This window comes from Saimiri boliviensis, chromosome 1, assembly GCF_048565385.1.
Source record: "Saimiri boliviensis isolate mSaiBol1 chromosome 1, mSaiBol1.pri, whole genome shotgun sequence".
Classification (NCBI taxonomy): Eukaryota; Metazoa; Chordata; class Mammalia; order Primates; family Cebidae; genus Saimiri; species Saimiri boliviensis.
In genome coordinates this window covers 104873720-105432848 of record NC_133449.1, presented here as the reverse complement: position 1 = coordinate 105432848, position 559129 = coordinate 104873720, and the positions used below count along the sequence as shown (strand labels likewise).

The 559129-nt window shown below is 48.0% G+C and overlaps 26 protein-coding genes and 2 pseudogenes across 66 annotated transcripts in view; 14 read left to right on the top strand and 14 right to left on the bottom strand.

Annotated features, from left to right (window-relative positions):
* The window catches only part of DYNC1LI2 (dynein cytoplasmic 1 light intermediate chain 2), a 33270-nt gene extending 4183 nt beyond the window's left edge, over window positions 1-29087 (bottom strand). The window contains exons 1-12 of the mRNA XM_003936268.4: window positions 28929-29087; window positions 28721-28794; window positions 26656-26772; window positions 18170-18400; window positions 11727-11896; window positions 9886-9979; window positions 8165-8300; window positions 5836-5947; window positions 4657-4716; window positions 3829-3870; window positions 3316-3433; window positions 1079-1195 (exon numbers count right to left, since the gene is read on the bottom strand). Coding sequence (XP_003936317.3) covers window positions 1079-1195; window positions 3316-3433; window positions 3829-3870; window positions 4657-4716; window positions 5836-5947; window positions 8165-8300; window positions 9886-9979; window positions 11727-11896; window positions 18170-18400; window positions 26656-26772; window positions 28721-28794; window positions 28929-29035 — 1378 coding nt within the window. The 5' untranslated portion in view covers window positions 29036-29087. The remainder of the gene's footprint in view (window positions 1-1078; window positions 1196-3315; window positions 3434-3828; window positions 3871-4656; window positions 4717-5835; window positions 5948-8164; window positions 8301-9885; window positions 9980-11726; window positions 11897-18169; window positions 18401-26655; window positions 26773-28720; window positions 28795-28928) is intronic.
* LOC141581697 (uncharacterized) lies at window positions 5941-7692 on the bottom strand (annotated as a pseudogene).
* A 3520-nt stretch (window positions 29088-32607) lies between the features above and the next one.
* TERB1 (telomere repeat binding bouquet formation protein 1) lies at window positions 32608-80637 on the bottom strand. The gene is made up of 18 exons (XM_003936270.4): window positions 78692-80637; window positions 74867-74929; window positions 68906-69016; window positions 68582-68710; window positions 66554-66682; window positions 64283-64343; window positions 64072-64187; window positions 63845-63967; window positions 55599-55751; window positions 53659-53790; window positions 51940-52065; window positions 50084-50244; window positions 46832-47175; window positions 45308-45372; window positions 44610-44705; window positions 37919-38068; window positions 37549-37614; window positions 32608-33140 (listed from the first exon to the last, which is right to left on the bottom strand). The coding sequence occupies exons 2-18, from the start codon at window positions 74895-74897 to the stop codon at window positions 32953-32955; spliced, it is 2181 nt and encodes a 726-aa protein (XP_003936319.3). The 5' UTR covers window positions 74898-74929; window positions 78692-80637; the 3' UTR covers window positions 32608-32952.
* On the bottom strand, window positions 71062-72448 carry LOC101046233 (small ribosomal subunit protein eS4, X isoform-like; annotated as a pseudogene).
* Window positions 80638-80765: 128 nt separating the features above from the next.
* On the bottom strand, window positions 80766-110717 carry NAE1 (NEDD8 activating enzyme E1 subunit 1). Of its 3 annotated transcripts, XM_003936271.3 has the most exons (20): window positions 110568-110717; window positions 106852-106955; window positions 106698-106758; window positions 104749-104779; window positions 103663-103734; window positions 103353-103432; window positions 101360-101469; window positions 98777-98886; window positions 97658-97720; window positions 97176-97239; window positions 96780-96871; window positions 93026-93085; window positions 92799-92932; window positions 90547-90622; window positions 90223-90262; window positions 88541-88627; window positions 88073-88165; window positions 84074-84188; window positions 83939-83988; window positions 80766-81003 (listed from the first exon to the last, which is right to left on the bottom strand). In XM_003936271.3, exons 1-20 carry the CDS (start codon window positions 110618-110620, stop codon window positions 80894-80896), a joined length of 1605 nt encoding a protein of 534 aa, XP_003936320.1. In that variant the 5' UTR covers window positions 110621-110717; the 3' UTR covers window positions 80766-80893. The 3 variants fall into 3 exon arrangements, with proteins under 3 accessions (XP_003936320.1, XP_074258076.1, XP_074258075.1); XM_074401974.1 differs by lacking the exons at window positions 104749-104779; window positions 106852-106955; window positions 110568-110717 and having other exon boundaries at window positions 80786-81003; window positions 106698-106716; XM_074401975.1 differs by lacking the exons at window positions 103353-103432; window positions 103663-103734; window positions 106698-106758; window positions 106852-106955; window positions 110568-110717 and having other exon boundaries at window positions 80785-81003; window positions 104749-106613.
* Window positions 110718-123452: 12735 nt separating this feature from the next.
* CA7 (carbonic anhydrase 7) lies at window positions 123453-132807 on the top strand. Of its 3 annotated transcripts, none has more exons than XM_074401972.1 (7): window positions 123453-123625; window positions 126172-126369; window positions 129338-129456; window positions 130261-130356; window positions 130462-130524; window positions 131383-131538; window positions 132451-132807. In XM_074401972.1, the coding sequence occupies exons 1-7, from the start codon at window positions 123586-123588 to the stop codon at window positions 132481-132483; spliced, it is 705 nt and encodes a 234-aa protein (XP_074258073.1). In that variant the 5' UTR covers window positions 123453-123585; the 3' UTR covers window positions 132484-132807. The 3 variants fall into 3 exon arrangements, with proteins under 3 accessions (XP_074258073.1, XP_003936322.1, XP_074258074.1); XM_003936273.4 differs by having other exon boundaries at window positions 123461-123625; window positions 132034-132807; XM_074401973.1 differs by lacking the exon at window positions 123453-123625 and adding an exon at window positions 123994-124332 and having other exon boundaries at window positions 132034-132807.
* Window positions 132808-154650: 21843 nt separating this feature from the next.
* Window positions 154651-165197, top strand: PDP2 (pyruvate dehydrogenase phosphatase catalytic subunit 2). 2 transcript variants are annotated; one of them, XM_074401970.1, is made up of 2 exons: window positions 154651-154750; window positions 158666-165197. In XM_074401970.1, the coding sequence occupies exon 2, from the start codon at window positions 158720-158722 to the stop codon at window positions 160307-160309; it is 1590 nt and encodes a 529-aa protein (XP_074258071.1). In that variant the 5' UTR covers window positions 154651-154750; window positions 158666-158719; the 3' UTR covers window positions 160310-165197. The 2 variants fall into 2 exon arrangements, with proteins under 2 accessions (XP_074258071.1, XP_010345041.3); XM_010346739.3 differs by having other exon boundaries at window positions 154651-154774.
* Window positions 165198-181553: 16356 nt separating this feature from the next.
* CDH16 (cadherin 16) lies at window positions 181554-192938 on the bottom strand. 4 transcript variants are annotated; one of them, XM_010346740.2, is made up of 19 exons: window positions 192335-192421; window positions 191853-191968; window positions 191554-191611; window positions 191177-191260; window positions 189632-189787; window positions 189423-189561; window positions 188617-188775; window positions 187619-187815; window positions 186894-187016; window positions 186533-186683; window positions 186059-186286; window positions 185900-185976; window positions 185638-185826; window positions 185303-185544; window positions 184583-184716; window positions 183659-183901; window positions 183385-183492; window positions 182656-182772; window positions 181554-181871 (listed from the first exon to the last, which is right to left on the bottom strand). In XM_010346740.2, the coding sequence occupies exons 3-19, from the start codon at window positions 191596-191598 to the stop codon at window positions 181774-181776; spliced, it is 2490 nt and encodes an 829-aa protein (XP_010345042.1). In that variant the 5' UTR covers window positions 191599-191611; window positions 191853-191968; window positions 192335-192421; the 3' UTR covers window positions 181554-181773. The 4 variants fall into 4 exon arrangements, with proteins under 4 accessions (XP_010345042.1, XP_074258065.1, XP_039317668.1 ...); XM_074401964.1 differs by lacking the exons at window positions 191853-191968; window positions 192335-192421 and adding an exon at window positions 192802-192938 and having other exon boundaries at window positions 189632-189702; XM_039461734.2 differs by lacking the exons at window positions 191853-191968; window positions 192335-192421 and adding an exon at window positions 192802-192820.
* Window positions 192939-195281: 2343 nt separating this feature from the next.
* RRAD (RRAD, Ras related glycolysis inhibitor and calcium channel regulator) lies at window positions 195282-198569 on the bottom strand. The gene is made up of 5 exons (XM_039461744.2): window positions 198395-198569; window positions 197784-198168; window positions 197074-197147; window positions 196746-196950; window positions 195282-195938 (listed from the first exon to the last, which is right to left on the bottom strand). Exons 2-5 carry the CDS (start codon window positions 198151-198153, stop codon window positions 195661-195663), a joined length of 927 nt encoding a protein of 308 aa, XP_039317678.1. The 5' UTR covers window positions 198154-198168; window positions 198395-198569; the 3' UTR covers window positions 195282-195660.
* A 6187-nt stretch (window positions 198570-204756) lies between these two features.
* Window positions 204757-207122, bottom strand: CIAO2B (cytosolic iron-sulfur assembly component 2B). Of its 2 annotated transcripts, none has more exons than XM_010346742.3 (5): window positions 206918-207122; window positions 206682-206761; window positions 206309-206434; window positions 205474-205541; window positions 204757-205004 (listed from the first exon to the last, which is right to left on the bottom strand). In XM_010346742.3, the coding sequence occupies exons 1-5, from the start codon at window positions 207057-207059 to the stop codon at window positions 204983-204985; spliced, it is 438 nt and encodes a 145-aa protein (XP_010345044.3). In that variant the 5' UTR covers window positions 207060-207122; the 3' UTR covers window positions 204757-204982. The 2 variants fall into 2 exon arrangements, with proteins under 2 accessions (XP_010345044.3, XP_003936325.1); XM_003936276.4 differs by having other exon boundaries at window positions 205474-205519; window positions 206918-207109.
* Window positions 207123-208303: 1181 nt separating this feature from the next.
* Window positions 208304-220609, top strand: CES2 (carboxylesterase 2). Its single transcript, XM_003936277.4, has 12 exons — window positions 208304-208394; window positions 213974-214178; window positions 215131-215272; window positions 216098-216231; window positions 216313-216571; window positions 216944-217042; window positions 217326-217466; window positions 217588-217668; window positions 217940-218084; window positions 218494-218631; window positions 219083-219155; window positions 219618-220609. The coding sequence occupies exons 1-12, from the start codon at window positions 208319-208321 to the stop codon at window positions 219802-219804; spliced, it is 1680 nt and encodes a 559-aa protein (XP_003936326.3). The 5' UTR covers window positions 208304-208318; the 3' UTR covers window positions 219805-220609.
* A 5135-nt stretch (window positions 220610-225744) lies between these two features.
* Window positions 225745-245559, top strand: CES3 (carboxylesterase 3). Of its 3 annotated transcripts, none has more exons than XM_074401967.1 (13): window positions 225745-231249; window positions 233033-233237; window positions 233343-233481; window positions 233655-233788; window positions 234275-234428; window positions 234540-234644; window positions 237143-237244; window positions 237637-237777; window positions 241922-242002; window positions 243045-243192; window positions 244216-244365; window positions 244528-244606; window positions 245146-245559. In XM_074401967.1, exons 1-13 carry the CDS (start codon window positions 231168-231170, stop codon window positions 245219-245221), a joined length of 1596 nt encoding a protein of 531 aa, XP_074258068.1. In that variant the 5' UTR covers window positions 225745-231167; the 3' UTR covers window positions 245222-245559. The 3 variants fall into 3 exon arrangements, with proteins under 3 accessions (XP_074258068.1, XP_074258067.1, XP_003936327.2); XM_003936278.4 differs by having other exon boundaries at window positions 225746-231249; window positions 244714-245195; XM_074401966.1 differs by lacking the exon at window positions 237143-237244 and having other exon boundaries at window positions 244714-245195.
* A 27407-nt stretch (window positions 245560-272966) lies between these two features.
* CES4A (carboxylesterase 4A) lies at window positions 272967-282270 on the top strand. Its single transcript, XM_003936279.4, has 12 exons — window positions 272967-273107; window positions 273190-273323; window positions 273574-273727; window positions 275328-275432; window positions 275514-275618; window positions 275773-275811; window positions 276330-276470; window positions 277018-277098; window positions 277470-277623; window positions 278710-278838; window positions 279064-279136; window positions 281526-282270. Exons 1-12 carry the CDS (start codon window positions 272991-272993, stop codon window positions 281692-281694), a joined length of 1401 nt encoding a protein of 466 aa, XP_003936328.2. The 5' UTR covers window positions 272967-272990; the 3' UTR covers window positions 281695-282270.
* A 19430-nt stretch (window positions 282271-301700) lies between these two features.
* CBFB (core-binding factor subunit beta) lies at window positions 301701-375906 on the top strand. 2 transcript variants are annotated; one of them, XM_039462378.2, is made up of 6 exons: window positions 301701-302055; window positions 302291-302377; window positions 310453-310569; window positions 341952-342068; window positions 356145-356271; window positions 372738-375906. In XM_039462378.2, exons 1-6 carry the CDS (start codon window positions 301978-301980, stop codon window positions 372758-372760), a joined length of 549 nt encoding a protein of 182 aa, XP_039318312.1. In that variant the 5' UTR covers window positions 301701-301977; the 3' UTR covers window positions 372761-375906. The 2 variants fall into 2 exon arrangements, with proteins under 2 accessions (XP_039318312.1, XP_039318311.1); XM_039462377.2 differs by having other exon boundaries at window positions 356145-356240; window positions 372738-375905.
* An 8638-nt stretch (window positions 375907-384544) lies between these two features.
* PHAF1 (phagophore assembly factor 1) lies at window positions 384545-420816 on the top strand. Of its 5 annotated transcripts, none has more exons than XM_039476524.2 (17): window positions 384545-384628; window positions 384749-384869; window positions 395804-395886; window positions 400476-400559; window positions 404860-404903; window positions 406586-406665; window positions 406954-407048; window positions 408024-408121; window positions 408211-408323; window positions 413772-413905; window positions 414318-414401; window positions 416060-416142; window positions 416587-416630; window positions 417127-417170; window positions 417310-417368; window positions 418607-418679; window positions 419370-420816. In XM_039476524.2, the coding sequence occupies exons 2-17, from the start codon at window positions 384806-384808 to the stop codon at window positions 419454-419456; spliced, it is 1269 nt and encodes a 422-aa protein (XP_039332458.1). In that variant the 5' UTR covers window positions 384545-384628; window positions 384749-384805; the 3' UTR covers window positions 419457-420816. The 5 variants fall into 5 exon arrangements, 4 of the variants coding, with proteins under 4 accessions (XP_039332458.1, XP_074258058.1, XP_039332462.1 ...); XM_039476528.2 differs by having other exon boundaries at window positions 384569-384633; XM_074401957.1 differs by having other exon boundaries at window positions 384564-384869.
* Window positions 420421-424932, bottom strand: B3GNT9 (UDP-GlcNAc:betaGal beta-1,3-N-acetylglucosaminyltransferase 9). Its single transcript, XM_074401955.1, has one exon. It carries the CDS (start codon window positions 422929-422931, stop codon window positions 421525-421527), a length of 1407 nt encoding a protein of 468 aa, XP_074258056.1. The 5' UTR covers window positions 422932-424932; the 3' UTR covers window positions 420421-421524.
* Window positions 424933-427884: 2952 nt separating this feature from the next.
* On the bottom strand, window positions 427885-434649 carry TRADD (TNFRSF1A associated via death domain). Its single transcript, XM_003936284.4, has 5 exons — window positions 434548-434649; window positions 430238-430396; window positions 429068-429345; window positions 428787-428985; window positions 427885-428654 (listed from the first exon to the last, which is right to left on the bottom strand). Exons 2-5 carry the CDS (start codon window positions 430386-430388, stop codon window positions 428344-428346), a joined length of 939 nt encoding a protein of 312 aa, XP_003936333.2. The 5' UTR covers window positions 430389-430396; window positions 434548-434649; the 3' UTR covers window positions 427885-428343.
* On the top strand, window positions 434294-438644 carry FBXL8 (F-box and leucine rich repeat protein 8). The gene is made up of 3 exons (XM_003936283.4): window positions 434294-434757; window positions 436425-436627; window positions 437238-438644. Exons 2-3 carry the CDS (start codon window positions 436476-436478, stop codon window positions 438208-438210), a joined length of 1125 nt encoding a protein of 374 aa, XP_003936332.2. The 5' UTR covers window positions 434294-434757; window positions 436425-436475; the 3' UTR covers window positions 438211-438644.
* Window positions 438645-438962: 318 nt separating this feature from the next.
* On the top strand, window positions 438963-444193 carry HSF4 (heat shock transcription factor 4). 4 transcript variants are annotated; one of them, XM_010346748.2, is made up of 13 exons: window positions 438963-439243; window positions 439848-439956; window positions 440045-440172; window positions 440272-440396; window positions 440622-440697; window positions 440885-440949; window positions 441450-441552; window positions 441788-441926; window positions 442150-442273; window positions 443100-443205; window positions 443305-443370; window positions 443534-443603; window positions 443886-444193. In XM_010346748.2, the coding sequence occupies exons 1-13, from the start codon at window positions 439121-439123 to the stop codon at window positions 444038-444040; spliced, it is 1389 nt and encodes a 462-aa protein (XP_010345050.1). In that variant the 5' UTR covers window positions 438963-439120; the 3' UTR covers window positions 444041-444193. The 4 variants fall into 4 exon arrangements, with proteins under 4 accessions (XP_010345050.1, XP_010345048.1, XP_074258054.1 ...); XM_010346746.2 differs by having other exon boundaries at window positions 438970-439243; window positions 441802-441926; window positions 442046-442273; window positions 443103-443205; XM_010346745.2 differs by having other exon boundaries at window positions 439011-439243; window positions 441802-441926; window positions 442046-442273.
* Window positions 444194-444710: 517 nt separating this feature from the next.
* NOL3 (nucleolar protein 3) lies at window positions 444711-450080 on the top strand. Of its 8 annotated transcripts, none has more exons than XM_074401961.1 (5): window positions 444722-444814; window positions 446257-446339; window positions 448521-448823; window positions 448969-449304; window positions 449407-450080. In XM_074401961.1, exons 3-5 carry the CDS (start codon window positions 448529-448531, stop codon window positions 449412-449414), a joined length of 639 nt encoding a protein of 212 aa, XP_074258062.1. In that variant the 5' UTR covers window positions 444722-444814; window positions 446257-446339; window positions 448521-448528; the 3' UTR covers window positions 449415-450080. The 8 variants fall into 8 exon arrangements, with proteins under 8 accessions (XP_010345058.1, XP_074258062.1, XP_010345059.1 ...); XM_010346757.3 differs by lacking the exon at window positions 446257-446339 and adding an exon at window positions 445366-445483; XM_010346756.3 differs by lacking the exon at window positions 446257-446339 and having other exon boundaries at window positions 444711-444814.
* A 671-nt stretch (window positions 450081-450751) lies between these two features.
* MATCAP1 (microtubule associated tyrosine carboxypeptidase 1) lies at window positions 450752-458304 on the bottom strand. Of its 4 annotated transcripts, none has more exons than XM_074401952.1 (8): window positions 458212-458301; window positions 455812-456003; window positions 454336-454961; window positions 454110-454253; window positions 453698-453830; window positions 452478-452783; window positions 452284-452381; window positions 450752-451250 (listed from the first exon to the last, which is right to left on the bottom strand). In XM_074401952.1, exons 3-8 carry the CDS (start codon window positions 454903-454905, stop codon window positions 451086-451088), a joined length of 1416 nt encoding a protein of 471 aa, XP_074258053.1. In that variant the 5' UTR covers window positions 454906-454961; window positions 455812-456003; window positions 458212-458301; the 3' UTR covers window positions 450752-451085. The 4 variants fall into 4 exon arrangements, with proteins under 4 accessions (XP_074258053.1, XP_039334209.1, XP_003936336.1 ...); XM_039478275.2 differs by having other exon boundaries at window positions 455911-456003; XM_003936287.4 differs by lacking the exon at window positions 455812-456003 and having other exon boundaries at window positions 458212-458304.
* On the bottom strand, window positions 456149-465736 carry EXOC3L1 (exocyst complex component 3 like 1). 3 transcript variants are annotated; one of them, XM_010346752.3, is made up of 13 exons: window positions 465178-465736; window positions 464588-464748; window positions 464287-464506; window positions 462144-462756; window positions 461949-462066; window positions 461687-461812; window positions 461487-461587; window positions 461167-461277; window positions 460304-460433; window positions 460075-460197; window positions 459840-459995; window positions 459625-459749; window positions 456149-459544 (listed from the first exon to the last, which is right to left on the bottom strand). In XM_010346752.3, exons 1-13 carry the CDS (start codon window positions 465221-465223, stop codon window positions 459355-459357), a joined length of 2220 nt encoding a protein of 739 aa, XP_010345054.1. In that variant the 5' UTR covers window positions 465224-465736; the 3' UTR covers window positions 456149-459354. The 3 variants fall into 3 exon arrangements, with proteins under 3 accessions (XP_010345054.1, XP_074258050.1, XP_074258051.1); XM_074401949.1 differs by having other exon boundaries at window positions 459625-459995; window positions 464588-464763; XM_074401950.1 differs by lacking the exons at window positions 456149-459544; window positions 459625-459749 and having other exon boundaries at window positions 459912-460197; window positions 464588-464763.
* A 2447-nt stretch (window positions 465737-468183) lies between these two features.
* On the top strand, window positions 468184-477294 carry E2F4 (E2F transcription factor 4). The gene is made up of 10 exons (XM_074401948.1): window positions 468184-468479; window positions 468907-469016; window positions 469157-469318; window positions 469620-469663; window positions 470870-470931; window positions 471166-471460; window positions 473189-473419; window positions 475973-476020; window positions 476241-476285; window positions 476381-477294. Exons 1-10 carry the CDS (start codon window positions 468345-468347, stop codon window positions 476494-476496), a joined length of 1248 nt encoding a protein of 415 aa, XP_074258049.1. The 5' UTR covers window positions 468184-468344; the 3' UTR covers window positions 476497-477294.
* Window positions 477295-477385: 91 nt separating this feature from the next.
* ELMO3 (engulfment and cell motility 3) lies at window positions 477386-482003 on the top strand. Of its 3 annotated transcripts, none has more exons than XR_012518257.1 (20): window positions 477386-477769; window positions 477918-477958; window positions 478049-478121; window positions 478304-478354; window positions 478529-478698; window positions 478786-478885; window positions 478992-479143; window positions 479225-479303; window positions 479398-479448; window positions 479532-479654; window positions 479751-479882; window positions 479985-480086; window positions 480184-480292; window positions 480405-480541; window positions 480635-480798; window positions 480900-481012; window positions 481123-481227; window positions 481331-481363; window positions 481501-481587; window positions 481669-481680. XR_012518257.1 is itself a non-coding variant. In XM_074401946.1 (20 exons), the coding sequence occupies exons 1-20, from the start codon at window positions 477692-477694 to the stop codon at window positions 481879-481881; spliced, it is 2100 nt and encodes a 699-aa protein (XP_074258047.1). In that variant the 5' UTR covers window positions 477685-477691; the 3' UTR covers window positions 481882-482003. The 3 variants fall into 3 exon arrangements, 2 of the variants coding, with proteins under 2 accessions (XP_074258047.1, XP_003936337.4); XM_074401946.1 differs by having other exon boundaries at window positions 477685-477769; window positions 479595-479654; window positions 481331-481413; window positions 481669-482003; XM_003936288.4 differs by having other exon boundaries at window positions 477685-477769; window positions 481331-481413; window positions 481669-482003.
* Window positions 482004-482084: 81 nt separating this feature from the next.
* On the bottom strand, window positions 482085-504642 carry LOC101052703 (Leucine-rich repeat-containing protein 29). 2 transcript variants are annotated; one of them, XM_010346765.3, is made up of 7 exons: window positions 504589-504642; window positions 500830-500931; window positions 487823-488815; window positions 486462-486665; window positions 486181-486324; window positions 485752-485969; window positions 482085-485652 (listed from the first exon to the last, which is right to left on the bottom strand). In XM_010346765.3, exons 1-7 carry the CDS (start codon window positions 504610-504612, stop codon window positions 485484-485486), a joined length of 1854 nt encoding a protein of 617 aa, XP_010345067.3. In that variant the 5' UTR covers window positions 504613-504642; the 3' UTR covers window positions 482085-485483. The 2 variants fall into 2 exon arrangements, with proteins under 2 accessions (XP_010345067.3, XP_074258048.1); XM_074401947.1 differs by lacking the exon at window positions 486462-486665.
* A 91-nt stretch (window positions 504643-504733) lies between these two features.
* Window positions 504734-506867, top strand: TMEM208 (transmembrane protein 208). The gene is made up of 6 exons (XM_003936291.4): window positions 504734-504836; window positions 505433-505528; window positions 505949-506008; window positions 506096-506232; window positions 506385-506469; window positions 506564-506867. The coding sequence occupies exons 1-6, from the start codon at window positions 504831-504833 to the stop codon at window positions 506699-506701; spliced, it is 522 nt and encodes a 173-aa protein (XP_003936340.1). The 5' UTR covers window positions 504734-504830; the 3' UTR covers window positions 506702-506867.
* A 116-nt stretch (window positions 506868-506983) lies between these two features.
* FHOD1 (formin homology 2 domain containing 1) lies at window positions 506984-525178 on the bottom strand. 4 transcript variants are annotated; one of them, XM_010346775.3, is made up of 24 exons: window positions 524891-525178; window positions 516963-517069; window positions 516517-516581; window positions 515930-515997; window positions 515753-515858; window positions 515585-515679; window positions 515202-515313; window positions 515027-515121; window positions 514791-514934; window positions 514518-514666; window positions 514203-514361; window positions 514061-514084; window positions 513670-513723; window positions 512061-512176; window positions 511367-511971; window positions 509642-509797; window positions 509233-509415; window positions 509026-509145; window positions 508786-508947; window positions 508187-508377; window positions 507904-508096; window positions 507656-507818; window positions 507384-507581; window positions 506984-507309 (listed from the first exon to the last, which is right to left on the bottom strand). In XM_010346775.3, the coding sequence occupies exons 1-24, from the start codon at window positions 525089-525091 to the stop codon at window positions 507227-507229; spliced, it is 3549 nt and encodes a 1182-aa protein (XP_010345077.2). In that variant the 5' UTR covers window positions 525092-525178; the 3' UTR covers window positions 506984-507226. The 4 variants fall into 4 exon arrangements, with proteins under 4 accessions (XP_010345077.2, XP_074258039.1, XP_010345078.2 ...); XM_074401938.1 differs by having other exon boundaries at window positions 514203-514316; XM_010346776.3 differs by lacking the exon at window positions 514061-514084.
* SLC9A5 (solute carrier family 9 member A5) lies at window positions 516236-551838 on the top strand. 4 transcript variants are annotated; one of them, XM_074401944.1, is made up of 16 exons: window positions 516236-516762; window positions 530192-530494; window positions 532629-532792; window positions 532983-533061; window positions 533330-533507; window positions 534043-534263; window positions 534485-534687; window positions 534919-535008; window positions 535106-535176; window positions 535891-536020; window positions 537139-537227; window positions 537388-537514; window positions 543425-543595; window positions 544128-544194; window positions 545178-545315; window positions 550375-551837. In XM_074401944.1, the coding sequence occupies exons 1-16, from the start codon at window positions 516666-516668 to the stop codon at window positions 550845-550847; spliced, it is 2601 nt and encodes an 866-aa protein (XP_074258045.1). In that variant the 5' UTR covers window positions 516236-516665; the 3' UTR covers window positions 550848-551837. The 4 variants fall into 4 exon arrangements, with proteins under 4 accessions (XP_074258045.1, XP_003936343.3, XP_039334325.1 ...); XM_003936294.4 differs by lacking the exon at window positions 516236-516762 and adding an exon at window positions 525246-526871; XM_039478391.2 differs by lacking the exons at window positions 516236-516762; window positions 543425-543595; window positions 544128-544194; window positions 545178-545315 and adding an exon at window positions 525246-526871 and having other exon boundaries at window positions 550375-551838.
* Window positions 551839-559129: the final 7291 nt, after the last annotated feature.

Below are 559129 nucleotides of genomic sequence, written 5' to 3'. Positions count from 1 at the left end.
AGTCCCAGCTACTTGGGAGGCTGAGGCAAGAGAATTGTTTGAACCCAGGCAGCAGAGGTTGGCAATAAGCCGAGACTGCGGCACTGCACTCCAGCTTGGGTGACAGAGTGAGACTCTGTCTCTGGGGGGGGGGGGAAAGTAGGCTGGGTGTGGTGCCTCCATGCCTGTAATCCCAGCACTTTGGGAGGCCAAGGCAGGCAGATCACGAGGTTGAGAGATCAAAACCATCCTGGCCAACATGGTGAAACCCCATCTCTACTAAAAATACAAAAGTTTAAGCTGGGCATGGTGGCGCATGTCTGTAGTCCCAGCTACTTGAGAGGCTGAGGCAAAAGGATTGCTTGAACCGGGGGGCAGAGGTGGCAGTGAACCAAGATTGCGTCACTGCACTCCAGCCTGGCAACAGAATGAGACTCCGTCCCCCCCAAAAAAGAAAAAAATTTAAAAAGTCAGGCATAGTGGCTCATGCCTATAATCCCAGCACTCTGGGAGGCCAAGGCAAGTGGATCACCTGAGGTAAAGATTTCGAGACAAGCCTTGCCAACATGATGAAACCCCTGTCTCTACTAAAAATACAAAAAATTAACTGGGCATGGTGGCGGGTGCCTGTAATCCCAGCTACTCAGGAGGGTGAGGCAGGAGAATTGCTTGAACTCAGGAGGCAGAGGTTGCAGTGAGCTGAGACTGTGACACTGCACTCCAGCCTGGGCCACAAGAACAAAACTCCGTCTTGGGAAAAAACGTCACTGGTTCACCCTCCATGGACTATGACTTCTATTGGAGAGGTTCTACACCAGGGCCACATATGTAATTTAGTCTATACCTCGAGACTCACCCAACAGCCAGTTCCCAAGAACCGAAATATATACAAATCCCACTCTCAATATGCCAAGGAAACCTGCATGGTAGTAAGGCAATACCACTGAAAGCACGGCACACTGCTCAGCAGGAAGCAAAGACCTGCTTCCTTGCTTGGCTATTCAGGACACTATGGGGTCTCCAGGGCAAATGTCTGCCTCTCCATCCTTGCAGTACTTCTCAACCACAAGAGTCACAGGTCTCCAGAGCCCTTCTGTACCTGACTTCTTGGCTGTGCTCTGCACCCCACCAGCACCAGGACTTCCAGGAGAGCCTGTCTTTTTACTCAAGAGACTGTTGAAGAAGCTGGCCAACACCCCTTCACTTGCTGCATTATCTAAGGAAAATTAAGAAGGAAAAAAGCATCATATAAACTGGAAGACTTAAAATTAAAACCCTAGTGCTCAGCTTGGAATTAGCCACTTGTGGCTATCAACTTCCTAGCATATTGATAACATTCATTTGCTATGATGCTTTTACACTGCTACTACTGAGGCTAATTAGCACAATTACTAAGTGGAACCATGTTTACATTTCCCATTTGTTTGGGGGCAGAATAGATAACCCGTGCTCCACACCACCTCCCTGTCCATGAGACAGTGTTTTTTCAAAGCTGCGTGAGCACTTAACACTCCAAACTTTCTATGAAAAGCCCACATCCTGAATAGAAGACACCCATCAAACATGCAACCATTAAATACAATTGTTTTTTAATGGTTTTATTGCAGGCAGTATCTCTGGATATCACTACGTCACTGGGATAAAAACTACTTAAATTGAAATGTAATTGAGCTTGACAAGAGAAGTGAAGGGGGAAAAAAATCCCCCAAATTCATAAATAGTAATAATATAAACATAATGAGAAACAAAGCTAAGGATTCAAAATACACATTTTAAAGTGATTTCCTGAGTCAGGCGTGGTGTGTCAGCGCCTGTAATCCCACTACCTGGGGAGACCAAGAGGGTAGGATTGCTTGAGGCTAGGAGCTTGACACCAGCCTGGGCATAGTTAAGTGAGACCCCTATCTCTACAAAAAAAAATTTTGTTGTTTTTTTGAGATGGAGTCTCACTCTGTTGCCAGGCTGGAGTATAGTGACGCAATCTGGGCTGACTGCAGCCTCTGCCTCATGGGTTCAAGCGATTCTCCTGCCTCAGCCTCCTGAGTAGCTGAGATTACAGGTGCCCACCATCATGCCTGGCCAATTCTTGCATTTTTAGTACAGACAGGGTTTCACCATGTTGGCCAGGCTGGTCTCAAACTCCTGACCTCAAGTGATCTGTCTGCCTCAGTTTCCCAAAGTGCTGAGATTGCAGGATTACAGGTGTGAGTCAGAGTCTTACTGCCACCCTGGCAGGAGTGTGGTGGCAATAATTACAGCTCACTGCAGCCTCAATGCCCTGGGCTCAAGCGATCCTGCCGCTTCATCCACTTGAGTGGCTGGTACTAGAGGCAAGCACCATCATGCCCAGCTAATTTAAAAATTTTTTTTATAGAGACGAGGTCTCACTATGTTGCCCAGTTTGGTCTAAAACTCTTGAGCTCAAGGGATCCTCTCACCTTGGCCTCCCAAAGTACTAGTATTATAAGCATAATCAGAACTCTGGAGGCAGAGGTTTAATTTTTTAAATTAAATTTTTAAAAATTTTAAATTTTTAAAAAATTCAATTAAAAATTTTTTTTAAAAAATCAGCTGGGTGGTCAGGCATGGTGGCTCACGCCTATAATCCCAGCACTTTGGGAGGCTTAGGTGGGCAAATCATGAGGTCAGGAGATTGAGACCATCCTGGCCAACATGGTGAAACCCTGTCTCTACTAAAATACAAAAAATGAGCTGGGCATGGTGGCGCATACCTGTAGTCCCAGCTACTCGGGAGGCTGAGGCAGGGGAATCGCTTGAACAGGGGCAGTGGAGGTTGCAGTGAGCTGAGATCACGCCACTGAACTATCTAGCTTGGCAACAGACCAAGACTCTATCTCAAAAAAAAAAAAAAAAAAAAAATTAGCTGGGCATGGTGGCACACACCTGTAGTCTCAGCTACTCAGGAATTCAGGTGCGAGTCTGAGCCTAGGAGTTTGAAACTGCAGTGCGCTATGATTGCATCGCTGCACCCTAGGATGGGTGACAAAGTTAGACCCTATCTCTAAAAAAATAAAATAAACCGACCTTTTGTTTTGCATTCCTCTCTGAAGGAATGTGCAGGGCTTAAGTGAGGTCTCACACAGAGCCAGGTACATGGGCTACCAATTCCAACAAAGAAACAGGCCCTGGTCTCTGCCTACCACAGGCCTTCTTCCTCTGGGAGAGGGGAAATGGAAAGTAGCCTTTATTGGGGAAGAGAACAGCCTAGCTCTCTCATGGGTCTCCACCTTACAGACCCAACTATCCAGCCCATGCAGGGCTCAGGTCTAAAACTAAACTACTCTCCACAGAGACATACTTTTGAGGAATACATACTTTTGATGTTTGGGTCTGGCTTCTTAACTGACGTGCCTGGGGAGGAGCTAGGCACACTGGCTGGCCCTCCCCGACCCTGGGTCCTTGGAGAGCCAGAGGGTCCTCTTGCAGGAGATTCCTAAGTCCAAAAGCAGCTAACGTCACACACAGGCATAACAACAACAAAAAATGCATATCCCACAAATGGAGACATGCTTCTGCAGGAAATTTTTCACAGTCTATGGTACAGGACTGGGAGTACGCTCCCAACTCAAGCCCTTTCTGGATCTGTTTCTCCTGAGAGAAAGACATCCAGATAACAAACCCAGCTCACTCTAATTCCCAGAGTTGTGTTCTTTCATCAAAAATTTCTTGAGTTTCTTTTACATTCCTGGTCATGGGTTTTTAGGGAAGCCAAATTCCTACTGAAAATACAAAACCCACACAAATATAAACTCTCACAAATAATAGTATAAAGTTTGATGACACCTACAACACTGGGCCTTGACCCTCTGTTTAGCGTAAGGTACTCACGGAGGCTCTTGTGGGCGTGGCTGGCTGCTTAGCAAGGAGCGACTGCAAAGAGAGGGACAAACTGGCCATTAAACAAGGCCTGCAAGAGTACACTGAAGGTCTGGAGAAAAACTTACTCCAAGTATTCCACTAGAGGGCACTATTAACAACCAAGTCCTGTTTTATACTATAAACGCAAAAAATTTTAATTGAGCTGTTTGGTATACGGTGAAAAAAAATAATCCAAGTAATCGGTTTTGAAGGTAAGGAAGCAAGCAAGGCACAGAAAGGAGGAACAGCTGGAAAAAGAACTGTCAAAACCTTCTGCTGACCTGCCTGTACCATTGGGCAGAAGATGGGCAGACCCAGGATATGTCTAACTGTAATCTGGGTGAGAAAAATGTGAAGTTGGGTTTGTATTCCAAACTGTCAGCTTGGGGAAGTTCCTCTCCTCACCTGCAAAATGGGCATCACCTGCCTTTATGCACAGGGCTGTGTGGGGCTACATGAAATAACAGAAGTGTGGGCAGGTTACTTGGTAAACTGTCAACATAGGAAGTATTGTGCCAGAAAACCTGCATTTCCAAAGAAAGAGCACTTAAAAGACTTAAAAGACACTAATCCTACTACTGCTGTAGGAGAGTCTACACGGCAGGCAGGTGATCTCCTAAGGCAGGTGGTCAATCCCCAACTAATCCTAGAAATAGGAAGGAATCAGGAGACCTGGTCTCAATCCCTCTACCACTGTAAGCTCTTTGTGACTCCCCACATGCAGACAACCCCAAACCCACCCTAGGAACTGGCATTTCATGCATGAGAAGGCCTCTGTTCTAATCTCACTGGTCTTACCTGTTGCTTCATTAGGAACACCTGCTCATCTTCTGCTGCCAACTCTTTGTCGTGGACCAGCTGTGAAGCAACATACACATTTGTGGCCACAGGCCAAGAATCCTCCCAACCACTGTCAAAGTTCATGCCAAAAGAAGAGTCTGAGGTTCGGGCTTCAACACAGGTCTGGGGGATCCCTGCTGAGACTGCAGAGTAATATTTTTCTAGCCTGGCACAGACCTCTCCCAAAACCAGCCACGGCATGTAGTCAACCGGCATTTTTTGTCTGTCGGACATCACATGAGGGGATCCGGTAACAGTGATACAGAGGCAACAGCAGCACTGGCAGGACTTAATGGGAAACACCACCAACTCCAGGTGGGCATTCCATCACTCCTGCCCACTGCCCTAAGCCATTTATATAAAACCAGATCTCATTGAAAGATCAACAAAAAGGCCCTGGGGCTTACTGCTGACCCCCATCCCCTACCCCTCTGCACCCCACTGTCAATTTATACAATGTGTAAGACCTGTTTCTTTATAGTTTTCTTTCTTTTTTTTTTTAAGACAAGGTCTCGCTCTATCACCCAGACTGAAGTGCAGTGGCGTAATCTCAGTTCACTGCAGCCTCAACCTTCTGAGTTCAAGTGATCTTCCCACCTCGGCCTCCCTATTAGCTCAGATTATAGACATGCACCACCATGCCTGGTTAATTCAAGATCTCACTATATTGCCCAGGCTGGTCTCAAACTCCTGGGATTAAGCTATCTTCCTGCCTCAGCCTTCCAAACTGCTGGGATTACAAGAATGAGCCACCACACCCTGCCTTTATAGATTTCTTTTCGCATTAAAAAACACCTAAACCCTTTTTCTTTTTTTTTTTTTTTTGATACAGAATCTCGCTGTCACCAGGTTGGAGTGCAGTGGCGCAACCTGGGCTCACTGCAATCTCCGCCTCCCAGGTTCAAGCAATTCTCATACCTCAGCCTCCCAAGTAGCTGGGATTATAGGTGCCCATCACCATGCCCAGCTAATTTTTGTATTTTTAGTAGAAATGAGGTTTTGCCATGTTGGCCAGGCTGTTCTCAGACTCCTGATGACCTCAGGTGATCCACCCACCTTGGCTTCCCAAAGTGCTGGGATTATAAGCATGAATCACCGTGCACGGCCCTAAACCCTTCAAGCAATTGATGTGACTACCTTTCTGATGGGAGGTTTCACAATAAAGTCTTCATATGCATCTTCTGGCTTCACGGTTGTAAAATTTTCATGTAAAATAGCTATTTTCTTTTCATTGTCCCAGCCTGCAGGTCTAAAGGCAAAGAGAGAAGGACCAAATTGTTTTTTCTGGGGCTGCCTCAGAGTATACTCAGGTCACATTCAGAACACCTGGGTAAGACCCTGCCCACAGGTCTTAGTTGTTAGGGGTTGCTTGTAGCTTTTGGCAGCTATGCCAAAATACACTGTGGGTATAATCCATCAGACCACCATCACAGGTCCTACTACATACTGAGTTCACGGGCCCAAGGCCTAAGCAGCCAGTGTGAGATCTGACTCCATAGGCCACCCTACTCAAAGCATTCAGCACCCTCCCACAACTCTGCCTAGAAGAACAAGGACACAGTGGAGCCCTGTTCCGACAGAGAAGAGGATGCAGAGAGCAGCACAGAAGGCAGAGCTCAGGATAGGACAGTTTTCTTGGGCTCTGTCATGGCTCCCCTCCTGTGGGTTGTTTGTCTCTCTGACAATTCTTCTTTCAACAGTTATCTTGTGGACTGGTTCATTAACGTTGCTGGCATGAGAAGATGTGTCCTAGAGCCAAGGGAACACCAGGGCCTGTGTTTATCCAAGGCCCCAAATGAGAGAAACACAGAGTCCTTGAGGTTCCTACACCAGTGCTGCCCAGCTCAACATCACAGGGTACGATGCCACCCAAGTTCCATTATGTGAAGCCACAGGTTCCCATCTGAATCACTTAAAAGTAGCAATGGTAAAATGTCTTGTATGACACACTTTTGAACTCGAGCAGCTCTGAAAGATGCCAACTGATTGTTCCTACAGGATTCTCGTTCTCCATCTGACTCCTGCTCCATAGCTCTATAACTAAGAGTTTGCTTAGCCAGGGTGCCCCACCCCAATATCCTTGCTGACTTTGCCAGTCACCAGAGAGGTAACCACCAACAGGACCAAATGTGCAAAGGGGCAGGGCATGATGGAGATACTACCGTGGGCCATGTAGCCTTTGAAGCTGCCAGATGTTTCTTCATTCCAGACCAGCCCCAAATCCAACCAGTCTCCTTGCTTCTAGAGATGACATGTGATTTGGATACCGAGTGATGCCAAAAACACACCACTCACTGGGCTTGCGCCTTTAGCACCTGCCTGACTGCTCTGAATGATTCACTAAAATCAGCCCAAGCCTATAGGCATGCCATCTATGACTAGCCTGAGCGACACCCTCCTTGAATGTGCAGGAGGCAACCCAGTCCCGAGAGCTCCTGGCTTTTGCATTTCCAGCCTCTCACAGACTGCACTCCCCCACTTCCCCTACTGCAATTCTTCCTAGTCCTCCTGGGATCTACCACTTGTCTCCTAGCACCACCCTCCTGCCTTTCCCACCACACTTCCTCCATAACCCCATCACTGCCCTTCCCTTTTTCAGCTGTGTGTCCCCTCTACAGTGCCATGTGCAAGAAATACGTATCTTTCATTTGTGTCCCTTGCAGAGAACATGAACACCTAGTGGGTGCTGAGTAAGGTTTCCTAAATGAATAATATAATTGTCTTTTAAATCAAGAGGATACTGAAGCCTGAACATCAATCTGCTAACACAAGTCCTGTCAGAGACCACAGCTTCACCATCTATTTATGCATCCAGCAACACTATAATTCTCTGATGAGAGAAAGACGCCAGCTTGGGAAAACAGGTATCCAAGTCTCTTATCGAGTACAATCAACCCCAGTGGCTCCCAAAATGTGAAATGCCAGAAACACAATAAGCACTTGTATAGCCAAAGCCTGTGCTGACAGAGATGCCAAGAGGATGTCTGCAATCATCCCAGCCAACACACAGATAAACCAGGTGCTTTAAAAGACGACATTCAGGCCGGGCGTGGTGGCTCACGCCTGTAATCCAAGCACTTTGGAGGCCAAGGGCGGATCACCTGAGGTCGGGAGTTCAAGACCAGCCTGACTAACATGGTAAAACCCCGTCTTAAAAAACAAACTAAAAACAGACGATATTCAGGATCCCCGAAGCACAATTCCCTATATTCCCTCCCCAGCCAGTATTTTACCAGAGTTGACAGTGAGTGCCAAAAGTGACTGGCTTAGGTTTTGGCAACTTGCTCTCAATGAAGAAAGGCAGCACCCTGACCACATCACCCACTTCCCTCAGGCAGAAAGCAGCGGAGAGAGAGCTGGCTGTAGAAGACACAGACAGAAGGCACCTTCCTTGAAAGGGTAAAATGTAAAAAGCAAATGTACTGTAAAAAGAAGAGTTTCAAACCATCATCTCAAAAAAACTCACATAAAAACGGCATCCTTTTCCACAACTAAGGCAGGTGTGGTGAAGTGGAAACCATATGTTTTATGAACAATATACTTATACAACAAGTCGAGGTTTTTCTCTTCTTTCACTGATGTGTAAATCAAGGCAGCTCCATCTAATCAAACTGCTTAAGGAAAATCAATTCACTGCAGGAGACAAATCAAACACAACCTCAAAGTTCTACTCATAGGTTGATCAGCTTTTGATCAATAAATGAGCAACAGAAGGCATTACAATTTTAAAAGCTAAAATGCTTATAGTATTACATAGACATATTGCATACTGGTAAAAAATAAATAAATAAAAAGGTAAAAAGGTCATAGTAGCAGATGAACCAAGTCAAAAGCCTAAAGCCATGCTGACGCTAGTGGGCTGTGCAGCTTATTTTTTAACATGTAAATTGTTGTCTTGATCCCACAGATTACTTCCTGAGAAATCAAGTATTGAGTCTGAGGTTAGCCCAGAAAAAACACCCTCAGAATATCAATGTACACAGATTCCTTCCCAGGCAGATGCTTACATGTGACCAAGTTTATCATTAAACACATCATTTGAGGAATGGGTACCAACAGACTAATGGGCTAGTCCAAAGGAAGTGGCAGGAACCCAACTCTCGCCTCCACCTCAGGGTGTAGAACCATAGCACCAACTGCTATTGGCCTTTTACAAGTAACAGGACTCAGAAGACTGCTGATACCACCTCTCTCTCATGGACACTACAAAACATAAACAAATGGAAAACATCAGTAGCATATAAAACAATACCCTGTTTGGGAATTGACCTTTTCTGCATAAAAGCAGTTTAAAAATGTTTCTAAAACAGTATGATAAAAGTAGTTTGATGATAAAATTAACACATTAAATTCTTAATATGAAAGTTTATCAAATGTACAGCATTAATAAAAGTAGGCGGATGTGGTAGCTCATGCCTGTAATCCCAGCACTTTGGGAGGCCGAGGCAGGCAGATCACTTGAGGTCAGGAGTTTGAGACTAGCCTGGCCAACATGGTAAAACCCCACCTCTACTAAAAATACAAAAATTAGCTGAGTGTGGTGGTTCACACCTGTAATCCCAGTGACTCAGGAGGCTGAGGCAGAAGAATTGCTTGAACCCAGGAGGCGGAGGTTTCAAGAGCCAAGATTGTACCATTGTACTCCAGCCTGGGCAACAAGAGTGAAATTCCATCTCAAAACAAACAAATTATCCAGATGTGGTGGCGCACACCTATAGTCCCCAGGTATTCAGGAGGCTGAGGCAAGAGGACTGCTTGAACCCAGCAGCACAAGGTTGCAGAGAGCTGGGATCACACCACTGCACTCTAGCCTGGGCGACAAAGCAAGCCAGACTGTCACAGGGAAAAAAAAAAAAGGCCAGGCACAGGGCATAGTGGCTAACACCTATAATCCCAGCACTTTGAGAGGCTGAGGCAGGTAGATCCCTTGAGGTCAGGACTTTTGAGACCAGCCTGGCCAATGTGGTGAAACACCATCTTTAGTTAATTAAATAAATAATCAAAGGTAGACACAAGTTAATAAGCCTAAAACTCCAATACAGTAAAACATAAACCTAGTAAAAAGATACATAGAATTTCTGTCTGGCAGAACAGTATTCTGAGTTGGGGAGGTGCTTTATCTCTTTGAAGATGCCCCATTTGAAAGAAAGCTTTTGACCCAGGTCCCACACAGCACCCAAAGGATACACTGAAGGCAGAACCTCCGCAGATGTGACTGGATAAAGTCCAAATGCTCATCCCTGTAATCGTGCTCCTTCTCCAGGACACTCACCGCATCACACTACAAGAAAGACAGACAGAGTCAGCTTTTTGCCTCATTGCCTGCTGATGATGGAACAGTGCATTCTTCAGAAAGAAAGTATTGTAGCTCCAAAGAAGAAAACCGTAGCTCAGGGTCCATGTATTAATTAGCGAAGAGTAAAACAGACCTGGAGATTTTTCCTGGTTCATCTTGGGCCTGTTTTTTTTTTTTTATCTTTCATGTGTAGAGTGAACATGTAATAGGCCTGATCACCTAACGGGTGTTTATCAAACAAAGTCCTATCAAGAGACAGGCCCACTGTACACAGTTGTGCACTCCACTCCACAGGACTCCATTCTCAAAAACCGGATGAGAATGGCACACTATAACTGGGTAACATGATGGCTCTGACTGGAAATAAAGTACTTTTAAAACCCAAAATGTGGCCTGACACGGTAGCTCACGGCTGTAATCCCAGCACTTTAGGATGCCAAGGCAGGTGGCTCACCTGAGGTCAGGAGTTCGAGACCAGACTGATCAACATGGAGAAATCTCGTCTCCATTAAAAATACAAAATTAGGCCGGGCGTGGTGGCTCAAGCTTGTAATCCCAGCACTTTGGGAGGCCGAGGCGGGTGGATCACGAGGTCGAGAGATCGAGACCATCCTGGTCAACATGGTGAAACCCCGTCTCTACTAAAAATACAAAAAATTAGCTGGGCATGGTGGCACATGCCTGTAATCCCAGCTACTCAGGAGGCTGAGGCAAGAGAATTGCCTGAACCCAGGAGGTGGAGGTTGCGGTGAGCCGAGATCGCGCCATTGCACTCCAGCCTGGGTAACGAGTGAAACTCTGTCTCAAATAAAAAAAAAAAAAAAAAAAAAAAAACAAAATTAGCTGGGTATGTGGTACATGCCTGTAATCCCAGCTACTCAGGAGGCTGAGGCAGGAGAATCACTTGAACCCGGAAGCTGAGGTTGCAGTGAGCCAAGATCACGCTGTTGTACTCCAGCCTGAGCAGTAAGAGCAAACCTCGGTCTCAAAAAAAAAAAAAACCTAAAAAATGTTATAAAACCTATCGTTTTTTCCTTATGTTAAGAGATACAACTTAATTTCTCTATGACTGAACTCCTTTTTTTTTGTTTTCGTTTGAGACATAGTCTCACCCTGCTGCCCAGGCTGGAGTGTGCAAGCTCACTGCAACTTCAGCCTCACGGGCTCAAGCAACTCTCCTGCCTCAGCCTCCCAAGCAGCTGGGATGACAGGCGCCTACCATGATGTCTGGCTAATTTTTGTGTTTTTAGTAGAGATGGGGTTTTACCACGTTGGCCATGCTGGTCTCGAACTCCTGACCTTAAATGATCGACCTGCCTCAGGCTCTCTAAGTACTGAGATTACATGTGTAAGCCACCATGTCTGGCATGACAGAACTTAAATTTCTGTTCCCACCTCATCATTCTATTTTTCCACCATCAGTTTGGACCAGATCAACTGATTTAAATAGCCTTAAAAAAAACTGCTGTTGAGTTCTGAGTTTGAAAGTTAACAGTGCTTCAGAGAGATTAACCCTAGGCCATGAGCAAACCAACTAGTCATGTTTCCTGCATTTAAATTTCCAATCTACTTGACAATCTTTCCTGTCTTGACATATTCAACATATCTTAATGAATCCCAAATAAGCCCAACTCTCCCTTGGGAAAAAAATGTCGTCAGCTTCTCAAACTAACTTTCAGATGGCGACTATTCACTAGCCAACCCAGCCAAGCCAATAACCCCCAGCACGCACCTTTGTGCACACGACCAACACTGGGATCCCTAGGTTATGAGTCAGCACATTGTCACCCAGAGGCAGGGCAACATTTTCTTCATCAGAGCCTGAGGTCAGAGGACCTCTTCTCTGTGGGGAACCTTGACAACCTTCTTCAGGTTCCACATAGTCTTGAAAATCTTTCATAACTGGGGGAAAAGGAAAAAGAAATTGCATGCACATAAATAAAAATACACATCAGCTTCAGAACACTGAAAAGAGCGGTAACAAACACAAAACACATGCAGTTTTATGTGACAAACTTCTCAGACACATCAAACTGCAAAATCAAGGATTTGGGAATGGTGACACAAAATGCCAATTCTGACACATTCAGTGTGAGCTTTGTAACATCGGGGCAGCAAAGACATTCCCCTGGATATGTTTAATTGCACCAAACCCCTGAACAGGTTTTTTGTTTTTTCTTTGTTGAAACAGAGTCTTGCACTATTGCCCAGACTGAAGTGCAGTGATATCACAATCTTGTGAGCTTAAATTATCTTCCCACCTCAGCCTTCCAAGTAGCTGGGACTAAAGGCATGTCCCACCATGCCCAGCTATTTTTTAAATTTTTGTAGAGGTGGGATCTTCCCATGTTGCCCAGGTTGGTCTCAAACTCTTGGGCTCCAGAGATCCTGCTACCTTGGCTTCCCAAAGTGCTGAGTTTATAAACTTGAGCCACCATGCCTGGCCCTTAAACAGGTTTTTTAAAGAAATTCTAAGGTTTTTTAGTTCTTACTATGAGGAAAGCTACTTTTCTTATATATCTTACATTTTCAAAATACCAGAAGAGTTGAATTTTGTTACTTCACCATTAGAAATAGCTATAACTTACAATACTCATCACAGTCTTCATTAGAAATGCTTAATTAGCTGGGTGCAGGGGCTCATGCCTGTAATCCCAGCACTTTGGGAGGCTGAGGCAGGTGGATCACCTGAGGTCAAGAGTTCAAGACTGGCCTGACCAACATGACAAAACCCCATCTGTACTAAAAACACAAAAATTAGCTGGGCATGGTGGTGCACCTGTAGTCCCAGCTACTTGGGGCTCCTCGTGCTGAGGAACAAGAATCACCTTAACCTGGGAGGCAGAGGTTGCAGTGAGCTGAGACTGTGCCACCGTACTCTAGGCTGGGCAACCGAGTGAGACCCTATCTCAAAAAAATAAACAGGCTGGGCGCGGTGGCTTACACCTGTAATCCCAGCACTTTGGGAGGCCGAGGCAGATGAATCACAAGGTCAAGTGATCAAAACCATCCTGGCCAACATGGTGAAACCCCGTCTCTACTAAAAATAGAAAAAAAAATTAGCTGGGCGTGGTGGCACACACCTGTAGTCCCAGCTACTCAGGAGGCTGAAGCAGGAGAATTGCTTGAACCTGGGAGGTGGAGGCTGCAGTGAGCCAAGATCCCGCCACTGCACTCCAGCCTGGCACCTGGCGACAGAGCAAGACTCTGTCTCAAAAAGAAATTAATTAATTAAAATAAAATAAAGCTTAATGAAACAATTTGAATTTCACAAGAACATGCTGTTTCCACACAGTTGAGGTTTGTCAGCACTAAGTAACCAGGCTGGTCTTGCCCAGCACCAGATCCATTTCCTTGTTATCCTCACTCTCGTGGACTCAGTCTCATCTTTAGGGGATCCTGAGTCACTTGTGCAAGGTTCATGGCCTATTCCTGCCTAACACAAGAAAGGGTCAGTGGTATACTTCTTGGCATACAACATTCACTAATCCAGCTAAGGAAGGCCATTAAGGTGACAGTGGTCCAAGCCTCAGTTAAGCCAAGTGACCACAAAGCCCACAGAATCTGCACCTTTATGTGGGCATTTCAAGGCTCTTTTGTTGGGCCAGAGAACAAAAGATGTGATGGTTAAAGCTACCTTGAGCCAGAGAAGAAAAAAGGCAGCTCTACCCTTCTAAGTCCAGTAAAACTGAAGGATCAAAGGCCTTTTACTCTCACCAACATGATCACTAAATAAATGCAGGTAATAGGACTAAAGAGGACCTAGAGAAGGTTCCTACCTACTCCTCTTCACCCACAGAACAGGTTTCAAACATTTTAAAACCACAAGTTGTTATTTACAAAGACGGGATTATTATGTGAGCTTCTGAAATTATCTGAGAGCTCTTTGTCTTTCACATAATAGTGAGCAAACTGAAAACTAACTGATTAAGCCCTAAAGTACAAATGTGATATTTCATCTCTACAATATCTCTTTAATTAAGCTCATTCACATAACTTCACTGTCAGGCTGGGCATGGTGGCTCATGCCTGTAATCGCAGCACTTTGGGAGGCCAAGGCAAGCAGATCACCTGAGGTCAGGAGTTCGAGACCAGCCTGGCCAACGTGGTGAAACTTTGTCTCTACTAAAAATACAAAAGTTAGCTGGGCGTGGGGCGGGCACCTGTAATCCCAGCTACTTGAGAGTCTGAGGCAGTAGAATCACTTGAACCCGGGAGGCAGAGGTTGCAATGAGCCAAAATCATACCACTGCACTCCTGGGTGACATAGTGAGACACCGCGCCCAGCCTGACAGTGAAGTTATATGAATGAGCTTAACAAAAACCAAAAAACAAACAACAACAAAAAAACCACTTCACTGTCAATATAAATAATCTTCTCAAAGTGACCTTTACTCCATTTTGGACAAAAACAGACAAGAACTCAACATGGTTGTTGAAGGGTCTTTAAATAAATCAAATATTCTCACATTTTCTCTTTAAAAGCACTTTAACAAATCTTCAAATCTATAATATAAACAATGGCTTAAGTGGGTAAGATCTAATGCCCCAAGATCTCATGAAGCCTTAACTAGGGCTTCCCTGACAGTGAGCAGCACAGAGCCTGGAAAGGCTCACAGGTGAGCTAAGCTATGATAGGAAGCGGGGGAAGGCAGCTCCAACAGCCAGGTCCACGAACCTCCACCCCATTATCCTGTGCATTGCAAACTTTTCTGCTGTATTTCACCTGTGCCATGAGGTGAATAGTTCAGAGTCCCGGGTTAGATTATTCACACTCTAAAGGAATTACTTAATTATGGCTGCTCAATAACAGCAGAAAATTCATGTTTTTAAATAACTTAGCATTTTATTTTATTTTATTTTATTTGAGACAGGGTCTTGGCTCTGTTGCCCAGGCTGCAGGGCAGTAGCACAATCATGGCTCACTGCAGTGTCCATCCCGTGGGCTCAATCAATTCATCTGCCTCCAAGTAGCTGGGACTAAAGACATGGGCCACCATGCCTGGCTAATTTTTTGTAGAGACGGTGTTTCTCCATGTTGCTCAGGCTGGTCTCAAACTCTTGGGCTCAACCAATCGGCCCACTTAAGCTTCCCAAAGTGCTGGCATGACAAGCATTGAGCCACTGTGCCCGGCCAACTTAGCATTTTAGAAAGCAATTTGGAAGGCAGAGCAAATTTACACACATAAAGGTAAATGAAAAGGGAGTATTAAAAACAGAAAGGACCATGTAATTTGGATAGTAAAACGTGCATTTTTTTCTTGGGTATAAACATACTGAGGTGTTAACAATTTTTCTCCAGATGGTGAGATGGTGAGTATTTCACAGCAAGGGACATTAGCCCACTTGGGCTTCCCTTTGGAATCAGATGGGAGTATGTACGAGGAGATCACAGAGTACCTTCACTGCTGCTGCTGCTTCTCTCTCAACTTTTCCCTCCTACCTCATTTATTGGTTCCATAGTCCTGAGAAGATCCTATAGTCCTACATAAGCCTAAGAAAAGCCCCAGATATGAAACAAGAAAGAGAAGACTAAAGTACAAAAAAAGCACCACCTTCTGGTGGCTACAGGGGATGCTTTCCCTCTCACTCAGATGATTCTTCCAGCCAAACAGCTGCCACAGACACAAAACCACGGGGAAACCTAACCTTAAAAGAGAGTGGCCAGTCATGGAGCAGCTTTCCAAAATCAACAGACTGGAGACCGGTGTTGGACTGGAAACTATCTTGGATAATAGCCCTTCACTCATTGCATATAATATCTAGAGTCCAATTAATCTGGAAAGCAAGAGTCCTCTGGGCAAGAAGATACCCAACTCTTTACTAAAATGTAACCTAAACCCAGTACTAACAAAGCCTCCTCTAACATGCAACACAAAGGTGTGGCTACCATTCCAAACATGTGAGAAGGGGTGGTGACAGCAGACAGGGCCTTGGAAAGCCAACCAGTCATGAGACAGACATGGTTCCAGCAACTGCTAGTTACCCTACAGTGTCCTCTCTCCTTTTCTTCCTTATAACCAAACTGAACTTTGATATTTAGAATACATGGCAACTCAGAGTAAAGATACATTTCCCAGCCTCCTTAAAAGGCAATAGGCCCTGAAGCCCTGCATTCCTCTTCCTCTATCCTGCTGACCGGAACACAGGTGTGAAGGCTATAGCTCTAGTTGTCAAGAGGAAGAGAACCACAACCTAGAAATGACAAAGCAGGAAGCACAAAGGAGCAGGGTCCACAAGCTGTCTTCTCAGGGCTACTTTTCAGTCCTGAACTACCTACACCTCTAGATTTCATTTACAGGAGAGAAATAAACCTCAGTCTTGTTTAAGCCATCATTACCTCAGGTTTTATGTCACATGCAGCTGAATCTAATCCTAAATAACAGCCATCAATGTCTAAATCACAAAACAAATTAGTGTCTCAGGGAAATTTAAGCTCCCCAGGAGCAGGCATTTTGTTTGCTGTGTCTCCAGCACCTAGAACAGTACCTGCTACCTGGTACAGTACAGGGTAGACACTTTCCCTATCTGGGAAAAAAACAGTATTCTTGGCTCAATTCTCTCTCTTTTCTGTCTTAACAAATCTCTACAAGGTGATCACCCGTAAGAAAACAGCTTCAGAGAACTGAAGTTGCCAGTGCATTAGCCCACTCATCTGGGTACAAAGCTGGCTGTGCAGTGGATGAAAACAGGTCTTCAGACACAGAACTATTCAGAGAAGTTGTCTTTAGGGGCTCTATTTCAGGGAAAAAGAGGCATTATCTAGAAAGGTCAGTGGCTGAAGATAGACAAGCTGAGCTGCATGACAATCACAGCAGTACATATGCGAGTGACCAGAGAAATATAAACATGCACAACAAACTGAAGAATACAATGTTAAACTTATTGTTTTAGCCAACGTGGCATAAAAGCAAGATGAAGTATGGGACAGGAAAACACACTGAGAGAAATCTGGTTTAAAAAGCACATCAAAATTTCAGAACCATTTTTCCAGTAAGTGTGAAGATCCCATGGGCCATGCCCCAGAAGCCCTGATTAATTCACTAGAGGGGGTGATGTCATCCTGTGGAAATAAGCCAGGTTGGGTGAAGCCTGCCCCGGCCAGGACGGCGGCTGCTGCTGCTGCTGCCATAGCTCCAGCCCCTGCCTCTCCTATTTCCCTGGCAAGTGGACAGAAGCTGATGTAACTGCACAGAAGCTAGGGAAAGGAAAATCAAGCTTCTGAACCACATTAAGGAAAAAAAAAAAAAACCCAAACTTCCTTTAATTGAAAAGTTCTTTATTCTCAAAACGACTTGGATGTCCTTAGTCTTAAAATGATTTTCATTTTAATTAAAAAAAAAAAAGGACCTTCCTATTTCTATCTAAAATCATATTTTGCTGGATTCCAAAATGAACTAAGGTAGGAGCTGAAAGCTTTGTCTTTTTTAGGACTTTCTCTAAGCCTGCTAACATGAGGGTCCATAGGACCTTAATGGAATTCCAGGGCAGCAAACTCAAGCTGCAGAGACCACAGCAAACCCTCACATCCTCTGATGTTAACTCAGCAGACAGAGAATAACAGAAAAGCACAAAGATCCACAGAACTTAACACATTTTAGGGAGTCAGGGAAGAATTCTTATTTGAAACGAAAACCAATGAACATAAATATCGATTTGTTTTCTTCAACTTGTGACACCTAAGTTAAAGACTGCTTTGAGGCCACGTGTGGTGGCTCACACCTGTAATCCCAACACCTGGGGAGGCTGACATGGGTGGATCACAAGGTCAAGAGATCGAGAACATCCTGGCCAACATGGTGAAACCCCATCTCTACTAAAAATATAAAAATTAGCTAGGGATGGTGGCGCAGGCCTGCAGTCCCACCTACTCGGGAGGCTGAGGCAGGAGAATCACTTGAATCTGGGAGGCGGAGGTTGCAAGTGAGCCGAGATTGCGTCACTACACTCCAGCCTGGTGATACAGCAGGACTCCATCCCAAAAAAGGGGGAAAAAAAAAGACTGCTTTGAATACTTTTGACTACTGAGTTTACAAGAACCACTCTGAAATAAATGGTGCAAACAAAACAAAACCACAAATCAAGGAAAGTCTCTCGATTGTGAAAAGGAAGGTGGTTAGAACCATCTTTAAAAACTAGTGAATTTCCCAATTCAGAAAATTCTATTTTACTCACACTTCCGTTCCAGCTCCCTCATTTTTTCTGGTGGAATTTTCATTTTATCAATGTGCTCACGTAAAACACTAGCCCATTTCTGCAGAGATTCCATCACAGTCCAAGGTCTAGACATGTCTGCAACAAAAATGATGAGGGTCTCTGGCAAGGATTCAGCAGAAACTGCAAATTTCAGCAGACCTTTGTGGTACAAGTCTCCATCCAGAATCCACACATTGCAGCGTGTGTGATCTGAGAAAAGAAGTAAAGCTAATTACCATCTGACAATGACCATCAGCACAGCCGTAGAAACAGACACATCAGGAAGACCTTGAAGGTGACAGCTATGAGTTCTATTTTATTTTATTTATTTATTTATTTATTTTTGAGACGGAGTTTCACTCTTGTTACCCAGGCTGGAGTGCAATGGTGCGATCTCGGCTCACCACAACCTCCACCTCCTGGTTTCAGGCAATTCTCCTGCCTCAGCCTCCTGAGTAGCTGGGATTACAGGCATGCGCCACCATGCCCAGCTAATTTTTTTTTTTTTGTATTTTTAGTAGAGACGGGGTTTCACCACGTTGACCAGGATGGTCTCGATCTCTTAACCTCGTGATCCACTGGCCTCGACCTCCCAAAGTACTGGGATTACAGGCTTGAGCCACCGCACCCGGCCATGAATTCTAAATAGAATACAAAATTTAGAAATCCAAACCAAAAAGTGCCCAAGTGCTCAGTAGACAGCAATCCTTGGTCCTGGTGCCTTTAAAATTATAGTAATACAGTGTCCCGGCATAGTGGCTCACTCCTGTAATCCTAACACTTTTTGAGGCTGAGGTGGGGATCATTTGAGGTCAGGAGTTTGAGACCAGCCTGGCCAATGTGGCAAAACTCCATTTCTACTAAAAATAAAACAAAAATTAGCCAGCTGTTGTGGCGCCTGCCTATAATCAATCCTGGCTACTTAGGAGGTTGAGGCAGGAGAATCGCTTGAACCCAGGAAGTAGAGGTTGTGATAAGCTGAGATTGTGCCAATGCGCTCCAGCCTGGGCGACAGAATGAGAGTCCGTCTCAAAAAAACAACAACAACAAAAAAAACAAAACAAAAAACCCTACAGTAATACAGAAGTGTTCACACCTAAAAAGGTTTCCAAAATGTCTATGAATACTAAGCATATCTTAGCTTTCAGTAAGAACCAAAAGATTCTAATGTTCACTGGTCAACTGTGCCACAATCTAAATAATCCATCATCCTAAGATAACAGAAATTAGTGAGGCAGTGAGCTGCACTGAAGAGGCTATGTTTAAACAAGCCCTTCTTGTGTTGGTCACACTAAACAATGCATTCACATTTTATGAAGGATACCCAAGAGAAAGAACCTTTGTGCCGGGAGTGGTGGCTCATGTCTGTAATCCAAGCACTTTGGAGGCCAAGGTGAGCGGATCACCTGAGGTTGGGAGTTCAAGACCAGCCTGACCAACATGGTGAAACCCCGTCTTAAAAAAAAAAAAGAGAGACAGAACTTTTGTATTTAAATGTGAAGATAAAACCATTACTTACATAAATTGAGATATGATTTGCCTAATTATAATAGGGAATTAATAATTTGTTATGATAATATGGTTATATTTTTTTTTAAATTATTACCTTTTTACTTTTTGGTCAGGTTATCTAAAAAATCCTTATCTTAGACATCCTTATGGCAGTATACATACATGAAATGATGTAACGTCTGAAATCTGCTTCAAAATAATCTAGTGGGGAGTAAAGGGAGCAAAGAGTAAAAGTACAGTTGAAAGAAAATTGACCAAGAGCTGGTCATTATTTATTTTTGAGACAGGGTCTGAAACATCCAGGCTGGAGTGCAGTGACACGATCTCAGTTCAACTGCAGCTTCAATCTCCATGGCTAGTGATCCGCCCACTTCAGCCTCCCGAGTAACTGGGACTGCAGATACAAGCCACCATGTCCAGCTAGTTTTTAAATTTTTTGTAGAGACAGGGTTTCCCGATGTTGTCCAAGCTGATCTCCAACTCCTAGGCTCAAGCAATTCTTCCACCTTGGCCTCCTGAAGTGCTGGGACTACAGGCCTGAGCCAGTGCGCCCAGCTACAACCGGTAATTGTTAAAGCCATATGATGGGTACACTGTGGCTCATGATACCAGTCTCTACTTTGTATATATTTTTTGTTTTGTATTTAAAATGTTAAAAAACATTCACACAAATGTGCAAGTGCTAAGCTTTAATGAGACACGGCTCCAAACTAATACCAGGATGCTCTAACTGCAGACGACAACTCTCCAAATTTGTTTATTTATTTTATAGAGTCTCGCTTTGTTGCCCAGGCTGGAGTGCAGTGGCATGATCTCAGCTCACCGAAACCGCTGTCACCCCTCCCTGCCGCCCAGGTTCAGGTGATTCTCCTGCCTCAGCCTCCCACATAGCTAGGACTATAGGCACATGCCACTGCGCCTGGCTAATTTTTCTATTTTTAGTAGAGACAGGGTTTCACCATGTTAGCCAGGGTAGGTCAAACTCCTGACCTCAAGTGATCTGCTTGCCTCGGCCTCCCAAAGTGCTGGGATCATAGGTGTAAGCCACAACACCCGGCCAAATTTATAATATATTTTTAGAAATTTTCAGTTATCTTTGAGAACTATATTTTACTTATTTTTATTTTTTGAGGTGGAGTCTCCCTCTGTCACCCAGATTGGAGTGCAGTGGTGCGAGCTAGACTCATTGTAACTGCCAACTCCCAGGTTCAACACATTCTCCTGCCTCAGCTTCTGAGTAGCTGGGATTACAGGTGTATGCTATTACGCCCAGCTAATTTTTATATTTTTAGTAGAGATGGGGTTTCACCATGTTGGCCAGGCTAGTCTCGAACCCCTGACCTCAGGTGATCCACCTGCCTCAGCCTCCCAAAGTGCTGGGATTACAGGTATGAGCCACTGCACCTAGCAGAACTATTTTTTATAAAAGTACCTTGAGAACTACTATCAAAAATATTTTAGTTAACTATTAATACTTTTTTCTTTTTGGACAGAGTCTCGCTTTGTTGCCTAGAGTGGAGTGCAGTGGTGTGACCTCAGCTCACTGCAGCCTAAACCTCCCAGGTTCAGGCGATCCTCATGCCGCAGCCTCTTGAGTGGCTGGGATTACAGGTGTGCGCCACCATGACTGGCTGATTTTTGTATTTTTAGTAGAAATGGGGTTTCACCATGTTGCCCAGGCTGGTTCCAAACTCCTGGGCTCAAGAGATCCACCTGCTTCAGCCTCCCAATGTGCTGGATGACAGGTGTGAGCCACCACACCTGGCCTATTAGCTTCTTTTTCAACCAATTCCAACACACACTTTAAAACCAGCCAGACACGGTAGCTCACGCCTGTCATCCCGACACTTTGGGAGGCCGAGGCGGGTGGATCCCTTGAGCTCAGGCGTTTGGAACCAGCCTGGGCAACATGGCGAAACCCCATCTCTATAAAAAATACAAAAATTAGCCAGGTACGGTGGCCTGCACCTGTAGTCCCAGCTACTCAGGAGGCTGAGGATGGAGGACTGCTTGAGCTAAGGAGGCAGAGGTTGCAGTGAGCCGAGATCATGCCACTGCTCTCCAGCCTGGATGACAGAGCCAGAACCTGTTGCAAAAAAAGAAAAAAATAAAACAAATAAAAAAACTCAATCTTCCTCTTTCAGAAAAACATACTTATAAAAAAAAGGAAATCTAAGCTGGGCACGGTGGCTCAAGCCTGTAATCCCAGCACTTTGGGAGGCCGAGGCGGGTGGATCACGAGGTCAAGAGATCGAGACCAACCTGGTCAACATGGTGAAACCCCGTCTCTACTAAAAATGCAAAAAATTAGCTGGGCATGGTGGCGCGTGCCTGTAATCCCAGCTACTCAGGAGGCTGAGGCAGGAGAATCGCCTGAACCCAGGAGGCGGAGGTTGCGGTGAGCCGAGATCGCGCCATTGCACTCCAGCCTGGGTAACAAGAGTGAAACTCCGTCTCAAAAAAAAGGACAGTTAATAGAAGATAGATTTCCTTTTTTTTTTTTTTTTTTGAGACGGAGTTTCACTCTTGTTACCCAGGCTGGAGTGCAATGGCGCGATCTCGGCTCACCGCAACCTCCGCCTCCTGGGTTCAGGCGATTCTCCTGCCTCAGCCTCCTGAGTAGCTGGGATTACAGGCACGCGCCACCATGCCCAGCTAATTTTTTGCATTTTTTTTCTTTTTTTTTTTTTTTTTTGAGCCGGAGTTTCGCTCTTGTTACCCAGGCTGGAGTGCAATGGCGCGATCTCGGCTCACCGCAACCTCCGCCTCCTGGGTTCAGGCGATTCTCCTGCCTCAGCCTCCCAAGTAGCTGGGACTACAGGCATGCGCCACCATGCCCAGCTAATTTTTGTATTTTTAGTAGAGACGGGGTTTCACCATGTTGACCGGGATGGTCTCGATCTCTTGACCTCGTGATCCACCCGTCTCGGCCTCCCAAAGTGCTGGGATTACAGGCGTGAGCCACCGCGCCCGGCTTTAATTTTTTGCATTTTTAGTAGAGACGGGGTTTCACCATGTTGACCAGGTTGGTCTCGATCTCTTGACCTCGTGATCCACCCGCTTCGGCCTCCCAAAGTGCTGGGATTACAGGCTTGAGCCACCGTACCCGGCCCTAAGTCTGTGGGTTTTAATGCCTACCCATCCTCAGGCATGGTTCCTTTTTTCAGCCTCTCTCCCTACCGCCCGCTACACATAACTCATCCACGTGCTTGGAGATCACACCACGTGTAGCATTAAACAAATGCCCCCAAACTTGAAGGCAGAGATCCTTTGACATGTCACGTCCCACCACAAACCAGGTACAAGCCAGAGACTATTTTCTCTACCTGGGTAACTGCCTGCAAAGTGTATATTTATAACTCACTCACACCACACAGTAAAAAAGACTAGGGCTGGAAAATGTATAATTAACAACAGATAAGGGCAATTCTTCCATCAAACAGGAACTGGCAAGTAGGCGGCCTAAAAAGAATCCAATAAATGCAGAGACCAAGAAGTTTTTAAGGTAACCTTAAAAAAATCTGTATAGGGCCGGGCGCGGTGGCTCAAGCCTGTAATCCCAGCACTTTGGGAGGCCGAGGCGGGTGGATCACGAGGTCGAGAGATCAAGACCATCCTGGTCAACATGGTGAAACCCCGTCTCTACTAAAAATACAAAAAATTAGCTGGGCGTGGTGGCGCGTGCCTATAATCCCAGCTACTCAGGAGGCTGAGGCAGGAGAATTGCCTGAGCCCAGGAGGCGGAGGTTGCGGTGAGCCGAGATCGCGCCATTGCACTCCAGCCTGGGTAACAAGAGCGAAACTCTGTCTCAAAAAAAAAAAAAAAAAAATCTGTATAGAAGTTAAAACATACTTAAAAGCAAATAAATGTGGTCAATACGATGCTTTGGCATGGAATATGCTACCTTGAAACAGAAGAGGCTATAGAGATTCACAAATTATCTACATCCTGTTTTATACTTCCAAAAGAAACAAAAGGGTACTAGAGCTATCACTGCATCTCAAGCACTGTTACACCTGACACACCCTGTTTTATCTTGTATAGGCACCATTTCCCCATTCTACAAATGAGGAAACTCAAGTGCAGAGTAGTTAAGTCACTTACCTAAAGCCACACAACTACTGTCTACAGGCATGGCATTCTGAACCAGTTATGTCTAGCTCCAAAGCCACAGTTCTTTCCACAGTAACCATGTTGTTCAAAAAAAAAATCGGGAAGCAAAAGACTCAAGACGTGAGATCCTCTGGCCAGGCTCAAGAGCCCTGTATGCATAGACTCCAGTGGGCCTAGATGGGTACCCAAATGCCTCTGTTGTCCTTACACAAAAGACTCTTACCCATGCCCTCTACTTTTTTTTTTTTGAGACAGAATCTCACTCTGTTGCCCAGGTTGGAGTGCAGCGGCATGATCTAGACTCACTGCAACCTCTGTCTCCCAGGTTCAAGCAATTCTCCTGCCTCAGTCTCCTGAGTAACTGGGATTACAGGCATACACCACCATGCCTAGCTAGCTTGCTTATTTAGTTAGTTAGTTAGTTAGTTAGTTATTTTGAGATGGCATTTTTCTTGTTTCCCAGGCTGAAGTGCAATGGTGTGATCTAGCCTCACTACAACCTACGCCTCCCGGGTTCAAGCCTCAGCCTCCAGAATAGCTGAGATTACAGGCATGTGCCACCACGCCCAGCTAATTTAGTATTTTTAGTAGAGACAGGGTTTCCCATGTTGGTTAGGCTGATCTTGAACTTCCAGCTATTTTATTGTATTTTTAGTAGAAACAGGGTTTCACCATGTTAGCCAGGCTGGTCTGGAATTCCTAACCTCAGGTGATCCACCCACCTTGGACTCCGAAAGTGCTGGGATTACAGGCGTGAGTCGCTGCACCTGGTCACCAATGCTCTCTACTGAACAGCTCTTGGAGATGGTAGAATTTGGTTCAACTTTGTCATTTTAGCAATAAAAAAATTGGGGACTAGAGATGGCAGGATCAGCCCTCATTATATAATTGACCTTACAACATAATCTTTTTTTTTTTGAGACGGAGTTTCGCTCTTGTTACCCAGGCCGGAGTGCAATGGCGCGATCTCGGCTCACCGCAACCTCCGCCTCCTGGGTTCAGGCAATTCTCCTGCCTCAGCCTCCTGAGTAGCTGGGATTACAGGCACACGCCCCCATGCCCAGCTGATTTTTTGTATTTTTAGTAGAGATGGGGTTTCACCATGTCGACCAGGATGGTCTCGAACTCTTGACCTCGTGATCCACCCACCTCGGCCTCCCAAAGTGCTGGGATTACAGGCTTGAGCCACCGCGCCCGGCCTACAACATAATCTTTACTGCTTAAATGAGTAAAGGCAATATAAAGAAATTTTTTGTTTGAGACGGAGTCTTGCTTTGTCACCCAGTGGAGTACAGTGGCACAATCTCAGCTAACTGCAACCTCTACCTCCTGAGTTCAAACTATTTTCACACCTGAGCCTCCCTAGTAGCAGGGACTACAGGCATGCACCACCACACCCAGCTAATATTTTGTATTTTTAGTAGAGATAGGGTTTCACCAAGTTGACCAGGCTGGTCTTGAACTCCTGACTTCAAGTGATCCACCCACCTTGGCCTCTCCAAGTGCTGGGATTACACATGAGCCACCACGCCCAGGCTAAAGAAAGTAATTTAATGAATACACTTCATCTTTAGGTTATACAGGTAACTTTGCAACAACAACAACAAAGGACCTAGGTACCAATAATTATTTGTGAGTCACTGAAAAGATCTAACACAGGCTGGGTGCAGTGGTTCACGCCTGTAATCCCAGCACTTTGAGAGGCTGAGGCGAACAGACTGCTTGAACTCAGGAGTTTGAGACCAGCCCGGGCAACATAGTGAAACCCCATCTGTACAAAAATTAGCCGGGTGTGGTGGCGTACACCTATAGCCCCAGCTACTTGGGAAGCTGAGGTGAAAGGATCACCTGAGGCCAAGAGGCAAAGGTTGCAATGAGCTGAGACTGAGCCACTGCACTCCAGCCTGGGTGACAGAGTAAAACCCTGTATCAAAAAAAAATCTAACATAAAACCACAAGATTATAAAAGAGGCATTACTGAACAGTTGAAACCCAAAACTATTACTCCAACTCAAAATTACACTTGTAAGAAAAAAATTTTAAATTATATATAATTCTTGTAAGAATGTTTCTCATGTCCTTTTAATCATCCTAAGCAGAAACTATTATTACTACTCACATTTTAGAGATGAGGAATTAAAGAACATTACTCACCTCTGAGCATCTATTCCTCTACCAGAAGAAACAGAAAATAAGCATTTCTTTCATTTTTTCTTTTTTAAAAAACAGAGATGGTCTCACTCTGTCACCCAGGCTGGAGTGTACTGGTATGATAACTCACTGCAGCCTCCAACTCCTGGCCTCAAGCGATCCTCCCACCTCAGTTTGAGTAGCTGTGATTATGGCAGGAGTCACCAAGTCTGGCAGAAACTACCACTTCTAAACCGTCACAAGAGACTCAGGAAACTCTCCTATGAACATATGTTAAATTGTTACACTCTAAACCACACCAACTTCGGATTCTCTACTAGAACCAGGAAGAGTAACAATGGTCCCCAGAACAGCCAAGCATTTCTCTCGTATAAAACTCCAAAGCTTTAAAAAAATCTTTCTTACTACCTTTACGGGTAAGTGAAAATTTACCTTCAGTATATCTTCTTAAGTGGAGGCTAGCCAGAACAGCAGCTAACAGTCCCATTCCCCAATTTTGCTAACATACTCTATAAAGGAAAGTGGGTTAAGCCCTGCAAAAGCTGTATAATTCATCTATTCTCTGCGATTAACTTTCTGAGAACCAAACAGAAAATAGAATGCATGGTCATGCTGCAGGAACTACACCCAAAAGGACTCTGACAGTCCTGCATACACCCCCTTACCATGGGATCGATGCTTCACTCACCATCTCGGTCCTCATCATGCACGCTGAGGTAGAGATATTCTAGGCCTCTTCCTTTTTTGCCATGCTCAGCTCCTTGTAGTTTAGTCATGAGGGTTGTTTTACCAGAACCATCTTCACCTACAAAGGATGTTTGCAAGACAAAGGTGTACTGTTTATTCCGGGAAGGATGGGGAGGCATGACACTCACATGACAAGGAACAACTAACAATTTCATGCAAAGCCTGCTGTTGAGGTCTCACCTGCTTTCATAAACAAAGCAGACTTTGCTGGAAGAGTGGTTGGGAGGGTGGGGAGGAGAGGGTGGTAAAGGCAGCAAATTCCAAGATCTAAAATGACATTCTACTGCAGTTATCCTTACTTCACAAGGGAAGTAATGAGGCAGGTCCACAGGCCCTATCTATAATTTATAAGATATGCATTTGGAGAAGTGAAAGTAAAAGGTAGGGTTAGTTTCTCACAAGATAAACTTTCACAAGAAAAACAACAAATCTTCAAAATATGATACAATTAACCTAAAAGTCCAGGTACTGTGAACTAAAAAAAGATCTGATCCTATTTCACAATGGTGAAGAATGGAAGTTATTTACTTTTGATTTTAGTACATCTCCTTCACAAGCATTCTGGAGGCAGAGAAACTGACAAAAATAATAACAGACCTAAGCAAAACTCTTTAGTATAATCTCAGTTAATTATTAAGCACTTCCTCATCTCCCTCCACCCAAACAACAACCCCCTCTCCCCAGATCCTTAAACATCAAGGAGAACCATCGCCAACGAACATTACTTGGCACTCTGGCATTTAATAATATGGAATTACAGAAAATGAGAATCGAAAGGCAGTCCACAGATCAAAGACCTCCTCTCCATCTCCAATGCCTCTACTTTATTCAGGCCCTCCGCATCCGGACCATAGTTCGTACCTGTCAGACTGACTTCAGTACCTGCTCATTTTGAGCTACTTGTCCCTCTGCAGGCAGTGTTCTTTCTAAAACTCAAATCTGGTGGTCCTGATCCCCCACTTCTTGAAGATCTCTAAGGGTCCGATATTACCTACCACAGTCATTTCCTGAGGAAGTTCACATATTCTCTTCAGTAACAGTAGAAAAACTACCAAGGCAGTGATTCCCATGAGAATTGGGGGATGGAGGTGAGATAAAAGGCCTCTGAAAATCAGAGAACTTCGGGAAATAGCATTAACTCTTCAGCCTTCCCACAATCTGCCCCCAACTTACCTTAGCAGGCACCAACCACAGGCGCTTCTAGCAGTTTCCAAACCCCACACCCTCTGGTCACTTGTGTCCCTGCATACTGACACTTTTCTGCAAAATACTCAACCCCCAAATCACCCTCCTTCAACAGCTCCAAGCAGTGTGATGCTTCCACAATAATCCACATGGTATAATGCAATCACCAATACATCTGTCTTCCACGACTGAGATTCTTGTGCAGTGTTTAAGAGACGTCTATAATGTGCCACTGTCCAGCCCACAGGTCCCAAGCAACAACTGGACTTGCTGTGTGAATGTACCCAAACTCCCTCATTTGAGGAGAGTGATGCCAGAGAGATCAGGGGACCTGACTCAGGTAACCTAGCAGTGAGAGCAGGAAAAGCCTCCAGTGCTGACTCTCTGTCCTTTGCAAACTCCCTAAAACCTCCGACTGTGCACTACTGATGAGGCTCAAAGGCAGCTTCTGTGGCCATTTCCCCACAGCTCCGAGCCCAGGTCACCTCGTTCTCCCACCTTCTCTGCCTAACCTCATCTACTCGCTACCCTCTCCACGACCTCAATTTGGTAACCGTCGAGGCTACGGGGCATCGAAGGCCAAGTAACTCAAACAATGTGCCGACAACCCCAGAGCACCACTGGGCTTTCCAAAGAGGGCAGCATCCCACCCTCAGGCGAGGGAGATTGGCCACCCTCCAGCTGCCGTGCTAGGTCCGACGGTGCCTTTCCCGCCAGGCTGCGGGCAGGCGGCTGGAAAGGGGAAGGCCGGGACCTGTGGGAGGGGCGCCCGCCTCGCCCACCCCAGCGCCCTAGGGCAACGCCCCGCGGCTGGCGCTCACCGAAGACCAGGATGTTCTTGCCGGACGGCAGCTTAGACCTGGCACGGGTGGACACTTCGCTCAGGATGGAGGACCTGCGGCGACAATGGCAAGAATGGTCAGCTCCGGGCTGGGATGGCCCGGCCCGCGACGGCCCCTCAAGTGTGTCCGACGGTCCAGCCCAAAGGCCGCGCCCTCCACTGCCCGGCCCGACCGCCCTCGACCTCACCATAGGCTCTGGCCTTCCTCCTCCTCACTGGTCAGGTCGCCGGCGGCCGCCACCGCGGACCCGTTGGGGCCCAGCAGCAGCTTCTTTTCTACCCCCACCGGCGCCATCTTGCCAACTGCAGCCACAAAGAGGGCCCTCCCCCGGGCACGCCGAGGACCTGCGAGGACCCCGACCGGGCCGTCCCCCGCTGGCCGTCCCCCGCCCCGCGCCTCCCGCCGACTTCGCTGCGGGGACTGCGCCGCCCAACGTGTCCTCTAGGCCTGCGATGGCCACGGACTACCACGGGTTGCGAGGCCGCCGAGGTGGCGGGCGGCGGTCAGGCAGCCGCCGGGGCAGCCATGCGCCGGGAGGCGGTGACAGGGGCGGGCACTGTCTGGACCGAGGGCGCGCTGGCGGCCTCTGCCGGCCGAGAGGCGCAGAGTAGACCCCCTTGCCCATTCCCCTGTGCCGTCTGGGGCCGGGATAACTGACCCGAAAGCCTAGGCTTTGGAATCAGACTGATGCACACACAAAAGCGGCATTTTTCTAGAACTCACTGTGTGCCAGAGTCACACATGATCTCACCGAATCTTATCTCTTTCACAGATGAGGAACCTAAAGCTCAGAAAGTTTAAGAAACCCACCCGAGGACCCAAGGCTAGAAGACGGCATTCGGTGTTTCTACTCTTACTCATTGTATCATGTATGAACTTGGCCTAACCGTAGTCAAGCCTTGCATTGAAAGATCAGCCTTAAGCAAGACCCCAAAATCCTCATAAATATCCTGCTTTTACCCCTTCTCTGAAGACTAAAGACTGTGAGATAGTGCTCTTGACCACAGTGCACAATACACTTGGCTGTGCCTTACTAACATGCTTTTTAAATGATGTTTTCAGGGAGCCAGCATTTCACACCAGAAGAGCTTTTGACTTCCTTGCATTGGGTGACGGGGGGCAGGTGCAGAGCGGGGAGGAAAACAGGGAAAGGGATGGAAAAGGGAAAGACTGGAGAGTAACTGAAGGAAAAAAATACATTCCATTATCAAGCTTTATTTTAGGTGTGGCTTCTACTTGAGGACTCTTACCATTCTCTATGGAAACAGGCTAACAAGACATTTCTAAATATCACAAGAAAGTGGAATATGGCAGCAAAGCACCAACTAAGTGGGTTTCAGATGAGTAGGATTGTGATCCTGATGCCAAAAATCTGGCAGCATGAATTACGGGATACAAGAAACGGGCATATCATCTGCCAAACTGGATGTAAAGTTTAAACAAGACGAGAGTGAAAACCTATTGAGTTCCTCCCTTGGATATCTGGGAAAATAAGGCAAAGTGCCAGAAGTCCTAAAAGGGCAAGCAGTGCTGAATTCTCACAGGACAGAAGATGGAGTTGAAAATTACAGGCCAATAAGCTTAATCAGCACTAAGTGAAATTTTGTGATTAGAGGTTAAAGGAAAAGAGAGTACCAGATTTACACAGTAGCTTTCTTTTTTGCAGGAGTACCGTGTAGGCGGATGCTGCAGATATAGCAAATGCAGATTTCAACAGGGCTTTTGACAATTCACATCTTAGATGAGAAAGTGAAATGGAGGCTGGATGATAGCATTGGGGCTTATTAAAGACTAGCCCAAGCCGGGCGCGGTGGCTCAAGCCTGTAATCCCAGCACTTTGGGAGGCTGAGGCGGGTGGATCACGAGGTCAAGAGATCGAGACCATCCTGATCAACATGGTGAAACCCCGTCTCTATTAAAAATACAAAAAAAAAAAAAAATTAGCTGGGCATGGTGGCGCATGCCTGTAATCCCAGCTACTCAGGAGGCTGAGGCAGGAGAATTGCCTGAACCCAGGAGGCAGAGGTTGCGGTGAGCCGAGATCGCGCCATTGCACTCCAGCCTGGGTAACAAGAGCAAAACTCCATCTCAAAAAACAAACAAAAAAAAACACTAGCCCAGCTGGGCATGGTGGCGCACGCCTGTAATCCCAGCACTCTGGGAGGCCAAGGCCGGTGGATTACAATGTCAAGAGATTGAGACCATCCTGGCCAACATAGTGAAGCCCTGTCTTTACTAAAAATACAAATATTAGCTGGGCGTGGTGGTGCACACCTGTAGTCCCAGCTACTCGAGAGGCTGAGGCAGGAGAATCGCTTGAACACACGAGGCAGAGGTTGTAGTGAGCTGAGACCACATCAGTGCACTCCAGCCTGGTGACAGAGCAAGACTCTCTTAAAAATAAATAAAATTAAAAAAATAAAGACTAGCCCAGATGTGGCTGATGAAGAGGAGGGACCAGCAGAAAAGGCTGCTAGGGGCCTGCCCTAACCTACTGCCCTGGCTAGCCAATTCAGGGTGCCATCAGTGACTTGGATAAGAATAGAGTAGCAGTCATGAAGTTGTGGATGACCTGAAGCAAGAAGGGTTGCCTTATCTACTGGATAACAAACTGACCAGAGACTAAATCTAACAAGATGAAATTTAGCAGGAACTACTAAAGTCCTGTGGAATGGTTTAGCAAAAATGCATAGGAAGGCCAGGTGCGGTGGCTCATGCCTGTAATCCCAGCACTTTGGGAGGCCAAGGCTGGTAGATCTCTTGAGGTCAGGAGTTCCAGACCAGCCCGGCCAACACAGTGAAACCCCGTCTCTACTAATAAAGTACCAAAAAAAAAAAAAAAAAGCAAAGAATGGTGGCATGCACCTGTAATCCCAGCTACTTGGGAGGCTGAAGCACAAGAATCACCTGAACCCAGGAGGCAGAGGCTGCAGTGGGCCAAGATCACACCACTGCACTCCAGCCTGGATGACAGAGCAAGACTCTGTCTAAAAAAGAAAAAAAATCCATAGGAATGGGATAGGAAATTGTTTGAAAGTAATAAAAGTTACATTCTACAAGTCATTACTATATTAACTATAATCTGAGAGTTGGTCATGTAGAATGCCAAGAAGCTTCTTAGGGTAGAACCCATAAAACCTCACTGATGCTAACAGCCCCATGCCAGTCAGGCTGATTTCTTAGGGTGACATTTCTGGACATGTTTTGCAAAGACAAGAAGTGTCAAGTGGTCAGTGACTAAACTCATAAGGGGACATGACATTGTTCTGCTGCAACACCAAGTAACTAGGGCTCATCAATATGAAGGATAAAGACATATAGAGAGAAGGGAAAGTGTAGCCACTTCTAAAAAACTAAAGCAAATAAACACACACCAAAAAGAAGTGAACCTGACTATACAATGTGGGAGTATTCAAATCAACATCACAATTAGCCTTTAGAAGAATATTGTTTACTACAGTAAACAATATGGAAACTTTTTAAAGAGACAGGGTCTCACTCTCTTGTCCAGGCTAGAATACAGTGAAACACTCATAACTGACTACAACCTCGAACTCTCAAGTAACTAGGACCACAGAGGCATGCCACCACATCCAACTAATTTTTAATTTTTTTGTAAAGATGGGGGTCTGTTGCCCAGGCTGGTCTTAAATTCCTTGCCTCAAGTAGTCCTCCCACGTTGGCCTCCCAAAGTGCTGGGATTACAAATGTGAGCCACCACCACAGCCAAGGAAATATTTTAATTAACAAAATGGCAAATATTGATTTAGTATGTGGGAACCTTAAATAGCTTGGGAAACTATAATTCCTGAATTCTGGGGAGGGACATTTGCACAGTGTAAAAATACCAAAATCCAAATGTCTCATAGTATTTATTGCAATATAATGCCAAATAACGTTTAAAGGCTCATCATTCTTTTCTCTATGTCCTTTAAGCTTAAGGAAAAATAAAAGCATAGTCCTAAACAAATCTTTGATCTTATGAAGGAATTTTAGCTTCCTAATCTGTATACTGAAAATATATCTGCTTTATAAATCACTGTAATAATGTGATGAGTTTCAGCATCACAAAAACTGTTTAATGAAAACTGTATCCTCATTTCCACATTCCTTCTCATAAGAGTTTAGAAACATACTTTAAATGTAATGTTGTATCTTTCAAGGCAATGTATTTTAAGAATCCAAACTAAAAACCGACAGTCTTCTTCCAATCAAGAAGCTGCACATTCGGGGCGTTTGGTCAGCTTGTGGTATTTGTGAGCAAGGTCCACAGCCTTCCGTCCTTGCTGAAAGGGGAAAGACCACAAAATTAAATTCCAGTGATTTCCCATTTTCTTAACTCCATTGAAAAGGTAATTTACTTCTTCTTCAGTAAAGTTTTTGCGAATTCTTCTTGTTTCTGTAATTAGAATTGTAGAATATGTTAATATTTGCTGAACAAAGGTCCTGAGATGCAAATTTGCTTATTTGGATATGTTTAACTTATACTTAAGGATATAAACTATAGAGAGAAATGCCGGGGCTACTCATCATGTGGAAACCCACTTCAATTTTAAAAACCTGAGTGCCTAATATTAAGCTAGTTGCTATCACTGTGACTTCTTCAGTAATTATAACTTAATCTACAGTAGTAATACAATATCTTTCAATCAAGAAACAAAAGTTTATAAACATTTGATTGTTAATTCAACATTCCTGTGAGGCCAGTTAACAAACAGCTTACTGGCCAGGTGCAGTGGCTCACACCTATAATCCCAGCACTTTGGGAGGCTGAGGCAGGTGGATTACTTGCAGTCAGAAGTTCGAGACCAGTCTGGCCAATGTGGCAAAACCCTCTCTCTACTAAAAATATAAAAAGTAGCCAGGCGTGGTGGCACATGACTGTAGTCCCAGCTTCTTGGGAGGCTGAAGCATAAGAATTGCTTGAACCTGGGAAGCAGAGGTTGCAATGAGCTGAGATCGCACCACTGCACTCCAGCGTGGGTGACAGAGCAACTCTGTCTAAAATTATTTATTATTATTATTAATAATATGGCCGGGCGTGGTGGCTCATGCCTGTAATCCCAGCACTTTGGGAGGCCCAGGCAGGTGGATCACAAGGTCAAGAGATTGAGACCATCCTGGTCAACTTGGTGAAACCCCGTCTCTACTAAAAATACAAAAAATTAGCTGGGCATAGTGGCACGTGCCTGTAATCCCAGCTACTCAGGAGGCTGAGGCAGAAGAATTGCCTGAACCCAGGAGGCGGAGGTTGCGGTGAGCCGAGACTGCACCATTGCACTCCAGCCTGGGTGACAAGAGCAGAACTCCGTCTCAAAAAAATTAAAAATAATAATAATAATAATACAGAGCAAGATTCCGTCTCAGAAAAGAAATAAAAATAAAAGCACTCTGGGAGGCCAAGGTGGGCGGATCACCTGAGGTCGAGAGTTCAAGACCAGCCTGACCAACCTGGTGAAACCCCATCTTTAAAAAATAATAATAATTTGCCGGGCGTGGTGGCTCACGCCTGTAATCCCAGCACTTTGGGAGGCCGAGGCGGGTGGATCACGAGGTCGAGAGATCGAGACCATTCTGGTCAACATGGTGAAACCCCGTCTCTACTAAAAATACAAAAAATTAGCTGGGCATGGTGGCGCGTGCCTGTAATCCCAGCTACTCAGGAGGCTGAGGCAGGAGAATTGCCTGAACCCAGGAGGCGGAAGTTGCGGTGAGCCGAGATCGCGCCATTGCACTCCAGCCTGGGTAACAAGAGCGAAACTCCGTCAAAATAATAATAATAATAATAATTTAAAAATAATAATAATAAAAATAAAAAAACAAACAGCTTACCTATCTCACAGATACAGTCTTCCCAAAAGGCTCCATAACTTGATAGAATGGAAAAGAATATCAACACTTGTTATTTTAAATATTAGGTTTGATAATGATTTTAAGAATACAGGTCTTTTGAAATTTCCTTTTAAAAATGTGGTCAACTAGATCAAAACTCAAAATATAGGCTGCAAAATGGGGAAGGAAGTTTTTAATTATCTGGTTTTTAAGGGATACTTTCTATAACAGAAAGAATATACAGTTGGTATCTGTAAACAAACATTTTCTGGTGATGATTACCAGGAAATAGTTTTCTTTAAGCTTTTTAATTTATTATTATCTCATGTTATCATTGTAGGTAGATGCTGGTGAGGAGAAGTTTTTTGTATTTCCACTTGAGGCTGTTATTTACTTTAGTAGTACTGGGTGCAGTTGTCCTGGGTCAACTTGGAAATCTTAGAAAATCTTGCCCTTGCAGGCCAAGACAGCCATTTGTTTAGCTTTCCTAAGAGCTACTGTTCAGACCTTTTAAAACAGAGGAGAAAATCTTCCCAGCAGAAGGTTGAGAAATCAGTGTAAATAATGTCTGATTACTTGATAGTATTATTTAGAATGTAAGCTCCATGAGGACAGCAATTTTTATCTATTTTATTCACCATTGTTTCCCCAGTGCTTAGAATATCTGACACACAGTGGTGGTCAATAAATACTTGTTGAGAGAAAAAAATTACTGGTAAAATTATCTCAAAATGTATCAATGAAATTACTCCTTCCTTTTCAGTCTACTGGAAAACTGTGGCTATCCAAGAAATAGGTTTCAACTTCCCTTGCTAAATGATTTGAACTCATAATAATCAGAACTAGATTGGTTACTATAACTTTCAGGATATTGATCCCTGAAGTTGATCATGTAAAGTCCTTTTTCTATTGTGACTGCCATACCCCTGACTTTTATACTTAACATCTGTGTCCAAATCCTCTAAGATTCCTACAGCAGGGTACTGGGCAGCCTGGAAGAAGGAAACAGCTCTCTACACCCCAAACTCCCTGCTCTGTGGCTTCTTTAGTGCTCCTCTTAATATTGACTAGGTATTAGGGAAGAACAGGGAAAAATGGGCTTAATTCTAGGGACTCTTATTTTTCAAGCCCTCTCAAAACACAATCCATCCTGAAATAGAGCCTTGAGGAAATCTGTAAATGCTTAGTACAGTGGTCCCTTCTCAAAATAATGGGCTCAAATTTGAGTATAAAGTATAATTAAATGAATGGTAGTAAATGTCCTAAAAGAAAGGTAAGTATCAAGAGGGGAAAAAATGGCAACATACCAAATATTCCTGGCCTGCGTGTGAAAGAAATGTAAGAATCACTACTTTCCCAAGATTCCTTTCTAAATTCTAAAAAATTAGGCCAGATTATTTGGTTTTAGCTAAAGCAAGTTTAACCTACAAAAAAAAAAGTATGTTTTTTTCTGAGCTCAATGTCACTTAACGGTATATAAGACCCCTGTATATAATCATTGTCTAACCATTATTATGCCCATTTTATGAAGCTCTGCAAACTATTTTACTATACAAATGGATTACAGAATATTTTTTGTTGTTACCTACTTGCTTTAAGACATTAAAAAAAAATCTATTACTAATTTGATGCCAAGTCCTTGTCAAGAACAAGATCTTCGAGTGCATGATGTTTCTATGAAAAATATCCATTTTCTAACAATTACTACAGAAAGTATTATTTCAGAAAGTCGGCTCATCTGCAGTGGGACTATACTTAATTATAATTTGCATGCGGAACTTTTAATCTAAAAAAAGACCCAAATACAAAAAGCAAAATTTGAAATTTCTTGAAAGTTTTGGCAGTGAAAATAGCCAAATAAATATATGTGGCAAAATGCTTCCTGAATGTATCAAGTCCAAATGAGTGGCTCTATAGATGTTACTAATTCCTAGATTACTTTGATAAGTAATATATCCAACCAATTTTAGTCAGCGGGTATTAACTCCATATGAATAAAAGAAAATGATAATGTTATTTAATTTTCTGATAAATTAGAAATGGTGATCAACATGAAATGTTAACCCTATGGTTAAATAAAAATTCCCATAAATTAACTAATTGTTTAAAGAAGCATTTTGATTTTTTAAGCAGAGTTTTAAGGTTTATACTATTTGTCTCTTCAATTTTTATTGTTTCAAGGGCTATAGTTATGAACAAAACCTCCTGGAAAGTCTCTCTGAAGCGCTTGTACATAATAATTTTGTTCTTAAAATAAAAATTTGAAGATAGAACAAGGGCTTCTGGAGAATGGCTTTTTGAATTAAAGTTCTGTTTCTTACCAACTATTAATAATTATGCCTTATAATAGGAGCAAATTAATATCTAACTTACAATATTGCTATAGGAATTAAAGAAAATAATGTCTATACAACACCTAACACCTAGCAGGTGTTTAATAAATGTTAGTTTCCTCCTGCTCCTTCCCCTGCTGGCAGGCAATGGGTGACCAAGCAACATGAAGAGGAATTCTCTTTTATTAGAAGGTATGACCCTCATCAGAGGCAAGGTTTACCATTTAAGATCCATTAATGATGGGACTAAGAACAACCACTCAGCTGTTCTTTTTTTCCTCAGAAATATATGAAATTTAAGTTCATTTAAAAATTAAATATATTCAGCCGGGCACAGTGGCTCATGCCTGTAATCCCAGCACTTTAGGAGGCCGAGGTGGGTAGATCGCTTGAGGCCAGGAGTTTAAGACCACCCTGGGCAACATGGTGAAACCCCGTCTCTACTAAAAATACAAAAATTAGCTGGGCATGGTGGTGCGTATCTGTAATCCCTGCTACTCAGGAGGCTGAGACAGAAGAATCACTTGAACCTGGGAGTGCAGGCTGCAGTGAGCCAATTGCTCTGCTGCACTTCAGCCTGGGTGACAGAGCCACACCCTGTCTCAAGAGAAAAAAAAATTAAATTAAATTAAATATATTCACTTATTCCTCCAGGGGTAGCAGATTCATTACTGAGTCGCCGTCTTCTATGTGGGGTCAGCAGAATTTCTGAAAAATATGGAAAACATTTAGCACACTTAGTGTATCGATCTGAGTAATAGCATATCAATTCCATTAATATATTTCCTTTATTTCCCCATCTAGTTGGAATCCTTAGGTAAATCAGGAAAAAATTTTAAACTAACAGAGTTCAAGACTACTCCCTGGGTACATCCTGAATTACCGGTTGCTTAGAGACAGATTTTCTTTTTAACATTATTTTATCCTCTAGGTTTTAATATATTTAATGTTTTAGATAATAGTTCAGAAGGTATAGCCATAATTATACTTTTAAAGCTGCTGAATTAATTACTTTTGTTACAGATAAGTGATTTCCTTAGTTCACTTTTATATCTGTCTTCAGCTTCCACAATGACTCTGTGACGATCACACTGGTATGGGCAAGAGTGCAAGAGCTTGCTAAAGTTTCGGCTATTCAGGGGTTTTTCTACTGCTATGCAACCTAAAAGAAAACAAATTAAAGTTATGTATAGATGTCACAAAATACCTAGTAACAAATCTATGAAAGCAAATATCTATATGATGGTAACTGAAGTAAAATCAGGAACGATGAATACTTCAAGAAGCTCAACATTGTGAGGGAGTAAAGACAACAAATACAACAGTGTAAAGTAAGTGTTGGGAAGGAGGTATGAACAGACAATTATGGTGCTTTAGGCCGGGCGCAGTGGCTCACACCTGTAATCCCAGCACTTTGGGAGGCTGAGGCGGGTAGATCACAAGGTCAGGAGTTCAAGACCAGGCTGGCCAATACGGTGAAACCCTGTCTCTACTAAAAAATACAAAAATTAGCTGGACATGGTGGCAGGTGCCTGTAGTCCCAGCTACTCGGAAGGCTGAGGCAGGCGAATTGCTTAAACTTGAGAGGCGGAGGTTGCAGTGAGCCAAGACTGCGCCACTGCACTCCAGCCTGTATGACACAGTGAGACTCCATCTCAAAAAATAAATAAATGAAAGAAAGAAAGAAAAAGAAAAAGCATCTAGACTGGGTGTGATGGCTCATGCCTGTAACTCCAGCACTTTGGGAGGCCTAGGTGGGTGGATCACTTGAGGTCAGGGGTTCAAGACCAGCCTGGGCAACATGGCAAAACGCCATCTCTACTCAAAATACAAAAATTAGCTGGGCATGCTGGTGGGTGCCTATAATCGCAGCTACTTTGGAGGCTGAGGTGGAAGAGTTGCTTGATCTTGGGAGGCAGAGGTTGCAGTGAGCCAAGATCGTGCCATTGCACATGGGCCTGGCCAACAGAGCAAGACTCAATCTTAAAAAAAAAAAAGAATAAGAAAAGAAAAAGAGCATCTAGGGCTGGGTGTGATGGCTCATGCCAGTAATTCCAGCACTACATTGCCCAGGATGGTCTTGGACTCTTGAGCCCAAGTGGGAGGATCACTTGGGCTGAAGAGTTCAAGACCATCCTGGGCAACACAGTGAGACCCTGTCCCTACCAAAAAAAAAAAAAAAGGCCGGGTGTGGTGGCACACATTTGTAGTCCTAGCTACTTAAGAAGCTGAGGCAGGAGGATCCCTTGAGACCAGGAGTTCAAGGCTGCAGTGAGCCATCATCACATCGCTGCACAGAATAAGATACTGTCTTTCTTCTCTTTTTTCTTTTTTTTTTTTTTTGAGATGGAATTTCACTCTTGTTGCCTGGGCTGGAATGCAATGGCGTAATCCTGGCTCACTGCAACCTCTATTTCCCAGGTTCAAGTGATTCACCTGCCTCAGCCTCCCAAATAGCTGAGATTACAGGCATGTGCCACCATGCCCGGCTATTTTTTAGTAGAGACAGGGTTTCTCCGTGGTCAGGCTGGTCTTGAACTCCCAACCTCAGGTGATCCACTAACCTCAGCCTCCCAAAGTGCTGGGATTATAAGAGTGAACCACTGAACCTGGCCAAGACCTCTGTCTCTTTAAAAGAAAAAAAAAAGTGCATCTAGCTTGTCTGGTTTTGAACAAGAGTCACTGTTAAGAGAAGATAACCAAAAGAAGTGATCGTTATCCTCAGTCATCTTTTTTGTTTTTGACGTTATGTAAAATTTCAAACACTGAACCCCCATGTATCCATCACCCAGCTCCAATATTAATTCATGGCCAATAATGTTTTATTTATATCTCTACCTACTCAGCTTTGTCCCCATATATTCATTCGACTATGACACCTGGAATTTACATTAAAGTATCATTTCATCTGCAAATACTTCACATCTATCCTTAACAGATAAGGACTTGTTTTTGTTTTTCCTGTGACAGGGTCTCACTCTGTCACCTAGGCTGGAGTGCAGTGGTACAATCACAATTCACTTTAATCCTGACATCTTGGGCTCAAGTGATCCTCCAGCCTCAGCCTCCTAAGTAGCTGCAACTACAGACGTGCTCCATCACACCTGGCTAATTTTTTATTTTTTGTAGACACAGGGTCTTCTTACATTCCCAATTCTCCTTACATTCTCCTTACACTCCTTACTCTCAAACTCCTGGGCTTAATCCTCTCACCTCAGCCACCCAAAGTGCTGGGATTACGAGTGTGAGTCACTGTACCCAGCCAGGACTTTTTTTCTGAGATAATGTCTCACTCTGACACCTGGGGTTGGAGTGCAGTGGCATGATCTCAGCTCACTACAACCTTAACCTCCTGGGCTCAAGCAATCCTCCCACCTCAGCCACCCAAGTAGCTGGGACTACAGGCACGTACCACCACACTCAGCTAATTTTTGTATTTTTTTAGAGATGGAGTTTCACTATGTAACAGCATAGGCTGTTCTCAAACTCCTGGGCTCAAGTGATCCATTTGCCTCAGCCTCCCTAAGTCCTGGGCTACAAGCATGAGCTACTATGCCTGGCCAGGATCTTTCTTGTAAACATAGAAAATTATCGTGACACCTAAAAAATCATGCTTAATATAATCTATCATCCAGTGTTCCATTTGCCCCATCAATTCAAAAATTTCTTTTGAAAGTTGATTAGTGGCACCGGGCGCGGTGGCTCAAGCCTGTAATCCCAGCACTTTGGGAGGCTGAGGCGGGTGGATCACGAGGTCGAGAGATCGAGACCATCCTGGTCAACATGGTGAAACCCTGTCTCTACTAAAAGTGCAAAAAATTAGCTGGGCATGGTGGCACGTGCCTGTAATCCCAGCTACTCAGGAGGCTGAGGCAGGAGAATTGCCTGAGCCCAGGAGGCGGAGGTTGCGGTGAGCCGAGATCGCGCCATTGCACTCTAGCCTGGGTAACAAGGGCGAAACTCCGTCTCAAAAAAAAAAAAAAAAAGAAAGAAAGAAAGAAAGTTGATTATTGTAATCATGTCCCAAATAAGGTCCACCATTCCTTTATTTTTTTCAAGAGACAGGGTCTCACTATGTTGCTCAGGCTGGACTTGAACTCCTGGGCTCAAGCAATCCTCTCATCTCAGCCTCCCATGTAGCTGGAACTACAGACACATGTACCACTGTGTCTGACTTATATTCGGTTAACATATGTCAAGGTGCTTTTAATCTATCACTTTTCTGATACATTAGTTGCTTTTAATTTATCAGTTGTCATTTACTTATTGAAATATCTCTTCCTTGTCATTTACTTATTGAAGATACTAGGTCATCTGTACTATAGTTTCTCAAAGGCTAAGTTTTGCTGATTGCATCCTAGCTGTGTCCTTTAAAATGTTTTTGTGTGTCCTATAAACTAGTAATTAAATTTAAATGGTCGGATTCAGGTTCAAGTGTTTTTACTAGAATTCCATGCAGGTAGTATTTTGTGTTTCTTACTGTATCACATTAAGAGGTATATATTCTGTCTCTCTTTTTTTTTTTGAGACGGAGTTTCACTCTTGTTACCCAGGCTGGAGTGCAATGGCGCGGTCTCGGCTCACCGCAACCTCCGCCTCCTGGGTTCAGGCGATTCTCCTGCCTCAGCCTCCTGAGTAGCTGGGATTACAGGCACGTGCCACCATGCCCAGCTAATTTTCTGTATTTTCAGTAGAGACGGGGTTTCACCATGTTGACGAGGATGGTCTCGATCTCTTGACCTCGTGATCCACCCGCCTCAGCCTCCCAAAGTGCTGGAATTACAGGCGTGAGCCACCGCGCCCAGCCTCTGACTCTTTTTTTTTAAAAAAAAAAAAAAAGGTAATTGGGCAGCCTCTTGAGCCAGAGTAGGCTCAGAGAAACTCCCTCTTTTTAAAAAAATATTAAGATAGATCAGCAGCAAACCACCGTGGTACATGTTTACTTATGTAACAAACTTGCACATCATGCACATGTACCTCTGAACTTAAAAGTTGGAAAAACATTTTTTTTAAAGATAGATTGGTAGGTTTAGGTTATGTCAGCCATGTCCATCCATTATAAAGTTCTCCATCAGCTTGTCACCTAACTGTTATCAGTGGCCCATTCCTAAAGGACTAGAAGTTGGCCACACAGATAGTTGGCTGAGATGAAGACATTTCAGTACGATGAAGATGTGCAAAAGCACAGAAGTGTGAAAAAGTACAGAGAATCATGAACACTCTAATATGGCTAGAATACAGAGAAGTGTGGGAGAAAAGGTGAGGCTGAGGAGAGTTGCAGGTAACCAGACCAAGGAGAATCTTGAAAGCCATGCTAAGGAATTTTAACTCTCTTCAAGGCAACAGGGAGGAACATAGAGATACTTCTTAAGCAGTAAGATGATATGATTTCATTTGTCTTGTAGAAAGGGCAGCTGAAGGCAAGAGGATCAGTTAAGAGGTTACTTTAGTATTCCAGAAAATAAATGGAGAGATTTTGAAACAAGGCATTTGCAGGGAGAATGGAGAGATTTCTGAGGTAAAATTAGAAGGATTTGATGAATAATGAGCTATTGGGGTAAGGGAAATGTTTAGAATAATCCTCAAGAAATTCGGTACTTGATGAAATGGCAGAGTTTGAAATAACCATAGGCTGGGCACAGTGGTTCACACCTGTAGTCCCAGCACTTTGGGAGGCCAAGGCAGGAGGATCATGAGGTCAAGAGATCGAGACCATCCTAGCCAACATGGCAAAACCCAGTCTCTACTAAAAATACAAAAATTAGCTTGGTGTGGTGGCACGCACAGGTAGTCCCAGCTACTTGGGAGGCTGAAGCAGAAGAATCACTTGAACCCAGGAAACAGAAGTTGCAGCAAGCCAAGATCATGCCACTGTACTCCAACCTGGCAACAGAGCAAGACTTCATCTCAAAAAAAAAAAAGAAAAAAAAAAGGAGAGGAAAAAGACATACAGGATTCCGATTATGGCTACACATCAGCTTTAGAGGAACAGAGATAACTTTTTCATCCAAGAGGGAAGAACAATGATGTTCTGAGCTGCATGTAGAGAACCTCAATTTTGTCCATAGAGCAGAGTACAACAGCACGATGAACAAAGAGGAACTACCAGGGTGTGAAGGAGGAGGAAAAGGGATAGAATAAGTATTGTGAACATTTACAAGAGCCCTGCAGAAAAATAAATAATGGGCATGAAACACTAGAAATATTTACATATTTATTATAAATATAAAAATAGGTATTTTAATACTTAACGCCTATGTTTACAGAATAATCCAGAATGCATACCTAGTAATAATGGCTCTGTATAAACAACAAATGTTTATTTTACTCAGTAAGGTTTAATTAATAGATGGTATCAGGACCAAAAGATAAAGTAATAAAAGGTATTGTGTTGATTCATATATATGAATATTGGAATATTGGAAGCTCAGCCTGATGCTGATAAAAGGTGGTTTTGTTTTGTTTTGTTTTGTTTGAGATGGAGTCTCACTCCATAGCCCAAGCTGGAGTGTAGTGGTATGAACTTGGCTCACTGCAACCTTCGCCTCTGGGGCTCAAGGGATTCTCCTGCCTCAGCCTCTCAAATAGCTGAGACTAGAGGCATGCACCACCACACCCTTTTAATTATTTTGTATATTTAATAGAGACCATGTTTCACTATGTTGCCTGGGTGGTCTCAAACTCCTGAGCTCAGGTGATCCACCTGCTTCGGCCTCCCAAAGTGCTCAAATTACAGGCAAGAGCCATCGCACCCGGCCTGTTTTTTTTTCTTTTGAGACGGAATCTCACTCTGTTGCCCAGGCTGGAGTGCAGTGTGCAGTGTTGCGATCTTGGCTCAATGCAACCTCTGCCTTCCAGGTTCAAGTGGTTCTCCTGCCTCAGCCTCCTGAGTAGCTAGGATTACAGGCGCCTGCCACCTCGCCCGGCTAATTTTTTTTGTAATTTTTTTAGTAGAGACAGGGTTTCACCATGTTGGCCAGGCTGGTCTCAAACTCCTGACCTCATGATCCTCCTGCCTCGACCCCCAAAGTGCTGGGATTACAGGCATGAGCCACTGTCCTCAGCTTTTTTTTTTTCCTCTCTTTTTTTCTTTCTGGCTTTTTTTTTTTTTTTTTTTTTTTTTTTAATGATAGAGACAAGGTCTTGCTATGTTAACCATGCTGGTTTTGAACTCCTGGCCTCAAGCAATCCTCTAGCCTTAGCCTTCCAAAGTGTTGAAATTTCAGCTGCCTCACCTGGCCAAGATAGAAGATATTAATTTGAATGTTTTGATATTCCAAAGTATTATTCCTCCAAAGGAAACAAAGTAAATCATACATGTAGAACTATTGTAAATTCTAGTTAATTACAATAAGTGTGGTGGCTCATGCCTGTAGTTCCAGCACTTTGGAGGTCAAGGCAGGAGGATCATGTGGTCAGGAGTTCAAGACCAGCCTGGCCAACATGGTGAAACCCTGTCTCTATGGAAAAAAAAAAAATAGCTGGGTGTGATCCCGGGTACCTGTAATACCAGCTACTTGGGAGGTTCAAGTTCAAGAATCACTTGAACCCAAGAGGTGGAGATTACAGTGAGCCAAGATTGTACCACTGCACTCCAGCCTGGATGACAGAGTGAGACTCCATATCAAAAAAAAAAAATTCTAGTTAATTAATATCATAAAAGGCTTTGACTGTGAAACAACTATAATTAAAAAAATACTTACCTGAGCACCTATATGTCAACATTTTGGAACAACTGTCAGTTGCTAAAAAACTGACTACTTCTTTATTTATTATATCTGAACATAATGTAAATGGATCTGGAAAAAATTGCAAAATAGAAGATTTTTTGATTAATGGAAAGAATCAGACATTTAAAAAATATATTAAATATCAAGCTTTTCATAAACCTTAGCCTAGTACTATGCATCCAGTCATGCTGGTAAATAAACAGAAAGAGTCTGGGTATTAATAGAAGGCATTTACAACAGAAAGAGTCAAAGGTGTGGCTTATGCTTATACTTTAGAAGGCCAATATACCAATGGACTTTTTTTTTTTTTTTGGAGATGGAGTCTCACTCTGTCACCCAGGCTGGAGTACAGTGGCATGATCTCGGCTCACTGCAACCTCTGCCTCCTGGGTTCAAGCAATTCTCCTGCCTGAGCCTCCCAAGCAGCTGAGTTTATAGGTACCCACTACCACGGCTAGCTAATTTTTGTATTTTTAGTATAGGTGGGGTTTCACCATGTTGGCCAGACTGGTCTTGAACTCCTGACCTCAGGTGATCTGCCCACCTCCGCTTCCCAAAGTGTTGGGATTACAGGTGTGAGTCACCCTGCTCGGCCAATGTACGTTTTTAGCTATATTGGTTACCTAAATATCTGTTTTCTTGAAAAACCAAAGAAACATTTTTAACCATACCTGTTACTGGTAACTGCTGCTTTATATTTTTGGCAATGTGAACTGGATGTTTAAAAACATGGTCACTAAAAGAAAATAGACACTAGATTACTAAAAGTAAACATACTGTTTGGTGTGTGGACCAATGTTTCTGTAAGGAGTGTTGTGATTTTGGGTGTTTGGTAGGCCAAAGGAACTTGGAATCAGGATCTACCAAAATCTACCAAATTCTGCCAAAGTAGGGCCTGCAACAATTACGGTCTTGTATCTAGATCTAGAGTTAAACAAGACTCCAGAGGGCAATAGTATTAATGCCAGAAGAAACATGGAAGAAAAAGATTACAAAAAGAAGAATGTAAGAGAGATGAGGGCAAAAAGGAGAGAGCAAAATCAGTGGGAGCAAAAATGAACATGGGTGCAGAATGGCAAAGTGCTAACAATAATAATTCAAAGAGCTGAATTTAAAAAATCTTTCCTAACCCTCAAAACATTTGTGTGTTTGAACCCTGTGGTCCTTGATGAATAAATACAAGTTTTGGTTATACTGTCACAATGATAACAGGCAGTACAGAAAAAGCCAAGAACTGTAGACCATATAACAGGCATAGCAGTAGCTTCATGATTATAGTGATCTGCCCATGCACATATATTTGTAGGCACCACTACATCAGAGAAAAAAAGCATTTCAAAGAGATGGAAATATTAATAACTTGGCTGAGGTAGAAATATGGCTAACCCTATAGGGTTATGGGTGGAAAGGTTGGGATGGAGGGCAAGAAGGCTGGCCCAGGAGCATATCTCACTGCTTCCCAACTCCTCATCCCTGAGAAATCAAGTTAAAATTAACATCAAGAATGGTCTTGAAACAGACAAAAGGGGTGGTCTTGGCATAATCCTTCCTGCTACATAGTTTATGCCCTTCAACCTGCCTGAAATGTAGTAGCATCCTCTTCAATTTTCCTAAGCACTGTAATCATCAGAAGAGCATAACCCAATAAAGGGTTTAAGAAAAGCTACAACCCCAGGTCTAGCCCCATAAGCTAACTGTAAGGGAAAAAAGAGTATGTGAGTATGTTCTAGAGACAAAGTGCAGGGAAAAAACAAACGGCCAAACCCAAACCAAGTTTTCCTCACATCCTATTCTCTTTATCACATTAAATTTAAAAACTAGTTTTTGCTATACTGCTGATAGATTATCAATGCATGCATTGTTACTTCAGGTCAACGGTTTCCATTTAGGTTTTATTTTCTGAGTATCCTTTCTAAAATTCAAATCTGTTATGTCAATCAATTTAAAATCTTTAGTCACTCCCTATAACCTGTGAGTTAAACCCCAAAATCCAAAGTATGACTTTGCAAGGCCCTGGATGAACTGACCCATACCTCCCCGTACAAACTCCTTTCCCAACACTTCCTACTTTAGGCTCTTCCCAAGACCATGTTTCATCACATCATTTCTATATGCCCAGTATTTCACAGTGTGGCACACAGTAGTACACAATAAATGCTTGCTGAATAAATGTTACAAATAATTATTAAATATACCTTGATTGAGAAGCAAAATTATTTTCAAAAGTAGTTTCTTCATGTAAGTTTTGATTGCAGCTTGACTTGGCTTTATATAAAGTCTTATTTCGCTCACTCTGCCTATAACAAGCATGAATTGGATTTGCACTCTTTAGCAGTGTCTTCATTTGATCATTTGTACATGCTTTAGACATGACTCCATGGGACTTAAAACTCTGAAGCTGTCTAGAATGGATTTTATCCTTGTCTTCTGCTTTGGTACCTAGACCAATATGATCTCCATGGAGATTTTTCCATGTGTTCTGAATATTTATGTTCATAGATGAAATATTATCCTGATAGTTTTCTCTTTGTATTTCTTCCTACAGTGTAAAAATGACAAGTAAATAATTTCAATATGGCTGGGTGTGGTGGCTCACGCCTGTAATCCCAGCACTTTGGGAGGCCAAAGTGGGTGGATCATGAGGTCAAGAGATCGAGACCATCCTGGCCAACATGGTGAAACCCCATCTCTACTAAAAATACAAACATTAGCTGGGTGTGGTGGTGTGCGCCTGTAGTCCCAGCTACTTGGGAGGCTGAGGCAGGAGAATTGCTTGAACCTGGGAGGTGGAAGTTGTGGTGAACCAAGATCATGCCACTGCACTCCATCCAGCCTGGCAACAGAGTGAGACTCTGTCTCAAATAATAATAATAATAATAATAATAATTTCAATATAACCATTCCCTTTATAATTATACTTCACTTAAATAATGAAGAATGAAGCAAAAGTTTATGGTTGCCAATAGAACATATATGATAAAAGGGCCGTTCACATTAGGAAGAAAAGGGGTTTATTCATTAAATGATATTGGGACAATTGGGTAGCCATCTGGTGAAAAAAATATGTTGATAACCTTTCCAAGTATTATCCAAAATCAAATAATAAAAGAAAACTAATATACTCAACCATATAAAAAAATTTTAAAGTTCTGCTAGAAACCAAAAATGTTATTGTGGGCAGGGATCTCAGGAATAAAGAACCAGAAGCAAAACCAAATGACTATCAAAACACCCAGAAGTAATATGTATAAAGCATATCTTAAGCAACAGGATACTTTTTTTTTGAGACAGGGTCTTGCTCGGTCTGTTGCCTAGGCTGGAATGGAGTGGCATGATCACAGCTCACTTCAGCCTCGACTTCCTGAGCTGAAGCAATCCTTCCATCTCAGCCTCCTGAGTAGCTGAGACCACAAGCACACACCACCACACCAGGCTAATTGTTTTGTATTTTTTTGTAGACACAGGGTATTGCCATGTTGTTCAAGCTGGAGGATAATTTTTTAAAACAATATTTATAAAAAGCGACTACAATGAAATCTGAAAAAGATCAATGATAGCATGAAAAAGCAGGCGCAGAAGATGAACAGATAGTCTATAGGAAAATAAATATAAATAGCTCTTAAACATAAGAAAAAATGTTTCATCCCACTTAGGAGAAATAAATATTAAAGCTACATTGAGATATCTTTCTTCATCTATCACACTGACAAAGATCAAAAGGCTGTGGGGAAACAGATACTCTTTTTTTTTTTTTTAATTTTTTTTTTCTTTTAGAGATGGAGTCTCACCATTTTGGTCAGGCTGGTCTTTAACTCCTGACCCTCAGGTGATCCCGCCCACCTCCACCTTCCAAAGTCTGGGATTACAGGCTTGAGCCACCGAACTGGCCTGGAAACAGATACTCTTAAAAGTTACTAGTGGAAGTGTAAGTTGATACAACTTCTGTGGAGAAACAATTTGACAGTATCTTTCATAATAAAAACCATGCCTATCTAGGTATTTGAGAGGTACTATTATTTTCTCCATTTGTCAATGATGAAGCTCAAGCACAAAGAGATTAAATAACTTGCCAAAACTTCCCCTAAAGTTCACAGTATCCATGAATTTGGGTATCTGTGGGAGGTCCTGGAATCCATCCCCCATAGATACCAAGGGATGACTGTACTTTAAATGGGTGAATGGTTATGGTATATGAATTGTATCTCAATAAAGCTGTTACAGAATTCACACACATACACACACACACACACGTACATGTGTAGCAGGTATTTAGAGTTGTTTGCAATGGTAAGAATTTAAATATAACCTACATGTCCAACAATAAAGGACTGGTTAAATCAATTATGGCACATCTGTAATAATGAATACTACTCAGACAATTAATAAAACCACTATATTATACTAAATTGGACACTATGTTTTTATTTATTTATTTTGAGATGGAGTCTTGCTCCATCTCCCAGGCTGGAGTGTAGTAGTGCTATGTCAGCTTACTGTAACCTCTGCTTCCTGGGTTCAAATGATTCTCCTGCCTCAGCCTCATGAGTAGCTGGGATTACAGGTGTGTACCACCACATCCAGCTAATTTTTGTATTTTTAGTAGAGACAGTATTTCACCATGTTGGTCAGGCTGGTCTCAAACTCCTGACCTCATGATCCACCCATCCTGGCCTCCCAAAGTGCTGGGATTACAAGCGTGAGCCACTGTGCTTGGCCTGTTTTAATTTTTTTAAATATATGCACATAAAAGACACAAAGCATGCATTCATAGAAAAATATATTTACATAGAGAGGGGAGAGGTTATTAGATTATTACTTCTTTTTTCTTTCCGGAAGCCCAATTGTTCACATGTTAGATCTCTTCGCTCAATATTCCATGTTTCCCGTCTTTTCAGTCATCATTTCTACTTTTTAAAAATCTTTTTTGTTCTATGTCAAAGCATGATTCTTCAAGTATTACTATGGAGTTTTCCATTTAAAACCATTAAAAACTTTAAAAAAATAACTTGGGAAGAAAACATTTTTTTACCCCCCAACTGCTACTGTTAAAAATATTGGCTGGGCATGGTGGCTCATGCCTGTAATCCCAGCACTTTGGGAGGCTGAGGCAGGTGGATCACTTGAAGTCAGGTGTTTGAGACCAGCCGGGCCAACATGAGGAAAACCCTGTTTCTACTAAAAATACAAAGAAATTAACAGGCTATGGTGGCACACATCTGTAATCCCAGCTACTTGAATGGCTGAGACATGAGAATTACTTGAACCCAGGAGGCAGAGGTTGCAGTGAACCGGGATTGCGCCACTGCACTCCAGCCTGGGCATCCAAGCAAGACTTTGTCTGAAAAAAAAATTTTTTTTTAATTCATGTCAGTGTAGTGTGGAGAAAAAAGAAATAAATTTTTAAAATTTGAAAAAAGTTCTATATTCTTTAAAACAAATAATCCAACCCTATTTCCTTCTCTTTCAAGCTGTTCTATTCTGTGTAGAATTTCCTTTGCTTTCTTCCAGTGCTCTTCGAAATTCTTCTCATTCACATTTATGTCCTTTAATTGCTGTGTTTCATTTTCATCAAAAGGATATTCTCCTAGACTGAGAGATAATTTCTCAGCTTTGTAATATGGGAAAAAACAATGAATGAAAGGTTATTTAAACACTTTATATATAAAGACAACCTCACACCCTACTCTCTGCTTTCTCTAAATTTTTCCATCCAGACTATCTTAACACCTTAACTGGTACTGAAAAATAAGTGGAAAGAGTACTTAGCAGATGCCCAGGACTCAAACCATCATAAATTATACTTTACTCTTCAGAGTTACAGAAGAAAGAACATGCAAATATGTTATGCCAGGCACATAAACACCCTCAGGTACATGAATACTGGTTTTAAAGTAGTTATATTTTTAGCCCGGGCACAGTGGCTCATGCTTGTAATCCTAGCACTTTGGGAGGCCGAGGCAGGAGGATCACTTGAGGTCAGCAGTTCAAAACCAACCTGGCCAATATGGTAAAACTCCATTTCTACTTAAAAACAAACAAACAAACAATAAAACAAAAATTAAGCAGACATCATGGCATGCCCTGTAGTCCCAGATACTTGGGAGGCTGAGGCACAAGAATCCCCTGAACCCAGGAAGCAGAGGCTGCAGTGAGCCATGATTGCACCACTGCACTCCAGTCTGGACAACAGAGCAAGACTTCATCTAAAAATAAAAGTAGTTTTTAAAAATAATAATGTTCATAAAGTTATTCCTTCCTATAATCTTTTAAAGCTTTTTTTTTTTTAAACATAGTGTGTCTGCAGTTTTTCTTCCACAAAGATCAAAATTCTTATGGCCATTGCCCTCTGAGCTCAAGCTACATTGACCATCAATTCCTTAAGTGCACCAGGCTCCTCCCATCACAGGACCTTTGTGCCTCATTGTTGCTTATGCCTGAGACACTCACTGATAACAAATTCCTTTCTTTCAACCTAGTTAACTCTAGACATCGAGGTCTCGATCTCCTGACCTCCTGATCTGCCTGCCTTGGCCTCCCAAAGTGCTGAGATTACAGGTCTGAGCCACTGCATCGACCCATAATCTCATTTTTTGAGTTACTATTTCTCAAATTAAGCTCTGTGAATACACAGATTTTTTTTTTTAATCACTGTATCCCTGATGCCTAGCACAATGCTCAGCACATAACAGAAACTCAAAACATTTTAAAATAAATAAATGTACTTGTGATTTAATAATAAATAAACCTTAGTCCTCAAATTTAATTCCTCAAATGAAATTTGTGCACACGGCATAAAATAGTGAATTATCTATACTGCTACTCTCTTCCACATAGGTTTGTATATGCTGAATATACCCTAGTTGTCATATCCAAATTACATACTCTTGATTTTTTTTTGAGACAAGGTCTCACCCTATAACCCAGGCTGGAGGGCAGTGTCACGAACAAAGCTCACTGCAGCCTCAACCTGAGCACCTCCTGTGCTCAGATGATCCTCCTACCTCAGCTTCCCAAGTAGCTGGCAGGCATGCACCACCATGGCCAGATAATTTTTATTATATTTTTTATAGAGACATAATTTCTCCATGTTGCCCAGGCTGGTAAACTCCTGGACTCAAATGATCTACCTGTCTTGGCCTCCCAAAGTGCTGGGGGTACAGGCATGAGCTACTGTGTAGGACCTACTCTGCTTTTCAAACATAAGAAGAATCTGAGCACTAAAAGGGCTTGGCTCATGAAAGCAGATATAAATTCCCCTTTATAAATTTTGGTTGGTATGTCCTTAAAGTGATAGTAAACTTACTAATTTTTTTGCAGTTGTAAAGCACAAATGTGGCAGCTTTGTTCAGTTCCTCATTCTGAGATTCAGTTAAGGCTTGAATCATGAGTGGAAGGCCATTGTGTTTAAACAGGTCATACTGATTTTCCTCTGGAAAACAAAAAATTTAAGGGAAAAATAATTTTATCAGAAACTATATGGGGTCATAATTTTTCCTTGTGATAATTATGAACATAGTTCAAAATGCTAAAAATAGGCTGGGTGTGGTGGCTCACTCCTGTAATCCCAGAACTTTGGGAGGCTGAGATGGGTGGATCACTTGAGGTCAGGAGTTCAAGACCAGCCTAGCCAACATGGTAAAACCCCATCTCTACAAAAAATATATAAAAAAAAAAGTTAGCTGGGCATGGCGGCAGGCACCTGTAATCCCAATTTCTCAGGAAACTGAGGCATGAGAACTGCTTGAACCTGGGAGGCAGAGGCTATAGTCAGCCAAGATCATGCCATTACACTCCAGTCTGGGCAACAGAGTGAGACTTCTAAAAAAAAATTTTTTTAAATAGAAAAACACATTGTTTCAAAAGGATTTTTAATATAGAAAGTAATTTACTTACAAATACAGGTTTCATAAGTGATTTCTGAAATGTAGCCAGAGTATCTTAATTCATAAAAGTAAACAGACTGCCCTCACTTGACTTGAAAAACAGTATATTCAATCCTAAATTACACAGAGGTTAAGGTGAAAAACAGATAAACTAACAGAGGAAGTAGAAAGTGAAGGAAGAAAGAGTAAAAGCAGCAACAAAAAGCAAAGGGAGGAGAGCAGAAAAATGAGAGGGGAAAGAGTGGGGTGGGGAGATTAGAAGAGAGATGGGTAGAGAGGAAGGTAGAGAGTTGGTAAGAAGGAGTAAAACAGAAGGAGAATGGGAGGAAAGTAGAGAGGAGGAGGAAAATAAAAGGGGGAGAAGGAAGAAGAGAAGAGAAGGAAAAGAGAGTAATAGGTAGAAAAAGAAGGAATCTTTGAAAGTTTTAACAAGGAGAACAGAATTAGATTTGTCCAGCAATGTGTAGAGTGGACTAAAAATGAAGACAGAAGGGAAGGAGCTTTCTCCCTATGCTGCAGTGAGAAAATCACTGCAACAATATTGGTGAGAGATGTTGTAGAGCCAAGAGCCTACTTTGGGAGGACAGCACTGGAACTGAACAGAAAGGGATAAACAGAAGTAGAATCACCGATCTTAGTGGCTGACTTAATACAATGAGTGAAGGAGAATTACAAGTTGAAATTACTAGTTTGGGGTGTGAATAACTAGTAGAAAAGCAATACTTTTTTTTCGTTTTTTTTTTTTTTTTTTTTTTTTTGAAACAGAGTCTCGCTCTGTTGCCCAGGCAGGAGTGCAGTGGCGCAATTCAGCTCACTGCAACCTCCGCTTTCTGGGTTCAAGTGATTCTCCTGCCTCAGCCTCCTGAGTAGCTGGGATTACAAGCCCCCACTACCACGCCTGGCTAATTTTTGTATTTTTAGTAGAGATGGGTTTTTACCACGTTGGTCAGGCTGGTCTTTAACTCCTGACCTCATGATCCACCCACCTTGGCCTCCCAAAGTGCTGGGATTACAGGTGTGAGCCACTGCACCTGGCAAAAGCAATACCTTTAAGACCTTCACATGACTGGAAGAAAAAAACAGAAGTATATTTCCACTCTACTATTTTAATAACCACACTCAATAAATCTAATACGTACCACAATCCTCTGTGCAATGACCAAGAGTGAGCATAATGCTAAATTTTTCTCCTGAATCCAGACTTTCATGAAGCAGTAATGCCAGAAGTTTTGAAACAATGTGGTACTTGCAGAGTACTATCCCAAAAGTAGCTATTAGTACAAAATAGGAAAAAGAGATAATCAGTAAAAATTAAAAACTTATAAATATATATATACTAATACATTTTTTCAGAGTTTATTCAGGCAGAATGTTTTATATCTATATAACATTAAATATACACATAACATCTAATAAATATGTGTATGTGTGAGTACAAATAAATTCACTGTAATAAGATGGTGGCTTATTACCATAACCCTCATTACTTTTTCTTCCCATACTAAAGACATATTATTAAAGCAATTTTTTTGAAGAATTTTTTTTGCTTAATTGTTCTGCAGAATGCTGTGAAGATGAAGTAACACTAACTTCCTAAAAGCTGAGTATGCTTACTCTCCCCTTACAAACTTCTTATCTAGATTTAATAGTAAAGACTTTCCTACATAATCAGTTCCTGCTGACATTTAATATATACTATTGGGCCAGGCACAGTGGCTCACACCTGTAATCCCAGCAGTTTGGGAGGCCAAGGTGAGCAGATCAATCAGGAGACTGGAACCATCCTGGCTAACACACCTCTACTAAAAATACAAAAAAAATTAGCCAGGCATGGTGGTGGGCACCCGTAGTCCCAGCTACTTGGGAGGCTGAGGCAGGAGAATCGCTTAAACCCAGGAGGAAGAGGTTGCAGTGAGCAAAGATCGCGCCACTGCACTCCAGCCTGAGCGACAGAGTGAGATGCTGTCTCAAAAATAAAAAATACAATATTAACTGACCACAGTTCTACTGACTTATTGATGCAATAAAGCATATGTGAAGCTATGCTGAGATGTGACAAAAGTCTAAAAGTCCACCATTTTAGGTTATACTTCTCCTAATGGGGCTTTTTAACAGAGTTCACCCAGAGTCTAACCATACTAATATCAACAAAAAAGTTGTGGATTCCTAAGGGACTACATCTTAATCAAGTTTGTACCTGTAAAGCTCAGCATATAGCAGGCCCTAAATAACCACTTTTTCAAAAAACATCTATTTTTTGCCCCCCAGTTGTTTGTTAATACAAATAGAGTTTCTTACTCTTCAATGTTTGCACATGTGAGAAGCAGCAGCCATGAGTTCAAGTCTGGTTTCGCCACTCACTAGCAATGCTGTTTTGGGTAAGTCCAACCTCATACTTAGCAGAAAGAGATGTATTCTTTATATAAATTGAGTTTGCTATTCCTTAGTCTCAAAAATATCCCTTGGTTTCTCATCTGAAACTTTTAAATTTTTTTTTTTTTTTTTGAGAGATAGAGTCTTGCTATGTTGACCAAGCTGGTCTCAAACTCCTGGCCTCAGGCAATCCTCCCATTTTGACCACCCAAAGTACTAGATTACAGGTGTGAGCCACCATGCCCAGTCTGAAAATTTTAACTTAATGCTTGCATTTTTTTTTTTTTATGGAGTTTTGCTCTTGTTGCCCAGGCTGGAGTGCAGTGGCATGATCTCAGCTCCCTTACTGCACCTCTGCCTCCAGGGTTCAAGTGATTCTCTTGCCTCGGCCTCCTGAGTAGCTGGGATTACAGGTGCCTGCCATCACATCTGACTAATTTTTTGTTTTCAGTAGAGACAAGGTTGGCCAGGCTGGTCTTGAACTCCTGACCGCAGGTGATCCGCCCACCTGGGCCTCCCAAAGTGCTGGGATTATAGGCATGAACCACTGTACCCGGCTGTGTTGGACAATTTCTAATACTCCCTTCCACTTTTAAGAAACTGTTAATCTAAACCATGTTACTGTTTAATCTACTATTTCAACACTCATCATGCTATATTCCAACAAAATTCAATTTCAAAACAACTAGTAAGCATTGTTACTCACGATTATCTGCAATGCATGCATCCATGGTCTTTGTCACAACCACTGCAAGTTTAGCACTGGAAAGAGTCTCATGTGAATCAGATTCCAGTTGCATGAGAACTTGAGCCAATACATCCAGTCCACCCACAGATATAAAGTATTTCTGAACATATGCTTAAAAAATAAAGTAGCAAAACTATTAATATTTAAAACAAGACAGGTGAATGGTTTTACTCAATGAATTTGCACTAAACATAACATTAACTTGACTTGTTCAAATACTTTCTAAAAATCCCGAAACTAAATAATTTAAAATCTAATCTTTACCTATGCATATACATAATCAAAATAATTATTTATGTAAGCACCTTACTTTAACATAGTAAAACTATATGTATAGTACAGTATTTCTGGTGTATTAGAAATCTTTTATGTTTCATTTAGTAAGAACTGCTCTATTTTATAAAAATGACATTATTAAACTGTGCTTTGCACCGAGTATGGTGGCTCATGCCTGTAATCCCAGCACTTTGGGAGACTGAGATGGGCAGATTGCTTGAGATCAGGAGTTCAAGACCAGCGTGGCCAACATGCTGAAACCTCGTCTCTACTACAAATACAAAAAATAAGCTGGGCATGGTGATGCACACCTATAAACCCAGCTACTCAGGTGGCTGAGGCAGGAGGATCACTTGAACCCAGGAGGGGAAGGCTGCAGTGAGCTGAGCTCATACCACTGTACTCCAGCCTGGCTGACAGAGTGAGACTCTGTCTCAAAAAAACAAAACAAAATGTGTCCCTCAACATTATTAAACAAGTCTTTCAATAGAGTTATAAAGAATATATTCAAGCCGGGCGCGGTGGCTCAAGCCTGTAATCCCAGCACTTTGGGAGGCCGAGGCGGGTGGATCACAAGGTCAAGAGATCGAGACCATCCTGGTCAACATGGTGAAACCCCGTCTCTACTAAAAATGCAAAAATCAGCTGGGCATGGTGGCGCACGCCTGTAGTCCCAGCTACTAGGGAGGCTGAGGCAGGAGAATTGCTTGAACCCAGGAGGCGGAGGTTGCGGTGAGCCGAGATCGCTCCATTGCACTCCAGCCTGGGTAACAAGAGCGAAACCCTGTCTCAAAAAAAAAAAAAGAATATATTCATTCATTTAGCTTGGTAATTAGCAAGCTGTCTGTTTTCTGCAATCCAACATAACTAATTCCTCAGATTGTACGGCTCTTCAAAGTGCTGTTCTAAAAGAGTATACATCTCATCCATTATATTTACACCTAATTCTTTTAGTTCTTGGAGCTTAAAATTATAAAACATCACTGAGACTCATAACAACTACTCCAAGCAAAGATTCGATGGCCGGTATCTATGTTTTTGTTCCCTGGTTGAAAATAATTCTGGGCCGGGCATGGTGGCTCACACCTTTAATCCCAACACTCAGGAAGCCAAGGCAGATGGATTACTTGAGCCCAGGAGTTCAAGACCAGCCTGGGCAATGTAGTGAAACCCTGTCTCTAAAAAAAAAAAAAAAAAAAAAAAAATATAGCTGGGCATGGTGGTGCATGCCTGTAGTCCCAGCTACTAGGGAGGCCGAGGTGGAAGGGTAGCTTGAGCCCAGGATGTCGAGGGTGCAATGAGCTATGAGTATGCCACTGCACTCCAGCCTGGGTGACAGAGCAAGACCCTATCTCAGAAAAGAAAGGAAAACAAAAAGAAAAGAAACAAAACGAATTCTGATGGGTAAGTATCCAATGGGTCTCTGGATACAAAGGTCTCTAACAGCCTCTGTCTCAGTAATGGGCTTATAATAAATGAATATATGGATATATAGGCTGCTGATTATAAATCTACCAACCTTCTTGTTTATTCTAGTTCCATAAAGCAAAGTGATTTAAAGACAAAAATTAATTTTTGTATTGTTCAATAAAACAGAGATCTTAGTCTAAAAAATCATATTCAGAATTTTTCACAGCTGGGAAAGGAATTGTAAAAAAACATTTTTATTATTTATTTATTTATTTTTGAGATGAGGTTTCACTCTGTCATCCAAATTGGAGTGTGGTGGTGCAATCTTGGCTTGCTGCATCCTCTGCCTCCTGGTCTCAAGCAATTCTTCCACCTCAGCCTTCTAAGTAGCTGGCACTACAGGCGAGCACCATCATGCCCAGCTAATTTTTGTATTTTTGGTAGAGACGGGGTTTTACCATGTTGTCTAGGCTGGTCTCGAGCTCCTGAAATCAAGCAATCCACCTGCCTCAGCCTCCCAAAGTGTTGGGATTCCAGGCGTGAGCCATTGCACCCAGCCCAGAAACATTATTTAAAGACAGGCAAACATTTTCAATATATGGTGGCTCCAAAACAGAATTCTTTACTAAAAAGTATTTTCATTTTTAAAAAATCTTCAAAAAAGAGGCTGGGTGTGGTAGTAGTTCATGTCTGTAATCCTAGCATTTTTGAGAGGCTGAGGCAGGATGACTGCTTGAATCCAGAAGTTCAATATCAGCCTGGGCAACAAGCAAGACCCCATCTCTACAAAAAAAAAAAAAAAAAAAAAAAAATTAGCCAAGCTCAGTGGTGTGTGCCTGTAGTCCCAGCAACTCAGGACGGTAAGGCAGGGGTATTGCTTAAGCCCAGAAGTTTAAAGCTGCAGTGAGTCATGATTGTGCCAGTGTACTCTAGCCAGCATGACAGAGTAAGACTCTACCTTAAAAAAAAAAAAAAAAAGAAAAAAAGCATTTGAGTGCTTAGATGAAAATGGTAGTGTTATTACTACAGATTCATAGTTACAGCCTAAGTGAAAAAATTCAGGCATATAAGCTGAAGAACATCCTAGACCACATTTATTGTACACTGAATTATTTCAGATTTTCGCTAATCTGTAGTTTACTGAGATTAATGAAGTCCTATAACTATCACTCATTAAAGCTGGCTTTTAGAGAAAAAGGGATTGTCAGGGTATCATGAAAATAGATTCCAATTTTTTTTTCCTTTTTTTTTCTTGTTTTTCTCTCACACTGAGCAAGATTCCATTTTTTTTGAATTCTAGAGCTATATCCTTTGCATGTGAAACATGAGTATTTGTTTCAAGCACTTGAACATATACATCAGCAATGTGTGAAAGTTCTAATTGTTCCACATCCTTGCCAGTATTTAGCATGACCACTTTTTATTTTTATTTATTTATTTATTTTGAGATCGAGTCTTGCTCTGTTACCCAGGCTGGAATGCAGTGGTGTGATCTTGGCTCACTACAACCTCCTCTTCCTGGGTTCAAGCAATTCTCCTGCCCTCAGCCTCCTGAGTAGCTGGGATTACAGGCACATGCCACCACACCTGGCTAATTTTTGTATTTTTAGTAGAGATGGGGTTTCACCATCAGGCTGGTCTTGAACTCCTGACCTCGTGATCTGCCTGCCTCGGCCTCCCAAAGTGCTGGGATTACAGCTATAAGCCACCGAGACTGGTCGACCATTTTTTATTTTTAACATGCTAGTGGGTGTGTAGTATTATCTCCCTAGGATTTCACTTTGGATTTCTCCGATAACTAACTATTTCTTGAGCATTTTTTTTCCGTGAGACAGAGTCTTGCTCTGGCCACCGTGCCCAACCAATCTTAAACATCTTTTCAAGTACTTTTAAATATTCATATCTTCTTTGGTGAAGTTATCTGTTCAAATCTTTTGCCCATTTTTTTAATCATCAGGTTGTTTTGGTCTTATTATTGATTTATAAGAGCTGTTGACAAGTTTCTGGGTACAAATCCTTAATCAGATGAATGTTTCTCAAGTATTTTCTTTCAGTCTGGCTTACTTTCATCATCATAGCATGCTCTTCTGAAGAACAAAATTATTTCAGTGAAGTCCAATTTATCAATTTTTCCTTTCCTTTTTTATTTATTTATTTTTTTGAGACAGAGGCTTGCTCTGTTGCCAGGCTGGAGTGCAGTGGCATGATCTCTGCTCACTGCAACCTCTGCCTCCCAGGTTCAAGTGATTCTCATGCCTCTCGAATAGCTGGGATTACAGGCATGCACCACCACGCTAGCTATTTTTTTTTCTTTATTTTGTTTTTTTGGAGAGATGGGGTTTCACCATGTTGGTCAGGGTGGTCTCGAAATTCTGACCTAATGATCCACCTGTCTTGGCCTCCCAAAGTGCTGGGATTACAGGCATGAGCCACCGCGCTCAGTCTTACCATTTTTTCTTTAGTAATTCATGCTTTTTGTGTCTTAGAAATCTTTATGTACCCTCAAGTTGTGAGAACTTTCTGCTTTTGTCCACATTATATATTTTTCAACCTTGTATTTAACTCTATGAGCCTTGATTTCAAAGTTTTTATATACTGTATAAGGATTCAGATTCATATTTTGCATATAGATATCCACTTTTTCTAGCACCATTTGTTGAAAATATCTTTTCCTCCACAGAGTTACAATGGCATCTTTGCAGACAATCAACAACCATATACATATGAATCCATTTCTGGGCTCTCATTTTTGTTTCCTTAATCTATAAGTCTACAAGGCTGGGTACGGTGGCTCATGCCTGTAATCCTGGCACTTTGGCAGGCTGAGGAGGGAGGATCACCTCAGATCAATTCAAGACCAGCCTGGCCAACATGGTGAAACTCTGTCTCTACTAAAAATACAAAAATTAGCCAGACATGGTGGTGGGCACTTGTAATCCCAGTTACTCAGGAGGCTGAGGCAGAAGAATCACTTGAACCCGGGAGGTTGAGATTGCAGTGAGTCAAGACTGTGCCATTGCACTCCAGCCTGGGCAACAAGAGCAAAACTCTGTCTCAAAAAAAAAAAAAAGAAAAGAAAAAAGAATCTGTATGTCTACACCTACAGCAATGCCATGCTTCCTTGACTTCTGTGTAAGTACTAAAATCAGGCAACATAGTCTACAGTTTTACCCTTTTTTCCCCAAAAGTTTTGATCCTAGGCCCTTTGCATTCTATGTAAGTTTTAGAATTAGCTTGTTAATTTCTACAGAAAAATCTGCTGAGGTTTTGCTTGGGAATGCCATGAATCTAGAATTGAATTTGAAAGTAACATTCTTACAATGCTGAGTCTTACAATCCAGAGTATTATATACCTCATTAATTTTCTTTTTATTTTCATTTTTGTTATGGGGTGTGTGTGTGTGTGTGTGTGTGTGTGTGACAGAGGGAGGAGAGAGACAGAGAGACAGAGACAAAGACAGAGACAGAGACAGGATCTCTCTCTCTGTTGCCCAGGCTGGAGTGCAATAACACAATCATAGCTCACTGCAGCCTTGACCTTTCAGGCTCAAGCAATCCTCCTACCACAGCCTCCCAAGTAGCTGGGACTACAGGTGTGAACCATCACACCTGGCTAGTTTTTAAATTTTTTGTAGAGACAGGGTCTTTCTATGTTGCCCAGGCTGGTCTTGAACTCCTAGACTCAAGTGATCCTCCTGTTTCGGCCTCCCAAAGTGCTGGGATTATAGGTATGAGTCACTACACCTAGCCTTTTGTCTTTTTTTCTAGTCTCAAGAGGAAAACATTACGTCTTTCACCATTAATTATGTTACCTGTAGTACTTTGTACAGGCCCTTTATCACATTAAGGAAGTTCCCTCTGTTCCTATTTTACCATGACTTTACAAATATATGTTGAATTACGTAAAATGCTTTTCCTGTATCTATTGAAATTATTACATTGTTCTTTTCTAGACTGTAAATATGATGAGTTTTCTAATGTTAAGCCAATCTTGCATTCCTGGGATACATGCCACCTGGTCATAATGTATTATCTTTTCTATATATTGCTAAATTAGATTTGTTAATACTTTGTTAAGGATTTTTACATCTCTATATCCATAGAGCTATTAGCCTACAGTTTCTCATAATGTTGTTTCTGGGTGCTGATATTGGGGTAATGCTGGCCTTGTATGTTGGGAAGTGCTTCTCTCACTTCTATTTCCTGGAATAATTTATGTGAAATTGTTTGTTTCCTGAAACGTTTGGCATAATTTGCCAGTGAAATCATTAAGGCCTGGAATTTTCTATGCTAAGGTTTTGCTTTAAGGTTTTTGTTGTTGTTTTTAAGAGGTAGGTTTTTGCTATGTTGCCCAGGCTACAGTGGCTACTCTCAAGTATGATAATCATACACTATACCCTTGAACTTCTGGGCTCAAGTGATCTTCCCACCTCAGTCTCCCGACAGCTGGGACTAGAGACTTGCGCCACCATGCTCAGCTTTTGTGATAAGGTTTTAAACTACAAATTTGACTTCTTTAACAGATATAGGAATATTCAGGTTACCTATTTCTTCTTGAGTGAGCTTTGTTTGGTAGTTTGTATCTTTCAAAGAATTTCTCCAACTCCTGTTTTTTTTTTTTGAGACCAAGCCTCACTCTGTTGCCCAGGCCGGAGTGCAGTGGTGTGATCTCGGCTCACTGTTACCTCCGCCTTCCAGGTTCGAGTGATTCTCCTGCCTCAGCCTCCCAAGTAGCTGGGACTACAGGCATGTACCACCACACCCATGTAATTTTTTTAGTATTTTTAGTAGAGACAGGGTTTCACCATTTTTGGCCAGGATGGTCTTGATCTCTTGACCTCATGATCTGCCTGCCTCAGCCTCCCAGTGTGCTGGGATTACAGGGTGAGCCACTGCACCCAGCCTCATCTAGGCTGTTATATGTCATGACATAAAGTTGTTCCTACTATTCTTTTATTATTCTTTTAATATCTGTTAAGATCTATAGTGATGTCACTTTTCATTCCTGGTATTGGTAATCTGAGCTTTCTCATATTACTTTGTGATCAGTCTGGCTAGAGGATCACTTTTATTGATCTTTTCAAAGAATTAACTCATGTTTCAATTATTTTTCTCTATTCTGTGCTTTTCCCTATTTCACAGATTTCTAATCTTCTCTTCATTATTTCATTTGTTATGCTTATTTAACTTGCTTGGTTTGCTAATTTCTTAGGTACAAGCTAATACAATAAAAAATTGTATTAGCTTGTACCTAAGAAATTAGCAAACCTGTCATGTTGGCCAGGTTGGTCTCGAACTCCTGACCTCAAGTGATCCTCCACCTCAGCCTCCCAAAGTGCTAGGATAACAGGCAAAAGCCACTACAACTAGCCAGATGCTAACAGAATTGAATTGAGACCTTTCTTCTTTTCTTACATAAGCTTAATACTATAAATTTCCTTCTAAACACTGTTTTGTAGCATCCCACAGATCTCTTTTATTTATTTTATTTTTTGAGACAGAGTCTCACTCTGTTACCCAGGCTGGAGTACAGTGGTGTGATCTTGGCTCAAAACAACCTCCACCCCCCAGGTTCAAGAGAGTCTCCTGCCTCAGCCTCCTGAGTAGCTGGGATTATAGGTGCCCAGCTAAGTTTTGTATTTTCAGTAGAGACAAGGTTTCAACATGTCGGTCAGGCTGGTCTCAAACTCCTGATCTCAAGCAATTCGCCCACCTAGACCTCCCACAGTGCTGGGATCACAGGTGCAAGTCGTTGAATCTGGGTGGGTGGGAGGGTGTGTGTGTGTGTGTGTTTTTTGACAAAGTGTTGTTCTGTTGCCCAGCATGGAGTACAATGGCAAGATATTGGCTCACTGCAAACTCTGCCTCCTGGGCTCAAGTGATTCTCCTGCCTCAGCCTCCCAAGCAGCTGGGATCATAGGTGTCTACCAACATGTCTGGCTAATTTTTGTATTTTTAGTAGAGATGGGGTTTCACCATGTAAGTCAGGCTGGTCTCAAACTCCTGACCTCAAGGGATCCATCCACTTCAGATTACCAAAATGCTAGGATTATAGGCATGAGCCACTGTGCCTAGCCTAATGCTGTATTTTCATTATCATTCAGTTAGAAACATTTTCTAATTTTCCTTATGATTCATGCATTTACTCATGAATTTTAGTACCAAGTTGTTTAATTACCAGATATCTGGGGCTTTTCCAGGTGTTTTGTTTTTATTCATTTCTAATTTAATTACCTTGTGATCAGAGAACACACTCTATGGGTTTTTGAACTTGCTATCTGGTTTCTCTGTTTTATGAAGGTATCTAGAGAGATTAAAAACCGATGCTGCTACCACTGTTTTCCCAATATCATCCCCAAAATATCTACTTTTAAGATTTTCTTATCTTTAAGAGTCTAAACACATTTAAAAAACCCAAATTACAAGAATTCAATTGATTCAATAATGAATTCAATAGTTTTTATTATACTTTGAAGTATGTTTATTCAACTATGACCTAGAAAATAATGAATACTTACTGTTATTTGCAAGAGTGAGTGCAATAAATGAGCAAATAGGGCGAATTATCTCAGGTTTCATGCAATTTTTTAGCCAATCATTAGCATGTGGAAAAAGTGAACAGCAAAACATTTGATTGTCATCTGAAAGAAGACAAAGTCAATCATGTTTTAATATGACAACTGGAAAATATCAGTTTTCATTTGTTTTTATCTTATTTTTATATTTAAACATTACAGATAATTACCATTTTGAGGATTGTTGACACAGACACACAGAGTACTACATACTGAAGACCATAACTGATAACTCTGGAAAACATTTTTATCTGACAAATCCAACTCATGTTTTGAAAGAATTGTCCTATTAGGTTAAAAAGAAAAGAAAAGAAATTAATACAAATGTGTTAATGTCCTAAGTAATGAATAATTAACAAAAAGAAATTTGTATCTGTTTACCTGAATAACTGTGACAGAACTGTAATACAACCTGTTTCTCTCACAAGTGTTTGGCCAGTCCCTTAAAAAAAACAGTCATACAAATATGAGTTTTATTTACAAATAGTCTTGTAGAAATAAAGAACAGTTAAGTTTTATTTTAATAAATAACTTTTAAACAACTTTAAAATATTACAACTTTAAAATGTAACAGAATTACAGTGGATAAAAATTTGTAATCAAGATTATTAAAAAAATATTATCACTAATGCTTATAAACTAATTGTATTCAAATTTTCCTCTAAAAATTACAAAACTCTTACTCTGCATCATGGTCTATATTACAGTATCAAGGTAAGTTCCAAAATAGAAAAATAAATAAATTCAACCTTTTCTAGTTTTTCCAAAATAAAAAAATCACAATCTAGACACATTTTTTTTTTTAATGTACACGCCTGGCAAGAAGGAACCTCCTTAGGCCTCTCTGCCAAGAGGCTTAGCCGAACTGCCTGAGCTGCTCAGACTACCATTATATCTGGGTCTGTGACCCTTTCGATGGAAATGAGAATAGCAGAGACCTAGAAGGGTGAGGAACCAGCCACTGGTAGGAGAAGAAAGTGAGGCTTGACTCCTCCCCCTCAAAGGGTACAATCTGATGCCTAGCTTCCCCGAGGCTGCCCAGCCCCTGCCCAACACCCTGGGGGTTTGGGCCTTGAGCTCTATGATCACCCAGACTTCCCCCTCTATTGATGCCCATGCCATTTCAAATCCCTCTAGCTGGAAGGGTGGCATGAGAGAGTCTGCTGGTACTGAATATGGTCTTTGTGCTGGGACCTAGGTGACATGGGGAATGGGTCACACAGCCTTGGCCTCCCCAAGTGCTGGGGTTACAGACGTGACCCACCTCACCTACCTAGAAGCATTTCTCTTTTTTGAGATGAGGGTCTTGCTCTGTCACTCAGGCTAAAATGCAGTGGCTCGATCACAGCTTACTGTAGCCTCCACCTCCAGGGTTCACTTGATCCTCCCACCTCAGCCTCCCAAGTAGCTGTTAGTACAGGTGTGCATCACCACACCCAGTTAATTTTTCTTTTTTTTATTTCTTTGTAGAGAGACAAAGTCTCACTATGTTACCTAGGCTGGTTTCAAACTCCTGGGCTTAAGGGATCCTGCCACCTCAGCCTTCCAAAATGCTGGGATTACAGGGATGAGCCACCACACCTGGCCTAGAAACATTTTAAATGCTTACAAAATTTCTAACAATTTGAAGAATTAAAATTTTAAAAAGTTAAAAAATAACTGAGCAGTAAGTATACAGGAACATTCTATATTATCTTTGCAACTTTTCTGTAAATCTAAAATTATTCCAAAATAAAAACCATTGGTGGCTGATACCATAAACACTAACTAAATGGTCAATTCAGCAGAAAATCAACAAATTCATTAAATGCCTCCCTTTTTCTCTTTAAGACTGTTACCTTTCAATGATAAGCATTATAATTTCTTAAAATTAGTATTGAATGATTAAATATATGCTATTAACCCCCTTTTCTTTCTTTTTTTTTGTTTTTGTTTTTTTGAGACAGAGTCTTGCTCTGTCACCAGGCTGGAGTGCAGTGGTGCGATCTTGGCTTTCTGTAACCTCTGCCTTCCGGGTTCAAGAGACTCCCTGCTTCAGCCTCCCGAGTAGCTGGGATTATAAGTGCACGCCACCACACCTGGCTAACTTTTTGTATTTTAGTAGAGACAGGGTTTAACCATGTTGGCCAGGATGGTCATGATCTCCTGAACTTACTGATCTACCCACCTTGGCCTCCCAAAGTGCTGGGATTACAGGCGTGAGCCACCGCCCCCTTTTCTTTAAACAAGTATTTCTCAGAGGAGAGATTTTAAAAAGGTACTTGGTGGGGCATGGTGGCTCATGCCTGTAATCCCAGCACTTTGGGAGGCCGAGGCGGGTGAGTCACTTGACACCAGGAGTTTGAGACCAGCCTGGCCAACATAGTGAAATCCCCATCTGTACTAAAAATCCAAAAATTAGCCAGGCACAGTAGCACGTGCCTATAATCCCAGCTACTCAGTAGGCTGAGGCAGGAGAATTGCTTGAACCAGGAGGCAGAGGTTGCAGTAAGCCGAGATCGTGCCACTGCACTCCAGCCTGGGTGCCAGAGCGAGACTCTGTCTCAAAAAAAAAAAATAAAGATACTGATATAAGGTCTAAAATAAAAAATTAATAATGACTGCTCCAATTGATTAAAGTGTTTTCAAACATTCATAAGATAATGTACTTACTGTTATTTGAAACCAGAACCAAAATAACATAAACAGACATTCTTTTCAAATTTATGTTTGAATCATTAGATAAGAACCAAGTTAAGTCTTCAAACAACTCTGAAGTACACAAAGTCTGCTGACAGTAAACTGAAATATAAAATATAATTTTAATTTCAATGCATTATCAAAAACATGCTTTCAAATGTGCTGAACAAAATACAAAATTGCCTAACTGGGATGGTTCTTAACCAGATCTCATTTAATTGATATTTATTAGTCATACAACAAAATTTCTGACAAACTGATACGTGCTTACTCAATTAGCAGACTAAAGAAGCAGTATATTGGAGGGGCAGGGCTAAAAAGAAAAAAAAAGAAAAACATAAATAAATAAAGGAGTATATTAATCAAAAGTACTTAATCTAGGCTCCAAAACACATATTGAAATCCCCTAGAGTTTACAATATAAAACTTATCTGAATAAAAACTTAAATAAAAGTTAGCAAAAAAAAAAAACAACCCTGTAAAGGATGAGTAACAAAACAGCAAGAAAAACAATTCAAAAGAATTCAGAAATCTGCTTTAGAAAACAGAGGGACAAACAGTATTCGTGCTATTGAGACTTTTCTAGAAATAAAAATCTTTTCAAAAATCATACTACCTGATAGTTTTTCTGTGTGTGTGATAATAAGGCAAGCAGAATTTTACAAAAATAATATAGACATAAAAATACAATCAATATTTCATCCAGTTCCTAGAATCAGCTATTAGACCTATCCCAAAGGCAAGGACTAAGTGAGGCACAGAAAGACAAACATCACATGTTCTCACTTGTATGTGGGATCTAAAAATCAAAACCATTGAACTCATGGAGATAAATGATTACCAGAGGCTTGGAAGGGTAGTGGGAGGTGGTGGGGATGGTACCAAAAAACAATAGAAAGAATAACTGACTTACTATTTGATAGCACAACAGAGTAACCATAGTCAATAATAATTTAGTTGTACTCTTTAAAATAACTAAAGAGTATAATTGAACTGTTTGTGTAACATAAAGAATAAATGTTTGAATGGATGGAAACCCCATTCTCCATGATGTGATTATGTATTGCATGTCTGTATCAAAACACCTCATGTACCCTATAAATATATACATCTATTATACAGCCATAAAAAAGGATTATTATCTTACTTGTCCCTGTATCCCCAATGCTTTGCACAAAGCTTGGTTTCTAAAAGGTGATCTTTTCTTTTTTTTTTTTTTTGAGACAGGGTCTTACTCTGTGATCTGTCACCCAGGTTGGAATGCAGTGGCATAAACTCAGCTCACTGCCACCTCCACTCTCCAGGCTCAAGCCATCTCCCACCTCGGCCCCCCAAGTAGCTGGGATCACAGGTGCACACCACCATGCCTGGCTACTGTTTTTTTATTTTTGGTAGAGATTAGGTATCACCATGTTGTCCAGGCTGGTCTCAAACTACTGAGGTCAAGTGATCCACCTGCCTCAGCCTCCCAAAGCGCTGGGATTATAAGGTGTGAGACATCATGCCTGGCTGATGAGGAAATATTTAATAAATGAAAATGTAAGAATATAAAGTTGGTCTGAAAAACCAATGGTTTATATTTAACCTCATTTTAAACATACTGCAGAAAAGTGTTCTTGCCAACATCCATTTCTATACCCAAAGCACATTTAACCACATATAACATGGTTGTGGGTTATCTTCATTCTTCAAACTGGAAAGAAGATGAAAGAGAATGGAAAGGAAAGAAAAAAGGGAAAGGGAAGGGAAGGAGAAGGAATAAGGGGAGGGGAGGTGAAGGGAATAGAGAAAAGAGGAAGGGAAGGGAAGAGAGGAGGAGGAAAAAGGAAAGAAGGAAGGAAGAAAAGAAGGGAGGGAGGGAGGGAAGGAAGGAGGGAGGCTGGATAAAATTTTTCAAACATGTAAAAAAAGGAAAGGTAATTAACTCTAAAATTAGTTTTGAGTATACTATTAAAATATAACACAATGCTTACGTATAATGAAATAAAGTTTATATTTTACCATTTTTTTCTGCAATAGCTCCTAATGTATATAAGGCTGCTTCTTTTACCATGCTATGTTCACTTGACTTTGCAAGATTTTTTACAAACATCAAACCACCAATTTCCCGAAAATAAACACTTGCATTACCTGTAGGATGTGCAGAAAAAAACAAAATAGAAATGATATTTATTTTGATTACCCTTTCAGGGATAAAATAAATCACATGAAGAAAGTAACATATTATGTAGAATAACTGAGTGGAAGATAAAGAATATGCTTTTTTGATATAACATAGTACTAAAGAACTAGAATCACAGATAAAAATTCACTATTATATCTTACTGTTTTGTTGACAAATTGAATGAATAGTGACCAAAGCTTCCTTTTGTGAAAAAGCATTGTCCATTTGGTGCTTTAGACACTCCAATAGTAAGTTCAGGTCAGTCTTCATTTCTAAAGAACAAAAATGTCATTATTTTAAACCAAAAGGTTTCTTTCAAAAACGAACCATTCAAATTTCACTTACTAAATACATATCTTTGGAATGGTCAACTTTTAAAGTAATAGGCATGTATTACTTTTATAAGCCAACAACCATGTATTTTTAAAAAGATGTTCTTTAAATAAAAGAATTTAAAATGAACTTCTTATAGTTCTTTGATTTTTCCCTTTGCATAAGTATAGGAATAGAAAGTCCAAATATTATTCTCTTTAAGTAAAGCTACACTGGTTTAAATATCTGTCATTTAGAAAAAAAAGTGGATAAAAATGAAAATACAACATATGAGAATTTGTGGAATGCTATGAAAGCAGTATTTAGGATGCAAGGTGTCAAATCAATGACGTCAGCTCCCACCTGAAACCAGTGAAACTGAAAACAAATACAGAGGACGTTCTTCCAGAAGATCAATAAAACTAATAAATTTCTAGTCAGATGAATTAGGATAAAAGGAGTAAAGACACAAATTACCAATATAAAAAATGAGAGAGATGGCATTACCACACTCTACAGATATTCAGAAGATATTAAGGGAGTACTATGCACAATTTCATACCTATAGATTCAACAATTTAGGTGAAATGACATCACCAAAATTCACCCAAGAAGAAAAAGACAACTTGAATAGTCCTATATCTATGAAAGAAGTTGAATTAAGAGTTAAAAACTTTTCCACAAAGAAAACTCTGGGTTCAGACGGTTTCATTTGTAAATTCTACCAAACATTTAAGGAATAATATAAATTCTACTCAAATTTTTCCAAAAGTTTAAGAGAAGGAATACTTCCCAACTTATTCTATGAGGCTGGTATTATCCTTATACCAAAATGGAAGCCATTAGAAAGAAAACTACAGACCAGTTACCCTCATGAACATACATGCAAAAAGTCTAAACAATTGTAGCAAATTGCATCCAACATATCAAAATTAAAATACATCATGGCTAAGTGGGTTTATTCCTGAAATGCAAGGTTATGATTTGAAAAAAAATCAATGTAACATAATAAGCTAAACAGGAAAACCTTTTAGTCATCTCAATAGATGTAAAAACAGCATCTGATAAAATCCAACATGCATTTCTGATTAAAGAAAAATATTCCACAAACTTGGTATAGAAAGAAACTTCCTCAACCTGGCAAATTGCATCTACAGTTGAAAATCCTACAGCAAATATCAAACATAACAGGGAAGACTGAATACCTACTCTCTAAAACTAAATATAAGATAGAGATGTTTGCTCTCATCACTCCTATATAACATTGTCCCAAAGAGTCTAGCCAGTGTCATCAGGTAAGAAAAAAGAAATAAAAGGCCCCCAAATTGGCAAGGAAGTATTTGAATTTGCATACAACATGATCTACACAATTTGATGGAATCTACAGAAAGCTACTAGAATAAATGAACCAAATTTTCCAGTTAACTCTTTAATACAATCGCTTGTACAGTCAAGTGTTGCTTAATGATGGAGACAGATTCTGAGAAACGCATTAGGTGATTCCATCATTGTATTAGTATCATAGAGTGTACTTACACAAACCTAGTTGGTAGAGCTTATTATGTATCTAGGCTGTATGGTATAGTTTTATCACTTTTAGGCTAAAACCTACACAGCATGTTACTGTATTGAGTAATATAGTCAATTGTAACATAATGGCAAATTTTTGTATATCTAAACACATCTAAACATAGAAAAGCTATAATATAGATTTTTTTTTTTTTTTTTTTTTTTTTTTTTTTTGGAGACGGAGTTTTGCTCTTGTTACCCAGGCTGGAGTGCAATGGCAGGATCTCGGCTCACCACAACCTCCACCTCCTGGGTTCAAGCAATTCTCCTGCCTCAGCCTCCCAAAGTAGCTGGGACCACAGGCAAGCGCCACCATGCCCAGCTAATTTTTATATTTTTAGTAGAGACGGGGTTTCACCTTGTTGACCAGGATGGTCTCGATCTCTTGACCTTGTGATCTACCCCCCTCGGCCTCCCAAAGTGCTGGGATTATAGCGTGAGCCACCACGCCCGGCCTATAATACAGATTTTTAAAAAGGTACATCTAGAAGTTTCTCTGGGTGTATCAGTGAGTGAGTGGTGAGTGAATGTGAAGGCTTAGGACATTACTGTATACTACTGTAGACTTTATAAAAACTAAATTTAGGCTACTCAATTTATTTTTAAAATATCTTCAATAATAAAATAAACTTAGCTTATTGTAACTTCACCTAATTTTTTTCTTTTTCTTTTTGCTACTAATCATGCCACATTATTTTTAATTATGTACAAAGATCTAACATGTCACCCAGGGACCATTTCACCCACTGCTCTGTTTGGCCACCAGTCTTTTGTTTCTCTTTTCAGCCATGGTGAGGCAGATATCCTTTCCTCGGGGAAGAGAAATCCACGGTTTATTGCCCTTGAAAATAACAAAAATGTTGGAAAGTTGAGTAGCAAAGCTGCTGCCATTGGCATCTTTCACATGAACCACATCAAAAGATCCAGGGTGCCTCTCTCTGTTGGTAATCATACCAATTCTTCCCAGGTTAGCACCTCCGGTCACCATACACAGGTTACCAGTGTCAAACTTGATGAAATCAGTAATCTTGCCAGTCTCCAAATCAATCTGAATTGTATCATTCACCTTGATGAGCGGATCAGGGTAGCAGATGGTACGAGCCTCATGAGTCACCAGATGAGGGATTCCTTTAGTGCTCACAAAGATTTTTCTCACTTTGCAAAACTTGTATTTGGCCTCTTCAGGTGTAATACTATGGACAGCAAAGCTGTCATAGATCAGACAGAAATTGGTGTCATAGATCAGACAGAAATTCTCTCCTGTCTTGTAAATGCTGATGACATCCATGAATCCAGCAGGGTAGGTTATATCAGTTCAGACCTTGCCATCGATCTTAATGAACTGCTGCATGCAAATCTTCTTTATTTCATCTCCTGTCCCAGCATACTTAAGTCTGTTCCTTAGAAAAATGATGAAGTGGAGACACACCTTCAACTTGTGAGGACCCGTGGATGGATGAAGAACAAACACATTGGTCAATTTATCCAGCATCCAATGCTTTGAAACTGCTACCTGCTTCAGATGCTTCTTGGGACCACAAGCCATGGCTGTGTTAGGCAAGCAAAGAGGATCTCTGACTTCCAGTATGCATAGAAATTGGTACCAGAGACTGTGCACGCCGGATATCCCAGCTAATTTTTTTTAAGAGATGGGGTCTCACTATGTTGCCCAGGCTGGTCTCAAACTCCTGGCCTCAAGCAATCCTCCCATCTTGGCCTCCCAAAGCACTGGGATTACAGGTGTGAGCCATCATGCCTGACTTATTTTTATTTTTTTTAAACGTTATTAAAACTAAGACACAAACACACACTGCATAGTGATTTTCAATTCTAGGCACAATGCAGGCAGGATACAAGAAACTTTTTTTTTTTTTAAAAAAACAGGGTCTCACTCTATCACCCAGGCAGGAGTGCACTGGTACAATTACAGAGCACTGCAGCCTCAACTTCCTGAGCTTAAGGGATCCTCCCACCTCAGCTTCCCAAGTAGCCGGGACTACATGCAAATGCCACCATGCCTGGCTAATTTTTCTATTTTTTTTATAAATGGGGTTTTGCCATGTTGCCCAGGCTGGTCTCAAACTCCTGAGCTCAAGCCATCCTCCTGCTTCAGCCTCCCAAAATTCTGGGATTACAAGTGTAAGCTAACATGCCTGGTCTGCAAGAAACTTCTTTACGTACTCCTCCGTTCTCTTCTGTACGCCTTTCTCATACTTTGATATCTCCTATCATAATCCTTCCCTTCCCAGCCAAAACATCTCCTGACATCACAACTATCATGTTTCACCTTGGCTTTTATCTTCTCTAGGCAAAGTAACCTAGTTCCTTCAGTAATTCCTGAAGAAAATAAACAAGCAAATACTGAAGTGAATACAAAAAACATAAGCAATCAAAGAAAATTTGCTAATTGGACTTAAAATTTTAAACCTTTATACTTCAAAAGACACTATCGAGAATGTCGAACAACAGCCCAGTCTAGAATAGAATATCTGAAAATACTGTTATCCAAATAAAATAGGGAGCTTGTGTTCGGAACAGATAAAGAATTCTTAGAATGCAATACTAAAATGACAATCTAAAGTGTGGAATAGATTTGAGTAGACATCTGTCTAAAGAACATAGAGTACCAATAAGCATATGAAAAGATGCTCAACATCACCAGTCATTAGGCAAATGTAAATCAAAAAACATAATTAGATACCATTTCACCCTGTTGCTAAACAATGGACTGACAGGAGCTGATGGATACTCTTCACCCTTTGGCTGGGATGACTCTCAGGGATATAACTAAACTGGCTCCCAGAGTTTCCCAATAGGATTAAGCTCCAGTTACCCATAATAACGTATTTGATAACATACTCTGCCTTCTTTTTCCTATCTCATTTCCCCACTTTACAGCCAGTGTTTCCTGGGATCACTTTCTGAAAAAAAAGTACTTGCACTCAAATCCTTACCTCACAGTCTACTTCTGGGAGCAACCCAAAGACTTAAAATGGAAGAGAGTGAGATGTGGGACTGAGGTTGGAGGTTTCATAAATGGTTTGAGAGGGGAATCACCAACAGTTTTCCCCTGTCTTTCCAGTTTTTAACTTCTCCCTCTTCAGAACCTCCATTCCCTCTTCAGAAATGATCCTGTCTTCTATAACACTTTCCTGACATTACAACTTCCCCCTAGCTATTGCCATATAGCTTATTACTTATTTATTTATCTATTTATGAATGAATAACAGGGTCTTGTTCTGTCACCATGACTTAAGTGGAGTGGTGTGATCACAGCTCACTGCAGCCTTGACCTTCCAGGCTCAAGTGATTCTCACACCTCAGCCTCCCAAGTAGCTGGCACTACAGGCATGTACCAATGTACCTGGTTAATTTTTAATTTTTTTTTTTTGTACAGACAAGGTCTCACTGTGTTGCCCAATTTTGTCTCAAACTCCTGGGCTCAAGTGATCCCCCACTTTGGATTCCCAATGTGCTAGGATGACAGGAGTGAGCCACCACGCCTGGCCGATCACATATCTTTAGTCAAGCTTTTAAAGAGTAAGCAATTCATTCATACTGTGTGTCTTCAGATCTTAATCTTAATTCCAGTCAGATCTAAACACACTGCAATCTGACTAAAATCTATTAAGTTTACTGTTAATATAACAAATAGCATCCTAAATGCAAAATGCAGTAGAAAATTGAGTCCTCATCTGTGGCATTTGACATTTTAAGCACTTAAGCAACCTCTTTCCCATGAAGCATTACATTAGGTTCTGATTTCTAAGATACCACATTCCTGACTCTCTTTCCACCTTTTTGAAATGTTTTTCTTAGACTTTTTTTAAGGGCTCTCTTCCTCAGCTAAAACTTTATGTGATGGTATATATTAATGAACACTATTTTCTACCCTTTTAACTTCCTCCATGCCCAGGATTCAGTTTCCATCTTTCTGGGAACAATTTTGAAATCTGTACTTCCAGGCATACTTTGATGATGGTCCTTTTAGGTTCCCACTATTCTTGTTCACACTGACACTAAATCAACTGTCATGTGATATTCAAATTATCAGTATGTCTTTTCTCATTAGAATGTCAGTTTCCTAAAGCCAGAAATTATGTGACAGGCACAGAGTCGTGCTCAATATTTATGTAAAAGCCTGAAAGATTTTTTCATTTCCTGGATCCCATCAGATAATCTACAGTATTATCTAGCAAAAACAAAGCTAATTGCAGATATATTATCCATCAATTTCTCACCTTGTGTTTTCTTTGTGTCTTCACTTTCCATGCTTGTCTGTATTCTTTTTCCTTATATTTCGTCTATAAGAAAAAGGTATTTTCTCGATTTAAATCGATGTTTGAGAATGCCAAAGATATAAATACAAAGGGGTGGGAAACGTTTTCCTGAAGCCAAAAGACCAGGGAACTACAACCTTTAAAATAATAATTAAATGTAATTAACTTAGTTGAATATTCATGCAACTTATTATACCTGTGATAAGTTGAATCTGCACCTTATTAGATGTGTGATATCAAGCAAGTTGATTAAATTCTTTGAGGTTCTGTATCTTCATTTGTAAAATAGCAATGATATTCCTATTTCACAGAGTTGTTAAAATTACATTTAAAATCACACATAAATGCAAATGGCATTTTTAAGCACTATATGCATGTAACAAATTTTATTAAGCAAATGAATGATTGGGTGACTGGATTCAACTGGACCTCTTATGGTCCCATTTCCTTCTTCTTTTTTTTTTTTTTTTTTTTTAAGACAGCAGGGTCTCACTCCGATGTGCAGGCTGGAGTGCAGTGGTTTGATCATCAATTCAGTACAGCCTTGACCTCCCAGTCTCAGGTGATCCTCCAGTCTCCAGAGTAGTTAAAACTAAGGGACATGCCACCACACTTGGCTAATTTTGTGTATTTTTTGTAAAGATGACGTTTTGCCATGTTGCCCAGGCTGGTCACAAACTCCTGGGCTCAAGCAATCCACATTCCTTAGCCTCCCAAAGTGCTGGGATTACTGGTGTGGGCCCCCAGGCCCAGCCCTCACTTTCTTCTTATTTTCCATATGGAAATCTTCATCTCATAGTTTCAGATTAGGGACCCCTCTACCAATAAGAAGTTTAAAAACACACACACACTCTTCAGATTGGCCTATCTCTTCACAAGCTAAATACTAAATTAACAACCCATGAGTATTTTCAACATGGTATAGTGAAATGGGATCTCACTATGCTGTCCAGGCTGGTCTCCCAACTCCTAAGCTCAAGCAATCCACCCATCTCAGCCTCTCAGAGTGCTGGAATTACACAGTTGAGCCACCACGCCCAGCCCAGAAGCATTTTTAAAATTACTGGCAACTCTATGGCCTCTTATATACCTTACTTTTTAAAATCCTAAACTGATTAGTTAGAAAAATGTCTCAGAGTCCAGTTAACTTCTCAGAGCAAAAAATCAGGATTCGCAGAACTCTAAAATTCTTATTCATTTCAACACTATGTTGTTAAAGAGAGATACCTAATTATTCATTTACAGAGCAAGGCCTTGTCTAAAAAAGAAGATTCCTAAGCACAAAGAAATGTTTAAAGAAATAACAAATTTAACAATCTTTTATAAAGTATTATACAAATGTACAGGTATATTATTTTTGCCTTTTTATAAAGAGGCAGGGTCTCAATCTGTCACCCAGGCTGTAGTGCAGTGGCATGATCCTGGCTCACTGTAGCCTCAAGCCCCTTGGCTAAAGTGATCCTCCTGCCTCAGCATTCCGAGTAACTGAGACTACAGGTGGATACCACCATTAATTTTTTTGTTTGTTTGTTTTATTAATTTTTTAATATTTTTGAAGAGACAAGGGTTTTGCTATGTTGCCCAGTCTGGTCTTGAATTCCTGGCTTCAAGTGATCCACCTATCTTGGCCTCCCAAAGAGCTGAGATGACAGGCATGAGTCACCATGCCTGGCCCATTTTTTAACCTAAATATTATATTAAAATAGAAATAGCTATTTTATGATAAATCCACAGGATAGGATATTACAAGAATATTCACATTTACAGAAATGTTCAATAGCAAAGAAAAATGCTTATGTTACAGAGTTAACTCAATTTAATCTACAGTATGATCCCAATTAGATAGAGGTAAACATAAAATAAGTCTGGCTAGAAAGATGACATAGTAACACTTGTCTTTAGCTGGTTTTATATTATTATAAAAATTTCATAATTTTTATAATAATAATAGCATCTAACATTCAGTAAATACCTATTGAGGTTAGGCTGTTCTTTACACCTTATGAATATTCTTTTTAGTTTTCACGATAACCTTATGAGGGAATTATAAGGATGAAGATACATGAGGCAAGGGCAAATAATTTGACAAAGTTCAAATTGCTAGTAAGTGCCAGAGTTAAAATGGGAACCAAGAAAATTTGAGGCAAGGGCCTACACTCTTATCCTCTCTTATACTGTCTCCCATATAAAATATGTATTACTTTTGAACAAATGGGTTAAGATTTAGAAAAGATTACCAGATTTAAAAAAATGAACTCTTTAGAAAATGGACAATTGTTATCATATATGGATGTTTTTGTTTCATGGATGACTTTAAGGACTATTTCCTTAATTTTAATTATCCAATATATTTTGCTTTTAATGTAATTTTTAAGAGAGGGATAATGTATAATTTTTAAACCTAAATGCTTGGAAATAAAAACTGACCACCCACACTACCTGTTTTCTTCCTTTGTTTTTATACTTTTTTCTTAATAAATGGTTACTTTGCATAATAAGGTAGTTTGTCAACTACCTGGGAGCATTAACACAAGTCATCTATGTACTTGCGAAGTGCTTCAAAACACCCATAGCAAAGGGCAAGTTATAGCTTTCAAGAGGCTGATAATCATAAAATTTAAAATTATAAAAAAAGTATATTCTCAAGAACAAAAGCACCTGCCATATAAAGCAGATTATGAAGTGCTTTCAGTAATTTAGTGAATATGGGTACTGTCACAAACAAGGAGATTTCAAAATTCTTTACTGTATTCTCACAGGAAAAAAGGATTTTTTTTCTGGATAACAGAAAGAACCTCTCCCATTTACACATTTCACTCAATGTATTCCCCAAAACAGTACTGTTAACTCAAATTCAAATTTCAGTAAAAGTAGCTGAACATTATTGTTTACCTGATTTAGGAAATGTATACCAAAAGCTTTTGGGGGAGAGGGCGAGGTAGCTCGCACCTGTAATCCCAGCACTTTAGGAGGCCAAGGTGGGTGAATGACTTCAGGCCAGGAGTTCAAGACCAGCCTGGCCAAGATGGTGAAACCCGGTCTCTACCAAAGAAAAGCATAAAGATTAGGTGGGCGTGGTCACGCACCTGTAATCCCAGCTACTCAGGAGGCTGAGGCAGGATAGTCGCTTGAGCCCAGGAGGTGGAGGTTGCAGTGAGCTGAGATCAGCCTAGGTGATGCTGGAAGACCTTGTCTCAAAACAAATAAATTAATTAATTAAAGAAAGCTTTTTTTTTTTTTTTTTTTTGAGACAGTCTTGCTCTGTCGCCCAGGTTGGGGTGGAATGGCACGATACCAGCTCACTGCAACCTCCACCTCCTGGGTTCAAGCGACTCTCCTGCCTCAGTCTCCCAAGTAGCTGGGATTACAGGGGCCCACCACCACACCCGGTCAGGAAAGCTTTTTGAAATTGAAATGTTATCCCAAGATATCAGAAGGATAAATGGCATCTTTCTGGGTAAGGCTGGCAGGACTGATAATCCCGCCACTAAATTGTTGTCAGTGGATACCCGGCTTGGAATTACATGCAGCGAAAATATCCTCTAAAGAAGAGAAGAGAAAAAGGGCAAACTTGTTTTCAATGGTTTAAGCAGATTGAGACATAACAGTCATTCAGGTCCCAGAAAACGCACTGAGGGTACCAGGAGTCAGCGGGCTCTACAATAGGAAACCCTCCCCCGCGCCTCCCGCCCAGTGCATAAATCCTCGGGGCCTCCTCCTGGGTTCCACGGGTGACAGAGCGGTAACCTTCCCAAGGCGGGAGCACTCTGCCCGCGGCCGACTCACCTACAGCGTTGGAAAGTTCCTTGTGCAGCGCTTAGGTGGCCCCTCCAGGCTCCCCTCGGTCAGCGCTGGCAAGTCCTGCGCGGGAGCAGGGCGCTGGTTAGCGGCGCGGGCCACTCGCGAGCCATCAGCCCCCTCAGCAGGCCCTCCCCGCTCAGGTGCTGTGGGGCGCGCGGCCCGGCCCTGACTCTGAGAAACTACCTCACCGGTGGGTCCCACCGTCTCCACACAGCAGAGTCACCTGGGGAGGCGCCCAGGGAGTCGGACGTGAAATCGGGGCGAATCCTGCCAGGCTCTACACACCTCTAAATGGTGCGTGATAAATGTCTCTTCCCGCCAAGGGCTGTGGGGACTACGGCCGGGACCTGGCATCTGCCCATAAGGGCCCTTCCCCCAACTCTACCCTTCTCACGAGGGATAACAAGGGCCTGACGAGGCAGTAGGGCCTCCTGGCCGGCCCAACCCGCCTTCCACAGGCACCAACTTACCGAGTGTTCAGGGGCAGTAAGGCAAGACCCGAACGCGCGGGAGGCACCCTGACCTCTACCCTCCCGCGACGGCGTTCGCCCTTTCCTCCTCGCGGCCCACCTGCCAAGACGCCCAACGGGCTTTCCCGCCCAGCCGTCCCGGCTCACATCCGGGGGCGGGACTTCCGGGAGGCACCCCCGCCATCCCTACGCAGTCTTAATTGCCTCCGCAGGTGCCCCAGGTTGCCAAGGGCAAGGGAGTGGCCGGCGTCCGGATGCAGGGTTTTTAGAAAAGTTACAATTTGAAAGAGAAGTCTAATCTCACCGTCCCTGGTTTTTAGGGTTTTTACTTCAGAGGAGCATTAGCCCCAAAGTTAGGGATCCGTGCGCGCGGTTGACCAGGCCTAGGTTTGGGACGGTGGCCGTCAGGCGCTCGGCGGCGAAGCCTCAACCTTCCCTCTGCCTGGCACCTGTATTTTGCGCTATGCCTTCTCCCTTTTGCTGGGCACCCCGCTAATGGTCACCGCAGCCCCACAGAGGCAGCCAGGCCTCCAACAAACCAGGGGGCCTCCGGAATTCAGTCCGGGCGCTCTTCTCTGCGCCTGGACCAAAGAATCAGAGTGGGGCCGAGGCTGAGGCCTATCCATTGCCTCCTCCGCCATAAAATGCAGCCCACGGGACTGCTAGGCGATGGAGGAGCAAGGAAGGCCCTCGATACAGTGAAGAACAGCTGAAGAAGGGCTGACACAGCAGGGCCCAGAACACCAAGTCCCTGTGAAGTACCCTAGCAAATCGAACAGGTTTTCACTTGGAGACGCTGGCCTCAGAGACAGCTGCAGGCAGGTTGCCTTAGGTACTGAGAGTCATGCACCACGGACCACGTGCCCCAGCCATAAATATTAACACATCAAGCCTGAAACGGGGCACTGCCCCACCTTCTGGATTCTGGATTTCCACTCTGTTTGCATCTACTACTTCCTTTTTTTTGTTTTTTTGTCCTCTCATACGCTGGTGAATGCTAATAGTCCCATGTGAGTTTTCTTTACAATGAAATTTAAAAGCATATATATAGGGGCTGGGTGCGGTGGCTCAGGCCTATAATCTCAGCACTTTGGGAGGCCGAAGCGGGTGGATCACGAGGTCAGGAATTCAAGGCCAGCCTGGCCAACACAGTGAAACCCTGTTTCTCTAAAAAAAAAAAAAAAAAAAAAAAAAAAAGTACAAATAATTTGAGTGGAATGACCCCATAAAATTTAAAGAAGTAGGTGTAAGCAGCGAAAACTCAAGTTAGTTAAGACAACACTACATGTACAAGGGGATGGTCTTGTGAAAACTACATATTCAGAAACAATTCCTTTTTAAATTCTATTTAACAAATGATGGTCATAAAATGTCCATAGCTAACATTTGCACATGGCTTAAATTCATTATTGAAGACGGTAAGAAAAAAAATTTTTTTAACTATCTCTAATAAAACACAAGAGATAATCTATGGCAAGTAACTTTGAAATAGCAAGCCAATATTGATGCTCAATGAGAAATGGATAGGATTCATTTTCTAGGAAAATGACTGTCTCCTTTCCCCTCCCCACAAAGAACAAGACTACATGATTACAAATGAGAAAAATGTTTATTAAGGAAACAATTTAGCAGCTCTCCTTTAGAATTTTACAGACCAAAACACAACCCAAAGGCAATTACAGCTTCAATCATTAACACACTGTCTAAGGGGCTTACTCTACAACTGGAAAGTTGCTGAAGTTTGTGACATGCCACTGTAAATGTAAGTATTATTAAAAATTACAAATTGTTTGGTGATTATTTTGATGACCTCTTGAGCAGCAGCTCCTGAAAGGAAAAAGACACGCAAATCTTTGAAAAGAGTGAATTTCAAGAATTATATAAAAATACTCAATTCGATAAAGAAATCTTTCCTTTTCAAAAGCAAAAACGTTTGAAAGTGACTCAAAACAGATGCAGTTAGCTTACTGAGTCATATCAACATAAAAACCTATAATTCTTTTGTTATTAAAGGAAATCTAAACAGTAGTGTGGTTGACCAAACTTTAAAAGATACACACAGGCATAAAAGATTCTCAAAGGACACCATTCTGCTGCATTTTAATTTTACCTTGTATCTCTTTAACTTTTATAATAAAAAAGGAGAAAGGTATATCTGTTCTAAATGCATTTGTAGTTTAGGAAGGATCTATATTAAATATTGCCAGACTGCTATATTTACTCAAAAGAAAAAAGAAAAAAATTTGTGCATCTTTTATAACCCGAAGATTCCTCTTTCCCACATATTCATGGACTAGATAGAATTTTTTTTTTTTTTTTTTTTTTTTTTTTAGACAGAGTCTCACTCTCTCACCCAGGCTAGAGTACAGTAGCATGATCTCGGCTCACTGCAGTCTCCTCCTGCCAGGTTCAAGTGATTCTCCTGCCTCAGCCTCCCGAGTAACTGGGATCACAGGTGCCCGCCACCACACCTGGATAGTTTTTTTTGTATTTTTAGTAGAGACAGTGTTTTACCATGTTGGCCAGGCTGGTTTCCAACTCCTGACCTCAAGTGATCCGCCCACCTCAGCATCCCAAAGTGGAGGTCTTACAGGCGTAAGCCACCGTGCTCAGCTGACTGGACAAAATTTATGACTACTGTGTACCAAATACTATTCTAGGCAGTAGGGATACAGTAAGGAAAAAAGCCAAAAAGATCCACTTTCCCTCATGTTACTTTTTAGCAGCAAGAGAGAGATAATTTACAAATAAATACAATGTGTAGTATGCCAACTGACCATCGGCGCTAAAGAGAAAAATCAAATGAGGGAGATATAAATGCAAGAGGAGGGGTTCAGTTTTAAATAGGGGAGTCAGGGATGGCATCACAGAGAAGACTGCATTAGAATAAAACCTGAAAAAAGTGAGGGGATATAATGGCACTATGCAAAATGATTACAGAATGCATAGCAGTAAAAACAACAACAACAAAAAAAACCCTTAAATTTATACTTTTTTTTTTTTTTTGAGGTGGAGTTTCACTCTTGTTACCCAGGCTGGAGTACAATGGCGCGATCTCGGCTCACCGAAACCTCCGCCTCCTGGGTTCAGGCAATTCTCCTGCCTCAGCTTCCTGAGCAGCTGGGATTACAGGCACGTGCCACCATGCCCAGCTGATTTTTTGTATTTTAGTAGAGACGGGGTTTCACCATGTTGACCAGGATGGTCTCGATCTCTTGACCTCGTGATCCACCCGCCTCGGCCTCCCAAAGTGCTGGGATTACAGACTTGAGCCACTGCGCCCAGCCCAATTTATACTTTTTTTCTGCTATAGGCAAGTCATCTAGTTCATCCATCTGGCTGTACCTCTTTTCAGATTCTGGACTAAATCTGAATAAATAATAATTTGCCCTTTTCTGTGAATTGGCAGTTAATTCTGCTCTTCTGGCACAAGAGACCTGGTTTTAGTTTAAAATAAATTATTACAAATCAGGCTTTAATTTGGATTTGCTTAGAAAGCAGTTTTCTTAAGTCTTATGATTCATTTACATTTTGAATACTTCAAATATTAATCAGACCTAAATCTGCCTTCAAAGCATTCAATATCTAGAAGGAAAATGCCATAAGCAAATAGTTCAGTCTATAGAAGATCAGATAGGAGAGTAGTATTTTTTTGAGGGGTATTATGCACTAAATGGTTTGTGTCCCCCTTAAATTCATATGTTGAAATCCTAACCCCCAGTATAATTGTGTGAGGATAGGGTCTTTGGTAGGTGATTAGGTCAAGAGGATAGAACCTTCATGAACAAGATTAGTGCCCTTAGAAGAGACCCCAGAAACTTCTCTTGACATTTTTTTTTTCCACCATGTGAGAACACAGAAGAGAGAGCCGTCTATGAACCAGGAAACAGACTCTCACCAGACCCTGACCATGCTGGCACCCTGATCCCAGACTTCTAGCCTCCAGAACTCTGTGACAGATTTTTGTTGTTTATAAGTCTATGATATTCAGTTAGAGCAGCCCAAGGTGACTAAGACAAGGGGGAAGTAGAGTGAGAGAGGGAAGTAAAGGGAGCTTTTATGAAAGACGTCATTTTTGAGTTGGGCCTTGAAGAATATGTAGCTTTTGGATATGCAGAAAAATATATTTTTAAGGCAAATAGCCCCAGAGGAGCAAAGATCTAGGAGCAGGAAATCAAAGAGCATGCCTGAGGGGAATGTACTTAATATGATAAAACCAATGATAGAGAGGCTGAGTAGAACCAGAACACAGAGTTTTTAATGTCAAGCCAAGGTCCCTGGTCTTGCTTTGAGGACCACTGAGGGCAGAGGGTTAGTAGAAGGACACAATCAGAGCTATGCTTTAGAAGGATGAATGACTGTTCAGAAGTTTAAGTTGGCTGGCAGTGGCAGAAACGGAAGGCAGGGAGACCAGTATAGGGGGAAGTGAGTAAGCATCCTAACCTGGGCAACACAGTGGGACCTTCTCTCTACAAAAAACTGAAAAATTAGCCAGGCACTTTGCTACATGCCTGTAGTCCTGGCTATTCAGGAGGCTGAGCCCAGGAGGTTGAAGTTGCAGCAAGCTATGATCACATCACTACACTCCAACCTGGCAAAAGAGTGAGACTGTGTCTCAAAAAAAAAAAAGAAAAAGAAAAAGAAATATAACATCCTGTTTCACTGCCCTCCCTAATTAAAATAGCTACAATGACAAAACTTCATTTTAAAATAGTAACTGTACTATTAATAACAGGTGAGTCTTCTCATATACGGAACTCACCCCCCAAGAATGCAGCAATGGTATGTGGCTCAGCAGCTCCATATCGGCAACTAGAGGAGAGCACAGAGACATGAATTTTGATTAGCCTTATGACAGGTGAGGTATCATCTCTTAGACACCCTAAAAAATACTCACAATTCATGGACATAATCATCTTTCACCATTACAGATAAGCCATATTCCTGAAGGAAGCCAGTGAGACAAGACTTTAACTTTCCTATATCTTCTTCAACTTGATAGTTAGATACCCCTAAAAATAAAAATTTTCATTACAATAAATGTGATTCAAAATTAATGGCCACACCTCCTTTAATCTGTTTTCAGATGTTCTATTCAAAACATGTATAAAACTGAAGAACAAAAATAACAAAGTATGAGACCAATATTTGCAAGTATCACAAACCTATAATCAGAGACCAACTAAAACCCAGCAAAAATTTGAATATAATTAAATCAGTGAATTGCTTCATACCCACTGTCTAGAAGAGCATCTGGCACATAGTGCTTAATAATTATTTGACAGAAGAACTAAATGAAAGAGAAAGTAATGTCCTACTTACACCCTTTATAAAAGTTATTCTCCAATTCTAAAAGACTGAATAATAAATGACACTGAGGACATACAACTATTGATAACAGGTAAATTCTTTTTTTTTTTTTTTTTTTTTTAAATGAGACAAGAGTTTTGCTCTGTCACTGAGGCTGGAGTGCAGTATTTCGATCTCAGGTCACTGCAACCTCCACCTCCCGGATTCAAATGATTCTAATGCCTCAGCCGCCCAAGTAGCTGGGACTACAGGAGTGAGCCACCATACCTAGCTAATTTGTTCTATTTTTAGTTTCAGTGTTGGCCAGGCTGGTCTCAAACCTGGCTTCAAGTGATCTGCCTGCCTTGGCCTCCCAAAGTGCTGGGATTATAGGCGTGAGTCACCATGCTCAGCCACTAATAGGTAAAATTTATTGAGCATTAATAGATGCTGGACACTGTGTTCTAAGGACCTTATACACATTAATTGATTGAATCCTCACAACAGTACTATGAAGTAGGTATAATCATCCCCATCCATAGATGGAAGAGAAAACTAAGGCACAAGCAGATTGAGTTACTTAGCCATAAACAGCAAACTAGGCTATGAACCCAGGCAGTTCTTTTTTATTTATTTATTTATTTTTTTGAGACAGAGTCTCATGCTGTGGCCCAGGCTGGAGTGCAGTGGCATGATCTTGGTTCACTGAAACCTCTGCCTCCCAGGTTCACCAGGTTCAAGCAATTCTCAGGCCTCAGCCTCCCAAGTAGCTGGGACCACAGGCGTGCACCACCATGCCCAGCTAATTTTTGTATTTTTGGTAGAGATCGGGTTTCACCATGTTGGCCAGGCTGATCTCGAACTCCTGACCTCAAATAATTCACCTGCATTAGCCTCACAAAGTGCTAGGATTACAGGCGTGAGCCACTGTGCCCAGCCCCAGGCAGTTCTTCATGATTAAACTATAATGTCTATTATTACTAGTGGAAGGAAAAATCTAATTACATGATATGCAGGTATTATTTTTAAAAAATCATTAAAAAACTATTATCACACCGGGCGCGGTGGCTCAAGCCTGTAATCCCAGCACTTTGGGAGGCCGAGGCAGGTGGATCACTAGGTCAAGAGATCGAGACCATCCTGGTCAACATGATGAAACCCCGTCTCTACTAAAAATACAAAACATTAGCTGGACATGGTGGCGCGTGCCTGTAATCCCAGCTACTCAGGAAGCTGAGGCAGGAGAATTGCCTGAACCCAGGAAGCAGAGGTTGCGGTGAGCCGAGATCGTGCCATTGCACTCCAGCCTGGGTAACAAGAGTGAAACTCCGTCTCAAAAAAAAAACAAAAACAAACTATTATCACTACTCTTCCTTATAATAGTAATATCTATCCTTTACTGGGTACTTACAAGGTGCTAGGCAATGTGTTAAATGGTTTTCATATATCATTTATTTAACCCTTATAATCCAAGAGCAGATATTATTACTGCCATTCCATAAATGACAGAACTGAGACTAGGAGGGAAATAGTGACTCACTCAAGGTCACAGACAAAGCAAGTGATAAAGCTTGGATTGAAAGCCAGGTTTAACTCCAAAGCCTATGATCTACAGTCTCCCACAGTGGCTCCCCAATAAACATCTTCAAATCCTTACGTAATCCCCTCCCATTCTTAATCTAAGCTGACCCTGTGAAACCAATAGAACACAACAGAAGTGATGCTGTATGACTTCCAAAGCTAGGTCATAAAAATCCTTGTACCTTCTGTTTGGGTTTTTTGGAATGTTAAGTACGGAAGCCAACTGACATGCTAAAGGGAAGTCCAAGCTAGCCACATGAAGAGAGATACCTGACCAGCCCCCAGCTATTCCCACTATTCTGACTAAGGTGCTAGTTACATGAGTAAAAATGTCTTCTTGCATGTCTAACTCAGTCAGTCAAGTCTTCAGAATGACTCCACCTCCAGGCATCAAGCAATTGCATGATTCCCCAAGAACTGCCTGAGCAGGAAATCCACAAAATCACTACTTTACTTACTGCCTTAAATCACTAAGTTTGGAAGTGGTTTGCTATGCAACAGATAACTGAAATAAATTCTAATCAAATAATACAAATAAAGCAATACTTATTTTGTACTTATTCCTTTTTTTTCTTCTAGTAAGTTTGCTCATTAAGACTTTGGGCCAGGTGGGGTGGCTCATGCCTGTAATCCCAGCACTTTGGGAGGCCGAGCCAAGCAGATCACTTGAGGTCAGGAGTTCAAGACCAGCCTGGCCAACATGGTGAGACCCCGTCTCTACTAAAAATACAAAAATTAGCTGGGTGTAGTGGCAGGCAGGTGACTCTAAATCAAAGCTACTGGGGATGATGGGGCAGGAGAATTGCTTAAACCCAGGAGGCGGAGGTTGCAGTGAGCCGAGATCACACCATTGCACTCCAGCCTAGACGACAGAGCGAGACTCTGTCTAAAAAAAATAAAATAAAATAAAAGACTGTAAACTCTGGAGACACGCTACATCAGATGGGGCAACAGGTTTTATGATACCCCTAGATTGAGTTGCTATGCAACAATCCTGCACAATTAAAATTATCATACACAATAAAAATATTCTGAGCAACCACAGATCTTTGAGATTATGCCAATTCTCCAATGACTCCATTTGCTGAAGATAAAAAGTAGATACTAAACAGAGAAATCCCTCCATCTTCAGAGTTCTTGAGTTCAGAAATTACTAGCATATTTTATTTTCTTTGAGACGGAGTCTCACTCTGTTGCCCAGGCTGGAGTGCAGTGGCATGATCTTGGCTCACTACCACCTCTGCCTCCTGGGTTCAAGCGAGACTCCTGCCTCAGCCTCCCAAGTAGCTGGGACTATAGGTGCATACCACACGCCCAGCTAATTTTTGTACTTTTAGTAGAGATGGGGTTTTACCATGTTGGCCAAGATGGTCTTGATCTCTTGTCTTGTGATCCACCTGCCTCGGCCTCCCAGGCCCAGCCACTTTTTTTTCTTTTTTTACAGAGTCTCACCACGGTCACCCAGACTGGAGCACAGTGATGCAATCACAACTCACTGTACCCCTGACTTCCAAGGCTCAGATAATCCTCCCATCTCACTCTCCAAGTTGCTGAGTCTACAAGTGCACACCACCAGGTCTGGCTAATTTTTTGTATCTTCAGTAGAGATGGGGTCCTACCATGTTGCCCAAGCTGGTCTCCAACTCCTGGGCTCAAGCCATCTGCCTGCCTCAGTCAGCCTCCCAAAGTGCTAGCATTACAGGTGTGAACCACCATGCCTGGCCAGCATACTTCTTGTGGCTTTCCTATTCCACTAAATTAAACTCAGTGGGAGTCTTAGTAGCAAACTATGGAAAATGACAGGAAAAAAGTTTCCTTTCTGTACATATTCAACCAACATCCCCTGTAATAGTTTAGAATCGAACACTAAAAAAACAAAAGGTAGTTCCTCACTGGGGAACGTTTGGGGTATAATCTGTTTACAATGTGAAATTAAAACACTATTATAAACACGCTGAGAACACTTTCAATTTAAATATTTTACTGAAAATCTTACTATATCTGGTAATTCAATTGCTATTCTTACCTGGATATCTACCATGTTGTTTATGAAATCTATCAACAGCCCGTAACATTAAGTACAACACTATTTCATTATCTGGATTGTCCATGCTAGAAACTGAAAGGAAAAAAATGTCAGTATGATTTGGTTAATTTCCAATATAACAAACAATGAAGGGCTGAATTTACTATATACTTGAGTTTCAGGACTATTAGCTGGAGTCACACAATCTCTACTAAAGTAGTAACGTACTGAGTTTAACTCATACATATCATACAATGGACTCGGTGACCTAAATATGACTTTGTGCATACATTAAGTTTCATGTAATATATACATAAACTATAATTGCTTAGATAAGCTTAGAATAAAATTAGAATATGAATATTCACATTATCTTTTATATCATCGCCATATACTATTATACACAAAATATTTATATCTTTTAAATTAATTAAAATTAACCCAGAATCAGAAGGCTATTATACTTACTAATTTCATCCTTGTTAATTGTATCCAAACCATATTCTTCAGCTAAGGATCGACATCTTACCACTCGAAGAAATGCAGAATTGCTGCCTGAACAGAGGAAAGATATTAAGGAAGTACAAACTGTGACAGTTGAATATTATGAATCACAGGTGACTTTAAGAACAGAGAAGACCGGGTATGGTGGCTCACACCTGTAATCCCAACACTTTGGCAGGCCAAGGCAGGTGGATCACAGGTCAGGAGTTCAAGACCTGTCTGGCCAAGATGGTGAAATCCTGTCTCCACTAAAGATAAAAAAATCAGCTAGGCGTGGTGGCGGGCACCTGTTAATCCCAGCTACTTGGGAGTCTGAGGCAGAGAACTGCTTGAACCCAGGAGGCGGAGGTTGCAGTGAGCCAAGACCGCACCACTGCACTCCAGCCTGGGCAACAAAGCAAGGCTCCGTCTCAAAAAAAAGAAAAAAAAACCCCAGAGAATGATGTATATACCCTACTCAGACATGATAATGTGAAGGAATGTTTTCTCCTTAGCTCTAATAGCAGAGGAAGAACTTGAACAAGAATCACCTTAAATTTATATCCCTGGCACTATATAACCACTTCAGACAGAGTAAGGTGATGGGCTCTCTGAACCTCAGTTTTCATGTGTAAAATGGGGATGATACTGTTTACTTTTGAGAATTGTTCTATGGATTAAATGTGACACCTGTATAAAGTATACCTCTAGCACAATGCCTGATATGGCTCTACAAATAACAGTTTTAATCATTATTATGTATAAGTATTCCTAAGGGAGAGAGGGTTAAGAATTGTACTCTTGATAAAGGTAAGGACTTTTTTTTAAGCTTTGTATTATTGAAATTTTTTAAAATGCCCCAAAGTAGAATAGAATAATAAATGTTCAAACTTTCAATCTAGTGTCATATAATCTAATATAACAAAGCTAATTCAAGATTAATCTAATAGACAAACAAGGTGCAAGATCAGTAGTGGAAGAAAACATTAAAACTGAGCCTAAACAGGCATTGTGGAGAAGTCATAAAATAGAAAGCTTGGATAAATCTTTTTTAAGGATGGTGAGCATGCAAAATATAAACTTCCACAGGACGTAGGAGCAGTAGGAACTGTAGCTATAGGGAAGAAATCTTCAGATGGCATGTACGACAGATTGAGGATTTTGAAACTGACTGTTAAATAAAAGAAAATGCTTTTGGCCTACTGAGGAGTTACTGAGAAGACTCCTACGAACCTAACCACTCTGAAACTAGATGGCAAAATTCTTAATTCCACTCCAGTCATTTAACACAGACCAAAGTGAGTATTTAAACCAATATTTCAATGTACAGGTGACTCAATACTTCACAGCCAAAGTCTTCAGACAAAAAAATTTCCGTAATTACTTAAAATTTAAAAACGGATATACTGTATTAATGACAATTTTCAGTTAACTGACCATCATGTCTTTTTGGCATTGCCACTGATAAACATGCTGTACCTCTGATTCAGTGTTAAAATACTCTCCATTTATTATATTATGAGAGGAAAAAAACCTTACCCATAATTATATCTACACCACTGAGGCCATGGAAAACTTAAAATTTCAACCATTCAAAATACCTGGAAACATTCCCTATGGCACATTTCTATCAAGCAAAATAAGGAAATTAATTCAAGGGGACTTACAGAGTAATTTTAATTCTTTCTCTGAAATGGACTCTGGTGCCTGTAAAGAGATTAAATACAGATCTGTTCCAGTTTAAAAGAGAAAATTAACAAAGGGTGTGGCACAAAGCCAATCACTGTGAGATGGGGAGGCTTTCTCCAAGAGCTGGGAGAGCACTTTAAAAATAATCTTGTTTCCTTATCACAAACTTTCCCATTAGGCAGGCAAATGAGAACTTCCTCTAAAGAAGCACAGAGCCAGTGCCACACCCTCTGTCTCTAAACCCTTTCTGGCTGGAGTTAAGTGCTCAGGCCTGTATGGGCACAGTGTGCCCAGCAGCTTACCTGGCCAATGGACTGCAGTAATTTGGCAACATGATTACCTACAGCGGCAGCATCTTTCTTTGCTTTTTCACGGTAACTGAAAAAGAACAAAAAGCAATTATTAACAAATTTTTTAAATTAGCAAAATTTAAATTATCATGAAGTAAACAAAAAATTTCTTTCCTTTTCATCAAAAAACACAGGCCTGACAATGTATGAAATGTGAAAATGCCAGGGAAATGCTATCATCAGCACCTACGAGTAGCTGGGAATCTTTCCAGTGTTAATGACAGACTCTCAGTGCCCACTAAAACCCAGAGTCCCTTTAACAGCACCCAACTTAAAAACTGCCCTCCTAGAGGGATCTATGATCTATCTAGGCTTCTGTGACAAAGGACCTGAAAAAAAAAGTTACTGAAGAATATGACTTATCTCCTGGAAGTCAAGTCCCAGGAAAGTTAAATACATTAAAACTGTCCATCTCCAATGTAAAACTTCCGTTTTTGTTTTTTGAGACAGGATCTCACTCTGCCACCCAGGCTGGAGTGCAGTGGCGCAATCCTGGCTCACAGCAGCCTCAGCTTCCCACGCTCAAATGATCCTCCCACCTCAGTCTCCAAGTAGCTGGGAATACAGGAGCACACTACCACGGCTGGCTAATTTTTGTATTTTTTGTAGAGATGGAGTTTCACCACATTGCCCAGGCTGGTCTTGAACTTTTGGGTTCAAGTGATTTAAAAACTGAAAATAATGTATTAATGACAATGTTCAATTAACTGACTTTCATGCCTTTTTAGCACTGCCACAGATAAGCATGCTCTATCTCTGATTCAGTTTTAAAATACTCTCCCCACTTATTATGAAAGGAAAAAAAAAACAACACTTACCCAATAATTATCTATACCACTGAGACCATGGAAAACTTAAAAAATTTCAGCTATTCAAAACACCTGTGAACATTTCCTGTGGCATATTTCACCATCCACCTTGGCCTCCCAAGGCACTGGGAATACAGGTATGAGCCACTGCACCCAGCTATAAAACTTTTCTTTAGGTCTATTTACCTTTCACCCTCTAACAATCATCAGTGTTCAAGCCGACTACCTCCCATGTAAGGTCATACTTCTTTCTAACCTCAACTGACCTCTCCCAAGTTTTAAGTAGTTGAACTCTTAGGCTAGCACAGCAAACCAAAATTTGTTCAACAGTGACTATGAAGAGTGAAATCTGACTGGGGAACAGAGATCATCTCTGTGTGACATTACCTGGCCCCCAAAGAAACCAAGCCAGTGGACCTGGATTCTTTGCACCATGCCCCAACTATACGAGGGTAATATTCATTGAGACTCATCCCTATGATAGTCTATCTGGGTTCAAGCTAGTGATACCTGGATAGCAAGTATCTACATAGTCATAGACTCTAAATTATGAAACACTAAGATAAAAAATTCATCACACCCTTCATGGTTTTAAGTTACAAACAGAAGGCAGTATAGGGCCATGGCTAAGAATACAGGCTCTGGTACTGGTTTCCTGGGGTTCAAATCTTGATTCTGCCATTCACCAGCTATGTGACCCTGTATAAGTTACCTTTTCAATACCTTAGTTTCCTCATGTGTCAAATGGGACAAAAACAGTATCTCGCTCTCATAAGGTTGTTGTGAACCTTGGGTCTATACTAAATTGCATACATAGAATATAGTTGATAGCACAGAGTAAGTGATCAAACACTAAGTTTATAATGAAATATGAAAAAAAAATCTGCCTCCTAGGGGTATGTGGTAATTCTGTATTTCCCATTCAATTTTGCTTTGAACCTAAAAAGAATCTACCCTCTAAGTTCTTTAGCTTATTTTTACTTATTTATTTATCTGAAACAAGGTCTTGCTCTGTCACTCAGGCTGAAGTGAAGTGGCATGATCATGGCTCACTGCAGCCTCAAACTCCTGAGCTTAAGAGATTCTGCCTCAGCCTTCCGAGTAGCTGAGATTAAAGGTGCATGCTACCATGCCCACCTAATTTTTCAATTTGTAGAGACAGAAGTCTCACTATGTTGCCTAGGATGGTCTCAAACTTCTGGACTCAAGCAACTCTCCCACCTTGGCCTCCCAAAGTGTTGGGATTACAGACATGAACGACTGCAGCTGGCCTAGTTTATTTATAAGCAATGAGGTTATAATAAACTTTTATTTGATTTCTGACAGGCTGATAAAATGTTTATTTCTAATACAATCAGACTTTGTCTATTACATAGTTTGAAAACAATGACATACATGTTTTGCAGTTTTATATATTTGCCTGAATCTGCAATCATATCAGGAATTGTGCCTCGAACAGGTAAATTTCCTTGACCCTCTTTGGCCACAAATTCCTTTAAGGCACGAGCTAAAATCCAAAATGATGGAGTCTAAAAAAATTAAAAAAAAAAATTAACATTAGGTGGTGTTTTATTTTGACCCAAAGGTTTAGATAGCAATATTTTTACTTTTGTTGTTGTTACCTGTTTGGTGATATTTATGCAGCGATCATCATTAAATATATCTTCAATATTGCTTGGGATCTAACAAAGGAACATGAAACATTTACTTACACGGTATTAAGAATTTGCCCATCTTTATTTTCAGTGCTAATTCTTCAGATACGTTCTTTGAATTCTCACACCGTAATCAAATACAAACTTCTGATTTGTTTACAATTTTATTTTGAATGAGTACCATATGAAGATTTGATGGGGAAAGAAAGACCTCTCCTGCCCACTGTTACTAGCATTTAATACCTATTCTCTTTTTTTTTTTTTTGAGATGGAGTTTCGCTCTTGATACCCAGGCTGGAGTGCAATGGCGCGATCTCGGCTCACTGCAACCTCCGCCTCCTGGGTTCAGGCAATTCTCCTGCCTCAGCCTCCTGAGTAGCTGGGATTACAGGCACACGCCACCATGCCCAGCTAATTTTTTTTGTATTTTAGTAGAGATGGGGTTTCACCATGTTGACCAGGATGGTCTCGATCTCTTGACCTCGTGATCCACCCGCCTCGGCCTCCCAAAGTGCTGGGATTACAGGCTTGAGCCACCGTACCCGTCCTAATACCTATTCTCTTATACCATAAATGGAGTAAAGAAGGAGCCCCAGTAAATTATTTCATATAGTATCATCTGAAGATACAACAGATTATAGACTTGTAGTGTTTCATGATTTTCCATCTTGTCAAAAATTTGAAACCTTTGCACCCTAATTAGTGACCGTTGAGACAACCACTCTGAAAAAAACTAAAACTATAAATTTATTGCAAGATCATCATACATTAATAAAGTATAAAGTCAGGCACAATGGTACATACTTATAATCCCAGCATTTAGAAGGCCAAGGTTGGAGAGTCACTTGAGCCCTGGAGTTTGAGACCAACCTGAGCAACACAGGGAGACCTTATCTATACAAAATGTAAAAGTAAATTAGCTGGGTGTGGTGGCACATGCTTGTGGCCCCAGTTTCTTGGGAGGCTAAAGTGGAAGGATCACTTGAGCCCAGGAGGTAAAGGCTGCAGTGAGCAGTGACTGCACCACTGCACTCTAGCATGGATGACAATGCGAAACTCTGTCTCAAAAAAAAAAAAAAGTATACAAATCATAGGCTTTGATTCTACTGTTGTGTGGAAAAAAAGAAATTTCTCGGTGCTACCTCCTAACTGGTCTCTGCTTCCACTCCCAGTCGCCGAAATTCTGTTCTCCTCACCACAGCCAGGTGGTCTTTTAGAATATAATGCAGCTCACTCCACTTCCCTGATGGAAATGCTTAAATGGCCTGCAAGGACTTGCCATCATCTGGCCCTTTCTGCCTCTCCAAACTCAAATCCTTCCTACTACTTTTCCCCTTTTAACTTCATTCCAATCACATTGACTTGCTTACTGATGCTTGAACAAAAGTCAAGCTTTTTTTTTTTTTTTTTTTTTTTTTTTTAAGTCAAGCTTCATCCCACTTCCAGGCCTTTGCACATGTGCTTCCTCCAACTGAAAAGCTCTTCCACCAGACCTCCGCATGCCACTTCACTCAGGTTTCTGCTTAAACATCTCTTGGAAAGTTTCCCTGGCTCCCTATCTAAAATTGTCTCTCAACCCCAGATCCCATTTTCCCAACATGTTCTCTTGCCCCTTTGTTCTGCTTTAATTTTGTTCACAGCACCTGGTGCATTTTTATCTGTTTATTTAGTTTACTGTCCCCCAACTATTAGAACCTTTTCAACTGTCGTTTTATATTCAGTGAAATACAGAGATTTTAAATGTCCAATTCAATGCATTTTGATAACTATATAATAATTTTTTAACAATAACCCCAGTTAAAACAGAAAATTTTCATCACCAGAGAAAAGTGATTCACAAAGCACGTTATTTTTTTTGGTTTTTTTTTTTGGAGACAGGGTCTCACACCATCACCCAGGCTGCAGTGCAGTGGCACAATCGGTTTACTGCAGCCTCAACTTCCTGGGCTCAACCAATCCTCCCACTACCTTAGGCTCCACAGTACCTGGGACTACAGGTACATGCCACCACACCCAGCTAATTTTAAAATTTTTTGTAGAGACTGAATCTTCCTATGTGTTCAGGCTGGTCTTTTTTTTTTTTTTTTTTTGAGACGGAGTTTCGCTCTTGTTACCCAGGCTGGAGTGCAATGGCGCGTCTCGGCTCTCCGCAACCTCCGCCTCCTGGGTTCAAGCAATTCTCCTGCCCCAGCCTCCTGAGTAGCTGGGATTACAGGCACGCACCACCATGCCCAGCTAATTTTTTTGTATTTTTAGTAGAGACGGGGTTTCACCATGTTGACCAGGATGGTCTCGATCTCTCAACCTTGTGATCCACCCGCCTCGGCCTCCCAAAGTGCTGGGATTACAGGCTTGAGCCACCGCGCCCGGCCTCAGGCTAGTCTTAAACTGGGCTCAAGCAATCATTCTGCCTTGGCTTCCCCAAGTGTTGGGATTACAGGTGTGAGCCACCACAATTTTTTTTTTTTTTTTTTTTTTTTTTGAGACAGAGGCTCACTCTTGTTGCCCAGGCTGGAGTGCAGTGATGAGATCTCAGCTCACTGCAACCTCCGTCTCCCGGGTTCAAGTGATTCTCCTGTCTTAGCCTCCCAAGTAGCTGGGAATATAGGTGCCCGGCACCATGCCCGGCTAAGTTTTGTATTTTTTAGGAGAGACGGGGTTTCAGCATGTTCACCAGGCTGGTCTTGAACTCCTGACCTCAGGTGATCTGCCCTCCTCGGCCTCCCAAGTGTTGGGATTATAAGAGTGAGCCACTGTGCCAAGCCTCAGCCAGTGCACACTTTTAATCACTTAGCAACACTGCCTCGTTGTCTCCAAAAAGTTGGTAATAATATCTTATGTGCCTTCCTAACTTGAAAGGCAGTATATTTGCTGTTTTAAATTATAAGAAAATTCTAACTTAAACTACCAGTTGTTATTTCAAAGCTCCCCAAAAACCTCAATGGTCAGTCTTCAACAACTAAGCCACAACAAAACCAAAGGCATCTGAGTAATCCTCCAAATAATTGTTAAAGTGTACAATGTCATTAAGAACTTCTTTCATTCTATCCAAATAATTACTGTCAGAAGCAAAGGCAGGGCAACAAAATTTAACTTTTCAGACAACACTACTTTAGACAAGCAAAATATCACCTTCATTATGTAATTCCTATCCCCAAACTGCTACTATTCACAAATCATGTATTTCAAATATTTACATATTAAATAAATTATTGCACTGCTATTATATGCTGAAGCACTGACATCCACTTTAACAAGGACAACAAAAGGATATTAAAACAAGCTTCCAGTTATATTGCATTTATTTTTTTGTTTGTTTGTTTTGAGACAGGGTCTCACTCTGTTGCCCTGGCTGGAGTGCAGGGCGCAATCTCAGGTCACTGCAACCTCCACTTCCTGGGTTCAGGAGATTCTCCTGCCTCAGCCTCCTGAGTAGCTGAAATTATGGGCGCATTCTGCCATGCCCAGCTAATTTTTGTATTTTTAGTAGAGACAGGGTTTCATCATGCTGGCCAGGTTGGTCTCAAACTCCTGAGATCTGCCCACCTCAGTCTCCCAAAGTGCTGGGATTACAGGCATGAACCACCACACCCGGCTCTGTATTTATTTCTAATTCTACATTTAGAAAATGTTAACTTATATCATTATAATCAACCATTTAATAGCCAAGGACTCTAGAAAACACCTGTTCATATGAATCTCTCAGCAACTCTTTCATTACCTGAGTTGTATTTAGTGCTGTGTTCACATTTTTAATAGCTTCTTCAAAATTCTCTTCATCTTCTGGAGCCCCATTTTCATTCTTTAGAATTCCTATTATAATAGGAAATTGTCAGCAAACAACAGCCCTTTTCCTTTCACTCCTCTGTTCCCCCATTATAAAAAATAACCTCATCAGACTCTGCAGAGTATTAAATCTTAATAAGAAATAGGGCTTATCATTAGTCCTTAAAACTATTCAAGGTGTGGCTCCTTAACTTCTCCAGAGGAAAAGTAAAATAAAAGTTTATGATGATATTACCTGACAAAGGTGTTAACAGAAATCCAATAAATACTTGCCTCTAGCAATTTGCTTTTCAAGCTTTATACCGTATTTAATTATATCCCATAGTATTACCTTGTCTAATCAAATCTCTGAAGTCCTCTTTTTCTTTATACGTTTTAGGTATTCGTCCATTTGTCTAAATTGGTTAAAAATTTTTAAAATCTAGTTATTAAAAACTCAAAATATAAAAATTGAAAGTCTAAAGTGTCCCCCATTCTCTACATAAGATTTCATCAACAAATATAATTTCGCTGTGAAATCACAGGCTCACTTGACAAAAAACAGACACTGTGCCCATTTATCTACATTAACCCCCCCCCAACAGTTTCATAACATTTATAAAATTACATTTTGTTAATTAAATTATCAGGATCAAAAGAGGAACTGTTAAGATTTAAATTTGAACTGTTAGATTTAAATTTAAAAGTAGTCATTTGCCCTACCATACAACCCCATAAGGAAAAAAAATTAATCTCCCATTCCCCACCGAGGAAATCCTTTATAATAAATTGAAAATACAGTTGCATATGGAATTTATTTTAAAAAGGACATACTTCACTATACCACTGTGCTAAATATTTCGCTATGATCACAATCCATGGTGTATGGCTGTGGTCCTAAAAATGAGAAAATCAAAGAAAGTATCAGTATTATTAATTCTTCACTGTACCATCTAGTTTTCAACAAATTCAACATTATTTATGATCTCCTAATATATGCATAGTAATGAATAGAGGAAAATGAACTGAGTTAATAAAAACTACTTTACACATTTTTTTAGAGGTAGATACCTAGTATGTCATATATATACTATGATTGTCCCCATTATACCAGCAATACAGTCTCAGAGACTGCCACCCAAAAACACAGCTCAAATCTCGATTTCAGACACTAATCCTAAAGTAAGAAACGAGGATCTTCTGTTTTCTGAGGAACCAAATAAACAACTGCATGTTAATTAATATGGAAGTGGGAAAAAATACATACACTCTTTATATTGTCTGTTATGTCATTATTTCTATTTGTTTAGATAAAGGCCATAAAGAGGGCTTCTTGGAATTTTTTTTTTTTTTTTGGTTTCTGTTTTTTGTCTTAAAACTTTTTTGTTTGATTTTTGTGGGTACTTAGTAGTGTATATATGTATGTGTTACGTACTTTGATACAGGCATGCAATATGAAATAAACACATCATGAAGAATGAGGTATCTGTACAGCATTTATCCCGTCAAGCATTTACCCTTTATGTTAGAAACAATCCAATTAAACTATTTTTTAGTTATTTTAAAATGTATAACTAAGTTATTATTAACTATAGCCACCTTGTTGTGCTTTCAAGTAGTAAATCTTATTCATTCTTCCTAATTTTTTTTTGGTACCCAATAACCATTCCCATCCCATCTCCCCATCTGGAATATGTTAATGTCCAATTTCTTGACCTGGGTAGTGATTATACAGATGTTCTGTATATGTACTTTTCTTCAATAAAAACATTTTTTAATTTCGAATAAAAATTAATATGTTGAAAACAAGGTCAAATGCTGTTACTGAGTAGTCTGGATGACAAGAATATGGAGGTTTATAGGATTTTCTCACTTTGGTGTAATTCAAAAAACTAGGTTTAAAAAAAATGTTTTAAGTCAATCTACAAATGTAAGGTCACATACACTACCAACCTTTTTTTCCATATGATCCAAATCATAGGACTGAAAATGTTCTCTCAGTTCAGGAAATGGCTTATCTAGTCGTAGATCCTCTAATGCATTATCTGGATGAGATTCTATTACTATGAAACAAAGAATTCAAAAGGATAAATTTAGTACTTTAAACAAAAAGAGAGAGATGGGGTCTTGCTGTATCACCCAGGCTCACTGCTGGTTCAAACTCCTGGGCTGAAGGGATCCTCCCACCTCAGCCTCCTGAGTAGGTGGGACTACAGAGTTGTATCACTGTGCCCAGCTGATTTTTAAATGTTTTTGTAGAGATGGGGGTCTCACTATGTCACCCAGGCTAGTCTCAAACTCCTGGATTCAAGGGCTCCTCCTGCCTCAGCCTCCCAAAGTCCTTGTATTACAGGTGTGAGCCACCATGCCCAGCTTAAAAAATAAACTTAATTATTTAGCAATACTGATGACAATATACATTATAGAAACAGGAAATTTTTAATTTTTAAATGGGCACAGGGCCCACAGGTTTCACTGTTTTATTAAGGTACAATTTACATCTAGTAAAATGCACAAATCTTAAGTCAACTATAAAGTTTTAGTAAAAATAAAACCAAGATTCCTTTTGAACAGAATCTGTTGTAATTGAAAAAGCTCAAAATTGACAAAATGTATATACAAACAGTAACTAATGACCTATCCTTCCTCCTCTTGCAGTCTTCAATAGACAACATCACCACCTACCTAGCCTTCTTCCCCAGAAACCTGATGGTCACCCTTCACTTCTTGCTTCCTTGGCTCCAACATCAGTCACTCCCCACTTTCTCATCTCACTCTGTACACTGCTCTTCACATGGGAGAGTACAGGAGAGTGTATAATTTCAGTGAGTGTTTAGAGGTAGGCCCAGTTCTGTCACTTGCTAACTATGTGACCTTAGACAAACAATTTAATCTCTCATTGCCTCAGCATCATCTATAAAAGATATTAAAGTATTTACAGGTTGTGTATCTCTCTTATCCAAAATGCTTGGGACCGTAAGTGTTTTGGATTTTGTTCAGATTTTGGTATATTTGCAAATACATACTAGAGGAGCATCTCTAATCCAAAAATCTGAAGTCAGAAATGTTCCAATGAGCATTTCCTTTGAATGTCATGTCAGTGCTCAGAAAGTTTTGCATTTTGGAGCATTTCTGATTTTGGATTTTTAGACAAAGGATGCTCAATCTGTACCTTATAAAGGTTTTGGAAAGAGTAAATGAAATAATTATCATAAAGGCAGGCACACAGCTAGCAATGTTGAACCTTCATTATTATCGACTCCTTCTTCTCTTCCCTAAATTAGGAAAAAGAACACTCTTTCTTTCTTTCTTAGGCCACTGGAAATTTCTAACAGCAATCCCTGCCTCCAATCTTTGCACCTTTAAATCCATTTACTTTCTACTCAACTTCAAAGTGACCCATTTAAAATAAAATTTTTATCCTGGCACTCTCCCACTTTCAACTCTTTTGTTCCCTCCCATCAGTTGACACCACTTTCAACTCTTAAATGGCTCACCACCAGCAGCCAGAGCTTATCCTGACAAGCACTCCCTAACTGCCAACACAGATATTACTCCTCAGTGATGCTACCAATACCAATAGGTATCATCACATTAGCACAGTACCTGAGTCATAGTAAAAATGCTTTCTTGAGTAAATAAAGAGCATTGTATGAATACTAGATGAGAATTTTATAATTATCTAAGATTAAAATGTTATAAGTAAAGGGCTTATATCAACCCTCAGCTGATGGAGGTCTGCTTATAAAGGACTTTGGTCTCCTACAAGTTTCCTTGGGAACAGTAGTTAGGCAAATGTCTTTGTTGTGTGAAACTGCACCTGAATTGAGAAAACCTAAAGCCTGCATGAGAATGAAATAAAAGATTGGAGGGGCCAGAGGCAGTGGCTCACACTTGTAATCCCACCACTTTGGGAGGCCAAGGCGGGTGGATCACCTGAGGTCAGGAGTTCAAGACCAGCCTGACCAACATGGTGAAACCCTGTCTCTACTTAAAATATAAAAAATTAGCCAGGCATGATGGCGGGTGCCTGTAATCACAACTACTTGAGAGGCTGAGGCAGGAGAATTGCTTGAATTCAAGAGGCAGAGTTACAGTGAGTCAAGATCATATCATTGAACTCCAGCTTGGGCAACAAGAATGAAACTCCGTCTCCAAAAAAAAAGAATGGAGTGGGGAAAGGTGGTACAACTTCATGGGTCAGAGTGACCCAAATCCTCATTCCTTAGCTTTCCACAGTCATACATGCCCAATGTGAGTTGGGGGAAAAAAGAAGCTGAGTACTTGCACAGTGGCTGGATCTCCTAATAAGATCAAGAAAATATACCTGTTGTATCTCCTGCTTTGTATCCTTCTGTAATGCTACATACAGAGTATATTAAAGCCTATTGAATCTGATTGCCATTTTGAATCTGCAACTAGAGATGTGCTGGTACAAATTTACTTCGTAATTTAAAACTGACTTTCTAAATTGTCAAGTTTCTAAAATTATAGCTAACACAACCAATAGTAAGCCCATATGCTCAACAATTTTACCTGGATGTTCTTTTATAATGATCCTCATATAACCAACTAGTCCATATGTCCTACAGATCAAAAGAGGGATCTGGGAATTCCAGAGGACATCTGCTAAGCGTAGTAATGTGCTGTTTGAAAAAAAAAAAAAAAAAAAAAGGCAAAATATGAACATAAGCAAATGGAAATATGCCAAACATGAAACATGCCAAACTTGAAAATGTCTTAAAGCTACTTTCTTACTAAATAATAAATCCAAATAAATATAATTGCATTTACATAAGCAGGTCAAGAATATACTGAAAAGCAAACATTTCCACAGGCTGCAGTCTCAAAGAAAGTACATCTTTTGGACAAGAGGGATGTGACACTCTAATCTGTCATATTAAGGAGAAATATTAAAGAAAACTTCTAAACATTTCCATGATAGAGAAAAAATACAAAACCCATGTATACACCGTCAAGCAATTCCAATAACCAATTCTCCCTGTCTCTCTTTTTTTTTTTTTTTGAGATAGGGTCTCACTCTGCTGCCCAGGCTGTGGCATGATCATGGCTAACTGCAGCCTTGACCTCCCGGGCTCAAGCGATTCTCCCATCCTAGCCTCCTGAGTAGCTGGGACCACAGGCATGCATACTGTCTGGCTAAATTTTGTATTTATTGTAGACACAAGATTTTGCCATGTCTCCCAGGCTGGTCTTAAACTCCTGTGCTCAAGTGATCCACCTGTCTCAGCCTTCCAAACTGCTGGAATTACAGGCATGAGTCACTGCGTGCAGCCTTCAATAATCAATTCTAACTAGTTTTTAATCACTAAAAATTAAAAAAAAAAAATGTTCAGTTTAAGTGCTCTAAATATACTCCAAAGAGTTTCACATCTAAGGCTGGGTGAGCAAGACTCTGTCTCAAGAAAAAGAAATTTCACATCTCAGTATTTTTCTCTTCCTCATCTTTTCAATGCTGGAAGAGTTCTAAGAATTTATCTTTTTTTTTTTTTTTTTTTTTTTTGAGACGGAGTTTCACTCTTGTTACCCAGGCTGGAGCGCAATGGTGCGATCTGGGCTCACCGCAACCTCCGCCTCCTGGGTTCAGGCAATTCTCCTGCCTCAGCCTCTTGAGTAGCTGGGATTACAGGCATGCGCCACCATGCCCAGCTAATGTTTTGTATTTTTAGTAGAGACGGGGTTTCACCATGTTGACCAGGATGGTCTCGATCTCTTGACCTTGTGATCTACCTGCCTCGGCCTCCCAAAGTGCTGGGATTACAGGCTTGAGCCACCGTGCCCGGCCTTTTTTTTTTTTTTTTTAAATTTATTTTTTTGAGACTGGGTATCACCTAGGCTGAGTAGAGTAGCGTGGCGTGATTATGGCTTACTGCAGCCTCAACTTCCTGGGCTCCAGCAATCCTCCTACCTCAGCCTCCAGAGTAGCTGGGACCACAGGCATGCACCACCACTCCCAGCTAATTTTTGTATTTTTTATTGAGATGGGGTTTTGCCATGTTGCCCAGGCTGGTTTCAAATTCCTGAGCTCAAGCAATCCACCCTCCTCAGCCTCCCAAAGTGCTTGGATTACATGCCTGGCCAAGAATTTCAAATTTAAGGTTTCTATAGAATTTAAGAATTTTAAGGCCCGGCGCGGTGGCTAAAGCCTGTAATCCCAGCACTTTGGGAGGCCGAGGCGGGTGGATCACAAGGTCAAGAGATCGAGACCATCCTGGTCAACATGGTGAAACCCCGTCTCTACTAAAAATACAAAACATTAGCTGGGCATGGTGGCGCGTGCCTGTATTCCCAGCTACTCAGGAGGCTGAGGCAGGAGAATTGCTTGAACCCAGGAGGCAGAAGTTGCGGTGAGCCGAGATTGCGCCATTGCACTCCAGCCTGGGTAACAAGAGCGAAACTCCGTCTCAAAAAAAAAAAAAAGAATTTTAAAAAATAATCACAGACTGTGCTGATAAAACAAGGCAAATCTAATAAGATTAAAATAAAAACATATTAACATAAAATGTACCTTTCAGGAAGCTGAGTTGCAACCACAACAGTAAACCTACAGAAAAATGAAGGATCATTGTCTAGAAGGTTTTCTGGACTCTAAATAGGACAGCAAAGAAAAAAAAAAAAAACCAACAATTTCACAATCATATTAAACATGGCAGAACATGGCAGAAATAGTTAAGCTATTTTGCAACAAATGAGGCAACAAATCCAATTCAACTAATCATAAATGATACAAAGATTCAAAATTCTAAATTTCTAGGGCTTTGAATTATTTTAAAAAATTGTATTTCAGCACAGACATAAAAATGTTTGTACATATATACCTCTTCCACAAAACTTCCAGAGACATCGCTATTTAATTCTTGTAAGAATTCCATGGCAGCTTGAGCTCGGTTCTTTTTAAAAACAAAGCATTTAACTTGAATTAGAAAAAAGCTTGGTCACAATATAATCCCCCAATTTATGGAACAGGCAAACATACCGTAAAACTATCCAAACTTCATGCGTAAGTATGACAACTCTGTTTCCCTTCTTTTTTCTTTTTAGAAAAGGCTTTTGCTCTGTTGCCCAGTTTGAAGCATAGTGGCCTGATCATAGCTCACTGCAGCCTCAAACTCCTAGGCTTCAGCAATCCTCCTGCCTCAGCCTCTCAAGTAGGTGGGACTATAGGCATGTGCTACCATGCCCAGCTAATTTTAAAAAATATATTTTGTAGAGACAGGGTCTTGCCATGTTGCCCAGGCTGGTCTTGAATTCCTGGTCTCAAGCAATCCTCTGCCTTGACCTCCCAAAATGCTGAGACTACAGGCGTGAGCCACCAGTCTCAGCCAATTCTGCTTCCCCTAGTATTTACGACTCGACAGAATATTACTTAAAACAAAGCAAAACCATCATTATCCGGAGTTCTCAAACGACATTATTTGTACTCTACTTTTTCGATTTGACAAATGACCGAAACACTCTAGGTAGCAGGCAGGGATATCCTAGATCATGTTCAGACTCCCTGTAACCCCTCCAAATCTAGAATCCTGTACAAGAGTGGTTAATCACTAAGCTAACAGTCATTTCACTAAGTTGACTAATACGGTTTCATAAGATTTTTTACTTTGAAATACAAAGATAGAAGATCTTCTGGCTCTTATTAAAAATTTTGTTAACCAGAATCCATCCTCTGAATATTACATTACTCAAGATTTAGCTTTAATACAGGATACAATGTATAAGCACAGATAGTACTTCTAAGTTTTTTAACTACCAAACATATGAAGATTTACAAGATTAGAAAAATCAGGTAACCTTTTCTCAGAGAAATAATACGCTTTTTTAAAGTCAAAGCTTTTCAAACAATCCAAACATAGTGGCACCATTAGATCCTCACATGCAACTATATTCTCTAACAAATTGTTTACCTTGCCGATACTGCTTCTTTGAAGGAAGAAACTAAAGTGAACAGAATAAAGGGGGAAAAAAAAGTAAAGCTTACTAATTTTAAAGGAAAAGCTGTTTGTAATAGCATGCATATTCATTCATAGTATAAAACAAGCTATATTGTGATTACAGATGGTAATGGCCTTCATAAAGGAAGAAAATCAGATAGGCTTATAAGCAAAGATAGGCTAATAAGTCAATGTTTCTTTCCCAAAGTGTGTACTACAGAATGTGAATATCACAAGATCCTCTAAGAGAAAAGGGTCCCTTGGCTAAAAAAAGTTTGGGAAACACCATATGCTATATTTCCCTCTTGGAAATTCATAATATACATAAAACATTTAATACTAAAAATTTTTTTTTTGAGATGGAGTCTTACTCTGTCGCCAGGCTGGAGTGCAGTGGTACCATCTTGGCTCACTGCAACCTCCGACTCCTTGGTTCAAGGGATTCTCCTTGCCTCAGCCTCCCAAGTAGCTGGGATTACAAGCATGCACCACCACATCTAATTTTTTTTTTTTTGAGACAGTTTCACTCTCGTTGCCCTAACTGGAGTGCAATGTTGGGACCTCGGGTCACTGCAACCTCCGCCTCCTGGGTTCAAGAGATTCTCCTGCCTCAGCCTGAGATTACAGGCAGGTGCCACCACACCCAGCTAATCTTTTGTATTTTTAGTAGAGATGGAGTTTCTCCATGTTGGTCAGGCTGGTCTCAAACTCCTGACCTCAGGGGATTTGCCCGCCTTGGCCTCCCAAAGTGCTGGGACTACAGGCATGAGCCACCATGTCCGGCCAAATTTTTGTATTTTTAGTACAGACAGGATTTCACCATGTTGGCCAGGATAGTCTTAATCTCCTGACCTCATGATCTGCCCGCCTCAGCCTCTCAAAGTGCTGGCATTACAGGCCTAATCCACCGCACTCTGCCACTAAAATCTTAAGGTAAAGAAATTTTAACTTCATTTGATCCATTTCCCAAACTAATTTGACCATGGAACCCATTGGCCCATTTAACAGCTTTTAACATTCTCTAGAACCAGTGTTCCATAGATTAGTCTTGGTGTACTGAGCCATTTGTTTTTGCACGTAACTGTAACAGATTTATTCAGGCTTCCTCCCACACATATCCTTGACATGTCTAAAGGCCCAGATATGAGGCTGCTGATTAGAGTAAGGATGCCATTTTTCGGCATAAACTCACTGGCTCCATAGAAGAAATTCTATTTTTATCACATTCTACTCTAACCAACCAAGTAAGCAAAGATAACAAGACTTCTTTATATATGTCAATAAAAAGGCTGTGCTGTGCCTAGCAGAAACTGGCACTACCATCCAAAGAAAAGGCATCAAAACTAAATATGAACTAATTGTTGGTTTTCCTTATATTTACTCACTGTTGCTATTACTGACAAATACAATGAGAGATGCCAGACTTCTAGTCCGTGAAAAGGTGCGGAGCATTAAATCCAAATTTAGGAATGCTCTGAAAATCTACATATAATCTTTAAAGAATAATATACAGGCCATCTTTAAAACAGCATTTTCGTAGACACAGTATAAAGAGATATATACCTGGACTAAGCTTAGAAGACAGATAGGTATTATTGTCAATTATATGTGATTATATAGGAATCAATGCAAGAGCTTAGGAAGTGTCCATATTACATGAATAAACAAATAATGGCTACTCCTTTATATTAATAACAATAAAGACAGTAATGATGAGTACCTTTCATTAATGCCCCATTTGTCAAATGCTGTATTGCACTTTACCTGTATTATCTCACTTCCTCCTCACCATAATCCCAAACAAGGATGACTTCCACTGAGAGCCGAGTCACCCTGACTGAAGCTAGGATTCAGGACTTGCCTTTCCATGAAAGTGCACTGCCTTCCTTAACATGTATATATTTGAAAAGAATAGAACATACTTGTTTCCAGCATCTTCTCCGCTGACCTGATTTCCATCAATAATTGTAAATGAACCAACACCTGAGAGCCAAAACAGAGTAAGTCAGGAATATACAGTTCTAGTTCATAATCCTAAAGAAGTAAATTTAGAACACAACCACAAAACTACATTACCTGGTAGTACCAAGTTTTTAAGAATTTCAGTTCCTGTGGCTGTTGCGTTTATTAGGCAAACATGAGCAGATTCTAAAGCCTCTTGCCCATGATCACCCCACAACCTACAAAACAGGCACAAATTTGACATTTTTAAAGCTTTCATGACAATACAACTTTCTTATTTGAATGGTGATCTTTTTTTTTTCTTTTTGAGACGGCCTCTCATTCTGTCGCCAGGCTGGAGTGCAGTGGAGTGATCAGTGCAATCTCTGCCTCCTGGGTTCAAGTGATTCTCCTGCCTCAGCCTCCCTAGTAGCTGGTCCTACAGGCGTGTCCCACCATGCCTGGCTAATTTTTTGTATTTTTAGTAAAGACAGGGTTTTACCACGTTAGCCAGGATGGTCTCGATCTCCTGACCTCCTGATCCACCCACCTCGGCCTCCCAAAGTGCTGGGATTATAGGCATGGGCCACCACGCCCGGCCTCATTTATTCTTAAGTTATGTTAGATGCATTTAAGTTAGATGTATTTAAGATCTCAACATAGGGCTTACTGCTGTGACTTCTCCAAGGGTGGGCAAAACCTTTACCAAGAAAACTGAATTATCATCTGAAAAGCCTCACATCAACTTCTCCAGGAATGCTTTAAAGTATAATACCCAATGAACATTCTAATAGCATGATTAATTGCCTTCCCTATCACCTGATCTAAAGCAGATTACTCATTATGTAATGAGTATGTCCTCCAGAGCATATGACAAGCAACTGCCTCATTTTTCTTTTTTTTGAGACAGGGTCTCACTATGTTGTCCAGGCTGGTCTTGAACTACTGGTTTCAAGCATTCCTCTCGCGTCAGCCTCTAGAGTTGCTGGGATTTCAAGCACAAGCCACTGCACCTGGCTTCATTTGTTGTTGTTTGCTGGGCATCCATCTTTCCACTCCACTCTAGCTCCATAAGCGCCCAGACAGCTGTCAAATGTGTGGAGGAATCGTCTAGAAGAACCAGATGGACTGTAAATGCCTGTTTTCTCCATGAAAGTATGGCACGCAGAGGACACCTGACATGTGGTTGATGGATGTTTGAATAGTTGGAGAGTAAACTTAAGAATACTCGTTCATCAGGGAGGCAAAGGTTGCAGTGAGCTGAGATTGCACCATTGCACTCCAGCCTGGCATCTGGCAACAGAGCAAGACTCTGTCTCAAAACTACTACTACTACTAATAATAATACTGGTTCATTTCCGCTGGACAAGGTGGCTCACACCTGTAATCCCAGCATTTTGGGAGGCCAAGGCAGGCGGATTACCTGAGCTCAGGAGTTCGAGGACAGACTGGCCAACATGGTGAAACCCTGTCTCTACTAAAAATACAAAAATTAGCTGGGTAGAGTGATATGCACCTGTAATCCCAGCTACTTGGGGGGCTGAGGCACGAATCGCTTGACCCCGAGAATCAGAGGTTGCAGTGAGCCAAGATCATGCCACTGCACTCCAGCCTGGGTGGTGACAGAGTGAGACTCGGTCTCAAAAAAAAAAAAATACTGGTACATCTGGACCAGGGTGAGATATTGTATGCCTGTAGTACCAGTTGCTTGGGAGGCTGAGGCAGAAGGATCACTCCAGCCCAGGAGATCAAGGTTGTGGTGTGCCAAAACCACAGCTGTGAACAGCCACTGCACTCCAGCCTGGGCAACATGGCAAAACCCCATCTCTAAAAAAGTTAGCCGAGCATGGTGGCACATGCCTTTAGTCCCAGCTACTTGGGAGGCTGAGGCAGGAGGATTGTCTGCAGTGAGCAGTGTTCTTGCCACTGTACTTTGGCCATTGCACTCTGGCCTGGGTCACAGAGTGAGACCTTGTCCCTAAAAAAAAAAAAAAAAAAAATCCTGGTGCACCTCTAAGTAACATGTTTCAAGAAGAGGCAAAAAGTATTCAGTCCTCTCTACTATCTTGCTGGCCCAACTAAGGTGAAGCCAGGAGGGCCTTATTGACTGCTGCATTTTGCTTCTAACTGCTTCCCTTTGACAGTTCAAAACCAATAACCAGTTCTCACTATGAAAGGTAAAGTTTGGGACTTAAATGGAATGTCTTCAGCAAAACCCCTCTTTTGTTAGAGTTACTTAGTAACCTCAACTATCTTCTCAGCTCTGTCATGTGTGGTTATACCTGCATTCAAAACACACAAACTACAATAATTTACAAGAAAACCTAAGTTGGTTATAAGGACTGTGTCACCTTTCTTTCTTTTCCTAAAAGCTTGGGAGCAGGATGTACCTGTGCACCTCCGAAAAACCCAGAAGAGCCTGAGTTTACATCCTGGCTCAAGATATGGGGAACTCTGGGCAAGTTATCTAACTTCTCCAAGACCCAGTTTCCCTAATTGTAAAGCACAGGAAATGGCTGCTTTCAAGGGTGCTCTCAGACTTAAGTGCCTCTAATATAGCACTAGGCTGGTGGTGCAAACAGAAATTCCAGTCCTTGGAGATACATAACTTCTGTTGTCTCAGAGGCTCCAGGAAGAGGAAGCCAAGCAGCTCTGTTATCTCCAAAGCCTCCAGACATAGAGGACGCTCAATAAGTAAGGAATGAGGAGTGAAAGAAAAGGCAAGGGTGGGGAAGTAGCCAAGGACCCTCCTGATGGCTTGGGCCCACACTGCCCATTAAGGTAGCCGCCAGCTAAATGTACTACTGAGCGAGGAGGCTAGTGTTAACTGAGATGTGCTGTTAAGTGTGAAAGGCAGTATTTCTAAGGCAGTTTTTGGGTTTTCTTTTTTTTCTTTTTCTTTTTTTGAAGGAGTCTCGCTCTGTTGCCCAGGCTGGAGTGCAGTGGCGTGATTTCGGCTCACTGAAACCTACACCTCCTGGATTCAAACGATTCTCCAGCCTCAGCCTCCAGAGTAACTGGGATTACAGGCGCGCGTCACCACACCCCGCTAATTTTTGAATTTTTAATAAAAACGAAGTTTGACCATGTTGCCCAGGCTGGTCTCAAATTCCTGACCTCAAACTCCTGATCCACCTGCCTCGGCCTCCCATCGTGCTGTGATTACAGGCGTGAGCCACCGTGCCCGTCCTCTAAGACAGTTTTTAAAAGGAAAATACTCAGGACCATCCTGCAAGGTGGCAAGATCCCGTTTCCACAAAAAACACAAAATATTTTTAAAAATTAAGTAAAATGTCTTCATAACTTTTTATGTTGATTACGTGTTAAGATAGTAATACTTTGGACATATTGGGTTAAATTGCATTTAAAAATAAATTTCACCTGTTATTTCTACCTTTAGTGTGATAACTATAAAATTTATAATTAAATTTGTGATTCACATGAGACTGGCATTACATTTCCATTGGACAGCGCTGGTGAGAACAAAACCGAACCCTCTATGCCGCTCTTGCGGCAGGGATGGGGTGCGTTCTGGGCCTCCCCATTTTGAAAACCAGGAGCCTGGGCGCAGCGAGGCGGGGCGGGCAGCCGTGCTAGCGACCGGGCTTGGCACTGGGGACTGCGTGCCCCGAATCGCACACCGCGTGGCAGGGAAAGGGGTCCTGGCCCTCGCGGAGCACCCTCGGCCCGGGGCGGGAGGCCAGAGAGCCGGCTTCCCGCGCCCCACACGGCCCGGCCCAGCCTGAAAGGAGGCCTGAGGGAGGCCCGACCGCGCCGCCTGCGCCCTTAGGCCCGGCCCGGACGCTGGGAAGCCCGCCGGCCCACCCTCGGCTCGGTGAGCCCTGGCTCACCTCAGCTGCCGGTCGTACTTCTGCTCCTTGAGCAGCTTCCCCGGCTGCGCCATGGCCGCGCCCGCCGCGCGGAGAACAGCGGAGCCCCTGCGGAGCGCCGCTACCAGCTCTGCAAGCGCGCAGGCGCACTGAGCGCCCCTCCGCCGCCACCGCCTCCTGCACGCCGCCCGCAGGGGGCGCCGCACTGCACTGCGCACGCGTCACGGGTACGCCAAGGGCGTAAGCTACCCCGGTCCCGGAGCAGGTTTAGGGATGTCGGTCCCCGTCGGCAGGAGGGGCAACCTCGCTAGCCTACCAATTCGCGGTCTGGCCGTGCAGCAATTGGGGGCGACTGGGGCCTTGGAATCAGGCACACTTGTATTTTGACCACTTAACTGGTTGTGAGATCTACTCTTTACCTCTCAAATCCTCCGTTTGCTCACCTGTGCAGTGGGGATAAATGGGTTTCAAGTGTCTTTGGCCTTAAATGAGATTTTGAATACAGGAGGCCAGACTACCCCAAAATCTTGCATGAATAATAACTTTCATTGTGATTATAATTATTTTTCACCCATTTCTTCCTCTCATGAAAAAGCCCACAAGCCTATTTTGAATCACAAACTCCCTGCTGCAGATGCAAACAAGTCCAGGGCTCTGTTCTTGGAGAGTTTAGTCTTGTGAAGGGAGACGATCAGTAAACAAGCACTCACCAGACAATGTGGCCTTCCTCTGGATAGAGGGAAGTAGGGTGCTCAGGGTGCACCGAACAACCTCCCCACTACCCCTCTCCAAGAACGTTTCATGTGGTGTGGAGATGGAAGGGTTTTTTTGTTTTGTTTTGTTTTTTGAGACAAGGTCTCACTCTGTTGCTCAGGCTGGAGTTCAGTGGTGCAGTCTCAATCAACTGCAGCCTCAAGCTCCTGGGCAGCAATCCTCCCACCTCAGCCTCCCAAGTAGCTAGGACTACAGGCATGCACCGCCACACCCAACTAATTTTTGTGTTTTTTGTAGAGACAGGGTTTTGCCATGACCCAGGCTGGTCTCAAACTCCTGGGCTCAAGCAATCTGCCCACTTTAGCCTCCCAATGTGCTGACATTACAGGCATGAGCCACTGTGCCCAGCTGGAAGGGTGTTTTAAGCATAAGGAACAGCAGGTGCCATTTCTAAGAGGCAAATAAGGCATAGCAAGCTGTAGGTGCTAGAGTAAGTTGGTCAGGTGAAGAACCAGGGTGGTTTGGAAGGTTTGAGAAAAAGTTGGGACGGGCTGGGTTCTGAGGACTGCGAACATAGATTCAAGGAGGAATTTAAAGTCCTCCACTTCCTGAAAAGACCCTCTTCTCAGGAAGAGAATGGCTGTCTTGTGGGGATGGCAGGCCAAGGAAGGAGGTTTTGTTCCATGAGGACAATTGGGAGGGGGGTGGTGCTGAAGACAAGGTGACCGTCTAGGAGAGAGATGAAGACTCCTTCCCCTTTATCTCCCAGACCCTACAGGCACCTTCAGGTTAATAACTCCCTGAAATAAGGTGAAAATGAGTACAGATTCCCCACCCCCAACCACCTAGGTTAGGAACCAGAGTGGTGGCACAGTTTGATGGTAATGATGCAGCGGTGATGGATTGCACTTTCCTCTGGGTGTGTTCTCCAGGACCAGGGTGAGAGTACACCCTCCCATACCTTCCCTTGTCCTTATTCAGCTCTCATGGAACACAACTGATGGGAAACAGAGGCGTGAGGCTTTCCCAGCTCATCATGTGTTTGTGCTGTCGCATTTCCTTCTTCAAGTGGACAAGTAAAATATAAGGGATAATAAAATACACTCCAGGAAAGTAGGAAGGTCAAAAGGCAGCAGATAAGAGTTCACTGCTTTGCTTCTCATGCCCATGGACTTCAGGAAAGGAAATATCCTCAAATTTGGTAGAGGGCGAGTCATAGCGCCTGTGAAGAAGTAAATGACTTTGAAAAGGCTTGTGTTAGAGGCCGGGCATGGTGGCTCATGCCTGTAATCCAAGTACTTTGGAGGCCAAGGCAGGTGGATCACCTGAGGTCGGGAGTTCAAGACCAGCCTGACAAACATGGTGAAACCCCGACTTTAAAAAAGAAAGAAAGAAAGAAAGAAAGAAAGAAAGAAAGAAAGAAAGAAAGAAAGAAAGGAGCTAAGAAAAGGCTTGTGTTGGTGGTGTCTGTAAAATTATACCTCAGGGTATCAGTTTCCTAGGAATGTTGTAACAAAGAACCACAAACTGGGTGGCTTAAAACAAGAGAAATTTATTGTCTTACAGTTCTGGAGGCTAGACGTCTACAATCAAAGTGTGGGCGAGACTATGCTCCTTCTGAAACCTGTAGGGGAGAAGCTGTCCTTGCTTATTCTTGGCTTCCAGGGGTTTGCTGGCAATCCTTGGCTAGCAGCCATAGCACTTCAATCTCTGCCTCCATTGCTATGTGGCATGCTCCCCTCATGTCTCTGTTTTGCCTCTCTTGAGGACACAAGTCACATTGGATCAGAGCACATGCTGATGACTTCATCTTAACTGGATTAATTACACTTGCAAAGACCCTATTTTTAAATAAGATCACCACAGGTAATGGCAGGTTAGGACTTCAGCAACTTCTGGGGAAGACATAATTCAGCCCATACCCAGCAGCTTTGTATTAATATTATTTTTTAGAGGCAAGGTCTCACTATATTGCCCACCCTTGTCTCAAACTCCTGGGTTCGAGCAGTCCTCCCACCTCAGCCCCCCAAAGTACTGGGACTACAGGCATGAGTCACTGAGCCTGGCCCTGCTCATTTTGTAATAGGGTTATTTGTTTTATTGTTATTGAGTGGTCTGATTTGCACATTTTGGATATTAGTCCCTGATCTAATGTATATTTTGTAAATATTTTTTCTCAATCTGTGGGTTGTCTCTTTACTCTGTCATTTCCTTTGCTGTGCAGAAGCTTTTTAATTTGGTATAAACCCATTTGTCTATTTTTTCTTTTGTTGCCTATGCTTTTGGAGTCTGCTCACTATTTTTTGGCGGGGTGAGGGACAGGATCTCATTCTTTCACCTGAGCTGGAGTACAGTGGTTATAATCATGGCTCGCTGTAGCCTCGACCTCCTGACCTCAAGCAATCCTCCCGCTTCAGCCTTCTGAGCAGCTGGGACTACCGGCACCCACCGCCATGCTCGGCTAATTTTTATATTATTTTCTGTAGAGATTAAAGTGAAAATAATGATAATAATTCAACCCATAAAACCATGTAAAAGTGCCTATGCTGGAGGAGCGAACTGATCAAACACAGTTCTTTTGATGGCCCTGCCATGAAAGAACTCAAGGCCCACTGGTGAGTTATCCCTGTTGTGGAGGGTGGAAACTAGAGGTATCAGACCACGAAGCCGTGGTGTCATTCATTTAAGCTATTGGTTTTCAAACTGTGATCCTGGACCAGCAGCATCAACATCACTTTGGAAACTTGTTAGAAAGGCACATTCTTGTCTGGGTGCAGTGGCTCATACCTGTAATCCCAGCACTTCAGGAGGCCAAGACAGGAGGATTCTTTGAGGCCAGGAGTCTGAGACTAGCCTGGGTAACATAGAAGACTCTGTCTCTACAAAATAAAATAAAATAAAATAAAAAATTAGCCAGACATGGTGGTGTATGCCTTTAGTCCCAGTTATTTTATTTGGGAGGCTAAGGTGGGAGGATCACTTGACTCCAGGAGTCTGTGGTTGCAGTAACCTGTGATCTCAATACTGCACTCCAGCCTCGGCAACAGAGTGAGACCCCCCCGTCTCTTAAAAAAAAAAATTAAGCAAAAAAGAAAGCCAGATAAAGTGGCTCACTCCTGTAATCCCAACACTTAAGAGGGTGAGGCAGGAGGATTTCTTGAGCCTAGGAGTTTGAAACCAGCCTGGGTGACATGGTGAGAACTTGTCTCTGAAAAAAAAAGAAAAATTCAAATTCTTGGACCTTATCCATACTTGCTGAATCAGAAACTGTAGAGTGAGGCCCAGGCAACTGTTTTAACCAGTCATCCAGGTGTTTCTGATACATGCTTGATCCTACCCTGGCTTACTGAGCACTTACTATGATGCCAGGCAGGCCCCTGACATGCATCACCTCGTGACCTCACAACCACCCAATGCAACAAATATTGCTGCTAACCCTGTTCTACAGACAGGGGCAGATATTTGGAAGGAAGAGTGAAATAACAAAGATTAACAGGTGGTTCAGGGGTTAGAAACAAATACCCCAGTCTGGTGCAGTGGCTCACACCTGTAATCACACCTGTAATCTCACATCTGTAGTGCTTTGGGAGGCCAGGGATGGTGGTGTATGCCTGTAGGATAGGAGATGAAGGATCACTTGAGGTCAGGAGTTTGAGACCAGCCTGGGCAACATAACAAGACCCTGTCTCTACAAAGAAATAAAAAATTAGCCAGGCACAGTGGTGCACCTGTAGTCCCAGCTACTTGGGAGACTGAGGTGGGAGGATCACTTGAGCCCAGGCATTGGAGGCTGAGGTAAGCTATGACTTCACCACTGTACTCTAGTCTGGGTGACAGAGTGAGACCTTGTTTCAAATAAAAAGAAACAAATACTCCCAACAGATCTGACCAGACCGCAGCACAGGTATGTTATTTTATCCAGCCCAGTTGGTCTCAGGGAGGGCAGAGTAGATCTTTGGGCTGTCAGGAAGTTTGGGGCTAGCTCTGTGCTAGCAGAGATTATAGTCTGTGGAAAACCAGCCAGGAAGAATGAGTCACAACCCAGGACATCCACCCGGGCCACTAGCCCTCCCTGCCTGTCCTTGCCCATCCTAACCCTTCTCATCCTGGTCCTCATTGGCTGATGCCTTGCCTTTCTCCCCAATCCCATAAGCTCCTTGAGGCAGCTATGAGTATATAAAGTTCACAGTTGTATCACCTGTGCCTGGCCTAGCAGCTGATGTCTAATGAATCTTCAATAAATGTTTACTGAATGAAAGAATAAATTTCTGAAACTCTTGCCATCATAATGTGTACATTTTAAAATATGTTCCTAGCAACGTATGTATTATCTGTCTTAGTAATTCTACCTCTATCAATTTATTCCAAGGAAATCATCAGACACACATAAAGATGTGTAAGTAAGGAGGCCAGGCACATTGGTTCATGAATCCCAGTACTTTGGGAGACTGAGGTGGAATTATTGCTCAAGGCCAGAAATTTGAGACAGATGAGCCTGAGCAACACGGCAAGAATCCATCTCTTAAAAAAAGTCATACTAAAGATATACAAGTAAGGATGTTGACTGCAGTGATATTTGCAATACTGAAAACTAGAAATAACACAAAATCACAGCAGTGTGTGAATAAATATTATGTGTCAAGTTCTCCAAGGCCAGTCAAGGAAACATTTACCGTAGGGCACTGGATGGAAAAAAACTGGTCCCGAAATCATCCTATGATCCTGATTGCTCAGATTTCTCAAATGTTTTCCTTTTTTTTTTTTTTTTTTTTTTTTTTTTTGAGACGGAGTTTCGCTCTTGTTACCCAGGCTGGAGTGCAATGGCGCAATCTTGGCTCACCGCAACCTCCGCCTCCTGGGTTCAGGCAATTCTCCTGCCTCAGCCTCCTGAGTAGCTGGGATTACAGGCACGTGCCACCATGCCCAGCTAATTTTTTGTATTTTTAGTAGAGACGGGGTTTCACCATGTTGACCAGGATGGTCTCGATCTCTTGACCTCATGATCCATCCGCCTCGGCCTCCCAAAGTGCTGGGATTACAGGCTTGAGCCACCGCGCCCGGCTTTTTTTTTTTTAAGATGGAGTCTCTCTGTGTTACCCAGTCTGGCATGCTGTGGCTATTCACAAATGGGATTATAGCATACTACGGTCTCAAACTCCTGGACTTAACGGATCCTTCCACCTCAGCCTCCTGAGTAGCTGGGATCATAGGCACACCACCATACCCGGCCTTGACTATTTATATACTACTAATACCTGCAGGTTGAGCATCTCCAATACAAAAATCTGAAATCCAAAATGATCCAAAATCGGAAACTTTTTGAGCACCTACAAGATGCCATTGTGGGGAGAGGGGCTGAGATAGTGACACTTGGGTTCTGATGGTTCACTGTCACAAACTTTGTTTCATGCACAAAATTATTTAATATAGTGTGTCAAATTACTTTCAGGCCATGTCTACAAGGTAAGTATAAAATGTAAATGAATTTTGTATTTAGACTTTGGTCCCATCCCCAAGATACTATGTATATGTAAATATTCCAAAATCTGAAAAATATCAGAAATCCAAAACACTTCTGGTCCTAAGAATTTCAAGTAAGTGATACTCAACCTGTATCAGAAAACCTTGGCAGAGCATCACCCTAATACCAAAACCAGGAAAGGACATAACCAAAAGATATCCTTGATGAACTTAGATGCTAAAATCCTTAACCAAATGCTAGCTAACTAAACCCAACAACATATCAAAAAGATGATCCACCATGGACAAGTGGGTTTCATACCAGGTATGCAGGAATGATTTAAAATACTCAAGTCGATAAATGTGATACACCACATATACAGAATTAAAAACAAAAATCAGGCTGGGCACAGTGGCTCTCACCTGTAATCCCAGCACTTTGGGAGGCCCAGGCAGGTGGTTAGGAGTTCGAGACCAGCCTGGTCAACATGGTGAAACCCTGTCCCTATTTAAAATGCCAAAAAGTAACCAAGCATGGTGGCGTGCACCTGTAACCCCAGCTACTTGGGAGACTGAGGCAGGAGGATCACTTGAACCCAGGTGGCAGAGGTTGCAGTGAACTGAGATTGCGCCACTGCACTCCAGACTGGGTGACAGAGCAAAACTCCATCTCAAAAAAAATAATAATAATTAAAAACAAAAATCACATGATCATCTCAATAGATGCAGAAAAAGCATTTGCCAAAATCCAGCATCCCTTTATTATTCGAACTCTCAGCAAAATCAGCATACAAGGAACATACCTCAATATAATAAAAGCCATCTATTACAAACCCATAGCCAACATAATACTGAATGGGGAAAAGTTGAAAGCATTCCCTCTGAGAACTAGAACAAGACAAGGATGTCCTCTTACTACTCCTCTTCAACATAGTACTGGAATTCCTACCCAGAGCAATCAGACAAGAGAAAGAAAGGGCATCCAAATCCGTAAAGAGGAAGTCAAACTGTCACTGTTTGCTGATGATGTGATCGTTTACCTTGAAAACCCTAAATACTCCTCCAGAAAGCTCCCAGAACTGATTAAAAAAAATTCAGCAAAGTTTCTGGTTATAAGATTAATGTACATAAATCAGTAGCTCTCCTATACACCAATAGCGACCAAGCAGAGAATCAAATCAAGCACTCAATCCCTTTTACACAGCTGCAAAATAAATAAATAAATAAATAAAATACTTAGGGATATACCTAAGCAAGGAGTCGAATGATCTCTACAAGGAAAACTACAAAACACTGCTGAAAGAAATCATAGATGACACAAACAAATGGAAACACATCCCATGCTCATGTATCAGTAGAATCAATATTGAGAAAATTACCATACTGCCAAAAGCAATCAACAAATTCAATGCAATCCCCATCAAAACAGCACCATTATTATTCATAGAAATAGAAAAAACAATTCTAAAATTCATATGGAACCAAAAAAGAGTCCACATGGCCAAAACAAGACTAAGCAAAAAGAACAAATCTGGAGGCATCACAATACCTGATTTCAAACTATACTCTAAGGCCATAGTCACCAAAACAGCATGGTACTGGTATAAAAAGAGGCACATAGACCAGGCGTCCCCAAACTACAGCCTGTGGGCCGCATGTGGCCCCCTGAGGCCATTTATCCAGCCCCCTGCCTCACTTCAGGAAGGGGCACCTCTTTCACTGGTGGTCAGTGAGAGGAGCACAGTATGTGGCGGCCCTCCAACAGTCTGAGGGACAGTGAACTGGCTCCCTGTGTAAAAAGTTTGGGGACTCCTGACATAGACTAATGGAACAGAACAGAGAACCCACATACTTACAGACAACTGATCTCTGACAAAGCAAACAAAAGTATAAAGTGGGAAAAGGATGCCCTTTTCAACAAATGGTGCTGGGATAATTGGCTAGCCACATGTAGGAGATTGAAACCGGATCGTCATCTCTCACTTTTTACAAAAATCAACTCAAGATGGATTAAGAACTTTAAGACCTTGAAACTACAAAAATTCTAGAAGATAACGCTGGAAAAACCCTTCTGGATGTTGGCTTAGGTAAGGGATTTTTATGACCAAGAACCCAAAAGCAAATGCAATAAAAACAAAGAGAAATAGTTGGGACTTAATGAAACTAAAGAGCTTTGCATGGCAAAAGGAACAATCAGCAGCATAAACAGAAACCTCACAGAGTAGGAGAAAATCTTCATAGTCTATATATCTGACAAAGGATTTAATATCCGGAATTTACAAGAAACTCAAATAAATCAGTAAGAGAAAAGCAAACAATCAATCAAAAAGTGGGCTAAGGATATGAATAGACAGTTCTCAAAAGAAGACATACAAATGGCCAACACACATATGAAAAAATGCTCAACATCACCAATGATCGGGAAAATGCTAATCAAAACCACAATTCGATACCACCATACTCCCGGCCATAATTAAAATCGTAATTATGGCCATTTAAGAATGGCCATAATTAAAAAATCAAAAACAGTAGATGTTGGCATGGATGTGGTGATCAGGGAACACTTCTACACTGCTGGTGGGAATGTAAACTAGCACAGCCACTATGGAAAGCAGTGTGGAGATTCCTTAAAGAGCTAAAAGTAGAACTACCATTTGATCCAGAAATTCCACTACTAGGTATCTACCCAGAGAAAAATAAGTCATATGAAAAAGATACTTGCACACGCATGTTTATAGCAGCACAATTCACAATTGCAAAATCGTGGAATCAACCCAAATGCCCATTAATCAATATATATACACACACACACAATGTAATACTACTCTGCCATAAAAAGGAATGAATTAGCAGCATCTGAAGTGACCTGGATGAGATTGGAGACTATTATTCTCATTCTAAGTGAAGTAACTCAGGAATGGAAAACCAAACACTGTATGTTCTCACTGATATGTGAGAGCTAAGCTATGAGGATGCAAAGGCATAAGAAAGATACAGTGGACTGTGGGGACCTGGGGGAAAGAGTGGAAGGAGGGAGAGGGTTAGAAAACCACAAATATGGTGCAGTGTATACTACTCAGGTGATGTGTGCACCAAAATCTCACAAATCACCACTAAAGAGCTCATATAACCAAATACCACCTGTACCCCAATAACTTATGGAGAAAATAAAAATAAAATAAAAAAAGAAAACCTTGGCAAGATGGTTACTAAAATGTTAGCAGTGGTGATCCTTGAGCAATGACATCACCAGTGATTTTACTTTTCTTTTATATGTTTTTCTGACTCTTCCAAATTTTCTGCAATAGATGTCACCACTATAATTGGAAAAGAAATGTTTGGAGTTTTAAATATACCCAACAAGGCTGGGCAGGGTGGCTCACATCTGTAATCCTAGCACTTTGGGAGACTGAGGTGGGATGATCCCTTGAGACCAGGAGTTTGAGACCAGCCTGGGCAGCATAGTGAGACCCCTGTCTCTATATAATCTTTAACAAAAAAAAAAAAAAAAAAGGAAGTGAAAGCTGGAGGCCAAGGTCATTTGATGAATGAGGCTTGGCTTTACAAGCTGCTCATGCCCTCCTACCCCAGGCCTCCATCACAGTCCTCACATCTCCCATTTTCCCCTCCCATATAAATAGCAAAAACCAGGAGCCACTGACGCCAGTGAGACCAAAGAGAAAACTCTCAAGCAGAGAAATCAACTCGGCTTTAAAGACAGCATGTAATTGAGACTGGAGGCATCTGAATGGGGGCACAGGCTCCCCCAAGTTGACCTGAGTGGGCTGCTGGGGCAACTGGTGCTTAGCCTCAGAAGGGCAGTCTCCACTGGCTCCTCTCACCTGCCTGAGTTTCCAGTACCCAGAGAAAATGCTGAATACAGGCTGCAGGAAGGAAAGAACTGGATCAACTTTTATGTGGTTGTTAAAGAGGTAATACATGATTTAATTCATTCAAGAGATACAAAGGAATCCCAGTAGAGTGGAGTGTCCTTCCCACCCCATACCACACCTTCCCTCAACCTTCCGGCACCCAGTCTCCTCCCTGTAGGTAAACACTCTCCCTAGCTTCTCTAAAGTCCTTTTGGAGAGGACTTGCATATACACACAAATGAGAGTCAAATTTAAAATCTACTTCCTCCCTCTCCAGTGATTTTGGACAGTATTGAATGAGGAGCCCAGCAGCCCTGGGCTTTCATCTTTGTTCCGTCACTCACTGTGCATCTTCCAGCTACTCATCTCTGAGCCTTGCTTTTCTCTTCCGTAAAATGGGGTAAAAATCCCTCCCGGGTTACTATGTAGATGAAGCTGGATGCAGAACTATATGAAGAATTCCAATTGTTCCTGTTCCTTTTCTTTCTTTTCTTTTCTTTTTTTTTTTTTTTTTTGAGACAGAGTCTCATTCTGCAGCCCAAGCTGGATCACAGCGGTGCAATCTTGGCTCACTGCAACCTCCGCCTCCTGGGCTCAAGCAATTCTCATGCCTCAGCCTCCCAAGTAGCTGGGACTACGGACACGCGCCACCATACCCCACTAATTTTTTGTATTTTAGTAGAGATGGGTTTCACCATGTTGCCTAGGGTGGTCTTGAACTCCTGAGCTCAGATAATCCTCCCACCTCAGCCTCCCAAAGTTCTGGGATTACAGGTGTGAGCCACCGTGCCTGGCCCAATTGTATTTTTTAGGAACTACAAATAAATATGGAAAAGACCTGAGTCCCTGTGAAGAGGAAATGGGTTAATGGAGTTTGGGCCATCCCCACAGCTCTCTCTCCCAGGTAAAGAGTGGCTGGCTTCTCTGGGAGACAGAAGGTCCAGGCCTCACCCAGAAGCATGCTCTTGTATTCTTGATCTGTAGATGCCATTTCTGGCTTTGGACCTGGGGCCTTGACAATGTTGTATTCTCTGTCACATCTGGTCTTGGGGGCTACCACTTGCATCTCTGGCATAAGTTCCCTGCCCTACCCTAGGGTCAAATTTCCTGCTCCTGGATCAGAGAGGGGCATCTTTGCAGGCCTGGGAAGTCACTGACATCAGCCCAGCCACCCCGTTGTCAATTAATCTCCATAGCTCTATCTGAGGATCTGGGGTTCAGGGTCTGGGAGAGAGAAACTGAGACAGACACAGATGTAGGGGAGCCAGGCAGACAAGATAGCAGATTCCTTCACAAGGTAAGCCAAGAGCAGAACCAGAAAGAGAGTCTCTATTCAAGATCTGGGCAGCAGACACTGAATTAATGGCTGTTTAACTCCTGCTGAGTACAGGGCCCTGGGTGGGATCATTTGTCTGTCTTTCCATCCACCTGTTTGTCTTTCCAAAACTGCCTGCTGAGGACTAGCCAGAGACAAGCCCTATCCCTGGCACAAGGCCACATGCTAAGATGAATCAGATTGGGCGGGCTGGAACCAGTGGGTGGAAGACAGAGGACGCACCAGGTGGAGGGCACAAGGACCAGGGTTGTGCATGGAAAAATGCTGGACCAAGGCAGGCACCGGGGTTTAGTGCAGGGTGGAGGGCCTGAGCTCCCAGCGGGTGTACTGAAGCTCATGGGGAGGTCAGAAGAGGAGGGACAAATAGCAGGCTGTGGAGGGACAGGCAGAGTCCCTGAAGAAAGAAGGAAGCAGCAGAGAAAACAACAGGGAGGGTGGAAGTCAAAGCTTCAGGCTTGGTTCTATGGGCAAGCCACCTGGTGTCTCCCCGTCCTCATGCCCATTGGTTGATGCCACTCCTCCTCACTCCCCGTAGGGGGATCGATGCCAGTCCTGTCCCTGCATCTACCCCAGGGCGCCCAGACCCCCACACTCACAGCATACCCTTGTACCCAGCACCAAGGAGAAACGGTAAAGACCCCAAGGTCAGGCCAGGCATGGTGGTTCATGCCTGTAATCCCAACACTTTGGGAGGCCAAGGCCGATGGATTACTTGATGCCAGAAGTTTGAGACCAGTCTAGGAAACATGGTGAAACCCCGTCTCTACAAAAAAAAATACAAAAATTAGCTGGGTGTGGTGCTCATGCTTGTAATCCCAGCTACTTGGGAGGCTGAGGCAGAAGAATCACTCAAACCAAGGAGGTGGAGGTTGCAGTGAGCTGAGATAGCACCAGCCTGGGTGATAGACAGAGCAAGACTCTGAAAACAAACAAGCAAATGAAAAAACAAAACCCCCAGTGTATGGAGTGAGAACCCCAGGGAATGAACCCCTTGCCCCCTGGCTAGATGACCTTGGGCAAGTCACTTCACTTCCCTGGGCCTCAGTCCCCTCCTCTGTCAGATAGGGCTAATGGAAGCACCCAACCCTGTAGGGTAACTGAGAGGGTTATACCATAGGAAGGACTCAAAGCTTGGCCCAGCACCTACAACAGCCTCTGGCAAACAGGAGAAGCTCCAATTCTGGACACTTGATGGTCGGTGTAGTTTGCAGTTTAAAGGGGACTTTCCAACCCCAAAGGATTCAGGACCCAGAGCTCAGGTTCCTGGTGGTGGCATTTGCAGGTCTGGGACAAGCCTGGGGAAGGGATGCCATGTGCGGCACCGGCCTCTAGTGTCCCAGAGTGGGCACAGGTTGCTGGGGGAAAAGAGGGAGAGTCATCCAGCCAGGACAGGGGTGGGAGTCGAGGGGAGAGGGTTACTTCCTCCCGCCCTACATCTCTGCTCGGGGTTCAACGGGCTTGTCGGAGGGTGAGGGCGGGGCAGGCCGGCCTCTCTGGCCCTGCTGGGGGGTGGGGGGCGGGTCCCCCGGGAACTGCTCCTCCCGCCCGCCGCTGCTTTAAGAGGCTGCTCCGCGGTAGCGAGCGGGGCCAGAGCCGCAGCCCGAACAAGCGGACCGAGCCGACCGGGCAGGTGCACGGCTGCCGGGACAGCAGCGGCATGACCGGCCACCACGGCTGGGGCTACGGCCAGGACGACGGTAGGCGCCGACCTCCCCCACCACCCCCGGCTCGGACCCCGACCCAACTACACTCGCCCCAACCCTCGTGCCCAAACCGGTTTCCCGGATCGGCAAGCTACCACCCTCCAGGCTGGGCCGGGACCCCTCTCCCATCTTGGTCCCCTAATTCGGCCCAAGCCTTGGTCCCCAGCGCCAGGCGCAAAGTCTGCGCTGTACCCCGGGTGGTCCTGCCGCCAGCTAGCTGCCCGGCGGCTGAGTCCTGCCGCTTCCTCTGCGAAGACCCTGACTGCCCAGCCCGCTCGGACCCAGGCCCCGACTCTCACTCACTCGTCCAGGGCGTGCGCAGCGCGTGGGGGTGGCCCAGGGCTGCGGAGAGCCGGCGCGGCGGAGCGCTGTGCGCGGGTGTCTGTGCGGGGAGCGCGCACGGCGGGTGTGCGGGGACCTCGGGGGATCGGGGCTCGCGTGGCAAGGGCGCAGTGTCCCCCGGAGAGAGTTTCCCCGCGGACGTGGCCGAACTGCCTTCTTGGCTGGTACCTGAGGGAAGGGAGCACATGCGGGCGCAAGCATGTGTCTAGGTGTCTACACCGAGCGGGTGTTTGCACACGTCCGGGTGTGAGTCGTGGGAGCCCGTGGCCCACACCAGCCTCCTGGGCTGATACGGAAGAGAGCTCCTCTATCCTGCCTCAGTTTCCTTAGGACGCAGAGAAAGGGAGAAGAGGCAGAAGGTGAGAGCCAGACGGCTGGAGCGTGGGTCTGGGGCAGTCAGTTCCCTTTGGGGGCCATTTCTTACCGAGCACGGGTGGGGGTGTGGGGCTTCCCTATTTCCCTAGGGAACCAGTGCAGGACAGGTGGGGTGCGCAGAAGAGAAAGTAATGGTGGGAGGAACAACCCCCAGCCCCGCTCCTGTGGAGAGGTATCACTTCGTGAGGGTGGGTGGGGGCCTACAGTCTGGAAAGCCAGAAAGTTGCAGTACACCAGAGGGAGGGTGCTGTTTAGTCTCTGGCTTCCGCTGGGACCCCAAGAACAAAGGAGCATATTTCAGAAGAGAACCCCCATATCTAGGCATGCAAGAACTGGAAAGAGATATTCAGAAAAAGATGATACAGACAAGCAGAGAGGGAGGGACAGACAGAGAAGGGGCAGATGGACGGGACCCATAGAGATCATCTCTGAGTACCTGCTCTGAGCCCCCTTTTGGGTGCTTCCCCCAGAGCCAGAGTCCCCTGCCTCCAGCCCTTCTTGCTAGTCCTGCCCACCAGCTTTGAGCATCCAGTGTCCTGTGTAGCCTGCCCCATGGGCCTGCTCCCCCAGGCAGCCGCCCCATCACCCAGGCAGCGCTGGGTTGTCCAGTCCTGGAAGGGAAGGACAGAGGACAGAGGTGCCGGCATGCGGCACTGCTCACAGGGCTTCAAAAATAACCCAGAGGGGCCGGGCCACGATTCTGAGTCATCCATTGGGGACACGGCTCTGTCGGCACCTGCTGCTGTTTTCTCAGGAAAACTTAAGAAGCCAAAAAGGGGGAGAAGCACCAGCCGGCAGTAGCTCTAAAAATAGGCTGCATCTCAGGATGTTCCCCAGGGAGATGCTGAGCCTCTCGGCTGCAGATGGATCCTCTGGGAGGCAGGTGGTGGGCGCCTGTGGGTGTGTATGCAGGTGTGTGTGTGTATGTGTGTGTGTGTGTGTGTGTGTGTGTGTGTGCATGGGCATGTGTTTTGCTGTGGTCCCTTTATGCAAACTTGAGTCTCCAACTGAGGGGTCTGCGTGTGAGAGAGCATATGTGTGTGTCAGATGCAGTCTGCAGGGCTGTGTGTTTGTACACATGCATGTTCTGGGCCTGGCTGCTCTGAGCCTACAGAGCCCAGGCCATGATGCACGTGTGTGTGCACAATGGAAGATCATAGAAAGATGAATGTGTTCATAGGAAGATCTCTATGGACTCGTAGGCACACATGTGGGGAGGGCAGCTGGGGGCAGTACAGGTATATGCTGTGTGTTTATATTAGTACATGTTCACGCACACATGTGTGAGTTGCCCTCAGTTCCCTCATTTGTGAAATGGGGATCTTGCTGGTTTCTATTTCACAGGTGGTTGTGAGAAGCAAATACATGTCACAGAGTCAAAGCTAGGTTGATATGAGTTTTTGTTTTTATTATCACAAACACCAGCACCGAATTGACCAAGGTGCAGAAAGAGGTGAGATACTGATGGGGTCAGGTCAGAGACTTCAGATGCCTGGAGGTCTCCCTGTTGGGGGTTGAGGGTTGGGGAGACTCATTACTCTGAGCCACCCCTGAACCTGTAGCTGTATTATGTTCCCTTCCATACAGTACCTCTCTGGGCCTCCTATCAGCACTGGAAGGTGAGTTTTAGTGAGGCCATTTCACAAAGAAATGGAGTCTGAGGGGAAATGGCAGAGCTGGGATTGGAACTCCAGGCCATGCAGCTCCAATGCAGGGGCTCACCTCTGAAAGGAGGCCAAAGGGACCATTCTCCATGGGTGTTCTCAGCCTGAAGCCCAGAGATCCTGGCTGGCCTGAGTCCTTGCCCTCCCCGCTACCTGCAGGCCCCTCGAATTGGCACAAGCTGTATCCCATTGCCCAGGGAGACCGCCAATCACCCATCAATATCATCTCCAGCCAGGCTGTGTACTCACCCAGCCTTCAACCACTGGAGCTTTCCTATGAGGCCTGCATGTCCCTCAGTATCACCAACAATGGCCACTCTGTCCAGGTGGACTTCAATGACAGTGATGACCGAACCGGTAAGTGGCCCCTGTCAAAACCTGGCACCTGGCCCCTTAGGGTCCTAACCTAGTGTTGGGGGGGTCTCAGGAAGCATGCTATGGTGGGCAAGGAAGGCTCCACCTCTCACCAGCTGTGAAGCCTTGGGCTGAGCCTCAGTCTCCTAATGCATGAAATGTGAGCAATAAGACCTACCCTCTTAGGTCATAGAGGGGAAAAATGAAAAAACTGAGAGAGATTGATAGAGCTGGCATAGAGCAGATGCTCAAAAAATGCTAATTTCTTTCCTTCCCTTTCTTCCCTTCCATATATTCCTACAGATCAGGTTTGTTTTCACTCCCTGCCCCGTCACTGACCTGCCAAGCCCTCCTCCCTGTGTGATTTGGCCAAGCCCAGCAGGGAGAGAAGGAAGCTAACATTTCTGTGTGCCAAACCCCTTGCTAAGGTCACAAACCACTCATTTATTCTTCTCGAGAACCCATCTCTCAGATGGGCAGATAGAGGCTTGATGAGCTGGGGAGTGTTAGAAGCAGCCTGGTCCAGCCCAGAGGTCTCTCTCTCTCTCAGTTCACCTACAACTTCAAGGTCCAACCATCTTGGGCCAGAGAGAGGCCAGTGGGAACTCGTGGCAGCTCCTTCCAAGGCCTCTTGCCTTACAGTCCAGGTATTCTCATGAGAAATTCCTAGGCAGAGGCCTCAGGAGTGCTGTTCAGTGAAGGGATTTCCATCCTTATGACTGGGCCTATGGTGGGAAGGATGGTGGAATGGGGCAAGGAAGGAACCTGCTAGAGTTTCTTGTGTAAGGAAGTATTAATAACTGGTTCCTTCCCCCTCCCTCTCCCCTACCCACAAATACAATAAAAGCACTCAAAGGCGCTTCAGTTTCAAATAGAAAATTAAAAGGCAAAGAAGATGGAGGAAGCCAGACCTTTCATGAGAAGAGTGATCTTACTTAGTTCTGAGTTCCCTGGTAGGCTAGGAAAAAAGAGAAAGAGGATTGGTTATAGTTCTTGCTACCAAAGAAAGGGAGTCTGGCAGATCCTCAGAAGAGAGACAAAGGATTTATTTCCTGGTACTGAATTCTAAGAAAAGGCTCCTACTCAAGCTTCAGGAAGGGGACATGGGGATCTACTTGACCCTAGATGATAGTTTAACAAGGAACAGTTTTCATATGACTATCCCTTCTAATAGCCTTCAGAAGGCACTGGGGGCTTAACTTAGACATCATTAGCTCAGTGAAGGCCACTGGGATGGGAGAAGACACAGGGGTACATGTCTTTGGATCACTGATCTGTGATCTCACCTTCAGGCCTGGCTGGGGCTCCCTCCCCCACCCAGCATGGCCAGGCCTGAGGGCACAAGAAGCCAGTGAAAAGAGGAATGAGATGGTGCCACTCACCCACTGTGGGTCACTCTGGAGGTCAGATGAGTTGATGTCAGCAGAGTGCCAAACACACAATGAGTGCCCTGTGAATGGCAGCACATCTTTCGTGTGAACTGGGGGAGGAGGCTAATGAATCCAAGGTCAAGGAGTTAGGGAGGGAGCTCCCTCTCCAGGAGCCCACACCATGGGGTCCCAAGTGAAGCATGCTTGGAAGGTGGCGTCTGCAGACCTATCCGATTGCTCAGCCTGCAGGCTCAGCTGCTCCTGCTTCCAGGGTTGGGGCAGCCTGATTAGGGCCCCACCCACAGCCACCACCCCCAGACTCCTAACCAGTGCCCAGGACAGGTCGTGCTTCTTTAATCAGATCAGGCATGAAGGAGGAACTTCTGGACTGTCCTGTCCTCCTCCTTGAGGAGCCCACAGGGCCAAAGCCCTACCCTGGTCACCCATCAGGGAGGGGCTTAGTGGAACTCAGAGCCTGGGGTGTCATCTGATCCAGGAGCTCACATTCAAGCTTAGCTGGGGCTCCCTCCTCCTCCAGATCCCTTTCAGCTGGAAATTCTATCAGTCCCAGGAGGCCTCGTTCATGGCCCCAACTCACCAGGTATCAAAGCAAGAAAGTAACAAAACCAGGACAAGTGGGGCCCTCAGAAGAGGCCATCTCTGGGGGAGATGGCACTGGAGGCACTTGGGCCTGTCCAGGAAGGTAGAGACCCTCAGGAGCTACCCTCCTGCTCTGGAAAAATACCAAGTTTAAAGAAGGCTCAAGGTTCTAGGGAGGCTGTGTTGGCTGTGATTAATGGCTTGGGCTTTGGACATAAGAGTTACAAGTTCATACCTTAGTTCAGTGCCTTGGTGTGTGACCTTGGGCAGATGCCTTGCCACCTCTCTGCCTCAGCTTCCCCCTTTATAAAATATGGATAATAATAAGTTCTGTCCTTCATGGGCTACTATGCAGACTAAACAAAATAGTCTTTTCAACCTAACTCCAGATCAGAGTTCCAGACATGGAAGGCCTAATTGTCAGTGGTAATGGGGGTCCTGCGAGGCAGGGTCCTACCCATGGAAAATCAGGCAGGCGTGGGGAAGACAGCTAGAGAGCTATCCTTTGTCGGTCCCAGACGCCTCTGCCACCTGCGGGCTGTCAGGATTTCTGCCTTGGCCCAGCTCAAGGGACGGGGGTGAGGGAGGTGGTGGAGACCAGCCCAAGCCCAGTCAGTCCAGTGAATTTTCCAAATGAAAATGTATCCTACACTTTGGGAGGCCAAGGCAGGCAGATCACTTGAGGTCAGGAGATTGAGACCAGCCTGGCCAACATGATAAAACCCCATTTCTACTAAAAATACAAAAAATTAGACAGATGTGGCAGGTGCCTGTAATCCCAGCTACTTGGGAGGCTGAGGCAGGAGGATGGCTTGAGGCCAGGAGGTCGAGGCTATAATAAACTGTTTGCCATGGCATTTCAGGCTGGGTGACAGAGCGAGATCCTGACTCAAAAAAAAAAAAAAAAATATGTGTCCCTTTCCTGGGCTGCTGCCCTGGTCCTGGCACTGGGCTGTCGGTCGTACCCTGCTGATTGCCACTTGCCCTACTTCTACCAACAGTGGTGACTGGGGGCCCCCTGGAAGGGCCCTACCGCCTCAAGCAGTTTCACTTCCACTGGGGCAAGAAGCATGATGTGGGTTCTGAGCACACGGTGGATGGCAAATCCTTCCCCAGCGAGGTACGGGCCCTCCTCTACTTGAATCCCTCTGCTATATAGGAAGGAACGCAGGCCTGGGTAGACAGGGCTTGTGGATGCCTGGGGTGGGGTGTTGGAGAGGGGGAAAAGGAGCACTCAGGACCTTTGGAAGAGATACCTTCTGCCCACCCCCGATGCAGGGTTTTCCATCTGAACCCTGCTCACTGCTGTACTTCCTGGTCTGTGTGTCCTGGAGTTTTCTGAAGGGCTATCCAGTCCCACTGCAGCCTTGCTGACAGCCCTTCAAGGGTTGAGTCTGGTATTCAAGGCTGTGCATGAACTGATCTTGCCTGGCCTCATCTTTCCCCTCACCTCTTTATACACTGAGCTGCATGTAATGAATCCCCTGTCCACACCTGGCTCCTTCATACCACCAAGCTTTTGCCTGTGCTATTCTCTCTGCCTGGAATACATTTCCCCAAGGCTTCCCTGTGATAATCCCCTATTTATTCTCTGGACTCGGCTCTAGGCACCACCTCCTCAAGGAGGTATCATGCTAGATATTCATGATCAATTTCACAGCTCGTTCCCTGCAAGGCAGGGTCTGAGCCACATTCCTCTTTGGGTCTCCTGGAGCTCAGAAGAAAATTGGGCCCAGAGTTGGGTGGATGCTACCTGTGACCCTCTGGGGCTCCCCTGGGCCCCCCAGCATTCCAATCCTGGAAGACTTGATAGCTTCCCCTTCCTGCAAAGAGGCCAGGAATATGCTGGGAGTGAGGGGAGCCTGGCTCAGAGATCCCCGTGCCCCTGGGAGGCACGAAGCATTGGCGTGTTGTTGCCCCATAGCTGCATCTGGTTCACTGGAATGCCAAGAAGTACAGTACTTTTGGGGAGGCGGCCTCGGCACCTGATGGCCTGGCTGTGGTTGGCGTTTTCTTAGAGGTGAGTGGCGGTTTGCTGGGGCCAGGAGAGGCATGGGAAGCCTGGCACTGCCCCTAGTTCTGGAGCATAGTGGGTTCTGGGCTCACACTACCCTCTCCCTGACAGACAGGAGACGAGCACCCCAGCATGAATCGTCTGACAGATGCACTCTACATGGTCCGGTTCAAGGTAAAGCCCATGTCCCTGACCCAAGCAGCCGGATGGGGAGGGAGGAAGAGGCTGGCTCACAAATTGGGCTCATCCACTCTTTCATTCTGGGAGTAAACCCTTGCTGAGACCAAGGGGGAGTGTCAGCACCAGCAGGGCCCTGCACTTGATGCCTCATCAGGGTCAGCAGCGCTCTTGGGTGCCCAGCATGCAGCCTCGCTGGGCATAGGATTGATAAGATGCTTGTCACATTAATGGTGGTCTAATAGGCAATGTCATTGAGGGCAGCTGAAGGCAAGGGAGGGAACATCATGGCCAAAGAACTCTAGGAGCCACAGCTCTTACATACAAGCAAATGGATGGAGAGGGCCTGGCTCAGGCTGGAAGATGGCATCTGGGATCACAGACATTTGCCCACAATTTGCATCAGTGGGCAAAGAGAAGCCTAAATCCTGCTGCTAGAAATGGGTGGAGAAGGCTGGGTGTAGGGACTCATGCCTGTAATCCCAGCACTTTGGGAGGCCCAGGCAGGCGGGTCACTTTAGGTCAGGAGTTCAAGACCAGCCTGGCCAACATGGTGAAACCCAGTCTCTACTAAAAATACAAAAATTAGCCTGGTGTGGCGGTGCGTGCCTATAATCCCAGCTACTTGGGAGGCTGAGGCAGGAGAATTGCTTGAACTAGGGAGGCAGATGTTGCAGTGAGCTGAGATTGTGCCACTGCACTCCAGCCTGGGTGACAAAGTGAGACTCCATCAAAAAAAAAAAAAAAAAAAAAAAAAAAGGGAAAGAAAGAGAAAGAAAGAAAGGTGGAGAAGCTGCTGGTTTGGTCCCAGCTGGAGGTCTGTGCTGATTCCTGGGTTCCTCCACCTTGCTTCAGGGCACCAAAGCTCAGTTCAGCTGCTTCAACCCCAAGTGCCTCCTGCCTGCCAGCCGGCACTACTGGACCTACCCCGGCTCCCTGACGACTCCCCCTCTCAGTGAGAGTGTCACCTGGATTGTGCTCCGGGAGCCCATCTGCATCTCTGAAAGGCAGGTGAGTCCTCTCAGTGGACCAGGTGGAGGGGCATGGCACTCAGGGCTCACCCCCGGCAGGGTGACTCTCCAACTAGCAACCCACAGCCTGTGAGCCCACCTTCAAGGTTCCTCCCCATCTTTTGGTAATAAATGTATAGATTCCTGGGTTGCAAGTTAGCTTGATGGTTAATCACCAGAACCTAGACACTGGCTGGGAGGGAGGGATACCTGGATTCTGGGACCCACCCCCACCGTGTTGGAATCTGAATGCTACATTTGCGGATAAGTTTTAGCTAGAACTAGAACTAGGCGAAGCAGGGTCCAAGCCCATTAGTGAGTAAGTAAGTGAGAGTCCCAAAGAGAAGAATGAGTGGGGCAGAGTAGGGACAAGCCCTAGGAGAAGGAGGAGGGCGGGGTAGAGCTGGCTGGGCAAGTATGCCAGATGATGCATCTGGGGTCATAGAGGACCACAGCACCCCCATTCTGCCCTGAGCATCCCTTCTGCTTCCTCAAGATGGGCAAGTTCCGGAGCCTGCTTTTTACCTCGGAGGACGATGAGAGGGTCCACATGGTGAACAACTTCCGGCCACCACAGCCACTAAAGGGCCGTGTGGTCAAGGCCTCCTTCCGGGCCTGAGCTGCCCGCCTGCCTAGCTGGCCACTAGGGCACCATCTTCCCAAGGGCTTCCACGTCAGCAGACACCAAACCATCTGAGGCTCCCTCCCTAGGGGGTGCTGGGGACCCTCCTTCAGCCAGTTTGCTCCTTGGTCACCCTAAAGGCTCTGGATGGGACCCTTGAGTCTGGGGCACCCCTCAGCTGCCCTGGGGACAGGAAGGACAGGAGCTAAGCAGGGTTCAAGCCTGGGGCTGCCTCTGCTCTCCAAGACCCAAAGAACCCTGGGAACCTCCTCTGGTCTTCCCCACTGGCAGTGGCAGCAGCCCCACGCCGCGCGCACACTGTGATGGAGGAGACCGAGCTCCCTGGGGCGGGCAGCTGACACTACCAGAGAGACTCAAGCAATAATCAGAGGTGGGCAGAGCTGCCCTCTCGGCATTACCTCTTCTGCAGGCTCTGTCATGCACGCTCCTCACTGCCAGGCCATGAAAATCAGCACCCAGCATGCTGGAGGTGACGTGGCCTTCTCCCTCCAGCCACCTGCTGCCACAGGCAGGCCCTGGCTATAGCTCATACAGTATCTCCCCTTGTCCCCACCCAGCCACCAAAGCCACCTACATGACAATCCATCCCTGTTGAATTAATAAATTCATGTATCCATGCAACAAATACCAATTGCGTGCTTGTGTGGTTTCTAGCGCCGTCCTAGGCTTTGGGGAGCAATGGTGGTGAGTCAAGCACTGTGTGTTGGGAGGGATATGGGTGGTGAGCAGGTGAGAGTTACACAAAGGCAGGGCAGGGGCTATGGGAGCAGAGAAGAGGGAGAGACCATCTCATTCAGTCAAGAAATGAAATTCTGGCCAGGTGCAGTGGCTCATGCCTAGAGTCCCAGCACTTTGAGAGGCCAAAGCGTGTGGACCACTTGAGCTCAGGAGTTCAAGACCAGCCTGGCCAACATAGTGAAACCCTGTCTCCGCTAAAAATAAAAAACTTAGCTGGGTGGTAACAGCATGTGCCTATAATCCCAGCTACTCAAAAATAAAAAGATTAAAAAAAAAAAAATCCCAGCTACTCAGGAGGCTGAGGCAGGAGAATTGGTTGAACCCGGGAGGCAGAGATTACAGTAAGCTGAGGTTGCACCACTGTACTCCAGCCTGGGTGACAGAGCGAGACTCTGAGAAAGAAATAGGAAGAATGAAGAAGAAAGAAAGAAAGAGAAAAAAGAAAGGAAGGAAGAAAGAAAAGAGAGAGAGAGGGAAGGAAGGAAGGAAGGAAGGAAGGAAAAGCAAGAGAGAGGGAGGGAGCGTTCCAACCAGTATTTGAAGCCAGAGAGAAGGGAAAAATGTGTTTAAGCCAAGGGAAGGGCAGGTGTGCAGGCTCAGAGGTGAAAGAGCCCAGTGTGCTTGCGGGGCTCAAAAGGCTCAGTGGGACTAGAGCCCTGGGGGAAACCTGGGACCCTCTCCCCAGGCTGATGGGGAGCTACCAAGGGCTTATAGTAGAGGAGGGGCAAGGCCAGGCCTGCAGTTGGGGAAGATCCCTGAGGAATGCGGATGGGCAGGCAAGAATGGTGGCAAGAAGCAAGGAGTGGCCATGTCCAGGAGGGAGGGAACAGGGTAGAGGGAGGTGGAGGACAAAGGGCTGGATAATAGGGAGGTGGTGCCCAAAAGACAGTGTTTGGCTGTCCAGGGAAGAGAGGAGTCCAGGGCATATCCCTGGGCAGAAAATGGAGCCTTTACTTGCTCTGGGAACCCTGGGGGAAGCTGGCCACATTGGACAAGCAGCATTGTGGGATCCTGGAAGGAAAATTTAAGGGGGCATGTGCCTTCAGGCCCAGGCCCTGCACACACACAACCCCAGGAGGGAGTGCCTCTTTGTTTTTATTTATGCATTTATTCATTTATTTATTTTCGAGACAGAGTCATGCTGTGTAGCCCAGGCTGCAGTGCAATGGCATGGATCTCGCCTCACTACAACTTCCACCTCCCAGGTTTAAGCGATTCTCCTGCCTCAGCCTCCCGAGTAGCTGGGATTACAGGTGCCCGCCACCACACTCAGCTAATTTTTATATTTTTAGTAGAGTCAGGATTTCACCATGTTGGCCAGGCTGGGATCTCGAACTCATGACCTCGTGATCTGCCTGTCTTGGCCTCCCAAAGTGCTTGGATTACAGGCGTGAGCCACCAAGCCTGGCCTGGAGTGCCTTTTTAAATGTGCATCCTCACCCTAGTCCCCAGTCCAAGTCCAGAGAGTGCCCAAGGCAAGTTCACAGTTGGGCTTAGAGACCAAGTGATGATTGTGACCCAGATGAGACAGGGGCAGGGGCAAGAGGCAGACACTGGGGGTGCTGAGGAGTGAGGGGGGTGAGAAACTGGGACCTCAAATGTATAAGTTTAGTTGTGAAGGGGGAGAATGGGACAGTGGAGGGGCGGTGGGGAGACAGGCATGTCTGAACACCCTTGGGAAGGAGGTCCCACTGCAAGCCCAGGAGGGGCTGCTGGTGCATGTCATCTGCTCACTTTGGTTACAGCTCTTGTCATTGTCACTATACCAGAAGGGAACTTTCAGGCCACAGGGCACTTTTGGGCCTGAGACCTCTAACTTTGACCTCAGTGACGGTGGGAAGGGAGAGGCTTGCTCTATGGCCCTCCCTCCCACTCCCATGCTTAGGACAAACTTGTCTCCGGAGTGGGCAGGAGTGGGTGTACAGGAGGAGCCGGCCAGATAGAGAGTTACCCCTGCAGGCACCCGTGGCCTGATCTAGATAGGGGCCATTTTCTCTCTCCACTTTTTTTTTTTTTTTTTTTTTTTTTTTTGAGATGAAGTCTCCCTCTGTCAATAGGCTGGAGTGCAATGGCATGATCTTTGCTCACTGCAACCTATGTCTCCTGGGTTCAAGCAATTCTCCTGCCTCAGCCTCCCAAGTAGCTGGGACTACAGGTGTGTGCCACCATGCCCAGCTAATTTTTGTATTTTTAGTCGAGATAGGGTTTCACCATGTTGGCCAGGATGGTCTCCATCTCTTGACCTTGTGATCTGCCTGCCTCCACCTCCCAAAGTGGGATTACAGGCATGAGCCACCGTGCCCAGCCCCTTCCTCCACTTTTGAGGAGATGGTGAGCTCGGGGAGAGGTGTCTGGAGGACAGCATTTGCTCAGCTTGGAGGCAGGCAGCTGTGGCAACAGGGAAGCAATGACAGTAACGTGCCTATTAAGACAGGCAAAGGGACTGGGGCAGACATCCAGCTCTCCCTGTGATCCAAGAACTGTTGTTACTCCCATTTTACAGATGAGGATGAGAAGGCTCAGAAAGTTAGGTAAGCAGGTCACAGAGCAGGATTTGAAGCTGGATCTGTCCAATAACTCTTCTACTCTATACCAGAGCAACTGGGCTCAAAGGAGGGTGGGATGGGTATGGTGGTGGCCATCTGGAGGTGATATAATAGCCCCCTAGCTGCTGACTGGGCCAGGGACCCTGTCCAGTCCCTCCCAGGGATGGTGGCAACACAGGCCTGGCACTGTAGAGGACTTGGAAAATGGGAGCTGGTTTTATAATAATTATCCTTAGGCTGCCAAGAATCCTCACTCCCTAAGTCCTTTCCCTTAATTCACTTTTTAAATTTAAAACTATTTTAAAGCTGAAAGTGGCCTCCTTATGTTATAATCACAGCCCCAGATTTGACCCTATTATATTGAAATGGGATGTCCCAGATGGATCCCAGCACACCTGGTCTCAAGGGACCCAGGACCGAATCCTGAGTCCTCATCCAGGGCAAGATTTTTTCCCGGAGGTGATGCTGTAGACATTTGGGACACCCAAGACAAGATGGGCTCTACTTGCTCCCAAGACTCCAGACACGCCCTCCCCGGGCAGCCAGGAGTGGCCCTCAGATTAAGCCAGGCAGGACTGTGGGCCCATCAGCAGCCACAGCCTGCAGAGTCTATGCCCAGGTGAGGGTCACAGTCTTCCCTCCAGTGCAGGCCATGGGCCCCAGAGCAGGTCCTTTCTATGGAGCGGGCCTCAGGCGATGGGATGGCTGTGAAGACCCGATCCCCCTGAAGCTCCTTCTGCAGAGGGCTGGCTTCCAACCCCATGGTCACCCTATAGCTGCTGCTGCTGCTGCTGCAGAGGCTTGGGAGTGTCTCCTAATAGCTAGCTCTGGATATACACTTGCTGGTGTGCTCATCAGTGGGGAGAGTGATCTGTGGCCTGAGCAACAGTTGGAGACGGCCAGAAATAGGTCCACAGTAGAGGTTGCAAGATAACCTGATGGTGGATGCCTGGAAGAGGGCCACAGCTGATATCCAAACTAAGAGGGTTTCAAGCAGGACAGAAGGCTTTCGGTTACAGCTGGAGCTGACCTGGGATTGGGGAGAGGGGTCAGACAACAGCCTGAGCATCTTGGGGACCCTCCCACATCCGTAGGTCACAGCACCAACTCTGAGGCCAAATATACTACTGGTTGGTCAAGATTCAGGGGGAGGAGGAGATGTGACTCTCTGAGCACGAAATGTTCTGGCATTTATCCCCTAGCCAGAGGCAAGACCTAGGGAATGTATCTCTTTTGAAGACTCATCAGCTTACAAATCCAAGGGCGCACTTACCGGCTCATACCTGGGCTTTGTACCACATGCCTCTCAAGCCCTCTGAAGCTTATTTCCTCCTCTGTAAAATGGAAATGACATGTGAGCCACATCTATAATTTATAATTTTTGAATAGCAATATCAAATATATAGAAAGAGCCATAAGGCTGGGCATAGTGGCTCACGCTTGTAATCCTAGCACTTTGGGAGGCCAAGGCAGGAGGATCACTTCAAGACCAGCATGGGCAACACAGCAAGACCCTGTCTTGTAACAGGAGACAAGACTTGTAAAGGAAGACTTGTAAAAAGAAACAAGTCATCTAAATAATATACTTCATTTAGCCCAATTATATCCAAAATATATGCATTTTAATCTGTCATTAATATTAACAGAAAAAAACTACTAATGAAATATTTTATCTTCTTTTTTTGGGCTAAGCCTTTGAAATCTAGTGTGTGTTTTACGCTTATAGTACATCTCAGTGCAGAGCAGCCACATTTCACATGCTCAGAGCCTTATTTGTCAGTATACAGTTGCCCTTTTTTTTTTTTTTTGAGACAGAGTTTCGCTCTTGTTGCCCAAGCTTGAGTGCAATGGTGCTGTCTCGGCTTACTGCAACCTCCACCTCCCAGGTTTAAGTGATTCTCCTGCCTCAGTAGCTGGGATTACAGGGGCCTGTCACTATACCTAGTTTATTTATTTATTTTTTTTTTGAGACAGAGTCTTGCTCTGTCGACCAGGCTGAAGTGCAGTGGCATGATCTTGGGTCACTGCAACCTCTGCCTCTTGGGTTCAAGTGATTCTTCTGCCTCAGCCTCCTGAGTAGCTGGGACTACAGGCTAAAATTTTTTATTTTTTTAAATAGAGATGGGGTTTCACCATGTTGGCCAGGATGGTCTCGAACTCCTGACCCTGTGATCCACCTGCTTCGGCCTCCCAAAGTGCTGGGATTACAGTCATGAGCTATCATGCCCAGCCATTTTTTGTATTTTTAGTAGAGACGGGGTTTCATCATACTGGCCAGGCTGGTCTTGAACTCCTGATCTCAGGTGATCCACCTGCCACAGCCTCCCAAAGTGCCGGGATTACAGGCATGAGCCACCGCACCTGGCCTGCACATCTTAAAAAACAACAACAAAAAAGCCATATGTGGCCCAGTATGATGGCATGTGCCTGTAGTACCAGTTACTCAGGAGGCTGAGGCAAGAGGATTGCTTAAGGCCAGGAGTTCAAGGTTGGATTGCATGATGATCACATCTCTGCATAATCACTGCACTCCAGCCTGGGCAACACAGTGAGACCCCATTGCTAATTTTAAAAAAAAAATTTTTTTTAAGGGGAAAAAAAAGCCATATGTGGCCAGTGGCTACCATATTAGACAGCACAGTCCTAAATGGATGTCATTCTGCTGGACAGGTGTCTAAGAAAGCCATCTGGCTGGGCGTGCAGCCAGGCAAAGTGGCAGGGATGAGTCAGATCTGCTCCCAGCCTCTGTCCTCCACAAGAGCAGTCTCAGAACATTTGATGCCAAGTTGGTTTCCTCCGCCTGGGCCTTCCTCCCCCAGGAAACATCTATAATTCTACTTCACTCAGCCTGGCTGGCTCTGCCCCAGGCCACCCTGATGGGCGTTTCCTGTTCCACTGGGAGAAAGGCCAAGACCCTCAGCAAGGCACTGACTGCAGAAGAGTGCTGGGTGTCAGGAGAGGTGGTAATCCTGGCTTGCTTGAGATTTGATTAGTCTGACAGGGTTTCCTGGAGGAGGGGCCCAGAGCAAAGAAGCTGGCATCCCAGGAGAGGGGCAGAAGCTCAGCTGTGAGAGCATTTATCAGATAGAAAAAGAAGGCCTGGCTCTTACCCAGCCTGTATCAACAAAAAGAAGAAGTGAGGCTGAGGACACAGGGGCCCCCAGGCTGCAGAATCTTCAGATGCCAGGCAGAGGTTTACCCTTACATCCACGGGCCATGGGGTCACTGAGGTCAAAGTAGGGGCTGAGGACCACCTGGGCTGGAGGAAGTGGACGCTTCCTGAGGCTTAGAGGGCACCAGGCATCACTTGGTTTGAATCCATCCTCTAACCCAGGGCTTGAGTGCAAATTCTGGCAGGTGCGATGCATCAACTTCTCCTGCTGCCTCTCCTCAGCCCTGCGGGATGGACTCATGCCTGGACCCTGGCAGTTTCCAGTTTGTCAGTCTATGAGTGTAACCTACATCCCTCCAGCTGCAACCCAAGTGTTTTTTTCTTCTGGGACATAGGAGGGTGAGCAGATAATTCCTTTATTCCCACCAAGAGGCCCTCTTAGACTGGCACTGCAAGAAAGGCATAGGGACACGTGAGCCCCTGGGGTCACCTGGGCTCCCAAGGGTCCCTCAAGTTTTTAGGAAGAATGTGAATCTCTTTCTCCTTCTCCTCTCTCAGCTCCTGATCTCAGCATGAGTGTCTGGACACAGGAGGCATCAGAGGGCACACAGCCCTGTCTCTCCAGTTACCTAGGCCCACGCAAAGAGTAGGGCCTTGCTTCTGCTGCTCTTGCGTGTTCAGGAGCAGGGTTTAGGGGTACAACTTCTTCAGCCAGAGGGAGCCATGATAGGATCAGTATGCCACCTAGGAGCTGGTTGTGGTGGCTCACACCTGTAATCCCAGCACTTTAGGAGGCCAAGGCAGGCAAATTGCTTGAGCCCAGGAGTTCAAGACCTGCCTGGACAATGAAAAGCAAGGCAATAGCAAAGACTACAAAAAAATACCAAAAAATCAGCCGGGCATGGTAACATGTCCCTGTAGTTCCAGCTCCTCAGGAGGCTGAGGTTGGAGGACTGCTTGAATCTGGGAGGTCCAGGCTGCAGTGAGCTATGATCCTGCCACTGTACTCCAGCCTGGGCAACAGAGCAAGACCCTATCTCAAACAACAACAACAACACATAAACCACCTAGGGAATTCTAGGGCATTTGAGCTGATCTCATTATACAGATACAATAGCTGAGACCCAAAGAGGGAACAGAGTCTGTCAAAGTCAGTTGGCAGGAGAGCTAGATTTATGACTGTTCACTCTATCCAGAGAGCCTTATGTAACAGAAACACCCCTACCCCTTGGCCGGGCTCAGTGGCTTACACCTGTAATCCCAGTGCTTTGGGAGACCAGGGTGGGAGGATCACTTGAGCCCAGGAATTCAAGACCAGCTTGGCAACACAGCAAGACTCTGCCCCTACCAAGAAAACATTTAAATTAGCTGTCTGTGCCTGTAGTTTTAGCTACTTAAGAGGCTGAGATGGGAGGATCACTTGAGCTCAGGGGCTCTGCTCTGATCACACCATTGCATTCCAGCCTGGGTGACAGAACCAGATCTTGTTTCAAAACAAAAAAAAAGACCCCCCCTCCCCAAATAACTCCCTGGCAGCCTGTCCTAGTGCCTGAACTCCCGCCATTGGAGCTGCATTGCTCACAGGTAAGGCATGGTTGCCTGATGAATGCAAGTGCCCCTGTGAAGGCCACAGCCAGAAACACCTTGTCAGGGAGATTTTATCGCCTCCTTTTCAGTCTGCTGTGTCATCGCTTCTCCAGGCCTCAGTTTCCCCATTTGTAAAATGTGTCCATGGGAGTCCTGGAAGGCCTCAGGTAGAATTTAAGGGAGGAGAGAAAGTGGATTCCCTCCCCAGAAATAGAGTCAGACTTGTGGCTGAGCTGGGGGGCAAAATGTGCCAGATCTTAGGCTGTGGGTCATCCCATGTGCCTCCTAAACTGAAAGGGGCCCTGGAGCTGGGGCAAAACCAGCAAGGGCTAACAACCAGAGGAGCCCCCAGGCCCCCAGACCTTAGTCCATCAACATGACAGAAGTATCTGCAGGCTGAATTTCCCAGCAGCCCAATATAATAGGAGTGCAGAACAAGATTTAATTGATTTACAGAAAATAAAGGCATTCTATGTTTCTCACTGTCCAAGTTCATGAACCACGACCCATACAACAACAAGGTCTGACTTTCAGAGAAGTGAATGCTTGGAAATGATTTCTTTCCTGGAGAGCATGGCTCTAATGGTACAATTCCAGTCAGGGCCAGGTGAGCTGAAAAGATATTTTGGGGGCAGCCGAGCCTTTGAAGGCCTGGCCCCAGCACTAAATCCAGAAGCCTGTGGTTTCTGGGGGCAGTGGAAAGACCCTGAAGGGGAACCCCTCCCAACTTTGTAGCTCTGGTCTACTGAGTGCAGAGAGGCTCACAGGCACCCTTTGACCCCCGGCTGGGGATGGATTGCTCAGCGCCAACCTGGCTGATTTAGCTGGTGCCAGGGGTGGCTATGGCAACTCCTGAGGGCTCAGGTCAGGGCATCAGCATTCAGTTTTCAGTCACTGGAGTGCCTGCCTTGAGCCTGGCACCCCCTGAGGTCAGAGGTCATGATAGGGGTTTGGAGAAGTACCAGTGAGCAAAACTAACCCAGAGGGGGCCTGTTAGCAGGTGAGAGCTTAACCCAGCCTCAATCATCCTTACCGAGTCCTTGCTGTAAACTACGACCCCTAGAAATGAACCCTCAGGACCTGAGGCTCAGAACCTGCGATGGCAGGAAGTGCTGGGCTTCGAATTTCTTTTCCTTCCTTCTTTTTCTGCCCCTCTTCTGAGCCCCGGAAAAACTGGGCTTGCAACTGTGGAAACAGAAATGAATAGCCAGCATTTAAAGTTCTGCTATCAGACCCAGAGCTCCTCACCTCTAAACATGTTTTTTAAGATTTTTCTTTTAACTTTGTATTTTGATATTTTACAGTTTTTAAAAAATTTTTATTTTATAGACAAGGTCTCAGTCTGTCACCTGGGCTGGTGTCTGGTGGCTCAATCATAGCTCACTGCAGCCTCAGCCTCCTGGGTTCAAGGGATCCTCCTGCCTCAGCCTCCCAACTAGCTGAGACAATAGGCACATGCCAGCATGCCAGGCTATTTTAACATAATTTCAAACTTACAGAAAAGTCAAAAGAATAATACAATGAGAACAGGTGCAGTGGCTCACGCCTGTAATCCCAAGACTTTGGGAGACTGAGGTGGGTGAATCACCTGAGGTCAGAAGTTCAAGACCAGCCTGGCCAACAGGGTAAAACCTCATCTCTACCAAAAAATACAAAAATTAGCTGAGCATGGTGGCACACACCTGTAGTCCCAGCTACTAGAGAGGCTGAGGTGGGAGAATCACTTGAACCTGGGAGGCAGAGATTGCAGTGAGCAGATACTGTGCCACTGCACTCTAGCCTGGGCGACAGAATCTTAAAAAAAACAATCAGGAAACTAACATTGCTACAGTACTATTATCTAATCCAAATACATTGTTCAGGTTTTGCTAATTGTCCTAATAAGGTTTTTATAACAACCACAAAACCCCAGTCCATGCATTGCAATTAGCTGCTGAGTCTCTTTAGTCTCCCTTTATCTAGAACAATTTCCCAATCACTTTGTCTTTCATGACATTGATCATGTTGAGAAATCCTGGTTAGAGCCAGGTGTGGTGGCTCATGCCTGTAATCCCAGCACTTTGGGAGGCCAAGGTGGGAGGATCACTTGAGCCCAGGAGTTCAGGACCACCTCTGGGCAACATAGTGAGACTCTGTCCCTACAAAAAATTTTTTTTAAATTAGCAGGGCATGGTGGTGCAGCACCCTGTGATCCCACCTATTCAAGAGGCTGAGCCAGGAGGATCTCTTGAGCTCAGGAGGTTGAGGCTGCAGTGAGCCAAGACCATACTATTGCACTCCAGCCTGGGAAACAGAGAGACCCTGTCTCAAAAAAAGAGGGGGAAGTGGAGGAGAGGGGAGGGGAGATGAGGGGAAGGGAGGGGACTAGTTAGTTAGGTAGCAGGATATCCTCAAATTGGGTTTATTTGATGTTTTTTCATGAAAAAGATTGAGGTTATTTCCATTTTGTAGGAATATAATGAAAAAGAATCCATTTTCAGTGTCATATCAGTAACAGTAGGCATTTGATATTGATTTGTACTTTCATTGGTGATGTTAATTTTGATTTTAATTTTTTTTTTTTTTTTTGGAGATGGAGTCTCACTCTGTTGCCCAGGCTGGAGTGTAGTAGCACAATCTCGGCTCAATGCAACCTCCATCTCCTGGGTCCAAGCAACTCTCCCACCTCAGCCACCCTAGTAGCTAGGATTACAGGTGTCTGCTACCACGCCCAGCTAATTTTTTGTATTTTAGTAGAGACAGGGTTTCACCACGTTGTCCATGGTTAGCCATGCTGGTCTTAAAAGAATGAATTCTCTCTCTCTCTCTCTCTCTCTCTCTCTCTCCCCCACCCCACCCGTAACTCTCCCCCCACCCCCAACTCTTGCTCCCTCAACTCTGGAAAACAAGCAGCTCAGGTCCTTCCCGCAATCTATTCTCGCCCCCTAGTCGCCACATTTAAAGCTGCAGCTGTGTCTTCAGTGCATCCTAACCGCGGATCCACCACCTGGGGCCTGTCCTGCAAAAGAGCCGCGGTGCTGCAAAAGACCTTTGCCTCTCACGTTGCTACTGATCAAACTATATAAAATATTTTTCCGGTTGTTTATGCTCCTGTTTCACTGATGCATTAACCTCTTGCTTCCTCTGCTCGCCAGAACCTCCGGACAGAGCACACAGCCGGACGCCACCACCACGACCACTGGACTCCCGGGGAAACCACGTGCACTGCTCCGCAAAACTATGACAGATAGAAGACGCCAGACGGCCACGTGCGGTGGCTCATGCCTGTCATCCCAACACTTTGGGAGGCTGACGCGTACAGATCACAAGATCAGGGGCTCGAGACCTGCCTGGCCAAAATGGTAAAACCTGTCTCCACTTAAAAAAAAAAAAAAAAAAAAGGATATATAGATATCTATATATATACGTATATATATATATATATATATATATATACACATATATAGATATACATACATATACGTATATATATACACATATATAGATATACATACACATATGTATATATATACGTATATAGATATCTATATATATACATATATATACATATATACACACACACACACACATATATATATATATACACACACATACAAAATTAGCCAGGTGTGGTGACAGGTACCTGTAATCCCAACTACTTCGGAGACTAAAGCAGGAGAATCGCTTAAACTCAGAAGGCAGAGGTTGCAGGAAGGCAAGACCATGCCATTCTACACAAGCCTAGGCAACAAGAGCTAAATTCCATCTCAAAAAAAAAAAAAGGTGACCCACGCAGGGCGTGGTGGCTCACACCTGTATTCCCAGCACTTTGTGAGGTCAATCACTTGATCTACTTGGGTGGATCACTTGACTCCAGTAGATCGAGACCAGCCTGGCTAACATGGTCAAACTCCATCTCTACTGAAAATACAAAAATTAGCCGGGTGTGTTAGCATGCATCTGTAGTCCCACCTACTTTGGAGGCTGAGGCAGGAGAAGCTTCAACCAGGAGGCAATGGTTGCAGTGAGCTGAAATTGCACCACTGTATTCCAGTCTGGGAGGACAAAGTGAAACTCTGTCTCAAAAAATAATTTTTCAAAATAAAATAAACTTGACCCAGTCTTCAGCATAGCCTGTAGATGGGGGTGCCCTCATTACAGTGACAGGTCCTAGTTCTTCAGACAGAAATAGCTCTTGAGCCAAGGAAAAAGAGGGCAGCTGTGCTCCAGCACCCTGCATGCTTCTCCCTGCCCCCCATTCTGCAGTGAACACACAGCTGCGGGAGGCTCTTCCCCCACAATATACATGGGAAGGGCTCTCCCCATTCAGCAGATGGAGAAACTGAGGCTCCAAATGTGGGAGAGGTCCCTTGCGCAAGTCACTCATTCGATCAATGGCAGTGCTGGGGTTCTTGTGTCTGCCTGACCCAAGGCCCAGCCTCTTAAACCACCACATCAAATGGGGTGCCCTGTGCCAGGGGAAGCTCTTGTCTTTGGGGAAAGTGGTGCAAAAAATGGCCATGTGCTGTGCACTTCCTACATGATCCTCCAGGCTGAAGTGCCCTCCTGGTCCTCAACAAGGAAGAAAATATACCCAGTCTGGATTCTTAACCTTCTACCAACAAGTGGGTTGTTCAGGTGAAGGTTTGTAGGGTTTGATTGTTGCTATTGGCTGGTTAGAGTGCTTGGTTTTCTATGAGTGTGTTTGCAACTGAATTTCCCATGAAGGCCGTGGGGGTCAGGGGCAGGTTCAGAAATACCTATATGTTGTTAGCACCCTCAAAATGAAGGCAATGCATGGGTATATTTAAATTGTAGTCTTTCTTTACCAATAATTTTGCAAAGGAAAAAGAGGCCGGGCACAGTGGCTCATGCCTGTAATCCCAGCACTTGAGGAGGCCTAAGTGGGCAGGTCACCTGAGGTCAGAAGTTCAAGACCAGCCTGGCCACCATGGTGAAACTCCATTTCTACAAAAATACAAAAATTACCTGGGCATGATGGTGGATGCCTGTAGTCCCAGCTACTCGGGAGGCTGAGGCAGGAGAATCACTTGCACCCAGGAGGCAGAGGATGCAGTGAGCCAAGATCATGCCACTGCACTCCAGCCTGGGTACAAGAGCGAGACTCCATAAAAAAAAAAAAAAAAAAAAAAAAAAAAAAAAAGGCCGGGCGCGGTAGCTCAAGCTTGTAATCCCAGCACTTTGGGAGGCCGAGGCGGGTGGATCACGAGGTCGAGAAATCGAGACCATCCTGGTCAACATGGTGAAACCCCGTCTCTACTAAAAATACAAAAAATTAGCTGGGCATGGTGGCATGTGCCTGTAATCCCAGCTACTCAGGAGGCTGAGGCAGGAGAATTGCCTGAACCCAGGAGGCAGAGGTTGCAGTGAGCCGAGATCGCGCCATTGCACTCCAGCCTGGGTAACAAGAGCGAAACTCCGTCTCAAAAAAAAAAAAAGCATAAAATAAAAAATTAAAATTAAGCTACAGTTGTTATCTAAAGGTGAATAACCAAAAACGGCAACATGAAGCGGGAGGCACTCACTGTCTTCCCTGGAGGAGCATGCAGGAGCTTTCTCTCTGACCTTGGAGATGCCCAAATTGGCTCCTCCAACTACTAAATGTGGGAGGCTTCCAGGAACATGGCTTGATGGGAGTCCAGAAAATAGGACCCAGGCCCATCTCAGCCAGTAGCTTAAAGTGGGATTCTACAGAACCTGTGGAAGTCAGTTCAGGTCTCTGGACTTTATTTTACACCTTAAAGGATAGATGGGCTGGGCAACGTGGCTCACATCTGCAATCCCAGTACTTTGGAAGGCCAAGGCAGGAGGATTGCTTGAACTCAGGAGTTTGAGACCAGCCTGGGCAACACAGTGAGTCCCATCTCTGCAAAAAATAAAAATTAGCTGGGCGTGGTGGCACATGCCTGTAGTCCCAGCTATTCAGGAGGCTGAGGCGGGAGGATTGCCTGAGCCCAGGTTAAAGGCTACAGTGAGCTATAATTGTGCCATTGTACTCCAGCCTGGACAACAGAGCAAGACTCTGTCTTTAAAAAAAAAAAAAAAATGAATAGAAGGGTGTCTTGGCCAGGCACAGTGGCTCATGCCTGTAATCCTAGCACTTTGGGAGGCTGAGGTGGGTAGATCACAAGGTCAGAAATTTGAGACCAGCCTGACCAACATGTAGAAACCCTGTCTCTACTAAAAAAATAGAAAATTAGCTGAGCATGGTGGCGCATGCCTATAATTCCAGGTACTCAGGAGGCTGAGGCAGGAGAATCACTTGAACCTGGGAGGCAGAGGTTGCAGTGAGCCAAGATCAAGCCATTGCACTCTAGCCTGGGTGACAGAGTAAGACCCCATCTCAAAAAAACAAACCAAAAAAAAAAAAAAAAAAAAACCAGAAAAAGAAAAGAAAAAGAAGAGTGTCTCACAAAGTACATGGGTACAGCCAGATGTGACTAGTTTCTACAGCAAAGAGGAGGTTCACAGAGAAACATCTGGAATTGCTGCAATAAAACAGGATGGATTCCTTTTACTGCACAATTTTAGACCCTTTACTATGTACATTGTGCATTCTGAGTCTCTTCCAATGGTGGGCTTGAAGAGGGAAATTAAATAATAACAACAGTAGTCTGTAATTGCTGCATAATAAAGTTTACTGTGTTGTGTTCAATATAAAACCTACCCCCAAGCTATGCTTAAAGTTAACTAACTCCCTGTAAAACCTATCTCATTTATTCTCCCCACATTCTCAGCAAAGTTCTCAGGCATCTCAAGAGTTCTGTTTTTCTTGCTGGCCAGCTGCAAGGTCACAGGGCAAGATAACACCCAAAGAATGTACAATGTGTTTCTCAAAATGCTTATTTTTCAAATGTAACATACATCACAAGACATATTGTTCTTCATTCCAGCTTCTGTACCTGTTAGCTGCTACATCATCCTGAATGTATAAAAAGTACCCCATTTTCTTTGTTCTTTGCTCAGTTTTCAGATGCGAATCCGCTGAGCCGGTGCACCTCAATAAAATCCTCCTGTTTCACCCATTTGTCTCTCCGGTCTCCTGAATATTCTGCTACAGGCTGTGGCTTTTTTCTCTCAGAACATTTTGTAGGATCATGTTCCAGGCAGCACGCTTTAGGAAAGCAGGAGGGAGATGTCCTCTCAAGAACTTTCCAGCCCTGGCCCAAGGGTTGGAGATGGGGCAGGCAGCCCTGGCTTTAAAACCCAAGCCCTTCTTTTCACCCACAAGGCCAGGACCTTTGCCCCTGCTGTTTTCTTTTCAGAGAATATAATGTTCTCTCTCAGATTCCATGAGGGTTCACTCCCTAACTTCCTTCAGATTCCTCTTGAAAGCTTTCCCTGATTTCCCATCTACAAGGGCGGCACCTCCAGTCCTCTCTGCAGGGCGGGTGCAGCTGCACTCTGACCTCTGCCCTGCTCCCTGCTTTGCCCCAGAAAGTGGGCTGTGCTGTGTCTTCTTCCCTCCCACTCCTATGTGTAAGTGTGTAATGCAGACTTTATTGAATTGTTCCTGATTGGTAAATATATGTTCTTAAAAATAAGAAAAGTAGGCCAGATGCGGTGGCTCACACCTGTGATCCCAGCACTTTCAGAGTCTGAGGCGGGAGGATTGCTTGAGCCCAGGAGTTTGAGACCAACTCCAGGCAACAGAGTGAGACACTGTCTCTATTCAAAAAAAATAAATTAGTAGTACCCGAGTGGTAGGTAGCTCACGCTTGTAATCCCAGGAGTTCAAAACCAGCCCTGGTAACATAGCAAGACCATGTCTCTGTTAAATAAATAAATAAGTTAGTAAAAAATAAAAATAAAAATATACGAAGAGTTTTGTTCTCACTTCAGAAAAAAAAGAAAAAAGAAAATAAAATAATAAAATATAAAAATATAAGAAAAGTAAATAATGAAATAAATGGAAAAATAAAGAATGTGAGATCCAGCTGGGCTGTGGTGGTGTGTACCTGTGGTCCCAGCTACTTGGGAAGCTGAGGCAGGAGGATCTATTGAGCCTAGGAGCTCAAGTGCAGTGAGCTATGATTGCGCCACTGCACTCCAGCCTGAGCCGAGACTGTCGCATAAAAAATAAATAAATAAATAGACCTACAGTTTTATGACACATTGATAAGCATTGGTAACTGCTGGCTTATGTGTCCTACTAAACTTTTCTCTGCATATAAACAGGTGTGCACATGCGGAGGAGAAGGGGAAAAAGAAGAAATACAGAAATAAAACTGTTGTTATTATCGAAACGCCTTCTCTCCTCTGTTGTAATCGGGTTTTTCCACTTGATGTTCTGTCCTGGCCAATTCCAACCGTGCGCCTGCTCAGGACGAAGTGGGGTCCCTGCAGCCCCCACCTGGGGGCTGACACACCCTGCACTCACCCTTGTGCGCAGTCCCCTGTACTCGCACGCTTTGCATAGAGTTGCTCACCTGCTCGCTCGGACCAGGCTTCCCCGGGAAAGGTGGGGAGGGGCTGCTAGGCACTCGCGGTTTCCTGTTGGAGATTCACGGTCTCCCTGGGTAGCTCAGACCGACGCTTCAAGGCCATTGCCTGCTGACGCAGCCGACTGCGGTCTCCCACGGCGCGCGCCTCCTTAGCACGAGGTCTCTGGGCAGCACCCCCTGCTGGCCGTGTCCCCTGAAACCTCCTCGGCCGCAAGTGCGCGCTGCGTGAGCCTCTGAGGCGCTTCTTCCAGTTTTTTCTTCTTGGTCCACACACACCAGACTTCTAGGGCGTTCTACTCTCCAAACTACCTTTCCTGAAAGGATGTGAGTCATTTGCAAATTGGAGTGCAAAACACAAAACCCACGCAAATGCCCTTCCATGTAGTTTTACTGAGGCTCCGAGAGAGGAAGTGACTGGCCTCTAGGATCACACAGCAAATAGGTGGCAGAGCTGGGCCTCACTCCTGGGACCCACAGGGTGACAGAAAATTCTCTCTCCTCTCCCTCCTCCTCCTCCTCCTCCTCCTCCTCCTCCTCCTCCTCCTCCTCCTAATCCTCCTCCTTCCCCTCCTCCTTCCCCTCCTCCTCCCCCTCTCCTCCTCTTCCTCCCCCTCTCCTCCTCCTTCCCCCTCTCCTCCTCCTCCTTCTTCTTCCCCTTCTCCTTCTTTTCCTTCATTTGTTGGTCTGCCTCTGTTGCCCAGGCTGGTCTCAAATTCTTGGCCTCAAGGGATACACCTTCCTTGGCCTCCAAAAGCACTGTGACTACAGGCATGAGCCACCCCGCCGACCAAGGCGATGGAAAATTATGAGCCTACCCCTGAATAAGGCCTGATTGGGGATGAGTGTGGTTTGGTGGTGGCAAAGAGTGATTGTTTTGCCCCTAGGGCACAGATCACTGCAATCTTGGGTGCAGCTGCTCTTTCTGGTGAGTGAAAGGAATTATCCCTGTTTGGAAAAGAAACTGAAAAACAGGTCATATTTCCCCCGGAGGGTCTGCCCATCCTCCCCTGCAGGAGAGCAAGCTTTAGCATTGGCTTTAGCTTGAGACAGTTTTAAGGCTTCCTGACAACCTAGTAAGCCTGTTGGTGCTGTTACTTCAGAGGAGATTTCAATAAAGGGCTGAAGAAGGACTTGTATTTTTCAAAAATTCTCAAGGCTTTTTCACTGGCACAGCCTCAAGACTTGCTAAACTGTCCCTGAGCTAGCTGCCCCATAGGGAGGGGTGGCCATTCCCTCTGAAGGAAAGGGGGCTCTGGAGGTGTGTTTGTGTGGGCCCACATGTGTGGTTAATTTGGGAGGAGACAGTGCCAGGAAAAGTCACCTGGTTGGCTACAAGATGGCGAAGTTAAATCACTTGATTTGGGATGGCACAGGTCTCTGAGAGAATTTTCTCAGGGCAAAAATATACTCAGGTGAATAAGAAGGCTCTTCTGGCTTTATTCAGATGCTCTGGGGAGTGAGAATGCCACAGAACTACTACAAGGACAAGCTTTTCCTGCTAACTGGCAAAGAACAAAGACACTTGAGATTTTTACAAATTATCCCAGATATCAGCGACAGAATTTTGCTCTGTTGCCCAGACTGGAGTGCAGTGACACAATCTTGGCTTACCGCAGTCTCCACTTCCTGGGTTCAATCGATTCTTGTGCCTTAGCCTCCTGAGTAGCTGGGACTATAGGCATGTATCACCACACTCAGCTAATTTTTGTATTTTTGTAAAAATGGGGTTTCACCATGTTGGCGAGGCTGGTCTCGAACTCTTGGCCTCAAGTGATCTGCCCACCTTGGCCTCCCAAAGTGCTGAGATTACAGGCATGAGCCACCATGCTTGTCCGGAAGCTACAGCTTTGACAGTGAGATAGAAACTGGGTGTCACCATTTCAGGTCCTCCTGACACAAGATCATCCTCAAATCCAGCTTTCCTAACATTCCATAGAAGTCTTGTCTGTAGCTAGGCACAGTGGCTTATGTCTGTAAGCCCAGCACTTTGGGAGGCCAAGGTGGGCGATCACTTGAGCTCAGGAGTTCAAGACCAGCCTGGGCAATATTGTGGGACTCTCTCTACAAAAAATACAGAAATCAGCCAGGCATGGTGATGTTTGCCTTAGTCCCAGTTACTTGGGAGTCTTGAGGTGGGAGGATAGCTTGAATCTGGGAGGTTGAAGCTGCATTGAGCTGTGATTGTACCACTGCACTCCAGCCTGGGCGACAGAGCAAGACCCTGTCTCAAAAAAAAAAAAAAAAAAAAAGGAAAAAAAAGAAGTCTTGTCTGCATTGGTGAAGAATGAGGAATTAGGGGACTTTTCTGGAATTATCCAAGAGATCTATTTCTCTACTCCAGTCTCTCACTTGGCTGGTTTTGTTTTTGAGACAGAGTCTTGCTCTGTCATCCAGGCTGGAGTGTAATGGTGTGATCTTGGCTCACTGCAACCTCTGCCTCCTGGGTTCAGGCGATTCTCATGCACATGGCTGTTTTAAAAATAGTTTTGCTTTTTTCCCCCCTAATGATGCAAGTTGTGCTAGATTGAATAATGTATACTTACTGTAGAAAATTTGTAATGCTGACCTTTGTCTCTTTAGGATAAATTGAAAGAAGTAGAATTAGTGGATCCAAGGTATGCCCATTGGGTAGCCTCCATGTACACTCTATTAATCTGTTTTCACACTGCTCTAAAGAATACCTGAGACTATAATTTGTAAAGGGAAGAGGTTTAATTGACTCAGAGTTCCACATGGCTGGGGAGGCCTCAGGAACCTTACAATCATGGCAGAAGACAAAGGGAAGTAAAAAACTTATTACTTTTTGCCCCATGGCAGAAGGCAAGCAAGAGCACAGAGGAAACTGTCACTTATAAACAATCAGATCTCATGAGAATTCACTATCATGAGAACAGCATGGGGGAAACCACCCCCATGATCCAGTCACCTCCCACCAGATCCCTCCCTTGACACCTGGGAATTACAATTTGAGATGAGATTTGAGTGGGTACAAAGAGTCAAACTATGTCACAGTCCCTGCTAAGATGGCAATGCTCTCTTGCCAACATTATGTATTTATTTTCCTTGAAAAAAAAATTTTTTTTTAAAGATGGGGTTTCACCACGTTGGTCAGGCTGGTCTTGAACTCCCAACCTCAGGTGATCCACCCGCCTTAGTTTCTAAAGTGCTTGGATTACAGGCATGAGCCACCATGCCTGGCCTAATATTATGTATTTAAACCATGTTTTAATATTTACCAGGTTGACTGACAACAATCACTGATTCATTTAATTAGCATTTCTTTGGTTTTCTTTTTTTCTTTATTATTTTGAGGCAGGGTCTGGATTATTTTGAGGCAGGTGCCTGACCATTTCTTTGGTTTTGAGTGAGGCTGAATATTTTTACATATTTTATCTAAAAATGCCAATGTGGTGGCTCACACCTATAATCTCAGCACTTTGGGAGGCCAAGGTGGGCGTATCACGAAGTCAGGAGTTCAAGACTAGCCTGGACAACATAGTCAAACCCCATTTCTACTAAAAATACAAAAATTAGCCAGGTGTGGTGGTACATGCCTGTAGTCCCAGCTACTCGGGAGGCTGAGGTGGAAGAATTGCTTGAACCCAGGAGGCAGAGATTGCAGTGAACTGAGATCACACCATTGCACTCCAGCTGGGGTAACAGAGTGAGACTCCATCTCAAAAAAAAAAAAAAAAAAAAAAAAAGAAAAGAAAAGAAAGAAAGAAAAAGAAAAAAGCCAATCGAACTATGCTTTCCCTTTCTGGAAGGAAAGATAAGTAATCCTTTTCCTTCATATTTGCTTGTAAGATCTTGGGACAAGGAAGCCTTGAGAGATCCAGTGAGGGAGTTGGGCTGGCCATCCTATATAGGGTGACTGAACTGGTATGGCCTTGAAATGAAAGTTCCAGTGCACACATGATCCTCCAGAGTGCATTTTTACTTTGGAAGTGGGTGTGTGTGGTAACTTAGAAAAACTCAGTGGTTTCAGACTTGGTGGAATGATCTAATTTTTCTCAGGAGAGTGGTGGGGACAGCCATCTGTGTGCCTCAGCAGTCAGCCCAGGGCCTGACACATTGTGGGCACCCATAAATGCCTGCAGATTGAGTAATTAAACACTGCTGCCTGTGTCCCAAAGGGTAACTTGTTATGACCCTACATGACCTATATTTGGGGGTGAAGGGGAAGTGTGCTTTTGCATTCTCTTGCACTCTTTTTTTTTTTTTTTGGAGACAGAGTCTCGCTCTGTCATCCAGGCTGGAGTGCAGTGGCATGATATCGGCTCACTGCAACCTCCGCCTCCGGGGTTCAAGCAATTCTCCTGCCTCAGTCTCCTGAGTAGCTGGGATTACAGGCATGCACCATGACGCCCAGCTAATTTTTGTATTTTTAGTAGAGATGGGGTTTCACCATGTTGATCAGCCCAGTCTCGAACTCCTGACTTCATGATCCGCCAGCCTCGGCCTCCCAAAGTGCTGGGATTACAGATGTGAGCCACTGCGCCTGACTCCTGCACCCATTTATTAGAATCCCTAGACCTATTTTTAGTTTGGGTCTGAAACAGTCTTCTTAATATGCAGGAAGAGAGATATTGCAAATCCTGACTTTGAACTTCCGGAAAGGGCTAAGGGTTAGTGGAACTATAAATATATGAGGGCAAGTCTGACAGGAGCAGTTTTATTGTGATCACGTCCTTGGGTCCAGGAGGCTGGCCAGGCTCCCCAGGTAAGCCAGTGTGTCTTCTTTCTGGAAGACCACATTCTCAGGGTGCCAAGTGGCATTTTTCTGGTTGTCTCCCATTTTTCTGTCTCCAGGGAACGACTCCATTTGACTTACTGAAGTTACAAGAGTTCTGTTAAAATAATTTATAAGGAAACAGATGATCACTGGAATGCCCCAGTGTTAGGACCAAAAGGGACTGAGGGATATTATCTGGTGTCCCAGTTCTCTGCTTCTCTCAACCTACCAGCCGCCAACCATGCTGCGTTAATTGTCAGTAGCAGGCCAATATAATGGTCAGTTCAAAGCTTAATGGTTTATGGGAAACCACTGAAGACTTTAGGGCAGGACTTTGAGGGGTTTTTGGATTTGTTCTTGTTTTGAGATGGACTCTCGCTCTGTTGCCCAGGCTGGAGTGCAGTGGTGCAATCTTGGCTCACTGAAACCTCTGCCTCCTGGGTTCAAATGATTCTCTTGCCTCAGCCTCCCGAGTAGCTGGGACTACAGGCCCACGTCACCACTCCCAGCTAATTTTTGTATTTTCAGTAGATATAGGGTTTCGTCATATTGACTAGGCTGGTCTCAAATTCCTGACCTCAGGTGATCCGCCCGCCTTGGCCTCCCAAAGTTAAGGGATTACGGGCGGGTGCCACCATGCCCGGCCTTGGAATTTGAGATTTAGAAGGATCATTCTGCTTGGCTTGATGACTCACGTCTGTAATCCCAGCACTTCGGGGAGGCTGAGGTGGGAGGATTGCTTGAGCCCAGCAGTTTGAGACCAGTCTGGGCAACATAGAAAGACCTTGTCTCTACCCCCACCACCACCAAAAAAGGGGGGAGGGGCGTCATTCTGGCTGCTCCGCTCTGTGGTTAGGACCACGTCAAAGGTGGAGGAAGGAAAACCGGAAAACCAGGTGAGATGCTTGGACTAGGGTGGCTGCGTCATTGGATGGATGGGTGGACACCAGGGTGGGGCTCTTAGGAGAGGCTTCTGGAACGGTTGATATCGAAATGAAGAGGAAGCAGTGGGGTGTTCTTAACAACGGTGAAGAATTGGAGAGACCGCTAGGTTCGGGGTGTGCAGTGTGTGGCGGCCGCTTAGTTGGCGACCTCACGCACGGGACTGCCTGGCGCGGTAGGCTCGCGCTCTAATACATTCAGCACCCGGGCCCGAGTAAGTGGCGGTGTTGGCCCCTCCCGGGTCCCTCCTTTCTGCCCGCCTCTCGTCCTCTTTGGCCATTGGGCAATGTATCTGTCCATCAAGGGCCCGCCTCCGCAATTGAGCCAACCAGGGCTAGCGGGAGGGCGCTTCCTTCTGGAGCTGGGTCTGCCTGGGTGAAGTGCGGACCCGGTGGCTGCAGTTGTGGAGCTGTGCGCAGGCGCAGAACTGACCGGATCGAGCCGGCGGCTGTGGCCTCGTAAGCTGGTGAGAAGCGGGCGAGGATCTGAGGTATGGAAGGGAACGAGCTGGGGATGTGGACACCTCTTTACCCGCCAGGCCTCGCCAGCGCCTGAGCCTCCCGGCCTGCGGCACCGGCTCAGGTGACGGGGCGGAGAGCTAGCTGAGGTGAGGGGGCGGACCCGCGGCCGGAGGGACCAGCTGGGCCCACGACCACGGTCACCCCACTCACATGCGCGCGCCACGTGGGCCCGCGGGCTCGCCGACGACCCTTGGCTACCTACTGGGCACCCCATAGCTGCTCTGGCACTTCGGGCACCCCTTGGAGCTTCGTGTCCCCACTGCGCGCTCCTGTTTTACAGGCTGGCAAGCCGGGGCTAAGAGGCACCAAGCGGGTCTCCGGGGGACACCCAGCTGGGTTACGGCCGTGCCGGAGTTCTAGGGAGACAGGGCTTGGTGGGCTCCGTGCACTTAGCGATGAGGCTGTAGTCAGAGACTTGAACTTGGGACCTGTCTGTTTTCTTTAAGGATGCAAAATGGTTTGCGTCCCGGCTGGGGCGGATAGCCCTGCACCGCTGCCTGTCTTGGCTGCAGGGCTGGAGCGCCAGACGCCCTCTGCTTCCCGGACCGACCGCCCCCGTCCCGACTTCTGCGAGGTGGGGGTGGTGAGGGGACGGTTCTCAGTGCTGGGAGCTCTCAAGAGCCTGACAAATGATCTTGAGATGCCGTGGGCAGGATTCATACATGAAACCTGAGAACAGCTCATTACAATGGGTCAAGGTTTTTTTGTTTTTTTTTTTTTTTCTTTTCTTATTTTATTTTATTCTAAGGAAAAATACCACCAGAGGCTAGTGAAGGGACTAGGAAACTCGTCACCCCCTTGCGGAGGCAGATGTGAAGCTTTTGGAAATCAGTTTGGCAATGAGTCTCCACCCTTTGACCTACTGACTCCTTGTTTGAGAAATCACTAGGATAAAACCTAAGTAGAGGAAAGTTTACTGCATAAGGCAGTGCAGTTTGGTGGGGTTTTGTTGTTGTTGTTGTTTTAAGAGACAGATCTGGCTCAGTCTCCCAGGCTGCAGTGTGGTGGTGTGATCATAGCTCACTGCAGCCTCGAACTCAGAGAGCTCAAGCAATCCTCCCACCTCAGCCTCTTGAGTACCTGGGACTACAGGCACATGCTACCATTCCCAGCTAATGTAAAAATTTTGGTAGAGATGGGGGCACTTGCTGTATCAGTCAGGGTGGTCTCAAACTCCCTAGCCTCAAGGGATACTCTAGCCTTGGCCTCTCAAAATGCTGAGATTATAGGCATGAGCCACACTGTGCCCAGTCCAGTTTGAAATTTTATATTAATAAATAGCAAGTAGGCCAGGTACAGTAGTCACACCTGTAATCCCAGCATTTTGGGAGGCCGAGGCAGGTGGATCACCAGGTCAGGAGATCAAGACCATCCTGGCTAACACAGTGAAACCCTGTCTGTACTAAAAATACAAAAAATTAGCTGGGCATGGTGGCAAGCGCCTGTAGTCTCAGCTACTTGGGAGGCTGAGGCAGGAGAATCACTTGGACCTGGGAGGTGGAGGTTGCAGTGAGCCAAGATTGTGCCAGTGCACTTCAGCCTGGGCAACAAGAGCGAGACTCCATCTCAAATAAAAATAAAAATAAAATAAATAAATAGCAAGCAAGTAGTAGAAACAACCTCTAAATCTCCAGCAGTAGAGAATGGTTAAGTAAGTTGTGATTGTTTATGCCAAAATGTAGCCATTAGATGTAAAAAAAAAATACTCTTATCAGAAAAGCCAGATTCAAAGTTGTGGTTACAACTCTACAGAAATATGTACAGAATGACCAGGCATGGTAAGTCCCACCTGTAATTTCAGCACTTTGGGAGGCCAAGGGCGTAGGATCGCTTGCGCCCAGGAGTTCGAGACCAGCCTGGACAACACAGGGAGACCCTGTCTATTAGCTGGGCATGGTGGCAAATGCCTATAGTCCCAGCTACTTGGGAGGTTGAGGCTGGAGAATCCCTTGAGGCCAGAAGGGCAAGGCTGCAGTGAGCCACGATCTTACCATTGCACTCTAGCCTGGGGACAGAGCCAGGCTCCATCTCAAAAAAAAAAAAAAAAAAAAAAAAAAAAAAAAAAGGCGGGGGGGCAGGCACAGTGGCTCACACCTGTAATTCCAGCACTTTGGGAGGCTGAGGTGGCTGGATCGCTTGAGTCTAGGAGTTCAAGACCAGCCTGGTTAACACGGCAAAACCCGATCTCTACAAAATGTATAAAAATTAGCCAGGCATGGTGGCGTACACCTGTGGTCCCAGGTACTTGGGAGGTTGAGGCAGGAGAATCACTTGAATCTGGGAGGCAGAGGTTGCAGTGAGCCGAGATCATGTCACTGCACTCCAGCCCAGGCAGCAGTGCGAGACTCCTCTCAAAAAAAAAAAGGGGGTTGGGGGAATACAGAATGACTAGAGGGATATGTACCTAATGATGAAAATAATAACTCCTTTTTTTTTTTAGTAGGAGGGTCATAGTTTATTAAATTCTCACAAAACCTTCTAAGACTAATATTCCCATTCTGCCAATAGATAATTGGAGTGAGTGTTACCTCATCAGCAGTGTGTCTGATGCTACACAGGATAGCATCACGGCTAGTGCGTGTTGGGCCTCTGAAAATGTCATATTTAGCTGGTATTTGAGGACTTAATGTGTGCCAGGTACAGGGCTAGGCACTGGAAAGCTGTTGGTGAGTAAGGCAGCTGTGGTTGCTTGAGTCACAGAGTTTATAGACTAGTGGGGAAGCATATATATATATATATATATGATTTATTTTTTGGGACAGGGTCTTGCTCTGTCACCCAGGCTGGAGTGCAGTGGCGGGAGCACTGCTCACTGCAGCCTTAAGCCTTGACCTCCAGGGCTCAAGCAATCCTCTCACCTCAGCCTTCTGAGTAAATGAGACTATAGGTGTGTGCCACCATGCCCAGCTAATTTGTAAAAAAATCTTTTTGTAAGGCCGGGCACGGTGGCTCAAGCCTGTAATCCCAGCACTTTGGGAGGCCGAGGCGGGTGGATCACGAGGTCGAGAGATTGAGACCATCCTGGTCAACATGGTGAAACCCTGTCTCTACTAAAAATACAAAAAAAAACTAGCTGGGCGTGGTGGCGCATGCCTGTAATCCCAGCTACTTAGGAGGCTGAGGCAGGAGAATTGCTTGAGCCCAGGAGGTGGAGGTTGCGGTAAGCCGAGATCGCGCCATTGCACTCCAGCCTGGGTAACGAGAGCGAAACTCCGTCTCAAAAAAAAAAAAAAAAAAAAAAAATCTTTTTGTAGAGACCAGGTCTTCTTATGTTGCCCAGGCTGGTCTCAGAATTCCTAGGCTCAGGTGTTCCTCCCACCTCAGCCTTTGGAGTGGCTGAGATTACAGGTATGAGCCACTATTCCTGAAACAGATTATTTATTTATTTATTTTTGTTTTTATTTTTTTTTTGAGACAGGGTCTCACTCTCATCATCCAGGCTAGACTGCAGTGGCATGATCGCTGCTTTCTGCAGCCTCACCTTCCTAAACTCAGGTGATTGTCCCACCTCAGCCTCCCAAGTGGCTGTGACTACAGGTACACACCACCATACCTGGCAAATTTTTTGGAAACACAGGGTTTCACCATGTTGCCCAAGCTAGTCTTGAACTCCTGGGCTCAAGCTATCCACCCACCTTGGCCTCCCAAAGTGCTAGGATTACAGGCATGTGCTATCACGCCTGGCCCCTGAAGCAGATATTTTAAATGAACACTTATAATCTGCTGGTGAGAATGAGTTTTGTGTATTTTAAATAGTTTATTCTAAGTTATTTTTGTTCAGTATATGAGCAAATTAAATGTTTTCAGAGGTCAGTATTTTTAAGAAATTAAATTTGAAACTTCAACTTTTTAATTTTTAGGTTTAAAAATATCCTTTTTTGCTGAGGGAACACAATTGCTGGTATAGTGTCAGAATGTCAAGTACTGTGTCCTACTGGATCTTAAATTCTACAAGGAGCAGCATTGCCACATTGCAAGGGGGCAGACGCTTATACTCCAGGTGTGTCTCAAATAGGAATAAATTTAAATGGAGGCTCTTTTCCTGGGTGCCACCCACCCTAAGCAGTTCCCCATGTGGTGGCTTCACTCTCTGCAAAGCCTACAGACACACATCAACAGAGGAAGATGATTTTCACTTGCAACTCAGCCCTGAGCAAATAAATGAAGTGCTTCGAGCTGGTGAGTCAGCCCACAAGATTCTTGACCTTGAAAGCAGAGTTCCAAATTCAGTGTTGCAGTATGAGAGCAACCAGCTGGCTGCAAATTCGCCAGTGGAGGACCGGCGAGGTGTAGCCTCCTGCCTGCAAACCAGTGGACTGATGTTTGGCATCTTTGATGGACATGGCGGTCATGCATGTGCCCAAGCAGTGAGTGAGAGGCTCTTCTACTATGTGGCAGTGTCCCTGATGTCCCACCAGACCCTGGAGCACATGGAGGGAGCTGTGGAAAGCATGAAGCCCTTGCTGCCCATCCTGCATTGGCTCAAACACCCAGGGGACAGTATCTACAAGGATGTCACATCTGTGCATCTTGACCACCTCCGTGTCTATTGGCAGGAACTGCTTGACTTGCACATGGAAATGGGACTAAGCATTGAGGAAGCATTAATGTACTCCTTCCAGAGACTGGATTCTGACATCTCACTGGAAATCCAGGCCCCCCTGGAAGATGAGGTGACAAGGAACCTGTCACTCCAGGTTGCTTTCTCCGGGGCAACAGCTTGCATGGCTCACGTTGATGGAATTCACTTGCACGTGGCCAATGCTGGTGACTGCCGAGCCATCCTTGGTGTCCAGGAGGACAATGGCATGTGGTCTTGTCTGCCCCTTACCCGTGACCACAATGCCTGGAACCAGGCTGAGCTGTCCCGGCTAAAGAGGGAGCACCCTGAATCAGAGGACAGGACGATCATCATGGAGGACAGGCTGCTGGGTGTCCTCATGCCCTGCAGGGCCTTTGGGGATGTCCAGCTGAAGTGGAGTAAAGAGTTGCAGCGCAGCGTTCTGGAAAGGGGCTTCAACACTGAGGCCCTCAACATTTACCAGTTCACACCCTCACACTACTACACTCCACCCTACCTTACTGCTGAGCCTGAGGTCACATACCACAGGCTGAGGCCCCAGGATAAGTTCCTTGTGCTGGCGTCAGATGGCCTGTGGGATATGCTGAGCAATGAGGACGTGGTGAGGCTGGTGGTGGGGCACCTGGCTGAGGCAGATCAGCACAAGACAGACCTGGCCCAGAGACCCGCCAACTTGGGGCTCATGCAGAGCCTGCTGCTGCAGAGGAAAGCCAGTGGGCTCCACGAGGCCGACCAAAATGCAGCCACACGGCTGATCAGACATGCCATAGGAAGCAATGAGTATGGGGAGATGGAGCCAGAGCGGCTGGCGGCAATGCTGACATTGCCAGAGGACTTGGCAAGGATGTACAGGGATGATATCACTGTCACTGTGGTGTATTTTAACTCAGAATCAATTGGTGCATATTACAAGGGGGGTTAAGAATCTCCCATCCTGTTGTCAGGGTTAACATAAATGCTCTTCTAAAACGTTTTCACTTACTCTTGAACTAGCTATCCAAACTTTACTATTAAAATTGTAGGCAGATTTAATTTGCTAAATAGACTAACAGGAGGAAAAAAACAAACAGCCTAGCTTTAAAAAACAGTGAAATAGCAGTGATTTCATGTCCCTGTATGTTTTGATCAAGTCTTATGTGCAGAGAGGACAGAGCATAAAGTCTATGGAATTGGCTTGGGCTCATGTAGCCCAAGTCTTTTGATGAAGATGTTAAACTGTGTCAGCCTGAGCCTTCAAAGGGTAAATTTAATCATGATTCTGAGAATAAAGAACTTCAGGATCTTCTGAGGTCTTGCCACAAAATCTGCAAATTTGTTAATTCTCCTGAATTCACAATCATGGACTTCTAGACTATGAAGAGATATTTTATTTGTTTGTCTTTTATTTAAATTACTAAGGCCTAGGTTTACAAAGCATACTACAGTACACTTTTCTATGCAATATCCTAACTTTTTTGTGTGTGATTATACTTGTGAGAAATTTTGTAATGCTACATTCTAGTTCTGTTTTCATTTATTTTAAAATTGAATCCTTAAACTTGCAAACACGCCTACTGTAAGCATGCTTGGAATGATTTGTTTTGGTTTTCAGCTGATAGGATCTATGCCTCTGGACCAGCTGAACTTACTGGTGCAGCTTTTGGTCCCCTCTACTGAGTCCCATTCTAGAAACTTTTAGCCATGCTGGGAGGTAACTAGTCTATGCCTTAACCCCTAACCTTTCCTGTGTTGGTAAAATTTCCTCCTGGGCTCAGCCTTTGGGGGTTGATTCACAGCATTTAAGCTTTCTGATTATACCTCTCAAACATTCTTCTGTCAATTCCACACAATCCTTCTACCTCTGCTATGCTTTCACCCCTCACTTACCCTGCACCTCCCGACGACAAAATACTATGTGAAAGAATCTTTCACATGTTCCTGCTTCATGTGGTTGCAGGAAAGGAGAAAATGTGATTGTGTATGGTACTTGTGGTGACAGACGTTTAGACAGGACAGGTTTATTTAGTGGATTGTGGACTGAAGATTCAACCTCTATCTGGAGAGGTGAAAACACAAAAGGCTTCAGGAAAAGTTTCTAACCAAGGTTCTCTGAATCCTCTACTGAGAGATGATGGGGAGGACGAAGGAGTGAGACTTACCAAATGGGATGCTTGCCCCAATACTGTGGGATAAACCACCATTGCCACTCCTCAGGAATTAGACCATATTTAGTATAGGAGTTGGGGCAAAAATAAAAGTTTAACTTGTAATGGCTTCTGTGGGCTGCAGATTCTTTGTATTTACTTGGAAATTCAGTCATCTGGCTCCGTTGTGGAGATGAATTTCATCTCATGAATTGCTGTGGCATTTAAACAACAGGAAATGTGTCCCTAAATGGAAACAACTATAATCCCACAAAACCAACGATTTTATTTGCCTGTGCTACATCAGGCAGAATTCTTCAATGAAGTTGAGCTACACTTGTTGATCCCTTTTCTGATCTTACCCCTTTATCCCGTCTACTGAAAAGAAAAGCAAATGGCTAGGTTTGGTTTTCTGTTTTTTGTCTGTGTCCCAGCTGACATTCAGTCAAATATTGGGATACTTCTACTTTGGTGGTGTTTCTCTGTACATTTTTCAGTGCAACTATTTAGTCATGTAGTTTCATCTAAGACATTCTTTTTTGAATATTTAAGCCTTGATCCTTTTATTCTGAAACCATTAGTATTCCTTCTTATCACCTAGATCTTTTTTCTTTTCTTTTCTTTTCTTTTGAGACAGGGTCTTGCCCTGTTGCCCAGGCTGGAGTACAATGGCATGATCTTGGCTCACTGCAACCTCTGCATCCCAGGCTCAAACAACCCTGCCTCAGCCCCTCCACCTCCCCAAAGTAGCTGGGATTACAGGCGTGCAACACCATGCCTGGCTAATTTATTTTTTATTTTTTGTAGAGACAGAGTTTTGCCATGTCGCCCAGGCTGGTCTTGAACTCCTAGACTCAAGTGATCTGCCCACCTTTGTCTTTCCAAGTGGTGAAATTATAGGTATGACCCACCACACCCAGCCTATCTCCTAGATCTCAAATCAAAAATAAAATGTAAATCACTTCCATTCTGCTAGCATGAGGGTTTGTTACTAAAACTGAGGAGTCTATCTGACGTTTACTTTTCGTTGTTTTTTGAGACAAGGTCTTGCTTTGTCACCCAGGCTGGAGTGCAGTGGTACAATTATAACTCACTGTAATGTCAAACTCCTGGGCTCCAATGCTCCCTCCCACCTTAGCCTCCCAAGCAGCTGGATCTACAGGCATGAACTACCATGCCCAGATAATGTTAAAATATATATATATTTTTTTTTGTAGAAACATGGTCTTGCTATGTTGCCCAGGCTGGTTGTCTGACATTTTCTTTGTCCTTTATTCTTTATACCAGCTAAACCCTGGAGTACACTTGAAGTCTTTACTGGCATACAAAGTACCTGAATCCTACTTTGGAGCCTAGCATGGGTCATAAATGTATCTGATTTATTAACTTGTAAGACAGCTGAGAGAACACAGACTCCTTACCTGTGACTCTAGGAGTATCTGGTTTTTCTCTGCCTAATAGATTTTCCTGCTTTCTAGTTAGTAATATTGAGAAAGAAGAAAGGCTTATTTATCATTTGTTTTTTTTCCACTGTGAATCATCAGTTCTTTCCATGAACATTCTGGGGAGCGCCTCCTGGTTAAACTCCTTTCTCCCTGACCGCTATCCTGCTGTCATTGAACTTCTTGAAGCACATGGGCTACTGCTTCAGGGACACTGGGATTTGAGAGGTGGTTAGTAGTACTTGTCAGGTCTTTTAAAGCATTTATTATTCCTTTTATAAAGAGATTTCAGTATTGAGACTTAAAATGAACTGAAAAATGAGATTGAACATATGATATCTTAGATGTAACTTTTCAAGAAAGTCTGCTTTGGTGCTTAAAATTGTATATGATTTTAGGTAAGAAACTTTGATAATATTGACATAATTTAGATTTACTCCCTTTTTTTTTTTCTTTTTTTTTGAGACAGTGTCACTCAGTTGCCCAGGCTGGAGTACAGTGGCACAATCTCAGCTCACTGCAACTTCTGCCTCCCGGGCTGAAGTGATTCTCATGCCTCTGCCACCCAAGTAGCTGGGATTACAGGCATGCACCACCACACATAGCTAAGGTTTTGCATTTTTAGTAGAGACAGGGTTTTGCCATGTTGGCCAGGCCACCTCAGCTTCCCAAAGTGCTACCATTATATGCATGAGCCATCATGCCTGGCAAGATTTTTAAAAAATATATAAATATAGCTCTGTTGATTCTGGGGCTTGGTCAAAATGGATAGATAACATGGTATTCTAAATTCAAATTCGTGGCTAGGCACCGTGGCCTACATCTGTAATCCCAGCACTTTGGGAGTCCAAAACAGAAGAATCGCTTCAGCACAGCATGAGACCAGCCTCGGCAACATAGACATTGCCTCTACAAAAATTTTTTTAAAAAATAGCCAGGTGTGGTGTATGGCCTGTAGTCTCAGCTACTTGGGAGGGTGAAATGGGAGGTTCTCTTGAGCCCAGGAGGCCTAGGCTGGAGTGAGCTGTGATTGTGCTACTGTACTCCAGACTGGGCGACAGGGTGAGACTGTGTCTCAAAAAAAAAAAGTTTGAATTTAAAAAAAAAAAAAAAAAGCTGGCTGGGTACGGTGGCTGACGCCTGTAATCTCAGAACTTTGGGAGGCCGAGGTGGGTGGATCACCTGAGGTCAGGAGTTCAAGACCAGCCTGACCAACATGGTGAAATCACATCTCTACTAAAAATACAAAAATTAGCTGGGCGTGGTGGCACATGCCTGTAATGCCAGCTCCTTTGGAAGCTGAGGCAGGAAAATCGCTTGAATCCAGGAAGTAGAGGTTGCAGTGAGCCAAGATCGTGCCATTGCACTCCAGCATGGACAACATGAGCAAAACTCCATCTCAAAAAAACAAAAACAAAGTCAAATTAGCATGATAGATCAGATTACTTAGATTCAACTTTCTGAGATATTATTCATAACATTAAGGCTAATTTATTATAATGAAAATGTAAACTTTGAGATATGTTAATATATAAACATCTTTTTCCCAGAGGTAGCTTTGGCCTAAAAGGTCTTTAGTATTCAGCACACTGGGTACCAAGTTCAGTTTAGACACAATCAAATTGGCATCTTTTAAACATAAGTGAAATACAGCTTGAACTTGAGTTACTTAAAGATACAGTATAATTAATTATATAGAACAAAACAAAAATGTGTTTAGAATGATTCTGGCTTCACTCTTATCCATCAGTTCCTAGTGGCCTATGTTCAGCCTTGGGAAAGTCTTAACTTCCCAGGTTAAACCAGAATATTTTGGAACTGAGCCATCTAACTTTCATCTTAAAGTTGATCATTTGTCTCTGAAATGTGACTCTTGTGGCAGAAAAAGCCCTGGTTTTGCCTTGGAGCTGGGGATAAAGGCCAGTGGGCCAACCTGTGATGAGAGCTGTCCCTGGCACCATCTGAGTGGAAAGCTCATTGGACCAGCCATGCAGCCGTCTGAACCAACTGAAGCCCTGTCCCTTATTCCTCAGGCACCTGATGCTTAACTTGCCTCCTGGGAAATAATTATCAAGCATTTACTTGGAACAGTTATTAATCATGTTCTTTAATAATCACTGACATTTGTATTTTAAGCTGTATACCAATGTTCGTATTTGACACTGATTTTCTAACCATTAGAGATATTTAATTAAAACTTGTAAATGAAAGAAACAAAATAAAATTCGGTTTCTTTTGGTTTGAATCCTTTTTTTTTTTTTTTTTTTTTTTCAGTCCTTAGGGTACTAGATTAGAACAACCTTTGTTTCACCACCTTTATCTGACTGTGGAAGATTTTAGGCTGTTTAGGACTCCACCCAAAAGAGAAGTATGCTGTTCTGCAAAGTGTGGGTGGCTGTTGCCCACACAGGAGATCCTCATTTAGTGTTAACCATGTGTGTGGAGATCCGAAAAGAAGCAAAGGCTTTTGTTGTGAAGGTCTCCACACACTCAGGGCCAAAGCCTGCCAGAATTTCATACTATGTAACTTGAGATTTTAAAACCAACTTGGCACATTACCCCACCCCCTGGAAGAGAGAAGTGGACAGAAGTGGACAGTGCGGTGGCTCATACCATCACGCCCAGCCAACTCCCCTTTTCAGCGTGACCAAACTCAGGCCCAGAGGTTGAAAAACATCCATAACACTGTGGTAGGGGCAGGATTTGAACCAAGTCCAAGGTCTCAATACTGGGCTTTTGGGAAGGGATAATTATGAACAGTTTTTTGCATAATTTTGGCCTGGAATGGGTGGGCTGGGAAGAGACTTGGTACTGAAAGGAAGCTAGAAGGCTTTTTTGGGGTTATTGCTGATAATAACATTGTTCTGTGGGCAGAGTGTGGTGTCTCACACCTGTAATCTTAGCAGTTTGGGAGGCCAAGGTGGGAGGATTGCTTGAGCCCAGGAGTTTGAGATCAGCCTGGGCAACATAGTGAGACCCCCATCTCTACAAAAATAAAAATTAGCCAGGCAAGGTGGTGCATACCTGTAGTCCCAGCTACTTGAGAGGCTGAGGTGGGAGAGTTGCTTTAGCCCAGGAGGTGGAGTCTTCAGTGAGCCCTGATTGTACCACTGCACTCCAACCTGTGGGACCAAGTGAGACCTTGTGTCAAAAATAATAATAATGAAATAAGGCCAACCACCATGGCTCACACCTGTAATCCCAGCGTTTTGGGAGGCCAAGGTGGGCAGATCACCTGAGGTCACGAGTTTGAGAGTAGCTTGGATAACATGGTGAAACCTTGTCTCTACTAAAAACACAAAAATTAGCCATGTGTGGTGGCGCACACCTGTAATCCCAGCTACTTGGAAGGCTGAGGCAGAAGAATTGCTTAAACCCGGGAGGCGAGGTTGTATTAAGCCAAGATTATGCCACTGTACTCCAGCCTGAGCAACAGAGCAAGACTCAGTCTTAATAATAATAACAATAATACTAACAAAATAGTACTGTGGACTCTGGTAACACTTTGGCTGTTACGAGTCAAGCTACATATGTTTAACTTATATGCATTCCAATGTCCCATCATTTTGGAACATTATAAAGGGAACACAGGGAGAATTAAAATTTTTAAATTGAGCTGTTTGAGCTCTTTAAATAGAGCAGGAGGAATTAAATTTATAGACTTATTTTTCACTTTTCATCTCTATACTTTTTCTATTTTGTTTTGAGACAGGGTCTGGCTCTGTCACCCAGGCTGGAGTACAGTAGCATGATATTTTCTTTCTTTCTTTCTTTTTTTTTTTTTTTAAGACAGGGTTTCAGCATGTTGTTGGCCAGGCTGGTATTGAACTCCTGACCTCAGGTGATCCTCCTGCCTTGGCCTCCCAAAGTGCTGAGATTTTACAGGCATGAGCCACCACGCCCGGCCACGCATGATATTTTCTTACTGCAACCTTCGCCTCCTGGGCTCAAACCATCCTCCCACATCAGTCTCCCGAGTGGCTGAGACTACAAGTGTGTGCCACCATGCCTGGCTAATATGTTTTTGTATTTTTGGTAGAGATGGGGTTTTGCCATGTTGTACAAGCTGGTCTCAAACTCTTGGTTTCAAGAGATCCTCTTGCCTCGGCCTCCCAAAGTGCTAGGATTCCAGGTGTGAGCCTCCACGCCCAGCCCATCTCTAGAGTTTCTGTTTCCATTTTACTTGGTGCTACTAAATGCCCTTAAATGGTCCCCAGCTTAGTGATTCTCTGAATTGTTAGTGTCCAGTGCTCCAACCGGCTCTCTGGGATGGATGAACATTTACTGATGTCTGTGGATCCAAATGTCTTTGCTCTATTGGCTCCTGACTTTCTCTACCAGCAAGCACGCCTTGATCTGAGAAATCACCTGGATGGGAGGAGCAAGGTGGGAAGTGGGAGGGTGGAGTGGAGAGCAGGGCCGTGGAGGCCAGGGCTCCAGTTCTGACATGCTTTGTTTGTTTGTTTGTTTGTTTTCAAGCAGGGTCTTGTTCTGTTCTGCAGGCTAGAGTGCAGTGGTGCAGCTATAACTCACTGCAGCCTCGAACTCCTGGCCTCAAGTGACCCTCCTGCCTCAGGCTCCCAAAGTGCTGGAATTATAGGTATGAACCACTGCACCCAGCCATTTTTTGTTTTTTGTTTTTTTTTTTTTTTCTTTTTTTGAGACGGAGTCTCACTCTGTTGCCCAGGCTGGAGTGAGTGCAGTGACATGATACTGGCTGACTGCAACTTCCACATCCTGGGTTCAGGCAATTCTTGTGCCTCAGCCTCCTGAGTGGCTGGGACTGTAGGCACACACCACCATGCCCAGCTAATTTTTGTATTTTAGTAGAGATGAGGTTTCACCATGTTAGCCAGGCTGGTCTTGAACTCCTGACCTCAGGTGATCTTCCTGCCTCGGCCTCCCAAAGCAGCCCCATTATCCTAGCCCCTGAGAGAGCAGTCTGTGGAGGGACTCTCCAAAGCCTACTCTGTCTCCAATCTCAACTCTTGCCTCTCTGGGATTCTGCGAAGCCCTCCCATGCCTTATCCCATGTTCTCTGCAACAGATGAACAGAAGGATGTCGGCCATGAGCTACTGCTCTGTCCGCCCTGCACAAGCTTGTGTGCCCAGGGCCAGGCATGTGGAGCTGCCCAGGGGTCACCCCATCCTGATAGAGGCTGAGGGGCTATGACAGGGGACTGGGAGGGGCCTGTCCAAGGAAAGGAGCAAGTGGAGTGAAGCATAGGAGCGACCAGGTGAGGTGGGTCTGGGATGGGGCTGCAGGGGCACTGTGTCGGCACTGAGACTGGGCAATGTAGCTGGGTGGGAGGAGCCCAGCAGGCGACCTCCAGAAATGGGAAAATAAACAAGGCCATGTGGTAGCCCCAGGAAGGGCTGGGGGCATGGCTGGCTCTTCATCAGCATAGAGGTAAGGAGGGGGCAGAGCAGAAAGTTCTGCCTCAATTCTCCCACTTTCTCTGTGTGTTGATGCCAGGGCTGTTGGATATTCGCTCTTGTCTCCTCGTTTGCCTCCTCCTCACCCCCATTCCTGTGGCTGCAGTCCTGGTTCCCTGTCGTGCCCTGGGGGTGCACAGGCTGCCTGTGGAATGAGTGAGGAGGGATGGAGACACAATTAAGGGGGAAGCAGGTGAGAGAGAAGGAGGAAAACAGTGAGGGGCTGCATGGTTGTGAAAAGCAGGGAGAGTTGGTGAGGAGTGTCCAGCACCAGAGGGGCCTTGGGTGTGGGTGGATGGAAACAAACAATTCGCCAAAAAAGAACACTACATAGCCAGGTGTGGTGGTGCATGCCTGTGGTCCCAGATACTCGGGAGGCTGAAGTGGAGGATCGCTTGAGCCCAGGAGGTCGAGGCTGCAATGAGAGATGATCGCACCACTGCACTCCAGCTTGGGTGACAGAATGAGATCCTGTCTCCAAAACAAAACAAGACAAAACAAACAAACAAAGACAAACAGAAAATGGGGGAAACTACAGGGAAGGTGAGGGCCATTCTGTGTTCTCACTCAGGACCCTGGGCACAGGATGGTCCTGGATAGTGAGGTGCAGGTGAGGACATTGCTGTATGAGTGGAGAGTTGCAAGAGCTGCTAGAATCCCTTTCTCTGAAATGAAGCAGTACAGGGATGGGGAGGAGAATGTCATCAATCAGCCAGTATGCTCCTGGGCCTGTGGGAGAGGAGAGTGTCCATGGTTCACTTGGAGTCCCAGGGGCCCTGCCAGCCCTGCACTGGGTTTTGGCATGAAGGGAAGGAGGAGCTATCCTGAGCTCTGACTGGTGGCTTGGTCACTAAATCCCGAGGGCCGCATGATGGGAACACCAGTGGGGAGCCTTTGACTGGGTGGTTCTGAGAGTGAGGCAGTGTGAGGCAGAAGTTGCCTCTAGATGTCGCCATCTGACCATGCTGGCATCAGTTGCCACCCCGACTGGAGGAAAGTGTTCCTGAGTTGCGGCCTGAGGCCCGTCCCCAGCCCAAGCTGGGCCTCCCAAGGACTGCAGCCTGGAGCACCCTCAGGAAGCCTCCTGGGACTCAGGATGTCTTTGGGGCTGGGAACAAGTATGAGTGGAGGAAAAGCCAGGTCCTGTGGTCACCCAGCCCTGTCTGGTAGGGAAGAAACTGCTGGGGTCCCAGGAGGAGCCAGAGCCAGAGGGTGGGCTGCAGGTGGTGGGGTAGTGGGTGCCACCTTGACCATCTTCCGCCACATGCCTGTTCCCCTCTGTGGACTGTCCCGTGCCTCTGACCCCTGTCCTCCCTACCCCACTTCCTGCAGCCAGTCCCTACAGCCACTCTCGCAGCAGCCCTGTGGGCCATTCCTCTGTCCTTCCCATCCCAGCTCCAAGAATGGACCACATCACCTTTATCCTCCCCTGCCCCAAATGATGGCTGTCCCTCTAGTCAGTTCCACCCACCATACCACGGTCATCCTGACCATGTCTCTCCTTTGCTCTGAACCATGGCTCCCCCTCACCCTAAGGAGGACTCAAACTCTCTTTCCCCAGGGTGGCCTCTTCAGCCTCTGCCACCTGCCCCCAGCAGGGTGGGCATGGCAGTCACACAGGGCTCCATGTTCCTAGAACATACTCAGCCTTCGGCCTCGCTGTTTCCTCCACTACCACTGCACTGTCCACCTCCACCCAGCTTGCTCCTGCGACTCAGCCTGACTCTATTGAAGGATCACCTGCCCCAGGAAGACTTCCTGGCTTTCCAGGCAGTACCAGCTGCTGTCTCTAGTACCCATGACACTGGGATCTCCATCACATCTCCTCAGATCACTCTCCCATGTCTGTCTGCCCTCTTGGCAGCACCAGGGACCTCCTCTGACTCTCCTGAGTCTCCAGAGATCAACCCAGTGCCTGGTAGGAAGTAGGCACCTGCACATGCATTTAAAATGTTAGGGAGGAAAGAGTGGGAAAAGAGAAAGAGGTTCTTGTCTTTCCTCACAAGCTGAAGTCGTCCCTTGCAAGCATTGGGCCTGCGCCCTGGTTATCCCTGGGATGGAGCCCAGAACCCTCCACCTTTTGCTTCTTGCTGTGGGCTTTTGGTTTTGTTTCATTTTGAGACAGGGTCTCACTCTGTTGCTCGGGCTGGAGTGCAGTGGCACGATCATGGCTCACTGCAGCATCGACTCCCCCAGCTCTGGTGATCCTCCCACCTCAGTCTTCTGAGTAGCTGCAACTACAGGTGTGAGCCACCACCTGGATAATTTTTGGATTTTTTGTAGAGACAAGGTTTTGCCATGTTGCTCCAGCTGGCCTGGTTGTGGTTTTAAGGATAACCACAAATTCTTTGATACTCTTTCCATCAAGCAGTGGGGTCTAATTCCTCTCTTCTTAAATCTGGGCTGGCCTTAGGGACTTAATTGTAACTAATAGAATATAGTAAGTCTTTACATAATGTCCTCACTTAACATAGCTCTTGGAATCTGTGGCTTTAAGCAAAATGACGTAGAAGGAAACCAATTTTATCATAGGTTAATTGACATAAACAAGAGTTAACTTCCTACAGCATATTTCTGGTCATAGAAATATCATTAAACTTCTAAATAAAGATCCGAATGCTTCTCATATTAAACACTGAAACACATGTCAACTATACACACATTTAAGAAAGATTAATAGGAACAAGGCTGGGCACAAGGCCTGTAATCCCAGCACTTCAGGAGGCCAGGGCAGGCGGATTACCTGAGGTCCAGCCTGGCCAGCATGGCGGAACCCTGTCTCTACTAAAAATACAAAAATTAGCTAGGCATGGTGGCATGGGCATGTAATCCTAGCTACTTGGGAGCCTGAGGCACGAGAATTGCTTGAATCCAGGAGGTGGAATTTGCAGTGAGCTGAGATTGTGCCATTGCATTCCAGCCTGGGCAACAAAGTGAAACTCCATCTCAAAAAAAAAAAAAAAAGTAAAGAAAGATTAATAAAAACAAGTAATACAATTATTTATTCAGTTATTCCAGTTCAAGGTCATGGATGGCTGAAGCCTATCCCAGCAGCTCAGGGCACCAGGCTGGGACCAGAAACCAGACTACCCAGAGAAAGTCCACTACAGACTCCACACAGACACTAGCCCCAGCCAAGAATAGATTTTTTTCCTCATCAATGTTGTAACAAAATGAGCCAGGAGTGGTAGCACACTCTTGTAGTTCCAGCTACTTGGGAGGCTGAGGCGGAAGGATCACTTGAACCCAGGAGTTTGAGGTTACAGTGAGCTATGATCATGCCATTGCACTCCAGCCTGAGCAATAGAGAGGGACCGCTCTGCTGAGCAATGCTGAGTGTATGATTGCTGAGAAATGCTGTGTATGATAAAATTATATTGTTTGCTAAGAAGAATGATGGCAAGGAAAACCTGCCCCCTACCCAACCAAGTGGAAAACTGTTGCGGCATCCTAAAGTAGCAAAACAGTGTATGTATATCATGCACAGATTGAAACAATTCTATAACCACGGGATAAGTGACCTGCCCCCGTGGCTTCCTCGTGGAGAATACTTTCTGGTTCGTCCTTGATCAGTGGAAAGCAGGCACCAGCTGCCTACCTAGTTTATCTTGGTTCTATGAGAAAACACAGAACACCTGTTTGTTAATAATAATCACCTGCTCAGAGAGAGTAACTACTGGAGTCAGACTCTGCTCGAGGCCCTCAGCCCTGAATGCTGTCAGCCCCTGAGGCTCTCAGCTCAGAAGTCTGTTGGCCCCTGGATAGTCCTACTTTGCTGTTCTATCTGGGTGTCTCCTTCTCAATGCCTTCAGCACCGCCTGTGTGGGGGTCTCTGTGACTGAGCTGGTCTCAGTAACTGTCTCTAAAACAAACAAACAAAAAAATGTACAAAAGTAAAGTAAAAGCTTTCAGTGACATCCTCCCATTTCTGCCTCTCACCATCCTCCCCTGCTTCCAAGGAGTAAGAAAATCCCTTTATGATGTGCAAGACTGAGTGTGATCTGGCCTTGTCCCCTCTTCAACCCCACCTCCTACCTCCTCCACTTCTGTGCTTCAGCCACTCTGAGTTGCTTTCAGCAAGGAAGTCTCTCCATTAACTGGACATAGCAGGGGCTCAATTTGTGATCAGAAACTAGGTCACATCTGTGAGCCTATGCTCGGCAAAAACTGTAGTGAGCACTTTACATGTATTATCTCATTTAATCTTCATGTAACCCTATAATCAAGTGTTATTAATTCATTTTACAGATGAAGAAACTGAGCTTGGGGAGTTAAAAAGATGCCCGAGGTCACAAAAACAGCAAATGCAGAGCCGAGTTTGAAACCCTGGTGTCTGACTCCAAAGCTTCCTCTTAGCAATCATGTGATTCAGCTGAATATCTATTGATTTGATAAGAAGCACGTGTTCCACCTGCTCCCCAAAGGCCTGGCAGCAACTTAGGAAGGAGAGTGAGCTGTTGGTCCATGGAAGCATTCTAGTAAAAGCTGGGGAGCACTGGGCAAGATGCGAACTGGACAGAGTATGGAGCCCCACCCTCAGGCTGGGACCTCTGCCTGTGCCTGGGATAGGGGGGCTGTGTGCGTTTATGGGTCATGGGACACCATGTGTATGGCATTTCCCTGTGTCTGGATCAGCCTGGTCCTTGGGGCTGGGGGTGGGCAAGACCTGGTGGAAGCTTGGGGAGCCTGCCTCGAGCAGCAGGGTCCAGCAGACTACAGTCTGCTCACTGTCCTGACGCTGTGGCTCTGGACTGGCCTCTGACCCCCTTCTCTGCCCTGGGCCTGGCACCTCTGGCTTGGAGAAGGGCCTAGAACTACCTAGACACACAGTGAGGCCTGCCCTCCCACCCACTGCCTGTCAGAATTTGTCTCAACTGAGTGAGAATAGAAGGGGATGGGGAGAGTGAGAGTGTGTGTGTGTGTGTGTGTGTGTGTGTGTGTGTGGCAATTGCATAAGAGGATTTGAACAAAAATGGTCATGGTACTGGTGTTTGTAAGAAAGGGAAACTGGACACTGTTGACATGTCCTTCTCAAGGCCCAGGCAAAGAGATTCTGATGTGTCCATCCCTGCAGACCTTAGAATAATTAGGAAAAGAAAAAGTCATGAGGGAAGATCTTTATAGTTTACATGACAGGAAACTGCTAATTGTCAATACTGTAAATGTGGGGAGAATTGATCACAAAACAGAATGTACAGTATGACCCCAAGTTGAAATCCTTCCCCCCAGCCCCCACACACACTCTTCCACCAGCTCCCCGTGACTTACTCTATTGGCCAGTGGCCGGAGGGTGGGGGAGGGGACCAGCCTATATTGGGAAGGGGATGAGGTCACCCCAAGGCTGGCTGATTTAGTATGGGGTAACTTTTTCCACCCATATGGCTCTCAGAAGCTTCTGTGCTGGCTCATAAACCTTGGCGCCAGCCTCAGGCTAGAGGGGTGTAGCACTCCCCCTCCCCAGGGTGGAGACTATGGCTAAAGCCCGACAGGGCACAGGTGCTGAGCTGATGCAGAGATGGAGTGGCAGAGGGGGTCTGGGGAGTTCCAGGGCTCAGCTGGGACCCTACGAGAATTTTGCTCCCAGCAGGTCCGGGTGTCCTGTCATTTCCCGGGGACCTGTGTGGGCAGAAAGTGCATTTTGTGGATATGAGAATATCTCAGAGGATAGCCACTGTTTGAAGATCTGAGGGGTCTTCCTGGCAGTGCCTCTAATACCCTGGTATGTCTTAGGATTCCAATCAACCAGCCAGGCTCTCCTCGGACAGGATTCCCCTTGCTTCTGGCCAAAACTCTGGTGGGGATGATTGCGAGGGAAAGAGATAAGTCTCTGCTGGGAAAGGCATCGGGGCTCAATTCCAGCTCAGCAAATAACTATTCAGTTCAACTCGCTGCCTGCCTGCCACCCCACACACCCCAGTGCCTATCAGGCCACTTCCAGCCTTAAGGAAACTTTGCAGTGTGTCCCAATTCCCTGAGCATAGCCACACCTCTGAGCCTTTGCCCAGACAGTTGTCCCAGCTTGGCCACCGCTCCCTTCTCCAGCTGCTGGAGCTGGGTCAGGTGCCATCTGTCCCCAAATCAGTGTCCATCATGCCAGCTTGTCTATCTATGTTCAGCTGGGATTGAGCCTGAGGGTAGGAGCTGGGTCCAGGGAAAATTCTGGGACATGCTGGATGAAGGAAAGGGTGGGCTGCTGGAAGGGGTCAGGGGTCCGGAGAGGACCAATTGTGTGCTCAGACCAGCTGTTCTGTTCCAGGGCTTTGAGGGGGTCACCTAGAAGCCTCAGGCTCCTCAAACCTCATAGCAAACAAACAGCAAGAGAACAGGGTGTGGGCCACCCTGCCTAGGCTGGGCCGGCAAGGAGCAGGAACTGGGCAGAACCAGAGTGAGCCGGAGTGTCCCCTCCTTAGCCTGGGCCCTGGGCAGCAGGGCTGGGAATGGAATTCTCCAGCTGGATGGAGCTGTTTCTGGAAAATCCCCATACACTCTCCCAGAAATGTGCTTTTGTGCCTTGCTCTGGCTCCTTCAGAGTCAGAGGAGAAGGGACCTTTCTGCTACTGGGTAACTCAGACAAGGCCCTGACCGTCTCTGGACTCCTGGGCCTGGACTTCAGGACAGATGAGCAGTGATTCATGCATCTATTGAGTGCCATCTGTCAGCCTCACTAAATTCTCTCACCCACCCTGAGAGGCAGGGATCAGGGTTCCCATCATTTGAGGAAATGTATGCTCGGAGATGCCAAGCGGCTTACCCAAGGTCACATAGCTGAGTGGGGACTTGAGCCCCCACTGATCGAGGGTCAGCCTGCACATGGTTCCAGCCCCCCACCTGCATTTAGGGTCCCTGAATGCGCAGAATGAGCCTGCAGGCTAAGGATGCCACTGCCAGCTCAGGTCCACCTGACTGAGGCCAGGCCTGGCCCTGCGCCTGCCACTCTCAGAATAACCCTGGTGGTTCTGGGCATGGATTGTGGGTCATCACCTGGGACCTATTTTTGTCCTTCGGGTAACAAGGAAGTCTCACCTTGTGCAGTAACTATTTGGGACAAGGATGGAACATGTGACTGCCCCCCCCCCCCCCACCAACCCCAGCTGACCTTGCTGTCCTGCCGGGAAGTAACCCCAACAGGGAAGGGGAGGGCCTGCCCCAGCAACTTCCCGGACCCTTCCTACCCCCACCCCCCTCTTCTCAGCAGTCCATAGCCCTACACACACACACAATAACCAGGCTGCCCAGAGCATCTGCATTTGTCCTTAGGATCTATTGCCACACCTTATACAGTGGCAATGCCACTTTCTCACATCTAGCTGTGGGCCAAGCCCATTTCCTCAGGTTTCAGGTTAGAGAGCTCTAGAACCCAGGTATAGTGTCCAGCCAGGGATCTAGCATCTAGAACTGGACGTTCACAATTGGGGGCCTGGAATCCTATGGGCAGTGGCTGATGGCATTTGAAGAAATCACAGAAGCTGTGGGCATGACCACATCCACTCTGAAAGGTCAAGTGCCATCTCAGGGGTCAACCCCAAAAGCCTTTTAAAGAAGCGGTGATCTCTGGATGGAGTGGAGCACAGAGACATAGAGGGCACCCCAGCAGACTTAGAGGGGCTCCTTTCTGCTGAAACCAAGTATGTACATGTGCATGGGAATGGGGTGAGAAGCGTCATGTCCAGAACCCAGCAACACAAAATAAAGGCATAGAAAAAAGGCTGGAAGGAAATCTGGTAAAAACATGACCGTAACAACAAAACCAAGAATGACTGCAGCTGTAATAACAGTAATAACAAGCTGTTCCATTTTCTGGGAGTCAATTATGTGCCAGCCTCTGTGCTAAGTAAGGGCTTTGCTTGTATTATCTGTTAATCCCCACAACATGCTCTTCTCTGGCTGGGGGTGGGCGGGCCATGGCCTGTGGGGTGAGCTCTATAAATGTGGCTGCTTTTTTCGAGGTCTGCCGCTTTTGCAGAGGCGGATAGAGGAGCCCTTAGGCCCCATCTACAGGGGATGTCGTGCTCTCCCTGCCAGCAGTGCAGGGTGTGAGATGGCATGGCTGGCCCCCCTTGGGGATGCCTTCGGGGAGCCAGCCAGGCCCACGGAGCTAACCTAGGGCCCCACTTGGCCCTACTCCTCTAGGCGTTGGGGCTCAAAATAGCAGCCGCTTGAGAGCTGACAATCAAAGTCCAGCTAAAAAAAGGCCCCTCAGTCTGGGCTCTGTCGCACACGGCTCGTAGGGCCTATTTTGAGGGAGAGGGTGCCGACGTGCCAATGGAAAATCCATAGGGCGGGAGTCTCCCAAGGCGGGGGACCCATGCACCTCCCTCTCCCCACCCCAGCGCCCCACCCAAGTGCTCCTGTACACACACACACTCTGCAGCCCTCAGCCTGCCTTCCCAACCACTGTACCCTGCCATCTCCACCACAGCCCAGGAGAGGGATGAGAAAACTGAGGCTCAGAGAAGGGAATTGCACAAGGTCACACACCTGGGAAGTGGGCAGGACAGCCACCACCAGATGGGACCCCTGTGGCCCACAGTCCAGTGTTGTCCCATAGAGGAAGCTGCATCCCTGAGGAAGCCAACACCTTATTTTCTGGAGTGCCCAAAGCTTAGAGATGGGGCCGATGGTGGGGTGTTCTGGGTTGGACTGCAGGTGAGTAAGAGCTGAGGGTGACTTGTGGTCTTCGTCACCACTTGGGAAGAAATCTCACTAGAAACCCCCAGCCAGTTCTGAGGGGACCTTGCCTGGCTGTGGGAGAGGCAGCTGGAACGAGTCCTCATCTGCACTGAGCCCGGCTCAGCCCCCTCATCTCATCCCTGGGACCACCTCACCCCCTGCCCCACCCAGGCCCCCAGAGGCTGGCAGGCCCTGCCAAGTTTCCAGGGAATGTGTCAGATAAGGGGCTGGTGCTCATGACTCTCTCCCACCAGCCACTATCTCAGACCCTACTGCCACTACCACTGCCACCGCCACTGCCCCTGCCAGGTGGATAAGAATAGCAACAGCCTCGGTGAGTGGGCACCCACAGGGACGCTGACCACATCTTTAGGTGGGCAGCCTCAGCCTCAGATTGAGGATAAGTCTCCAGGTTTCCCTCTTCATCAGTTTCAGCCCCACCCAACTCCCCCATCATCCTGGGCCCAAAGTCCTACCACATCTTAGGGTAAAACTCCAAGCCTCATCCCCTGCAGCAGCTGCCTCAGCAGGGGGGATCTGGAGGGGATGCCATCACTACATTGATCCTGAGCTGGGGCCTGAATCCTGCTCTCCACTGGGGAGCTGTGTAACCTGGAGCTGGACAATGACCCTCTCAGGGTCCACAAGCAGGACAAGGTGGCACAGCAGCCCCTGGAGAATGGGAGACAGCCAGCCGAGGCCTCTCCAGGGACTGGGGCCCCCGTTGTCCTGGTGATCACAGTCTAGTCTGGTTTCTAAGTGCCCCTGGGAACTCTTGACTTTCTGGTCAGTGGGGATGTGGTGAGGGGGAGGATCCTCATGTCCCACAGATAGGGGGTCTCTGGGATACACCGGGTGGTGTTGGGCGGCCCCTGCCTGAGTCCTTGTGACACTCCTGTGAGGGTATGAGGGTGGCTGCGTCACTCCAAGGGAAGAGGTTGTTGTCGTGGAACCCATGGTGAGTGTAGCTGTGACACCGTTAGCAGGAGATCCAGGGAGCCTCCTCTCCAAGTTCCTGAGTCACTGTGACACATGGGAGTGATGGAGGGAGCTGAGTCCCGGTCCCCATGTCAGCGACCCCTGCAGCTCTCACAGCCTGACTCACTGCCTGGCCCCTGACCTGGTACCCCCAGACCTGACACCTTTCTCTCCTCATCTCTTCTCTGTTCTCAAGTGACTCTTTCTTTTTTGTCCCTTCATGTCACCCACCTACCAAAGGGTCTTGGGAAGGAGGTCAGGACGGGCTGAGGCAAGCTCCTCCCACAGTCACATTCTGATATAGGCTTCACACAGACCAGACAGCAGCACACATTTACACACCTGCAGACAAACATGTGCACACACGCCTGATAGAGTGACCAGGCCACTAAGGGGTCTCCCAAGCTCAGTCTTCCAACACCAGCCCTGTCTGGTAGGCCCCTGCCACCTCTGAAGTCAGGCCCCATGCCTCTGAGGCCCTCGAATGAGAAACACATCCTCCCGCCGCAGCAGGGTGTCCAGAGATGACATCCTAGGAGAAGAACTTCTGCCCTGAGACCCAAGCTAGAGTCCTGGGTGGGTATAGGTAGGTGTGGGTGGGGTGGGGTCTCTGAGGTCCCAAGACTCTTTCTTTCTTTGTGGGTAAGGGCCAGACTGACCTCTGGGCCTCTGGCTTCAAGAGCCCTAATCACTGAGGCTGGAAAAAGTTTAAAAATATCCTCATGTTTACATTCTTTCCAAGCCGGCCTCCCGATCCTCCGTGCTGGGTCCCTTTGATCTGGCCCAGTGCCTCTGGAAGGGGCCTGGGAGAGGAGGAGCATGAGGCCCCTACTGGGATCGATCCCTCACCCCCCTCCAGCTACAGCCCAGAGCCCCATGAGACACTCAACATCACAGACCCAGTGAGCGTCTGGGCCCTGGAAGGGAGCTGGGACTGGAAGGGGTGTCTTGTGCCCGATCACCCAGGAAGGCCAGGTTGGGGCTGCAGCTGGGGACCCTCTCCAAACTCCCTCCCAAAAGCCTGGGCCTCTTGGGGCCTCTAGGGAGTGTGTGTACGTGTGGGTCTGTAGGTCCCTAAACAATCCAGGCACTGGGGAAAGCCACATTTACCGAGCCCTGCAGTGCCTGGCACCCCACTAAATGCATTGTGCAGGGATTATCTCATGTTTTCCCAGTGACAAAAACTTATATCGCCAAGTAAGCCGAGGCTCAGAGAAGTGAAGCAGTTTTCCTGGAAACATGTAGCATGGATGAGCAGAGCATGGAACACGTGTTCTTCTACCCGCAAGCCATTGGCTGGCCCTCACCTTCCTCTAGCAGGGGCTAGGCCCTGCCTGCAGCATGAATCCTGCCTCACTAGAACGAATCTCTGCAAGCATTCACTAGCCCATTGCCAAGCCTAGAGACCAATCAGCCTTGTTTCTCTCTCCCTCTGCGACCCAGGACAAGCCACACCCTTCTCTGATCCTCACCTTTCTCTCTTTCTCTATTTATGTAGAGACAGAGTTTCTGCTTTGTTGCCTTGAACTCCTAGCTTCAAGAAATCCTCCCACCCTGGCCTCCCAAAGTGCTGGGATTATAGGCATGAGCCACTGCACCCGGCCACCTTTCTCTATAGAATGGGACTGAGGATCACAGGAGAGGTTTATGTCCCCAGATGCCCAAGGAAACTGGGCCCTCATCTGTGGAGAAGGGGTTTGTGGACCTTGAGGTCAGCTCCAGCATTGACACAACCAAGCAGCGATCTGGGGCCTGGAGGCCCCAGAAACTAGAAGCCCTGAAACTAGAACAGACACCTTAATTTGCCCTGGTATCCTGTCATTTACCCTTCCGTTTGTGGGTCTCCCACGCACCTGATTACCAACCCACTCATCCACCTACCAATCAGTCCATCCAGCCATGCATCTGCCTAGCCATCCACTTATCCACTCACCTACACACCCTCCTATCTCCCTACCCATCCATCTAGGATAAGGGCCAGAAAGTTATAGCTCAAGTGATGCATCTTATGGCCATTATGAACCTAGAAATTTCCCTCCTTCTCTTTGCAATTCACCTTTCCACCTTTACAAGAAGGAGCTGATCTGGGTATCTCTAAGACCCTGCTGGGAGATCTTGGGAGAGCAGAGACCACCTGAACACTGTGGACATTTCCAGAGAGATAACATGGACCCCGGCCAGATAGTTACGCCATGTGCCCTGGTTCTAAGACTCCCAGCTATTGCCCTTAACCTCCCTGACCTTCAAGATCCTCCACTGCAAAATGGGTCCAAAAATCCACCCTTGTACGTTGATGGGAAGATTAAATGAGATACAACCTCCAAAAGCTCTGCACCCTGGAGACCTCTGAGTGCATGCAGGCAGAGTGGCGGATATCCTGGCAGAGGGTCAGGGAAGCCCTGCCTGGATGCAAGTAGCCAGCAAAGCCTCCTGTGGGGGTACCTGAGCCAGGATGGCAGGGGCCAGCCTCAGGGTCCAACCCCTGGGCTAGGTATCCTGGCTGATTCTTCAACAGTTTGCCCGCCCTGTCTCTCTTAGCTGGGCTTGGCCACTATCCCACAGAATCTGCCAACAGTGGAGAGATTATCTCCTAAAAATAGGGCCTGGGCTCCACAGAGATTGTTTTTCTCCCTTCCCCGTGATTTACCATCATCAGCTCATCATGCTTGGGACAGAAAGTCCCACCCGGACTCCCCAGAGATGATTGAGAAGGGGACATGGGGGATCAGCATGTATATAGGGTCACCCACAGGTCAGGGATTAGAGGTCAATCTGGAGAGCTCAGCTCTTAGCAGGGCTCAGCAGGGCTCAGCAGAGCATCAGGACATGGCTTAATCTTGGGCCAGGGCCAGGGGTTCACCCCAGAGAGGGGCAGCTCCAGGGTAAGCCAAACAGGTACCTGTCCCACTCCCCTTCTCTGATTTCCTGCAGATGCTCTCATGCACTCACCTGCCTCTGTGTGAAACACAGCAGTGTCTTGGAGCCTGCACTAGGGCAGAAGGACGTATCACCAGCCTCACCTCTTGTGCTCCAGACCCATGGGGCCTCGCCATCCTGCCCAGGCCCCTGCAGAGACTGAGGGATTTCTGCCCATCACTGGGTGCAAGTGACTCATGCACAGAGGCACAAGGTGCTCATACATGAGCAGAAAATGGGGACTCACAAGGTTTTGCAAAGATGACATTCAGGAAAACACATAGATATCACCCTCAAAGACACCCCTCCTTGACCATCACCTGCATAGAGTTCACCCATCCAGGATCTGTGGCTGGTGGGCTCTGGATGCCCACAAAAATGACTCACTTTTCTGTGGCCCCAAGCTCTTACCAGTGGCCCATATGATGTCCCCATGTCCTTTTCTGCAAGGGACCCCAGTCTTGTCCTTCAAGCCCAGACCCTTTCTGTGTGGCAGGAGATGGGGAAGGGATGAAGGAGCATGTGTGCGTGCACACACACACACACACACACACACACACACACATATGCACACAGACACTGAGACACAGACATACCAATCCTGTAGGGCCCAGCCCAGCTTTCTGGGGCTTCATTATTTTGCAAACATACTGCCATTTGGAGCACTCCCATGGCCAGCCCATAAAGTCATTGTGCAGGCTCTGGAGACATGTCTGGTGATGGTGATTGTGCCTCTGGCTGGATCTCGGGTGCCGGGCTCTCTCCCAGGGGACTCAGATGGAGCCAGAGGACAAGATCCCAGCTAGGGCTGCCTGGACCATTCAGACGGTTGCCTTCAGGGGCACGCTGTCTGCTGGTTGATCCAGGTCCTTCTTCCTTGACAGGGTCCAGTGGGTGAAGATAAGGATGAGGAAGATGCCTGTGGGGCCCAAGAGGGATGGATCAGGACTTAGAAGAAGGGGCTGTGGGACTCGTTCATCATGAGGGACTTCCTGTGATTGGCATTGGTTTAATGAAGAGATGTGGTTTCCTGGACAGCATCCCGAGGCTGGGCTGGTATGACTCTGTGGTCCTGGTGCCTGGAGAAGCTTGACTGCTCGGACTGCTTGGCCCCTACCCCTCTGAGACTGTCCCAGTATACTCAGCCTCCAAAGTCCCCTTTTCTGGGGGACATCAGGAAACCAGTAAGTTGGACCCCAACTCCGTGGACCACCAAGAGAAAGGCTCATCACAGCACTGTGCTAGACGAGCAAGGAAAATCAGCAAGGAGAAAATTTGAGGGGCTAAAGAAATAAAGGGGATGAAAGAGGTGGCTTAGACTGATGCAATTAGGCTACAAAGACCTGGGCTCTGTCACAACCTGACTATGTAACCTTGGACAAGTCACTTAACCTCTCTGAGCCTCAGTAACCTCATCTGCAAAATGGGGAGATGCTAGGATCTACCTCACAGGGTTGCTGGGAGGATTCCAGGCAATAGTCCCTGCCACACAGTCAATGTACAATCATGTACCTACAGATGCTGTTATCAATGATGATGACAATGACTATGATCAAAGGGGCAGGTGCATAATGACTAAGAGAGTTGGGGGCTTCCTTTTTCAGAGCAGAGGGGTGCCATGGGGACAAAGGTGTTTATTTGGAGGCTATGGTTCCATCCATCCATCACCCTCACCCGCACGGGTAATGCCCAGCCTCCATTACCTATTGCTACCAGGGTGCCCACAAGGATGCCCACTGCTGACAGCTTCGTGGGCATGCCCTTCATGTGGCCCACCTTGCGCATGCACTGCCCCTCCACATTGCAGCGACACACGATCACTGTGGGGAGAGGGGAGGAAGGTAAGATTAGGGAGGGGAGGGCTCCCCGGCTACTCAGAGCCCCCAGCCCAGACACCTGGCTAATATGTGTGTGTTTGTGTACATGTGTGTATTCACTCGTGTGAAGATATATGCGCTGGCCAGGCACGATGGCTCACGCCTGTAATCCCAACACTTTGGGAGGCCAAGACGGGTGGATCACTTAAGCAGGAGTTCAAGACGAGCCTGGCCAACATGGCAAAACCCCTTCTCTATTAAAAATACAAAAAGTAGCTGGGCGTGGTGGTGCACACCTGGAGGTGCACACACTCGGGAGGCTGAGGCAGGAGAATTTCTTGAACCTGGGAGGTGGAGGTTGCAGTGAGCCTAAATCATGCTGCTGCACTCCAGCCTGGGTGACAGAGTGAGACTCTGTCACACCAAAAAAAAAAAAAAAAAAGTTTATGCCTCTGTGCCTGTTCCTGTGTGCACACAGGTATGTATGCCTAGTCATAGGTGTGCAAGTGTGCACAGGCGTGTGCTGCCCACGTAAGGAGCCTGTATGCATGTGTACCCAGCTCCCTCCCCCTGCGTCTCTCAGGAACTGCAGGCTGCACCCAAGCCCAACCTCACCTTGAACCCAGAGCTGCCACATCTGGGCATTGCGGCTGACCACCACGGGGACTATGTATTCCCGCGGCTCCACCCAGTGCAGAGCCAAGGTGAGGTAGGCATGGGAACCTGTCGGGACAGCAGGCAACGACCAGGGTCACCAGCCTGGACAGGCTCTCCAGGGGCTCCTCCCCCTAGGCCCAGCCCCTCCTCCATGGTAGAGAGGCATCTCACTTCCAAGTGACACCCCCTCCCTGCCTGGGCCACAGCCTCCCTCCCTTTCCCCACCACACACCATTGAGAGTCTGTAGGCGCCAATCCCGTTGCACCGTGGGGTTGGGACCAAGGGCGAATCTATAGGGACTGTGCCCACTGTCCAGGTCAGGGTCCTCACTGGGTCCACTCACGATCACGCCATGGTCCTGGCGGGGTGTGCAGAGGTATCGGGAGGGCACAGGGGCAGGAGTCAGGGCTGGGGCAGGAGGGGCCTTCAGGAAGTGGATCACCAGGGGCACAGAGGTGCTCAGTCTCGGCTCATCTGCAGAGGAGGCAGCACTGAGCTGGCCGTGTGTTGTCAGGGGAGGGGTGAGCTCCAACGTTCCTGGGCTGCTCCTACAGCCCAAGAGTCTGGCCCTGCAGACTCCCCTGCCATGCTTCTCTCCACCTGTCATCATTCCCATGCACTGAGAACATCCCTGATTGGCGGAGCTCACTGCCGCTGGCTCTGCTCTGTATCACAGCCCAGCTTGGAGCTGAACCCTGCCTCCCAGAGCTCCCCACCCCGGGGCCAGCTCTCTGTCCTGAGCAGTGTTCACAGTCCTCCACACCCGGCCCCAGTGACCCATTCACTCCAGCACTCCTTCCCCAGGGGCAGCCCCTGGCCCTCTTGCCACCTCCCTGGCCCTGTACCAGTCCCTGAAGCTGACACTCTGAGGGGCTAAAGGACAAGGACTTTCCGGGGCTAAAGGACAAGGTTGGGGGATTTTGAGGGTCGATCTACAAGAGTGGTCAAGAGGGGAGGCAGACACCAGACGTGCCCACAGGAGGAGTAGATGCGTTCTCAGAGAGGAACACTGAACCCAGCTTCATGCCTGCTTCTCCTGCTTGGAGCTGGGGGTTGCCAGCGAGAGCGTCTGGGCGGAAGCTCAGTCCTGCTGTCTGTCTGTCTGTCTGAGGTTTGTATCCCCTCCCAGGGGCTCCCACCGCTGCCTGGCCATACCTGCATCCTGGGCCTCCACAAACACAGTGTAGATGTTCCCAGGCTGGGCGCCCTGCAGGGACTGGGCGGTGCGCACCTCCCCGGAGACCTTCTCAATGCAGAGCCAGCCTTCTGAGTCATTGACCAGGGAGAACCTGCCGCCCAAGGAAGAGGGTGAGGAGGTACCGGGACTACATATAGGGTTTTGTTCAGAATTCCCCAGGACCCTATGAGTTGCTTAAATTCCACATCCTTTCTGAGACTCAGGGGCCACAGCAAAGCCTGGGGTGCCCAGTCTCTCTCTCTAGCTTCAGGATTTGAAGTTGTGGTTGTGGTGGTGGGTGTGTGGTGAACAATAGATCACGTGGGACGGGGAGAGACTCTCAGAGCCTGGGAGGCCCATTTCAGCTTTGCTTGTTCCAGGTCACCCTGCAAAGGAATCGAAGCCTGGGAACAACCTTGTCTGTCTGCAATCTGTTGGGAGTAGTTGGAGGAGGGCCTGGTCCTCCCTCCAGGTGCTGAGGCATAATCTGAGCTCTCATGGGGTCCAAAACACCCCCACCCGTGCCCTACCTAGTCCACCCAGCCCCAATCCCTGCCAGAAGGCACAACCTTGGCATTTGCCATAGTTTGAGAAATATTGCAGGCTGTCGATAATGTGAATCCCCTCTGAGGCCCTGGGGTCATCCCCAAGAAGCAGGGATGTTCCAGTCCAAGTAAGGGCTTGGGCTTTCAGCTCACCTGAGGGGTCGGCTCATGGGGTCAGAGGGCTGGACGGTCAGCAGGAGGGAGCCAGCTGGGGCACTGATGGGGACACTGGCCTCGTAGCTCTCCCGGTCCAACTTGGGGGGTGGTATCACCCTCTCCACCAGCACAGTCACCGTGGCTGTGGCTCCAGGGCCTGGGCCTGGTCCCAGCAGCTCTGCCACACTCCGCACCACCACCACCACCTCGTGACTTGGAGCTGCCTCATAGCTGAGGTTCTGGAACCGGGAGGCTCGGGTCACTGTGTGGGCCTGAGCGAGGCACATGTGCGTGCATGTGTGGGCCCCTTTCCCAGCCACCCCGGCCCTCACCTTGCAGAGTCTGAGTTGGACATGCCCAGAGTCTGGCTCCCAATCCAGGCCAAATGTCCCTTCCGTGTTCCCCCTCTCAATGGCAAAATCCATGAGGCGGAAGGCAGGCTCGAGGTCGGCATCAGTGGCTGTGAGTGTGGCCACCAGAGTCCCGGGCTCCACATCCTCAGGGAGGCTTATAGGCCCAATCTAGAGAAGAAGGAGGGGTGGTGAGCCCCCTGCCAGCATCCTTCCCAAGGCCTCCTCTCCTGTGTCTGCTTACCTGGGAAGTGGTGAACTCAGGGGCGTGATCATTGATGTCTGTGACTGTGACTTCAACCTCACATGTGCTGCTGAGGCCTGGGGTAGAGAGGGCATGTTGGTGAGGTCAGGGTAGGAACAGAGGGGACAGGGGGCCTGGGTCACCAGTCAAGGCACTTACCACCCTCTGTGCCTGCCAGGTCCATGGCCAGCACCAGAAGCAGGATGTCCTGGCCAGCTCGGAGTGGGAGTCCCCCCAGTGTCACAATGCCTGAAGTGGTTTCCACCTGGAAGGCTCTCCTCTCCACCCCATCCTCAGGCTCAGGGCTCAGAAGCTGATACACAATGTGAGAATTGGGGGAGCTGGGGGAATCTGCGTCCTCTGCTGACAGTCTAGTCACTTCAGTACCTGCAAGACAGCACCTGCCTGGATAGGACCACAGCCCAGCCTGGGGGCCTTACTCTCCGACTCCTTTGTGCTGAACTGAACTTGAGCTCGTGTGTGTTTGTGTGTGTGTGTGTGTGTGTGTGTGTGTTTTGTGGAGGGACATTGACATGGGGGCCTGAGGCTGGGTCCTTGTCCCAGAGAAGAGCAACACCAGATGGTTCACAGAGACATTGCCCCTCTCCCATCCCTACTAAGCCCGTAGCTCACCTGCGGGGCTGAGCTCAGGGATGCTGACTGCGGGACCGCGTGGGGGACAGACAGGCGGGTTGTCATTCTCATCCATCACCAGCACATGCAGTTCCAGAGGCGCTGCATAGTCCTCACCACGGGAATTCTGAGCCCACACCTGGAGCAGATACTGCGGTGGGCAGTGAAGGGGCTTCAGGTCAGGACCAAGGGAAGCTCCAGCCTTGCCTGGCTCTGAGTTTCCTTCTGATCAGCCAGCTCCAGCTCTTCAAGGCTCTTTTCCACTACCTCAGCCTCTGTTGCAGTTGTGACACCCCCCAAAATCAATGGGATAGTGACCAAGCACCCCCAGCCTGCATCCCTGGCTCCCCGTTCATATCACCTCAGCCTGGGCTTCTTGGTCCAGCTCTCTGGTCACGTAGAGGTTCCCCTCTGTATCCACATCAAAGGGTCCCGGGGGATGGCTCTCCAGGTGATAGTGCACATCACTCCCACTCCAGCGTACCTGGGAGGGACACCCCAGGCCGAGGGGCAGGAATAGTCCGTGTCAGCCCTTGAGCCCCATCTGATTTCTGAGTGAGGAGCCTGGGTCGCAGCTGTGTGACCCAGGCAAAGTGCTGCCCTCCCTGGGCCTGGAGTCCAGGTGGGATCCTTCTGTTCAGGGCACGTGTTGTTAGTGGCCTTGTCCTGGTCCAAGCCTGGACCCTACCCAAAGTGCCTGAATGACCAGATTACTTTATTTTCTGCCCTCACAGCCTGGCCCTGACCCCAGGGCATTCCTAGAAGAGGACTGAGACATTCCTGGCCGGGGTGACAATCCCCATGGCAGCAAAAGGTGGCAGCTGTTCTCTCTGAGGAAGCTTTGGGCAAGTTCAAGAGGTCAGAGCACAGAGTCATGGCTGCCAGAGGACGGCAGGGCAGGCGAGGGGCTGTGGGCCTGCGCCCAGGGCCTTGAACACCCCAGTCCACAGTGGGAAATGATGGGAAAAGTGGAGGAAGGAGCAGGGGTCAGGTGGGTTTCAGACTCAGCCCCCAAATATCCATGAGACTCAGGCCCGGCTGCACCGTCCATAGTGCTGCTTCAGCCACTGACAGCCACTTACTCACCTGGGCAATATGGTGGGGGTACAGGACTCTGAGATTCTCTGCCAGGTGGATAGGCTCTAGGGGCACCCAGATGCTCTCTACTATGGAGACTTCTATGGTGGCAGTGGCCTGATGGCCTGAGGCCTGGTCACCCATGTCCTTGACCTGTACCAACAGCTGGTAGTGGCCCTCCAGTGTGTGGTCGAGGCTGGTGCTCCCTAAAACAGGGAGGATGGTCAGCTGAGAAGGGGCCAGGGAGCAGGGACCAGGGCTTCATTCTCAGCAAAATACCAGACACAAAACCAAGCATATGGCAGGTGATTGGGACACTCTCTTGGCCAAGGGAAGAGAGGAATTTTAAGCACTGTTGTAAGCATCCAACCAGGATATGACCGTTTGCAAAGTCACCTCGATATCTATCAACACAACAAATGAATGATAGATTAGAGGTATAGATGGATAACCAGGATGAGGAGGTGGGTAGATGGTAGATGATGGGTTGGATGAATGGGTGGTTGATTTGGTAGGTGAATGGGACTTTGAGTGTATGAATGGGAGAGTGTTTGGATGAGTGACGGGGAGATGGATGGACTCTGTAGGTGTTTGGGTAGTAGGTGGGTGGATGTGTGGCTGGCTATAATGACGTCTGATTCACTCTTCTTTCCATCCCTAGTTCATGCTTGTTGTCTGAGTTTCCAGGTGCAGGTCTCTTCTGCCATCAATCGTGAGGTCACCCAGCCGCATCTTAGGCTACAGCTCCTCAGACTATTCCTATCCTTGTCCCTTAGGCTTGGGTCTTCGTGGAGCATGGAGCTGATGCCTTCCGTTTATGCCATTTCCCAGCTCTCCATGCCTGGCTCTGCCTCCATGGTCGCCTGCCTGGCTTCTGTCTCCACCTAGAGTGCCCTTCCTTCCTTTTTTACCTTTCAAGCTCCCACCCATGCTTGTCTTATGTTCAGATGCCACCTTCTGCAGCTTTCTCTGACCCTCCCTCCCCAGCATACCCCACTCAGGCTCACCCTTGGGGCTGAGGGCCAGAGCCCCCAACTGAGGCTCCAGCTGGAACATGTCTGGGAAAGGCTGGGCTGGAGCTTGGCTCAGGATGTGGAATCGAAGATCCGAGTTGGCTGTGCCTGGCTCATCCTGGTCTGAAGCCTCAAGGAAGATGAAGGGGATGCCTGGTTCATGGTGGGAGGGTAAACTGTAAGGAATAGAGAGAGTGGGGAGAGTCTCCCATGCCTCTCCTATTTCTCCCTAACCATCATCACATCAGGACTCTGGAGATGAGCCGTGGCTTTTTGTCCTACTTCCCAGATGAGCAAACTGAGGCCAAGAGTGGATGGGACCCTCAGTGGAGTAGAGGGATACGACGTAGGACAGAAATGGTACAGGATGGGCTGGACAAGGTGGCTCATGCCTGTAATCCCAGCACTTTGGGAGGCTGAGGCAGGCAGATCACCTCAAGAAGCCAGGAGCTCGAGACCACCCTGGCCAACATGGTGAAACCTCCTGTCTCTACTAAAACTACAAAAAAAAACAAAACAAAACAAAAAACCAGCCAGGAGTGGTAGTGTGTGCCTGTAATACCAGCTACTTGGGAGGCTGAGGAAGGAGAATCACTTGAATCTAGGAGGCAGAGGTTGCAGTGAGGCGAGATCACACTACTGCACTCCAGACTGGGCGACAGAGTGAGATTCTATCTCAAAAAAAAAAAAAAAAAGAAAAAAGAAATGAGACAAAAGTGGCTTCCCTGTCCCTATGCCAACTGTCTGGCTATCTCTTTGCTCTCTGCTATCCCATCAAGTTGACTGCCCTGGCCACTCACCAGGCCTGGTGCCCTGGCTCAGCTGAGCTCTGTAGATGGCTTGAGAGAAATGGGGCACCTGGTCATTTTCGTCCTTCACATGCACAAGCACAGGCTGTGGACCCCACAAGACACGTCCATCCTCCGTCTCCAGGGTGACCTAGCAGGGAAGGGGAGTCAGCGTCTGCCCCTGCCTTGCCTGCTCTCCCCTACACCCAGTCCAGACATACCTGTAGCTGGTACTCTGCCTGCTCCTCTCGGTCCAGGGCTCTGGTCACCAGCAGGAAGCCAGAATCTGGATCTATAGCAAAGGGGCCCTCAGCTGCCTTGCCTGAGTCCCCTGACAGCACAATCTGGCCTTTGGCTCCCTCACGGGGCAGCAGCAGCTGATGGGGGTGAACAGAAGTGAAGGGAGTAGTGGCCAGGCCTGGGAGATGCCCTCCATCCACCTGATGGCCTCATTTTATATGTGGGGAGACTGAGTCTCAGAGATGTCTGGCTCCTGTCTGAAGTCACACAGCCAGTAAGCATCAGGACTGAGACTCAGCGGCAGAACTCTTTTCCCTGGACCAGATGCTCCCCAAAACTCCCTGTCCTTCTTTCTGAAGCTTGAAACCTCACCACCGAGATTTCATTCTTTAACCTAAAGCTTTACTCTCTGCTGGGATTAAAATCTTGTTAGTCATTCTTCTCACTGCAGGTTGAGCATCTCTAACCTGAAAATCTGAAATACTCCAAAATTTGAAACTTTTTGAGCGCCAACATGTTATGATGAGTGGAGAATGCTACATCTGACCTCATGTGACAGGTCACAGCCAACACATAGTCAGAACTTTGTTTCATGCACAAAATCATTTAAAAATATTCAGCCAGGCGCGGTGGCTCACGCATGTAATCCCAGCACTTTGGGAGGCCGAGGTGGGTGGATCACCTGAGGTCAGGTATTCAAGACCAGCCTGGCCAACATGGCAAAACCCGTCTCTACTAAAAATACAACAGCAACAAAAAATTACCAGTGCATAGTGGCACACACCTCTAGTCCCAGCTACTCAGGAGGCTGAGGCAGGAGACTCTCTTGAACCCAGGAGACGAAGGTTGCAGTGAGCTGAGACTGTGCTACTGCACTCCAGCTTGGGCAACAAGTGTGAAACTTCATCTCAAAAGAAAAAAAAAAAAAAGGCTGGGCACGGTGGCTGATGCCTGTAATCCCAACACTTTGGGAGGCCAGGGCAGGTGGATCACAAGGTCAGGAGGTTGAGACCATCCTGGCTAACACGGTGAAACCCCGTCTCTACTAAAAATACAAAACATTAGCTGGGCGTGGTGGCAGATGCCTGTAATCCCAGCTACTCAGGAGGCTGAGGCAGGAGAATTGCTTGAACCCAGGAGGCATAGACTGTAGTGAGCCGAGATCATGCCACTGCACTCCAGCCTGGCAACAGAGGGAGACTCCATCTCAGAAAAAAAAAAAAAAAAAAAGGAAATGTATAGCATCACCGTCAGGCTCTATGTGTAAGGCATATATGAAACATAAATGAATTTTATGTCTAGATTTGGGTCCCATCCCCCAACATATATCATGATGTATATGCAAATACTCCCAAATCTGAAACACTTCTGGTCCCAAGCATTTCAGATAAGGGACACTTAACCTGTATAACATATACATACTCTCTGGAAGGCAGGGTTCCAAAGAGAAACAGCAAGAGGAAGGGTGTCAGAGGAAGGAAAAACAGGACTTTACAGGAAGGGAATCCTCCAACTCTCAGGCTCACCTTCATCAGGTATAAAGGGAAATTTCCACCATAGTTTTCTGGAACTTCCACAGACAGCTCTGCAAGCTGGGCCTCCAGGACAGCCTGTGGAAGGATTCTCACCTTGTCACCAGGCTCTATCCTCCTGCCTGGGCACTGGGACCCAACAGAAGAGGGGAATTTCTGCCCTTTCCCAGGGCCTGGCTGTATCTTCGTCCATCCACCCGCTGTCTGGCCTTTGACCCCCTCATCCCACAGTAGCCCTGTAGTCCCAGCTCTGACCCCTCCTGCGCCTTGCACTATTCTCAGTCAGTGCAATTGATCCAGGTGGAGTTGGGGGCAAGGGTGTCAACCTCCAAGGCCAAGACCCGAAGGAGATGGGGCATGGCCCAGCTCACCTGGGGAATGGAGAAGCAAAGCAGCCACAGCCAGGCAGGGACCATGGTCAGGACAGACCTGGGGGACGCGGCAGTGAGGATCCAGCCCAGGTGAGTGGGGAGGCCCTTTTCATCCCCCACACACAACTAGAGGGCTCAAACTACAGACTACCCTCCTCTTCCTCCCCTGCAAAAGAGCCGAGGCTCCCCATTTCCTTCAGGGTAGCGCCCTGCCCCTCGCCCAGGCCCACCAAGGGCCCCAGGTCCAGCCACCCTGCATCTAGGCTCTTGGCCCCTCAAGGACTCTACCAGAATTTCACCTCTAGACCTTCAGCTCCTTCTTGCCATAGCCTCCACAGCTTGCAGATCCCAAAGTGGTAATTTCCTAGCAACCCCCCAAATCACAAAAGTTCGAAGCTGGAAAGTCCCTGAAGACCTGGAGTAAATTCCAGAAGTCACCTCTTGTTGCAGGCAAGGCCTGAAAGGTGGAGTCTGGTCAAGGTCACAGAGGACTTGACCACGGGAGGATTCCTCCCAGCATGGGGCCTCCAGGACTGTCCCACCTCCCACTGCCACCCTCTAGACAACGAGCACCTCTGGAGCAGGAGCCTGGTACTTGTCTCATCATTTTCCAGCCCTTGTCATGGAGCTGGGCAGGCAGAGCAGCAACAAATCGACCATCCCTCTAAGATGGGGCCCTGGGAATTCTTTCGCAGACGACAAGGACAGGGCAGTGTTTCCCCCCTCCCAGACACCAACCCCAGCCTCAGCCATGCCCTCCCTTCCGATCCCAGACCCTCACCCTCCAGTGCCCAAGGCTGGCTCCCTTGGTCCAGCTGCCAAGCGAAAGGGCTCTTTCTCCAGGGAGCTCTGGCCAGGCCGGGCTGGGTGGGGCAAGGCAGGGCACTTGAGCAGGTAGGAGGTTCAGCCACGCTTGCTCAGGAGTGGAAAAGGCCACTGGGCCCACAGCAGCAGGCCTGGCCCCGCCCAGCCCCCCAAGTTACTCATTGACTGTGGAAAGCTAGGAGCTGCTCAGCATCCATGACTGCCAGCCCCAGGAGGTGGGCAGATCATTGGCCTGGCACTCCCTCAACCCCAACACAGACCAGGGGGTATTCCTTGGCCCTCTGGGTTTGGACACTACTTTTTCTGTGGCTCCAGACTTGGTCTCACTTATCTCCCAGGCTCCAGCATCCGCAGCCTCCCCTTTGCACACTCTTCCTTTTGCATGGAATACCCTTCCCACTCCTTCATCTCTGTGGTAAGTACCTGCTTATGCTTCAGTGCTCCGCTCAAATATTCCTTTCTCCAGGAAACTTCCCCTATGTTCCCAGGCTGGTTCAGGAGCCTCCTCTGGGAATGCCCCACCCCCTCACACCATGCCATGTGCTGTCTCTATTAATACACAGAGGACACCAGATTGTCATTATCTGCCTCTTCCATTAGACTGGAAGCCCTTTGAGAGCAGAACCCAGGGGCTCAACAATGATCTGGCTCTCATTCTGCCCTGGCAGCTCCCCATGGCTTGTGGAACTAAAGGAGCTGGAGGTTGCAGAGGACGGGTGAGCAGTGTATCAGCGGAACCGGGTATTGGGGCTCCAGACCACCCCCTTAGGGGGGATCTGTGGTGGGGAGGTGCAGCAGCCTGTGAGCTCCCCAAGTCCTCACATTGGCCACAGCCACTCAACAGTGACAGGGCTGAGACAATGGACGGTCTCGTGCCTCTAAGAAGATTAAACCAGCTCAGGTGACCTTGAGAGAGTTGCAGGGCTGAACAGGGGCCCCTCCCCCAGTGAGGGCAGCCAAGCAGAGCTAGGAGACGCTTCTGGGGCCTGGGAGTCTGGAATGATGGGAGAGTGTGGGAGGATCCTGATCTCTAGTCCCTCCTCAGCCTTGGAGCTTCCCATGGTCCCCCCGGAGTCCTTCCCACTATACATCTGATTAGTCTCTCTCAGGCCAGAAGCTACGCTTAGCTGCTCCCAGCCTTGTCACAAGCTGAGTGCCTGCTTCAGGGTCCCCCTGGCACCCAGCCTGGAGCAGGGCAGCATGGGAGGTTGAAGGGGGTTTCACATGCATTGAGCTCCTGCGAGGCGCCTAGCATTGCTCTGAGCACATACCTTTATTATGCCACCCACTCTGTTCTGAAGGGGCATTGTGTCCATGTCACACGCTGGGGCACAGAGAAGCTGAGTGTTTTGCCTAGGGGTCACATAGCCAATAAGTGACAGAGCCAGGTCCTGGGGACCCTCACTTGCTCTGAGACTACCATGCCCTCTGCATTCCTCTAAGTATGTTGTGGAGAGGGGCAGAGTACCAACAGCTCTGAGCAGTTACCTCTGCCCTGAGGAGCACGTGGGTGAATCTCAGAGCTCCCCCGCAGAGGGAGGGGTAGCCCTCAAGCCTCCTCTTGCCATTCAACAAGCTGTAATCAGTATTCTAACCAGGTTGCAAGGTCTCCCTGGAGTCTGTGGAGTGAATAAATTGAACTAAGAAAGGAATGTATGGACCCTGGCCCAGAACTTTCTTAGAAACTGTCCCCCACCTCGCCCCAGTCTGCCTCCAGGCTTTGGAGATGGGCAGACCTGTACGCCACTCCTCACTTACCCACTTCCCACCTAGCACCAAATGGGGATGATATTTTCCTGAGACCATGTAGGTAAAAACTCTTAGCAGCACTAGTGCCAAGGGTGGGGGAGCCACGGGCACGGGTGGGCAGGGAGACAGGTGCACCCCCAGCCATAAGCACAAGTACACCTTCTTTTTTTTTTCGAGAGGCAGTCTCACTCTGTTGCCCAGGCTGGAGTGCAATGGCGCTATCTCAGCTCACTGCAACCTCTGCCTCCTGGGTTCAAGTGACTCTTCTGCCTCAGCCTCCCAAGTAACTGGGACTACAGGAGTGCACCACCATGCCCAGCTAATTTTTTGTATTTTTAGTAGAAACGGGGTTTTACCATATTTTACCATATTTACCTGGCCAGGCAGGTCTCGAACTCCTGACCTTGTGATCCACCCATCTAAGCCTCCCAAAGTGCTGATTATCCCAAGTGGGATTACAGGTGTGAGCCACCGTATCCGGCTCAGTACACCTTCCTATACACATGCAAGACCTTCCATTCCAGCAGGAAGGGCTCCAGGCAGCTGTTCCCACCCAAACCTAATTAGCCAATGCTAACCATGGAATGTTCTGGCCTGGACACTCACAGTGGAGAGAACAGTGAGGGCCTCCTCAGTACCTCAACCGCAGCGGAGAGGTGGAGGAGCCATGTAGAGTTGAGGGTGCCTGTGTGTGCCTTCACAAACCACCTCTTAGAGGTCTCTGTCCCCAACCTCAGCTGATTCCAGCCCTTCAGGAGGGAACAGGGCAGAAATACCAGCTGTGGAGCCAGATCCAGGGTTCCCGCCTGGTTGTGAGGCCCAGGGCAGAATGTGCTCCCTTAAGAAGCCTCAGTTTCCCTTTGTGGACAGTGAGGTGATTGAACCCTCAATCAGTTGGGCAATGCCAGGCCCCAGTGCAGAAAGAGAAGAATCTGGATAACAGGGACTGGGAGGGGTTTGTGCCTCCTCCTGCTGGTTGAAACCCCCAAACAGGCCCACTGCTGGTCCCAGCTGGCTATATCCCGACCCTCACATTTACACATCACGGCCACACACTAGGGTGAGGCAGTGAGCCCCCATCCCTCAACTTCAGAAATGCTTCCTGCTCCTGAAGCGCCCAGATGGTAGAAAAGAGAGTCAACAGCCATGCCATATCAGGAAATAATCTTTATTACAAAAATCTGCATGTAAACAAAGAGCCACCACACTTAATAGCCTCCCTCCAGGGCAGGCACACCGGGGCTGTGAAGGAGTCCGGGCACACAGGCCTGCCCCTTTGCTGCGCTCTGACTGCTTGGGACGCATCTGAGCCTGCGTATGCATCTCTGTGGGCCCTGCTCTCACTGGCCCCTGGGAGCCGCCTCGCTGGGCAGCACTGTCTGTCCATGACCATGAGGTCGGGGGTGCCCGGCTGGCAGCTCCGAGAGACCCAGAGTCTGAGCCAGCCCTGAGGCACCTGGGGCGGTTGGCTGGGCCAGCCCACCAATCCATCAGTCCATCTGCCCACCACACCATAGTGAGAGTGCATGGGATCTAAAGAACGGAGAGGTCGTGGCAGGACTTGGACTTGGCGCGAAAGGCCATCTTGCGGCTGTTACGAGCTACGATGCGGCCTAGGAAGCGCTTTGCCTTTTTGCCGAGGCTCTCTCGCCTCCGGGTACCTGCTTGCCGTCGTGCATTGGCCTCTTTGCTGTCCCTGCGGAGGCGTATCTGGCGCACGACACCTTCAAATAGTGCCTGGACATTGTGGTGCAGTGCTGCCGATGTCTCAATGAACTTGCAGTCAAAGACCACCGCGCAGGCTCGGCCCTCTGTGTGGGAGGGGACAGGCAGGCTCCAGTAAATAAAGTGTGGGTGAGTGAGGAATCCCCTCCAACCCTGGCCCCACCCATGCGAGCTGCCATTTGAGAATCTGCAGGATTCTCCCTCAAAACACAGAGACCCCAGCTCCTATACTGAGGGTACTGGGCACTGCTGCGTCACCCAGTAGGCAGAGTGCCTGCATTTAAGGAGTCCCCAAAATAGTGGCCCTCAAAAGGAGATCCATTTATTGAAATAATTTGAAGCCTGGTATTTAAACAAAGTATAACAGTAGCCAACACAGGAAAATGAGAACTATGTTGGAAAATTTAGTATTTTCTAATCTAAGGTTATAACACAATGAATGACCCAGTGGACTGGGGATTGGGGGGGTGAGATCACTAAGTCACTGCTGGGTTTCTCTAAGGGACTCAGTACTGGGGGCCACAGAGAAGGCTGCTGAGGCTAAGTGGGAAGGGTCCTCCCCAAGGCTAAGTCTACTTTGAGAATGGCCCAGACCTGGAACACAGGCTCTGACCTCCTGGCCTGTTTCCCTGCTCTCTCTTCCACCTACTTACCCCCCAACCAGCTAGGCCAGGACCAAGAGGGGCAGGAGAGGAGAACCCCATAGTGCTCCAGCTCCCCTGTCAGATTCGGCAGTGAGCAGGCAGTGGCTCTCTCCCATTTCCCTCCCCTCCAATTTTCTTCCTGAACATTTTTAGCCTCTGATGATCCCCAGGGACTCAAGCTGAGCCAAGACTGCCTGGATCAGGGCCCAGCTGGGCGCTCCCTCCCCCTGCAACCTGCCGCCTACTCACCATCCACCGAGACCTCCCGAGAGCGCACCAGGTCGCTCTTATTGCCCACAAGGATGATGGGCACATCATCTGTTTGCCGGGCACGCCGCAGCTGGACCCGCAGTTCTGAGGCCTTCTCGAAGCTGCCCTTGTCCGTCACTGAATACACGATGACATAGGCATCCCCCATGGCCATGCAGTGGCCGGGCAGCCAGCGGCCCCCGTCCTGGGGAACACACACACACATCTACCCAACAGTCCTCCTGTCCCCGAAACAAGCCTGGCACTCCCAGATCTTACCCCAACTCACTCCTCCCACCCTTGCCCTGAGTCTCAGCCTGTACCCTACCTGCTCCCAAATGTCGTAGACCATGAGTGATGCCTCTTCTCCATCCACCACAATACAGCGATCATAGGTGTGCCCTAGGCAGGAGACCAGTAGACAGGTTACCAGATGGCTGTCAAAGCCCCTGCTGCCAGGTTTCCTGTTCTGGCCACACCCTCCAACTCCTCCCTGGAGCCCTCCTCTCCACTTGCAGATGGCTGGCATGTGGCAAAAAGAGTGCCAGGCAGGAAAGTGGGAGCTGGAGGGCATGGTGTGCCTGAATTCCACCCACATGCCCCCAAGCTAGCAATGTCCCAGGTGGCCGCTCTAATGCCCCCTGCCCTCCTGCTGCCTGGGTCCTGAGGTGGCTGTGACCCAGTGGCTTGAGTTAGAATGTCATGCTCCCTGGGGACCTTGGCCACCTAGGGCTCCTCTCTTAGAAACCTCTCTAGTAAGAAACTCTGACCTGTCCCTGACAGGTATGGAGGGATGTCCTGTCCCATCCCGCAGAGCAACCATATCTATGCCCCCGCCTTCTGCTCTGGGCATTCTTCCCTACCAAAGGTTAGGGATGTCCCTTCTCCCTTTGTTCTCCATTTATGACATGGGTAGGTAAAGGCATGATTCTGAAAGTGCCAATAGAATTCCACGGTATTTGTGGCTTTGAGTCCTGGTCTCAGCCCCTAGTCCTAGCCCCAGGATCGCCCCTCCCCTGGACAGCCCAGTCCCCTCACCTGCTGCCTCTGCTTCAGGTCCATCCTCAACACCGCCGAAGATGCGCGCCAGGGCGCTCTTGCCCACGCCGGGCGCCCCCAGCAGCAGCACCTTGTAAACGCTCTCGTCTGAGTCGCTGCCCCCTGAACTGAGCGAGTCCGAGGAGTCCTCCGGCCAGTCCAGCCTGGGACCCTGGGTCCCTGTCCCGGCCGCGGCCGCCGCCAGGGCGCCCGGGGCCAGCGCCGCCTGCAGGTCGCGCTCGTCCACCGGCATGCTGCGGCGGTGCAGCGGCGGCGCGGGGCCCCAGGGCGTGCTGCCCCGACGGCCCTCGCGCTCCCGGCCCCCGCCGCTGCTCCCGCCCACTCCGCTGCCACAGCCGTTCAGGGTCATCGCGTCCGGGGCCGTCTAGGGGAGCAGGAACCGGCGTGGCGTGTAAGCCGCGAGGGAGGCGGGACCCTGGGCGCACCTGCCCAACCCGGAGTCAGGTGGGATGCTGGGGCCAAGGTCCCACCGCAGTCCTCCCCCAGTCCGGAGGTCGTCGCGCCCTCACCCGGACCCCTCCGGACCTGGCGCATCCATCTGCAACCCAGACGGTGCAGCCGCCCCGACCCCTCTCCGCCAGGACACTCACCCACTCACACACAGACACGCGCAGGACTAGGATCCGGGCTCAGATGCCACCCACTGGTAGTCCAGACTCGAACTCTTGGGTCTCCGCCGCTGCTGCCGCTGCAGCCACCGCCTTCTCCGCCCGCACTAGGTCCGGGCTCCAGAGCCGCCTATTTAAGCTTCTGCCCGCCTCCGCTCCCGCCCCCAGTCCACGCTGCTGCGGGGGCTGACGTGTCTGTCCACCCCCACCAGGGGAATCCCCCACCCTTCGCCTCAGACCTCACACCCTCGACACCCCGCCCCACCCGCCAGGGGCGGAGCCAGTAGCTATCTGGGAATAGAGGGGCTGACCCGTAGGCGAGGTCCAGGGCTGAGTGTGAGTGTGAGAAGGAGAGAGCGAGCGACGTTGGGGGTGGGGAGTACGTGATGGGAAGGCAGGCAGCGGGATAAACCCGACCAGCCAAGAGCAGCAACTGCCCTCTGGAGAATAATTCAGTTTGGCCCAGTGAGAGTTAAGTCTCCCTTTCCTCTCCCCTAGTACCCGATTGTAGTCCTAGCAAGTAGACTAGTTACAGATGGGACAGAGATCTCCCTTCCCTGCCCAGGACACACTCCCCACAGGCTCAGGATGAGCTAGAATTTAAGGGGTATCCACACAAAATCCTTTCCACTCCCTCCCCACCCTGGATTTGAATATTCTCCCTAATGAGCCTACCCTTCAGGGTGAGGGTTGGTGTCACCCCATGACCCCCTCGGGGTCCTGAGAGGGCTGCTGCGGAGAGGAGGGGAGGGGCGTGGCTCTGGCAGTGTTGCAGGTGGAGGTGCCTGCTTGAATCCTGGGGAGGAAATGTAAGCCCAGAAGAGGGAAGGGATTAAACTCAGTCCACATCTCACCTTCCAGCACCCACCAGGCAGCTGCCAGCAACTCTGCTAAAAATAAATAATCTGCCCCGGCCCTGGCCCTGGTTATGCTCCTGGGCTGGAAGTTGCCCAGAGTAGGGGAAATCCAGACCAATGGGTGTTGGATGCAGCAGGAGCCAGCCACTTTGATTTGTTAAGGTCTCCCTTCTTCCCTCTAGCTGGAGGCTGAGCTGGCCACCCAGGGCACATCCAGGGCCTGGAGATTCACACACACCCCGACCCAAGAGGGGCATAAACACAGGGTGTAGTCAAGGCATGAGGAGTGTCTGAGCCCCCTGCTTATCTCTCAAGGGTGTGAGGGTTGCAGGTCAGGCTGTGAGGTATTTTGTGATAAGGACCTGCTATTAGACTGTGACATCTGATTGTGACAAGTGTGGGGGCAGGAGGGCACCCATTTGGGGCTCAGGTGAAATCACAGATGGATAGACCCTGGTGGGCAGCGGTAGGTTGTCATGAAGACCTGGGCCAGGCTCTTTAGCTGCTGCATCAGTTTCCTTGGCAACACCTAAGAAGGCCTTGGATTGAGGAGGGCCTGGCTAGGTAAGATGAGGGCCCTCTTGTTCTTGAGGTCTCCAAAGTAGGCAAAAGGTAGGCTGAGAGGTGGCCAGCCCATGGTCCTGAGGGATCTTGGAGGCCTGGGCAGCCCCACACTGGTTCTGGGTTCCTGGAAGAAGTCCAGTGGGAAGAGAGAGTTATGAGCAGAGCCACCTGTTAGCGGACAAGTCTAAAGAGCCAGCACACACTTCCCATGAGGAATCCTGGCTGGGCTGCCTGTGCCCCCTCTAACCCCATGACTGTGCCACTGGAAAGAGCCCCTGGGTGTCCAGCAGAGGGTGGGGGTTGGGGGTAGCTGTGGCCCTTCCCAGCAGGGGGCCAGTCAAAGAAACAGGGCTGGGTTTCCCCTCTGGCAATCTGAGCTCTTGACCTCAGCAGTGTTTTTTCATTGCCAAGGGAACTGCATCCACAAAGGGCCACTCAAGCCCCAGGCATTCCAGTGGCTGCTCCAACAGGCTAGAGACACTCACCACAAGCTAGATATGGCAGGGGCCCCAGGCATTAACACCAGGACATGACCTTGAGACACCCCCCTCCCACCACCTGGTCCTCCCAGCTCTCTGGGCTGAGCATAGCTGCCTAGGAGGAATAAATTGAGGCTAGACCACCCCTAGGTCGTCCCGGGCTTCAGATCCCAGCTGCACCCCTTGCTAGCTGTTTCACCTCTGTCCATTTATCTAGGCTGAGCCTCGGTTTCTCCTGTTTGAACAGGGGTGATCTCTTCCTGATGATTATTATGAGACATAGCAAACACGAAATGCAGAGGCACAGTAGTTGGCTCAAGTCTGGCACACAGTAATATCTCACTAAGAACAGTTTTATCATCATCCTTGGTTGGATGAAGCAAGTTAGGTGAATTTGTGGTCCCTCTCCTGCTTCTACTCCACTCTCTCCAGGACAGTAGTCGGCCCAAGAGTGAGGCAGAGGTCTCAGGAATAATACAGACACCTTTCACCTAACCCCATACCCATGTCTTCTCTCTGTGGGACCCCACACTCTTCCCCATCCCTTAGGTGACAAGATGTTGCTAAGGGATCTGGGCTGGGCTTCAGTGTCCCCACCACCTCCTCACACCATAGCCTTTAGGCCCCAGGGCCTCTGCTGTGTTCTAAGGCCCCACCATTCATTCATTCCACGGACTTGTACTAAATACCTACTGTGTGCCAGGCCCTCATGCTGGGGGCAGGATGATGAGCAAAAATAGACATGGCTGGGCATGTTCACACATGTCATCTAATCCCTGGGTCAAACTCAGCTATGATTTGTTGTTCCCATTTTGTAGACATGGTAACCAAGGCCTGAGGGGTCACAGGCCAGAAAAAACAGAGCCAGACATACCTGGTGGAGGGTTTCAGGAACCTCAGGCTTCACCACCCCCAGTACCTCCGTGTCCTCAGATAGCACCTGGGGTTCCAGAAAGTTCCTTGGGCGCTGGCCCAGGATGCACAGATGGTGGCCCTGCAGGCAGCCAACAGCCAGGCACAGATGAGTCAAGAGTGACAAGGGGACTATTTGATACACCAGCTGTGGCATGAGCAGTTTGAGGTCCCTTACCCACCGTGGCTTGGCTGCCAGGAGGGCCAGCTGAATGACTCAGCCACACCTGCTGCCCCATGACTCCCCTCTTCACCAGCTCAACACAGACACCATGACCACCTCAGACAGGGACTGTCAAGCAGAAGGTACACACAGCCCAGGGTGTGAGGCCTTCCTCGGGAAGGCTCCCTGGGGCCCAACTGCTCACCTACCTCTTTGGAGCCCTCAGCTTCCTCATCTGTGTGGGATACAGTGCCTACATCATTGGACCTAGGCCTAGACCCATTTAAATCTCCCAAGAGCAGTCCCGAGCAGTTGCCATGACTGTCTCCCTATCACAGATGAAGCTGCTCAGGGCCTCCTTTACTCCCCAGACAGAAGTTTTCTTGTTGTTGTTTTGAGACAGGGTCTTGCTCTGTTGCCCAGGATGGAGTGCAGTGTTGCAATCAGTTCACTGCAGCCTCAATCTCCTGGGCTTGTCAAGAGATCCCCCCACCTCAGCCTCCCAAATAGCTAGAACCACAGGCTTGCACCACCATTCCCCACTTTTTTTTTAGAGACAGGGTCTTGCTATGTTCCCCAGGCTTGTCTCAAACTGCTGGGCTCAGGTGATCCTCTCACATCAGCCTCCCCAAATGCTGGGATTACAAGTGTGAGCCACTGTGCCCAGCTAGAAGTCTTGAGAAGTAAATTAGAGTATCCCTTGGTATCCACAGGGGATTGGTCCCACGATCCCCATGAATCCCCAAATCCATGAATACTCAACTCCCTTACATATATTTTACTTTATTTTTTAAATTCAACTGAAGTGGCTGAGATCAAGTCCCTTACATAAAATGGCACAGTATCTGCATGTAACCTCTGCACATCCTTCCATATACTTTTTCTCCAGATTACTACTGTAATACCTAATACAATGTAAATGCTATGCAAGTAGTTGTTAGACTGTGTTGTTTAGGGAATGATGACAAGAAAAAAGTTTGTATATGTTCAGTTAAAGACACAGTCATCCTAGGCCTGACTACAGTTTTGATCCACAGTGGGCTGTACTCATGGATGTAGAAGCCATGGATAATGGAGGTCTGGCTACATTTATTCTAGAAGCCCATTTCCTGTCCTAAAAATTGGGGATAAGAACAGAACAGCAAGCTAGGCGTGTTGGCACGTGCCTGTAGTCCCAGGTATTCAGGAGGCTGAGGCAAGAGAATCTCTGGAACCCAGGTATTCAAGGCTGTAGTGAGCTATAATCACACCTATGGATAGCCACCGTACTCCAGCCTGGGCAACATAGTGAGATCCTGTGTCTCAAAAAAAAAAAAGAGAGAAAGAAACTGCTGCACAGGGCTGGAGAACGGACTGGCTAGAAATAAGTGTAAAGCCCTCGGCTGAATGCCACTCTCAGGACAGGCTCAATGTTGTCAGCAGGCCCCCAAGAACAGACTTGCAAAAGGGCCAGGATTCCTGCTGAGGCTTCTCTGCCTGCAATCACATCTGATCCTCAGTAGGGATGGAGTGGGATTGTGCACTGCTTCTTAATATTGCCATTTATCCTCAGAGAATGAGACTAAGACAGGAGGGATATTTCCCCTGGGAAAGCAATCCTAACCAGCTAAACTGAGGTCTAAGCCCTATAGTCTGTCCAGGTGGCCAAATGCAATCTGGGCACAGGGCCAAGGAGGAGCAGAGGCCAGAGACCAAGCACATCACTTAACTGCACTGAGCTTCCCTCTTACTCACACGCCTTTGGGAGAGCTGATGGGGAGGGTGCCTCAGGTTCCCTTCAACAGAGAAATCGAATGTCACTGCCCTGACCAGGGGATCAGACTGAGCATCACTAACAGCAGGAAAAGCTGGCATCGCACACCTACTAGTGGGTTTATAAAATACATATGCTGCTCCCCTGGGCAGGGTTTTCATCAAAAAGCTCAAACCTGGACTCATTTAGGCCTTTAGACCAACTTCCAGTCACAGGCAACACAAATCAGGAATAAATCAGACTGCAGGACTGGGACTTCTCTGAACTTTTCAAAAAAATCACTGTGAAGAGAGATAAACGGACGGGCATGGTGGTTCATGCCTGTAATCTCAGCACTTTGCCAGGCTTGAGCCCGGGAGTTTGAGACAAGCTTAGGCAACATAAGGAGACCCAGTCTCTACAAAAACAAAAATAAAAAAATTAGCCTGGCATAGTAGCACATGCCTGTAGTCCCAGCTACTCGGGAGACGGAGGCAGGAGGATCACTTGAGCTCAGGAGGTTGAGGCTACAGTGAGCTCTAATCGCATCACTGCACACTCCGGCCTGGGTGGCAGAGCAAGACACTACCTCTTAACAGATTTTTTTTTTTAATTAAAAAAACTAAAAACCAGCTAGGTGTGGTGCTCAAGCCTGTAATTCCAGTGCTTTGGCAGACCAGGTGAGAGAACTGCTTGAGGACAGGAATTTGAGACTAGCCTGGGCAACACAGCAAGGCCTCATCTCTAAAAAAAAGAAAAAAGAAAAGAAAAAAAATTTATTGGGCTGGTTGTGGTGGCTCATACCTATAATCCCAACATTTTGGGAGGCTGAGGTAGGAGGGTTACTTAAGCCCAGGAGCTAGAGACTGGCCTGGGCAACCTAGGGAGACCCTGTCTCTACAACAAAAATTAAAATTAACTAGGCACAGTGGTACGTGCCTGCAGTCCCAGCTATTCGGGAGGCTGAGGTGGGAGGACTGCTTGAGCCCAGGAGGTCAAGGCTGCAGAAAGGTGTAATTGTGCCACTGTAGTCCAGCCAGGGCAACAGAGCAAGAATCTGTCCCCTCAGAGAAAAAAAATGGCCATGTATGCCTGTAATCCAAGCTACTTGGGAGGCCAAGGCTGGAGAATTGCTTGAACCCAGGAGTTGAAGGCTGCAGTAAGCTACAATCTAGCTGTTGCACCTGGGCCTGGGCGGCAGGGTGAGTCTGTCTCAAAAACAAAACAAAAACAACTATAAATGACATCTTAGGGAAATCCAGATATGCCTGGGTATTAGACAGTGTTGAGGAATTGTTCATTTTCTGATCAAATAAAAGGATTGTGGCTATACAGGCTTACTCATATAGAGGTAGGATGCAGTACTTCAAAGTAAAGAATCAAGTCTCTGCAGCTTACTCGCAAATATACTGATATTTATATACATACACATAAATAAGCCAGTGTTACAATATGTCAACAACTGTTGACTCTAGTGCTGGTGGTAGGCATACAAGCACACTTGTACACTACTCTTTCCATTTTGATTTTGTTTTCATTAAGAAAAGTTGCAAGTACACCAACCTTCAGAGGCACTCACTACCACCATCCCCCCTCAAACTCCAAATGACTCCAACAAGATAAAAGACACCACGGCATCCTGGGAACTGAATATAAATTAAGTTTATTACAAAAAGCAAAATGTTAGTTTCTCATTGTGAGTGATTCAAGAAAACAAGGGTAAGAGTCCTGACCGGAGCTGGGAGCAGGACACCAGTATGCAGGCTGGCAGGGGCCAAAGGCCAGGCTCAGGAGCGGGCTGACAAGCACTGATTCACAACCTCCAGGAGGTGGGTGTTCTCCAGGGCAGCTGCCACCCTCTCCTTATCTGCAAGTTGCTTGTTCACTAGGTGGGAAGAAGGGTGTGGGGAAGGCAGAGTCAAAGCTAGGCTCTGTCCAGGCTGCTGGCCAGCCCAGCCCTACCTCTGAACCTTTGTATAGGATCTGTCCCCACCAGCAACAAAGCCCTCCTGTCACTTCCTTCCCAGGACCCCACACCTTGATCAGGCTACCTCAACCACCTGAGCCCACCTAGCCTGCCTTCTTAGGACCTCTCCACTTGACTGCCTCCTGTACTGCTGAAGCCTGACACATTCTGGTCCTGTATACTTGGTGAAAGGGGATTTGGGAGAAAAGGACACAGTAAGCACAGGAGATTCAAGTCAAGCCAGCTTTGGTCTAAGCTATCACCTACACTGATATTCACTCACCCAGTCACCCATCCCCAGTCTTGTCCATAGACTCCTGGGCAAGAGCTGAACCTCAGACTGCTTAGGGTGCCCAAGCCAACACCCCCACCACCAGCCCACACTTACCTGCATGCTCTGAGGCGTGGGTCCCTGGGGTAATGTGCACGTCCATCTGGGAGGGAGATAACCGGGGCCTAAACACAGACCACCAGCCCAGAATTCCCCCCCGCCCCAGGCCCCAGACCCTCAGGCTCCATCTCCAGCGGATCCTTCTCCCTAATCATACCTTTGGACTCTGGCCCATCGTTTATACTCCAAACCCATCCACAGCTATTCCAATCCCCCTCCCCCTGAAGACTGAGTCTTGCTCTATGGCCCAGGCTGGAGTGCAATGGCAAGATCTTGGCTCATTGTGACCTTCTTCTCCCAGATTCAATCAATTGTCCTGCCTCAGCCTCCTGTGTAGCTGGGACCACAGGCCCACGCCACCACGACCTGCTAATTTTTGTAGTTTTAGTAGAGATGAGGTTTTTACCATGTTGGCCACACTGGTTTCAAACTCCTAACCTCAGGTGATCCACCCACCTCAGCCTCCCAAAGTGCTGGGATTACAGGTGTGAGCCACCATGCCCGGCCTTAGTTATTCCAATTTTATCCAAAGAACTGGCCCACAATTGTTGATTTAAAGGCCTGCCTGGGCCCCACCCCTGGTCCAAACCCATCTGCAGCTCCTTGCTGCCCTTCCTGCCACACTCTTAAATATTTTTCTCCACTTTGCAGCTCAGATTTTAATTCTTGTCACATCGACTTGGAAAGTTTCCTCCCAGTTTCCTCTCTGCTAATTGGAATCCTTCCAGGCCCCACTCTGATGTCCTCTCCATGTTCATGCTCTCCCAGTCCCCGTCCTCAGCAGTAGACCCTCATTGCCTGGTCCCACTTCCAGGGCTCAGCTCCAACTGACCTTGAAACGCTGAGGAAGGGAGCGCAGAAGCTTGACCTTGATGGACAGGCCAATAAGAGTGGCCATGCTGCAGTGCGGAATGGTTGGTGTGAAGGCCACAGCCACTGTACTCTCAGGGTCGCTAACCTGGTTGTGGAGGGGAGACGTCAAGAGGCAACCACCCTCAGCCCAAGGCCTCTCTTCTTAGTTTGTTGCTTTGGGCAAATCATCCAACTTCTATGGGCCTGAGTTTCAACACCCATAAAATAGGCAAAACAATCTCCCCTCCCACAGATACCCTTCGGTGTCCGTGAGTGGAGAGCACTCCAACTCCTGGTGCACAGAAATCTTTCTGACTCTCTAGAACAACTCGCTCCCCTCCGAAGTGACTCACCTGAACCCGGACCTGCTCTACTACGTTCAACTCCTCTAGCGTCAGTGGATGCTCCGGGTCGTTGATGGAGCGAATCAGATGTGGCAAGTGAAGGAAAAGGGACTCTCCGCCTTTGCCCACTCAGAACCCTTTGTCAGGAATCCCCGGTCGGGATGCGGCTCCAACAGCTGCTGGACATCACTGCTCCCCCCACCGCAAGCCCCCGGAACCCGCCCGCGGCCAGCAGCGGCGGATATCGAAGATCTCGCGTGCGTCGATGCTGTCGGGAACCTGCTCGTCCTCCTCGCCCGCCGTCACGGGCCGCTCCCCAGAGCGCTGGTAGATGAGGGGGTTGGCATTCTCCAGCAGGCCGCCGCCAACCCCGCCGCCGCCCACCATCGCGGAACCAACACCGCCGATACTAGCAGGCGTGCACTTCCGCTCCTACGCGCACTTCCGGGAAGCGGAAAGGGGCGTGGCGCGGTGACGGGGTCCCGCGAGGGACACGCCGCGCTGTGCGTTCTCGGCCTGGAGTGTGAGAGAAGCGGTGACCTCCGCTCTGGCGGCTCGGTCCCGGGAACATGACGATCAGTGAGGCAAAGGCGCTTAGAAGGGACCCCGGCGGTGCTGGGTCCTGTGAGCCCGTAGCAGGCTGAACCCAGAGTCCACCGCCGGGTCTCAGAGGGCACTACAGGGTGTGAGGTGATCCCTGCATCGCTTCCTCCGAGAAGTCAGGCTGTCCGGGCCCTCCCGTGCCCAGGCTAGTTAGTTGGTCGCCTCTGACCTGGCAGTGTCTTGGGATCTCCCGGTGACGCGCCTGCCTCCCCGGCTGCACCATAGGCCCAGGAGTGCCTGTCCCAGCGCTTGGACCGGCAGGTGCTCAGGAAATGTTTGCCAAGTGGATAAATGACCCTGGCCATGGCCTCCCGGAGAGGTGAGGAAACCAAAAGCCAGGGAGGAAAAGCCGGGCGGTTCTTAAGTAGTGCCGCGGTCACGTGTACGTTTCAAAAGAAGGGCATGACTGAGGTTTCTGGGAGGAAAACTCGGAGACCCGCAGACCCTGGACTATAAGGGGATGAGAGGTAGTGAAGTGGGACCCAGGAAATTGAGTCCTGAAAGCAAGGAGGAGCGTACATAATGAAGGGCGCCGTCACTCCTCGCTGCCTTTGCTCAAGCGGTTCCCTTCACCCTGAGCAAGTTCCTTCCCATTTTTCCGTCTGTGGGGATCCTGAACATGCACCTCCACAGAGAAGTCCTCGTGGGTTCGCCAATTCTAGTTTATTGCTCCCTCCTCTGGATCCCCCAGCGCGCTCATCGGGCATGTAGACAAGGACAGGTTTGAGGAGAGGATTCTCTATATGGGGAGGTGATGCAGAAGCCACGCAGCCCCTTCCGAGAATGCCAAAGGGGCCCGGGCAGAGGGAAAGTGGCGGTGCCCCGGCCTGCCTGCCACTAGATCCCCACCAGCCTGTGACTGCTCAGTCCAGCTCTCCTGCCAAATCCATCTTGCCCTGGCCCAAGCCAGCGCATCCCGCCCACTCCCTGCCCAGTCCAAACTCCGAGGCTGGGCGAGGCCCTGATCCACGGCTGGACAGACCCGGGGCAGCCTCTGGGTGGACAGCAGCGTGTCCGCCGACGGCGCACCGAGACCTGCGACCATGCTGCTGGACCGATTTCGGGCGCAACTGAGCGCAGTGGCCTGTGGGCTCCTACTGCTTCTCATTCAGGGCCAGGGTGAGGCTCATGCGGAGGGACGGCAGGGACCGGGCTCAGACCTGCCAAATGCTGGGGAGGCAGAACCTGACAGTGCGGGAGGGAAGGCGCCTGGGAGGTAGGAACTGGTGGAGATGACAGCGTGGAACTCGTGAGTTCCACACCACACCTCCCCGACGCCAGGTGGGCTTCTAGAAGCACAGAAAGAGTTGGGCTGCTGGACACCACAGTGAGGAGCCAGCAGAGTACAGGGGTCCAGGAGCGCCGGGACATGCCAGGCTGGGTCGGCAGCCTCAGGACTGAGTGGGTGAGGAATTGGGGGTGCAGGGATTCAGTCCATTTCCCTCTTATGATTGTGGCTCTAACCGGTGCTGCTGGCAGATAAGAACAATAACAGCTTCTTGCAGCATCTGGCTCCGAGTGTGTGGCATCCTTGGCCAGGGGGGCACCCTGACCCTTGCAAAGGGGCCTCAGACAAGGTTAGTGGCCTTTGGGGAACAGAAGCCCCCAGGCACCAAATCCTAAAGCAGATCTAAGAGGCTACAGTGGCTGGGTGCGGTTGGCTCATGCCTGTAACCCCAGCACTGTAGAAGGCCAAAGGGGTGAATCACTTGAGCCCAGGAGTTGGAGGCCAGCCTGGGCAACATAGTGAGACTCAGTGTGGACAAAAAATTAAAGGAAATTAGCGGGGCTGTGGTGACTTGTGACCTGTAGTCCCATCTACTTGGGAGGCTGAGGTGGGAGGATCACTTTAGCAGGGGAGGTTGAAGCTGCAGTGGGCCGTAAGTGCACTACTGCACTCCAGCCTGGGTGACAAAGCAAAAATCTATCCTCAGGAAAAAGAGCCAAAGAGCTTGTGGTGTCCCTCCCCCCACTTACATCATCCTGGGCAAGGGCAGAACTTGGCTTCCCAGGCAAAGGTGATGGCTTTGTGTGCCTGCCAGGCTCCTCCAGGCCCTTATCGGAAGCTTGGGGAGTGTTTTTGGCCTTTGGCATCTCACCCGAACTCTCCTAAGTGTATGATCTGACTGTCTCTCCCGACCCTTTCCCAATGTAATCTGCACAGGTGGAACCATACTCCCCCTGCACCGCAGTGCACCCCTGCAGGGCTTCCTCCCATTCCTGTCCTTGACCACATTCTAGAGTTCACAAGGAGCCCAAGCAGGAAGAGCTGCCCGGCCTCACAGATGCCTACCTTTTAAAATATTTTGGGCCAGGCACAGTGGCTCACACCTGTTATCCCAGCATGTTGAGAGGCAGAGATGAGAGAACCGCTTGAGGCTAGGAGTTAGAGACCAGCTTGGGTGACAAGATTTGTCTCTACCAAAAAAAAAAAAAAAAAAAAGAGTCAGGCATGGTGGCCCTCAGCTGTACTCCCAGGTACATGGGAGGCTGAGGTGGGAAGATCTCAAGCCCAGATCTTCAGCCTGGGCAACAGATAGAGACCTTGTCTGCCATATATATATATATATATATATATATATATATACATATATATACACATATATATATACACACACACATATATATATATATATATATATATATATATATATATATATAATTTTGGTTTGGATCCACATTCAGAAAGAATAATTGACAAGCCATAGGAGGGTACAGGTGATGTGTGCCATCTTCTTTTGTCCCAACCAGTCTTGGCTTCTCCTCGGGGGCCATGAAAGTCCCCATGGCATTTTACATGGTGCCCAGCAGTTTACACAGGAATAGATGTGTGCACTTGTCCTTGATTTTCATCTAAACGGTCATAAACTGACCCACTTTCTGGGGCCAGGCTTCTCCACTGTCTAACACAAGGGGTGGCCTCCTCACACCCCTACATGGTAGAGCTTCTTCATGATGATTAATGGAAGGGCTTCTCTAAAGGATGAAGCAGGTAACAAATCACTTTATTACATGAAGGTGATGTAACAGGTCTCTAACAGGGACATTTCAGCAGGTGATGTCCTTTGCTGTAACAAACATCAGGCATCAGTGGCCAATGGCCACAGAGAATTACATGGATGGACATCCCCTCTAGCAAGGAATTGTGTGAAGGCAGCGTGTTACTGGGGAGAGGAGTGGGCCTTTTGACTTGGAGACATTGTTAAGTTGTCCTCTCTGGTGCCTGTAAATGTCTATGATCCTGGCCTCACCCACACCAGGTGGCATCAAATAGTTTATCCATGTTGAACTGACAGGTGTAGAGTAACATTAGCTCCCTAAGGCTGTTTTTGTTTTGGACTTTTGTTTTTTTTGAGACAAGAGTTTCACTCTGTTGCCCAGGCTGGAGTACAGTGGTGCCATCTCGACTTACTGCAACCCCTGCTTCCAAGGTTGAAGTGATTCTCATGCCTCAGCCTCCAAAATAGCTGTGTCTACAGGAATATGCCACCATGCTCAGCTAATTTTTGTATCTTTTGGTAGAGACAAGGTTTCATGATGTTGGCCAGGCTGGTCTCGAACTCCTAACCTCAATTGCCTCGGCCTTTCAAAGTGCTGGGATTATAGACTTGAGCCACTGCGCCTGGCCTGTTTTTTGACTTTTTATTGTGGAATGGGGCTCAGATTTCCCAAATCCTATAGAAGCAGAACCTGAGATTACAAAAGGGAGGGTGCCAGGCAGGTGGGAGCTGGTGGAAATAACAACAGCAGGTGAACCTCCCTGAGGCACAGAGAGGGTCAAGGCTGCTTGAGGACTGCACAGCACCAAGGGATGAGCCAAGTCTGAGATAGAAAGAGTAGTATAACAAATCCAACATGTCCATGTCTAGCTTCAGCAATGACAAAGATCTCATTTTTGTTTTTGTTTTGAATCAGCTTTCTCAGGTTGAATATAACCTGGTGTTTTCTGGACAGCCACCTCTCCCTTGCACCATTATTTGACACCCCAGACATCATATCATCTGTAAATTTTTCATGTCCTTCTAAAACAAAAGGAACATATATATGTATGTGTGTGCATCACCACAACATAATATGTTCTCAATTTAATCAAATGTATAGTCAAGTGTTCTTTCATATTTATAAATGATATTTTTATTAATACAAGGTTTTTTAAAAATCAGGATTCAAATAAGGTTCATATTTTGCAAATTGATAGACTTTTTTTGAAACAGAATCTCACTCTGTCGCCCAGACTCACTGCAACTTTGCTTCCCAGGTTCAAGGGATCTTCATGCATCAGTTTGCCAAGTAGCTGGAATTACAGGTACATACCACCACACCTGGCTAATTTTTAGTAGAGCAGGGTTTCACCATGTTGGCCAGGCTGGTTTTGAACTCCTGACTTCAGGTGATTCGCCCACCTCAACCTCCCCAACTGCTGGGATTACAGGTGTGAGCCTCCATGCACAGCCAATTTTCTTGGCTTTATACTTAGGAGTGGAATTGCTGGGTTATATGGCAACTCTGTGTTTAGTCCACTGAAAAACTGCCAGACTGTTTTTTAAAGCAGCTGTGCTAGTTTACCTTCTCACCAGCAATGTATGAAAGTTCCAAGTTTTCCACATCCCTACCGACACTTATTATCTGTCATTTTTATGTGTTTCTTGAATCTCTTTCAATCTTCAGATTTTCCCTCTGCCTCTCTTTTATTTTCTTTCTAAATTTTGCTGTGTGTTGAAGAAACCAGTTTATTTGTTCTGGAGAGGATCCCACCCTCTAGGTTTTGCTGATTGCATCCCAGTGGTGTCTTTTTGTTTGTTTGTTTGTTTGTTTGTTTGCTCTTGTTACCCAGGCTGGAGTGCAATGGCGCGATCTCGGCTCACTGCAACCTCCGCCTCCTGGGTTCAGGCAATTCTCCCGCCTCAGCCTCCTGAGTAGCTGGGATTACAGGCACGCGCCACCATGCCCAGCTAATTTTTGTGTTTTTTTTTTTTGAGACGGAGTTTCGCTCTTGTTACCCAGGCTGGAGTGCAATGGCGTGATCTCGGCTCACCACAACCTCCACTTCCTGGGTTCAGGCAATTCTCCTGCCTCAGCCTCCTGAGTAGCTGGGATTACAGGCACGTGCCACCATGCCCAGCTAATTTTTTGTATTTTTAGTAGAGACGGGGTTTCACCATATTCACCAGGATGGTCTCAATCTCTTGACCTCGTGATCCACCTGCCTTGGCCTCCCAAAGTGCTGGGATTACAGGCGTGAGCCACCGCGCCTGGCCTAATTTTTGTATTTTTAGTAGAGACAGGGTTCCGCCATGTTGACCAGGATGGTCTCGATCTCTTGACCTCATGATCCACCCACCTCGGCCTCCCAAAGTGCTGGGATTACAGGCTTGAATTGAGCCACCGCACCCGGCCCCAGTGGTGTCTTTTAACTGTTCTTCTGTCCCCTGTCTACCCTGTAAACTTGTATTTAGATTCCAGAGGCATAATCAGATTTCGATTTGGGGTTTTGTTTTGTTTTGTTTTTTGGAGGACTACTTCACGTGTGGTGTTGTGTACTTCTGATAGAAAATATGTAATGTCTGATTGTCTTGCTTTTTGTGATACCGCAAAATGAGTGCTTGACATCGCAGTTAGAATTCAATATACATTTCTCTTACTGTGAATGAGACAAAGATCTCTATTTATTTGAGAGACACTGATTTGTATTGCTCATTCTGAACATATACTGCTTTTTCTGTTGTGTAGCTGGCATATTCTTTGTAGAAATTCTTTATCTATTAAGAGGACTGATTTTCTCTATTAGGTGATTTTTAATCACTTCCTCCCTTCCTAATCCCCACAGCAAGCAGGCTGTGCTCTTTTATTTGGAGACTGGGTCTTGCTTTGTTGCCTAGGCTAGAGTGCAAGGGCGGGATCATAGCTCATGCAGAGTGGGACTCCTCCTGCCTTAGCCTCCTGAGTAGCTGAGTAGCTGGGACTACAGGCCCACACCACCGCCCAGAGGCTGTGCTTTTTTTTTTTTTTTCTTTTGAGACAGGTTTTCACTCTGTCACCCAGGCTTGAGTGCAGTGATGAAATCAAAAAATGGCTCACTGTAGCCTCAACCTCCCAGGCTCAAGCAATCCTCCCAAGTCAGCCTCTCAAGTACCTGGGACTACAGGCATGTGCCATGATGCCCAGCTAATTTATTGATTTTTAGGCAAAGACAGAGCACCACTATAGTGCCCAGGCTGGAATCTGCGCTTTTTATGTCTCAGCCACAGCCACACTTCTCTCTTGTAGCTCTTCTCACCAACATCACTCATGGTTTCGAGGCTGCTTTCTTTATGTCATTTCTTGCCACTTTGGGCATGACATCTCTGAGGACAGAAACCTTGCCTGCACAATTCCCACCATCATCCTACAGTCACATGACCTGGCCCACAGTTGAAAGGACACTCTAGTCCTATCAAGGGCCTGTGACCCTTTGTTTGAAGGTCCCAGGGCGGAATGATGGTGCCGGGCCCCAGGGAGCCTTAGCCTGGTGGGATGGAAACAGGCCCAATAAGGCAGAGCTGGAAGGGAGTGTCCCAGGCAGGAAGTCTGTAAAGCTGTATTTATAGACCAGGGTCCTTGAGCTGAGCTGAGGATGCCAAGGAGGCAGCAAAACCAACAGTCTGGGAGGGCAGCTGATTGGTCAGATCCAACCGTGATGTCTGTCTGTCTGCCCACAGGCCAGGACTCTGCCAATCCCATCCGGACCACACACACGGGACAGGTGCTGGGGAGTCTTGTCCACGTGAAGGGCGCTGATGTGGGGGTCCACACCTTCCTGGGAATTCCCTTTGCCAAGCCACCTATAGGTCTGCTGCGATTTGCACCCCCTGAACCCCCTGAATCTTGGAGTGGTGTGAGGGATGCAACCGCCCATCCGGCCATGTAAGCTCTCCCAGGGGTCCAGAAACTCCAGGCCCTGGCGTAGGGTAGGGGTGCTCTGAGCTCAGCTAGGCTGCAGTGCTCATTTCATCTAAACCCCCACAGCCAGTTTTCCTTCTGAGTCTTGTGGATTCCCACATGCATTGTCCCAGTGAGCATGCTGAGGTTTGGGAGGGCGTAATAACTTCTCAGACCCCTGGCTCAAAGCTCAGCATTCAGAGGGCATTGCCTCCAGGTGCTGAAAGTAGGGAGAGAGATACATATCTCCCCAGATTCTGGTTATGACAAGCTTTCTCTGCCACCAGTGGCAGGTGTCTCTGGGAAAGGTTCAGGTTGGCTCTATGAACCTTGTAGGAGCCCCTAACTCTAGTGGCAGATATTGCAGATAGCTGAAGGGAACAGTAGTAACTTTCTGGGGACCTGCATTCTCCACAGTCACTGTGTCCACCCACGGGGCCAGGAGCCATTGGCCAAGAGATGTGTATATGTTTACAGCTGGAGACCATTTGAGAATGACGGGTTTTGAGAGTTTAGACTTGAGATGAGGGACATCCTACTGCCTTTCTCATGAGAAATTAGCATCCATTCATTCATGTAGCACACATATGTGGGCTACTCCCCTGTTCCAGGCCTGAGGGAGTACAGCAACATAGTGGTGAATGTCAACACATGCACCAGTGGTTCTCATAGAAACCCCTAAGAGTCAAGGTTTCCGGTGTCGGGAGGAATGATATCCAAGGTCCTCAATAACCTTGAGGCCTGCCTGGAAATCCAAGCTCCATTCCAGCTTCCCCAGAGCCTGTAGCCTGTAACTTGGTGGGAAGGCATTTTAGAGAGGGAACATGTGTGAGCAGGTTATTGTGGAAAGAGGCTGAGGGTGGTTGGGAGCACATCTGAATCCAGGGTCTGGTTTTAGACATGACCTGGACCCTGGACTGATTGTTTTCATTACCAGGTGTCTGCAGAACCCCACTGTACTGGATTCAGAGGTTATAAACCAAGTCAATGTGACCATCCCCTCCATTTCCATATCCGAGGACTGCTTGTACCTCAGCATCTACACACCGGCCCATACCCATGAAGGCTCTAACCTGCCGGTAGGTGTCAAACCACCGTTCACTGGGAGTGGGAGGACAATTCTTCTGCAAGAAGCTACAAAGGACAATATTAGCTCAGGCCCTGCTGTAGGGTGGGCCATGCTGAAAAGCTTCTTACTATCAGGTCCAAGAAATACTCCTTACCCAGACTAGGCAGTTGACCCCTGCTGCTCCCAGAGGTCAATGGCTGTGGCTCTGGGTTGGACTCAGGACTCATCCAACCAACTCATTCCCAGGAGATCCACTCAAGTGCCAAAGGGCTGCACTTTAAGGTTACCAAGATCCCCAGCCATGGATAATGTGTTGGGCCTATGAGAATCGGCACACACAAAATTAGCTTGTTAGAGATGGCATCTTGCTCTGTTGCCCAGGCTAGAATGCAGTGGCATGAACATAGCTCTCTGTAACCTTGAATTCCTGGGCAATCCTCCCACCGTAGTCCAGTAGCTGGGACTACGGGCCTATGCCACTATGCCTGGCTAATTTTTAAAACATTTTCTGTTGAAACAGGGTCTCACTAAGTTATTCAGGCTAAGGAGGACATTTTTGATGAATGTTCATGTGGGGCCATCAGGGAGACACCCCTTTTCTTTCCACTTTGGTGACTTTTCTGGGACTAATGAAACCAGGCTTTGATACAGAGGGTAGACCCCAAAGATTGGGAGGCCTGGTCTTCCTGACAGATCTTGGGTGCCTGTCCTGTGGCCCACATGATGAATTTGTGCTGGGTAGGTATAGAGGCAAAGCACTTGTTGTTCTAGGTAGGGGCCCTGGTGGGGTTGGGGCTGGGTAGGAGCATTGTGGTAGCTACCTTGATTTCCCCAGGTGATGGTGTGGATCCACGGTGGTGGGCTTGTTTTTGGCATGGCTTCCATGTATGATGGTTCCATGCTGGCCGCCTTTGAGGACGTGGTAGTGGTCACCATCCAGTACCGCCTGGGTGTCCTGGGCTTCTTCAGGTGAGACTAGGGCTGGGTTTGGCAATGGGGGCTGAGCGGGGCCAGGACAGCCCTGTGATCCCTGTCCTTGCTACTTCTCAGCACTGGAGACAAGCACGCAACCGGCAATTGGGGCTATCTGGACCAAGTGGCCGCACTACGCTGGGTCCGGCGGAACATCGCCCACTTTGGAGGCAACCCTGACAGTGTCACCATTTTTGGCGAGTCTGCGGGTGGCACGAGTGTGTCCTCGCTTGTCGTGTCCCCCATAGCCCAAGGACTCTTCCACAGGGCCATCATGGAGAGTGGTGTGGCTGTGCTGCCCGGCCTCATTGCCAACTCAGCTGATGTTATCTCCACGGTGAGCCCTCAGCCGCAGAGGCCTAGGCCCGCGGCCCCTCATACCTCTCAGAGCCTCTGTCTGTTAAATGGGGATGACAAGGGCCATCTAGGGTCAGAATGCACATCCTGCTGCCATTGCAGAGGCCAGGTATGTTCTGTGGCCTATATGCAAAGTGGTCACCCTGGGGATCCCCATCATAAGGAGAACCATCTAGGCAGATGAGATGGCCCCTGTGTCTGGGAATTCTGAGTTGGAACACGGTCAGAACTGCAGGAATTCATACACAACGCCCTGTGAGATTTGGGGTGCCCGTGCCCCCAGCTAGGCCTTGGGCAAACTCCTCTAATCTACCTGGAAGGATGAGCCAGCCCCTGCCTGGTCCCTTTGCAGGTGGTGGCCAACCTGTCTGCGTGTGACCAGGTTGACTCTGAGGCCCTGGTGGGCTGCCTGCGGGGCAAGAGTAAAGAGGAGATTCTTGCAATTAACAAGGTTGGTCTAAACGGATGTAGGTGTGGAGGAAGGGGTGCAATAGGCATGGGGCTGGTAATCCTGCAAGTCCCTCATATTCCCTGGGCACGTTGCCTCATCTGCATGCCTGGGAGTCATAGCCCTGGATGGGGACTGAAGGTCAGTGTATGCTGAGCCAGGCATCAGATCTCCTAGGGGGGATATAGCATCCAGGGATGGACCAGGAAGGAGGGGAAGGTACTCAGAGGGCATGGGAAGATGTCTGGGACCTGACCTCATTCCCTGAACTTGCATTTCCCCTCAGCCTTTCCAGTTGATCCCTGGTGTGGTGGATGGGGTGTTCCTGCCCAGGCACCCCCAGGAGCTGCTGGCCTCTGCTGACTTTCAGCCTGTCCCCAGCATCATTGGTGTCAACAATGATGAATTCGGCTGGATCATCCCCAGTGTGAGGCCCAACTTAAGCCCTCAAGTGCCTGGGGAGCTCATCTGGTAGTGGGAGGTCTTCAGGTCTTTGTAGCTCCAGGCTTATCCCATTCCCAACTACATATTCTCTCCCGGCCACCCAGATCGTGGGTATCTATGACCCCCAGAAGGAAATGGACAGAGAGGCCTTGCAAGCTGCTCTACGGAAAATGTTAACACTGATGGTAAGGCTCCTGGGGTCCCAGTCCAATGGGGAGGGGTTCCTCTTCTCTCCTGCGGCAGAGGAAATCCAACCCCAGATACCCTGCCTATGTAGCACCTTCATGAGCAAAGGCCCGGGTGTGAGTGTGGTTGGGGGTGGGGTCACCTCAGAGCCTCGCCTTTTCTCCCCATTCCCTGTTCCATCTCACGGTCCATCTCCCAAAGTGCAAGGTCACCTCCTCCCCTCCCCTGGCAGCCAGCCTAAGCTGCCTCTTCCTGATCCACCTGGGGTAGATGTTGCCTCCTACATTTGTGGACCTGCTGTTGGAGGAGTATATTGGAGACAGGAAGGATCCCCAGACCTTCCAAGCCCAGTTCCAGGAGATCATGATGGACTCCATGTTTGTGATCCCTGCACTCCAAGTAGCACATTTTCAGCGTGAGTATATTTGGAACTGAGGCCTGACTGGCAGTGGCACAGCTCAGGGCTGTGGGTCCCAGGTGAGACCTGTTGCTGTCCAAGTCCCCCCTCAAAGGGCCCCTGGGACACTTGATGTTCATCATTGGTATAAATTCTCCTCGCTAGCCCAAGAGACAGTTATTTCCCCTGTTTCACAGATGAGGAAATTGAAGTTACAACCTTCAGTGACTTCTCCAAGATTGCATAGCTAAGAAGTCCAAAGCCATGATTTATCCCACGTCCCTCCCTCTGCTCCTGCCCTAGCCTGGGGCTCCCCATCCCACTGTCCAGATTCCAGCCAGCTTTGAACCTCGGTATCTTGTCACCATGGGTGAGGCCAGAAAGCTGCAGGGGAAGGCCACCGAGTCATGAGCTGTCCACCCCACAGGTTCCCAGGGCCCTGTGTACTTCTATGAGTTCCAGCATCAGCCCAGCTGGATCAAGAACATCAGGCCGCCACACGTGAAGGCAGATCATGGTGATGAGCTTCCCTTTGTTTTTGGAAATTTCTTCTGGGGCAACTATGGTGAGTCTTGTTCCTTTCCCAGGAAGTAGGCTGGGACCCTGGCTGGGTTTCTGAGGGGTGACTGTCCTCACTGCCTACATAAGGAAACTGAGGCTCAGAGAGAGGATGAGATCAGGTGTCCAAGGTCTTTCAGCTCCAAAGGCTGAGCTAGGATTTGAATTCATGACTTTTCAGACTGGCCTGTGCTCCCTCCACCTCTCCCCAGCCTTGGATGTCTGGTAGTGGCAGAGCAGGTGTTTCAGGGGCATGTTTGTTTCTTCAATGACTCCCAGTGGCAGAAGGAAGAAGGGGCCTTTGGGGCCAGGAATGAGCTAAGAAGGAAGTCAGCTAGAGACTGGGCTAAGGGGAAGTTTGGGAAAGAGGAGGGCTGGGGCCTGAGGGCCGTGGGAGAAAAAGCAGAGAAGCGGGACTGGGGGCCTGACCAAGACACATGGCCCCTTCCTCTACGCAGTTAAATTCACTGAGGAGGAGGAGCAACTAAGCAGGAAGATGATGAAGTACTGGGCCAACTTTGCTCGAAACGGGTGAGACAGCACACCCCCACCTCAACCTCCCCAGGGTGGGGGCCTATGCCCATCCAGCACTCTCCTAGTCTGGGGTGACCTCATTAGCACACCCGTGTCCTTAATCACATGAGAGCTCCTTCCCCAGCTCCGGAACCCACTCAGACAGCATAGGGGTGCCATGAGACAGTGACACACTCCATCTCCCCGGACTGCCTGGAGGGTGGGCGCTAGTGCTGGGCTACTGTCAGGGCCTCCTTCCCAGAGAGAGGGACACAGCAGGGCCAGCCGTCCTGTCGCCACTGGAGCTGACACTAGCAGAAGGGAGTTTGTCTTCTGTTTCTGGAAACCTCTGCCCTCATTTCCCCAAGCCCACCTGGCCTACTGGGGTGCCTTGCCTGACCAGAGTCAGGGTGGTCAGGTGTGGGCTCCAGGGGCTCAGAGTGACCCTCATACTGCCCTGCTGGGACGGCATGCCTACAGGAATCCCAATGGCGAGGGTCTGCCCCACTGGCCGCTGTTCGACCAGGAGGAGCGATACCTGCAGCTGAACCTACAGCCTGCAGTGGGCCGGGCTCTGAAGGCCCACAGGCTCCAGTTCTGGAAGAAGGTGCTGCCCGGAAAGATCCAGAAACTCGAGGAGGCTGGAGAGAGACACACAGAGCTGTAGCTTTCTGTGCCAGGGACGAGGGGTGGGCTCACTTACAGGTGAGGGTCAGCCTGCTGTGTCCACACACACCCACTGAGGAGAAACAAGTTGATTCCTTCCTTCATATGGCCATTCTTTCATTCTTCTGTGCATCCATTCAGAAAGCATTTATTAAAAACTTACTCAGGAATAATGGCTCATACCTGTAATCCCAGCTATTGAGGAGGCCGAGATGACAGGATGGCTTGAGGCCAGAGGTTTGAGACCAGCCAGGGCAACACAGTGAGATCCCTTCCCAAGAAGAAGAAGAAGGAGAGAGAGAGACAGAGAGAGAGAGAGAGAGAGAATGTGTTTAGAAATTAAATAGGAAAATTTAGAGCTTCAAGTCAGTGACAAGTAAAAAAGATTTTTAAAAAGCAAAGAAAACAAAATGTAAGGAAAAAAATTAGAAAAATTAAAATTAAAAGAGCATAAAAGGCCAGGTACTGTGGCTGATGCCCATAATCTCATGATGGTAGTTGCTAGGCCTGCCACGAGTCCTCTCTTATTAGACACACTTGATAGATCCCCCCCACTGAGCTGTGGACGGGCAAACCCCCGTGTAATCCTACCCTCTTCAACACCCCACTGATCCCTGGGCCCCATCCTCCCTTCCTCACTTCCACCTTCTCCCTGCCTTCTCTCTTCTTTTGTCTGAGCCCCAGGCCTTTCTCACTCTGAGGTGCTCTAAAGAATGTTGCCCACACCTGAGTGTCAGATGCCTATGTTCGTTCATCCCTGAGATGTCTGAAAAAATAAAAATAAATTCTTAAGTCCTTTGCCTCTCCTCAAGCCCCTAGTGCTCTTGTATCAAGTGGCCAATAGAAAACCTGGACACCAGAAGCCCTAGTGTCTTAGTCCATTCAGCTGCTATAGCAAAAATACTATCGTTAGGCCGGGTGCCGTAGGCCACACCTATAATCCCAGCACTTTGGGAAGCTGACGTGTATGGATCACTTGAGGCCAGGAGTTCGAGATCAGTCTGGCCAACATGCTGAAACCCTGTCTCTACTAACAATACAAAAATTAGCCGGGCTTGGTTGTGTACACCTATAATCCCAGCTACTTGGGAGGCTGAGACACCAGAATCACTTGAACCCAGGAGGCAGAGGTTGCAGTGAGCCAAGAATGCACCACTGCACACCAGTCTGGGATCGTGCCTATAATCCCAGCACTTTTGGAGGCTGAGGCGGGCCTCCTGAACTTGAGCCCAGGGGTTCCAGACCAGCCTAGGCAGCATGGAGAAACACCATCTCTACAAAAAAAAAAAAAAAAAAAAAAATTAGCCTCATGTGATGGCACGCACCTGTAGTCTCAGTTACCCAGGAAGCTGAGACAGAAGAGTCACTTGAACCCAGAAAGCAGAGGTTGCAGTGAGCCGAGATCACAGCACTACACTCCAGCCTGGGTGACAACATGAGACACCCATCTCAAAAAAAAAAAAAAAAAAAAAGCCACCCTCCTATTCTGTGTCCTGCAGAGATGACTCATCCCACTTTTGTAAGAAGCAAGGCCGGGCTTGTCCATAGGCCCCTGAGTCTGGGCTGCCTGCGCAGTGGCCAAGAAAGCCAAGATGCTTCCTCAGTGGCCCATCTCCTGAAGTTTGCTCTTCTTCTCAGGGGTTCTGCAGACACTGTAAGGCCCCTACTCACAGGATCAGAGCACACTTGAAGATGTTTATCTGTGGGGTGTGTCCTGGACGTGGGATTGAGGGCCCAAAAGTCCAGGCATATCTAGGACAAAAGACTCCTGTCCCCTGACTCCCAGGGCCTCTCCATCCAGGGAGATGTCCTCTTGCCTTTCAGAATCCCCCTGCCAACATTTCAACCCCCTGAGCATCCCCGAACTCACCATGTGTGTCTACATGATTACTTTTCCTGCTTACCTCATTGCTGTCCCTAAACTTCTCCCCTTCCCGGCTCCGCAAAAACCTTCTCATATTTTATCTCATTGTGCAAAGGTGGCCAGTCGTGTTCAATCGGCCTCTTGGTTCCATCAAAGTATTTTCTCTTTGTCATTAAGACCATGTATTCCTGTCTAGACCCCAGTAATCCCCTTATGCCCTACCTCTGACTAACTTGCCTCTCAGGGTACCAGTTTTCCAGGGGAAAGTCTCCCTTCTTTCCATCCAAGGCCTTTAAGCCCAACTACAGGCTTTCACGAAGTTTGGGGTGAAAGACCATGACACCCACATTGCCCATTTTGGCCACCAGGTGGCAGACAAGGATAATATGAAGCCTGGACTGACTTGAACTTGAGAGAGGGAGGAGCAGTTTCCTTTCAGTGAACACTGACTGGTGCATAATGTTCCCACTACATTCTGAAAGCATTTATTGAGCAAGGCTGCATGCATGCCTCTTCAATTCTGCAGATGTAGAATATACTTTCCCAGTATATGTTCCCAGGATTACTTAATAGGTATTTTTAACAGCTTTATGGTGAAGTAACTTGCAATTAAATTTACCTGCCCCTGACCTTTTTTTTCTTTTTCTTTTTCTTTTTTGAGACAAGCCCTTATTCTGTCACCTAGGCCTGAACGCAGTGGTACAATCACAGCTCACTGAAGTCTCCACCTCCTGGGCTCAAGCTATCCCCTACCTTAGCCTCCCAAGTAGCCAGGACCATGGTCACACGCTACCATGGCTGGATATAGATATATATGTATTTTTTTTTTTTTTTTTTTTTTTTTTTTTTTTTTGTAGAAACGAAGTCTCACCAGTTTGCCCAGCTGGTCTCCAACTCCTAGGATCAAGTGATCCTCCCGTCTAAGCATCCCAAATTGGTGGGATTAGAGGCAGGTGTGAACAACTGTGCTCAGCCCAAACTCACCCATTCTAAGTGTACATTTTGATCACTTTGAGTAAATCTATAAGACGTGCAAAAAAAAACTACTCCACCATGTGGAGTTTTAGAATGTTTCTATCACTTCAAAATTCCTGCAAGCCCTTTTGCAGTCAATCATTGTCCTGATCCACGCTCCTAGGCAACCACCAAACTGCTTTCCATTGCTATAGGTTGCATTTTCTACAATATAAATGAAATGATATAAATTATAAATTAATATTAATACTAATTATATAAATAAAATAACTTGTGATTGGCTTCTGTCAATTTTGTGTTTGAAATTCAACCAGTAGTTATTTTCTTTTATTGTGGAATGGTATTGTGTGTATAAATATACCCCTTTTCTTTTTCTTTGGAGACAGAGTCTTGCTACGTTGCTTAGGCTGGTCTTTAACTCCCAGGCTTAAACAATCCTCCTGCCTCAGCCTCCCAAAGTGCTAGGATTATAGAAGTGAGCCACTGTGCCACGCCAATATATGCCATTTTATTCATTCATCAGTAGGTGCACATTTGAGTGACTTCCATTTTGAGGGTATTTTTATAAAGCTGCTGTGAACATTTTCAGACAAGTCTTTCATTTCTGTGGGGTAAACGCCTGAGAGTGGACACTCACCATACAATGCCATTCTGGGTCATATGGTAAGAGTATGTTTAATGTTTAAAGAAAATGCCTCTTATTTAAAGATCTACACTAGGCTGGGTGTGGTGGCTCATGCCTATAATCCCAGCACTTTGTGGGGCCGAGGTGGGCAGATTGCTTGAGACCAGGAGTTCGAGACCAGCCTAGCCAACATAGTGAAACCTCGTCTCTACTAAAAATACAAAAATTAGCCGGGCGTGGTGGTGCATGCCTGTAATCCCAGCTTCTTGAGAGGCTGAGGCACAGGAATTGCTTGAGCCTAGGAGGCAGAGGTTGCAGTGAGCCGAGATTGCAACACTCTACTCCAACCTGGGCAACATAGTGTGACTCTTAAAATAAATAAATAAATAAATAAATAAATAAATAAATATCTACACTAAACAATAAATAAACCTAAGCGGAAGTGCAGCAGCACGATCTTGGCTCCCTGCAACCTCCACCTCCCAGGTTCAAGCGATTCTCCTGCCTCGGCCTCTGGAGTAGCTGGGATTACAGGTGCCCACCGCCACGCCCAGCTAATTTTTTGTATTTTTAATAGAGATAGGGCTTCACCATGTTGGCCAGGCTGGTCTTGAACTCGTGACCTCAAGTGATCTGCCCACCTCAGCCTCCCAAAGTGCTGGGATTACAGGTGTAAGCCACTCTGCCTGACCAGAATTTTTTTTTTAATTAAATGCCCAACTGTTTTCCAAAATGACTATATCATTTTTGTAACCCCACCAGCCATCTCTGAGCGTTCCAGCTGCTTTCTATCTTCACCAACACTTGGTCTTGTGGGCCTTAAATCTGACTTTTTCAGGTTTGGGGGTTTTTGTTGTTGTTTTGTTATTGTTGTTGTTGTTGTTGTTGTTTTAGAGTCAGGGTCTCGCTCTATCACCAAGGCTAGAGTGCAGTAACATGATCCTAGCTCACTGTAACCTTGAACTCCTGAACTCAAGGAATCCTCCCACCTCAGCCTCCTGAAGAGCTAGGACTACAAATATTTTTTAAAATTTTGTGGCCAGGCACTGTGTCTCACACCTGCAATCCCAACACCATGAGAGGCCAAGGTGGGCAGATCATGAGGTCAGGAGATCAAGACCATCCTGGTCAACATGGTGAAACCCTGTCTCTACTATAAAAATACAAAAATTGGCTGGGCGTGGTGGCGTGCGCCTGTAGTTCAAACTACTCCGGAGGCTGAGGCAGGAGAATCGCTTAACCTAGGAGGCAGAGGTTGCAGTGAGCTGAGATTGTACCACTGTACTCAAGCCCAGCAACAAAGCAAGATTCCATCTGGAAAAAAAAAAAAAAAAAAAAAAAAAATTGTGGAGATGCAATCTCATTATGTTGCCCAGGCTAATCTTGAACTCCTGGGCTGAGCCTCCCAAATTGCTAGCATTACAGGTGTAAGTCATCGCACCTGACCCTGATTTTTTAAATAGGTGTTTAGTGGCATCTCATTGCAATTGGTTCCTTGGACTTTTAGCCTCTGCTTTTGACTCTTTCTCTGTCTGTGTCTCTATCTCTCTACATTTACTATGTATGTAAGATTTCCTCCCACACATAGGGCAATGTGCTTCTGAGATGACTCTTCTCTTCCTTTCACTATATTTTCTTGAGACAGGGTCTCCCTTTATTACCCAGCAGTCACATGATCATGGCTCACTGCAGCCTCGACTTCCTGGGCTCAGGCAGTCCTCCCACCTCAGCCTCTGAGTAGCTGGAACTAAAGACATGCACCACCAGCCTGGCTGAAAAAAAAAAATTCTGTAGAGGTAAGGTCTCGCTATGTTACCCAGGCTGGTCTGGAACTCCTGAGCTCAAGTGATCCTTCTGCCTCAGCCTTCCAAAGTGCTGGGATTACAGGTGTGAGCCACCATGTCTGGCCTTCATTTCACATTTTTGGGATTCCTTCAGTCATCATCAATGCCAAGACCTCTGAACGATAGACAGTAAATGGTGGACTGCATGGGGATGTTCACCCCAGTAGTCATGGACAGCAGCCCAGGGATTTGGAAGAAGCTGGAAGAAGTTGACCTGTTAATGTAAAGGAGTTTTGTTACTGGACTCTGAGCTGGGAGGAGCTGGGGACCTCTTAGCACCCATAGCCCAGGTATTAATTAGGGCATGAGAATTAAGGGCAGAGATAGCATCTACCAAGACAGGAGGCTGGGGCCACAGTGAGTTCAGTGGGAGACACTAAATCAACAACAGGCAGTGCTGTTGGGCAGAGGTCAAGAGCAACTTCTGAGGGAGACTGGAAGGAGAGAAACTAAAGACAGCAAGAGTGGATGACTAGCTTTGCTAGAAATAAGAACAGCAAGGCCAAGCGTGGTGGCTCATGCCTGTAATCCTAGCACTTTGGGAGGTGGAGGAAGGAGGATTGCTTGAGCCCAGGAGTTCAAGGAAGGAAGAAAGGAAGGGAGGGAGGGAGGGAGGGAGGAAGGAGCAATAACTAGAGGGCAAAGTAGGTCAAGACAGGCTTTGTATGGTTGCATTTACACAGAAGCTGTATTTGCAGCTGATGGGAGGGCTGCCACTGCCAAAGAGACAACCCTGAGGAGGAGGGAGGGGACCAGGGCCTGGTGTCCATGGGTAGGTCCCAGAGCTGGGACTAAAGCAAGACAAGCAAATGTAAAATTTAGAAGGCACTCACTCTCAGGTGCCGACCCTCTACTGGTATGACCCTGGGGGTGAGTGCCTCTTTAACTTTTATGCCCTGGGCACTTTGCTGGCCTGTTTCACCCTAGTCCTGGCCCTGGTAGTCACATCCACCACGCTAGGAGGGAGGGCAAACCTAGCTGCACGGAGTTGGAAAACTTGGCCTTGGGAGCAGATGGAGCTCTGTCCTGACAGCATCTACACCTGAAGGTGGAAGGCAAGATTGTGGGTGGAGAAGAGATCCAAGTGCCTTGATGTGAGTGTCAAAGGTAGAAAGCATGCCAGAGCCAGGTGCTAAAATTTTCAGCAATTGATCAAGAGGGTGTGGCTCAGGGGTGGTGGGGTTGCGATGGGAACAAGAAGAGGAAGGAGAAGGAGGGAAGGATGAAGGTCTGGAAGCAGCTCTGAAAAGCAGAGCACCCCACCCCAGGCTGCTGGGGAATATTCAGGAAGCTGCAATGGCTTTTTACTGATTATTTTTTTAGAGACAGAGTCTTACTATGTTGCCGAAGCTGGCCTCAAGCTCCTGGGCTCAAGTAATCCTCCTGCCTCAGCTTCCTGAATAACTGGGACTACAGAATTGTGCCACAATGCCCAGCTGGCACTAGTTATTTTGGCAGAAGGGAAGTTTCATCCTAAAGGCTTTCTCTTCAGCTCTGGGTGCCAGCTAGAGCTGGCATCGTGTTTAGGCATAACCTCCACTCTGTCCTTCACGGGGCAAGCAAATATCTATACATCCTCCCACTGCCTACTCCCAGCCAGCCGTGTCCTTGATACTGAGGCCCAGAAGTGAGTCCTGCCCCCCACTTGGAGTGGGAACCTCCTAAGCCAGCAGACGAATGCCCTGCAGATCCGCACCCTGGTCAAGAGGGGGCTTCTATCCACTCTGGTTCCAAGCCTCTCCTCTCCTTTCTTTTTCTTTCTCGATCTCCTTCTTTTCTCCTTCCTTCCATCCTTCTTTTTTCTTTCTTTTTCTTTCTCTTTTTCTTTCTTTCTCTTTTTCTCTTTTCTTTCTTCTTTTTCTTTTTCTTTGTTCTTTATCTCTCTTCTTTTTCTTTCTTCTGTTTTTCTTTCTTTTTTATCTCTCCTTTCTCCTTTTCTTTTTTCTCTATCTCTCTTTGTTTCCTTCTTTCTTTCTTTCTTCTTTCTTTCTGACAGGGTCTTGCTCTGTAGCTCAGGCTGGAGTGCAGTGACATGATCACAGCTCACTGCAGTCTCAACATTCTAGGCTCAAGGGATCCTCCACCTCAGCTCCTGAGTAGCTGCACCACCACCAGCCCCACCTGCAGACCTCAGTTTCCCCTGCCCAAGAGTCTCAAAGCCACTTGGGGGCAGTGTCCTGCTTCTCTTGTTACTGAGGATTCTCCAAGAGAGTGGACCTCTATGAGAAAATCACCCCCAACATACGCCCTGTGCATCCGCAGTCCTGGGGCCCAAGGCAGAGCTGCTCAGGTCCAGAGTTTTGAGGCTTTACAGGACCATCATCTAACTGCAGTGGAAAACAGGCTGTTCGTTTTCAAAATGTTAAACATAAAATTATGACGCAGGAATTCAACTCCAAAACCCAAGAGAAATGAAAACACAGTTCCACACAGAAACTTGTACAAAAATGTTTATAGAAGCATTATTCATAATAGTCAAAAGGTGGAAATGACTCAAATGCCCATCAGTGAACAGGTGGATAAGCAAATTATGGTATAGCCATACAATGGAATATCATTCAGCCATAAAAACTACTGATACCTGGCCAGGCGCAGTGGCTCATGCCTGTAATGCCAGCACTTTGGGGGGCTGAGGTCAGGAGTTCGAGACCAGTCTGATCAACATGGTGAAATCCCGTCTCTACTAAAAATACAAAATTAGCCAAGCATGGTGGCACATTCCTGTAGTCCCAGCTACTTGGGAGGCTGAGGCAGGAGATCACTTGAACCCAAAAGGTGGAGGTTGCAGTGAACCGAGATCACACCATTGCACTCCAGCCTGGGCAACAAGAGTGAAACTCTGTCTCAAAAAAAAAAAAAAAACTGATACCTGCTACAATTTGGATGAACCTCAAAAACATTATGCTAAGTGGAAGAAGCCACACAAAAAACATCACTTACTGTATGATTCTTTATATTTTTTTTTTTGTAGGGACAAGTTCTCAATATTGTTGCCAAGGCTGGTCTCAAACTCCTGGCCTCAAGTGATACTCCCAACTTGGCTTCCCAAAGTGCCTAGATTATAGGCATGAGCCACCATTCCTGGTCTGTATAATTGTTTTTATATGATATATCTGGAATAGGTAAATCATAGCAAATTAGTGGTAATCAGGTGGAACGGGTAATGATTATTTTTTAAATGTTACAAAGTGTTTTGTTTTGTTTTTGTGAGACCGAGTTTCCCTCTGCGCAGGTTGGAGTGCAGTGGCTCAATTGTGGCTCACTGCAACCTCTGCCTCCTGGTTTCAAGCAATTCTCCTGCCTCAGCCTCCTGAGTAGCTGAGATTACAGGTGCACACCACCACACCTGGCTAATTTTTGTATTTTTAGTAGAGATGGGCTGTCACCATGTTGGCCAGGCTGGTCTCAAACTCCTGACCTCAGGTGATTTGCCCCACCTCGTCCTCCCAAATTGCTGGGATTACAGGTGCAAGCCACCGTGCCCAGCCTTTAATGGTTATGAAGTGTTTTTGCTGGGGTGATGAAAATGTTTTGTGTCTAGAAATGTGGTAGTTGTGTAATATTTGGAATCTACTAATTGCCACTGAATTGTATGCTTTATAATAGTTAATTGTATGTGAATTTCACCTCAATTTAAGAAAAAAATCAACATCAGTTTCCCCAACCCCACATCAAGGCTCAGGCACAGAACTAGTAGGCAAGACTGGACACCTGCCATGCATTAGTCCATTTTGCATTGGTATAAAGAAATACCTGGGGCCGGGCGTGATGGCTCACACCTGTAATCCTGGCACTCTGGGATGCCAAGGTGGGTGGATCACCAGAGGTCAGGAGTTTGAGACCAGCCTGGCCAACATGGTGAAACCCTGTCTCTACTGAAAATACACACACACACACAAATAGTTGGACATGGGGGTGGACACCTGTAATTCTAGCTACTCAGAAGGCTGAGGCAGGAAAATTGCTTGAACACGGGATGCTGAGGTTGTGGTGAGCCAAGATTGTAAAATTGCACTCCAGCTTGGTCAACAACAGCAAAACTCAGTCTCCATAACAAACAAACAAACAAACAAAAAGGACTTAGCTGGGTTGTTTATTTTAAAAAAAAAAAGAAAGAAAGAAAAAAAGAGGTTACTTTGCCTTGCAGTTCTGCAGGCTGTACAAGCATATTGCCAGCATCTGCTTAGCTTCTGTTGAGGCCTTAGAAAGCTTATAATGTGGCAGATGTCATCACATGGCGAGAGAGAGAGCAAGAGAAATGCCAGGTTCTTTTGTATTTTTTCTTTCATTTTTTGAGGCAGGGTCTTGCCCTGTTGCCCAGGCCATCACAGCTCACTGCAGCCTTGACTCCCTGGCCTCAATTGATCCTCCTGCCTCAGCCTCCCAAATAGCTGGGACTACAGGCGTGTACCACCATGCCCAGCTAATTTCTGTATCTTTTGTAGAAATAGGGTTTCACCATGTTGCCTAGGCTTGTCTGGAACTCCTGGGGTCAAGTGATCTGCCAACCCACCTTGGCCTCCCAAAGTGCTCGGATTTCAGACATGAGCCACTGACCCAGGCTGCCAGACTCTTTTTTTTTTTTTTTTTTTTTTTTTCCCTTTTGAGTTGGAGTCTTGCTCTGTTGCCAGGCTGGAGTGCAGTGGCATGATCTTGGCTCCATGCACCTCTACCTCCTGGGTTCAAGCGATTCTCCTGCCTCAGCCTCCTGAGTAGCTGGGACCACAGGCACATGGCACCACACCCAGCTAATTTTTGTATTTTTAATAGAGATGGAGTTTCACTATGTTGGTCAGGATGGTCTCGATCTCTTGACCTCGTGATCTGCCTGCCTCAGCCACCCAAAGTGCTGGGACTACAGGCATGAGCCATTGCACTCCCTACCTGGCTCTTTTAAACAACCAGATCTTCAGCTGGGTGCGGCGGCTCATGCCTGTAATCCAGCACTTTGGGAGGCCGAGGCGGGTGGATCACCTGAGGTCAGGCGTTTGAGACCAACCTGGCCAACATGGTGAAACTCCATCTCTACTAAAAATACAAAAATTAGCTGGGCATGAAGGCAGGTGCCTGTAATCCCAGCTACTCAGGCAGCTGAGGCAAGAGAATCGCTTGAACCCAGGAAACAAAGGTTGCAGTCAGCTGAGATTGCACCACTGCCCTCCAGCCTGGGCAAAAAGAGTGAAACTGTCTCCAAAATAAATAAAATAAAATATAAACAACCAGATCTTAAGTGAATTTATAGAGAACTCACTCATTACCAGGAGGACTGCACCAAGTCATTCATGAGAGATCTACTCCCATGATCTAATTCCCTCCCACTAGACCCACCTCCAACACTGAAGGTCACATTGCTTTTTTTGTCTGGTTCTATTGCCCAGGCTGGAATGCAGTGGCGTGATCCAGCTCACTGCAACTTCCACCTCCCAGGTTCAAGCAATTCTCATCTCAGCCTCCTGAGTAGCTGAGATTACATGCACCCACCACCATGCCCAGCTAAATTTTTTGTATTTGTAGTAGACACGGGTTTCACCATGTTGACCAGACTGGTCTCAAACTCCCAACCTTCAGTGATACACCCGTCTTGGCCTCCCAAAGTGCTGAGATTACAAGTGTGAGCCACCACGCTTGGCCTGAAAGTCACATTTCAACATGAGATTTGGAGGGGACAAAACATCCAAACCATATGAAGCTCTCACCCAAGGCTGGACTGTCCACTCAAAGTGGCACCCCAGGGTCACTGGCCACCAATTCTTTGGGTCAGTGATGTGGGCATCTTGGAATGAACGCACAGGATTTCATGGAGATCAAGTCAGGAGAGCTGGAATTTGGAAACAGTGGATGGGGGAGGGCTATCATCATCCAGTCTCTGCCGGGCACTCATCCAGCCCTGCCTCTGACTCAGCCTGAGGACGAGGCACTGGGTCCAGGGGCTGGCCACCAACTAGGTGGGGCTGTCCATGGAGGTTAACAACACTGCCCTTTAGAGATTGGTGGTGACAAAGGGCAGGGACCTCATTCCACTTTCTGAAGCTTCTGTCCAACCAGTTGTAAGGAGAATGGAGACAACAGTGAGAGTGGAGTCTGGGGTCCTGGTCGGGGTGGCCTGTCTGCTCCTGGCATGCCTTGCCACAGCCCGTGGTAAGACACACCTGTTGGGCCTGCAGGGGGACTTGGTATGGAGGAGTCAAGAGTGAGACAGGGACAGGGAGCAGTGGGCAGCCCGCTCAGGAAAGAGTCCTGTTTGGAGACAGTGCAGGGGTTGTGCATTCTCTCTGGGCAGGGGATTTGCTCTTGTTATGTTTGTTGTTGTTGTTGTTGTTTTTGAGACAGAGTTTCACTCTTGTCACCCAGGCTGGAGTGCAATGATGCAATCTCGGCTCCCTGCAACCTCTGAATCCTGGGTTCCAGCGATTCTCCTGACTCAACCTCCTGAGTAGCTGGGATGACAGGCACCTGCCACCATGCACAGCTAATTTTTGTATTTTTAGTAGAGATGGGGTTTCACCATGTGGCCAGGCTGGTCTCAAATGCCTGATCTCAGCTGATCCACCCACCTTGGCCTCCCAAAGTGCTGGGATTGCAGGCATGAGCCACCGTGCCCAGCCTGTCTTTATGTTTTAAGGGGGCCTGAGATTTGTTTTAATCAAGTGTAGTAAGACAAGTAGATATCCAGATGACTATCACCAGAGAAGGAGTTCGCTCACAGTTCTCTGTGAACAGGAAGCAGGCCATGGCACACAGGGCCACAGAGGGAAGCACCAGGTGGCGTCAACCAGGAGGCAGAGGGAGCAGGGGGAAAATGTGGGCAAGCCCCTTTGCCATAGTTTCTGCAGGAAGGAATAGGCAAGGCAGGCTAGACAGGTGTAGGATTGGCAGTAGGCTCTGAGGCAAAGGGGCTGTCCCCAGCTTCCTGGTCCCTGGCTCTAGGGTGATTAGGGCCTGTGGATGGTAGCCAGGAGCTGAGAGCTGTATACAGGAGGTGGTTGGGGGATGGCTCTGGACTGTTTTGCATTTGCTCCCTAGAGAGTTGCCTGCCAATTCCAACTCCCTAGGGAGCTGCCTCCTATGTCTAGGCATTGTCTAGCCCTGGGAGAGGTGGTCCTCTGGTCTTAGTCTGTTTGTGTTGTTGTAAAAGAATACATGAAGCTGGACAATTCACAAAGAAAAGAGGCTTATTTGACCCACAGTTCTACAGGTCGCACAAGAAACATGGTGCCAGCTGGGCATGATGGTGCACGCTTGTAATCCCGGCACTTGGGGAGGCCGAGGTGGGAGGATTGCTTGAGCCTAGGCATTTGAGACCAGTCTGTGCAACATAGTGAGACTCCTTCTCTATTTTTAGGAAAATAATTCTGGGCCAGGTGTGATGGCTCATGCCTACAATCCCAGCACTTTGGGAGGGCCAGGTGGTAGATTACTTGAGGTCAGGAGTTCAAGACCAGACTGGACAACATGGTGAAACTCCATCTCTACTAAAAATACAAAAATTACCCAGGCATTGTAGTGTGTGCCTGTGATCCCAGCTACTTGAGAGGCTGAGACTCTAATCACTTGAACCCAAGAGTCAGAAATTGCAGTGAGCTGAGATTGTGCCGCTGCACTCCAGCTTGGGCAACAAAGCTAGACCCTGTCTCAAAAAAAACAAAAACAAAAAAAAACAAGCAAATGGGAAGTGGCTGGTCCCGAGGCTCAAGGCTCCAGTGGCAGGCCCGATCTGGCCTGGAGTGGAGTGGTGGTGCCTCTTGGGCAGGCAGAGAAGAGGAAGTTGGGAGTCAACCTAAGACCAGGCTCAGCAAGTTGCTGGCAAGGTTACCAAGGTGCTGTGTGGTAAGTACTGAGAACAGCCTGAGTGTCTGTCTTTCACTCCTTCCCCTCATGGAGGCTGCAAACTCACCCCATGACCCCTCTGTCCTTCCCTCAGGGCCTGAAGTTGCTCAACCTGAAGTAGATACCACCCTGGGCCGTGTGCGAGGCCGGCAGGTGGGCGTGAAGGGCACAGACCGCCTTGTGAATGTCTTCCTGGGCATTCCATTTGCCCGGGCGCCACTAGGCCCTGACCGGTTCTCAGCCCCATCCCCAGCACAGCCCTGGGAGGGTGTGCGGGATGCCAGCACTGCGCCCCCAATGTGAGTAGTGGTGGTGGAGGTGGCAAACAGCCAGGCTGTGAGGAATCCTGCAGCTGGGGCTTGTGGGGCTGAACAGCTGGACCTCAGGCCTGTCCTTGGCCACAGGTGCCTGCAAGATGTGGAGAGAATGAACAACAACAGATTTATGCTCAACGGAAAACATCAGATCTTCTCTGTTTCGGAGGACTGCCTGGTCCTCAACATCTACAGCCCAGCTGAGGCCACCATATGGGCCAGGAGGCCGGTGGGCTACCCAGAGGGCCCTGTCCACCTGATCCAGCTCCACTCTGCCCCCCTGTCCCCTCCCCGTCCCAGTTTCCAAACCACCCTAGAGGTTCTGAGAATGCCCTGGGCTGGCAGGTGGGTAGCTGAGGTCCCAAGAGCTTGGGAGTCACTGCCCCATGGCCACCTCTGCAGGTCATGGTATGGTTCCATGGAGGCTCTCTGGCAATTGGCGCTGCCTCCTCCTATGATGGATCGGCCCTGGCTGCCTATGGGGATGTGGTCGTGGTTACCGTCCAGTACCGCCTCGGGGTCCTTGGCTTCTTCAGGTGAGATGGCAGGGCTGGCCAGAGCACTCCCTGCACCGGGGAGAAGCCAGCTCACCAGAGCACCTGGGGATCTAGGCTGGGGTCCAGATCCTGAATGGAAGGCTCCTTACCCATGCTGTCTGGGGCAGAGAAGGGCACTCCCTAAGCCTCCACCCCGGGAGAGGGGTCCAGCCAAAGCCAGAAGTATACAGCAAATGTGGTCCCTTGGGCAGAGGTCATTGATTTCGAGGCTGGAGCCCAGGTTCCAGCAGGATATGGGACAAAGAGCAACAGGCTCTGGCAGCCATGAGAACCAATCCTGGCTGGCCATTCAGCCACACCTGCCTATACCACGTGCTGGGCATGTAGATGCCAAGCATGGCTCCCAGTCAGGCCAGACCTGGGGAGCAGAGGAGGGCCTGGCATCCTGGTGGCTGATTCCAAGCAAACCTACAGAGGCTGGCGAGGAGCCAGGCTGAACTAACCTTTGCCCCACCCTGCCCCCAGCACCGGGGATGAGCATGCACCTGGCAACCAGGGCTTCCTAGATGTGGTGGCTGCTCTGCGCTGGGTGCAGGGAAACATCACCCCCTTCGGGGGTGACCTCAACTGTGTCACCATCTTTGGTGGATCCGCTGGTGGAATCATTGCCTCTGGCCTGGTGAGTCATGACAGGGACCCAGCAATGTGATCAGGAGGGGTCCTGTGCCCTCAGACCTCCCAGCTCCTCTGCCCTCCTCTGACAGCCACCTGCTCTCTCCACTGCACTCAGGTCCTGTCCCCAGTGGCTTCGGGGCTGTTCCACAGAGTCATCACACAGAGCGGGGTCATCACCATGCCAGGGATAATGAAGTCTCACCACTGGCCCCTGGCTCAGGTCTGCATTTCCTTCCCTCTCTTATTCTATGTGTGCCTCCCATACCCCACTCTGTGCTGGCCCTGGGGTCTCAGAGTAGCGGGGACTGCTGGCAGGGAGCTCTCTGTTAGCAAAGACAAGCCCACTAGGATAAAGGAAAATCAGAGGAAACAACTGCTGCATTCCAGCATGTGGGCAGTCAGGGAGGGCTTCCTGAAGGAGGCCACCCTGAAGCACATTATCATTGGCCCTTTCTCCAAGTGGGGTCTTCAGGAGCACCCCTCTCTGCCCCAAGCACCATGGTGGAGTGGGTCTCCATTCCCAGCCACCTGCTGCCTGAGAGGTCTCCATTCAGGCTCTGGATCCCCACCCTAGATCCTCATTGTAATGCTTTGTGAAGAGAAGCCAGGGGAAGCCACAGCGGGAACTGCACCTGCAAAGGCTGCAATTGTGGGACAGAGTGGCAGGTCCTGCAGCAGCAAGCTCTCAGGTTAGGGGACAGGGCAGGAACTGAAGGCGCTGGAGAAGTGGGGGCCAGGCTGGGAATCTGGACTCTATCCAGAGGCCAGGAACAAGCCGAGCAAGGCAAGGTTGAGCTACTTGGAGTAGAAGATGGGTTGGAGAGAGTCATCCTGAAGACCAAGAGGCCAGTGAAATGGCCAGGGCAGAGTCCAGGGCAGAGGACAGGATAGAACAGAAATAGAGCCATGGAGGGGAGAGGGGGGTAATGTGAGCAGGATTTGGAAGGCTGGGTCAGTGCCCTCACCTGGCCCCAGATGGCAGCCAAGGCAGAGTGGGCTGGGCATCTTAATCACTGGATACAAAATGATTCTGGAACCTCAACATGGGTATGTTGACTTTTTTTTTTAGATGGAATCTCACAGCTCTCCAAGGCTGGAGTGCAGTGGTGCAAAATCAGCTCACTGCAACCTCTGCCTCCCGGGTTCAAGCGATTCTTCTGCCTCAGCCTCCCGAGTAGCTGGGATTGCAGGTGCTGGCCACCAAGCCCGGCTAATTTTTGTATTTTTAGTAGGGACGGGGTTTCACCATGTTGGCCAGGCTGGTCTCAAATTCCTGATCTGGTGATTTGCCCACCTCAGCCTCCCAAAATGCTGGGATTACAAGCGTAAGGCACCACCCTCAGCCAGGCATGTTGACTCTTGTATAGAAAACAGCATCCACCTCTCAGCCTCCCCAACCCATCCCCTCCCCATGGCCAAGAGAGATTTTCTCGATCACAGGCCTGAGGTCATTCCCCATCTCTCCTCTGTCCGAAGAAAAACCCAGCTCAGCCATTCTCTCCCTAAAAGAATATTAGCAATCCTGCTAATGTCCACATGCCCTGGCTTGGTTTTTTCAGCCTGTGAGCTGTCCTGAAGCTATCCCTCCAGCCTCACTTTCCACTCATTCCCTGGCCCTGCTCCAGCCTCAGCTTCCTTCACCCTTTCCCGTCGGACTTGCAGCAAATGCTGCAACACCTTCCTTACTAAACCTTGTCTCATTTCCGTTTTACTCCACAGACTCTATAGACCTGTGGCTGTGGGTATTAATAGTTAGGTATGGCCAGCCACCGTGGCTCACACCTGTAATCCCAGCACTTTGGGAGGCCAAGGTTGGTGGATCATGAGATCAAGAGATCAAGACCATCCTGGCCAACATGGTGAAACCCTGTCTCTACTAAAATTACAAAAATTAGCTGGGTGTGGTGGTATATGCCTGTCGTCCCAGCTACTCAGGAAGCTGATTCAGTAGAATTGCTTGAACAACCTCCAGGACGTGAAGGTTGCAGTGAGCCGAGACCGCACCACTGCACTCCAGCCTGGTGACAGAGGGAGACTAAAAAATAGTTAGGTATTAATAGATACCTAACTATTAATATAGTTAGTAGTAATATAGCAGGCACTAATATAATTAGGTATTAATAGATGATGACACTATAGGCCATGGACAGGGGCTCATCCCTGCAATCCCAGCACTTTGAGAGGCCGAGGTGGGTGGATCACCTGAGGTCTGAAGTTTAAGACCAGCCTACCCAACATGGCGAAACAGTCTCTACCAAAAATACAAAAAATTAACCAGGAGTGGTGGTACATGCCTGTAATCCCAGCTACTTGGAAGGCTGAGGCAGGAGAATCACTTGAACCTGAGATGCAGAAGTTGCAATGGCCAAGATCACACCACTGCACTCCAGCCTGGGGGACAGAGCGAGACTGTCTTCAAAAATCAAATAGATAATGACATTATTCTTAGAGGGTAATAAGTACTCAGCACCCCATTCTCCCCAGATAATAACACTATGGTATAATACAGAACACACAGAGGCCCTTGAGACCACCCAAGCTGAAGGGCAGGGTGGGCTTCTTAGGGGTGGTGGCAAGTCTCTGACCAGCCTCGGGGCTGATATGTGACATCACACTCAGCTGTCCTACAGATGCACCCTCTCTCTGTGGGAGGCAGAAGGCTGCAAGGTGGGGGCTGAGTGGCTGGGAGGGAGGCATGACTCTTTCATCTGTCCCCAGAACATTGCAAACTCCATGGCCTGCAACTCCAGCTCCCCAGCTGAGATGGTGCAGTGCCTTCGGCAGAAGGAAGGAGAAGAGCTAGTCCTTAGCAAGAAGCTGGTATGGCCACCTTTTTGGGAATGGTGCCGGGCAGTGGCACAGAGGGGGTTCTGTCCATCCCCTGCAGGAACAGAGGGGCAGTCTTCTCCCAGGTGGGGCTGGGGACAGCCACTCATGAGGCGAAGGGGCTGAAGGGTTGGGGACAGAAACTGAGGGCCATCCCCATCCCCACAGCAGCGGGGGGATGTTTCCAGTTTCTTTCTAGGAAAGAAACTGGAAGCATGTGTTGCCCTGATCTCCCGCTTCCCCCAATCCCCTTAGCCCTGGTGATCTCCATCCCTTCACTTTCCCTCCAGGCTCAGCCACTCAGTCCTATGGCTGTGACTCTTGGGGTCCTATCCTTTGAGGTTTGGCCCTAACGTGGGCGCCTCCTGCATTGCTTTCTCCTGCAGAAAATTACTATCTATCCTTTGACCGTCGATGGCACTGTCTTCCCCAAAAGCCCCAAGGAGCTCCTGAAGGAGAAGCAATTCCACTCGGTGCCCTTCCTCATGGGTGTCAACAACCATGAGTTCAGCTGGCTCATTCCCAGGGTGAGTGTCCTCCGGCATCTGTGCCCTTCAAGGCCCTGCCCCAGCCAGTACCTCCCACCCTAGCAAATGTTTCCTTTTAGGGAACTAGGCTTTTGCACAAAATGGCCTCCTGGGCAGTGCTGATCTGCGCAGCATGTTCCTAACCTTTGCGTCTGGTTTATACATCAGGCTCTATAAGATTGGTTAGCATGACTTTGTGCCAGAACGATTGACTAAGACTCTCAGGTTTTAGCTATCAAGCCACTGGGGACCTCATGAGCGAAGTGCCTTCCAGTCCTTTGCAGGTACATAGAACGTCCCACAAGAAAGAGTATCAGCGCTGTGCTTTCATCCCAAGCATCTTGTTTATGTCATTCTTATTCTTCTACCCATCTTCACAGCAATCACTTTTCTTCTTTTTTTTTTTTTTCCACCTTGCCACATTGGATGGATACCCTAAGACAAAGCAATCCCTTTTTTTTTTTGAGACAAAGTCTCGATGCATCGCCCAGGCTGGAGTGCAGTAGCATGATCAGGACTCACCACTGCCTCGGCCTCTCAGGCCCAAGCGATCCTCCCAGCTTCCTGAGTAACTGGGACTTCAGGTCTGTGCCACCACACTCTGCTAATTTTTTTTTTTTTTCTCTGTAGAGACAGGTCTCCCTCTGTTACCCACGCTGATCTAGAGCATCTGGCCTCAAGCAATCCTCCTATCTGGACCTCCCAAAGTGCTGGGATTACAGGCATGAATCACTGCACCAGCCAAGCAATCACTTTTAATGGCCATGAACCTTCCACAAACGGAGGGTTTCGTTACATTGTTCCTTCATCTTGGCATTTGGGCAACTTTTTTTTTTTTTTTTTTTTTTTTTTTTTTTTTTTTTTCAGAAGTTTTACTCTTGTCACCCAGGGTGGAGTGCAGTGGCACAATCTCGACTCACTGCAACCTCCACCTCCTGGGTTCAACTGATTCCTGCCTCAGTCTCCTGAGTAGCTGGGATTACAGGCATGCACCACCATGCTCAGTTTTGTTTTGTTTTTTAGAAGAGTCTCACTGTTGCCCAGGCTAAAGTGTAGTGGCATGACCTTGGCTCACTGCAACCTCCGCCTCCCAGGTTCCAGCAATTTTTCTGCCTCAGCCTCCTGAGTAGCTGGGATTGCAGGCACGTGCCGCCATGCCCAGCTAATTGTTTGTATTTTTAGTAAAGACAGGATTTCACCATGTTGGCCAGGCTGGTCTCTAACTCCTGACCTCATGATCTGCCCACCTGGGCCTCCCAACGTGCTGGGATTACAGGTGTGTGCCACAACGCCCACCCTGTATTTTTTTTTTTAGTAGAGACAAGGTTTCTCCATGTTGGTCAGGCTGGTCTCGAACTCCTGACCTCGGGTGATCTGCCAGCCTTGCCTTCCCAAAGTGCTGGGATTATAGGCATAAGCCATGGCGCCCAGCCCTGGCAACTTCTAGTTTTTACCACTAAGGCTAATAGTGTAGTGAATATCTTCATGTCCACACTTTTGTCCTCTGACTTGGCCCTTTGGAATCAATCCCCTCACACTGGTCCCTTGGTATGTGAGACAGAGGCTCATGCAATCTTGACACTCAAAGACAAAGCTTGGGCCGGGTACAGTGGCTCACACCTGTAATCCCAGCCCTTTGGGAGGCTGAGGTGGGTGAAACCCCATCTTTACTAAAAATACAAAAATTAGCTGGGCATGGTGGTACATGCTTACTATCCCAGCTACTCAGTAGGCTGAGGCATGAGAATCACTTGAACCCTGGAGGCAGAGGCTGCAGTGAGCTGAGATTGTGCTACTGTACTCCAGCCTGGGCAACAGAGTGAGACACTGGCCAAAAAAAAAAAAAAAAAAAAAAAAAATTGGCCTGTTGCGGTGACTCATGCCTGTAATCCCAACACTTTGGGAGGCCAAGGTAGGCAGATCACCTGAGGTCAGGAGTTTGAGACCAGTCTGACAAACATGGAGAAACCCCATTTCTACTAAAAAATACAAAATTAGCTGGGCATGGTGGCGCATGCCTGTAATCCCAGCTAGTCAGGAGGCTGGGGCAGGATAATCACTCGAACCCAAGAGGTAGAGGTTGCGGTGAGCTGAGATTGTGCCACTGCACTCCAGCCTGGGCAACAAAGAGTGAAACTCCATCAAGAAAAGAAAAGAAAAGAAAAGAAATGGAAAAGAAAAAGCTTGTAGAAGTTTTCAGGTCAATACCCTAGACTCTGGCAGGCAGCCTTGACCCCACACCATCAACTTACAGCTGAAACCAAGGGAACCCCAACCTGGCTGGCCCCCAGGACCTGGGAAATCTGCCTGGCATGGAAGGCTGTGTCCAGGACTTGTTGCTGTATGTTTCTTAGAAGTGGGGGATTCAGTCTGGGCATGGTGGCTCATGCTTGCAATCGTAGCACTCTGTGGATTACCTGAAGTCAGGAGTTTGAGAATAGCCTGGCCAACATGGCAATACCCATCTCTATTAAAAGTACAAAATTTAACCAAGTGTGGTGGTGTCTGTAATCCCAGCTATTCAGGAAGCTGAGGCAGGAGGATTGCTTGAAACTGGGAAATGGAGTTTGCAGTGAGCCAAGATCTCAGCACTGCACTCTAGCCTGGGAAGCAGAGCCAGACCCTGTATCAATCAATCAATCAATCAATCAAATGTGTTTATTTATTAGTAAATAAATAAATAAGGTAAAATATGTAAGCCAGGCAGGGTAGCTCACGCCTGTAATCCCAACACTTTGGGAGGCCAAAGCAGATGGATCGCTTGAGCCCAGGAATTCAACATCAGCCCAGGCCACATATCGACATTTCTATTTAAAAAAAAAAAAAATTGCCAAGGGTGGTGGCGGGTGCCTGTAATCCCAGCTACTTGGGAGGCTGAGGCAGAATTGTTTGAACCTAGGAGGTAGAGATTGCAGTGAGCCAAGATCGTGCTGCTGCACTCCAGCCTGGGCAATAAGAGCAAGACTCCATCTCAAAAAAATTAATAATAAATAAATAAATAAATATATTGAGCATTTTTTTTGAGACAAGTTCTAGCTCTGTTCCCCAGGCTGGAGTGCAGTGGCTCAATCACAGCTCACTGCAGCCTCTAACTCTTGCACCCAACCTATCCTTCCACTCCAGAGAGTAGCCAGGACTACTCAGTAGGCATGCCACTACACCCAACTTTCTTTCTTTCTTTTATTTTTTTAGAAATGGAGTCTTGTTATGTTGTGCAAGCTGGTCTTGAATTCCTAGGCTCAAGTAATCTTCCCACCTCTGTCTCCCAAAGTGCTGGGATTATAACCATGAGTCTCACTACGCCCAGCCAATTTTCTGTGTATTTCTTTAATTCCTAGTGAAGGTTAACATTCCCTTTTGTGTATACTTTCTGTTTATCAATCTGTGAATTTCTGTTCCTGTTCTTACAAATTAACAAAGAGCCTAGTAACAAAGCAACTTTAGGGCCAGGCATGGCGGCTTACACCTATAATCTCAGCACTTTGGGAGTACAAGGTGGGCAGATAACGAGATCAGGAGTTAGAGACCATCCTGGCCAACAGGGTAAAACCTCATCTCTACTAAAATATAAAAAAATTAGCTGGGTGTAGTGACTCAGACTGTAATCCCAGCACTTTGAGAGGCCAAGGTGGGTGGATCACTTGAAGTCCAGGAGCTTGAGAGCAGCCTAGCCTACATGGCGAAACCCCACCTCTATTAAAAATACAAAAATTAGCGGGGCCTAGCATCCGTCTACTACTAGTACGTATGTAGTCCCAGCTACTCAGGAGGCTGAGGCAGCAGAATCACTTGAACCTGGGAAGTAGAGGTTGCAGTGAGCCGAGATCGTGCCACCACATTCCAGCTTGGGCAACAGAATGAGACTCCATCTCAAACAAAAAAAAATGTTGAACAAATTCTTCTGTTCTCTACAATACTGCCATTAACCACTTGCCTGTTGTATTTGGACTGCTCCCCCCACCCATACCCATCTCCCACCAATTTCAGTTTTATCTTTTTGGGTGTGTGGACTTGGTTCAGCCATATTTGGCTCCATAATGAGTTTCTGGGTGCAGGGCTGTGAACACTCACTTGCCCAGGGATGGGAGTGGGGGGGGTGGGGCAGTGGTCAGGCTTCACTGAGAGGGCCTTGGTGTCCACACAGGGCTGGGGTCTCCTGGATACAATGGAACAGATGAGCCGGGAGGACACGCTGGCTTTCTTGACACCCTTCTTGAGCAGTCTGGTGAGATAAGAGGCAGGAGGGAGGAGGCCAGTGGGTGTCCTATCCAATAGCACAGTCTCTGCTCCTACTTCCGACATCCACAGTACCAACTACCACCAAGCCTCTTGGTCTAACGGCCGCATTTGTGTTCCCTTGGGAATCTCCTTAGGCATGAGTCAATGCGGTTCTCAAAGGAAAATCATCACCATCATTGTCAAGATAAAACTGCCCGTTAATGAGCACATTTACGTGCCAGGGACTGTGCTGCACCGACACTAGGAGAGGCATTCATCTCCCTCAATCCTCATTGCAACACTTTGCAGAGGAATTCTCACTGTCCCCATTTTACAGATGAGGAAACTGAGGCTTGAGCTGCCATGGTGGAGAAGGGGCAGAGGCAGAGGTTAAGCCAGTTCTGCCTGACCCCAGAGCCTCAGCTGTCAGATGTGGAGCCAGATAGACCTGGGACCAAATCCCAGCCCAGGCCACTGTTGGCCCAGTTATCCAATCCCCTCTAAGCCCATTTCTTCATCTATAAATGGGGATGCTGCTGCCCATTTGCCTGGGCCATTGTAAGAAGGAGACTAGACGTTGCATTTGAGAAGTCTACCTGGGATCTCAATACCAGGAGCTGTTCAATCTTAATACATTTCCCTTCTTTGGAAGCCCCAGAGCCCTTCCCATTCATACAACCTCATCACTGCCCTCTGGAGCTGAGGGGAGCCTCCATCATTTCTGCTCTCATTTACTTCCCAGTTAACTTCAACTGAGCACCTGCTTCCAGGCCAGACCCTTTGCTGGGGACTTCACATAGGCTACCTGGCAGAGACTGACTTTCAGAGAGGTCTAGCCACCTGTTTGAGGTCAGTGGTTGCAGAGCTAGGACTTGACTCCAAACCTCAGCTTATCCCAAACTCCCAGGGAGGCAGAGAGGTAGCTGGCTGTTCCCTGGACCATGAGCCCTGGGAACTGAGGGAAGCTATACCGGAGAGTCTGGGCTTCTTGGGAGGGTCTGCCATAGCTGTGCATGCTGAGCAGGCCTAAGCCTAGCCTCCTGCCCCAGGATATGCCCCCTGAGATGCTGCCCACCATCATAGATGAATACCTAGGCAGCGACTTGGATCCACAAGCCAAACGCCAGGCCTTCCAGGAATTGATGGGTGACATGCTCTTCAATGCGCCCACCTTCAGTTTTTCAAGACACCTTCGAGGTAAGCCTGTCCCTGGCCACCTGCTCAATCCCTCCCACTTGATGGAAGGAGCTGGGTCATCACAGGTGACGTGGCATGAGAGGGTACTGACTTCCTGATGCCTTGCACCCCACAGCCCACTGCCACCCCGAAACCCCTCTTTCTCTGGGATGCAGCGTCACAATAATGAGAAGTGTCTCCAGTAGGGAATTTTGCAGAGGAGGAAAATCAAGGCTCAGAGAGGTACAGTGGCTCATCAAGGGTCACCCAGCAGGCCTGTCACTAATTCTCAGAGACTCACTCAATTGAGTGATTTCATCCTCTTTCAGCACTTCTGAGATAAAAGTCTTGCTTCCTCCAAGCCGAGTAGCTAATCCCTGACACAGACACAGAACAGTTCCAAGTTTTAAAAATTGTGACCTTGGCCAAGATACCTACCCACTCTGTGCCTCCGTTTTCTCCTTTGCAAAATGGAAATAAAAATAGAATCAAATCTATTAATTATATTAATATACACTTAATCTATTGTGACAGGTATTAAATAAATGATGACACCAGCCAGGCGAGTCGGGTGGCTCATTCTTGTAATCCCAGTACTTTGGGAGAAGCGAGAGGATCACTTGAGCCCAGGAGTTCAAGACCAGCCTGGGCAACCTATTGACCCCAATTTTTACACATTTTTTTTTTAATTAGTTGGCCATGGTGGTGCACACCTGTAGTTCCAGATACTTGGGAAGCTGAAGTGGGAAGATCACTTGAGCACGGGAGCCTGAGGCTGCAGTGAGCTGTGATCACACCACTGCACTCCAGCGCAGTCGACAGCAAGACCACTTCAAAAATTAAAAATATTACCTTAAATTAAAATGATAACAGAAAGCACACAGAATGGTGCCTGACTCCTAGCAAGCGCCCAGTAAATGTTTGTAGCTAGATTTGGTCATGATCATCATCGTGGAAATTGGTGGTATCCTGAGCATGTGCTGCCAAAGGCAGGGTTGAATCAGGCTGTGGATGCCTAACTCCTATCCCTTCCTTTCTTTGTAGATGCTGGGAGCCCTGTATTTTTCTATGAGTTCCAGCATCGACCCAGTTCCTTTGCGAAGATCAAGCCTGCCTGGGTGAAGGCTGATCATGGGGCTGAGACCGCTTTTGTGTTTGGAGGTCCCTTCCTCATGGATGAAAGCTCCCTCCTGGGTGAGGACAGATAGACAGACATGTGATCCCTAGGCTGCCAAACGCCAAGGGGCCTGGGCAGGGCTTGCAGGAACAGAGGTATCTAGTCAGCGCCGAGGACCCTTGGGTCCCCTCCAGGTCCCACCTGACTCTCATTCAGTTCTGTCCCTGTCACCTTTCCAGCCTTTCCAGAGGCCACAGAGGAGGAAAAGCAACTAAGCCTCACCATGATGGCCCAGTGGACCCACTTCGCCCGGACAGGGTGAGTGAATGAATGGGCATAGCTGGCTTTGGGCCTGGGGTGCCCAGATCGGCCCCTCTGGGGGACAGCACAGTAAGCCTTGATCCTCATTCATTCCTCCCACCCAGGGACCCCAATAGCGAGGGTTTGCCTCCTTGGCCCCGATTCAACCAGGTGGAACAATATCTGGAGATCAACCCAGTGCCACAGGTCGGACAGAAGTTTAAGGAGGCCCGCATGCTTTTCTGGTCAGAGACGCTCCCCAGCAAGATTCAACAATGGCACCAGAAGCAGGGCAGAAAGGCCCAGGAGGAGCTCTGAGGCCGAACCTGAACCTTCTTGGCTGGGTGGTGGCACAGTCCCAACAGGACAGCTCACTTCTCCCCCTGCTGAGACTTTAACCTCAACCAGGTGTACATGGGGTCCTGTTTAAGTAACTTGTCCCTGGTCATGTACCTAATAAGTCACAGAGCTGGAATTTGAACCCAAGAAGTCAGACTCCAAAACTCTTTAAACTGTCACATATAAAGACAACATTTGATGGTTTTTACTTCCCATAGCTTCTACGACTGCTGGGGTTCTTCTCATTACTCTATGAAAATGTTGAAGGTTCGGCGCGGTGGCTCCTGCCTTTAATCCCAGCACTTTGGGAGGTGAAAGTAGGTGGATCACTTGAGATCAGGAGTTCGAGACCAGCCTGACCAACGTGGTGAATCTTCGTCTCTACTTAAAATACAAAAATTAGCAAGGCGCAGTGGCGCCTGCCTGTAGTCCCTGCTACTCAGGAAGCTGAGGCAGGAAATCGCTTGAACCCAGGAATCAGAGGTTACAGGGAGCTGAGATCATGCCACTGTATTCCAGCCTGGGTGACAGAGAGAGGCTCTGTCTAAAAAAAATGTCAAATGTTCCTGAAAGTGTTAGCTGCTCTGTGACTGGCATTGTGCTCTTTTGAAAAGTCACCAGGCTGCCTCCCATCTCTGGGTCATTGTGCAAGTTCTTCCCTCTCCCTGAAGTCCCTTTCCTACTTGCTTCATGGTAGGTACCAGCCCATTCTTCAAGCTTCTTGGAGGACTCACTCCTCCAGGAAGCCTTCCCTACCTTCTCTGAGCTGTGTGGCCCAGAGTCTGCGTCCGTTGGAGCACAGTCCACCCGAGGCTAGCACTGTGTCTGTGTCTGTCTCCCACTCAGAGGAGCTCTCCGAAAGTGGGGATCAGCCTAACCCCACTATGTCACCCACACCAGGATTGGGCAGCACCTGAAGTCACGGGATGTTTGCTGAGTGAGTGAGAGCAACACAGAGTATGGGAATAGCGGCTGCTGAACTTGAACCCAGAGCCTTCAGGTGCCAAAGCCATACTCAGGCCCCCACAGACATTGTCCAACCTGGCCAGAAGGGTACATGCCAGTGGCAGGGACCTGAAATGGGAGAAGCCCTGGGGCACCAGGGAATCCAGCCTAGACCAGACCTTAGCCCCTGACTAATATCTTGGACTTGGGGTAGGAGGGGTCTTCTGCTCTCTGCTGTCCAGTTCTGGCCCCTGCACAAGACAGCAGAATCCAGGAGGCCACGAGTGTGACCCGGACCTGACCCTCACCAGCTCCAGCTCTGCCCCTCAGGGCGCTGGATGCCAGCTCCTAGTCCCAGTGCTGGGTCCTCCCTCCCTTCCTGGCTTGGGGAGGCCAGCTTCTGGGGAGCTCAGTACAGCTCCAAAAGAGCACCCACCAAGACACAGCAAGACAGGCTGGGGTGTGGGGGGACATCTGGACCAGGGCATCAGTCGGGCTGTTGTCACAGAGAAAAGAAGTGACCCACCCACTCGGGCTTCAAAAGGTGAAAAGCACCCAGAGGTTTTCAGCGTGGGAGTAAACATTTCTTTCTTTGAGGATCAATGTACCACTTCTTTAAAACACCTGGGTTTGTTTTTGTTCTTGTTTTAGAGACAGGGTCCACTCTGTTGCCCATGCTGGTGCGCAGTGACAGGATTGTAGCTCACTGCAGCCTCAAACTCCTGTGCTCAAACGATCCTCCCACCTTAGCCTCCCAAGTAGCTGGGACTACAGGCGAGTGTCACCATATCTAGATAATTTTTTTAGTTTTTGTAGGAACAGGGTCTCACCATGTTGCCCAGACTGGCCTCAAATTCCTGGCCTTAAATGATCTTCCTGGCTCGACCTTCCGAAACACTGGGATTATAGGTGTGAGCCTCTGTGCCCAGCCAACACCTGGATTTCAATACATATCCCAGAGTCTTCCCTGCCCCGTTATGCCATCCTACCAGCTCCAGTTCCACAAATGCCCTTCCTCAGTCAGACTGCTAGCTGCTGATGGGTACATGAAAAGCATTTTCTTTTTCTTTTTTATTTTATTTTATTTATTTTATTTTTTTGGACGGAATCTTGCTCTTGTCACCCAGCTTGGAGTGCAATGGTGCAATCTCGACTCACTGCAACCTCCGCCTCCCGGGTTCGAGCCTCCCAAATATCTGGGATTACAGGCGTCCACCACTACACCTGGCTAATTTTTTGTATTTTTAGTAGAAACGGGGTTTCACCATGTTGGTCAGGCTGGTCTTGAACTCCTGACCTCAGGTGATCCACCTGCCTCGATCTCCCAAAGTGATGGGATTACAGGTGTGAGCCACCACACCTGGCTAGGAGTTTCACTCTTGCTACCCAGGCTGAAGTGCAATGATACAATCTTGGCCCACTGCAACCTCCACCTCCTGGGTCCAGGAGATTCTCCTGCCTCAGCCTGCCTAGTAGCTGGGATTACAGGCGCCCACCACCACATCCAGATCATTTTTGGTATTTTTAGTAGAGACGGGGTTTCAACATGTTGGCCAGGCCGGTCTCAAACTCCTGATTTCAGGCGATCCACCTACCTCGGCCTCCCAAAGTGCTGGGATTGCAGGCATGAGCCACCATGCCCAGCCAGCATTTTCATTTTCAGCTGGAACCAGCTGTGTTCTGGAAAGTTCATTTTGGGGAGGAAGGAGAGACAGAAAGCCAGAAGGGCTCTGAGTCATGTCACTCCCCTGCTTGAAATCTTCCGGTGGCTCCCTGTCTAGAGCTCTTAATACAAGTCCAAGTTTTCCACGTGACATTGAAATCCTGCTGTTCTCATCCCATTCCTTCCACCAAGGAAATTAGTCCTCACAAGCTGGTAGAGCCTGAGAAGTAGACAGGCCCTGGCCAGGTGCAGTGGCTCACACCCATAATCCCAGCATTTTGGGAGGCTGAGGCAAGTGGATCACCTGAGGTCAGGAGTTTAAGACCAGCCAGGCCAACATGGCAAAACCCCATCTCTACTAAAAATACAGAAATTAGCAAGGCATGGTAGTGTGCACCTGTAGTCCCAGCTACTAGAGAGGGCTGAGCCAGGAGAATCACATGAACCTGGGAGGCAGAGGTTGCAGTAACCTGAGTTTATGACCCTGCACTCCAGCCTGGGCAGCAGAGTGAGACCCTGCCTCAAAAAAAAAAAAAAAAAAAAAAAAAACAGGCCCCAATAATACAGTATGTGTGTGTAATTGGGAACACAAAGGAGTGTGAGGACACAGAGATATAGATCAGCCCAGATTTGGGGGACAGGGAAGGAGGGACATCTCAGCTGAGACCTGAAGAATGAACAGAGGTTATTCAACCTTGCAGACCAGCGTAGAAGACTGGAAGGGTAGGGGGTTGGGGGGAGGGTGTGCCTGGCAGAGGGAGCGACAGGAGCAGAGGCCTGGAGGAAGACATGTACGGAGGAAATGAAGCTCTGTAGGGCTGGAGAGGTCAGCAAAGAGCAAACGTGGGAGGGCTTGTGGGCTGCAAGGGAGTGGGGCGTGGACTTGACGCTCGTGGAGAGCCCTGGAAAGTTTTTAACCAGGGGGTGACGGGAACAGATTTGTTGTATGGAGGAGGGGGGCCTGGGGGAGGGGAGAGGAAGGAGAGGGGAGAGGGAGCAGGGAGGGGACCAGGGTGGGCTTCCAGGTGGATGGAGAGGCACCGGTGGGCTCTAGATTCAGAGTCTGCAGACAAGACCGGTGATCGACCAGACATAGAGGTCAGGGAAAAGAAGCCCCTCTAGGACAGCCTTAAGGCAAGCAGGAGGAGGCCTGGAAATCAGGGGTCTGGTGTGGGCCACCCTGAATGTACAGAGGCCTGAGTGTGCACCACACAGGTGGGGGCATTACCAGCTTGGGTATCGCCAACACCAGCAGTCCCTGGAAAGGGTGGGAAGCCAGCTGCTGAGGCCTCAGACCCTGTCCTAGCTCCAGCCCTCTCCACCAAAGGCGTCCTTCACCCAGGGAGGGAGGGGAATGGCCAGCACGGCCCCAGGGGCTGGGGGAAGTGACCATACCAGGCGGAGGCTCCAGGGATTCCAGGCCTCATGCCTCTCAGGTATCTCTTCCCTGAGGCTCCCTGAAAGCCCCTCTCTGCCCCAGGACCCAGCAGCCACGCGGAGTTGAAGGGAGCAAGCCGAAGACAGGTGTGGCACTGCAGGCTAGGTACTGGTGGACCCAGGGAGCCTCCCAGTGGCAGGGCCACAGGAAGGGCCAAGTGAACAGTGTGAGAGTGTGAGCGTCAGGGGGCGCTGCAGGATCAGACATGCACACCTGGACTCCACCAGATGAGGTCCTAGCAGAAGTTCCCAGTATCTATCTACCTAAGGCCAAACTTACACAACCCAGTAGTCTCACACACATGCTCACTGATGGGGTTCCTAAAGTTCCACTGTTTACTGAATGTGTGTCTTACTTTATTTTTTATTTTTGTTAGTCTCACTCTGTCACCCAGGCTGATAAGATCTCGGCTCACTGCAACCTTCACCTCCCAGGTTCAAATGATTCTTGTGCCTCAGCCTCCCAAGTAGCTGCGATTACAGGCGCTGTACCACCACGCCAGGGTAATTTTTGTATGTTTAGTAGAGATGGCCAGGTTGGTCTCAAACTCTTGACCTCAAGTGATCCACCCACCTCGGCCTCCCAAAGTGCTGGGATTACAGGCATCAGCCACTGCTCCCGGCCGTGGATATGTATCTTTGAGTAAGCTATTTATCCTCTTTGTTCCTCAGTTTTCTCATCTGTAAAATGAGAGTAAGGATAGTGGCCCCCTTCCTAGGTCTGGCTGTGAGCACTGAAAGATCATTAGCCATAAAGAGCCTAGAGTTGTGCCTGACACACAGCCAGTGTGCAGTAAGTGCTCCCTGGCACAGGTATAAACGCTCTGGTGGTGATGTCCAAAAAAAATCATACACTCCTCGACTACAACCCAAACATAGAAGGACTGGGGCATGTCAGGGGGCATCATTATTTTGGCATGAGTCTCTTCCACCTTAAAATAACTTCTGGGCTGGGCGCAGTTGCTCACGCCTGTAACCCTAGCACTTAGGGAAGCCAAGGCGGGAGGATCGCTTGAGGCCAGGAATTTAAGACCAGCCTGGGCAACATAGCAAGGTTCCATCTCTACAAAAAATTTTTTAAATTAGCCAGATGTTATAGTAGTAGTGTGAGGCAGGAGGATGGCTCGAGCTCAGGAGTTCCAAGTTATGGTGAGCTGATTGAGCACCACACTCCAGGCTGGGCAACAGAACCCCAGGGGCTACAGTCCAGGCCCAAAGGACATAAATTTATTACATAAATAAATAACTTCTGGGCCTGTAGCTGCCCAAAAGAATTGGTGAGTGGATCCCTGGGAGGCTCTGAATGGCAGCTTGAGTGTCATATGAGTCTGTGTCCCCTCTAGGGACATCAGAGCGGCAGTGTTCAAGCTCCTCCCCAGTCTGTCTATAGGCCCACCTCCTGAGTTTTAGTCACGCCCCAATTCCACTCCCACGCCCCCCCACACCCTCCACCCCAGTTCCCAGTCCAGGTTGCCCAGGCTCTGGGAAAGCTTTTGCAAGAACAGGAAGGAATTTACCAGGGGAATGCCAGCTCCGGTTCTTGGAAATAGTGGGGTCCACATGGCCTTCTTCCCCTGCCCTAGCCTCCTTTCCCGTCAGCCCCAGACCTCCCACACTTGGGGGCATCATTGCCCGCTAGTGCCTCTCTTCAGGTGAGGTTGCCCTCCCTGCTGCCCCCGAGCTGGCCCCTTCCCACTCTGCAGACCTTGACCAAGGCCCCAGGAAACAAGGCAGGTGCTGGCATTACAGGTTGGGGTGAGATCCAGGCCTCTCCTGATGACCTACTGAGCTCTCCTCTGAGCCAAAGCTTACTTACGCCCTGCCTTCCCCACAGGCCTCTGGGAGGTCCTCTGGGGTTTCGAGAGGACTCCACCTTGCAGATGAGGAAATTAGAATCAGAGAGGAGCAGTACCTTGCCTGAGCACACACAGAATGAGAACAAAGCCAGGACTCACGTCCATGTTTATTGGCCTCCAAACTACAAGTCCTTCCCCTCCAGAATGTGCCCTCGTGTCTACGGTGGGCTTTCCAGACGCTGGAGTTCGGCTCTAGTGGGCTGACTTAGGTGTGGGGACTGGCTTCTAGTTAGCAAGGCCAGCAAGGGAGGAGAAGGGGTTTTGCAAGTCGGTGGCTTCAGGCTGGGGCTCCGCAGCCCGCAGGGAGATGACAGGGGCCAGCTCTGCTCTCCCTCGGTGCCTTCTTGAGTCCCCGCTGTCCTTTGGGCCTGGGGTTTGTCGGCGTGCACTGTGCTACCCTAGTCAGACTGCAGGGCCTCAGTCCCTACCAGCCAGGTGTGCGGGTGCAGAGGAGCGTGCGGGTGCAGAGGATCCTGCAGGGGGAAGGGCTATGCTGAGCTTTCCTACCCAAGGAGGGTGGGCTTCCAGGCCCTGTTACCCTCAAATTCCCAAGAAAGAGAATACCCTGAGCCAGGACATATCGCCTCTTGGAGGAGGTAAGCAGCAGTGGGAGGCGATGAAGGCCCCAGACCTCCCAGGAGACCAGGGAACCCCCAGAGCCGACCCAGAATCACCACAGGGTCTCAGAGCAGCAAGGCTGACTAGGTGGGCAGCCAGAGCCCCTCACCTCTGCCTGGTCCCACTTCCCAAGGCCCCTCTGTGATGACACAGGACAAGCCCCAGGAACTAGTGTCCTGCCTTGGCCAAGACCATCCCCTGGGGTGGGAGCTGAAGTTGCCACCCCAAGGCCTGGGAGCGAGCTGACTCAGTGCGCCGAGGGCGAGTCCTGGTAAGACCCTGTCTGTTCCTCTGCAACCCCCAGACCACAACATGGCCAGGCTCCCAGCCCTGCCCGCCTTCCAGACCCTCACCATGCCCCAGCACTGACATTAGTACAGGGCTGCGCCTCAGTCCCTATGTGGCCAGTTGGGTCTTGGCTGGAGCCTGGAGAGTGGGGCTGGCAAGTGCCAGGCCAGAATTCTGCTTAAGAGACAGCATTGGGCCAAGTGTGGTATCTCATGCCTATAATCCCAACACTTTGGGAGGCCAAGGTGGAAGGATTGCTTGAGCCCAGCAGTTTGAGACCTGCCTGGGCAACATAGTGAGACCCCTGTCTCTTAAAAAAAAAAAATTAGCCAGTCATAGTGGCTCATGCCTGTGATCCCAGCTACCTGGGGGGCTGAAGTGGGAGGACCGTTGAGCCCAGGAGGCCAAGGCTGCAGTGACCTGTGATCGTGTCATGGCACTCCAGCCTGGGTGACAGAGTGAGACCCTGTCCTTTTACAGGATTCAGGAGCTTCAGCAGATCACTCCTGGCCTCCAAGGCACCCTTGAAGGAGATGAGCTAGGTTTTGCAGGATACCTAGGAGTTCATCTGTCCCTTATGAGACCCCTTGCAGCTTAGTGCTCTGTCAAGAGTCAATCCTTTCACAAAATGCCCCCCATCCCTTTCCTCTTTGTGTTTTCCTCTCTCTGTCTCTCTCTATCTCCTCTCCTTCCTTTCTGTCTCAAAAAAAAGAACCAAAAAACAAAACTGAAGCTTATTCTTATTAAGTACAATGTATATGGTAAGCCCTAAACCAAACACTAAAAACAATGATGACAAAGATCAAAACTAAAAATATACAATGAAATGAATCATTACAGAAATTCAGGCCGAGCGTGGTGGCTCATGACCGTAATCCCAACACTTTGGGAAGCCGAGGCAGGTGGATCACTCGAGGTCAGGAGTTTGAGACAAGCCTGGCCAACATGATGAAACCCCATCTTTACTAAAAATACAAAAATTGGCCGGGCGCGGTGGCTCAAGCCTGTAATCCCAGCACTTTGGGAGGCCGAGGCGGGTGGATCACAAGGTCGAGAGATCGAGACCATCCTGGTCAACATGGTGAAACCCCGTCTCTACTAAAAATACAAAAAATTAGCTGGGCACGGTGGCACGTGCCTGTAATCCCAGCTACTCAGGAGGCTGAGGCAGGAGAATTGCTTGAACCCAGGAGGCGGAGGTTGTGGTGAGCCGAGATCGCGCCATTGCACTCCAGCCTGGATAACAAGAGCGAAACTCCGTCTCAAAAAAAACAAACAAAAAAAAATTAGCGCACCTGTAATCCCAGCTACCAGGGAGGCTGAGGCAAGAGAATTGCTTGAACCCGGGAGGTGGAGGTTGCACTGAGCTGAGATGGCAACACTGCACTCCAGCCTGGGCAACAGAGTGAGACTCTCTCAAACAAGAAAAAAAAAAGAATGAAAGAAAGAAATTTAAATATTTTGGCCAGACACAGTGGCTCACACCTATAATCCCAGAGCTTTGGGAGGCCGAGGCGGGTGGATCACCTGAAGTCAGGAGTTTGAGATCAGCCTGGCCAACATGGCAAAACCCTGTCTCCACTAAAAATACAAAATTAGCCAGGCGTGATGGTGGGCACCCATAGTCCCAGCTACTCAGGAGGCTGAGGCAGGAGAATTGCTTGAACCTGGGAGGTGGAGGTTGCAGCGAGCTGAGATCATGCCACTGCACTCCATCCTGAACAACAGAGCAAGATTCCATCTCAAAAAAAAAAAAAAAAAGAAAGAAAGAAATGTAAATACTTACCAGAAAAGACTTACTTAATACAAAGAAAGCAATAAAGCATAAACAGAAGACAAAAAAGACACATGGCACATGGAAAACAAGAAGTAAAATGACGGTTATAGTGAACTTTGTGGGCCAACTTAAACACAATTTTTTTTTCAGTAAGTGTATTAAACATTTCCTGGAGATTTGTAACAAATTGAAAAACTGGCAGATGAACCGCCACCCCTGAGACGTTGAGATCAACCCATCCTCTTCCTTCTCCTCCTCCTCAGCCTGCTGAACATAAGAATGAAAACTTTAGATGATCCACTTCCACTTATGAGTAGTAAATATATTTTCTCATTTTTATGATTTTCTTAATAACATTTTCTTTAGCTTGCTTTATTGTAAGAATACATTATGTAATACATATGCCATACAAAATATGTGTTAATTGGCCAGGTGCAGTGGCTCATGCTTGTAATCCCAACACTGGGAGGCCAAGGCAGGCAGATCACCTGAGGTCAGGAGTTCAAGACCAGCCTGGACAATATGGCAAAATCCTGTCTCTACTAAAAAATACAAAAATTAGCCTACCATGGTGGTGGGCGCCTTTAATTCCAGCTACTTGAAAGGCTGAGGCAGATGAACTGTTTGAACCCGAGAAGCGGAGGTTGCAGTGAGCCGAGATCAAGCCACTGCATTCCAGGCTGGGTGTCAAAAAACAAACTATGACCGTTAATGTTATTAGTAAGGCTTCCAGTCAACAGCAGGATATTAGTAAAGTTTTTTGAGTGTCAAAATTTATATGCAGATTTTCAACTTAATGGGGGTTGACGCCCCTAACTCCCACATTGTTCAAGGGTCAACTATATACTTAACGAGTGGAATTGCTGGGTTATATGGTAAGTCTACATTTAATCATTTGAGGAACTGCCAGGCTGTTTTCTAAAGTGGCTATATATTCCCACCAGCAATCTATTAGGGTTTGGGGTTTTGATTTATTCACTTCTTTGCCAAATTTATTGTCTGACTTTTTTTTTTTTTTTTTTAGACAGAGTTGCTCTATCACCCAGGCTGGAGTGCAGTTGTGTGATCTCAGCTCACTGCATCCTCTTTCTCCCAGGCTCAAGCAATTCTCCTGCCTCAGCCTCCCAAGTAGCTGGGATTACAGGCACCTGCCACCATGCCCAGCTAATTTTTGTAATTTTAGAAGAGACTGGGTTTCACCCTGTTGGCCAGGCTGGTCTCAAACTTCTGACCTCAAGTGATCCACCTGCCTCGACCTCCCAAAGTGCTGTGATTACAGGCATGAGTCACCATGCCTGGCCTTATTATCTGGTTTTTAAATTCCAACCATCCTAGTAGGTATGAGGTAGTAGTGCCTGATACTGGTTTGATTTGCATTTCCCTGGTGGCTAATAATGTCTTCTCATGTTCTTGTTGGCTCTTCTATATTCCTTGGAGAAATGTTTACTCAAATCCTCTGCCCATTTAAAAAATTAAGTTGTCTTTTTGTAGTTGAATTGTAAGAGATCTTTATATATTCCAGATATAAGTCCCTTATCAGATATATAATTTGCAATCTTTTCTCCCATTCTGTGGGTTGTCTTTTCTATTTTTCCATGGTGGCCTTTGCAACACAAAAGTTTTTCATTTTGATAAAGTCTGAATTACCTATTTTTGTTGTTGTTATTCATGTTTTTGGTATCATATCTAAGAATACTTCACTAAACCATGAAGATTTACCTCTATGTCCTCTAAGAGTTTTGTAATTTTTAGCTCTTACATTTAGGGCTTTGATTCATTTTGAGTTAATTTTGGTACATAGTGTGATATAAGGGGTTTTGTTTTGTTTTTGTTTTTGTTTTTTTGAGAGAGGATCTTGCTCTGTTTCGAAGGCTAGAGTGCAGTGGCATAATCATAGGTCACTGCAGCCTCAACTTCCTAGGCTCAAGCAATTCTCCCACCTCAGCCTCCCAGCTGGAGGCCACCATGCCCAGCTTATCCTTTTCATTTTTTGTTGCCCAGGCTGGCCTTAAGCTTCTGGGCTCAAGCAGTCATCCCAACGTGCTGAGATTACAGGTGTGAGCCACTGCACCTGAGCCAACTTTATTCTTTTGCATGTGGTTATTCAGTTTTCCCAATATCATTCGTTGGAAAGACTTCTTTCCCTTATTGAATGGGCTTGGCCCCCTTGTTGAAAACCAGTTCACCTTGGCCAGGAATGGTGGCTCACACCTGTAATCCCAGCACTTGGGGAGGCTGAGGCAAGAGGATCATTTGAGCCTAGAAGTTCAAGACTATCCTTGGCAACATAGTGAGACTCTGTCTCTGAAAATAATTAATTAAATCAGTTAACCATACACACATGGGTTCATTTATGGACTCTCAATTCTGCATATCTGTCTTATGCCAGTACCACACTCTCTTAATGGCATTTCCTCTTCATAAGTTTTGAAGTAGGGACGTGTGAGTCCTTCTACTTTGTTCCTTTTCAAGATTATCTTGCTTGAAGTGGGACCACAGACATGTAACACCACACCCAGCCATTTTTTGTAGAGAAGGGATCTCACTATGTTGCCCAGGCTGGTCTCAGACTCCTGGGCTCAAGTGATCCTCCTGCCTTGGTGTCTCACAGTGCTGTGATTACAAACATGAGCCGCCATACCTGGGCACTTCTGTCACTTTTTGCTAGATATATTTTAGTGCTCTGTTATCTGGTACATATATGTTTATAATTGCATGTCTTCCTGATAGATTGACATTTTCATCATTATACCCCTCTTTATCTCTAGTAATATTTTAGAAGTCTACATTGTCTGATAATAGTGTAGCCACCTCAACTTTCTTGTGGTTACTGTTTCCATGATATACTTTTTCCCATTCTCTTACTTTCAATTTACTTGTATCTTTGAATCCAAAGTCTGCCTCCTGTAGACAGCATATATAGGACCTTTTTAAAAATCCAATCTGGGCTTGGTGAAGTGGCTTACACCTGTAATCCCAGCACTTTGGGAGGCCGAGGCTGGTGAATCACTTGAGGTCAGGAGTTCGAGACCAGCCTAGCCAACACAGTGAAACCCTCTCTCTACTAAAAATAAAAATTAAAAAAAAAATTAGCTGGGTGTGGTTGTATGCACCTGTAATCCCAGCTACTGGGGAGGCTGAGGCAGGAGAATCCCTTGAACCCAGGATTCGAAGGGTTTCATGAACCAAGATCATGCCACTGCTCTCCAGCCTGGGAGACAGAGCAAGACTTTATCTTGAAAAAATAAATAAAACAATTTTAAAAATCCAATCTGACAGTTTCTGCCTTTTAACTGGATTGTTTAATCCACTCACATTTAATGTTATTCCTGACATAGTTGGGTTTACTGCTGTCATTTTACTACTTGTTTTCCTTGTGTTGTGTCTTTTTTGTCATCTATTTAACCTTTACTGCTTTCTTTGTCTTAAGTAAATATTTTCTAGTGAAGTATTTAAATTTCTTTAATGATTAATTTTACTCTATATTTTTAGTTTTATTGTTTCATTGTTGTTTTTAGCGGTTGTTTTAGGGCTTACCACGTACATTTTACCTAATAAGAATCAGCTTCAGATTTTTTTTCTTTTTTATTTTTTGAGCCAGGGTCTCACTTCTTTGCCCAGGCTGGAGCACAGTGGTACGATCTTGGCTCACTGCAACCTCCACCTCCTGGGCTCAGGTGATCCTCCCGCCTCAGCCTTCCAAGTAGCTGGGACTACAGGTGTGCACCACCACCCCCAGCTGATTGTTTTTTTCTATTTTTAGTGTAGACAAGGTTTCGCCATGTCGTCCCAGCTGGTCTTGAACTCCTGGGCTCAAGCAATCCACGCACTTTGGCCTCCCAAAGTGCTGGGGTTACAGGTGTGAGCCACCGTGCCTAGCCCTATACTAGCTTAATTCCAGTAAGATACAGAAACATTATTCCTATATAACCCTATTCACTTTTCACCCTTTTGTGGTATTATTGTTGTGTGTATTGCATCTGTTAGTGTTACAAACCCCAAAACACATTTTATGATAGTTATGTCACTGTTTTCATTTCCTTAGCCCAATACAGCTTTACTTCCACCCTCCTCCTTTGTGTTGTCATTGGCAAATATGTTGAATTTCTACATCTTATAGGCCCAATAATACACTTTATGCACATTCTTTTATAAATTGCTTTTTAAATTTTTGCTTTAAATCTTTTATAAATTGCTGTTTTAAGTGAAAGTTTATAAAAAAGGAGAAAAAACACTTATTCTGTGTTTTATAATTACAACTTTCCTCTTTAAGCAATAAAAGAGCCACAGACGAGGGGAATTTCGCAGACGTCACAATCTCTACCAGCTGTGGTAAGCCCCGTGCAGTCCCACCCACTCTACTTAACTCTATTTAATCCTCACAACAACCCTCACAACTAGTCATTGTTAGCTCTGTTTTACAGATGGGACAATTGAACCTCAGAAAGGACCCTACACATGGATGGTAAGAGACTAAGTGAGCTTGGGGCCTACACCTTGGTGGGTTTTTCTGTTTTGTTTTGTTGTGTTTTTTGAGATAGGGTCTGGTTCTGTCATCCAGGCTGGAGTGCAGTGGTGCCATCTCAACCTGCATCCTCCACTTCCCAGGTTCAAATGATTCTCCCGTTTCAGCCTCCCAAGTTGCTGGGATTACAGGTGTGAGCCACCACACACAGCTAATTTTCGTATTTTGAGTAGAGATAAGGTTTCACCATGTTGGCCAGGCTGATCTTGAACTCAGGTGATCTGCTCGGCCTCCCAAAGTGCTGAGATTGCAGGCACCGCACCCAGCCTACTGGGGCCTACATCTGTCAGACTCAGAGATCAATGCTCATTCCACAGCATGACTTCCTTCCCTTTGTTCAACCAAGATACATAGGAATGTTCTCAAGAAAATAATCCTAAGAGACTCAGACAAATAACACCCAGGCTTTCTGAGAAAAGGCTGATTCTCAGAAAAGATAATGCTGTACCAGGACTACCTGGCTGACATGGTTGCCCACTCAACATCCCCTGTGCCCCATGTGAGCATCGGAGGTGGCACACGTGTCCTGGGCACCTCATCAAGGTACCTGGCCTGGCACAACTGCTTCTCATATGGGCTGGGTGAAAGGTTGTTGCTTCCCCAGGGAGAGGTGGCAGGAGTAGAGCCAGGGGTTGGTAGACTGGTCCTTGAGGCCCACACAGATGTGGCCAAGGAGCTGCATAGGTGGGTGGGGGAGTCTATGTCTGGCTGGCCCCCAGGGCTAGCAGATAGACTCACATTCTTGTGTGTCTTCCCCCCTGCCCCCTTCCCCTGTCCTCTACCCGACGGCTTGTCCTGTGCCTTCTGAACTTTGTCCTGCACCATCTGAACTTTGTCAGATCCTGAGCAGCAAAACAAGCAGCTTCCTCACCTCCCACAGCCTAATATCCATACTCCTATTAATGTGGCCACAACCCACAGGAGAACCTGGCAGAATGAGGCTGTAAGGATAGGCAGGCAGTCAACAGAGAGAGATGTGGTCCAGGCCAGATGGAGCTGCTAGTAGTTCCTGCTTTCTTGGTCCTTCCCGCCCTGTCCTCCCATCCCTGCCCCTTTAAACCTCACACTGACTGAACCCTCAACTAATGTTCATTTTTTTAAATATGGAAAATACCACTTTGGGAAGCTGAGGTGGACGGATCACCTGAAGTCAGGAGTTCGAGACCATTCTGGCCAACATGGTGAGCATGCTACTAAAAATACAAAAATTAGCTGGCTGTGGTGGTGAGTGCTTGTAATTTCAGCTACTCAGAAGGCCGAGGCAGGAGAATCGCTTGAACCCAGGAGGTAGAGTTGGCAGTGAGCTGAGATCATGCTATCGCATTCCAGCCTAGGCAACAAGAGCAAAATTCTGTCTCAAAAAATAAACACATAAATAAATATGGAAAATATGTGGCCGGGCATGATGGCTCATGCCTGTAATCCCAGCACTTCGGCAGGACAGATCATGAGTTTGAGATGATCCTGGCTAACATGGTGAAACCCTGTCTCTACAAAAATACAATAATTAGCTGGGTGTGCTGGCATGCACCTGTAATCCTAATTGCTCAGGAGGCTGAGGTGGGAGAATCACCTGAGCCCAGGAGGCAGAGGTTGCAGTGAGCCAAGGTCATGCCATTGCACTCCAGCCTGAGTGACAGAGTGAGATCTCATCTAAAAATATATATATATTTAAAAGTGGGAAAAACATAAAATTTAAAAAAGGAAAAGAAAATCAAAGTAGCTGACGACCCTAGGCCAACCTCGCAGATACCATTTTGGTATCAATCCTACCTGTCTGCTGTTACTTTAGACATCTTTGGAGTATGTTTTAATTGTTTTGTAGACTGGGTCTTGATCTGTTGCCCAGGCTGGATTGCTGGCACCATCATAGCTCACTGTAGCCTCCAACTCCTGGACTCAAGTGATCCTCCTGCCTCAGTCTCCCACTTTGGAGTATTTCGATGTGTACGTTCCATGGCTAATCTGGTCATATTCATTATACAATTTCAAATTCTACCTTTTCCAAGTTGACCTATAACTGGGCATGGTGGCTCACACCTGTAATACCAGCATTTTGGCAGGCCAAGGTGGGCAGATCATGTGAGCTCACAGCTTTGAGACCAGCCTGGCCAACATGGTGATACTCTGTCTTTACTAAAAATACAAAAATATTAGCCTGGCGTGGTGGCACGGGCCTGTACTCCCAGCTACTCTGGAGGCTGAAGTAGGAGAATTGCTTGAACCTAGGAGGTAAAGGTTGCGGTGTCCAGCCCGGACAACAGAGTAAGACTCCATCTCAAAAATAAATAAATAGGCTGGACGCGGTGGCTCACTCTTATAGCCCAGCCCTTTGGGAGGCTGAGGTAGGCAGATCATGAAGTCAGGAGATCGAGACAATCCTTACTAATATGGTGAAACCTATCTCTACTAAAAATATGAAAAATTAGCCGGGCGCGGTGGCTCAAGCCTGTAATCCCAGCACTTTGGGAGGCCGAGGCGGGTAGATCACGAGGTCGAGAGATCGAGACCATCCTGGTCAACACGGTGAAACCCCGTCTCTACTAAAAGTGCAAAAAATTAGCTGGGCATGGTGGCACGTGCCTGTAATCCCAGCTACTCAGGAGGCTGAGGCAGGAGAATTGCCTGACCCCAGGAGGCGGAGGTTGCGGTGAGCCGAGATCGCGCCATTGCACTCCAGCCTGGGTGACAAGAGCGAAACTCCGTCTCAAAAAAAAAAAAAAAAAAATATGAAAAATTAGTTAGGCATGGTGGCATGTGCCTATAGTCCCAGTTACTTGGGAGGCTGAGGCAGGAGAATCACTTGAAACTGGGAGGCAGAGGTTGCAGTGAGCCGAGATGGCACCACTGCACTCCGGCCTGAGTGACAGAGCAAGATTCTGTCTCAAATAAATAATAAATAAATAAATAAAGTGGGTCTTGTTTTTCTGCTTCCAAGTTTTTGATTAGAGACAAGGTCTTACTCTGTCTTGACCTCCTGGGCTCAATCGATCCTCCTGCCTCAGCCTCCCGAGTAGCTGGGTCTACAGGCACGTACTACCACATCTGGCTGACTTTTTAATTTTTTGTAAAGACAGTGTCTCACTATGTTCTCCAGGCTGGTGCGTAACTCCTGGCCTCAAGCGGTCCTCCTGCCTTGGCCTCCTGAAGTGCTGGGATTACAGGCATGAGCCACTGCGAGTTAACATGTTATTGTAGGGAGGAGTTAGGGGAGAGATTTTCTTTGTAGAGAGCTATTGCCTCGCTGTGAGCTCTGACTCCACTTCTTTCCCCTCAAACCTGTGGACATGAGACCATGGAGAGGAGTGGTGCTTTCCACCACGGGAGGCTCAACCAGCCAGAGCCTGACCCCACCCTGCCATCATGAGTTGGGCAGAAGGGGCTGCAATGGGACAGGCCACGCCTCTCCTGGGGCAGGGCAAGGGTTAGTGGAGGTTTGCCAAGGTAGACCCTGCAGGATGAATGGCAGAGGCACGGGTTGGGGTGTCACCTTGGGCTTTCCTTAGAGGGGCATAGAGCCTGGGCAGCAATGATGGGCAGTGAATGCCACATTCCTTGGGACTGAGGAAGGGTCACAAGTATGGGAACTGTGGGAGAGGAGTCCCAAATACAGAGCAGCTCTGAAGAACTCAGAAGATTGATCATGAAAGAAGGTGGAGGCTTTAACCATCTGTCAGGCCTGTAGAGCAAGAGGCTGTGGGCCAAGAGAGAAGTCGCTGTTCCCCTGCCTTTTCCCTCCCCAGCACAGAAGCCCGTCAGACCCACAAAGGTGGGCCAAGACCCCAGACTTCAGGGGGACAAAGAGAGAGGAATCATCTTACTTCTAATTTTTTTTTGAGATGGAGTCTCACTCTGTCACCCAGGCTAGAGTTGAGTGGCACGATCTCAGCTCACTGCAACCTCCACCTCTCAGGTTCAAGCAATTCTCCTGCCTCAGCCTTCTGAGTAGCTGGGATTACAGGTGTGCACCACCACGCCCAGCTAATTTTTGTATTTTTTTTTTTTTTTTTTTTTAGTAGAGATGGGTGGAGGGGGGGTTCACCATGTTGGCTACGCTGGTCTCGAACTCCTGACCTCAGGTGATCTGCCCACCTTGGCTTCCCAAAGCAAAGGGATTGCAGACAAGAGCCACCATGCTGGGCCCCATCTTACCTTTGATTGAAGATGGAACTGACCTCTCTTTGCATTCACCTCCTGTGGCTCCAAACTTCAAACAAAATTTTTTTTTTTTTCCTGGCCGACTCCTCCTCATCCTTTACTTAGATTAGATCTTTCCCAGGGAGCCTTCCTTCCCACCACCTGGCCCTGGGCTCGCTCATCAGGTGTCCTGTGGGCTCCCACATTATGGATGCTTTCAGGTCCAGCTCCCTCAACTGGATTATGAAACTGCGAAGACAGCCAAGGGTCAGGATGTGTGAGAAAGGGCAGGGAAGAGGCACCAGGGAGCAGGGAGTCCTGAGGCCCTGAAATCCACAGACAGGAAGACTTGGCTGAAGGGCCAAGTAACCAGGTGTTCTACTTCAATCTTGGCAGCCACTATGTGCTTAGAGCTTGACTCACACATGTTCAGCTCTAAGCCATCGCACAGATGAGCAAATGGGCAGATTGCAGGCTGATCAGTTTGAAGAGCCAAGAGCATCAAGCAGGACCTGTTGCCCAAGGCAGAGACAGGCTGTGGGCTGGTCAGAAGCTGGCTACAATTCCTCCCTCCCCAGTACTTGCTGGCAGAGATTAAGAGCAGATAAAAGTGTGCTCACACATGGTAGACACAGCGACCACTCCATCCACAGGTTGCCATCACTCCTGCCCACGGCAGGAGCTCTCTGGAGCATGAGGTGATTCTGTGTTCAAGCCTCACCCTCTGCCTGATGACGCAGACGGCCCTGGGTAAGACCCCCACCCCTTCCAGAGGGCATCAGGCAAAACGGGCACAAGGGACACAGGGACAGCCCGCAGCTCAACCTCTCCTGAGGACAGCAGGGCAGGAGCACTTAGACAAGGTCTGGGCAGATGGAGGGCAGGGTATCAAGACACTAAACCATCTGCCAGCTGGGAGTCTGGACAGGTCCTTTAGCCTCTCTGAGCCTCTGCATTTCCTGCCTCCCAGGACCAGTGAAGGGATCCGAGAACATGGCCACAACTTTCCTTCCTTCCCACCTCCTTCCTTTCTTCCATCCTTCTTTCCTTCTTCCAAGCAGCAGGGCTACCTCTGCTCCCATCTCTGCTCTATGAACCTCTTTACCACCTTCGGATTTCTCCCCAATAGCTTTCTTTTTAAAATGAGTACTACACTTTTTACTATGAATACAATATACTAACAAAAGTTTGCTGAGGTATAAGATGTATACATCAAGATGCGCACCTCTTCACTGTATAATTATATCTATCATGCTAATTACATCTTATATATATATAAGGTAACCATTATCCAGATTAAGATCTAGAACATTTCCAGTGGGTTAGGCATGGTAGCTCATGCCTGTAATTCCAGCACTTTGAGAGGCTGAGGTGGGAGGATCACCTGAGCCCAGGAGTTAAAACCAGCCTGGGCAAATAGTGAGATCCAGCCTGGGTAAATAGTGAGACTCTGTCTCTATTTTTAAAAAACTTTTTTTGGCTGGGTGCGGTGGCTCATGCCTGTAATCCCAACACTTTGGGAGGCCAAGGCGGGTGGATCACCTGAGGTCAGGAGATCAAGACCATCCTGGCCAATATGGGGAAACCCTATCTCTACTAAAACAGAAAAAAACTAGCCAGTTGTGGTATCGAGCACCTGTAGTCCCAGCTACTTGGGAGGCTGAGGCAGGGGAATCAGTTGAACCCAGGAGGTGGAGGTTGCAGTGAGCTGAGATCATGCCGCTGTACTTCAGCCTGGTGACAGAGCAAGACTCTGTCTCAAAAAAAAAAAAAAAAAAAAAAAAAAATCAACTTAAAAAAAAAAATCTCTGGCCAGGTGCAATGGCCCACACCTATAATCTTAGTACTTTGGGAGGCCAAAGCGGGTGGATCACCTGAGGTGTCCCGAGTTTGAGACCAGGCTAACCAACATGGAGGAACCCCATCGCTACTAAAAATACAAAGTTAGCAGGGCATAGTGGTGCATCTCTGTAATGCCAGCTGCTCAGGAGGCTGAGGCAGGAGAACCACTTGAACCCGGGAGGCAAAGGTTGCAGTGAGCCGAGATCGTGCCATTGCACTCCAGCCTGGGGCAACAAGAACAAAATTCCATCTCAAAAAAAATAAATAAATAAAGAAGCGGGGAAAAAACATCTCCGGCATCCCGTATACTCCTTCTCAGTCAATACTCAAAGTTACCAATAGCCAGCTGACCTGTATCAAAAATAAATTTTGCCTATATAGATCCATTTTTTTAAATGTAAAGGAAACTTTGCTGAATCTGCTTTAAACATTTTGGTGCATTTTTCTTTTCGTCTTTTCCTTTCTTTTACTTTTTTAGTTTCTTTCTTTCTTTCTTTCTTTCTTTCTTTCTTTTTTTTTTTTGAGACAGAATCTCCCTCTGTCACCCAGGCTGGAGTACAATGGTGTAATCTCGGCTCACTGCAACCTCAGCCTCCAGGGTTCAAGTGATTCTCCCTGACTCAGCCTCCCATGTAGCTGGGACTACAGGTAGACGCCACCACGCCAGCTAATTTTTGTATTTTTTTAGTAGAGACAGGTTTCACCATGTTGCCCAGACTGGTCTCAAACTCCTGACCTCAGGTGATCCACCCGCCTTGGTCTCCCAAAGTGTTGGGATGACAGGTGTGAGCTACCACACCCGGCTGACATGTGAACTTTTCACAGCTCTTTATACATTTTGCGAATTATTTTCCCAAGGCATTGTATCAGTTTATCCTCCACCAACAATATATGTGAATGTCCTTTTCACTGTATTTTCACCAGAATTAGATGTCATCACTTTTAAATGTATTAGGTGTAAGTTGTAACTCTTGGTTTTAGTTAGCACTTTATGACTACTAGTGAGGTGGAATATTGTTTTCATAGGTGCTTCCTTGTTGCCTCTGGGTAGCAGAGCTGGGATGGGGACCACTCCATGGCAGCTTCTGCCCAGGGGTCTAGAACACTCTGCCACATGGCTGGGTACCCCCCGGAGGCTGGGGAGCAGACAGAAAAACATGGTTTAAGGCACAGCTCTGATGTAAGATACTTTTCTGTGTGACCTTGGGCAATTTTTATAACCTCTTTGAGCTTAAGCTTCTATATTTGTATAGTTCTGTAATAATAACATTTGCCCTATAAGTTTTTCAGAAAAATGAAGTAAGACTGGACATGGCGGCTCATACACACCTGTAATTCCAGCACTTTGGGAGGCCAAAGTGGGAGGATCACTTTAGGCCAAGAGTTCGAGACCAACCTGGGTAACAAAGTGAGACCCTGTCTCTACAAAAAAGAAAAAGAAAAAAAAATGAGGTCAGATAATTTAAAGTGTTTGGCACAGTGCCAGGCTATAATGAAGGCCCAGTAAATGATAGCTGTTGGCTATTCCACCATGAGTGGACCCTGGATTCAGGGCAAATCCAGGTAATGGGTTAGATCTTGGCCTCCTCACTCTATCCTATGAGACTGCAGGCTGGTCATGGGCCCCCTCTGGGTCTTTGGGCCTCCTCCAGCTCCTCCCAGGGCCAGTGGAGAAGCCCATGTGAAAGAGCTTTGTAAACTGCAGAGGCTGCACAAATGGGAGATTTGAGCTGGCCCTTGCCCCTGCTGGCCTGCCTCCATGCTTGGAGGGCCGCCATTGCGGTCACTTCTTTGTGTCCAGATATTGCTTATGTAAGACCTATAGAGACCTGGGGTGTGGCAGAGAGGCATTTTTGGCCACCTGCAACTGGGAGTGTGAAGGTGTGCTCTATTGCATCAATTCCATTCTAAAGACAATTTGCATCAAAATCTGGAGAGTTTTGCAACCTGAGATTCTCATTCAGAGAGTGTGGGGTATGGCCAAGGAATATATATTTTTTCAGTGATCCTCCAGGTGATTCTGATGCACAGCCAGGTTCACTAATTACTTGGATCAGATCTGCTTTCTGTCACTTTACAGAATGAGCTACTATCTCAAAGAAAGGATTGGAACACAGAACTTTTTTTTTTTTTTTTTTTTTTTTGAGATGGAGTCTCCCTCTGTCACCCAGGCTGGAATGCAGTGGCTCAATCTCCACTCACGGCAACCTCCACCTCCTGAATTCAAGCGATCCTCCTGCCTCAGCCTCCCGAGTAGCTGGGATTACAGGCATATGCCACTGTGTCTGGCTAAAATTTTTTTTGTATTTTTAGTAGAGACGGGGTTTCGCCATGTTGGCCAGGCTGATCTTGAACTCCTGACCTCCCAAAGTGCTGGGACTACAGGCGTGAGCCACTGCGCCCAGCCCAATTCAGTTTTGATAAAAGGAGGAGGGGGAGAAATGGACAAGGGCACTTAAGGAAGGGACAGTGGATGTGAGGCCACAACAACTCTTGGCAATAGAATTGGGCAGGATGACAGCCTGGAAGAGTAAGAAAAATGTATCCATGGAAAGTTGGATTCAACTTGACCTATTTCATATCTATCTCAAGAGCTGGCTATGGTATCTTTGCTTGCACTGTGTATTTGTGCTTGTGTGTGTGTGTGTAATAATTATCCCACAGATAGATTTGTTGTCACCTATGTACAACTGCACATGTATGCATATGTATGCATGTATATGGACATGCATTTTACTCTTCTGTTTCTGCATGTTTCTTGGGGTTTTTGTTTGTTTGTTTGATACGGAGTCTCACTTTGTCAACCAGGCTGGAGTGCAGTGGCGGGATCTCAGCTCACTGCAACCTCCACCTCCCGGATTCAAGTAATTCTCCTGCCTCAGGCTCCTGAGTAGCTGGCATTACAGGCACCTGCCACCACATCTAGCTAATTTTTGTATTTTTAGTAGAGACAGGGTTTCACCATTTTGGCCAGGTTGGTCTCGAACTCCTGACCTCAAGTGATCTGCCCGCCTTGGGTTTCCAAAGTGCTGGGATTACAGGTGTGAGCCACTGTACCTCGCCTTTTCTGTATATTCTTTGTAGATAAGCTGTGCTCACATGTACCTATATACACAAATTTGCATGTAAATGTATTAGATGCAAGTATGCATATGAGTAAGAATGCATCTATGTGTGTGTGATTTCTTCCCGGAAAAATGCTTGGCTAATGCTAGCAACAAAAACAGAGGTGTAGCTATGTTAATATCAGACAAACAGAAACATTAAATAACACAGAGAAATAGCCCATATAATAGGCATAAACTTTTATTATTTATTTTATTTGACTTATTTTTTAGACAGAGTCTCACTCTGTCACCCAGGCTGGAGAGCAATGGCATGATCTTGGCTAACTGCAACCTCTACCTTCCAGGTTTAAGTGATTCTCCTGCCTCATCCTTCCGAGTAGCTGGGATTACACGCACATGCCACTACGCCCAGCTAATTTTTGTATTTTTAGTAGAGATGCGGTTTCACCATGCTGGTCAGGCTGGTCTTGAACTCCTGACCTCGTGATCCTCCTGACCTCGTGATCTACCACCTTGGCCTCTCAAAGTGCTGGGATTACAGATGTGAGCCACCATGCCAGGCCAACAAGAACTTTTATGTATTTACCAACTGGGATTTGACATGCTAAATAAGGCCAGGTGCAGTGGCTCACACCTGTAATCCCAGCACTTCAGGAGGTCGAAGTGGGCGAATCACTTGAGGTCTGGAGTTCGAGACCAGCCTGGCCAACATAGTGAAACCCCATCTCTACTAAAGATATAAAAATTAGCTAGGCTTGGTGGTGTGTGCCTGTAATCCCAGCTACTCAGGAGGCTGAGGCAGGAGAATCATTTGAGCCCGGAAGGCAGAGGTTGCAGTGAGCTAAGATTATGCTACTGTACTGCAGCCTGGGTGACAGAGCGAGACCCTTTCTAAAGAAAATAAAAATAAATAAATGAAATGTTAAATGAGAGAAAATATTCTGAGAGAAGCCCAAGAAAAAGTGGACAGATATACAATGGCTATGATCAATTGTTATGAAAAGCAGCTGCTGCTGCCCATGATAGATGGGGCAGGGTCCCATTTGTGGCTGAGTGGCTGAGCAGGGGTGACCCTTTGCCCTTCTCTTCCCAGGTGCCTTGCACACCAAGAAACCTCAAGTGGTCACTAAATATAGAACCTTGCAAGGAAAATATATGCATGTGGAGAAGACACCCATCCAAGTCTTCTTAGGAGTCCCCTTCTCCAGACCTCCTCTAGGCGTCCGAAGGTTTGCACCTCCAGAACCCCTGGAGCCCTGGCAAGGAACCAGAGAAGCTACCACTTACCCGGCTGGGCTGCGTAAGAGCCAGAGGGCTGTCCGCTGGGAGTGGGGCAGTGGGCCCATGCCTGCATCTGGGTGGGGTTTTGAACAGCTCACTGAGAGGAACTCACCGTGTGACCACAGGCAGGCCTGGGGCCCATTTGGGGCCTCAGTTTTCAGACCCATATCATGAGCGAGCTCATCCAGTGTTTAAGTCACTGACAATGCTGTTGTTGGTTTCTTAGAGGAGAGGTCCAGGCAAGGGGGAGGCTGTCACTGACCGTCCTGTTGGGGAGCTGTGTTTTCCTAAATGTGTCTGAGGAGCAGTGTTCACTCACACACTACCCCTCTGACCCAGTGGGGGGCTCTTCCCTCTCTCTGGGGGTTTGAAAGCAAAAAGCCCCGTGGCACCACCAGCCTGTCCCTGCAGAGGGTGCTCCATGGTGGGGAATGTACAGGCTCAGCTTCAGTTTACAAGTCCCAGGGTCTTGACACCACCTCAGCCAGGCTTAAGGCCTGAGTCACAAAAGCATGATTGGAACAGTGACTGCCCCTTGAAGCACTGGGCTTGGTGGTTTACCCAGAACAAGTGTATTTACGGTTTATTCAGACCATTGAGTAATCCACTCTCTAGAACATTCTGGGGCAATCATTAACAATGCTTAGCATCAGTTGGATAAATCACAGGGTTTAGAGAAGTGTCTGAGAACCTGGGTATCAGCTGATATAAAAACATACAAATGTCTACTAAAATGCAGCCAGAAAAAAAAAAAAAACAAATGGCCAGGCATGGTGGCTCACACCTGTAATCCCAGCACTTTGGGAGGCCAAGGCCAAGAGATTGAGACCATCCTGGCCAACATGGTGAATGAAACACCATCTCTACTAAAAATACAAAAAAAAATTAGCCGCGCATGTTGGTGCATGCCTGTAGTTCCAGCTACTCAGGAGGCTGAGGCAGGAGAATTGCTTGAACCCAGGAGGTAGAGATTGCAGTAAGCCAAGATGGAGCCACAGCCCTACAGCCTGGGTGACAGTGTGAGACTCCGTCTCAAAAAAAAAAGTTCCAAAGACCAGGTGACAGAACATGGGATGGCCACTGTTAGAACCCTGGCAATTAGAGGTTTAGCGGTCAGAGCTCTTGGAACAATGGCTGTTTGGAAACTGAGTGTCAGGTGTAAGAATTTGTGGATTGTTCAGAATAGCAATCTGAGGGTGGTGGTTGGGGTGGGCAGCAGGAAAGGAGGCTATTTCAGAGATGATAGTTTCTGCCTGGGTAGTTACAGGGGAGTTGGAAGGAAGGTATCAGACTCCAAATTTATTTTGAAAGTAAAATTGACAGGATTTTCTAGCGAATTGGATGTGAGCCATTAGGGAAGAAGGTAATAATCACTGATAATGACTCGTTTTTGGCTGGACATACAAGGCAATAGAGGTACCCGTTATCAAAATGAGGAAGACTGGAGCAAGAGCAAGTTTGGGCAAAACGGGAATTCATTTTAAGCTAGGAGCAGTGGCCCATACCTGTAATCCCAGCACTTTGGGAGGCCGAAGCAGGAAAATCACTTGAGCTCAGGAGTTCGAGACCAGCCTCTAGCAACCTAATGAGACCCTGTGTCCACAAGAAATTTAAAGTATTAGTCAGGTGCGGTGCCATGGTCCTAGCTATGTGGGAGGCTGATGAAGGAGGATCGCTTGGGCCTGGGAGGTCGAGCTGTGACCATGCCACTCACACTTACCCTTGGTGACAGAGTGAGACCCTATCTCAATACACACACACACACACACACACACACAGAGTTCATTTTGGGACCTGTTAAGTTTGATGTGCTAACAGATGTTCCATGTGGAGGGGCAGGTAGGTAGCTTGGGGAGAAGAGACAGGAGGCAAACTGATCATTGGCACATTAGTGGTGTGAAGCCCTGGGCCTGGATGAGAACAACTTGGGAGAAAGGATGGTCAGAAAAAGAAATTGAGGGTCGAGGACTGGGCACTCTCATGCTTAGGCCTGGAGAGGAGGAGGAACCACCAATGAGGTGGCAGGAAAATCAGGAGCGTGGGGTGTTACAGAAGCCCAGAGGAGGAAAGCTGTTGGAGAAGGAGTCTGGCCAGGCATGGTGGCTCTCGCTTGTAATCCCAACATCTTGGGAGGCTGAGTGGGAGGATCCCTTAAGGCTAGGATTTCCAGACTAACCTGGGCAACATAGTGAGACCCTGTCTCTACAAAAAATTTAAAAATTGACTGGGCCTGGTGGCTCACGCCTGTAATCTCACCACTTTGGGAAGCTGAGGTGGGTGGATCACAAGGTCAGGAGTTCGAGACCAGCCTGGTCAATATGTGGAAACCCTGTCTCTAATAAAAATACAAAAATTAGCTGGGTGTGGTGAAGCGTGCCTATAGTCTTAGCTACTCAGGAGGCTAAGGCAGGAGAATTGCTTGAACCCAAGAGGCAGAGGCTGCAGTGAGCCAAGATCACACCATTGCACTCCAGCCTGGGCGACAGAGCAAGACTCCATCTAAAAAAAAAAAAAAATTATCCAGTGTGATGGTGCATGCTTGTAGTCCCAGATACTTGGGAGGCTGAGGATCACTTGAGCCCAAGAGGTCAAGAATGCAGTGAACTATGATCATGTCACTGCACTGCAGCCTGGGTGACCCTGTCTCTAAAAAAAGAGAGAAGGAGACAGAATAAAGGGGAACATAGTCAACCATGTTGAGAGCTACCAGGGGAAGTAAGACAATGCCAGACATTTAGCAAGATGGATGTCACTGGTGACCACAGCAGGATGGCTCTGGTGGTGGGTTTGGCACAGAAGCCTCGGCTGTTCATAATCCCAGTTCCTGGCTTCAGAGCCCTGGCTTTCCTGGTGAGATGCTAGATGTGGTTTACTAGACAGCATTCTAATACCATGTTAGCTGTCACCAAGAAGTCAATCAAGGAAGACCAAAAGCAATCTGTAGAGATACAGATGCTGGTACCTTGGAGAAACTGGGAGTGGAAGGGAAGATAGCCTGTTAAAAAGTTTGGCCTGAGGGAAAGAGAGGTGGAATAGTTGCTGGGAATGTGGGTGGGGGTGGACAGGTTTGGCTCGAGGAATGTTGGAGTGCTGTAGGGAAGGACTGGTGAAAGGGAGCAGGTGACGCTCTAGGAACAGGCCGGGCTAGGACAAGAGCAGTAGGGACCAGAGGAACAGGCAAGGCAAACAGGATGTCCTGCATCCAATCAAATGGTCCAGGCCCAGCTGTTAATGAGAATAGCTGCCTAGGGGTTGGGCCAGCAGGGAGAAAAGGTGAGGTCACTGGAGAGCCCATACTCTGAAAATACCCTAAATGTCCACACAGTATAAGGCACTGGGCTGCGTGCCAGGACTCTGATGATTTTACCTCCATTCCTCCCCTTGGGAAGTACATGGTCACTTGAGGAGAAAAACAGCCAACTGAAATAATTCCAACCAGGACACTGCCAACAGCAGACAGGAGGCTGGGCACTGTGGCTCACATTTGTAATTCCAGCAGTTTGGAAGGCTGCAATGGGCAGATCACTTGAGGCCAGGAGTTCGAGACCAGCCTAGCCAACATGGTGAAACCTATCTCAGCTGGGCATGATGGTACACGCCTGTAGTCCCAGCTACTTGGGAGATTTCAGCAGGAGAATCGCTTGAACCTAGGAGGGAGAAGTTGCAGTGAGTCAAGATCATGCCACTGCACTCCAGCCTGGGCAACAGAGCAAGACACTGTCTTAAAAAAAAAAAAAAAAAAAATGGACAGGACGTTGGGAGGCACAGAAGAAATGACCAGCAGAGGGGATACCACCTGAGCTTGGCTTTAAATATGAATAGGAGTTTGCTGGGCAGAGCAGAAGGCATTTGCTCCAGAGGACTGAAACCCAGGGACTTGGAGGTGGGAGGCAAAGGGCCACATGCATCTGCAGCAAAGGGTGGCTGGGACGGAGATGGCTGGTTGGAAAGGAGGGCCTGGGTCCTCTGGGATTCTGAACTGTATCCTGAGGACAAGTGGAGAGCCAGGGAAGATTTTTGTTGATTTGTTTGTTTTCATTGGTATATCATAGTTATACCTATTAAGGAAGATTTGAAGAAGAGGAGTGACATGGACCTCCGGAGTGTGGCCGAGGAGTGGTGGAAGTGTCAAGAGGCTTGGGTACTGTCCAGATCAGAGACGGTGATGGCCTTGACATCCCCCTAGAGATGGGGATGGAGGGGACGGACCATATTCTAGAGCTCTTTGGGAGGCAGAAAAGAGACTGAGGGGACAGCGGGGCATGAAAGACAGGGAGGTGTTCAGGGCAGGCAGGTTCCTGCCTTGACAGCACCAACAAGGTCTCCCACAGGAGCAGGAATCTCTCCCCCGGCATACCCACGGAGCGAGGTGCCACGCAGGGAGGGGCTGGTTCCCGAGAGGCCAACCTGCCTCCCAGTCCTGGGCCCTAGGGCTGGAGGAGGCCTCCTGGACACGGACACGCACGCACATGCACATGCACAGACGCTGCCTGGATTTTGTTTTGGGTTCTATCCCCTTGCTGCGGACCCTGGGTTGAAACCCATCGCACCGCGACCGCTGCCGCCACTGCGCGGGGCCCACACGCACCTGGTGCCCACAAGTGCCTGCAGGAGTCCTGGGGCCAGATGGCCTCCATGTACGTCAACATACGGAAACGGTACAAGTTGCTGCGCTTCAGCGAGGACTGTCTGTACCTGAACGTGTACGCGCCAGTGCGCGAGCCCGGGGACGCCCCGCTGCCGGTGAGTGCCAGGTCTCCCTCGCCCGTTATCCCACCGCCGCCCACCACCCCGCCCCGCTCAGGACCCGGCCTTCCTTGCCCAGGTGATGGTCTGGTTCCCGGGAGGCGCCTTCGTCGTGGGCGCCGCGTCTTCGTACGAGGGCTCTTACTTGGCTGCCCGCGAGAAAGTGGTGCTGGTGTTTCTACAGTACAGGCTCGGTGTCTTCGGTTTCCTGAGGTGGTGGGGCAGGGACCCTCTGGGACCGCAGCTCAGGGCGGAAAGGCGAGGACTGGGTGGGAAGGGAGGACGGGGCCTGGAGCGGGGATGGGGCAGGGCCGGCGGGCTAACTCCAAGGAAGTGGGTGTGGTCGCAGGAATGGGTTTTAGAGGGGCAAGGCTGGGCTGGGTTGCGGGGAGCCCAGGAAGGCAGCCCTACGCACCTCGACTCTCGAGGCCCGGGACCCTGACAGTGAACCCTGCACGCCCAGCACGGGCGACAGCCACGCGCGCGGGAACTGGGGGCTGCTGGACCAGATGGCGGCTCTGCGTTGGGTGCAGGAGAACATCGCGGCCTTCGGGGGAGACCCAGGAAATGTGACCCTGTTCGGCCAGTCAGCGGGAGCCATGTGCATCTCAGGACTGGTGAGAGCAATGCCCAGACGGATTCAGCACAGACAGGCTCTTCCGTTCCCACAAATGTATCCTCCACTGAACAGGCCGTGTGCAGATTTGCGTGTATAGCAACATGCCTGTCACAGACCTGCCCTCACCCCTGCCAAAGGGACCGCCCCTGACAGCCAAGGATGTCTCCTCTGTTCAGCGATATCACTGATGAGAAAACCAAGCTCCAGGAAGGGCAGTGCTGAGGCTTGGGGTAATCAGCAAATCCCTGCCTCTCCACATTCCCCCAGAACTCTATCCCCTGAACAGAGCCCACCATCTGCCCACTGGGCAAGGCCAGGACCTCACACCAGGCCTAGGAGCCAGGGAAATAAGTTGGACACAAGGCTTTGTCCCTGACTCCTATGTGACTGCTGACCTGGGATGTGCCTGGAATGTGGGTGTAATGTAAGGTGCCCTGTGAGGGGCACATGGCTGGGAAGTGAACACATCACACAGGGCCTTGCTGGCCACAGTCATAATAATACTCAACACTTGTGCACTTCCTGTATGCCAGGCATTCTCCTAAGCACCTATGTGTCATCATCCATGTAATTCCTTCACCAGTCCAAAATGAAAAGTGCTGTTGTCCCCCCATTCTACAGATAAAGAAACGAAGGCCCAGAGAATTAAGCAACTTTATCCAAACTTCACTAAAAAGCAAGGAAAGGTTTTTTGTTTTGTTTTGTTTTGTTTTGTTTTTGGAGACAGAGTTTCACTCTTGTTGCCCAGGCTGGACTGCAATGGCGCTTTGGCTCACTGCAACCTCTGCCTCCTGGGTTCAAGCGATACTCCTAAGCAGGGAAAGATTTTAAGCAGCAAAGTGACACACTCAGATGTCCTTTTAGAGAGATGTCTCAGCCTGCTGCATGAGACTGGGTTGGCAAGAAACAGGAACAGAGACTTGGAGAGCTACTGGGAGGGGCAGGGATAAGGAGAGTATATCCCAGGAGAGATCATGAGGGCTCGCTCTAAAGCAGGGCAGGAAAGACGGAGAGTACAGGATGACTCAGCATGATGCAGGAGGCCATATGGACAGGACTAGGGCAGCTGGGGTGTGGGAATAAGCAGAGATAGGGAAGGCCCCTGGGGCTGGGGGATGATGTGGGGTAAGGGATGCCACCCAAACAGGGATTGGCTGGAGAAGGTTTGGGGAACATGAAGTGTGAGGTATCCAAGGGACAGGATGGGAGGCCCTACATGTATTTGTTCCCCAAACTTGGGCGGTGGAGAGAGGCCAAGAGTCATCAGCACAGGTAACAAGCTGGAGAAGCCATGAGGTCCCTTCTACCTACCCCTTATTTCTAGCTCCAAAGCAGAGGGAGACACCTTTCCCACACCAACGGATTTCCTCCCACAATCTCACATCCCCTCTGGACCCCACTGGAGCCCACTGCACAAACCAGAGGCAGAGAGACCACTGGCTTTAGGTCTAGGACATCACCCTAGGACTCTTGACTCCCTCCCAGATGCTTGCCCTTCCTGGCTTCACTCAGGCTGCCTGCCCATGGCCAGATGCCCAGAACAGCCCAGGTGTCCCTACTTGGGCATCTCATGGGTGGCTTCCTCCCTATCCTTGCAGATGATGTCACCCCTAGCCTCAGGTCTCTTCCATCGGGCCATTGCCCAGAGTGGCACTGCATTATTCAAACTTTTCATCACTCCTAACCCACTCAAAGTTGCCAAGGTGGGTGCCTCTCCTTCCCCAGGGCTCAGCAAGGAGGGGCAGGATGGAAGGACCCCTGAGTATCCCTTCTTCTCTGTCTAGAAGGTTGCCCACCTGGCTGGATGCAACCACAACAGCACACAGATCCTGGTAAACTGCCTAAGGGCACTGTCAGGGGCCAAGGTCATGCGTGTGTCCGAGAAGATGGTAGGTAGAACATTTCAGCTGCCTGACTTGGCTGCCTGAAGGCCATCCTCCTATCCTGTTACCCAGCCACCTCCAACTACTTCCCCAGGGACCCTATCTCAAGAGCACACTGGGGAGACTTTCTTTAACTCTGATCCCTTCCTCTCCCCCACAGAGATTCTTCCAGTTGAATTTCCAGAAAGACCCTGAAGAGGTAATCCGGCCATATTCTGCAATTTGAGTATTTATTGAACACCTACTTTGTGCCAGGCACTTGGGATACTTAGGAAATTGTTCAGGCCAAGATCCCTTCCATAGTGGAGCTGATGTTACAGTGGGGAAGGACAATAAACCCTATAAATAAATAAATACATTATCCACCTCCTTAGAAGGTGATAAGTGAATAGCAAGGAATGAAGAGGGTAAAGGGGGGTTGGACATGTTGGGAGGTGCGGGTGGGTTCTTAAATAGAATGGATGGGGGATAGGGCAGGACTCACTGAAGGGACTCACTGAAGTGACGTTTAGCAAAGATTTTCAAGAGGTGAAGAAGTGAGCTACACAGATACCAGCAGTAAGCATCCCAAGTCTACGTAGCTTGGTCCTGCCAGCCCCATGCATTTGCCAAATCAAAGAGCCTAGGCTAGAGCAGCCTCTGAAGAGGTACCCAAGGTCACAAGGACCCTGGGAGGATACTTGAGAAGACTAGCTGGAAATGCCCTTTGCCTTGTAGATTATCTGGCTCATGAGCCCTGTGGTGGATGGTGTGGTGTTGCCAGATGACCCTTTGGTGCTTCTGACCCAGGGGCAGATTTCATCTGTGCCCTACCTTCTGGGTGTCAACAACCTGGAGTTCAATTGGCTCGTGCCTTATGTAAGTGAGTAGGAGTTCAATTGGCTCTTGCCTTATGTGAGTACCACAGTGGAGGCAGGGAAGGTTGCCTCTTGGATGGTGCTGGGCACCACGTCAGATGCCAGTAGCCTCTCTGGGGATGCCCATATGCTTGGGGGCCTCCTGTAGTCCCTGTACAGTGAGAACCAGCCAGGAATGATGGAGGGGAAGAAGGGAGAAGTGTGGCCTTGGAAGTTTGAGGGCCCCAAATTCATGGGTTATGATGCTCATTCCCAAGCCTCTAGGCAACTGCAAATCCTGAAGCCCTCCCTTGCTCCTAGGTCAGGGTAGATGCCCCAACTCAGGATGGACCGCTGCTCAGTACCGCTTCAGCTCTGGCCCAGGTGGTAGTGATGGGCAGGATGGGAGGAGCGGGGCAAGAGAGAGTCACGGGCCCTTCCTGTGCTGTGTGCTCTGTCTGAGAACTCATCATTAGATGGGCAAGACCCTTGGGGCCTTTGTGGCTCTGGCCAGAATCCCTCCTAATGCCCAGGCCTGACCCACACCAGGGTCCTTGTCTTGTGAACAGATCATGAAGTTCCCGCTAAACCGGCAGGTGATGAGAAAGGAAACCATCGCCAGGATGCTGTGGAGTACCCGCACCCTGTTGGTGAGAGGCCCAGCTGACAGGGGTGCTGTTTAGACAGGCTGACCCCCCCCTTTTTTAACCTAGTAGCTGCTCTTTGCAAAGGGGCTTGCGGCCAGGGTAAGGATCTTTCTCAGAAGGCCTGGGGTTTGGTGTGGAATCAGATGGCTGCTTTTAGGTAAGGACCCCAGACATGCTCTGGGTCATAGGGGCAATTGTGTAGCAAAATCAGGGGTTACAATCAGCAGAGATGGAAACTTTCCCAGGAAGCTCCCCTTTTTCACCCTCCCAGTTCAAAAACTCCTGGGGGGCTGAGCCTGGGTCCAAGTCCCTGGTAGGCCCACCTCTGGCCCAGCTGGCACCCAGGCCTCAATAGGTGTGGCCTCCCCACCCAGAATATCACCAAGGAGCAGATACCACTTGTGGTGGAGGAGTACCTGGACAATACCAATGAGCATGATTGGAAGATGCTACGAAACCGTATGATGGACATAGTTGAAGATGCCACTTCTGTGTATGCCACACTGAAGACTGCCCACTACCACAGAGGTATGCAAGGTCCCCAAGAGTAGCCACACTGGCCCCATCCACTCTCTAGCTGTACTGTTTACCAATAGGGCTTATCAATGGCTCCCCTGCCTTCTCTATACTTCTGGGCTAGTATAGGATTCTAAGATAACACAGAGGAGGCAGCATGCTACCAACTATAAGAGGGGAAGGGCCCAGGCCCAGGCATGGTGGCTCACACCTGTAATCCCAGAACTTTTGGAGGCCAGGGTGGGTGGATCATTTGAGGTCAGGAGTTCTAGACCGGCCTCACTAGCATGGTGAAACCCCGTCTCTACTAAAAATACAGAAAAATTAGCCAGATGTTGTGGCACATGCCTGTACTATAGCATGTCCCAGCTACTTACCTGGGAGGCTGAGGCAGGAGAATCACTTAAACCCGGGAGACAGAGGTTGCAGTGAGTTGAGATCACGCCACTGCACTCCAGCCTGGTCAACAGAGCGAGACTCCGTCTCTATATAGTTAGATAGATAGATAGATAGATAGATAGATAGATAGATAGATAGATAGATTTATGTATGTATATATATTTAAATATATACATATATATTTATATGTGAGGAAGTGCTTTTCCTTAGGAAGAAGGGCAGGAGATCAGGCGATCCAGAGGAGCAGCCTGGGGTGGTCAGAGAATGCTTCTGGCTGAGAGGAAAAGCTTAGGGGCACCTTGAAAACCCAGGCTGACTAGGGTTTGGGCAACATGTGGGTGACAGGTTAAAGGTGGGGTTGGAGAATGCAGACACTGAAGACCCTTCAATATGAGACCAAGAAAGGTTCAGAACAGGGAAGAGGAAAGGCTTCCATGAATCTGGCCACAATCCTGTGAATTAGCTTTTAGTATTCTCAGTCTGCAGATAAGGAATTATTGACATAATTCAGACAGGTGGAGTGGCTTGTTCTAGGTCACACAGCAAATGAGTAGTACAGATAGGATTCAAGTCTGCCCCCTTGACTCTGAAGCCAAAGCTCTTTTTCCTTCTTGATGCAGGTGAGTGGGACACATGGGGTGGATGGGAAGCCTCAGCTGAGGCTTTTTCTGCAGCCCTCCTCAGTTTCCCTCTTCACAGATGCCAGCCTCTCTGTCTACCTGTATGAATTTGAGTGCTGCACTTGTGGAATGATCCTCAAACCCCGCACTGATGGGGCAGACCATGGGGATGAGATGTACTTCCTCTTTGGGGGCCCCTTCGCCACAGGTACAAAGGCCCCACCTGATACCCCCACTGGGTGTCCAGTCCCCTACCTCTTAATGCAGACCCACCCCTCCATCAGCTGGCCACGGGGAGCTCCCCAGTTCCTAATCTGGGATGCTCTCTCAAATGAAAGTCTTCTGCTCCGGAGGCAGCAGCAGCAGCAGGAGTAGGGTGGGATGTCAGCATCCCCTGCTCTGTCCAAAATGCCACATCCTATTTTGCCCCCAGGTCTTTCCACGGGTAAGGAGAAGGCGCTTAGCCTCCGGATGATGAAATACTGGGCCAACTTTGCCCGCACAGGGTAAGTCTGCCCTCTGACATATCTGGGCATTCTACCTGCCCAGTGTTGGACCTGATGGCCAGCTGCTTCAGATATTTGCCCCAGCATGTCCTACAGAAACTGCCCCCAGGCTGGGCAGGAACCGACTGCTCAGTCAGCCCCACCAGAGTGCCCCTTCCTCCTCAGCTTCCCCAGTCATTCACCAGATCCTAAATATCTCTAGAATGTGTCCTTCTTGATCCTTGACCCACACTCTTCATTCACTCAAGCATTCCACAGTCATTCCCCACTGCTCTCTTTTGGGCCCAGCCCCAGTACTGGGAGCTGGAATTCAAGGATGTTGCAGACATGAGCCCCATCCTCCAGCAGCTCACCACATAAAATCAGGAAATTACAAGCTGGCACACTGAGAGCTGTACTGGGGGAGCACAAGGCACTTTGAGAGCACAGAGGAGGTGTCTGGGCCAGCCTCGGGGGTAGGCAACATGTAAGGGGGACTTTGGCTAGCTTTGTGACTATTTTCTTAGAATCTCACCCTGTTACCTCAGGCTGGAGTGCAGTGGCATGATCCCGGCTCACTGCAACCTCTGCCTCCCAAGTTAAAGCAATTTTCCTGCCTCAGCCTCCCGAGTAGCTGGAATTACAGGCCCCTACCACCACGCCCAGCTAATTTTTGTATTTTCATAGAGACAGTATTTTACTATGTTGGCCAGGCTGGTCTCGAACTCCTGACCTCAAGCAATCCACCTGCCTCAGCCTCCCAAAGTGCTGGGATTACAGGCGTGAGCCACCACCGCACCTGGCCTCTCCTTTCAATCCTTCCTCCTTAAAACACTCAAAGTGTCTTTCTTTTTCTATTTTTTTTTTGAGACGGAGTTTCGCTCTCGTTACCCAGGCTGGAATGCAATGGCGCGATCTCAGCTCACCGCAACCTCCGCCTCCTGGGTTCAGGCAATCCTCCTGCCTCAGCCTCCTGAGTAGGTGGGATTACAGGCACGCGCCACCATGCCCAGCTAATTTTTTGTATTTTTAGTAGAGACGGGGTTTCACCATGCTGACCAGGATGGTCTCATCTTTTTCTATTTTTTTAAATTAATTATTTATCTTTAAGACACAGTCTTGTTCTGTGAGTGCAGTGACACAACCTCAGCTCACTAAAACCTCTGCCTCCTGTATTCAAGCGATTCTCCTGCCTCGGCCTCCTGAGTAGCTGCAACTACAGGCGTGTGCCACAACACCCAGCTATTTTTTTGTATTTTTAGTTAGAGATGGGGTTTCGCCTTATTACCAAGGCTTGAACTCCTGATCTCAGGCAATCCGCTCGTCTTGGCCTTCCAAAGTGCTGGGATTATAAGCATGAACCACCACACTCAGCCACTCTTTTTTAAATTTTTTTGAGACAGGGTCTCACTCTGCTGCCTAGGCTAGAGTGGAGTGGTACAATCACAGCTCAGTGCAGCCTTGACCTCCCAGGCTCAAGCAATCCTCCCACTTCAGCCTCCCAAGTAGCTGGGACTGCAGGCACACACCACCATGCCTGGCTAATTTTTGTATTTTGTAGAGATGGGGTCTTGCTATTTTGCCTAGCCTGGTCTCCAACTCCCGGGCTCAAGCAATCTTCTCACCTCAGCTTCCCAAAGTGCTGGGATTATAGGCATTAGCCACCACACCCAGCCTAAGGGGTCTTTCTGAAATAACATTTAGCCATGTCATTCACCTGCTTAAAGCTCTTCATGGCTTCTCTGCCTCCAAGATGAAGTCCCAGATCCTCAGCCTTGCATGAGAGGCCTTTCAAAATCTTTCCTATTCTCCTTTCCACCTCCATCCCTTTCACACACACACCCTGTTTTTACCTCTTTATTTGTGCTTCCTTAAAAGCGTTGGCCTTTTATTATTTATTTATTTATTTATTTTTGAGATGGAGTCTCGCTCTGTCACCCAGGCTGCAGTGCAGTGCTGCAATCTTGGCTCACTGCAACCTCTGCATCCCAGGTTCAAGCGATTCTCCCCGCCTCAGCCTCCCGAGTAGCTGGGACTACAGGCAAGGTGCTCGAGCTAATATTTGTATTTTTAGTAGAGACGGGGTTTTACCATGTTGGCAAAGATAGTCTCGATCTCTTGACCCTGTGATCTGCCTACCTCAGCCTCCCAAAGTGTTAGGATTACAGGCGTGAGCCACCGCAACCGGCCACCTTGGTCTTTTATATCAACCTGGCACATACTGTTTGCTCTGCCTGGAAGGTCCGCCACACTACATACTTTCCTACTCTTTCTTAAAGAGCTAAGTATCATCTCCATAAAGCCCTCTGGAACCCCAGCTCCCAAGGGCAAATTAAAGGAGGGAAGGGTGAGAGAAAGAAGCAGGATGAAGAGGAACAGAGAGAATCCTCTCTTTTTCCCTTCTGGGCAGAAACCCCAATGATGGGAATCTACCCTGCTGGCCACGCTACGACAAGGATGAAAAGTACCTGCGGCTGGATTTTACCACAAGCGTGGGCAAGAAGCTCAAGGAGAAGAAGATGGCTTTTTGGATGAGTCTGTACCGGTCTCAAAGATCTGAGAAGCAGAGGCAATTCTGAGGGGGCCGTGCAGGAAGGAGCCAAAGAAGCATTTGCCCCACCACCCAGGCCCTGGGGAGACTGGCCATGGACATACCTGGGGACAAGAGTTCTGCCCACCCTAACTTAGAACGTGCAGGAGCTCCCTGTTGCCTCCAGGCCAGAGCAAGAGCTTTTGCCTGTTACGTGGGCCCTGTACCACCCTCTCCAGCCTGACATCCCATGATGCCCCCTACCTCACTGCTGACATCCGGTTAGGCCAGGCCCTGTCAACACCATGCTGTGCCCAACTCTCCAGCCTCAGACAACCTCTTTTATCCCTTCTTCAAAGCCTCCCACCCTTCAGTATCTCCTTGTAGCTCCTTCTTATGGGAGGTCAACCCAGACTACCACTGCCCCTGTCCCTGCACCCAGCTTGGCATTTACCATCCATCCTGCTCAACCTCGTGCCTGTCTGTTCATTGGCCTGGAGGCCTTGGGCAGGTTATCTGTGACATGGAGCAAACTTTTGATAGTTTGAGATCTTCTCTCCCACCCACACTTATCTCCCCCAGGGCCACTCCAAAGTCTATACACAGGGATAGTCTCAATAAAGAAGTGTTGATTTGACCTCAATGTCTATGTTGTCTCAATCTGAGCCCTGGGAGAAAGTGAGAATTGCTGCCTGTTTCTTAGTGGGCTATGCCTGGATGCTACACTAAGTCAAGGGCAGGTGCTACTGCAAAGTTGCCTGGGGTACAAAACACTTGGTCTCAAGTGCACCCCTGAGGACAGCAGGACAGCCACACCCCACACTCACTTGTCCATCAGTGTAGGTCTTAGTGCTGCATCCAGATTCCTCTGGCCTCTCCTGCAGCCCATGTATATCTCAGCCTGTCCCAGTTTTTGTTTCGTTGTTTTGTGGGGTTTTTTTTCTTTTCTTTTTTTTTTTTTTGAGATGGAGTCTCACTGTGTCACCCAGGCTGGAGTGTAGTCGCACGATCTCAGCTCACTGCAACCTCCGCCTCCCAGGTTCAAGCAATTCTTCTGCCTCAGCCTCCGAGTAGCTAGGATTACAGGTACCCACCACCAGGCCCAACTAATTTTTGTATTTTTAGTAGAAACGGGGTTTCACCATGTTGGTCAGGCTGGTCTTGATCTCCTGACCTCATGATCCGCCCACCTCAGCCTCCTAAAGTGCTGGAAATACAGGCATGAGCCACCGTGCCTTTTTTTTTTTTTTTTTTTTTTTTTTAGATGGAGTTTTACTCTTGTCACCCAGGCTGAAGTGCAATGACGCAATCTTGGCTCACAGTAACCTCTGCTTCCCGAGTTCAAGCAATTCTCTGCCTCAGCCTCCCGAGCAGCTGGGATTACAGTTGCCCACCACCATGCCCAGTTAATTTTTGCATTTTTAGTAGAGATGGGGTTTCACCATGTTGGCCAGGCTGGTCTTGAACTCCTGACCTCAGGTGATCTGCCCGTCTCAGCCTCTCAAAAAGCTGGTATTACAGGCGTGAGCAACCATGCATGGCCATTGTGAGCTTTTTGGTGATAAAATACAAATAACAAATGTTACAATTTTAACTATATTTAAATGTTCAGTTCAATAACATTTAGTACATCCACATTGTTGTACAACCATTACCACTATTCCATCTTTAGAACTTTTTCATCACTTAAACTGAAACTCTGTACCTATTCAACAATGACTCCCTGTTACCCACTCTTCCTAGTCCCTGGGAACTCCTATTCTACTTTCTGTCTCTATGAACTTGACTCTTCCAGGTACCTGATATAAGTAGAGTAATACAGTATTTGTTCTTTTGTGTCTGGCTTATTTCACTTAACATGATGCCTTCAAGGTTCATCATGCTGTAGCATGTATCAGAATTCCCTTCTGTTTTAAGGCTGGGTAATATTCCATTGCAGGTATATACCATATTTTGTTTATCCATTCATCCATTGATGGGTATTTGGGTTCTTTCCACCTTTAGGCTATTGTGAATAATGCTGCTATGAACACTGGCATAGTGTCCCACAGTATTTTTGTCCCAAACTAGTGTGGATTAGGCCCTTTATTCTGAGAGGTTCCTGAGTCTCTGGGGCAAACAGAAGCTGCATAGATCTGTAGGATGAGGCACACCTATCCCCCATACCCCAACATCTAACCTCCAAAGCAAAGGGATGGTAGAGGAGGAGAGAAGCCCCTTTCAAGCAAACATTAATCCTCACAACAACCACGGATCTTCTTATCCCCACTTTACAGATGAAGAAACTGATGTATTGAGACATTAAAAAGCCTTGCCCAAGGTCATGAGCTAGTGAGGGCAGAGCAGGAATTGGTTCGAGGCCTGTCTGAGGCACCCTGCCACCTCCATCCAGACCTGGGGCAATCTCTGAGGGAGGGTGGCTACCACAGGAGATGTGGCAACTCTAGTCTAAGGAAGCACAGCCAGAGGATGTCCCAGGCAACCAAATAGCCCCTCATCAGCAAGAAGCCAGAGTGGGGGCTGCTAGTTCAGCTCCCGGAAGGTGGTCCTGCAGCAGCCAGTGCAGAACTCAACTGCTGCTCAGCTCCAGCTGGGCCTGATTTCACTCCGGTTGTCCACAAGGGACATCCCGACCTGAAGGTCTTTGGGTACTTCCCCTGTGGCCTGCTGGCACATCCCAGGAGCTAGCCCAGGCCTGCTTCTGACGGTTCTTCCTGATTTCTCACCTGACAAAGATTCTATCCTTGACCAAACTCTACTCAGACTTTCCTGAACTTTTTCAGCTAGGCCTGACTTTTTAGCAAGATTCCTTCTAAGTCACTTTAACCAGAGCCCCCACCCTCCATATCTGATCACCTTCCATAATACAATTAAGTTCCTTAGCCTGGGCTGGGTGAGGTGACTCATGCCTGTAATCCTAGCACTTTGAGGGGCCAAGATGGGCAAATCACTTGAGCTCAGGAGCTCAGGACTAGCCTGGCCAACATGGTGAAACTGCATTCTACTAAAAATACAACAATTAGCCAGGTGTAGTGGTGGGCACTCAGCTACTTGAGAGGCTGAGGCAGGAGAATCCGCTTGAACTCGGGAGGTGGAGGTTGCAGTGAGCTGAAATCATGCCACTGCACTCCAGCCTGGGTGGCAGAGCAAGACTCTGCCTAAAAAAAAAAAGTTCCCTAGCCTCCATTATCCCCCAGGTGATGTCTGGTCACCCTGGCCTGCCTGCAGCAAGAATCCTATTGGATGGGCCTAGCCAGATCCCCCTTATCTCTGATATTTGCTCTTAGTAATTTTCCATCCACTGACCCAACCTTGCTCCTTGGCTGTAACTTCTCACTTGTCCATGCTGTATTCAGAGTTGAGCCCAATCTCGCTCCCCAACTGCCTGACTGCAAAACCCCATTGTGGCGATCCCTATGCCTATTTCTTTTTCTTTTTCGTTTTTTTCTTTTGAGGCAGGCTCTCCTCTGTTGTCCAGGATGAAGTGCAGTAGTGCGATCACAGCTCACTGCAGCCTCAAACTCCTGGGCTCAAGCAATCCTCTCATGCCAGCCTCCTGAATAGCTGGGACCACAGGCTGGCACCACCCGCCTAGGCTAATTTTTTTTTAAATTTTTGGGCCTGATGTGGTGGCTCATGCCAGTAATCCCAGCACTTTGGGAGGCTGAGGCAGGAGGACTGCTCAAGAGTTTGAGACCAACCTGGGCAACACTGCAAGACCCCATCCTTACAAAAAATATTAATTAAAAAAATTAGCCAGGTATGGTGGCATGTCCCTGTAGTCCCAGCTACTAAAGAGGCTGAGGTGGGAGAATCGCTTGAGCCCAGAAGGCTGAGGCTTCAGTAAGCTATGATCACACCACTGCACTCCAGCCTGGGTGACAGAGTGAGAGAACCTCTCTACCGCTTTGGCCTCCGAAAGTGCTGGAATTACAAGTGTGAGCTACTGGCTCGGCCCCATGCCTATTTCGATGGTCCTGAATAAAGTCTGCTTTACTGAGCTTTAACAAGGATCATGAACGATTTTTCTTGGACGCCCCTCCCTCCTCACGCGGCAGTCTGAATGCTGGGCTGCCCCTGCTTCCCACAGCCCCGGCTCCACACCCTCCCCATTCACCCAGGAAGGTGTCCCTCTTCCGGTCAGCTCCTCCCTGGGTTGCACTGCTGGATGACGGAGGCGGGAGGTCCCACCTTGTCTTCCTGTCCCCACTCAGGTCCTACCACGGCCAGCCGGAGTCGCTCTTGAATCCGTTGCCAGGCCCCATCCCACGTGGATCAGTGCGCAGAATAGACCGGAATTTGGTGAAAGCCTGAGGACACTTCTGAGTCTTGCTCGTAGCCTCCTTAACCACCCCCGGGATTTCACCAGCCCGCTCGCCCGCGCCGTCGCAGGGACTAAGGAGCGCGGGCTCTACGCTCGCGCGGGCTCAGGCGCACACGCGCCCCCTGCCGGCCGGGCCGCCCACCTCGGGCTGAGCCGAGCTCCTGGTTCCGGAAGCAGCACCCCAGCGTCTACCCCGCCACGCCCCCACCTTCCACCCGCGAAGCAGCAATTACTGGCCCAGGCGGCTGGGAAAGGGCCAATTAGCGCAGGAGACTCGGCCCCTCTGCGGGGTCCCTGCTGACCGCAGCCGCCGCAGCGCTGCCTCAGCCGCGGGGCCCCAGCCTCCAGCCTCCCGCCCGCCCGCCGCGGCCCTCCCGGCCTGGCCGACAGCGCCGGCTTCCTGGGATCCCCGGGGGACGCGCCGTCCGGCCTCCCGCCAACTGCAGTCACGGATCCAGCCGCCTGGCGCCAGCTCAGAGCCTAGGCGGACGTGTGGACTCCGGGAGCTGAATCTCGCCGCCGCTGAATCTAGCGAGCTGCGCCCCCGACCGCCTGCGCCTCGGCGCGGGCCAGCAGTCTCCAGCCGGGGGCGGCTCAGTCCAAGCTCTCTTGCCTTCTCAAGGCCCTCCTCGCTTCTTCCGACCTCCAAGGCCCGGTTCTGGGCTGGCGGGCCTGGAGCAGTTCCTTGCTGGTGGCTACGGCAGGGCCACGCTTTGGAAACCCACCGCTGGTGCTGGACGTGCCCCGCGACAGGGACATGGGTATGGTGGGGAGTGGGCAACACGGGGACACAAGCACTCACTACTGACAGTGAATTCATGGACTTCTTCCTGTGGGTCCCTCCCCTGCCCAACCTGACTTACCCCCTAAAGGCTTTGGATACCCAACAATAATGGGTCCTACCCTCCAAGATCCTGTATGGGTGGAGGCTCCAGGAACTTGGTAGGACCTCAGGCTAAAGAAAGCCCTAAGGTCCAGGGAGGGAAGCAACGTGTAGAAATAAAAAGGGGTGGGGCCGGGCGCGGTGGTTCATGCCTGTAATCCCAGCACTTTGGGAGGCCTAGGTAAGTGGATCACGAGGTCAGGAGTTCGAGACCAGCCTGGCCAAGATGGTGAAACCCTGTCTCTACTAAAATACAAAAAAAAATTAGCCGGGCATGGTGGTATGCATCCTGTAGTCCCAGCTACTCGGGAGGCTGAGGCAGAAGAATCGCCTGAACCCAGGAGGTGGAGGTTGCAGTGAGCTGAGATCATGCCACTGCATTCCAGCCTGGGTGACAGAGTAAGACTCCGTCTCAAAAAAAAAAAAAAAAAAAAAAAAAGGAGGGGTGGCTGGAAGAGGGAGTTGTAGGGGACAGATGCTACCACTTCAAGGCTTTCCCTTGCCCCAACCAACTCCCTTCCAGCTGAAGCTGCTCATACTGGGGCCCTGGAGTAAGGGACAAGGTGGGCCTGAGCCCAGTACATCCTCTGCAGGAGGCTGAAATTTCTAGAAGCAGTGGGAGAGGAGGGTTTAGTAGGAAGGTCCACAGGTGAGGTTGGCCAAAGAGATCCTGCTGTTTCCCCAATCTAACCCAGTGCCACATGGGACTGGGCTAGAAGGGCTGAGGCAGGACCAGCCCTGGATGCAATGGCCTTTTCTGCGTGTTCTCCCTCTGCTCCCACCCTGTCAGGTCTGGAAGCTTGGGAGCCGTGCTCTGAACCCTTATTCAAGTCTTGTTGAGCCAGACTTTCTTTGGGAAAGTGGGGACCATGTCTCTAAAGGAACCAGAACTCCTTCTTTCCACGAAGGTCATTAACTGTGTGGAGAGGGAGAGAGCCCTGTCAGAAATTGGGGGATGTGGACTGAACGGTAAAGGAACATAGCAACAGTGACACCACCTTGAGTCCAATGGAATGATGTGCAGCTGCATTAAAGAATGAGGAAAGGGCCTGGACGCAGTAGCTCATGCCTGTAATCCCAGCACTTTGGGAAGCTGAGGCGGGTGGATCACGAGCTCAGGAGTTTAAGACAAGCATGGCCAACATAGTGAAACCCCATCTTTACTTAAAATACAAAATTAGCTGGGCATGGTGGCGCATCCCTGTAATCCCAGCTACTCAGGAGGCTGAGGCATGAGAATTGCTTGAACCAGGGAGGTGGAGGTTGCAGTGAGCCGAGACAGAGCCGTTACACTCCAGCCTGGGTGACAGTGCAAGACTCCGCCTCAAAAAAAATAAAAATGAGGAAAGGGACAGAGACAGATGTAAGAGATGATGGAATAATCAGCCAAGAAAGTCAGGGGGTTGGCTGGGCACAGTGGCTCACACCTGTAGTCCCAGCACTTTGGGAGGCTGAGGCAAGTGGATCACCCAACGTCAGAAGTTCCAGACGAGCCTGGCCAACACGGCAAAATCCCATCTCTACGAAAAATACAAAAATTAACCAGGTGTGGTGGCGCTCACCTGTAATCCCAGCTACTCAAGATCTTGACTGAGGCACAAGAATCGCTTGAGCCTGGGAGACAGAGGTTGCCAAGATTGTGCCAAAGCACTCCAGCCTGGGCGACAGAGTGAGACCCTGTTTCAAAAAAAAAAGGGCGGGGAGTGGAGGAAAGAGGCAGAAGCTGGTGGACACACAGCCAGACAGACAAATGGAAAGAGAGCCAGGGTAGTGTTGGGGCAGTTCGGGCTGGAGGAGGGCTATGCATGGAGACTCAGAAGGTAGCTGTGGCCAGGGATGTGGTTTTCATCACAGTTGTCTGACCACTGAGACACCTCAGGGTGGGAGGGTGATGGAAAGGGAGGGCTTCCTGGAGGAGGCTTTGAAAGGATCTACAGGGAAAAGTGGAGGGAATGAAGGTGGGAGCAGAGGGGAAGCTATCTCAGCCAGAGGGCACAGCAGGGGCAAAGGCCTGGAGGCAGGAATTGGCTTGTTCAGTTCCAGCAAATCTGTGTCAGCATGGCCCCCACAGAAAGGCTGAGAGAGGCAGTGGCCGAGAACTCGAACACCAGGCCTGTAAACTGGGAAGGAGCATGTACTGTATGCTGAGGCACTAGAGAGCCATGGGAGGGGCATGTCTTACTCAAATTTACCTTTCAGAATGGTCTTCAAGGTTACTATAGAGACACTGGAGGTGGAGAGAGTGGAAGTGGGCAGACCAGGGGAGGATGGCAGAGAACTAGACAGTGGGTCCTTCCTGGAATTGAGCAAGCAAGTTTCCAAAGTAGATGGTCAGGACTAGTGACACATAAGGGCAGGTGTCTTGTTTTCCCAAGGAGCTTTAGGCCAAGGTGGGAGGTCAGCTCTGATCACTCACCTCCCCTACTCACAGGATGGTCCCTGGGGTACTCTGGCCCAGCACACTGCCACCCAGACAAGCCTGGGAACTCACATGGCCCCTCCCCAGGCCTGGGAGACCTCAACGTCTACCCACTGGGCCCAGGAAAAGCCCTAAGAGGGTTTCCTGTGCAGGGTGGAGGGACAAACAGACCTCTTTCCCCGCAGAAAGCTTGTCAAGGCAACACTCTCACTTCCCACACCAGCCCTCTGTGAATTGATGACTCCACTGCTATGAGGCGTTAGCTTTGGGTCTATTTGGGGAGCCCGTAGGCAAGGGAGGAGGGTCCAGGTGAGCCCAGAAAGAACTCAGGCTGAGATCACATGGCCCACAGAGCAGGGTTCACCACCCCTCTTTTAGGCAGAATTTAGGGAGCAGAATGTTCCTGTCTGGGCCTGTTCTCTGTATCCTCAGGCAGACCACTTGCCTTTCTGGGCCAGACTTTTTTTTTTTTTTTCCTCCAGATGGAGTCTGACACTGTCACCTGGGGTTGGAGTGCAATGGTGCGATCACCACTCACTGTAACCTCAGCCTCCCAGGTTCAAGTGATTCTCCTACTTCAGCCTCCCAAGTAGCTGGGATTACAGGTACCCACCACCATACCAGTTAATTTTTTGTATATTTAGTAGAGAGGGGGTTTCACTATGTTGGCCAGGCTGGTCTCGAACTCCTGACCTTGTGATCTCCCAAAGTGCTGGGACTGCAGGTGTGAGCCACCATGCCTTGGCCAGATTTTCTTTGGGAACAGTCCCTGTGATAGGACAGGACTCTGGCCTCAGCCCCCTCTAGCCATGGTCCAGGACCCCTGTCCACTCCCAGCCCTTTCAGCCACAGGATCTTCTGGTGGAGCATGTTGGTGACCTCACCAAGGAGCTGCTGGGTGATCATTATGGATCTCCCACCGAGGTGGAGCCTGAAGGTGGAAGAAAACGCCTTTCAGGAAATTAGCGCCAGTGGCAGAAAAATTCATCAAAAGCTGGTGGAGGCGCCTGTGGCTGATTCACGTGTCTTGCCAAAGCAGCAGCTCTTCTGGCCTGGGGAAAGGGCTGGTAGCTTCCAGGGTCTTCCAGAGACCCCAGATCCCTGGCCCTGTTGCTGGGCCTCTCAGCACCTGGCAGGGGTGCCACCATGGATTTGCTGCTCCCAAATCACAGGATTCTGCGTGGTAGGAAAGTCTGCTGATGAGCAGGGGTCTTGGGTTTTAATATAACTCTTCCCTGTGCTGTGTGATCTCAGACACTCAGTTGGCTTCTCTGATACTCCCTGCCAGGAGAAATCCTAACTTTCCTGGCCTCTATAGGTGACTAATACATCCACAATACTCAGTATATCTGAGACAAGAATTTTTTTCTGAAGAGTGAGGATGCAACTATACCCAATCATTTGTAGTTGGAGGTCTTGTGTGAGAAATGGGGAGGCAGCCTGAATGTGGAACCCATTATTCTGGTAGCAGCTCCACCTGCCGGCATCCATGTATGGCCGACAGAAGAGCTGTTGCAGTATACACCTCCAGGGGGCATCATTTCCATAGTTTACTGTCTGAATGAGGTGTGGATGTAACCTGAGCTCCATGTGCTGCCTCCTCTGGGCTAAGTACCCACAAGCATACTCACAGCACACACGTGCCTCAGAGAAGCCTCTGATTGGGTGATCAAGGTCACCACCTAACCCAAAGCATCCACACTGGTCAGGCTTTGCAGCCCACACTTCCGCTCTATCTATGCATGGCTGCCTTCAGCTCTTAGAGCAGATCTGGTCCTAGGTCCAGCCAGATCATTTAATGCTGACAGAAACAAGATCTTTTGAAAGAGCTATGGATGTAGCAGGGCCCAGAGGCTCATGAAGTCCCTTCCAGGCCATGCATTGGTTCTGGCACTGTCACTGCCTCTGCTCCACTACAAAAGGTGGCAGGCCAGGCTGGGCATGGTGGCTCATGCCTGTCATCCCAGCATTTTGGGAAACCAAGGTTTCACCTGAAGTCAGGAGTTCGAGACCAGCCTGGCCAATATGGCGAAATCTCGTCTCTACGAAAAATACAAAAAACTAGCTGGGCATGGTGCCACGCGCCTGTAATCCCAGCTACTCGAGGGGGGGCGGGGATGAGACCAAGAGAATCACTTGAAACCAGGAGGCGGATATTGCAGTGAGCTGAGATCGCACCACTGCACTCCCACCTAGGTGACAGAATAAGACTCTCAAAAAAAAAAAAAAAAAAAAAAGGAAGCAGGTTCAGGCAGTTACCCCTCTGCCATAGCAGAGCATGACCTCCCCAGCTCAGCTCTGCCAGGTTCCTTCCTTTTTCAGGCCCCCTTGCTTGCCCTTCCTTCCTTCCTTCCTTTCTTCCTTCCTTCCTTCCCTTTCTTTCTCTCTCTCTTCTTTCTTTTTTTTCTTTCTCTTTCTCTTCTTTCTTTTTTTTTCTTTCTCTCTCTTTCTCTTCTTTCTTTCTTTTTTTTTTCTTTCTTTCTTTCAAGGTGGAATCTCATTCTGTCGCCCAGGCTAGAGTACAATGGCAAAACCTCGGCTCACTGCAGCCTCCACCTCCTAGGTTCAAGCGATTCTCATGCCTCAGCCTCCCAAGTAGCTGGGATTACAGACCAGAGCCACCACATCTGGCTGATTTTTGTATTTTTAGTAGAGTTGGGGGTCTTACCATGTAGGCGAGGTTGGTCTGGAACTCCTGACCTCAGGTGATCCACCTGCCTCGGCCTCCCAAAGTGCTGGGATTACAGGTGTGAACCACTGAGCCCAGCTTTAGGCACCTGTTCAGCTCATTGTATGGCATTTTGGCTAGACCTAGTTTTTTGTATTTTTAGTAGAGACAGGGTTTTGCCATGTTGGCCAGGCTGGTCTCAAACTTCTGACTTCAAGTGATCCACCCACCGTGGCCTCCCAAAATTCTGAGATTATAACTTTGTGCTAGACAGTAACCGAGGTATCTTCTGATGTTTTTGACTGTGCAGTACAGTCATTCCTTTTCCTGTGACCCCACCCTGTCCTAAGCAATTCACAGTGTCCACACCACAGCTCAGGGATGAGCACATAACTCAGACTTGGATTATTAAGTTTAATCTCAAGATTTTTTGTAGAATTAGGAAAGAGAATGGCTACCACTTGAGGGTGAGTCAGCATGTGAATGAAGCTAAAACAGAAAACTAGCTGGGTGCAGTGGTAGGTGCCTGCAGTCCCAGCTACTCGGGAGGCTGAGAAAGGGAGATTGCTTGAGCCCAGGAGTTCTGGGCTATAATTCAATATGCTGATTAAGTGTCTGCACTAAGTTTGGCATCAGTATGGTGATCTCCCAGGAGCAAGGGACCACCAGGTAGCCTAAGGAGGGGTGAACCATCCCAGGTAAAATATAGAGCAGGTCAAAACTCCTGTGCTGGCTGCGCGCTGTGGCTCATGCCTGTAATCCCAGCACTTTGGGAGGCTGAGGAGGGCAGGTCATCCTAGCCAATATTCTGAAATCCCATCTCTACTAAAATACAAAAAATTAGCCAGGTGTGGTGGCACACACCTGTAGTCCCAGCAACTCAGGAGGCTAAGGCAGGAGAATTGCTTGAACCCAGGAGACAGGGGTTGCAATAAGCTGAGATCATGCCACTGCACTCCAGCCTAGCGACAGAGCAAGACTCCATTTCAAAATGAAACTTCTGTGCTAATCAGTAGTGGGATTGTGCCTGTGAGTAGCCACTGCAGTCCAGCCTGGGCAACATAACAGGCTGGAGTGCAATGGTGTGATATTGTCTCACTGCAACCTCTGCCTCTTGAGTTCAAGCGATTCTCCCCACCTTAGTCTCACAAGTAGCTGGGATTATAGGCATCCGCCACCATACCTGGCTAATTTTTGTATTTTTAGTGGAGATGGAGCTTTATCATCTTGGCCAGGCTGGTCTCAAACTCCTGGCCTTGTGATCTGCCCGCCTTGGCCTCCCAAAGTGCTGGGATTACAGGTATGAGGCACTGTGCCTGGCCTCTCTAAACTACACTTTATGAAAAGTGTGAATTGGTCTGGACAAGAAAGGGGAGAAAGACAAGCTAGACAGAGTGACATTACCCAGAGTTGGAGCAGACCAAAGCTGAATTCCTTGCCTATTCACTCAGTTCTAAATTGCCCTTTTTGTGTGTTGGTGAGGTGGCTGTGAGCTAGTAATTCTTTCTGCTTATTTACAAGGTAATATTACAGCATGATGGGAAACCCTACCTGTCTGGATGGTTCAGAGTTTGGAAAGTTTGGGAAAGAATCCAAGAACATAGCAGGTTATCAAGGCATTATCAGCTAGGACACAAAAGGAGAGAAGGTAAAAGAGGCATTTGGATTCCAGAATCAATAATGAGCCAGAAATGAGTTGAATTATTCAACCTCCTGTATTGATCCATTGATCTCTATCTGCAGCTCTTGGCTTATCTTTCGTTGGCATTTCCTGTGCCTCAGACACTGAGAAGAAAAATGGGAGGAGGAGGAACAGATTCTTAAGACCCAAGAAGAGAGAAGTGGTGCCAAAGAGAAATTTGGCAACATATATCAGGAACTTTAAAATGTTCATATCTTTTGACCTAGAGGTTCTACTTTTGGAAATTGATCCTAAAAACACTATCAGAACTTTTTTTTTTTTTTTTTTTTTTTTAAAGGCAGAGTCTCACTCTATCACCCAGGCTGGAGTGCAGTGATGCGATCTGGGCTTACTGCAACCTCTGCCTTTCAGATTCAACCTCCCAAGCAGCTGGGACTACAGGTTCATGCCACCACGCCCAGCTAATTTTTGTATTTTTAGTAGAGTCAGGGTTTCACCATGTTGGCCAGGCTGGTCTTGAACTCCTGGCCTCAAGTGATCCACCTGCCTTAGCCTCCCAAAGTGCTGGGATTACAGGCATGAGCCACTGCACCCAGCTCAGAACTTTTAAGAAAAAGCCTTAAGGACCATGACATTCACAGCAGCCTAATTAGTAATTTGTGAATAACTGGAAACAACCTAAAGGTCCAATAATAGGGGATCCGCCAAGTAACAATAGAGCTACAGGATGCCACTAGGGGCCAGTCACGGTAACTCATGCCTGTAATCCTAGCACTTTGGGAGGCTGAGGTCGGTGGATCACTTGAGACCAGGAGTTCAAGACCAGCCTGGCCAACATGGGGAAATCTTGTCTCTACTAAAAATACAAAAAAAAAAAAAAAAAAAAAAATTAGCCAAGTGTGCTGGTGCATGCCTGTAATCCCAGCTACTCAGGAGGCTGAAAAAGGAGAATCCCTTGAACCCTAAAGGCCAAGGTTACAGTGAGCTGAGATTGCACCACTGCACTCAAGTCTGGGTGATAGAGTGAGACTCTGTCTAGGAAAAAAGTCATCAGGAATTTTATTGTGCGATTTGTTGGTTTGCTTGTTTGTCTGTTCTTGAGACAGGGTATGCCTATGTTGCCCAATCTGGTCTCAAACTGTCAGGCACAAGCAGTACACTCACCTCCACCTCCCAAGTAGCTGAGACTATAGGCATGTGCCATCACTCCCAGCTACCATTAGGAATTTTAAAAGATGACATAGGGAAATATTTATGCCATAGGGTTAGGGTGGTAACAGAGCATCCAAAACTGCGCATGTAGAATGTCAAACTAAGTGAAAAAAATGTGGATGAAATGAGTCCAAAAGAAACATACTAAAATGTTGGCAACGAGTACTTTGAGATGGTAGGATTCCTTTATTCTTTTAGCATATGCCCTAAATTTTCTACAAAAAATGTACAATTTTTTTTTTTTTTTTTTTTTGAGACGGAGTTTCACTCTTGTTACCCAGGCTGGAGTGCAATGGCGCGATCTCGGCTCACCGCAACCTCCGCCTCCTGGGTTCAGGCAATTCTCCTGCCTCAGCCTCCTGAGTAGCTGGGATTACAGACACACGCCACCATGCCCAGCTAATTTTTTTTGTATTTTTAGTAGAGACGGGGTTTCACCATGTTGACCAGGGTGGTCTCGATCTCTTGACCTTGTGATCCACCCGCCTCGGCCTCCCAAAGTGCTGGGATTACAGGCTTGAGCCACTGCGCCCGGCCTAAAAATGTACAAGTTTTAAATAACTTTTAAAAGTCTTATGGATGAAGGGAGAGACCCCCATATGAAGGTTTCACAGTAAAGTAAACAAATTAGTGCAGAGCCAATTCCTCCCAGAATCCAGGGTGCTGCTGTGTCCCAGGTGGGCTGATCATCTCCTTGGCACATAGCATGGAGCCAAATGGGTAAACGGATGCTGTCGGGCAGTCGTTCCATGGAGGACAATCAGAGGCCCATGAACATATTTAAAGAAGTATAGCCTGGGCCACATAGGGAGACTCCATCTCTTAAAAAAAAAAAAATTATTAATTAGCAAGGCATGGTGGCACCTGTAGTCCCAGCTACTTGCTACTCAGGAGGCTGAGGTGGGAGAATTGCTTGACCCCAGGAGGTCAAGGCTGCAGTAAGCCGTGATTACACCACTGCACTCCAGCCTGAGTTAAGCAGCAAGACCCTGCCCCAAAAAAGAAAGAAAATGAGAAGAAAGATGAGTTTTCCCAGCAAAGAAATAGGAGGAAGTTATGGTAGGGGTATGTGGAGAATAGAAACAGGCCAGTATGGCTGGATTTCAGGGTGCCATGGGGAGAAATGATGGGAGATGGGGTTGGAAAGGAAAGCGGGGATTGTCAGGGGGTCATGAATGCCAGGCTGAGGGCCTTTGTCTTTCTGCCCCCAGTTTCTTGGGGGAGGGGTCTTAAACAGGAGGGTGGTATGGTTAGAGCTCACACCAGCTCTCACCACACTATATTATTATTCTTACTGCCATTATCCTTGTTATTACCATTATTATTATTCTCTAGCCCCCTAGTCTAGTCTGTTTCCCATCACTTGTTGGAAACTAGGAGAGCAGGGAAAGGGAAGGGGAGCAGTCCAAGGCAGCTCTCTAAGATCATCAGCCAGGCTGCCTGACCCCAGCCTGGCCCTCTTCCCACCACAGTAGGCTCAGTCCTGCCATCCCCAGGCACCCAGACAAACTCCTCCACCCTCCAACCCCCATGACAAAGAGGCTCATTTGGAGCCTGGGCAAGATTTGCAAACGTCAAACTTATAATTACAAGGATGAAATCATCTGGTTCCTTTTAAGCAAACGGGTTTATTGATCCAAACACTAAAGAAATGCTATTCTGGGGAAACTTGCTCCTCTCTGTTTTCCTTTCCCTATGGAATGGCTGAGCTGGGGGAGGGTGGCTGGGGGGCTTAGAAGGGGGAGATGCCCCTGGGAGGGAGGAGAGATTCTTTTGGCCCAAGAGTGCATTTTATGTATGTATAAATTATGTCTCAAAAAGAAAAAAATTATTTAAGGCCCAGGAAACTGCCACACTCGGGCAGATGATACTCTCATCCTGAATTAAGGCCCATCACCTTCTAAAAACTAGAAGCTGAGTGGTGGAGGATTTTAGGCGCTGTGCCAGCCACCAATTTCCCTTGTCTCCCACCCCTCTCAATGTGGCTCATATGTGGCTCTAGATCCTATTTCAGCTTCAAGATGGTACTATATTTCCTCAGTAACTGAAGGAAAACTATTTCCTTAGAAAAAAATGCATCAGAGGCCCAGAGACCTCCTCTTCGAGGAGAGGCAGAAGTGGGTGGCTGTTGACACTAGACCTGGATAAAACCATCCTTTTTGCTTAGCCTACAGAGGCAGGACATCTAGACCTTGACCTTCTAAGCCAAGAAAGGACAAACAGGCTCAGAGGTAGGAATGCATAGCCCTCAAGGGCAGACCCACATCCTGCCACAAGGCCCACAATAGAACCCCTTTCTTCAACCTGTGGGGACCCTTCTGGAACATGGTGGGGTGCTCCAGGAGGAATAACCCCAGCCATAGCCCTTCTATGAGTTTGCAGTTCAGTGAGGAAGGCAGGCAGGACTTTTGGCATCTCCACTAGGTCTCAGAGTAGAATGATTAAAATCACCACCCTGGGCTTGCTTAGGCCCTGTGAACCTCAGTTTGCCCATCTGTAGAATAGGATTAGTAATACTAAATTTACAGGGTTATGGTGAGTAAGGAATGAAGATGATGCATCCCAATGCTTAGCTAGTTTTTTTCGAGTTGGGGGTCTCACTCTATTGCCTAGGACAGTCTCTAACTCCTGGCCTCAAGTGATCCCGCTTCTGCCTCCCAAAGTGCCGAGATTACAGGCATAAGCCACCATGCCCAGCCCCCATTTTGTTATTTCAAATGGATCAGGGTCTTGTCACTGTCCTGTGGTCCCTTATTTACTTCTTCAAAGTCTGTTTTCTCATCTCTCAGATGGGGAGAGAAGACCTGACTTAGAAGGTGGTTGTGTGAATGAACTGAGATGAGGTACCTAAAGGCACAGAACAGAGCTTCACAGTTGCACTAAGCAAGTGAGGTTCCCACGCCCTGCTCAGCTTCATTGTGTGTTATCTACGTACCCACGCAAGATCAGCTTTGGGGGCCTGCAGGAGCAGCCACCCACTTAGAAAGTTAGGGAGATGCTCAGAGGAGGCCTTTGGTTGGCTTGAATCCTTAGGAAGGGAAGGTTCCAGACGACAGGATTTCAGATAATTCAGTCAGGTTTTGGGACAGTGGGGGCAGGTGTTTCTTGGTACAGAAGAGACACCTTCAAGCTTCCATGCATGGGCCTTAGTAGAGCTGGGTCTTAGCAAACTCCCTTAGCAAACACCCATAGCATAGTGTCTAGACCAACCCATATCCAACCCAGCAGCAGCCAAAGTTGTTAGAAGCACAGACCTAAGTGTACCTTACATGGGTGAAAATTTCCTTTAATTCAGTTTTCAAATAAGTGAAAAAATTTAAACAACAACCAAAAAGGCGTACAGAGGTCAGCCGAGGAGATGGCCTCCTTTAGTCTGTGGCTTATTTCCCGGTCATCCTGGCTGTTCGATGCCAGATTAAGCTGAGTGTGGGTTACCCTGTGGCCTGGAGTTGTCCAAGGCTGTCTGTGGGGCTGCTGTTCTGGGTCTGCTTGGCAGGCTTTGCTGTCCCTTTCCCTTAGGACATCATTCCTCCCCACCATGAGGCTGACAATGAGAGCGCCCTTACCTGCTCTGCACTCCCACCCCTCCAGGTCCAGCTCCCTTGACCCTGACCTTTTCCTTGCCTCAGCTCATGGTGTCTGTTTGGCCGCCTAGGTCATTCTAGGGATCTTTCAATTTTTTTTTTTTTTTTACTCTGTTGCCCAGGCTGGAGTGCAGTGGTGCGATCTTGGCTCACTGCAACCTCTGCCTCCCGGGTTCTTGCAATTCTCCTGCCTCAGCCTCCGTAAAGCTGAGACTACAGGCACACACTGCCATGCCTGGCTAATTTTTTGTATTTTAGTATAGACGGGGGTTTCACCGTGTTGCCCAGACTGGTCTCGAACTCCTAAGCTCAGGCAATCCACCCACCTTGGCCTCCCAAAATGCTGGAATATAGGCGTGAGCCACCACGCCCAGCCTCAACTTTTATTTATTCCACATTTCCTATGGTGAAACAATTATGGCTAGAGTCTTTGGCCAAGATCAACTTGGAGGCCTGTGAGCCCTCCTTGGGACCCATTGTGGAGCAAGAGTGATTCCTTGTGTATTTTTTGTTTTTGAGATGGGGTTTTGCTATTGTTGCCCAGGCTGGAGTGCAATGGCACAATCTCAGCTCACTGTAACCTCCGCCTCCTGGGTTCAAGTGATTCTCCCACCTCAGCCTCCCGAGTAGCTGGGATTACAGACAGGCACCACCATGCTTGGCTAATTTTTAGTAGAAACAGGGTTTCACCATGTTCGCCAGGCTAGTCTCAAACTCCTGACCTCAGGTGATCCGCCTGCCTCGACCTCCCAAAGTGCTGGGATTACAGGCATGAGCCATCACTCCTGGCCTCCCAACCAGTTTAATCAGAACTTTTATGCAGCAAAATAAAAATTGCTGCATTTTTTCCAGTTGTAGCTAATAGAAACTGTATAGCAGGCCCACAATGCATGGCCAATCACTCCCTCCTTTGGGGGAAACTGCTCTTTCACTCTTTCAACCATCAGATTCTCTCTGAGGCTGCCAAACACAGGCCCTTAACTCCTGAAGGGAGGGCATGTGACATAAACTGACCAATCACATCACCACATCTGCCTGGACTTAGTGATTTGGCAGAGAGGAAAAGTATGTGACCCAGACTGGAGAAAGTCCTTCCCGATAATTTTATGACTTAGAGATGGAGGAGTGGCTGCCCCCATCCTTTGCCTGGAAACAAATGCCATCCAAGAAAGCCCAAGAGGATTAAGCAGTAAGTAGAAATGGAGAAGTGGAAAAGAGAGTACTATTTCCATAGAGTCCATCTGTCCTTTTCTCTGATTTGTTTCCTTGAAATAAAAGATCGCTTTTCATTTTAAGTTTGTTGGAATTGGGTTGCAAAATTGAAAAAGACCTGAGGGGACAATTCTGAGATCGCTGAAGGCTCAACAATAGTAGTTGGTGACATCCATATTTATACCGGATTAGGCACACACATACATTTGCACAGGCTTGGTGTGGGCCAGGGGAACACACCCTTGGAATGAGCTGATTCTATGTTTGCTATTGAGAAGCGTGGCTGTCAAAACTATAAGCCAGCTTGGCATGATGGCATGTACCTGTAATCTCAATGACTTGGGAGGCTGAGGCAGGGGGATTGCTTGAGCCTTAGGAGTTTGAGACCTGCCTGGGCAACATAGTAAGACCTCCAACTCAAACACACACACACACACACACACACACACACACACACACACGATCTCCAACTCAAACACACACACACACACACACACACACACACACAGCCCAAAAAGAAAAATCAAACCAAACAAAAAGCAACCTACCAGCCCACAGTGTTGACTTTGCTGAACACTCTCTCCCTGACCTTGGGCAATCACTCTCTAGACCTCAGGATGTCCAACCATCCTGGTTTGCCAGTGACTGAGTTGTTTCCAGAGACTTTCGTTGCTGAAATCAGGACAGTCCCTGGCAAACCAGGACAGTGGTCATCCTAGCTACGTTCTGTATCTGTAAGAATGAGACTGGATTGGTCAGAGATGGGAAATTCTGCCAAATGCTGTGCTCAGGCAGACATTGCCAACTGACCTGGCTCTAATTCTTGTGAGTCTAGGTGTATCCTCACAATCCTTTGCACTATGGCCAGCTGGCCAGCTACTGTCAATCAGAGTTGGTACCTATTTGCAATCCTTTCACTGAGTTTTTGACAAGCTTGCATTTTAAAGATCCAGATTTATTGAGGACTTTGTTTTTTTGTTTGTTCGAGATGGAGTCTCACTCTGTCACTCAGGCCTGGAGTGCAGTGGTACCATATCAGCTCACTACAATCTCCACTTCCTGTGTTCAGGTGATTCTCCTGCCTCAGCCTCCCGAGTAGCTGGGACTAAACGTACATGCCATCATGCCTGCCTAATTTTTGTACTTTTAGTAGAGACGGGGTTTTGCCATGTTGACCAGTCCGGCCTCAAACTCCTGACCTCAGGTTATCGGTCCGCCTTGCCCTCCCAAAGTGCTGGGATTACAGGCATGAGCCACCATGCCCAGCCAGAGGACTAACTTTGAATTAAACTCTGCCGTAAACCCCATGTCAGACTTTCTCCAGTTTGGGCTAAATGACTTCCTTAGAACTTGTAGATCTTATTTTTTGCAGCTGATTGCACACTAAGTATATGAACTGGCAATCGGTTACTCAGCTTGTTATTTAGAAACTTAAATGTATTGGGCTCCCATTATTTGCTAGATCCACATAAAGGCTCTCACGCTAACACTGCAAACTTAGGAGTGCCTGCATTTTGGAAACAAGGAAACTGAGGTTTAGTTTTGTCCAGTTCTTGTCTAAGGCCCCAGCCAGCAGTCAGGGTAGCTGAGTGGGATCCCATTTGACTCCAACAGCCACGATCTTTCCACCATGACTCGATTGGATTCTTTGGACCATTTCCACTTCAGTCTTCAACTTGCACAGCCTACACCCCCGCCCGTCGATTTAGGGACGAAATGTCCCCAAGGACTTAGGTTTCCTCAGGTTCAAATGACAATCTGGGGTTACTCCGCGCATCTGGGGAACCCAGAAGTTCCAGAAGGCCAAGGAAGGGGGGAAGAAAAGGTCTGCGCGGGCTACTCCGGTCTGCTAAAGGGCAGGCGGATCCCCTCAGGGCAGTTCCACGCCGAGTGGCCACGGGCTGGCAGGGGAAAGAGGCCCGAGATGCGGAAGAAGCCCCGGGCCGCCGCAGCCGCGCGGCTCCGCCAGCCGGCGGGTGGCGCATGCGCGGCGTGGGCCGCGGAGTTGTGAATGGTGCGTCTTGTTTGCCGGAGTTGGAGGCGGGCGGGCGCGCTAGGAGGTGGGGTGGAGCCGGCGGGGGCGGGGTGGGCGGTGAGAGGAAGTGGCGGCGGCGGCGGCGGCGGCGGCGGCGGCCGGGGGAGGCGAGAGCTGGGGTTGCGCGAGCTGCAAGCAACGGCTGAGGCGGCGGCGGCGTGGGCTGGGCTCGAGCGAGCGGCGGCGCCTCAGACTCCCCGGAGCGGGAGTCTACGCGGGCGGGCGCCTGAAACAAAGGGAAGCGGGCGTCCGGGCGCCGCGGGTGGGCGGTCAGTTGGTCAGCGCGGAGCCCAACAGCCGGTGTCCGTGCAAGCTTCGAGCGCGGCCGGCCGGCACGACCTCAGGGCGGGAAGATGCCGCGCGTCGTGCCCGACCAGAGAGGCAAGTTCGAGAACGAGGAGTTCTTCAGGAAGCTGAGCCGCGAGTGTGAGGTGAGGCAGGCGGGCGGCTCGGAGGCCGCGGCGCGCCGGGAGTGGGCCGGGAGGAGAAAAGTTTGGGCGGCGCGGTTCCCGGGAGGCGCGGTCGGCGCGCCCGCGGAGGGGCAATCTCGCCGGGCGGCCCTCGCCCGCAGCCTCTGCTTGCCCTTATCGTCGGCGCGCGGGGAGGGCGGGCGCACGGGCGGCGCCGCGGATTTGGCTCCTGATTTCGGGCCGTCTTGCCTTGCAGATTAAGTACACGGGATTCAGGGACCGGCCCCATGAGGAGCGCCAGGCGCGCTTCCAGAACGCCTGCCGCGACGGACGCTCGGAAATCGTAAGTCGGCGGGCCCAGGGCGCGCGCGGGTCACTTGTTGCGCGGGGCCGCTACGGCCCAGGCCGGTTCCGGACGGTGGCGCGGCTCCCGGAACTGCGGGCGCCGTCTCACTTCCTACTCGGGATTCAAAATGCGAAACCAGACGCCGCGGGTCGGTGCTCGCAGGGAGACACTTTCCCTGGGGCCCGCCGCGGTGGCGTGTGTTGGCCAATGGAGCACCGCGACTTGAGCTTGAACCCGAGCCAGACTAAACAAGGGACCGGCATTGTTTAGGCGGCAACACCGAGGAAGGTTTTGGGGTTATTTGTAGCAAGCAAACCCCCGTTCGTAAAAAACTGGAGCTTCATTCAAGGTTGGCAATAGTTCGTTTCTTAGAAGGTGGTAATTCTTTTTGTCAAGCGATCTCACAAATCGCAGAGAAGAAATCTTTCCTCTAGTTATTTATTGTCCTAATAGAGAGGGGTAGGGGGAGAAAGCCCTAAAAGTGTCATTTTCTTAGAATATTAAGTCTTGGGAGAATCAGAAACCATTATCACCATGTTCCAAATAGAGCTGCTATTCCTAAAAACTGCACAGATGGGCGAAACCCACGGTTGATCTCCTCGAGGTCCTTGTTTTAGGAGGTAGATTTGATGTATCTTTACCAGATGCTGGATTGAAAAAAAAAAATCCAATCCAAGGTTCCAAGTTGCTCTCAGCTCCTTTTGGTTTGCCCTGTTGGAGGTGCTGATGAGGAGGGAATGGTAGGAAGAAACAAAAGAGGTTATTTTATTTTTTGAGACGGAGTCTTGCTCTGTTGCCTGGGCTGGAGTGCAGTGGCGGGATCTTGGCTCACTGCAACCTCTGTCTCCGGGTTTAAGCAATTCTCCTGCCTCAGCCTCCTGAGTAGTTACGATTACAGGCGCTGGCCACCACGCCCGCGTAATTTTTGTATTTTTAGTAGTGACGGTGTTTCACCATGCTGGCCAGGCTGGTGTCGAACTCCAGATCTCAAGTGATCTGTCTGCCTGGGCGTCCCAGAGTGCTGGGATTACAGGCATGAGCCACCATGCCGGGCCTGATTAGTTTTTAGAAAGTTGAAATACTGGTCTGATGGAATCCTGTTACTTCTCAGTGGCTTGGAGTCGATTGCATGGGCAGAGACTTGAAGCTTAGTGCGATTTGAATTTGGGGTAACAGTAGGAGGACATATTGGAAATGTATTCCTCCCATCCTTTTTATAAAACCAGTTTATTTTTATTCAGATATAATTCATATACCGTAAAATTCTCCCTTTTCATCACTGACCACAAATTTATTTATTTATTTATTTATTTATTTTGAGACAGTTTTGCTCTTGTTACCCAGGCTGGGGTGCAATGGCGCGATCTCGGCTCACCACAACCTCTGCCTCCTGGGTTCAGGCAATTCTGCCTCAGCCTCCTGAGTAGCTGGGATTACAGGCACGCGCCACCATGCCCAGCTAATTATTTTTGTATTTTTAGTAAAGATGGGGTTTCACCATGTTGACCAGGATGGTCTCGCTCTCTTGACCTCATGATCCACCCGCCTCGGCCTTCCAAAGTGCTGGCATTACAGGCGTGAGCCACCGCGCCCGGCCCCACAAATTTATTTTTAAATAATATTTTGATATTTTAAGTGAATGCCTTTTAGAATTATAATAGTGAGAAGATATTGGTTAAATTTATCAGCTGCTCCTGAATATTTGGTCATAAATGCATGTTATGAAAGAAAATTTCAAGCTTTTAGCCCACTTGCAAGTTTCTTAAGTGTAATATTTATATGATTGAAGTGTACAAGACATACTTTTAGGTTTTGGCACTGAGTGGTATAAAAAAAATTCGTTAGTTGGTGCGATGACTTGTGTCATCCTTTGCCTGGGTTACCTTTTGCAAAAGGAAGATGGTACACCTGACCAAAGAATTTTCTGGAGGTAAAGGATGCAAGTATAAAAGATAGGATACAAAGTAGCTGTACTGTCACTGTTTGCTTTTTTTTTGGAGACTGAATCTCCCTCTGTCCCCTAGGCTGGAGTGCAGTGGTGCGATCTTGGCTCACTGCAAACTCCGCCTCCCGGGTTCAAGCAGTTCTCCTGTCTCAAACTCCCGAGTAGCTGGGACTACAGACGCAGGCCACCACGCCTGGCTAATTTTTTGTATTTTAGTAGAGATGGGGTTTCACTGTGTTGCCCAGGCTCGTCTGGAACTCCTGAGCTCAGGCAATCTGCCCGCCTCTGCCTCCCAAAGTTCTAGGATTACAGGCTTGAGCCACCGTGCCCACCTTTGGTTTTTTGTTTGTTTCCAGACGGAGTCTTGCTCTGTCCCCCAGGCTGGAGTGCAGTGGCATGATCTTGGCTCACTGCAACCTTCATCTGCCGGCTTCAAGCTATTCTCCTGCCTTAGCCTCCTGAGTAGCTGGGATTACAGGTGCCCACCACCACGCCTGGCTAATTTTTTTGCATTTTGAGTAGCGGTGGGGTTTCACCATGTTGGCCAGGCTGGTTTCAAACTCCTGACCTTAAGTCTGCTCACCTCCAGCCTCCTGAAGTGCTAGGACTGTGCCTGGCTTTGTTTGTTTGTTTGTTTGTTTGTCTGTTTGTTTGAGACGCAGTCTTGCTCTGTCAGGCTGGAGTGCAGTGGCACAATCTCAACTCACTGTAACCTCTGCCTCCCGGGTTCAAGCTGTTCTTCCACCTCGGCCTCCTGAGTAGCTGGGACTACAGGCCACCACGCCCGGCTAATTTTTGTATTTTTTGTAGTAGAGACGGGTTTCATCATGTTGGCGAAGATGATCTTGATCTCTTGACCTCATGATCGCCTGCCTCGGCCTCCCAAAGTGCTGGGATTACGGGCGTGAGCCACCGCTCCTGACCTGTTTTGTTTTTTTTTAAGTGAGAGGTCTTGTGTGGCCTAGGCTGGGGTGCAGTGGTTGTTCACAGGCACGATCATAAGGCACTACTGGGCTCAATCGATCCTCTTGCCTTAGCCTCCCAATAGCTGGGACTACAGGCTTGATGTCACTATACCCAGCCCCATGTATTATTATCACTGTTCTTGAAAGCTGAAGTTTTTTGAAATTTGGTGAAGCATAACTAGTAGGGTGTTTTCTGTCTTCTCAGACTTTGCTGAATGGAATTAGGAATTCAGCCCACAGGATATCTGAATTGCTGTAATATTATAGTAGTAGTATAGGTGGTCAGTGTTTGTCACAAATTTCTTTCCAGAATAAATTAGACATTCTAGACCTTGCTTGCTTCCAAATATCTGATCCTTAGCTGAGCCTGGGAGGTCAAGGTTGCAGTGAGCCGTGATCACACCCCTGCTCTTCAACCTATGTGACAGAGTGAGACCCTGTCTCTAAAAACTAAAACAAATATGTGATCCAACACATTTTACAAGTTTTAAATTTCTGAAAAGTATTAAAGATTAAAGGTAGATTGAATGCATTGTGAGGTTTACACTTAAAACGGCACATGTCTTATTTTGTTAAATAAGGTAACTTGGTATTTGGGGAGGAATTTCACATTTTGTAGTTCCCTTTCTTTCTAGTTTCCCTCCTTTAATTCAGTGTTAACTCACCTTTTTTTTTTTTTTTTTTTTTTTGAGACGGAGTTTCGCTCTTGTTACCCAGGCTGGAGTGCAACGGCACGATCTCGGCTCACCGCAACCTCCGCCTCCTGGGCTCAGGCAATTCTCCTGCCTCAGCCTCCTGAGTAGCTGGGATTACAGGCATGTGCCACCATGCCCAGCTAATTTTTTGTATTTTTAGTAGAGACGGGGTTTCACCATGTTGACCAGGATGGTCTCGATCTCTCGACCTCGTGATCCACCCGCCTCGGCCTCCCAAAGTGCTGGGATAACAGGCTTGAGCCACCACGCCCGGCAACTCACCTTTTATTATTGGATCCTTATCTCCTAGAGAGTGGTGACCTCATTAATTCCATACAAACACCTCTGGATACAGGTATTTTGCACAGTGCCTTTCACATCATAGGTACTTGATTATTTGAATTTAAAGGCTACTTAATGCCTGAAATTTATCTCATGACTTAGGAACATGCTGTGGTTTCTTCCTATTTGGCTGTGGAAAAGGCATTATTTTGCTTGTTTTGACAGCAGCCATAAATGGTAGGAATATACATAGTTCTTAGAACTATTACCAGCCTGTCTCCTGCCCGAAGTTTTCCTCTTCTTGTCTTGAACATCTCCTTAAAGTATCAGTGAGCTTAATGAAGAATTCATTTTGCATTTAGATGTGAAATAATGTAAGGGCTGTCTTGGTAAAACTCAATTAGCCTCCTTATTTCATGCCCATTGAGTTTTTAAATGTAAAATTCAGTCAGCATTAAATAAAAGTGAACACGAGTAGGAGAATCTCTGGTAGAATCTGATTTATTATTTTTTTGAGACTGGATTTCGCTCTGTCACCCAGGCTGGAGTGCCGTCTCTGCTCTTTGCAACTTCTGCCTCCTGTGCTTCAGCCTCCCAAGTAGCTAGGATTACAGGCGCCTGCCACCGCCCCGGCTGGTTTTTGTGTTTTTAGTAGAGATGGGTTTCACCATGTTGGCCAGGCTGGTCTCCAACTCCTGACCTCAAGTGATCTGCCTGCCTCAGTGAGCCACTGTACCCAGCCTTGATTTATTCTTATCAATTCTTATGTAGTGAGAATGTAGGAGATGTCTTCAACACTAATAAACAATTAAAGAAAAAATATTTATGAGAGATGTGGTTACTCTATGGTGAGAAAAGTAAAACTAATACATATTTCTACTTCTAAAGATTGAATGGTAAGAAGTATGTTGGGGCCGGGCACGGTGGCTCAAGCCTGTAATCCCAGCACTTTGGGAGGCCGAGGCGGGTGGATCATGAGGTCAAGAGACCATCCTGGTCAACATGGTGAAACCCCGTCTCTACTAAAAATACAAAAAAGTAACTGGGCATGGTGGCACATGCCTGTAATCCGAGCTACTCAGGAGACTGAAGCAGGAGAATTGCCTGAACCCAGGAGGCAGAGGTTGCGGTGAGCTGAGATCGCGCCATTGCACTCCATCCTGGGTAACAAGAGCGAAACTCTGTCTCAAAAAAAAAAAAAAGTATATTGGATTGGCACAAGGTGTGCTATTTTATAATTTATGAAACCTCTAAAACATAGGACAATCTGGAAATCTTACATATAGGCGTCATACCAGTGTAGCATTTTAATGTTTTCATTTTTTTTTTCTTTGTTTTCCTATGACAGTGTTGACACCATATTAATATTTTGGAATAATAGTCTTTTTCCAACTCTTATATATATGTAGGTATTTCATTAAATGAGTTATATGGTCAGGTAAGTTTGCAAAATGTTATGCTAGAAAGATGTGTGTTTACCACTTCTGTCTCAGAGAGGGATCTTTATGAGGTAATGGGCATATAAGTGATGAAGCAGGAAAACTCTTCTGAGGTTGGCACCAAGACAGGAGATGAGGTAATACAATCTGCAGTGTCTTAGCACAGAGCTGATTTGGGGTACACTGGAGGTGGAAGGATTTGCTGCTAGGTGAACACTAAAGAAACACGCCACAGGGACTTAGACACAAGGCATTCATTCATGGACCAAGTCTCTTTTCTGCCACCACTCTGCTCTGAGCATTTCATTAACTGAAGCTGAAAAAGTTGGCTTTCTTATTGAGCTCAAAGTTACTTCTCATATTTGGCAAACACTTTTATAGCATTTACTTGGTAGTGTTCTAAGCACTTTACAAATAATCAATTTGTGAGGAAACCGAGGTATGCTTCAGGTCATATAGCCTAGCCAGTTTCCCTCCCAGAAACTGCTTTTTTTTTTTTTCTTTCTTTTCTTTTTTTTTAGGACAGTCTCTCTCTCTCTCACCAGGCTGGAGTGCAGTGGCTCAGTCTCATCTCACTGCCACCTCTGCCTCCCTGGTTCAAGTGCTCTCGTGCCTCAGCCTCCTGAGTAGCTGGGACTATAAGCATACGCCACCACACCCAGCTAATTTTTGTATTTTTGGTAGAGACAGGGTTTCACCATGTTGGGCGGGATGGTCTCCATCTCTTGACCTTGTGATCCACCCGCTTCAGCTTCCCAAAGTGCTGGGATTACAGGTGTGTGCCACTGCGCCCGGCCACTGCTTTTGTTTTTGAACTAGTATTGGTTGGGGTTTTTGTTAAGATTTATGCTCAAAATGCATGGAAAGTTTTGTTGTTGTTGTTGTTGTTGTTGTTTTGAGATGGAGTCTTGCCCTGTTGCCTAGGCTGGAGTGCAGTGGCGTGATCTCGGCTCACTGCAACATCCGTCTCCTGGGTTCAAGTGATTCTCCTGCCTCAGCCTCCCAAGTAGCTGGGTTTACTGGCGTTTGCCACCATGCCCGAATAATTTTTTGAATTTTTAGTAAAGACGGGGTTTCACTGTGTTGGCCAGGCTGGTTTCCAACTCCTGGTCCTGATCTCAGGTGATCCACCCACCTTGACCTCCGAAAGTGTTGGGATTACACCGCCCCCTTCCTGAAAGATTTTTTAAAATGATGTTGTGATGTTGATGTTAGTTCAGTTTCTATGCATATGAAACATTTACCACATGAAAATGGTACCCCAGTGGATTAGGGAAATGCTGTCAAAGAGGGTTAGAGATTTAGTGTTTAGGTTGACAAGTGTGTACCTGCAGTGCCAGTAATAGAAATAGGAAGTATAATTTTTACTTTTTTTTTTTTTTTTTAATTTTTATTTATTTATTTATTTTTGAGACGGAGCTTCGCTCTTGTTACCCAGGCTGGAGTGCAATGGCGCAATCTCGGCTCACTGCGACCTCCGCCTCCTGGGTTCAGGCAGTTCTCCTGCCTCAGCCTCCTGAGTAGCTGGGATTACAGGCACGTGCCACCATGCCCAGCTAATTTTTTGTATTTTTAGTAGAGATGGGGTTTCACCATGTTGACAAGGATGGTCTCGATCCCTCGACCTCGTGATCCACCCGCCTCAGCCTCCCAAAGTGCTGGGATTACAGGCTTGAGCCACCGCGCCCGGCCACAAATTTTTACCTTTTAAGAATCCAAGCTGTTCACCATCAGGGGAACTATTGGATAGTTAAATTGATTGATGGCTTTAAGCAAATTGCCCCAAATGTGCACCCCTTGATTTAAGATGAAGTCTCTATGCTTGGAAACAAATTATGCTTCAGAACTTAATTAGTAGAATAAACCAAACAAAAAACTTTCTCTGGTTTCAGCAAAGAAGAGTTTACATTTTAGATGATGAAATTTTTTTTTTTCAGAAATGCTTTTGCTTTATTTTTCTTTCTTAATTTCCTTTGGGAAAGGGGTAATGTCTTTGTTTTTTACATGAGGGAAATATACAGGTAACTTGCTCAAGGGCTACATAAAATGACACTTTATTGAAGTGGTTTTAGATTGTTCCATCTGTTGAGCTCTACTATCCAAATCTTTATAAATATTAGGTGAATACTCAGCTCTTTGTTGTAGTCAGATCAAGTTCTCCTAAAGTCAGATATTAGAAAAGGCATATTTTAAAAAATCATACAGGGTTCTAGAGAGAAGTACTGTTACATCCCATGCCGACGTATGGTTTGTCAGAGGAGAGACAATCCCAAGTGCATTTTTAGGTACTGCCTGCCATGCAGTATTTCTTTCAGCAAGGGAAATCAAGGAAAATTAAAATGTCTCATTTATACAACTTTATGTTTTTTAAAATTCAAAATCTTTAGATTTTTTTGTGATTTTTACATTTAAAAATATGTTTTTAAATGCAGAGATGGTGGCTTCTAGTTAGACATTAGGAGTGTGAGATCCTAACGTCAGCAAAAAATGACATGAAAGAAAGTATTGATTCCATGTCTGATTTTATATTTAAGCAGCCAATGGCAAATGTCCTCAAAATGGAATCAGATGTTTGTAACTTAATACTTAAGAAAAATGATGAGTGCATGTTTTTTTTTTTTTTTACTTTTAAGTATTCTCTGTGCTGCCTGGCTTAAGACATAAACTGATGTAAAAATAAATGACTGCTTGCATAATTTATGTGATGTCCTGCTCCTGATCCTGTTTGTATTGATTTTTCTAAAAGGCTTTTGTGGCCACAGGAACCAATCTGTCTCTCCAGTTTTTTCCGGCCAGCTGGCAGGGAGAACAGCGACAAACACCTAGCCGAGAGTATGTCGACCTAGAAAGAGAAGCAGGCAAGGTAGGAAACATTTCTTTGCAATTTAAAATACTGTGGGTTATTTTGTTAGAGATTATCTGGTAATTTACATTTTAATAAAGATCACAGATCTGATTATACCGGCATATGCTCAGATTTGTTTTCATTCCATGTTATAATGATGTACTATTATTATTATTATTATTATTATTTATTTATTTATTTTTTTTTTTTTTTTGAGACGGAGTTTCGCTCTTGTTACCCAGGCTGGAGTGCAATGGCGTGATCTCGGCTCACCGCAACCTCCGCCTCCTGGGCTCAGGCAATTCTCCTGCCTCAGCCTCCTGAGTAGCTGGGATTACAGGCACGTGCCACCATGCCCAGCTAATTTTTTGTATCTTTAGTAGAGACGGGGTTTCACCATGTTGACCAGGATGGTCTCGATCTCTCGACCTCGTGATCCACCCGCCTCAGCCTCCCAAAGTGCTGGGATTACAGGCTTGAGCCACCGCGCCCGGCTTATTTTTTTATGAGAAGGAGTTTTGCTCTCGTTGCCCAGGCTGGAGTGCGGTGGTGTGATCTCAGCTCACTGCAACCTCTGCCTTCCGGTTTCGAGCAATTCTCCTGCCTCAGCCTCCTGAGTAGCTGGGATTACAGGCATCTGCCACCATGCCTGGCTAATTTTTGTGTTTTTAGTAGAGACAGGGTTTCACCATGTTGGCCAGGCTGGTCTTGAACTCTGGACCTCAGGTGATTTGCCTGCCTTGGCCTCCTAGAGTGTTAGGATTATAGGCGTCAGCTACTGCTCCCAGCCAATATAATTTTTTTGAACTACTGTTTAACTTTTATATCACTCTAGTTCTAATTTCATGTGCATAATATTCATCATAGAACATTCTAACCCTTAAGGAAAATAACATTCAGAACAATTTCTTTGAAAGGTTGACAAGATATATTTTGTTTACAAAAATATGTGTAACTATAATACTATAAAAATTAAAAGCAAATGGAAAAAAAGCTCTACAGGTTTAAAAATTGAGAATACTTAGAAATGGCTCATAGATAACTTTGTAATTCCATTAACAGAGCAAATTTACATTTGAGAAAAAGTGTGAAAACTTTAACTTGAAATATATTTTTTTTGTTTTGAGAAAAAGTTTCTGGGAACATGTCTTACGGTTTTGATGTTAGAAGTTTAGGTTAAAGATACAAATATAGCCGGGCGCAGTGGCTCAAGCCTGTAATCCCAGCACTTTGGGAGGCCGAGGCAGGTGGATCACGAGGTCAAGAGATCGAGACCATCCTGGTCAACATGGTGAAACCCCGTCTCTACTAAAAATACAAAAAATTAGCTGGGCATGGTGGTGCGTGCCTGTAATCCCAGCTACTCAGGAGGCTGAGGCAGGAGAATTGCCTGAACCCGGGAGGCGGAGGTTGCGGTGAGCTGAAATCGCGCCATTGCACTCCAGCCTGGGTAACAAGGATGAAACTCCGTCTCAATTAAAAAAAAAAAAAAAAAAGATACAAATATATAGGTAAAATGTTTAAGCTGCGAGCCTTATTTCAAGTCTACATTAAATGTATTACATGATTTTGGTGATTTTTTTTTTTTTTTTTTTTGAGACAGAGCCTTATTCTGTCACCCAGGCTGGAGTGTAGTGGTTCAATCTCAGCTCACTGCAACCTCTACCTCCCAGGTTCAAGTGATTCTTCTGCCTCAGCCTCCTGAGTAGCTGAGATTACAGGCTCGTACCGTCATAGCTAATTTTTTTGTATTTTCAGTAGAGACAGGGTTTTCACCATGTTGGTCAGGCTGGTCTCGAACTCCTGACCTCATGATCCACCTACCTCGGCCTCCCAAAGTTCTGAGATTACAGATGTGAGCCACCTCGCCTGGCCTGGTGAAATTTTAATGAATAGCATCTTGGATTGGTTGATTCTTTTTTATTTATTTATTTATTTATTATTATTTTTTTTTGAGACGGAGTTTCGCTCTTGTTACCCAGGCTGGAGTGCAATGGCGCGATCTCGGCTCACCGCAACCTCCGCCTCCTGGGCTCAGGCAATTCTCCTGCCTCAGCCTCCTAAGTAGCTGGGATTACAGGCACGCACCACCATGCCCATCTAACTTTTTGTATTTTTAGTAGAGACGGGGTTTCACCTTGTTGACCAGGATGGTCTCGATCTCTCGACCTCGTGATCCACCCGCCTCGGCCTCCCAAAGTGCTGGGATTACAGGCTTGAGCCACCACGCCCGGCCTATTTATTTTTTAATATTAGATCCAGGATTGGTTCATTCTTGATCAAGTCGTCAAGGAGTTGACGTCTTGAAATTTTTAAAGGAGAAACACTCTTGGATCCAGTTTTATACTCATCATTCCTGGGTTTTCTTCACAGTGTGTTTTGTACTCATTTCTATCAACTTACTAAGTTAGTTTTCTAAGTGTCATCATGAATAGCATAAACTGCCACTTTTATATAAAACATAAGAAATGTCTAAATATTCCTTTGAGAAAATTTAAAAGGTATTTTTATCAGGAAAAAAATTTTAATCTTGTTTGTATATATATAATGAAGAATTTTTTGTTTTCTCCAATTTTATAGAATTAGATTTGATCTTTTGAGTGTGACAAAACAACTAATCTTTGGATTAGAAAAGGGAAGATAGATTATATGATTTTAAAAAACATGTGATAACCAGGCAGCTTGCTTTCCTGTGTGTTAGCTTGTTTGCTTGGAAAATTAAAAGTGAATGTTCTAGATTTTACTATTTGGTAGTTCTTAACACAGTATATAAGGGAGAATATGAGAAGTCCTTGTAGAATTATTGTGGGGGTTTTTTGCCCTTTTGTTGCATGTATGTATGACTAAAGAAAAAAATTATTATTTTTTCTTGTTTGAACACTTCCTTAAAGTGTAACATGGTGGCTCAGATACTAAAGACGTAAACAAAAAAAAAATTTTTTTTATCAGCTTTAGCCCAAAACTATTTTAAGGCTTTGAGAGTGACATCTCAGTGTTACTGAAATCTTCCAGTACTTAACAACTAATAAATGGGTTGTTAACTCTACCAGAAGTTAGGTTGCTGAATTAATGATACTGCTTCCCTAGTTTGAAGACCACATTATCCTTGAACTTAAGCCATTGAGATGTTTTTAGTTATATGACCAAAAATAACAAAAACGTTAGATGGTTTATTGTAGTTCAGTCATGTGTCACTTAATGACAGGGATCTGTTCTGGAAAATGTGTTGCTAGGTGATTTTTATCACAGTGTGTATATAGAGTGTACTTAGACAGACCTAGATGGTATAGCCTACTACACACTTAGGCGATGTGGTATAGTCTGTTGCTCCTAGGCTACAAACCTGTACTGTACAGTATGTTACTGTACTGAATATTATAGACAGCTGTAACAGTGGTAAATATTTGTGTATCTTGATGTATCTAAACATAGAAAAGATATGGTAAAAATACAGTATGAAATAATGATATACCTGTATAAGGCACTTACCTTGAATGGAGCTACTTGTAGGACTGGAAGTTGTTGTGGGTGAGTCAGTTGAATAAGTGGTGAATGAATGTGATTCTGTAGATTTTATGTACGTAGTACACTTAAGCCACACTAAATCTATAAAAATTAAGCAGTTGCACTACAATGTTAAAATGGCTATGATGTCACTAGGCAATAAGAATTTTTCAGGTTTGTTATAATCTTACAGGACCACTGTCATATATGTGGTTCATTGTAGGTTGAAATGTTGTTAATGCAATGCATGAATGTATTTTAAAAATATGTTCTTAATTATATTAGGAAGAGTGATAGAACTGATGCAAGCTATTAGGAAATGTACATTTTATTAATACTAGTTTTAGAAGTTTTTTTTCTGTGAAGGGACAAATGTAAATATTTTCCGTTTTGCAGGCTTTCAGGCTGTGTCACAACTACTCAACTCTGTAACTACTTAATTCTGCTGTTGTAGTGTGAAAGAGACCCTAGACAACATGTAAACGATTGAGAGTGGCTGTGTTCCAAAAGTGGTGACACTGGCAGAAATCAGTGTCTTTCCCTCAGATGTAAATCTGTAAATGTTTATGCATATATTCTGTATTTCTCAAATAGAATTTTGCCAACATCTGTACTACTTCTGTACTATTTTTTTTTCTAGAAGAAAAAAAAGCATTTTAAGGCAAAAACTCATGCTGTACTGCTCCATGCCATGCTAATAAAGTTCTCCAGTGATTTTAGAGAAAAGGCATCCATGGAGCTCAGATTGTGGGGTCTCAAATTTCTCTTCTTTTTTTATGGTCTGTTTCTTATAACCATTAGATTTTGTTTCTGTCCCCACAGGACTAGGACTGGAAGCAAAGAAAATTGAAGGAACATCTCCAAATGTTAATTATTTGCTTCTGTTTCTTATATTGGGTTCCAAATCAGTGTCGTCTTCCATATTCTCTCAGTTGAGTTACCTCCTGAAGCAGCTTAGTTCTCGTCCCATTCAGTGCAGCTTTTAGGAGCTATAGCTGTTAAGGCTTTAGAGTTAGGCAAAATTGAGTTAAGTTCTGGCTCCTTCATTTACTGCAATGTAACTTTGGGCATGTCTTTTAGTCATTATAATCCTTAGTTGTAAAATGAGATTAATGCATACTTCCTAGAGTTGCCGTTGATAATAACTGAAATAGTATATCTAAAGTGTTTTGGCTACTACTGTACCTATCACAGTTATCTAAAAATTTATTCATTCAGAAGTCTTTTGTTGAACATCTGTTACATGTACTGAGCGTCGTCCTAGTTATGTGAGTTACATCAGTGAACAAAGCAAAGATCCTTAATAGACAACATACATAATAAGTAAATAATGTAATAGCTTACAAAGTGAAAGTAGCTTTGAGGGTAAAGGGAAGGTATTATAGGATAAGGGTGATCAATGAGCAGGTACGTTTGCTGTTTTAAATTGGGTAGTCTGGGTAAGGAAGATTATACCTCAGCCAAGACATAAAGGAGGTTAGAGAATGATGAGCCATGCAGGGGTCAGGGATGGAGGTTGGGGAAGTGGAGAGATGTTCCAGACAGAGGAAACAGCCGTTATAAAGGGTCCCAGAGTGGCACCCTATGTTTGATCAATAGCAGATAGGCCATTGCGGCTGGAGTAGACTGAGAAAGAAGTAGTAGTAGATGAAATCAGAAATAACAATGAGGCCAGTTCATGTGACCATGGTAGGCCATTGTAACCACATGGGATTTTTATTCTGAGTGAGATTGAGAATAGTTTTGAGTGTTTGTTAGCTTATTTTTCATGGACAGGGTCTTGGTATGTTGCCCAGGCTGACTCAAACTCCCGGACTCAAGTTATCCTCTCACTCAGCTTCTGAAGTAGCTGGGACTAAAGGCTTGCTCCTGTACCTGGCTCAGGCTTTTGAGCAGATAAATGATATGATCTGCATTGGTTTTGACACTCATGCTAACTGCTAGGTTAATAATAGGTTGTAGGGGGCAAAAGTGAGCAGGCTATTGCAGTAATCTTGGTGGGAGACCAGGCTGGTAGCAGTAGAGGTAATGAGAAATGGTCATATCCTGGATGTATTTTGAGGTAAAGGCAACAGGATTTGCTTATGAATTAGGTATGGCTTGTGAGAAAGAAGAGTGAAGAATGACTCCAACTTAGGCTGAGGAGGGAGAATTGTTTGAACCAGGGAGGCAGAGGTCGTGGTGAGCCAAGATCATGCCACTGCACTCCAGCCTGGGCAACAAGAGCAAAACTCTGTCTCAAGGAAAAAAAAAAAAAAAGACTCCCAACTTTTTGGCCTGGGAATATCGTCCTAACTGTTATCTGGGGTGGGAAAACTGACTGGGACAATTTTGAGCAGCAGGTTAGGTCCGTTTAGGGCATGTGAGGTTGTGGTGGGAGCTTGTTATTGTAGCTTGTTTCTTTACCACTTTTTTTTTTTTTTTGAGACGGAGTCTTGCTCTGTCATCCAGGCTGGAGTGCAGTGGCATGATCTCGGCTCACTGCAACTTCCTTCCCCCGGGTTCAAGCAGTTCTCTGCCTCAGTCTCCCAAGTAGCTGGGATTACAAGTGTCTGCCACCATGCCAGGCTGATTTTTGTATTTTTAGTAGAGAAGGGTTTCACTATCTTGGCCAGGCTGGTCTTGAACTCCTCACCTTGTGATCCACCCACCGAGGCCTCCCAAAGTGCTGGGATTACAGGCGTGAGCCACCGCACCTGGTCTTTTTTTATTTTATTTTATTAGAGAGAAGGTCTCACTCTGTCACCCAGATTGGAGTGCAGTGGTACAATCATAGCTCACTGTAACCTCAAACCTCAAACTCCTGGGCTCAAGAGATCCTCCTGCCTCAGCTTTTTTTTTTTTTTCCCCCCCAAAGTCAAGGTCTCATTCTGTTGCCAGGCTGGAGTACAGTGGTGCCATCATGGCTCACTGCAGCCTCAATCTCCCAGGCTCAAGTGATCCTTCCACCTCAGCCTCCTGAGTAGCTGGGACCACAGTATCTCACCTATAATCCCAGCACTCCATGCCTGAAGTTATTTTTGTATTTTTTTGTGGAGATGGGGTTCTATTATGTTGCCTAGGCTGATCTCGAACTCCTGGCCTCAAGTTATCCTCTTGCCTTGGCCTCCCAAAGTGCTGGGATTATAGGCATGAGCCACCATGCCCAGGCTTGTTTTTTTAAGTCAGTAAATTGTTTCTAAGTGTTTCATTATTTTTTCTTCCTCAGTCTCGTCTCTTGACTGGCTAGGTCAACAGGTATTTGCCAAAACATCTGGATAATTTTTTAATTTTTTCGTAGAGAAAAAAATTTTGCTCAGGCTGGCCTCAAGTTCCTGGCTTTAAGTATTCCTCCCGCCTTGGCCTCCCAAAGTGCTGGGATTACAGGCATGGCTCACTGCATGCAGTCCAAGTTTTAACAAATGTATGCACCCATGTAAATGCTACCACACTCAAGATATATTTCAATCACTCCCAAAGGTTTCCTTTTGCCCCTTTGCAGGAATCTGGGACTGGATGGACTGGATGATTCTGCCTCAGTGTCTCTCATGATGTTACAGTCAAGCTTTTCCCTGGGGCTGTGCAGTCTCTGAAGGCTTGACTAGAACTGAAGGATCTGCCTGTTGGTAGGTGGCTTCACTTCCTAGTCATGCTTCTCCATAGAGAGAAAAAGAGTGAAGCCACCATATCTATCTATCTATCTATCTGACAGAGTCTCGCTCTGTTGCCCAGGCTGGCGTACCGTGGCACAATCTCAGCTCACAGCAACCTCTGCCTCCTGGGTTCAAGCAGTTCTCCTGCCTCAGCCTCCCAAGTAGCTAAGGTTACAGGCACACATGACTACGCCTGGCTAATTTTTGTATATTTAGTAGAGACAGGGTTTCACCATTTTGGCCAGGCTGGTCTTGAACTAATCTCTGGTGATCTGCCTGCCTCAGCCTCCCAAAGTACTGGGATTACAGGTGTGAGCCACTGCGCCCAGCCCACTATGCCTTTTATGATCTATTCTTCAAGTCACTTTCATGCCTTTTATGATCTATTCTTTGAGTCGCTTGTTGCTTAGCCTGTTCATTAGAGGCTGGTCACTAAGTCTAGCCCACATTTAACAGGGAGGGAGGGATTACACATGGATATGATACCAAGAGGCTGGGATCATTGAGGCCATCTTGGAGGCCAGCTGCAATAATATTCACTTAAATTTGGTGAACTCAAAAAAAAAATTAGAATCCTAGTAGAGTGGAAACAAAAAGCTCTATGTTCTCTTTTATTTGAAATACAGTTCTATGACTTAAGAAAATGGGCTTGACTGGGTGTGGTGGCTCACGGCTGTAATCCCAGCACTTTGGGAGGCTGAGGCAGGTGGATCATGAGGTCAGGAGTTCGAGACCAGCCTGGCCAACATGGTGAAACCCCATCTCTACTAAAAATAGAAAAATTAGCTGGGTGTAATGGTGGGTGCCTGTAATTCCAGCTACTCGGGGGGCTGAGGCAGAGAATTGCTTGAACCCAGGAGATGGCAGTTGCAATGAGTCGAGACCATGCCATTGCACTCCAGCCTGGGCAACAGAGCGAGACTCCATCTCAAAAAAAAAAAAAAAGAAAGGAAAATGGGCTCATAGAAATTAGTCCTTTTATTCATTCTGTTGCTTATATGGCTGTAGGAGTATTTTCAAATCATGGGCTTCCATATGAAAGGTCTGTTAATGGGTTACCGATTATAAGTATATACTTTACATATGACCAAGTCAGAGCACAAAATTTTATAATCTGTCCTTCAAATATATTTGAAACTTTTATACCCAGGTTTCTGGTGAGCTATCTACATTGGTTCTTAATAAGGATCTTTCTCAGAAATGATTTAAACTAATACAGTATAGTAGAAGGAGCTCTAGATTTAAGTTAAGACAATCATAACTATTTTCTTTAACATGTAAATGAGGACCAGAATATCTACCCTATTCATGTGCCTCATGTGAGAATTAAATGTAGTACCAGCATATGTGAAAATATGTTTTAAATTGTAAACCCCTAGCCACAGTTAGGCTATTTAATGGTTCCATAGGGTGAGATTATAGCTGATTGATAGAGTATTTGTGCTACAGCATGCCTTAGGTAAGCTTTACTTCAGGTAGTTGAACAGTGTTGGAACACTACATCTTTCCCCAGTGTTTCATCCTGGTGTGTTGTTAAACACTGGCAGCCAAAATGTTCTTAATTCTTCTTTAAACCAACTTTGCTGTCAAAAGACAAGGAAAAGCAACTAATCAGAATTTAAATCATTCTTAAGTTAAAATTTTATAGACCAAGCAACTCCAGTTCCTTTGATCTTTCCTCTTAGGACTTATTTCCAATTACTTTTATTTCAAATGAATGCAAATGATTATGGTTGACCATAAATTATTTGTCTTGAGTGGTCAGATTAATGGTTTTTACGTGCATTCTGTGTCTTATAAAGCTTCATTGGGATTTTGAAATAACGATTGTATATACTTTGTGATCCCAGTTTGTAGGTACAAAGGTAAGGAGTATGAACATCATTTCATAAAAGGAAAAAAATGAACTTTACAGTGCTTCTGTTCACCATTTTGTTCTGTGGAAATTGAATATGCTATCTGGTTTTTACTACATTGACCTCAGAAAAAGAGAGGTTAAACTGTTTTTGTTTTTGTTTTTGTTTTTTTTGAGACAAAGTTTCACTCTTGATGCCCAGGCTGGAGTTCAGTGGTGCAATCTCACTGCAACCTCTGCTTCCTTGGTTCAAGCCGACCAACATGCCTGGCTGGTTTTTGTATTTTTAGTAGAGATGGGGTTTCACCATATTGGCCAGGCTCATCTCGAACTTCCTGACCTTGTGATCCACCTGCCTCGGCCTCCCAAAATGCTGGGATTACAGGTGTAAGCCACTTCATCCAGCTCGAGATTAAACTTTTTTATGGTTGTTACATTCCTGTTTATAGCTTATGATTTTAATTAATAGTCAAATACGTTAAGATCAGACATTGAGAAGTATAAGGTATATGTTACTGGAGTAGCTGCTTTTTAAAATGTTGATAAGTTGTATTTTTTTTTCTTCCAGACCTTTTATACTTAAAAGTCTTTAAATCATTTATTTTTATGAGCATAAAATAAAGCAAAATCTAACAAGATTGGTTTTAATGAGTGGGGACAGAATTTTATTTTAAATAGCCTTTTCTAATAAAGGTCTATGACTCTGCTTCTTCTGGAATCTTTTACGTACTTGACTGCAGGATCTTTGTCCCAAAATAAATATTGTGTTTGTTTATATACGATCCACAATTTGGCAGAGTTTACGGGACTTCTTGATGTTAGCTTTGAGAAATCCCTATTTAAGCTCAAGAAGTTTCCTCTCCTTTATAGATAGCCCAGTCATTCCAAATAAAAGATCTCTGTGGTAAAGCTTCAGGGTGTGATTTTCTTCAAGAGAAATTGAGACAACTTTACAGGTATCTCATATATCTGAATTTTAAGTGTTTGAATTCAAGTAAAATATGAATTGACAGCACTTATTGACATTTAATGTGTTGAAATATGGTTTTTAAAAATGTTTTAGTTACACTGTAATCTAATAACTGAATCATAAAATTTAGAACTGGTATTTGTGAGCTTGTGTGTGTGTGTGTGTATTTGACACCTTTGTATCTGGAAAAGGGTTTGTATTTAAAGAAAAGTTTTTATTTTAGTTATTTTTCAATCTAAAGAGAGGAAGTTGACTTTCTGAAAAAATTTAAATGTTTTGGCTGGGTGTGGTGTCTCATGCCTGTAATCCCATTACTTTGGGAAGCCCAGGTAAGTGGATCACCTGAAGTAAGGAGTTTGAGACCAGCCTGGCCAATGTCATGAAACCTCACCTCTACTAAAAATACAAAAAAATTAGCTGGGTGTGATGGCCTGTGCCTGTAATCCCAGGCACCCAGGAGGCTGAGGCAGAAGAATCACTTGAACCCGGTAGGCGGAGGTTGCAGTGAGTCGAGATTGCACCTCTGCACTCCAGCCAGGGTGACAGAGCAAGACTCTGTTTTAAAAAAAAAAAACTGGCTGGTTGCAGTGGCTCACGCCTGTAGTCCCAGCATTTTGGGAGACCTACGCGGGCGGATCACAAGGTCAAGAGATCGAGACCATCCTGGCCACGTGGTGAAACCCTGTCTCTACTAAAAATACAAAAAATAGCCGGGCATGGTGGCATGTGCCTGTAGTCCCAGCTACTCGGGAGGCTGAGGCAGAAGAATCGCTTGAATCCAGGAGGCAGAAGTTGCAGTCAGCTGAGATTGCGCCACTTTACTCCAACCTGGCAGTAGAGCAAGACTCTGTCTCAAAAAATAAATAAAAAATTTAAATGTTTTAAAATTATTATGTCATAGTACCTTCCAGTTAGAGTTACATGAATCTACATACATGGTAAATACACCTCTGAAGCACTTGAAGATTATGTAGTCCTTTTTTCCCCTTCTTTTGAATTGCATTATTTCCATTTTGGTGTAAAGGTGAAATTCTCATACATGACCTTTCCTGAATTATGTATGTTCCAAGTGACAGAGGCAGAAATATATATGTCTGAGAAGAGCATCCTTCACTTTTTCCCTTCTTGCTTCTACTTTCTGCGTTTTTTTTGAGATGGAGTCTTGCTCTGTTACCTAGGCTGGTGTGTAGTGGTGTAGTCTTGGCTTACTGCAATCTCTGCCTCCCAGGTTTAAGCGATTCTCCGTTTTCAGCCTCCCAAGTAGCTGAGATTACAGGCACCCGCCACCACACCTGGCTAATTTTTGTGGTTTTAGTAGAAGTGGGGTTTCACCATGTTGGCCAAGCTGGTCTTGAACTCTTGACCTCAGGTGATCCACCCACCTCAGCCTCCCAAAGTGCTGGGATTACGGTGTGAGCCACCATACCTGGTCTGTTTTTTTTTTTTTTTTTTTTAAACTGGATCTCTCTCTGTCACCCAGGCTGGAGTGCAGAGGTATGATCTTGGCTTACTGCAACCTCTGCCTCCTTGGCTTAAGCAGTCCTCTCACCTCAGCCTCCCAAGTAGCTTGAACCATAGGCAGGCACTACCATGCCCAGGTAATTTTTTCATTTTTTTGTAGATACGGGGTCTCACCATGTTGCCCAGGCTGGTCTCAGATTCCTGGACTCAAGCAATTCACCCACCCTGCCTCTCAAAGTGCTGGTATTACAGTCGTGTACCCATCATTTCTTTTTAATGATTAATTCAAATGCTGCCAGGATAAAGACTGTTGAAATGTTCTTGACTGAAGATGTTAATTTCTTTGTAGCACTACTATGCTCAATTTTTACTGCTTCCCATTTTCTTTTTCTTTTTTTTTTTTTTTTTGAGACAGAGTTTTGCTCTTGTTACCCAGGCTGGAGTGCAATGGCGCGATCTCGGCTCACCGCAACCTCCGCCTCCTGGGTTCAGGCAATTCTCCTGCCTCAGCCTCCTGAGTAGCTGGGATTACAGGCACGCACCACCATGCCCAGCTAATTTTTTGTATTTTTAGTAGAGACGGGGTTTCACCATGTTGACCAGGATGGTCTCGATCTCTCGACCTCGTGATCCACCCGCCTCGGCCTCCCAAAGGGGATACGTATATAAGTATGATAAAGTTTAATTTATAAATTAGGCACAGTAAGAGAATAACAACAATAACTAATGATAAAGTAGAATATGGCTGGGCAAGGCGGCTTACAACTATAATCCCTGTGTTTTGGGAGACCAAGGCAGGAGGATTGCTTAAGTCCAGGAGTTTGAGACCAGCCTAGACAATATTATAATGAGACCCTGTCAGTACAAAAAAGTTTAAAAATTAGCTGAATATGATGACATGCACCTCTAGCTATTTGGGAGGCTGGGGTGGGAGAATCGCTTGAACCTAGGAGTCTCTAGCTCAGGCGTCCCCAAACTTTTTACACATGGGGCCAGTTCACTGTCCCTCAGACCGTTGGAGGGCCGCCACATACTGTGCTCCTCTCACTGACCACCAATGAAAGAGATGCCCCTTCCTGAAGTGCGGCGGGGGACCAGATAAATGGCCTCAGGGGGCCGCATGCGGCCTGCGGGCCGTAGTTTCGGGACGCCTGCTCTAGCCTGAGCAATAGAGCAAAACAGTGTCTCCGAAAAAAATAAAAACTTAAAGTAGAATACTAATAACAATATGCTATAATGTAAAATGAAGGTTATTTGAACATAAGCACTGCCACACTGCAGCAGTTGATCTGATAGGCAAGATGGCTACTAAGCAACTAATGGACATATTACTTACACAGCATGGATGTGCTGGAGAAAGAGATGATTCCCTCCCTTGAGAGGAGTATAATTTAAAACTAGTGAATTGTTTATTTCTGGAATTTTTCATATAACATTTTTGGAGTATGACCAGGAGTAACAGAAAACATGGAGAGCAAACCTGTGGCTAAGGGGAGACTACTGTACTTGATGCATTTTCCTTTTAGGAATTCTGCTAAGTAATTTTTCATTTGGTACATGTGTCTTACAAAGAATAGATAAGGCCGGGCATGGTGGCTCAAGCCTGTAATCCCAGCAATTTGGGAGGCCGAGGCGGGTGGATCACGAGGTCAAGAGATCGAGACTATCCTGGTCAATATGGTGAAACCCCGTCTTTACTAAAAAAAATAGAAAAAAGTAGCTGGGCATGGTGGCACATGCCTGTAATCCGAGCTACTCAGGAGGCTGAGGCAGGAGAATTGCCTGAACCCAGGAGGCGGAGATTGCGGTGAGCTGAGATCGCGCCATTGCACTCCAGCCTGGGTAACAAGAGTGAAACTCCATCTCAAAAAAGAATAGATAAAACCATATACATTTTAGGAATAATAATAAAAGAGACATAATGTATGCTGGAACTGTGATGTTCAGTACGGTAGCTGTTATGTAATCCACTTGTGGCTATTGAACACTTGTAATGTGGCTAGTGTGAATTCACATGTGATGTATGTCAAAAAACACAAACCAGATTTTGAAACCTGGTATGAAAAAAATACTGTGACATCTTGCAATATATATGTTTTTTTTTGTTTTTTTTTTGAGGCAAGTTCTAGCTCTATCACTCACCCTGGAGGGCAGTGACATGATCTCAGCTCTCTGCAACCTCTGCCTTCCAGGCTCAAGCCATCCTCCCATGTTGCCCAGGCCGGTCTTGAACTCATGAGCTCAAGCAATCCACCTGCCTCAGCCTCCCAGAGTGCTGGGATTGTAGGCTAGAGCAACTTTGCCTGATTCAAGATAATGCAATAATTTTTATATTGATACCATGTTGAAAATTTTAGATGTTTTGTGTTAAATAACATTATTAAAATTAATTTCACCTCTTTCTACTTTTTAAAAAATGCCTACTAGGCTGGGTTCAGTTGCTCATCCCTGTAATCCTAGTGTTTTGGGAGGCTGAGGTGGGAAGATTGCGTGAGGCCAGGAGTCCGAGACCAGCCTGGTCCACATAGTGAGACCCCATCCCTACAAAATTTAAAAAAAAAATTTTAATGACTGGGCATGGTGGGGGATGTATCTGTAGTCCTAGTTACTGGAGAAGCTGAAGTGGGAGGGTTGCTTGAGCCCAGGAGTTCAAGGCTGTGTGAGCTGTGATGGTGCCACTGCAATCTAACCTGGGTGAAGGAGCAAGACCCTGTCTCTTAAAAAAAAAAAAAAAATGCCTACTAGACAACTTACCGTTACGTATGTGGATTGTACTTGTTATTCACATTATGTGTTTCTATTAAACAGCACTGCCTCCACAGTTGGCCAGGTATGGTGGTTCACACCTATAATCACAGCACTTGTGGAGGCTGAGGAGGGAAGATAGCTTGAGCCCAGGAGTTACAGATCAGCCTGGGCAACAAAGTGAGAACCCCATCTCTACAAAAAATAAAATAATTAAGTGTGACACGGGCCTGTAGTCTCAGCTACTTGGGAGGCTGAGGCAGGAGGATCCCTTGAGTCCTGGAAATCAAGGCTGCAGTGAGCTGTGTTCATACAACAGAGCAAGGTGCTATCTCAGAAAACAAAGAAAAACCCTCAACCCCTCTACACCCACAAAATAATCACTATCCCGATTGATGTATTTATTCCCTTTTGTCATTTTATTTCCTATGCATATATGTCTAAATAATGCATTTTTTTTTTTTTAATGAAAATAGGAAGCACAGACTTCATGGCTATGTAAACAAAGGACTCTAATGTCACTTTCAGATGCAGTTCCTAAAATATGAGCTGAACGGAATCTCAGGGTCAAGTCTTGATTCAGCTTCCCTGTGAATTTTTAAGAGCTTCCCTGGGGAAGTTGGTGAGCAGAGTCGTGATTGGATTATGGGAAACCTAGGGTTGACACTGGAGTAAGGGCGTCTGGCACACTGTAAAACCATTGCTCTCAGAGTGCCAGAGATCTGGAGGAATATGGTCAGAGAGAGTTAGCTGCTCTGGTATTTTCTGCTTCTAAGTTCACTATCACCTTACCTTCTTTTATCCTTTTTAAAAAATTCTTTTATCAAAATTGGTATCCCATTCCAGACCTACCTTTTTACAGGAGTAAGTCAAAGCAAAGCACATCACCTCTGTCAGCTCTAGTAAGTGTCCTTAGCTGGTCACAGCAGTGGAGAAGGCTTATATGGGCATTCTGCCCTCAGGCTCTTGGTGATGACCCTCCTCAGAATGTCTGTCTCTTGAATCTAGACTGATTGTCCTCTATATCCTGTGTACTACTTTCATGCTGACTTCTGTGTTCATCCTCAATTGTGAGGGGCCTCTTTTTTTTGGGTGGGGGGTTCTTTTTCAGTTTTTCTGTTTTCCTGTTTCTTAGTTTATGGTCTTTTTTTGTGGATAACAGGGTCCTTGCTTGTTTGAAGTGTCTTTATTCTACCATCATACTTTATTGTAAGTTTTTCTTGTTTTAGAGTTTGAAGTTAGAGATCATTTTTATTAGGAAGGCCTTGTTTCATTGTCTTGGTTTAAATGTTGCAGTTGAAAATCTCTGAAGTCATTCTGTTTCCTGATCTGTTTGTGACCATTTTACTTCTTTTGGAAGTTTGTAAAATCTTGTCTCCATGTTTTGGTATTTATCTATGATGTAACCTAGTGTGGGTCCACTGTCATTTCTTTTTCCTTTTTTTTTTTTTTTTTTTTTTTTTTTGTGAGACGGAGTTTCGCTCTTGTTACCCAGGCTGGAGTGCAATGGCGCGATCTCGGCTCACCGCAACCTCCGCCTCCTGGGTTCAGGCAATTCTCCTGCCTCAGCCTCCTGAGTAGCTGGGATTACAGGCACGCACCACCATGCCCAGCTAATTTTTTGTATTTTTAGTAGTGACGGGGTTTCACCATGTTGACCAGGATGGTCTTGATCTCTTGACCTTGTGATCCACCCGCCTCGGCCTCCCAAAGTGCCGAGATTACAGGCTTGAGCCACCGCACCTGGCCACAGTCATTTCTTATGCCAGGTACTTGCCAGCCCTTTGCAGTATGGCAGCTATGTCCTTCATAAGAAAATTTTATTGTATTTATTGATGACTTACTTTCTTGTGTTTTTTCCATTCTCTTTCTGGAACACCTACTATTTGGATGTTAGACCCACAGAAATGATCCTGTTACCTTATTTTTTTATTGTCTCTTTTGTCTTTTTGGTCTGCCTTCCAGAAGATTTCCTCTACTTTATCTTCAAAGCCTTCTATTGAATCTTAATTTCTGCTATCAAATATTTCAAATAGAGCTCTTCCCTGTGTGTGTGCTAGTAATGTTCCTTTTTTGTTAGTATCCTCTTGTTTATTGGGTGCAGTATTTTTATCCGAGAATCTAGCTGATAGATTTTTACCTCTTTACATCGTTTCAGAGGAAATGGGGGCTGCAACTGAAGTGCAAAAGTCAGAATTTATCTTAGCTCAGCTTTTCATTTAAGAAAAGAAAAATACAGGCTGGGTGTGGTGGCTCACACCTGTAATCCCAGCACTTTGGGAGGCCAACATGGGTGTATCACCGAAGGTCAAAATTTTGAGATAAGCCTGGCCAACATGGCAAAACCCGTATCTACTAAAAATATAAAAATTAGCTGAGTATGGTGGTGGGCACCTGTAATCACAGCTACTTGGGAGGCTAAGACAAGAGAATCACTTGAACCCGGGAGGTGGAGGTTGCAGTGAGCTAAAATCATGCCATTACACTCTAGACCTTTTCTGAAAAGGCCTAATTTATTGTTGACAAAAGTCTGAGTTTAGTATTCATTTATTGAATATGTATTTATCGGTTATATACACACACAGAGTCTATTAAATTCCAGACACATTCTTTAGTTTTTCATTTTATGATTTCTCTTTTGAAATGTAGGAATTTTGGTAAATTACATTAACTCACTATAGAAGAAACTATTTTTACACATACCTGCAACCCAGTTATGATTCAGAGGCAAACAAAATTGAATGACTGTAGAGATTGTCTGGCGGTTGAGTGGCTGGCTGTGCATTTATGAACAGGGAGGTGCGTGTGGCTAAAGGAGGATGAATCAGAACCAAGTATCTTCTAAAGGAATCTGTTGAATAGACTACAGAAATTATTATAGCAAACGACAGCGTACAGCAAATGACAGGGTACATACGTCTTTAGCGGAATATCTTGTTTTCTTGGGTGCTTACGGCCATCCTATTATTACTGTTTGCTGATCCATTGGTCTGTGGGTAGGAACAATTCTTCATTGTTAGGGGGAAAAGAACAGTATCTCTACTTTGGAAAGAAATTACTTTTGGTGCTGCCACAGGGCAGAAGCACAAAAACAAAAATTACTATCAGTATGGCTGTGATGTTCTCTATGTTTCATATGTTTTATGTACATTGACTTGTCCAATTTTTATTATCACCTATGAAGGAGTATTACTTAGACTGGATTTTATGTGTAAGGAATCCTTGCCTCAGCCACATTTAATAGAGCTAGAATTTAAACTCACCTTTTTTTTCCCCCCAATTCCAAAGCACATTTTGTTTTCACTCTTTCCATGCTGTCTTGAGATAAACATAGTGGATAATATTTTCCTTCTTTCAAAAATAGATACACGGCCGGGCACGATGGCTCATGCCTGTAATCTCAGCACTTTGGGATGCCAAGGGGGGCGGATCTCCTGAAGTCAGGAGTTTGAGACCAGCCTGGCCAACATGGTGAAACCCTATCTTTACTAAAGATACAAAAATTAGCTGGGTATGGTGGTGGGTGTCTTTACTTTCAGCTACTCAGGAGGCTGTGGCAGAAGAATCACTTGAACCAGGGAGGTGGAGGTTGTAGTGAGCTGAAATTGTGCCACTGCATTCCAGTCTGGCATCGCAAAAACAAACAAATGTATGGCTAGATATGGTGGTTCATGCCTATAATCTCTGCACCTTGAGAGGCCAAGACGGGAGGATTGTTTGAGTCCAGGATTTCAAGACCAGCCTAGGCAACAGGAAGACCTCTATCTCTACAAAAAATTTAAAAATTAGCTTGGCATGGTAGCAAGTAGGGGCTGCAGTGAGCTGTAATTGTACCACGGCACTCCAGCCTAGGTGACAAAGTAAGACTCTGTCTCTAAATAAGTAAATACAATACAACACACGTGGGTATATTTGCGAATCACTGTGAAAGCACTGTGAGTATTGAGTTTGAGTTTACAAAGAAATTGTAGTGGATGAATTTGCAGATGCAGAATCCACAAAGAATGAGGATCATTGGTGACATATGCAAACATGTACAGAGTGGCTAAAAAATGAGTCACATTCAGAGCATGTTCCCAGTTGAGGTAGAACAAAGGTGATGCACTGCCTTCTTGTCTCAGCTTTTATTCCATAAATGCACGTCTTTTTCGAGGTCTATTTATGTTCTTCATTTTGTGCTTTTTGTTGGTGATTTCACTGTTTAAAATGGCCCAAGAGCATAGTGTTGAAGTGCTATCTAGTGTTCCCCAAATGCAAGAAGGCCATGATATGCCTTATGGAGAAAATATATATGTTAGATAAGTTCCCGTCAGTCATGAGTTAACAGTGCTGTCAGCTGTGAGTTCAGTGTTAGTGAATCAGCAATATATATTGAAGACAGTGTCTGAACAGAAGCATACATAAAACAAGATTATGTATTGATCAGTTGAGGAAGATATCAGGCTAGAAGGAACCTAACGGTATTTCCCCTAGGAACAATGGTTTAGTGTTTACTAATTCAGTGTTCATATAGCCTTGATAGAATATAACAATGGCAAATAATGACAGGTAGTTTGTGTGTGTGTGTGTGTGTGTGTGTGTGTGTGTGTGTGTAGGCTTAATGGTGTTCTTTACCTAGTATTTTATTGTGTCTTTTCCCATTAACAGTGTAATGTAAACATCTCGTGCAACATGCTTCTTGTTTTTGGTGGTGAGGGATCAGCAGAGCGCCAAGATTCTAGCAGGCTTTTTTTTTTTTTTTTTTTTAAAGATGTAGTCTCGTTCTGTTGCTAGGCTGGAGTGCAGTAGTGCAATCCTTAGCTCAATGCAACCTCCACCTCTTGCGTTGAAGCGATTCTCCTGCCTCAGTCTCCTGAGTAGCTGGGACTACAGGTGCACATCACCATGCCCAGTTAATTTCTGTATTTTTAGTAGAGATGGAGTTTCACCATTTTGGCCAGAATGGTCCTGATCTCTTGACCTCATGATCTGTCTCCCTCAGCCTCCCAAAGCGCTGGGATTACAGGCATGAGCCACCATGCCCGATCTCTAGCAGCTTTTTAAAGGTCAGTGTTCAATATGGAACTTTGTTTATTCAGCTCATTATTATTGGGTGTCTCGGTTATTTCTGATCATTTGCCATTATTTACAAAAATCCCTTGAGAATGAACATCCTTGTAAGACTTTCTGTACATCTCTGATTAAGTTTTAGGATACATTCACAGATATGGCATTGCTAGGTCAAAGGAAAATGCACACATATTCCCCAAAATGCCTTCCCAAAATTGTTACCCAGTTTACATTCCCCCAGACAATAGAACCTGTTGTCCCTCCTGATACATGTTATTAAAATGTTTTCCGCCGGGCGCGGTGGCTCAAGCCTGTAATCCCAGCACTTTGGGAGGCCGAGGCGGGTAGATCACGAGGTCGAGAGATCGAGACCATCCTGGTCAACATGGTGAAACCCCGTCTCTACTAAAAGTGCAAAAAATTAGCTGGGCATGGTGGCATGTGCCTGTAATCCCAGCTACTCAGGAGGCTAAGGCAGGAGAATTGCCTGAGCCTGGGAGGCGGAGGTTGCGGTGAGCCGAGATCGCACCATTGCACTCCAGCCTGGGTAACAAGGGCGAAACTCCGTCTCAAAAAAAAAATAAAAATAAAAATAAAATGTTTTCCAATTTATTTGAATATTTGTTTTGAATAGTTACCTTGTTCTGATTTAATATATTTGATTGTTAGTGAACTTTAAAAAATTGTTTTTGGCTAGTTATGTTAATTTTGTTCTAAACTATTCTTTTCCATGTGGTTGGTTAGCCAGCTTTTTCAATTCCACTGGTTAAATAAAATATCCTTTTACTATTGATATTAAGTGTTGCCTTTTTCATATATTAAGTATTTATATACTTGATTTCATTTTTGAATTTTTTGTTACTGTTCCATTAAGTTGTCTCTGACTGCCACAAACTGATTATATGTTTTAGTATCTGAAAGGGCAAAAAATTATTCTTTCTTGAATTTTTTTTATGGATGATGGTCTGATTCTTTTATGTGAACCATAGGCTTCTCAAATTCTAAAAAAGACATTATTTTGATATTTCATTGGAATTTTGTTAAACATTACTTGGGGTAAATTGTCATTTGTAGTCTTTTCATTCATGAATATGGTATCACATAAGTTATTCATTTTTTTTTTTTTTTAAACGGAATCTCACTCTGTCACCCAGGGTGGAGTACAGTGGCGCCATCTTGGCTCACTGTAACCTCCGCCTCCTGGGTTCAAGTGATTCTCCTGCCTCAGCTACCTGAGTAGCTGGGATTACAGGTGCGTGCTACCACATCCAGCTAATTTTTTATTTTTAGTGGAGATGGGATTTCACCATGTTGACCAGGTTGGTCTCGAATTCCCAACTTCAAGTAATCTGCCAACCTCAGCCTCCCAAAGTGCTGGGATCATAGCATGAGCCACTGTTTGTGGCCTTCAGTTCTTTTTTTTTAATGTATTCAGTTCTTCCTCATTAAAAACTTCAAGTTAATGAGCAGTGCTTTTGTAATTCTGGACTCTGTTTTTTGGGTGGGTGAAATTAATCTTTCTTTGAACTCATCATATAGTCCCACTGCCCTTATAAGCATTTCCTGCACATAGTTAACAGGTAGTAAACATTTTTTTTTTTTTTTTTTTTTTTTCTGAGATGGAGTTTCGCTCTTGTTACCCAGGCTGGAGTGCAATGGCGTGATCTCGGCTCACCGCAACCTCCACCTCCTGGGTTCAGGCAATTCTCCTGCCTCAGCCTCCTGAGTAGCTGGGATTACAGGCACACGCCACCATGCCCAGCTAATTTTTTGTATTTTTAGTAGAGACGGGGTTTCACCATGTTGACCAGGATGGTCTCGATCTCTTGACCTCGTGATCCGCCCGCCTCGGCCTCCCAAAGTGCTGGGATTACAGGCTTGAGCCACCGTGCCTGGCCGGTAGTAAACATTTGTTAGCCAGGCACAGTGGCTCACGCCTATAATCCCAGCACTTTGGGAGGCTGATGCGAGGGGATTATGAGGTCAGGGGTTAGGGAACGGCATGACCAACATGGTGAAACCCCATCTCTACTTAAAAATACAAAAATTAGGCCGGGCACGGTGGCTCACACCTGTAATCCCAGCACTTTGGGAGGCTGAGGCGGGCGGATCACAAGGTCAAGAGATCGAGACCATCCTGATCAACATGGTGAAAACCTGTCTCTACTAAAATACAAAAATTAGCTGGGCATGGTGGTGCACGCCTGTAGTCCCAGCTACTTGGGAGGGTGAGGCAGAAAAATTGCTTGAACCCAGGAGGCAGAGATTGCAGTGAGCCAAGATTGTGCCACTGCACTCTAGCCTGGCGCCTAGCGACAGAGCAAGACTCTGTCTCAAAAAAAAAAAAAAAAAAAAGCTAGGTGTGGTGGCGTGCACCTGTAATCCCAGCTACTTGGGAGGCTGAGGCAGGAGAATTGCTTGAACCCAGGAGGCAGAGGTTTTGGTGAGCTGAGAGTGCACCATTGCACTCCAGCCAGGGCAACAGAGCGAGACTCCCATCTTAAAAAAACCGTTTGTTGAATAGGTGGATCTTTTCAAAATGGAAATTACTATAGGAAACTTACAAGAAAAAATTCTAGCTATTTTCTGTTCTATTAATCAGTATTTAAATATTTATTGAGAACCTAAGGAGTAATGAATGTTCATACCCTCTTCCTGTTACAGACTAGAGTCACAAGTGTTTAAGCTCTAACAGCTTATTACAGAGAAGTGAGATATCCTTCCAATTGAAAGGGATTTTTTGACAGTGAAGTTTCTACTTCTTGATTTTGTCAATAGCTTTGACACTTGGTTTGTGTATATATTGATTTTATGACTCAGTACTGATATGCATGGGGGTCTTGTTTGCAAATCTATAGTTACTCTGTTTTAATTGCCTTGAAGTTGTCTTCTTTAGAATCACTCAATAAAGAGAACTCTGCCATCCCTTTGTACCTTCAATTTCTATCTCTTAGATACCTAGAAACAATGATCTTTTCTATAACTTATATAGTATTGTAGAGGAAATGACATTTAAGAATTCCACTGCTTATTCCACATTTAGATATTCATAAAATAAGTACCTTCCAGACTCTCAAAGAACTGTTTGTACAGGTTAATAAATGAAAAGTTGACTTAGGTTCTTCCTTTTATACTTAAATTTTGAAACATAGGATTAGTAGCATTTAGCTACTTAAGAAGTCTGGTTCATTTACTAAATGAAGAACATTTACCATCTCAGGCTGTGTATTAGAAAGATCTTTGTGTCTGTGAGGGAAAGGGAAAAATTGAGTTTTTCTATCATAATTGAATCCTTTTTGCTTTGCACACGCCTTTGGAGTGCCTAATGAAAGCAATGGACTGCATTAGAAAAATGCCCATGGTGCTAGGCATGGCGGCTCACGCCTGTAACCCGAACACTTTGAGAGGCTGAGGCAGGTGGATCATGAGGTCAGGAGTTCAATACCAGTCTGTCCAACATGGTGAAACCCTATTTCTACTAAAAATACAAAAATTAGCCAGGCGTGGTGGCAGGCGCCTGTAATCCCAGCTACTCTGGAGGCTGAGGCAAAGCATTGTTTGAACCCGGGAGGTAGAGGTTGCATTGAGCTGAGATCACACCATTGCACTCCAGCCTGGGTGACAGAGTGAGATTCCATCTCAAAAAAAAAAAAAAAAAAAAAAAAGAAAAAGAAAAATACACATGGGCTCAAACACATATATTTTTACACAGAATTTTTGGAAGTTTCTGGTCTTGTCGAAACGTGTCTGTAAGCCCAAACCCCTGAAGGTTTTCTGAACTTCATTTAATGCTGCCAACAAAGGGGAAGTTTTAAATGGGGGCCTATAACTTAAACCTATAAATACTGTGCTCCTTTCAGGTTTCCTCAGTGGCTGTTCATAGCCTGCTCTGCTGGAGATTTTTTCTTCTGCCCAGCATCTGAATTTGTTGGACTTTCTCAAGATTCTTTTTGGGCCCTCTTCTTGTCCCCTGCTTACTCCGGGGGTCTCTTCCTTTCCTCTGGATTTAAATACCACAGCATTGTTGATGGTTGCCAGATTTATGACATGAGCCCAGATCTCTTCTCAGATTGCTGGAATCCCATATGTAACTGCCTCCTTAAAATCTTTATTTGGATATCTCATAGATGTCACCTAAATGTAATAGACAAAAATTGTTGCGAACTTTTATTTTATTTTTCTTTTCTTCTCTTTTTTAAAAATTTTTTTTGAGCCAGAGTCTTGCGCAGTCTGGAGTATAGTGGCGTGATCATTGCTCACTGCAGCCTCGACCTCCTGGGCTCAGGCAATCCTCCCACCTCAGCCTGCAGAGAGTAGCAGAGACTGCAGGTGTACGACACTACACCTGACTGATTTTTTGAATTTTTTGTAGAGATGAGGTCTCACTGTGTTGCCCTGGCTGGTCTCAAACTCTTGAGCTCAAGCAGTCTTCCTACTGTGGCCTCCCAAAGTGTGCTAAGATTACAGGGGTGAACCATCACTCCTGGCAGCAACTTTAAAAAATGACAGCTCATTAAGATATAATTCACATACTATAAAATTCACTCTTTCAGAGTGCACAGTTCATTGATTTTTAGCATATTCAGATTTCTGCAACCATCATTACTATTTAATTTCAAAACATTTTCATCACCCCGTAAAGAAATCCCATACATAGCAGTAGTTACTCCTCATTTGTCACTCCCCTGTGCCCCTGGCAACTACTTATCTCCTTTCTGTTGCTCTAGATTTACCTTTCTGGGCTTTTCTTTTTTATTTTATTTATTTATTTTTAGACGGAGTTTTGTTCTTGTTGCCCAGGCTAGAGTGCAATGGTGGATCTTGGTTCACTGCAACCTCTGCCTTCCGGGTTCAAGCGATTCTGCTGCCTCAGCCTCCTGAGTAGCTGGGATTACAGGCATGCACCATCTCGCCCAGCTAATTGTATTTTTAGTAGAGACGGGGTTTCTCCACATTAGTCAGGCTGGTCTCGAGCTCCCGACCTCAGGTAATCTGCCCACTTTGGCCTCCCAAAGTGCTGGGATTACAGACATGAGCCACCGCACCCAGCCAGGTTTCTGGACATTTCATATGATACATGACCTTTTTCTAGCTTCATTCACTTATTATTGTTTCCAAGGTTCATTCTGTGTTGTTTTATGTATCAACATTTCATTCCTTTTTATGACCAAGTAATACCCCATTGTATAGGTAATACCACAGCTGATAGTACAAACATGGTTTTGCTAAAGCTCTACCGCGTGAGTGATGGGAAATTTAAAGCTACAGAATGTGAAAATAAGGTGATTTAGTGATTTAGATTGGATATAACATCACAAATACTTCATATTTAGAGCTTGAGATGATTAAAAATTGTGTTTAACTAGCTTTTCCCTTCTCCAAAAGAACACAAAATGTGAGACTGTAGTCATTTTAGTCACTTTTTAACCTTGTGTAAAGTCTCAAACATATTTGTGATATTTTACTTTTGGAAAAATATTGTTTTTCTTATGTATGGTTAGCTGCATCTGTTTACCCATTTTAAATCCATTTTGTATAAAATATTTCATTGTTCTAGGACAATGGGTTTAATCCCTACTTCATATTCTAATAACTTTTAAAGTTTGAAATAAGGAATCATCATTTTCAGTAAAAAACTGTGTTTGTGCTTAAATTACTTTTTGTTTGACAGGAGCATTTCACTGTGTATTAAATGACATTATTGAATTACATTATAAAATGCCAAACTGTTAAGAGACAGAATTTTATTTTCTTTATACTTTGAGGTTTGGTATTCATGAATGCATGAAAGCACCATTTCCTTTGAATATCTACACATAAAACTGTGTTTATTTGAATGAGAACATCTAAATAAATCATTAGGATTGTCTAAATTTTTTAAAATTATAATTGCAGACACTAGTCTTGATTAAAAATGTTGTCATTTTGGCTGGGCGCGGTGGCTCAAGCCTGTAATCCCAGCACTTTGGGAGGCCGAGGCGGGTGGATCACGAGGTCAAGAGATCGAGACCATCCTGGTCAACATGGTGAAACTCCGTCTCTACTAAAAATACAAAAAAATCAGCAGGGCATGGTGGTGCGTGCCTGTAATCCCAACTACTCAGGAGGCTGAGGCAGGAAAATTGCCTGAACCCAGGAGGCGGAGGTTGCGGTGAGCCGAGATCACACCATTGCACTCCAGCCTGGGTAACAAGACCGAAACTCTGTCTCAAAAAAAAAAAAAAAAAAAAAAAAAAAAAAAGTCATTTTCTGGTTGGACATGGTGGCTCAGTTTCATTTTCTGAAACTATTTAGAAGGCTGAGGCGGGTGGATCATCTGAGGTCAGGAGGTTGAGACTAGCGTAGCCAACATGGTGAAACCCTATCTATACTGAAAACACAAAAATTAGTGGGGCATGGTGGTGGGCGCCTGTAGTCCCAGCTACTCTGGAGGCTGAGGCAGGAGAATTCCTTTAACCCAGGAGGCAGAGTTTGTAATTAGCTGAGATCACATCAGTTGCACTCCACCATGGGTGACGAGTGAAACTCTATCTCAAAAAACAAAGAATTTTAGTCGTTTTCTGAAACTATTTAGAAATTTCCCAAAACAGATCATTGGTTCTCTTTGTCGTGAAAGAATATTTATAAAGAAATATATTGATTTCTGAAATCCTTGCTCATTAAAGGAAAAAAAAGAAAAATGGGATTTTAAAAAAATTTAGTAATTTTATAAGAAAACTATTTTTGACTATGGACATTAATATGAATAAGTTGGCCAGGTACAGTGGCTCATGCCTGTAACCCCAGCACTTTGGGAGGCCAAGGCAGGCGGATCACCTGAGGTCAGGAGTTTGAGACCATCCTGGCCAACATGTCGAAACCCTGTCTCTACTAAAAATACAAAAATTAGCGGGTCATGGTGGCGTGCACCTGTAATCCCAGCTACTCGGGAGGCTGAGGCAGGAGAATCGCTTGAACCTGGAAGGCAGAGGTTGCAGTGAACCGAGATCGCGCCATTGCACTCCAGCCTGGGTGACAGAGCAATTCCATCTCAAAAAAAAAAAAAAAAAGAATAAACTAAAAGATTGTGGAATCTTCATTTCTAAAGAATATAAATCATTGACCAATGTTATAAAATCTAAAGTGGTATGAAGTTGACTTTTCTCTGCTATTAGAAAAGATCTCTTCATCATTAGAATTTAAAATGAGGTGTGCTGATATGTGAAATGACAATCCCCACTGCATGCTACTTCCTCTTCCTGTCAGAAGGAATGGGTGGGAATCTTCATGAGAGATAATGGTAAATCAGATTTCACTGAGATCGAATAAGTTGTTTTTAGGTTTTGTGAGGGGTTGAGCAGAGGTCATCATAGTCACTTGTTTGATTTGGTGCCATTGGTGGAGTTTTAAATGCACAGTGTGGAAGGGAATGAGCACTTATCAGAACAGAAGGAAATGTGTGGTTAAACGGTTTCAGCTGCAACTGTAGACTATTTCCCTTGGTCCTAAGAAGGAGAAATGGAACCTTTTGCATTTTGGTTGTTTTCTAATATATATATATATATATATATATATATATATATTTTTTTTTTTTTTTTTTTTTTTGAGACGGAGTCTCGCTCTTGTTACCCAGGCTGGAGTGCAATGGCGTGATCTCGGCTCACTGCAACCTCCGCCTCCTGGGTTCAGGCAATTCTCCTGCCTCAGCCTCCTGAGTAGCTGGGATTATAGGTGTGCACCACCATGCCCAGCTAATTTTTTGTATTTTTAGTAGAGACGGGGTTTCACCATGTTGACCAGGTTGGTCTCGATCTCTCGACCTCGTGATCCACCCGCCTCGGCCTCCCAAAGTGCTGGGATTACAGGCTTGAGCCACCGTGCCCGGCCGGTTGTTTTCTAATATAAGTAGAAACTGGTTCAGGGTCTATTGCAGCCCTTAGCAGAAATGATTGGGTTCAGTAGTGAAGGGGAATGACACAAATATGTACTAGGAAGGCTTTTTTTTTTTTTTTTTTTTAAGAGTCTCGCTCTGTCTCCTATGCTAAAGTGCAGTGGTGCAACCTCGGCTCACTGCAACCTCTGCCTCCCAGGTTCAAGCGATTTTCCTGCCTCAGCCTCCTGAGTAGCTGAGACTCTAGGCATGCACCTGAACACCCAGCTAAGTTTTGTATTTTTAGTAGAGACAGAGTTTCACCATGTTGGCCAGACTGGTCTTGAACTCCTGACCTCCTGCCTTGGCCTCCCAAAGGGCCTGGGTTACAGATATGTCCCCAGTCAGAGGACATAAATTCTCTAAGTACTATTTTAAAGATATCTGGGTAATTTTTGTAGTATGTTTATAATTTACTGGCAGTTATTGTTATTAAACATCTCTAAAAACAAAAAGAATCCAAGACTCTGAAGAGACTACTGAAATGAGTTTTAAAAAAAATTGTTTCCAGCTTTTCCCTCAAAATGAGAAACTGTTTTACTAATTTTTATATAATTATATAGGTGATTAAATAATGCCAGATTTTAGCCCACAAAGCACTGTATTTCCCAAAGGAAATATATTTAATGCAGGTAAATGAAAAGCCTTGTTAACAAAGATGTATTTGATAATCTGCAGTTTTCAAAACTCACTGAAGAATTCCCGCTTCCTCTGCATTTAAAAAATCTTGTTCAAGCCAGTAAATATTAGCCTATGCAGGTTTATTCAGAAGCTCATGTTTAAACGAGGTAGAAAAAAACTAAAATTATGGGTTGGTTTGTTTTTGTGATGGAGTCTAGCTCCGTTACCCAGGCTGGAGTGCACTGGTGCGATTATGGGTCACTGAAACCTCTGCCTCCTGGGTTTAAGCGATTCTCCTGCCTCAGCCTCTGGAGTAGCTTGGATTACAGGCGCCTGCCAGCACACCCAACTAATTTTTGTGTTTTTAGTAGAGACAGGGTTTCACTGTGTTGGCCAGGCTGGTCTTGAACTCCTGACCTCGTGATCTGCCTGCCTCAGCCTCCCAAAGTACTGGTCTTGAACTCCTGACCTCCTGCCTTGGCCTCCCAAAGGGCTTTGGTTACAGATATGAGCCCTACAAGCGTGAGCCATGGCACCTAAAATTATGTTTTTAAAAGTAGCTATTAGGTTAGTGTGGTATTAGGAGTGGGAAGATTGTAGAACTGTAATAAATTTACATTATTTATCTGAGTCACAATAACATATTCATCTCAGGGTAATAGAATTAGCACCATCCTTTCTGGGTAGATAAGGAAACAGTTTTATTTTAAGCCAATACAAGAATTATTGTGGTGATCAAAAATGATCTAAATTTTGGTATGATTTTTTGTTCTAGAGTTATTTACTTGAAAAAGATTGGTGAAGAAATTAGATATTTTTTTCCAGAAGAAAAGTTAACACAAGTGTAAAACCTCAATTAATTCCACAGTGTAAGGATTTAGGAATTTTCTTTTCTTTCTTTTTTTTTTTTTTTTGAGACTGAGTTTCGCTCTTGTTACCTGGCTGGAGTGCAGTGGCGCGATCTCGGCTCACCGCAAACTCTGCCTCCTGGGTTCAGGCAATTCTCCTGTCTCAGCCTCCTGAGTAGCTGGGATTACAGGTACGCACAACCATGCCCAGCTAATTTTTGTATTTTTAGTAGAGACGGGGTTTCACCTTGTTGACCAGGATGGTCTCGATCTCTTGACCTCGTGATCCACCCGCCTCAGCCTCCCAAAGTGCTGGGATTACAGGCGTGAGCTACCGCGCCCGGCACTTTTTTTTTTTTTGAGATGAATCACACTCTGTCACCCAGGCTGGAGTGTAGTGGTACTATCTCTGCTCACTGCAACCTCTGCCTCCCGAGTTCTCTTGCCTCAGCCTCTCCAGTAGCTGAGATTGTAGCCGTGTGCCACCATTCCCAGCTAATTTTTGTATTTTTAGTAGAGACGGGGTTTTGCCATGTTGGCCAGGCTGGTCTCGAACTCCTAATTGAGCTCAGGTGATCCACCTGCCTTGGCCTCCCAAAGTGCTGAGATTACAGGTGTGAGCCACTGCAACCAGCCAGGATGTAAGAGTTTTTTCTTTCTTTCTTTCTTTCTTCTTCTTTTTTTTTTTTTTTTTTTTTTTTTTTTTTTTGAGTTGGAGTTTTACTCTTGTTGCCCAGGCTGGAGTGCAGTGGCACAATCTTGCTCATCGCAGCCTCTGCCTCCTAGGTTCAAGTGATTCTCCTGTCTCAGCCTTCTGAGTAGCTGAGATTATACACATGTGCCACCATGCCCAGCTAATTTTGAATTTTTAGTAGAGACAGAGTTTCTCCATGTTGGTCAGGCTGATCTAGAACTCCCAACCTCGATCCACCAGCCTTGGCCTGCCAAAGTGCTGGGATTGTAGGTGTGAGCCACTGTGCCCGGCCGGATGTAGGAGTTTTCTGATAAAGCTGAAGGTTCACCAGATGAGAGATATTTTTGGTTTCAGCAGTCTTGAAGATATTTTTAAAATTTATTGATACTTTTTAAAACCTCACTGCATAAAGTATAGTGAACATATTTAATTTGTCAGTGACGTGAAATGTTACAATATCCCAGGTTATTCATTTTCGTTATTTCTCTAATATATAAGCAGATGTACTTCTTGGATGTGATATAGTAGGAAGGCTAGCTAATTTTCTCATCTAAAGGTATTATGTGTAAGGAATAAACATATTTCATTTATAAAGAATTCAGGATGCTCGGTTAAGTTTATTAATTTTTTTAGTTTTTAGAGGTGAGGTTTCTCTGTGTCACCCAGGCAGGTCTTAAACTCCTGGCCTCAGGTGATCCTCACAGTTTGGCCTCCAAAGTACTGGGATAGCAGGCATGAGCCACTGGTGCCTGGCCTTATTGTCTGACTTGATTTTGTTATAGTATTTAAGAATTTTGAGCCGGGCGCGGTGGCTCCAGCCTGTAATCCCAGCACTTTGGGAGGCCGAGGCGGGTGGATCACGAGGTCAAGAGATCGAGACCATCCTGGTCAACATGGTGAAACCCCGTCTCTACTAAAAATACAAAAAAATTAGCTGGGCATGGTGGCGCATGCCTGTAGTCCCAGCTACTCAGGAGGCTGAGGCAGGAGAATTGCCTGAACCTAGGAGGCGGAGGTTGCAGTGAGCCGAGATCGCGCCATTGCACTCCAGCCTGGGTAACAAGAGCGAAACTCAGTCTCAAAAAAAAAAAAACATTTTCAACAGGGAGTTGAAATAAGTGGATTTTAAGTTAACTTACTAGTTTCTCGACAAATGATTCATGCTATATATAGTCAAGCCCTGTGACCTTAAAACTTTTCTACTATATTTAAAAGACTGATTCAGCTTACTGTTGCAGATTAGGAAAAGTAAAAAATAAATAAATAAAAGACTGTGAAATAACTTGAATTAAATTCCATAAATCCCATTTAAAGGATTGCATTGTTTAGCCCTGGGTTATTTATGGACACCTAAAGATAACCACATACTACTCAATGTGATATAATAGTAAATATTATATTAGTTAAGGTTTTTTGGTTAAAAGCAGTAGAAGTCAACTCTGGCTAACAAGACAGAAAAAGAAAAAAAAGATTATTAGGAAATGATGAGATAACCTGTAAAACTGAAGGGAAGTGTCAAGAGCTTGACCCTGTGAGGCTTCAGGAACCCACGTTAAGGGAAGCAGTGCTGCATGCTCTCTTCAGAGGGTGGTGGCTTCCAGTTGTTTTTCATCTTTCTACACAACATTCAAAAATCAAAGTGTCTGGCTGGATGTGGTAGCTCACATCTATAATCCTAGCACTTTTGGAGGCCAAGGTGAGCTGATTGCCTGAGTTAAGGAGTTCGAGACTATCCTGGGCAACATGGTGAAACCTTATCTCTACTAAAAATATAAACAACAACAACAAAATTAGCAAGGTGTGGTGGTGAGCACCTGTAATCCCAGCTACTCGGGAGTCCGAGGCAGGAGAATTGCTTGAACCTGGGGGGCAGAGGTTGCAGTGAGCTGAGATCATGCCATTGCACTCCAGTCTGGGCAACACAGACACCATCTCAGTCAGTCAGTCAGTAAAGACTATAGTCAGAAGATACTGTTTATGCATATACTTTACTGTGATTTTTAATTTTATCATTTTATTCATCTTTTTTACAGAGTTTATATAAATAAGTTTAATCTTTTTTTTCATGTGTATAATGGTTTTCAATGATTATCATTCATTTCTCTGTCTTAGGTATATTTGAAGGCTCCCATGATTCTGAATGGAGTCTGTGTTATCTGGAAAGGCTGGATTGATCTCCAGAGACTGGATGGTATGGGCTGTCTGGAGTTTGATGAGGAGCGAGCCCAGGTAGAGTGACTTCAGGCTATATTAAGCATGATCCCTTTGTTTAGTCCCTAATTTTGCCTTTGTCTGGGTGCCTATTTTACCCAGTCTTTGAGAGTAAGTATACAAAGTATTATGTTCAAGCAGTATTGAGGAATCCTGAAAATGTTGAGACTCGAATTCTGATCCTGATTTTGTTTAGACGCAAATTCTGATCCTGATTTTGGGAAAGTTTTTTCTTCAGCAGTTCTAAATTTCATTGGATTATTTGTATCTGCTCAGTGGGGGCTTCAAAGTCCAGTAAGTAGTTCCTTAAAATACTTGTTCTTCATATCTGGAACATTAGGAATAGGAGGAAAAATGCAGTTAAAAATAAATGTAGGAGCTGCACTTTTGGAATGCTTGAGTGAGGAGCTCAACAAGTCCTCTCCCCAGAAAGCAATGATAAAACTTGACATTGTTTATTTCTTTTAAAAAAAAAAAGAAAGAAGCTGGACATGGTGGCTAGCACCTATAATCCCAGCACTTTGGGAGGCCGAGGCAGATGGATCACCTGAGACTTGAAGTCAGGATTTTGAGACCAGCCTGGCCAACATGGTGAAACCCCATCTCTACTAAAAATATAAAAATTAGCCAGGCGTGGTGGCGCACACCTGTAATCCCAACTGCTCGGGAGGCTGAGGCACGAGAATTGCTCGAACCCGGGAGTCAGGAATTACGCTGAGCCGAGATTGCACCACTGCTCTCACTGCTCTCCAGCCTGAGCGGCAGAAAAGACTCTGTCTCAACCTCAACAACAACAAACAGCACCCATTTAAGTCCTCATGGAAGCTATTGAATCTCATTTAAGATCAGTGACGGTCTGTGGCATTTTAGTCAAGAGCTGCTCTCTTTCCCCAGCCCTGTGGTCCCTCCAATTCTTCCCTGGGCAGTCAGGGTAAGCCATCAGCACTGGTAGATCTGTTGTCCTGTCAGGAGAGAGCTGACTTTATTAAAAGCTTGTTGAGTGAGGAACTCAACAAGTCTTCTCCCCAGAAAAAAAATCCATCCCCAGAAAAAAATCCAGGCATATTGTTTAAAATGATAGAGGTCTCATTGGCAAACAATCTGGCAAAGCTAACGTTGCAGAAAACAACGAAGTGTCATACCAGCCAGAAATTTATCAAGGAGATTAAGGGAAAGACATAGGTAAAGTAGACCCTACTAAGATTACACTCATTTCATCTAGAAAGCTGTGCGCATGTACAAGGCTACACCTGCTCTCAGGAGAACACAGAAGGCCCTTGAAGGCTACTTTTTCCTGGGTGAACACAAGGTAGACTGGCAAACTCCCTGAACTTTGAAAGCATTTCCTCAAGCCACACAGAAGTCCAGTGGCAAAAGGTGGAAGTCTGCTGGCTCAAGGTGTTTGGGCAAAACCCCTGACCAGCCATTGGCTGACAACTGAACTATGCTGACCAAGAGACAACCTCCCAGAAAGCAAGATTAAAAAGACAGCTGTGCAAAGTGGCTCATGCCTATAATCCCAGCATTTTGGGAGGCCAAGGTGGGAGGATCACATGAGCCCAAGAGTTAAAGACCAGCCTGGGCAACATGGTGAGACCTCATCTCCGCAAATAAATTTAAAAATTAATGAGGTATGATGGCATGTGCCTATAATCCTAGCTACTTGGGAGGCTGATCTGGGAGGATCACTTGAGTAGTTCAAGACTACAGAGAACTACAGTCATGCCAGTGCACTGCAGCCTGGGCAACAAAGTGAGATTCTTTCTCTAAAAAGAAAAAGAGAACTGAGCAGTGACATTGGAGGCTGTACACTGCTGAGGAAAACAGACTCCACAGAATTTTTGGCTATTATTTCTTCAGGTAAAAAAGTTCACAGACTAGTGGCTGGGCGCAGTGGCTCAAGCCTGTAATCCTAGCACTTTGGGAGGCCGAGACGGTGGATCACGAGATCAAGAGATCGAGACCATTCTGGTCAACATGGTGAAACCCCGTCTCTACCAAAAATACAAAAAATTAGCTGTGCATGGTGGCGCATGCCTGTAATCCCAGTTAATCAGGAGACTGAGGCAGGAGAACCCAGGAGGCAGAGGTTGCGGTGAGCCGAGATCGCGCCATTGCACTCCAGCCTGGGTAACAAGGGTGAAACTCTGTCTCAAAAAAAAAAAAAAAAAAAAAAAAAAAAAAAAAAAAAAAGTTCACAGACTAAATAGCAGATAAGAGCTGACATATGAACAAGAAAATGAACAGAGTCTTGGGGACCTGTGGGACACCAGCACACACAAGTTTCGGGAGAGGAAAAAAAGAGGCAGAAGATATATTTTAAGAAATAAGAGCCAGGCTGGGCACAGTGGCTCACACCTGTAATCCCAGCACTTTGGGAGGCCAAGGTGGGCGGATCACAAGGTAAGGAGTTCAAGAGCATCCTGGCCAATATGGTAAAACCCGTCTCTACTAAAAATACAAAAATTTGCCAGGCATGGTGGAGGGTGCCTGTAGTCCCAACTACTCGTGAGTCTGAGGCAGGAGAATTGCTTGAACCCAGGAGGCAGAGGTTGCGGTGAGCCGAGATCACGCCACTGCACTCAAGCCTGGTCAACAGAGCGAGACTCCATCTCAAAACAAAAAAAAAAAAGAAGAGCCAAAACGCTCACATTCGATCAAAAATGTTAATCTACATTATCCAAGAAGCCCAATGGACACTAAGTAAGATAAACACAAAGAAATCCACACCTAGACACATTATAAACTGTTAAAAGACAAAGAATCATGGAAGCAGCAAGAAAGAGGAGTTACCACACCCAAAGGAACCACAGTAAGATTAACGACTAACGTCTCTTGAAATCATGGAGGCCAGAAGATTGTGGGATCACATGCTAAAAACACCGAAAGAAACTGTAAAAGCAGGTCAGGCACTGTGGCTCACATCTGTAATCCCAGCACTTTGGGAGACTGAGGTAGGAGGATCACTTGAGCCCAGGACTTTGAGGCTACAGTGAGCTATCATTGCACCACTGCATTCAAGCCTGGGTAACAGAGGTTGACCCTGTCTCTTTAAAAAACACAGAATGAGGCTGGGCACAGTGGCTCATGCCTATAATCCCAGCACTTTGGGAGGCTGAGGTGGGCAGATCTTAAGGTCAGGAGTTTGAGACCAGCCTGGCCAATATGGTGAAACTCCCATCTCTACTAAAAATACAGAATTAGCTAGGAGTCGTGGTGCACACTTACAGTCCCAGCTACTTGGGAGGCAGAGGCAGAGGCAGGAGAATCACTTGAAGCTGAGAGGCAGACAGGTTGCAGTGAGCCGAGATTGTGCTGCTGCACTCCAGCCTGAGCGACAGTATGAGACTCTGTCTCAAAAAATAATAAATAAATAAAAATAAAAACAAAGAAAGAAAATGTAAAAGCACCTGATTCTTAAAGTTAAAATAGTAACAGGAATACAAAGGAGCTCAGTCTTTGTTTTTTCTCTGTGTCTTCCCATATAGTTCTTTATATAGGGAAATGTAAGAATTTTCTTTAAAAGGGATAAAAAAAATTAAGGCTTTCTATTGAAAAGTTTAAGATTCAAAGTTAAAAAAAATTTTTTTAACTTTTCAGTGTTATCCAATAAAGTTAAAATTCTTAAAGAATCCTTGGCCTGGCCCAGACCATCGCAATGGCACATGCCTATAGTCCTAGCTACTTGGGAGACTGAGGCGGGAGGATCCCTTGATCCCAGGAGTTCCAGGCCAGCCTGGGCAACGTAATGAGACCTTCATCTCTAAAAATAAAAGTAAAGAAAGAATTCATACTTTACCCTGATTTCCACAATGCTAATGAGTTTCTACTTCCTTCAGAAAAATAATAACCAGGAATCTAGAAGACTATTTTCTGTAAGAAGTGGTAAGGCATACTTAATTTACATAAGGAAAATTCAGATTGGATTGACTTTTAAAACTAAAGTATTTTGACAGGGTGCAGTGGCTCATGCCTGCAGTTCTAACATTTGAAAAGGCAGAGGCGGGAGGATTGCTTGGTTCCAGGAGTTTGAGACCAACCTGGGCAACATGGCAAAACCTTGCCTTTACCAAAAAAAAAAAAAACCCTGCTGTGGTGGTGTGCATCTACAGTCCCAGCTGCTCAGGAAGCTGAGCTACTCAGGATTGCTTGAACCCATGAAGCAGAGGTTGCAATGAGCAGAGGTCACACCACTGCACTCTGACCTGGGTGACAGAACCAAGACCCTGTATCAAAAACAAACAACAAAAACTAAAATATTTTATTAAGATGAATAAGTTAAAATTTTTAACATTTTTCGTACTTACAGTTTTCTAAGCCTTATTCCTGTAGTCCTCAAATTGGTCTATATCACTGCAAATTAAGTGCCATCTATTGTAATAATTTAGTTTTTGAATAAAAAATTCAAAGCAGGTGACTCCAGCTGCTCAGTCAGCAATCAGTATTTACAAACTGTAGTCCTCCTTGTCCCCAGATCATGTGCAAGATAGTATAAGTAAAGAGGCAATGAAATAATAGATGTTAGGGGCAGGAGTTCATAGTCATATAATGTGAATCCTGGCCCCACCACTTACCAGCTGTTATGGACTGAATGTTTCTTTGCCCCAGCCCCTGTTGTGACTATACTTGAAGATAGGGCATTTATGGAGGTAATTAAGGTTAAAGGCATAAGAGTGGGGCCCTGATATAATAAGATTAGTATCCTTATGAGAAGAGGTAGGAGAGAGCACTCTGTCTCTCTGCCATATGAGGACAGCGAGATGAATGTCTGCAAGCCAGAAAGAGGTCCCTTACCAGTAACCAAATTGTCTGGCACCTTGATCTGGGACTGCTGGTCTCCAGAAATGTGAGAAAATGAATTTCCGTTGTTTAAGCCACTCCATTTTTGGTTTTTTGTTTGTTTGTTTTTGAAACAGAGTCTTGCTCTGTTGCCAGGCACCAGGCTGGAGTTCAGTGGCGCAATCTCGACTCACTGCAATCTCCACCTCCTGAGTTCAAGCAATTCTCCTGCCTCAGCCTCCCGAGTAGCTGAGACTACAGGCGTGTGCCACCACACCCAGCTAATTTTTGTATTTTTTAGTAGAGACAGGGTTTCACCATTTGGCAAGGATGGTCTCGATCTCTTGACCTCGTGATCTGCCCGCCTGGGCCTCCCAAAGTGATGGGATTACAGGCATGAGCCACAGCCCATTTTTGATATTTTATTATGGCATGCTGAGATGACTAAGATACCAGCTGTGTGATGCTGGCAAGCTATTACATCTCTCCAGGCCTCAGATTTCTCTTTCATAAGATGGGATAATGCTGCTCACAAATTTGTGGGCAGTTGAATGAGTATATGTAAAGGTCTGTGCCTAGCACAGTATCTGGGATGCAGTACAATTCCTAAATGAAGACTCTTTTTTTTTTTTTTTGAGACAGAGTTTCGCTCTTGTTACCCAGGCTGGAGTGCAATGGCGCGATCTCGGCTCACCGCAACCTCCGCCTCCCGGGTTCAGGCAATTCTCCTGCCTCAGCCTCCTGAGTAGCTGGGATTACAGGCATGCGCCACCACGCCCAGCTATTTTTTTTTTTGTATTCTTAGTAGAGACAGGGTTTCACCATGTTGACCAGGATGGTCTCGATCTCTTGACCTCGTGATCCACCAGCCTCGGCCTCCCAAAGTGCTGGGATTACAGGCTTGAGCCACCGTGCCCGGCCTAAATGAAGACTCTTATTTGTTACTGCTTGTACTTTAGCATTTTATACTTGGGGTTTCCATTCTTCTCCAGATGTCTGTCTCATGTAGTAGTGTGTAAAATCACAAAGTGTGGATTTCAGCCCTCTCTCCTTAGGCTAGAATAGGCCCCATCTCTAGTGAGTGAGCCTGGCAGCAGCCTCACTTCTGTATTCCAGCACAGTTTTGTTTCTCTCTAGTGATCACACAGGCAGAACTCTTTGGTTAACTCTTCTGAATTAACCAAAACACAGTTAAAATATTATCTAAGTTTATGGTTAATGTTATGTCATTTATAATGTAATATAATTTGATATACAGGATTAGAGTGACCATATTACTTATTGTCACTGTATTATTCCTAAAAGTAGAGGGTAATGTTTAAAATAACTGAAATTATGTAACATTTTGATCCACACGTTTATTGACCCACAAACTGGTTTTACTATATTGCTAGCCCTAGAAAAATTGTTCCATTCAAAAAACATTTTCAAAAATGTTTTTTTAAAAGTAAAATAACATGTATACATTAAAGCAAAATAAGTTATGCCTTTGTTAATCATCTGAACATTAAGATTAATAAGCAGAATGCTTAGCCTTGATACTTATTAATGTACTTTATTAGTCTCTCATTCATAACTGTATCTAATTTTTTTAAGGAATATATAGATTTTTCCATTATGGTCTTATTTTTTTTCTCTTCTTTCTTTCTTTTTTTTTTTTTTTTTTTTTTTTTTTTTTAAGAGACAGAGTCTTGCTCTGTTGCTCAGAGTCGTACAATCACAGCTCACTACAGCCTCAAGCTCCTGCTATGTTGGCTAATTAAAAAAATTTTTTTTAAAGACAAGGTCCCACCATGTTGGCCAGGCTGTTTTTGTACTGCTGGCTTCAAATGATCCTCCTGCCTCAGCCTCCCAAAGCACTGGGATTATAGGCATGAACCACTGCATCTGGCCTTTTTTTATTTCTTCATAAAAGTACTTGCAGTACACTTCAGAGTTGCATATTATAATTAGTAAATTTGGAACTGTTGACATCTTCAATTGATGTCTCTGTAAACTATGTTAAAAAATTGGCAAAATACTCTAACAAATGCTGAGGTATCTGGTAAAGTAAGCTAAATGGAAAAGAGTCAGTTCCATTTTTGAAAATTTAAATTTTATAAATATTTCAGCAGGAATATTTTCACAGGTATTGTCTCTGCTTTTGTTCAGATTACCTTCCTTTGACAAGTTATTTTAAGACAAAACCTGTCAAAGGAAACTGTCTCTATTTATGATTCTTCGGAATATTTTGCCGAGTTCAATTACTTCAGAATTAGAGTTCTCTAATTATCAAATCATTTCCAGTTAAAAATAGGAATTTCATCCAAGATTCTTTTCCCAAAAAGAAACAAAAGACATGTGACGAGGAGCAGTGGCTCATGCCTATAATCGATGTGCTCTTAAGAGGCCAAGGAGGGCAGATCACTTGAGGTCAAGAGTTTGAGACCAGCCCGGCCAACATGGTGAAACCCTGTCTCTACTGAAAATTCAAAAATTAGCCATAGTGGCACGTGCCTGTGGTCCCAGCTGCTCAGGAGGCTGAGGCAGGAGAATTGCTTGAGCCCAGGAGGAGAAAGTTGCAGTGAGCCAAGATCGTGCCACTGCACTCCAGTCTGGGCGACAGAGTGAGACTCCATCTCAAAAAAACACAAGGCCGGGCATGGTGACTCACGTCTGTAATCGCAGCACTTTGGGAGGCCAAGGCAGGTGAATCACCTGAGGTAAGGAATTGGAGACCATTCTGGCCAACGTGTTGAAACTCCGTCTCTACTAAAACTACAAAAATTAGCTGGGCCTGGTAGGGGGCGCCTGTAATTCCAGCTACTCAGGAGGCTGAGGGAGGAGAATTACTTGAACCCAGGAGGCAGAGGTTCTTTACACATTTCGTTGTTTGCTTGTTTTTGAGATGGAGTCTTTTTCTGTACCCCAGGCTGGAGTGCAGTGACACAATCTTGGCTCACTGCAACCTTGCAACTTCTGCCACCCGGGTTCCAGCTATTCTGCGTTAGCTTCCTGAGTAGCTGGGATTACAGGTGCCCTCTACCATGCCTGGCTAATTTTTATATTTTTAGTAGAGAGAGGGTTTCACCACATTGGCCAGACTGGTCTCGAACTCCTGACCTCAGGTGATCTGCCACACTTGGTTTTTTTATCATAATTCTCTAAAAACTTGAAAAACATGAAAATTTCGGCACTTCACTAATTGATTAATCAGAGATTTCCAACTAATTTTAAACAAAACGTTACTACAAAGACTCACTAACCCAAAGAAGGTCAACATTATTGTAGGTACTAGGTTGGTTTTAGTATGATTCTTCAAAGACTCAAGTTTTCTGAAAATCTAATGTGTACTGTTAAGAGATTTTTTTTTTTAATTCATCATCAGCTTTGTCACAATTTCACAGTTATTTACTTTAACTATAGATAAAGGTATTTTTAAGTTACATAAACTATAACTTCTAAGTAATAGAATGTTTCCTTTCTTTGGATGCAGTCATAAATTACATGTGTACCACTAGTAGTTCCTAGTAAATTTCTATTTTGTAGTTTTTAATTCAATGAGAATGTTATTTTTATACAATACGTATAAAACATTTGTATTATCAATATAAGCCAATAATTTTATCTTCATTGTTGTGCTTTTTAAATGACTTTGTTTTGGCAATCACAGGATGATATTTCACCTTCAATATAATGACCTTGCAAAGTTTTATTTGATTTCATGATTGGGTTAGAAAAATTGAACCATTATCGGACTTGATGAATTTTCTATTTCATCAGTGATCAAATATATTTTCTATTTCATCAACTGATGACAGTGCTCTAAAACTCGTGTCTTTTTGTTTGCAAGGTTTTTCTGTTCATGAAGCAACATATAAACAGTTTTCCTTTTTACATATGCACAAAAATGTGGGTGAAATTAATTTGGAAGAGTCATTTAAGTGAAAAGTTACGGGCTACAGATTGATAATATTAAATGTATCACTTGCAGCTGCACATACTGAATTGTCTTTGATGTAAATACTAATGCTTCTTCAGCAGGTTTATTCTTTTTGTTTTCATGTGATCAGTGATAACCATTCTGGTCCCCACAGAGAATAGTAAATGTCGATATTTTGCGCAAATTACATGTTCATCATCAACTTTCTTGGAAAAAAATTTGATTCTTCATTTTTTAATTAAGTGTGAACTTTTTCTAGTTTTTAAACTCTTTGCTCCAGAAAGGTAAGTGTTACCAAACTAAAATAAATATAGTTGTAGATTTAGACAATAAATAAAGACACAATTTAAATATAATGAAGAGAGAATTACTACAGCCAGAGTGGTCAGAATATTCCTTGTATACTCTATGACAGAACTGCTAAGCCTTAATTTCCCACATGAATTTCATGTATATTCAACCATGTTTTATGATGACCCCACCTGGCTACATTGTGCAAGTTGTGATACTTTGGAGTAACAGACAAGTGGCTGGTAGGTACTAGAGAATTGAAAACCTTATCCCACTCAAACCTGAAGGAGTTAGTTGTTCCTAGACATTTGAGCCTACTTTGTGGGTGAACACGTGGTTTTTATTATCAGGTGCCCTTTATGCTGTCCTTGAAAGGGACGTGTTAGATTGCAGCAGGAAAGGATCAGGATAATTCTGGTAATTACTGATCATATTTCCATTTTACCATTTGTTAAATTGTGAACTCTGTTCACTGCACATACATCTCACATGTCATTAGAAAATACCAAGACAGGCTGGGCATAGTGGCTCATGTCTGTAATCCCAGCACTTTGGGAGGCTGAGGCAGGAGGATCACTTGATACCAGGAGTTTAAGACCAGCCTGGGCAACACAGTGGGACCCATCTCTCTGTAAAAAAATAAATAGGAGTGGTGGCACACACCTGTAGTCCCTGCTACATGGGAGGCCGAGGCAGGAGGATCGCTTGAGCCTGGTAGGTTGAGGCTGCAGTGAGCCATGATCATGTCATGTTCTCCAGCCTGGGCCTGAGAGTGAGACCCCTTCTCTAAAAAAGAGAAGAGAAAAGATCAAAACATAAGATGGAACAACAAAGTGAGGGCTACCATGCTGGGCATGGTGGCTCATGCCTGTAATCCCAGCACTTTGGGAGGCCAAGGTGGGCGGATCACAAAGTCAAGAGATCGAGGCCATCCTGGCCAACATGGTGAAACCCCATTTCTACTAAAAATACAAATAAATTAGCTGTGTGTGGTGGCACACGCCTGTAGTCTCAGCTACTTGGGAGGCTAAGGCAGAAGAATCACTTGAAACTGGGAGGCGGAGGGTGCGGTGAGCTGAGATGGCACCGCTATATTCCAGCCTGGCAACAGAGCAAGACGCCATCTCAGAAAAAAAAGTGAGGGCTATCAAATGTCTCTTGGCTTATTTTGCTACAAATATTAATAAGAATACTTTTTAAAAACTTTTGGTCGGGCGCAGTGGCTCATACCTGTAATCCCAGCACTTTGGGAGGCTGAGGCGGGCGGATCACCTGAAGTCAGGAGTTGGAGATCAGCCTGGCCAACATGGTGAAACCCTGTCTCTATTTAAAAAAAAAAATTATTTTTCTATTTTTGAGGCAGAGTTTCACTCTTGTTGCCCAGGCTGGAGTGCAATGTTGTGGCCTCGGCTCACTGCAACCTCCGCCTCTCGGGTTCAAGCGAATCTCCAGCCTCAGCCTCCAAGTAGCTAGGATTACAGGGGCTTGCCACCACCCAGCTAATTTTTTGTATTTTTTTTCTTTAGTAGAGATGGGGTTTCACCTTGTTGACCAGGCTGGTCTTGAACGCCTGACCTCAGGTGATCCCCCCGCTTCAGCCTCCCAAAGGTCTGAGATTACAGGAGTAAGCCACTGCACCGAACTGTGACTACTGCTAGAATACATATTTGTGACTAATAACTTCTGAGGGAATTAGATCACATCTTGTGTTATATGCTCGCATTTCATCCTCTACTTTCCTCTCCTGTACTTAATCACAATGATAATTTTATAATCATCTGTTAATTTTATATCCGTTGGCCATCTCGCCCACTAGACCAGAATCTCTGAGAAAAAGCGCCATTTGCTCTCTAATGTTGTATGCTTGGCACCAAGCACAGTGACTTGGATGTAACAAAGGCTCAATATTTGTGGAATAAATGAAAAAGTAAATGAATGCACAGGACAGAGTGGGTATCCTGTCAGCAGCAGATGTGTCCCAGTTGATACCTAAGTATATAGAAAGCCCTGGGAAATTGGAAACAGCATTCTTTTGCAGATATCTCTGGCTTATATAGTAGGTCTCTGCTATGATGTTCAGTCAAATGTTTGAATTTTATGTATCCATAAGTGCTTGTTGAATAATAGCTAGCATTTATTGAAGGCGGACAGTATGCTTAAGCACTTTTTATGTGTTATTTAATCTTTACAACAGTCTTGTTATAAAGTATTACTCTGCCTATCTTACGTGTGAATTCACTGAGTTAGAGAAATGAAGTAACATTGCCTTGGGTTATAAAGCTAGTAAGTGCATCATAAGAATGGGAACTTGATTACATCTTTCTATTCTGTTTACATTACAGACCTTGTCACTGAAAATTTTAAATATTAGAAAACCCCACTGACAGTGACAAATAAAGGATTTATCACACAGAACAAGATATCTAGCAGTAAGCAGTCCAGGCCTGGAATAGCACTTAAATTATATTGTCAGAGGCCCTGGGTCTTTTTTTTTTTTTTTTTTTTGGCCCCGACATGTTATGAAATCTTTTAGTCTTGCTGCTGTACCATGCTTACCATGTGACTCTGTCCTGATTATTATGTTTGCAAGATGACTACTGCATCAGTTCCTAAGAAAGTGGAATGGTGAAATGTCTTAAACTTTCTTGGAAGGCCCATTAGGTGACTTGTGTTTCTGTCTCATTGGCTACAGCTGAGTTATGTGGCCACCTCTTGATGTAGTGAATCTAGGAAAGTGAATAGTATTGATGACTTTTCTGGTATTGTTTTGGATTTTTTAGTTTCTTCAGATGTATCATCAAAAATCCTAGTATTCTGGCCAGACACGGTGGGTGACTCGTGTAATCCTAGCACTCTGGGAGGCTGAGGTGGGTGAATCACTTGAGGTCAGGAGTTTGAGACCAGCCTGGCCAACATGGTGAAACCCCATTTCTACTAAAAATACAAAAATTAGCTGAGTATGATGGTGCACACTTGTAGTCCCAGCTACTTTGGAGGCTAAGGCAAGAGAATTGCTTAAACCCAGGAGGTAGAGGCTGCCGTGAGCAGAGATCATGCCACTGCACTCCAGCCTAGGTGACATAGTGAGACTCTCTCAAAAAAAAAAAAAAAAAAAAAAAAAATCTAGTATTCAGAAGTGTGTGATTGCAAAAGTCAAGCATCCTGGGCTGTAGACAGTGAGGGAGCTTTTTTAAGTTGGGAGCATTGTGGTCAGATTGTTCTTTAAAGGTATATTCTGATGGCTGTGTGGTAGACTGGGTGGAGGGTGACCAAATGGAAGCAAGGAAAGACTGTGTAGGAGACTTTTTACAATGGTGTAGGTGAGATTTTAGGGGCCTGAACTAGGAAAAATTTTTTTTTTTTTTTTTTTTTTTTTTTCCTGAGACGGAGTTTCATTCTTGTTACCCAGGCTGGTGTGCAATGGCGCGGTCTCAGCTGACCGCAACCTCCGCCTCCTGGGTTCAGGCAATTCTCCTGCCTCAGCCTCCTGAGTAGCTGGGATTACAGGCACGCGCCACCATGCCCAGCTAATTTTTTGTATTTTTAGTAGAGACGGGATTTCACCATGTTGACCAGGATGGTCTCGATCTCTTGACCTCGTGATCCACCCGCCTCGGCCTCCCAAAGTGCTGGGATTACAGGCATGAGCCACCGCGCCTGGCCGGAAAATTTTTATAGGAATGAGGAGGATACTGAAGATTCCAAAAATACATAGGACATCAAGTAGGTAGGACTCAGTAATTGATGGACTGTGGAGACAAGGAAAGAGTGAAGAGTCAAAGATGATGGCTCAGGTTTCTAGCAGAAAAAAAAAATGGTGCCACAACAGAGACCAAAAAAGAGTAGGGGAGAAAGTTTAAGTTGGTTACCTTTTTAGACACAGTGAGTCCTGAGGTATCTGGGTTTCTTTCATGTGCAGATCTTTAGCCACTAACTGGGAAAAGATACAGATTTGTTATATGTTACAAATATATTTTCCTTGATAATTTACCTTGGAATTTTATTTGCTTTTTGTTGTCCAGAAGTTTCCAACATTTGTATAGTCAGTGTTGTTTATCTTAATTTATATTTCTGGCTTTAGTTCATAGTTAGAGAGCCTTTCTTTTCCCCAAATTATAGAATTATTTACCACATTTTTTTCTTGTTCTATGGCTTAAGTATTTTATTGGTCAGGATTTTGATGAGTAGGATGAAGTAAGTAAAGCAAATGAAGAGCATTTTCCATTGTTAGAATATGATTAAAATGACTTATATTTCCAAGGTGTAATTATAAAATACTGATTTTTTTCTTTTAAAAGTACCTCTGACAGTTGTTTTTTTAAAATGGTGTTGCTATTTCTGAAATACTCCACTGTTTGTTTCTGTCAGAATAAAAAAAATCTGGACAAGTTGGCTTGCATCTGTAATCCCAGCACTTTGGGAAGCGGAGAGAGGAGGATCTCTTGAAGCCAGGAGTTTGAGACCAGCCTGGTCAACATAGTAAGACCCGGTTTCTATGAAAACTTTAAAAAAAAAAAAAAAAAAAACAAAACAAAAAAACAGGCACAGTGGTGGGTGCCTGTAGTCCCAGCTGCTTGGGAGGCTGAGGCAGGAGAATTACTATAATGGAGTTAAGCCTAGGAGTTTGAGGTTAGGGTGAGCTATGATTGTACCACTACACTCATACTCCAGCCTGAGTGATAGAGTGGGACCCTGTTTCTTTTTTTCTTTTATTTTTTATTGAGAGTGTTTCACTCTTGTTGCCCAGGCTGGAATGCAATGGTGCAGTCTCGGCTTGCTCCAACCTCCGCCTCCTGGATTTTAGGCTGTTCTCCTGCCCCAGCCTCCCAAGTAGCTGGGATTACAAGCACATTCCACCACACCCAGCCAATTTCTGTATTTTTAGTAGAGATGGAGTTTCACCGTGTTGGTTAGACTGGTCTTGAACTCTTGACCTCCGGGGATCTGCCCGCCTCAGCCTCCCAAAGTGCTGGGATTATAGGTGTGAGCCACCACACCCGGCTGCTATTGCAACAAGTAAATAAGTAAACATAAAACATCCCCAGATCTTATATTTTTTTAATAAATCAAAATTGAAATAGGCATTTTATGTATTCTGACAGCAGGAGGATGCATTAGCCCAACAGGCCTTTGAAGAGACTCGGAGAAGGACACGTGAATTTGAAGACAGAGACAGGTCTCATCGGGAGGAAATGGAGGTGAGAGTTTCACAGCTGCTGGCAGTAACTGGTTAGTACTTTCCCCCAAACTCTCAGGCTATGTTTGTGATGTTTGTGCATAATGTTTTTTAATAGTTGAATTTTGTCTTTCATTTTTAAGAAGTTGTACTCTCTGACTTTGTATTTGTTAAATGTAATTGCTGTAAATAATTTATTCTAATTTAAGGTACATGAATTCCTCAGTAATTAGTCTTCATAAAAATCATTTACTGTAATACGGTATATTTTCTCTTAATTCATTTACCCAAAAATCTTACCTCTTTTCTTATTTTTCAAATTATTTGTAAACATTAGCTTATGTTAACATAGACTGCATATTTTTAGAACATTATTAAAACTCTTTGGAGTAATACTACTTTCCATTTTTCTATGAATATTTGTCTTGATTTTGTAACTATAATTTTTAGTCATTTATGTGATTTTAACTAAATGAAAATTTAATGTTTTCAGACTACTCAAAGAATGGAATTAACAGACTTTTTATTTTAACCTTCATATTATAAAGTAAAATACAGATACAGAAATCAGCATTAACAAATCTGTAGCTTCCTGTGCTGGTTTACTTAGGATAAATTTTTTAAAATAATAAGTAATAATCTATAGTTGAATTAATTATTATAAGGCTAACATCCTTACAACCACAGTTTGGTCAAAAAATAAAACTTGGAGCATGAGAAGCTCTGTCACTACAAAAAGTAGGAAAATTCGCTGGGTGTGATGGCACATGCCTATAGTTTTAGCAACACTTAGGAGGCCAAGGCAGGAGAATCACTTGAGCCCGAGCCCTGGAGTTTGAGGTTACAGTGAGCAGTGATTTACCACTGTACTCGAGCCTGGGTGACAGACTGAGATCCTTCCTTTAGAAAATATAAACAATATATAAATAAAACTTTGATAGCTACCCTAGCAGCCCCTTCCGTATATACATCTAATCATGACTTTCTCATCATTCCTGCTCAAAAGTAATCATTTCGATTTTTATAGTTATTTCTTGTGTTTCTTTAGTTTTAGTACCCAATGAATTTTTAGTCTTACCCAGTTTTAAAATTCGATCATTGCTGGGTGCAGTGGCTCACGCCTGTAATCCTAACACTTTGGGAGGCTGAGGCGGGCAGATCACGAGGTCAGGAGTTTGAGACCGGTCTGATCCATGGTGAAACTCCATCTCTACTAAAAATACAAAATTTAGCCAGGCGTGTTGGCGCCTGTAGTCCCAGCTACTTGGGAGGCTGAGGCAGGAGAATCGCTTGAACGCAGGAGGTGGAGGTTGCAGTGAACTGAGATCTTGCCACTGCACTCCAGCCTGGCAACAGAGTGAGACTCTGTCTCAAAAAAAAAAAAAATTTATCCTCTCCCTCCTTTTTTAATCTATCATGTTGGTTTCTGAATTTTGATGTGTCTTTTAATCGACAATGGAATTTTAATTTTTTTTACACAAAATTGTACCCTGCCTTTAACAGACCTAAATTATAAAAATTAATATTCAAAGTATATATGTTCAGAAATACATATTTTCTTTAAAAAGTATATTCTAGGGCCAGGTGTGATGGCTCATACTTGTAATCCCAACACTTTGGGAGGCCGAGGTGGGATGATTGGTTGAGGCTGGGATTTTGAGACCATGTTGGGCAAAATAGCAACCCCCCCATCTCTGCAAAAAATAAAAAATTACCTAGCATGATGGCACATGTCTGTTGTCCTAGCTACTCAGGAGGGTGAGGCAGGAGGATAGCTTGAGCCTAGGAGCTTAAGGCTGCAAGATCTATGATCACACTGCTGTACTCCAGCCTGAATGACAGAGCAAGACCCTACCACCCCCCTCAAAAAGTATATTTTAGAAAAAATAATCAAAATAAATTATTAAGAACTAATGTGTTTGAAGAAAAATGTTGTCAACTATTACTATGTATCATGCTTCAAGTTTATAAACTTTTTATCAACATGAACATTTCATACAAGAACAGAAAAAGCACACATTCATCTTTGATAATCAAAACATATTAAAATATAATTATAGTGTATCAACTAAATAGAACCATTTCCAGGCGTTAAAAGTCAGTATTAGGTACCTAAGATTGTTAAATTTATGTCCTACATATTTTTGGAATCTATGGACAGTAGAATGGTGGTTGCCAGGGGAAATGGGGGGTTAGTTATTTAAAGGGTATAGAGTTTCAGTTTTGCAAGATGAAGAGTGTTCTAGTTGGTTGTACTTAACACTACTGAACTGTGTGCCTTAAAAATAGCTACGATGGTAAGTTTTATGGTATGTGTGTTTTCCCACTTTTTTTTTTTTTTTTTAAGTTTTAAAGTCAGTGTTACATTATGAAGAAAATTTGTAGGTTTTTTCCAAGCACAAAATTATATGTATACTATTAATTAAATTAAGGGGTGTGTGTGTGTATGTGTGTATGTGTATGTGTATGTGTGTAGGTAGGTAGGTAGGTAGGTAGACAGACAAACTGGCTAAGAGCCCAGACTAGAGCCAGACAGAAGTCTGAATCTGGCTCTGGCTCTGTCATTTACTTTGACAGCTTGGACAGCTTACTTCACTTTTCTATGACTGAGTTTCCTCATCTACAAAATAGGAGTAATAATCATGCCTGTCTCATATGGTCATTGTGAGGATTGAATGAGTAAATACATGTGAAACCACTTTTAGAGTATGTGCCACTGTTAAGAGTATACATTTGTAGAGTATTTCCTGTTGTGTTAAAATATGTTAGAATACATTTAAAGATCTAGCGTATTTGGTGGTTAGTGTATGAAGTAAAAAAAAAAAAAAAAATTTTTTTTTTTGAGGCAGCGTCTCACTCGGCTAGAGTTCAGTGCACAATCTCAACCCACCACAGCCTGCCAGGTTCAAGCAATTCTCCTGCCTCAGCCTCCCAAGTAACTGGGATTACAGGCACCTGCCACCACGCTTCACTAATTTTTATATTTTCAGTAGAGATGAGGTTTCACCATGTTGGCCAGCCTGGTCTTGAACTCCTGACCTCAAGTGATTCACCTGCCTCAGCCTCCAAAAGTACTGGGATTACAGGTGTGAGCCACTGTGCCCAGCCTTGAAATAAAATTTAAGGTCTTTTTTTTTTTTTGGAGATAGGGTCTCGCTCTGTTGCCCAGGCTGGAATGCAGTGGTATGAACATGACTCACTGCAGCCTCAACATCCAGGGCTCAAGCAATTCTTTCTCTTTGGCCTCCCAAAGTGCTGAGATTATAGGTGTGAACCACTGCACTGAGCCTAAAATTTAGTATCTTACAGGGATTGCTAGATCTCTTTGTCAGTGGGTTAATTTATCTAATGGGCTGATGGCAACTAAGGATGTCCCCAGGAATACTTGTTAGCTAAGAGAAGAATATGGAGGGATATATGTGATATTTTTGTTTTCTTTGAAGCTGTTATAATTCTTGTCATTTTCATACATGAATACAAGACTTCCAGACCATGCCCTTTCATTGTGTGTCTGTAAAATTTAGAAGCTTTAAACTGCATAATATTCATGTGTTATATTTCTGAACCTTTTTGCTCATGCCGTTTGTTCCCTGATGTAGAATGTTTTTTTCTGTCCATCAAAGCCCAACTTGAATGTTCCTCATTAAATATCAAGGCTTTCCTCAGTTTTCTGAATCATAAAGCCCTTCCACTCTATAGTTTCTGTAGCACTTTTTATTTCTACTAGTGTTCTTATTGAACAACATGTTCAAACAATTATAAACATTTGTGCCCTTCACTTTATGGCATTCCCATAAGATGGAGCCCCTGATTTTTGTGTCTTCCACATTACCTCTCACAGTACTTTGTACACTGCTTAGTTGTTCATATCTTCAAAAAACAGTCCCTATCCTGCCTGTCTGAAAACTAGAATTATAGGAGAGCCTGCTAGGATAGTTCAAGTAGATAATACATATTAATGGTCTCTGGAAAGATTCTAAATATTTATAATCTGTTGGTTTATATTAACTAGTTTAGTAATGAACCCCAAGTGTGTTGGGCTGTATTTGGCATTAGGGACTGAGAAATATATAGATAATAAAAAGTCATTGTTTCTGTCCTTGATCAACTATCAGTCTTGAGGGAAAATGGATAGATAAACAGATCATTGTAGTGTACTTTAGCAACCACCGTACATAATGGAGGTTCAAAAAGGGGACAACAGCAGTGTAGAGGAAGCTTATGTCTGCCTCGGCTTAGGAGATTCACAGGGCAGTACACTTATAGGGATTTGAAGGTAAAGTGTGTTTTGGCAGTTGGACAAGTTGGGGAAAGCATTCTGGGCAGGAGAAACAGTGTATGCAAAGGCATGGAGGAGTAAGAGAGCCTGCCAAGTCAGAGAATGATAGGTCAGTCTTTCTGGAGCAAGCTAACATGGTCTTAAATGAATATAGAAATCATTTTCTAGTATATGTGCTGCCGAAGCGAGCACATAGAAATCATTTTCTAAAAAGTGCCCTTCATCTACATTATTTTTGGAGATTGACTATTTGACAATTAATGGAACGACTGTTGAAAGCTTTTGTATGTATTTTGCTTTATGTAAAACTCTGATTAATTGACTTAAGGATTGTGTATTCCAAATTGGGGTGGCTCACACCTTTAATTTCAGCACTTTGGGAGGCTGAGGGAGGATTGCTTGAGCCCAGGAGTTTAAGACCAGCCTGGGCAACATAGCAGGACCTTGTGATCTTGTCTCTACAAAAAATTTTAAAACTAACTGGGCATGGTAGCATGCACCTGTGCTCCCAGTTACTTGGGAGGCTAGGTGGGAGGATTGCTTGAGCCCAGGAGGTCAGCGCTGTAGTGAACTATGATGGTGACACTGCACTCCAGCCTGAGCAGCAGATCAAGACCCTGTTTCGCCACCCAAACAAAAATAAATATAAATATATTGTTAATTTGATTTTTCTAACTTAAAATATTGGAAGAATATTTTGGTATGTGAGTTTATATTGTATAGAAATACAGTATGTTGATAGAAGTGTCACATAATTTCTTGCTCACATAGATAGTTTCTACTTGTTTTTTTGTCAGTGATTGAGAGCATGGGCTCTGTAGTCAAGTCTAGTTGAGATTCCTGCTCCATCACTTCCCTCAGCCCTAATTTTCTCGTAGAAATGGAGTATTAAATGGGAAAATGCTTGTAAAGCACTTAGTATGATGCTTGGTATGTGTATGCCTCAGTAAATAATAGCTCTAAAGTAGTTCTTTAGCACTAAAAGCTCCACCATAATGCTGGTTCCAGTTAATTGAATTATTTGGCTAACAAGAACATCCTTTTAGTTCTCTAAAGTGTATCAGGGCACTTTCCCTGCATTATAACCTAGAGCATAGAGAAAACAGTTAAATTTTCATGAATGATTTAAGATTCTGTAGTCCCTTGTGGCAGTAATTTAAAACATCAGTTCTTATAGAGAACTGTCATCTAGAAAATTGAGCTAGAATCTGACTCCAGTGCATTCACTGGCAGTCACATAAGGGAGTTTGGGGTTTGCGTGTCTTTTGGCACTTTGTGTGTGTGTATTTTGCTTCTCTTTTTTTTCCATCCATAAAAAATTCCTCATGTCAGCTTATTTTTGTGCAATTTACCTTCTTTTTCCTAAAAAGAGAATATTGGAGAAAAATGTCGTTTCCCCTCTGTAATTCAAACATCTTTAGAGATTCAAACATCATCTACTCTAACATTAATTACAGTTGATGAATCTGAGAGTCTCAAAAAAATTGACTTGCTCTCCTTCAATATTTGGTTAATGGAAGAAAAAGTGAATATTTAAATCAGTTTCCTAACCAGGAGGCCTGCACAAATACAGCTTAGCACTGGGAAATTAACTTATACACCACCCATAAAGATGCTTAAGTTGAAAAATAAAATCTGCCAGGAGAGGTCAAGAACCATTTTGCCTGGAATAGAAAAGGCTGAAGCAGAAAAGAATAATAATTATTCCAGTGGGTGGTCCTGATGCCTGGCTGGAGAGGAGGGCCAGAGAACAGTGGTAACTCGTGGGTGGCAGTAACTCAGTAAGCGGCCTGCAGAAGCTTCAGATCCTGGCAGCACAGAGGCTTAGGGATGTCCTCCACTGTTTGGATAACCTCTGAGGCCTCCAGCCCTGCCATGCTAAACTTGTAACAGTGGTGCTCTTGACTGTTTAATGTATGTGTAAGGTTAAGATTACTAAGAGGGGAAGCAGAACCCCAAGTGGTTGGTGGCCCAAGGGGTTTTGATTTTCACTAGTGTCTTTTAACCTGAAATTAGTTCTAAAATTCCATTTTTATCATCTATAAAATTTAGAAAGTTTTCAATCCATCATGATAGGATTTAGTGTTTTCTTTTTCCAATTTTTCTGAAAAAGCCTATTTCAGTAGTACAATATTTTCTTTACCTTTCAGAGGTAATAGCAGACTATCATTAATTTGAAATGAGAAACTATAGTGACATTGAAGCATTGCTTATGTTAGTAACCTTTACCAAATACTATTAGATTATTGGTATACATTAAAATGATGTACATAAGATACAGAATACTGGATATAATTATATATATATATATATATATATATATATATATATATATATATATATATAAAATACTGTGTATAATACCTTATTCTGTGGGTCTTTTTCTTACTCTGTGCGTAATTTTTGTTTGAATGTGCATAGTCATTCTCTAGTAGGATATGTAAGAAATTGGAACTAGAAACTATGGGGGAGAACCAGGTATCTGGGGGAGCAAAATGAGCAAATTATTAATTTTAACTGTGTATCTTCTGTACCTTACGAATTTTGTATCATTAACTACCTATTTAGAAAAAAATTAAATTTGCTTTTAGTATTACACAAAATAATGTAAAAAGAAGATTTTAGAACTTGCTATCTGTATTCTCTGGCATATGTAGGCCATTTAAAAAAATGTGAAACCCTTCCTTCATTTGAAATTGTATACAGAGTTCCCCTGTATAAAATAGTTTTTTTAAAAGGCACTGCCTTGGGCAAAGCAAGAGTAGGGATTGTTCTGGTCTCCCTCTGGTGTCCCTTGGGTGTTTTTACAGAACCCACTGGGTGGCAGAACATAACTTGAGGACTCTGGCTATAGTGGAATGAGCACAAGGTTTTGCATCCTGACTCCGCTACTTGTTGCCACATAGCGTTGAGAAAGTTGCTTATTCTCTTTGAGCTTTATCAGTAAAACCTTCCTCCCAGATTGTCGCAGAGCTCAGTATCTGAGGCGTAGAATAGGGACTCAGTGGAAGCCACTTCCTTTACCCCTCTTTTCTGTGCAGTTGGCTCACAACGTATCTGGAGTGGCAGTAAAGTAGTAAAAGTAGTCATATCCTAACTTTAAACTATGAAAGTCGAAGATACTATTTTGCCAAGCTATTTTAGATTCTGGTGTTTTTTTGGTTGGTTGGTTGGTTTGGTTTTTTGAAACAGCTTGTAAAGGATCTTGGACTTTTCTTTGCTCTGTTGGAGGCTACCAGTCACCCTGGGGGTTGATTATTGACCAGAGGTGGATATGAAGAGAACTTCCCACATTCTGGTAACGTTCTTGATCTGGGTGCTAGTTAGGTGGATATGTTCACTTTGTGAAAATTTATGATTACATACTTAACAATTTGAGTACTATTCTGTACTTGTATAAAAAGAAGGCTTTTAAAAAGAAAAATAATCACAGAAGTTACTTTTGTGAAACGCTCCCCATTGGCATCTGTTGCCATATAGAAGCATCCTAGCACCTTTTCTGAGAATTCTTCCTTGATCTGAAAACATTGACGTGTTTCCCGTGGCTGTTCTTTTTGGGGTATACATGTCTATAACTAATTCATATGTCTTTTGTGAAGGAAGATGGAGGTTAATAAAAGACGGATTTCGTGCTCTGATCATAGTTGTGTTGGAAAGATAGCAACTTGTACTAGTCTCTGTTTCTAGAGACTGCCTTCAATTTGATTGGCCTCTTAACCTAAAACTGGAATATAGCACTCTTGGCTTTTAACTCGACTCCAAGGTGACGGGGTGCTAAAAGATATTTTCTCTGTTATCTTGAAAATGCCTACATTTGGTTAAATTATAAAGTAGCAGCAAATAAATGGTTGCCTTTAATGTCAGAGAATGGGTAAATTATTGTTTTTCCTACTATAAGCAATTTTAATACAATTCAAATCATAGAATTTTATGTGGAAACTATTTGGAAATAAAAACAGGCAAAAAGTTTTATGTGGTTTTTGTATTTGTATTTTGACTAGTTTTGGAGCCTTCAGTTTTGTGTGGTCCAAGAAAAAAATCTCAGCCTCTATTTATTTTAAATTTCCAAAAACTTCAGTTTTCAAATCATTTAACTCTACCAGTATCCTTTCTTGTGTATGGATAAATCAACATGAGAATGTCTGTACTGGGCATTCCTGGGATGTGTTTTGGGCAAGAGCAATAGATGAGAATGAACTGGGAGTATGAACTCAGACTAAGAATAGAAGAGGATTAACATCTGACTTCTCCTGCTATTGGAGGAAGAGTCTTGGTTCTCTATCAGAGGAGCTATAGACTTTTAATAGATTTATTTTGTTTTAGCTTTGTTTTATTTTCTAAAACTTATTCTATCTGCAGGATATGTATTTTTTAACATTTGAGTAGTTATTCAAAAAATTCATAAATGTAAATGGGAAGTGATGAGCAGCTTTGCTGTAATAACAGCATCATGAGTGCATCCTATGTGCCAAGCAGTGTACATTGTAATTTTGCCTTTATATTTGATTTTTAAATGTTCTTTAAGTTGTATCTTCATTTTGAGGAACCGAGGCTGAGACAGGATAAGAAACTTGCCTAAGATCACATAACTAAAATGGTAGAGCCATCAGGGCTGAAGCCGAGAAATGTAGATTATTTCCACTGTTTCATTTTAAAATGTTCCTTTATATTTAAAGTTTTCCTTAAGTTGCATACTTGTAAGAACTGTGTTTTTTGACATGCTTGCTGGATCAGCTCTCGCAGTCTACTTATCTGACAGATGTTTATAATTGCTGACCTTTTTTTTTTTTTTTTTTTTTGAGACGGAGTTTCGCTCTTGTTACCCAGGCTGGAGTGCAATGGCGCGATCTCGGCTCACCGCAACCTCCGCCTCCTGGGTTCAGGCAATTCTCCTGCCTCAGCCTCCTGAGTAGCTGGGATTACAGGCATGTGCCACCATGCTCAGCTAATTTTTTGTATTTTTAGTAGAGACGGGGTTTCACCATGTTGACCTGGATGGTCTCGATCTCTTGACCTCGTGATCCACCCGCCTCGGCCTCCCAAAGTGCTGGGATTACAGACTTGAGCCACCGCGCCCGGCTAATTGCTGACCTTTTTTAAACCTTTTTTAAAAAAATATTTTTTTTATATTTTACTTTTCTGGGATACATGTGTAGAACATGCAGGTTTGTTGCATAGGTATATACACGTGCCATGGTGGTTTGCTGTAACTATCAACCCATCATCTAGGTTTTAAGCCCTGCGTGCATTAGGTATTTGTCCTAATGCTCTCCCTCCCCTTGTCCCCCACCCCTTGACAGGCCCCTGTGTATGATGTTCCCCTCCCCTCCCTGTGTCCATGTGTTCTCATTGTTCAGCTCCTGCTTATAAGTGAGAACATGCAGTGTTTGGTTTTCTGTTCCTGTGTTAATTTGCTGAGAATTACAGCTTCCAGCTTCATCTATGTCCCTGCAAAGGACGTGAACTCATTCTTTTTTTATGGCTGCTTTTTAATGAGTTTGGGGAAAGTGCATTCCTTTCTCTCACATTGGGACTTAAAATTTGTGCTTTATATCTCCTCCAGACTTAGCAGTAGGGAGAACTAGCAGGACCTAAGGAGGCCAACATTAATGCTGATTCTAAGTTAAAGGCTCATCCTTTCAATTGGTCTGCTTTTGTGTTCTGACTCTACCTCCAAGCATGTTACTTAGGGGAAATCACTTAACCTTCGCCTTAGGCTGTCATTTGCACAATGAGAGTTGAATCAGATCTCTCAAGTACTTTGCCACTCTAAAATTCTATAATTCTGTGTTCGGAATTTTATTTATTTTTTCTCCCTTCCTTCCCCCTGAATTTAATTTTTTTAGAGACAGGTGTCACTCTGTTACCCAGGCTAGGTAACAGTGGTATAATCTTATAATCTTTTTTTTTTTTTTTTGAGACGGAGTTTCACTCTTGTTACCCAGGCTGGAGAACAGTGGCCCGGTCTCGACTCACTGCAACCTCTTCTTCCGGGGTTCAAGCGATTCTCCTGCCTCAGCCTCCTGAGTAGCTGGGATTACAGATGTGTACCAGCATGCCTGGCTAATTTTTGTATTTTAAGTAGAGATGGGGTTTCACCATGTTGGCCAGGCTGATCTCAAACTCCTGACGTCAGGTGATCTGCCTGCCTCGGCCTTCCAAAGTGTGGAGATGACAGGCGTGAGCCAAGTGGTGGAGTCTTATAGCTCACTGCAGCCTTGATATCCTGGGCTCAAGCAGTTCTTGCCTCAGGCTTCCAAGTAGCTAGGATTCCAGGCATATGCCACCATGCCCAGCTAATTTTTTAAAATTTTTGTAGTGATAGGATATCACTATGTCACTCAGGCTGGTCTTGAACTTCTGGGCTCAAGCAGTTGTCTCACCTCAGCCTACTGTAAACTGTAGGCATGAACCACCACACCCAGCTGTTCTTCTAGCCAAGTATCAAACATAAAGTGAATACTACAGTATCTGGACATAGTATACACTCAATAAAATATAGTTGTTTTAGTTTTAGGGCATTTTCCCATGAAGTTTTCAGCAAAAAAAATTTTTTTTTTGAGATCTCAATATTAAAAGAATGGAGATCAACCAATAAATTTTCTTCATTCTGGATACCCCCTCCTCGTAGCTATTTCTGCATAGCCCTGATCAGTAGGGAAAACTCCAGCTGCTGATATCTGTTCTTTTGTCTCTCATTTTACCTCATGATTGTCTCCTATTTGCCATGCTCCTGGGAGACAATATACTGAACAAAAACAAGAGAGCGACTGGTAGTAAGAGGTCTGTAGCACAGTGTTGAGATTAATTCTTCATAGATACTGAGAAGATTTATGTTCTGAGATCAGACTCATGGATGTGTGCTTTATATTAAAACTCTAATTCTGAAATAACTGTTAATAAAAGGCTAGAATCAAGGGCCCATGACTGGGAAGAAAGAAACTAGAAATGATAAACTTTGTGCTTTTAGGATGATGGAGTTCAGAGAGGTTTCTTTGCCATCATCTAGTCTAGTTTATTTACCCATAGAGGAAATCCTTCAAAAACATCCAGCCTCAGGCCGGGCGCGGTGGCTCATGCCTGTAATCCCAGCACTTTGGGAGGCTGAGGCGGGTGGATCATGAGGTCAAGAGATCGAGACCATCCTGGTCAACAAGGTGAAACCCTGTCTCTACTAAAAATACAAAAAAATTAGCTGGGCATGGTGGCGCATGCCTGTAATCACAGCTACTCAGGAGGCTGAGGCAGGAGAATTGCCTGAACCCAGGAGGCGGAGGTTGCGGTGAGCTGAGATTGCGCCATTGCACTCAAGCCTGGGTAACGAGAGCGAAACTCCATCTCAAAAAAAAAAAACAAAAAAAACAAAACATCCAGCCTCCTTTAGAAAACTGCCACAGTAAGAAGTCCTGCTTCTTAAGGCAGCTGTTTATTCAGCTGTTAAGTTCTAGTCCTATTGGAAGCTGTTTTACTGAATTTAAATCTGTTTTTGCATTTGTCTTCTTCATGTGATAGTCAGTATATCTTCCCTTCTAGCATTAAATGTCCTCCCTGTCTCCCAGATCTCTCATGCTTTCCTCTTCTGCTCTCGTATATACTGTCAGACTTCCCCCCTCCCACACCTTTTTTTTTTTTTTTTTTTTAAGAGATGGGATCTCACTATGTTGCCTAGGCCGGTCTTGTACTCCAGGGCTCAAGCAGTCTTCCTACCTCAGCCTCCCAAAGTGCTGGGATTACTAGCATGAGCCACCATGCCTGAGCCCCTCCTCTTTTTTGTTCCTATTCTTGACTCTTCATCACAGTGTCTTGCCTTGCATCTTCCTCAGTTCCTTCGTAATGTAAATAGCAACCAAACCCACAAGTAATAGCAAAACAATTTTTCTTTACTCCTATTCTCTGTATTTTACCAAAAATGTAATATATTAAACAAATCCATGGCTATTTCTGCACAGCTGTGACCAGTAGGGAAAACTCCAGCTGCTGATGACTGTCTTTGTCATACATTTGGAGTCATCCCATTATTATTAAAATAATTTGGAAATTACTTTTGCCCCAAGACACAAAAGCTGAAATATTCTTTTCACAAAGTACTATTGGTAGGTTAGGAGTGATTTATAAATATATAATTAGGATTGATTTTTCTCAGTGTTTCTTCATTGCTCAGCCCCTTTCTAACCTTCATCGACTGAAAGCAGATGCTTATATCACCATCTCTGATTTTGCAGAATTGATCTGTACTTACACTAACATTTAGCATTGATTGTGTATGGAACATAAATTGTTTTTCTGATGCATATGCATTCCATAGCTCTTTCAGTCTGTGACCATGCACTATAACTTTAACCTATTTAATTGAAAAGGATGTATTAAAATTTAGTCATTGTCTAATCTGCTAACAAAACAGTTAAAACCTGCTAGAGAAATATATCAAAATTTTAAGAAAGAGGCCAGGTGCAGTGACTCATGCCTGTAATCCCAGTTCTTTGGGAGGTCAGGAGTTCAAGATCAGGCCTGGCCAACATGATAAAACCTGTCTCTACTATTTTTTTGTCTCTACTAAAATTACAAAAAATTAGTTGGACATGGTAGCACATGCTTGTAATTCCAGCCCCTCAGGAGGCAGAGACATGAGAATTGCTTGAATCTGGGAGATGGAGGTTACTGTGAGTCAAGATCGGGCCATTGCACTCCAGCCTGGGCAACAAGAGTGAAAACTCCATCTCAAAAAAAAAAAAGGAAAGTAAAAAGAAAGATTAGGCCAGGGCAGTAGCTCACGTCTGTAATCCCAGCACTTTGAGAGGCTGAGGTGGGTTGATCAATCACAAGGTCAGGAGTTTGAGACAAGCCTGGCCAACATGGTGAAACCACATCTCTACTAAAATTAGCTGGGCATGGTGGCACAAGCCTGTAGTCCCAGCTATTCAGGATACTGAGGCGGATGAATCACTTGAACCTGGAGGCAGAGGTTGCAATGAGCCAAGATCGTGCCACTGCACTCCAGCCTGGGTGACAAAGCAAAGACTCTGTCTCAAAAAAAAAAAAAAAAAAAGAAAGATTAAAGAAGTTAGCACTGGGTTTTATTTGGTTTGAAAGTAAATAAGGTAATTGTTATTTTTGTCTAAATAATATAAGCCTTTTGAAAAATGATGACATCGCTGGGGCTTTTGACTGAACTTGATCTTGTACAATGTGACGTGTTGAGATGGTTTTTTTTTTTTTTTTTTTCCCGCAGATTGAGGATGTTCTTTCTCTAACAACTGTTTTAGATTTTAAAAATTGAAATCAAGGCCAGGCGCGGTGGCTCAAGCCTGTAATCCCAGCACTTTGGGAGGCCGAGGCGGGTGGATCACGAGGTCAAGAGATCGAGACCATCCTGGTCAACATGGTGAAACCCTGTCTCTACTAAAAATACAAAAATTAGCTGGGCATGGTGGCGCGTGCCTGTAATCCCAGCTACTCAGGAGGCTGAGGCAGGAGAATTGCCTGAACCCAGGAGGCGGAGGTTGCGGTGAGCCGAGATCGCGCCATTGCACTCCAGCCTGGGTAACAAGAGTGAAACTCCGTCTCAAAAAAAAAAAAAAAAAAAAAAAGTTAGCTGGGCATGGTGGTGCGTGCCTGTAATCCCAGCTACTCAAGAGGCTGAGACAGGAGAATTGCCTGAACCCAGGAGGTGGAGGTTGCGGTGAGCCAAGATCGCGCCATTGCACTCCAGCTTGGGTAACAAGAGCGAAACTCCATCTCAAAAAAAATTGAAATCAGAATAAGATTTTTGGTTAAATTTGTTTCCAAAAGCCAAAGCCAGTGGAGAAATCAGTAGGTAATTTTAGTGCACAATTCCAGTATCTAAAGGTACTGTACGGGTAATTGTGGTTAGTCCCGACTGTTGCCATATGACATAGGTAGCTAAAAACAAGAACATCCAGATGAAACATGAGGGTAGCTCAGACTTGAGTGAGAGTGGTGGAGGTAGTCAGAAGTGGTCAGATGCAGGATATATTCAAAGATAGAGCTATCAGATTTTGCTGTTAGTGGCTGGGCACAGTGGCTCACCCCTCTAATCCCAGCACTTTGGGAAGCCAAGGCCAGTGAATCACCTGAAGTCAGAAGTTTGAGACCAGGCTAGCCAACATGGTGAAACCCCATCTCTACTAAAAATACAAAAAAAAAAAAAAAAAAAAAATTGGCATGGTGCTGCACACCTATAATCCCAGCTACTTGCAAGGCTGAGACAGAAGAATCATTTGAAACCGGGAGGTAGAGGTTGTGGTCAGCTAAGATCACGCCATTGCACTCCAGCCCGCGCAACAGGAGCAAGCAAAAAAAAAAAAAAAATTGTTGAGAGTGACCTCAAGGCTTTTTGTTCAAACAACTGGTAAAATGGAGTTGCCATTATCTAACATAGGAAAACTTACTACTTGGGAGGCCAAGGCCTCCCAAGATTACAGATTACCCCTGTAATCCCAAAGTGCTGGGATTAGAGGGGTGAGCCACCACAACAAGCCTTCCTCATCTGTTTAAAAAAATTAGTTAATTCAGGGCTGGTGCGGTGGCTCACGCCTGTAATCCCAGCACTTTGGGAGGCCGAGGTGGGTAAATCACAAGGTCAAGAGATCGAGACCATCCTGGTCAACATGGTGAAACCCCGTTTCTACTAAAAATACCAAAAAAATTAGCTGGGCATGGTGGCGCATGCCTGTAATCCCAGCTACTCAGGAGGCTGAGGCAGGAGAATTGCCTGAACCCAGGAGGCGGAGGTTGCAGTGAGCCGAGATCGCACCATTGCACTCTAGCCTGGGTAACAAGAGCGAAACTCCATCTCAAAAACAAAAAACAAACAAAAAAAATTAGTTAATTCAGTCAGGCATGGTGTCTCATACCTGTAATCCCAGCACTTTGGGGAGGCTGAAGTGGGTGGTGGGTGGATCTCTTGAGTCTAGGAGTTTGAGACCAGCCTGGCCAACATGGCAAAACCCTATCTCTACTAAAAGTATTTTAAAAGAATTAGCCAGGTGTGTTGGTGCATGCCTTTAATCCCAGATACTCGGGAGACTGGGTACCAGAATCACTTGAACCTGGGAAGCAGAGGTTGCAGTGAGCAGAGATCATGCCATTGCACTCCAGGCTGGGTGACAGAGCGAGATCCTGTCTCAGAAACACAAACAAAAAAATACATCTGGGAATATAAGCACACCAAGGACTCTAATTTTGTGTTTCTATTTTTAACTTACGAGACAATACTTTATCCATTATAAAATGCCGTATTTTTTAGCCATATAATTAGTAGAACGAATACTTCTCTGTGACTTAGTTTCCTTGCCTATAAAATAGAAATAAATAGCACTTATGTCATAGGTTTTTGGGAGGGATTAAATTAGCCAGCTGCTGTGGCATGTGCTTGTAGTTTTAGCTACTTGGGAGGCTGAGTGAGGCAGGAAGATTGGTTAAGCCTAGGAGTTTGAGGCTGGGTAACATAGCAAGACCCCATCTCTTTAAAAAATTACTTAATTCATAGAAAGTACTTGGAACAGTGCCTAGCAGACAGTTGGTACTAAATAAATGTCAGCTCTTACTAAAAGGAAGAATTTGCTTCTAAAACAGTTGGCTAATGTGTTAAAGTTAAATCCTCTTTTTCCAAAACGGTAAATTACAGATTTGTCTTTTTTTCTTTTCTTTTTTCTTTCTTTTTTTTTTTTTTTTTTTTATTTAGATGGATTCTTGCTCTGTTGTCCAGGCTAAAGTGCAGTGGTGCTGTCTTAGCTCACTGCAACCTCCACCTCCCATGTTCAAGGGATTCTCGTGCCTCAGCCTCCCAAGTAGCTGGGATTACAGGCGCATACCACCATGCCTGGCTAATTTTTTTGTGTTTTTCATAGAGACATAGTTTCACCATTTTGGCCAATCTGGTCTTGAACTCCTGACCTCAAATGATCTGCCCACTTCAGCCTCCCAAAGTCTTGATGTGAGCCACTGCGCCCTGCCCTCCATTTATTGTTCTTTTATACACAGTACATATTTATGGTGATTGTCTTTTGAATAAAAATGTTTTTTCTTGATTTTAAGGAAACTTTAGTGAAATAGGTCGCACATAATTTTATTTGTGCTTTTTTGCCTGTTACATGTGAATATATTATTTGAAAACTTTTTAGTTGTGACTTTTAATGTGCTACTGTCGGGTATTTTATATATATAGCATTTTGATTATCAGACTCTTTTTGACCCCAAATTATAATTTTGTCATTGCAGGCAAGAAGACAACAAGACCCTAGTCCTGGTTCCAATTTAGGCGGTGATGATGACCTCAAACTTCGTTAATAGCACAGCAGATGTGTGCCACCCATCTTTACATACACATTGCTTCTAGTTGGCAGAAATAATTGATTAAAAGACCAGAAACTGTGATAACTGGAGGTACTGCGGTCTATTTCTCAACCTTAGGCAGTAATAGACATCAAAAACTGCCATGGTTTTGCACTATGATTATAATACCTGCATTTCTAATTTTTTAAGCATGTAGCCAGTAATAATTTGAAGTTTTTTTTCTATGCAAGCTTACTTTGTTGGCATTATTTTAGTGAGTTGAAACCATCTACTTGTAAAGCTCGTTTTCTTCCATTTTAATTTAAAAGTTTGTGTCATTTTATTTTATTTTTTTCTTTTCTTTCTTTTTTTTTTTTTTAAGATGGGGTTTCACCATGTTGGTCAGGCTGGTCTTCAACTCCCGACCTCAGATGATCTGCCCGCCTTGGCCTCCAAAGTGCTTGGATTACAGGCATGAGCCACCACGCCTGGCCTGTTTGTGTCATTTTAAAACAGGTCAAGAAATTAAAATTATATCAGAGGGTTTCTCTAATCATTTTTTCTAATTTTTTTTGTACTTCTAGATGTTTTGGTTATACAGCTTCATTTTAGATAAGCATTCTTGTTTTTTTTTGTTTTGTTTCGTTTGCCCCACTTTCTTTATGTTTTTATAGTTTTATAGCATTTTAAAACTGCTGATATTGTTTGCATTATTTACAGGCTAAATACCTAGTAGCATAGAGCTGTCTGCCACAGCCTTCTAACAAAGTTTACAGTTATTAAAGTTGCAGTATCCTTTTAAATGCTAATAATCAGCACTCTTTCTTTCTTCCTTTTTTAAAAATTTTATAGAGAGACAGGTCTTGCAGTGTTGCTCAGGCTGGTCTCAAACTCCTGGCATCAAACGATCCTCCTGCCTCAGCCTCCTAGAGTGCTGGAATTACAGGCTCTTTGTTTTTAAACGTAAAAGTTTTAAACTGGTATTAACTCTGTAATCTGACCCAGACTGTTTTAGCTTCTGTTCTGTAATCATGAGTTTGGCTGGAGATACTCTCCATAGATGATCTTCTACTGAAATGCCTAAAGAAGTCACAGGCTGGCTTCTGTTTTATTCAGGGATTTTTTTAAAAAGTCAATCAGAAAAGGGATACTGGAGCTTCTTCATGTATGTAACAGCATATTAAACTGGAGACAGTGATGAATCAGCTACAAAGGTAATATTGTATTAAATTCATGTTTAAGATAGCTGCTTTTATGTGTATTTTATATTGCATGCTTTTGTAAAAACATGCTGGGTGATGATGGAAGATTAGTTTTAGAAAGAAAATGTTCATCTGTGCAGAGGATACATTTTCTTCCATTAATTCTGGAAAAAACATTTTCAGCTATATATATGGTATTTTGCAAAAGGACTGTTATAGAACCTTTTGAGATGAATTAATGTAAGAATATTTTTTAAATAGGCTTACTGTCAAATTGAGTGCAACTTTTTTTTTAGATACAGACTAGAAAAAAGTGCTAAGTCATTTGGCACCTCCTTACAAATATTTTTCATGGTCACATTTATTAAATGTTACTACATTTCTGAATTTTTGAAAAATGTATTTTATCATAAAATGGCATTATTTTAATGAGTTAAAACCTGACAGAGTCAATTCAGAAAATGAATCGAAGTCTGAATAAGGTCTTTGCATTTAAAAAGCATATAACTACTTGATTGATGAGGGAGGTGTTACTTTCATTGTATATAGATTACTTATTTCATAAACAGATATCCTGTATCAGAATAAAAGTATTGGTTATATATTTGAAGTCATGCATGGTAAGGAGTGTGTTTAAATTGTTATAAACAATAATGCATCATTAAAGGCCATGCTGATCTTGCGTAACTATAAGTACTATGAATGAATTTGGTTGGTTTTGGTGTTGTACAGCTCACATGTTTACACACTCAGTGCCCTAATTTCCCCTGACGGAATTGCTATTTAAGTAATCCTTACAGTGGTGTTTTATGGTTACTTTATTACAGAGCCCCTTGGTTTTTGACTTCTGCACTTAAATTTTTTTAAATAACATGATGATGGTACATTTTCCTCTATTGTCTAGCTAAGGGCTTTCAGTCCACCAGTAAATACGATCAAATGCTGTTAAATGTTTCTGTTACCATCCTTCTGTAAATACTGGATTTTCCTGTTGTTTAGCACCACGCTGCTTCTGTCTGTCTTAATGCTGGCATTAAGATCATGAGCCCTTTTTCTCCAGTAGTGCAGGCTTTGAAAACTACTTATATTAAGTTATTGATGCAATTTGATATTTTTTCATAATCTATATTTAAACAAAATTACATCATTGCATCATCTTTTCTAAATTCATCTTCATTAAAATTTGCCTTAAGCTACCAGATTGCTTTTGCCACCATTAGCCATACTGTGTGTTTGTATGTTTCATTTACTTTCACAATAAACTTCTATGTAGTAAAAACAGGGTCTTTGCTCTTTATTGACGTAATCCAATAATTTCTGTGCCAGTGTTAGTTATGACATGAAAATTGTTCTTTGATCCTGTTTCTTAAAAAAGAAGAAAGCAACAACAGTGGCATCTAGTGGTCATTTCTGTTGATTCCAAAGAAGACTACTTTAAATGTAGATAACACAAGGTATACAAATCCCCCAGTGTATTATTATGGTTTTCAAGAAATCTAGCTTGATTTACCCGTCCTGTGAGATATGACCATAAAGTAGTGATGTTGAGAGGAAGAATTTTTAATTACACATCCAAATTAGTTCCATCTTTCAAACTAGTTGTTTTGGAAATAGTCATTTTGATTGTGCTGGTGTTACATCAAACATTCTGTTTTTTGTTTTTTGTTTGTTTGTTTGTTTGTTTGAGATGGAGTTTCGCTCTTGTTACCCAGGCTGGAGTGCAATGGCACGATTTTGGCTCACCGCAGCCTCTGCCTCCGCCTCCTGGGTTCAAGCAATTCTCCTGCCTCAGTCTCCCAAGTAGCGGGGACTACAGGTGCGCTCCACCATGCCCAGCTAATTTTTGTATTTTAGTAGAGAAGGGGTTTCACCATGTTGACCAGGACGGTCTCGATCTCTTGACTTCGTGATCCACCTGCCTCGGCCTCCCGAAGTGCTGGGATTATAGGCGTGAGCCACCGCGCCCGGCCTACATCAAACATTCTTTTTTTTTTTTTTTTGAGACGGAGTTTCGCTCTCGTTACCCAGGCTGTAGTGCAATGGCGCGATCTCGGCTCACCGCAACCTCCGCCTCCTGGGTTCAGGCAATTCTCCTGCCTCAGCCTCCTAAGTAGCTGGGATTACAGGCACGCGCCACCACGCCCAGCTAGGTTTTTTCGTATTTTTAGTAGAGACGGGGTTTCACTATGTTGACCAAGATGGTCTCGATCTCTCGACCTCGTGATCCACCCGCCTCGGCCTCCCAAAGTGCTGGGATTACAGGCTTGAGCCACCGAGCCCGGCCCATCAGACATTCTTAAGATGACTCCTGGCATTTTCCTACAAGAGAAAAGTAAGCCCTTTTCTTTGGAAGTATGCCTTAAGCTTGATCCATAATAAAGAGATTTTTTTTCTAATTCACCACCAGACTTACTGCAAATGACAAAAATGCCTTTAAATTCTGAATTGACAACATTAAGGGAAATTCCAAAGAGTAGGATTCATGCTCTGAGAGTTAATTTCAGAAAATTGTTTGAGCAGCAACAGCATGCTTTTAGTGAGTTTATCACTTCTAGAAACGTAATTGAATATGCTAGTTCTGGGCTGCTTGGTGAAAAATATCTTACTTGATTTATGCCTCATTTGGCAATGGGGACCTTTTCAAGCTATAAGCCATTGTATTATTCATAACGCATTATCCTTTAGCCACTTAAAACAGTAAACATGTATTATTCCACAGGTGAGTCACAAATCAGTGGTTCTGGTTCAGGGTTCCTCATGAGGTTAGAGTCACTCTGGGCTGTACTCATCTCAAGGCTTGGCTGGATGAAAGATCCCCTTTCAAACCCATTAATGTGTTCATTGACTGGCCTCAGTTCCTTGCAGCATGCTAGATGAAAGGTAGGTGTTCCTTGCTAGGTGTTGGACAGTGACCTCCTTCAGTTTCATGCCCAATTGTGGGTCTCTCCGTAGGACAGTGCACAGCAGGGCAGCTGGCTTCCCCCAAGGCAAGTGATCCAAGAGAGTACACACCCAAGTTGAAAGCACAGTCTGTTTTGTTTTGTTTTTTGAGATGGAATCTCACTCTGTCACCTAGGCTGGAATGCAGTGGCGTGATCTTCGCTCACTGCAACCTCTGCCTCCTGGTTCAAGCTATTCTCCTCCCTTAGCCTCTGGAGTAACTGGGATTACAGGTGCTCATCAACATGCCTGGCTACTTTTGGTATTTTTTGGGTTTCACCATGTTGGCCAGGCTGGTCTCAAACTCCTGACCTCAAGTGATTCCCCTGCCTTGGCCTTCCAAAGTGCTGGGATTACAGGCGTGAGCCACCATGCCCAGCCAAACACACAGTCTTATTACTGAATCTTGGGCTGCCATACTCTATATTAGAATCAACTCACTGGGTCTGGCCCACATTCAAGGGGGAAGAATATTAATCTCATCTGTTGAAGGCAGGGATGTCAAAGCATTTGTGGACATCTTTATAAAACCACCACAGTGATACTACCAAATATATGTAACTGAGTATTTATATAGTATTTATATCTTTGGTGTTTTAATCTCCTAAACATCTTTAAAGGTAAGATTTTAGTCTTGCAGATTTGAGTGTGTGATTCCCCCCAGATAGCATCAATCCCTTTTCTTGCGTCACCATCATATATTCATATATGGCATTCGAAAATTGTTCCAAAGCTAAAAAATGACAGTCACAGGGTGGGATCATGGATGGAAATGGCAGTTTAGTTTGTTTAAGTATAGGATATTCTAAAACAGATAAGTCACTGTTTTAGTCAACTCTCAGCTTTTCATTAGAAAATTTAAGCAACTTAGAATTAAGGACGTTATTGGCCTCATTCAAGTTTCAGAAATGTTGAGATGTGAGTAGATAAAGGCCAGGCACAGTAGCTCATATCTATAATCCCAGCACTTTGGGAGGCTGAGTCAGTAGGATTGCTTGAGGCCAGGAGCTTAAGACCAGCCTGGGCAACATAGCAAGAACTTTATCTGTACAAAATTATTTTTCTTAATTAGCCAGGCATGGTGATGCACACCTCTTAAGTCTCAGCTACTTGGGAGGCTGGAGTGGGAGAATCGCTTGAGCTCAGGATTTTGAGGTTTCAGTGAGCTATGATCTTGCCACTGTACTCCATTCTGGGCAACCAGAGCAAGATCTTACCTATAAAAATGGAAAATGTTGAGGGTCTTTTTTTTTTTTTTTTTTTTGAGACGGAGTTTCGCTCTTGTTACCCAGGCTGGAGTGCAATAGCGCGATCTCGGCTCACCGCAACCTCCGCCTCCTGGGCTCAGGCAATTCTCCTGCCTCAGCCTCCTAAGTAGCTGGGATTACAGGCACACGCCACCACGCCCAGCTAGTTTTTTTGTATTTTTAGTAGAGACGGGAGTTTCACCATGTTGACCAGGATGGTCTCGATCTCTTGACCTTGTGATCCACCCGCCTCGGCCTCCCAAAGTGCTGGGATTACAGGCTTGAGCCACCACGCCCAGCGAGGGTCTTTTTAAAGAGACTAAAAGTATGACTATTTACCTTCTAGGATTATTTAGGGGGAAAAATATCCCGTTTCCAAGAGAGACGTGTTCCCTGCTTGCGAGAAATCTACAGTCTAGCTCAAAAGCTGACTAAAGGTGGTAACACCATTTAAGTTATATTGGAAGTACTGGCTCTTAGAGTACATCTAGTCTGGGTGAATAAAAGCTTCCCTAAAGAGACATTCGAGCTAAGATCTGAAGGATGGCAGACACTACACTAGCTAGAGAAGGTATTGCAGGTAGCTAGGCAATAGCTTGGCAAGTTTGAGAAACTAAGCAGCTGAGTATAACAAACATGGAAAAGAGGGGGCTGCAGCAGCGAGATGAATCTGGAAGGGCAGAAGAGCAGTGCTGGACTGGCCTTTCCAACCATATTAAAACATGTGGACCACTCCTAAGAGTTAACAGGAAGCCATTGAGGGGTTGTGACCTTGATGGAATAGGCGCTTGAGAAAACTCATTTTGGTTGACTGGAGGCAACAAGACTGGAATCTGAAACTTGGTCCCAGTGGTAACACAGTAGGAACATTAAGGGGTAGCTTCGTGGGCGTGGAGATACTTCAAAGCTAAAAATAAAGTACAGGAGGCATAATTGACAGTTTTCTCAGTTTCTCTTATCAGACAAGATAGGCTGGTTGTGTTGCTTTAAAACACCAAAAAAAAGAGGCCAGGTGCAGTGGGTCACTCCTGCAATCCCAGCACTTTGGGAGGGTGAGGTGGGCAGATCACGAGGTTAGGCATTCGAGACCAGTCTGGCCAACATGGTGAAACCCTTTTTCTACTAAAAATACGAAAAAAAAAAAAAAATTAGCTGGGTGTGGTGACGCGAGCCTGTAATTCCAGCTACTCAGGAGGCTGAGGCAGGAGAACCGCTTGAACTTGGGAGGTGGATGGCGCAGTGAGCTGAGGTCATGCCACTGTACTCCAGCTTGGGTGACAGAGCAAGACTCCATCTCAAAAAAAAAAAATGGCCTAAAGATTTTTGTCTTATATGCTAAATACTCATCAGTGGTTGACCTCGGCTGAAAAAGCAGAACTGGAACATTGCCAGCCACTGTGACAGAACCAAGAATGAAAACAGGTAATGAAACAAGCATTGGCTTTGAAAACTCACCTGAAATTGATACATGTGACTTCTGTTTTCAATGGAGCAAGCAAGTCACAGCCACACCCAACTTCAGTTGGGCAGGGAACTATAATGCTACTTTTTGCCCAGGTGACAGAATATGTGTGAATAGCTTTAATGACTACAACAAGCCACTCTTTCAATTATTTTACTCTCCTTCCTTCAAGAAAACATACTTATGGGAGAAAACCTAAAAGTGTCTGCTGGTCAGGTCTTAAGCCAAAAATGTATGTGGAGACCAGGATCTACACACCCAGTACATGATGGGACCGGAACAAGAAAATTGCAGGAAGCATTTGCCTTCAGAAAGGGGAAGAATGAAGTCACGGGTCAGTAACAATTATCACATGACACCGGAGACCATCTAAGGGACCTCTGCCCTAACAGAGGGGAGTGTTCTTTGTGAGGCCTATTGGGATGGATTCCCCAATCCACCATTTTCCATGACTTTTACCCCCATCCCTCATTTGTGGTACACATTACCTGTCATTCCAACTTTCAAAGTGGCTTTAAAAAAAAAAATCTGGCTGGGCATGGTGGCTCACACCTGTAATCCCAGCACTTTGCAAGGCCGAGGCAGGTGGATTGCCTGAGGTCAGGAGTCCAAGACTAGCCTGGCCAGCATGGTGAAACCTCGTCTCTACTAAAAACACAAAAATTAGGCTGGTGTGGTGGCACGTGCCTGTAATCCTAACTACTGGGAAGGCTGAGGCAGGAGAATCGCTTGAACCAGGAGGCAGAGGTTGCAGTGAGCCAAGAGAAAGGCACTACGCTCTAGCCTGGGTGACAGAGTGAGACTCCATCTCAAAAAAAAAAAAAACAGAAAAGAAAAAAAATTGCCAAATGGAATTAATAACAACCATGGTACTAAGATTGTTTTCCAAGTTCTTGAAACCCACGTAAAGTTTCAAGCTTGTTACATTTTTTTCCCTTTCAAGTTATCATGTGACAGTTTTACCAGAAGGATTGACATCCTTCCAAATGCCAATGTCAGTTGCCCCAGTCACTATCCTTCTTGCTACCCAAGCTGGAAAAACTGTCTTTATTCTTGACTCCCAGTCTCTTTCATCTCCCACATCCAATCTAAATCCTGCCAGTGGATTCCATCAATTCTTTGTTACTATTCGATTTTTAAAAATTTTAGTTATACACAAAGCATATACCAGTAAGCCAGACTCCTAACAAATCTGTGAGGTAGGCATGATCATTTTACAGGAGAAACTAAGGCATGGAGAGGCTAATTAACTTGTCAAGGCACAAAGCTATTAAATGGCAGAGTTGGGATTCAAATTCTCAGTCCCAGAGCTTAACCACCGTGCTTTGACCGGAAGCTGTCCCTGCATGTCTGGCTTTGACTGCTACCATGACTACCTGTCCTCCCCGAATATACTCTTCATTAGTTCATATTTCTGAACACCCCACCCTCTGTTTGGGGGAGTGGCTGTTGCTGACATTCTCCTGTGTTGGCCTGCTGTCCCGAGGCACCTTCTGCTTCTACTCTTGTGTATTGGTCTCTGGGCCAAGGCCTCGTAATATCACCATCCCAAAGCTGTTACTCCCACCTCGGATAAAAACTTGGGTGGATCAATGTTAAATGAGCAAAGATAAACTTTTGTTTTTTTATTTTTTAGAGATGGCATCTCATTCTGCTACCCAGGCTGGAGTGCAGTGGCACAAACATAGCTCACTGCAGCCTCAAACTCCCAGGCTCAAGTGATCCTCTCACCTCAGCCTCCTGAGTAGCTGGGACTACATTCGTTTGCCACCACACCTGGCTGATTTGTGTGTGTGTGTGTGTGTGTGTGTGTGTGTGTAAATGGGGTCTTGCTATATTGCCCAGGCTGGTCTCAAACTTCTGGCCTCAAGCAATCCTCCCACAGCCTCCCAAAGTGCTGGGATTATAGGAATGAGTCACGACATCTGGTCAGATAAACTTCTTGTTGACCGACATTGTTCACAGAAACTTATCTGCTTAGTATTCCAACAGGGAATTGCTTAGGGTTGTCTCCCACAACCTTGTTCTTCTTCCTGTTTCGGGGGTTCTTCAAATTAGAAATCCTTTTCACTTTTTTACCCAGAATTACGTGGTTTCTTCTTTGTCTTGCCTCTCCCACAACCCCACTGGGTTTATCCCACCCCTATTTAGGCCCCACCCCCCTTTCTCCACCAGAAATAAGTCCCCTCCAAGTTTTGAGAGAGTCTTGCTCTGTTGCTGAGGCTGGCGTGTAGTGGGGTGATACTGGCTCACTGCAACCTATATGTCCCGGATTCAAGCAGTTCTTGTGCCTCAGCCTCCTGTGTAGCTGGGGACTACAGGCCTGCACCACCACACCTAGCTAATTTTTGTATTTTTAGTAGACACAGGGTTTCACTATGTTGGCCAGGGTGGTCTCAAACTCCTGACCTCAGGTGATCTGCCCGCCTAAGCCTCCCAAAGTGTTGGGATTACAAGCGTGAGCTACCACGTCCAGCCAGACACTTTTAATTGACCAAGACTGCGCCTCACCAATCTAAGATTACTCCCCAGATTTCTTTCCCAAGCTATCTAGCCCAGCTGCCCAACTAGCCTTTTCTAAACACATCTTTAATGCTTGCCATGGTAAGGAATAATGATACCCTGATTCCTGTCCTCTGCCACTCTATTAGGTATTATTGACAATGTTTTATTTTTCCAGAAATGTTCTTCCTTTCTAGTACAGCCAGTGTTTCTTTCATTTTTGCTTTACAGCAAAAAAAGGTGGCGGGGAGGGTCGTAGTGTGCATACTTCTGCATCTGGCTTTTTTGTCTTGGAGTTCCTTCTACATCAACATAGGGACCTACTTCACTTTTTATTATTTATTTAGAGACAAGATCTCGCTCTGTCATCCAGGCTGGAGCCCTGGGGCTCAATAATCACAACTCACTGCAGCTATCCTCAGGCTATCCCCCCACCCCTCAGCCTCCTGAGTTGTTAGGACTACAGGCCCAACCTACTGCCACCATACCAGCTTTAAAAAAAAAAAAAAAAAAAAAAAAAAAAAAAAAAAAAGAGGCCGGGCGCGGTGGCTCAAGCCTGTAATCCCAGCACTTTGGGAGGCCGAGGCGGGTGGATCACAAGGTCGAGAGATCGAGACCATCCTGGTCAACATGGTGAAACCCCGTCTCTACTAAAAATACAAAAAAATTAGCTGGGCATGGTGGCACGTGCCTGTAATCCCAGCTACTCAGGAGGCTGAGGCAGGAGAATTGCCTGAGCCCAGGAGGCAGAGGTTGCGGTGAGCCGAGATCGCGCCATTGCACTCCAGCCTGGGTAACAAGAGCGAAACTCCGTCTCAAAAAAAAAAAAAAAAAAGAAAGAAAGAAATACTGCTGTGTTGCCCAGGCTGGTCTCAACTCCTGAGCTCAACTGTTCTCTCATCTTAGCCCCCCAAAGTGTTGGGATTACAGCTGTGCGCACTGCTTCCAGTGTTCACCTTTAAAAGCATATCTAATTATACATACCAGGGTTTATTTAGCCACTTCCCTACGGGACATCTCAGTGACCCAGTTCTGTTGTTTTGGCAGACAATGCTGCAGTGGACAACCTTCTCCATGTTTTATTTTAATCAGTGACTTAGCCTCCCAAGTTACACTAGTATCAAGCCAGTTTGAGAATTTAGCATGCCACTCTCTCCCCTGCTGAAACAATGTAATGAAAAGAACTTAGGTTCTGCCCCCTAAAACCAAGGAGCCTTGGATCTTTAACCTCTCTGGGCCTTATGTATTCGCCTGTGAAGTGGGTATAATCTCGCGTCGCAGGTTGGCTGCCTCCCTGAAGGCTCGGCATCGGCAGAGGCCTGGGCTGCCCTTTAGTTTCAGGGTGTCCCGGGGCACAGGCCAAAACCTCAGGCTGAACGTGCTATAAGAACGTTCCTTTGCCAGGCGCGGTGGCTCAAGCCTGTAATCCCAGCACTTTGGGAGGCCGAGGCGGGTGGATCACGAGGTCAAGAGATCGAGACCATCCTGGTCAACTTGGTGAAACCCCGTCTCTACTAAAAGTACAAAAAATTAGCTGGGAATGGTGGCACGTGCCTGTAATCCCAGCTACTCAGGAGGCTGAGGTAGGAGAATTGCCTGAACCCAGGAGGCGGAGGTTGCGGTGAGCCGAGATCGCGCCATTGCACTCCAGCCTGGGTAACAAGAGCGAAAACTCCGTCTCAAGAAAAAAAAAAAAAAAAAAAAAGAACGTTCCTTTCCCTTGCAGATTAGGAAAACTGTGGCACAGAAAGCGCCAAGGGGTTGGTCAAGACCCCACAGCTTTAGTACACGCTGCGCACGTTTGGATGTGGTCAGCAGGGAGGCCTGGCCAAAACCCTTCCTCTTCAACCCAGTCCTCTCCCCCAACCAATTCCCACCGCTAACCCCCACAGTCCTCACTCGCTTTCGATTCGACCCCTGCCCCAGGGGCGATTGGGTGGGGCCGTCATTCCTGAACAACTAAAAGGTGCTGTGGCCGGCCTCACCTCCGGCCCCAGCGGAGACGGTGGGGGCCGTGAGGCTCAGGGACTCCGCGTCCTCCCTCCCGCTGGGCCTCAGCTTGCCCTCTGTACTCGCCTCCTGCTACTAGTGAATTCTGAGTAGGACGTGTGTGTAGACAGCAGACGGGTGTTGTGCAGCTGTGACGTGTGTGTTGCGTGGTGAACCCTGCTTTGTGTAGACATATGAAGTGTGTGTGCTGTAGCGCACAGATGTAGGGGCTCACGAACTACTGGGCTTCTCGCTCCTAGAGCCCCGATCGTTCCCAACGTTACAGCCCCTCCCGGCTCAGCCTCTGCGGCGACAGCGGCGGGACCCGGATTTGCGCGTGCGCGGCTCCGCCTCAGGCTCCTCCCCGCGTTAGCTCTACCGCCTTCGCCCCGCCCTCCCCGCGCTTTACGGCTCGGCACGCCACTTTTGCTGCAGTCGCTCCGGCCGCCTCCGCTGCCCCCACCGCCGCGGCTGCCGCAGGTGAAGTGAAGTGAGGTGAGGTGAGGTGTGGTGTTGGGCCGGTGCTGCCGCCGCTGCCGCCCGGTTAGGAGTTGGAAAGCGGGTCTGCAGCGGGCCGGCGGGGGCGGCCTGTCAGCCGCTGCTTTGTCTCCTCAGCTCCGGTCCCGTCTGCGCTGCCGCAGGGAGGCCGCCCGGGCCAGGCGAGCCGAACTAATGCTGGACCTGGAGGTGGTGCCTGAACGCTCTTTGGGGAACGAGCAATGGGAATTCACACTGGGTGAGTTTGAGGTCCTCTGTCAGGACCCCATTCGCTGGTCCTTGCTTTCTTCTGGGCTCTTCCGACCTCTTTTCTCAGTCTCTCAAGCCCCTGCGCCTGCAGCTTCTCATCTCTTTCGTCCTCTCGTCTCTCTGGGCTCCAGGCACTAGATACCCGCTCCGACTCGATTTGCCTGTCAGTTGCTCGTCTCGGGTCTCAGCAGGGACCCTTCTGGGACAGGGGGACAGCAGTAGTAAAGACAATAATAGCTGGCTCGCCCCAAATGCTTAATCCCAGGCCTTGCTCTTTGTAGATGTAATTCTCTCTAGTACCCCTCGCCGGCGCCTGAGTATATCTACTATTGTTATTCCCATTTCCATTTTACAGACTAAACAATGGCTGAGAAGTGGCTGACCCCTCAGATCACCACCGTGGCCTGTGGTCTGGCTCCCACTGCATTTCTGGGCTGTGGCTTCCTTCCCCTTTTTTGTGGGGGAAACCTAGGTTTGGAACCCATGATCAGTTGTTGGGGCTCTGATCAAGGGAGTTGACTTTGTGTGTACTAAAGGGACATCCCATTTGCTTCTCTCTCTCTCTCTCTCTTTTTTTTTTTTGAGATGAAGTCTCCCTTTGTCACCCAGGCTGGAGTGCAGTAGCGCATCTCTGCTTACTGCAACTTAGGCCTCCTGGGTTCAAGTGATTCTCATGTCTCAGCCTCTCGAGTAGCTGGGATTACAGGCACGCGCCACCACACCCAGCTAATTTTTGTATCTTTGGTAGAGACAGGGTTTCACCATGTTGACCAGGCTGGCTGGTCTCGAACTCCTGACCTCGTGATTTCGCCCGCCTTGGCCTCCCAGAGTGCTGGGATTACAGGCATGAGCCACTGAGCCGAGCCCTACTTCCCTCTCTTTTGAAATATAGTCTATGCGGGATGTTGTACCCCTAAACTCAGACCTCAGTTGTGAGAGGTGAAGATTGGATGAAATAGGAGTTGTGGGAAGTAACATTTAGTTTCTAAAAAATGCAATTTGGTCATTTGGGGGTTTATTGACCCAGCTTTCTCCCTTCACCGACTCCATTCCCAACATCACTACCTTTATGTGTACAAGGATGTTTGCATTTAGTAACCTGTGTGTTTACTTTGATGTTCCAGCACTAAGAAAAGGGGGTGGGGTAGGTGTTGGTGCTGTTTTATTTATGCAGGCCTGAACTTTAGTCACTCTAGTGTGAGCTACTGGACTAAATCAGCTTCTCCATTGGGTTATAGATTATCCTTGACTCTGGAAGACTCATGTCTGTAGAGACAGTCTATTGGAGAAACCAAGTGGTACAGATTGCTGGTAGGGCCCTGCTGGTGCTTAGTGGCTATGTATGTCCTGTGTGTGGCAAGAGCCAGTTTTTGTTGTTGGTGTTTTGTTTTAAGACAGAATCTCACTCTGTCACCCAGGCTGGAGTGCAGAGGCACAATATCGGCTAACCGCAACCTCTGCCTCCTGGGTTCAAGCGATTCTCCTGCCTCCGCCTCATGAGTAGTTGTTACAGGTGCCGGCCAGCACACCTGGCTGTTTTGTATTTTTAGCAGAGATGGGGTTTCACCATGTTGGCCAGGCTGGTCTCGAACTCCTGACCTCAAGTGATCCAGCCACCTTGGCTTCCCAAAGTGCTGGGCTTACAGGTGTGAGCTACTGTGCCCAACCACAACAGCTGGTTTAATTGAGGGGTCTTGGCCAAATTCTTTCATAACTTACCACTCCTCCAGAGTTCTTTCCAAAATGTTAGCTGGTACAAAATGCTCCATTCTCCGGTGAAGCACTATGAGCTTGGTTGGGAGACTAGTGATACCATGCTAATGCTGTTTGGCTTCTAGTTAACTCTTTTCCTCTCCTCTCCTCTCCTTGACAGCTGCCCAAGCCAGGTCCTCTCAGGGCTGGGTAACAACCACAGCCATAGCTTCAAACTGTGCTTGATAATGTGACTAGATTGTGGATCTCTTGGTGGTACAAACATTCAGAGTACCTTGGTCAAAAGTAGTGGCTAGGGACTGGTCACAGTAACTCAGGCCTGTAGTGCCAACACTTTGGGAGGCTGAGGCAGGAGGATAGCTTGAAGTCAGGAGTTCAAGACCAGCCTAGGGAACATAGTGAAACCTTATTTCTAAAAAAAAAAAAAAAAAAAAAAAAAAATTTTTGTTAGCCAGGCCTGTAGTCTCAGCTACTTGAGAGGCTGAGATGGAAGGATCACTTGAGGCTGGGAAGTCAAAGCTGTCATGGGTCATGATCACACCACCGAGCATGATCCTGGGTGACAGAGAGAGACCCTGTCTCAAGAAGACAAAAAGTAGTTACTAGACTATTGAGATCAGGGTTTTGAGAACACTGAGTGAAAGAGCAAGGCTTCTCTTAGCTGTTGTTTTTGACACCCTAACTCTGACGCCTAGCTCTGCCAGTTTCCCAGGAATCAAGGGTTTACCTAGTTCTTTGAAACTGTCTAAATAGCAACCAAAAAGAAGGAGAAGGGCATTTCTGTATATTGGGTCCAGAATCGAATTTTAGGGGAAAGCTCATAGACTGAGCCAGAGCCTTCATAATTCCCATGGGTCTTAAAATTCATTTTTACGTGGTGTCTGCCTGAGAGATGGTGGTCATTCAGCTTCACCAGACTTTAAAAATAGAGCCATTTTGGCCGGGCGCGGTAGCTCAAGCCTGTAATCCCAGCACTTTGGGAGGCAGAGGCGGGCGGATCACAAGGTCGAGAGATCGAGACCATCCTGGTCAACATGGTGAAACCTCGTCTCTACTAAAAATACAAACATTAGCTGGGCATGGTGGCACGTGCCTGTAATCCCAGCTACTCAGGAGGCTGAGGCAGGAGAATTGCCTGAACCCAGGAGGCAGAGGTTGTGGTGAGCCGAGATCGCGCCATTGCACTCCAGCCTGGGCAACAAGAGCGAAACTCCGTCTCAAAAAAAAAAAAAAAAAAGTAGAGCCATTTTCTACCTCTGTCAATTTCCTCGCCAACCCTGAACACATCCAGACTACATTTGGGGCTATTAGGTAGGGATAGGTCTTGGAAGGGAATCTGCTTTAGAATTACATGTGTAGGCTAGTAAACCGGGCAATATTTACCTCTTGCCATCACAAGCCTGTAAGTTAGGTGTTGTTTTCTCCTTTTGCCAGGTGAGGGACAGGCTCAGAGAGAGAGATGATAAACAAAAGTAGCCAGACAGGCATTTCCTGCTTCCCACTGGTCTGTACTTCTGAGAGTGGACTCAACTTTGTCACCAGGTGTCTTATTGGAATCTGTGCAAATGCAGATGCAGTTATCTGCCTGGCATCACAATGGGGAGCTGCATCCTGGCAGCTCCTTGGCAGCCTTCCTGGTGGTATAATGTTGGATGATTAGGGAAATGCCAGCAACACAGGGACAGGAAAACCTAGGCCAAGCAGAATTTCTGTGAATGTCCCTGATGGTTTGACCAGTGGTGGAGTAAGTAAAGGCAGTGCAGATTTAAAATGTTTTGTTTTCTTTGTCTTTGTCTTTTTCTTTTTTTTTGAGGCAAAGTCTCACTCTCACCCAGGCTGGAGTGCAGTGGTGCGATCTCAGCTCACTGCAACCTCCACTTCCTAGGTTCAAGCGATTCCCCTGCCTTAGCCTCCTGAGTAGTTGGGATTATAGGTGTGCGCCACCAGATAATTTTTTATTTTTAGTAGAGATGGGGTTTCACCATGTTGACCAGAATGGTCTTGAATTCCTAACCTCAAGTGATCCTCCCACTTGAGCCTCCCAGAGTACTGGGGTTACAGGCGTGGGCCTCCCTGCCTGGCCCTGAAATGTTTACAATGAGAGTTACAGAATGTATTGATGTGGAAGCAAATCTCTGAATTTGTTTTTGAAATTAGTCTTGAAATGAACTAAAAAAGGTAGATTTAAAGGGTCAGTGTAGAAAATAACCTTCTCCAAGATTACCTTGTTCCGCAAAGACTGAAGGCTCACTGTGTTGGAGGCATCATCTACCTCTGTGAACTCTGCTCACAAACATTGATAATTAAGTAATAAACAGTGCACAGTGGCTCATGGTTGTAATCCCAGCACTTTGTTGGAAGGCTGAGGTCAGGGGATCACTTGAACCAAGAGTTTGAGACCAGCCTGGGTAACATAGTGAGACCCTGTCTCTATTTAAATAAAAAATAAAATAATTTTTTAAATGATCTTATTCCCTGAAGAGCTTAATCTAGTGATAGAGAAGGATTATAGAAATAGTTCCTTTTATTATAATCAAGTAGTGGATGTATAGGGTACTGTGGAGGGGAAGAAGGGACTTGACCCGACCCAGGGGTTCAGAGAAGGCTTCCTAGCAACAAACAGGAGCTGTAAATCTTCCAGTCAAGTGAAAGAAGAAAACAGAAACACAGTAGAAAAGATAGATGATGTGTGCAGGGAACTATAAGCAATTTGGTATTCTAATTAGAGTATGTTGTACTGGTAGAAGAAAAAATGGATTTCCCATAGTCCCAATTCTCTTTGGTTATAGCTGCCTGGGATACTATCAAGGAGCCTTTGTGTTGGAATTTGTGCACATCAGTGGAAATGAGGATACATATTAGTGAAATGTATTGTGGGCATTGGTTTGGAAAGAACTGGTTTTGAAGAGGTAGAGAAGAAGGAAGAGTTTAGAGGTTTCTAACTTGAGAAACTCTAAGATGTTGGACATAGATGTTGAGACCTAGAATGCAGAGAAGTTGAAAAGATCACTGTTAATCTGTTGACTTTTATTTGCCTTTGGACAGAAAACAAATGGAGATGTGAGTCAGAAACTGGGTGGTTAGTTGAACCAGGGATGAGCAGCAGAAACATAGCCTATTGGAGAGACTTGGAAAAGTTAGATGAGAGTAGTATTGGCAGAGAGACAATAGGAGTTCTGTAGAGGGAGGGTGGTCAACAGGATTCATGGTATACGACCTAAGTGTGCTAACTAATTGCTTTGTTTCACAGACGTTCATGACCACCTACAGTTGTGCCAGGCGCAGTGATTGGGTTCTGGGAGGTACTGAGGTGAACAAGACAGACAAGATTCTACCTCTCTGAGGATATAAAGGAGACTAACATAAATAAATGGTATGAGAGGCTTCATTGAATAAGGCAGTCAGGGAAGTGGGGTGTGACCAAGACCTAAAGTGCAAACAAAAGCTAGCTTTGGGAAGAACATTCCAGATTCCGGCAGCAACAAGAGCTAATACAAAGGCCTGAGGTGAGAAAGAGCTTGATGTGTGCAAGTAACAAAGAGGAAGCATGGTAAACAGTAGAAAGAAGATATAGATGGATAAGATCAAGAATATTCAGGGCTTTTTGGTGAGGACATGATATTTGGGTTTTATCCCCCTACAATGGGACGCCAGTGGGAGGTTATAAGCAGGCGAGTGATGAGATCTGTGAGACAAAGACTTGTACGATTTAGAAGGCTGACCATTCTGTTAGAGCTGGGATAGTGCTCCTGTTTCTTTGCCATTCATATAGTTAATTTCCTTTAGAGGTCTTTTGTAGCCCTCCTTTACCAGTAGCTATGTGATGACCAATCATCATGGCTGCTTTGTTTCCTCTGGGTGGGTTTCTCCCTGGTGACTCAGGATCCTAAGATCCTAAGATGCCAAGACATCCTTTGATGTGGTTAAGTGGAATCCTCCCTCAAGAAACTGGCATGGGCTGGGCACGGTGGCCCATGTCTGTAATCCCACCATTTTGGGAGGCTGAGGCAGGAGGATAGCTTGAGCTCAGGAGTTTGAGACCAGCCTGGCTGGCATAGCAAGACACCATCACTTTGAAAAAAAGAAAAAGAGGCTGGGTGCAGTGGCTCACGCCTGTAATCCCAGCACTTTGGGATGCCGAGGCAGGCGGATCACGTGGTCAGGAGTTCGAGACCAGCTTGGCCAACATGGTGAAACCCCGTCTCTACTAAAAACACAAAAGTTAGTTGGGCATGAGCTGAGACTCTGTCTCAAAAAAAAAAAAGAATGGCCGGGCGCGGTGGCTCAAGCCTGTAATCCCAGCACTTTGGGAGGCCGAGGCGGGTGGATCACGAGGTCGAGAGATGGAGACCATCCTGGTCAACATGGTGAAACCCCGTCTCTACTAAAAATACAAAAAACTAGCTGGGCGTGGTGGCGCATGCCTGTAATCCCAGCTACTTAGGAGGCTGAAGCAGGAGAATTGCCTGAGCCCAGGAGGCGGAGGTTGCGGTCAGCCGAGATCGCGCCATTGCACTCCAGCCTGGGTAACAAGAGCGAAACTCCGTCTAAAAAAAAAAAAAAAAAGAATGAAAGAAACTGGCATGTGCCATGTGGATCAGAGAAGCCAGCCAGGCAGCCTTCCTCTTTCTTGACATCTAACTAAGCTTGTCTGTCTTCTCCACATGGATGTTTGTTCATCCCCACTGGGAAAGACAGCACAGATGCTCCTCCATTTCAGGAATGGCAAAGGTGAGAGATGCATTAGCCTGTTCATATTCTCAACAAACATTTATTGAGTCTCCACTGTGTGCCAAGTCTTACACTATGGAAGGATGAAAAGTAGTTTTTGTTTGTTTGTTTTTAGTAGAGATGGGGATTCACCATTTTGGCCAAGCTAGTCTCGAACTCCTGATCTCAGGCGATCCACCCACCTCAGTCTCCCAAAGTGAAAAGTACTCTTTAAAGATTGTAAGTCAGCCTTGCAGTTACCTTCAGCTTTCTTCAAATTGAAGAATGGCCCCTCGGATGAGGGCAGAATCAGATTGTTTAAATGTAAATGGGCCATGAGCTTTTAACCTTCTTATTAATTCTTCATTTGTAAGCTCTTTTTTACAAATCTCATTTCTTTGACCTGGAGATCAACTGATATAAATGTGAACTGACTGTAATAGGATGAAGTGATTGATGGTCCCTTTTCCTCCCTTTCTCTTGTCACCCACCCTACAATCCATCAGTCCCACTGAGTAAATATTTATTCAACAGTCACTGGATAGCCAGGTGCAGTGGCTCACACTTGTAATCCTAGCACTTTAGAAAGTGAAGGTGGGAGGATTGCATGAGCCCAGGAGTTCAGGACCAGACTAGGCACCACAGTGAGACCTTGTCTCTACCAAAAAATTTAAAAATTAGCTAGTTGCGGGGGCACGTGCCTATAGTCCAAACTACTCCGGAGACTGAGGTGGGAGGATCTCTTGAGCCTGGGAGACAGAAGTTTCAGTGAGCCAAGATTGCACCACTGCACTACAGCCTGGGTGTCAGTGAGATTCTGCCTCAAAACCAAACCAAGCCAGTCACTGGGTAGTTAGCTCTAAGCACTGTACAAGGGATCCAGAGAGTGGTGAATAGCAGACCTGCTGTTTTTTTATTCATTAAACTATGAGTATTTGTTTTTGGATTGTCCAGGACCTGTCTCTTTGTGTGTTTCTTATTTAAATTATAATGGACTCTGGAAACAAACTTTTTGGTGGTCTCTGTGAGTCCTTGGAATACTGGAGATGTCATTGGAATTTGGATTAAACTGGGGGCATATGTAAATCTGCTTATAATGGGCTATGAGTTAAAACACCAAGTGTTAAGAATTAGATATTCAGGAATGCCTCTCCCTGTCACTTTTTTTTTCTCCTGAGACAGCACCTGACTCTGTCACCCAGGCTGGAGTGCTGCCTCCATCTCCCAGGCTCAAGCCATCCTTTCACCTCAGCCTCCTGAGAGCTGGGACTGCAGGTGCACACCACCGTGCCTGGCTAATTTTTTTTGTATTTTTTGTAGAAACATGGTTTCACCATGTTGCCCAGGCTGGTCTCAAACTCCTGAGCTCAAGTGATCCACCCACCTTGGCCTCCAAAAGTGCTGAGATTACTGGTGTGAGCCACTGCGCCACACCTAGCCAGGTTTTTGTTTGTTTGTTTGTTTTTTTGTGGTTTTTTTTTTTTTTGAGACGGAGTTTCGCTCTCGTTACCCAGGCTGGAGTGCAATGGCACGATCTCGGCTCACCGCAGCCTCCGCCTCCTGGGTTCAAGCAATTCTCCTGCCTCAGCCTCCTGAGTAGCTGGGATTACAGGCACGTGCCACCATGCCTAGCTAATGTTTTGTATTTTTAGTAGAGACGGGGTTTCACCATGTTGACCAGGATGGTCTCGATCTCTCGACCTCGTGATCCACCCGCCTCGACCTCCCAAAGTGCTGGGATTACAGGCTTGAGCCACCGCGCCCGGCCTGTTTTTTTTTTTTTGAGATGGAGTCTTGCTCTGTCAGTCAGGCTGGAGTGGAATGGCATGATCTTGGCTCACTGCAGCCTCCGCCTCCCAGGTTCAGGTGATTTCTCCTGCCTCAGCCTTCCAAGTAACTGGGACTACAGGCATGTACCACCACGCTTGGCTAATTTTTGTATTTTTAGTAGAGACAGGGTTTCTCCATGTTGGCCAGGCTGGGCTCGAACTCCTGACCCCAGGTAATCCACCGGCCAGGGCCTCCCAAAGTGCTGGGATTACAGGCATGAGCCACTGTGCCTGGCCCCTTGTTGCTTTTTTTTAAAATTAAATAAAAAAAAAAAAGAACTAAATATTTGTGGGATTTTAGGTAAAAATCCAGTGAATCGGCCGGGCACAGTGGCTCAAGCCTGTAATCCCAGCACTTTGGGAGGCCAAGGCGGGTGGATCACGAGGTCGAGAGATCGAGACCATCCTGGTCAACATGGTGAAACCCCGTCTCTACTAAAAATACAAAAAACTAGCTGGGCATGGTGGCGCGTGCCTGTAATCCCAGCTACTCAGGAAGCTGAGGCAGGAGAATTGCCTGAACTCAGGAGGCGGAGGTTGCGGTGAGCGGAGATCGTGTCATTGCACTCGAGCCTGGGTAACAAGAGTGAAACTCCGACTCAAAAAAAAAAAAAAAAAATCCAGTGAATCCTTGGTAAAAATAAGTTGATTCATTGATTCTGGTGGATGGGTGATTTTAAGCTTTTTTTTTTTTTTTTTTTTTGGAGATAGGGTCTTGCTCTGTCACCCAGGTGGGAAGCACAGTGGCACTATTGTGGTTCACTGTAGGATCAACCTCCTGGGCTAAAGCAATCCCAGTATCTAGGACTACCAGCATATACCACCATGTCCAGCTAATTTTTTTTTTTTTTTTTTTGAGACAGAGTCTCATTCTGTCACCAGGCTGGAGCTGGAGTGCAGTGGTTCGATCTTGGCTCACTGCAGCCTCCGCTTTCCGGGTTCAAGTGATTCTCCTGCCTCAGCCTCCTGAGTAGCTGGCACTACAGGCGCGCACCACCACACCCAGCTAATTTTTGCATTTTTAGTAGAGACGGAGTTTTACCATGTTGGCCAGGATGGTCTCTATCTCTTGACCTCCTGATCCATCCGCCTTAGCCCAGAGTGCTGGGATTACAGGCATGAGTCACCATCCAGCCCTAGCTGGATTTTTTTACTTTTTGTAGAAACAGGATCTTACTATATTCCCAAGCTGGTCTTGAACTCCTGGCCTCAGGCGATCCTCCTGCCCTGCCCTCCCAAAGTGTTGGGATTACAGGCATGAACCACCACACCCAGTACTGATTTTAAACTTTTAAAATCGTTCCTGGCTTGGTGTGGTGGTTCATGCCTGTAATCCCAGCACTTTGGGAGGCTGAGGCAGGTGGGCGGATTGTGAATTCAAGAGATTGAGACCATCCTGGCCAACATATGATGAAACCCCGTCTCTACTAAAAATACAAAAATTAGCCGGGCATGGTGGCAGGCGCCTGTAGTCCCAGCTACTCGGAATGCTGAGGCAGGAGAATCACTTGAACCCAGGAGGCGGAGGTTGCACTGAGCTGAGATCGTGCCACTGCACTTAAGCCTGGTGACAGAGCAAGACTCCATCTCAAAAATATAAAATAAAATAAAATAGTTCCTTACAAATCGTGTGCTCTAACAGGCCTTCATTTCAGATATGCAGAGACAGATGCCAGAAAGGAAGAGAAAGGCCCTATCTCAGGTCGTACCTAAACCATGGCAGAGTGATGACCAAAACATGGGTCTGCAGAGTCATGCAGTTGGTGCTTTTCTCACTTGGTTCTTTGGTTCATACTTATTTTGCTTTCTCTGAGCCCTTGTCTGCTTCAGATCATTGTGGAGGTCCCTATTTCCAGGAAGCTTTTTTGTGTATTCACTGCCTCCCCTTCGACACACGTCCAACCCTTTGGCTTCCCTGAGCCACATCAGAAGAATAATTGTATTGAGCCACACATATAATAGACTAACACTAAAAAAACAAACAAACAAAAAAAAAGAAATAAAGAAATAATAGACTAACACTAATGAGAAAAAAAAAAGTTAATGAGCTTAAAATAAAAATGAATAAAAGGTCCCTGCATGATTTATTTATTTATTTATTTATTTTTGAGAGGTTCGCTCTGTTGCCCAGGCTAAGTACTGTGGCATGATCTTGGCTCACTGAAACCTCCACCTCCCTGACTCAAGCAATTCTCATGCCTCAGCCTCCCGGGAAGCTGGGACTACAAGTGTGTGCCACCTCACCTGGCTAATTTTTGTATTTTTTTTTTAATAGACTCAGGTTTTTACCATGTTGGCTAGGCTGGTCTCGAATGCCTGACCTCAAGTGATCCTCCCACCTTGGCTTCCCAAAGTGCTGGGATTGCAGGCATGAGCCACCGTGCCCGTCCCATGCATGATTTTTATGATACCCACTGCAGATAAGCAAAAGAGTCAGTGCATTCAAAGAGCTGTACACCTGTGCACAGTCCAAGTATTCTTTTAGTGCTTGCTGCTTAACTTTATTCTAGCTCTTACTGTTTATTGAACTCTTACTTACTCACGTATCTGTAGACCTTAGTAGCTGCCAACCATCCCCAGGCTTTACTACAGGGACCAGTGCCTAATGCAGTGGTAGATGTCAATGAATGAATAGCCACAATAACCACAGAGGTGTCTTGCTTTATTTCAGGAATGCCTCTGGCTCAGGCAGTAGCCATTCTTCAGAAGCACTGTCGCATCATCAAAAATGTCCAGGTTCTCTACAGTGAGCAGGTAAGTGGTGGCTGATTTGTTTATTGAAATAGCATCTGTTGGCTCAGCACTGTGGCTCACGCGTTTAATCCTAGCACTTTGGGAGGCCAAGGTGGGTGGATCACTTGAGGTCAGGAGTTCGAGATCAGCCTGACCAATGTGAAGAAACCTCATCTGTACTAAAAATACAAAATTAGCCGAGCATGGTGGCGCACACCTGTAACCCCAGCTACTCGGGAGGCTGAGGCAGGAGAATTACTTGAACTTGGGAGGCAGAGGTTGCAGTGAGCTAAGATCGTGCTGTTGCACTCTGGCCTGGGTGACAAGAATGAAACTGCCTAAAAAAAAACCAAAAACCAAAAACCAAAACAAACGAAATAGTGTCCCTCGGCAGTGAGTCATTTCCAGAGCTGCTGCTTTGGGAATGGCTGACTGGCGAGGATTGCTGTATTGGAATGGGAGAATCTCTAGCACCAGCCAGTTATCAGGTACCTTATCTTTGATTCTGAAACTATTGCTCTCGATAATCTAGTGCAAGTAGGATTGGAAGAGCAGTAGTAATTTAACCTGTGTTTTGCCTGTGCTCATCTTGCCTACAGGCCCTTAAACAGGGACTTTTCAGTGGTAGGTTGCTTCAGAGGCTGTCTCTGGTCTTTTAGGGTGCTTGTCTTCCACTTACGTGTTTAAGATGTTTAAAATTGTCTTTTCTGCTTTGTTGGTTAGTTTGTGTTCAGGATTGTTGAAGTGCAGATCTCTAGCTAGCATAGCATACCAGATTTGAAAGGAAACAGATATAGTTCACCCTTTATCACTCTCAAAGAGATATCTTCCCTCCATTGAACTCTCTGAAACCTACATTTCTGTGGCATAGACCATGTGCTGCCATGTTGAAAAGCCTTTTAGGTGTCTTATGTGCCACAAGCCTCAGGGAATAGTTTTGAGCCTACAGTGGCTAAAAGATGTCCCCAGTGGCTTTTCTGAGATCCTTTGAGTACTGGTTTGATTATTGCAGTTCTGTTTGTTCCAGTTAGTTTCAGATCCTAAAGCAAATGACAGCTTATTTCTGACATGAAGAATATTGTAAATTATAGGTGGGCAAAATTTCTGAGAGGCTTCTCAGTTTGGCTTGGTCAAAGTTAGGCCTGTTACCAATACCCAGAGATTACATTCTGCTCTGTAATACCCCTCTACCAGCCTAGTGAGACCTCCATATGAGGGATCTTTCTGAAAAAAGAAATGCTTAGTCTCCAAACAAGTGCTTGAGTATTCATGTGGTGCCTATGACAGAACAGGGGACTTGTAGGAGTGGGCAGGGGTTTCTTGAACCACTGTGGATTCTCACTGCCAAAGTGGATTCTCATTAATTAAATTAATTTAATTCAACTTTTTTTTTTTTTTTTTTTTTTGAGACAGCGAGTTTTGCTCTGTTGCCAGGTGCCAGACTGGAGTGCAGTGGTGTGATCTCGGCTCACTGCAACCTCTGCCTCCCGGGTCCAAGCAATTCTGCTTCAGCCTCCCAAGTAGCTGGGACTACAGGCACGCACCACCACACCCAGCTAATTTTTGTATTTTTTAGTAGAGACTGGGTTTCACCATATTGGCCAGGATGGTCTTGATCTCTTGTCATCCGCCCACCTCGGCCTCCCAAAGTGCTAGGATTATAGGCATGAGCCACCGTGCCACGCCTAATTTAACGTCTAAGAAAACTTACTTTAGTTTTTTTGAGACAAGTATCTTGCTTTGTCAACGAAACTAGAGTGTAGTGACACGATCACAACTCACTGCAGCCTCAATCTCCTGGGTTCAAACGATCCTCCCACCTCAGCTTCCTGAGTAGTTGGGGCCACAGGTTCATGCCACCATGCCTGACTAATTTATTCTTTTTTTTTTTTTTTTTTTTTTTTTTTGAGACAGAGTTTCACTCTTGTTACCCAGGCTGGAGTGCAATGGCGTGATCTCGGCTCACCGCAACCTCCGCCTCCTGGGTTCAGGCAATTCTCCTGCCTCAGCCTCCTGAGTAGCTGGAATTACAGGCACGTGCCACCATGCCCAGCTAATTTTTTTGTATTTTTAGTAGAGACGGGGTTTCACCATGTTGACCAGGATGGTCTCGATCTCTCGACCTCGTGATCCACCCGCCTCGGCCTCCCAAAGTGCTGGGATTACAGGCTTGAGCCACCGCGCCCGGCCGACTAATTTATTCTTATATTTTGTAGAGATGGGGTCTCACTCACTATGTTTTCCAAGTTGGTCTCAAACTCCTGGGCTCAAGTGATCCTCCCACCTCAGCCTCCCAAAGTGCTGGGATTACAGGTATGAGCCACCACACCTGGTCTGGATTCTGATTTATAAAATGAAGGGTAGGCTGAGTGCCATAATCCCAGTACTTTGGGAGGCTGAGTTGAGTGGAACATGAGGTCAAGAGATCGAGACCATCCTGGCCAACATGGTGAAACCCTATCTCTACTAAAAATACAAAAATTGGCCAGGCACAGTGGCTCACGCCTGTAATCCCAACACTTTGGGAGGCCGAGGTGGGCAAATCCCAAGGTCAGCAGATCGAGACCATCCTGGCCAACATGGTGAAACCCCCATCTCTACTAAAATACAAAAAATTAGCTGGGCATGGTGGCACATGCCTGTAGTTCCAGCTACTCAGGAGGCTGAGGCAGGGGAATTGCTTGAGACCTAATGATTTAGACATTCATATAGACCTACTGGAAAATTACAACAGTCTTCCTTTAGTTTTTGCCAAGCATGATGGTACTACCTGGGCCTGCTGCCTTGTGAGGATCATTGGGGCAGAAGGAATCAACCTGCACTAATCCCAAAAGATTCTTTGGAGAGCATTTCCCCAATGAGGCCAACACCAGCAGTTGCCTGTGGCCTTCCAGCCCATGTTTCTGTCTCTGATAGCCGTATCTTCATCATGTACTTTGTCTAACTTGAGAAGCTCTATAAAGAAACTAAATTTTTTGAGCAGCTATGTGCTAGTTAAAGAAGGGTGGGGTTTATATTTATTTATTTATTTTTAATTTTTTTTTTTTTTGAGACGGAGTTTCGCTCTTATTACCCAGGCTGGAGTGCAATGGCGCGATCTCAGCTCACCGCAACCTCCACCTCCTGGGTTCAGGCAATTCTCCTGCCTCAGCCTCCTGAGTAGCTGGGATTACAGGCACGTGTCACCATGCCCAGCTAATTTTTTGTATTTTTAGTAGAGACAGGGTTTCACCATGTTGACCAGGATGGTCTCCATCTCTCGACCTCGTGATCCACCCGCCTCGGCCTCCCAAAGTGCTGGGATTACAGGCGTGAGCCACCGCGCCCAGCCCTATTTTTAATTTTTTTAGACAGAGTCTTGCTCCGTTACCAGGCGCCAGGCTGGAGTGCAGTGGCATGATCTTGGCTCACTGCAATCTCCACCTCCTGGGTTCAGGCAATTCTCCTGCCTCAGCCTCCCGAGTAGCTGAGACTACAGGTGCGTGCCACCACGCCCAGCTAATTTTTGTAATTTTTAGTAGAGATGGGGTTTCACCATGTTGGCCAGGATGGTCTCGATCTCTTGATCTCGTGATCCACCCGCCTCAGCTTCCCGAAGAGCTGGGAAAGGGTGGGGTTTTAGATGGTGTTTTTCCTTCTACTATTGGGCAACCTCTGTCAGGACTGTGGAGAATCTTGAGACATTGAATCTTTGAATTAATTGCATTGGACCAGAAGCACGAAGATGGGGCAGACACAAGAGGAGAGTGCTATGTTGCAGATACTGGGCTAGGTGCTTTCTGACCTACTATCTCTGTCCTCAGAACAACCCTGGAGGGAAGGGATGAAGGTATTCCCATGAAGAAACCAGAGCTCAGAGAAATTTTGAGAGTCACCTAAGGTCACAAGGGTTCTGTTCACTGCTTTGTTCTGCTACTCCCCTCCCCCAGGATTCAGAAGGGGCAAATGCAGAAATGTGACTCTTCAGATCCTAGACTTAGGCTTTTCAGAAAGAAGCACATATGAAATGGTATGGTACGTCAGGGGGAGGGAGAAAAGGGGTAAGAGGGTCATCTCATAATCAGATCATAATATATTTCTTTGTCCTGAATCTAATCAAAACCATCAAAGAATAAAAATACGTTTCCCGTGAATGGTACGAACAACCTGGGTGTCAGTGCATGAGGTTCAGCTGATAGGCATAAGCAGTATCTTCTGAATTTAGATCCTGGACTAGGCCTTTTCACATGACCTGTATTCCTCACCAACTGCTCTGTAGGTTTGATAGCAGTGAACTTCATACTGTAGATGTGAACCATGGAGACTCAACGGAAAATGACCTGTATGTTAATGTAACTTTGTCCCTTTTCTCCAGGTATTTTTACTCAGAGCCCAGAAGAGAGAGGCTCTTTTCAGCTGATATTAAGAAACAGCATCTGCAGGCTAGAACTAAAAAAATAGTGTGTGTTCATGCAGCAGTTTTTTTCTGGTTTCTAAGCATCATTAGCTGAAGGAGAGGGACTGCGTACACTCAGACATTCCCTATGCATTGCATTTATATTGTAAGTTTTTCAGTAGGTGCTTAGTGAATAAATCAGTTACTCAGAATGTGTTTTATTTTTGTTTTATAGTCTCCTCTAAGCCATGACCTCATTCTTAACCTGACTCAGGATGGGATCAAACTACTGTTTGATGCTTTCAATCAGAGACTTAAGGTAACTATTAATGACAACTAATGTTTCATGTCTGGCTGGACCAGTCTTTCTGGAGCTGATTAGTATGTGCTATTTGAGATGTTTCAAAAACTTATAAGTAGTTGTGGACTTCTTTGGTTCAGAGATCACTACAATGTAGGAAACCGAAGCTGTGCCTGTTCCCCTAAAAAGAGGGAAGATGGAAGTAAGTTGGGATGGTCAGAAAGAGGCTGAGAAGGGCTGCTTTCCTAGGCTCCAGAGGGGAAGGTGAAAGAGTGTTGAAGATTTGGGAAACAATGCTATCGGGCAGGGGCTTTTATGGTCACTAGGAAAACAAGATTGTTTTACTTCATTCTTTTGCCAAACAGTGTAACTTGGTTCGAAAATGGAAACTGTTCTTCCTAGGAAGCTGGGGCTTGGGTTACCACCACCAGCAATTAGTTGATTTTTTAACTCTGGGGAGGAAATGTAAAAAAAACAAAAAACAACTTACTAATGTGTGGGGCTATCTTTATTGGCATTTTAGTGTAATTTGCTAACACCTGTTTCAGTCCAGGCTGTTTTTAATACACCCTGTTTACAAATGCCTGGGCCTCACAGGTTAGTCATGTGACAACAGACTCATGCCTCAAAGTCATGAGATTGAATGGGCCCCGGGCAGTGGCATGCCAAAGCTGTTGTTCTGGTTAGGTTATGGAGTAGCCTTTCCAAAAGACTTGGGTACTTCCCAGTTCTCATCATCCTTGTTGCAGGTGAACTGCTAAGGAAAGAAAACAGAACTTGGAAAGAGAATCAGTATGTGGAATTAGAATTCCTCATTCTATCTTCTGTCTCCATGGCCAGAAGTTCCACACTGGGAAAGGGCAGAGGATGATCTTCAATGTGGCATAATCACAAATTGGGGGGAAATTAATCTGGTAACATGGAAATGCCTTTACAGGTAGTAATTTCCCTTTGACTTGGCAAAAGTCAGTTTTAGAAAACATAACCCAGAAACACTGGGGGGAAGGTAATGGCATTTTATAGTAATAACAAGCTGGAAGTAACTTAAATGGGCAACAAAAGGGATGGCCAGGCGGCCCATAGAATCACAGCATGGTGAAGACAATGTCATATGTTTAGTGAGTGCTTAGTATATGCTAGGCACATGACTGGGTGTTTCATATGCATTTTCCAATTTAATCCTAACAAGGCTTTGAATAGGTACTATTTACCAGTAAGACAACCGAGAGACAGGATAAGTAGTCTGCCTGATGCCAGGCTTTTAACTTGATGTTGACAATGTGTGGTGGCTGGCCACTTAGGTTCTGTTGATGGGTCTGGGAAATAAATGAGAAAAGCTGAAGAAATGTACAGAAATGTGAGAAATGGGAAGTACCTTTGGATAGGAAAGGAGATAAAATAGAACCTGGCAGTCCTCTTCTGCCTTCTGTGAGATCCCTATGAAGGAGAGACTGGTCTCCTGCCTGAATCTTCTGGAAACTGAGCAAGTTATCACCCAGATGCTTTTGGTTGGTACCAGCCTGACGTGACTTATCTTTCTGCCCTTCCCTTCAACAGCTTCAAAATCCACCTCTTCTGATGCTGCCTCCTACAGTTGCTGCCTACCCTCTGCCTCAAGCCTGAGAGAGACAGCCCTGTGGAATGAGGCTTTATAAGTCACAACCTTTACAGCCACCTGTCTTTTTCATTTTTATCTTGGCCGCTGCCTCATTCCTTCCCTCTGGAGAAATCAGGAACTTCTCCAGACCAGTGGTGGAATATCATGGGCTTTAGGCGTCCCAGCTGCTTGTCCCTGTGGTACAGCAAGCTCCATGAGATGAAATCTGCTTGTTGATGCTCCTAGTGATATGAAGGACTCCAGAATGGCCAGCACTCTGGGTCCATTGCCACAAGTGCTGCCCCGTGCCCTGCGATCAGCTCTGGTTCACTGTTTTCTTATTGATCAGGCAGGGTTGAAGCACCTATATGTGTTGTACCCGTATGGCTGTTGACAGGTGGGGTGCCAGTGACATTGGAGGAACATTATGCAGGCTCACTTCCACAGGGCAGGTAGTGGGAAGCTTTGAAGGATGATTGGTCAACTGTAGGAGTAGAAATAAGGGAGGTGAGTGCCTGCACCTACTACGAGCAGGAGAGCTTCTGACTGAAGGTACAGGCCCTCTGCTAGTGCGAGGCTCTAGGCTCAGTGAAATGGCATGCCAGTTTGGCATGGTATACTGCCATGCCCAGACATTCTGATGGGGACACTGGCATGCTTCTGAATCATAGCTGTTCCCCTGCCCTTCCTTCCACAGCCCCTCCTGGTACTTCTTTTTGTGCTTTTAAGCTTTTTGTTTATTTATTTATTTATTTTTGCCTTTAACTAGCTTCGTACCAGGCAGAATTGCCTAACATGAATTGAACACCTTCCCTATGCAAACTAATGAGTCAGACCCCAAGGGGCTTAACTTAGTGGACCAGTTAACAGAATACACAATTATGGAGGAAAGGGTTCATTCCAGTGCCTAGCAGAGGGAGCAGTTCTTTCTAGCAGATAGGGTCAAGAGAGCTACATTATAGTCAAGAGATTTCCAATTTGGTTCAGTGTTATGGGATACGGATAGTCTCTGGCCAAAAGTGAACTACTATCTATTATGTCTCAGTTTCTGTGGCAGTGTCAGATGTTCCTGCATACAATGCCCTACAGCCTCTTCCACAATCAGGCTCAGATTGGCAGGACAAACAGATACTGAGCCAGCTCTGCTTGTGTCTCCACAATGAGAGCCAAACCTCCCAACTGGAAGATGGTAGATGGTGCTCTGAGCCCCTAGCAGCTGTGCTGCTGGCTGCCAAGCCCTTGACACCATTGCATGGAGGACTTATAGTGTTTACAACGTGGCGCCACTAATGGTGGAGTGTTAGGTGATGGCTTTTTTTTTTTTTTTTTTTTTGTCTCTGCCCTACCCTGAGTTCTTGATGAGGCTGAATCCATTAAAGAGGTCCTTCACAAAGGTCCTGAGGTTTTCTCATTACAACCAGATCCCCTTCAGGGATATAACTAAATACTGTCACACTTGTGTGAGCTAATATATATATATATATATGTATGTTTTTTTTTTTTTTTTTGAGACGGAGTTTCGCTCTTGTTATCCAGGCTGGAGTGCAATGGCGCGATCTTGGCTCACCGCAACCTCTACCTCCTGGGTTCAGGCAATTCTCCTGCCTCAGCCTCCTGAGTAGCTGGGATTACAGGCACGTGCCACCATGCCCAGCTAATTTTTTTGTATTTTTAGTAGAGACGGGGTTTCACCATGTTGACCAGGATGGTCTCGATCTCTTGACCTCGTGATCCACCCACCTCAGCCTCCCAAAGTGCTGGGATTACAGGCGTAAGCCACCGCGCCCGGCCCTGTGAGCTAATATATTATGGCTTACTTTCTAGCAGGATAGACCTCCCTCTTCCATCTTTTTGTTTTGCAAAGAAAATCAACTTCATAATAAGCGATTTTCAAAAGCAACCCACCAGGCATGGTAGCTCACTTCTGTAATCCCAGCACTTAGGGAGACTGAGGCAGGTGGATCACCTGAGGTCAGGAGTTCGATACCAGCCTGACCAACATGGAGAAACCCCATCTCTACTAAAAATACAAAATGAGCTGGGCATGGTGGCGCATGCCTGTGTAATCCCAGCTACTCGGGAGGTTGAGGTAGGAGAATCACTTGAACATGGGAGGTGGAGGTTACAGTGAGCTAAGATTGTGCCATTGCATTCCAGCCTGGGCAAAAAAAGCGAAACTCCATCTCAAAAAACAAAAAGAAAGAAAGCGAGCCAACTTGGGTTTTAAAATGCAGCAAAATATGAGATGGGAGGAAGGGGGCTTAGTGTCCAAAGCAGAGCCTTAACAAGCTTCATGTCTGTGAAAGAGATCATCGTCCTATAGAGTAGTGTGTGCTCTAGCCCGACCAAGAAGTGGATTGGCCTGTAAGGGCCTTGACCTAGAGCATCCATAGATATCTGTTGAGCAGTCCACCAGGAGAGGGAAGTGGTGAGGTTATGCTGTGTGTTTTCTCCCTATTTTCAAAATGAGAACAAAGGGCTGATATGGTGGCTCCTCCCAGCACTGTGGGAGGCTAAGGCAGGAGGATCATTTGAGACCAGGAGTTTGAGACCAGCCTGGGCAACCTAGTCTTTTAATTTTGTTAAGATCCTAGCTCTACAAAAAGTTTTTTTTTTTTTTTTTAAATTTTAAATGAGAACTATTTATTCTATAATATGTAATTTTAATCTTTTTTAGTTTATTACATTCAGAGCATTGACAACTCTTAAACTTTTTTTTAGGTGATCGAAGTATATGATTTGACTAAAGTAAAGTTAAAATATTGGTAAGTTTTCTCCCCTGCTGGTATATGTCTCACTTGGTTCAGACAGGCCATATCTGCTACCTTCATGAAGTTAGTAAAGATTCACATCTGCCACAGTCCAGGGATTATAGCCTGGTGCCATGATTTCCTGAGGCAACCAGCAAGCCTGCTCAGTTTCCTGGAGAAGAGAAGTAAACCTCATTAAGAATATGTGATATGTTTAACACTTCACATATATGTCATCTAACTTAATCCACTCAACAAAGCCAGGCCTCAGCTCAGAGGTGATGTGACATTAGCTCCCCTCCACCTGATGGCCTCTCTTGGCACCTGTTTTCATGAGTAATAGAGGTGGGACAAACCAGATAGTTCTGACTCCAAAGCCTATGCTGAAGAGAATGCCAAAGAGACCACCATTTTAGAGCTGTAATGTACTTTTTATAATTACAGTGGAGATGACATGCACAATCCAAAGCTGTTGAGCCTCCATTATGGCAAGGCAGCATGCCAGCATTTAGAAATCTAGAATACTCTTTTTTTTTTTTTTGAGATGGAGTTTCTTTCTCTGTTGCCCAGGCTGGAGTGCAGTGGCACTGTCTTGTTTCACTGCAACCTCCACCTCCTGGGTTCAAGCTACAGAGTACTCCTTTCAGTAAGTCTCCAAACTTAACTGGCTTCTCTTTCCCTTTGTGAGGGGGTCAAGAGGACCTGATTGATTCCTGAGACAGGCTCAGGCAGTTTTGCTGATAGACAAGCAAATGTGTCGTACCACTGGCCCCTGCAGGTTCTACTTGTCTTTTAGTTTTGCTGGGGCCTTCATACCTCAGGGTCTGATGGCTTCTCTTCTCTCCCCTTTTCTTCCTTTTTTTTGAGACAGAGTTTCGCTCTTGTTACCCAGGCTGGAGTGCAATGGCGCGATCTCGGCTCACCGCAACCTCTGCCTCCTGGGTTCAGGCAATTCTCCTGCCTCAGCCTCCTGAATAGCTGGGACTACAGGCACGCACCACCATGCCTAGCTAAATTTTTTTTGTATTTTTAGTAGAGACGGGGTTTCACCGTGTTGACCAGGATGGTCTCGATCTCCTGACCTCGTGATCCACCCACCTCAGCCTCCCAAAGTGCTGGGATTACAGGCTTGAGCCACCACACCCGGCACTTTTTTTCTTTTTTTTTGAGATGGAGTCTCGATCTGTCACCCAGGCTGGAATGCAGTGGTGTGATCTTGGCTCACTGCAGCCTCCGCCTCCTGGGTTCCAGCGATTCTCCTGCCTCAGCCTCCTGAGTAGCTGGGTCTACAGGTGCATGCTGCCATGCCCGGCTAATTTTTGTATTTTTAGTAGAGATGGCGTTTCACCATGTTGGCCAGGATGATCTCCTCATCTTATGATCTACCCACCTCAGCCTCCCAAAGTGCTGGGATTACAGGTGTGAGTCACTACGCCTGGCCTCTACCCTTTTCTTAAGAGTCACTGGTGTCTTGAAGCCCCAGAGGATCAACTCTGTATATCAGCCTCATGAGAATTGACCTTCTCCTGACTTCGTTAATTGTCTTATTTAAAAGTTCTCTAATTAAGCTTTCTATTTTAATATAATTAGAGACTCACCTGCCTGTATCTTAAAAATAACTCTCTCAGCTACCATCTTACATGGTCTGTGAGCCCATCTTTTGAAGCCTAGTATTAAAAAATATTTTTGTTTTTCAGTGGCGTGCATTTTAATTCTCAGGCCATAGCTCCTACCATTGAGCAGATTGACCAGTCTTTCGGTGCAACCCATCCTGGAGGTAAGCCAAGTCCATCTGATTGCTCTGGTCATCAGTGGCAGTTCAGAGCAGTAAATCTGCCCTATAGTGCCATCCCACCCTGCTTCCTAGAGTCAGGCTCCCATATTATTGTGATTGGTTCTTGGATGTGAAGGAAAGATCCTCCCCCATGTTTTCAACCTAGTAGGCCAGTTCAGAAACAAGCCACAGGGAAGATGTTGCCAGTCATTACTCCCTGCCAGGCTAGTTTATGTTAGCTATTTCAGATGCCAGTCAACCATGTTATTTTCTTCTCCCCCACCCCTACAGTGTACAACTCCGCTGAGCAGCTCTTCCATCTCAACTTCAGAGGACTGTCTTTCTCTTTTCAATTAGACTCATGGACCGAGGCTCCCAAGTATGAGGTTAGCCCTTCATGTCCCCTAGTGTTTGTTGTCCTATGTCTGTGTGGTATGGCTCAGCAGATGGTGTCATGGGATGGGGACAGAGGAATGGGTATTAGATAGGCAGTCTTTCTTTGGTTTTCCTGTCTTTGAAGTCTTTAGGGGAGAAGAAGGTTTAGAGTGGGTGGGGTTGACAGAGGAAGAACAATGCCCAGGCTGGCATTCCCAGGAAAAGGACACTGCCCACCACGGAGTGAGGTCAGGCTCACTTTCAGAGATAAATTCATTCATTCCTTATTTTAAAGCTCCTAATCACTGCAGTTTTCCTGCTGGCCTAGAATTTGGAGATTTTCAGTTACCTTTGTTTTTGCAAAGGAAACATGTCATTCATCCTTAGAGCTGTGAAAATGATAAGCTTTTGTAAGGCTTATTTTAATTAAGCAAGCGTTTCTGCATTTTTCCCTATCAAGAAAAGGAGAACTGGCCAGGTACAGTGGCTCACACCTGTAATCCCAGCCCTGTGAGAGGCCGAGGACAGATCACTTGAAGTCAGGAGTTTGAGACCAACTTGGCCAAAATGGCAAAACCCTGTCTCTACCAAAAAAAAATTTTTTTTAATTAGCCAGGTGTGGTGGTGCATGCCTGTAGTCCCTGCTACTCAGGAGGCTGAGGCAGGAGAATCACTTGAACTCAGGAGGCAGAGGTTGCAGTGAGCTGAGATCACGCCACTGTACTCCAGCCTGGGTGACAAAGTGAGACTCTGTCTCCAAAAAAAAAAAAGAGAAAAAGAAAAAAGAAAAGAATAGGAAAACCAAGCAGAATTAAAGGTGAACTTACATGGTTTGGGGGAGTTTACTGACCCAGAGCCAGGTTTGAGGATGTGCTTTGACCCTTTGACCTGAGCAGCTCTTGAAGACCATGAGTGACAGGGAAGACCAGAGCCTGAGTTCTATGACCTGTAGTGCCCTTAGTAAAACTCTTGTCCTATGTTTGCAGCCCAATTTTGCCCATGGCCTGGCTTCTCTCCAGATACCCCATGGAGCAACTGTAAAACGAATGTATATCTACAGTGGCAACAGCCTACAGGATACCAAGTAAGTGTAAGGAGCATGAGTTTCATGCTAAGGCCTGGGCTGCCTAGGAGAAAGAACCAAACCTCTGCTCATTCTGTGCCTGTCCCCAGGGCTCCCATGATGCCTCTGAGCTGTTTCCTGGGCAATGTGTATGCTGAGAGTGTAGATGTTCTTCGAGATGGAACTGGACCTGCAGGTTTACGACTTCGCCTACTTACTGCAGGTCAGTGACTGGCTTTGAGGTCATTAGATTCCCCATTACACCCATGTTGAGACATGCTAAAATCCCATGTGCTTAGGGTGTGTTGTAGTCCATTCAGGCTGCTGTAACAAAATGTCATAAACTCAGTGTCTGCTAAACAACAGAAATTTATTTCTTACAGTTCTGGAGGCTGGGAAGTCCAAGATCAAGGCACTGGCAGATTCAGTATCTGATGAGGGACTGCAGTCTAGTTCATAGAAGACACTTCTCCCCATATCCTCATATGGTGGAAGGGGCTAGCTAACTCCCTAGAGTCTGTTTTGTAATGGCACTAATCTCAATCCTGAGGTCTCTGCTTCTGTAATGTAATCACCTCTCAAATTCCTAACCTCCTAATACCATCACCTTAGGGGTTAGGATTTCATAACATATGAATTTTAGGGGAACAAAAGCATTCAGTCCATTGCCACATAGTTGGTAGAAGACATATGATGCAGAAGTTTACAGTTAAAGCTTTTGTTTAGTTTTGCCAAGGTACTAGAGATAGTCTTATAATTAGCAAATCTTAATAAGCAACAGCACTGTTTCTCAGTATGCACATAGGCCTGCTGTGTGCTTATATAGTTTTGTGGCAGTTCCCAAGTGTTTCTGGAGATGCATCCTGTGGGTTGCAGTGTTATCTGTCTCCCCGTTTTTCTTTCTTTTTTGTTTTGAGAGAGTGTCTCACTGTCACCCAGGCTGGAGTGCAGTGGCGCAATCATGGTTCACTGCAACCTCCACCTCTCAGGTTCAAGAATTCTCCTGCCTCAGCCTCCTGAGTAGCTGGGATTATAGGCTCGTGCCACCACATTGGCTACTTTTTGTATTTTTAGTAGAGATGGGGTTTCTCCATGTTGGTCAGGCTGGTCTCAAAATCCTAACCTCGTGATCCACCCACCTCAGCCTCCCAAAGTGCTCGGATTACAGGCATGAGCCACTGTGCCCAGCCAGCTCTCTTCCCATTTTTTCTACCTTGTTTTGTTTTGTTCTAAAAGAGATGGTCTCTCTGGGTGCAGTGGCTCACGCCTGTAATCCCAGCACTTTGGGAGGCCAAGGTGGGCAGATCACCTGAGGTTGGGAGTTTGAGACCAGCCTGACCAGCATGGAGAAACCCCGTCTCTACTAAGAATACAAAAAAATTAGCCAGTTTTGGTCACGCATGCCTATAATCCCAGCTACTCAGGAGTCTGAGGTAGAAGAATCACTTGAACCCAGAGGTGGAGGTTGTAGTGAGCTGAGATTGCACCATTGCTCTCCAGCCTGGGCAACAAGATCAAAACTCCATCTCAAAAAAAAAAAAAAAAAAAAGAGAGAGAGAGAGAGAGAGACGGTTCCATTCTGTTGCCGAGGCTGTAGTGCAGTGGTGCAATCATAGCTTACTGCAGCCTCAAAACTCCTGGGTTAAAGGGATCTTACCTAAACCTCCCAAGTAGCTAGAACCACAGGTGTGTGCTGGCATGCCGAGTTCATTTTTGTGTATGTGGAGCCTGGGTCTTGCTATGTTACCCAGCATGGTCTTGAACTCCCAGGCTCAATCGATCCTCTCTCCTTGGCTTTCCAAAGTTCTGGGATTACAGGTGTGAGCTGCCACAACCAGCTTTTCTCCCTATATTGCCCAGGCCAATGTGTAGTGGAATACTGTGACCTTGAACTCCTGGGCTCAAGCAATCCTGCCTTAACCTCCTGAATAGGCTGCAACAAGAATGCACCATTGTGCCTGGCTCCTCTTTTTTTTTTTTTTTTTTTTGAGAAGGAGTTTCGCTCTTGTTACCCAGGCTGGAGTGCAATGGCGCGATCTCGGCTCACCGCAACCTCCACCTCCTGGGTTCAGGCAATTCTCCTGCCTCAGCCTCCTGAGTAGCGGGATTACAGGCACGCGCCACCATGCCCAGCTAATTTTTTGTGTTTTTAGTAGAGACGGAGTTTCACCATGTTGACCAGGATGGTCTCGATCTCTTGACCTCGTGATCCACCCACCTCGGCCTCCCACAGTGCTGGGATTACAGGCTTGAGCCACCATGCCCGGCTTGGCTCCCCTTTTTCTACTGTTAATACCAAGTTATCAAAGTAGACAAGCAGAAAGAACTTACTGAATTGTGGTTTGGCCACACCTTGCCAAGAGTTTTGCTAACCGTGAACAACAATAACAAAAACAAAGAGTTGCCACCTTCGGTAGCTGGTCCCTCCGGGATCCATGCCTCATTTTGTGACTTTCCCATGCCTGGCCAATGTTAGCTGCTTTGGGTTGTGGATTGTGCTTAAGGGGACTGGGATCTTCAGTGTGGAGTTTGTTTCCATAAAGACAGCTGAGAACCTTCATAGAGCTCATAGTCTAACCAGCATTTATTTGTAAATTGGGTTCTTGCATCATCAGTTTCTGAGGCATTGGTTCTTTTTTTTTTTTTTTTGGCTTATTTTTTCTTTCTTTGAGACACAGTCTCTCTCTGTCACCCAGGCTGGAATGCAGTGATACCATCATAGCTAAGTACAGCCTTGAACTCCTGGGCACAGGCAATCCTCCTGCCTCATCCTCCAAAGAAGCTGGGACACCACCACAGCCAGCTAATTCTTCTATTTTTTTTTTTATTTTTATTTTTTGTAGAGACTTGGTCTCCCTATGCCCAGGCTGGTCTAAAACTCCTAGCCTTGAGTGGTTCTCCCACCTCAGCCTCCTAAATGGTTCTTAATTATTAAGAATCTGGTATATAAGCTCTGAGCCCACTTCTGTGAACAATTAGACAGTTCACAATCTCCAGGTTAGAATTTTTTCGTTCTTTTTTTTTTTTTTTGAGAGAAAGTCTGGCTCTGTCGCCCAGGCTGGAATGAAGTGGTGTGATCTCGGCTCACTGCAACTTTCACCTCCCTGGTTCAAGCAATTCTCCTGCCCCAGCCTCCCGAGTAGCTGGGACTACTACAGGCGCACACCACCACGCCTGGCTAATTTTTGTAATTTTAGTAGAGACAGGTTTCACCATATTGGTCAGGCTGGTCTCGAACTCCTGACTTTAGGTGATCCACATGCCTCGGCCTCCCAAAGTGCTGGGATTATAGGCATGAGCCACCATGCCCATCCAGAAATTTCTTAAGATGTGATTTTCTAGTCTAGACGGAACAACCGCTTAAGAGTGTCACATTTGAGCTGTGTTTGCTTTTTTTGTTTGTTTTGTTTTGTTTTGTTTTTGAGATAAGAGTCTTGTTGTGTTGTCCAGGCTAGAGTGCAGTGGCGTGTTCTAAGCTTACTGCAACCTCTACCTCCTGGGTTCAAGCTATTCTCATACCTCAGCCTCCCAGGTAGCTGGGATCACAGATGTGTGTCACCACACTAGGCTAATTTCAGTATTTTTAGTAGATATGGGGTTTCACCATATTAACCACGCTGGTCTTAAACTCCTGATCTCAAGTGGTGCTCCTGCCTCAGCCTTCCAAAGTGCTAGGGTTATAGGTGTGAGCCACCAGCCTGAGCTATGGTTTTTTAGAGAATTGAGATGTGGCAGCAAGGTCAAGTGATTTAGTGTGTTTTTTCCCCAAGATCACTGCTTGAAACAGCAGGGTGGTCAAGGATCAGGGCCATTAATCATCCCAGGCAACAACAAGAGGAGCCTGTTGAGAATGGGCTCTCAGCTGATTCTGTCTGCCACCTGTACAGCACATTCCCCGTAGTCACACTGGTCACTGCTTACACTGTCAGCAGGGCAAACGCTTTAAGTCAGGGCCTCACAGAGTTACCGCCTTCACTGAGAGTTTCCTGTGGCAAGCACAAATTTCTCGACCCAATCATTTCTCTTCCTTGTCTTCTCTTCTCATATCTGCTTCCTTATGGAGTATGGCTGTGATGCTTCTAATGCAGGGAGACAGTTCAGCTTTCTTGGTTTCCCACAATAATAATTTGTGGAAAGACACACTCTGGGGAATCACAAACTAAAAAGTAGCCTGAAACTGTGGGTAATTCTACCTGGATATACTTTAAGCAGAGGGAGACAAAAGAGAAAACTCACCTATGAAGGGTTCCTTCCCTGCAGCCCCCATCTGATATCACACATATCTGGCACCTAAAAAAATGTATTTAGCCACTGGATACTTTGGGCCCATAGTCCAGCTTGACAGGAGTTTTGGTGGGTTCTATAGGTTACCCAGGCCTGTCTAAGCCTTTATTTGCCCCTTGATGTATATTTATATTTGCTGAGAATAGAGATTCTTGGGTAAGTTGAAGAACTCAGTATCTAGTTATTTCAGATTTGGATTCTCTGAAGCTTCTGCATATAGCAAATGGATTGTTACACTTGAGAGAACTTCGACAACTGTAAAGCCTTGTGTTGAGTAAGGTGGTGTCAGTGATTATCATGGCACCAGGAATTACAGTCCTTCTCAGATTCTTGGCATCTTTTTTTTGCTGGGAGGTGGGGGCAAAACACCTTGTCTCCCCCTCCACAAAATAGGGAATTTTTTACTATTGGTGTGTCTTTTACTGTTCAACAACCACTTCTACATTTGTGTGTTTGTGTATGTGTCATTAACTGGAACCATTTCTGAAATATATTAGAAAAAGTCAGAGCTTAAAGATTCTTCCCAAAGAATAAACTTTTGGCAAATCAGAAGGTCTTTTATTCCTCTGCTTCGCTGGTTTGTCCCTTTCGAGTGATAATGGTTCTTGTCTGAGTTGGAGGGCTGTGTCAGGTTTTTTTGTGGAATTAGGGACTTAATGCATGTTTCACTCTACTTGTTGATAGAGCGGTCTTACAGGTTCAGTCTCTGGTTAGGGGTTACCATTGAGAAGTACTTTTGTATCTTTTTTTTTTTTTTTTGAGATAGTGTCTCACTCCCACCCAGGCTGGAATGCAGTGGTATGATCTTAGCTCACTGCAATCTCTGCCTCCCGGGCTCAAATGATCCTCCCACCTCAGCCTCCCAAGTAGCTGGGACTACAGGCACCCACCACCAGGCCTAGCTAATTTTTGTATGTTTTTGTAGAGATGAGGTATCACTATGTTACCCAGGCTAGTGTCAAACTCTGAGCTCAAGCAATCTGTCCACCTTGGCCTCCAAAAGTGCTGGGATTACAGGCGTGAGCCACCACGTCTGGCTAGAAACCGCACTGCTTTTGTTCACTTTTATTTCTTCAGTGTGTAGCACAATGTTCTAGCCCATGGTAGGCAATAAAACAGTTGGTGAGGGAGTAAGTGAATGAAGTCTCCAGAGCTCCATGTCACATGTGGGGCATTGAATGAGTCCCTGGCATTATTTTGAATACATAGTGATCTCTTGTACAGTCTTAAGCCCTGGTGACCTGATATTTCTGCTTACATGCAGTCTTGGCCCTCACCAGACCTAATAATGTACCATGCAGCCAGTATCTTCTCTGGGACCCCCCAGAAGGTCAGGGTCTCTGGTCCTAACCATAACCTGATGACCTCTCGCTCTTGTTTTCTGCAGGTTGTGGACCTGGCCTATTAGCAGATGCCAAGATGCGGGTATTTGAACGTTCAGTGTATTTTGGTGATTCCTGCCAAGATGTTCTCAGCATGCTTGGCTCTCCACACAAAGTCTTCTATAAATCAGAAGACAAGGTAGGGGAAGTGTGTTTGTAGAGTAAGCAGTCTCTCTCCTTTTTTTCAGTCAACACCAATTGAATATTGAGTAAATATAAACCGTTTGCTATTTTCCCATAGAATTTGTTCTAATTAAAGCTAATGGTAAAGTAAATCGAAAACTATTTTCTAACCCCTGTAGTCCAGTTACCCTGACTCTGTCCCTCTCCATAGTCCTTACCTTTCCTTGGAGACCAAGGCCCAATCCATAGTCAACAACAGCTAGCCACCTCTCCTCCTAGATTGGTCAGCACCAGCAGCTGAGAATCCCCACACTCTTGCTTGCACCACAGCTTATTGTTACACAAGGAACACAATTTGTAGACTTTCAGTTAATCCAGAACTGTATTAGAGGGATGGATTTTAATTTATGGTTATTGTTTCCCTACAGATGAAAATTCATTCTCCTTCCCCTCATAAACAAGTTCCATCAAAGTGCAATGACTACTTTTTTAACTATTTCACTCTTGGAGTGGTAAGTTGTGATTCCTCAGAGAAGGCTTTCATTTCTTTTGAGATGGACAGTGTACCTTTGCACATTTGTGTGTTCACATGTAGCTGGAACCATGCCTGGGCACTGGGGAGCCTAGCCCCAGGTGGCTTTTGCCCAGGGTTGTTTTGCATAGGCTCTGGTAACAAAGTAGACCTTTCCTGCAACCAGGATTGCTGAGGAACACTAGGTTCCCTGGTACATGTTGACTTCTTTTCTGAGGGAAACATGTTCCACGGATGGAGGCCTTGGAAATCATTCAGGTTAAGCTGTTTGGGGAACTGTCCTCTTGTAAAGTATAGGACCCTCTTGAGTAACAAAATGGAGACTGAAAAGGCTTACAGACAGTGGGGTGTGCTTATATATTTTTAGAGGACCACCTCAGAGACATTGCTGTTACCCTACGCTCTAGATCTATGGAGCTGGATGTAGCTGGTAGCTGTCTAGTGCAGACAGTCCAGCTGGTGGGTGACATGCAAGCATGAGAAATGATTGTGTAAACAATGTTTCAGCAGGAAACATCTCAGAGGGTAGGGCTGGCTTGGACCACGGGTCTTGTAACCTTTGAGCCAGGGTCTGAGGTCCTGAGGCAGCAAAGAGTAGATTTCAGAGAGGGAGAGAGGAGAGACTGAGTCTGCCCATGTGGGAAAGACCAAACACAGGAGCCGAGAGAAGTAGGGGAGCTGCTGTAGGATCATGAACTGAGAGTAGGATGGCGTCAAGAGGGAACTTCCAGTGCTGTTGCAGCTGGACCTCTGATTCAAGGGCCAGTGATGATAGTATCTCAAGAACCTTAGGGGGTTGCTTTTCCAGCTGGAAACTTCTATGGCAGTTGGCACCTTTGCCCGAGTTTTTGCTTGGGCTCACTGGGCTCATTTCTCCCACTCAGTCTAGCAGGGTGCATTTGGCTTATGCTACTTGCCTGAATTCCATGCCTGACAAGGGCAAGCCAGGCGCAGAGCAGCAAGAGGTGTGTGAGCGAGTGAGTGTGGGGTCCGGCCACTGTGCACAGCCAGGCTCATGCCTGTAATCCCAGCACTTTGGGAGGTGGAGGCAGGTGGATCACCTAAGGTCAGGCGTTCAAGACCAGCCTGACCAACATGGTGAACGCCTGTCTCTACTAAAATTACAAAAATTAGCCAGGCATGGTGGTGTGTGCCTGTAATCCCAGCTACTCGGGAGGCTGAGGCAGGAGAATTGGTTGAACCCCGGAGTTGGAGATTGCAGTGAGCCAAGATCACGCCACTGAACTCCAGCCTGGGTAACAGAGTGAGACTCCGTCTCAATCAGGTGTGTCTGATTCTTCTTGGTAGCCTTAGAGCCAAAATCTGCTCTCAGTGGAATTTTATCAGGTGCCATTGGCAGGAAAGTTCTCCCTTACAATGTTATTGTACCCAAAAACTGGTAGCTGCAACCCCTGTGCCTGTTGGTTGTGTAGATGGTTGGGTTCCCCGTTCATTGAAAATGTATAAAAGCTGGTTGTCCTTAGTTATCCCCTGAACTGTTGTCTGGAAGAAAGGTGATGCCTGCAGGCATTCTCATTGTGGAGTGGATTGGGTGTCCCAAGTTGGACATGCCCTTGGAAGGCCTCTGCCCTGCCTCAATAACATTTCCTCCTTGAGTACGCTTGTTTTCTATCCCAGGACATCCTCTTTGATGCAAATACACACAAAGTGAAGAAGTTCGTTCTACACACCAATTACCCTGGACATTATAATTTCAACATGTGAGTACACTTGTGCCTTCCCTGCTGTGAAGTGAGCTTTGGGCTGAAAACCCCAGGAAAGAGCTTGTGGCTTTGGGTGTTCACTAATTTATCAACACCTGAATGCTTGCTGTTTCATGGGAAGCAAATTTCCTGAGTGCTTGCTGTGTTCCGGCACAGTGTCCAATGCCTTACATCTTTCTGTTTGAACCCATTTTATAATTAGGAAAATCGGTTCAGAAAGCTTATCCAAGGTGATAGCTCTCCAGACCCCAGGGCCAGGATCTTTTCTGTTCGACTTCCGTGCATAAATCTGGCCTCCCCCAGTGAACACTGTCAGGGGCTCAGAGCCAAGGCTTTGGGCAGGTGTGTTTGGTTCTGTTTCTCCTGGGGTGTGGGGTTGGAATATGGGAGTGGTCAGGCCTCCTAGGAGGCGCAGCCTTTACCCATCTGTCTTCTCTCTAGTTATCATCGCTGTGAGTTCAAGATCCCATTAGCCATAAAGAAAGGTGAGTAGTGAAAGCTCTCAGGGTAAAGGAGGGGTTTTAGAGTTTGTTTTCCACTATGAGAAGGGAGAAAGATCCAAGCAATGGTTGAGTATGTGGAGCCTCTACCCATGGCCTCAGTTCCTCTGGGATGGGCTCATTGTTCTGGGACTGCAGTGTTCTTGGTGTGAGTCTCCTAGAGGCCCTTGAGGCCTTTTCCTGTGACTATGGATTGCTGGCCTCTGGAGGGGAGAGTTTCTTATTACAGATTATCATCCAGCGGTCCCCAGCCCATCCTTGGTGCCTGCCACCTACTGCCAGTTGGTATAGCTCACACCTGACTGGCCTGCCTTCACCTCTCCATCCTCTTCCACCCTGGAACTCCAGAACAGCCTGTTAATCCTCCCCATGTACTCCAGCCCCAGTGCAAAGCGTCACCAGGTCTGGATCCTACCTAGGGCTGGTGCTGCGGGTAGGCTGGGCCAGCTATCAACCTGCCCCACTGTCTTTTTCCTTTCAGAAAACGCAGATGGTCAGACAGAAACATGCACAACCTACAGTAAGGTGAGCGCCTATCTTCCCACCTGATACAGCCTGAGAATTGGGTGGACATAGCCTATGGGCTGTGTCCTCTGGGCCAGCCATTGGTCACAGACATGTTCATGTCCCTATTAACCCCTGCTCCCCTCTATCCCTCTTGCAGTGGGACAACATCCAGGAGCTCCTGGGCCACCCTGTGGAGAAGCCTGTTGTCCTGCACAGGTGAGTGGGAGTCTGATGTCTCTGGCCACCCCACCGGACTCCTTAGAGCCCAGAAAGCCCAGGGAAGCCTGACAGAGTGGATGTTTCTTTTTTTTTTTTTTTTTTTTTGAGACGGAGTTTCGCTCTTGTTACCCAGGCTGGAGTGCAATGGCGCGATCTCGGCTCACCGCAACCTCCGCCTCCTGGGTTCGGGCAATTCTCCCGCCTCAGCCTCCTGAGTATCTGGGATTACAGGCACGCGCCACCATGCCCAGCTAATTTTTTGTATTTTTAGTAGAGACGGGGTTTCACTATGTTGACCGGGATGGTCTCGATCTCTCGACCTCGTGATCCACCCGCCTCGGCCTCCCAAAGTGCTGGGATTACAGGCTTGAGCCACCGCGCCCGGCCGGATGTTTCTTAAAAATTACAGAAGTTGGGCCGGGCATGGTGGCTTATGCCTGTAATCCCAGCACTTTAGGAGGCCAGGGTGGGTGGATCACAGGGTCAAGAGTTCAAGACCAGCCTGGCGAACATGGTGAAACCCTGTCTCTACTAAAAATACAAAAATTAGCCGAGTGTGGTGGCGCCTGTAATCCCAGTTACTCAGGAGGCGGAGGCGGAGAACTGCTTGAACCCAGGAGGTGGAGGTTGCAGTGAGACGAGATCACGCCACTGCACTCCAGCCTGGGTGATAGAGTGAGACTGTGTTTCAAAAAAAAAAAATTACGTAAGTTTCTACTGTTGCCATAAGCATACTTCCTGCCCCACCTTGCACATTAGGACTGAGCCAACTGTTCTGTGTGTTCATTTTTGATAGGCTGTCCCAGGGGTAGTTCCCCTCTCCCCACCCTATCTTCAGATATGGGGGCCTTCTAATTCTTATTCAGAAGGAAGGAGGGATTGGCTGGCTTTCCTGGGCTCTCTTTTTCCCTCAAAGCTGCTGCTTGCTGAAGTCCACAGCCCCATTCCTGGTTGCCATGCTGCCTGAGATTCTCTCTCGAGAGGGCCCTTTTGGCTCCTCACACCCTACTCCAGTGCCACAGTAACTTTCTGTGCCCTGTTGGACTATGTAGGATTCTGAGTTGAGTGAGGCCATCCCTACCCTGAGGACCTTGCAGGCCTATGTGGAAAACAGACATACTCTCACAGCCATGAGAGGATACTGGCCAGTAGCCCACACCCCAAAGAACACTGGTTGCCTTGCTTCAAGGCCGTGGCCTCTGTCTGCCCCTCTAATTCTGAATCTCTGGCCTCAGGTCTTCCTCCCCAAACAACACCAACCCATTTGGCTCCACATTCTGCTTTGGTCTTCAGCGAATGATCTTTGAGGTAAGCCACGGAGGCCCTAGAAATAAACTGCTTGGGGGGTTGCTGGTCATGGCAGGGCCAGGTAAATAGTGGAGGGAAACTGGGGAGGGCCTAACTTCCCTGTTGGGCAGATTCATCCTTCTCCCGCAATCCTGTCTGCTGCATACCTGGCTTCCTCACACTTACCAGTGAGGGTTCAGAAATGATGTTGAGAAATCTGGGTCACAGAGGCCAAAGCAGTGGTCTGTATCCAACAAGACGAGAAGTAATGGATCCCAAGTTTCTATCTGAAAACATGAGTATAGAAGGGAAGGGGGAACCACAGGGCAAGTGGGGCCCAGCTCAGGGTGTTGAGGGCCCTCCAGTGGCATGTGAATGCATTGTAGGGTAGTGAGTGGCTCTGGAGGCCCCAGTGACTTGGCAGAAGGAGGAGCTGCCCTTGTTTCCCTGTGGATGCCAGTATCTCCAGCAGACACTTAACAGTTCCAGAAGGACTAGACAAATGGCCGTGGTAAAGGCTATGTATCAACCATTGATGAACAAGCAGATCTCAGGCAGAGGGGCCCTTAGCATGGACCAGGGGAGATTGCGGAGTCGGGAAGCCCAGCCCTCACGTGCAGTTGTGTCACACAACTTCCAGCCTTCTTGCACAGGATTGGTCTACATCCCTCTGCCTCTACCCCTTGACCCACTGTCTTCTTCTCACACCAGGTCATGCAGAACAACCACATTGCCTCGGTGACCCTGTATGGCCCCCCTAGGCCTGGTACCCACCTGAGAACATCGGAACTCCCCTAGGGACATCACCACCCATGCCCCTCTGTCCCATGTAACTGTGCATCACATCCTGCCCAGTGGGCCTCTGTACCACCCTGTGGGTTTTCTTGGACACCTGGCCAGTGTTGAAGGGCTGCTGTGATACTCTGAAGTTGGGCTCAGGCTGGGTACCCTGCCATGGGCTGAGCGGCCCAGATATTCTGTCCGTCCTTGGCCTGCTGATGCCAGCAGGGTACACAGACTGCAAAGAGAAGCACAAACTTTGAACCTTGATTCCTGGACCCAGGAGCTCTCAACTAACATGCAAGGAGGCAGGACACATCAACCCTTGTCACATGCACATTGGGAAGACTTGGGGCTTTTTCTGTGACTGAGGGCACAGGCACTGAGGATAAGAACAAGCTCCTGCCTTTGGCCCCACATTGCCATGTGACCCTTATGGCAAGCAGGTAGCGTGTCTGTAATACTTGGTTGCGACATTTGCACTACATCCACTTTAGTTACTTGACAAGCTGGCTGTGGCCAGGGTGGCCCACCTGCCCTTCCCTGTTCCTTTTTTGCACGCGCTCCCTGCCTGGGCACACCAAACTGGTTGAAACGCAGCTTTCTACCATCCAGGAACATGTCCAGGCCTGGTTCTCACCCCTCTTGGAGTCAGCTTTCAAGATTGCCCGTGTCCCTGCTCTGCCCCAACCTGGCTGGCAGGGCTGCGTGTTTCCATCCTGTTTGCCTCTTTTATTTAATGCCAAAGTTTTAGCCAAAGACATCTTCCTACTTTTGTTGTTTCAGCATTTTGTTCTGCACTGTGGGCTGGCTCCCTGCCTCAACCCTGGGCACTAGCCCCTGGCTGGGCCATGGCTCAAAGCCTTTGGGGGCTCAAGGAAGGTTTGGCTGCTCAGTCCCTTCATGGGTCTTGCTAATGGAAAGTAGCATATATGTGCTTTAAAAAGATTAATCCTTTTAAAAAGAATTGAGAAGAGAAATGTATAATTTTATCCCATTTTTAATATTTTGGTCTAGCAACTTGTGATACATAGATGACAATTTTGTGAGTTTTTCAAATGTGTGTACAGATTTTTGTAAATAGGACTCTTTTGTAATTAACTCATGTACAGCCTCATCCTGTATAGTTTAATCATGAATGTGCAGGGGACCTGCCTCAGGCCCCTATATGGTTCCTGGGCCTACAGCCAGGCTTGTGTGGCGCTCCCATGACTTTGTGACTGACTGGTGTCTTCCCATCTGGACTGTGGCCTGGGCAGAGCCCCTTGCATATCCCACTGTCAGGGGCAGCCAGGACTCTTCCCATCCTCCTGGAATGGGGGAACCTTCCTCATCTCCTGGCCCACATCCCCTCTCCAATAAAGCACCTATGCCCTCAGCAATGGCCTGCCATGTGCTGTTGCTGGGATGTTTGTACTAAGCTAAGTGTGGGTATTGGTTTTTTGAGCAAGGGAGTGGTTGAAGAATATGGGGAAATGAATAGTTGTGGAGTCTCAGGGGAAGACATTCCTTGGCTCCTCTGAGGGAATACAGCCTCCAGTGGGAGACTGGCATTGTTGTGTGGGTTCAGGAGCTGGGGAAAGACTAGGTAGGACTGTGCACTCATTTGTCCCTTATGTGGCTCATCCCTGGTGCTCAGCCACACCTGGGCTCAGGAGAGATTGTGGGAAGCACTATGTCTATTTTCAGATAGAGCTGTGGCAGAGTGCCTGCCAGGTTCATGACGGCTGTGGCAGCCGGGGCCCCTTCATCTCCCTGTGGGGCCTCCTGCGTGTGTCCGTGTCAGCCTTAGGGGTTCCAAACCCAGGAGTGTGGTAGGGATTCCATGAGTCCCTGCCATCCTACCTGAACATACGTGTGTGTTACTAGGAGGACCAGACATGTCCGCTTCTCTGAGGCCTGTTAGACAAGAGATGGTTCTCTACCACCCAGTCTTGGCTAGCTCAAAGTGTCACCATTACACAGGTTTCAACCCAGTGGGGATCCTGTGGAAACAGGCCCCTGGTGATCTGCCTGGGAAACTCCTTCAAGCTTCCTCGCTCTCCATCCTGGATCCGAGTAAGGAGCTTGGGGCTATAGTGGGGAGCTAGGAGTCCCACTGGAAAGGGCCTGCAGCGACAGGCTGTGGATGCGCACAGGCTGGCCCATGTGGCCTGTGCAGCAGGCGCCACATAAGCCAGATGTCAGCAGCCGAGAGCCCGTGCACTACCACCAGCTCGCGGTAAAAGCAGGGATCGAAGGTGCTCAGATGAGGTGCGGCTGAAGGCTGGGAGATGCCAAAGGTGCGGAAAGCAGGATGAGGCTCTGGCGTGAGTCGCAGGCGTTGCAGACACATGCCCAGAAAGACGTCGTCGATGGGGAAGAGCTCGACCTGCGCGCAGGCGCCAGCTAGCCGGTGCAGCGTGGCTCCGGAAAGCACAAAGCCACCACCGCCCGCGTAGGCAGGATAGGCGGGCAGGCCGTACACTGCCTCGGGGATGTAGTACTTGCTGGCCCGTGTGCGGATGGGCCGCGCCTGCACAATCACGTCACCAGCAAGCAGGTCTTGCGCTGGATCCCGTGGCGCCAGGAACTCTAGGAGGTTCCCTACATTCACGAACACATCGGCGTCGCCCTTAAAAACGAAACGCACGTTGGGGCAGAAAGCTGAGGCCCAGGCTAGAAAGTGGATCTCCTTGAGCGTTAGGTTAAAAAAGGTGTCGTCGAAGGCCCAGAGCAGGATGTCCGCATATGCAAGACTCTCGGCCTGCAGCAGGGCACTCCAATGGGTTCGCGCGCCCCCGACCTCTCCTGAGTCGGTCCGGTCTGAGCCTACGCTCCTGGGCACACCCAGCAAGAACACGCGGCGCACCAGCGCCCCATGCACCCGGCCCTCCGCGCCCCACGTCTGGCGCACGGCTTGGCGCCGCTCGAAGTCCGCTGCCACCGACTTGACAGCAATGAGAAGGTCGGGGCGGCCACCGGGTGCGCCGTCGCCACGGCACTTGTGCGGCTGGTTAATGAGCAGCGGAAAATGTCGCTGGTCCTTGGCGCGCAAATAGCGGGCAAAGTCAAAGGGTCCCGTGGGCGTGGGCGGAGCCGGCGTGTCCCCTTCGTAGGCCGGCAGGGCTGCACCCGAATCGGGTAACTGGAAAGTGCGGAGTCTAGGGGTGGGCTTCGGTGCCGCCCTCCCTGGCGCCTGAGGCGCGCTAGTCGTCGGGGCCACGCCGTCGCGCTGCGCATAGAGTAGGAGACCCAGGGAGGCGCCGAGGAGCAGTGTGAGTGAAGCGTCCCTGCGTAGGCGCAGCCTCCTCATCTCTGCGCTGCCAGTGCCCTCCTTCCCCTGGAAGGGTCGCAGTCGGCAGCCGCGGGCAGCGAGCCCCGCCCTCCCCAGACGAGGGGCGGGAGGCCACGCCCGGGGGCGGGGGGCTCCAACAACCGGCGGTGGAGCCCCTGGTCTTTCTCCTCCTCCCGGCCGGGACGGGCAGCCTGAAGGGACAAGAAGTTCCCCCATGTAGCCAACTTCCACCAGCCTCAGCTCCGGCCCAGGACTGCGCCGCAGGGCCGGGCAGGGAGTCAGGGAGCCTCAGCCCCTAACCTCCCGCCTCCCCCACGCTGAGGCCGAATCCCTTCCACCCCTGCCATCCCCTCAACGTCGGGCCCTGGGGTCCTGACACTCACGCTTGGCCCTCGGAAGTGGCGCAGCCCCGGACGCCCTGGCCTCCGGGACTCAGTGCAGGGTCCCAGGGACCGCCAGGGACTGGCCCGAGCCAGATGCAGCGTTGGCAGGAAGGGGGACCAGGGCCGTGCCACGTGACCCTCCAGCTGTGCGCGCCCGGACCTCTGGAGCTCAGCTCCGCCCCCGCGCCAGGAGCACTCCCAACCTCCGAGTGGGGACTAATCTCTGCGAGGGAGCCTCCTCACAGTCAGTTCCTCTGGGAAAGCCTGTTCTTGGTGCTCACACCCCAAATTCGCCTTTCCGGGGGTTGGAAAGAAGCATCAACTCCTCTGATTAGTTCCCCACAACGCTCCACTCCCCATCCTGCCTCTCCGGAGTGGGGCGGAGCCTAGGCTGCAAGGAGACCCTGAGAGAGCGGGCCGGTTCCAAATGCGCATGAACCTGGCCACCATCCCGGGCCTGTCCTGCAGGCCTCTCCTCAGCAGCTCTGATTCCATCAGGCAGGGTGCATACGCTGCCCTTGAGACACATGGCTACCTTCTCACTTCTGGCTCTGCCATGCTTCCGACCTCCAGTAAACACACGCACGGGACAAACAAGGCAGCCCACCCAATCCTCAGGACAACCCTGCCAGCAGCTCTTCATTCATGCCCAGATGGGAACACTGGGGGCTCCTGCGGAGTTAAGTTACTTGCCCAGGATCCAAGGGCCAGAAAGCTTTGCCCCCAGGTCTTCTGAAATTCAGTCGAGGATACTTTTTTTTTTTTTTTTTTGAGGTGGGAGTTTCGCTCTGCTGCCCAGGATGGAGTGCAGTGACGCTATTTCGGCTCACTGCAACCTCCCGGATTCAAGCGATTCTCCTGCCTCAGCGTCCTGAGTAGCTGGGATTACAGGCACCCACCACCACACCTGGCTAATTTTTGTATATTTACTAGAGACAAGGTTTCACCATGTTGACCATGCTGGTCTTGAACTCCTGACCTCATCATCCGACCTCCTTGGCCTCCCAAAGTGCTGGGATTACAGGCGTGAGCCACCGTGGCCAGCCAGTCCAGGATTCTTTTATCTGTCCTTCCTTGCCCCTCTCATCCATCCACTGGGATACAGAACAGGGGGCCAACTTAGTCTGCTTTAATTTCACAGGCAAGCACTTCAGCCTATCTCCCCAGGGGCTAATGAACCTGAGCCCAGACCCAGGTGCAGTTCTGAATTCTCTGGTCCCCAGAAAAGCCTCCTGCAGTAGAAATGATCAGGTCTGTGCTGCTGCAGGTCATACTGGACTGGCAGGGATGGGGACAGCTTGGGAAGGCTCCTCAAGGAGGCCTTGGTTAAGGGGTTGCTCTGGGATCCAGGTGGGCAGAGGTAGTCTGGGATGGAGGGCTAAGTCCTTGCCCAGCTCAGCTGCCAGCTCTCTCTTCCTTGGTCCCATCGCATGTGGTGGGGCCTGGAATAGACACCCTCCACCACTCTCTAAGAACCCAGCCCCATCCTCTGCCCAAGGGCTAGATCTGCTCCTGATGGCTTCTTCCCACCAATGTTCAACCTTAAAAAGCCAACTCTGAGGCCGGGCACGGTGGCTCAAGCCTGTAATCTCAGCACTTTGGGAGGCCAAGGCGGGTGGATCACCAGGTCAAGAGATCGGGACCATTCTGGTCAACATGGTGAAACCCCGTCTCTACTAAAAAAAACACACAAAATTAGCTGGGCATGGTGGCACATGCCTGTAATCCCAGCTACTCAGGAGGCTGAGGCAGGAGAATTGCCGAACCCAGGAGGCGGAGGTTGCAGTGAGCTGAGATCGAGTCATTGCACTCCAGCCTGGGTAACAAGAGTGAAACTCTGTCTCAAAAAAAAAAAAAAAAAAAAAAAAAAGCCAACTCTGGCTGGGTGTGGTGGCTTACACCTGTAATCTCAACACTTTGGGAGGCTGGGGTGGGTGGATTGCTAGAGGTCAGGAAGTCAAGTCCAGCCTGGCCAACATGGTGAAACCCCATCTCTACTAAAAATACAAAAATTAGCTGGGCATGGTGGTGGGTGCCTGTAATCCCAGCTACTCAGGGGGCTGAGGCAATAGAATCACTTGAATCAGGGAGGCGGAAGTTGTAGAGAGCCCAGAACACACCACTGCACTCCCTCCTAGGTGACAGAGGGAGACTCTCAAAAAAAAAAAAAAAAAAAAAAAAAAGGCCAGTCATGGTGGTTTATGCCTGTAATCCCAACACTCTGGGAGGCCAAGGTGGGTGGATCATTTGAGGCCAGAAGTCTAAGACCAGCCTGGCCAACATGGTGAAAAAATTAGCTGGGTGTGGTGGCACATGCCTGGAATTCCAGCTATTTGGGGGGCTGAGGCAGGAAAATCACTTGAACCTGGGAGATGAAAGCTGCAATGAGCCGAGATCCAGCCATTGCATTCCAACCTGGCAAGCAACAACAACGACAATAACAATCCACCTCTCCACCCTGAACCTCACTCTTTCTGGTCACAAAGTAATCAGGAGTCCTCTGCTCCAGCTTTCTCTGCGGCTTCACCTATCATTCCCTCCTGTGATACAGCTTCCGGCTGCCCCCACTAGGGGTCCTTACTAGGCAGAAAGACCCCTGCCTAGTAAGCTCCTTATAACTGAGTCCAACAGATGCTCCTCAGTCTTGACTGATTGGCAGCCTCCATTATAGCAGGTGGGTAATCCCTCAGGACATCACCTGGGGCCACCCCATCCACTCCCACCTGTCTATTCATCAGTCTTTAGATTGGACCTTGGTCCTAAGCTCAGAACTACAGACCCAGCTGTCCTCACATTCTCTCCATGGATGCCCTGCAAGAACATCATGTCCAACTTGTCCCAAATAGAGCAAGCCTTAACTTCCCCTGGGGTTCCCATCCCAGCAGGCAGTCCAACCCACCATTCAACTGTCAAAGGCAGAAACTTAGGGCCCTTTCTCAGCCCATTCCTCACTCAGTGTTACCAAGCCTGTTACTCTTCCACCCACACAGCTCTTGGTGGTCATCCCCTTCCCTCCACCTCTTACTGCCACTGCCCAGACTGGGGCCACCATTTTCCCCAACCCCATCCTCATCAACCCCCTAGTCTTGGCCAGGCGTAGGGCTCATGCCTATAATCCCAGCACTTTGGAAGACTGAGGTGGGTGGATGATCTGAAGTCAGGAGTTGGAGACCAGCCTGACCAACATGGTGAAACCTCGTCTCTACTAAAAATGCAAAATTTGCTGGGCATGGTGGCAGGTGCCTGTAATCCCAGCTACTTGGGAGGCTGAGGCAGGAGAATTGCTTGAACCCGGGAGGCAGAGGTTGCAGGGAGCTGACATCGCGCCATTACACTCCAGTCTGGGTGACAAGAGCAAAGCTCTGTCTCAAAAAAAACAATAAATTTTTTAAAAAAAGCTTCCAGCCTCCCAGACTTCTTAACTCCCAAAACCCTTCAAAGGTTTCTCACTGGCCTTGCTGAAAAATCTACACCCTGTAAAATGGTTTATCAGACCCCCACATGATCAGCCTCAGCTCCAGGTCTCAGCAAGTCCACCAGCCCACAGATTCACCACTTTTTTTTTTTTTTTTAATTTTATTTTGAGACAGAATCTCGCTCTGTCACTCAGGCTGGAGTGCAATAGTGCAATCTTGGCTCACTGCAACCTCCACCTCCTGGTTTCAAGTGATTCTCCTGCCTCAGCCGCTCGAGTAGCTGGGATTACAGGTACATATCACCATGTCCAGCTAATTTTTGTATTTATTTAATTTTTATTTTTATTTACTTACTTTTTTTTTTTTTTTGAGACGGAGTTTCGCTCTTGTTACCCAGGCTGGAGTGCAATGGCGCGATCTCGGCTCACCGCAACCTCCGCCTCCTGGGCTCAGGCAATTCTCCTGCCTCAGCCTCCTGAGTAGCTGGGATTACAGGCACACGCCACCATGCCCAGCTAATTTTTTGTATTTTTAGTAGAGACGGGGTTTCACTATGTTGACCAGGATGATCTCGATCTCTTGACCTCATGATCCACCCGCCTTGGCCTCCCAAAGTGCTGGGATTACAGGCTTGAGCCACTGCGCCCGGCTTACTTACTTATTTTGAGACAGTGTTTCATTCTTGTCTCCCAGGCTGGAGTGCAATGGTGTGATCTCGGCTCACGACAACCTCGACCTCCCGAGTTCAAGTGATTCTCCTGCCTCAGCTTCCCCAGTAGCTGGGACTACAGGCAAGTGCCACCACGCCCAGCTAATTTTTTGTATTTTTAGTAGAGACGGGGTTCACCATGTTAGCCAGGAGGTCTCGATCTCCTTACCTGGTGATCTGCCCACCTTGGCCTCCCAAAATACTGGGATTACAGGCATGAGCCACCACACCCAGCCAGATCCACCCACTTTTAACGGTCCTTCTAAGGTCCCTCTCTCTCACCTTTCTCAAGCCCTTGCCTGAGACTGCGGGTTCCCGGAACACTGCCCTTCTCTAGATACCCCACCCCCATGCCTACTCAACACTGATCTCCTCCGGAAAGCTTACTCCCTGTTCCCCGCTCAGGTTAGGCCCCTTCCTCCATCCTCCACAACTTCTCTCTTTTTCTTTGAGACAGGGTCTCACTCTGTAGCCCAGGCTGGAGTGCAGTGGCTTGATCACTTCTCACTGCAGCCTCAACTTTCCATGCTTCATAGATCGTCCCACTTCTGCCTCCTAAGTGGCTGGGACTACCCAAGTTGGTCTCAAACTCCTGAGCTCAAGCAGTCCTCCTGCCTCTGCCTCCCAAATTGTTGGGATTACAGGTGTAAGCCATTACTACTTGTATTTCTCACAGCAAAGACCATGTTACACTTTATCATTGCTTTACATTTGGGGTCCCATGCTGAGTGTGAGCGGGGGGCAGGCAAGACTGATCCATGTTTTACTTCACTGCAGTATCTGCAACACCCAGGATGAAGTCCAGGACACTGAAGGTCAAGGTGCTTCATGAGTGAAACCGTAAGGGCTGGCTGTAAGTCCCACTTCTGGGGTAGGGGAAGGTGAGGCTGATCTCCGGAGCGGATTCCCCCACACTCTTATCAAAGTACCTGAGGCAGAATCCCCAATGGTGCACCCCCAGCGGGCTCGGTGGGTGCTGGTCTGGCTCCTGGGGAAGGCAGTCAACACTGCCTCAGCAGGTCCAGCAGATAGGCCAAGTGGATGGACAAGGGTTCAGCAGCAGCAGCAGAAGGAACCCTGGGGCCATCCAGGTTCTCCAAAAGCTGGCTGCACCCCTGGTCTAGGCCAGGCTGCCACTGGGATCAGTCAGGCCCAGCAAGTCCTCTGCCAGGCTGGTGAGCTCGTTCTCCTCAAGTGCCTCCACCAGGCGCTGCAGCGTGGCGCGGCGACCCTCGGCCTGCACGAAGCGGCGCAGCAGCTGGAAGGCCTGCTCATACAACCCCTCGCGCTCGTACTCGTAGGCCAGCGAGTCTAGCGCCGGGTCCCGCAGCGCTCTGCAGCCCCGCTGCAGTGAGCGCCCCACCTTGCGCCATTTGAGGCCCACGGAGCGCGCGAACGTCTGTTGGTCCTGCAGGCTCAGCGGCCGGTTCACTGCAGAGGAAGCGAGGAAGCGGGGTGAGGGGGGCCCCCAGCGCAGATCCCACCCATCCCCACCCGGCGACGACCCTGCTGCTCCCCAGACTCCAACCTCCTGGTGACCCTGCCTCTCCGCCTGCACCTCACCTACAGGCTGACCCTGGAACAGAAAAGTCTGGGCAGGCATTGGCGGCGGCCGCGGCTTCACCTCTGACAGAGAGGGCACGGGGAGCTGCGAGGGGGCCAAAGAGACCTCCCCGTCGCCACGCTGGGCCCCCGAGCCGCACTTCAGGTTCCTCAGCGCATCCTCCAGCTCAGCCAGTTCTTCGTCCCGGAGCCGGTCGGGCTAGGGGAAGGGAACTTGCCGTCACCAGGAGCTTGGCCACGGATCCCCGCCCTACCCCATCCTGACCCTAGCCCGGCCGCACCTGCTGGGCTAGGATGCAATTCAAACAGCGCTCCTCGTCCGCCAGCAAAGCGTCCAGCCGCTCGGCGCCAGCGCGCAGCTCCAGTTGCAGCGATAGCGAGTGTTGGAAGAGCGCGGCCGCCAGGCTCCTCTGCAGCGCGGCGCGTAGCGCCCCCTCGCGGTAGGCGCGGAGGAAGCAGCTGCAGGGCTGGCGCCCGCAGAATCGCAACTGCACAACGAGCTGCGGGTCGCTGCGGTGGATCTTCAGCATCTGCAGCACGTCCGGGCTCCCGCCGCTCTCTGCGGAGGCGGGCGGTCAGGCGCCGGGCGGTCAGGCGCCAGACGGTCCCCAAGCTCGGCCGTTCTCCAAGCGGCCGGAGGAGGGGCGAGGCCTGCTGTGGTCAAGCGCCGTCCCATCCCCCTGACCCAGGGTGCAGTTACCCCCGAGTGCCCAGATGGGAAACAAAAATTGGGCAGCAACAACCCAGAAAGAAGACCAGGACCTATCACAGGGAGCACCCCAAGCCAAAGTGGGTGCCACCTAGCCCCAGCTCCCATGTCCCAAATGAGAGCTGGCAAAAGAGTGACTTTGTAGCACAGAAAAGGAAGCATGTTCCCTGGGTGACCAAGCCTGGGTAGGCGGCCAGCAGGGCAGAGGAGGGCGGGAGGTCTCAGGTCTTCAGCCTCCACCAAGCTCGGCTCCCACTGCTCGGGAAGAAGAGAGGGGCTCTCGCCGCTCTGAGGCCACGAACAGATCCCCCAACCCGCTTCAGCCTCCTGTAGCCTCTGCCCTGACATGGGAAAGCGGGGCCTGGAAGGGTAGGTACTGGGGAGGGGTCTTGAGCAAGGAGTGCTGCAGTAAGAGAGGAAAAGAGGAGAGAGGCATCCACAATTAGGAGAAAGCAGTGAGCTGGCTGGTGGAGGGGGCGGGGATCGAGCAAAGGACGTTAGTGCACAAATCGGTAAATCATACACTGACTCAAGGACGCACATATACCCTCAAGGTCATGCCACAAACAGAGAGGACAGAGTCTACACAGCCAGGGGTCCTCCATCTTCTACCTCCCACCCCAAATCTTTTCCCTAAAGGTGGCTAAGCCCAGGCCCACCAAAGAGGACTTGCAGCCTCAGCCCCTCCCACAAAATGCCCCAGGCCACTCTTTCCTCTCCACATGCCAGCACACCCACGAACCTGTCAAGGCAGTCTGCAAAGCCCTGTACACTGCCATCTTCTGCTGGGGGTGCACGTAGGCATCCGACAGGACCACCTTGTCCAGCGAGGACTCCACAAACAGGTATGCGCTGCCCACACACTCTCCGTGCCCATTTTGCCCAGCTGCCATCTCACCTCCTGGAGATGGAGACAGGTAGGTATTCAGTTCATCTCCCTCCCTCTGCCCTGGAGACAACTGTCCAGCCCCAGGTGGTTCCGCTGTTCCCACCACAGTAGCCTCAAGTCCCATGAGGTTCAGGTGTCCCCAATACTAGCTGGCATACTTGGGACAGAAGTTCACCATCTCACAGGCAGCCCCTTGAGCTCCTGGCTCTGTACAGAGTCCCACCCACCCCAGACTTGCAGAAAGGATTGTCCCCCTACTACCTTCTCAGGGAAAGAGCCCAGCGTCACAGTGGAGGGGGAGCAGAGGCAGATCTTCTCTGCCTCCTCCTCAGGCCTTTGTCTCTCTTATCAAAGTGGACAGGAGACACCTTCATTCTGGATAGTGCCCATGCCCCAGAGCCAACCAGGCCCATATCCTGGCCTTGCCTTCTGAATAGACTTGAGCCCAGTATCTCTGGAGGACCTCAGCCTAAGGTTAAACCTCCTGTCTTGCCGGGCGCGGTGGCTCACGCCTATAATCCCAGCACTTTGGGAGGCCAAGGCAGGTGGATCACGAGGTCAAGAGATCGAGACCATCCTGGTCAACATGGTGAAACCCCGTCTCTACCAAAAATACAAAAAAATTAGCTGGGCGTGGTGGTGCATGCCTGTAATCCCAGCTACTCAGGAGGCTGAGGCAGGAGAATTGCCTGAACCCAGGAGGCAGAGGTTGCGGTGAGCCGAGATCGTGCCATTGCACTCCAGCCTGGGTAACAAGAGCGAAACTCCGTCTCAAACAAACAAACAAACAAACAAACAAACAAAAAAAAAACCTCCTGTCTTTACTTCAAAGGACACCTATAGTTTGCATCTACCCAGATTCCCTCCCACAAGCCTGTGTTACCTTTAGGGACATCCCTTCTCCTTCTCAATTCATGTGCCTGTGTCCCACTCCCTAGCTCCAGGTCGGGCTTGTGCACCAGACCTGGCCAATCTGCATATTTCATTCACATTTATGCAGTGATTAGTTCAGGATGGAGTATAGGACTAAAGTTTGACCAATGAGAATCAACCCTGCAACTCTGGATGAGCCAATAGGAAAGAGGCACTAATTTCCCTTCCCTTGGGGCTGAACTGGAAGGAAAGGGCAGCTCTTCTTTGCCACTGCTTGGGAAGAGCCTGGCCCAGAGTGAAGCTGACACAGAAAGAAACAATCAAGAGATGGAGAAGTGCACTCCTAACCATACTAGGCTCCTGGATCCAGCTGTCCCTGAAGCCTTTGCATTTGGACTTCTTAGTTATGTGAGCTAAATAATTGCTTTTTGTTATAAAGTGCTTGGAGTTTGGCTCCAGTCATTTCAACACAAATTGTTCTATTCCCTCCCTGTCCAGAAAAAAGCCAGAGCCCCTTGGTGCTAGTATCTCCTTCATCCATCTTCTGACAAAAACCTAGCCCTGGACTAGCAGGGGCAAAATTCCCAGCCAGGGAACCACTGCACTGAGCCACAGCTCAGAGACCTCCCAGTTACTACCCCATAAGACAGCAAGTAAGGAACTGCCCTCCCTCTTTCTTCCCACCTCATCCTTTTCCTGCCCACCCTTTTCCTAGTATCATGGGCTCAAGGCCCTACCTCCTGTCTCATCAGTCACCCTCCTGTGCACTCCAGTCGTCAAGGTTCATATATGGTGGGCTAGGAGGACTGCTGAGTGTTAGCCATGGGCAGGACACATGGGGTGGCCCCAGCAGCCATCTATTTACATGAGGAACAGGAAGTGACCCTTCCACCCTGGCCTCCTAAAGTGCTGGGATTACAGCAGTGAACCACTACTCTCAACCTTTGTTTTTAAAATTTTCTTGTTTTTGAAACAGGGTCTTGCCCTGTCACCCAGGCTGGAGTGCAGTGGCACTATCACAGCTCACTGCAGCCTTGACCTTCCTGACTCAAGCAATCCTCTCACCTCAGCCTTTCGAGTAGCTGGGGCTTCAGGCACATGCCACCATGCCTGGCTAGCTTTTATCTTCCTTCCTTTCTCCCTCCCTCCCTCCCTCCCTCCCTCCATCTCTTTCTTTCTTTCCACTGGGTTTCACCATGTTGGTCAGGCTGGTCTCGAACTCCTGACTTCGGGATCTGCCTGCCTCAGCCTTCCAAAGTACTGGGATTACAGGCGTGAGCCACTGTGCCTGGCCTAGTTTTTATCTTTTTAGTAGAGATGGAGTTTCACCATGTTGCCTATGCTGGTCTCAAACTCCTGGGCTCAAGGGATCTGCTCACCTCAGCCTCCCAAAGTGCTGGGATTACAGGTGTGAGACACCACACCTGGCCTCCTAATCTTTTCATAGAAAACATTAATACTTGGCCAGGCCAGTGGCTCACGCCTGTAATCCCAGCACTTTGGGAGGCCTGGCTAACATAGTGAAATTCCGTCTCTAGTAAAAATACAAAAAAATTAGCCAGGCGTGGTAGTCGGCACCTGTAATTCCAGCTTCTTGGGAGGCTGAGGCAGGAGAATCCCTTCAACCTGGGAAGTGAAGGTTGAAGTGAGTCAAGATCATGCCATTGGGCCAGGTGTGGTGGCTCAAGCCTGTAATCCCAGCACTTTTGGAGACCATCCTGGCTAACAAGGTGAAAACCCTTCTCTACTAAAAATACAAAAAATTAGGTGTGGTGGCACATGCCTGTAGTCCCAGCTAGTCAGGAGGCTGAGGCAGGAGAATCACTTGAACCCAGGAGGCAGAGGTTGCAGTGAGCTGAGATCATACCACTGCACTCCAGCCTTGGTGACAGAGCAAGACTGTTTCAAAAAAGAAAAGAAAAGAAAACGTTAAGACTTGTGTACTTACTCCAAACCACAGCCTAGATATTAACAGGAACTTTGCATTTTGTTTATCACTGGGCAGGATAGAGAGAGGTAGGTGGGGGTGGGGAAGGATTATAGGTGATTTATTTATTTTCTTTGTATTTAGCAATATTTCCTGCTTTATGTGAGGGAGATAAATTTTATTTGTATTAAAAGAGCAAAATAAATTTGTTTTCCTTGAAAGCAAAACAAGAAAAAACAGGGGAAGACCTGAAAATGACAAGTGGGTCCAGGAGCGCGTGGCAGGGAGCCAGCCACGGAGGTAAGACCAGGGGAGAGTCCTAGGAAAGTGGGATGAGAAGTAGGAGAGAGTGGGAACCTCCTCTGGAAACGCTCCCTCTTTCAGGTCTTCCTAGCCCCTTGAGGTGGGAGTGTTGACCAGATGGATGTGGTCCCACCCCAAAGGGTGGAAGTGGGGATTCAACGGGACCAGTGTCTGCCCATCATGCCTGCGGAGGGTTGTGGGGGGAAGCGGGGAGTTCTGGGAACCTGGAGATGGGGAATGCTCCGTCACTCACTAGTACCAGACAGATGGCAGAGGTGACCCAGGCTGGAGGTCGAGTTAACAGAATAAAGAGACCAGGGCCCTAGTTTTGCAATCCGCTGATTTGCAGCTCCTCCTACGTGTTCTTTCACAGAAGCTCCTCTTGGGAAGCCCTGCGCCTCACCCACCTGTAGTCGTCCCTTTTTGGGCGGGGCTGAGGCTTCCAGGCTGGGTCCTGAGAAATCTTGGTGGGCAGAAACTGTGGGGCACTTGGGTATCAACCTAACAACGTTTGCCCCTATTTCCAGGGGCGAGCCAAGCACGGTGCCCCTTGAACACCTAACAGTCCCGGGAGAAGCTCCACCTCTGGCTGGGTGGACCGGGACCGCCTGTGGGAGTGGCCCAGAACTGAAAGCCTGCGACTCCTGGCGACCCGCCAGGCGCACCCCCCACTCAGCTACACTGCTCCTGAGCGCTCGAGGGAAGCTTCCCTGGCTCCCACTAGCCCACCCTCAAATTGGCATTTTGCACTTGCGATTAGTTGGGGTGGGCTGAGAGGTCTCCGCTTAAGGAGGTGTTCAGAACCAGCCCCTCCCCCAACCTCTCTCCTGCAGGGCCCTACTGCCCCTTGAAAGCCCTGTCAGGGAAAAAGAGCCTGCGGGGACCAAATTCCGTACCGCCCCCCGGCCTCCCACGAGAACAGCCCAATAGGCCGCCGCCACCAGCTGGCCAGAGCAGCCGCCGGTGACATCTGCGCCGCGCCCACGCTTCGGAGCCAGGATCCACCTCCGCTCCCGCCCGCATTGGGGAGCCCACCCACCCACCGACCCTCTACACTAACCTGGCCGCCTCGGCGGGGCCTGGGTTCCCACGCCCGCCAGGCTCCGCTCCAGTCGCGCCGCTTCCGGGTGTGCGCGGAGGCTCTGGGGCGGCGCTCCAGCCCTAGCCACCCTGTCCGCCCGCGTGTCCCGCCCCGGTGGCTGCTTCCCGCCTGCTGTCCTCTGAGGTCAGTCCCTCGCCCCGGGCAAAACCCATCTAGTCCGCTAAGCAGGTAAGACACTGGCGCCCAAGTTTAGACGGCAGGAAGACCTGGACTTTGGGGGTTTGCGATTCTTACGAGGCCGGGGCTCAGACGAGAGAGAGCTGCCAGACTGTGGTAGACAGGGGGCGCCCTCTGTAGACCAGAATTTTCTGGTGCCCCTGGGGATCCGGCTGCATGATAGCTGCTACGACTAGGCACTGAAAACGGGGTGCTCATGGGTCCCAGGTACAAGCCTGGTAGAGCGTATCTGAAGCCCCAGGAAACACGTGGCACAAATTCCGGGAGAAACTTAGCCCGGAAGATATGGGGACATTAACTGGCGACTGGTGTGAAGCCTTGTGTATGCAAACCTTCAGGAACCTTAAAACAAGATTGGGGGCTGGGCGCGGTGGCTCATGCCTGTAATCCCAGCACTTTGGGAGGCCACGCCGGGCGGATCACGAGGTCAGGAGTTCGAGACCACCCTGGCCAATATGGTGAAACCATATTGTCTACTGAAAATACGAAAATTAGCCGGGCGTGGTGGCGCCCACCTGTAATCCCAGCTTCTCGGGAGGCTGAGGCAGAAGAATCGCTTGAACCCGGGAGGCGCAGGTTGCAGTGAGCCGATATCGCGCCACTGCATTCCAGCCTGGGCGACAGAGCTAGACTCCGTCTCAAACAAAACACCAAGATTGACAACTTCACAGAGGACGCACACGTTCCAATAACCCCATCCCCTGTAAAGGCTGTGCTCCGGGGTGGGTCTGCTGAGTTCCAGCCGAACCCAAATTGCCCGCCGGAGCAAGGGCTGCTCAGGGGCCGAAACTTGAACTTCGAGCCCCTCAGGTACTAGAGCTGTCAGATCCCAGAGCCCCAAGCTTTTTTTCACCTGGTGGGGCTGTCTTAGGAAGCACCTGGGACACGTCCCTGTGAGGCGGAGGCGGGGAAGGAGTCTCCCCTCTCCGGGAGTATCCAACTGTGCCCCGCCCACACCCCGCTTCCTGATTGGCTCACGGTCCCGGACAAAGAAAAGTCTACATTAATGCTCCCGCCTTACTAACCCTGCAGTCACTTGCTGCTAACCCGCGGTGTTAAAATGGGGTGTCTCAGGCCCGGCATGGTGGTTCATGCCTGTAATCCCAGCACTTTGGGAGACCGAGGCGAGCCGATTGCTTGAGCCCAGGAATTCATGACCAGTCTGGGCAACAAAGCGAGACCTCGTCTCTACAACAAAATTACAAAAATTAGCCAGGCTGCTGGCTTGCCCCTGTAGTCCCAGCTACTCGGGAGGCTGAGGTGGGAGGATAGCTTGAGCCCGGGAGACTGAGGGTGCAGTGAGTTGTCAGTACGCCACTGCACTCCAGCATAGGTAAAGAGCGAGACCCAGTCTCAAAAAAAAAAAAAAAAAAAAAAAAAAAAGGCGGGGCGGGGGGGCGGTTTCTCAACGTGTAACCTGTGGAGTCACCCGGGGCTTGTTGAAATGCAGTTTCCTGGGACTTACCCTTTCAGGAAAACCTGATTTAGTAGATGAGGTTGTGAAATCTGCTTTGTGAACAAGTGTTAGGGTTATCTGATGCCCCATGCTATCTGAGAGGGCCTCTGTTCCTCAGGCCACATGCATTTGTACAGCAATGCTCGATCTTCCCGCAACGCTTTGCGCCTTCCTGAGCCCAGAGACGTCCCTCTTTCTCCAGGCCAGAGCTGTTGGGGGTGGCGGATCCTCCCACCCCAGCCGGATCTGGGCCATGGCCGAGCCTGGAGAGCGATTGCCAGAGGAGGTGCTGGCGCTCATCTTCCACCACCTGTCCCTGAAGGACCGTGCTGCAGCTGCCAGGGTCTGCAGGGCCTGGGCTGCCGCTGCTACCTCCAGCGCCGTGTGGCACGACACAAAAATCAGGTGAGCCTGCTCCTCCACACCCCTCTCCCTGCCTCCCTTTCACCTTCTCTGTGGAGTCGTAGGCTAGGCAGAGATTCAGGTCGACTCCCCCATTATTAAAAAATAATCGCTGACATTTATTAACTGCCCAACACATACCAACCATTGTTTTTAAGTGCCTTACATATATTAAGTAATTTAATCCTTACGAAAACCTTGTGTGGTAGATCGGTATTATCATTAGCTCCATTGCCCAGATAGGAAACTGAGGCAGAGACTTAATTACTTGTCACGGATCACTCAGCTAGGGAATGGCAGAGGCGGAATTCCAACCTAGCAGTCCAGAGGCCACTCCGAGACACCTTAGAGACAGCTGAGAAAGTCTAGTTCCTAAAATATCATTGGTTCTCCATACCTGGCTTTCAACCTGTGGCAGATGCCGCTAAACTCTTCTAAAAGGATAGGATGGGAGTTCCCTCCTTTGGGGCAACAGGTGTTGTCAGGACAGAGAGGTGGGGAGGGAGGCAGGAAGTGGGATGGCAGCTGGAACCCCAGCTAAGGGGTAGGTAGAGGCTTCTCCCCCGGTCTCGGGGACTCAGCCGAGGCCTTTTCTGCACGACTCTAACCCAAGTTGCGAATGCGAGCTGGAAGGCATGCTGCCGCCTTATCTGTCCGCCTGCCTTGACCACGTTCACAACCTACGGCTGGAATTTGAGCCATCGAGGGATTCCAGTCGCCGGGCGGCCATCGAACTGCTGATGGCTCTGGCGGGCCGTGCCCTGGGGCTGCGAGGCCTCTGCCTGGAGTGCCGCGGAGAAAAGCCGCTCTTCGACTCGGGCCACGACGTCCTGGAGGCTGTGCACGCAGTATGCGGGGCGGCCCGCGAGCTGCGCCACCTCGACCTGCGGCGCTTGCCCTTCACACTGGACGACGCGCTGGTGCTGCGGGCGGCGAGCAGCTGTCCCGAGCTCCACAGCCTTTTTCTGGATAATAGTACCCTAGTGGACAGTGTGAGTCCCGGATCAGTGCTAGAACTACTGGGGGCCTGCCCGCGCCTGCGCGCTCTCGGCCTGCACCTAGCCAGTTTGTCGCACGCCACCCTCGAAGTGCTGGCGGCGCCAGACCGCTCGCCTTTCGCGCTCCTGACTCTGCGCTGCGCGTGCCCCGAAGATGCACGCGCGCCCCCCCTGCCCAACGAAGCCTGGGCTGCGTTGCGCCGCCGCCACCCTGGGCTGGCCGTGGAGCTGGAGCTGGAGCCCGCGCTGCCAGCCGAGAGCGTGACGCGCGTCCTGCAGCCAGCGGTCCCCGTGGCTGCGCTACGCCTCAACCTCTCAGGCGACACCGTAGGCCCAGTGCGCTTTGCGGCGCACCACTACGCCGCAACCCTGCGCGTGCTCGAGGTGCGCGCAGCCGCTTCAGCCGGGCTAAATGCAGCGCTGGAGGAGCTGGCGGCGCGCTGCGCGGGCCTGCGCGAGATGCATTGCTTCTGCGTGGTCAGCCCCTCCGTGTTGGACGCCTTCCGCGCGCACTGCCCGCGCCTGCGCACCTATACCCTCAAGCTCACGCGCGAGCCGCATCCCTGGCGGCCCATGCCAGTGCCGTGATTGGGCGACTTCTCCCCGGGTTCCCGCGAACTTAAGCGCTCTGAGATGTGACAGGGGTGTCCAGGCGCGTCCTGACTGCTAGCGCCTTCCTTCGGGATTGTTGTCCCCTGGTCTCTACGGAGTGGGAGCTGTGGGATGGTATCGGGACCGTTCCTGGGAACCCTGAGTCCACTCACTGCTCTCACGCTCGGCAGACGCCCCCCCCCCCCCTAGTCTCCACCCCTCTGCGGGCTCTGCAGCTCCGCTTACCCGGGCGCGGGCCGGGCCTCAGGGGTGAGTGTGAAATAAACAAATCCTGCAGCGTCTCTGCGTCCTATGAAAGGCTGGTCGGATCTGAAAGGGGAGGGCGGGGAACGCGCGGAGGCCGGAGGAGCCATGCCGGCAGAGGTGGGGTTTCCTCAAGGTCCTCCGGTCTGACACGGGTGTGGGGGTTAGGGGCGGGGCACTCGCACCCTAGGAATGACTACGTCCTGGGGTTCGGCGGGAGGGGCCGTGCTTCCCCGCCTCACCCTATCCTATCTGCTTGCCCTGCCTGAAGCTTCACTGCGTCTCTGGCCATCGCCTTCTAGGACTTGCCCAGCCCACACCAGGTCGCGCACCAGCGATTTCTCCCGTAAAACAAGGAAATAGAGGGACTGAGAAGGGTGGGACTCGAACCCATCTCCCACCTCACCCCGCCCCACCCTACCTCTCCACTCCACTTCACACATCCCATCCAGCCAGCCCTTTCTGTGTGCTGGAGCCTCGGCCGCTGTCCGAGCCCCGCCCAGCGGGCTCGCACGTGGCCCCCGCCTGACCCGGCGCCCCTGGGCGGAGTAGGGCGGAGCGGGCGGCAAACGCAGCACTTTCCGTGGCTTTGACGAGCCCGCAGCGGCCGGGCCCGAGCGCTGAGCCGGGCCGAGACTGCACCATGCAGGAAGCGCCAGCAGTGCTGCCCACGGAGCCAGGCCCCAGCCCCGTGCCTGCCTTTCTTGGCAAGCTATGGGCGCTGGTGGGCGACCCAGGCACAGACCACCTGATCCGCTGGAGCCCGGTGAGGGCCGGGGCCCCTCGATTCCCCTAGTGGTCCCGGGGTCCCTCCACGTCAGTGAACACCCATGTTCGCCCAACTCCCGCCTGAGACTGGGCCGTGGATCCCCGGATTCAGCCATTTAGGGTAGTTCACCTTGGAGTGTGCAAGATGGGGGTTTCCTCTGGCCGAAGAAGGGTTAGGAGCCTACATCCTGGAGATCTAGAGCCCGAGGGACTTCGAGGCCATTTAGTTCCCATCCACCCCCCAACCCCCATCCGACAGATAGGAAAACTGAGGCCAGGAGATGGGAAGGGCTGGTCTAGCTCAGGGTCACATTGCGGGGCTGGGGCCTGCCCAGGACCGGAACCCCGTCAGCCTCTCCTTTCTGAGAACGGAGTATGGAGTTAGGGTCTGGCTGGGGGTAGGGACTCACTGTGGTCGCTCCAGGCTAGGCCTTGGAGCCCGTTCTGGCCTGGCCTCGACCCATATCCCCGTAAGCGGCAGGCCTGGACCCCAGAGTGAGCGTGAGCGAGTGCGCGCGCCGGAGCGCAGGACTGGCCGTGGGCGGGCACCGCTCACTCTCCTGGTCTCCGCCCGCACGGTGGGCGGGCGGCGTTTTTGGTAGAGCGGGACCAGTTTCCTCGTAAGCGACCAGAGCCGCTTCGCCAAGGAAGTGCTGCCCCAGTATTTCAAGCACAGCAACATGGCGAGCTTCGTGCGCCAACTCAACATGTGTGAGTCCCTAGGGCTGGGCGGGGAGCGGGGACGGGGAACTCGGTGCAGGGGATGGGGCGACCCACGCCCCCACGCCCCGCTCCCCAGACGGTTTTCGGAAGGTGGTGAGCATCGAGCAGGGCGGCCTGCTCAGGCCGGAGCGCGACCACGTCGAGTTCCAGCACCCGAGCTTCGTGCGGGGCCGAGAGCAGCTACTGGAGCGCGTGCGGCGCAAGGTGGGGGCACCCTTCGGGAATGAGCAGAGCCAAGGAGGGGTGCTGGGGCTGCCGGCCTTGCTCCTGCGACCCAGTCCCTACGGTGCCTCCCGCCCTCAGGTGCCCGCGCTGCGCGGAGACGACGGCCGCTGGCGGCCAGAGGACCTGGGCCGACTACTGGGCGAGGTGCAGGCTTTGCGGGGAGTGCAGGAGAGCACCGAGGCGCGGCTGCGTGAGCTCAGGCAGTGCGCAGGTGGCAGGGAAAGAGGGGACAGGGTTGGGGGTTCGGGATGAGACCAAAACTGGCCGCCCGGTGGTTCTGGGCAGCCCCTTCCTCTGTCCGGCCCTGGCTTATGGGCAATCTCTAGATCATCGGAGTGGTCTCCTGGCTCCCCGGCCTTGCCATTCTCTGGGGGGTGGTGACTGGGCGAACTCTCAGAAGCCTCTGCACCCTCCCACTCCTTCCCCAGGCAGAATGAGATCTTGTGGCGGGAGGTGGTGACACTTCGGCAGAGCCACGGTCAGCAGCACCGGGTCATCGGCAAGGTGTTCTTCTCCCCATGCCTCGCTTCTCCCTCCCACTCCTCGACACCCTATTCCTCCCACTCCTCAGGAACCCTATTCCGCCGTCCCGTCTCCCAGAGCCCCTGTTAGACCTCCCTCCTTCACCTGGAAGTGCCTGGGGTGGGGGGCGGGGTCCAAAATATGAATTAACCCTTTGCTTTATCTTCAGTTGATCCAGTGTCTCTTTGGGCCACTTCAGGCGGGGCCGAGCAATGCCGGAGCCAAGAGAAAGCTGTGAGTGAGAAAGCCAGGAAGGCCCACACCCACTTCCAAGACCCCACAGAAGTCCCCTTGCAAGGATCCCTTCTCCTCCAGAAACTCCTTCACCAGCAATCCTCATCCCTCCCCCTGCACTACAGGCTTCCTCACCCCATCTAGGATCTGCTTTCCCCAACTCCACCACCTGGTACCCCCATTCCCAGATCCTCCCACTCCTGAACCTTATTCCCAAATTCCAACCCCAGCAGCCCCCTACCCCCTCCCCTCAAAAAGCTTCCCAACAGCTGAGGGCCTGGGGCTCAAACCAGGTTCTCTCCCTCCCCTCTCTACCCCCAAAGGGCCCCCATCTCTGGGGGGAGCCCCTTCCACCTCCAGCATGTGACTGATGCCCTGGCAACAGGCCTCAGCTCTGCTGACTTGGCTGCTGGGGCCTGAGGGAGGGAGGGAAGTGCAGGCCAAGGGGCATGGGGGCTGACCCTGCCCCACCCCTCCCTGTGCCCTGCTCAACCACACAGGTCCCTGATGCTGGATGAGGGGAGCTCTTGCCCAACACCTGCCAAGTTCAACACCTGCCCCCTATCTGGTGCCCTTCTGCAGGACCCCTACTTCATCCAGTCGGTAGGTTTGTCTTCTGCCCCCTTCCTGAGGGCATGGCTGGGCTTATGGAGAGCCTGTTCCTTCTCCCCATCCCCTAAAAGGAGGAGAAGATGGAAGCCAGCCTTTCCCCCAACCAGACCCAGGCCCTCCAGCATGGACTGAACCTCCTCCCTCAAACTTCCCTTAGACCTGGCCCAGGTGGGTGTGGGTGGGGTTCTGGCTCTCCCTGTGCCTACAGGCCAAGGGCTGGGCCTAGCCTTCTGCTTACAGCCCCTCCCAGAGACGACTTTGGGCCTCAGCCCTCACAGGGCCAGGGGCCCCATCATCTCTGACATCCCAGAAGACTCTCCATCCCCTGAAGGGACCAGGCTTTCTCCCTCCAGTGATGGTAGGAGGTAAGTGGGACAGGGCTGCCCCGGGAGGCCTGTGGGGGAGGGGCTGGCAGCCCAGATGGCTGTGGGGGTAGGGGGAGAAGTCAGTGCCAGGGTCTGGTTGAAGCTTTTCTCCGGTGCAGGGAGAAGGGCCTGGCACTGCTCAAAGAAGAGCCGGCCAGTCCAGGGGGGGATGGCGAGGCCGGGCTGGCCCTGGCCCCAAACGAGTGTGACTTCTGCGTGACAGCCCCCCCACCGCTGCCTGTGGCTGTGGTGCAGGCCATCCTGGAAGGGAAAGGGAGCTTCAGCCCCGAGGGGCCCAGGAATGCCCAACAGCCTGAACCAGGGGATCCCAGGGAGATACCTGACAGGTGAGCAGAGCCCTGGCTGGACCATGAGCCCTGTGATAGAACAGCCTTACCAACTCCCATAGCTTCCCAGCCATTTGATTCCATGATACTCACCTGACTTCTTGGCTCCAGCATCCAAGTCCCTCAGAAAGCAGAACCTCCAGTCAGGGCACTCAGCATCTGTGCAAGAGCTCAGGAACCTACATATTAAATGAGTTCCCTGGGGTGATTGTAAAGTACACAATAGTTTAAGAAGCATTGGTGGTCATGAGGTGGCTCATGCCTATAATCTCAACACTTTGGGAAGCTGAGATGGGTGGATCACTGAGGTCAGGAGTTTAAGACCAGCCTGGCCAACATGGTGAACTGCTCCCCCCAACTCTGCTAAAAATACAAAAATTAGCTGGGTGTGGTGGTGTGCACCTGTCATCCCAGCTACTCAGGAGGCTGAGGCAGGAGAATCGCTTGAACTTGGGAGGTGGAGGCTGCAGTGAGCCAAGACTGTGTCACTGCACTCCAGCCTGGGCAACAGAGAGACTCTCAAAAAAAAAAAAGAAAGAAAGAAAGAAAGAAGAAACATTGATGTTAATATTTGCATAGGGAGGGCAGGGATCCCAAAGCCCTAGCTCCACCACCCAAACTTCAGGTCCCAGGTAGGAAGCAGAGGCACTCTCTCTGTGTCCCTTTATGGCAGGGGTGGGGAGGCTAGGGGTGGAGGGAGAATGGGGTCGTCTCCTATCATTTTCTAAATGTTGGGGGATTTAAATCTCCGTGTGTCTGGGTTCCTTGGGAACTTAATGGGGAGAGGGTCGGACACTGCAGGCCAAAAGCATTTCTCTGTGCACAGCAGGCCTCTGGGCCTGGAGAGGGGGGACAGGAGCCCAGAGAGTCTGCTGCCTCCGATGCTGCTTCGGCCCCCCCAAGAAAGTGTGGAGCCTGCAGGGCCTCTAGATGTGAGTACCCCTTCTGCTGAAGCAGAGGCAAGAGGCCTGGTGGGTTCTCACTCTCTGTGCAGCCTGAGGAGGGCACCACTGACCCAGAGCTCTCCTCAGGTGTTGGGTCCCAGTCTCCAAGGGCGAGAATGGACGCTGATGGACTTGGACATGGAGCTGTCCTTGGTAAGAAGTGGGTCAGGGAGGGCAGAGACCAGGGTGGCTGAGCCAAGCCCTCTGCTCCATGGCTGTTCTCTGTGAGCTGGAGCCGTGCCTCCAGGACTGCTGCAGCTGCCCACTTAGCTGCTAGATCCCCTCCCCAGCTGCTCCCTGCGGTTCTCACATGCAGATGCAGCCCTTGGTTCCAGAGCAGGGTGAGCCTGAGCTGTCGGTCAAGGGATTAAATTCTCCAAGCCCAGGTAATGGTTGGGATGACTCCCACCTGGGAGAAGGCCTTGATTGGGCTGAGCTACCTTGACTGAGCAAGGGGGCAATCTGAAATTTGCAGGGAAATTCCAAGTTCAGACTGGCCTGCAGAGAGTTCCTTGAGCCACCCATGCCCTCACCACTGGGTGAGAGTGGGGAGGTTAAGAATGGATGTTTCATCCTAACTGAGCAGAAGGCAGGTGGGCAGGGCTCTCCTTCCCTGAAGAAAGGAGGGGGAACCTTTCCCCTGGTTAACACTGCCGCACTTCTCCTAGGGAAGGACCCCACGTTGGGGGCACCACTCCTGCTGGATGTCCAGGCAGCCTTGGGAGGCCCAGCCCTGGGCTTGCCTGGGGCTTTAACCATTTACAGCACCCCTGAGAGCCGGACCGCCTCCTACTTGGGCGCGGAAGCCAGTCCCTCCCCTTAAGACCCTGGCCTCTGAAGGGGCTGGAGTCAGTGCTCGGATGCACACCCTTTTTGGCTTCCTGGCGCCCCCTGGCGGGGGTGACCGAAGCCCCCACTACCCATCGTCCTCTCCCCACTACCCGGATTAGCCCTGCACATAAACTCCATTTTTTTTCTGTTTCTGGTCTCTTTTCTCTATGGGTCAGGGAGCACAGGAGTTGTGGATGGGGGTGATTTTGCATTTGTAGAAGCGTTCAGATACTAAGTCTTTAATAGAGGAACCCCGGGAGGTGGTTGGGATCCGGCGCCTAGCTCCCCTGCCTAGGCCGGGATCCAGGGCTGGCGCTGGGCCGCTGCAATCTCTGGGAAACGGGGGCTTCTGGGTCACATTCAGCTCTGCAACGCATGCGTTCTGTGATCCTGGGTGAGTCAGTACCCCTCTCTGAGCTTCCTCTGTGACAGGCAGGGAAGAGGGTCGATGACAGGATAGATGCAAAGCACCTGGAAATTGGCAGGCCCTGAGTGGGCACTGGACGTGTGGGGCCGCGGGCCGAACTGACCCCTCCCGGCCTCATCTCCCGGTGCTCCCCGGTTGGGGAGGGAAAGCTGACAACGTGCACGTCCCCAGCCAGCGCGCGGCCTCCGCGGCGTGGTTCCCAGTGCCCGGGGAAGAACCCTCACCCTCCCTACTCCCAGCAGCCCTGGCCGCCCCGCCCCCGCCGCAGCTGCTGCAGCCACCCCCACTCTGCCCGGCCCTTTCTGCACCGTCATCTCCTGCCCCGCGGAGGTTCGACCCGTGAGTGGGGCCGCCCAAAACGGTCCAGACCGGGAGCCCCACTCCTGGCTGGGGGAGGGAAGGGAAACCGAGATTGGGCAGAATCAGCGCCCCGCCACCAGCAGCGGCACTGGAGTGGGGAGTCTGTGGGCCCCGCCCTGCCGCTGGATTCTCAGGCTCTGGAACTGGGTGGAGGGAGGTAAGGGGATCCGTGCGGTCGCACATGCGCAAAGGCTCCGCAGTGTCCCCAGACCCTGGCTCCCCTGCCATAGAACCCGAGCATCGAGGTGGGGTTGGAGTCTGGGACCCAGCTCCACGCGCTGCCACCTGGCTCTCTGGGAAGCATCTGACCTGTCACCCTCAAAGGACTGACCCCTAAATAACTTCGGTATTGAGAACCGTTAAATCCTCAAAGGGAGAGCCCAGACCAGCTGGAATCTCTACCCACCAGACAGGAAAAAGGGCAGGACTTGGGGTCATAGGAGGAGAAAGCTAACATGAAAACAGCTTAGGCTGGAGTAGAGAGGAGGGGCCAATCCAATCTGCACCCTCCCTGTGTCTGTCCCGAGTAGGTACTCTCCCCCTCTTCCTTCCTGTGCCCACCGATTGGAGGGACACTCTTTGGAAGCCTCAGTTGAAGAAAGCAGAGGATCTGCGTGTACACAATGCAGTGATATTGGTTATGTGGTGGTGAGGGCATATGTTTGTTTACTGGGTACACAGAAGAACTACCTGCCCTTGGGACACTTAGGCATTGGTGTAGACAAGGGAACATTTGAGTCTTGGAGGATGGATAGATCCATGAAGCGGAGGGAGGGGAAAAGGATTTGTCTTAGCGATCAGCATCAGCAAAGGCTCCAAGGTGCCAGGGCCATAGTGAGTTCTCCCAGCTCTAACTGGTGGAGGAAAGCTGGGAAGGGCCTGGCTGTCCAGGATGATGGGAGGAGGTTGGAGTAGCCAGACCAGATAGTTAAGGTCTGATAGGCAGTGGGGTGGGGTGGAGGAAGGTAGATAGGTATTTAGGATGGAATTCTGCTAGACCGGAGAATATAGTTCAGTTCCTCATAGTTCAGGCTGGAGCAAGTAAGATTCCAGTTTACCACTGAATCTCTAAGCCTGTCTCCTCATCTGTAAAATGGGAACAGTAATCCTAGCCCAGAAAGTTGTCAAATTTACTGTGCTGTGGGGTCTAGTGGAATGGGAGTGAGAGGGGCTCAGAGGGACTGTTACAGGAGATGAGGTGACCTTGGTGGGGTGGTGAGGCAGCAGCTGGTGGATACTCACTGAGAAGTGGAGAAGCAAGACCTGTCACAGACAGGACATAAAGAGAGATGTCGGCTCATGTCTGTAATCCCAGCACTTCGGGAGGCTGAGGCAGGTAGATCACCTGAGGTCAGGAGTTTGAGACTAGCCTGACCAACATGGAGAAACCCTGTCTCTACTATAAATGCAAACTTAAGCAGGCATGGTGGTTCATGACTGTAATCCCAGCTACTCAGGAGGCTGAGGCAGAAGAATCACTTGAACCCAGGAGTCGGAGGTTGAGGTGAGCCAAGATTTTGCCATTGCCCTCCAGCCTGGGCAACAAGATGAAATCTCTGTTTCAAAAGAAAGAGAGAGAGAGAGAGAGAGAGAAAGAGAGAGAGAAAGAGAGATGGAGGGGTAGGGGGTAGTCCTGGTCTCGGCTTGGTAGCCCAGGGGGAAGGGCTTCAATGGGCAGGAGCCAAGGTGTGAAGTGACGGGGGAGATATAGTGTGACACCAGAGGGTACTGAGAGAGACATGGAGGCAGGATGGGGGCTAGGACCAAATCCTTTCTCCCAGAGAAGGCCCAGGCTCCTAGAGTCAGAGGAGGGACAGCAAAGGGAAGAGAAGATGGAAGGATGCTGTGTGAACAAAGCCAAGGCAGGGAGGAGGGGAGGTTATTATGGGGGTGGGGGTGAGCTGAGGCCATGTTCCAAAGCTGGCTGTCTTTGCCTCCTAATGCCAGGGGTCTTGCTTGCTGCATCAGGCCACTCACAGGAATGGGCCATAATCCTTGGTTGGGAATAAATGGACAAAGCAGCCAGGTGCAATGGCTCACACCTGTAATCCCAGCACTTTGGGAGGCTGAGGCAGGCAGATCACAAGGTCGGGAGTTCAAGACCAGCCTGGTCAACATAGTGAAACCCCGTCTCTACTAAAAATACAAAAAGTAGCCAGGCATGGTGGTGCCAGTAGTCCCAGCTACTGGGGAGGCTGAGGCAGAAGAATTGCTTGAACCCAGAAGGCAGAGGTTGCAGTGAGCCGAGACCATGCCACTATACTCCCCAGCCTGGGCCACAGAGCAAGACTGTCTCAAAAAAAAAAAAAAAAAAAAAAAAAAAAAAAAAAAAAGGGGACCAAGCAGATTAATTCTCCCTAATAGCTGCTGTTTGGTAGAGATAGTCTCTCATGAGCCAGGCGTGGTAGTTCATGCCTGTAATCTCAGCACTTTGAGAGGCCAAGGCAGTGGATCACTTGAAGTCAGGAGTTCAAGACCAGTTTGGCCAACGTGATGAAACCTTGTCTCTACTAAAAATACAAAAATTAGCCCGGCGTGGTGGTGCGCACCTGTAATCCCAGCTACTCTGGAGGTTGAGGCACGAGAATCACTTGAGCCCGGGAGACTGAGGTTGCAGTGAGCCCAGATGGTACCACTGCGCAACAGCGAGACTCCATCTCAAACAAACAGATAAACAAAAACCATACAGTCGCTCAAAATAGGGAGATCCATGGAGGAAAATCTGAGTTCGGTGAGCATTTGTTGGTAGCTTGTATGAGCTAGGCCCTAGGTACTTTAAGATCAAACAAAATGTTTGTAGGTAATTCCCAGGTCATCAGGGAGACAGGTGGGTCTTAGGTGATATCAAGAGATCTCGGTCAGAGCTAGGCCTGAAAAAGATTCTGGTATCTCTGCTCAGGAATCAGGGGACCAGGAAGGGTCATGAGATCACACTGGGGTTGCAGTATGGCGGTGGTGTTGGTGAGAGGATGCAGGGGCACCCTGCTTGAAAGGGCTTGTCTTGGAAAGTTGCATCTCAGGGTCAAGGTAAGGGAAGAGGGGCAGGGAGGCTGTCAGCACTTTGTGCTCTGGGTGCAGAGGGGACTGGAGGGGAGGATATGGAAGCAGGGAGCTCTGATCCCAGATTCTGCGGGGCCAAAACAGGAGGCAGAAGGCTGGACTTAGTAAGTGCTGAGGATGGTGAGAGAAATATTTGGCAGACAGACTGGAAAGGACTTGTCTGCAAGCTGGGTGTGGAGTATCAGCTTCAATCCTAGGTTTTTCTGCCTGGATAGGTGAGGAAGTAGATTTGAGAGAAAGACGAATAGTTTGGACAAGCAGGGTCTGAACCCGGCTCAGATCTGCCGGGGCTGGAGCTCAGAAGGTCCTGGTTGGGGAGGGCAATCAGAGAGTAGATGCGACTCCTGGGAGAGGCAGTGGAGAGGAGAGCCACAGCTGACGTTTAGGGACAGAAGGAGGAGCCTGAGGAGGAGACAGGACAGAAGCGTCTGGAGAGGCAGGACGCTGAGTTCCCTGTGTTGGCCTCCAGGTCCTCTGCTTGCGGAGCTGACTGGAGGCTGGGATCGAGGTGAACTTAGACCCCAGCTGGGGTGCTCACTGGGGGCATTGAGAAAGAGAGGTCAGAGGCGGTGCTGAGCGCAGGGAGGGCAACCCCCTATTACTTCTCTCCCCTTTCCCCAAGCAGCTCCAACGATGGGCAATGCGCAGGAGCGGCCATCGGAGACTATTGACCGCGAGCGGAAACGCCTGGTCGAGACGCTGCAGGCGGACTCGGGGCTGCTGCTGGACGCGCTGCTGGCGCGGGGCGTGCTCACCCGGCCTGAGTATGAGGCGTTGGATTCACTGCCTGATGCCGAGCGCAGGGTGCGCCGCCTACTGTTGCTGGTGCAGGGCAAGGGCGAGGCTGCTTGCCAGGAGCTGCTGCGCTGTGCCCATCGTACCACTGGCGCGCCGGACCCCGCCTGGGACTGGCAACACGTGGGCCCGGGTGAGCGCGCATGGCCTGGCCTAGGGCAAGGAGGGGGCGGAGCAAAGGTCCGGGGTGGGCGGGGTTGTCGTCTCCCCCTGAAGCAGTCGACTGTGAAACCGCACCGGGGTCAATTGAGCCTCAGTCACTTCCACTTCCGTCCCAGGCTACCGAGACCGCAACTATGACCCTCCGTGCCCAGGCCACTGGACGCCTGAGGCACCCGGCTCGGGGACCACATGCCCCGGGCTGCCCAGAGCTTCAGACCCTGACGAGGCCGGGGGCCCTGAGGGCTCCGAGGCGGTGCAATCCGGGACCCCAGAGGAACCAGAGCCAGAGGGGGAAGCCGAGGACTCTGAAGAGGCTGAACCGGAGCCGGAGCCGGAGCCGGAACCCGAGTCTGAAGCAGAACCAGAGCCGGAACTGGAGCCAGAACCGGACCCAGAGACCGAGCCCGACCCAGAGCCCGAGCCCGACTTCGGGGAAGGGGACGAGTCTGAAGGTGTGAGGCCACCCAAACCCTGAGCTGGTTTGGCGGGAGGGTATCGCCTGGGGAGCGGATGGCGGGCCCCACCTCCTTGACAACTGTCCCGGTCATCTTTAGATTCCTGAAGCCCAGAGCGCTGACCGGCTGTGCCCCGCCCATGCTGGATAGGACCTGAGATGCTGTCGGAGCTGGATCAAATGCCACCAAGGCTCGGTCTAGCCCAGTACCGCTAGAAGTGAAGAAACTCCCGAGGGTCAGCCAGGACCTAGGCTCTCTCCACGATTCTGGCTGTCTGCCCAGGAACTGGGCATGAGTGCCCCTGAGTCCCAGTGACCTGGGCAGCCCCAAGCCCACCACAGTCACCACCCAGTCCTCAGTCCCAATCTGCCCTTAGGAGCCCAGACTGCACCCTGGAGACCTCAGACCCAGTGCCCTAGTGGGACAAGGACCTGACCCTCATGCCCAAATACACGACCCGTTTTCCCTAATGAGCCACTTGGCAGCCTGTGTAGGTACCAGCTCAACCCCAAGCAAGTCCCTGGGCTTAACATGTAGCAAGGGGAGAGGGACTTCTCTCCATGTAGGGAGAAGGGCTTAGAGCTCACAGCCTTGAGAAGTGAGACTAGAAGAGGGAGCAGGAAAAGGGGAGTAGACAGAAGCCACAGACATCATTGTCATTACTGTTTTAATTGTTTGGCTTCCCTCTGGACTGGGAGCTCAGTGAGGATTCTGACTAGTAACTTACACAAAAGGCGCTGTACACATATTATATTTGCTGACTACATGAATAAGGACTTTCCAACTGCGTTTCTGAGTTTTAAAGATGGGAAACTAAGGCCAGAGGATAGGAGTGGAGCTCACACAGCTAAGTCTGAAGGGAAACTGGAAGCAGCAACCACCTGTGCACCTCACCTGGTCTAGGAGGGGTTCAGGTCTTGGGCCACCAAACTCTAGGGGCCTGTCCCTTAGGCGCAATTGCAGCTGCTCCTAGGCTGTGCTAACCTCTGTCCGAGACCAGCTGTGAGAGTGTGGGCAAAGACAGGAACAGGAGAGGCCAGTGGAGGGGGTGGGGACAGGGCCAAGGGAACTTTTGGGCTTGACTCACAAGGCCTAAATCACTGTGTGTGTGTGTGTGTGTGTGTGTGTGTGTGTGTGTGTGTGTAATGTGAGTGGGGCTGGGAAAATCGGTGCCTTCCAGGAAGGAGTATCCTGTTCTCCCCATGGAATCTTCAGAAGCTGCTGCTCCCAGCCACAGAAAATAGAGCGCATAAATATGGAATGAATACCCCAGACCAGCTGGGTCTCTACTGACCCCAGGCTCAGGCCATCAATCACCCCAGGAGAAGGGATCCCAACCCCCACCAGGACCCAGTGAGAGGTAGACAGCACAAATGCTGAAGGAGCACCAAGGGGTCAGGTGGGGGAAGGGAGACACTGGAGTACCCCGACACCCAAAGCCATCTCATGCAAGAACAAGTTTCTATTCCCAAACCACCCCATCCCCGTCAACGCTCAGCTCCCTTCCTGCCCCCATGCCTTCCCTCTGTTCAACAGAGCTGGAAGGAGGAGGGCAACTCAATTTGCCAGACATGCTGCTGCAGGTCCCCAGGCCCCAAGAAGGCTAGCAATGGACACAAACCCTATGATGTTGCTGCTCCTCCTCATGGAATGCTCCCGCCCTCTCAACACCCCCAAGAAACACCCAGGCCGTGGATGCACAGAGCAAACAGCTTCATGTTCTGGGGGCCTATCTGGAGCTTCTGTCCAGGGCCTCTGCCTGCAGCCCTCAACTGACATTAGTCTGGCAGCAGACGACCCAGCTCTGCCTCATCCAGCCGGTTGGTGGCCATGATGTGCTCCAGCTGCTGCCGGTAGCGTGCCAAGTCCTGCATGAAGTGGGGCACTCGGGTATTATCCAGCACCCCATGGGGCCGCAGGTGGTCCACATCCTCATAGGACACCTGCAGGAGGAAGCTGGGTATCAGGCAAAGGCAGCAGCCCCTCTTTCAGGTGGCTGGTTCCAGCCCACTGCTTATAGCTTACTGCCCTTTGCTCAGGGACTCCCTCCTCTCCCCTCCTGATCCAGCAGCAGCTACAACGTTTTGTACTACAACGTTCTAGGCTCAATCCTGGGTCTTTGCTTTTTCTCTCAATAGTTTCTATTTGTCAGAGATCTCCCACAACCCCACTCCTCTCTCCAGCCCAGCCTCTCCCCTCACCTCCAAACATGGGCATCCAATTGCCTCCTTAACGTCTTCCCCTGGATAGCCCTCAGACTGGTCCCATATCCAATGGTCAACTCCTGGGTGCCAGCTTATGCCAGCTCCACCCTCTTCACAGTCACCCAGGTCAGATTCCAGGGAGGGGGCTTGGACTCTCACCCTCCCATCAGGGAAGCCACTGAGTTAAAAGGATTCCTCTCTCTGAAGAGCCCTCCAGCTAGTTCCTTCCTCTCAAACCCCATGGCCACTGGTTAGGCCAGACCACCATCCCTTCTGCAAGAGTGACAGGAAAGGCCTCCTCCTCATGCCCTTTCCCTCCCTTCCCTAGGCCTCTCTCCAATCCACCTCCCATAAAATATTCTGAGGGCACCTTCTAAAGCAAATTATCAGTGCCACTCCTCTGCTTAAAGCTCCTCCCACTCCCCGTTGCTTCAGATGAGGTCCACTTTCCTTGGCCTGGCACAAATGCCAGTGCCAGGGAGTTGGTCCCTGTCCATTTCTGCAGCCTCCTTCCCCTGGCCTTCCTGATTGCTCCCTTGGCCTGGAATGTTCACCTCCTTTGAGATGCAGTTTCTAAACACACCTTCAGCCTCCATTAGGCACCTGGTTTTAGCTGTCAGTCATTTCATCGCCTGTTCTCACTTCCACCCACTCTTCCCCCGCCAGCAGAGGCCTGACACCCAACCCTCAGTCCAGCACCAATCTGAGGCTCAGGGTATACTATGGCAAAGCAGGGAGCTGGCTGAGGCTCTCAAGGTCCACAGTCCCTCACCTTGCCCAGTGAGGTCAGCAGCGGGAAATCGATGGTCTGGCGATGTCGCAGAATGCGCACGATGCCGTCTAGGTACACCTGGTCCTTGCTGAAACAACCTGGGAGCGCGGGAAGTCGGTGAGCCCTGCCACTCGCCCAAGGCCCTGCCTCTAGACCCGCCCCACCCTAGGGACCTCCCCTACGCTGGCGCCCACCCGGAAGCGAGGTGTCCGTCTGGCCGCGCTTGGCGCGCACGCAGTACTCCCAGCGCACGTTGGCATCCTGCACGTAGCGCGCCAGGTCCTGGAAGAGCTGGCGAAAGGACATGCGCGCAGCGCGGTGGATGGTGTAGTAGAGAAGTGCGGCGCGCCACAGGAACGGCTGCTTGCGGAACAGCACGCTGTGCAGGCTGGCCAGACCCTCCTCTGTGGGGTTCGCCGGCCGCAGCCCGTACCGCAGCCGGCCCTCCGCGTTGTGCCACGGCTGGCGCGCGTTGTTCACACCCCGCAGGTAGTGGGTGCCTGCGGGGAGGGCGAGAGGAGGCGGCGCTGGGCGAGGTGTTTGGGGACCCACCTGCGAGCCCAGCCGAGGCCCTCCTCCACCCGGCCGGGGCTCTGGCCGCAACATTTCCATCCTCATGCTCCCGAACTCAGGCTACCTCACAAGCTCTCCCAGCTCCAGGCAGCGTGAAGCCCCTCCTCCAGTAGACTTGCACCCAAGGATCCACAGAGGCTCACATACATGAATCCTCTCCCATACATCTGCCCCCCACCCTACACACATGCACCTACGCACGTGTACGAACTCTCCCGAACTGACATTGCCCCCAGCCCTCCTGAGCACAAGAATACATATACCACCCTGCCCAACATCCTGGGTGCCCATATCATTTTGAACAGTCACGCTGATGCCCCTGGTAAAGAACACCTCTTGCCCAGAGCAACACTATTGTCAAGGAAGAGGGACAGATAGGAATAGTGGTTAGTGCCCTGCGCCCTCCTGCCCAGCCTGGCCTGTCCCCTCCTAAACCAGGCCCCATGTGTCCTCAAGCCAAGCCCATTTCAGGATCTGGCCTTCCACCCTGGAGGGCCGGCGTGGTGGCTAGCCTGATGGGACCCTGAGGGTTCGCCCTCTGGCCTGTCAGGGCATTATCAGCCTTGCCCCCACTGCCAAGACAAGTCGGAGAGGAAGGAGAGAGAAAAATATACCCAAAAGAAGCAAGAGATGAGGGCGAGCCCAGAGCGTGGGCAGGCATGTTCTGGCCTACCTCTGCGAGCCAAAGGGAGGAGGTGGCTGCTCAGGAAGGGAAACCCCGACCTCAAGAGGGAAGGGGGAGAAACAAAAAAGGGAGTTACTGGGGTCCCTCCTTCCCACCCCTCCCACCTCCCAGGCCCCTTTCATGCCTACCCACCCGCCCGGATGTTCACATCCTGACCTATCTCATGCCGAAGCATGCCCTCCAACCAGTACTGGCGGGCTCCGGTCAGGTTGATCGCTAATGTGGGCCGGCTGTTCTCCACCATCATCACTGCCTGGGACAGCAGGTCCTCACTCAGCTGCACCACAACCTGCAGGTGGCAGTGCTCTGAGCATGGCCACCAGCCCAGGGCCAGGATGCAGGTGGACCCAATTATACCACAGGGCAGTGGGGTCAGACACTTGGCCAGGACACCTGCCCTCCATTACCTCTGCTCAGAAACAGCTCCCACCTCACTGGGGCAGGGGCAGGGGCAGGGGCAGGGGCAGGAGCAGGGGTTGGTCAGGTGTGGAGCTTGCCTGGGACCGCCCACAAGACATCCTGATTTGGGGCATGTAGAGGAAGGGCTCTGCAGGCAGGACAAGCTCACCTCCCCAACGCAGCCCTCCTTCTGCATGTATTTGCGCACAATGGACCATATCTGGCACTTGGTGAGCAGCTGCCCCCCGGTGGCAGCCTCAAAGTGTTCATAGGTTCCAAACTTCTCCAGAACAGCCTCAATGATGCCAACTGCCTGTACACAGGGCCACAGTGGCTGGTCAGGACAAGCCCCTTGGGTGGTCAGGACCAGGGTGTGGTGGGCAGGCTGGACTGACCTGATGGATGAACTGTCCAGAGGCCTCACAGTACTTCTCCAGCACAGCAGTGGGCACGGGCTCCTGGTACTCGAACTGTGGATTGTAGGTGTAATGGGACTGGAAGAACTTGTCTCGCTCACGGTCCATGTTGGTTGGCCGCAGGGCCACCAACATGCAGGGGCTCTTGCTGGCACCATGGCCTGCATCCCTTTGAGTCTTAGCAATGTGAGGCAGGGAGGCCGCAGGCCGCAGGGTGCCCCCATCTGGGTTCCGTCCCCGTCCAGGTGTAGGCCGTCCCAGGGTGCCACGCCCCCGCCGGCCAATACTATTTACAGTGTAGGTGCTCTCACTGCGACGCATGTGGCCACGGTGGCCCAAGTGTGGCTGTGAGAAGAGCTGCTGCTCAGGCTGGGACTGCAGTGCTGAAGGGACTGCCAGAGCCAGAGGCAAGGCCAGGGACTGAGACCAGGGGTACAGTGGTGGCCCATCTCGGTCTGAGGGCTTCAGCCTATGGCGCAGGGATGAGGTACTGGTAGGTGGGCTGTGGGGTGCCTGCTCATACGCCTGAGCCCCCGAGTCCAGCACCATTCTGTCCTGGGGGTCACATCCAGCCGGGTCACTCCAACTCCCCACACTGTCGACCTCTGGGGACACAGAAGGGCATATGGAGACCAGCATGAGTGGGTGTGACCAGAGGACCTGCAGGCCCTGTGCTCCACACTGCCTCTGCTGGGCCCTTGGTGGGCCCAGGCTCTGCTACCAGCGGTCTGAATGGCTGCAGCATTCATTGCCTCCAGCAGACTCGCCCAAGTATGCTGGGCTGGGGGAAAGCAGCGTTTTTTTTCATTGTTGTTTTTTCAGATAGGGTCTTCCTCTGTCACCCAAGCTGGAGTGCAAAGGCATAATCATAGCTCATTGCAGCCTCCAACGCCTGGCCTCAAGCGATCCTCCTGCCTCAGCCTCCCAAAGTGCTGGAATTAAAGGCATGAGCCACTGTACTCAGTCTAAAGCAAGAGTTTTAAACACCCACCTAGATGGTGGTTACTGGAATCTTCTCAGCCTGTGAGCTCCTGAAGGCAAGGAATGAGCCCCTTACTCCTGATTCTAATCTCTGTGCTCAGCAGTCACTTAATCTGGGAGGTGGTACAGTGCAGCCTCAGCTGCCTGGACAGATTAGGTAGGTGAGAAGGCCTCAGGGGCTGCCTTCTGCCTATGGCATCTTCTCAGTGCCACCCCTGCCCATCCACCTGGCTTTACCCACATCTTCCTGCTCATTTGGCCTCAATTTGAATCTGTCTGAGGGCCCCACACTTAACGCCAGCTCCTCCCAGAATCCCCTCTCTCCTCTGGGCCATCTGTTGAAATCCAAATTTAGAATCTGCTTTTGGGGAGCAGAGGGAAGTTTCAGCAAATCCAAACAAGCCAATCTCTGGCCTGTCCCCTATCTGAGGGGTTTTCCCAGTGGTCATCCAAGGCCAGTGTTAGGGTGCTCACCCCAACTCTGTTCCAGGACTCAGTCCAATCCCGTCTCTCCCCAGAGACTGCCTGGAGAGGCTCCAGCTGCCAAGTTCCCTTGCCTGCTCAGCGACTCACTTTTCAGCATTTCTCCTCTCTCCTACATCATCAATCTCTTCCTCTCTACTGGAGTCTTTCCATCAGCATAAACACATGCTGTTATTTCTCCATCTTAAAAAACAAAACAAAACCCTCACTAGAACCCACACTCCTCCAGCTACAGCCCCGCTGGGTCTCCCTCTATCTGCTCCTATTACATCACATACCTTGAGTCAAATATACCCAGTCTCCAGTTCCTTCTTTCCTGTTCTCTCTCTCTCTTTTTTTTTTTTTTTTTTTTTTTTGATACGGAGTCTTGCTCTGTCGCCAGGCTGGAGTGCAGTGGCGCGATCTCGGCTCACTGTAACCTCTGCCTCCTGGGTTCAAGTGATTCTCCTGCCTCGGCCTCCCAAGTAGCTGGGACTACAGGCATGCACCACCATTCCCAGGTAATTTTTATATTTTTAGCAGAGACAGGGTTTTGCCATGTTGGCCAGGATGGTCTCGATCTCTTAACCTCATGATCTGCCTGCCCTGGCCTTCTAAAGTGCTGGGATTACAAGCGGGAGCCACCACGGCTGGCCTCCCATTCTCTGTTAAATTCACTCCAATTAGGCTTTTCTTCCCTGCTTTCCATCCATATTGATTTGATCAAGGTCAGCAATAACGAGCAATGACCTTCATATTGATCAGCACCCAATATAGTTAATCATTGCATCCTGGAAACATGCTGTCCACTTGGTTTTCCAAACACACTCAAACTTAGTTCTCCTCCTACCTCACTGGATGTTTCTTATTGGTGTCCCTTGCTGGTAATCCCTATCTCTCTGACCTCTTAACACTGTAATCCTCCAGGACTTGTTATGGAAACTTCTACATTTATGTTCACTCCCTAGGTGTTCTCATCCACTCTTGTGGTTTTAAATACATTGGCTCAGACTTCTTCCATAAACTTTAGACCAGTGTTGCCAACTTCAGTGCAATTTGAGATAGGGTCTATTTTTCCAGGCTGGTTGTGAATTTTTAGTCTCAAATGATCCTCCCACCTCAGCCTTCAAAATAGTTGGAAACACAGGCACACGCCATCATGTCCAGTGTCAGTGCAATGCCTTCACTTGAATGTTTTTTGTTTGTTTGTTTGAGATGGAGTCTCACTCTGTTGCCCAAGCTGGAGTGCAGTGAAGCAATCTCGGCTCAATGCAACCTCTACTTCCTGGGTTCAAGCAGTTCTCTGCCTCAGCCTCCAAGAAGCTGGGATTACAGCTGCACACCACCATGCCTGGCTAATTTTTGTATTTTTAGTAGAGATGGGATTTTACCATCTTGGCTAGGCTGATCTTGAACTCCTGGCCTCATGATCCCCCTGCCTTGACCTCCCAAAGTTTTGGGATTACAGGCGTGAGCCACTGCACCCAGCCCAACTTGAATGTTTGACAGGCATATCAAACAGAATATATCCATATCAAACAGAATATGTCTGGGATGTTCCTTTCCCTACATAATGGCATGGGTAACTCACTTTCCTCAAATCTCTGCAACAATATAATGTTATTGGAAAAGCCTCTTTAGGCTGGGCACAGTGGCTCATGCCTGTAGCATTTTGGGAGGCTGAAGCAGGCGGATCACCTGAGGTCAGGAGTTCAAGACCTGCCTGACCAACATTGAGAAACCCTGTCTCTACTAAAAATACAAAATTAGCCGGGTGTGGTAGCACATGCCTGTAATCCCAGCTATTTGGGGGGCTGAGGCAGGAGAATCACTTGAATCCAGGAGCCAGAGGTTGCAGTGAGCCAAGATTGTGCCATTGCACTCCAGCTTGGGCAACAAGAGCAAAACTCCATCTCACACACACGCAAAAAAGAAAAGCCTCTCTAAGAACATGCCCTCTATAAAACAGTAAATCTCCTCTCCCCTCTCAACTATCTTCCCTTCCCCAAATTGTTCTCTGTAGCAATCATCACCATTTGAAGTGTACTTCAGTATACTTTATATTTACATGATAGGTATATTTGATGATTATCTGTTTTATCCTTTCCAACATTCCCAGCTGTGTCCCCAGGACAGTGCCTGGCCTGGAGCAGTTGCTCAATAAATAAATGAACCCAAGAGCCCTTCTCCTATCAGAACTAGAATTATTCCTTCCCCGCACTTTGCTTTACTACCTAGACCTCATCTTCTCCGTCTCTACTCCCCTCTATCCTGCCTAATGACCAGCTGCTTGAAAAGACTTCAGGTCTCAGGCTTTACTCCCTTTAACTAACTACACTTTTCTGAACTCCTCACCCTTTACAGGCTTCTAGCTGGGCCAGTCCTCTCCATCTCACCTTTCATTCAACATACCTCCTCGAAATTACCAGAAAACGCGTTCCTTTCATGTCTCAGGTCCTTCCGCCAAGAATGTCCTTGCAATATATTCCTGCAGCAAACTCTTAAGCATTCTTCAAGGCTCACTTTAGGCCTCACCTCCTCCAGGAAGCCTTCCCCGCGTCTAGAGTCCCACTGCTTCGGCGACTTCTTTACTCAGAGCTGTCACTGTCGGATCCTAGGTCCGTGTCCTCCCACCATCCCCTGAACTCCCCGAAGGCAGGAACTGGGTCTGATTCACCCTAGTGTACGAAGCACCCAGCACTGGGTGCATAATTAAAGGATGGATGGGGGAGGAGCCCCCGACTACTAAAGGCGGGGTCTGGTGACAAATGAGAGGGTGTGGCCTGGGCCGATAAGAAGCACCGGGAGAGGATAAGGCGAAGAGCCAATGGGGAACCAGAAATCGAGGAAGGGCGTGACATGCAGCCAATAACCGGCGGAAGATAAGGCGAGGGGCGTGCCCAATGGAGGGTGGGGCCAGGAGACAATGGAGTGGAGGATTCTCCCGGAGATCAAGAAAGGTCGTGTCGCGCACCTCCTCCCGGCCTTTGTGGGGGTTCTGTCCGCGTGCCGCGCCCCCACCTGTTCGTTCCTCTTCTCGCCGCCCGCAGCCCCCGCTCTGCTACACCGGCCACCGACCACCCAGCCGCCGGGAGCCGACACCGATGACGCACGCCCTCGGGCGCGCGCACGCTCTTAGGAAGGCTGGGGGCTTCGCGTCAGTCTCCGCGGCAGCGCGTCCCCGAGGCCACTGGGGGCGGGGCCAGGCCGGGGCGAGGGGGTGTGTTCGTGGTCCTGGGCCCGCCCTCTTCCGAAGGCCCCAGCGGGTTTCTGGAATTCAGAGGCTCCCAGGCTGCCAGGGCGGCAGAGATTCCTGCTCACCGCCTGGGCGCCGAGACATGGGGCCTAGTCCGCGGCCTCGGGAAACGCAGTCCGCACAGAGGGCCAATGCCTGCCTAGGCGGGGCGCAGCTCGTGTACGGGAGCCAGGATACCTTAGGTGTGTCACTCTGCAAGGATTCCCCCAACCTTCGCGGGCACTTTTATTCCACCCTTTCTCCAACACACACAGACTCAGGGGTCCAGGAGCCGTGGTTTATTCTGCGGACAGCGGGGCTCAGGCGCAGAACCCCGAGCGCAGGCAGGAGGCCGACGCAGGCGCGGGTGCGGGCACGAGACTGAAAAGGGCGCGGCGGTCAGCGCAGGGCGAGGGCGGCGGCCCAGCCTTCAGGAAGCTGAGCGCGGCCAGGCGCTGCTCTTGGGACAAGCCACCGCGCAGGTCCAAGAGGGCAGAGACGTGGTCCTCGCTGTAGGGGCAACAGAAGCACGTCAGCTCGGCCCTTGCCCCCCTTCCGGTTTCTCCTCCCTCCCAGACCCCCGTCCGCACCTCACGTCGGGAAATTGTTGCCGCAGGCAAGCCACCTCCAGGCCTAGAAGCGCGGGGTCGTGGAGGTTCAGCAGCTTCCTCAGGGCGAGCAGCACCGGCACGCAGTGCGCGCCCTCCTCCAGGCCCTGAGCACGTCGGGATAGGGTTTCGGCCGGCCCTCGTCTCCCACCCAACCACTGAGACTCTCCCCGTCTGGCCACCCAAGAAGCTCTCACCAAACCGAGGAAAAGCTGCTGAAGCTGAGCAGCATCGTGCTCCAGGCGCTCGGCCGCCTGCGTCCTCTCGTCGGCTCCGCGGCACACCAGTCGGCCTTGCATCAGCGCGCTCAGGTACTGGAGCACCACGGCGCGCTCGGCCTCAGCCAGCAGCACCTGCGGGAGGTAATCAAGCGGGTGCAGGTTGCCTCTCTTACCCGCGCCACCCCTTCCCCAGCCTTTTCCCCCAACGCACCTGAACCGTGGGGTTCCGCACGCGCCAGAAGTCCCGGCAGAAGCGCTCTGTCCGTTTGCACACACTTTCTAGCAGCTCAGGGCTCGACAGCCACCGACGCGAGGGCAAAGCCGCGAACAAGGGCTGGAGAAATGATCCAGACCTGGCATTGCCGCGGAGACCCCTGTACTTACGCTATACGGCCACCTCTGCACCTCCTGCTCCGATGCCGACCTGAAGAAGGCCTCACCTGGAGCTCCGTCAGCAGCGCCTCCAACACCAAGCGGCAGATCCTCCTCTGCAAATCGTCCAGCGCAGCTTCCACTGGAGCCAAGGTCCCTGAAGCCGCCCCGTCCAGCTGCAGGACAGACACTGAGGAGCTGGACCGAGCAAAACTACGGCTTCAGGACCAAGGCCAAGGCCTGCATGGCCCTCGATGGTCCAACCCCTCGGGCGCCACCTTGTGGGGCAAGTGTTTGGCGGGAGGGAGCGAGAACGGCTCCCTGTACTTCTAGTCTCAGGCAAGGACCAGGGCTGGGAGGCGAGCGCTCCGCGATCTACAAAGGACACAGCCCAGTGGGACCTGCCTCTAATTCGCCGTGCGACCTTGAGCAAAACATTCTTTCGGTTTCTGTTTCCTCTTTTCCTCACTATCCCAGTGAGGAGGGAGTAAAAGTCATCACTAATTTGTCCTCCTTGCCCCTACCAAAAAGAACACACTACCCAAGAGGGAGTGTGTGTGTGTGTGTGTGTGTGCGCGCGCGCGCGCGCACTCAACTGTAACCCCAGACATTACTGGCACAGAGTCGGGCCTTGATAAATATTTGCTGGATGAATGAACAATTGACACTGTGCCAGGCACTGTGCATGTTACCTCATGTGATTCTCAGAATATTCCATTAGTACCCACATAATACTGAGAAAAGTGAGATTCAGAGAGATTAGGTCACTCATCCCAGGTCACACAGCTAGAAATCAGCAGAACTAAAATTGGAACCCCCCAGGCGATATGAGTCCAAACTCCCTACTGCCCTAGTGTGGGCTGGGTCCATGCAAAATAGATACTCGATAGTGGGGTAGGGAAGGTGGGGCTCCCTGGGGGCCTTCTGGTACCTGAGTGCTGACTGGTGGTTGAGGGTGGCCAGTAAGTAGGACACGTAATGAGGGGCCACTGCTTCTCCGCTGAGGTGGTCTCGGGAGAATCGGATCAGAGCATCACTGAAGCTGCAATGGGCAGAGGTGGCTCCTGGACTTGCTGCTGTGCTGGCACTCCCACAACCCTAGTCCCTGGTACTCCTGTCCCACCTCCAAGATACCCAAGTCTTTGATTGACAGAGCTCTTTCCCAGTGCTGTGTCTTATTCACTCAGACCCCCTTTGGGCTGCCTGGGGAGCAGGGATAGGGATCAGGAATGGGTGAGTGCCTCCACAGACCTCCTCAGGAATACGCCCAGTTCTGACAGTGCCATGACTTGCACCCGCCATTGCAGTGACTCACTGACCGGGCTGGCCACACGAATGTTCTCCTCCAGGATCTATAGGCAGAAATGAGCAGCCATTGGCAAAGCCTCCCCTTCCCCCTCCTCCCCCTTGCTCCAAGGAGGCTGCTGCCTTTCTGGCCACTTCCCAACTACCTGCATCACAATGGCTGGCAATGGTGAGTAATAGGAGCCCGACGAGTCTGTGTTGGGCTCCTGCTTCTGGCCCCACTCAGCTACCTCCTCATCCAGTGCGTTCTGCAGCCACTGGGCCACATTTGCCTGGGGGAAGGGGCCAGAAGCAAAGGAATGTAGCAGGACTCTGACCCTGCCAGAGATAGGTACACATTCGACTCTGCAGATCAAGGCCCACAGCAGATAAATAGGGCTTCTCTGGACCTGTGCTCCAACTATTCACCTGGACATTGGCCACAAATGTTGCCTCCAGCTGCTCAATGTTCTCCACGGTCAGGAGAGGCTCCAGCTGGGACACATCAGCCTCAGGCCCCAACTCTAGGCTCCCCATCATTTCCTGCCTGGAGATGGATGGCCTAGTGTCACACCAAGCCCCAGCCTTCGATCCCCCACGTCCCACTGCCCCAAGGGCACTGACCCTAGGTACACATGCAGTGCCCAGTGCAGCAAGGTGAAGGCATCAGCAGCTCCCAGCTCAGGCCCTGTAAGGAGGTGCTGCAGGCTGCGGTGCAGGCCACTGTGCAGGGTGTAGGCCCATAGCCGGACCACGTTGTAGTATGGTGGGCAGCAAGGCGCTACTAGTGCCTCAGCTGTGGCCAACTCAACTGGCAGGGCCACTCGCAGAGCCTCCAGCCACTCTGCTAGGGCCCCTGGCGTGGGCAGCAGAGGTGACCCGAAGTGGGCCCGCTCCAGACCCTCCTGTAGTGCCCGTAGACAGCGCTGCCGCCAGTCCCGGGGGGCCTGGCCTAGGGGGTTTTTTCGTCCAGTCTCTACCTCCGCCACACGCACAGCAGCCACCAGAAGGGCTGGGTCCTCCCGTGCCAGCTTCCCTGCAGTCGCTGCAGCTGCTTCCACAGCCTGGCCCAGTGCCTCAGCCAAAAGGTCCAGCCCCTGGAATACTGGCAACTCCAGGACTCCCAGGAGTGCCCACGTATCCTCTCGCAGCTTCTCCAGCTCCCGAAGGCTCACATATGCCTCCAAGAACTGTTGGGCATCAATCAGGATCTCTGTGTGGGCCACTGCAGCTGGCACTAATGAGGATGAAAAGGAGACAGCCTTGGGTCTCAGCCTTCCCACCGCCTCAAATGTCTATAGCAGAGGAGGATACTGAGGCCCAGGGCTGGGGTGATGTATAAAATATTTAATAATCAGTAAAGTAAGCTGGGCACTGGCTCACACCTGTAATCCCAGCACTTCGGGAAGCTGAGGTGGGCAGATCACTTGAGGTCAGGAGTTTGATACCAGCCTGGCCAAAATAGTGAAATCCTGTCTCTACTAAAAATCCCAAAATTAGCCAGGGTGGTGGCAGGTGCCTGTAATCCCAGCTACTCAGGAGTCTGAGGCAGGAGAATCACTTGAACCTGGGAGGTGGAGGTTGCAGTAAGCGGAGATTGCACCACCGCACTCCAGCCTGGGCGACAGAGTGAGACTCTGTTTCAAAAACAAAACAAAACAAAAAACAAACAAAAGGGGCTGGCAAGGTGGCTTATGCCTGTAATCCCAACACTTTGGGAGGCCGAGGCGGTCAGATCACTTGAGGTAGGGAGTTTGAGACCAGCCTGATCAACATGGAGAAACCCTATCTCTACTAAAAATACAAAATTAGCTGGGTGTGTTGGTGCATGCCTGTAATCCCAGCTACTCAGGAGGCTGAGGCAGGAGAATCACTTGAACCTGGGAGGCATAGGCTACAGTGAGCTGAGATCGCAGCATTGCACTCCAGCCTGGGCAACAAAAGCAAAACTCTGTCTCAAAAAAATAATAACAATAATAATAGGCCGGGGCGCAGTGGCTCGTGCCTGTAATCCCAGCACTTTGGGAAGCCAAGGAGGGCAGATCACAAGGTCAGGAGATCGAGACTGTCCTGTCCAACATGGTGAAACCCTGTCTCTACTAAAAATACAAAAATTTGCTGGGCGTGGTAGCACACACCTGTAGTCCCAGCTACTCGGGAGGCTGTGACAGGAGAATTGCTTGAACCCAGGAGGTAGAGGTTGCAGTGAGCCGAGATCCAGCCACTGCTCTCCAGGCTGGCGACAGAGTGAGACTCCCTCTCAAAATAAAAACTAAAAAAAAAAAAAAAAAAAAAAGACATGTAAACAAACAAAAAACCACAAATAAAAAAATAACCAGTTGAGTACTGGCCAATCTAAGAGGATCTTGGCTATGTCCTAGAGGCCAGGTGGGCCAGAGGTCAACGCATGAGCTCATGGAACACAAAAAAGCTGAGGATCCTGGAGGGAAGGCAGGGGAAATCGAGGGGCCCTGCCAGTAGTCACTCAGCCACTCTGTTAAGGAAGAGTTCCAATATATTGATAAGCAGGTGGCCAGAGTCACGTGACTGGGTGTCTGTCCCAACTCAAGCATTCCACACTTGGGAACCCCAGGATGAGCCGATTTGCACCCTGCCTCATAGGCCATGGGCAGCCTGGGCTACTCTCTGGAAGGTCCCTGGTGTGCTACTCTATACGGTTTCCCATCTAGTGCCCCAGCCCTTTGGTCAGGGATGGGTGTTTGTGGACTGACTGTTGGAGACTGAGGCCCAGGGTCCTGCATCTCACCTGCCCGTAGCTGAGGCAGCAACTGAGACAGGGCCTGCAGTTGCTTGTGCTGGGCAACCTGCTCCCGTAGGGACTGTAGGGGCTGTGAGGTCTGGGACACGCCCTGGAGCAACCCACGAGCCTGGCTCAGGGCCTCCCGGGTTTCCTGCACGGCCTCAAGGGCCTGAGCCAGCTGCCACACACCAGTCTGCACGCCTTCCAGGTATGACTGCATCACTGACTGTGGAGAGATGGTGCCAGTGAGGCCTGGCCAACCCTGCAGCACAGTCCCAGCACCCACCCCACCTTGCTCCATGCCCACCTTGAGGCGTGCTTCCAGGGAGCAGGTACGCTGCACCTCTCGGCTGCGGTACTGGCCTAGCCTGGCCAGCTGCTCCGGCTGGTAGAAGATGCCCGAGGCCCACTTGAGCGCTGCACCCCGGGCTAGCCGCTCTGCCCGCTCCTGCTCTGGCCACTCGGGCCCTGGGCAGGAAGAGCCTGGGTAGCCGTGTCAGTCAGGGAGGCGGAGGGCCCGATGCCCCCAGTCTCATCTTTCTTATTTATTTATTTATTTTTTGAGGCGGAGTCTCGTTCTGTTGCCCAGGCTGGAGTGCAATGGGGTGATCTCAGCTCACTGCAACCTCCGCCTCCAGGGTTCAAGTTATTCTCCAGCCTCAGCCTCCCCAGGGGCTGGGATTATAGGTGTGTGCCACCATGGCCAGCTAGTTTTTGTATTTTTAGTAGAGACGGGTTTCACTATGCTGGCCAAGTTAGTCTTGAACTCCTGACCTCAGGTTATCCACCCATCTCGGCCTTCCAAATTGCTGGGATTATAGGTGTGAGCCACCACACCCAGCCAGACCCATCTTTGTTGCCATCATTCCACCCCCAGCCCACTTAGAAGGTTCATACCAGGGGACAACGTGGGCTGCATTTCATCCTTGGCTGCTGAGTCCATTGTGGGCCTGGAGGAGCCGGAGCTGAGGTGGGCCTGGGGCAAGCAGGCAGAGTAGATGCCCCTCTGAGCTGCTGCCTCTGTCTAGGCCCTTCTGAGAAGGAGGAAGGAGGTTCTTCCTGGTCCTCTCAGGAAATGAGAGGGAGGAGGTGTGATGCAGTGGACACCTGGGAGGCTTTGCCTGCTAGGTTTCCCAGTTATGCCCCTGCAGATGCCAAGCGAGACAGGGTGGGCACAGGTCTCAACTGGACCCTGGTCCTGCTCTGAGCCACACGGGACAATTTGGTACAGAACTTACCAGATTTGATCAGGCGTCCAGTTCGCCCTCCACAAATGACCTTGACCTTGAGAACAGCCCTCTCTCCCGATGGAGCTGGGCATGCCTGCCACTCGTTCACAGGGCCTGGGTGACTCCAGCTGACTCCAGTGTGCAGCTGAATTTCCCCAAGGAAGTCTTTCTCCCACTCCCCAGCCCAGAAGCCCCTTTTTCCCACCACGGCTCCTCCCTCCCCAAGGCCACCGACAGAAAGGAAGGAAGCTGAGTCTCTGGCATTTTATTCCCAACAGGAAAAAGCATTTGCATGGAGGGTGGGGAGGGCTGGGCGCCACTTCCCTGAGCGGGGGTGGGCGGGATGTACTTGTGATCAACAAGTCTTGACCAGCCCACCCAGAACCTCTTAGTGCTCAGGACAGGAGACAGGGATTTGCTAGACTTGGCCTCAACTTGGGGTGGTGGGCAGTGTGCAGATATGAATGAAGATGATGTCAACATCACAGGATGGAAACCGTGTTGACCTGACTCTGAGGAGGGTGTGTACCTCTGCGGAGAAGTGAGGGGTGGCAGGCTGTTGTGAAGGGGGGTGGCAGGAGAGGGTCATGAAAAGTGTGTTTATCTTTTTTGTTTAGACAGGGTCTCCATCTGTCACCACGGCTGGAGTACAGTGTCACCATCATAGCTCACTGCAGCCTCCTGGGCTCAAGCGATCTGCCTACCTCAGCCTCCCAAAGTGTTGGGATTACAGGTATGAGTCACCACAACTGGGCAGCTATGTTTATCTTGAGAATTACAGGGACCCAGGAAAGGGACTACAAGGTGGTAATAATTTAGTGGATGTTCAGTCCACCACCCAAATCCACCCTTCATGATAGAGGCACTCATTCTCCAAATGTGAGTGTAGGCTGCTGAGGTCATACCACTGAGTCTCTCAATGTTGGGTTGCAAAAGCATGGTACCATCTCGTGAACATGAACCCTTTAGCAGTGCTACCCCAATTTCAGAGGTCCTAGTGGGATAGGCTGAGGCCTATAATATAATTGCATCTGCCCAATTCTGCTGTTTTACTCCCTTAAAATGTGGATCCTGGCCAGGTGCTATAGCTCATGCCTGTAATCTCAGCATTGTGGGAGGCTGAGGTAGGAGGATTGCTTGAGCCCACCAGTCCAAGACTAACCTGGGCCATTTAGTGAGCCCCTCATCTCTACAAAAACTAAAAGTAAGGGCTGGGTGCAGAAGCTCACGCCTGTAATCCCAGCACTTTGGGAGGCCAAAGTGGGCGGATCACAAGGTCAGGAGTTCAAAACCAGCCTGACCAACGTGGTGAAACCCAGTCTCTACTAAAAAATACAAAAATTAGTTGGGTGTGGTGGCAGTTGCCTGTAATCCCAGCTACTCAAGATGCTGAGGCAGGAGAATTGCTTGAACCCAGAAGGCGGAGGTTGCAGTGAGTGGATTGTGCCATTGCACTCCAGCCTGGGCAACAGAGTGAGACTCCGACTGAAAAACAAAAACAAACTAAAAATAAGCGAGCCAGATGTGGTGGTGCATGCCTGTGGTCTCAGCTACTTGGGAGGCTGGGGTGGGAGAATTGCTTAAGCCCAGGAAGCTGAGACTGCATTGATCCTGCCACTGCACTCCAGCCTGGGCAAGAAACAAATTGAGACCCACCTTAAAAAAAAAAAAGGTGTGAATCACCAACAAACTTGCTGCAAAATGAGTCGCATTTCCCAGAGAACCTGACCTGAAAGAAACAACGTTAAAAAATAACAAAATGGCGGGCGAGGTGGCTCACGCCTGTAATCCCAGCACTTTAGCAGGCCGAGGTGGGTGGATCACCTGAGGTCAGGAGTTTGAGTAACATCTGCCTAACATGGAGAAATCGCGTCTCGACTAAAAACACAAAATTAGCAGGGGGTGGTGGCGTGGGCCTGTAACCCAGCTACTTGGGAGGCTGAGGCAGGAGAATCGCTTCAACTCGGGAGGCAGAGGTTGCGATGAGCTGAGATTGTGCCATTGTGCTCCAGCCTGGGCGACAAGAGCGAAGATGCATAACAATCAAAACAAAACAAAACTATATATATATATATATATATATATATATATATATATATATGAATAGGCAGGGCGCAGTGGCTCACGCCTGTAATCCCAACATTTTGGGAGGCCGAGGCGGGTGGATCACGAGGTCAAGAGATCAAGACCATCCTGGCCAAAATGGTGAAACCCTGTCTCTACTAAAATTACAAAAATTAGCTGGGTGTGGTGGCGCGTGCCTTTAGTCCTAGCTACTCGGGAGGCTGAGGCAGAAGAATCACTTGAACCTGGGAGGCGGAGGTTGCAGTGAGCCGAGATTGCACCATTGCACTCCAGACTGGTGACAGAGCGAGACTGCGTCTCTAAATAAATAAATAGAACCAAAAAAAGGAACAGGTTTGAGGGAACAGATTGGAATAGTTAGGTAGTGTGGTCTTCTCTCCCGAGATGGGGACTGCACAGAGTTGGTGATGTTGGGGCAAACCGGCAAGGAAAGTTCCGATGGCGCCCCTTTCTCTACTGCTAGGGCTGCCAACTGACACCCTCCTCATTCCTCTCCAGCTTTATCCTTAACTCCCGATATACCCAAGTAGTTTTCGTCTTATTCGGCGGCTGGACATTTGCTAATGGTCCCTGAACTTTTGCGGCTGCGCCTGCAGACAAAAACAACGCGGCGTTCCCTGGAAGGGGCATGTGGCGGAAGCGGAAGAAGCGACTCTGGCTGAGGCGGCCGGGAGGGCAGGAACGGAAGCGGAAGTGGCGGCGGCGCCGGCCTGGCCTGGCCTGGCTGAGGGGAGGCGGCGGGCGGGCGAGATGGCGGAGGCCGGGCCGCAGGCGCCGCCGCCCCCGGGCACTCCAAGCCGGCACGAAAAGAGCCTGGGACTACTCACCACCAAGTTCGTGTCGCTTCTGCAGGAGGCCAAGGACGGCGTGCTTGACCTCAAGCTGGTGCGGCCCGGGCTAAGGGACGACAAGGGTGGGTGGTGGACCAGGCCTGAGCTGGTAGCGGGAACCCCGGGGGCGGCCCGGCCGGGTCCTCCGAGAGCCAGCCGCCATCGTGTGCTTTCTCAGAGGAGAGAGGCCGGGGGATATTTCATTCATTCAGCCGAGGCCATTGAGCGGCAGCTATGGGCCAGGCTCAGGGCTGCAGGTGTTTGTCCTCGTGGCCCTTCCTGGCTGGCGGGGAGAATAGCTTCAGAACACCACTTCAGGGCTGTGCGCCAGGTCTCTTCTCACCCTGCGGTCCTGAGCTGCAGTAGCACGTGAGAGGCACTACAGGGTTGGAATCCAGGTTACTCCCTTCCCAGACCACTTCTCAGGGTGGCTGGGGGTACACCCAAGAGTGGACCTGATCATTCTTTATTCTGTCTGCCAGGCAGCTGACACCCTAGCTGTACGCCAGAAGCGCCGGATTTATGACATTACCAATGTTTTGGAAGGTATCGGGCTGATCGAGAAAAAGTCCAAGAACAGCATCCAGTGGAAGTGAGTGGGGATAGTGGGAGGGTAGTAGAGTCTCCTACCCAGAAGTGTCAGGGGTGTGGGGTGGAGGATGCGGAAGAAGGCAGGGGCCGTGGGACCCAGAGTTCTCAGCAGTTCCTCTCGGCCTCACTCCCTGGGCTCAGGGGTGTGGGGCCTGGCTGCAATACCCGGGAGATTGCCGACAAGCTGATTGAGCTCAAGGCAGAGATCGAGGAGCTGCAACAGCGGGAGCAAGAACTAGACCAGCACAAGGTGTGGGTGCAGCAGAGCATCCGGAATGTCACAGAGGACGTGCAGAACAGCTGATATCCTCCTGGCGGTCCCTGCTGTGGCGAGTGGGCAAGGGGCCCTCTGGTTCAACTTGCCCTGGGTCCTTTCCCTCTTAGGAGCTTGTCCTGTGGCCCCTGGCCATGTCCCAGCCTCAGGCTCCCTCCTCAGAGCCCGTTCCCTTCCAGTCTTAGCCTGTGATCCCTCCCCGGGTGGACCCCAGTCCCCAGAACTTTCTTTGAGGGCCTATTTGTCAGACCTTGGCTAAAGAGTTGGGTCTTCCCTGTAGTCTGCTGTCTGTCACCATAGGGCATCAGCCATTCTCCTTAACCCTCACACTTTGGCCTACGTCACTCATGAGGACATCTGCAGATGCTTTGCTGGTGAGCAGAGCCTGGGTAGGGACAAGTGGGTGGGCTGGGCTCAGCTAAAGCCCTGAGCACTGGGCTCAGTGTCTCAGGAGACTTTCGTCTCTCAAGAGGGTTTCTGGGGCCTGCTCAGAGAGGACCCAGGCAGGGTAAGTCTTCTGTCTGAGGGGCACTGGAACCCTGTGGAGGTCAGCTATACTGAGAGGGTACAGGAATTCTGGAGTGAGTCCTTGGGTTTGTTCCCATCTGCACTGTTACATGGATTTGACTTCTTGGGCATGATAGAGGCACAAGGGAGAAGAGGGGGAGAGAGGATACGTGTGTATTTGCTTGTGTGCAGACTCTTACATGCTTGTATGCAGGGTATGGGGTTGCCCACTTCCAACCTGTTATTTAGTTGTATTGTGAATACAGGATCTGTTCCTTTTTTTTTTTTTTTTTTTTTTTTTAAAGAGACGAGGTTAGGCCGGGCGCGGTGGCTCAAGCCTGTAATCCCAGCACTTTGGGAGGCCGAGGCGGGTGGATCACGAGGTCGAGAGATCGAGACCATCCTGGTCAACATAGTGAAACCCCGTCTCTACTAAAAATACAAAAAAAACTAGCTGGGCGTGGTGGCGCGTGCCTGTAATCCCAGCTACTTAGGAGGCTGAGGCAGGAGAATTGCCTGAGCCCAGGAGGCGGAGGTTGCGGTGAGCCGAGATTGCGCCATTGCACTCCAGCCTGGGTAACAAGGGCAAAAATCGGTCTCAAAAAAAAAAAAAAAAAAAAAGAGACGAGGTCTCACTATGTTGCCCAGACTGGACTTGAACTCCTGAGCTCAAGCTGTCTAACTGGCTTGACCCCCTAAAGTGCTGGGATTATAGGCCTGAGCCACTGTGCCCCACCAACGTATTTCTTCTCCATCTTGTATCCCCAAGGCTGGTCATGGGAAAGGGATGTTGGCCTTGGCTAGAACACCTTCACCTAGGGATCAGCCATTGGTGGAGTGAGGTGCCTGTGGCCAGTGATCTTTCACTCCACATACTTGAACTCAGATTTCCTGGTTACTGACCCTCAGAAAGAGAAGAGCTTTAGTTCTGCCCAGCCACTGCAGGGGATGGGCGAGACCCACTGACTAGTCCCTCAGAGACCATGATCTCCTGCCATGCTCCAAAAGGCAGGTACCTCTGTTCCCAGCTCAGATTTAGCCTATGGGCTCTGACCCATTCTCTGTCATTCTAGGAGATACCCTCTTGGCCATCCGGGCCCCATCAGGCACCAGCCTGGAGGTGCCCATCCCAGAGGTGGGTGCTTAGCCTAGGCAGGCGGGGTAAGCTGAGGGCGGGTGCTGGCTGTGGAGCCTGATAAGTCCCGGCTGGGGCAGGTAGGGAGAGGCCTGGAGTTCGGGGTTATCTGGGAGGATGGGCAGCCTGGGTGGGAGAGGATACTGTGGTCCTGACTCAGAGTTGGGCAGGAGTCAGGACCACAAGCCTGCTTGCAATTCTACCCATCTCCCATCCCTTGCCACCCATCTCTAGGGTCTCAATGGGCAGAAGAAGTACCAGATTCACCTGAAGAGTGTGAGTGGCCCCATTGAGGTTCTGCTGGTGAACAAGGAGGCATGGAGCTCACCCCCTGTGGCTGTGCCTGTGCCACCACCTGAAGATCTGCTCCAGAGCCCACCTGCTGTTTCTACGCCTCCACCTCTATCCAAGCCTGCCCTTGCTCAGTCCCAGGAAGCTTCACGTCCAAATAGTCCTCAACTCACTCCCACTCCTGTCCCTGGTAGCACAGAAGTCCAGGGGATGGCCAGCCCAGCAGCTGAGATCACAGGTGAGGCACCATGGGAGCTTGTGATGGTGACCCAAGAGGCAGTAGCTCTGTGTTGTGGAATGCCACATGAAGAGTTGGAAGAGGCTCTTCAGGTTAGGGACTGTCCTTTTCCTGACCTCTATCTAGCCTTCCCTTGCTGTGGTAACAAATGAGCCTTTTTTTGTTTGTTTGAGATGGAGCCTTGCTGTGTTGCCCAGGCTGGAGTGCAATGGTTCTGCCTTGGCTCATACAACCTCCACCTCCTGAGCTCAAGCAGTTCTCCTGCCTTAGCCTGCCGAGTAGCTGGGATTACAGGTGACCACCACCACACCTGGCTAATTCTTGTACTTTTAGTAGAGATGGGGTTTTACCACATTTGCTAGGCTGGTTTTGAACTCCTGACCTCAAATGATCCACCTACCTTGGCCTCCCAAAGTGCTGGGATTATAGACATGAACCATCAAGCCCACCTGCGTGGGGCTTTATTTTATTTTATTTTATTTTTTATTTTTATTATTTTTTTATTTTTTTTTTAGTAGAGACGGGGTTTCACCATGTGGACCAGGATGGTCTCGATCTCTTGACCTCGTGATCCACCCGCCTCAGCCTCCCAAAGTGCTGGGATTACAGGCTTGAGCCACCGCACCCGGCTTTATTTTATTTTTTTAAGATGGGAGTCTCGTTCTGTTGCCCAGGCTGAAGTGCAGTGGCATGGTCATGGCTCACTGCAACCTCTGCCTCCTGAGTTCAAGTGATTTTCCTGCCTCAGTCTCCTGAATAGCTGGGATTACAGGTGCATGCCACTACGCCTGACTAATTGAATGGGCCTTTCTTTTCTTTTTTGAGATGGAGTCTTGCTCTGTCACCCAGGCTGGAGTGCAATGGCTCAATTTCCACTTACCACAACCTCCACTTCCTGGGTTCAAGCGATTCTCTTGTCTCGGCCTCCTGAGTAGCTAAGATTACACTCACGTGCCACCACGCCTCGCCAATTTACTGTATTTTTAGTAGAGACGGGGTTTTACCATGTTGGCCAGGTTGGTCTTGAACTCCTGACCTCGTGATCTGCTCGCCTCTGCTTCCCAAAGTGCTGGGATTACAGGCGTAAGCCACCGCACCCGGCTGAATGGGACTTTTTTTTTTTTTTTTTTTGAGACGGAGTTTCGCTCTTGTTACCCAGGCTGGAGTGCAATGGCGCGATCTCGGCTCACCGCAGCCTCTGCCTCCTGGGTTCAGGCAATTCTCCTGCCTCAGCCTCTTGAGTAGCTGGGATTACAGGCACGCGCCACCATGCCCAGCTAATTTTTTGTATTTTTAGTAGAGACAGGGTTTCACCTTGTTGACCAGGTTGGTCTCGATCTCTTGACCTTGTGATCCACCCGCCTCGGCCTCCCAAAGTGCTGGGATTACAGGCTTGAGCCACCGCGCCCGGCCTGAATGGGACTTTTTTAACAGGGAACCTCTGACTGTGGGAAAGGGACATTGCTGGTGGCAGTCCCCCCACCTCCATTGCCCTGGTAGCCCATCTTGAAGTAGGGTCACAGCAGACATGTTGTCGATGAGTCTCTTTCCGTAGGTCTGGTGCCCCTGTCTCCTATTGCGACTGATTTCCAGGTTGCCTCCCCTCGGGCGACTGGCAATGCCTAATTCTCCATGAGTCTGAGAACCAGGCTTGTGGTCCTCCTGGCTGTGGGGCCAGACGGGTTCGATAACCTCTTCCTGACCTTATGTGACTGGGTTTGGGGGCAGTCATTGCAGTGAGTGGCGGCCCTGGAACTGATAGCAAAGACGGTGCTGAGCTCAGTTCACTCCCACTGGGCCCGACAGCACTGGATACCCGGCCGCTGCAGTCTTCTGCCTTGCTGGACAGCAGCAGCAGCAGTAGCAGTAACAGCAGCAGCAGTAGCAGTAACAGCAGCAGTTCATCTGGACCCAATCCTTCTACCTCCTTTGAGCCCATCAAGGCAGACCCCACAGGCGGTGAGTACCTGCCTTCCAGGGGCAGAGAGAGTCCAGTCTTAGGGCAGTCCTAGGTCAGAAACACAATTGGGGATGGAACCTAGCTCTCCTGTCAACCTTGCCGGACCAGAACTCTCTGCCAGCACCTCTGGGGCAGTGCTGATGTCCTCTCTAGCACCCCATCCTGGGCTAGCACAGAACTCCCTGCCCTCTCTTCAGCCCTTCCTGCTACCCCTTGGAGCACCATTGTCTTGTCTCACTAATTGACACTTCTATCACTTTCTCTCATCTTCTCTGTCTCTTTTCTCTCTGCACTCCTTGAAAAAGTAATTTCCATTCCACATCTTGGTCTCCTAGTCACCTTTCAGGTTGCAGCAGTCACTCTGTAGTCTCAGTGTTATAGCAGTGCCACCTTTTTATTTATTTATTTATTTATTTATTTTTGAGATGGAGTTTTGCTCTTGTTGCCCAGGCTATAGTGCAGTGGTGTGACCTCGGCTCACTGCGACCTCCACCTCGTGGGTTCAAGTGATTTTCTTGCCTCAGTCTCCTGAGTAGCTGGGATTATAGGCATGCGCCACCACACCCGGCTAATTTTTATTTTTAGTAGAGATGGGGTTTCTTGATTTTGGTCAGGCTGGTCTTGAACTCTTGACCTCAGATGATCCACCCACCTCATAGACATGAGCCACCACACCCAGCCAGTGGTGCCACTTGAAAAGCTGCCGAAGGCTTGCCAAGCCCAGCAGCCCTCCAGCGTGTTTGCCTGGTGCTCTCTTGGTCCATGTCAATGTTCTTTTTCCTTAGGCTTTAATGATGTAAGTTCTTGGCTCCCCTACCTCACTGGCTTCTTTTTTAACTCTTCCTGTCACATCTTTAAACATTGGCGCTTTCAAGATCTCTGTCCCATTCCACTCCTGGAGAGGGCTGCAGCTCTGGATGAATGAATCCCCAACCACTGGCTGGCCTAAATCTTTTCCCAGTCTGCACACTTTGGTGTCCAGTTTCCATCCTCTGTACATCCAGTGGACACTTCATTCCCGCCTGTCATTGACTGAACTCAGTTTCCTTCTGAAGCTTGCTTTCCACCTCTGTGCACCCTACCGTTGGCTCTAGTTGTCCAGGCTTGACCCTTGGCTCTCACTCTAATTCCATCTCCTTCTCCCTCCTCCTTCTACTGCTCACCCCATGTCAGCTCAGCGAGGTCTGTCCCAGATGTCCCCTCCTATTCTCTGGTATCCTCAGCACTCAGGACGACCCCTAGCCACCTCTGTTCTGGATTCTTCAGGATCTTTCTCTTTACCCTGACAGAATGATCTTTCTGAAATGCAGGCCTGACAGAAATGTGGCATTTCTGTGTTTGCAATAGTACCTTTTTTGTTTGTTTGTTTGTTTTTTTGAGACAGAGTTTCTCTCTTTTTTTTTTTTTTTTTTTTTGAGACGGAGTTTCGCTCTTGTTACCCAGGCTGGAGTGCAATGGCGCAATCTCGGCTCACCGCAACCTCCGCCTCCTGGGTTCAGGCAACTCTCCTGCCTCAGCCTCCTGAGTAGCTGGGATTACAGGCACACACTACCATGCCCAGCTAATTTTTTGTATTTTTAGTAGAGACGGGGTTTCACCATGTTGACCAGGTTGGTCTCGATCTCTTGACCTCGTGATCCACCCGCCTCGGCCTCGCAAAGTGCTGGGATTACAAGCTTGAGCCACCGCGCCCGGCCAGAGTTTCACTCTTGTTACCCAGGCTGGAGTGCAATGGCGCGATCTCGGCTTACCGCAACCTCCGCCTCCTGGGTTCAAGCAATTCTCCTGCCTCAGCCTCCTGAGTAGCTGGGTTTACAGGCACGTGCCACCATGCCCAGCTAATTTTTTCTATTTTTAGTAGAGACGGGGTTTCACCATGTTGACCAGGATGGTCTCGATCTCTTGACCTTGTGATCCACCTGCCTTGACCTCCCAAAGTGCTGGGATTACAGGCTTGAGCCACCGTGCTCGGCTGCAATAGTACCTTTAATGGCTCCTTGAGGGCCACCAGATAAGATCTGAGCTCCTGAGCTTGGCATGTGGAATCCCTTGGTCCTCTCTAGTTGCATTTTCTTCTGCTTCCCCTGTGTCCGGGGGACTTCACTACAAATCCCCTGGCCAGAGATTTGTAGTGAAGTCATCACCCTGTAGCACCACCACCTCTGCCAGCTGACCTGACCCAGGGTCTGGTCTTTGAGTCTTGCGCAGATCAGGTGCTCAGCAAGGACGGACAGATGGGGTACCTTCTATCAGACAGGGTGTACATGCTGAGCCCAGAAAGGGAAGGGAGTCTGTTGCTCTTCTCTGTCCTTTCCAAGTTAGAAAAGCTGTACCAATCACTTGCAGTGGGCCTTTGATACCCTGGGCTCAGCACTGAGCAATTCCAGTTTAGCAAGTGAGGCCAACAGTGCCAGGTTGGCCTAGGCAGGGCCCACGTCTCCTCAGCTGTGTGGAGCCTCAGGATGGGTGGTATAGGATCCAAGGAGGGCAGGGGGATGTAGTGGGACCAAGCTGGACCTCTGTTCCCTGAGTATGGCTTTCTTGTTTTTCAGTTTTGGAACTCCCCAAAGAGCTGTCAGAAATCTTTGATCCCACACGAGGTAGGCTGCTGCATTCCTCCCTGGGGCTAGGGGTAAAGGACACAGCTTGTTGGGTCCTACGGCTGTTTATTTGCCCTTTTGAGGACCTTGTGGTGGTGCTTATGGTAACTGGGGCAAAGGGTGAAGTTCCTGATAGGCGGGTGGGGTTTCCTTTCCTGGGCTTTGGTGGGTGGAGAAGTGGGAACTGGAATGTTAGTAACTGAGCTCTCTCCATTCCCAGAGTGCATGAGCTCAGAGCTGCTGGAGGAGTTGATGTCCTCAGAAGGTGGGTGGCCCTGGAAGGTGGGAGTGGGTATGGGCTGGGGTTGGGCTGCTGCTGGGGGGGCCCTTGCCTAGGCCTGAGCCTAGTGTTCTCTGCAGTGTTTGCCCCCTTGCTCCGTCTTTCTCCACCCCCCGGAGACCACGATTACATCTACAACCTGGATGAGAGTGAAGGTGTCTGTGACCTCTTTGATGTGCCTGTTCTCAACCTCTGATTGACAGGGACATGCCCTGTGTGGCTGGGACCCAGACTGACTTGGGGGTTGCCTGGGGACCTCCCCAACCTGACCCCTACACAGCTTGAGAGCCACAGACACCTGGCTTCTCCAGCCTTCCCTCACTGCACAGTTCTGGCCACAGCTCCCGCTCCTACGCTGGCAGTTCTACTGTGCTCGCAGAGCAGGGGAATGGGGCTCAGCCCCCACCACTGTGGAGCCAAAGTGTTTGCTTCTCCTTTTCGGCGGCCTTCCCAAGCCCAGGCTCAGCTGCCACCCAGTGGCAAGTGGCACAGAACCGAAGAGCTGTCATCGCCACCCCCTCCCCCAGTAGGGCAGCTTGTCCAGCCTCACTGTCTTGCTCACGTGCCAGATCCTTGCCCTAGGAGGGAAGGGTTGGGTGGAGCTGGGCACGTGCCAGCACCACCCTTAGCTTCCTTCACTGTCCTCTAGCCCTGACCCTCCAGCACCTCCTGGCCCTCTCACGTGCCCTCTTCTGGGCCTTTAGCCCAAGAACCTGCAGGTGGTGGGGGTGGCTGCAAAGAAGGAACAGAGGTCTCTGGTGAGGAGTCTGGGTGGTCCAGCCCTGAGGATTGGCCCGACCTCCTGCTGCCCCATAACCTCCTCTTCATTTCTGCTTATTCATTTACCCTCATTTAGAGCCATTTGCAGAGATTTAGAAAGATTTACAGTAACGAATGGATTCCTATATAAAGATTATTTTTATACTTTTTGCAGCAAAAGGAAATTGTAATATTTGTACAGTGTCCAAGTGAATAAAAACCATGCCTAAGGCTAGCTCTAATGTGGTTCTTTTGGGACTCCTTAGGATTGGCGGCGGGACTGGGTGGGTCACCTTGCTGGAACTGGAGGTGGGAAGGCCTCCAGCAGCCTACCTTCCCCGCCCCAAAATGACGCACCTTGGTATAGGGCGCGGCCGCCTCCGCGGGGCGGGGCAGACGGAGCCGTCCTACCTTCCTACCCCCGGACTCCAACCCGGAACTAGCCTCGCTCCCTTGGGAAAGCCGCGTTGCCCGGCCTTGAGCCGCAGCCTGGGCCGTGATTGTGGGACACCGGGGTCAGGTATCCGAAAGGGGGACGAGCTTCTCGTCTCCAGGGGCCCCAGACCAGGTGCGCCGTCGGCCGCAGGTGCACGGTCTACGAAAAGTGCGGGCACCCACACCCCGGCTGGACCATGGCGCCTCCGCGGAACGTGGTGAAGATTGCTGTCCAGATGCGTGACGCCATCCCGCAGCTCATCCAGCTGGACCAGGTCACCCGGCCGGTCCCGCCTCTATCTGCCCCACCATCCCACCTCCCCGTCGCCCCCTGGCCCTCAGGGCCGTCCGCCCCACCCTTCCTCCCAGGCTCCTCCCCATTCCTCCCTGCCCCAGCCGCCAGAGTGACCACTCCACTTGCAGGCGAAGCCCCTGGCCGCTGTGCTGAAAGAGGTGTGCGACGCGTGAGTACTGCTGGGCCGGGGCCTGCGAAGGGCGGTAGGGCAGGAGGGGCGGCGCCCCCTGCTGGCCTCGCTGAGCCTCGTGCCTCGCAGGTGGAGCCTGACGCACTCTGAGCGCTACGCCCTGCAGTTTGCGGATGGGCACAGGAGATACATCACTGAAAATGTGAGTCCCCTCTCCCTCTGCCCTCCGACCCCTCTAACCCACCTGGCCCTGTTGTCCCCGGCTCTTCATCCCACTAGTGGAATGTGGTCTTTTGCTGACCTCAGCCGCCCTCACCGACACCCCAGTTGTTCAGTCCTCAGAGCCCTCCCTGACCTCACTGCTTTTTCTGCTGTCTTCTCCAGAACCGCACGGAGATCAAGAATGGCAGCATCCTGTGCCTCAGCACGGCCCCAGTACTGTCCCTCCTGGCCCATCCTCCCCTTCCCTGCCCCTCTGCCCCAGGTCCACAGGCCCCCATCCCAGCCCCACCTCATACCACCTAGTGGACACCCAGGGCTGCACACTTCCAGGTCCCACCCTTACCTTGCCCAGCCTCTTCACTGCTGCTCCTGCTCTGCCCCTGCCAGGATCTTGAGGCTGAGCAGCTGTTGGGTGGGCTGCAGAGTGAGAGTCGTGAAGGGCGCCGGGAAGCCCTGAGGTGCCTCGTCCCCCTGGCCTCGGACATGACCTTTGCCAGGGAGGTCATCAGCCGTAATGGTCTTGAGAGACTAAGCACCATCATTGAGGATGGGGACGAGTGAGCACAGGAATGTGTGGGCTGGGGGAGATGGTGGGGCTTTCTGGTCCTGGTCTGGTCCTGCTCAGCCCCAGATGTCCCCCTCAGTCTAGGGGAGGTGCTGGCCCTCAGCCTGAGGGCCTTCTCGGAGCTCATGGAGCATGGCGTGGTGTCCTGGGAGACGCTGACCATCCCCTTTGTGAGGAAGGTGGGTGAGCTTTCGTAGGACAGCAGGTGGGAGCAGTGGAGCAGTGGGGCAGTGGTAGACCCAGCCTTCCATGGGGGTGAGGTGGTGACACCCCTGCCCCTTACAGGTGGTGTGCTACGTGAACATGAACCTCATGGATGCCTCCGTGCCGCCCCTGGCCCTTGGGCTGCTGGAGAGTGTGACCTTGAGCAGCCCGGCCCTGGGCCAGCTGGTCAAGAGCGAGGTGCCCCTGGATAGGCTACTGGTGCACCTACAGGTGTAAGCCTCTGGGGCTGGGGTCCAGATGTGGGGAGCAGGGCTGGACCCTAAATGTTCTGCTGAGCCCTCTTCTTGCCATAGGATGAACCAGCAGCTGCAAACCAAGGCCATGGCTCTGCTGACAGCCTTGCTGCAGGGGGCCAGCCCTGGAGAACGCAAGGTGAGTGTTGATCGGTGGCTAGATGGAGGCAGCAGGCGGTGGGCACTGCCCACCCTGGGGAGAAATAATCTAAGTCCCCTTTCCATCCCCTCAGCACATGCTTGACTACCTCTGGCAGAAAAACCTTCGCCAGTTCATCTACAAGGTAGGAAGTGGTGGGCCAGGGAGACCACTCCATTCCTCCCCGCCGTGAGTCCTCACTCACACCAGAGACTGGCTCTCCTACAGAACATCATCCACAGTGCAGTACCAATGGGCGATGAGATGGCTCATCACCTGTACGTACTGCAGGCCCTCACGCTGGGGCTGCTGGAGGCACGCATGCGGACACCCCTGGACCCCTACAGCCAGGTATGTCTTTGGTGAGGACAAGGCAGAGGGTGGCTTGGAGCTTGTCCTTGAATCTATAATCATGATCCCCTCCCCGACCACCTGCACTGACCCCAGGAGCAGCGGGAGCAGCTGCAGGTTCTACGCCAGGCTGCCTTTGAGACAGAGGGGGAGTCTTTGGGCGCTGGGTTGAGTGCTGACCGGCGACGTTCCCTCTGTGCCCGAGAGTTCCGCAAGCTAGGCTTCTCTGTGAGTGTCCCCCTACCCAACTCCCCACCCCTGCCTCAGCTCGGGGCTGTTGTTCTAGGGGGCTGGGGCCCTTCTTGAACAGCCTGTGCCCCCTTCACCCAGAACAGCAACCCAGCACAGGACCTGGAACGCGTGCCCCCCGGGCTGCTGGCCCTGGACAACATGTTGTACTTCTCCAGAAATTCGCCTAGCGCGTACAGCCGGGTTGGTGACAGGGTAGGGTAGAGAGTGGCAGCATCCCCCAGGCAGGGTCCCCATGGGCTTAGCCATGACTCCTCACCCCATTCTCTGCCCCCGCCAGTTTGTGTTGGAGAACAGCAGCCGTGAGGACAAGCACGAGTGCCCCTTTGCCCGGGGCAGCATCCAGCTGACGGTGCTGCTGTGTGAACTGCTGCGCGTCGGGGAGCCCTGTGAGTGGCCTGGACAGGGCACAGCGTGGCCAGGAGCAGGGGACGGAAGGGCAGAGAGGGCCAGGGGCTGCATGCACTTTCTCCCTGAGCCCCTCCTGCCCCCCCGCTCCAGGCTCCGAGACAGCCCAAGACTTCTCACCCATGTTCTTTGGCCAAGACCAGAGCTTCCATGAGCTCTTCTGTGTGGGCATCCAGCTGCTGAATAAGACCTGGAAGGAGATGCGGGCTACACAGGAGGACTTCGACAAGGTAGATGGGGTGGGAGCTGGGAGTCCTGGGCCAGGGCAACGGGTTGATCTGGGTACAGAGCTCAGGCCCTGAGCTGAGCTCGGGTGGCCCCAGGTCATGCAGGTGGTGCGGGAGCAGCTGGCCCGAACGCTGGCCCTGAAGCCCACCTCCCTGGAGCTCTTCCGAACCAAGGTGAATGCACTCACTTATGGGGAGGTGCTGCGGCTGCGGCAGTCTGAACGGCTACACCAGGAGGGCACACTGGCTCCCCCTATACTGTGAGTTTGGGGTGATGGATCCCCACTCCTAGCCCCACCTTCCCTGGTGCCCCCTGGGCTACTCTCCAGGTCGGATGTGCTCAGTGACACCCCTCTACCAGGGAGCTGCGGGAGAAGCTGAAGCCAGAGCTCATGGGCCTGATCCGCCAGCAGCGCTTGCTCCGCCTCTGTGAGGGGACACTGTTCCGCAAAATCAGCAGCCGGCGGCGCCAGGGTCTCTGAGTGGGCAAGGGCTGGGAGCGGGTGGTAGGCAGTGGGCAGAGGGCGGCTGGCTTTGGGTCAGGACCTCTCAGTGCTCCAGCCCTCTTCCCTTTCTCCACATAGACAAGCTGTGGTTCTGCTGCCTGTCCCCCAATCACAAAGTGCTGCAGTATGGAGACATGGAGGAGGGCACCAGCCCACCTGCCCTGGAGAGTCTGCCTGAGCAACGTAAGGCAGGCACGGGTGGGAGCCTGACACCTGCTCTCCCCAGACCACCCTGAGCACTGGGGCTGCCTGGGCCACAGTGCTCAGCCCAGCCTTCTTCCTACAGTCCCTGTGGCCGACATGAGGATGCTCCTGACAGGCAAGGACTGCCCCCATGTCCGGGAGAAGGGCTCTGGGAAGCAGAATAAGGTGGGTGCAGCAGGCCAGGGGGCTCCTTCCTGCCTGCCCCTGCCTGCCCTGTCTTCTGCTCAGTGTCCCTCTCCCTTGCTTCCCCAGGACCTCTATGAGTTGGCCTTCTCAGTCAGCTATGACCACGGGGAGGAGGAGGCATACCTCAACTTCATTGCCCCCTCCAAGCGGGAGGTGAGTGTCCACCAGGCTGAGGTTGGCAGGTGGGCAGAGGAGGCAGATGGGCAGGCCCTCACAGCTCTGTATTGCCCCCAGTTCTACCTGTGGACGGATGGGCTGAATGCCCTGCTGGGAAGTCCTATGGGCAGTGAGCAGACACGGCTGGACCTGGAGCAGTTGCTGAGCATGGAGACCAAGCTGCGTCTGTTGGAGCTGGAGAATGTGCCCATCCCCGAGCGGCCACCCCCTGTGCCCCCACCCCCCACCAACTTCAACTTCTGCTATGACTGCAGTATCGCCGAACCTTGACAGTGTGGCTGGCCATGAGCCACAGCTGCAGCCACTGCGGCAGCCATGAAGGGCAGAGGGTAGAGGAGTGACGCACCCTGACCAGCAGGATTGTTGCAGAAATAAAGTCTGCTTGGCTCTTGGGCTATGTTGAGCCAGCTCTGAACCCTGTGGGCTGAGCCTGTGACAGTGACAGTCTTCCCCTTCTGTCTTCAAACTTAGCTGGTGGATAAGATGGGGCATCAGGCCCAGGCCACAAACTTCGACAGTTACGGTTGAGGGGCTGGTGTTCTGAGGGGGTGGGGACAGGCTGGGACCACTGCCTTCCTTCAAGATGAATCCTCAGCTTCCCTCCATGCTGGGCCTGTGGGAAGGGCTGGCCTGTGGTGTGAGGGCACCTGCCAAGGGAGAGCTGGGCTGCCGGCCTGCTGAGTGAGAAGTGGCAGGGCAGGAGGCACTGCCCCAATAGACGTCTTCCTGCACAGCATTAACAGTGGCCTAGTCTGGGAGCCATCTCCAGAAGCCTCCTGACAATCTGACCCCAGTCCTCAAGCTTGCATGGCCCTGCCTGGTGTCCTTTGTAAGACTTGGAGGTCTCTGGTGAGAGGCATGAAGGGAGAGAGGTGAAGCCAGGCCTACTTTCTGCAGAAGGGTGGGGTCAAGATTCCCAAGGGCATCCCCAGGCCAGTGGGAGGATGTGGGCTGATTCTGACAAGAGCTATTTCTGTGCAGGAAGCCCTGCTTCTGATTAAAACCTAACTCAGGGCTGGGCTCGGTGGCTCACGCCTGTAATTCCAGCACTGAGGGAGGCCAAGGCAGGCAGTTCACTTGAGGTCGGGAGTTAGAGACCAGCCTGGCCAACACAGTGAAACCCCGTCACTACTAAAAACACAAAAATTAGCCAGGTATGGTGGCTCACACCTGTAATCCCAGCTAGTTGGGGGGCTGAGGCATGAGAAATGCCTGAATGCGGAGGCTGAGGTTGCACTGAGCTGAGATCCTATCACTGCATTCCAGCCTGGGCAACAGAACAAGACTCCACCTCAAAAAAAAAAAAGACCTATCTCAGAGCCATGGGTGGGCTGGGGGCCACAAACAGGCCAGAGTCCCTGGGGGCAGAAGCAGGTTTGGTCACGGGGGCAGAGGCTGTGGTCACAGACCCCAAGCCCTTGAGGAAAGAAGAGCTCATCAGTCCGTGGAGCTCACAGGGCAGGCTGAAGCCACTGCCCCTCAGACTTCTCCCTACCCCTCACCTCTTCTCTTCCTATTGCCTCTAATACCATTTTTTGTTTTTGTTTTTTGAGATGGCCCAGGCTGGAGTGCAATGGCACAATCTCGGCTCACTGCAACCTCCACCTCCCAGGTTCAAACCATTCTCCTGCCTCAGCCTCCCAAGTACCTGGGATTACAGGCGTGCACCACCATGCCTGGCTAATTTTTTGTATTTAGTAGAGATGGGGTTTCTCCATGTTGGTCAGGCTGGTCTCTAACTCCTGAGCTTAGGTGATCCACCTGCCTCACCCTTCCAAAGTGCTGGGATTATGGCTCCAATACTGCTTCTAACCATCAACCTGGCTGACTGTGAGAACTGATGAGATGGCACTTCCTTTGGAGAATGTGCCAGAGGGCGCTTGCTCCCCCTCCGTCAGCTAAGCTTCAGCTCTTTGGGCATCCGGGCCCCCCTTGCCCATGCCTAAGGACTTCCCACCATACTTGGAGTGGTCGGCCTTGAGTTCTAGGTAGATATGGGAGGCAGGGATCCCTGATGCTGTCAGCCTCCCTGTAACTGTCAGTTCTTCCTAATGTCTCTAGTCCCTTGTGCATGCTACCTTCAAAGCAACAGCCGCCTGACTTCCAGCTTCCCATCTTGCCCCTCCAACCCTCTTTTTTTTTTTTTTTTGGAGACGGAGTTTCGCTCTTGTTACCCAGGCTGGAGTGCAATGGCGCGATCTCGGCTCACCGCAACCTCCGCCTCCTGGGTTCAAGCAATTCTCCTGCCTCAGCCTCCTGAGTAGCTGGGATTACAGGCACATGCCACCATGCCCAGCTAATTTTTTCTACTTTTAGTAGAGATGGGGTTTCACCATGTTGACCAGGATGGTCTCGATCTCTTTGACCTCGTGATCTACCTGCCTCGGCCTCCCAAAGTGCTGTGATTACAGGCGTGAGCCACCGCACCCGGCCTCCCTCCAACCCTCTTAACACCAGCTATCCCAACTGCTTTCTCCAACATAAATCTTATACAAACATCCCATATATTCCATATGTCCCTATCCGTGTCCATGGGTTAATGGCTACAGTTTCCATGACTAAGCCTGAGTTGAGCCAGATGAGTCGTAGACATGCTGTGGTTTAGCCTTTCCACCTGAGCACCTGTGGCTTGCAGGGTTCTTGGTGCTTGGCCCAAGCTGGCATCCTCCCTGCTTAGAAACACCCCCTCAGTTCCAGCTCTGGCCTGCTCGGGTGTACCCCCACAGTGCCTTCTGTTTTGATCACCCTCTTCCTCCCTTCTCTCCAGTTTGACTGCCTGATTCCTTCCTGGACTCTCCAAACCCAATTTGTTGCTCCTTGGACTCTAGTCCCAGGTGCTTGTCTCTCTTCATACATGGGCTGCACGCTGGACTGTCCCTGCTAGCTGGCTTCTCTGCCTCCCCAGCTGGCCCTGTGCTGGGAGAGCTTTGGCCCCTCTGAATCCCCACATAAAGCACAGTCTCTGCAGGCGCTGGGGGATCCCTGGCTCACTGCTAGAACCAGTGACCAGGGATATGGATGAGGTGTGGGGACACCAAGCCCTTGAGGAAAGAGGAGCCCATTGGTCCCCAAAGCTGCCATGGAGAAGTCACCAGCACCATTAAGGAGGCTGGATTAGGTGACCTCTAGTGACCCTCTCACTCAGAGATGCTGGCCTCTTTCATTCTTTTCCTCTTATTTCCCCCTCAGGATAGCCGCACTGACTCAAGCATTATTCATCAGTTGTTCCTGGAGTCTGGCTGGGACAAGCACACAGTGTGTGCCTTTACTGCAGGGCACACCCAGGCCTTCGGGGTCTCCTACCATGTGGAGAAGCTGCTAGGACGTGGCTGTGTCAGGCCAGGGTGGGAGCCCCTGTGGGGCTGTGGGCCAAGCCTGAGGAAGGAGCATGCCTGGGATGTTCTTGCCTGCTCCAGGGCCACCTCAGCTGAAGTGGGGAGGAGAGGGGCCCTTTAGTCTGAGAACCTAAGACAAGAAGGTACTATCTGGAATGTTTAATCTTAGGGTTTACACCACAGACCTGAGCTCAGCTGCTGAAGCTCAGTGTACACTGGGGTGGGGCGGGTAAGAGTCCCACAGGAATAGGTGGAGCCAGGCCTTAGGTCTGAGAAGAGGGCAGGCAAGAGACACAGGGTGTGCTCCTCCCAGCACCAGACTCCGCCCGCTGGGGGCCTGGCCAGAGAGCAGGAGCCTGTGGCAGTGACGTGTGGCTGGAAAGAGGCTGCTGCCAGGCTGTGCAGCAGGAAGTTCCCTGGGCTGCCCTGGATTGGCCCCACCCCCAGTCCTCAATGGAGGCAACCTGGCTCAAGGCCGGGACTGGGGACTTGGGGAGTCAAGGAGGCTGAGCTGCAGGGCTAGTTACTGACCTGGCCTCAGAGTGTTAGGGTCAGGTCAGCCCCTCCCACAAAGCGGGACCGGACACAGGACACCTGGGGCATCTGGGCCTGGAAGCGCCTGACAGCGGCCATGTTGATGCCAGGGCACATGGCCACATCCAACACCCGGAGCTGCCTGCACGCCTGTCCAATGGCATCCAGTGTCCTGTGAGAAGGCCACCAGATGAGTGCCTGGCCCGCCATGGGACCCAGCCCAGCCCCTGCACCATGGCTCCATCTGCCCAGTATCGTTGGACACACTCACTGCTCTGTGAGCTGACTGCAGCTGGACAGGTTGAGGTGCTGCAGCCTTGGCCAGAAGCTGGCTGCCTGGGCCCAGCCCTTGTCACTGAGGCGGATGCAGTGACTCAGTACCAGGCGCTCCAGGCTGGGACAGCCCCTGGCCACAGCCACCAAGCCCTCGTCTGTGAGTGCTGGCAACAGGCTCAGGGACAACTGCTTCAATTGGGGGAACTGGAGCACCTGCGAGGATGGGGGTGGTGAGGGGTAAATCCCACTGGAGCCCAGAGCCTTGGCCCTTCCAGATCCTCCCACCCCAGCCAGGGCATGACCAGAGGCAGCAGAAGCCAATGAAAAAGGAACTCCAAGGTCCACTTTTTTCCAAGCAAAAAGTGGGTTGTCCCAGGACTTCAGCCCTAAGATCCTCAGCCTACTCACACCCCCAGCCCCACACCTTGGCTAAACTGGCATCAGTCAGCTTGCTGCAGGCTGTGAGGTCCAACTCCTGCAGGGCCTGAAGCATGAGCAGGGAGGGGCCCTGTGGCTCGGGATCAGGGTCCTTGGTGCCTGAGGCCTGATGCTCCAGCTCTGCGTGTGGCTGTGGGAAGAAGCCCTTGCTTCTCAGGTTCCTCCTGAGTTTGCCCTTAAATGCTCCTACAGAGAGACTTGGGAAGGGCCGGAGGGCAGCTGAGCCCAGGGGCCAACCCGCCCTCCAAGACCTCAAGGGTCCCGCACCTGGGTCCTGTGCACAGGCTCCCCCAGCCCCAGAAGCCCCCAGTCACAGAGCTCCTTGCACCAAGCCAGGCGCAGGACTGAGAGGTGGGTGAGGTATGTGAAGATGGCCTGCAGGGTCCGGTTGGTGAGGGCCACACAGGAGGACAAGTCTAGCACCCTGAGGCTTGGGCCCAGCGCTGGGATCATGGAGAGCACTGAGGTGTCCTAGGAGGGAGGGAGGGAGGAGACAGGATGGAGCGGCAGCTGGTGCCTATGACACCTGGCCTGGCACTGGTAGCTAGGAAGGGTCTGTCCAAGGTTCCCAAACCACAGGCAGTGGGGAGCTACCAGAGGGTCCCAGGAAGGAATCAACATGGCCCTCATGCTGGTGGTGAAAGGTGGGCATAGATAGGGTAGTAGACAGGGAGTAGCCATGGGGGTTGCCACAGGAAAAAGGCTTGGACTATGGCTGGGGCAGGAAGCATAGAGGTGGCAAGGTCTAGGGTGGCCGCCCTGCCTATGCTCCCAGCCCCTGCCAAAGGAGTGGATGAGGCCGCCTCAGACCACACAGCTCACTGGACCAGCCAGTTGACTCTGCTGAGCCAATCGAGGTGGAGCTGCCAGCTGCCAGGGCAGTTAGGGAAGGGGAGCAGGAGCTGGAGGCTAGTTGGTAGAGGGATGCACAGAGGGGAGCTTCGAAGACACGAGAACATGAGGCCTGGAGGCAGCAGCTGAGACATGCTTGGTGGCAACGGGAAGGAGTGGGGCCGGGAAGAGAGGTGCTTGGAGGGGAACAAGATGGAGGGACGGTTTTATGTTGAGAATGCCCTGGTCAAATGGACAGGTTGAAGAAATAATCCACTAAAGAGGGATGGACTGACACTACCAGGATAGGGATGCCATCCAGAGGGACAGCGCTGAGGCCTGCTGAAGGGCCTGGCCTTGGCCAGGAAATGACTCTGCTGCTCCTGTCGCATCACCCTGCAGGGCCCACTCCAGCGCCTTCCTCAGTGCTCCTTTCCTGCCTTCCTTGCCCATCACCCCCTTTCTTCAGCCCTCCTAGCTCCAGAACACTTGTCCTCAGTACTCCTCCCCAGACACAGCCGTCGCCACGCATATGGCACGTGAGCTGTTGGCTGCTTGGACCTTCTAGGCCCAGAATGGGGGCTCTGGGGAGGTGTGCTGGCAGCAGCAGCAACTGTCTAAGCTCCTGTCCTCCTCCAGATTGGGTCCCAAGTTCATTTCCAACTGCCAATTGTGGACATGAACACTGGGGAGTCCCTTCCTGGTGCCACAGGCTGCCCACTACCCCCACCACCCCGGTTCCCCCTCCCGCCATCCCCAGCCCTGGAGAGGAAGGAAGGGCATGATGGTGCGCTCACCTTCAGCGAAGAGCAGTGGGCCAGGCTCAGGGAGGCCAGCTGTGGTGGAGCCCCATGCACAGAGCCCAGGGCCCGGGCCAGTTCCTGCCCTCTCACCAGGCAGCACTCAGCCATGTCGAGGCTCTGCAGCTCCCGCAGGTCACCCAGAGCTGTACATCCTACATCTGTCAGCCGCTGCAGCTTCCCCAGGCTCAGGCGCCGCAGGTGCCGCAGGCCCCGGCTCACAGCCAAGAGTGCCCCATCAGTCAGTTCTGAGCAGCCGCTGAGGTCCAGGGAGGTAAGGCCTGGTTGCTGGAGGCAGAGGCTGGCCACGGCCTCCGTGGAGAGGTTCCGGCAGCTGTGCAGGCTCAGCTCCTGCAGTTGCAGCCCAGCTACCTGGCCCAGGGCCCGAAGGGCCTTGGGTGGCAAGCCAGTGCCACTCAAGTCCAGGGCATGCAGCCTGCCAGCCCGCTCCTGCACAAATCGCAGCAGGTTGTGGAAGGAGAACTGAGAGGGAGAGAAGTCCTGGGGGCTGATGCAGCCTCGGGATGGGTCTGGCTCGAAGGTGAGGTGGCAGTAGGCCAAGGAGAGGCGCTCCAGGCTGGGGGCACAGCTGCTGAGCCGGTTGAAGCTGAGGTCAGCCAGGTCCCGCAGGCCAGCCAGGTTGAGCTCATGGAGGCCACTCAAGGTCTGCCGGACACTATGTGCTGTCTCAGGCTGAGCCAGCAGTGTGCCCGAGGTGAAGAGGCTATTGCAGCCACTGAGGTCAAGGACACGCAGGGTCGGGCAGCCCAGGATCAGGTCTACAAAGGAGGCCTCCGTGGGGCTCCCCCCACCCAGGGACAAGCTCTGCAGGTGCGGGCCCAGGTGGCAGGCAACATATTGTAGCACCTGGTGTGAAGCTGGAGAGCCATCCAGGTTGGTCAGGCTGATGCAGCAGATGCTCTTGAGGCCCAGGCTCTTGATGGCCGAGAGGGAGGCAGAGGACACGGGGATGTTGTATTGCACGTCTCTCTACAGAGCAACAGCAGGCCTGGGGTAGCCCTCTGGCTTCAGAGGGTGCTGGGCATTGGGTTTGGTGACAAGTCACTGGCTAGAGGTTGGGGGCAGGTCAGGGAAGGGCCCTTCCACAATGGGGACCCACCATGGTGTGTGGTACCATGTGTGGTCAAGTGGGGTGTGGGTAGGAAGTGGGAGCTGGGGTTCAAAGGAGATGACCATCAGGGGACGATGGGAAGGTTAGTAATCGACAGGATGGGATGCCAAGGGAGGGGCAGGGACAGAGTGGGGAGTTGGCATGTTGAGCACAAGAGGGCTGAGATGGGACCTAGAGGAAGCCCAGTGAAGTCCCCAGGGCATGGGAGGGCAAAGCATGCTGGACCCCAACCTTTAGGACTTTGAGGAGGCCCTGAGATCCATGGACTCAGCCTCCTACTCCAGGGATTTGGCATAAGCTAAGCAGCCGGCCTCACCCACTTTCCAGAGAGCATAGCCTTCCGAACAGTAGAAGGCGGGAGAAGTGAGGTAGGTGTCACTCACCACACCCTCTATGGCCCAGGTGCCAGAGATCTGGGGCAGGCAGTTAGGCCTAAGTCCCCTGGTGGTCTCTGAGAGTCTGTCACATGAATGTTTGCAAAAATGGGTTCTGTGTGTAAGAAAAAAATGTGTGCACATGTGTATGTGCATGTGTGTGTGTGTGCATGTGCATGTTTGTGTGTGCATGAACACATGGAGCTGCCTGGTATTGGGCCCTGGATGATCTAGAGTTCAAGATGTGTGATCCCTGCAGCACATGTCCAGAGGGGACATATCTGTCAAGGTAAGGACACTGAAGCCTTCCATTTCTGTGGGTGGGAGCTAACAGGACACACCTCACCCATCCCAAGGAAGTTGAGCTGGCTTTGAGTAGAGGAACAGGGGCATGAGAACGGACAGTGCACAGCTGGAGTCAGGTGGGACCCAAGAGAAAAACTCAAGGCTACATGGTGAGATTAAGTTGGCTTGTGCAGGCATTTAGAAGCTCCGAGCTAAGGAGATATCTTTAAAGAACTTTTCCTGATATTGCACTGGAGTGAGCCAAAGGGAAATCGGTATGTGTGGAACAGATCTTTGGGGAGAGGGGGAAGAGGGCATGGCTTCTAAAATCCTTGCCCCATCTCCCTACCTCTTGTCCAGGTTGCAGGCATGTGGTACTCAAAGAAGCCTCTTGTTTGAATCAACATGCAGGAAAGAAAGCTCCCCTAAACCTGTCTTGTCAGTAACTGCAAAAACAAGCTGCTGTTCCTGTTGGTACCCCACAGATCATCATAAAAAGGGAATCCAAGCCAGGCATAGTGGCGCACACCTGTAATCCCAGCACTTTGGGAGACTCAGGCAGGTAGATCACTTGAGGGCAGGAGTTTGAGACCAGTCTGGCCAACATGGTGAAACCCCATCTCTACTAAAAATGCAGAAATTAGCTGGGTGTGGTGATGCATGCTTGTTATTCCAGCTACTTGGGAGGCTGAGGCAGGAGGATCACTTGAATGTGGGAGGAGGAGGTTGCAGTGATCTGAGATTGCACTGCTACACTCCAGCCTGGGCAACAGAGCAAGACTTCATCTCAAAAACAAAAACAAAAACAAAAAACAAAATGGAATGCAAAAGGTAGAAGGTGACTCACAGGATGTGCTCCTGCAAGATACTTATCAACAGGATTCTCCCAGGAGGCACAGGACTCATTCCCAGGTGTGGAGAGACCAGTCTGGCAGAGATAAGTGGCACCCATGGCTGTCATGATGGGAAGGAGCAGTGTAAGAGAAAGAAACCAGCTCCTGGCCTCTTTCACAGGAACCAGGGGTCAGCCAGGTTCCCCTTCTAGCCCCTACTTCTGGAACATGGTCATTCCAGATGAGAGGGGCACTCACCACAGGTCCAATCGTGGGCAGTGGGTCGGGGGTCTCAGGTGAAAGGGGGGCTGGGAAGATCCCAGTGTGTGAAGGTGGAGAGGGTGATGAAAGACCAGAGAGGAACGGAGGCCATGCCTTCAGCCATTCCCAAGCCCTGTAAGCTAGACAACTCCATTGGATGGAGATGAGAGGAAACTGTGGCTGGGGCAGGTGGGGCAGAGCTGGTTGTGAGGCAGCACCTGCTCCCCCAACTCATATCACTGAGGAACCCCTGAAAGTCTGCAGGCCCCAGCTCTGGTGACACAGCAGCTTCAGGGGCTCAGCCTGACTTCTTTCCTTCCCTTCATTCTGGAGCCTGGCTGGCCAGGAAGGGTCTCTTCTCTGCCACTGCCTCCCTATGAACCAGGTCAACAAAAGACCAAGAGAAGACTCTGGCAGTGTCCCCAGTGCTCAAGTCCAGGGCTGGCTCTTGGTAGCAAAGCCACCTGATAAAGAAGCAGGCCTGGCTTAAAGGACTTCCAGCTCTGGGAGTACAGAAGAGGCTTGAGACCATGTTCAGGTGGGATGGGGGCAGCCTCTAAGCCACCTCCCAGGTGGTCTACCCTGCTCCTGAGGTTACCTGGACTTAAAACTGCAGGAGTTGGCTGGGCACAGTGGCTCACACCTATAATCCCAGCACTTTGGGAGGCTGAGGCAGGCAGATCATGAGGTCAGGAGTTCGAGACCATCCTGACCAATTGGTGAAACTCCATCTCTACTAAAAATACAAAAAAATCACCTGGGCATGGTGGCAGGCACCTGTAATCCCAGCTACTCTGGAGGCTAAGGCAGGAGAATCTCTTGAACCTAAGAGGAGGAGGTTGCAGTAAGCCAAGATCGCACCATGGTACTGCACTCCAGCCTGGGCAACAGAGTGAGACTCTGTCTCAAAAGAAAAAAAAAAAAAAGAGTAATCACGAAATCATTTGGGAAATACCCGGAACCCGCTACAAGTGATGCATGTACCTTGACTGTGGGAGGCCAGGGTTTTGTTGTACCTAGTGAGTACCTAGTGTTGTACCTGAACTGAGACTGCAAGCCTGTGTACACACTTGGAAAGCCACGTGACAGAGAAAATGGCCCTCCGCCCTGCCTGGTACAGGACTTCAAAACTACCATGCCTGTTCTCCAGGAGGCCATTGGGAAAATGTATGCCCTGGCACCTGGGGCATTGGTCTCTAGAGAGGAGTTAAACTGGTGGGTCATTTAGAGGCTGCTCCAGGACTTCATAAGTCCCTCAGGCATGGAGGAGGGAAAGAGCTGTCTTCAGCTATTGCTTCACAGGGACCAACCAGCAGCAGGCAACCAGGGCTCCCCACAAGAACGGGCATAGCTGGTGCATGTGGGGGCTCTGCCTTTGCCAGCATCCTTATTTGAGAAAGCTGGGATTAAGGGAACAGGAAGGACCGGTCAGAGAGAGTAAGTCACCAAGACCAGCATCCTAGCCCAGTTTGGTGAGACACCGGCTCCAGCTTGGCCTTGGTAAGCCAGTGTCTTCCACAGCACCTAACTGGCACCTAACTGGTACTGCCTCAGTTCCATGCCCGTGCCTGAGCCCTGGGAGATGGTTCTTGACTGCAGGGTCCCGCAGATGCTCTCTGGCACGTGGTGGTGATGCCAGGTACCTGTGCTCCCAGCCCAGGCGGGGCTGAGTTCTGCAGAGGCACCAAATGGGTCTTTGTCAACATTCCTTTCTTCTTTTTCTTGTTTTTGGTTATCCCAAGGCTCTTTTATCTGTCTCTGTCAACATTCTATCTGGAGCACACGGTTAGTCGGAGCAGCTCCAGCTCTAAAACACTGACTCTGGCTTCCTTCTCCTTCCTCCAGCCCTCACCCCTACTCCAATCCTATCTGTGCCCCAGGGCTTGGTTGCCCCCTCGGCCTCCTCTGACTGCCCCATCTTTGCTGGGCTCCATGAGGCTTTGCCCTGTAACAACCTCTCCTCAAGAGTCCTTGGTGCCCTTGCCTCAGTCGTGCTGCTATGCCCATTCTCCTGGCCCAGCCAGAGCTGGTGAGACCAACTGCCTCCTCTGAGTCTGTACCAGGGATACAGAACTCTACCCAGGAAGTCATGGCCTCCCTGTTCCCTTCCCACCCCCCACAATATTTCCCTCCATGCCCCCTACCTCCCCAGCTCTTGGCCCTACTGATATACCCTCCCTCATCCAGGATTCTCAGAGAAGACCATCAAGTGGAAAGTCCCTCCCTTTCCTCCGTTCATGTTCACTAGCTACCTCCAGGCAGGGCCCATCCATCTGAACCTTCCTCCTTCTCCTGCTCTTTTGCTTCCAGCAGACCCCTTCTCCTGGCCTCCTTCTCCTCCGAGAACCCTGCTGTTTATGCCTTTCCACTGCTCCTTCTTCAGAGGCCACAAATATCCCAGAGTGTTAAACTGCAAGTAAAAGCCTCCCTATATCCTGTACTCCCCCTCTTGCCTCTCTTCTCTCTCTCCTCCCTCTACAGCCATGCTTCTTGGAAGCACACAGGCACAGGCATGCCTGCTGTCCAGCCACTCTGTACCCGTCACCCCTCCATGCTGGCCCCCACAGGATCACACATTCCTGGCAATGGCTCCCCTCCAGCAAGCTCACCAACATATGGGGGCTTTGCCTCAGACCTCCCACAAAGGTTCTCTCTGCCATGCCACCTGCTCTGCATGGCCAGCAGCCACTCCCCTTGATGCCATTTTCCACTGGGGTTCTACAACTCTGCCCTCCTGGCTTTCCTCCTACCTTCTAGCCTGCTCCCCATCAGGCTCTTTTGGGGTGAAGAAAGAAAAGAGATCCAGTCCATAGATGAGGAGGTTCCCCATGGTTTGTTCCACCCAACAACACACACACACACACACACACACACACACACAATCTTTGCACCCCCTCCAAGTGTACCCTGGCCAACTGCATTTTGCCCCATGGGGCCATCATTCCAACTACTGTCTTTCTGATCCACATCATTGTCCTGAACACTCAGACCCTGGGAGTCAAGTGCCTGATTGACCTCTCTCCAGAGAACACGATGTGACACTCTAAATCTGAATTCATTATCTTATCCTACAACTCTGCTCCTTCTAGACTCTTCCCACCCTCTACTAAGCCACTCAAGTGGGAAATCTGGGAGTGATCCTAGAATCATCCCTCACTCCCCACATCCACAACGACCCAAGTTCCTTCCGCTCTGTTTCCCTGATACAGTGAAACCTGTCCCTGTGCTCCAACCTCACTGCTTCTGCCCTAGCTGAGGTCTCCTTACTGTATGCCAGTAGCCTTACAGCTGCTTCCCCAAGCTCAGATGACAGCAGCTTCCTCCTTATCAGGTCCTCGCCTCCAGTTTCTCTGGCATCAGTTTCTCTTGGGTTTTGTCACCGGCTGATCCTTCCAAAAGGTGATTCTGCCTGTGCTCTCCAGACCCTCTGCCAGTTCTGCATGCCTCTGGGACACAGGCTAAGCTTCCTAGGCTGGCATTCAAGCCCTTCTAGGACCCAGGCCTGCTTCTTCAGCCAAGCCCTTCCCATGCCTGTTCCCCTTCCTCCCAGCCCTGGCTCTGGGGCTGCCACTTCTGATCATTTTCCTGCGACCACACACCTCTGCTCAGCTGCATTTTTCTGTTCTAGGGGTTCCCACCCCTTACCTGCTACTACTGGTCTATTTGGCAAATGTTTATTCCTCTCTCGAGTCTCAGGCCAAACATCTCCTTCTCCATGGGGTCTTTTCTGACTTTTTCTCTGCATCCCTGATGCACCTCACACAGACTTGCAATGCAGTACCCTAGCCTCTTTTGGCTTATCTGTGCTCACCACACACTCCCAAGTTCTGTGTCTTTCTCACTTCTGCCTCCCCAGTGCCCAGCACAGTGCCTGGCACAACAGAAACATTTGAGTAAGGCTGCCCACAGCCTCTCTATATGTCTCTAGTAATTTTCTGTCTTCCTTCTGTCCTGCGACTGCTTCTTTTCTTTTCTTTTCTTTTTTTGAGATATTTTGAGAATTTTGTTCTTTTTTTGAGAATTTTGTTCTTGTTGCCCAGGCTGGAGGGCAATAGCATGATCTCGGCTCACTGCAACCTCTATTTCCCAGGTTCAAGCGATTCTCCTGCCTCAGCTTCCAGAGTAGCTGGAACTACAGGCGCCTGCCACCATACCCAGCTAATTTTTGTATTTTAGTAGAGATGGGGTTTCACTAATGTTGCCCAGGCTGGTCTTGAACTCTTGACCTCGTGATCTGCCTGCCCTGGCCTCCCAAAGTGCTGAGATTACAGGCATGAGCCACTGCACCCGGCCTCTGTGACTGTTTCAACTTTCTCTGCTGAAGACCTAGCCTCTATGTCTCTTTTCATTCTCCTGGCCTCCAAATCCACCGAACAAAGGCGCTGTTGAGGAAGGAGATGCCTCTGGGGAATTTCTCTGCAAATAGCTCCATGTTTCCACCCTCACCTCTCTGCTTCCTCAGGAAGAGGTGACAACCTTTTTTTTTTTTTTTTAACCAAACCGATGTGGAAAAACAAAAAAGAAAAACACAAAACACACACACACACAAAAGGAAGAGGCGATATCCTCTCCATCCTATCCCAGATGAGGCTTGCTATGTGGCAGCCTATCTCTACCACCACCTGAGGTGGCATCTTCCATGCCTGACCTCTCTCCTCCCCCAACCTTCATCCCTCTTCTAGTGACTCTCTGAAGAATTAATCATTTACTATTTTTTATTTTTTTTTTTTGAGATGGAGTCTCACTCTGCCACCCAGGCTGGAGTGCAGTGGCTCGATCTCAGCTGACTGCAACCTCCACCTCATGGGTTCAAGTGGTTCTTCTGCCTCAGCCTCCCAAGTAGCTGGGATTACAGGCATGTGCCTCCACATCTGGCTAATTTTTGTATTTTTAGCAGAGATGGGGTTTCACCATGTTGGCCAGGCTGGTCTTGAACTCCTGATCTCAAGTGATCCACCCACCTCAGCCTCCCAAAGTGCTGGGATGCTGGGATCACAGGCGTGAGCCACCATGCCCGGCCTATTTATTTATTTACTTTTTTTTTTTTTTGAGATGGAGTTTTGCTCCTGTTGCCCACGCTGGAGTGCAATGGTGCAATCTTGGCTTACTACAACCTTCGCCTCCCAGGTTCAAGCAATTCTCCTGCCTCAGCCTCCTGAGTAGCTGGGATTAGAAGCGCCTACCACCACACCCAACTACTTTGGTATTTTTAGTATACATAGGGTTTCTCCATGTTGGTCAGGCTGGTCTCAAACTCCCAACCTCAGATGATCTGCCCGCTTCGGCCTCCCAAAGTTCTAGGATTATAGGTGTGACCCATTATGCCTGGCCTGGCCTACTTATTTCCTTCTTTCCATGGAGAAATTTCTTTTTTTTTTCTTTTTTCTTTTTTTTAAAGACAGGGGTTTCACCATGTTGATCAGGCTGGTCTTGAACTCTTGACCTCAGGTGATCCGCCCGCCTTGGCATCCAAAGTGCTTGGATTACAGGCGTGAGCCACCATGCCCGGCCTCCATGGAGAAATTTCTTGCCAGTGAGGTCTTGCTCTACACTTCCTACTTTTCTCATTCACTCCTCAATCCACCTGGCTTTTTTTCCCAGATGTCAAATATTGCTAAAGCCATTAGGCCTCCTTGGATAGTATATCTTATGGATATTATTTGTTCTTCACTTTGCTGGGCTTTTTGTGGGATTTGACATTGTTAATCATCCATTTAATCCTTTACTTATGTATGTATTTATTTTTTTTAGAGACGGGTCTTGCTATGTTGCCCAGACTGGAGTGCAGTGACTATTCACAGGTGCAATCCCACTGCTGATCAGCACATAAAAGTCAAAGTTCTGACCTTTATGTATTTATTTTTTTTGAGACTAAGTCTCTCTTTGTTGTCCAGGCTGGAGTGCAGTGGTATGATCTCGGCCCACTGCAATCTCTGCCTCCTGGATTCAAGTGATGCTCCTGCCTCAGCCTCCTGAGTAGCTGGGACTACAGGTGTGAGCCACTATGCCTAGTCTCATTCAATCCCTTAAATGCTCTCCTGCCTTTGACGTCTGTGTCCTCCTCTCTCTGGGATCTTCTCATCCCCCTCTTTGGGTGTCTCCTTTCGGTGCCCTTAGACTGGTGTCCTCCCTTGGGGCTTCTCTGTGGCCTGCTGCTCCTATGGCTCTGCATGTTCTCTCTGGGGGAAGTTACTCAGATTTGTGGCTTCAACTGCCACCCATTCTTCAATGACACTCAAATCTATATTTATTATCCAGACATTTCTCTTGAATTCCTCACCCAGAAATGCAACTACCAGGTGGATCTCAACATCTAGATTCTCACACTTCAGCATGTTCAAAATCAAATTCCTTTGGACAATCAGATCAATGAATTATACATAATTCAACAACAGAACCTACTTATATACCCACATTTAATATGGGACAGAGAATTCCAACCCAATAGGGAAGGAGAAGATTAGATGTAAATGGTGTTCAGGCTCTTCAAAAATTAATCAGTTTAGCTTCTTACCTCATAACATAAATCTAAATAAATTTTACCAATGAAAACATTAACACAAAAATTCAAACCAGAAAGCAGAAGAAACAACTTTGCTGTAAACCTAAAACTGCTCTAAGTAATAAAGTCTACTTAAGAAAAACAGAAGAAAAAAAAGAAAAACAGAAGAAAAGGGTGAAATGGCAAGGAATCATTAAGTTTAGAAAACAATGAAGGAAGTAAAAAAGAAAAGGATGTTCAGAATCAACAAGACAGAATTTTTTTTTTTTTTAGACAAAGTCTCACTCTAGTTGCCCAGGCTGCAGTGCAGTGGTGAGATCTCGGCTCACCTCAACCTCCACCTCCTGGGGTTCAAACATTCACCTACCTCAGCCTCCCAAGTAGCTGGGATTACAGGCATGTGCCACCACATCTGGCTAATTTTTTGTATTTTTAGTAGAGACAGAGTTTCTCCACGTTGGTCAGGCCGGTCTCCAACTCCCAACCTCAGGTGATCCACCCACCTTGGCCTCCCAAAGTGCTGGGATTACAGGTGTGAGCCACTACACCTAGCCAACAACACAGAAATTTAACTTCTGGGCTAGACATGGTGGCTCATGCCTGCAATCCCAGAACTTTGGGAAGCTGAGGTGGGCAGATCTCTTGAGCCCAGGAGTTTGAGATGAGCCTGGGCAACGTGGTGAAATCTCCTCTCTGCTAAAACTATAAAAATTAGTCAGAGCCGGGCGCGGTGGCTCAAGCCTGTAATCCCAGCACTTTGGGAGGCTGAGGCGGGTGGATCACGAGGTCAAGAGATCGAGACCATCCTGGTCAACATGGTGAAACCCCGTCTCTACTAAAAATACTAAAAATTAGTTGGGCATGGTGGCATGTGCCTGTAATCCCAGCTACTCAGGAGGCTGAGGCAGGAGAATTGCCTGGACCCAGGAGGCAGAGGTTGCGGTGAGCCGAGATGGCGCCACTGCACTCCAGACTGGGCAACAAGAGCGAAACTCTGTCTCAAAAAAAAAAAAAAAAATTAGTCAGGCATGGTGACATGCCTCTATAGTCCCAGCTACTCAGGAGCCTGAGGTGGGAGGGTCACCTGAGCCTGGCGAGGTCAAGGCTGCACTGAGCTGTGATCGCACCACTGCACTCCAGCCTGGGCAACAGAGCAAAACTCAGTTTTAAAAACAAACAAAATTTTTTTTTTTTTTTGAGACAGAGTTTCGCTCGTTACCAAGGCTGGAGTGCAATGGCGTGATCTCGGCTCACCGCAACCTCCGCCTCCTGGGTTCAGGCAATTCTCCTGCCTCAGCCTCCCGAGTAGCTGGGATTACAGGCACGTGCCACCATGCCCAGCTAATTTTTTTTGTGTTTTTTAGTAGAGACGGGGTTTCACTATGTTGACCAGAATGGTCTCGATCTCTTGACCTCGTGATCCACCCATCTCGGCCTCCCAAAGTGCTGGGATTACAAGCTTGAGCCACCGCGCCCGGCCCCAAATTAAATTTTTTTTTTTTTTTTTTTTTTGAGACTGAGTTTCGCTCTTGTTGCCCAGGCTGGAGTGCAATGGCGCGATCTCGGCTCACCGCAACCTCCGCCTCCTGGGTTCAAGCAATTCTCCCGCCTCAGCCTCCTGAGTAGCTGGGATTACAGGCACGCGCCACCATGCCCAGCTAATTTTTTGTATTTTTAGTAGAGACGGGGTTTCACCATGTTGACCAGGATGGTCTCGATCTCTCGACCTCGTGATCCACCCGCCTCGGCCTCCCAAAGTGCTGGGATTACAGGCTTGAGCCACCGGGCCCAGCCCAAATTAAATTTTTAAAAAGAGGCCAGCTGCAGTGGCTCACGCCTGCAATCCCAGCACTTCGGGAGCCTGAGGGCAGATCACGAGGTCAAGAAATCAAGACCATCCTGGCCAACATGGTGAAACCCTATCTCTACTAAAAAATAGAAAAATTAGCTGGGCATGGTGGCACGTACCTATAGCCCCAGCTACTCGGGAGGCTGAGGCAGGAGAATCACTTGAACCTGGGAGGTGGAGGTAGCAGTGAGCCGAGATTGCACTGCTATACTCCAGCCTGGTGACAGAGCAAGACTCCATCTCAAAATAAATATATAAAAATTTAAAAAGAGGCTGGGCGGCCGGGCACGGTGGCTCAAGCCTGTAATCCCAGCACTTTGGGAGGCCGAGGCGGGTGGATCACGAGGTCGAGAGATCGAGACCATCCTGGTCAACATGGTGAAACCCCGTCTCTACTAAAAATACAAAAAAATTAGCTGGGCATGGTGGCGCGTGCCTGTAATCCCAGCTACTCAGGAGGCTGAGGCAGGAGAATTGCCTGAACCCAGGAGGCGGAGGTTGCGGTGAGCCGAGATCGCGCCATTGCACTCCAGCCTGGGTAACAAGAGCCAAACTCCGTCTCAAAAAAAAAAAAAAAAAAAAAAAAAAAAAAAAAGAGGCTGGGCACAGTGGCTCATGCCTATAATCCCAGCACTTTGGGAAGCCAAGTGCAGATCACTTGAGGTCAGGAGTTCGAGACCAGCCTAGCCAACATGGGAAAAGCCTGTCTCTATTAAATATACAAAAAAATTAGCTGGGCATGGCGGCAGGTTGCCTGTAATCCCAGCTACTTGGGAGGCTGATGCAGGAGAACTGCTTGAACCCAGAAGGCAAAGGTTGCAGTGGGCTGAAATCGTGCCAGTGCACTCCAGCCTGGGCGACAGAGTGAGACTCTGTCTCAAAAAAGAAAAGAAAATGTCCATACACATGGAACAGAAAAATACTAAGACCCTAATAGTTAAATGGACACAGAACAAGAATAAACAAATGGGAGAAATATAAAAGGTGAGCTAATGAGAAAAACAGTGCAACTTCACTAATAAACAAATCAAAATTAGAACAATGAGCCATCACGGCCTGTCTTTCAAACTATCCCAGATGTCTGCATTCCCCTCCTGGCTGGCCTCCTCCCTATGCTGTCTCACTCTCCCAGTCCACTTTGTACTGCAGAGTTCTAATACAAATCACACTGTGTCACTCACCTGCCTAATAGTCTCCTCAATGGTCATCAGAAGAAAACCAAGCTCTGTTGCCTGGTACATCTGCCAGCTTGCAGCCTGACCCCGTTCTAGCCTCATCTCCTGCCATGTCTCAGTTTCAGCCATACGGAACTTGTGTGATTATTTCCAAAAGTATTCCACACCATGGTGCCTTCACTTGTGCTATTACTGATCCCAGAAGCCCAACCTTTCTTCTCATCCTGTTCCTTCAGGAAGCCTTCCCTGACACCACCAGTCTCCTCTGGATGTCCTTCTTTATGTCCCTGTTAAACTCTTTCTGCCCCAGTGTCATAGTGTTGAGCACACGATAGCATGATCATTCATATTACTTGTCTTTCTCCTTCAAGTAATGTGAACTCCTTAGGGAACTGTGTCTTTTTATCTGTATAGCCCCAGCACTGTACCCAGAGCCAATTATGTAGCAATGTATGTATTTATATATGTATATGTATGAGAATATATGGATGGATGGATGGATGAATAGATGGATGGAGATGCATGAGCAGGGCCACGAGTAAGCTGAAGTGAGAAACAATTGAGGAAGGGACAGGGGAGGGTGGGTGCCTTACCTCCCGAAGGGCATTCTGGGCTGCACGGTACCAAGCCCAACTCACGAGGGAGGCCTCTTTCTGATCTGACAGAGGCAGGAAGCTCAGAATATATGTGAGCATCTGAGGGAAAAAGACAGGGCATTGGGGGCTGTTAGAGCTGGGAGGTCTTTGGAAACAACTTCAGCTGACAGTACCATGGGTCTGAGGGCACCAGAGCACTGACTTCTACTTTATCTTGGATGTGAAGCTTCGGGAAGCATTTACTTCCCTGCTCCAGGCTTCAGGTATCTTTACTGTAAACAAACCTTTCCTGAGCTGGATACAGGCTTGCACTAAGTGATAAGAATCAAACTTCCTGCCTAGCTGGGTAGAAAAAGCCTAGGCATTGAGGCCAGATAAACCTAGTTCAGATCTCTGCCAACTGACCTCTCTGAACTTTGTTTTCCTTATCTGGGAAATGGCAGTTGTAGTGAGATTAAATGGGTTATTGTGAGAATTAAAGAACACAGCCAGCTGGGTGTGGTGGCTCACACCTGTAATTCTAGCACTTTGGGAGGCTGAGGCAGGAGACTATCCAGCCTGATCAACATGGTGAAACCCCTTCTCTACTAAAAATACAAAAATTCGTCAGGCAGGGTGACACATGCCTGTAATCGCAGCTACTTGGGAGGCTGAGGCAGGAGAATTGCTTGAACGTGGGAGGCAGAGGTTGCAGTGAGCCAAGATCGTGCCACTGTACTCCAGCCTGGGCAACAAGAGTGAAACTCCGTCTTAGAAAAAAACAAAAACAAAAACAAAAACAACAACAGCCAGGCGCGGTGGCTCAAGCCTGTAATCCCAGCACTTTGGGAGGCCGAGGCGGGTGGATCACGAGGTCAAGAGATCGAGACCATCCTGGTCAACATGGTGAAACCCTGTCTCTACTAAAAAATAAAAAAAAAATTAGCTGGGCATGGTGGCGTGTGCCTGTAATCCCAGCTACTCAGGAGGCTGAGGCAGGAGAATTGCCTGAACCCAGGAGGCGGAGGTTGCAGGTGAGCCGAGATCGCGCCATTGCACTCCAGCCTGGGTAACAAGAGCGAAACTCCGTCTCAGGGAAAAACAAAACAAAACAAAACAAAAAAAACGGACACAGCCAAGTGTCTTGCATAGGATCTAGAGCATAGTAGGCCAGTTATGCTCACTCTGATTGTCAGGAAATCATAGATCCTCCTGCCCTCATGGCTCAGGCTCTGAGGGCCTGCTCTTTTGCCATCTTGTCTACTGCCACCTTGCCCTCTCCACTGGTTGTTAAGATTTAATCCCAGTAAGACCTAGCCTGGGAGGCTCAGGCCCTTCCCCCCACCTAGGGGGTAGTGTGGTTCAAAGCCCTAAACGGAACTGGGGAAGCAGTTGCCACTGAGGCCTAGAATGATTTGATATTAACTATTCTTTTCTTCTGGAATCTTCCTTCCTGCATCCCAATTGCCTCATTTTTGGATTCTTCTGCAGCTCCTAGGGCTCAGACCTGTGTCTTTTGGTTTTCTGTTTACCAACACAGGAATAACCAACAAGTTAATATTCCCATATTGTCTTATTAGCCGAATGCTAATCCATATTGCCAACTGTCCATGCAAATGTTTAGCCATTGATTTAATCTCAACCAAAACTCATATTCTACCCTCAGCCCAAAACAGCCCCTCCCAATGAAGCCTACTGAAGGGGACTTCAATGCCAACAGAGCATCCACCTGATAACACTTCGGACTATTCAAGCACTTCTGTCCCTTCCTCCCAGATACAGGTGTAATGCACAGACTTTAGGCCAGGCTAACCTAGACTCAATCAAATTCCAGCTCCAATACTTCCTGTCATAGTGCTGTGTGATCTTAAATAAGGTACTTGACCTCTCTGAGTTTCAGTTTCCGTATCTATAAAACAGGGATCCTTAAAAAAAAATCTAGATCATAGCCTTATGGGATTAAATTTTACATATATATAGTGTGTTCGTGACAAGTAGATGCTCCATAAGTGGTTGCTGGATTGCTGTTAGTAAAATCTCTACCTTTGCAACTTTCCCACCTCAGTAGTTCAGATTTCCACCACCTGAAACCTGGATTCCTTCCACAATCTCCCACCTGAACTCTCTGCCTCCAAGTTCATCCTCAGTAATACACTCTGCACACTTTTCACAAGGTCAATTTTTCCTATAAAACAGTTTTCAGTTTCAGCTCACCCCTGCCATAAACCTTCAGGGTTCACCAGTACTCTCAGGACAGTCTCTACTCCTGGATCAGCACTGTCAGGTGTCCATGCCTAATTGGACTTGCTGGTCCCTGAACTTCCCCAATCCAGTCTCCCCACTGTCCTACAAACAGCATATCTATTTCCTTTTGCCTATGCGGGCCTTTTCCCTGGGATGCCCTTCCTGAACCTTGACTTCACCAACCCGTTGTGATCGCTCCTTCCCTTCTCAGATGCCAAGCACATAGGCTCAGTGCTCAGCCAATACTTACTGGATTAAATTAAGGATATACAGTCCAGTCCTCTATCTCTATTTTCACCAAGAGTTTGCTCAGGGAAGGGGTCAGGGAAATAAAATAGTCATTACTGAGAGAAGAATGACTGGGAGAATAGACTTCTGGGGAGGCTAGGCATGGGGAAGACAGTATTGATGGGCACTGGGACTGACCAAGCCCCAATCCCTTCGGGGAGGAAGGGAAGCCTGTTTGAGCTGAGTTAAGATACTGGCCATTCTGTCTTCTGGGCCTAAGCAGCCAACCCAAGAACAAAGAGAGAGGGGAACAAACCTGTCATCCCTTGGGGTGAGTAGGGGAGGGATACTCATTGACTTAAGAAGGGGGTGGTCTTTCTAAAGGAACCAAAGGAGGCAGTGATAAGGATGGAGCCCATGAGCCCCATTTCAAGGGGGCTACTGGATATATGATTGGTCACTCATAGGATTTATGGGGATGGAATAGCTAGCCCTTGAAGCTAAGCGGGCAAGGGATGGCACTGCAAGCTCAACGGGGTGGGAACAGGCCTATTTTTCCTAAGAATAGGGAGCATCATTCCAGGACTGGTGGCCTGTTTTCCATGGGCAGAGAGAGGGGTTTGCCAACCTCAGGACAAAAGAGATGGTGAAGCCATTCCAACAGGCAACTGGGGACAAAACCTATTATCTTCCTGGCAGATGGGGGCAGAGTGGTCTTGTCCCTGGATAAGAGGAAGGAGCAAACATCCCATGGAGTGAAAGAGGTAAGGGCGGCCATCACTAGGGGCCTAGGAATGCGGAACAGGCCTGTCCTAGCTAAAGGAACTCAGAGATCACTGCAGTTGATGGGGAGGGAGCAGTCTGTTTCCCACTGCCAGGGAGAGGGGGCGGCCGTCTCTATCGGGGCGTAGGAAATGGAGAGATCATCCCAAGGGACCAATGGGGATAAGATCAGTTACCCTTCGGGACGATGAGATGGAGCGGACACCTTCCAGAAGTGAGGGAAGAGGAGACAGTCATCTCAAGGGAAGGAGATGGGCAGAGGGCCTGTTCTCGCTGAGGTAACAGGGCAGTCATCTCCTGGGGCCGATAGGGAAGGGCGGGACGGTCCCCTAAGCTAAGGGGACAGAGTGGCCCAAAGGCAGAGCCGTTACCCAGAGCTAGAAGGCCCCGGGATCTGCCGGGCGGGTCGTTTCCGTCAAGCTGGAGGGGCCAGGCTAGCTATCTGACAGCCCCTCCCCCAAAGCTCAGGACCCCGAGGGCGGGGTCTGTCCGGAGCTAGGCCTGAGGGCGGCTTCCTCTCACCTCCTGGGGCAGCGACTCCGCCATCGCATCCCTGCCTCCTCCGCCCCCCGCGCAATGCTTTCTGGGAAGTGTAGTCTCGCCCATCTGAGGCGGGGCTTAGGAAGGAAGTGAGCCGTATTTTCGTCCCAGAGGCTGACGACTTCGGTCTGCGCCGGAAGTGTATGCACTGCGGATGTGGTGCTTAGTGATTGCGATTTCGGTCGCTCACCCTTGTTTGCTGGGCTGGGCGTTTGCCTCGCACCATGGCGGTAAGAAAAGTGGTAGGGCAGGGTCCGCACCAGCAAAGCTCTCCCGGGGCTGTGAGAGTGAAAACTAAGAAAGGACAAGGGATGTGGGGTGGGCCGGAGAGGGACGCCATCCCCTGACCAGACTGTACGAGAGCGGGGCAGAGGGATGGCGGCGCAGGACCATACCAGTACTAGTGCCGGAGTAGGGTGGGCTTCGGTACCAGAGCAGGCCAGAAATGTCTGACCTGAGGTGGGCGTTAGCCCAGATCGGGCCTACGCCAGCGGAGGCATGAGAGAGGCACTCCGCTCAGGAGTACCTTTAGAAGAGTCATCATTAGCCCACAGCCAGACTACCAACGGAGCCAGAGGCGGTATTAGTTTAGGGTTGAATTGTTCCAGGGCAAGCAGGAGGCGATCCTAGCTGTGGGTGCTGGAGAGATGGTGTCAGCCCTATGCAGGGTGGACTGGAGGATGGGTGGACATCCCAGGGATTGTGCTAGGTTTCAGCACTACGGGAACCTGGCTGAGTTGCGGCTGGAGCTCTATAGCTAACCAGGCAGGTGGGGAGAATGAGGAGGACGGTGGCCTTCTGACGGCATCTCATCACCCCTCTGCAGCCCAAGGGCAAAGTGGGCACGAGAGGGAAGAAGCAGATATTTGAAGAGAACAGAGAGACCCTGAAGTTCTACCTGCGGATCATACTAGGGGCCAATGTAAGTGCCTGCCTCCTTGCTTCTATGCCCACTTACAGTCCCCAGTCCTCAGCCCTGCTTGGTGAGGAGTACTGGTACCCGACAGAGCTCTAGAAGAGAGCCCCAATCAGAAAGAAATGGGAGAAGATCTGGGCACAGAGAAAGTGCTGACTAGTAAAACACAAAGGAAATGAATTCAGTCGTAGCTGAATTTGAGAGCCCTTCTTACCTACAAGTACACAAAGGCTTCTTTCCTGGGCTGAGTTGGGTGTCAGAGGAGAGTCTGGGTATTTGGGATTCAGGGAGCAGGGCCCTTCCTTCCAGCCCGTAAGAATAACCTTGCTCCTCCCACAGCCTGGCCTAAACCTTGGTCAGAGTTGAGGGAAACCCATGGTTTGAAGGTGTCTTCTGACCCCAGCCTGATCCTGTGATTGCTTGCAGGCCATTTACTGCCTTGTCACCTTGGTCTTCTTTTACTCATCTGCCTCATTTTGGGCCTGGGTAAGTATTTACATCCTGGGAGGTGGGAAGTGGATGAGTGCATAGGGTTAGTGGCTGGCCTTTTATACCCTAATTCTTGCTCTGCAGTTGGCTCTGGGCTTTAGTCTGGCAATATATGGGGCCAGCTACCACTCTATGAGCTCGATGGCACGGGCAGCGTTCTCTGAGGATGGGGCCCTGATGGATGGTGGCATGGACCTCAACATGGAGCAGGGCATGGCAGAGTGAGTGTCCCCCACCGCCAGCCCAGGTGAGCGGCCCCAGGGCTGGGGCCCAGATAGCCCAAGAAGCACAGCAACTTGCAACTTGAAAAGGGTGGAAGGGAGTTGAACTGGGGCCCATCTGCTGTCTTTGGCAGCCTTCTTTCTGTCCACAGGCACCTTAAGGATGTGATCCTGCTGACAGCCATCGTGCAGGTGCTCAGCTGCTTCTCTCTCTATGTCTGGTCCTTCTGGCTTCTGGTATGTGAGCTGGGGGCGATCCCAAGAAGCAGCATCTAACCCTTCCCATCCTTTATTCCCTGCACCTTGCTTCAATTTACCATTTCTCTTGTAGGCTCCAGGCCGGGCCCTTTACCTCCTGTGGGTGAATGTGCTAGGTCCTTGGTTCACTGCAGACAGTGGCACCCCAGTACCAGAGCACAATGAGAAACGGCAGCGCCGACAGGAGCGGCGGCAGATGAAGCGGTTATAGCCATTGACATTGTGGCCACAGGCTGCTGGCCCTGGGTGGCTGTGTCAGGCTGCATGGCCCCTCATGCCTGGAGCAATGAGGGCCTAGTCCAGGGGCCAAAAGCAAGTCTGAGTTATCGGGTATGCTTATACTCTATAGGGTCATTGAATAAATGGCTTAGAATGTGGCTGATGGCTGTGTGGGTGATGAGGGATGAGGCAGGAAGAGCTAGTCCTATGGGATTTCCCTCCTGCTACAGTCCCCGCCTGGTGGGGACCCTGAAAGAAAGAAAAGGCTGTTGGATTCGTTAAGAAAATTTTATTTTGCTCCGTGAGTTCAAGGAGCCCACACACATGCACATGCATAATATGCGCATGCACGCGCGCACACACACCCTCACATGCACACACACACAGCTAATACTGCTGAAGGCATGGCTCCTGGTTATAGAGTTCTGGGGCCAGAATTCTGCTCTGGGCCCTCCTCACTCTGTCATCTCTTGCACTGCAGTCCAGGGTCCAGATAGATTTCCAGGATGCAGCACCTTCACACCTCCAGACCAGAACCCTTGCTCAGTCCCAGTGCCTGCACCAGGTCATCTCCGAGCCCACTCTTCAACGTCCGTCTCACTGCAGGGACAGAACAGGGTTGGAGGGGGTTGATGGGGTTCAGGTGGGCAGTGGGGTTGTTGGGGGTTACTTACAAGACTTGCGGTTGCCACGGGAACGCTTGCGTTCCCTAGCAGCTAAGGCACGAGGACTGCTCTTGGTCACAGACTGCACCAGCATGTCCATGATCTCATCTGATGTATCACTGGGTAAACTGGAGCCTGGAGGTTCTTCGGGGGATGCAGTGGAAGACCCCACTGTGGGCATGATTGGGGAGCTGCTCTGGACCATGCCTGAGGGAGGCAAGATAGGGAGGTCAGGCCAAGGTGGTCCTGGAGCCCAATCCCCCAGCAGCTGTGAGTCTCACCTCTGCTGCGGCGATTGTGTGTGGTGTTCTCAGACCTGCTAGTCAGCAGATTCTTCATACTAGCATGACTGTCAGCATCTCCCCGGCCTGGCCCACTGCTCACAGCCACTGGGACAGAGGGGTTGCTGGGGGCTTCCCCAGCCACACCTGAGAACTTCTCTGTCTGGAGAGGGAAGAAGGGTGAGCTGGGAGGAGTGAAGGAAACCATGGGGGTGGCAATGAAGACTTAGTCCTGGAAGGGCATCCACCTCAGTGATCATGCGTCCCCGGGTCTTGTTGCGCTCACGGTATGTGGCCCGCTTCTGCTGCTGCTGTAGCACTCGTTCCCGGCAAGTCCGATACTCAAGTGCAAACTCCCGCAGTGTGTGGCAGAACTGCGTGATGCGCACTTCACGGGCTGCCTGCGGGGTGTAGCCCAGGTAGAGCAGGAAGGCGTGGAACCTAGGCAGGAGTAGGGAGGGACAGTGAGTCCTGCTTGTTGTCTGAGGGAGGGTGGTGGTGATCCTGCCCCTCTTGGGCCCATAGCCCTACCTATTGCAGACACGACGGTGCACTATCTTCAGCATGGCAACACGGCGGGCACACTGGGCCAGGAAGTGGGTGAGGCGGGCACGCAGGGCTGGGGCCAGCTCATGCTTGGCCAAGCTCCGCAGGCTTTCCTCAGCTGCCCGGCTTCGGCGCTCCAGCTGCCCGAGGTTTTCAGTCAGCTGCTCAAAGTCCACCTGGGAGAGCAAGGGGGTGCACTGTCTCCCCACACCCGGTAGACAAGACACTGCCCGAGGCTGCCTTTGGGCCAGACGGGCCAGCTTGGGCTTTAAGGAGATATCCAAAAACTCATAGATTCCAAAAACTCATGGACTCTTGCATTACAAGAGACAGACAAGTCAATTTGATATGATAAGGAACAGAAGGTTTCTTGGGGGAAGTGGCAGTTAGAAACTGAGACTCAAAGACTGAGTAGGTGTGGCCAGGCTAATAGAGGAAAGAACATTTCTGGCAGAGGGCACGAAGGTGGCTGGACCAAACCCTGGCACAGCAGCCCAAATAGGGAGAAGGAGGAAGAGCCAGGCCCAGGAAGCAGCGCTCCCTCATTCCTCCTTTGGCCTTGGTTGATTCTGGCAGGTGCTAACCTTGGCACAGCGGGTCAGGGCAGGGATTTCTGAGTAGAGGTCAGAGGATTCAGGCTGGGTCTGGAGCACTAGGGAGCAGAGATGGTGTAGCAGTGACTGACGGCGCACGGTGTCCTTCACCTCTGACACCTTCTCCAGGTAGCTCAGCTCAAAGCCGCTGCTCTGAAAGGACCCTTTCTGAGCCTGGGCCTGGTTGGCTCCAGAGCCCTGACTCCCCAGTCCCCATGTACTCTCACTCACCTGGGAGCCATTGAGGAAGTTGCCCACAGCTAGGAGGGTAGCCAGGATGCAGCGGAAGGTGGCATTCTGTACCAGCTGTTCCATACCCACTTTCAGGTCAAACAGTGGCTCAGCAATTTCCTGGTATGGGGGACCAGGGATTCTCAGACTACATGGTCATGATGCTTACCTGTCCCTACTGTCTATCCCACTCCAAGACCCAGGTACCCGCTCCATGCTGTCATAGTCCAGCTTGAAGGCCCAGAGTTGTAGACGACCAGCAAGGCCACTAATGGAGGCAAGAGTCATCAGGAAGTTCTCGGCTGGGCCCAGGGGTATGTCAGGGTTGGCCAGCTGGGCTTCCTCGATCTTCTGCTGTTCCTCCTCCGTGGGCATCATGGTCAGTAGCTTCTGAGGATGTAGCCAGAGCCTGACATGGCCCCCTCAGTGCAGGCCTGAGGCCTCAGGCATTGGTCTTGACCCCTCCCTCAGTCATCTAGGGGAGGTCCCAGAGTCTGAGGGCTGCCCTGCAGAAATGCCAAGCCTACGCCCACCACTTGAGGGACAGGAAATGCCCACCTACCAAGGAGAGGGCCAGACCTCCCACCCACCAAGGGACATAGCTGGGTGTCCCCACCTCAATGCCATCCTTGCTGACAGCAAACTCATCAAAGTTGAGCAGGGCAGCCTTAATGACATGCACAGGTGGCAACGTGGTTAGGCCAATATTGATGGCATTGCTGCGCTTGGGGTCCAGCACTGTGGTCATTGTCCGACGGCCCTCACCAGCTTTCTGCATGGTTGGGGGAAGGGCAGTGTAAGACTGAGGAAGGGACTAGCTGAGACAATAATCTAAGAGGGCACTCCAAGGCCCTCCTCTAAATAGCCAAATGATGGGCCAGGCGCAGTGGCTCACGCCTGTAATCCCAGTACTTTGGGAGGCATAGGTGGGTGGATCACTTGAGGCCAGGAGTTCGAAACCAGCTTGGTCAACATGGTGAAACCCCGTCTCTTTAAAAAAAAAAAAAAAAAAAAAAGCCAAATGATCCCACAACTGACAAACTGGTGAACTGGGATGTATAAGACATTAGATTCTTTTTTTTTTGAGACGGAGTTTCGCTCTTGTTACCCAGGCTGGAGTGCAATGGTGCGATCTCGGCTCACCGCAACCTCCGCCTCCTGGGTTCAAGCAATTCTCCTGCCTCAGCCTCCTGAGTAACTGGGATTACAGGCACGCGCCACCATGCCCAGCTAATTTTTTGTATTTTTAGTAGAGACAGGGTTTCACCATGTTGACCAGGATGGTCTCGATCCCTCGACCTCGTGATCCACCCGCCTCGGCCTCCCAAAGTGCTGGGATTACAGGTTTGAGCCACCGCGCCCGGCCGAATTTAGATACTTTTGAGACAAGGTCTCGCTCTGCCACCCAGGTTGGAGTGCAGTGGTGCCATCATAGTCCACTGCAGTTTATCTTCTGAGATCTTCCGGCCTCAGCCTCCCAAGTAGCTGGGATTACAAGCATGCATCACCATGTGCAACTTTTTTTTTTTTTTTGCCTCCCAGTTTCAAGCAATTCTCCTGCCTTAGCCTCCCAAGTAGCCGGGAGTCCAGGCACAAGCCACACACCCAGCTAATTTTTGTATATTTAGTAGGGATGGAGTTTCACCATGCTAGCCAGGCTGGTCTCCGACTCCTGGCCTCAAGTGATCTGCCTGCCTTGGCCTCCCAAAGTGCTGGGATTACAGGAGTGAGCCACTGTGCCTGGCTAATTTTCTTTTTTAACAATTATTTATTTATTTATTTATTTATTTATTTGAGTTTGTCTTGCTCTGTCACCCAGGCTGGAGTGCAGTGGCACAATCTCGGCTCACTGCAACCTCCACCTCCCAGGTTCAATTGATTCTTCTGCCTCAGCATCCCAAGTAGCTGGGATACAGGCACCCATCATCATACCTGGCTCATTTTATATTTTTAGTAGAGATGGGGTTTTGCCAATTTGACCAGGCTGGTCTCAAACTCCTGACCTCAAATGATGCACCCACCTCAGCCTCTCAAAGTCCTGGGATTACAGGCATGAGCCTCTGCACTTGGCCCAACTTTTAGTAGAGATAAGGGCTCATTATGCTGCCCAGGCTGGTCTCAAACTCCTGGATTACAGGCATGAGCCACCATGCCCAGGCAACTAGATTCTAGTTGGGGCACTGCTAATCTCTTGTTAGGAGACCTTGGGCAATTCCCCACTCCTTTCTTTGCCTTGGTTTCCCCATGTGGGAAGTGAGTGACTAACTCCAACAGGTCAGATCCTTGAGCTCTGATTCCCTCCCACCTCCATTGGGGCTACCGTGCAGATCCATAGATGTACCTTGGAGGGCAGCACGTCTTTGGCACGGGACTCAAAGAGGTGTTCTAGCCGGGCCGTATCCACTGAGACAGGCTCCAGTGAAGCCCAGAGGGTGGCGCAGGGCCCAAAGCGGCTTGCAGAGACTCCATGGCCCGCAGCCAGCTTTAGCTCACGCCAGAAAAGTTTTACTGTCTTCCTCTTGGTGGGGAGGGCTGCACTGTCAGGCACTGAAGGAGGAAGAGTCGCAGCCAGAGGTGGAGGTGGTGGGAAGGGGCCTTTGATGGGTGGGGGAGGTAGAGGTGGGGGAGGTGGGGGGACTCCAGAGAACAGGGGCAGTGGGGGTGGGGGAGGTGGGACCCCTTTCCCAACCTCCGCAGACTCTACATTCAGCATGTCCTGGTCTTCGTCCTCCCCCAGATCTGAGAAGTCCAAGTCCCCAATGCAGAGCTTGGGTGCACGGGTAGGGAGCTCCCAAGTGGGCTCAGCCTTGGGGCTTGATGGCATCAGTGGCTCCTTGGGCTCTGGCTCAAGGCTTCGCTGGGTCCGGAGCAGAACACGGGGGGCAGGGCTATGGGGTGTTCTGGGTACAGGGGCTGTCTCTGGGGAGTCCCAGAGTTCCCGGGCATCTAAAGAAAGGGAAGCAGCTGTCAGTGTCATGCCCTCTGTGGGGCAACAGGGCAACAGGCAGCCTCTGCCTTCCCACCTACCTACTCACCTAAGTGTCCATCTGCCTCATCAGGCATGGCCCCAGGCAATGTCTCTGCCCAGCCCTGGGCCAGCGCAACCTGCTTCTCAGTTTCTGCTGCTGCCACATTCTCCAGGAACCGGGTTCTGAGGGGAGGTGCTTGTCAGTGACAGTGTCTGACACACCCCAGCCCAGGTGCACATGCCTTGCTGAGCCCCTGGACACCACCCCAAATTGCAGGCACACACACACGGGGAACAGTCCATGCACTGAGCTGACCAGAACCGCCCCACAAGGCCAGCCTCTCTTCTGTCCTCCACATCTGGGGAGGATTACTACCAACCCAGCATTCCCAGGTGAAAATAGAGGGAGAATTAACATCTAACTCGCAACTTCGTTCATGTTCACTGTCCTGAATTTTTTTGTTGTTGTTTTTTAGAGACAGCATCTCTTTCTGTCAGTCACCCAGGACAGAGTACAGTGGTGTAATCATAGCTCATTGCAGCCTCAACCTCCTGGGCCTGAGCCTCAGCCTCCCAAGTAGCTGGGACTACAGGCATGTGCCACTATGCCCAGTTAATTTTTGTTTTCGTGGAAACAGGGTCTCACTTTGTTGCTCAGGCTGGTCTTGAACTCCTGGCCTCAAGCAATCCTTTCAACTCAGCCTCCTGAAGTGCTAGGATTACAGGCGTGAATGCTGTACTCAGCCAAATTCTTAAAAATTTCTTTGTAGAGACAAGGTCTTGCTATGTTGCCCAGGCTAGTGTCTTGAGGCTAGACAAGGACTCTTAGAGCAGGGGAAGGGGATAGCTGTCCCAATGGCTATATCAGGCTGTCCCTCCCCTGGCATGTCTGGTAGCTTCTGGGAGCCTATGTCCAGGAAAGGGCTTGGTAAACTGGCCAGGTGCAGTGGCTCATGCCTGTAATCTCTGCACTTTGGGAGGCAGAGGTGTGTGGATCACTTGAACTCAGGAGTTGGAAACCAGCCTGGCTAACATGGTGAAATCCAGTGTCTACTAAAAATACAAAAATTACCCAGGTGTCATGATGCAGGCCTGTAATCCCAGCTACTTGGGAGGCTGAGGCAGGAGAATTGCTTGAACCTGGGAGGCGGAGGTTGCAGTTAGCTGATACTGTGCCATGGTACTCTAGTCTTAGAGACAGGGCAAGATTCTGTCTCAAAAAAAAAATAAGTTCATGGTAAACATTGAACACTCAGTTTATGCTAAAATAATGGGTGCAATCCAGTATCTCTTTTCTGGCCCCTCTAGCTTCTGTTGTCCCTGGCTTTCCCTCAGTCTTAGGTAACCCCTCCACCCCCACACCATACAGCATCCTAGGTCCCTTCTCTGCCCATTCCTTAGCTGAGGATATGGCAGAATGAGCCCCAGATTGGGCATCCACATCCCCATCTCTGGCTGCTAAGGTGTCACTACTGAAGCACAGGGACCACCGTGGCCCCAGTGAATTGCTTCCCAGTGTTTAGCTTTTGGGTTACCAAGGTGGCATATGTCTAGGAGAGGATAGGCCTGAGAGTCCCCCAGCTCTGGCTGCATCAGGCATGTGGAACCCCTGCTGGGGAAGCAATGCTGAAGCCCTGAGCACATGGCAGGCCTGGCAGGCTGGCCTCTATACTTACTCCAGCCTGGCCTGCCCAGGAGGGGACTGGGGAACGGGTGGGCTCTCAGGGGCCCTGGGTAGGGGGAATGAGAGGAAGAGATGGTAACTGTGGTGCCGGCTCCATGGTTGCTCATGCCCACACAGAGCTGGGCAGTGATATTGGTCTTCCCAGCTGCAGTGGGAAGTGGGGAAGGCATGACATGAGGATACTGGAAGTGGTGGGGAGAGACTGACGTGAGCAGGACAGGGTGCAGGAAGAGACAGTGGCAGCAGAACAAGGGAGTGACAGACAGATAGGGGTTAGGAGACATGACCAGAGGCAAAGACAGGCAGAATGTCAGGAGACAAAGGAAGCCACGGGAGGAGGAGATCCAGTCAGAGCAGAGCCCCACCCGCTGGCAGTCACTTACCAAACAGGAGCAGTTTGGTGAAGTCTGGAAAGAGACAGAAAGCACGAGTTTGGGCAGAGGAGGTTGAGGGCCCATGGAGGGGCGCAAAGCAGAGGGACAGTGGGAGAGGGGACTCCAGGGTGGCCTCTGTCTCCCTACTTACTTGTAGATGCTCCTCTCGCTGGAGGTGTCAGCTGAGGGTGCCAGAGAGATGGTAGGGAAAAGGTTCACTGAAGCTTGGAGGCCAGAGGGAGGGCCCACAGGGCTGGAGGTGGGGCTGGTGGAAGAGGTGGGGCCTACTGGTGAGGCGGGGCCTGTGGGGCTGGAGGCAGGAGCTGTCAGTGGGGTGGGGCCTGAGGAGCTGGAGGTGGGGCCTGTCAGTGGGACAGGGCCTGAGGGGTGAGGGTCAGGGCCTGTCAGCTGACAGGGCCCTGCCTAGTAGATCCACCCTTCCCCATCTACGGAGGCTCATACTTACCCAGGTTCTGGGGCACGCACTGGACAGCCCCCGCCTTCCAGAGATCGGCGGCTCCTCTTGCCCTCCTCAGAAGAAGGCTTCCGTCGTTCCCGCCGCCCACCCATGCCTGGGGCTTCCTCGATGTCTCCATCTTCCAATTTCAGGGCGTTCTAGCAGAGGTGGACCATGATGTAAGCAAGTAGTTAACGTGCATGCAGGTGGGGTGAGGTGTTGGGGACTGCACTTCTCTCTTCCCTCCTTCCAGCCCGCCTCAGAGCCTAGGGCCCTGCCCACCTCATAGAGCACAAGCTGTGTGCGCAGGTCGACGTCAGTGCCTGCAGTGCCCAGGTGGCGCTGGACCAGCGCTTCCATGCCCTGCTGCTCCAGTGCATCCGTCACATCGTAGAAAGAGTCCTGGTCTGGGAGCGCTGCCAGTGTCTGGAGGGCGGAGATAAGAAGGCAAGGCTGAGGTTGGTGGGGAGGTCAGGAACCTGAGCAGCCCAGAGCTGGCACCCAGTTCTTGACCACACCTTGTTGATGAGGGTGACCGTGTACACCAAAAGCTCAGGGTCAGCGCCATTCTTCTCTGCCAGGATGGACACCAGATTGGCCCAGGGAGGAGCACCTGCCACACAGAAAGTGTCATGGGGGAACAGGTAGGAGAGAGGGCTGTGAGTGGTGGGGGAGGAAGGGACAGTCTCTGACCGGTGGCGCTGGCCACAGAGTTGACTGCGCGGATGAACAGCGGGGCGTTGTTTTCCGAGTATTCTACAAACACCAACAGCAGCTTCAGGGCTGTCTTCACCACCAAGCGGGACTGAGGGGAGAGGTCAGCACATATGAGTAGGGCTTAGGCCAGATCTGTGCCAGCTCCTGCTGGGGAAGGGGAAGGGCTGTTGGGGCTGGACCCTGAGAGGAGAATCTAGACAGAATGAACCCGCTCCAGGCCCAGGCACTGAAGTGCCTTCTAGGCTTAGAGAGGCCTCAGACTCACTCCCTTCCAGCCTACTTTGCAGAACAGGAAACTGAGGCCCAGAGAGAAGCAATAAATAGGCAAAGGGTATAAGGCTGGGTGGAGAGCCACTTACCAGGCTGGCACACAGTGTGTACAGCCACTGAACAGTCTCACTATGGGCCACCACCCCCAGCATTCCATCCACAAAGAGCATCAGCTGGCCAAGTGCTGAGGACACAGGGATGGGCAGAGTCAGTGAGGGTCGCTGGAGCAGAGGTCATGGGGGAGGGGTGGGGCTGACCTCGAAGGATGTAGCTCTGGTAGTTGTGGTCGGCAGCAGCACCCACACGAATCAGGCAGCTCAGCCCCTCTGAATGCACAAATTCAGGCACCAGGTCTTGGTCCTCCTAGGGGCACCATGGGGGAGTTTAGTGAGGCTTGGGCTGCACGCCCACCCCCAGCCTACTGCGGGCCTCACCTGGAAGATCTGTTTCAGTGAGAAGAGGGAGCGGCGGAGCTCAGGGCCACTGGAGCCATACAGCTTTTCTGCAAAAGGTAGGGCATGAAACCCTCTAGGGTACACAGACTCACTGTCTTCCTCTATTGGGACACAACCACAACTTCCACCAAAAAATAGTCGTATATATAAACAGTCACATATAAAAATATGTATACATACATATATATACACACACACACACACACACACACACACACACACACATATATATATATATATTTGTCTAAGAGGGTCTCACTCTGTCACCCAGGCTGGAGTGCAGTGGCACAGTCATAGCTCACTGCAGCATCAAACTCCTAGCCTCAAACAATCCCTCCCACCTTGACCTCCCAAAGCAATGGCATTGCAAGTACCTGGTCTGTACTAACATTCTTGAACCCCCCTCCACTCCCACCCTGGCCCTGGAAGGAGAGGTCAGGAGAGGGAAAGGAAGAAGCACATCCAGCTGAACCTGCTCCGTCCACTGTTCAGCACAGGCTTGAAAGTGAGCCAACTGGGCTATGGGGAGGAGGTGCTGCTGGACATGGATGCCCTCTCACACTTACCCAAGATAGCGTTGACCCTCACAGACAGCTGGGTCCGAAGAATCAGCGTGGGCTTCCGCCCTTTGCTGGAATCAAGGATCCCTGTCAGCAGCTCCCAGCCCATCCCTCAGCATCCCTCCCCATAAAACAAGGGAGCCAAAGACCTCCCCATGCCAACCCCAGCCCAACTCTTTCCTCCCCAGCTGCTCCACCAAGGACCCAAGGGTTGGCCAGACAAGAAGGTTGGTGCAAACATATGTTCCTCAGGTATGTGGGAGAGCCCCTGACTCCCATCTTGGGCAGCAGGTAACACTGGCCAGGCTTTAGAATTCCCTTGGCACAGTTCCCTGGGGCAGGAGGTGACCCATGGCCCAGGATAGCAATCAAGTGTCTCAGCTGTTGACATTTGAGCCAGCCCCTGGCAAAGGTGGGAATAACCTTGCCTCCCTGGCCCCATCAGTTCTGACCTGATCTCTTCATAGAAGCCCTCCAGCATCTCCCGCTGCTCTTCCAGGGACAGCTCAGGGTCCAGGTAGTATCCAGAGGGAGACACTTGCAGAGCACAGTCCTCCAGCTGGGGACAAAAGGGACAGGTTGAGACTGAGGAAGACCTCTTACCTCCCAGTTCGGGGGTGGCAGAGAGACACAGGGTCTGCACTACAGCCGGGCATTCCTTTAGCAGTTGTTTTTTAAATGCCTACTATGTGCAAAGCCCATCTGTCTCAGGCACCAGGCTTTCTTGCCCTTTGTCTCTGCCATTTCCTCTCCTGGCTGACACCTACCTATTCTTTAGGTTGCTATGCAACCCACTCCACCCTGTGTGTGCTCTCCTCGGAGACCTTCCACACAACATTCTAATATCCGAGCCACTGGTCTCCTTCCCCTCTAGCTGTGTTCTCTGCATTCAGGCACTCCATCTGTCTTGCTCCCTGCTGTATCTGAAGAGCCTGGCATAGCACCTGACACATGGTAACCACTCACTAAGGCTTGTTGAGCTAATGAACATGGATGAGGAAGGGGAATTGAGAGAAGATGGGAAGAAGTTCCTGCCTTCGAGGAAGCTCACAGCCTTGTGGGGTGAAAAGCTGTAGTCACAAAGCATTAACCCTCAGAGAAAAAGTGTTAAGATGGCTGGGAGGTGCAAACCCATCCGGGAGAGTGTGTCTGTGTGTGTCTCAGTGAGTAAGAGGGTGAAGAACAGGGTTCTCCCCAGTCCCACCATATTTCCGGGTCTTTGCCCTCCCCAAAGTGGGCTTCAGTTACAATGGTCCTAGCTGGACTTCAGAGAACCCCCACAAGGGGGCCTGTTAAAAAACAAACTTAAGGCTGGGCATGCTGGCTCACACCTGTAATCTCAGCACTTTGTGATACCAAGTCAGGCAATCACTTGAGGTCAGGAATTCGAGACCAGCCTGGCCAACATGGTGAAATCCCATCTCTACAAAATACAAAAATTAGTCAGGCATGATGGTGGGTGCCTGTAATCCCAGCTACTAGGGAGGCTGAAGCTGGGAAATTGCTTGAACCTGGAAGGTGGAGGTTACAGTGAGCTGAGATCACACCATTGCACTCCAGCCTGGGTGACAGAGACTCCCTCTTAAAAACAAAACAAAATAATTTAGAGTCTGACTCAGTCTACAGTAGGACACCGAGGCCTGCCTTTGTAACAGGCAGGCTCATGCTCCATCCATGTGTCCATCTCCCATGTTTCCCTCCCTGAGCCTGGCTCTCCTCCCCCGCCACGGGGCATGGTACTTGGCCCCTTTAGAAGTGCCTGTAGAGAAGCCTGAGGGAGGTGACTACTCTGCCTCTCCCAGATACCTCCCGCATTGCACAGTGCAGGTATGCAGGCTCAGCAAAGTCCCCTTGACTTAAGTGGCTCTGGCCCTTGAGATACCTTGGCCCAGAGAGCCCACCTCTGAAGAGGCAGGGGGTATTCCAGTCTCCATCTTACTGGGCATGTCAATTTCAACATTTGTCCTGCTGTTTAGTTAGCCCTGCCCTGTTCTGGACCCCGCCCAAGGGCTTCCAACTAGCCTTGGTCCCCTGGGGAAAAAGGGAGGCCAGCTCCTGCCCCAGATCCTGCCTCTGTTTAGCACCCCTTGCTCCTGCCTCAGAGCCTGACCTGGCTCCTTCCCCACAGTTTAGCCTGTGGGGCCCTTGGGTGACCCCCGCACCCCCTCGCCTGGGACCTGGAACATAGGACAAACACTCCAGCCTGTTCTCTGTCCCACTTCCTGCCTGGCTGCATGCCCTCCCCAGGGTGCCTTGGGCGGGCCTGGCCGCTTTCCCCTCCCTGGGAGCAGAGTCATCTTCTCCAGAGCCTACTGGGAACAGGCCTGAAAAGGGGCAGCAAGGCCTGAGGGCTGGAGTATCTTGTCCAGGGCCAGCTCAGCTGAGGGCAGCCCACATTCCTCCTGATCTCTCTTCCCACACAGTGACTCAGCAGCCTACCACCCTACCCCCATTCAGGCACAGCCATATCTCCCTCCCTTGGCCCAGAGGATTCTGGAACCCTAGAGGAAGACACCTCCCCCAGAGCCACCCCCGTCAGGGATTCCCCCCAGATCACACATGTATAGAACAGCTCATTCATTTGAACATTCATGAACCCGCTGGTTTCAGATGCAGAGGATTTAGCAGGAATCAGACACTGCCTTTGCCTTCCCTTCCTTCCTTGTAGCCCAGTGGGGAAGACAGACAGACTTAACTCAGAAAACACAAAATCACAACTTCCATGGGTACTAGGAAAGGGGAGGGGCAGAGTTCTATAAAGATAAATGGGAGGGGAGATTATGTTACACCTAGTAACTGCTTACGCACCCAGGTATAAGGTCGGCTTTGAACTGACCAACAGTTCAAACACAGGCTGAAGCAGCACAGCCCCAGAAAGGTCAGGCCCACCACACTGTCCTGTGCTCTTGCATGCTCTAATCCCAAGGGAGCAGAGAATGGCCCTTTCCTTCCAGGAGAACTGGGACACCTGCATCCATTTGGGGCAGGGTCCTGAAATGGACCACTTTTTTTTTTTTTTTTTTTAAGTGGTCCACCTTTTTTTTTTTTTTTTTGAGATGGAGTCTCAGTCTGTCTCCCAGGCTGGAGTGCAGTGTGGCAAGATCTCAGCTCACTGCAACCTCCTCCCAGGTTCAGGCGATTTTCCCACCTCAGCCTCCCAAGTACCTGGCATTACAGGCGTGCACCACCGTGCCTGGCTAATTTTTGTATTTTTAGTAGGGATGGGGTTTCAGCATGTTGGCCGGGCTGTTTTTGAACTCCTGACCTCAAGTGATCCACCAGCCTGCCTCTCAAAGTGCTGGGATTACAGGTGTGAGCCACTGCACTCAGCCAATCGTCCCCCTTCTCTAGTCTTCTTAGCTGAGCAGGTTCAACCCTGTCTCTGTCGTCGTGGCAGTGTCCTCCTCAGCCACTTCGCCTGTCCAATCCTACCAGGGCCCCATTTCTGGGAGGAGGTCCAGGAAAACAGGCAGTCCAGTCCAGTGCCTTCCAGGACAGTCTCCCCACCCCCAGCTGTCAGTCCTGCTTGGAAGTGGGGGTGGTAGGCTAGAGTCAGGCAAGCAGCAAAGAGCAGGAGACTTCCTGCCAGCAGGATGGTACTTGTCCCTCACACCCCTGGCTCCTTCCTGGGGTCACCCTTCTGAGAAAGCCAAACTTCTGGGCCTTGTTTCTCACACCCTGGGCCTGGGCCAGGCCTGAATAAGCCCAAACCCTGGTCCTTGCTGACAGGGCTTAAGGTCAGCATGTAGTGTGGACCCACATCCCTGACACCTTTCTGGCTCCTGTCTTCCTCACTTTTCTGGTCTCTGTCTTGGGGTAGAGTCCTTCTCTCATTCTTCCCAGGCTCAGCTTCTCACTTTGGCCTCCAGCCCACTATTCTCTTGACTCTCCAGGCCCAGGCTTTTCTGGCAGCCCAAAACCAACTGGTTACATATGGTTTTATATGCAAGATCAATCTCAGGGGAACATGACGTCTACTTCACTCTCTTTCTAAATATGTATCTGTATCTATATTATAGACATCTATCTATAATATAGATGTCTATAGGTATTGATAACCTATATATATCTATGTATCATATCTATTATACATATATCTAGGTACCCATTATATATATCTATTATCTAATATAAATATATATATATATATATATATATATATATATATATATATATATTTTCCCCTTTTGTTTTTTGGACTGTCTTACCCAGTATTTTTAATAAGTCTTACCTGATTACCTGTAATCAGGTAAGACTGAGCATACTATAGAGCAGGGTACAGGGAAGATGGAAAAGGGGTGAGATTATAGGCTGAAAGGCTTCTGTTTTAAAAAATAATTGGTTAACTGCCTCTTTTGTCTCCTTTCCTATAAACACAGAACCCAGTGTTCTAAAGACCCTCCTTTCCTGTTATTGTGGGTCTCCAACTAGAGAGTGACTTCCTGAATGAGATGATATGGATGGCCCTTGGGGAGGGAAATCTACTTTTGTTATCTTTTCATTATGCTTCCTCTGTGGCACTGGGCTGCCTCTTTCTTTCTTTCTTTCTTTTTTATAAATAGAAATAGGGTCTATATTGCCCACACCGTTCTTGAACTCCTGGCTTCAAGCAGTCCTCTGGCCTTAGCTTCCCAAAGTGCTGAGATTACAGGCATGAGCCATGAGAAGCCCAGCCTGAGCTGTCTATTTAATTTGATTCTACCAATAATCCTTTTACAGATGGGGAAACCAAGAATGAGAAAATTAGCACATTGCCCCAGGCTGCATAGCCAGGAGCCATGGTTAATTGATGCCATCTTGGGCGGATGGGCCCTGGAAGTGCTCCAGAGAACCCTAGAGGGGAGGTGGAGTGACGGCTGGGACCAGCAGGATTGCCAAGAGCTGAAGACATCCTCTTAGCTTTCTGGACTCTGTAAATACTCCAAACTGGTCCTCCCAGTTCCAGCAAGGGAAAACCAGTAGACACACATACCTCATACAAGCTAGGATAATAGTATCTACCTCTGCCAAGACCTAAGTGCCAGGGTCCCTCACCAGGCTGCAGCTCAGCCACTCTGTTCCAGAATAACCAGCAGATTGGATGGACCAGCCCCAGAGGAGGCCAGGAGGAGACCAGGGCTCATTCCCACACCCCAGTTTTCTACAGTCTCCCAAAGACTCCTGAGGTGTAAAAAGCCTAGATGGGTTGGGGTAGGGTCAGGAAACATTTCAGGACAGTGCCACCACTGTCCTGCTCTGTCTTTAGCCACAGCTATGGAAACAAAGTTGCTCATAATGACCAGATTTCTAAGGCCATCCCCACTGCCAGGGGGAGAGGGCTTGCCTGGTTTTGCAGGAGGGTCAGAGAAGCACCCCAAGTCCCCCTACCCAGATCTCAGGGAGAAAAAAGTCAGTGCTATACCCGGTGTGGTGAGGGCCTTGGGTATCAGAGAGAGGCTCCTGAGACACTTCCCAGAAGGGAGGGTAGGACTGGGAAGCTCTGGATTAGGAGATGAGATACAAGGACAGAGGGACACATTCTCCCCTGGGACAAAGGCAGGTCCCTGGGCTGGGGGAATATTTTGCATGGAGGAGAGGAAGGCACTCCTGAGTTCCCCCTCAACACTAGGTCTGGCCCAAGGCACTGTCAGGCTTCCCTCCACCAACCAGGGCCAGGAGATGAGTCAGAGGCTGTGGCCAGGAGCTTCCTCCTAGACTAGGAGGAAATGAGCAAGGCTTTCTCAGACCTGAAAACTCTTTAAAAAGGAAGCCCCCAGGGGAACTCTAGGGGCTGGGCTTGGCCCAAAAGGGTATGCAGGTGGAGCCCCAGGGAGAAAGCAGGCTGGCCTTGGTACATCCCCAGGGGGGTGGGGGTGGGTCATCTGCTGGGATGATCAGGGCCAGTGCCCAGGGCCAGTACTCAGAGGAAGACAGAGGCCACTTCACTGTGTCCTGTCCTCTGCTGTGTCCTGTCCTCTGTCCTGTCCTACTGTATATAGGATAAAGCAATGAGGAGAGAACACCCTCCTTTTATTTCTGCCCTACAGCTTGGGACAGGGATGCCTGGGCTTCTGGGCCACCTTTCCCCTCTAGAGGGCCAGCAAGACAGTCCTGAGTCATGTCTGTGCCTCTGGGGCACCCACTTATAGGACTATGGGAGGAACCAGTTGTTGACATTTCCTGCAAGGAGGGGCCCTGCTCCCCCTCGCTCAGCTCTCTGATGTCCCTGCCCCTGCCCTATTCTCAGCCCCTCTTCCTCCAGCCTTCTATTCTGGGGCTGTGGTCACAGTTTATATTTGGATTGAGCACATCACAGTGCATCTGACCATTCCTGGCAGAGCTGCTAGCCCCAGGGAGTCCTGGCTCTGGGTATTGTGGTAACCTAGTGTACCACCTCCATATCCCTGTGGGGGAGGGGAGGCAGTCCTCGGGTACCCCAGGTGGGAGAACATGAAACCAGGGAGACCAGGAAGGACTGCATTGGGGATGGGAAACTTATATTCTCCATCGGAGCTCTGTAGTGTCCTCAGCAAAGGAGCAGGGAACAGAGGGCAGAGCACCTTGTGGGGTCAGGTGGGGAAACGGGTCCCATGAGATGAGATGGAAGGGGTGGTTCTGAGCCTCTTTCTTGCAGCTGACCTCCCAGGCCTGCCCCCAGTTGGGAAGAGGGGCGTCAAGGGGCTGGGCACAGTGTCTCATGCCTTTAATCCCAGCACTTTGGGAGGCCAAAGCAGGCAGATCACCTGAGGTTAGGAGTTTGAGACCAGCCTGGCCAACATGGCGAAACACTGTCTCTACTAAAAATAAAAAAATTAGCTGGGCGTGGTGATGCACGCCTGTAAACCCAGCTGTTCAGGAGGCTGAGGCAGAATTGCTAGAATCTGGGAGGCCGAGGTTGCAGTGAGCCGACATGGCCCCACTGCACTCCAGCCGGGACACAGAGCCAGAATCCATCTTAAAAAAAAAGGAGGGGGGGTGTCAGGGCTAGGTCCAATTCTTGAGTGGCAGGATGAGAGGAATACTATCTTTTCTCTAGTGTCCCACCCTTATTTCAGGACCAGGACTTTAGGAGCCTGGAAGAGAGAACCAGTCACAATTCAGCACTCCTGTTCAGCCAGCCCCCAGCCTGAATGGGAGGTGGCCTTCAGCTGCACACGGTTCTTCCAAGGACACCTCAATTTGACCCTCTCAATAGGGCAGGACAAGTGGGGTCTGCGTCAAAACTCAGGCGGTAGGCAGTGTGCTGCATCCTTTGGCCTTGAAGCCGGGTGGGGGGGCCACTCCCCAGGCCAAAAGTCTCACCCCTCCCACCAGCGCTCAGAGGCGGGGCCGGCCACAGGGCGAGGAATGCGGGCTGGGGGCCCGGGGCACATTCCAAGGGAGACCCTGGGCCCAAGGGGCAAGTTTACGCCACGCGGCGCCCAGCTGAGTCTGGGAGCAGGGGAGGACACCCACACCGACTCCCTCTCCTCCTCCCTAGCACTCGAGGCGGCCGGACTGGCGGGGAGCCTGGGGGTGGTGGTAGTGCGCCTCCCAGAGTCCTGGCCCGGAAACAGCGTGCCGGAAAGGGCTGCTTGTGGGGGGCTGAGGGCGGTGAGAGAGAGGGGAGAAGAGGTAGGCTGGCCATCTGGAAAAGGGCCTCTTCCCGAACAGTGCACAAGTCGGCTTCGGAGCGGCGGCAGAGTAGAGCAGGCCTGCGGTTTAAAATTAGCCTGGCCCTCCCTCTCACTTCCAGGAGCCGGCCGATGGGCGGCGAGTGTCGGGGGATGGGGAGCGGGAGCGCTGACTCAAAGGGCTTTTCCACCCGTGCAGCCTCCTGCGCTCTGCGAATCCCAGGCCGAGACCGCTTCCCGGGGACTCCCCTCACCCCGTGAAGTCTCTCCTCGGCCGGCACTCCCTTGTTCCCACTGACCTACAGGGTCAAGCCCCAATCCAGCTTCATGACACCGCGGGAAACCTCTGCCACCTCTAGTAGCCAGCCCCGGGCCCGCCTCTCCTCGTGGTCCCGCCCCCACCTCACCTGAAGCAGGTGGAAGCTGGTCCCTTCCCAGCTCCGCCTCCAGGGTCCACTACAGCCCAAATAGCTACCGTCACCCTGACCAGCGAAGCCACCCTGGCAAACGGATGGCGAGTGGAACGCGAGCACCTCCCCAGGTGTGCCTAATTTGAAGAGAGGCCAGAATGCCGGGAACAAGTTTCTAGCACCCCTCTTGAGTTTTTCCTCAACTTGAGAGGGAACTCCCTCTCCCGCAGGAGGGGCAGCGTGGACCCTGGGGCCCCAGTCCAAGACTTTTCGGAAGAGCGCTTGCTCCAGCCTCTTCCCGAGGTGTACCTCCCACCAGCTTTCATGGCGCCCACCCTAAATCCCCGATCGCCCCAACCTTTCTCCAACTCCCCTCACCTTGAGCGGCGCCCCTAGCAGGCGGTGCAGCGCGGGTATCTGCGCGCCCAGGGGCAGCGCCCCGTCCAGGGTGCAGGTGGGGGCCCGGCGCGGCTCCGGGAAGTTGGCACACGCGAAGGGGTCGGTGTCTTCCAGGTACTGCACCCTCACGGTCACCACTGATACCGGCCCCTCGTCCCCGCGGTCGTCCCCGCCCGCCATGGCTTTGCCGCCGGCTCGCGCGGCGAACCTCGGAATCCCGGCCCCACAGCAGCTTCTACTCCAGCACACTGTAGCTCCGCTGTTCTGGCTGGGCCGGACAGGACGCGGCTGGAGGGGCGGGGCCAGACGTAGGCAGGGCCGAGGAAGGGGGTGGAGCCAAGATTAGTTCCCGATTGCGCGCGTGGAGGTAACCACTGCCGGAGGCGGGGCTGGCGCTAGCCACTCACAGGGCCCAGCAGGAATCCCGTTAGTTCACTGGCTAGGAGGGCGGGAAAAGCCGAGCTCGCGCCCCGCCTTCGAGAAGGAACCGAGGGCGGGAGGCTCTCTTCGGTCTGACGGTAGTGAAGCTGTGTTCTCTTTGAGGGGTGTTAGGACAGTTGGGGGAGAAGTTTCTTTAGATAGTGGCCGGCCAGGTCTCTCTCAGTTGAGGGACAGGATAATCCTCATTCCTTCCATTTGAGGGATGAGTGCTTGTGGTTTCCTCATTTGGGGAAAGCAGTGAGTGGGGGGGTCCCTTCAATTTTGAGCAAGAAGTGAGAATAGATTCCACTCAGTTTGAAGGAAGAGGTGGGATCAGTTCCCTTTAGTTGTGGGAGGATGAGGGAAGGATGCCCTTCAGTTTTCTGGGAAACGATTGGGATGAGTCAGTTTGAGGGGGCAGATAGAACACGTTCTCCTCAGATTTGGTGAAAAAGTGGGATGGGTGCCCCTCAGCTTCAATGAAAAGTGGAGACAGGCCTCCTCTGGTGCGAGATGAGCCGAATGCCCCTCAGATTTGGAAAAGGCTGGGTGCATCCCGCCTAGTTTGAAGGGAATCAGTAGGCTGGGTTTGCCATAGGTTCCTGTCAGCTTCGTGGAAGAGATGAGACAGTTCCCTGTAGTGTGATTGAAAGGGAGAGCCAGGTGCCTCTCAGTTTGGGAGATGAAGAACAGTCTTCCTCTTCCCCTGGAATGAGCTGGGCCAGTCTGGGCCTTGGGGTTTCTGGGGACGTCGGGGGCGGCGTTGTCCATCACTGCTTTGGGGGAACGTCCAGTGCGCGTGCGCAGCTCAGGTCCGCGTTGGGGCCGGCTGGGGGTCCCGGGCTTGGGAGCGCGGCGCCGAGGGCGGCAGAGCACGGTCCCCTGCAGTCTGCACCCGGCCGCGCCTGGGCCCCAGACGAGGGTTGCTAGCCGCCCCGCGGCGCTGGCCGAGGAGTAGCCGTGCCCCTCCCGTCCTGACCGCGTCCCCCGGCGGACCGTCGCCCTTCCCACTGCGGGCTGCCCCGGGGGGTCGTGACCGCGCACCTCTCTGAATCCGGTGGCGGCGGTATTGCGGGAGCAGACTCGGAGGAGTAGGTTGTGGAACTTGGGGGAGAGCTGCACTGGGGAATTTCCGGAGCTGGAACTGATTTAGGGAGGAAGGAGGCCGGGGTCCCAGACTACGGGCGTCCGGGGCAGGGTCTCCGAGCCCGGACCGGGCTTGGGGGCATCGGAGCCGGGATTGGGGGGAGCGGGGCCCACGTGCCTGTGACGCGGGGGCGCCCGGTAGGTGGCGGCGGCGACGCGGGGCCGGCGGCCGTGCGGTGCCGGGAGGGCGGCTGGGCAGAAGACAGGATGCTGCGTGCCGCACTGTCCCTGCTCGCGCTGCCCCTGGCGGGGGCGGCCGAACACCCCACCCGGAAGCCAGAGTCCCCGGGGGAGCCTCTCCCAGGCTTGGAGCTCTTCCGCTGGCAGTGGCACGAGGTCGAGGCGCCCTACCTGGTAGCCCTGTGGATCCTGGTGGCCAGCTTGGCCAAAATCGGTGAGTGCGTGTGTGCGTGCGCCAGGCCAACGGCCCGCGGCGGATCCGCCCCCAACACCCCCACCTCCTCAGTCCTCAGATTGGGGCTGGCTTCTTGCACGGTGCCGGGACTCAGGTTTGGATTCCACAAATCCGGGCTCTCGCCCAGTTCCTGCGTTGCCTCTTGTGGGTCCCTGGTCCCTGTCTTCTCCCGTGGGAGCTCTAAGGATTTGCCTTTCAGAAGGGCTGTCCCCTGCTCTCCCCAACTCCATCTTTAGACTCCTTTGCCCTCTCTGCTCCCCTCTTCCCCTTGTAGTAGGCCCTCCTCAGTCTGGTCTCTCCTCCATCTATCCTCGGCCTCCCAGAAACCTCTGTCGGCAGTGAGGACATGTGGGGACATTGAGGGGAGGGTGTTCTCCCACGAACACAGGCATCCTGGTTCTGAAGAAGCAGCCTTCCCTGGAGACCACGTCCGAGTGCCCATTCCCTTGGGAAACTACACCACCGCCACTTCTCCTCTGCTCCCCACTTAAAGCTGCAGCCTTCTTGTGTCTGTGTGTCGGGACCCCCCCACCCCTTCAGGTCCACATTCTTCCCACTTCAGGGTATAAGAAACTTCCATGTATGGGGGGGCTTGCTGTGTGCTGCCTACCCTAGAAGCTTTCATACGTCCGACCTCTTCAGTCCTGACAGCATTGAAGGCTGTGCTTAGACTTCTTTTTCCCGGAATAGAGCTGCTTTTCCTTGCCTCTGCTCCTTCCTCCTCCCTTCTGAGCAGCCAGTGGTCCCTCCTCCCACCAGAGACCCTCCCCCTTCTCCCTGTTGTGCAGGCTCTGCTGTGGGGGTGACTAATTATAGCTGAGCGTTGCTACTCTCTCCCAGTGGATGCTGGCACAGCCTGTACTCCAATCTCACCAATACAGCCTTCATGGAGGAGTCACCCAGAGCCTAGAATTTGCCCCCCTTCTCTCACAGGGACATTGCTGGGGGGTGAGGGGGCTGGGCAGGAACAGAACTCTCCACTCTGCTGTGGCAGCCTGAGATTAATAATGGAAAGTGGGACTCCGGGGAGCCTGCTTCTGTGATGGGGCTTGGATCGAAGGGCTGGGATTAATGCATAAAGAGATGCAGATGAAATATGATCCCTGAAGGAGAGGAGTGGGAGACCAAAGTAGGGACAAGTATGGAGAGATCTATGACCACGCTTACCTTAGAGGTAAGGTAAGCAATGAGAGTAAGAGTGAAAGGAGCCTCAGATTTGGAGCCAACAATTGGGTTTGCTGAGAAGTCTGAGTTGCAGAAGAGTTCCTGTCTTAGGGCTTATAGCAACAACTGCAGTTTTCCCCATAAATCATCATTCTTTTTCTAGTTTGGATGATATCTCCTACGGAAGTAGAGAAGAGAGCCTCCTTCTCACAAGTCAAAGAAAATCCTAAAAGGTGGGGGGAAAGGCAGAACATTCAGGAATACCTTCCCTCAGCTTCATTGCTAGGAGACTTTTTCCCGTTTATTAAACAAATATTTACATTGAGCTCACTATGTGCCAGGCACTGTTCTAGGCCCTTTGGGTACAGCTTTCAAAGGGCACTGACTTGGCATAGGGTCTCACACAGGTTAATTTAGAGGCCTCCTTCCCCAGCACACCAGGGATTATGTAGAGAGAGAGAGATGTTCACTTGTGGTCTGAGAACTTAAAAGAGAGCCAAAGAGTTTCTTTTAGAGGACAAAACTATGAGTGGCAATCGTGCTAGAAACCCTTTCTTCTCCCCTCCTAGAGAAAGAACTGTCCTATTAACATTTGGTGAGAACCTACTATGTGTCTGACATTATGCTAGGCATATTGTATACTTTATATCATCTTATCCTCACCCTTGATGCTGGGTATTTTTCCTGTATTACAAAAGAAGAAAATGAAATTCAAGTAAGTTAAATAATTTGCCTGAGAACACACAGAATGTTCTAAGGCCTGGAAGAAGACCTGGAGATCTCCTGACTGCTAAACCCAGTTTTACACAGTCCTGAGTAAGTCCATATAATGGAAAGCATATTGGGCTAGGAGTCTACAAGGCTCCTAGGAGGTATAATATACATTCTGGTCTAGTTAAGGAGTGAGGACTTATAAATAGGTAAATTTATTGAGTGCTTACTGTAAAGTAGTGTGCTAAGTGCTTTTCAGTAGATTGTCTTTTTTTTTTTTTTTTTTTTTGAGACAGAGTCTTGCTCTGTCACCAGGCTGGAGTACAGTGGCATGATCTTGGCTCACTGCAACCTCTGCCTCCTGGGTTCAAGTGATTCTCCTACCTCAGTCTCCCAAGTAGCTGGGACTACAGGTGTGCACCACCACTCCCAGCTAATTTTTGTATTTTTAGTAGAGAGGGGGTTTCACCATGTTGGCCAGGATGGTCTCTATCTCTTGACCTCATGATCTGCCCGCCTTGGCCTCCCAAAGTGCTGGTATTACAGGTGTGAGCCACCACGCCACCTGGCCTTTTTTTTTTTTTTTTTTTTCTTAAGACAGAGTCTCACTCTGTTGCCCAGGCTGGAGTGCAGTGGCATGATCTTGGCTCACTGCAACCTCCACCTCCCAAATTTAAGTGATTCTCCTGCCTCAGCCTCCCGAGTAGCTGGGACTACAGGCACCCGCCACCACACCCGGCTAATTTTTTGTATTTTCAATAGGGACAGGGTTTTGCCATGTTGACCAGGCTGATCTGGAACTCCTGACCTCAGGTGATCTGCCCACCTTGGCCTCCCAAAGTGTTGGGATTACAGGCATGAGCCACCATGCCCAGCCTGTAGATTATCTTTTTTAATGGTCCCAATAATCTTATGATTATGTTTTTACTCCCGTTTCGCTGATGAGAAAACTGAGAGTCAGAGAGGTGAAGTTATTTGCCCTAAGGTTACAGAACTAGGCTTTGAATCCAAGCAGTCTGACTTCAAAGGCCCTGGTTTTTACAGCTATTTTATATATAGAAAGATACTGGGTAGCATTTGCTGAGGTTGAAATAGTGGCCATGGATAAGGGAAGTCAGAAAGGTGCGGTTCCCTGAGGATGAAAGTAGAGAGGAAGGGACATTTCTAGAAGAGGAAAAAGCAGTAAAGACCTAGGTTACCATGTTGTGACAGAAACACTAACAAACAGATGACTTTGACTGCAGCAGAGGGTTTGTAGCCCTGGAGACTGGAAATTCTAGAAGTCTTGCATATTTCTCCTCCCTTGGACCCAGAGTCAGGAATCCTGACTTTGACTAACCTTCTAGGACTGGGAGGATATATACGCCTGGGTGTGGGACGATATTCCATAAACTGATGCACCCTGCCCTCTTTTTGCATTGCAGTGTTTCACCTGTCTCGGAAAGTAACATCTCTGGTCCCTGAGAGCTGCCTGCTGATTTTGCTGGGCCTGGTGCTAGGGGGCATTGTTTTGGCTGTGGCCAAGAAAGCTGAGTACCAGCTGGAGCCGGGTACCTTCTTCCTCTTCCTGCTGCCTCCTATTGTGTTGGACTCGGGCTATTTCATGCCTAGCAGGCTGTTCTTTGACAACTTGGGTGCCATCCTTACCTATGCCGTGGTAGGCACACTCTGGAATGCCTTCACAACAGGTGCTGCCCTCTGGGGCTTGCAGCAGGCTGGACTTGTGGGTGAGTGACTATAAGACCTAGGCTTTGCCAGACCCATTGCGCCCCTCCCCTGTCTCCCAGCTCTGGAGGTCCATGCTGGTGTGAGCCTTGCTCTGAAAGCTCTGTCCTAGGTCCCTCCCACTGGAGTGCAAGGCAGTATTCCCAATGGGCTTCAGGCCTCATCTAAGTCTCTGCCAGTCTGGGCTTCTGCAGCATAACAGCTGAGCAAGAGCCTGGCTCCCAGCTGTGTGTAGGCTGCCAAGGCTGGGAAGCCTGTGTTACCACTCCGTTGCCTCCTGCCCTCTGTTACCACACTGCCACTTGCCAGCCCTGCTCCCCTGAGGCACAGCTGTGCACCATTTCTGCAAGGGCCTACTGTCCTGGCTCTGCCCAGGCCAGGTCAGGGTGGTTTTCTGTTTTTATTATTATTTTTTTCTTAACTGCATATTGTCTATAAGAAATTCATTATTTAAAAAATAAATACCTATTATAAATGCATCAAATGCTGGCACTACACTGGGTTTTCTCTTCTTACTTATCTCATTGACTCTTCATAGCAACACTTTTGAGGTATAGTTTGTCACATTTAATGTATGAGGAAATAGAACCCCTTTTTTTGTTTGCTTTTAGGTCCAAGGTTAGCAGAAGAAGAAGGTTTTATTGTTGTTTGTTTTTTTGAGATTGAGTCTCACTCTTGCTCAGGCTGGAGTGGAATGTCATGATCTCTGCTTACTGCAACCTCCACCTCCTGGACAAGCGATTCTCCTGTCTTAGCCTCCCAAGTAGCTGGGATTACCAGCATGTGCCCACATGTCTCACTAATTTTTGTATTTTCAGTAGAGATGGGGTATCACCATGTTGGCCAGGCTGGTCTTGAACTCCTGACCTCAGGTGATCTGCCCACCTCAGCCTCTCAAAGTACTAGGTAGGATTAGAGGCATGAGCCACTCTGCCCGACCTCAGTTTTGTTTTACTGAGGCTCTTTGCCTTTAGGTTGCCCTCTCTTGTTACCTCATTCTTTATTTCCTAATCCAAGAAATTCATTCAACCCTGAAGGCTGATGATTCATACTTTTTCCAAAGTATTACAAGAAGATGTTTACAATTGCTATCTAGGACTCTCACCTGGTTTCCCTATTGAGGTAGTGCACTATTTAGGGCTGGAAGGGAAGGGAGTACATCAGGTCATAATAACAGTAGTAATCCTAATAGATAATAATATCTTTTGGGTGTTTACTGTGTTAGGCATTGGCTAAATAAGGAACTTTCTGAGGTAGATATTGTTATCAGTCTCAGTTTAGACATGGGGAAACTGGGGCTCATAGAATTTATATGACATGTTCTAGTCCCACCTGAGGTGCTTTTTTTACTTTATTCAGTCCTCCACCCCTGCTGAGAACTGTGTTACATCCCTTTGGCTGGGAACCACAGGTATGGGAGAAAGCACTCCTTCATTATTCTCCCTAACAAAAATCCAGTTAGCAGCCAATTTCCATTTGCTAGTAGTTATTAGTACTGCTGCTACAGTGTTTTTTTGCTAATTCTATTTTATTTATTTATCTTTTTTGAGACTGAGTCTCACTCTATCACTCAGGCTGGAGTGCAGTGGCACGACCTCAGCTCACTGCAACCTCTACCTCCCTGGTTCAAGCAATTCTCCTGCCTTAGCCTCCCAAGTAGCTGGGATTACATGCACACACCACCGCACCCAGCTACTTTTTGTATTTTTAGTAGAGATAGGGTTTCACTATGTTGGCCATGCTCATCTCGAACTCCTGACCTCAGGTGATCCAGCCTGCCTTGGCCTCCCAAAGTGCTGGGGTGCACCTGGCCTTTTGCTTTATTCTAAATGGCTGGGTTGAGTTTTGAAACAATCTTGTGAGGCAGGCAGATGAGGAGGCATGGCTAAGGTAGGTCATATGACAGTGACAGAACCAGCATCACACAGTTGGTAATTGGCAAAGCCAGGTCTTAGGCATAGGTAGCTTGTCTGAACTCTCCTGATCTGCAGGCCAATGCTGTCTTTGCCATCCCAAGTCCTCGTTGGGCTTCCTCATTGTATCAGAGGGGGTGGAGCCTGGGCTTGTTAAAGGGCATGCTGCAGGACACTGGGTTGTCCTCAGTGACTGGACTGTCCTACACCTGTCCATCAATAGCCCCTAGGGTGCAGGCTGGCTTACTGGACTTCCTGCTGTTTGGGAGCCTCATCTCGGCGGTGGACCCCGTGGCAGTGCTAGCTGTCTTTGAGGAGGTGCACGTCAATGAGACTCTCTTCATCATCGTCTTTGGCGAGTCCCTGCTCAACGATGCAGTCACCGTGGTGAGCATGCTCAGCTGGCTGCCATTCCCTGACCCCAGGCTGCATGTTCTGACCAACTGGGCGTCTGCATAGACTCGGACCCTTCCCATGGGTTCCCTGGGGCAGATATATGCTGTCTGCTTTCACTGTCTCCCAGCAGTCCCAGTTGCTGCCTTCCTGCCTTGCTGCTGACTCTCCTCTTCTCACTCAGGTGCTGTACAAGGTCTGCAACTCCTTTGTGGAGATGGGTTCTGCCAACGTGCAGGCCACTGACTACCTGAAGGGAGTCGGTCAGTATTTCCCTGCTCCCAGTTGGCATTGGAAGTCTGCCTCCCCTGGGTTGCTGAGGCCCTCCCACCCCACATCAGCACAGAGGAGGCTATTCGGGTTACCTCATCTCCTCCCCTCCTCTATAGAGAAAGGGGTCTGGGAGGGGCTTGCCAGGGATCCTGGCTCTGGGATTTTGAGGCCCTGGGAGTGTGGTGGGCATCATCCCTCACTCCCTGCCAGGGTAGGGCCCAGGCCAGGGGTCATGCTGACAACCCACTCCTCCCCCAGCCTCCCTGTTTGTGGTCAGTCTGGGCGGGGCAGCCGTGGGCTTAGTCTTTGCCTTCCTCCTGGCCCTGACCACACGCTTCACCAAGCGGGTCCGCATCATCGAGCCGCTGCTGGTCTTCCTCCTCGCCTATGCAGCCTACCTCACTGCTGAAATGGCCTCGCTCTCCGCCATTCTTGCGTGAGTTCTCGGAACCTTGCAGGCAAGCTGGGAGGGGGCACTGGAGATGATTGTCCCTCATAGGGACATAGGCAGGAACTTCAGGAGTCCTTAGGTTTCCCTGACCCTTTGTGGTAGTGGGAGCCTCAAACTCTCCTGGGAAGATAGTAAACCTCAGGTAATATTCCAGGAGCTGCCTCCAGAACTGTCCTCAGCACCCTAAAACCCTCTGGATGTAGGATGGGCTGGAAGTAAACTTTAAGGCCTGGGGCCACCAGCTCTGAGGCCATAGCACTTCAGAAGCTGCATCAGAGAACCTGCTAGTCAGAGCATGTTCCTCCCACCTTCCCCTCCAGGAGATATGGAGTAAGAAGCCTGGAGATCTGGACTTGAAGCCCAGCACTACCATTCAGTCTTCAGGCCTCCCCGGGCTTCAGCTCTGAGAGTCTGACATCCTGTGATGGGCAATGCCCCCTCCTGCAGTATGCTCAAACCACAGAAGCTGAGCCCCCCTGGAACCCTTCCCCACTTTCCCTGTCTCTCTATCCTCTCCCAGGGTGACCATGTGTGGCCTGGGCTGTAAGAAGTACGTGGAGGCCAACATCTCCCATAAGTCACGCACGACTGTCAAATATACCATGAAGACTCTAGCCAGCTGTGCTGAGACTGTCATCTTCATGCTGCTTGGCATCTCAGCTGTGGACTCTTCTAAGTGGGCCTGGGATTCTGGGCTGGTGCTGGGCACCCTCATCTTCATCCTGTTCTTCCGAGCCCTCGGTATTGCTGACACCCTCTGCTTCCCCACTCTTCTTCCTGTCCCGCCCCTGCCTGCAGTTCATCTCCCCATCTGAGTCCACATCCTTGTCAATTCCTAAGCCTCCTCTTGTTGCTCACCTGTCCCAGCCCCTGTTAGACCTCAGCCCAGATACTTGGTGATATCCACTCCTATGTCCTCCACTCCCAACACTTTGCTCCCACTGGCCTCCCTCCCGCTGCAGGCGTAGTCCTGCAGACCTGGGTGCTGAATCAGTTCCGGCTAGTCCCTCTGGACAAGATTGACCAAGTGGTGATGTCTTATGGGGGCCTGCGGGGGGCTGTGGCCTTTGCTCTCGTCATCCTACTGGATAGGACCAAGGTCCCTGCCAAGGACTACTTTGTAGCCACCACTATTGTGGTGGTCTTCTTCACAGTCATCGTGCAGGTGGGAGTGCCCACAAGGCTGGGTAGGGAGAGGGTCGGTCAGGCCCTTGGGGAATCTTGGAGCCTATGGGACAGGGGCTCCTCTTCCCGCTGAGAGATGGAGGGCCTTGACTTCCCAGATCTTGAGTGCAGTGGGGTGGGGGTACCAAAGCTGAGGCCTCATTAGCGGGAGAGAAAGGAAGCAGGGAACTGAATAAGAATAGGGCAGGACTCACCTCCTGCCTGTCCATAGGGCTTGACCATCAAGCCACTGGTCAAATGGCTGAAGGTGAAGAGGAGTGAGCATCACAAACCTACCCTGAACCAGGAGCTGCATGAGCATGTGGGTACCAGAACCCCAGCCCTCACCTGTCCCTCTCGACCATCTCCTATTTTGGGCAAAGTCCTGATCCAGTCCCCCTACCCACCCCCACTTCTAGACTTTTGACCACATTCTGGCTGCAGTGGAGGACGTTGTGGGGCACCATGGCTACCACTACTGGAGGGACAGGTGAGGGAGCTGCCCCGAGGCTCCTTCAGCAGCAGCAGCTCCACCAGCCAGGGAAGCATGGGGGATGTGCCACACTTCTGAGAAGGGACAGAGCCAGGTTCAGGCTGTGTGACCTCTGCCTGAAGCCCTTCAGTGGCATCCCAGGGCTATCAGGTTAAGACAAGGTTCCCCAGTGTGGCCTGCTTGGCCCTGCATGGTCTGGCAACTGCCACTCTAGCCTCATCATGCTCTGCTCTGTCTTTCACTGTCTGCCTGCTAATTCCATGGACCCTACCTTAGAGCCTGAGGACCCACGATGCTTCCCCAGCCTGGCCACTGGGACCCTCTCTCTACTAGAACACTCCCTCACCTCCCTCTCACTTACTCAACCTCAATTCATCCTTCACAACTCACTGTAGGTTTCAATTCCTTAGGGAGGCCTTCCCTGGCCTCCCTGACTAGGACATATCTGTGTCATATTCTCCAATTATCCTTTGTAGTTCTTGTCATGGTTGCAATTTTATAGTGATTTGGAATAATTTCAATTACGGTTAGCCTTTCCCATGACACTATAAATTCCATGAGGGCAGGGACTAGCCTTGAGATTCTCCCTCGCTGAGGCCCACATCTAAAAAGCCAAGCCAGTACTGATGGTGTCCTTGCCCCAACTGAGGAAGGGCCTCATGGCCAGGCCTTGGGAATGGGACTCAGGGCCGGGCCTGGCATCCTCTGTAGGTGGGAGCAGTTTGACAAGAAATACCTGAGTCAGCTGCTGATGCGACGGTCAGCCTACCGCATCCGGGACCAGATCTGGGATGTGTACTACAGACTTAACATCCGGGATGCCATCAGCTTTGTGGACCAGGTGGGTTAGCAGCTACCAGGTGGGCTGGTGGTGGGTGGGCAGGTGGGCAGCAGAGCAGGACAGAAAGGGGTGGCAAGCAGCCAGGCCTGAAGGGAGCTAGGAATTCCTAGCTGGTTCCATGGTCTGGTTAAGTGGCAGCTAGCTGCAGGAAGCAGCTGGGCCTGGTGCTGACATTCAGAGTCTGGCAGGCAGTCCAGAGAGGTGGGAAACAGCTGGATTCTGGAGTTAGCAGATGTGGTTCAACTGTTATCACTTCCAAATTTGTGACCTTGGGTACGTCACACTCTCTGAGCCTGTTTCCTTAGCTGTAAGAAAGCAGGCATAAGAGGCTGGGCATGATGGCTCATTCCTGTGATTCCAGCACTTTGGGAGCCCAAGGTGGGTAGATCACTTGAGGTCAGGAGTTTGAGACCAGCCTGACCAATATGGTGAAACCCTGTCTCTACTGAAAATACAAAAACTAGCCAGGCGTGGTGATGTACACCTGTAATCCCAGCTACTCTGGAGGCTGAGGCAGGAGAATCGCTTAAATCTGGAAAGCAGAGGTTGCAGTGAGCTGAGATCATGCCACTGCACTCCAGCCTGGGCGACAGAGTGAGACTCTCAGATATAAAAAATAAATAAATAGGCCAGGCGTGGTGGCTTACACCTGTAATCCCAGCACTTTGGGAGGCTGAGGCGGGCAGATCATGAGATCAGGAGATCAAGACCAACTGGGCCAACATGGTGAAACCCCATCTCTACTGAAAATACAAAAAAATTAGCTGGGCATGGTGGTGCACACCTGTAGTCCCAGCTATTTGGGAGGCTGAGGCAGGAGAATTGCTTGAACCCAGGAGGCGGAGATTGCAGTCAGCCGAGATCTTGCCACTGCACTACAGCCTGGGCTGCAGTGCGAGACTCCATCTCTAAATAAATAAAAAAATAAAAATAGAAAGTAGGCATAAGAGTACCTATGCCACAGAATTTGTGGATTCAATATGTAAAGTGCCTAGCACAGTACCTGGCATGTCAAAAGAGTAAACTAAGTGTTCGTTATTATTATTTCCTTTATTGCCCCTGACTCCTGGGCCACCTTCCATCTGATTGCTGGCTAACCTTGGTCTTGACGCCTCCAGGGAGGCCACATCTTGTCTTCCACAGGTCTCACTCTGCCCTCTATGCCCAGCCGCAATTCCGTGGCAGAAACTTCTGTCACCAACCTGCTGTGAGTCCTTGAGCCCTTTCCCCTTCCTCATACTCATCTCCATTGGGCCCTCTCTCTGAATCCCTTCTGGGGGAGATTTGTCAGCACCTTTGTATCTGCACTTCTTCTGGCCTATGCCTCCTGCCTCCTCCCCAGCACATGTGTCCCCTGTCTCCTGCAGGAGGGAGAGTGGCAGTGGAGCGTGTCTGGATCTTCAGGTGATTGACACGGTACGCAGCGGCCGGGATCGCGAGGATGCTGTGATGCATCATCTGCTCTGCGGAGGCCTCTACAAGCCACGCCGTAGGGTGAGAGCAGGCAGGCATCAGAATTTTGAGGGGGTGGAGGTGGTCTAGGGAGAGCTTAAGAGGCAGTTGGCACCAGCTTGTTAGAGAGCTGCAGATGCCCAGCTAAAGAGTGTGGGTTTCAGCTGGGTGCAGTGGCTCACGCCTGTAATCTCAGCACTTTGGGAGGCCAAGGAGGGGGGAATCACTTGAGGTCAGGAGGTTGAGATCAGCCTGGCCAACGTAGTGAAAGTGAAACACCATAAAAAATTAGCTGGGTACGGTGGCACGTGCCTGTAATCCCAGCTACTTGGGAGGAGAATTGCTTGAATCCAGGAGGCAGAGGTTGCAGTGAGCTGAGGTCACACCACTGTACTCCAGCCTGGGTGACAGAGTGAGACTCCAAGTCAAAAAAAAAAAAAAAAGGGTGTGGGTTTCATCAGTAACAAAAAACCTCTCCTTTATTTTTATTTTTTGGAGAAAGGGTTAGCCTAATACAAGCACATTTAAGAATACCTTCTCGGCCGGGCGCGGTGGCTCAAGCCTGTAATCCCAGCACTTTGGGAGGCCGAGGCGGGTGGATCACGAGGTCAAGAGATTGAGACCAGCCTGGTCAACATGGTGAAACCCCGTCTCTACTAAAAATACAAAAAATTAGCTGGGCATGGTGGCGTGTGCCTGTAATCCCAGCTACTCAGGAGGCTGAGGCAGGAGAATTGCCTGAACCCAGGAGGCGGAGGTTGCGGTGAGCCGAGATCGTGCCATTGCACTCCAGCCTGGGTTAACAAGAGCGAAACTCTGTCTCAAAAAAAAAAAAAAAAAAAAAAAGAATACCTTCTCTGGTAGCAGAATGCAGATCAAATTGGAGGGGGTGAATTGAGAAGCTTGGAAAGCCAGTTGGGAAGCTGGAGTGAAATGTCATGGATTAGGGCCAGGTGGTGTGATTGGCTTTGATGGGGAGAGGAGACAGAGTACTGGGGGCCTTGAGGGTCACTGGAGAATGATGGGGTCACAGACAGAAGCAGGAGCACTGAGGAAGTCTCCTAGATCAGCTTAGCCTGTGGAAGGTGGGCATCTGTTTTAAATAATGGAAGTTAGTCCAATGCAGATCATGAAGCTTTTCGGCTGGAAAGGCCAAGCCCATCCAGGAGAGAATCTGTTGCAACCCCACAAGAGGGCAGCAAGCCATTACCTTGCACCTTTCTAAAATGGGAAGCCAGACATCACCAGTTCTGGCAGTTTTAACAGTCAAAGCTCTTCCTACTGTGGAAACAGAATTGGCCTCCTTTAACTTGCACCCACTGGTCCTGATTTGACTCTGCAGCTCTGCAGAATAAATCTTCCAAGGTTTCAAGACAGTTCCATTTTACACAGGCTCTCTTGCCTTCAGGCCAACATCTCTTGCCTCCTGGTGTGTCTTCTCTGGACTTAAAAAACAGGGCCCAGAATGGAAGTTGCTACTCTAGCTGTGGCTGGCCAGGGAAGGGCCTAGAATCTCTCTTACCATTCTAGTTCTAGAACTTGCTATTTCTCTTCCCACAGCCCAAGATCCCTCCAGCCTTGACTTACCACCCTAGGACCCCACATTGTCCTTAGAATCTGCTAAACTCCCAGGTCTCCTCAGTTAATGGCTGTCAGAACCTGTCTCATCCCAACCTGTGGAGTTTTTAAAAAACCTTTTTCTTATTCAAAATTCCAGTAGAGAGAATAAAATAACTCATATTTATCTATCAACCAGCTCTGAAAAATCAGTGCATGATTAATTCTATTACATTCTATAGCCCTACCACATCCCGCCCACACTTTATCTTAAAAAAAACTCCAAACATCATATCACATCATCTCAAAATATTTCAGTATGTCTCTCTAAGTGGCAAGAACTCTTTTTTTTTTTTTTTTTTTTTGAGACGGAGTTTTGCTCTTGTTACCCAGGCTGGAGTGCAATGGCACGATCTCGGCTCACCACAACCTCCGCCTCCTGGGTTCAAGCAATTCTCCTGCCTCAGCCTCCTGAGTAGCTGGAATTACAGGCAAGCGCCACCATGCCCAGCTAATTTTTTGTATTTTTAGTAGAGACGGGGTTTCACCATGTTGACCAGGATGGTCTCGATCTCTCGACCTTGTGATCCACCCGCCTCGGCCTCCCAAAGTGCTGGGATTACAGGCTTGAGCCACCGTGCCCGGCCCTGGCAAGAACTCTTACATCCAGTCAGTATTCAATAAATATCTTTTTTTCCAGCTGGATGCTCAAATCAGGATCCAAATTAAGTCCACATTCAGCATTTGGGAAATATGTCTCTTCATTAAAAAAAAAAACTATAATAGTTCTTTCTCCCCTCTTTATCTCCCTTACTATTCATTTATTGAAGAAACTGGATACTTTGTCTTGGAGAATTGCACACTTTCTAGATTTTGCTGACTGTATCCCAGTGGTGTTGTTTAACATGTTCCTCCATTCCCTGTATTTCCTGGTTGTTAAATCTAGAGGCCTGATCAGATTCAGGGACATTCAATAGCTATGCTATATATTTTCTGTGGTGACACATCAGGAAATACATAATGATTTGGAGGGGGTGTGTGTGTGTGTGTGGTGTATGTCTAAGATTGGTCAGTGGGTTCAGTCCAATCAGTTCAGTCTGTTTTTTAAAAATCTGGAATAGTTTGTGTATATCCTGTTAAATGTCATCTTATTTGCTTTAGTCCATCATCCTATTGTTTGGTTCCCATGTCTGCCACCAAATGTCTTCTTCTTAGATTTATATCATCTGAAAATTTGTTAAGCCTGTTAACTTTGTATTCATCCAAATCAACATAAACATGTTGAACAGGATAGAGCTGAGGGCAGAGCCCTGTGGCATGCTACTAAAGACTTTCCTCCAGTCTGACATGGATCAAGCATTTTTGGGGTATGGTAACGTAACCAGTTCTGAATCCACTTAGTATAATAACACAATCCACAATTTATCATGTTCTCCATAGAAATATCATTAGAGGGAGACAGAGATATCTAGTATGCAGTTAGAAAGATAAGATTAGGCCGGGCGCGGTGGCTCAAGCCTGTAATCCCAGCACTTTGGGAGGCCGAGGCGGGTGGATCACGAAGTCGAGAGATCGAGACCATCCTGGTCAACATGGTGAAACCCCGTCTCTACTAAAGGTGCAAAAAATTAGCTGGGCATGGTGGCGTGTGCCTGTAATCCCAGCTACTTAGGAGGCTGAGGCAGGAGAATTGCCTGAGCCCAGGAGGCGGAGGTTGCGGTGAGCCGAGATCGCACCATTGCACTCCAGCCTGGGTAACAAGAGCGAAACTCCGTCTCAAAAAAAAAAAAAAAAAAAAAAAAAAAAAAAAAAAAAAGAAAGATAAGATTATAGTTTAATAGATAAGGGCTGGAGAGAGATTTGGAAGCAATCCATATCAGGTTTTGTTACTTGGCTACCACAGAATCCCATTGGGAACTTCCTGGCTTAACCTGAAGATTCTGATTCTGCAGTTTGGAGTGGAACTAAGAATCTGTGTTCTTTTTTTTTTTTTTTTTTTTTTTTTTTGAGATGGAGTTTCCCTCTTGTTGCCCAGGCTGGAGTGCAATGGCGCAATTTCTGCTCACTGCATCCTCCGTCTCCCAGGTTCAAGAGATTCTTCTGCCTCAGCCTCCTGAGTAGCTGAGATTACAGGCATGCACCGCTACGCCCAGCTAATTTTGTTTTTTTAGTAGAGACAGTTTCTCTATGTTGGTCAGGCTGGTCTTGAACTCCTGACCTCAGGTGATCTGTCTGCCTCTGCCTCCCAAAGTGTTGGGATTACAGGTGTGAACCACTAAGCCTGACTGAATCTGTGTTCTTACTAAGTTGCCCAGGTTATTCAAATGCAGCTGGTCTGATGACTGATATTCAAGAACCACAGGTCTATATCACTGGGATAGCTGGGGCGGACAGAATGAGTAAGTTCTCTGGGGAGAGTGTTTACTGGGGAGAGAGGAGGGCTAAAGATAACACTGAGGAATGCACATGGGAGAAAAGGAAGGAGAGCCAAAGACAAGGAACCCTTGGAGAAGCAGTGGCAGGTGGTGTCTCAGGCCTGGGGCAGAAAGAGGGCTAGATGCTGTGCAGAGGCAGAGCCCACCACACTGGTGACCAGCGAGAAGGCAGCACTGTGGAGCTGTGGACCCCGGGGTTGCATTTCTGGTATTTAAGGAAGTGGTGAGTAGGAGAGAAAGTGTCAGAATCAAATTATAAAACTGTGGCAGCGAAAGGGAGACAACAGTGTTCATAGGGAGACTTTCTTTAATGAGGCAAGGGCAGGAGCTTGAAAACTGAGAGGAGGGAGCCAAATGGTGAGGGAAGGGGTGAAGATACAGGAGAGTGGAGAAATAGGAGGCAGCAGGAACTTCTGGAGGCAGAAAGGGGGAAACTGAACCATGTGGAGGCCAGGGCTGGGCAGCAATGAGCCTTGTGAAGGAGATGGACTCCTTCATACCAGGAGAGAGGGTGCCTCCTGGTGCATAGGTAGAGGAGGAGGGCAGATGGAAGACTTGAAGAGGGCTCTTAGAACTGGTTCAGGGAAGCAGAAAATATGAGATAAAGGGACCAGACTTGGGATGTGAAGCAAAATAAGATTATCTGGCAGGTGCTGGGCAGTATTTCAGGGGATTACCACTAGATGATGAAAAGGAGCTACGCAGGGAGGGTAGAGGTAGAGGCAGTCTAGGTGAGTGTGTAGTGGGCCTGGTCTTTATGAGAGTTTTTTTTTTTTTTTTTTTTTTTTTTTGAGACGGAGTTTCGCTCTTGTTACCCAGGCTGGAGTGCAATGGCGCGATCTCGGCTCACCACAACCTCCGCCTCCTGGGCTCAGGCAATTCTCCTGTCTCAGCCTCCTAAGTAGCGGGGATTACAGGCATGCGCCACCACGCCCAGCTAGTTTTTTGTATTTTTAGTAGAGACGGGGTTTCACCATGTTGACCAGGATGGTCTCGATCTCTCGACCTCGTGATCCACCTGCCTCGGCCTCCCAAAGTGCTGGGATTACAGGCTTGAGCCACCACGCCCGGCTCTTTATGAGAGTTAAAAAGAGCATAGCCAGGTACAGTGGCTCATGCCTATAATCCCAGGACTTTGGAAGGCCAAGGTGGGCAGATCACCTGAGGTCAGGAGTTCAAGACCAGCCTGGCAATATGGTGAAACCCTATCTCTACTAAAAATACAAGAATTAGCTGGGTGTGATGGCAGGTGCCTGTAATCCCAGCTACTTGGGAGACTGAGGCAGGAGAATTGCTTGAACCCCGGAGGCAGAGGTTGTGCCACTGCACTCCAGCTTGGGTGACAACAGCAGAACTCTCTCTCTCAAAAAAAAAAAAGAGCAGATGATAGGGGTGAGCCTAAATTATTGGGACTGAGAAGGTCCAGGGTGTCAGGGGAGACAGTTAACGAAAGTTCAAAGTGCAGCACAGGATATCATGGTGGTGGTTGTAGAAATGGCTAGATGGGAGAATCCAGCTGGAGAAAGGATCCTGTGTAGCCAGAAGGGAGCAGGGAGGCTGGGCATGTGGGCAAAGCTCAGATCAGTGGAGGTAGCAAAGCTCAGATCAATGGAAGTAGAAAAAAGAAAATGTTCCCCATGTTGTCAATAGTACCGGAACAAGACAGAGGGTCACCTTCAAATCAGAGAGAATTGGGAAAGGATGGCAAGGGATGGAGAAGGCCAGGTTTGGGGGGAATAAGTTCTGGTATAAAGGGAAGCTTCTCCCAGGGAACTGAGTACACAGAGTCTCTGGCTGGGTTCCTCTTGTATTTTGTTTTGTTTTGTTTTTCAATCCATTGTTAATTCTGGAAAAGCTGGGCTGGCAGGACCTGTGTTGAATATGTTGGGGCTGTGGCCTGGGGTTCCTGTGGGAGGCCAAGGCATCTGGCCTCATAGCGAGGTGGGGCTGTCATTGCCAGTACAAAGCCAGCTGCAGTCGCCACTTCATCTCAGAGGATGCGCAGGAGCGGCAGGACAAGGAGGTCTTCCAGCAGAACATGAAGCGGCGGCTGGAGTCCTTTAAATCCACCAAGCACAACATCTGCTTCACCAAGAGCAAGCCACGACCCCGCAAGACTGGCCGCAGGAAGGCATGTCTTCTCTTAGGGACTCCTCTTTGGAGCTGGAGGCTGATAGCATGCAGTTTTGAGCCCCCAAGTGTTAGGATCCAGCTGAGGGGAACCCCCATTTGGATAGTCCTTAGGCACTTGATGACTGTAGCAGTTTGGGTTCCCTTTTAGATGTTCTTAGAGCCCCAGAGGGTTAAGGTGAGACCTTCAGAGGGGGAGCAGCCTCTTGGCCAAGTGGCCACCTGCTGGGAGGCAGCAGGAGCTCCTACCAAAAATGAAAAAGGCAGGAGAAAAGGAGATTCCTTTGAGGGGCAACTCCATGAGCCCCTAAGTCAGCCCAGGCTGATGCATCCAGATTTCTTTTTGGGGCATTGTTCACTCAGACCCTACAATTCCTGCCTGGTTGGCCAAAGGTTGTAGAACCAGTGGGACTGATGCAAATTTCCTCCCGTGCTGGGTTGGGAAAACTTGTCCTCCTGTTGACCCCACCAAATGACAGGGTTGGGGTGGGGAGCAGGGGCCAGAGGCTCAGGTTTTCTTTCTTGGTCCTTAGAAGGATGGTGTGGCGAATGCTGAGGCTACAAATGGGAAACCTCGAGACCTGGGCTTTCAGGACACAGGCAAGCAGGGAGTAGGGTGGGATTGAAGATGGGAGGAAGGAGGGAAAGGACTGGGGCTCACCACCCAGAATCCTGGAGGACCTGCTCTAGGGTGCATTTTAAGCACCATGAACTGGGGCTCTTCCCCCAGGGACTTGATTTCCAACTTGGAAATGTTCAAAGCAGTTATTAGACAATGCATGACAGGAGGCATCTGATTGTTAACTAAGGGTTACAGGCCCCAAGGACTTGGAAAAGGTGTCATGGAGAAGGGGGAGTTTGGTCTGGGCCTTGGAGGATGGATGGGCCCTGGGGCCCAGTATACTGTCTGCAAAGCCAGTTCTGTTTTGTTTTTTTGAGATGGAGTCTTACTCCGGTGCCCAGGCTGGAGTGCAGTGGTGCTATCTCAGCTCACTGCAACCTCTGCCTCCCAGGTTCAAATGATTCTCCTACCTCAGCCTCCCAAGTAGGCGGGATTACAGGCGCATGCCACCATGCCTGGCTAATTTTTTTTGTGTTTTTGGTAGAAACAGGGTTTCACCTTGTTGGCCTGGCTGGTCTTGGATGCCTGACCTCAGGTGATCCACCCGCCTCAGCCTCCCAAAGTGTTGGGATTACAGGCGTGAGCTACTGCACCTGGCTACAAAGCCAGTTTTGTATGATCTGAATGTTAATGGGACTTCCAGCAATCCAAGTGCTTATGTTTCCAGTGGATCATGGGATTTGGGGATGGAAAAAAAAGGATGGGGAAGATGGAAAGTGTGGTCCTCATGGCTTCCTCTGCGGACTTAGGTTCCTCTGGTTGCCTCCTTGGGCTCTGCAGTGTCACTTCTCTTTCTCCCAAGTCACCACCTCCTAGGCCAGTGCTTGAAAAAGCCAGAGGAGAAAGTAGGTGTCTCTGCCAATGTGTGTACTGCCTAGGGAGACGGAGCTGGCTTGGGGCTGTGCAGTCCCAAGAGGCAGCTGCCAGCCCAGGCCGCCTGACTTTGCTCGTCTCTGTCCAGCTGCTGTGATATTAACCGTGGAGTCTGAGGAGGAGGAGGAGGAGAGCGACAGTTCAGAGACAGAGAAGGAGGACGATGAGGGCATCATCTTTGTGGCTCGGGCCACCAGTGAGGTTCTCCAAGAGGGCAAGGTCTCAGGTAATGGCTTCCTCCCTGTCCCACTTCCCTCTGGAGCAAGCTGATTTCCTTTCTTTTCACTCATGGCCTCTACTCTAGACAACTCCCTTTTTCTATTCACCAGTTTATGCACCAGCCAGCATTTGCAGAGCATCTTCTTCATATCAGATGCCTGACATAAATGATACTCAACCCTCACAACAACCAAGATGGGGAAATTGAGCTCAGACAGCCTAAGGGACTCGTGACTTGTCAAGCATCACATAGTAGAACCAGAATTTGAACCTGACCCATCTGACTCCAAAGCCCAGAGCCTTTTTAAATATTATTTTATTTTAGACAGAGTTTTGTTCTTGTTGCCCAGGCTGGAGTACAGTGGTGTGATCTTGGCTTACTGCAACCTCTGCCTCCCGGGTTCAAGCAATTCTGCCTCAGTCTCCCAAGTAGCTGGGATTTCAGACGTGCACCATCACACCTGGTCTCGAACTCCTGACCCCAGGTGATCCATCTGCTTTGGCCTCCCAAAGTGCTGGGATTACAGGTGTGAGTCACCACACTTAGCCTTTTCTTTTTTTTATTTTCTTTGATGCCATTCTTGCATTGCTATAATTTTTTTTTTTTTTTTTTTTTTTTTTTTTTTTTTTTTTTGAGACAGGATCTCACTCCGTCACCCAGGCTGGATCACGAATTGCACAATGGCATGATCATGGCTCACTGCAGCCTTGATCTCCAGGACTCAAGTGATCCTCCCAGCTCAGCTTCCCTAGTAGTAGGGACTACAGGTGTGCACTAGCACACCCAGCTGATTTTTTTTCTTTTTTTTTTTTTTCCAAGATGGAGTTTCACTCTTGTTGCCCAGGCTGGAGTGCAATAGTGTTATCTCGGTTCACTGCAACCTCTGCCTCCTGGGTTCAAGTGATTCTCCTTATTCAGCCTCTGGAGTAGCAGGGATTACAGGAGTGCACCACGACCATGCCCAGCTAATTTTGTATTTTTAGTAGAGACAGGGTTTCTCCATGTTGGTCAGGCTGGTCTCGAACTCCTGACCTCAGGTGATCCACCCACCTTGGCCTCCCAAAGTGTTGGGATTACAGGCGTGAGCCACTGCACCCAGGGTTTTTTGTTTTTTGGGTTTTTTTTTTTTTTTGAAACAGAGTTTTCCTCTTTTTGCCCAGGCTGGAGTGCAGTGGTGCAATCTCAGCTCATTGCAACTGCTGCCTCCTGGGTTCAAATGATTCTCCTGCCTCAGCCTCCCAAGTAGCTGGGATTACAGGTGCCTGCTACCATGCCTGGATAATTTTTTTTATTTTTAGTAGAGACAGAGTTTCACTGTGTTAATCAGGCTGTTTTTTGTTTTGTTTTGTTTTGTTTTGTTTTTGAGATGCAGTCTTGCTCTGTCAGCAGGCTGGAGTGCAGTGGTGGGATCTCAGCTCACTGCAACCTCTGCCTCCTGGGTTCAAACAATTTTCTTGCCTCAGCCTCCCTAATAGCTGGGACTACAGGAATGCACCACCATGGCCAGCTAATTTTTGTATTTTTAGTAGCAACAGGGTTTCATAATGTTGGCCAGGATGGTCTTGATCTCCCAACCTCATGATCTACCTGCCTTGGCCTCCCAAAGTCCTGGGATTACAGGTGTCAGCCACTGCATTCAGCCTATTCAGGCTGGTCTTGAACTCCTGACCTCAGGTGATCCACCTGCCTTGGCCTCCTAAAGTGCTGGGATTATAGGCATAAGCCACCTCGCCCAGCCCACCCAGCTGATTTTTAAAATTTTTGTAGAAATGAGGTTTCGCTTTGTTACCCAGGCTGGCCTCAAACTCCTGGACTCAAGCAATCTTCCCACCTTGGTCTCCCAAAATGCTGGGATTACAGGTGTGACTCGCCATGCCACCCACACCTTTTCAAGGCCATGCTGCCTCCCTTTATAGTCTAGTGAGGAACAGGAAGTAGTGAGCAAACCATGGGCTCTGTTGAGACCCATGCCCTCAAGTAGAGCTTCAGGTGAAAGTGGCAGCCTGACCTGGAGGAGGAGACTGAAGTCATCAAAACGGAATTAATGTGGATAAAAATACAGTATATAAGCATTTCCATGTATGTATAGAGACCTAATTCACTCATAATGTCATTATCACTGGTGGCTGGGACCCTCAAATGTTTTTACAGATTTTTTATCATAGGAAATTTCTTTCTTTCTTTTTTTTTCTGGTAGCTGGTATGTAGCTAAGGAAATTTCAAAATATACAATGATAAAACTATAAAATGAACTCCCATTTATCCATTATCCAGCTTCAATAATTACCTACTCATAGCCAATCTCATTTCACCTAAACCTCACCTATGCCTCTCCCTCCACTGGGTTCTTCTGATACAAGTCTAAAATGTCATATCACTTTATCAATAAATACTTCAGTACATATCTCTAAAAGATAAAGATTCTTTTATTTTTTTTTTTCTTTTGAGACGGTCTCTCTTTGTTGCCCAGGCTGGAGTGCAGTAGTGCGATCATAGCTCACTGCAGCCTTCAACACCCAAGCTCAAGCAATCCTTTTGCCTCAGCCTCCAGAGTAGCTGGGACTTCAGGCACAGACCATCATGCTCAGCCATCTTTTTTTTTTTCTAGTAGAGATGAGGTCTTGTTATGTTGCCCAGGCTAATATTAAACTCTTGTGCACAAGTGATCTTCAGCCTCCCAAACCGATGAGTCACACCCAGCCAGGTAAGAAATTTTCTTTTTTTTTTCTGAGTTAGGATCTCTCTTTGACACCCAGGTGGGAGTGCAATGGTGGGATCATGACTCAGCACCTCCTCAACCTCCTGGGCTCAAGCCACTGCACCCAGCCTCAGACAAGAATTCTTGATTCCTGCCTATAGTCATTTGAGCCCAGGAGGCTGAGGCAACAGTGAGCTATGATCTCGCCACTACATTCCAGCCTGGGCAACAGAACAAGACTCTGTCCCTTAAAAAAAAAAAAAAAATTCTTTAAAATATATATATAACGACAATGCCATTACCATGTCTAAAATCTGTCATCAAATATCAAATCATTGCTCAAATTTCCCTGATTGTCATATATATATATATATATATATTTTACAGTAAGTTTGTTCAATGTCCCTTTTAACCTATAGCAGTGATTCTCAAAGGGGATGGTGGTGGAGTGATTTTGCTTTCCCAGGGGACACTTGGCACTGCCCAGAGACATTTTTGGTTGTCAGGGAAGATGCCCTTGTATTGAGTAGGTAGACGCCAGGGATACTGCTAAACATCCTACAATGCACAAGATAACCCCCGACAGCAAAGAGTAGCTGTCCCAAAATGTCAAGTGTCAAGTTTGATAAACTCTGATATATAGGTTTCCCCCAAACCTCCTTTTTTTCTCTTCACAAACGTATTTATTGAAGAAACCCACTTATTTGTCCTGCAGTCCTTCTCTGTCTGGATTTTGGTGATTGCATCCCCAAAGTGTCATTTAATATGTTGCTCTGTCTCTTAAATTTCCTTTAAACCAGTAAATCTACAGGCAGTGGCTCATGCCTGTAATCCCAGCACTTTGGGAGGCCAAGGTGGGCAGATTACCTGAGGTCAGGAGTTTGAGACCAGCCTGGTCAACATGGTGAAACCCCATCTCTACTAAAGATATTTTTTAAAGAAATTAGCCGGGCGTGGTGGTGGGCAGGTGCCTGTATCCCACCTACTCTGGAGGCTGAGGCGGGAGAATAGCTTGAACCTGGAAGATGGAGGTTGCAGTGAGCCGAGATCACACCACTGCACTCCAGCCTGGGTGACAGAGCAAGACTCTGTCTCAAACAAAGAAACAAAAACAAACAAACAAACATCCCCCTCATCAATTATTTGGTTACTTTGCGGAAGAGTTCACACAGGAAATGCTTGATTCTTTTTCAGTTTTCAGACCAAAGAGTTAGTTCCCTAGCAGCCTCTAAAGGTGAATAGCAAAGGTTTGTTTTACACTTTTTGTTGTTATCACATTTTAATATTCTAGGTCTTTCAAGAGATACCGTTTTACTTAATCATAGCATCAATACATTTCACACATGTATTCAAGTAAGCTTATTGGGCTGCTCAGGACTTTATCAATGAACAGATATATGCTGTGCTTGACTTTGAAGAGCTGGGGTGGTTGGTGGCCAGAGGGATTCTCTTTCCTCCTTCAGAACCTCAGACTTCCTGTAATTCAGCCCTGCCCCTGCAGTTCTGGGATTCTTAACTCAAGTCCCCTATGCCGCGTCATCCCTTTGTGGCAAAGCTCTGGCCTGCTGTTAGGTTTGCATAAGCTCACACTCCTGGGCTCTGTTCCACCAAAGGGCTGTGGTGGGTACTCAGGCAGGATGCCCAGCAGAAAAACCTTTGGCCTGCAGTCTCCAGGTCTTTCTTACCCTCCTTGGCAGCTGGTGTTTCTCCCTCACTGGCTGGATGGAATGGGGCTTTGTCAGGAAGCTGTTTCAGAGACCCGTGCTGCAAGTTGGGTGAGGGGACTGGAGATGGGGCTTCCTTCCTTCCTGCCTCCTGCTTTCGCTATCTTTTTATTTTCATTGTATTTATTTATTTTTTAGATAAAGTCTCACTCTTTTACCCAGGCTGGAGTGCAACCTCCAACTCCTGGGTTCAAGTGATTATCCTGCCTCAGCCTCCCGAGTAGCTAGGATTACAGGCGTGTGCCACCACAACTGACTTAATTTTTGTATTTTTAGTAGAGATGGGGTCTCACCATGTTGGCCAGGCTGGTCTCTAACTCCTAAGCTCAGGTAATCCACTGCCTTGGTCTCCCAAAGTGCTTGGATTACACGTGTGAGCCACTGCGCCTGGCCAACTTTCCTTATTTTCATTTGTTCGATAGGTATTTCTTGAGCAACTACTGTGTGCCCGGCCCTGTGCTAGGTGCTGGGGATACAGTGGAGAGCAAAACCAGCTATGGTACTTCCCCTCAGTAAGACATTCATCAGATAATCACACAAATGGATAGCATATGGAAACTGTCACATGAATTTATGAAAATGTGCTTATACTTGAGTTTTCCACTGTATTGGTAATGCGTTCATGTACACTCTTTGTCCCCAGGAAGCCTTGAGGTGTGCCCGAGCCCACGAATCATTCCCCCCTCCCCAACCTGTGCAGAGAAGGAGCTCCCCTGGAAGAGTGGGCAAGGGGACCTGGCAGTGTATGTGTCCTCGGAAACCACCAAGATTGTGCCTGTGGACATGCAGACAGGCTGGAACCAGAGCATGTCATCCCTGGAGAGCCTAGCATCTCCTCCCTGTAACCAGGCCCCAACTCTGACCTGCCTGCCTCTCCATCCACGGGGCGCTGAAGAGCCCCAGGCCCCTCTCTATCCGCCTTCTGATCCACGCCCTAGCTTTGCCTTCCCCCCAAGCCTGGCCAAGGCTGGCCGCTCCCACAGTGAGAGCAGTGCTGACCTCCCCCAGCAGCAGGAGCTGCAGCCTCTTATGGGCCACAAGGACCACACCCATCTCAGCCCAGGCACCGCTAACTCCCACTGGTGTATCCAGTTCAACAGAGGCAGCCGGCTGTAGCCCAGGGTCTTGGGGAGGAGCAGGTGGTAGAATCCCTGTGGGAAATGCTCCCTGGGCGATGGGTAGAATCCTTGCAACCTGACATGAGGCCAGAGGGGTCTGGGCTGAAGTAGCAATTGGGCTTCCTTGGGGCTGGTCACAGGGGTCACCTGAGCTGGTCCTCACAGGGGCCTTTCTCGCCACCTCCCTGCTCCTAATCCCTGCCACCTTCCATTTCAGTAAGGCCTCTACTCTGGCTCTGGATTCAGTCCAGGCCTTCTAGGGGCTAGGCCCAGAGACGTGGGTTGCTGGTCCCCCTTCCCTAGTGGGTTTTCCTGGAGACTCTATAGGCAGCTGCTCCTGCTCCGAAAGCTAGGACGTCATTCCTCAGTGAATGCCAGCCTTCCCTGTCCCCATTCCCTCCCCAGCACTGGGTCAGTGGTACCCTGGCAGTGAGGCTCCGTGAGGGGCTGGCCCTCAGAGGAACTGGAGTGGGAGGTGGGGCAGGCCTTAACCTTGGGCTTTGCTGCCCTGCTGGGTCAGCTACCCATAGTCCATTTTTTTTAGGGCAGTGGGAACCTCTGCTTCCAATTCTTGCTTTAACCTCTTCCCTTTGCTGTCAGGTATTGGGGTAATGGTTCCTCCTTTTCTAAGACCAAGGCTGGGGTGACTGGGCTACGCTTCAGTTCAAGACTGCTGCTGAGCTGGGGTCATTCTGGGATCTGCTGCTCTAGGTCCAAGTCTGGACCTTTCCGATCCTTGGGTCTGGGTTTTTTGAGAAGGGGACATAGTGGCCTCTGGGCTGTCATGTCACCACCTGAACATTCCCCAGAAAAGGAACCCAGTGTCTCAGGGCCACTGCTCCATTGCTCTGGGGGCTGGGACGTCTGGCTAAGCAGGGGCTGATTGGGTGGCAGGTGATTTTCCAGGGGTTAGCACCTGCCTTGTGTTTTGTACCTTGAACCTAAGATATATTAAACATCTCTCAGATGGATGAGTGTCTTGTGTCCATGTATCAGGCGGTTCTTAGGGTGGGGGCAACAGGGGCATCTGGTGAAGGAGATGAAAACCCAACTTCCTGCCCCAAGGATTGAGAATGGAGGGGAATCCTAGGCAGAACTGTTCATCCTCTGGTCCCCTGTCATGCATCCCCCATACCTTTCCAATATTGTCCTCTTAGCAGGGGGCCTGCAGTGGTGGTCAAGAGGATCACTATTTTGGCACGGAATCACAGAACTAGAAGTCTACAAAATAAGAAAGGCTAGCAGGGAAAGACCCCAGAGGTCCGGTGCCAAGCTGCCCTGATGCAGCCATCACACACCTAGGACCAGATGAGCATTTCTTGAAAACCTGGACTCAGGTATAGGACACATGAACAGAAGTGGCCTTTTGCACATGACAGGTGGGAGGGCAATCTCAAGGGCTCAAGGGATTTGGTTACCTGGAGTGTTTAATTATTTTTGGAGACAAGATTTTGTTCTATCACCCAGGCTGGAGTGCAGTGGCACAATCATAGATCACTGCATCCCTGGGCTCAAAGAATATTCTTAATGCAGTCTCCCAAGTAGCTAGGACTACAGGTGTGTACCACCATGCCCGGCTAATTTTTAAACTTTTGTTTTTACTTTATTTATTTATTTATTTATTTATTTATTTATTTTTATTTATTTATTTTTTTGAGACGGAGTTTTGCTCCTGTTACCCAGGCTGGAGTGCAATGGCGCGATCTCGGCTCACCGCAACCTCCGCCTCCTGGGTTCAGGCAATTCTCCTGCCTCAGCCTCCCGAGTAGCTGGGATTACAGGCACGTGCCACCATGCCCAGCTAATTTTTTTGTATTTTTAGTAGAGACGGGGTTTCACCATGTTGACCAGGATGGTCTCGATCTCTTGACCTCGTGATCCACCCGCCTCGGCCTCCCAAAGTGCTGGGATTACAGGCTTGAGCCACCGCGCCCGGCCCTTATATTTATTTATTTTTAGAAACAGGATCTCATTCTGTCACCCAGGCTAGAGCGCAGTGGCATGATCTCAGCTCACTGCAACCTCTGTCTCCTGGGTTCAAGCAATTGTCATGCCTCAGTCTCCTGAGTAGCTGGGACTACAGGCACATGCCACCATGCCTGGCTAATTTTTTGTATTTTCAGTAGAGATGGGATTTCACCATGTTGGCCAGGCTGGTCTCAAACTCCTGACCTCAAGTGATCTGCCTGCCTCAGCTTCCCAAAGTGCTGGGATTATAGGTGTGAGCCACCACACCTGGTATATATATTTTTTTTTTCTAGAGATAGGGTCTCACTATGTTGCCCAGGCTGTTTTTGAACTCCTGACCTCAAACAATCCTCATTCTTTGGCCACCTCAAGTGTTGGAATTACAGGTGTGAGCCACCTCACCTGGCCATGAGTGTTTATTATGTAAATCAGATAGTATGGGGTCCAGAAACAAGAATTGAAATCCCTAGATAACAGTAGTCCCCAAATCCAATTCCCCTGGTATCTGAAGGACTTAAAAAAAAAAACTGGGCTGGGCACAGGGGCTCTCACCTATAATCCCAGCACTTTGGGAGGCTGGAGGCGGGCAGATCATGAAATCAGAAGATTGAGACCATCCTGGCCAACATGGTGAAACCCCATCTCTACTAAAAATACAAAAAAAAAAAAAAAAAAAAATTAGCTCAGCATGGTGGCGCGCACTGGTAATCCCAGCTACTTGGGAGGCTGAGGCAGAAGAATCACTTGAACCTAGGAGTTGGAGGTTGCAGTGAGCTGAGATCACACCATTGCAGTCCAGCTGGGCAACAAGAGTAAAATTCTGTCTGAAAAAAAAAAAAAAAGAAATTTGGCCCAGGGATGTGGCTCATGCCTATAATCCCAGCACTATGGGCGGCCAAGGTGGGCAGATCACTTAAGGTCAGGAGTACAAAACCAGCCTTGCCAACATGGTGAAACCCCATCTCTACTAAAAATAACAAAAATTAGCTGGGCATGGTGGCACTCGCCTGTAATCCCAGTTACTCTGGTGGCTGAGGCAGGAGAATGGCTGGACCTGGGAGGTGGAGGTTGTAGTGAGCTGAGATCATGCCACTGCACTCCAGCCTGGGAAGCAGAGAGAGAGAGATTCCAACCCTCCACCAAAAAAAAAAAAAAAAAGATTTGAGAGCTGAGCACAATGGCTCATACCTGTAATCCCAGCAGTTTTAGAGGCCAAGGCAGGTGGTTCGATTGAGGCCAGGGGTTCAAGATTAGCCTGGGCAATATAGCAAGACCCTGTCTCTATCAAAAATCAAAAAAATTAGCTGGGTGTGGTAATGCACGGCTTTAGTCCCAGCTACTCAGGAGGCTGAGGCCTAAGAATCGCTTGAACCCGGGAGGCAGAGGCTGCAGTGAGCCGAGATCGCACCACTGCACTCTAGCCTGGGCGACAGAACAAGACTCCATCTCAAAATTAAAAAAAAAATTAAATTAAAAAATATTTATATATCTGAGATATAAGTCACATACCATAAAAATTCACCCATTGAAAGTGTACAGTTCAGTGTTTTTAATATAATTAGAGGATTGTGCAGCCCTTACCGCAATCTAAGTTTAGAACATTTTTATTATCTCCCCCAAAAACCCTGTACTCATTAGCAGTCAGTTCTCATCCCCGGCCCTCCTCAGCCCTAGGTAATAACTAACCTACTTTCTAGCTCTTTGGATCTGAAGGACTTTTGACACACTTGGAAGGTTATATGTTTAGCTAACTTACCTTTACTTTTTCCGCGTTATGGGCAGGTAAGGTGCGATGAGAAGGAAGAACGACTTGGGCTTTGCCCTCAGGTTGTTGATGGTCCACAGTGATAAGGCCTAGTAGTTAACCAGTAGTGAACAGCTTATTTATTTATTTATTTATTTTGAGACAGAGTCTCATTCTGTCACTCAGGCTGGAGTGCAATGGCATGATCTTAGCTCACTGTAACCTCTGCCTCCCAGGTTCAAGCAATTCACCTGCTTCAGCCTCCCAAGTAGCTGGGATTACAGGTGCCCGCCACCATGCCTGGATAATTTTTTTATTTTTTTTGAGACAGAGTTTTGCTCTTGTTACCCAGGCTGGAGTGCAATGGCACGATCTCGGCTTACTGAAACCTCCACCTCCTGGGTTCAAGCAATTCTCCTGCCTCAGCCTCCCGAGTAGCTAGGACTACAGGCGTACACCACCATGCCCAGCTAATTTTTTTGTATTTTCAGTAGAGACGGGGTTTCACCATGTTGACATGGACGGTCTCAATCTCTTGACCTAGTGATCCACCTGCCTGGGCCTCCCAAAGTGCTGGGATTATAGGTGTGAGCCACTGTGCCTGGCCGAAACTTTTTTATTTTTTATAGACAGGGTTTCACCATGTTGGTCAGGCTAGTCTTGAACTCCTGACTTTAGGTGATCCACCTGCCGTGGCCTCCAAAGTGCTTGGATTACAGGTGTGAGCCACCACGCCTGGACTCAATTTTTTATATTTTTAACTAGAGATGGAGGTTTTGCCATGTTGGCCAGGCTGGTCTCGAACTTCTGACCTCAGGCGATCTACCTCTTGGCCTCCCAAAGCACTGGGATTACAGGCATGAGCCACTGCACCCAGGGTTTTTTGTTTTTTGGGTTTTTTTTTTTTTTTGAAACAGAGTTTTCCTCTTTTTGCCCAGGCTGGAGTGCAGTGGTGCAATCTCAGCTCATTGCAACTGCTGCCTCCTGGGTTCAAATGATTCTCCTGCCTCAGCCTCCCAAGTAGCTGGGATTACAGGTGCCTGCTACCATGCCTGGATAATTTTTTTTATTTTTAGTAGAGACAGAGTTTCACTGTGTTAATCAGGCTGTTTTTTGTTTTGTTTTGTTTTGTTTTGTTTTTGAGATGCAGTCTTGCTCTGTCAGCTGGCTGGAGTGCAGTGGTGGGATCTCAGCTCACTGCAACCTCTGCCTCCTGGGTTCAAACAATTTTCTTGCCTCAGCCTCCCTAATAGCTGGGACTACAGGAATGCACCACCATGGCCAGCTAATTTTTGTATTTTTAGTAGCAACAGGGTTTCATAATGTTGGCCAGGATGGTCTTGATCTCCCGACCTCATGATCTACCTGCCTTGGCCTCCCAAAGTCCTGGGATTACAGGTGTCAGCCACTGCATTCAGCCTATTCAGGCTGGTCTTGAACTCCTGACCTCAGGTGATCCACCTGCCTTGGCCTCCTAAAGTGCTGGGATTATAGGCATAAGCCACCTCGCCCAGCCCACCCAGCTGATTTTTAAAATTTTTGTAGAAATGAGGTTTCGCTTTGTTACCCAGGCTGGCCTCAAACTCCTGGACTCAAGCAATCTTCCCACCTTGGTCTCCCAAAATGCTGGGATTACAGGTGTGACTCGCCATGCCACCCACACCTTTTCAAGGCCATGCTGCCTCCCTTTATAGTCTAGTGAGGAACAGGAAGTAGTGAGCAAACCATGGGCTCTGTTGAGACCCATGCCCTCAAGTAGAGCTTCAGGTGAAAGTGGCAGCCTGACCTGGAGGAGGAGACTGAAGTCATCAAAACGGAATTAATGTGGATAAAAATACAGTATATAAGCATTTCCATGTATGTATAGAGACCTAATTCACTCATAATGTCATTATCACTGGTGGCTGGGACCCTCAAATGTTTTTACAGATTTTTTATCATAGGAAATTTCTTTCTTTCTTTTTTTTTCTGGTAGCTGGTATGTAGCTAAGGAAATTTCAAAATATACAATGATAAAACTATAAAATGAACTCCCATTTATCCATTATCCAGCTTCAATAATTACCTACTCATAGCCAATCTCATTTCACCTAAACCTCACCTATGCCTCTCCCTCCACTGGGTTCTTCTGATACAAGTCTAAAATGTCATATCACTTTATCAATAAATACTTCAGTACATATCTCTAAAAGATAAAGATTCTTTTATTTTTTTTTTTCTTTTGAGACGGTCTCTCTTTGTTGCCCAGGCTGGAGTGCAGTAGTGCGATCATAGCTCACTGCAGCCTTCAACACCCAAGCTCAAGCAATCCTTTTGCCTCAGCCTCCAGAGTAGCTGGGACTTCAGGCACAGACCATCATGCTCAGCCATCTTTTTTTTTTTCTAGTAGAGATGAGGTCTTGTTATGTTGCCCAGGCTAATATTAAACTCTTGTGCACAAGTGATCTTCAGCCTCCCAAACCGATGAGTCACACCCAGCCAGGTAAGAAATTTTCTTTTTTTTTTCTGAGTTAGGATCTCTCTTTGACACCCAGGTGGGAGTGCAATGGTGGGATCATGACTCAGCACCTCCTCAACCTCCTGGGCTCAAGCCACTGCACCCAGCCTCAGACAAGAATTCTTGATTCCTGCCTATAGTCATTTGAGCCCAGGAGGCTGAGGCAACAGTGAGCTATGATCTCGCCACTACATTCCAGCCTGGGCAACAGAACAAGACTCTGTCCCTTAAAAAAAAAAAAAAAATTCTTTAAAATATATATATAACGACAATGCCATTACCATGTCTAAAATCTGTCATCAAATATCAAATCATTGCTCAAATTTCCCTGATTGTCATATATATATATATATATATATATATATATATATATATATATATATATTTTACAGTAAGTTTGTTCAATGTCCCTTTTAACCTATAGCAGTGATTCTCAAAGGGGATGGTGGTGGAGTGATTTTGCTTTCCCAGGGGACACTTGGCACTGCCCAGAGACATTTTTGGTTGTCAGGGAAGATGCCCTTGTATTGAGTAGGTAGACGCCAGGGATACTGCTAAACATCCTACAATGCACAAGATAACCCCCGACAGCAAAGAGTAGCTGTCCCAAAATGTCAAGTGTCAAGTTTGATAAACTCTGATATATAGGTTTCCCCCAAACCTCCTTTTTTTCTCTTCACAAACGTATTTATTGAAGAAACCCACTTATTTGTCCTGCAGTCCTTCTCTGTCTGGATTTTGGTGATTGCATCCCCAAAGTGTCATTTAATATGTTGCTCTGTCTCTTAAATTTCCTTTAAACCAGTAAATCTACAGGCAGTGGCTCATGCCTGTAATCCCAGCACTTTGGGAGGCCAAGGTGGGCAGATTACCTGAGGTCAGGAGTTTGAGACCAGCCTGGTCAACATGGTGAAACCCCATCTCTACTAAAGATATTTTTTAAAGAAATTAGCCGGGCGTGGTGGTGGGCAGGTGCCTGTATCCCACCTACTCTGGAGGCTGAGGCGGGAGAATAGCTTGAACCTGGAAGATGGAGGTTGCAGTGAGCCGAGATCACACCACTGCACTCCAGCCTGGGTGACAGAGCAAGACTCTGTCTCAAACAAAGAAACAAAAACAAACAAACAAACATCCCCCTCATCAATTATTTGGTTACTTTGCGGAAGAGTTCACACAGGAAATGCTTGATTCTTTTTCAGTTTTCAGACCAAAGAGTTAGTTCCCTAGCAGCCTCTAAAGGTGAATAGCAAAGGTTTGTTTTACACTTTTTGTTGTTATCACATTTTAATATTCTAGGTCTTTCAAGAGATACCGTTTTACTTAATCATAGCATCAATACATTTCACACATGTATTCAAGTAAGCTTATTGGGCTGCTCAGGACTTTATCAATGAACAGATATATGCTGTGCTTGACTTTGAAGAGCTGGGGTGGTTGGTGGCCAGAGGGATTCTCTTTCCTCCTTCAGAACCTCAGACTTCCTGTAATTCAGCCCTGCCCCTGCAGTTCTGGGATTCTTAACTCAAGTCCCCTATGCCGCGTCATCCCTTTGTGGCAAAGCTCTGGCCTGCTGTTAGGTTTGCATAAGCTCACACTCCTGGGCTCTGTTCCACCAAAGGGCTGTGGTGGGTACTCAGGCAGGATGCCCAGCAGAAAAACCTTTGGCCTGCAGTCTCCAGGTCTTTCTTACCCTCCTTGGCAGCTGGTGTTTCTCCCTCACTGGCTGGATGGAATGGGGCTTTGTCAGGAAGCTGTTTCAGAGACCCGTGCTGCAAGTTGGGTGAGGGGACTGGAGATGGGGCTTCCTTCCTTCCTGCCTCCTGCTTTCGCTATCTTTTTATTTTCATTGTATTTATTTATTTTTTAGATAAAGTCTCACTCTTTTACCCAGGCTGGAGTGCAACCTCCAACTCCTGGGTTCAAGTGATTATCCTGCCTCAGCCTCCCGAGTAGCTAGGATTACAGGCGTGTGCCACCACAACTGACTTAATTTTTGTATTTTTAGTAGAGATGGGGTCTCACCATGTTGGCCAGGCTGGTCTCTAACTCCTAAGCTCAGGTAATCCACTGC

Excerpts from the sequence above, each read along its gene's own strand:
- TERB1 (XM_003936270.4), bottom strand. The coding sequence starts at position 74,897 with ATGGAAAGTGAAGACACAAAGAAAACACAAG. Across the intron at positions 64,188-64,282 it reads GTTCTGTCACAGTTATTCAG|GACAATTCTTTCAAAACATG; the intron begins GTAAACAGATAC and ends TTAACCTAATAG. Across the intron at positions 47,176-50,083 it reads TTGAAAGAGAAGGAAATAGG|GAAGAAATACAAAGAGAAAA; the intron begins GTTGGATTATTT and ends TTTACACTGTAG.
- NAE1 (XM_003936271.3), bottom strand. The coding sequence starts at position 110,620 with ATGGCGCAGCCGGGGAAGCTGCTCAAGGAGCAGAAGTACGACCGGCAG. Across the intron at positions 97,721-98,776 it reads TGGATCATATGGAAAAAAAG|GACCACAGCCATACACCATG; the intron begins GTTGGTAGTGTA and ends TCTCATTTTTAG. Across the intron at positions 88,166-88,540 it reads AATTAACAAGGATGAAATTA|TTTCTAGCATGGACAATCCA; the intron begins GTAAGTATAATA and ends TTTTCCTTTCAG.
- CA7 (XM_003936273.4), top strand. The coding sequence starts at position 123,586 with ATGACCGGCCACCACGGCTGGGGCTACGGCCAGGACGACG. Across the intron at positions 129,457-130,260 it reads GCAAATCCTTCCCCAGCGAG|CTGCATCTGGTTCACTGGAA; the intron begins GTACGGGCCCTC and ends GTTGCCCCATAG. Across the intron at positions 131,539-132,033 it reads TCTGCATCTCTGAAAGGCAG|ATGGGCAAGTTCCGGAGCCT; the intron begins GTGAGTCCTCTC and ends TGCTTCCTCAAG.
- PDP2 (XM_074401970.1), top strand. The coding sequence starts at position 158,720 with ATGTCAAGTACTGTGTCCTACTGGATCTTAAATTCTACAAGGAGCAGC.
- CDH16 (XM_074401964.1), bottom strand. The coding sequence starts at position 192,918 with ATGGCATGGTGTGAGGGGGTGGGGCATTCCCAGAGGAGGCTCCTGAAC. Across the intron at positions 182,773-183,384 it reads GTGGCAGCTCTGGGTTCAAG|TGATCGTGTGTCGCTGCAAT; the intron begins GTGAGGTTGGGC and ends CTCTCCCCACAG. Across the intron at positions 181,872-182,655 it reads GGGCACCCTGGTAGCAATAG|GCATCTTCCTCATCCTTATC; the intron begins GTAATGGAGGCT and ends TGGGCCCCACAG.
- RRAD (XM_039461744.2), bottom strand. The coding sequence starts at position 198,153 with ATGACCCTGAACGGCTGTGGCAGCGGAGTGGGCGGGAGCAGCGGCGGG. Across the intron at positions 197,148-197,783 it reads ACCTGAAGCAGAGGCAGCAG|GGCACACCTATGATCGCTGT; the intron begins GTGAGGGGACTG and ends TCTCCTGCCTAG. Across the intron at positions 196,951-197,073 it reads TCTACGACATTTGGGAGCAG|GACGGGGGCCGCTGGCTGCC; the intron begins GTAGGGTACAGG and ends TGTGTTCCCCAG.
- CIAO2B (XM_003936276.4), bottom strand. The coding sequence starts at position 207,059 with ATGGTGGGCGGCGGCGGGGTTGGCGGCGGCCTGCTGGAGAATGCCAAC. Across the intron at positions 205,520-206,308 it reads CCCTTCCTCAGCGTTTCAAG|ATGGACGTGCACATTACCCC; the intron begins GTCAGTTGGAGC and ends TCTCCCTCCCAG. Across the intron at positions 205,005-205,473 it reads CCACGCCTCAGAGCATGCAG|TGAACAAGCAACTTGCAGAT; the intron begins GTAAGTGTGGGC and ends CTTCCCACCTAG.
- CES2 (XM_003936277.4), top strand. The coding sequence starts at position 208,319 with ATGCTGCTGGACCGATTTCGGGCGCAACTGAGCGCAGTGGCCTGTGGG. Across the intron at positions 217,043-217,325 it reads AGATTCTTGCAATTAACAAG|CCTTTCCAGTTGATCCCTGG; the intron begins GTTGGTCTAAAC and ends ATTTCCCCTCAG. Across the intron at positions 219,156-219,617 it reads GCCAACTTTGCTCGAAACGG|GAATCCCAATGGCGAGGGTC; the intron begins GTGAGACAGCAC and ends GCATGCCTACAG.
- CES3 (XM_003936278.4), top strand. The coding sequence starts at position 231,168 with ATGGAGACAACAGTGAGAGTGGAGTCTGGGGTCCTGGTCGGGGTGGCC. Across the intron at positions 237,245-237,636 it reads TAGTCCTTAGCAAGAAGCTG|AAAATTACTATCTATCCTTT; the intron begins GTATGGCCACCT and ends TTTCTCCTGCAG. Across the intron at positions 242,003-243,044 it reads CACCCTTCTTGAGCAGTCTG|GATATGCCCCCTGAGATGCT; the intron begins GTGAGATAAGAG and ends CTCCTGCCCCAG.
- CES4A (XM_003936279.4), top strand. The coding sequence starts at position 272,991 with ATGGCCTCCATGTACGTCAACATACGGAAACGGTACAAGTTGCTGCGC. Across the intron at positions 275,619-275,772 it reads TGCGTGTGTCCGAGAAGATG|AGATTCTTCCAGTTGAATTT; the intron begins GTAGGTAGAACA and ends TCTCCCCCACAG. Across the intron at positions 277,624-278,709 it reads GACTGCCCACTACCACAGAG|ATGCCAGCCTCTCTGTCTAC; the intron begins GTATGCAAGGTC and ends CCCTCTTCACAG.
- CBFB (XM_039462377.2), top strand. The coding sequence starts at position 301,978 with ATGCCGCGCGTCGTGCCCGACCAGAGAGGCAAGTTCGAGAACGAGGAG. Across the intron at positions 302,378-310,452 it reads GCGACGGACGCTCGGAAATC|GCTTTTGTGGCCACAGGAAC; the intron begins GTAAGTCGGCGG and ends TTTTTCTAAAAG. Across the intron at positions 310,570-341,951 it reads TAGAAAGAGAAGCAGGCAAG|GTATATTTGAAGGCTCCCAT; the intron begins GTAGGAAACATT and ends TCTCTGTCTTAG.
- PHAF1 (XM_039476524.2), top strand. The coding sequence starts at position 384,806 with ATGCTGGACCTGGAGGTGGTGCCTGAACGCTCTTTGGGGAACGAGCAA. Across the intron at positions 406,666-406,953 it reads CGGTGCAACCCATCCTGGAG|TGTACAACTCCGCTGAGCAG; the intron begins GTAAGCCAAGTC and ends CCACCCCTACAG. Across the intron at positions 413,906-414,317 it reads TCTATAAATCAGAAGACAAG|ATGAAAATTCATTCTCCTTC; the intron begins GTAGGGGAAGTG and ends GTTTCCCTACAG.
- B3GNT9 (XM_074401955.1), bottom strand. The coding sequence starts at position 422,931 with ATGGGGGAACTTCTTGTCCCTTCAGGCTGCCCGTCCCGGCCGGGAGGA.
- TRADD (XM_003936284.4), bottom strand. The coding sequence starts at position 430,388 with ATGGCAGCTGGGCAAAATGGGCACGGAGAGTGTGTGGGCAGCGCATAC. Across the intron at positions 429,346-430,237 it reads TTTGCAGACTGCCTTGACAG|AGAGCGGCGGGAGCCCGGAC; the intron begins GTTCGTGGGTGT and ends CCGCCTCCGCAG. Across the intron at positions 428,986-429,067 it reads ATTGCATCCTAGCCCAGCAG|CCCGACCGGCTCCGGGACGA; the intron begins GTGCGGCCGGGC and ends CCCTTCCCCTAG.
- FBXL8 (XM_003936283.4), top strand. The coding sequence starts at position 436,476 with ATGGCCGAGCCTGGAGAGCGATTGCCAGAGGAGGTGCTGGCGCTCATC. Across the intron at positions 436,628-437,237 it reads TGGCACGACACAAAAATCAG|TTGCGAATGCGAGCTGGAAG; the intron begins GTGAGCCTGCTC and ends CTCTAACCCAAG.
- HSF4 (XM_010346745.2), top strand. The coding sequence starts at position 439,121 with ATGCAGGAAGCGCCAGCAGTGCTGCCCACGGAGCCAGGCCCCAGCCCC. Across the intron at positions 440,698-440,884 it reads AGCACCGGGTCATCGGCAAG|TTGATCCAGTGTCTCTTTGG; the intron begins GTGTTCTTCTCC and ends CTTTATCTTCAG. Across the intron at positions 441,553-441,801 it reads ACCCCTACTTCATCCAGTCG|CCCCTCCCAGAGACGACTTT; the intron begins GTAGGTTTGTCT and ends TTCTGCTTACAG.
- NOL3 (XM_074401959.1), top strand. The coding sequence starts at position 448,536 with ATGCGCAGGAGCGGCCATCGGAGACTATTGACCGCGAGCGGAAACGCC. Across the intron at positions 448,824-448,968 it reads CTGGCAACACGTGGGCCCGG|GCTACCGAGACCGCAACTAT; the intron begins GTGAGCGCGCAT and ends CTTCCGTCCCAG. Across the intron at positions 449,305-449,406 it reads GGAAGGGGACGAGTCTGAAG|ATTCCTGAAGCCCAGAGCGC; the intron begins GTGTGAGGCCAC and ends GGTCATCTTTAG.
- MATCAP1 (XM_039478275.2), bottom strand. Across the intron at positions 453,831-454,109 it reads AGGAGGGCTGCGTTGGGGAG|GTTGTGGTGCAGCTGAGTGA; the intron begins GTGAGCTTGTCC and ends TGCCACCTGCAG. Across the intron at positions 452,784-453,697 it reads CATGCTTCGGCATGAGATAG|GCACCCACTACCTGCGGGGT; the intron begins GTCAGGATGTGA and ends CCCTCCCCGCAG.
- EXOC3L1 (XM_074401949.1), bottom strand. The coding sequence starts at position 465,223 with ATGGACTCAGCAGCCAAGGATGAAATGCAGCCCACGTTGTCCCCTG. Across the intron at positions 459,996-460,074 it reads TGCGGAACCCCACGGTTCAG|GTGCTGCTGGCTGAGGCCGA; the intron begins GTGCGTTGGGGG and ends TACCTCCCGCAG. Across the intron at positions 459,545-459,624 it reads CAACAATTTCCCGACGTGAG|CGAGGACCACGTCTCTGCCC; the intron begins GTGCGGACGGGG and ends TTGCCCCTACAG.
- E2F4 (XM_074401948.1), top strand. The coding sequence starts at position 468,345 with ATGGCGGAGGCCGGGCCGCAGGCGCCGCCGCCCCCGGGCACTCCAAGC. Across the intron at positions 468,480-468,906 it reads GCGTGCTTGACCTCAAGCTG|GCAGCTGACACCCTAGCTGT; the intron begins GTGCGGCCCGGG and ends TCTGTCTGCCAG. Across the intron at positions 469,017-469,156 it reads AAGAACAGCATCCAGTGGAA|GGGTGTGGGGCCTGGCTGCA; the intron begins GTGAGTGGGGAT and ends CCCTGGGCTCAG.
- ELMO3 (XM_003936288.4), top strand. The coding sequence starts at position 477,692 with ATGGCGCCTCCGCGGAACGTGGTGAAGATTGCTGTCCAGATGCGTGAC. Across the intron at positions 477,959-478,048 it reads CTGAAAGAGGTGTGCGACGC|GTGGAGCCTGACGCACTCTG; the intron begins GTGAGTACTGCT and ends CGTGCCTCGCAG. Across the intron at positions 481,414-481,500 it reads GCTCTGGGAAGCAGAATAAG|GACCTCTATGAGTTGGCCTT; the intron begins GTGGGTGCAGCA and ends TTGCTTCCCCAG.
- LOC101052703 (XM_010346765.3), bottom strand. The coding sequence starts at position 504,612 with ATGGCGGAGTCGCTGCCCCAGGAG. Across the intron at positions 488,816-500,829 it reads CCCAGAATGCCCTTCGGGAG|AGAGACGTGCAATACAACAT; the intron begins GTAAGGCACCCA and ends GTTGCTCTGTAG. Across the intron at positions 485,653-485,751 it reads TGCAGTCAGCTCACAGAGCA|GACACTGGATGCCATTGGAC; the intron begins GTGAGTGTGTCC and ends GCCTTCTCACAG.
- TMEM208 (XM_003936291.4), top strand. Across the intron at positions 505,529-505,948 it reads GGATCATACTAGGGGCCAAT|GCCATTTACTGCCTTGTCAC; the intron begins GTAAGTGCCTGC and ends GATTGCTTGCAG. Across the intron at positions 506,233-506,384 it reads ATGGAGCAGGGCATGGCAGA|GCACCTTAAGGATGTGATCC; the intron begins GTGAGTGTCCCC and ends TTCTGTCCACAG.
- FHOD1 (XM_010346775.3), bottom strand. The coding sequence starts at position 525,091 with ATGGCGGGCGGGGACGACCGCGGGGACGAGGGGCCGGTATCAGTGGTG. Across the intron at positions 515,122-515,201 it reads CTCTGTGGCCAGCGCCACCG|GTGCTCCTCCCTGGGCCAAT; the intron begins GTCAGAGACTGT and ends TCTGTGTGGCAG. Across the intron at positions 511,972-512,060 it reads TGAGGCAGATGGACACTTAG|ATGCCCGGGAACTCTGGGAC; the intron begins GTGAGTAGGTAG and ends CCCTTTCTTTAG.
- SLC9A5 (XM_003936294.4), top strand. The coding sequence starts at position 526,685 with ATGCTGCGTGCCGCACTGTCCCTGCTCGCGCTGCCCCTGGCGGGGGCG. Across the intron at positions 534,264-534,484 it reads CCTGTTCTTCCGAGCCCTCG|GCGTAGTCCTGCAGACCTGG; the intron begins GTATTGCTGACA and ends CTCCCGCTGCAG. Across the intron at positions 543,596-544,127 it reads GCAAGACTGGCCGCAGGAAG|AAGGATGGTGTGGCGAATGC; the intron begins GCATGTCTTCTC and ends CTTGGTCCTTAG.